The sequence below is a fragment of the Phalacrocorax aristotelis genome, chromosome 10, assembly GCF_949628215.1.
Source record: "Phalacrocorax aristotelis chromosome 10, bGulAri2.1, whole genome shotgun sequence".
Lineage (NCBI taxonomy): Eukaryota > Metazoa > Chordata > Aves > Suliformes > Phalacrocoracidae > Phalacrocorax > Phalacrocorax aristotelis.
Genome location: NC_134285.1, coordinates 21,290,505 through 21,723,092, shown reverse-complemented (window position 1 = coordinate 21,723,092; position 432,588 = coordinate 21,290,505). Strand labels below are relative to the sequence as shown.

Below are 432,588 nucleotides of genomic sequence, written 5' to 3'. Positions count from 1 at the left end.
ACATGACTTCCTCTTGCCTGTGAGTAGAAAACAGAACGTACTACTTTGCTAATCAATCTTATCTCTAATAAGCAGAGAGCACACACTATAATTACGATTCTAAGACAGGTTTAACATTTGGATTTAACATAATGAATAGCACTCTACCTGAGAAAATTAACAACTCTGAGAAAAACGTGAACTGCCACATTCATCCAAAGACGGCGTTAACTTTGAATTTTGCTGTTGATTTGAGCAGCTTCGCCTTTCCTTCACGGGAATGAAGGATGATGAGACCACCTCAAAGAAAGGAATGAATATTTCACTGTGACTATCTGCTGACTCCACTATGGAGATTTTTATTTTTTTTTAATAGAGCAGGCAGAAGTGAGCTGTCCAGACACGGCTTGAAAGTAACAACTTGTTTTCTTTCAGTATTCAAGCTTCCTTGTTTATAAAGTGTATCTTGGTCTTTGTAAGGCCAAGGGAACAAACACTCTTGTAAGGAGGCTACTTTTGTAGCCCATACAGGAGTTATATAGTTTACAACAAAACCAGCCTATTTTATGTAATTACACCGGAAATTAGATTTAGCCAGAAAATGTCTCACCTGCTAGCTTTTTTTGGTTTTTAGTATTATTTGTGAAGTATTTTTTCAGTATTTTTTTATTATTTTAATAACATCTTCAATGGTTTCACCCCTTCTTCCATATAAATACAAAAGAATGTCAGTGTTACAGCTTTTAATTTTTTTCTTTCCTCCTGTTTTGCTCCATTATTTTCAAAACAATCTGCAACTTAAAATACATTCCACTTTGTAAAAGTTCAGGGTAAGAAAAATAAAACCTGATGAGGTGGTTGAGGTGGAAAGGAAAACACCCACATAAACAGCAGTTTGGAATTAGTGAGAGAATAAGAAGGCACTAGCTCATTTTATTGCATTGATTGGCCAAACACCACAGGAAAACATAAGTAAGGGGGAAATAAGACTCCTTTTGTTTAGCTATGCTTTAAATCCTGCTAAATAGAAACAGCTTTAAAAGTGTCATGAAATTGTTTTTTCCATTACCCATCCAACTTTACTTTGGGTAGAGGAGGGAAACAACAGAAAGGTACAGGCTGACCCGCCTAAAATACCAGTTTAGGTCAAGCCTAACTTCAAAAGTTGATGACTGCAAATTTCAGCGGACACATGTGGTACTGGTATGACACCAAATTGATCCTGGGAAGCTATTAGAGTAAGTCCTTGCAGTCAATGAGACAGTGCAGCAAGTCCCGATTTACTTGCCCCCAAATCTCCTTAACAACTTGCGCCTGTGGAGCTAATCTGATACAAATTTCCCCAACCTAAACAGGCTCTCAGGCCAGAATTCTCTGCTTCAGAATAATTTCACTGATGCTTTTTAACAGAGATAGCCACATTGGTAAAATCCCTTACGTAGAAACAGCATTGCCACTGGCAGTGTGTTGTTTGTTGGGGTTTTGGTTGTTTTCTTGATTGTTTTTTTTAAACAAGGGTGAAGCAGCTTTGCTGTCAGGACATCTCTTTCTAATGCAGAGGCCATCCCTCCAGCAGGAAGGTCTGCCATACAACTCTTGTCCCAGCCATTCTTCTTGCACATATAAGCCCTTGTGTCAAGTCTTCTACAAAAGCTCTGGCTTTCGCTAGAGTTGACAGGCCTTTGCTGACACTGTTACTCTGTGCTGCCTCAACAGAAAGCAGCTAGGAAGAACTTGTCAAAGTTTATTACGAAATTCCAAGCAATGAAAAAGGCTGATGTGATATTGCTTGATGCAAGGCCCATATTTTTGCTACCACTGATGCCGCTTATTAGGCTATTTCTAGGACCATCGTGTAGAGTCCTTGCGCTGTTCCAGGAAAGACTGTCTCATGCAGGACTTACCAGGCATATACATAGGGCCAGATTCTCATGAAAGTGTATTACTAATATAGGCCTGCTGGCTTTAGCACTATTACTGCTAATATTTTACCCCAGTATCCACAAAGGTACATTTACACAGGCATCATTCCAAAACCCACAGCTAACAGCTGTTACCACTGAGCTCAGGTAGGCCACAGAGGCTCAAGCTTTCTGACCAGTATGTCCATGAACCACATGCTCTTTCCCCCACATTGCTACAAGTAGCACTCATATTTACTATGTATTTAACCCATCTTCAGATCTCAGGCCAGCAGGACGGAAAGGATTGCTGCCCAAGAGCTGAGAGTAGAATACAAGCCTAAATACAACATCGTCACATAAAGCTTACGCTCTCCATCATGCCATCTGTGCCATATGCAGAAAATCCAAGTTCCCTAGCTTGCTATTCCTTCCAGTGCCTGCTTGCAAGGTTTGTTTGTTTGTTTTAAAGGTCAGCAGCCAGCTAGGAGCATGCCAGCCTGTGTATTTGAAAAAAAAAAAAAAAAAAAAGACAGCACAGGCATCTTCAACATCAGAAAAATTCCCACCAAACATACCAGAGCAAACCTCGTAGCATTTAGAATGTTTTGGCACCTGTCACGCTCAGGAGTGTTTTTAACTTCTACAGTCAAACTCACAACAGTTTTTAAACTGAGCAGAACTTTGCAAAACAAGGTGTAAGATTGGTCACCTACTACGGACAATGTCTTACATGTGTTGAATTCTGCATTCACTTGCAAAACTCAAAAGGTTTGCCCATCTCACACACAGCAGAATGCTCCCTCACATCTGGTGTCTATGTCTAAAGCCCTTATGGAATATGATATAGGGGCATTAGAACAACTTTGATAGAATAAAAATGTCTACAAAGAACAATACCGCAGCTGCTGCTGCAGTGCTCCAGCTTGCATAAAGTAGGATAGCTTACCAAAATATTTTCTTAAGGGAGATTCTCCCTGCCTGGCTCCTGCAAGCATCAGAACCTCACTACAAAATGCAAGCAGTGGGAAGCCAGCTTTCAGGAACCCTGTGCAGCCAACAGCCACAAAATAAAGCCTTATGACTAATCCTTACCCAGTTTACAACTCTTCAGAAATGGAATGTCCTGGTTTTGGCTGGGAAAGAGTTCATTTTCTTCCTAGTAGCTGGTACAGTGCTGTGTTTTGGATTTAGGATGAGAATAATGTTGATAACACACTGATGTTTTAGTTGTTGCTAAGTAATGCTTAGACTAGTCAAGGACTTTTCAGCTTCCCATGCTCTGCCAGGTGCACAACAAGCTGGAAGGGGAGGGGACACAACCAGGACAGCTGACCCCGACCGGCTGAAGGGATATTCCATACCATATGATGTCATGCTGAGTATATAAGCTGGGGGAAACTGGGTGGGCGGCGGGCAGGGGACCCGTTGCTCAGGAACTGGCTGGGCATTGGTCAGCAGGTGGTGAGCAATTGCATCATGCATCATTTGTGTTGTATATTCTTTTATCATCATCATTATTATTTTCCCTTTGTTTTCTGTCCTATTAAACTGCCTTTATCTCAACCCACAAATTTTACCACCCCCCCACCCCCATCCACCACAGCACAGCAAACAGCTGTGCGATGTTTAGCCACCTGCCAGGTTAAACCACAACATGGTATCAGCAGCATAACTCTCCCCTTTGGCCCTGCAGCAGCTTCTTATACTCTTTCCTAGCCATTGGCTTGTTCTTCTCCAAGTTCTTCTTATTAAAACCTCTTCTCTCTCCGCACAGTAATAATTTCTCCCAGCAATCATGACCATCCACTCTCATCGTTCTTTTAGACACAGACATTGGCCTAATCCACTTAGGGGGAAAGGGAGGGATAGAGTAGAATGGTCTGAAATGTACTTCCATTTGCTGTGGGTGAGAGGTGCTTATTGCTTAAGATCACTGTCCTATCATACAAGCAATGGATTCCCTTACCCTATTTATATACTTGGAATAATTCACTAGCTAACACTTTTCCCAGCTAAATAAATGCCCACCTCCTGAAATGGATTCAAACTTCTGGAGCATGGAGGTTACACAACGAGGGTCAGTATGCAAAGCCTAGTGCCAGAGACACGCAGCTGTTTCCCTCACTCACACTCCCTCCTGATTATTGAACATGAGAATCCCACTTGTATTCCAGATACAAACGTAAGCATGTTAGATTCCAAAGCTGGGCACTATTCCAAACTGGAGTGCTGGGGACATCCAACTCTGGCCTACTTGTTAGTATAACATCAAGAATGCTGGGACAATAGGCATTCATTTTGCAGTTACTGCAAATTTTATTCCTTACACCCCCCCAAATATATACTCTAACCCACCAGCAAAGCTGTATTTCCAGGCCATATTCTCACACAAATATCCTAATACCTCTGCTTAAAGGCTTATGGAAGCCCTATGTTGTTTTCAAAAATTGTATCAAGAAAATTAGGCCCTAGTTCAGCAAGACACTAAAACATTTGTCTATACACAATCGTTGAAACTACTCATTTGCTAAAAGCGACATATACCACTAAATACCTTGTGGAAACAGGACTGGGAAGAGAAGCAACACAGATATTGGACATGATTGCTTCCTAAATTATTTTCCAATGGCTGCTGAGGCTCGAATATTGTAAAGAAAGCATCTAGAATCAGAGCAGGATTATATAGCTAATGCAGAGTCACTAAGGGCTAAGAGCCTGTAACTATAGGACACCTTGAAGAAGCAAACTGGAGTATTTTTGAGTGCTGTAATATAGCTGTGTAAGACTAGATTCACATAGCCTAAATTCCATATGCGTCCCTGTGCCTAGTGTTTCCTATTTGGTAACTCTGATAGTTATTGGATTCAAAAGCCTAGATTTAGCCTCCTTAAAGCTGAATGTTTGGGCTGTAGACATTAAAAACAAACAAACAGGAAAATCCCTGCTAGTCAGATTCTGTTCCCATTCCTAATACGCAATTCTAAGCTAAAGGCTTGGTTCTGCCAAAGTTGGCTTCAATAGCAAGAAGGGTTGTCCGACATTGTCACAATCAAATCCAGTTTATCCTGCCTGTAAGATTTATTCTGCATTTATAGGGGTGTGAACTAAAGCAGAACATCATCTATGCTTTTCTATAGTAGTTTTAAAACATATGCATGCTGCCATTGAAATCTCCTGTGCAAATTTTCATATACTCTTTCCGTAAAGTCAACCCAATAGAGGAGTTGGTACTGTCCAAAGTCAAGGTTATGAGTTAGAAGTCCTGACCTGAAAAGAATTAGCATTTATTTATATCCATAAGTGCAGAATTTGATCTATATATGGTATTTCTTTACAAAAGCATGGTCTTAAAAAGATACTTGGAAAGAAACCTGCTAACAGCAACACGCACACAATTCTTCTGCCCTACTACGCAGCAATTACCTAACTTGTTGGGTAACTCCCCAAACAGACTGCACAAGTGGGTGTGTCAGAATTAAAACTCGATGTGTGTGACGTGCAGCGACTACCTATGGGCGTGAATCCTTTAAGGTCACGGAAAATACGCTCTACGGCGCTTCCCCCCTCCCCCGGGCTCACCTGGCGGCGTGCGGGGGCGGGGCGGGGCGGGGCGGGGCGCCCGCGCGTGGCCGCTCCTCCTCAGCCTGCAGGCCAAATACACCCGCGAACAAAAAGCCCCGCCCAGCAAAGTTTCCTTTCGGCTGCAGCGGGTACAATGTTCCTCGGCGGACACGGGCAGAGCAACGACTTTGCGTTCCCCTGTTTACAAGCGGTTGCGCAGACACAGCCGTGCGCGGGAAACGTTCCCCCGCGGTTGAGCGTTGCCCCCCACACCGCACGGCCCACGTGCGCTGGCATCCTGGGCAGCACAACCAGCCCTGCCAGCGGCGGCTGCCCCAGAACGTCTTAGTCCTAAACTTCCCGGCCCAAAGGCTTCCCCCGCTTAGAGGAGGTTGGGGGGGGGCGGGGTGTGGATGTTAGGGCAGGGTTGTTGCTTTGGTTTTGAAACAGGCATGGGAGAGGGGAAACGGGATAAAGCAGTTTTTAAAGTTTTGGCATTTGAACCATTTAAGCATTTCCGACAGTGAGAGCAAACAACGTACTTTTAAATTTAACAGTACAGCTGACCGACTGTATGCCTTCATGACTTTAAAATGTAGACAACTCAGTGAATTTGGTGTCAGGTACGTGGCTTTACAAATTTTCTGTGGAAAAAACACCTGCAACTGCCTAAGGCACAAAAAATGATGCCATCAGAAACCTATCAGGATGTAGCAACTCCCAAATCCAAAGGATCTGGAAATCCTGGAAGCCTTGGAGACAAATCCAAAGGATTCCACCTGTATTTTTGCAGTATTTATTCCTCATCCAGAGTTACTGTTGCATCAGGCAGCAGGGAGGGAAGACCAGTACTCTGCTGCTCTCTGTATTTTCTCAGCTGATGTATGAGGGCAGTGAGGCTGAAGAGAGGGGAGTGGGAGCAAGGACTCAGCCCTGCAACCAAAAACCGTATGATAATGCAATCCACATAAAAGAGCTGAATTAAAAACTTTGTTCTGGCATCTCCTAAGTTATTTTGAGGGCTTGTCTTTGCAACCTTAATGCTCTTTTATTTTTTAATAAGTCATATAGATATGGTATTATATCTATATATAGCTGTGATGGACTATTGTGTACCATTCCGCTTCTCCCCAGAACACTGAATACAACTAGCACTCGGCTGCACCTCAAGAATTCTATTTTGACCATTCTTTGTACGTACACACACAGTCCCTCTCCGGCATTTGGGCATGCACATGCAAGCATGAACACAGATCTACAGAATTTCATTTAACCTTTGAAGTCAGCCTGGAAGCACTGGGACAATCTCAAAACTACATCTAAAAACAACTTTAACAAAAAAAAAAAATCACTGCTATATACACAGCATTTAGGTTTTCTTTTCACTTTGCTTTACTAGTATATTCCTTGAAAGCCTATTTTTGAAATGTTTTATCTGCTTTTGCTCTGTTCACTTGAAATCGTAGTTCTGTTTGTAACATTTTAATTATTCATGCACCAGCCAACTCTGATTTTATAGAGACGATGATGATGCTTCAGGTAAAGAACAAAACAGAAGGATCAGAGGAACACCTACACAGAAAGTAGCATTTTCATGCCAAAACTTTTAGTCAGGAAAAATCATGTAAGAGAAGGATGAAAAACCAACAAGACATGTTGTCTCTATGAAGTTTAATATTTTTTCACCATACAATGATCTTTAAAGAAAGATTAACAACCTGTAGTCAGGGTCACTCAGGATTTACTATGTATGCCTCCCAAATAACATGGGACTTGTTAGTCACAGCCTATAGAGCCAAAGAAGCATACAAGACATTTATTTAGTTGAAGTCTTATATCACAAAGAAGCCAGTTACAGTATTTAAACTAGTTTCTTCCATAAATATGGGACAGTATCACCCAGTTTAAAACTCTCCCAAAAAAAGCAAAAAATCAGCAACATCAGCCAGTAGAAACCTTTGACAAATGCAAACTTATTATTTCAAGATCAGATACTTTCTATTTTAAGAGTCCATACATTATGGCACTGTTTCCAGCTGCCAAAGTAGTTTCAAGCTTATTATGGACAGATCTTTCCTCAAAGCAGGAAACCCTTCTCCCCCACCCCAGACTACAAAAAACACTTCCTCCAAGAGCAAAGGGTAAACCATTCGGCCCAAACAATAGTCTCAGGGCAGGGGAATCTTTAGCAGACTAAACACCTCACATCTTCCCACTTAGCTCAACCTCTACCAAAGTGGACATAGCTTGATGGGTGGCCCTGTGAAAAGGCTACTGTGGTCAAACGTTTGTCACTGGCCTTGGCATTAACACACCTGGCACTGCTCTCAAGCACTTTGGAAGCTGGGCAGGACACTTCTGCTGTCACACTAATACAGAGCAAATTCTTGCTCTTCCACTCAACCCTCCCAACCCTTCACACCGCAGCCAGCCACAGATGGGTGGCAGGGTAGGATGACATCCTACCTGTCATCCTGCCTGACAAAAAGCCAGTGGCAGTAACCAACCCAGACTACTGTCCACAGAAAGGGATGTGGATGCAAAGAGTCTCCTACAAGAAAGCAGATGGTATGGCAGGTTGAAACAAAATGCAATGGAAAAGGCAAATAAATGAAGTCTTGTAATTTGTCCATTAACATCAGGAGTATTAAAGGACATAGTCAGGTTACTACGCCCAAAAATAACAAGAGTGCCTGATTCATCCCCTCAGATTAACTTACATAGTCACATCACAAGTGTGACCCAGAATACTTCTAAATTACCAAAAAACAGAACATGCATATTGTTTTGACACTTTAAATCAATATGTTTGGTTTGGCTCAGCAATATGAACTGAAGAGGTACGCTTCGCGTCTCTCAGGAGATTTGAATGCTCTTAGATAAGAAACCTTTAAATGCCATTCCAGGATTTAGCACCTAATCCACATTCCATAAAAGTAATTCTAGAGCATTAAATAGGCTTTGCATCAGATCTATCAGGGTGTGTCTTCCCACTCCATGGCCAGTCTTGCCTACTCACTAGCTACACCACGACGCACAGCAAATCTGGAGCTGTCTACCGCTTGTTTGGTTGGCCAGCTGAGCAAGCTGGGCCAAGCTACCACAACAAACTATACTAGCCAAGTGTCATGCTTACTGTGAGCTTTACAGGTGAGCGAAGCTGCACATAAGTCAGCACAAGAAAGGAGCTACTGAGCCATCAAACAGGATTTATTGTCTCAGGCACTGTTCCATGCAGGTATAGCAGTGTTAGTAATGGAGCCAGAGGTTGATGCTGACTTAGCTACCCTTCCACTGGTGCCATCATCCCAAAGCTTTCATGCAAACACAACATAAATGCTGCTCACATCTCTGAACTTAGCAAATAGAAGAGGAAACAGCTGGTTTCACAAGCCAGAATAGCTTGTTAATAATGTTGTAAGAAATACTACGGAGATGACTTTGAATTGGGACATTTATGAGTTCACTCCTCCTAATGGGTAGGATACATCTAACATGTTAAGACTAGTACAGTTTAGATAAAACAATATCTTTATGGCATTGCTTATATCCTTAGATTATCTCTACTGTAACACAACTAGTAGAATGCATTCACGGCACACACTCAGAAAGCTACGCATTTCTTCTACACCATACCTTGTGTACTGCAGCTTACCACAGGCCAGAAGCACAACAGACCCCCACATTCTGTAGCATTAGCTAAGCCTGGATAAATTATTTTTAACTACAAGTACCAAGCTCTTATCCTCTATAGGGACAGCCACATTCTTTGTGGATGTGCTGCATACAAAACTTTAATCACATCTTTTTCAGCTCCTGTAGCACTGCTTGCCACTACCAGCAACAGCCAGAAAGGAATCAGGGCCACTTAGGAACCTCTTTCCAGTCAAACTTTTTCATTCCATCAAACAATTTCACACCAATTCAGAAAGCCCATAACCATTTCATATCAGTCACATTACATTTCTAGTGTGTTCCAAGTTATTTCATCAGCACTAGAACTGGGAGTCTGGAAGCAACGGATTTTTTTCGAAGCTCTCCCCTGAAGCAAGCTCCCCCCAGCCTGCCTACTGAAAGGGCACTGTAAGGTGGTAGAGGGTCTCAGTGACAATTTCCAACTGGCTTGCAGAGAAGCTTGGGAACTTTCTTTCCACATCACTGAACTCAGTAGGAGTTATCTTTCCCATTTTTTGTTTTGGTGGTTTTCAGAAGATGAGGGAAAGGGGGATGGAGGGAGAGAGACAAACCAACTCATAAGACACTAAACAGCAGGTAAAGTGTGTGACAAAGTGACACATGTTTAAAAAAAAAATCCTAACGTTCAATGTGTAACTTCAGTCTCTGAACTACTTTTTTTATCAGTCAAGAACAAGATCTTGGGATATAACCAGGAATTATTTGAGAACAGCTCACTATTGAGCCACAAGTGAAAGACAGCACACTCTGGGCTCTGTGCCACAACGTAAGAATCTATAGTGTGCCTCATTCCTCAATATTCTGTACAGTTTGTTAGAGCTAGAAGAGGTGCAAAGAAGGATGACAAGGATGGTCAAAGGTATAGAACAATTTCTGTACAGTCAATTTGTACAAACAAAAGTTTAAAAAAAGAAAAAGCATGTTGACTCCTCAGGCTGGAAGAGGTGGGGGAGGTGGGTTATATTCAAAGTCTATAATGTCATGACAGCCAGAAGGGGCACAGCATTCGCAATCTGTGCTAAAACAAGGATTTTGTGCATCAATATTTCTAAAAGGCAGGTGCAAAATTAACAGAGGCAATACTTCTTCACATAGTTAACAACTGTTATAGAATTCCTCGTCAGAAGGCGCTGTGCCTGCAAAAAATGTGCACGCACTAAAAAAAAAGAAGATGGCTTCATGCAGTAAAAACACGTCAATGGCTTTTTAAGTCTTCCTGGATGAAAAATTTTGAAATCTTTCCGGATGAGACCCTGGGCCACTAGATGCATAAGACAGAAGATACCAGTTTACATTCAGAACATCACTGTCTTCCCTGTACTGGTAACAGGCAGAAAAAACGTACTGGCCTAGATGGAACTGTAGGCTTAACTATCATTATATTCTATACTGTAAAGGCAAGGCACATAATTTTAATAAATTTAAAATTCTCATTTCATTTCTGGAACATAAGGCTGTTTGTCAGAGACAAATTATTACTTTGCAACCCACCAACTACTGACTTGATCAATTGCTATTTCAAATTGAAAGACCCATACACACATACAGGTTTGGGGCATTATGTGGTTCTTTGGTGTTTTGTTTGGCAGGGTGTTTTGGGTTTGTTCGCTTGTTTGTTCATTTTTCTTCTTCTTCTTCTACCCCCTGGCTAGGCAACTGTGGTTTTGATTATTTAGTAAAGTTTCTAAGGCCCTCTGATTTTCTTCAATGACATTGGCATTACCCTTCAGTACAGTCACTGCTTACATTACTCAGCCTATACCTACAGGTTTCCGAGTACATACAGTATATATATTGTCCCCAAGACAAAAAAGAGTGGAATAAATAACAGCTCTACACCCGATTGTAATGTTTATTTTATCTCTAAAGTCCTGCTTTCAGTTATTTACCCAATATAAGCTTTTTTAGCCTCCTGTCATGGTATACTCCTGCATAGTAAGCATTTCCCATGTGCAACTGTCAATGAACAGTTTGTTCAACACCTTGGTGAGTCTGCCCCATAGAATTAAATCCAAAGAGATTATGCTGAGTAGGTCAAAAATAATTCTAGAACAAAGTATAGGTGACCCTCAAAATATTTTTCCCTATTTCCTTCATCCCCATCTAACTTTTTTTTTTTTTGAGAAAGAAACTTTTCAAAACAGTTGTTCTTAAAATTTCTACCAAAAACGATCCTCCCTTATTTCACAGGGCTGAGACTGATGACTGCATGAATGGATGCAACTGCCTGTGAGAAAGGTTACTCATATTCCTCCTAGAAGAGGACAATCTCCTCAAGTCAGAAGTACTTTTCTGTTGGACACAGTATGCATGCAGAGCTACACTGTGTACAGATATTAATCTGCTATTTTAACCCAGAACCTGTGGGAGCAATTTGACTTCACTGACTTAACACCATACAACACTCCCCTTCATGTTACTTCTCTCATAGAAGTTCTCCTAGACCTTGAGCTTACATGCTCTTGGTGATCATCTGTATTTTCCTTATCTTTCACACTTGGCATTCTGAACAGAGGTGATAAAATATGGTCAGTATTCAAGGTGAGGATGGTCTGCTGGCTGACATAATTGCACTGCATGTTAGCTTTAGGAAAGGAGGTATGTTTTATAAAGAAAATGCTATTAGTAAATAAAGTAAATGCTATTAGTCAACTTATACTCAATTGTTACCTGGCTAAGGAAAAGGGAAAAAAAACAAACAACACCCACCCCCCCACCCCAAAAAAAACCCCTACACACCACACAATTACATCTTGCTGGGTAATTAGCACAGCTTAAACCCCGTGGTCCAGTAGCCTCTTAAAGCCTGTGGAAGCTCTTAACTATTTCATAGAAAGTTCTGTCATCCTTCCTGATTTCCCGCAAGGTTATAGTACAGAGTTTGTGTTACCCTACAGCTAGTCACTTTAGCTGTTCTTTTTTCCTTGGGACCTGCATAGCTTTCTGGCTCCCAGTTATAAAGTGCTTTGCTCAGGAAAATGATAGCTTAGCCAAGCCCATAAACTACCTTCTATATCCTACCTCCTCTTTTGATTTCCATCCAATTAAACTGAGACCTAAAGTTTTGTTGGTTGGGTTTGGTTTTTTTTTTTGGAACTGCAAACTGATATATTACATCTTGCATGTGAAACAATTACTGCTTCAGTTCCACAAAGCACACAAGTGGTTTCAGTTGTCTTTAGTCTTTGAAAGACCTTAAAAAATACTGCCAAAAGTAAGACTACCCTATCTGCAGTTTTGTTTTAATTTAGTGATTTAACTAATATTTCTTTCCAGAAACAGTTGTTTCCATGTAAGTGTTGTATGTCTTGGTCTAAAATATGTTTATTTCATTTTTTTCCACAGGTACACAGAAATGACAGATCATAAACCATGCAGGAAGTTGTTTTTATTAGTTTGTAGACACGGGACAGATCCTGCAGTGCTGCTCCCATGGGCAGACATCTGCACCAGCCACGTGTACTGAAATCCATAGGCTGATGTCTATACTGGTAACTACAACTGACCACATTCACTGTTCCTGGTTTCTATTCAGTGCCCAAAAGAGAAGCAGTCTGAAAAACAGGTCCTAGAAGAGTTCCATAAAGCAGAACATCTACAGAGCCATATACGAGATGTGAAACAGGCATTCCAGCAGATTGAAAGAAATGCCAAGGTCAATCATAAATATCAGCATACACATACAATTAGAATGTCCAAAGGCACAGTAGCCTAAGAATAAAATTTAAGACTGAGGCCACAATGATACATCTGGAAGTATCCAGAATATGAAACAGCATGTAAATAGTAATCAGAACGTGAGTAGTCTATATACAGTATCATTATGAGACAAGGTATCCGTAGATCGGTATCTTTAACTTCCCTTCAAATCCTTCCACCTGCCACCAAACAACAAAACAAAGAACCCCCACATAACCTCTACAGAACATACTGATATATGAAGACTGCTTTCCCATGGTAACCTTCCCTCCTCCCACCCTTCTTCCTTCAGGATGTGCTCCCAAAAGATCTCAAAAGAAACTTACTCTTGATACTTTACACCTGAATAACAGGAAGCCTCCCACGCTAGCCTGCATATACTGGGCTGAGCTTCTTCCTCCTCCTCCTCCAGCTGTGTTCTCCCTGAGACAGGATTCAGAAGGAAGAATTCTTATCTCATAAAACTTTCATTCCCTTTTCTTAAAAGAAAAAAAAAAAACACACCACACACACTTGAAACAAGAAATTCCACCACATATCTTCAAAGATGCCAAGGGGGGGGGAAGGGAGACTAAGCAAGTCACTCTTGCATCATTCGAACAGTACTTTTACAAAGGGTACATCTACAGCACACAATGCATACAAGATAATTGAGGAAGCTCATGCTCCAAGACAGCACTGTGTTCATTTACTGTGCATTTCTGAGAACCACACTCACATGGTTATAATGCCTCCTGCACACAAGTCTCACCAATTACTTTCCTTTGGATGTGAGCAGGATATAGACTTTGAGAAACGAGGTGTTAGTAGCCCTGTGACACTGTGTCTTTATTTAAGTTGTTATAAACTTCAAAGATAAAGCATTGCTTTCTGAAAGCGAAAGACTGATTTCCAGATTGACATTTCTGGAGAAGGGTTTTTTCCCTGCATTATCATTGCTCTCTCCATCTGTTCAAAGCGTTGTATATTTAATATTTTTTAAAAATCTACTAAAAACATGATTCCTATGGTCTGTGTCACCAATTTTTCTTCCAGTGGGAAATCAGCTGCCACAGCCCTGACATGTGCTATTGATGTGTAAAAAGCAGAACAGTTCACCTCTTTCTGTATAGAAGTACAGCCTTACATCCAAAGCAGGCAAGGGAGAATATGAAGCAGCACACAAGATTTTGAACCCAAAAGAAAATACTTCCTTGGAGACGCTGACCAGTTCTTTTCACCAGCATTTTTTAAATACGAGGCTGGAAATCAATCTTGTAACTGCAAGCACTTTGTGTATTGGAGACCCATAAGCTGTACAAATGAGTCTGGAGGAAAAATGAAAAAGCTACCACCACTCTAAAGACAATATTATTTATATCCTGATATATAACCTTCCAATGCAGATCCTAAGTTTCCTTCTTCCTTTCCTCCTTCCCCTATGAAGGGGCAGGACAGCATCATTCAATACAGGTTGGATGCTGTGACCGGTTCAGTCATCACACCACACCTACACCAACAGGTGAAGGGAAACACAGGTCTCTTGAAACAGCACACCATCAAGATATTCTACTCAACAATGGCTCTGCAAGGAATATAAGGTCCAGTTCCATTTCTGTGTTCTGGCAGTGTAAAGCCTTGTTGCGATCCCTACAAAAGCACTAAAATTATTAACAAAGGGCCAGTTTTTGTTTTGAACTGACAGACGTCAGACCTACAGCACCACAGGAAACATGGCAGAACACAGACACCTCTGTGGTTAAAATAATTTGCAAATCTCATGCCTTCAAATTAGCATTCTCTCTCCACTCAGAGTAATATGCGGTAATAAAGTCCTGGGTTTGTAGACTGAGATATGTTCATCTGTGTGTATACACACACAATTTGCATATACTTACACCACCAGCAGGAGAGGTGAATATTGTTGCATTATTTAATAATTCTTAGATTGGGCCCACAAGTAATAATGCCAGAAGTAAAAAAAAAACACCAACAAAAGACATTTTAAAGTGTTAGGTACCAGTTAATACTACACATCAATATTATTTAAGATATTTAGCTGAAACATCAAAAATGTTCAAAAGGACTTCACAGGTATATAGCACTTTACCATCTGAAAGATGGCATGCTATTTTGAAAGACTAATGTGGTATTAAAGTACAGCCATTTCTGGAACAGAGACTTAGAAAAACTAGCTGGTGCACAGAAGCCTGCACTACATCACAGGGTAGCAAGTCTGAACCAGAACAGAAAAGTAAACCCTTCTTTTTACAGCAAAACCTAAAGGATTTTTAACATCCCGTCAGAGTGAACAGGAGCTACTTTAAGATATACACAATAACATGCATGAAATGTAGCACCAGCGTTTGGATTTCAGCTTGTCTTTTTAGGGAGAGAGATTTCAAAAATAAATCTACATATGCACAATGAAAGTGAGTTTACTGTGACAGGAGAAAGCCTTATCTTCTGAATTCCCAATCTTAGACTGTTTTTTCACTCCAGAAAATAACTCAGTAGACATATCACTTCAGTCATTTGACTTTGGCTGTACACAACAGAGCCAATCTGTTGACATTAGCAAGTCCAGGTACATCTTTCCATATACCTAAAACCATGCCTGTCCTGCAATAACAGATTTTATACAGGAGTATAGCAGCATAGTAATGATATATCTTGGATTCTTGTGTTATAATACCCATAGAAGCCACAGCAGCAAACACTCAAATGCAATAAATACTTGTGTTTCCTTACAAATTGGCAACAGCAGCAACCACCAGAGTTGTCAGTCTGCACTCGCTGCTATGTGGATCAGGAGTCTCCCTGCAACTGTTCCCTTAAAGCCTAATAAGATCTGGGGTTGGTTTTTTGTTTTGTTGTGTTTTGGGGATTTTATTTGTTTGGTCTGTTTCCTCCAGTCAGCTCCAAGCAGCAGCAGCAGCAACACAGCTCTGCACTGGGCTACTGCAGCAACAGGAAGCGACAGCAGTCACTGAGGTAGTGAACATAGTCCAGTCATCTGTGCCTCCCAGGGGAGAGAGTGGAAGATGACAAGTAGGAGGTCTCAGATATGGGTTTTTACCAGAGACTATCTCCTGGAATGTGCCAGCCTATCTGATGAGACCTGTAACACCACAGCTCCATTTCTACTAACATCCAAGCCACACAAATTGTTGGCACCCACTTATGTCTGCATATCCGGCAGTCAATAATCTTCTGATTACAATCAGAAGCCATAAAGTCCCTCTGCCAGCAAAAGTATAGCTTAAATATCTTTGTTACTGTCCTTCAGTGAAAACTTCCTAAGCACCTAAATACTTTTAAAATGGGACTTAATTTTGGCAAGTTTTACATAGAAATTATTGAGACTTTTTATTCCTTTTGATACCACAGGAAAAAATATTAATTCATTAATCAGCACAATATTCAGTAAATTATACCTGAACACTTCCATTAAGAACAACAGCACTGAAGAGAAGGCAAGGTTTGACCAGAATATTTCTCACTGCTAAGGATACTTGAAAGGAAGAGACTGCATACATAGTCTCAAAGCACGATTTGAATTTATATCAACTGATAACTTTAAAAAATTGCATACGCATATATATATGAAATACTAAGAGCTGATATATACAGAACCTACCACAAGATTTCCAGGAGTCACTTATTAGCATACAAGCACTCCTTGCCATATTAACAGCCCGAAGTACTGGATTTTTAAAAACCTCTTAGCTAATCCAGTGAAAGTTCAGTTTTATTCATCAACTTTTCTATGTTTTTTCAATACCTCCGACCAGCAGGGGAGACAAAGCTGATATATCAGGAGAAATAAGCTTTCCCTTCTTACTTGTAGAGAATTCTGGTTAAAGTACGTAACATCAGTGCCCCTGGACCTTTGAGCTATAAATACAAATAAATACACTTTGAGTAGTGTTGCAAAGGGATTCGTTGGTGTACTTCTGCTTTTTAAATTGATTTTTATAGGAATTCGATACTTGGTACAAAAGAGATCCAGAAGTCCCCTACAGAGCCAAGAGAGGGCCGGTTTGTGCAAGTGCACTACTGCCCTCTCCTGGGGCGGATCAGCTCTGCTCCCGACTTTACACCACCCAGCAGACCCTGAAGGGAGAGCTGCACCTCCAAGACCACCAGGACTGCTTTGGGAGCTCGAGATTTAAAACAAAACAAAATTTAAAAAGTAAACCACACATACAGGATAAACGCAGCGAGTTATTAATCATTATATAAACTGTGATAATTCATCACCTTAAGTGCTGCAGCAGTTTGTTCCTTCCTTTGAGACCTGATGAAAGAGAATCCAAAAGTGATTTTCAGCATTAACAGCAGAGCTAGCCTGCTGGACAGCATAATATTCTGAGAACTAAGACAAAAAAGTCAACCAGCAACTTTCACATTCAAAAATACCTAAAAGCTTTGACATCATTACTGCAGGACTACTGCAGCTCATAATGCAAAGAGTAAGCATACAAAGTTATATTGGCTCTTAATGCAACTGCTTTGATTTCAGGAGCATTAGAACAAGGGTAAACTCTACTGTCAGGCAAAATCCTGCTTTTGATTACCCTGCACAAGCCCTGTGTAGTTCATGGGCCCAGGTACACCTTCCGTTTACCAAAGCTTAATGAGTTGCCTTATGTAAGCTAAGCTTCAACTGGCAGAATGCAGTTTTAGCCCCAACAAGCATGAGATAAAATACATAGCTTAAGCCTCAGCACAAAAGGAGATTCAGCAAACTAATTGTAGTTTTCAGACATGACTGCTAAGAATGAACAGGTTCAGGTACTGCAGTCCAGCTGAAAGGCAACTCACTAAACTACAATAATCTTAAGCCTACATTCAAACCATAAATTCTAATATTATTAACAAAATTTGGTCTTTACAGAATGTTTTAATGCAATTTACAATTGTATTTTAAACCTAGTTAAGAAACTAAGTAAATATAGCCTGAACTTATGTATTTAATGGACTACGCAGGTATAAATCCAGTCCCTCAAGCCAAATAAGCAGAAAAACAGCCAGAACAAATGCAGGACACAACTTGATGGCAGAGTGCATTCTGCAGGTCAGGATGTCCCTAACCAATCTAAGAACCAGCCTGAGCTGAGCAGCATTCAAATGCAATCAGCCCAAGCACAGCCAATTTCACAAACGTTGACTGAAAACAACTGATCAGGTATCAGTTCTCAAACTGGAACTCCCACATCCTTTTTGACCATAAGGTTTACCAAAGTTAACACTGTTGTGCAGCTGTAAAACATCATACAGCTCTCAAACGTGACCACAGCCTGCAAAACGCACTCAGTGCTAGGAAGGCCTCAGCTAGGTAGTGGTACATCCAGTTTTTGGGAACACGCTTCAAGCGAATATGAATTCCCTATGGAAAGGGTCCAGAAAGGAAACAAGAATGATCAAAGGTAAGAGTTGTCATCAGTAATATCTGAGTGAATTGGCATTCTTTAGCCCCTCTTTAATCTAGAGAAAAAAAGACTCAAGTGGGACAGCATTACCAATTTTCAAGTGTCTAATATGATTGCAGAGAACAAGGTAATAAATTGTTTTCTGTATCAACAGAAGGCAGAAGAAATAGCAGTAATGGGTTTAAATTGCAGCAATAAGCATTCAGGTAACACATCAGAAAATCTTTCAGGAGGTATAATAAAATAATCAGAATAAATCAAACCAAAAGGCTTTAAGAAGAGGTTAGACAAACAATTGCTAGGGAACAATATAGGAGTGGTATGTGTATTTTATTTGTATATTTCCTTTAGATACATACATATACACACAGAAAACCAGTGATCTCTGAAACATCTTCCAGTCTATTCTTGTATTGCATATACTTGCTATGGAAATTCATAGACAAGTGAGAAAACAAATCATTTAACATACTTCTTCCCTGATGGTAATTCTATTTCAGTGGAGTCAAACCCACAGCTTACAAGCAGCATATTGGTCCCAGAATCTCAAACATTGCTCACTGGCATCAGAAATTAAAAAGATATAACACAGCCAACAAAAGAAACAGAGTATAACACTACCTGTAAAACATCAGAAATTCTGAATTCCTACCTACAGGAGAAAAACCCACTGCCTAGAATGCTGTGCATAGGTGTATCAGCATCAAATTTACATACAGACCATCTAGTACCAACACCATAAAACCCATCATTTTGAATCCAGTCTACACCAGTGACAGCATTAACAACTTAACAGTTCACAGAAAGGGCTGCTGATGCAGCTTTCTACAAGCACTCTTCTCCTGTTACTGTACTAAAGTTCAAAATTGTCTTGTGGAAGCTAAGGATCAGTAGCATTAAACCACTATGAGAAACATGCCTAATCAATGAAAAATGCCTTGGAATTAGACCATGCTGGCGGTCTGCCTTGTAAAGGCAAAGAAATGGAGCTCACAAACTATAAAAGCTGCTGGTGAATTCTCTGGCTGTCCATATCCTCAAAGGCATACTACCCTGGGCTATTTTTAACTCTTTGCATTTCTGAACTTAAAACACAGACCAAGTGAGTGAGAGACAGAACATTTCCAAAAATTACTCTCCTGCCAAGTATCCATAGCAAACCTGTGCAAGGTCTAAACATTTGAAGGAAGAAGTAAAAATCCATTGCCTATTTTCCCAGTACTGACATTTTCTTATTTAAAATTATTAAAGTGATTTAACAAGCCCTATCTTTTTGGAAGGAAAGAGGCTAAAACCCTGTTTTTTCCACATTTTTGTGTGTGAAGTATAGCTCCTGCTTTGCTGTAACCCTAATCATCCATCAGAGGAATAAACATTTGTACCATACTGGTTTTAATGTTTTACTCCTAGATGCTATATAAGCAGGAAGGGGAAGACAAAGGCCACTATACAAAATTAACTTAAGGACACCTTTAATAAAGGATTAGAAAGAGAAGGGGGTTCTTACAATGACTGCAAAGAGGTGGTGGTTACAGCTACATCATTTTGTTGCTCTTTCAGCTTTTGCTGACCAACTGAGGAGCGCTGATCTCTTCCTGCTACTGACTGCTGCAGCCCCGAGTTTATTCTCCCACCTTGCCCGTTTGCTTCATGCTTCCCAAAGCTGCCCTAATGCCTCAGTATAACCCATCTGTTTATTGCCCAGCACCAGAAGGCCCAAAAAAATATTTGAGCAACTGGATTATAGAATCATTACAGTTGGAAAAGACCTCTAAGATCATCAAGTCCAACCATCAACCCAACACCCTCATGCCTCCTAAGCCATGTCCCATAATGCCACATCTACACATTTTTTTTAACTCCTCCAGGGATGGGACTCCCCCACCTCTCTGGGCAGCCTGCTCCAGTGCCTGACCACTCTTTCAGGAAAGCAATTGTTCCTAATATCCAACCTAAACCACCCCTGACTCAGCCTAAGGCCATTTCCTCTTGTCCTCAGCTTGGAGGGTCACTTTAAAGCCACCACTCTCTTTTCTAGACTCTTGAGGAATTTAGAGAGGCTGTAACAGCTTCTAGCTCCTCAAAGCCAAAGGATGGCCTTTTTTCTGGCCAGAGGCCCAGAAAAAGCAGTTGTACCCTTTCAAGCCCCATCCCACAGAAACATACCTCTCTGCCTCCTTCCCCCACCATGCCCTACAAAGCCACTGCCTTCAGCCCCAATTCATGGAGGAACGCGCTTCCCCTCACAGAGCTCAACTATTGAGCCTCCTCACCGCACAGAGGCCTCCCCACCCGTTCGCCCCCTCAGCCCAGTGCCTCCCCTCGCCACAAGCGGGGTCCGAGGCTGCCCGCCGCCCAGCAGCACGCTTCCCGTCAGGGGCCCTCACCCCTCAGCCGCCTGAAGGCTGCCGCTTCCCACCCTCCATTACCTCCCTACCGTGCTAAATTATTCCTTTTCGCCAAAAACTCCATACCCTCACTCTCCTCGACCCGGACTTTATTTACAAGGCCCAGCCCGCCCCAGCCCGCAGCGTCCCCGCCAGCAGCAGCAGTAGCCGCAAGCGAGACCCGCCCCCACCTATCAGTCGCTGTAGACCCGCCCTTCTGCGGGGCGCACGCGCCGGCTTGGTCTCCTGCTGTATGGTGAATGAGGCGTCCGTCAAGCGCCAGGCGCGGGTGAGGGCCAATCAGGCGCGCCTTTCGGGGCGCGGGCGGAGCCTTGGCGGCAGGGTGGAAGCGGCGAGGCGCAGGGCGCAACGCGGAGGTGATGGGCGGCCTGGGTGCGGTGGTTGGGGGTGCGTGGTCGTCGTGGCGCCTCCGCCTCATGTCGGGTTTAGCTTTAGTTTTAGTTTCAGTGCGGCGGGGCGAGCCGAGCCGAGCCGAGCCGTGGGGGCTGATTCCGGCCCGGTGGGAGTGAGGGAGCGCCTGTAGCGCGGGCGGGCAGCGGGCCGGGTCGCCTACAGAGCCGTGTCCGGGTGCGGGTTGTGGGCTCGCCGGTGCGGCCTGGCTGCCGTGCGAGGGGAGCCCCCCGCAGCGGGCTGCCGCGGGCCGCCTGTTCCTACCGCCCTGTCTCGGGCGGGCAGGCAGGTAGGCCCGCGGCGGGGGTGGGCAGGCCGCCGTTGGTCGCTCCGGTTTGTCCCGGCGTTGAGGGAGCCCCTGCGCTTGGGCGGGAGCGTTTTGCCCTGGAGAGCCGGCGGTTGGTAACAGCCGGCTTCAGCTCGGCTCTAGGACCCCGACCTACGAAGGCGAGAGCTTAGCAAGAGGGTGTTTATTAGTCCTCCGTGCAGGAGGTGCTCGGCGCGTACCTTAGCTTTTTCAGCGGCCGGTGGTGCAGGTCTGCCTTTCTTTCCTTTTAAGATCTCATGCTGTTTGGACTTGAAAGTGTTTCCCTTTAAAAGCAAATTATTTTCCTCAGCGTGCTTCCTTGGTTTTTGATCTCTAGGCCACCGCAAAGCTATTTAAAACTGGTTGAAAAGAGGCTGTGTTAAGAGATTATCTTGTATGTCAGACCGTTCCAGGCAAGTAGCATTGAAGTATGTGTGTAAATTTTGCTTTATAGGTAGAAATGAAGAGAAACTACAGGAGAGGCAAAGAAAAGCATGGTTGGAACAATCGCAAGCACGGCTATTGTCCCCATCGGTACGGAAGACCCAAACACAATAACCATACTGAATGGCAAGTATATGCAGCTTGTGCTTAGCATGGGTTAAGCCCATAAGGTGTCTGTCTAGAACTGGTAGGGTTGCCACCTGAAAATCTAGTGGACAGTACTTCTTGTATATCTGTCATCCCTAGCGGGAGAAGGATTGCATTAACTTCTGGAAATTTGTCATATATTCACAGCTGTATATTGATTTTTAAACTGAGATGTGGCTCCGTTAGCTAGGCCATTCAGGTGTGCCTGATTGTCTGTAAACTCTTCATCAGTATGCAAAGATAGTTTAGGCAAGAAAAATGTTTGTAAGTGCTTCATTTCACCTGCCCATGTATTTTATGCCTCAGTGTCTACTAGTTAAAAATTCTCATTAAAGGATCTTCCTGAAAGTTTAAAAGCGTGTCAAGTTATATGGTAATAACACCACTTCTAGCGATCAGGAAACTGAAACAAGGTCTCAGGAATCCTTGAAAATGGATTCTTTAAGGAAAGTACATTTTAAACTTTAGAATTTATATTTGCCTGTGTTTGAGCTATTTTTATGACTCTTTCCCGTGTGCCTCTTGCAGGAATAAAAGAGGCTAATCCTTTGCTTTAATACTCTAAGCATCTTTTAAAATGTATTTTTAGAGAGAAAGGTACATGCACATATATATGAGTTGTCCTGTTAGTTGTATTTGTGTAAGAAAAGTTAGAAATGCAAATGGGCCCTAATTCAGTGAATATGGAATGAAAAAGATTTTATTAAAAAGCTTTAAATTGAAGTGTTTGGGTTTGGTGGCGGGTTTTTTTCCCCTTGTAGGTCAGTTATGTTCTTTAACTATTTTCAAAGATGTATAAAAAAACAGCAGGAGAACTGGTATTAGAACTAGATCTTCTGTGTCATTTTGTTTTCAGTAAGTTATGACTCTTGCAAAACATCTTGGCCTCATGCTTTTAAGATGACATGTAATAAGACCTGTCTTAAAAAGTGAGAACTGTACAGGCAAGTCAGAAAATATCCCAGTGGAATTTTGCTCATCAGTAGTGAATGTGCCCATTTAAATTACTTCAGAAAGAAGAAAACTCTGGGTGTCCTGTTTACTACAAAAGCAGAGGCTCTTCTTTCTTGGAGTTTTCATTAAGCTTTTGTTTATTTTGCAAGTCCCTGAACCTCATCAAAGAAATTCTTGTCATGAAGAGAATGGTAATATATTTTTGACCTGACATCAGTGTTTTTACCTGCGCCGTCTCTCACTTTATGCTGTGAAGACTTACATGCTTTCAAGAGTGGGCTTTTCTTCTAATCAGTGGTTATGGTAAAATGCCCAGAATTAATCTTTCACTGAAAAGAGTTCAAGGCACTTGCAGAATTAGCAGCCACCTCTAATGTTCTCGCAAGTTAATTAAGGGTTTTAAGATGTTGCTATCTCTAATGTTATTGAGAGGTTTTTAAGCTGAGTATTTTTACTGTTTTATTTTCATTGTTTAGTGTGTGGTGATACACACAGTGTACTTATCACAGCCCTGCAAAATTTTACTTCGTTAATGCCAACAAGATGTTTTCTAGATTCTTTGTGGGAAAGATGGGTAGGACAACTGTGAGCCTGTCTTGAAGGCAACGCTGATTTTTTAGGCCAGAACAGGAGGAGCCACAGACCGCAGTGAACTCAGGCCCCAGCAGCAGTGGCGATCCTTCTTCATCCACTTTAACACAGAACTCTGCAGTACCAGGTAAGAAACCATGTTTATGGGTCAAAAATCAGTGTCATTATGCTGCCTGAATGAAAAAAGTAGTAGTAGCTGCTTTAATAGGATGGCATTAAAGGGGCGGATACAAGCAGTAAAGTTTGTAGAGAGAAGTAACATGGGGTGATACAAAAAGATGTGGTAAGTGAGGCTCAAAAGGGCAGGGCCTAATACACTTTCAGGTCCCCAAGTGCTTCTCATGTTTGAAATCTTGTGTGCTTAGCGAAGTGGATATAAACTGAAAAAAGATAATTCTGTTTCTCCCTCCAGAAATGTTGCTTGGGAAGAAGATGAACTTTGTTTCTTTTCTTTTGTGTCCTGAAGATGTTTATAAAATATATTTTTCAATAAAAACATGAAATAAGAAAAGAAGAGAGCATATGAAAAATAACTTGCATCTACTTAGTCAGTATTTTTAGAAGACACAACAATCCACCACTTTGGGCCGGGGGGGAGGGAATCATCTGTCTTTACAAAAATACACTGAAGGCATAGTCTGTAAGAAGTACGCTCTGGCTAAATGTTTGTTCGTCATCAGGGAGTTCACTGGTGAAACCAGACTTGATGCAGTAGCAATGCTATCGAGGAAGATATCCTGTTTGCATTCTGTTTTCCTGACTCATTAAAGAACCCTAGCAAAAGCTAGGCCTGTGGGAACATATGTTTCTCCACCACAGGAGTTCTAAAACACCACTGACTCTATAACCTCTTAACAACAGAAGAATCCAGAGTTTAAAGGGACCTTTTTAGTATATCACCTCTTTGTGCTTAAGAGGTTCTGAACATTAGATGTATCCTGCAAGACATTTATTGCTGTAAGTTTAGATTCTGTATATTAAATGCAGTGCACTTTATATTTTTGTTGACCTGAATAAATCTTGGTCACTTGTTGCTAAGCTGAAACCTTGAAGACGGGCACAAGGAGCTGAACTGTAAGCAGCAGCAGCAAAAAGAGGTTACTTCAAATACAATTTCTGGTTGTAGGTAAAGGTTTAAATAAAACCTCTTGAAAAGAAGATGTTAACACTCACATTTCTAACTAAAATCCCTTGTCTTGAGGCAATGTACCATTATGAATCTATCAAAGTATTTTGCCTTTCTGTCTCTGAATTTACCTGGGCAGTGAAGCACTAAAATTGAATGTTTCTCTCATCCCAGTTCATCTTTGGAGGATGTGGAAGGCGGAAGAATTTGTGTTGTCCAAATGTACTCTTGATTGTATCTATATCTCTCCTACGTGTTGAAGAAAAAGTGGCTTGTTCAGAGAAGTGAATCACTATTTTCGTTTGGGTGATACCTCATTGTCAGTGATTTTTGGGTGTAGTTTTTTTGTTGTTGTTTTTTTGAGGTGCGTGTTTGTTTGTTCAGGACTGTCCTACCATGTCTTTTAACCAAGAGTGTCTCTCATGATTGATTTATAAAGAAAGGTAACTTGTTCTGGAGCAACTCTTCCTCTGTGCTTCTCTCATCTGTCTGAATTTCGTCTTGGTCAGTGGTGACACCCCTTCGGTACCTGTGTAATGGCACTGCGTTTGAAAGCTATAAATAATCTTTTTCTTTTCCTTTAAATTGCTGTCATCTAATCCTAATCTGTGTATCGTGCTTGGGACCTGCTTGGGAGCAAGAGCTTTGAGCCTCGTGAATCTGACATTCCCGTGAAGATGTGGGATGTCAAAGAGCAATAAAGAAACTTAGTTATTCGCTTGATTTTGCCTGGGTTTTGCCACTTCTTTTTTTTTTTTTTTCTTTAAGAACTGCCGGGATTTTACTATGACTCAGAAAAGAACCGCTATTTTCGCCTACTGCCTGGACATAATAACTACAACCCACTCACCAAGGAGAGCATTCAGTACAAGGCGATGGAATGCAAAAGACTGAGACTCTTAGAAGAGGAAGAAAAACAAAAGAAGGTACATTCTGGAAAAGATTGCAATTAGTCTTTTTTTCTACCCTGGCCCAGGACAGATTATAAGGTACAGCCTTTCAATCCTGACTGTGGTGCAGTTCCCTAAACTGTCTGAAGAAATGATAATTTCTTTTTGCTGAGAATTTATAGTCCTTCAAGCCTTTTGTTTGGCTGTTCCACACAGGAATGAAAGCAGGTCATTACAGACAGAAAACTTGTAAAGAGACAGGAGCTGTGCTTAGAATTGCAGATTGTCTGACAGTTACACTTGAGTCAGGACATTGGATGCCAGGTTTCAAATCCCTGCCTTCAATTGGCAAAGTGGGGTCTTGATTTTGTTTTCCACATTTTATATATTTACTGATCATATTCCTGGACTCTGAAGAAACAATGCTAATGATATTTTGTGGAAATAGCTTTTTCATGAAGAATTTTTTTGGATGGGTAGAATCAAGGCGGGTCTTATGTTTACGCCTGGAAAACCTGTATGTTTTTCTTCATAAGTGTTACAGCAGAGTTAGTACTGATGCTGCATATTGGTAACTTGGGTAGAATACCTAACAAGGATGGCTTTTAATTATCTGAAAGCCATGTCTTATAACTTTACAAATCAGAGCTCAGCTTAAATGTGCTGGCATTCGGAAGAAGCGAGCAGTATTTTTCTCCATGGGTAATGAAGTTCTGACTTCAACCAGCCATTCAGCTCTCTAGTCTTCACTGTGAAAGTGCTGCTGTTGGTTTGGTTTTGGCTTTTAGTTTTTTTGGTTGTTTTATTTGTTTCCATGAGCAGTTTAGGCTTAATAGATACTAAGCCGCTGCTGGCCACGTTGCTGTTGATGGGAACTGTGGATATACATCTCTTCTCAAAATCTGGCCATTGAGTCAGACATCTGAATTAGACTCCCAGATAAGGACACTTTGATTCTTAAATACTTGCTTTGTCGGAGTGTTATCAGAAAGATCTCTTACTCCATAACTCTGCAAAGTTCTCTGCTTTGGTGTCCCCAGAAAGCGTTGCTGTGAAGTTTTAAAAAATGATGAATGGAAAAGTAGTTCAGTGCAGCAGTAAGGCTGCGTAGTTAATAGCAGTCTTGTGATAGAGTCTTGCCGTATAGTAAGAATTTAAGGTGTTATAGTGAAACCAGAAGGTGAATTCACACCTCAAGTTGGTACTGCTGATTATGTCAAGCGAAAACAATGGCTGTTGTTTTTCAGGTTTTTTTCCTTCAGGTTTTGTATTTACAGAAGCACCCTGCATCTCACAGGAAAATATTCTTGTCTCTCTTTTGTCTCCTTACTGTAGCAGTGCTGGAATGTGTTTTATAGACATTCTGAAAATTTTAATGTATGTAGGCTAGAGGAAAAAAGTTACCTAAATATCCCAAACATCTAAGATGCCCAGCCATGTTTGAATCGTAAACAAGCAAATAACTGAGTACACTTTCATGTTACTCCCTTCCAGAAAACAACAAGGGCTGGACTGAACTCGTCTACACTGTTACAGAAAAGGCAGCTGGGTTTGCTCAGCTCTACAAGTTATTGCAGGTACAATGATTTACTTTGTCTTCTGTTTCCAATACCAAGTTCTGCTTTTAGTGCAACTGTTCCTGCCAGGGTTTTTTTGCATTTCTTACTGTTCCGCTTAGGACGAAGAAGAACATATTACTTACAGTAAAAAAAAAAAAAAGTTATATTCTTTTATAATCAGAATACTAAAGTGATGAGAATTCAAATGAAGAGGAGGTTTCCCAGTGCGGATAACTGGGGTTTAAAATTCCACATTTTTTTTTCAACTTATGTTGTTTTGCCACATTGTGCTTTATGAATACAAAGCAGCTTTCCTTTGGATGAATGCTCTTCTACTGAGGTGACCGTTCCCCCTGTCCCCCATTAGAATTGTGATGCTCGGATTCAGTAACAGCGCAGAAGGCAAATCATTTTCTATGTTGTTGTTTCTGCTACTGAAGATGTACTGGAGTTCAAAATAATGGGATGAAACTCCAGGAACGTGGAAGATACAGGTTTTATAAGTGAAATTGCAGCCTGCTAGTTGTTCAGACATTTTATCTTCTGTGATTGAGAAGCAGTTCTGGATAGCCTATCCAGAATTATTTTCATCAGCATTAAACCTGGGCTTACCTGAATTATTCTCTCTTCTCCCTGTCCCCCCCCCCTGCTTCTTTTACAGGCTGGTCCATGAACTAAAAGTGAACTGCATGCAGAGGAGGAAGATAGAAATTCACAGTCCAGATTCCTCAGTTGCTGGAACCAATAATTTTAAAATAATTGTGGTATGTTATGAAAACTGTTAAGTCTTTAGGATAAAGAGAGCTCATATCCAGTGAAAATTCAGGATCTTGTAATCAAATACCGTAGGTCAAATTTTGCTTTCAAAGATGCATTATTTCTGGTGTGTCCATTCTCAAAATCTGTGTTCGGTGATTTTAAATAGGTAGGAGGAGGCTGTTCCTTTCCTGGAAGGAAAATGGTGAAAAGGTTGCATATGAAAGTGACTTGTTTGGTTCGTTGGTTTTTTAAGCTGATCAACACATTCTCTTTGAAATTAACAGGAGTTGAGTGGATAGTTAGTGTGGAGCCGGGGTGGGGGGAAGTGGGGAGAATTAAGAGAAAGAAGAAGAAATTGGAAGAGAAGAATTTGGGGAATGGCAAAGTATGTGGTCCACAGAGTCTATGTAAACATCATCATTAATGTTATATCTCATGATCTGAAGGCAGTTTCTATGGGATTTGATGGTACCACATGTGCAGGAGAGCTCTCTGGGGCAAGTATCTTCCATAACCTATGTAGAAACCTCTGCAGGACCGGCTCCTGGCCTCGTAAACAGAGCACTGTATAGGTAGCTGAAGCCAGAAGGGAGTGAGAAACTTAATATCATAAAAGTTAAAATGTAGTACCAGCCTTTTTGCTGTGATCCAACAGCAGAATTCTACGTTCACTTTTGATAAGATTTAAATTTTTGTTTTGAGTCCTCTGCCAACACCAGTCTGTGCTTTCTAATCAGCCTGAGTAAGTGTCTAGAACTGATATAATTGGAAAGAGTATTTATCGTTACTCAAGAACTAAACCCTTTTCTTACTCATGTTTTTATGTGCATGCATATAAAAAGGAGTTGGCCACTGTTTTTAAGAGATGAATGGAAGCGGATGATGTTAAAGGGATCAGAATTAATGTCTTGTTTCATTTTAGACCTAATGCAGCTCCTTCAAGCTGTTTTTTTCTGTAAGTTTGCAGTAAGTGTGACCAACAACTTTTATTTTACAGGCAGATGTTGCTTGTGAACGGATATTCACTGTGAATGATGTAGAGCATGGAGGATGTAAATACGGTATCATCAACCTCAGTGGTTTGGGGAAGGAGTCTCTCACTGTGGAGATGTATGACAACCTCTACTTCACAAACCGCAAAGTACTGTGGTCTGTTCCTGCTTCCTTTGGTTATTGCATGCTCAGAATGCTGTTCCTTGGGAGGCACAGGTGGAACTGCATGAGGGTTGGGGAGGGGGTTAGGAGGGGAGGATGGAAGAATCTAGCAATATGAAGCTTGGATAAATGCACAATCACAGTAAACTTCTCTCTGGAAGTCCTCAGTATCAGTGTGAGTTCTCAGGAATAATACACTACAATTGGAACGGAAGGCTATGTAGAAGTACCAGCTTCCCAGGGTAGTGCTTGCTTCGGGGTTGCACTTGGCCATAGCTGACAAAACTGGTCAGTGGGCCAGAAATTACTAGGATTTGCATGCTGCTGCTTAAACACATTTTCCCTAAATTATTTTTATCCTTGTACATGAAGAATATTTAAAACAGGCTTTCATAATCTCTTCATGCTCAGATTCCTTTAAGGATGATCCCTTAAATAATAGCATGTGCTTGGAGTCTGTGCTTGGGCAGACTTCTCAATGCTGTTCCGTCTCCCTCACTTAAGAGGAGTATGAGGCTAAAATAGTCATGACCCATTACTGGGCTATTTAGTTGGCTAAGGAAGTGTGTTTTATGTCATCTTTGCGTGGAAATACCCTTTCATGAGTTGAATAAGAGATCATAAAAATAGTATGTCTTCTTGTGTCTGAAGGTGAATTCTGTGTGCTGGGCATCATTGACTCATCCAGATTCCCATGTTTTATATCCTTTTTTAAAAAAGCAAAATTTCTGTTCAGCTTTCACAAGTCTGCATCATGCTGCGCAGAACAACTGACTTCCAGGAAGACACCTCATATAGTTGCCCCAGAAATTTAAGTTTTCTGGAAAACAGAGAAAGGTGTTGGAGCTAGTGAGATATACGGTTCTGTTGCAGATATATGTAGAATTGCTCCAGTGTGATAGTAGGTGAAAGACTATGTTCCCTGCCCTGGAGAATTCCCACTTCATTAATAGTGTAGATGCCATACCCAAAATTACCTGATGTTAAGAAATTGGCTGGGGCAAAAGAATAAGAGAAGGAGTTAGGCAACTACCTTTCTCTTTGAAGTGGACTTCTGTGAAAGTGGGTTGGCTGGTTGCTGTTGTAAACCATCCTGTTATTGGCTGGGGCAAGAGGAGAATGGAGCGATTCACTGGCGTCATGCTCTGTAGCTTTTGGAGCATGTTCTGCAGATCTGTCTCAGGAGAAGAGGAAGGTTGATAGTGCAGTAGAGGAAGCAGTGGTGGACAATGCAGAGTTCAGAATAGAGGAAGAAAAGGGGATTTTAACGTGGGAGATGGCAGGCAACAAATGTGCCAGTAAAGTGCAGAAAGAGAGAGGAAATTACATAGAAAGGTATGTAATGGCTCGTGGGAAAAGCCAAGCAATTCAAGACTGATCCAGGAGGTGGCAGGAGTTCATCAGGCTTGATCACAGCTGGTTAGTAGGTGGGGATTGTTTGGTTTGGACATTTTGTGCTTTCCTCTAGTAGTGTCACAGACTTACCCACTGAATTTGAAATGCAGCTTTCAAGTCCTGCTTATACCTGGTATAATCTTTAGAAAGTATTTTAATGTAATCTAAGCTGAGTCTTCCTTGCCTCCCCAATGTGTGCTCTCCTTTTTCCAATTTATCTCCATGAAAAACAGAATTATATTAACGCAGTCTCATTAGCATGTAAAGATGAGTAGAATGATCCTTGTACGCCATGTGTTTGGCTTGGGTTTTTTTTCTGCCACTAGAAAGATGCATTAGTATTCCTCTTACCTTGTATTTTTGGCAGTGAAAACATACAGACAAGAATGTGGGAGTTCTTTCTAGCTCTTTCCTATGAAAAAAATGAAGAGTCAAGACTTAATTCTAAACTGTAAGGCACATCAGAGGTCTCTGAGGGAAAGTATTGTTTGCTGTGGCTGTATCAGCATCTTGCTTTTCCCAGTTATAAATGTTAGGCAGGTTGTTCCGTTCTAGGGAGGAATCTTTGTTTTCCTTAACTCACTTCAGCAAGCTGTGTCTCATGGGAATTGCGGAAACACCAGGCTGTGCCAGTCTGCTTCCAGCATCATTGTTCAGCAGCACTAACCCAGGTAAGGTGTTTCTGTTGTTTTGGGTTTTTTTTCCTCCAGTTTTCGATAGCAGTTATGAGACCAAAAGAGCACAAAGGAAAGATTATTTCCACACTTCAGTAGCTGGTGAGACATTTGTATTATTGTAAAACTTAGAAAGTCTGAAACAGTTTAAGAAGTGAACAGATGAAAGAACTTACCTTAAGAATTGATTAACAAGCAGTATTCAAAGAACTAGTTTATTTTTAGCTGATGATGATGTAGAAGTTGACTTTGGCAGGCGAACACCTCACTTGTAAATGTTTGGGATTTTTCATGAGTACTTTGGCCTGTAACTAATGCTCAGAAGCTGCACACAAGAATTACTCCAATTTCCTTATAGGCTATCTAGAATCATCACGGAATCCCTTCTCATAGTAGCTACTCAGGTATGCTCAGTGGATTAATCAAAGGTGGAGAGCTGGTAGATGTCTCGGCCATAGCTCCTTGCACAAGCTCATGCTCAGTTGTGTGTAAGCATGACTGATTTAGAGAATCCAATGTCTTAAGTCAGATGGCAGTAGCTATATCTTTATATATTTTTGTTCAACCTTATTGGGAGCAGGACTTTATTAATTGGACTTTCTTGATAGATGCCAGAACCATGCTTCATGTCAAACGTTGCAGTCCTCTAACCTGGTTTCCACTCAGACATGATTAGTTAAGTTTATTCAGACAGTCTCTGATAGATAAGAGTTATGGACCTATGTTAAATTTCTAATGTCATGCTATCTATGCAGCCATTAAAAAAAAAAAAAAAAAAAAAAAAAAAGATGTGTAGCGTTAGCATGAACTTGAAGAGTCACTGAAGATGGGTGGCTACTAGGCCGGCACACCCAATTGCTCTGTAGAACATTTTAAACTCTTGACCATAATGAGATGGCCCAAGTTCCACCAAAATCCTCCTGTATAGTATTTCCGATTGACTGTTTTAGGTATTTCCAAGTTTCTTGACTTAATTCACTCTCCTAAATTGTTGGTTTGTGGGAACCTTGCTAAGTAGATGCTAGGAGCAACATAGAACCTAACCTGCCTAAAACCATGTTTTAAAGATGTCACCTGTGCTGCCTGACATATGTGTGATCATGGTGGATGTGCCACAAAGGAAGTGAAAACGGAGGATTTAAATTTTACGTCAGTGAGTAGACTTTGTGCAGGTGCTACATGAGTAAGGGTCAAATCTAGGGTATCATTCCTTACTCATACCATTTGTTTTTTAAATAGGCAGGCCTTACACTTACAAGACTTACAGGTTAGTCTTTAGCTAATCTACACTTGCAAAGAGCTTACTTAGTGTTGCGAGGCAGGTGTTATTTTTCTCTTTCCTGCCATGGTCAGCCCTCTGACTAATGATTGTGAGAGGTGGTGAAATTTTCTCATCTGTCTATGAAGACTGTCAGTCTTCAGCTTATAGTCATGAGATCCCGCTCTTGTTTCCCGTCTCTTGCGTAGCACAGGGACACTAAATGGGTAGCATTTTTCTCTGCTTCAGATTGAAATGTTGAAAGAAGTATGGAAATCCAGAGAAGCTTTCTGAGTTATAATCCTGTCCTAACATCTTATGGATGCTTCATGTGTTGCTCCTCTTTCCTAGGAGACCGACCTGGAATGCTGTGCAGCTTCAAGATATCCACGGCCTGGTCCTGTGCTTGGTGCCTGAATCCCCAAGCAGACAACTGCTTCAGCACAGGTGATCTGCAAGGCTAGCAAGCCCTTCCATCTCAGTGAGAAAGGCTTCTTGTATTATTCTCCCGCTGCTATCCAAATCACAGCTAAAAGAACATAATGTCTCTTCCTTAGGCCTGACACGACGAGTTCTTGTGACCAATGTAGTGACAGGGCATCGACAGACATTTGGAACCAGTAGTGATGTATTGGCACAGCAGTTTGCCACACAGGTAAAATGAACCATACACCCCTCATTTTTTCAGAGCTCTGCCTCATTTGTGGGCTCTTTGTTCTGTTTGTGATAGGACTCATCATGCTGTATGTAAGGTTGTGATTACAGTTACTGTTGGATAGCTGTTCCACAACAGCTCGTGGGCTCTGATGCTTGTACGCAGATGAATAGTGAACAAAAAGATAACTGATTTCAAACTCTGGGGCAAGAGGTGATTTTTGTTAATTGTACAGAGGCAAAAAGGAAATGAAGGAAGTACAAAGAGCACAGTAATAATGTGGTGTAAAATTGTTTTGGTTTTGGCAAATGAGCTTGTTTTGTTAACACTCAGTGTATTGTCTCCATCAAGAAGAAAACCCTTATAACATACTAATGGGCTTGTTCCCAAAGATATAGTGAGAAGGGTGAAATCGGAACATGAGAACTCCAGTACCTGTTTTGCTGTTATGTCAGACTTGGGTTCCTACGTACTTTACCTGTAAAAGTTCAGCTAGGTAAATAATTGAGGTTTGCATGGAACTAATGAGTTGCTTGATGAAAAATGTTGCGGTGTGTCAGAAAAATTCTGTTTCTTAATGCCTGTGTTAATAAAATAATTTTACACCTGCACCGGAGAGCTCAAAAGCCTGACATAGCTTTTGTCTGTATAACTTGTAAGATCCTTTCAGATGTTACATAGTATGCTGCTTTCTCTTGGATTCTTCCAGACCCCGGTGCTGTACAATGGCTGCCGATCGGGTGAGATTTTCAGCATTGATGTGCGTCAACGCAACCGCAAGGGCCAGAACTGGAAAGCAATTCGTCTCTTCCATGACTCAGCAGTTACATCTATTCGCCTTCTTGAGGCTGAACATTATGTTATGGCAGCAGATATGGCTGGAAAGGTACGGTTTGGTGGTGTCCTGGGTATTCTGTTCCTTTTAGTATCTGGGCATTGACAGGTGCTTATCCCAGTCCCAAGGGTGGATCCCTGTTCTTTGTGGCGGGTAGGATGGAGCTGGGTGGTCGTCCCACATATGGGACCATCAGCCATCAAGTGCTCTCTGCTTTGTTAATATATCCTCTTTCAAACAATTACTTCCACTTGCAGATAAAACTGTGGGACCTGAGAACAGCGAAGTGTGTGAATCAGTACAAAGGTCATCACAATGAATACGCTGTTCTCCCTTTGCATGTAAATGAGGAGGAAGGACTTCTTACCGCAGGTGGGTTGATTTCCCCCCCCCCCCCCCCCCCGCCCCTACTTGTAGAGGGCATGGCAGTGATTTTCTTATGCCTGAGGAGTGTTTCTTAGCTACAGCTGCTGGAAGCTGTAAAGCTGTTAATTCTTTAAAAATTCAGAAGAAATTTAGCCTTAGACATACTGTAATACACTCTGAAAATTAAGAAATAATCTTACGAATGCACACCTACTGTAATCACTCCTGTTTAGTGCCTAACGGCTTCATCTGCTGTGTCCTGCAAAAGTCCCATTATCCCTTCTGCAGTGTCTCTCAAAAGTAGAGCAGAAAACACTTGATTTTTTTTTTTTTAATTCATGGAAACAAGGTGTAAATGGGAGACTTGGTGAATACTTTATATAAGAGACTAAAGACTCTGTGTATGTTCGTTTGGTGCTGAAGGGGGTAGTGTGGTGATGGCCTGAAGCACTGGCGTGTAAGCATAACTTCTTGTAAGCTGTCTGCACCACTCAGGTTCACTTTGAATATGCTTGGCTACAGTCAGAGATTTTTTTCTTCTTAATTTCATTTGGGGTTGGGGGAAGGAGGTTACAAAAAATGAAGCAAAGTATAGCCAAGTTTCACAATGTCACTGTAAACATAGTGGCCTTCTCTCCCTGGATTTGTCAGTAAGTGACAGAATAATAGGAATAATTCTTGTTAATTTGACAATGAGTTTTTCTCCCCTTTTTTTTGGCTAAGGAACTTGATAATGAGGCAAGCACTCTAAATAGTGATTTATCATACCTTTTATTGTCTAATAGGAGATGCACATTTTTCCCACTTTTGCAGTATTCAGTGTACAATTCTGTTTTGTAAAGTACTGACAAGCATTTTGCCTCTTATGTGTGTAGAAATGGCCAGGGTTTTTTTCCCCGTAGACCTTCTGCTTCTGTGGTGATGATCTTGCAGAGCTATGTAAAGTACTTTTTGTGTGATGGTGAATTCTGGTGTCCTTTCCTTTCCAGTCGGTCAAGATTGCTACACCAGAATTTGGAGTCTCCAAGATGCCCATCTGCTTAGAACCATCCCTTCTCCCCACCCATCCTCCAAAGATGCCATTCCCAGTGTGGTGTTTTCTTCCAGACTTGGGGGTAGCCAAGGTGTTCCTGGCTTACTCATGGCTGTCAAACAGGATCTCTACCACTTCTCCTATAACTGACACAATATTCTCCTCAGACCTGGTCTACAAAGCTGCCAGTCTATACATGACTTCAAAATTCTTGCACCAGTCACCATGCTGTTGAGTCACTATGTGCTGCTGTTGCATCTGCTTTACCCATGAAATTCGGAACCTCCTCCAGCAGGTTCGGCTGCGTACATCAGATGTGTACACACCCTGTAAATAAAAGCCGAATGCTGGTTAACTTCTTGGGCCATATTCAGTCTCTCTGAAATCTAGCTATAAGCTTTGAAAAGCTGGTAAACGTGCAGTAAGGGCCTGGCTCACGCCAGTCGAATTTGCTGTCAAGAGGCTGCTCTAACTTAATCCTAGTTTGGTCATACAGCCACTTAGCTATGGTTACATGAGCAAGTTAGGCTGGTGCAACAGTGGATTAGCAGAGTGAAGCAGCTAGTGTCGAGAAACTGATGCTAGAGGTGTCCTGGGGCTTTGTTTGGAGCAGCTTTGGACAGGGTTCCTCTGTCCGCTCCCTCTGCTACACCTAGGGTTGGAAGCAGTCCAAGGAACAGGTGTTTACCCACTCATGCTGCCCGTCCTTTGAGCTGGGCCGTGTTAAACTCTGTCCTTTTCAGATGACGGTAGTGCACTGCTGCCCTGCCACCATTCCCTTTAAAAGGCAGCATGCGTAGAACAAAACCCCTTTCCTGCTCCAGTAACCAGGCTCAGTGTCCCTGTTCATTTATCCTAGTGTTTCCTAACCCAGCCCACACCCGTAACCCGGAGTTTGGCCTGCGGCCTGGAATGGCAGGTTTGCGTATGCAGCTGCAGCAGGAGACAAGCCTGGCCTGGACAGACCATGTCCTCTTTGGGATATGAGATCACCTGTGCAGATCAGGGCTCTTGCATACGGAGGTACAACTCGGCTCTTGGCTGTGAAGTTGTAGCACCAGCTTGTAGTAATTGGACAACATTTCAGGAGCCTCTACCTGTATTTGAGAACAATTATCATCCTGTGGAGCCTCATTACCCCCAGCTTCTTGCTGGTCACCAGCCTGGGGTGGGCAAGACCATCCTGTAGCTAGCGTATGTAGGGAGCACCGACAAGAGCCGGAGCCAACGGGGTGAAGGCCCTCATGGACTAGACAGGGCTAGTGCTGGGCTTCGCAAGAAACTCAAGCCGCACTCAAGTTTTCTGAAATTCTTAGGAAAGGAATGCAGGAACCCCCTTTCCATCCTGGGATCCACATAGAGCATTTGGATGTACAGCTGTGTTATGAGAGGTGCTACTTCCCATGGGACCCTGCCAGGCCAGCGGGTGAGCCCACAAACAGGTTGTAATCATGTCCCTGCTCCACAGAGGCCGTGTCCAGCTGGCTCGGTGAGACGGCTGTGTCGGAGAGCTAGGCTGGGTGCCTGCCGAGTGCCTTCTGAAATCGGGTATAGGCTGCACAAAGATAAGTGTTTCTGGTGCTATAGGTGTGGCCTGCAGTTGGGAGTACTCAGCACAGCACTCATGCCTGGGATTCCACCTGTGTCTTCAGTGCAGAGGGGTGCAACAGTGCTGAGCATCCTAGGTAGGAAGGGGCTTGCAAGCCCCCATCAGAGCTTTTCCACTTCTTTAAATTGCATCCCAGGAATAAAAAGAAACAGGGCTAATACCTGTCTCTGGACTGCTTACCCCATTCGCTCCACCATATTGTTTTGAGCAGACATAATTTGTTCTCCAAGGCCCTTCCTGACTTCACTGTGTGTTGTCCTGTGCCTGTAGTACTGTCTCTGAAACCCTTCTGGGATTTAGGGCCCACAGGCCTGCTCAGAGGGGCGGAGGAAGGCATCAAGTAGCAGAAACACGTTTTCCAGCAGCAGCAGGAGCGCAGCAGTACTGCAGCAGAGTATCTGTTCTCTGTGCAGAGGCAGGGGGCAGGAGTAACAGCAAGTACATTGAAGAGCTGTTCTAGCCCAAAGGAGGCAAGGGATGCTCTGTTGGTTAACCATGTACAGCAGGGTACCAAGCAAATCTGTTCCCGCCCTCAGAGAAAACCTTCACTGCTACTGTCCTGGGCATGCCGCAAAGGTTTCTAGCTCTTTTATTTCTCAGCAGACATTATTATTCTTTTGCACCTGAAGCTTTTGGCCAGAGCAGCCTATTTATGGAGGGATTGCACCCCACCACCTTCACCATGATGTGCCATTGACTCTATTCCACCTCACACAGGTGGACGTGCAGGGAAACATCCCAGACTTTAACTGTGCAGGAGTATTTGCAGTTAAACGAGTGGGTTGGCAAAACTCTTCAATCAGTCACAAAATGTTTTTTCCCAGAGGAGAGTGCGAGCTGCAGCATAAGCACAGCACTCTTCACAGGGATGAGACGCTCAAGGTTGTGTGGCACGAGCACTTGAAGAGCTTATTGAGGACTTGGTGTTGCAACCCATTCATCCCTTTGCATCCCAGCTAGTGGCCTGAGCTCATCAAGCACGCTTCACAAGTGTATTTCTGGCTTGGCTCCCTCCAAAAGGAAGCATCACGAGTGCCCTGCATTGCAAGGCCAATACACGGAGATTCCCTTCACAAAACCAGCGTAAACCTGAGTGTATCCTGTGGGGTTTTGATCATTTCTAACACCCTCCTCTCCCCTTTCCTTCCATATTTCAAGTGACTTTGGATAAGAGGGAATTATTCAAATACAGGTGCCAGGAAGGGTTGGCGCTATGAACTCCGCTGCAGGGCTCCACGCTTGTTTCCCCTGTCCTCTCGCAACCTTCAGGCCTAGAGCACTGTGCTGTTCTAGGAAGCTGCCTCTTTCTTCTCAGCAGCTCTTACTGCTCACCACGCTGCAGTGTTACGTGTGCGGATCTCCTTCCCTTTCATTGTAATTCTTTTACCCATTAATCTATATAGAAGACAATAGAGCACGGAAATTCTCCTCTTGGGAGCGGTGTAATAACTTCAGAGCATGAATATATTCTCTATGAAAAAGCTGTTGCATGGGTAGTGATGAAAGATGAATCCCAGCAAATATTCAAGACAGTTTCTTGCCTGCCTAAGTATACATTCAAAACTCCCAGATCTTTCTTGTATCCCATTAACAGCCATCTCCCATGTCCCTGTAGGCAGATTGAGCTGTGAATTCCTTAAAACTACGGCTCCCCTGATACATCTGGCTTTAGCGTTTCTCTGCAGAGCCTTCTCTCTCACATGAAGTGGCGTGGATGCTGCTCCCAGCGTACTCTGTGCTGCCCTTTCTTTCTACAGAACTTGCTTACAAGACCAAGGGTCCTCTGTTCTCCCCAGAGGGTAACTCAGTCTTGCAGGCTCCTCACGTTCCCTCTACTACCCTTGGGTAACTGAAAGACCAGTTTGGCTACTGTGGTCACTGATTCCTGCCTTGCTTTTCTTTTCAGTTTGAGAAAATACTCTGCAATTTGTCTTGATCAGTTACGTTAATTTGGGACATCTTCTGTTGTGTGCACAGTGATTAACACATGCAGCGCAACTTTCAAAAGCGTTTGCGTTGACTTAGTTAACAATGCATACTGAAACTAAGCATCTGTTCGGGAAACAGAAATGTAGCTAACCCCATCCCTCTGCAGACTCCTAATGATATATCTGATAACCAATTCAGAGTTGAGTTGGAACATACTTTATATTGATATCCTTGCTAGTAAACCTCTGTGGTTCAAACACTTGCAGGTAGCAAACCACAAGGGTCATGAACTTACTTAAATCAGAATTAATTCCCAATTTTAAATTCGCATTTGAACTCTTTTCAGTGCTCTTAACTCCAGTTACCGCAAGAAACACAAACTAGGAATTGTGGCAGAAAGGCCTCTTACATAACTGAAGATAGTTTCTTTTCTTCATTCCCTTTTAGGCGAAGCTCATAAAACAAAAGATACTCATTTGCTTTCTGTTGTTTCCAGGAGCCAAATGCACACACATGTCCCTGCAAACTCATTCACCCAACTAGTGCTTTTACAGCCAACACTTCTAATTAAGCCTGCAAGAGCAGCATGAAAGGAGAGGGGAAGCAGGGCAAGAAGAGAGGCAATTTGGCTTCAGAGACAAGCAGCCTGCAGGCAGCGGCTGAAGTCTACCAAATCAACCATTTTGTTATGCAGCAATAGCCAGGACCCTAAGGCAGCTAAAGAAGTAAGGAACCGCAGCACCCTTCTTCTCTGCTACAGTATCAAAATACTGTATTTCTTTGCCTCAGCTTCTCAGCAAGTACTGCATCTAGTAGGAAACTTCAGAAAGGCCAAGCCTGCGCACCAAGATAGGTCGCAGCATCCCTCCTCCAACAGGCTCAATTTGTTTGGTCCCTTTTGCTCACTGGAGCAAGGCTCAGAGCAGACCACCACGCTCTCCTCACTGACCAAACTGCCAGTGCCTCCCATCAACACGAGGGTTTCAGAAGCTGCAGAGGCTCACCCTTCTTCTCTTCCATATACCCTGCTTCTATCAGTTCTCTCAACCCTGATTAAAAAGGCCCTTTCCACATAAAACCCTTTAGGTCACATGAGGATCTTAGACATAACAGGTAGAAACTTCTACAGTTTCAACTTGAAGTGTCTAAAGCACAGAAAGGATTTGCTTTTGGGTCTTCTCTGGTGGTGGTGGGGTTTTCTCTTTCTGTTGACCCTGATTTATTGCAGTACACAGCTTCATAGTCATTCCTCCTCTATTATCCTGATGAATACTGAAAATAAGAGGTTACCAAAAAATCAGTTTACTAGCCACAATTTCACTCTGACATTTATACATTTTTGAGCTTAATAGGGACCTATTCTAACAGTACTAGAAAATGAAGCATTTGTTGCGAGGAATTGAGAATTCAAACCTGAATGCGTACATAGTCTCGAGATGTCCCCTTACAGTAGATGCTTTCAGAAAAGCTATAATTTGGCAGTGGACAATTCAGCTCTGGTCCCCCGACCTTCAGTTGCTGGTGGCTGCCTGCATACACTGTGCATACTGCATACACTGTGAGCTGTATCAAGTGGTCAATACCCACCCGAAGTTCTTTCTAGACAGGGGATGAGAGAGAGAGAGGGTCTAGGGGTTGAAAGATGCTTGACCTGAGTGTTTAAAGCACCTCAAGAATTAATTTCATGTTTCAAAAACTGAAGCCAAGTCATAAAGTTGGTAAACCGTTTTAGGTAATGCCTGCAAATATAATCAAGATCACCTGCCTTTTCTTGTTCAAACAACTTCTTTCCTGTCTGCAGTTCTGTTCATATCGTGGTAGCTGTGAAGCACCCTGATGCCTTCCTGACAAGTCATCGTCTGTACGTTATCACACATACACTACCGCTTCTCTCCAGTGCTGCTGTAAAACTGCCTTTAAGCAGAACCAGAAAGATTTAGCCAGCTTTTCAAAATGTCAGAAATCAGCACGTTTCAAAATCTCCACGCATTCTTGACAGAATTTCTGTAATGCCACAGTTGAGACATTTCCTACATGAGAACATTTTATATATATGAAAAAATCTTGTATCTGTATTGCTTTATTTTTTGCTTGAGTTATAGCAAATAAAAATGAAGTTTAAAAGCTGAATGCAGCTTAATTTTGTCCTAAGGTAGCTGACTAGCTGCCATTCTAGTTTAGCTTTGTCTTTGTCACATCATACTGTTGATTTTGAAAGCCCTCATAGTAATTTTTTAGTTATTTTGGCATTGCCATGATGTCATTGTTGATGTGCCTGCACTATGAACAAAAACTTTTTACGACATACTTTATGCTGTGACTGACAGAATATAGGCACCAACATTGCTTTACCAAGAAAGAGTGCTCAGCTAAAGTGGGGGGTGGATATGCGACACGAACGACACAAACCAGACAGTTCTATCACTTGTCCAAATCACGCTCTGTTCTCAAATTACTGGCATTGTATCTGTTGGTGCCAAATTATATTACAGTCATTGGCAATAAATCAAATGCAAGGACAGTGTCACAATAAGTGGAGCTACAGTGACTGACATCAGTTGACAACGAAACATGAAAACGAGAGGCTGCAAAATAAAGTGAGATAGTAGTACTTGAACCTCACTGGGCTGGTTATGCTGGAAGCAAAAAGATGAAGAGCAAAGTCTGTTTGATCAGGTGGGAAGCCAGAGTCCTGCGATATTAAAGCCCAGGCTACCCAAAGCAACAGGGGTATTTGTGAATGTCTCAGCACAGCCACAGCAGACGCCTATCATAAATGCAAGGCAGATCTAACGTAGTGGTGGTGTTTATTTTAACAAATAAACTCTTGTTGACATCAAAAGGTAGCAAGGGTTGTCACGTTCTCCCGAACGCAACCAAAGGTACAGTTCGCAAGTGACACAGACAGGAACGCACAGGAGGGCTTGGCCAACTTCGGCCAGTGCAGCAGCTTCACCTGTTAGGAACTGGGCAGGAGGATGAATGAGCAGGAAAGCCAAGGGCAGGGGTGGGGAAATGAAAGACAAAGCAGTTTTTCTTGTGCAGGTAGCTACATGTTACAGCTACCCTGACAATAGCTGCGTGTTGCAGTTGGGGGAACAGCACATCTGCTTCCCCAGCTGCAAGTCTCAGGTGCCGCATGCACCCAATGCACATTTCAGCCAAGTTTGGCCTGAAGACTTTGGGCAGGGAGTCTAACTCAAAGTGTGCACGTCTATACGAAGCTCACATATGTCTGCTTCACAGAAGGGGAGGAAAACGCACATCACATCGTTGAAGATGAGTCTTTATGCTGAATTGGCACAGGTACCCACAATGGAAATAAATCCATCAGAACAGAGCAATCATATCAGACATTTCTTCCTCTACAAATCTAGGCTTGCGTGTTGTGCTTTGGGTGAGGAATTAGTTTTTCACTGAAGCACATCTTTGCACATCATTTAATTCACATGATTCTTATTTTACTCAATGTTTTTCACAGCATTTCCTAATCAGAAGAGGTGCAGAGGCACTTGGTCTCCCAATAATCAATCTGACATTTTTTCTGGCAAGCCATTTACATCAAACAGCCAACTTTACTCCGTAACTCAGAACATGCTTTTATTGTGCCACCCCTCAGCCCAGCTGAATTCATCATCTTACCAAGACAGTGTGCTGATTTTAACTGCTGAAATATTAACATTACAGTGAACTTCAGTCAATCGAAAGGACACACTATCATCTCAATCAACTGCAATTTCATGGTAATTAACTTGTCTTCAGGAAAACACACATCGTGATTTTCTGGAAAGTTCCTGGAAAACAGTCCCCTCCTATCCCTGCCCTTGTAAATACACAAGACTTTTTTGCACACGCGTTGGGAGTGTGAGACCTGTCTTATACTGCCATTATGAAGCACTCACAGTTTGGGCTTTTGCGGAGCTCCAGCGAGGTTGCTGCTAATTGCTGACAGGTTTCGCAAAGTCTCACTCAGGTTAGATGCTACCAATACCTCTGCACATGAAGCATCTCTCCGAAGAGGTTAGGAATAAAACCCTCACAGGTTTTTACTGCTAGGATTAACCTTTCTCTTCAGGCTGACAGTCCCACCCCGAGCACAAGATGCTCCCATGTTACTTGATTTACTAATTTTTTTCAGGATTTCTACTTCCTTCATTTAAGTTTCCTGCAGAGCTTTCTGTCCACAGACATTGTTTCGAGCCCTTTTGTTTACTGAGTCCTAACGTGTTAATGCCAAATAGTGTTGGGCTCTGCTAAAATACTCATCTATCCCCTTTAAATAGCTAAACTGTTTAACGACCATACTCTGTACTCTGCATACTCAGAGCACCCAAGACTATCAGAAAAAATAAAAGTTCTTGCATATAGAAAACAACAGGGATCTTAAACCTTACAGCTATTTTCTTCATTTTGGAAAACAAAGAACTCAATCAATCCTCTCAACATTGTCCAGAAAGGGTAACACCAAGCCTGCTCCAGTTTAAGCACCACATGAGATTTTGCTTTGTTGAGCAACAGCATAAAAGATTCAGCTCCAGGATAACCAATCAAGAATGGACTCTGCGTATTGACAGGTTGCTACGTTACTAAGATTCCATATATACTAGAAATGTTTAGACAATATTTTCTCTGACTGAGTAGTAATTCTGGCTGTGACAAGGAAAAAAAAAAAACCCAGACAAGTTGTTGAAACAGATGCCAAAGATTTTATACAAGGAATGTCATGGCTGCTTTCTCTTTGTGCATTAACATGGTAGTAAAGCTACATGCATAAACAGCACACGGGGCACAGCCTACAAACCAAAACCACATTGCTCACCCATTAAAAAAATAAAAACTTTGAAGCACAGAATTATGCTTGATGTGCAGAATGTCTTTCAAGAGAGGATTTCTACCTACTTGTGCCCTCCCTTGGGCAACTGTCAGTTTATGGCAGACTTTGCTTACAAAAACATTAGACAATCCCCAGTAAACTCGGCGCGTACCAAAGGTGTCCTGGAACATCTTCCCAAGTTTACTTCTGTGTGTAGGCTGGACGTAGCTGCAAATCACTTTCCGAGTATGTTCTTTCAGAGACAAAGTGAGAACTGCTCGTTACAAGGAAAAAGTCAGTACACTTGTTCAGAAGATAAAGTCTTTTATAGCAGTTAATTTAATATACAGTCCAGAAACAGGGTGTTGGGCACTCATCTACACAAGAGCACATTTGATAAGCTGGAGAAAAAGATACCACTGTTCCAGGACATTGCATCAAACTCCAGCCACTCCAAGAGGAGACAACGCTCATGTGGTGGAAGAATTCTTGTTTATGTAAGCCAAGAAGGGAGAAGTTTAGGCAGTTCAATCCACAATGGTCTCTTACTTCTTATAACTGGAACCACAAATCCACAGTACAAGACAGTATTAGTTAGGTTAAGTGGTGCTTTTGATAATAAAGTCAGTGAATTCATTGCAGTCCTTTAATAAAAGGATGAAGTCCAGTGAGTGCCAGTTGCTAGGAGCAAAGGAGAAAGGTTCCCATTTTCCAGGTGGATTTGTAAGTTCATATTATTAGAAAAAAGGTAAGTCAAATCTGTGCAGTTTCTATGCAACCACATCTGAGAACACAGAGGCTCCAGAGACTCTGGGTTCATGTAAAAAGTGGGGGAAAAGAAGTCATCACAAACCAAACAACACAAACTTCGTATTTTAGAATTGCCTACGTATCTTGTTCTCTTGTTCTGCTCTGGACAAAACTTTTAACTGCAACAAGCTGGCAGAGAAACTCGAAGAAAACCTGAGTACATGAGAACATTATCAGGGAGAGCAAGACCCTGCGATCTTTTGATCTGGTATTGAAGTTGAAACGGCAAAATCAGAACGCTTTGTCTTGTGCCATATGATTTGCTTTACCTTTCAGAGCTCTGCTGGTCTCTACTTCAGTAGAGGTCTCTACTTCAACTTGATGCCTCTTGCACTGTAAGACCACTGCTCATATCACAGTTCAAACAAACTTGCTAATTAATCTGGGCTTAATCTTCCACGGCCAAATGTACAACACCTCCAGATGTAGGGTTGGTTGAATTACCAGGTGTAATTCATACATCAATATCGGAGATTTCCCGGCAACACAGAGTCCAAACCTTCCTCACAGGACATCATGATCAGAAAGACGTTCCAAAAGAAGAATCAGAAGGCCATAAGTCTGATCCAATATAGTAAGGAACAACACCGTCCATCATTTGAACTAGGAATATTCAAAGCTCCATTAGCCAACCACATTCTTAATATACTGAATTATACATAGATAGATATAGATTTTTTTTTTTTAATTGGAATAAAATACACTGGATTTTCGTTTGCTCATTTACAGGGAAGCTCCCTCCCTTTCCCGTTAATTTGAAATTAAAACCTAGAGGCTGAACATAAGCTCATTCCCAGCGTTCCAAGATGGATATAACATGACAGGAGGCCAGAAACTGGAAACATGCACTCTGGCTGCAACAGGTTAAGAGGTGAAAGGGAGACCAGATATTTTCATTTGTAACCCTGAGAACATAAGGAATTGCAGAGATCTGAAGAATGGCCTGGGGTTAGAGGTCACCAGGCTTTTTATTGCAGTTAAAGCAAACTCGGACTGGGTGATCCCATCCACGAGAGGGAACTGCTCTGCGGTCGTGTGAGCATTCATCGCAGAAGCCCTGGCCACAGGCCCGACAGTGATGTTTGGAGAGTTTGATACTGAATTCCTTCCGGCAGTTGTGGCAGTGCAGGATTTCATGGTCTGGTACCCAGTATGCAGGTCGGGCAGCATCTTTTACTAGACCTACGGAGGAAGTGAGGTGGGGGGATGAGAAAGAGTGAGAAGGAAAATCTGAACATGAGCATGCCGGGAACGTGCTCCAGAGGAAGTACTCGCACACTGCAAGCCATACCACTGCCATTATGGGAAAGAAGGCCTACTGACAGAACACTTCAGTGCCACATGAAGCCAGTTAGGCTATTCTCCCACATTCTACCTCTCTTCAAAGGGATAGATTGTTTCTCCTTAAATGGTGGCATCTTCCCTTACTCAGACTCTTCCAGAGACTGAGACACTTGCTTTTCCCTACCTTCAGTTTCAGCTGCGGCCACAAAAAAACCACGGTCACCAAACCAAACGTTCAGAAACCCATGTACTGTCTGAACTGAGAAAGAGATTTATTCTTCGTTCAGACAACAAACATCCACAAGGATGATGGCAGGACATGCTGTAAGCAAAGCAGTGGAACAATGATCTGCGCAACAAGTAGGAAGTCAGGTCCACAATAGAAGATTCAAATGCAAAGTGTTTGCTGACATACCCGAACTGCTACCTAGCACATGAAAGAGCAGCAAACTTTCACTGTACTAAGCTCACCATTAAAGATCCCACTATTGATTACTTTCCCATCATTACCAACCTGGACAGCTTCAGATTCTCAGCCCTCCCTTGCAGAAGTACCAAGTGCCAGCAGTATCCATGAACACACTTAAAAGGCACTCAGCATCTCTGGAAGAAAACCAAACCTGATAAAATACTTCCTAATTGGCCAGTCTTTAGGGAACTCCAGCTGGTGGGTCACTGCAGTGATGCATCAGGGGAGCACGAATCACTCACAGCTTGGTGCACACAAGATTTGAACGACAGGGAGAAAAGAGAAGGTATGAACTGCAGAAACAATGTGTTGAAAATCAAGAGGAAACATCAAGTGAGCGGGGTGCAGGGGGCTGTAGAACTCTCAACCAACAGTGGTATCATAGTGGAGGTGCCAACCTGTCACAAACTCTTGAAGTTTAATCAGAAGTTTTGCTCTGTGAAATGAAAAAAGAAGAAAAAAAAAACCTACCAGAAAAGAACAGAGCTCACCTAAGGGAATGTCCATGGCGGTCACCACTGCTCCAAGAGTGTTCTGCACAGCTTCCCCCACCTTCCTAGCAATAAGTGTTCCCCCTTCCTCATCTGAAGGCAGCTCAGCCACATCTGCATGACACAACAGTAAAAGTTTCAACACAAGTCCAGCACAATTTCTGGCAAGTTTCACTTAATTTACATTAGCAAAAATCAGCAGCAAACCCAAAAGGCAGGTTGGAGCCCCTCCTCAGCCTTTATGTCCGACATCCCCAGCCTTGGATTGCAGTTTTCACTTTCTTTTCAGCAATAACAGACAAAATCCAGTCTGCTGAAGCAGCAGCATCCCTGCTCTGATGCTAGCTCCATACCATCAGCAGGTGACAGAAAAACAAAGTAAAGATCCAATTGGAAAATAATTTTGTCAGGGGGTCAGATATCTGGTAGCTTGTTGCAGGGGTCATCTTCCTGCCAAAAGGCATTGAGCTCTTGAGCTTCCCTACTGAAAACTCTGTGCCAAAGCCCAGTCTGAACAACACTGTCTACCTCCAATGGGAATGGTTGTGATCCAGAAGTCAGGGACAAAGACTTCAGACTAACTATTGCCCAGGGATAATTCTGTCACTATCAACTCAAAATTACCTAGTTGGATGCCCCTGTTTTCATAGCAGTTGTCACACACGCGCACTGGTGCTGGTCCCCAGCCTCGCTCAGGCACTGGACGGGTCTTAGAAGAACAGCCATCACAGAAGCCCTCTCCACAGGCCCGGCAGTGATGTTTAGTGTCATTATCTTTAAACGGTGTGTTGCACTTATTACAACTCTAATTAGAACATAGAAAGAAAAACTGTTAGTTTCATCTTCCTAATAGAAAGAGAGCGCATAATACCAGGATGGCATGACTCAGACTGAAATTGTGAAAAATAGAAAAATACAGTTACACCCGAGACTTGAGTGCTACCAGTCTCATAACTTTACCCTAGGGAGTGATCCAGACAGGTAGATGTACAGTGGTTAAGCCAATAGATTGCTACGATCCCATCATTCACAATCACAAATAATTACAGCCACATCATGCAGGGCTGAATGGTGGGTATTTGATCTTTCATTGAAGAAGTATTTGTTTCCTGCAAGACACAGCAAATCCTTTTCTGTTGATTTGTCAGGGCCAACTTTTTGCATCTGGTATGAAACCAGAGTTTAATCTCAGCACCTATAGAAATAGTACTATCAACTGCAATAGCCAGATTTAGGATGCCGATTCTTTGCTTTGAAGAGCAAGTTCATGCAAGCCAGGAATTCTGTGATACTGCTGGGACAGGAGGTCACAAGAAGTAGGGAGGAAATACCCTCTTTAGCAGGGCTGGGCAGAGTCTCTGTTCATGCTTCCTCTGGCTGAGTCGAGAATGGGAAGGGCTGAAAGCATTTCAGTTTTCTCAAAATTGTAGGAGAAGGGCTTGCTGAATTAAAGCAAGAAGCATTTGAAATCTGCAAAATACTACAGTACTTAAAGGATGAAGAAAAGGGGTTTTAGCTACCCAAAGCTTTTCTCCACAGCAGCTGCTATTTACCAGGATCTGAGAGTTGGGCCTCCAGTAAGCTGGGGCAATCTGGTCTGTCAACCAGGAGGTCACAGCTTTTGTGGGTCCCAGGCTAAGTTCAGATACTGACTGTGCCATGAAATTCATCCCATCCAACAAACGCTGGGCTGCATTGTTGTTGTCTTTCAGAAATCCATCAGTCTGGAATGAAATGGATATTCATTGGAGAATAAAAACAGGGGAAACTCATTTTTTTAGAAGCAGATGGCTCTGCGACCCACTGCTCCTGTTAAACTGGAGGGCAAGCATGCGAAAAAAAATTCACCAGCCCTGCTTTGAAACATAGGTAGGTTTCAGTGATGTATCATTCACACAAAGTGTTCATAAACTGGCAACTTAGCTATTTCAAGATAGCAAAAGACGACTGCAAGCCCGCTCTTATGAAAGCCAATCCATTTTCTCCATCAATGTCCAGAACCACCAACATAAACATGTGTGTAGCTGCACACATACACAAAGACTGTCCATCAACCAGACTCACCCCTGGCCAGACATGCTCAATTTCTGTCCTCACTACAGTGTTCACAGGATCTTGGTTGCCAAACCAGTACTGTCGGCTGCGGTACACCACCCCACAATTGGGACACTCAATCACGTATCTGCAGAAGAGGAAGACAGGTTACCTCAGTGAGATACTGGAAGTTCAGCACACCAGGCAGTACAGAGGCAACAAAAAGCAGAGATATCATAGTTGCAGTACTCACCCTGACCAGGCGTACTTGGCAAGGCCCAGCCAAGGGGAGTCAGTGGAAGCAGAGGTTTTTGGCACCACGCTGACCTCCATCCCTCGTTCATAACAGGCCTATAACACAAAGGCTCAATTAAAACTGCATTCTTGAAAATCCCAGACTCCAGGTCATGCAGCTGTTTGGCCATGTAAAGTGTATAATTGGCGTACAGTGGTCTCTGCAGCAAAGGACAGCACTCATCAGAACTGATTTAAAAACCAAACCAAACAGTGACATCATGGAAATATTTCTACAGCAATAAAAACCATGATGGTAGCTGAACATTTTCCTGCCTCCTGCACACGTCCTTCAGAAAAACTGACTAATACCAAGCAATGGGCATAAGCAAATAAGAGTAACCGCATCAAGCGTGTAGAAGGTTAATATCACTCGGCTTGAGAGCAGCTGGGTTCGCAATTTAACTAGCAAATGACACATAGCACACAGAGTTGATGACCCCTCCAAGCAAAAATACAAGTTCAATGGGAATCAATTTTCCTTGTCAAGGCCATGAGCACTTCTCCCATTTGAAAAAAAATGCAAGAAAACAGTTACATGCCTGTGATATTCCTCATTTATTGGGCCATCCCTTCCTTCTCTGTTCTTCAGACCTTGTCCTTGTGTCACTACTCACCTTGCAAGTGTAGACTCTGTTATCATACTGATGAGAATATCTGCATCGGCTTTTGGATTCATGAGGGACTCCTTCCTTTGCATGGTTCATGCTCTTCTTACAGCCACACCTGAGTGTGCAAAAGCAAACCATGAGCTGATGCTGTTAGATACAGGACCAATGTCACCAGGAGTTAATTTATGTTACTATCTTGCATTTGTATAGGTGTTGGAACTCCAAACCATTTTCAAAACCATATATACATCATTGAAAGGCAGGGTCTTTGGAAGGAGGTGTAGCAACTGTTTCACAGTACAAAGCAGCACCACAAAACAGTTCAGTGCAGGAAATTTTCATTGTAGCCAATTTAAATTTCACAGAGAGTTTTAGGGAGGACTAACCAAGTCTGGAAATTGACCAGGACAGAGTTAACACTGCAGCCTTTGCAAGGAGCTGCCAGAAGTTCTCTGATGAGCATAAAAGAGCAGGAACATAGCACTATACCACATTTGAAAGAATGTTTCCAGAAGCATAATCAGCCATAACATCACACTGCTGTTGTATCTCACAGACTCAAAACACTGCCTGCCATCTACTGCCCTTCCAGGCTCAATCTTCAGGCTCCTCCCAGAGAGCTATGAGCCAAGCTCTAATCAAACCTGGGGCTCCACTTAGATGTAGTCACTGAACACAGCCCAAGCCCACGATGATGTGTGCTTTAGGATTCTTTATATGGTTTAGTTAATAAAAGTGGCCAGAAAAATCATCATAGGGAATTGCAGGGGATTTCTTTAGACACTCCTTTCTTCCTACCCTATGTGCACTGGGGAAAAGATATGGGCAGAACAGGTTTGTAGCCATACACAAAAGTATAGTAGGCAACAACCATGCATCCAGCTGGGATGCAGCAATAACAGCCATCCAATTCACGCCAACAGTTGAATTTCAAGCAAATTCTTCCTGGAAGTACTAGCTGATGATAGGTGATGTCAGGCGTTAAGGTGTCATGGAAACTTTATATTCTATGGCTGCAGACTAGAGAAGCACTACCTTCTGGAACGACGAGGGTGTGTTTCTCATCTACTTACCCACAGCTGAGGCACACAGAGGAGCACGTGAAATATTCATCTGGAAAGAAGGAGCTGTGAGCCATCTGGTCATCGGGGATCTCCCCACTGAACCGGTCACTCAGAGCCTGTCAAACAGAAAAGAATGATCTGGTAAGGGACTGAGAGCAACGCACACATTTTCTGAAGTCTTTTGCAAGCAAAAGAATAGGTTCCTCTACTGGAGGGGAGGCAGAGAGAGATAGAGTACACAGCTAACAAATAACATCTTACTAACCTGGAAATAAAGACAGGGATTAGAAACCAAGCAAGAAGACAACCTTGCACTTCTATACAGGTGACCTGAATGCTTGTAAGACACTTACTCTTCTCCTCTCTTCCTGCCTCTGCTTTGAATTTTACAGCAGAAATGGGTGGTAGAAGATTGCATCCACCTCTGTGCATACAACCCATGCCCAAAACAGCAGGGTGCTTGCTAAAAGGGCTTTGCATTCTGCCAACTGCTAGAAGAAAACTTGGAGTTATTTCTCACAGTACATGAGGACATATTCTTTGCCCCTCAGCCCAGAAAGTGCTGCCCTAAACTTTCCTCTGGTCCCTTGAACAATTGCTCTTCTCTGGTGAAACTGCAAGACTGAGACAAAGGGATTTGTTCCCTTTCCTGGGAGCATCTGTTCTCATATCAAGCCAGTCCTTAGCCTTGGCACACTTCTTCAGTTCTTTTGGGTGTTATGTTAAAAAAAAAAAAAAAGTAGTAAACACTGGAACAAGCAGTTGGTTAGGGTTTTTCTTGATGGAGGTCTTTGAAGGCATAAGGTCTAACTGAAACTCTTCCTACAGCTGAGGTAACTATAGTGGCTGCCTTTCTTTCTCTTCCTCCCTCCCAGGGAACGTGGGGGAACATCTCTGCTGTCTAACAACAGTTGACTGCATATACACACAGACATACATATATCTCTCACCACAGCTTGCCTTAGATAAGATCTCTAAGTAGACATCTGATTTAATAGAATTTCAAATAAATTATCTTTAAGATCACTTTCAAGCTTGACTGAGAGTGGCCAATGGATTCAAAAGTTAGAGGAGATGGACATAGATCTCTAGGAAGCCTTGTGTCCTCAGGAAGTGAAGTAAAAAAATGTTAATTTGTTGTCAGCAGTGATCTGAACAAAGCGACCACTTTACTTGATACGAATTTAAGTATACTAGCAGCTATATCTGAAACTGCATTACCTGATTATTGCAATAAGTTCCTAGAAATCAAACCGGAATTAACTACTCCGAGCTGTTTTCCCCTTGCTGCCTGTCTGCTCCCTAGTGCAAGGAACTGTGTACACGCCACCCTGGCATTTCCTTCTGTGCTTCGGCTACCCCAAATACAGAGCAGCTGGAATTATCTGTTCCAACAGCTGTGACTAGCAGAAAAGATGGCTAACACTACTTTCTTCTGCAGATATGCCCCAGCTCTGCCCACCCCTCCCTGATGACAGCTGCGCTTTTTGAGCCAACAAAAAATATTATGCTAATCACATAATGGTAGCAATGTGTGGAAACTTGTAGGACAGACTGCAAATTTGAAGACCTGAAAACCCCTCTGACATGCTAGCAAGGTGGAACTTTTATGAAAATCACCAGCAGCTCTCTCCAGTTCCTCTTCGTCAGCCTTCTGATCTGATGCTGTACCTCTGAAATTATACATCATTTGGCTTGAGCCCATCTTGTTTGCTAGCTACGAGCACATCTCCTTCCTCCTTTGTGCCTCCTAGCCCTTGGGTTACACTACACTCAGTGCTAGATTTTGCCAACCATTAACTCCCTCCAAGTCTCCTGCATTCCCTCTCCTTGTACTGAGGCCATCCTTTGGCATTTCACCTATAGCTCCTTCTGGGCCTCCTCTTTGTAAATCACTGTCATTAAGTGCTTGTCACTCACAACATCAGTTATTTTTTTCTTCCCCAGTCAGTTTCCTCCTGGCTCAGCGTTTTTATTTTGCTCTGTTTTGCTCCTCAACTTTTCTTACCTTTTCAGAGTCTTTGCTAAGGGGCCTGTCTGTTTTAAAGTAAAAATAATTACCCAGTCTACCTGGCTGTTACACAAAAATCATCATCTTCATGGAAGACTTGCTTTCTCGCCAGATATCTATCTGCAAATCTGCATCACTGGTTCATGTGCTCTACCTTTATTAGCTGCAACTGACAGTTACTAGCAACAGCAATACAAATAAATATTGGGACAAATTCATCTCCACTTACTTTTAGTGCTTTGTAGATAACCCCAGGCTGTCTAGGTGACCGAGTAGTATTGTTCTCCAGCTGCTGCTCTACAGCTCGCCTAAGTCCAGAGAAATCTGTTGGAGGATTGTATGTCCTTGTTCCCTTGTAGTGGATTGAGCTGAAAGCCTCAGGAAAACAGCTTAGCTTCCGAAACCGATCCTGAATGAGCTTCTCGGGAACCTCAGAAGGATGATCTATATATAAGAGTATCAGCAAGTGTATAAACAACTGGCTGTTTAAAATAATATTTAAATTGCACAGTGCTTTCGTATGCAACACAGTGCTAGTTTTTCTAATCAAACCTTCTAATACATCCAGAATGCACTACTTATATTTTACAAGTACAAAAATAAACAAACTGTTTCCAAAAGCATTCTCTGGTTTTTGATACACAGCTTTAGAGTCAAAGACCAAGCTCAACAGGTAAAACCAGAAATATCTAGGTTTGGAAACAGAGATATCCAGAGTGAGAAGCAATTTATGACCTAATATAAGGAAACTCCATGTCAGCACACTTGTTAGCTCTTCTCACCAGACCATAACCTGGTATAGCTGGTCATAGCAGCTGATAAGTGGAGGACATGAACCTTACATGGGCTGCTTATTCTCCATGCCAAACCTGCAGCAAGGAAGACTGAGCCTCTGTCAACCCTTTGTACCCAGTGAAGCACTTCATAACTGGCCACATCAGGTCAGACTCCAACACTGACCACATTCTTCTGCCTGCTTCTGAGTATCTGCTGTACATTTCAGAATAAGGCAGGACCCTTCTTCCCTGCCCTAAACACACTTACCTCAATTATCCATCAAGACAGATAGTTACAGCTTGCTGCAAATCCACCTTTCTTTCCTATCCCTTTTGATCGTGGTAGGAATCATAAAAATATAAATTTTTTACTACCCTGACTTAGCACACAGGTGCAACTATCATTATGGGTCACTAAATCCAACCTGCTGAAATAGCAAATTTCATTAACGATATGAAACTCTAAATTGCTGATCAGCAAATCAGCGTGTAACACCAATGTAACTGCCAAGGCAGTTAAAAGTAATTAAGAAGGCACGCTAATACTAACCAGAAAGAATGCCAAGTTCTGCTACCAGTTCAGGACCTCACTGGTTGGAAAAGCCAAAATAAGAATGTGGTCCAGCAAGGAGCTGCTGTAGCATTACACAGCAGAAAACTCCCAGATGTTCACAGACAGCAGGACTGAGCCTCAGCTGCTGCAGAGCAACTCATTAGGGCTCTTGCTCATCAAAGCATCAGAAATGGACAGAAAAAAGAAACGTTTCAACATGTCTTTTGACACATAGAAAAAATGGGGCCAGGAAAAGGAATTTACACCCCTGTATATTCAAAATCAAAATATGGCTTGACTTCTGTAGGACAGTGCATTTCACTCAGACATACAAATAAAGTACACAATTTAAATACACATAATCTAGTATGGCATGAGCCAAGTTGAAAATACTGGAGAAAAACACAGAAAGCAACAGGAATAATAGTGTGCCAGGCCTGCTGCTTTGGCCATATCAGATACTTGCACAGAGAAAAGTGGTGTTAAACCATCAGCTCTGTGCCACCACCACCTCAGTCCCAACCTCACATTAGCCTCAGAATGACACTGGTCCACAGAATTTAAAATAGTAGAATGAGGGTACTGTGAGTATTGAAGTTCATCAATTTCATTATTCATGCCCATCCTAGTTTCTACGAAGTTTATTTTATTTTTTTGTAACAGGATCCTGCACATCCCTGCCAAAATCCCACGGTGTCTCAGTTTTCACCTTTGCCTACCATATCACCCATGCTCATGATCTTGCATGATGACCCCTCCCTACAGCTGGCAGGACTCCCATCATGACTAGTCAGTGCTGGTACAGCTACATGTCCATCTGGCTAAAAGGATTATTCTAGCTCATCTGGGGTAGTCAGGTTGCCATCAGGGAATGCTCTGTTACTTCCATAGCCTGGCTCCTAGACTGGAACAAGTGAGAGCAAAACCCAAACTGCATCTTCTACATGCTAGTAAAGAATGCTGAATATTCAATACAGCCTGATAGTTTATAGATAACGTGTAGTACATTGTAATTCAGTTTCTTACTGCCTACTCACCAGAGCCCAGTAGCTTGGTGTACACAGTCTCATGAAAGATGATGACACCTGGACCCAAAGTTGACAGAGGAACATCTAGGCCACAGCGGGCTGTGGTAGCTTTTAGCTCCTTGGTGAAATGTTTTAAATAAGCCTCCGAGGCATCACCAAGGAATTTGAAGAGATCATTGTGAAGCCTATCAGCACGAGTACGGTAGATGACAAGGTCAGAGATGGCCAGGACCTTCAGCAGCAGCCGTGTTCTCTGGCTCAGGTTCACAGTGGCCCCCAGGAGGCCCTCTGTATCAATTACCACCACTTTGCGGACAGGGTCATAGGCTGCCCAGACTCCAACTGTGCAAGACTCTTGGGCTGGAGATGTCTTGAAGACTTCCCGGCCATAGAAGAAAGTGTGGTTAAGGGTGTGAGACTTGCCATCCCCTGTGTTTCCAAAGATGGACACTACCTTTAGATGCTGGTCAGGACTGCAGTCCAGTTTCTTAATAAAGTCTTCTTCATTTCTTACCTTCAAAAAAAAAAAAGAAAAAAATATTATAAATATTATACCTATGCAACTGGAGTAGACAACACTGAAAACACAGCTGATTTCAGGATTCATAAGATTAACGAGAGTGATTACTTCCTGCTCAGATTTCAACATAAGTTTCTGGAGCACCAAGAAGTCCAAAGCAAAGTATAAGAAAACAGTTTTGTGATATGTACACATTAATGGGATTCAGGCTGTTCCATCACATAGCTGTTTTGGAAGTGATGCCTCACTATGATTACCTGTCTAGTGAAACCTCTCGTACCTCACCCCATTCCCTGAGGCAGTCTTTTTAGAGAAAGGAGCACTACCCTACTTCCAAGTCTGCCAGAACAGCCACTGGGAGCACAGCAGACACTCTCAGTAGCATTGGTCTCCTGAGACAAGCATGCAAATTCAGGTGCAAAACAGGAGTGCTTTTGTCACCTTAACTTGCCCCATCCACACAGGCTGGAGCACCTTTTTAGGGAGAAAAAGCTGCTCTGTGCAGCTGTGCTGCAGCTATCCACAGCTAGGGGCTCTCAGATAGAGCCTGTCCCACTCCCACTGCTCTCCGGCTGAGAGATCCTTCAGGTGGACAGACGAGCAGAGAAGAAGAAAGCAAAGCTGTGCACCAGAGTCAGGTGGTCAAAAGCAGGTCAAACCAGCTTTTACAGAAGTGCCATAACTACCTCCATGATCCATTTCATCATTTACTGTATTGTGCTTTCATTAAAAAAACCAAACAAACAACAACCAAAAAACCCAAACAAACAACAACAACACGCCCACAAAATGAAACACACACAAACACAAAACCAAAAAAGAGTAGACAGCCTTCAGCAGGTACTCCTCTTTGGCCTCACACAGATTAAATAACAAGAGTTATGCTATTTAGGTTAGAACACAGGGCATTTTCTGTGCAGATACTAAAGCAACAGGGAACAGCAAACAAGCAATGAAACAGGTTAGAGGTCTATACAAAAGCCCGTCTTGGTTTTGTTGCAGAATATGGCCTTGGATTTCAAAGGTTTCATCCTTCTGGCTATGGTTGTTTATCACTTGCTTTTTCTTCCAACAGGTTTTATCCACATATTATGTGGCAGAGAAGAATATGACAGAGGCACTTTTTGAAAAGGATTAAATTCACCTCCTCCATCATGATTCCCTCCTCAAGGAATCCAAGTCAGCCAAAAGGAGCAGGGCTGCCATCCCCTCTTACCCGCCCCTCAACTTCTGGAAGCTCCTTGGCTACTTCCCCCTCACAAGTACTGTTGGAAGGTCTCATGATACACGATCCACAGAAGCCACGAGGTAATAAATGGTTTCTTTGAACAAGTTTATTCTTAGATCAGCAAATTAATTTAAGGCTCAGCCAGCCCCATTTGCTCTGGTCAAATCTATCAGCAGCATCCAGACTTTGAAGGAAAATAAAAAACAGCCAGTGTGCCAGATTGTGGTTGGGAACAGCGTTCAGAAAGAAAAACTGTGGACTGTGGGGCTGCACTGGCTTCTCACGGACTCAAAGGATTCAAGGCAGCCTCACAGTGTGGAAGAAAACAGGAAATAAAGAAATCAAAATGCTCTCAACAGAATCTTTTCTGGTGTCTGTGGGAGACCATCAAGATAGATACACTCAAGTTACACATGCACAAGAGAGGGTCTGCTTTTTTGGTAGCTCTGATTATTAGCTTGTCATCAGGAAGGTAGTTTAGATAACAGATGCAGTTTCTCAGTGCCTCTGGAGATGTTTCTGTGGATTAAAGGAAGTTCTTTGTTCATGGGATAGCTTCTAAAAACATTCAGAGATTTGATAATATGGTAGTGTTATGTGTATGTAAGAAAAAAAGAATAGAATAATTTCTTCTCCAGATTGTTTTGGTATCAACGTCCACCTTCCAAACTTCTTACCATAAGGGTTGCAGACCCTCTTTTTGCCAGTCAGTGCCTGACCAGACCCAATCATTCTGGTTATGGACTCCCTGGACAGCCCAAGAAATATCAGACTTCAAACAGCTGCTTAAGTATTGGCAGGACAACTAATAACTAAGGCCTTTCAGACAGCACTGGTTATTATTCTGGTATCAGTTTAGGAGAGTATGTGGAAGGAATAGAGTCAGTAATGTCAGAAGACACAAAGGACAATAGGGACCACAGGGATAAGGGTAGTAGCTCTGCAATGCACACTCACCAGTAAGAAACAGAAGTCAACTAACACAATACCCCACTGCAGCTAAAATTGTCCCAAACTGAGCTAACACAAATGTCCACACCACCAGCCTTCTTTCACACTCAATGTGCTTTAACAACTGCTGATGCCGGGGCAACTTGTTGTGGGAAGACGACTTGGATTATTGAGCCAGACAGAAGAAAAGTTGGTTCCAGATCAATAAACCAGATCATTCCAGCAGAAAAGTTACTCTGGATATCAAAACAAATGCCCAAAGCACTGAGTATTACACCCTTCTAAGGCTCTAGGCTCTTTCAGACTTCCTTGCAAGACAAAATTCAGGAGTGACTCAGACAAACAAGTCACCCAGGAGCACAAGACTGTATAGAAATCCAGCTAGTCCAATGTTGTGCCTCACAGGACTTGGTAATGTGTGAGAAAAAGCTTAGACATGAATAGAGTAATGTTTCCTAGTGTGCTTTACCAGCCTTCAGTAGTCAGATGTCAAAGGACTTTGAGCAGTAGATGCATCTAGACAATCATGCTTGGTAGACAACCAGTAGACCTATCCTCTAGAAGATTGTCTAACCCCTTTATGAACCTAGCCATAGTTTTGGATCCTGCAACATCCTGTTACAATAAACCCCATGCATGTGGTACAGGGAAGAAACAAAACTAAAAAACAAACCAATACAAAAAAAACCACCCTTTGTTTTGTTGAATATGCCTGTATATCATGGGTGTTCCTTGCTCTTGTGCACCTGTCTTCTTTAACCACTGCTAAGCACAGGGATGATACTCTCAGAAAACCAGCCACAACAATCCCCATATCAGCAGTCAAATTTACTTCCCTTGAGCAACAGTCTTTGAGACATTTAAAGTCAGAGAGGGTGTAATAAGTGTGTTGAAATACTAATCCCTATTGGGCTTAAGTCCCACTTCTCCATTTTGCTTCCGTCTCTAGAGAAGTTTTCATGGTACCGCCTTCTGCTGCATGTGCAACAGACACGTTTCCATAGCTGTGTCCTCTCCCACGTTGCCCAAGAGCTCCACATCTGACATGAACAGCAGAGAGTAAACATGAAACCTTACTTAAATTACACAGCAAGGTCAATTAAGAATGAAAACTTTGTATGTCTAACCTAAGACAAGAGGCATATCTCTCCAGCCCCTTCTCTATTTTGCCATTTCTAGTATCAGAACTCATTTACACTTTTGTTACAGATCTCAGAAGAGAAGAAAATTCTCTTCTAGAAATAATAGTTTTTATCCCATCATAGGTTAAAATCATGGTTAGCCTACTTTTCAGTTTTAACTACATTTCTGTTAGCAACTGTCATCCAGCCCCCCATGCAGTCACTCCATCCAAGCTGAGCTAAGTTGAAGGTGAAGGTCTTCAACAGAAAAAAAAAACACAGAACTTCACAGCTAAAATCCTCTCTTAAGGAGGACACAAAAACTCATACCACACTGCCGTGGAACACATCTAGACCTGAAGCCTCCTTGTCACCCATACTTGGAAATCTATTATACCTAACATAAGGTTGCTAGATCCGAGCCATAATAAAATAAAACTGTTTAGAAAGAGACAAGAAACAAGAACTGCTAAAATTACATTCCTGCCTATGAATTTCTTGGAAACAACGTTATTAAAACAATAATATGTTAAAAGCTTAGGAACAAAATCCATAAAATAGAACGAAGTTTCCAATGACCTGTACTCATACAACTTTAACTCTGCCTCCAGGCAAAATAAACACATTAAGTGAATCAGATCTTTTTTCCAGTTTTCTCCTTTTAAAACTCTTTATGAACCCTTTAAGGCCTGCTAATATTCATGGAAGCAGTGCACAAAGCCAGAGCTGTGCCACGACGACACAATAGCTCAGAACAAAAATCAAGAGTACTTGGCGTAGTATTCACTAGAGCGCCTTCATTTGCTAGTCTTACACTGTCATTTTGACTTATATCGTTGTTGCATTTCAAAGTCTTACTCTTTGCTTGACCTGATTTTAACAGAGTATTTTTAATAACTAAAATACATTTTCTGTAATCAAGATGCCATCATATAAATATTTAAATTTATGAGTCACTAGACATGTCCAACAACCAGCACAAGACAATATCTTCTGGTACATGACCACTAAATCAGTCAAGAGGATATAAATTTAACACACTTTTCAATGAATGGAAAAACAAGCTACAAGAATTGCAGCAGCACATCCAAATATATACCAGCATAAAATTGCAAACATCTGGAACAAATCAGCCTTCAAGTACAAGCAGTCAAAACAATTAAGTGGGGGAAAAAAAATATTTCCCTTAAAGCATTACTTAACACTGGCAATACAAGCAATTCTGCTCACAATTCATAAAACATTTTTAAAAGATAATGCTTACAAGAGTTCAAACACCTGAAACCAGAGGGAGAAACAACAAAGCAAGCTAAAGCAAGATCTGCAATCTTTTAAGCAGCCTTGAACTTCTAAAACACAAAACTGAGACAATTTTAGGCAATTGATCTTAAGGACAGAGTATCATATGAAGCATTAAACCTGGAAACAAGTCTGTCAGATCAGCCCACCTCAACACAGACCAGTTCTTTATGACACAGCTTCTAAATTTTGGCAGCTGTGTTTTAACTCTAAAAAACTTGAGTGCCTATCCAGAGGCAGATTCACACAAAAGTCTTCTGGGTGCATGCCTGAAGTCCCAGGTCCTATCGTTAGGTCATTACATCAGAATTTCAGTGGACATTGAAAACAAACAAGAGATAAACCTATATGGCCTATAAGACAAATTCTGAGAAGAACAACCTGCACCACAGTACAGTGCTGCAACCAAAATTCACATCTCTGCAGAGCTCCTCACAATTGCTCCCAGAAAGGCAGTGCATGAATGCAAGGAAATGCAGCTGGCTTACGCCAGCAACTCCTCCTCAGCTTCACCTAGTTTTGGCCTTATTCCCCATGCTGCATACAAGTCTGGCTTGACCAAAGGAAATCATTTGTATTAGGGGTGTTTTCTGTACCTGCTTATTTGCCTTCACTGCAGTACCACCTATGGGTTCAGCTGAGATTTGTTCTATTGGGGTCTGTATACACCCATGAAAATAGTGTCCCTGAACTGAGTATCTTTTCCAGATCAAAGTTAGCCTGTTCCTTCACACAGGTCTGGCAAAGTAATTCAGGGACAGTATTTTCATGGGTTTGTACAGAGCCTAACAGAATGAGTCTCGACAGGACCTACAGATTCCTGCAGTGAAGGAGGCTGCCCATGTCCAAAGCCCATGTCTATTTATTACAGGACTCTTTCCTGAAAGAGACAAAGAAATAGAGTTAAATCCTGTTTAACAACCCTACCCAAAGAGAGAGACCCTATTTCAAAGGTTTTAAGTCAGTGGTGGAAAAAACATAAGAGGATAGGAAGCAATTCATTTTGATTGGATTCCTCCCTAACCCAAGAATCAATGTTGGCTGAAATATTGCTACCAGAAATATTGTTACCAGATAAGTTACCCTTGTAGATGACAGCTGACTTACATGAAACTGCTCAAAGCAGTCGTAAGACTAGACAGCCCATTAACCTGTTTGCTGGCTGAAAAACCACTTTTGCAAGAACTCAAAACAGATAAAGACTTCAAGGTAAATGCAACTCCTGCAGAAATAACACTAATTTCAGAGTGTCGTCTAACTCTTAAAGAGAACAGTAAACAATGAAGCAGAAATCATTATTCTGTAGCCCAAGTACCTTTCAAGTTCTCCAGGGATGTTAATTTAGCCACACAGCTACCAATTACCACTCCAATGTCACAGCTGTAGAAGCAGAGACCACATCCAGGTGAAGCAACTTGCCCAGAAGACAGCAAGTCAGTTACAGCATGAAGTTATTCACTATTAGTCTTCCTCAATACTAAGGGTAACCAGATCACCCGCATGGACACTACCTTATAGCACTGTCCTTGTCAAGAGGGGCATTTACACACTCACTTGCATTACAGACCCAATTCTTCCTAGAAAATAGTTACTCTGGTTATTTTCCCAATTGCAGGGTGTTTTGACAGGCAGGCCAAACGACCGTGAAACTTCTGCCTTTATGCGATCCTAACACAAGGCATTAGCAACCCAGGTAAAAAAGTAAAACGTGTATTGCGGCAACATCTCCTTCCTGGTGACCTCTGCAGAAGTGAGAAAGTGGAGGAGATGGAAAGGGCTGTAGGACAGCAAGCTGTCAGTTCTCTTTTCTTTCTTGAATGCACCCCAAAGCACTCACATCCTGCTCCTGCTGGCAGCACCCAGGAGCCCAAAAGGATTCATTGGATAAATGGAAATAGGGGTACAGCAGAGGAAGCACTAGAATGCCCCCTTCCCCCCACCAACCCTATTTTAGTTCAGGAACTCCTCAAATCCAACAGTGGGTAGTTCCAGAGTGGCTTGCTACCAGCTCCTCTCACCCATGACACGCTCTCCTTTGCTTCCACACCTGCACTCATTTCAGCATATGAACAAAAGAGACAAGAAGCAAACAAGAGATATTACTTCAATTACAGCCCAGGAGAACAGCTTTTCCCAAGGAAAAGCAATATTTTCCTTGGCTATGTTCAAATTAGAGAGGAGTCAGCCTGAGACTGTTAAAGGAGCTGTGCATTTGTTGAATGGATTAATCCTCTCCCATCTTCTAAAAATAGTCTTCAAAACACTGGTATATGTCCAGTGGAAAAAAAGAACACTCCTAAGCTGTAATTGCTAGGTAGTTTTTCTACTACTTTATTCCAAGGACAGAAAAATAGTGCACTTTCATGTAGGAGAGGGAACTGCAAAACTGATAACAGACTGGGATGGGAGGAATATTGAAAAACAGCAAAGTAATAAGAGAAAAATTCCTGGAGTGTAGGACAGCAAACTCCCAAAAATACTTCGGCAAGAAAACCTCTCTGAAACAGAGGAGGAAAACTCATCAGTAATACAGCAACAGCAATGAGGGACAGAAATTACATATCCTGATCTGACAGATCACACTGACCTAAAAAACCTGGATCTTTCTACACTTCTTCCTCCCTTACATCCATGGCAAACATACCATCTGTGACTCTTCAGTTTACAGGATGCCGACTAAAATTCCCAGAAACTTACAGCTGACTGTGCTACCCTAAAGCACAGAACAAAGACATTCCCCCAACAGCAAATCAAGCAAGAGCGTCATTGGAACTAGTACTATTTGCCATACAAATGCTTTTCTACTATGCATACAAATGCTTTTCTGTTATGGCGGCAAGCAATAAGACTTAAGAGACTGATCTTCTCTTAGGAGAGAAGACATTGTTAGCTTGCATTGACTGACAAAGAATATTTGACTAGAAAAAGCATTCCCAGCGACTCTCTACTCTCTCATCTCTAGACTTTGGCCAGGCTCAAATCAGTAGGTAATATGGGAAAATCACAGTACTTTCATCAGCTTTACAGTGGGAGTGAGAAAAGCAAAGCAGCTAGCACCCCTAAAGAGTTATCACTCTGTACCTGTAACTTTATAACGAGGGGGGACAGAGGAGGACACATGGACTGTTATGCTGTTAGAGGCTGGTTATTTAATGATAGTATTAAACGGTCTGCATTTAAATAAGGGCTATGGGTTATTCTGCTTCATCTAAACTGCCTGCAAAGCATTATATAGATCCCGCTCAGTATTTTCTGAGGTAAAGAGCTTAATCCTTTAGGTGTCTAACCCTGCTAGCAGGAATAAAAAGAACTCAAGGAATGAAGCTGGATTTAAGAAACTGAGATGTCTACTGGCAAAACAAAAAGACCCTGCTGACTGAAGAAAAGGAGCTCATAGTCAGTACCCTCAGGGGAGACCCAGTAATAAATGTATGCTCCTTTCTCCCACATAAAATTATAGTGCTGTGGATATTATTTTTGTGACTAGCTAGAGGAAAAACTTCCTTTTTTCCTGTCTCCTTGGTAAGGCAGGCTTTAGAGTCAGTACCTTTTATTTTTCTTTGCACCAAGAGATTGGGTAATTTCTTGAGGCAGAGCTAGTTTCTGGTCAAAGATCAGTGAACTCTTTAAGGCAGACTAATAACAATCAAGCATTTCTCCTATAGTCTGGGGTCAATGAAAGACTTTACTTTTATAAAGTATATATGCTGAGTCCTTAATTAGGACTTCAAACAAATTGTTAGCGTAGAAGCCACTAGTGACATACAAGCAAGTTCTGATCCTGTGGTAAGAACCCTCAACATCTGTTCCCCAAGATAAAAATACCAAATTGTTAAGCGTTGTTAAGCATTCCTTCTCCCCTACCTCAGAAGCAGCATTAAATAGTGTTCACTGTACAACTAATACATAACTCACTGCTTTATACTAAAGAGTTCTATTGCAAAAGGCGTTATGTAAAGACAAAGCAGAAATGGAAACTGTTCCAGAAACTGCATAAACATAAGTACAAGAGAAAGACAGATACGGACCAGTGGAAAAGTTCAAAAGACAGCAGACTGTATCAGGACTCCAAACAACTATCCTGAGTCGTGCTTCAATTTTTGTATTTTGCTGTGGTTTTCTTAATAGATCCACAAGTATAGCGGAGTTTTAATCACGAACAATGAATTGGTTCTGTAAGGTCTTGTCCTGGTTTCAGCTGGGATAGAGTTAAATTTCTTCATAGTAGCCAGTATGAGACTATGTTTTGGATTTGTGCTGGAAACAGCGGTGATAATGCAGAGATGTTTTAGTTGTTGCTAAGTAGCACTTACACTGGTCAAGGACTTTTTCAGCTCCCTGTGCTCTGCCAGATGCACAAGAAGCCGGGAGGGGGCACAGCCAGGACAGCTGACCCAAACTGACCCACGGGATATTCCATACCATATGATGTCATGCTCAGTATATAAAGCTGCGGAAGAAGGAGGAAGGGGGGACATTGGGAGTGATGGCGGTTGTCTTCCCAAGTAACTGTTATGCGTGGTGGAGCCCTGCTCTCCTGGAGATGGCTGAGTTCCTGCCTGCCCATGGGAAGGAGTGAATGAATTCCTTGTTTTACTTTGCTTCCGTGCGCAGCTTTTGCTTTACCTATTAAACTGTCTTTATCTCAACCCATGAGTTGCCTCACTTTTACTCTTCCGATTCTCTCCCCCGTCCCACCGGGGGGGAGTGAGCGAGCGGCCGCGTGGTGCTTGGTTGCTGACTGGGGCTAAACCATGACAGGTCTTAAGGGAAGTGCCTCCTGTGTGCAAGGGGCAGAACTATCAACAGCACAATGACACTTCCTTGAAAATTCAGCAAGACAGAGATAAGAAAAGAAAGCTGACATCTTGACAGGGCAGGTCAGGAGATTTATTTGGGGGATTTGCACACAAAAAAAAGGCAGCACACAGTTTGAGTCGAACACACAAAGAGGAGATCATAGAATCATTAAGGTTGGAAAAGACCCTTAAGATCATCGAGTCCCACCGCTAACCTATCACTGCCAAGTCCACCACTAAACTATACCCTCAAGCACCACGTCTACCCTTCTTTTAAATACCTCCAGGGATGGAGACTCCACCACCTTCCTGGGCAGCCTGTTCCAATGTTTGACAACCCTTTCAGTGAAGAAGTTTTTCCTAATATCCAACCTAAACTTCCCCTGGCGCAGCTTGAGGCCATTTCCTCTTGTCCTTTTGCTTGTTACTGGGGAGAAGAGTCCAACCCCCACCTCGCTACAACCTCCTTTCAGGTAGTTGTAGAGAGCAATAAGGTCTCCCCTCAGCCGCCTCTTCTCCAGGCTAAACAACCCCAATTCCCTCAGCCGCTCCTCATCAGACTTGTTCTCCAGACCCTTCACCAACTTCGTTGCCCTTCTCTGGACACGCTCCAGCACCTCAATGTCCTTCTTGTAGTGAGGGGCCCTAAATTGCACACAGTACTCGAGGTGCGGCCTCACCAGTGCCGAGTACAGGGGCACGATCACCTCCCTGCTCCCGCTGGCCACGCTATTCCTGATACAAGCCAGGATGCTGTTGGCCTTCTTGGCTGCCTGAGCACACCGCTGGCTCATGTTCAGCTGGCTGGCAACCAACACCCCCCAGGTCCACAAAAGCAGCGACAAGACTGACGCAGTTGACTGAGGAAGTAATCCCTACAATATCATTCCGAGTAGAGATAAGCAACGAAGACAGACTACGTTAGAGCTAATTTACAAACAGATGCTGCAGTTATCAAGAACAATTTGAAGTTTCAGCTTTAGATATGCAATAGAAAGGCAAAAAGTTTAGTACTGTGTAAAGAGAAACTGCGCAATACAGCCTTAGAAAAAGGACCTAGAACAGGGTCTAAAATACAGGTGATGCCAATTTGTAAAACATGGAAGATTTGTTTTCTGACAGAAGTCATCAATATAGTCTTTTGAGGGGCAATAAGTCCTGGAATAAGGAAAGGAAAATTTGTGGTTTAGGTCAAGATGGATGGCGACTAACTCACAAGAGTCACAAAGCATCACACTGCATGGTGCGCAAGGCAGCTGGGGTTGGACTCAACAAGGAACAGCCTTTCTCTGTGGTTCTTCCACAGCCTTGCAGTGCAAACTTGGATTTAACCTTTAACAGCATTTTCTTAGCATGAGATAACCAATCTCTTTGAGGGGCTCAGGTATAGTGCTGTTATGACGAACATCACAGATAAGCCTGTATTTCACAGATACAAACTTAAGTTACCATCTCTACAAACTGCTTCACAAACAGAGATTTAAAATGGGACCTTTCCTGACTAAGTGGATTTGAAACAAGCACAAGAAGCCCTCAGCTTTCTGAGCTTATGGTTATGTCTGCAAAGCGCAGAAAGCTCCAAAGTAGCTCTGAGCAGGCCAGCACATCTGTGCAACATGGCACAAAGACAATTATGCAGATCCAGAATTATCATAGCTGTATCAGGGCAGTGCTAAGCCTAAAGCTGAGAATCTCCACCTCCTAGCTAAATTAATTTTCTCAGGCACAGCTCCTTACGGGTTAATCCACATTGCTTCTGGATCTGGAACTAGCTCAGTCACTGCTTACACACTATAAATGTCCTCCAGTTTCAGAGCTACCACCTCCAAGAAGCCAACAGGAACAATGAGATGAAATATAACCACTTGAGCTTAACTCCTCCAAGTTCCAAAGGAAACTAAAAAGAAAAATCTCTGCCTTGTGTTCCCATCCCATTGAACTACTTTGAAGTTAGAGGTTTGTAAACATGTATACATTGGTGAGTATCTCGATCCATTGTGTTTGCTCAGCAGCATAACTAGTTCTGCCTCATTTTGTAGGACTGTCACTAACATTGCTGTGGCAGAACCTACCACTGATGGCAAATCAGGAGTTTCCTCTCTTACTTCCTAATGCAAAAATCTTCAAGTTCCAAAGGTCAGAGAACAGGTGGTTAAAGATAGGTGGACTCCATAAATCTGCTAAATCCTTCTCCTGCCTGCTCAAGCCTAAAAAGTCACACACCCTCAAACGCTGAGTCTCCTCATTTCAGTTTACTACTCTTTTGGCATTTTTGGACAAAAAGTTGGTTTAAATAAAGAACATTCTAAGGATTTCTCCCCAGGTAATCAGCAATAATCTTGCTAAGGACAAGTACAAAAGAAGAGACTGAGGTTCACTTTTCTATAGCTCAACTGGCTGTTAGGTATTATCAAGAGCAAAAGACACTACAGAAGATGTCTTCAGAGCCAGCTAGTCATCTGACAGCCCTCTTTAAATAAAGGTCCTCATGCTCACTAGCAGAAACATCACTACAATAGCAAGCACTCTTTAAGTTCCAGCTGCCAGAAAATACTTTAATTGCAAACTCCCAAACTGCTTTAAGACTGCCTGTGAGATGTCACGTAAGTATTCAGCTATGAGGAAGAAAAGATCACCCCAGATGGAAGAGCTCTGATTCAACATCTTGATAGTGAAGCAAGATCATGTTTGGAGAACTTTTTCAACCCTGTTGTGATCAAATTGCTATGATCTGATAAAGGACTATTGCTATCCTGATAAGGATCTTGGCTTTATTGCCCATGACATTTAAATAGCAATGCACTTGCTCGCAAGACGCAGCCAAAAGTCTGCTTCAATAAGGCTTACAGATTCGCAAGTATAAAGATAACTTAAACTGGTACAACCACACACAGCCACAGCTTCCAAACAGCTTTCCAGGACAGCCCCATTCTAAGGCATTTCAGAGCTTGCTCTAGTGGCTAGATGAAGATTATTGAAAAGTCTGCATCTTAAAGTAATAGTTGCATCAGCCACGCATTACAAGGAAATGTGTGTGTATGCTTAGGAGAGGCATACAAACTTAGGACAGGCATACAAACTTAGGACTGCCACTACACCTGAAATTCAGTCACTCAGTTTACAGTCACTGGTGTCATGCATAGTGTTTTCTATGTCAGTGCATTGTAAAGACTGTCACAGAACCACAGAATGGCAGGGGTTAGAAGGGACCTCTGGAGGTCTTGTCCAACCCCCCTGCTTGAGCAGGCACACCCAGAGCAGGGGGCACAGGGCTGCGTCCAGGCAGTTCTGAATGTCTCCAGAGAAGGAGACTCCACAGCCTCTCTGGGCAGCCTGTGCCACGGCTCTGTCACCCTCACAATAAAGAAGTTCTTTCTCATGTTTAGCTGGAACTTCCTCTGTTCCGACTTGTGCCCCTTGTCCTGTCTTTGGACATCACTGAAAAGAATCTGGTCCCATCCTCCTGACTCCCACCCTTTAGATATTTATAGGTATTGATGAAGTCCCCCCTCAGCCTTCTCTTCTCCAGGCTGAAAAAACCCAAGTCTCTCAGCCTTTCCTCATAACGGAGATGCTCCAGTCTCCTGATCATCTTCATAGCTCTCCGCTAGACTTGCTCGAGCAGTTCCACATCGTTCTTAAACTGGGGAGCCCAAAACTGGACACAGTACTCCAAATGTGGTCTCACTAGAGCAGAGTAGAATGGGAGGATAACCTCCCTCGACCTGCTGCCACACTCCTTTTAATGCAGCCCAGGATACTGTTGGCCATCCTTTCCTCCCTTTCCCCTCCAAAAGCCATAAGAATTTGTCAGTCAGTACACCTGAACTGACCAAAATGTGACTCAAGCACCTTGCATCTATTCTACACTATAATATAATTAGTTTACATATATACACACACAAAACCACTATTCTATAGTACAGAATATATACGAGATACTTAAGTCACATTTCCTCGCAGTGTATGGCAGACACTTTGACTGTTACTACAATGGATACAAGTAACTAATCTACCAACAATCAGAATATCATCACAATTCTTTTTACCACTGATAGCATGAATTAGAGCAACCAGATATTGAGTCTCCATGTGACTACACATTTTCTTTCAGCGTCCCCTGACTGAGGTTTAACATGAGGGGTGCAAAAAGGAAGCCAGAACACAAAGCTGAATTTTTAGCTGTGTAACTAACCTGCCCTGTGACTTCAACATGTTGCTGTTTTAACATTTGTATTTTTACACTGTAAAGTGCTTACACTCACCAAATGTAAGGGCCAACATAAGAGTTAATTAACTCCATATATTGAATGCTAGACTCCCTAAAATAACTCCTCCCAAGAGGCTGTTCCCAGTCAATTGTATTTCTATCATTATTAGCAGCAGGACTACTCCAAATTGAGGGCCAATTTTGCCCTCCTTCAGCAAAAAGGCTAACATGGAATGTTTGTGTCAAGCAATATACCTTAACCCTGGTGTCTGCAGTCTTGGATGGTACACTTTGGACCCTTATTTCTACTTTATCCTATTCCTAAAAATCAGATGGATTTACTGATGCTAGGAGGGTCGCAGGGGCCTGTAGCCTTGCATTAGCACTGCTTGGTACAGTGCCTACTCCTAGTCATATGGTAGGAGATTGGATGCCAGCACTCCCATTTGCAGAATATCTACTGCAATCCTCTCAGTTGAATTTTGTTCAGGAATGATCAGCATCCTGCACAGAGAGCTCTTATCTTGGTTGTATGTGTCTCCATACAGAGTAAATTCTTTCACCAGCTTCGCTTACCAAGCCTTACAGGAGGCTCTTGCCACACATAAGGTTTTAATGAACTTGACCTTCTGAGAAACTCGTGAGCAAGGCCGCTCCAAGGCACTGTGTCCTTTTGGCCCAAGACACTCACTTAGTGCCTCTTAACTGGCTATCCCCATTTCGTTACTGTTGTTGCCAGTTACACTTCAAGGATTAATCATGCATCGCAGCACCCTGTTAGACTAAGGTAGAAACTACAGGATCTCACCCATTCAAACAAGCTGCAGTAGTTCTTACCTGAATCTCCTCAGTTTCATCCACCAAGAGGAAACTCACAACTTTCTCTGTCATCTTCCTTCTCTTGGTCTCCTCATCCATCCCTTCCTCCTCTTCCTGCTCTAAGGCTTTGCCAGCATGGTACACAGTGACAGGGTGTTTCCTTCTGTTCCCCCCTGCATGTGTTCTCTTCTGACACTCCACGCAGAGGTTGATTTTGCACACCTGGCACCTCACTGCTGCTATCTGTCTCGAGCCCGTCATACTGGCATGCATTATGTTCCCATTGGCACCCTTGCAGGAATCACAGTACGGGACATGGCCGGGCCTTATACGGGTCCGTTCGTGGTTCCGTAACCTTTCCGGCTGATGCAGCTCTTCTTCGCAACGCTGGCACTGTAGGCTCCTGCACTCGTCACACTCAAAGATTGCTTCATCTGTCCCACTGCAAACGTAGCTTTCCTGGCACAAGAGTGTTGTGTTCTGTCCTTTCTCTGCAGTTTGCGTGTGGGCGCTCATCTTCAAATTTCTTTGAAGCAATGTTTTTCCCTCCTGCTTCTGTTTTGAACAATGATATGTTTAAGCGTCATTTGCAAATTTAGTATTTTCTCAGGGGAAAGAAACACAACAGGAATTCTGCCCTCACTTAATTTTAAATAATTAATAGATGTTTCTGTAAGATTCATACACTGACCTGCCTCTCAGGAAGAGTCTTGTTAAGAGCAAACGAAGGCTTCTTTCTCCAAAATAAACTTAAACAAGGTGGCTGGTATCACATATCATTATACCAAAATGCTGGTGCACATTCTTTCTCCACTTAGCCGTATAACATATTTTAAGCAATGTGATAAAAAAAGCCCCAGTCTGGTGTACTTCAGCAGATGGGGCAAGTATTTCCCTGAAGCAGAGAACAGAGGGAGACGGTGACACAGAGGCAAAAGTGGCATTAGAAACGCACATAGATGTACACACACAGAATTATGTCAATACTAGAAAATTCTCTGCTTTCGCTCCCCAGCTAAGCTCCTCCTTCAGAGTTCACAGTATTTATTTGCTGGGAATTTCCTGATGTGCTTCACCAGACAAACAGAAATCCGCTCTCTTTGTAACGCCGGGTAACGATCGCTACCGCGGCCAGGCGGACGAGACAACGGATTTTCTCCCTCTCTCCGACCCAAGTTGCCGAAGCGGGCTCTCAAACCCGGCGCCCGCCGAGGGCAGGCTGCACACCGAGCCGCCTTTGTCCGGACCCGCCGCCGCCTCCCGGCGGTGCGGGGCCCCGGCCCTACCTCCCCAGCCCGCCCCGGGCCGACCCTTGGCCCCCCCGCCCCGGGGCGGGGTGGGCAGACCCGGCCGGCACCGCTGCCCCGCGGCGGCCGGGACTTGCGGCTGGGCCGGGCGGGGGCGGCGGGCGGCCCCCCGCCAACCGGCCGCCCTTACATAACAGCGGCACCGGCCGGCGCCCCGCTCGCGCTCCCCGCACCTACCTGGGGCCGCGCCGCGCCCCGCCCGCCGCCCTCCTCTTCCAGGGGAGGAAGGCGGAAGCCCCCGGCTTCCTCCCGCCCGCCAAGCGGCGGTGGGGCCGGGAACAAAGGCGGCGCGGCACCGGGCGCCGCGCTATTGTTTACAAGTCGGCGGCCGCCTTTCTTCCCCTTCCTCCCGCCGGCACCCGGTGACTAAGGAGTCGGGTCGGGTCCCGGCCGCGGCTTCCTCCTCCTCCTCCCCGACCCCTCCGCGCCCGGGGAGGGTGTCCCGGTTCTCCTCCCCCAGGGGCCGGGGCGGCCACCCAACCATGAAGGCGAGTCCCCCGGGAGGACTGAGCGGGGCAAGGACCGGCGCCCCCGCCGCCCTCCACCCGCTCCCCTCCTTGTCAGCTGATGGTGGGGAACTTCAGGGTTATTTTCTCACCGGGAAGGCGGGAGGCGGGGCGGCGCCGGCACGCCGGGAGCTGTAGTCCGGAGCGCCTCCTCACGGAGAGCCGCCGGCGGACGGCAGGCCGTGGCGGGAGCCGCCGTGGCGCCTGCTGGGAGGTGTAGTTCCTGTGCCGCCGGGGCGGCGGGAAGGGGCGGCGGGGCCCGACGTGTTGTTCGCGGAGCGGAGCAGGGAGAGTGGTTAGTGGGGCCGGGGGGGGCGGTGAGTGGCCGCGGCGGGGCTGAGGGCGCTGCGCCTCCGGGGGCGTTACGAGGGCGAGCGGCGGCCCCCTCGAGGGGGCACGGTGCTCCTGGCCCTTTCCCACCCCCCCGGGGCTTTTTCCTTCCTTTGCTTTATTTTTGTCCCGTGTTCCCCTGAGGGCAAGCGGGCAGGCGGGCCACCCTGCGCTGGGGAAGTAGCACCCAGCAGGTGTTTGAGGGATGAAATTCACAGCAAAGCTCTTTCCTTCCATCTGGAGAGCCTCCCAGGCCTTGAGGTCTGGTAAATAAGCAGTTCACAGTGTTCGTGTGAGAGTAAGCCAGGCTCCCAGCTTGCTTCTGCCACGCACGCATTTAAACAAAGTCTCGACAAGGAGTGAATTGTAGAATGTCCTGAGTTGGAAGGGACCCACAAGGATCGTTGGGTCCAACTCCTAACCCTGCACAGGACAACCCCAAATTCACACCATGTCTCTGAGGTCATTGTCCAAGGGCTTCTTGAACATTGTCGGGCTTGGTGCCATGACTCCCTCCCTGAGGAACCTGTTCCAGGGCTCCACCACTCTCTGGGGGAAGAACCTTTTCCTAATACCGAACCTAAACCTCCCCTGGCACATCTTCTTGCCATTCCCTTGGGTCCTATTGTTGGTCACCGGAGAGAAGAGACAAGCACCTGCCCCTCCTCCCCTTGTGAGGAAGCTGTAGACGGTGAGTGCCACCAGCCACCATCGTCCTTTTTTGTGGTGGTAGCTACAGCCCGTGGGTGAACTGCCACCATTTATTTAGCTGAAAGAGACTACGTATCTGAAATAGAAGCTCAGGACTGCCAAAAAAAAGGCAGATTCACGGTCAGAAACTGGAGATACGGAACCGGGTAGGGATGGTCAAAGAAGCCCCATGTTAAGGGAGCAAGCTCAGCCAGCAACGGCTCCAGTGAACTTTCGGCTCATGGTACTGGCTGGAAAGGGCAGGGTGCTACAAGAAAAGGAGAAGTTATCTTTCATTGGCTGTACATGTATATGAAAATTTATTTAAATCTTACGCAAAAATATTTTTGTTGTAGCATAGCCAGTGCACGAGCAATTTTTCTTCTAAAGTAGCTAGAGTTTTTGGCTGGGTGCTTGGATCAAATGCTAATGGTTACCTCACTGGACAAAGGAGATGCATGGTTTCACTTTACCTGTTGATAACCACACGAAGGCAGCTATAAAGTACCCTGTTGTTTGGTCCTCTGGTTTGGTTGTGTACAAATAATTTTGAGAGGGAGCCAAATTACATAACTGGGTATTCGCATAGACACCAGTGACTGCGAGTTTACCTTCTGTAAGGTGAAGTATCATCATTTCACAAAACTGAGCTGGCAGGACCAACTACTACAAAAATGAGGCATCAGTGAGGTTCCTAACACTTGGAGTGACTGAGGCCCTGTCAGAACTCCAGTGTATCGCTGAAGTACTTTTCTAATACTAAATTCTACTATATATATTTGTGTGACTAGGCGTAGACGTGGTTTATCTATTTCTCTTCTGTGCAGTTTAGTGATGATGAGTGACTGAAGATTGGCACAGCAACTGCCTTCCCTGTTCTCTTTCATACTATTACAATAATGTATTTTCACTCAGTATTTTGCAGAAAAGTTTAATCAAGAAGATTAACTAAGTAGACTGACATCTATAGGAATAAACTTCTGCTGAACCAAATGTCTTGAGAGTGAAAAAATCCTGGGCAGCCTATATATTTAATATATTTGGGGTAGAAACTTCTAAATCTCACAGGACTATTCATGGGAAGCCAAGGAATCAAATCAATGAGAGTTTGGCATCTAAGGGATTTTCCCCTAAGTGGCTGTATTCAGACTGGTAATGGGAGGGAGCAATTAAAGGGTATGAGGAATATAAGACAAAATCTAATTATTCATTTTGTGGTGTTAAAAAAGTACACTTGAAGGCTACTTTTATTTAAAATATTACAAAATGTACAAACATTGTTTCCTACTTCTCTCTCTCAGAAAAAGTGTGGCACTGCTCCTCCTGAAATAGGAAGTGTAGATTTAATTCCTCTTTTTAAATGCCCTGCTTATAACTGTACATTTGGTTTCTTTATAGGTAAAAAATCAATTCCATCTGCTCCTTGAAAACAGGTTTTACTGATTTCCATGGGAGTAACATAGCATATACTGACAAGACAGAAACCTGCACTGGATATAGCAGATGGGCAGTAAGGATCCAGGATCCCAGTGATTAGTCAGAGTTTTATAAAGACTGTACTCCTTCACCGCTGTAGTAGATCCTTTTTACCCAGTGATTCTGGAGCTGTGGACTAGAACTCTGTTCCACCCATAAAACATTTAAAATGATGCATAGTCTAGAAACCATCTGATCCCTGTACCCTGAGATGCTGCCTAGCATGTTGTCATGGTTTTAGTTGGGATAGAGTTGATTTTCTTCACTGTAGCTGGTACAGTGCTGTGTTTTGGACTTAGTATGAAAATAATGGTGATAACACACTGATGTTTTAGTTGTTGCTGGGTAGTGCTTGTGCTAGTCAAGAACTTTTCCAGCCTCTCATGCTGTGCCAGAAGAAGCTGGGAGGGGAGGGGGCACACCTAAGAGAGCAGATTCAAACTGGCCAAAGGGATATTCCATATAATATAATGTCATGCCCAGGATATTAACCGGGAGGAGCTGGCCGGGGGCAGGGGGAGGCAGTGATCACGGCTCAGGGACCAGCAGCGTCGGTCAGCAAGTGGTGAGCAGTTTTATCGCTTGTGGGTTTTTTTCCTTTTTATTATTATTATCATAACACTAATTATAATTACTATGTCATTTTAATTATTAAACAGTTCTTAACCCACAAGTTTTCTTGCTTTTGCTCTTCTGATTCTCTCCCCTATCCCACAGGGGAGTGAATGAGCAGCTGCATGCTGTTTAGTTGCTGACTGGGGCTAAACCACAGCACATGTTTGGAGTGACTTCTCAGGCTTGAAATGCAAAACAATCTGCAGGCATAAAGAACACCTCTTTTAATTTTGGTCTTAGTTTCAAAAGCCATCTACTGCACTCTTCTTGGATGGCTTAAGCATGAAACTCTGGAGTCTGCAATGAGGAACTGAATAAAGTGAACTGTGATCAGTATCTGGAAAGTGGGATCTCAGTTTCATAACTGAAGGGTAAAAAGGTAACATAGGTTTAGGGTTACATAATTCTAAAATTCAATAGCAGAAAGAGTAGAGATGTGGAAGTAGCTATTTTTACTGGATGCTTCTGATGCTATTCTTCCTTGACTAGGAAGGATACTGGAGGCTAAAGTTCATGATTTGTACAAGGGCAGTAAATGCAAAATGGTTGATTTCCTTGGCTGAACAAAATAGATGAATGCCTAAATCAGGAAAGCCTTTGCAATGTTTCCTGTAAATAGAAAGGCTTGTTACAGCAGTAGGAGTGTGTTTGGATTTCACATTTCTTTTTCAAAGCGGGTTACAGTTTCCATCTGAGACAGCAGCATAGAAACAGGAAACTCAGAAGATTCTTTTTATGCCCTTTCTTTTCCTTGGTTTTCCTGCAAGTTGCAAAATGAGCATCATTTTTAACTGCCTAGGTATGTTTATAAATTATTTTAAATATTAACAGTAGTCAGTATTGCAGTTACTAAATTTACATTAGTTGAAGGGAAATATGCAGGCTGAGTGGAATGGGTTGTAATTAATAGAAAGCAAAAATACTGTTTCTGAAAGGCAAAGGAATTGCATTCAATCCTGAAGTATTTTGTAAATCTGCTACTGCTAAAAAATTTACCTTTGCACATCATCTTTTAAAGCAAGGTGATAAGCAGGACCTTATCCCAGCTCAGCTGTTGACTGTTCAGTAGCACCTATGACATCAGTCAAGTAGATTTAATCTGCTTTGTACTGAAGGAGTGACCAGTGTCTGCTTTGAATGTTTTTCTTGCCATTACAGGTGGAGGGGATTGTTTGCCATTAGACTCTGGTCTTTTGAGCACTTTTCCTTAAACAGTGTATATAAACAGTGAAAAATATAATATAGAGATAGTAAGACTTTATTTTCCCCTAGCTGATCCAAAGTGTTTTAAACAAGCTTTGTACACATATGCTTATGTTGTGGTCTACCTCATTATCATCTGTAGGACTCCCTTATTTCCATTCACAGTCACTTCCTCTTTTCATTTGCAATTGCTTGCCATCATTGTGGTAACTACAGCAATTACTATCTGGTATGTCATGTTGGGGGAAATTGTATGTATAAAATTGCCTTTTAATGTAGTCTAAATGCTTAAGTAGGTCAGGGAAAATACCAGTTGTAGACCACAGCTAGGCCTAACTGCTTTATAGTACAGTAATATCTTTTTTGCTGAGCATATGGCAGCCTAAGATAGTGGCATTTGCTCTTTTTGTGCTGTAAATCTTTAGGTTTTTTTCAGCAGAGATACAGCCTTCCACAAAAGCCAACCGTATGCTGGGCTGCATCAAAAGCAGCGTGGCCAGCAGGTCGAGGGAGGGGATTCTGCCCCTCTGCTCTGCTCTGGTGAGACCCCACCTGGAGCCCTGCGTCCAGCTCTGGAGCCCTCTGCACAGGAAGGACATGGACCTGTTGGAGCCGGTCCAGAGGAGGCCACGAAAATGACCCGAGGGCTGGAGCACCTCTCGTCCAAGCACCGGCTGAGAGATTTGGGGGTGTTCAGCCTGGAGAAGGCTGTGGGGGGACCTGATTTTACAGCCTTTCAGTACTTAGAGGAGGACTATAGGAAAGATGGGGACAAACTTCTTAGCAAGGCCTGTTGTGATAGGACAAGGGGTAATGGTTTTAAACTAATAGAGAGTAGGCTTAGACCGGATATAAAGGAAAAATTTTTCACAGTGAGGGTGGTGAAGTGCTGGCCTGGGTTGCCCGGAGAGGTGGTAGACACCCCTGGAAACATTCAAGGTCAGGCTGGACGGGGCACTGAGCAACCTGATCGAGTTGAAGATGTCCCTGCTCACTGCAGGGGGGTTGGGCTAGATGACCTCTAAAGGTCCCTTCCAACCCAAACCACTCTGTAAGTCTATATTTTTGCATCTCCTGACCGTAAGACTGATACTTGGTTTAGCTTTCTAGGCTCCTAGAATTTGCTAAACGCAGTGCAACACGTCTCCCCTCGCTACGAGTAGCCGTCGGGTTCATCCCGCGCCTACCACTGTCGCGACTAAGCCTGGCCAAAGAGCGCGGGAGCGGGGAACGTCACCCCGGGCTAACCGGGGGGGGAGAGGAGCCCGTGCTCACCCACAGTGGGAAGCTGTCGGGAGCTGCCGCCGCCAATCACCCCGACTGATAGTGTTTCACCTCAAGATGGCGAAGCCGCGGGCCGGCCCCACGCGCGGCGCAGCGCCACCTTAGTCCCCAGCAAAAATGGCGGCAGCGCAGACGCCTTTCTTTTTTCGCCCTTCCTGCCTTTCTAGCCACCGCCGCTCTATGGTTGTGCGCGTTATTGTACGGGCGCCGAGCGGGGGGACGCTCTGGCACCTCTGCCTCTATGGTGGCGCGGCGCGGTGCAGGTCGGGCTGTCGCCGGAAGGGGTGGATCACATGACCCCGCGCAGAGCAGCGGCGGCGGCTCAGCGAGGTGTGTTCGCGGCCTAGTGGCACCCCCGGGGCCTCCCAGCCGGGCCCAGTGGCTTCCCCCGACACCATCCCCGGCCCGCGCCGCTCGGAGGGGCCGCGGCGGCGCTGTTCCGGACGCGGCTCCTGGTCCGCGGCGAAGGGGTGAGAGGCGAAGGACGGTGGGGGTATGAGGCGGGGCGGGAAGGCGGCGGCGCTTCGGCCGCCCGCTGAGGGGAGGCGCGGCCCGGGCCGGGTCCCGGGGTGAGGCCGCTCCTCGGCGTGGAGGCGGGACGGGACGGGAGAGTGGCCTCGGGGCGGCGCTCGCGGGAGAGCGGCGGGGCTGTTCGCTTGCTCTCCCGCCCAGCAGGCGTGGGAGTCCCTTCCGCCTCCCGGAGGCGCGGCGGGCGCCGGGCAGGGCGAGCGCTCGGCCCGGGGCTCCGTCCGCTCCCGCCAAGCGGGCGAGGGCCTCCTCACGCCGCGGGGCCGCCGCGCCCGGCGCCCGCCTGGGCCGGGCCACGGGCGGGGCTTGGCTTCCCGGCGTCCGGGAAACGGGTCATGCGAGGAGGCGTTCTTCGGTGTATCGCGGCGGGGAAGCTGATGTCCCTGGTGTGGGCTGGGCCAGTCGTCTGAAAATACGTGTTAGGAGCTTGTGCGTAAAAGAATCAGAGTGATTCATCCGCGTCAGAAACAGTTGTGATGTGTATATCGGCATGTTTTCCTCATGGTAATTTTCCATTATAGATAAAGACCTTTGTCCCCCTGAAGGAAAAGAGGGGTGGTTTTGTTTAAATACAGAAAACATCCCGGACACGACTTTTTTTTTTTTTTTTTTTTTTGTAATAGCTCTTACAGGGGTTTACAGGAAGTGAAATCTTAAAGTTGTATTGTTGTCAGTCTGTTCAGATTAAAATGCATGCACACGAATTTTTAGTAATTTTTTTGCAGGGCGGGAAAACATTGCTCAGGTGTTGCATCAGCATTTATGGACAATGGTGTAGACAAACTCAAAGAAGGAAGAACAGGAGGGTTTCTTACTTCCCCTGTAAAGGGGTGGCATTGTACATAGTGCTTCATGTTTCTTTGCTTCTGTCTCTCAAGTGCCCGTTCATATAAATGTAATGCCACAGCCATGTTTCTGTTTTGGGAAGAGTTAAGAGCAAAGTAATAGTGGAAAGCCACTTATTTGACGGACCAGGGCTTTTTAAGTGTGCAGAGGGACAGATCTAGGAACTATGTGAAAGATTTTAAAGTTCTGGTGACATGCTTAATGCAGGCCTAGTTCAAGGGCTTTCAGACCGAGACTTTGGATTGGATAAGCATGTTAATTTTGGGGTTGCTTCATAATAATGGTTTGGGATGCAGCTTGTTTCATAGCAGTTACTGAACACTTTCTAGATCACCTCTGAAAATGAGGCTTGAGCAAATACTAGTTTTGTGTGTTCAGAAATAAATATATTTAGAAAAATCTATAATCTGTTTTATCTCTCCCTATGCCTGTTGTGTTTGACGTTGATGCCTTGCTTATCTGCAGGCAATTTTGGAGAAAACTGTAGGCCTCTGTGAGAAAGTGGACATTTTCACTGAGAAAATCTGTTGGCTTGAAAGAAAAGATTTTTCTATTAAGAGAGTTTTGGGGTTTTTTGTGAGAAGCAGTAATATAAGCGAGATCTCTGACGGGTGACAAACTATGAGGTTATTTTTATAATGAAACTGCTTAAAAATTTATACATCATATAGAGACTGATGTAAAAGCCTAGGTGATAGTACTGACTTTAATAGGTTGGTTTACCATATATGTTTTTTTCCAACTGTTTCTGAAAAATGCTTTTGTTGCACAGCTGCACCAATCATATGATACAAAATGTATAAAATACTTTGTCATAAATTAGAGGAAATTATTATTCACTCTCTGCTGCACAGATATTGACATTAGAATCAAATACCAAAACATGGTATGATTCTAATTCTTAAAAAGCATTAGAAACATTTTCATGTGTGAAAGCTTTTTTTATAGGGACACTTCAGTGAAACATAACAACATGGATATATAAATCAAATGTCTTGGTATAACATCCCTTTAACCAGGGTGTTACTAAATAGCATAGTGTTACAGACTTACCATAGGTGTGGATTTTGGCCAGTGCTCTTGTAATCTAAATATTAAGATTATAGTCAAATCTGAACTGTAGCTGATTTAAAAAAATAATAATCGAAAAAAAAATCGAAAGTTTTGCGCTTATTCTGCCTTATTTGATGAACTACCTTGCACAGCTATTTTGTGCAACTTATTCTAGACTAAGCCTACAGATTTTTTTATGATGCAGAAGAATTGTGTTGGCAAAATGTTGAAGGGAAGTTAGAATGAGACAAAATGAAATCAAGCTAGATCAGCCATACTGTCACTGCTGTTATGACACTACATGTATGTATTCTTAAAATGCATTAAGTTTTTTTAAGTATTAAGACTTCAGGATTTTTACAGTTATTTTAAACTTTGTTTAGTATAACAGCAGCTCAGCAGTAAGTAATGTATCTGTTTCACGGGGGACTTAGCTGTTTTGAAAATGGTTAAAATATTTTGCAAGTTTTTAAATAAAAGTTCTGATGTGTAAATACAGAGATACTAAGGAGATAAATCCTGCGACAGTGGTAGAATTATGATGCTGCCCTGAGTAGGTGATACCATTGTCAGTTTAAAATACATTAGTTACCAGTGGTTTTCAATAAACTTATGTTCTCTTTGTGCCATACCTCTTCACCCCTTTATTAAAAAAACTGGAGTAAGTTAAAAAAAGGTTTAAAGAATACAATGATTTAAGAAAAAATAACATCAACGGTGCAGCCAGACCAGTACAATCTTACAGTCAGCCCTTCTCATTGGGACTTTTGGGAGTCAGAGATAATAAAGAAGCATGGGGCAGCGATGTCCAAGTGACAGTGGCCTTTGTTTCATAGTAATTCTGAGTTCTCTGTGGTCTCAGACACTTGAGTCCAGCATGCCCCCAGGCCAGCCCTGTGCACATGTTTAGTTGTGTGTCAGAGCTAGCATGCTTCTCAGGGACAGAGCTCCTGCCCAGCAGGGGTAGCACCGAGTCAGAATTAACAAGTCTCAGGGGACTTTACCAAACCTTAGAGCCATATGGGTATTCCTGTACTCTCTCCAAGTGTCAGAAGATTGGCGCAGGTGGCTCTGGATGGTGTTTGTTTCCACCAGGGCTTATTACCTCAGAAGAGCAGTATATGAAAGCAACTGAACTTCTTCTAGGCCAAAGTTGAACCTGCAATATTATAGCTGTGTTTGTGTAGCCCTTACTTTAGCTAATAGCTCTGGCTGGATTTGAGCTGGGGCTGCTTAGAGTAAGCTTAGATATTTTGCTATCCGTGACATCATTAATCTGCAGCTTACAAAAATTGCCCAAGGCTAATAAAGCGTGCACCTCCATTACTGTGTTAACTCAGTTCAGGAGTGTGCTTTCGAAGGAAGTCTCACAGTCCTCACTTGGGAAATCTTTTTTCACATCAGTTTGCACTATTCCAGTGGATGAGCTGGATTCCTTTTGAATGAAAATATACTGAAGAATGCATTCCTTCCTGCAGATCGGCATTTGTTCCAGTGGGGTGGACCTCCCCAGAACGTGTAGTGTGGACATTAGGGACTCAGCTTCATCTATTTTGTTTAACAGACCCCCTTCTGTTGAACTGCCCTGCTTGCTTGCACGGACATAGCCTAAATTGGCTACACTTCGTGTCAGAGACCTGACAGAAATCCGTCATTTTGGGAGCTGAAGATGTCATTATTTCTCTATTTCGAATGGTTTTGGGCCAGATGTTCACTGCTTTTCTTATCCCTGTGTCTTTGGGACCACTGAAACATTCACACAAATTAATCTCACACTTAGAGCTGCTAGTTAAAATGAAGCTGTCAGGAATGCTGCTTACATCCAGTTTCACTTGAGGCAGTTTCATAAGTCCACTGAGGTTTTAAAAATACCTCAGGACTCTTTAGTTCCTTACACATTTGAATGTATTTGCATATATAGTACTGAGACTACAGTAAATGTATCAGACACTGGTCACTGAACTGTACTGGCAGGGTAGTAGGACAGTCTGCAGAAAAGGTCAAGATAGTGTTCCTGTGATTTCTACAAGTGTATTCTACCGAGGCCCACCTTAGCATCTTTTAAATTTCCATACCTACCGCTTGGTTTGTAGCTGCTTATAAACTTGATGTTAGAGGCTCCTCTGACTGCTAGAAGAGTATGTTTCTTGTGTGTTCTCTAGCTGCTGGCAGAAAAAACATGCTATGTGGTTCCTTTCCTTGTAGCATCTTAGCTGCTGCAGGGAAGTGGATGCATCTTCCTCTCTTGTCCAGACCTCTCATTTCTCCAGTGAGAAGTTTCAGTCTTGGTGTCTGTTCATCCTCACAGTTTTTATAACAGAGAATTAAACTGTTCTGCCAGCTTCATGTTGGTACATACAGTAGCAAGGAAGAGGCCAAGGCTTTCTTTAATGCTAGCGTTGGTCTTCAGTGCCACAGACAGCAGAGGTGCTAGGATTGGTCCACACAAGAATTAAGTCAGTAACAGGGCAGCTTTCTAGCAACTATGAAAGTAACTGTGCATCTATGGAAGAAATAAGAACAGAGTGCTTCAAGTAAAACAGATTGTTGAAGCCCTACAGATAATGGTGTTTCACATCCACCTGACTAGAAGATTGAAGGATGAAGTTTGATCTGTTCTAATTGCCTTGTTCCTTCTATGCAGTAACAATTATTTTGTTGACTGCTAAATCTTTGCTTTTTAAATTTAAATTAAAAAAACCTCACAGCTTTGCCTGTGTGCATTGACATACACTGACTATGATATGTTTCAGCATCTTTTAACTCAAAGAACTGCTTCACCTCTTAGTCTCTAGGCTTATTTTTAGCTTCTCCAAAATGGTGTCTCAGATAAAGTGCTTATCGGAGTGAGAGAAGGGACTGCACCTACAGGCAGCCTGGAAAATTACTTCCCCAAATGTTCTTTTTTGTTTAACAGACCATTCCTTAATGTCTTGTGGACCTCAGGTGGTGTAATGCTATTGCAGCCTGTTTAGAACCATCTCATACCTAAGAGCTTATTACTCTACCATCCTGCCCCAAAACAGCTTTGAATTTTGTCCAGTTGTCTATCAGCTTGCGATATAGATAAGGACCGAGGGCCTTAAAGATCTTAATTTTCTGCCTTCCCTGGGACCCTTGGCTGTTTGTTTTTTTTTTTTTGTGAACAAGTTTCAAATAGTGATATCAAGGTGGATAAGGGAGTTCTGTTCCCTTCCATACCACCCAAGTTTCAGGTTCAAGAGGAATGTGCACATAGTCTGAAGAGACAATAAACAATGTTCTTCCCAACGTGATATTTTGGCAATAGACCTTTGCTACTTTTCTTTGCCTGTTCAGTTTTACAAATTTAAGAACAACAGAAAGGAAGTGTGTTCTTAGGCATATGGATTCTAAGGGGGAGAAAAAAAGGTTTTATGTTTATTATATTTTATAAAATAATCTTTACTGAACAGTTGAAGGAATGCTTGCATTTGCTGTCTTGTTTCTTCTGCTATCTTAGGCCTTATGTCACAGGAGCGTTTATTTTTAATCCTGGTGACATGTTGATGAATGCCCTTTGAGGCCAATTAACGAATGCCATCATCACGATCCTCTTGTAATTGATGTAGTTGTAAATGTGTCTTTGGGTGAATTACGGTATAGGGCCATATATGTGTTCTTACAGAAGAATAAATAAGTTCTGATGTTCAAACATATATTTGGGCTTCTCTTTCATCCTCTCCAGTCCACTATATGCATTTGTTTCTCGTAGCTGTTTCCAGACTCTGTGAGAATGAGGTTTTGCTACATGATTCTCTCATTTTTTCAGCTCTTTCAAATGTATCTACTGTTATGGTAGAGTATGGCTATTAGCTCTTACTTGTAGTATTTAAGACTATCATTAAGTACTTGCTCTTGTATATGTGTGGAAGGCACATCTGTCTCCAGCAAAGCTGGTTTTCTGTTTCTTTTGTGCTCATAAGATCAGCCAGGAAGCTGATCTTATGATCTACAGGTCTGTTGTATGTACCAGAATTTTGCTTATCGGAACACTTTTTCTCAAGGCAGCTTGCTTCAGTTTTGACTTGTGGCTGCCTGTTTGGAAAACAGTTGCAGTGAAGATACTGTACTGCAGGTTGTTAAGCAGTCTGTACAGTCCATTGAGAAATGCAGATGTTTGCACAGATAGCTAACTGGACTCCTGTCACTTGTGATAAGGTGTCTTTGTGATTCATATTCACACAGTCCAGTGTGTTTGAAGTCCTTTAGTGCTTCCTCACAGCAGTGTGAATGTATATGCTCAGCAGTAATATTGGTGACCAGTTTTCGTTTTGTTAGAACTGAGGGCCACCCTTTATTGAAGATGTGACCATGTAAGGATGCTGAGATAATACTGGAAGCAAGAATACCTGCCTTGTTAGTTGTGTTAAGAGTGATCTTGTTTATTATTATTGGGTGGTGTCTGTTCCAGGGTCAGTAATATGGACATAATAACGACCACCTGAATAGCAAATGATGTTAAAACAGTCTTTATTCTCCATGGTAGCATATTGACTCTCAGCTCGTGGGCTATTTCCAAGTTGAGCTCTAGAAGATGTGTGAACTGGAAAGTTAAAAATAGATCAGTCAATGCTCTTCCAAGCTCTGTCTGCTGGAATTGGGGATCTCCCCTCTGTTGTCTTAAATGCAGTTCCCACTAATGCTGAGCAGCATCAGGATGTCCCAGTTTTTCCTCTCATGTCGTTCCGCAGTTGTATTGTGTGTGATCATTTCTTGTACAAGATAACTACTTGCCTTATTTTTTTAATAATTTTTTAAATAATCCTGTATTACAGGATTACTTCTGTTTTCAGATACTGCAGAAGACAGCTTTATTTTAAAGGAACTGTACAAACTGTTAGATGCTGTTTAATTCGCATTCCTTTGAAACCGTTGGTATGGTGGAGTCAGATATAGTTTTGTTTTTCACTTCATTCTGAAACACTTCCCTAGAAGTGCTGTTTCTCATTGTGAAAGAAGACGACTTCTGCATTTGTAACTTAATGAATAGCAGGGGGAAAACCATTAAAAATAGTTTTAGTTTGTGGTTGAATGTCCATATAAAGATTTAAAATCGTTATGGACACCGATCACTTGCACTGCTTTTGTAATTCATGTTTGGGAACTGACTAGTACATGTTTTCTTTTCTATCTTTTTGACAGATTGTGACTGGAAGAATGTCTTTTCCACCTCATTTGAATCGCCCTCCTATGGGAATCCCAACGCTTCCCCCTGGGATCCCACCTCCACAGTTTCCTGGCTTTCCTCCACCTGTACCTCCTGGTAAGTTATGTTAGTATATGGAAGTGTTGCAGAAATAAATTTCCTTTTATTATTCTGAATTGTATTATTTACAGAAGTTCATGGCTCTTAATGTATTTCACTAACTGTGACTCATGTATGTTGCAGCTGAGTTTCTAGTCTAGCCACATATGGTGTCATGTGAGCAAGCTCCTTTTGGTCTACCAAAAACTCCTTACTTCTGACCAGAAATCAAAACATTAGATACAATACTGGACTTTGTCTTGGACTGTTTTTTTCAAGACTGAAGCTAGGTGATGATTTTTGTTAATGTTAGGTATTCTAAGAGCCATTGTGTTGACAGTAGACTATGATTTTCAATTCCTTTCAAATTAGCCATTGTAATAGCCTTTGGGAACACTTGGGTACACTGAGTATGTGTGGTGTGAAAATACAGGAGTAACTTTCAGGGACGGTCCAACTTCTTGCATTGTTTTTCTCCACTTTTTCATAAGTCCCACTTCTGCTTCCTACACACTTTCCTCCGCACATCTTGCAAACCTACTGTTATATTCCTCATTCCTTCTAATCTTCCCAAAATTAATGCCAACTTTTTTTTTTTTTTCATATCTGTAAGATCAGCCCTCTGTTTTTTGCACTGAGACTTTAATTTGTTGGTCTGGAACTACCTTCTTTCTGTCTGTGACCAGCATAGACAATGGTGACTGGAGGCAGGAGACCACAGAGCAAGTGGGAGAGGAATATATCAGAGAATTATCCCTTTAAAATTCATCAAAAGGACTGCAGAAAATAACTCATGTCTTTATGGTCTTAAGCTGTGTTGTGCACAAGTGTTTTGTAGACAATAAAGGCATTCAAAAACCAGATGGCTGAATTCAGGAATGGTTTGTGTGCATCCATTCATCAGGCTAATCCTTACTTGCATTAATTTTGCTAAACTTTTTTCCCTGACATCCATGAGATGTTATCTGGTTTCTACTAAAGGCAGGGTTTTTGATTAGGTAGCGTTCTGCCATCAAAAATTTCAGGTTAAATTTTAAAACCATACCTCTCATACGTAAACTGGAGCTAGTAAAGATACTAGTGTGAAAAACACCAGAAACTTTTAAAAATAACTTTCTGAATAATATTTTTAAATGCCTGATATAAATTTCTGCTGTGAACATTTGCTTCTTAATGTGCAACAAAGATCTTTTTGTTCTTGTGCTGTTTTGACTTCTTATATAAATAGTCTTATTTCAGTATTAGTAATCCAAACAGTATGTAGAGTGGAGGAGCCTGGTATTAGGTGAGAATTAAATTTTTCTTTGCACACTAGAAACATGATTTGCTTCCCCATGCGGGTAACATATTTCAGCACGTAGAGGATATGGATCTCTCACTTCTTAGCAAAAGTGTATCAATAAAGTTGAAAATGCCATAGTGACTTTATGAAAGTCTATTCTTAGGTTATTCCATACATAAAATCACAATTTTAGTGGCTTCTAATATTATCTTTAGCTAGCTGTTTGGCCAAAATTTCATGTTCTGGTTATCTTTCTCAGCCTATAATTTTTTGAAAAGTTTCGGCTATAGCGGTTTGCTTGTTTTAAGAATGAAGTTAGGAAAAGTGTTTCGCTTTGCTTAAAGATATGGCTGTTAAGAAGTTCTAGTGTTTCCACCTCTAAGTGTGGAAGATTTGATGAGGTGATTTTGATAACCTCTTGTCATCTCTGAAGATTATCGGATACCGTTAAGATGTAAAAAATTACGGTTCATATGTCAGAAATGCTCTAGTGGGTCAGACCCGCAGTCCGTACAGCCTTATGCATTGCCTGGGCAGTGAGAATACAAGATGGTATTTAAGGTGGGCATGTACACCTATCTGCTTTCTGAGGCTGTTCCCTTATACAACTGTAGCGTTAGGGATGTTTTAGTATGATCTTTCATTTATCTTTTTCTGGACCTGTCATTTATGAACATCTTTATTTTTTTGAACCTGCTAATACTGTCATCTCCACTGTCGCCTCTTACACCAAATTTGAGAAGTTCATTAACAACTGTGTAAAGTGTTACTTTCTTGTGTCTGCCTTTAAACTCATGGCCTGCTTAGTGTCCCCCTCCTGCCCCACTTCTGATGTGGGAGTTGAGTTGTGTTTTGTGGTTTAGTACACCTCAGTTGCGTTCCATGCCTGGCAAACCTTGACACTGGAAGAGTATTGGAGTGTAAAGTCTTTCCTAGTAAAGCAGCTGCTTCAACACTTGAATCATGTGGTTGCTCTTCTCTAAGCCTATGTGTTATTATTCTTGGGTTGCAGAGACCAGGTCTGTAGGCAGTAGTCAAGGTATAGGTGCATGAGGTTTTTGTATAGGAGCTGAATGATGCCTGTGGTCTTGATCATCAGTATGTTTGCTGACAATGCCCAACATTTTAGTGGATTGTTTTTTGCTTCTGCTGAGCATTGGACTGGTAGTTTCAGAGAACTGTCAGTGATAACACAAGTATGTTTACAGAACTGTAACTTTAAAATCCAAGTGCAGCATCATGATAATTACAGTTACAATAGTTATAAGGCTGCAAAACCAGAGTCTTCTCATGGAGTAGTTCCTCCAGTCTGTGAGATGCCATGGTGCATTAAAACTGCACCATGAGAGCATGGGAGAGCAGTACACCTTTTGATTCTCTGAATGGTTTGGAGAGATAGAAGGTAGTATGACTTTAATAGGAAGGGACTGAGAAAGAGTGATGGAGAAAATAAATGATGGAATCAAAGCAAAACCAGAGCTGGAGAGGGTGTCTGAGGAGAAGTGTTGTTTCAGGACTAAGCACTGGAGAAAGTGGGGGAACAAGTCCCGGAACAGTAGGTTGCAGAAGTTTGATTAGGATTTATGAGTACAGCAGTAAGAGAGCTGGAGAAGGGAAGGATAAAAAGGGAAGGATTGAGAGTGAAAGATGAAGATTGATTTTTGTAGAAGGGAAAAAGAGATCTAGGATCCCTAGAGGGTATTTCTCTGAAGAACATGAGATTGACTTCACTATTCTTGAGTCTCAATGTCTTTACTGGCCAGCAAGTGGTTCTGAAATCCATTCACTTAATATCTTTAACCTCCTCTAGCAGCTGGCATGGAAAGATAAACAACCTTTATTATGATCAGGCATTGGCTCACATGATGGTACTTAAAGCTGCCAGTGATTTTGGTAGTGGAAAGAGGGTATTGGATGGCTTCACCCAATTAAATATTGTTTTAAATTAAGTTTTAGAGACTGCGAAGTAAAGTATTCAGCAGGTAGGGACCTTCTGGATTGAGGTTTTCTATTGTGCCTTTATTAAGCTATTCCATAAATCATAGCATGAAGCCTGGTGTCATTCTCTGTAGGACCTCATGCCAAAGTTCTATGCAGAATTGATTGTGCTATGTGAATTGAGCAAGGCAGGATGAGATTATCTTCTGTAGGACTTCAGCTGCTTTTGCTCTCTATTTATGGATTTCTCTGCCTCATTCATCGCATGGCTATCTTCTAGAACAACACTGTCGTTTGAATATGCTTTGAAAATAGATTTGTTTGTGAAATGGTAATATGGTAAAAGTTACCAGGATGCACATGGTATGTTAGCGTACTCAGGATATGCTTGAATGCTTAAGGAATTACTGGTAATGTCCTGTGAAATTCCTATTTGTCTGGTTTGGAAATCATGTCTGCAATCAGTTTATCTGTATTCATCAATAACCTCAACAGGGCAGATAATATTAATGTCTTGTCTCCTCCAGGGACCCCTATGATTCCTGTACCAATGGGCATTATGGCTCCTGCTCCGACTGTAAGTATTACAGTGGGGATGAGATGATAAAATGATGATAAAACGAGTGGGGATAAGCAAAATAAATGGAGAGTAAAACTTAGTAGATGTCATCAGTATTTTTATTTTGCTCTACTCCATCAGAATTCAGAATACGAGAGGAAATGCTTCACTTTAAATGCAAATATTATACAAATATCATGCTAATTTCTGACCTAGACAGAGTTTGAAGTAATGTCTGGAGCTGCTAGCTGCAAAGGCGAAGCAGTTACTGTTCTTGCAAGAACATGTACTTCTCTCAAATACAGTGATTTAGGCTTTGCCTTCAGGTCAGGCATGGTCTTCTATGCAATACAGTTAGATCAGTTAGATTCCAGGTCTCTTGCTTTTGAGTTTGTTGGCCTAACAGAGTGCTCTGGAGTCTTTACCTCATCCAGGTTTACAAGGCCATCATGTAGCGCTGCTGAGTTGGCCAGAAAGATGTGCATTGACAAGCTTACGAACAAGCTCTCTTCCCCCATGTTGCAGGGGACAGAATGGTTGCACATAATACGCATCTGTGGAAGAGCATATGATAGAAAGGTCTCTTTGCTTGTCTTACTAATTGCTAGTTGGAAGGTTTATGATTTATGGCACAGAAAAAAGCACTCTTTAAAATACAAAGGTTACTTCTTGGTTTCAAGGTGAATTACCATTTCTATGACTTTTACGTAAGTGAAATCTCCCAAAAATACTGAACTTTTTTGTTAGCTTATATTATCTGTTCCAGTAGGATATGCTCTTGGTAACTGATGTGTTTAAGACAAAGATACTAGAACAAATGCATTATTCAGTTTTCTGATTCAAATTATTTTTGTTAAGTGACACATATAGAAAGGTAGTTTGATAAGTAGGGGCTCAGTGCATATGTGCTGTTAAACCTTAGGTGGAAGGAGAGGTGCAGCAAAATGGAGCAGATGATCGTGCCTATCTCTGTATGGCTTATTTTACAAATGTTTGCTCCTTAACCCAAAGAGGCTTTGGGTTGCATATTGATTAAAGAAAGCAGTAGTGTTTATTCACTCTGTGAAAGCTTTAAGGCTTTGAAGCCTTTTGAGTCAGAGTTACTTTTCTGTTTCCAGCTTGCTTTTTACACTGTTAAGTAAGGTACTTCAACTTCCTGTGACTCAAATGTTGCAAATTAGTTATTCATAGAAGAAATAATACCTCATGTTACTGTATGTTCACCTTGAGACTTTCCAGTAGCCAGTCATCTGCTAAGGTTTGTATGAAAATTAATTTTGAAATAATATGCATTTCCAAGTCTTTCGTCTTTTGTCTTATACATTTAAATTAAAAAACAACCAAACAAAATCAAACCCACAAAACAACAACCCAACACTTTATTTAACACCCTCTCCTCCTCTTTCTAGGTATTAGTTCCTACCACAGTGTCTATGGTTGGAAAACATTTGGGAGCCAGAAAAGATCATCCTGGCTTAAAGAACAAAGAAAATGATGAAAACAGCGGTCCCACTACCACCGTTTTTGTAGGCAACATTTCTGAGAAGGCATCGGACATGCTCATACGGCAGCTTCTAGCAGTAAGTACAGTGGACTGCTTGTTTACTTCATTCATCAGCCAGGAATGAACTTATGACTCACAAGCAGTGGATTGAAACTGAAAGCAGAGTTAGTCCCCCTCACTGCAATAGCAGTCCATTATGCTTGAGTTTAAAGTCAGTAAGTGAAGAGTACAGCTGCTTTTAAGCTGTAGATGTCAATGACCATAGAAATATTTTAATTTTAGTAGTTTACCCTTTATACACGTCATATTTTGCAGAGTGGTGTAAGTTTTTGTAATGTCTTGAACATAAACAATAATATTTATCTTTAATGCAGAAATGTGGCTTGGTTTTGAGTTGGAAGAGAGTACAAGGGGCATCTGGAAAACTTCAAGGTAATTGTTCACTCTTTTCAAAGTCTCCAGTCAGACTCTTGTTTTTATTACCTGACGGATTTTCAAATGTCTGACACATTGCTAGTCTTAATACTTCTACATTTTAAGATATTGTATATGATAACTTAACCTGCTAAATACTCCCTAGTAAAGGGCTAGTACTTTCTGTCCTTGGAATCAAGAGAGAACATGAAAAGTAACATTGAGAAAGATGAAATGGAAAATGTCTTTGGGCTCTAATTTTGCTCACCTTTCTGTCCGGAGATTGAATCAGGAGTTTATAGACCATCCCTGAGAAAGGTTTACCAGCCTGGACTTGGCCTCAGAATGAGCTTATTTGCAACACTTTTAATAGTCTCTTCCATTACTGTGTGTTGTAGTTCTCTGTTAAGGGCTTCTTCCAGAGGTAGAATTTATCTTCCTTTTCTGTCATCAGATTAAACTGATTTTTTTTTTCCTTGTGACCTTTCTCCAGTCGATACAGGAAACAATTTTTATTACTATTTTTTGCTGTTAGTATTTTCATATCTCCTCTATGTTGTTCTTTTTTTTTTTTAAAGTTGTAAATTCAGTTTCCTTGGCTTTCTTATATATCATACTTAGTTTATTTTGCTCTCAGAACCTAGTTTGAAATACCCCTCCCTCTAGGTTAACAATGACCTGTTGATTGATGTTGTTGTTGGTCTTCAGACAATTGCAAATCCACCTGAGACATGTCTTGATATAGACTGCATTCCTTAGGACAGACATGTCAAAAGCTTTACAAATGCAATAGAATAGAATCATAGAGTGGTTTGGGTTGGAAGAGACCTTTAGAGGTCATCTAGTCCAACCCCCCCTGCAGTGAGCAGGGACATCTTCAACTAGATCAGGTTGCTCAGAGCCCTGTCCAGCCTGACCTTGAATGTTTCCAGGGATGGGACATCTACAATGTATGTATTGCTTTCACCTTATTCACTGGTCCGTTAGTTATATCAAAGACCAATGCAGTGAATGAACTTTCTGACTTGTGCTCCTGGTTTTAAAAGCAGAAGTGCCCATGTTCCAAGTTCATTGATTCAAAACACCTCTTTGTGGTTGGTGTTTTGGGGTTTTTTTTTTTAAACACAAAGTAAATTACTGAAGAGCTTTAACGCTTTTACTTTTCATTTCAATCATCCATTTCAGCTTTTGGATTTTGTGAGTACAAAGAACCAGAATCCACACTACGAGCACTGAGACTACTCCATGACCTCCAGATTGGAGAGAAGAAGCTGCTAGTCAAAGTTGATGCAAAGACAAAGGCTCAGCTAGATGAATGGAAAGCAAAGAAAAAGGCTTCTAATGGGGTACGTATATAATGCGTAACTTGTGTTATTTTGGAAGGAGAGCAATGTAACATACTTGCTAGATCAGATTATGAGTGTCTCTTAGTTTCTATTCTTGTCTCTGCCCTTAATTCATTTTAGGATTTCACTAGAATCCCGTTAATGAGCCTGAAGATATGTTGAAAGGCAGTAAAGTGTAAGGTCTTAATTCACCAGCAGTCAAACTTAACCTGTAAGCTACAACTGAATCTGTAGAATTAATTCTTTCATTCATTCTGAAGTGTAGTAATACGGGCTATACCTTATGATTCTGTTGCTTCATTTTTGTTTAGAAACTCTTGAAAGTATATAAACTCTAGAAGTAATTGTTACTCTGTCAGAGTCTGTAAATCAGCTGTTTGAGGAGAACTGGAGTTTCTTTCCCCTCCACTGATAATCTTCAAACACAAATTAATGGCAAGGAAAGAATTAGAGCATTCAGTAGATGATGCAGTTAATCAGGCAGTGGGCAGTTTACAGCCATTTAGTAGGTGGGGAAATTGGTTTTGTATCATTCCTTTCTAGAGCTAAGGATCTGTTCTGGAATAATTGTAGATATTTGATATGTTGAATTCTTGTGAGATACAAAGATACTTAACTGACAAATTGGTGTTAATTTTATGTATTTCTTTTCTAAAATAATGTATTTCATATCACAATCAAGTTGTTGGGCTTAGTCTCTAACTTAAAGTTCTGCATATGCCTTAAGACATTACTTAAAAGGATTATTTTCTGTAAAATGAAAGTGAAAAGAGGCTCTTGTTCAGAAAACTGAAGATACTTATCACACTGTAGTTGGTAAATTTTTAAATTCCAATTTGGAATTGTTCTTAAAGGTATGTAAAATACAGTGGGAAGACAAGTACTTTTTTTTAACCAGAACTAGAGGTGTAATGATGACTTGAAGTACTAGACACATTTTTGACTGTGTAGCCAGTGTATGGGATTAAATGCAGTGGCTCAGTAAAACAGAGTGCTGACTTCATGGGTTTTGAATGGAGTAATGTGCTAGCTGTTAACCTAGGTAAGGGTTTGATTTGACTGCCCCTTCCATTCCATACTTTGTTGTTTCCTGTTGGCATCACCTGTAATGCTGTGCTTCACAGCTGATATTATAAACAAGCTTGAAGTGTCAGTGGAGTTCTTGTTCATCTCTCATTAATTTTGTTTTCTGTGAGCTTCTGTGGGTTACAATCAATCCTGGTGAATTGATTGTAATAAAGCAGAGGGTACTGTTTGTGGCTTTGAAGACGACAGTATGTGCCGATTCTGTTGAACTGTAGAGTGAGATAGCTCTAAATAGTGTGGGGTGGGGTGTGTGTTTGTTTTTGGTTTTTTGGTTTTTTTTTTTGTTCATGATGGTGCAAAGAAAGGCTGTGAATTGCCAAGCAGTATTGATGAAGCATATTTAAATCACACTGCTTGCAATTCCTTTCATACCATCATTGGTGTGCTGGTGCCACTGAGATCCAAAAGTTGGAATGTTTTCCCTTAATCTTCTTCATTAAGAAATCAAACATGTACACTACAACACAGTTTCTTACAGAGACACAGCAAGCAAACCTTTATCTAATTAGCTCCTCTCCCTGATCACTTCTCCCTGGACCCCTTCAATTCTGCTCCCTGTCACTGCCTTCTAGCTCTTTTCAGCCTACTCCTCCTTGGCCTGGCAGCCTCTTCAGCTCCAACTGAATCCTCCCTTCCCCCTCATTCTTAGCTGCTGCTCCATCAGACCCTTCCCTCCCCCTCACTCCACCCACCACCTATCGCTTGACGGGATACCCAGCTGGATTCTCAGGTGAGATTCCATTTTTTTAAAAGATTCAGGGGATCAAGAGGTGGGCTACCTTACTCAGTATGCAGGTCATTGTTCTACCCTTTCACATAACGTTTAGTGAAATGCACTACTTTGTGTGTGTTCCCTTTCTTCCCTACAAGGTGGAAAGGGCAAAAAGATGAGGAACTACAGAGTATTTGATCAACGATAATAAAATGTTTGCTGTGCAAAGAATGTTTCCCCTAACAATGTTTCTTTAATATAGTTCTCCCATTGTAAGTTGCAGCTTGAAAGTTATAGTTAGTCGTTTGTATTGCATGGCACTTAAGTTGAAGGCTTCGAGGAACTGCTGTTGAAATGACTTGACGTTCTGGAAGATACAAGGCAGAAACTTTTGACCAAGCACTGGACTATAGCGATTGCCTTTCTCTGACTGTGCGTGCGCTTTCTCTACCATGTTAATCACCATTTATGTGTCCTATTTTATTATGCAATCCTACGCTTGCTCTCTGCAGCCATTCCACATGTAAAACTACGTGGACCTTATGGTATTGCCAGTGTGAAAAGATCTGACTGCTCAAAGATACTACTTGTAGGTGGTTTGGTTTTTGTGGTTTTTTTGGTGTGTTTTTTTTTTGTTGGGTTTTTTTTGTTGGTTAGAGTTTTTTTTGTTTTTGTTAGTAAATGCTATAGGGGCATGAATGTGATGATCAAAGGTGAACTACTGAAATAAAGCTAATATTATTCTCAATTTGTTGATTCCTGTTACTTTGCAATTTTTCCTTAGAACTCCAGACCAGAGACGACAAATGATGATGATGAAGCACTGGATGAGGAAACGAAGAGAAGAGATCAGATAATTAAAGGGGCCATTGAAGTCTTAATACGAGAATATTCCAGCGAGCTCAATGCCCCCTCCCAGGAATCTGACTCTCACCCCAGGAAGAAGAAAAAGGAAAAGAAGGAGGACGTATGTGTTTTGATTTTGGACAAAACAGATTTTTTTCTTCAACTCACCTTTATATAATGGCCAAACCTTGTGCAAATACTTTTAAACCTAAACTTCTGATGAGAAAACAAATCAACAAGCATTGATGTCAGCAGCAGTTTCATTTTTTTTTTTTTTTTTTTTTTTAAAATCTGAAAGCTAGTCAGTTTTAGACACCATCCCTTCAGGATGGTTTAGGCATCTAAGCACCTAGACTTCTTGGAACAACAGGTTTGAATCTGGGCAGGATTGAACTGACCTTTCATCCCTCTGAAGGTGGAAATACTGAATTTAGTGCAGTTTAATCTGTATATGCATGTAGGGTTTTTTTCAGATGAGAATTTAAAGAACAACTGTAAAGAGTTCCTGCATACCATCAATTTCCATTGAAAGATGCTAGGGCACTTTTGTAGTGGCAGGAATTTGCTCTGGTAGTTGTTGACAAAATTCTTCTTTCTGCTTACAGTATGCATTCTTGTAGTGCGCCTTGATCCAACTGGTTGCAGCTGTCTCTCCAGATGTGGAAGTGCTTCAGTAGTTGTATATATGTATACCTCACAAACCTTTGAGAGATCCTTCAGGGATGAAAGGCATATTGTAATTTTTCCTGCCTTACAAAATCACTTTTACATGCACATCTCAATTTTGGCTGGATTTGATCGGCTGGTTTTCATATACTGTGTAATGCAAAAAAACCCTGTTAAGCAGGAATGAATGTTCTGGTTTAGACCTGCTTCTGTGGATGACCTTTTTATGGATTAAAACAAACCGGAGAAGGGGGAATAAGAATGAGCAAACTCAGACTTAGCTTTTCCAGCCAAGTTTCTAACCATGGGAAAATGGGCTTTCACACCTACCATTCTGCATCTAATATGAAAGAGATTGGAAAATTGTTTGATCAAGTTTTTTACCCACTTAAGTCTTCTGCAAAGTACCTATTCCAAGGCAATAATGCAGTTTCAAATGCTTATGGAGTTTAAGTGTGGTGTGAGAAGCAACATCTCCCTCAGGGAGCAAGTATATCTTCCCCACAGCATTGTTAGCCATGGCTGACCTGAGGTATAAGAGTACTGAGCTGAGAATTTGTTTTTCTTTCCTCTCCCTCCCTTTGGGAGAAGATGCTTTCTTGGATGAGAATTTACAAATGAGTCACTGTCTATTGCGGTCAGCTGTATTTTTTTTGTTACAAGCATTGTTACAATATGTATTGTCCTGTGGGTGCATATATATATATTTATATATATGTATGGCCATGAATAATGTCAGGTAGCTAAACATTTTAAGAGACCACTGCAGTCTTGGGAGAGCTGGGTGCTCAGTATGTCCCTGGGACAGAGGGATATTCTGCTAGCTCTGTGTGATGTAGGATTTGAGCAATCTGAGCTAGTCAAGTAGGCAAATAAGCTCTTTTTAAATACATAGCATTTGTGGGTTGAAATTGCACCCCATCATTCCTCCCATACTGGGAAGGAGGAAAAGAAACTTGAAACTCGCCATCTTTGGCCTGTGTGGATAGAGGTGGGAGTGGAGAGATGGTCCTAGCTTGTTGCTCTCTTGTCCTTGAAGGAGAGGGGAGAGGAGGACTGTGGAGGGTGGGGGGAAAGGGAAGATGGATGCAGATATATGGGGGGGGGGGGGCGGGGGAGGCGGGGGGCGGGCGGGGAAACTCACCAGCTTTGTGGCTGCTGTCCCCTGAAGGGCTTGGTGTGAAGACGACTCCCGCTGGTGTTAGCAGCAGAGTCTGTTGTTAGTTCTTCTGGATGAAGGCATGACTGATGTGGGGGAGTTGAAAATGTGTGTGGGGAACTGAGAGTGAGTGGAATCTGGTTTTCAATTTCAAGCATGGGGGAACCTCGCTAATTCGCACTAACTATTAGTTAGTAGGTACAATCTACCAAATTCTGCGAATTAGCGAGTAAAGAAAATCAAGATGTACCCACCGCAAATATACCGATCACATATATTGGCAAGTGTAGCTTAGTCTTGTTTATGATGTTACCATAGTGTACTAATATCCTGTAGTATACTTGTAATTCAGTGAAGTCTTACTAGTATGAGACCTCACTATGTATTTTAAGTAGTTCAGAGAAGGGAGAATTAGCGAGGTTCTTCTGTAATTTTGTTGAATCAAAGAAATGAGATCACAGCAATACAATATTGCTTTATAGTACAAACATACAAAACATTGTTTTTCAGAGTAGTGTGCAATCTATTTTTAAAAAAAAAAATCTCCGTGGATTTTTCCGCAGATTTTCCGCAGATTTCCAGTGGCCCCACTGATACCTTATCCACTCATCACCAAGGTTCGTTTACATTGTAGGTTTTGACAATGACTATGTTTACTGCTAGTTGCCAGATTTGTGACTCTTGTCCATCTGATTTTTTTTTTTTTTTTCACTCATTAACATCAGACTGTCAGGTTCGGTACTGCAGAAGGACTTTATTTATCTCTTGCAAGACTGGTTGAAAACGTCTAACCTTCAGCTTTTCTCTTGTTCTCCTGTGTCTGTACAGATGGCTCTTAATGCTTTTCCTCCTGTCCCCCTTGTTTTTTAGGAGGATATAAATGCTATAGAAATGGAGGAAGACAAAAGAGACCTGATATCAAGAGAGATCAGTAAATTCAGAGACACACACAAGGTAGTATTCTTGTTTTTGCACTTGATACAAATTAGGCTTTTTCAAAATCCAAAAAACCACTATTATAAAATTTAGCATTACATTGCAATATCACTTAAAATGATGTTTATATTAGGTTTAATATACATATAGTTCTTTACAAGTCAAAAAAGACAACTACCACGTTAAAGTGGCCCTTGACATCTTTATGCTAAGACTTTGATTGCTTCTGAGTATTTTGCAGTCTTCTCACTTTAACATGAATAAAGGCAACTTAAGTTTCTACACATACATTAAGTCAAGATATTTATAACTAAAAGCTAAACGGGGCTACAGTGTAAGACATACACTTGAGTGTGTTTCTGTAGGTAGATTTGTAACATAATCCAAGATTTTATGAAGAGTTGAAACTTGAATTAAATTTAAGTCTTTTATTTTAATAGTTCTAAGTTAAGAGTGGGGGAAGATTAAAACTAGGTCAGTGGTTACCAGACTTACCAAACTTTAGATGCATGGAAGAACTGTAAATTCCCATAAAGCTAATCTATTCATTGACCCCCACCATTATGATAGAGATCATATGGTGACTAATGCAAGATGAAACTCACAGCTTGGAAAGTAACATGGAATAGGATGTAAGTATGAGCTTCTGTTTTTTATTATACTTATGGATGCCCCCTCAGAAAAATATGCAAAGGGGTAACTGGCTTGGAAATGTTTGTGCACAACAAGTCCCACCTCAGGGTTCCCACTTACAGAAGTTTCCACTAATGCTAATGCATCTGTGAATGTTTCTGCTTTGGAAAATGATACTTGTGGATAGTAAAGCACAATTATGCATGTGATGTTCTTATTGTAATGTTTAGCTTGAAGCTGGTATTATTTTCTTCCCCAACAATACTGGAATGGTCCTTGGCCTAGGGAAGTATCAGCAAGCTCCTCTTTTGAGCACACACTTTTATTTCAAAATACCCCCAAATCAATGTTAAAGAAAATGTTGAAGGTACAGGAAGGTATAGAATGCCCCTGTTATTCAGCTCGACCACATGCAGTCACTGGGGACGGTACCATGTTTTCACACAACTGTATCAATGTAAACACAAGTGACTACACATTGTTGTATGTACACGTATTCAGTTTTTCTCTTGACTGAAGTTGTTGGAGATAAAAACCCAGGGAAAAATTCTAGAAGAAATCATCTGGAGAAGCTCAGCAATTGAACGTGAAACTGGTCAGTGGTGAAACTTCGGAAGAATTGTGTTCAATTCCAAGCCCCAAGGCGTCACTGGTACTAAGATGCAAACAAGTAATAAGTTTTTTTTTAAAAAAAACAACCAAACAACCAAACAAAAACCATGCTTCATTGTTTCAGAAGCTGTTGGGCATTTTACTGCCTTTAATCTCTGTTACTTGGGGGGGCTATTCTGGGTTTCTTAACATTAAAAATCAACTGAAAGTAGTCATTGTGTATATTGGATATGTTTAAAAGGGGCTGTTGAATTTTTAGCAGCTGGCTAGTGAGCACAGTGAACCTTTGCATGTTTTTGGTATGAGTTTTATAAAACAATAACCACAGACTGTTAGGGTATCAGCATTGCAGGGGGCGTCCATTTACAGCACGGACGAGTCTGAAGAGAGCTCAAGGTAAGATTTAAAATTCTTCTACCTGTTCATTTCTGTTCATTACTTCAATTTATCTGATACCGTTCCCATCCCATTACCCTTTCAGACCCTCTTACTTAGGCTGATCGAAGTTGATGAGGTCAGATTTTGATTACAAAATAGACCGATTTATTTTTTTCAATTGGATTTTAAGAAAGCAGACCTACAAAATGGATTTTAATGCATCAAGACCTGTGTGTGTCTGTATATCTACACTTGTGCAAACAAATTAAAAAAAAAAAAAACAAAAAACAAACCACAAACCCAAACCAAAAACACTCTCTTGAGAAATCTCACCACGAACAAAGTTTTTGAGAGTGGCAAAAAAGCAGGAGTTCAACCAAAGAAATTTCTATTGGAACATCTAAGATAACCTGTAAGTATCAACCGCTTCAGTATGAAAACTTTTCTTTAAAAGTATATGAAATTTGAGGTAAGTTGGATTTTTAAAAGTTGACAAGCTAGTTTAACATCTGACCGTACTGAGGTTTAACACTGTAAAGCTCCTGTAAAATACAGTCCTTTAGAAATTGGTTTTGGGCCCAGTGTATATCGTAGAATCTAAGTTTTGTTTTTTCATATCAGTTTTCTACCAATTCCTACCATTTTTAGTCCCTTTTTCCTTTTGTGATTTCAATGTATCCAACATTGGTTTGCCTGTATTGCGCTATCAATGCAGCGTAGTTTCACTGGATACATTAATCACTAGTGAATTAGCTTTATTTCTGTAATCCTTTGTCGGTTCTCTGGTCCCTGTGCCTATGGCAGAAGAACACTTACCAGGTAAGATTGCTTTTTAAAGTTGTCTTAATTGCTTTGTTTAAAAGAAAAGAAAAAAAAAAAACCGGAGAAAATGCTGTTTCATTGTTCCAGTTTTTAATTTCATTTCAGTGATGGTAAATGTGGAGCCAAAGGGGATAAGCCTGTTTATTCTGCTCAATATTTGTTCAAAACAGTGGTATTCTGGCATCCATCAGGTTGAAAATTGGTATATTTGGTTGTTATTTGGTATATTTGTGAACCGTGTACTTGCTCTTCCTCCCAGAAACATAGCTTATAGGCAAGGTTAATCCAGTGTTGGCGGTCCATGTCCTAGCACAGCATCTGTAAGTTAACACATAAAAATTGCTTCCAAGGATGGATTTATCTATCATTCTGTTGATGTATTTTCTATTGTCTTATAGGAATTCTGGTCATAGGAACTGTTTCTAATTGAAAAAAAAAAAAAAAAAGGTGGCAATTTTGTACAATTTTTAGTAAACTGTAGCAGGTAACCCTTTAGTTTCTGTGTTTCAAAAGAGCTATTTCCAACCTTTTTTTAACTCTCTCCATCTTGCAGTGGTGGAAGTTAAGGATTCCATTCTGCAGAGTCCAGTTCTTACCAATGAACTGTTAGAATTTTTTAGGGAGGGAAAAGGGGAAAGGTGTCAGCTCTCTTCACTGTTTAACCACATGCACCATGTGTAAGTGGATAAATTTCTTTATCCAAGTTTTCATATAAGACGGTTTTGGTCTGCCAGGACTTTTTGGGAAACAACTCACTGTCCCAGTAAGCATTCCACTGAAATATATTTTCCTAGTTGAACAGAATTAATTTTATCAGCTAGAAGTTCACTTTGCTTGGGGCCAAGTGGCTTGCAGGGCCAATGGAATTTGTGGCCAACTTGAATCATGACTGGCAGTGCACTGTGTATGTGCAGTTTAGCTTATAATACAAGGCCAGCCCTACTCTGCTAAGGTTGGAGATTGCTGGTCTGTGTAGATCTATGCTTTTGCACGAAACTTAGTCTTGTGATTGCTGCATTTTGATTTCATACTTATGAGTTCCAAAAGATACCCACCAAACCCTATTTAATATTTTAAAAACAGTGGCGGTTTTGGTATTTCCATTACCAGCCTTGTGTGTTGCGCCGGGAGTATCCATTTCCTATAACTACAAAATTAACTATGAAAGTTCTCTTGTTGGTTTTTAGAAACTGGAGGAGGAAAAAGGCAAAAAGGAGAAAGAAAGACAGGAAATTGAAAAAGAACGCAGAGAAAGAGAAAGGGAACGGGAGCGTGAACGAGAAAGGAGGGAGCGTGAAAGAGAGAGGGAGCGTGAACGAGAGAAGGAGAAGGAACGGGAGCGTGAACGAGAGCGAGATAGGGATCGTGACCGAACTAAGGACCGAGACAGAGACCGCGAACGGGACCGAGATCGCGACAGAGATCGTGAAAGGAGTTCAGATCGCAACAAGGATCGGAGCAGATCAAGGTAAATGCATTTGACTTGCTATTTACTTCAGTTTTTGCTAGTGCTGTTTACTAAGTGCCTGTAGTTAGCAGAATAGCTGCCGTTGGAGAGAGAATGGCCCATTTTCCAATCAGACTAAAAACAGGAAATCAAAATTTTAGAAAAATGTTGTATTTACACAAATTGTAATAATACTTGATTCCCTCCACAGCACAGGAGTATAAGCACTGCAATACACAGTAAGCAACCACGCAACCATGACTTAACCGTACTGGTTTTATATCCAGTCCCTCATATTTTTTTCATGGGTAGCTTTATTCCTACTTGAGGTTATCTTTTAGCTTAACAAAGGAAAAAGTAAAACCTACTTAATGCGGAGGTTTTTTTTGGGGGTGTTTGGTTTTTTGTTGTGGTTTGTGTGTTATGTTTTTTTGGTTTGTTGGGCGCTTTTTTTTTTGTAATAAAAGCAAGGGGATTCATCTTTCCGTCTTAAACTGTGGCTAATCATATCAGGCTGTAGAGGTTGCTTTTTTCCGTCTTCACCATAGAAGAAAATAGCTGTTTTGCTTAAATTGTATCAGTAGGGTTCAAGTTGTCTGTAAACCATGTGAACATGAAGGATTTAAGCATACCCTTTATTTGGGGGCATTTTAGCTGTCACTTACCTATGGAGAACTACTAAGACAGTCTGATAAGAATTGCCACATGCTCGCACTTAGTTTCTGTAAATACCACTATTTAAGGGTTAGTGCTTAAACAACTACTCGGTAAATGGGGTTTTGCATATATTAGAAGTATTGATTTGTGCCCATTGCTATATCAGCTAATCTTCTGCAGAAGAATAATAACTTGCAAGATGCTAGAAATAGTGCATTATGCATTATAAGTTAAATCATTTGAGTGGAGAGGAAGGCTCTGTACTTAACTTTGGACTCCTTCCTTCCTTCAGAGAAAAAAGCAGAGACAGGGAAAGGGAACGAGAACGGGAGCGGGAAAGGGAACGAGAACGAGAGAGGGAAAGAGAACGCGAGCGGGAGCGGGAAAGAGAACGCGAGCGGGAACGAGAACGGGAGAAGGATAAGAAGAGAGACCGAGAAGAAGATGAAGAAGATGCCTATGAACGCCGAAAACTAGAGAGGAAACTGCGGGAAAAAGAAGCAGCGTATCAAGAGGTAGGTTGGGATTTTTAAGGTTTCTTAAGGAAAAAATTGTTTCTTGAGGGGTTATAATAAGTCTTCTCATATAAAATACATCATTCCTTCTCTCTCCTTCGCCTAAACATAATTTTAATTCTTTGACCGTATGAATTGGGGCAGAATATGTCAGTTGCTGTCAGAGTGACTTTGGACTCTCATTGTGCCATTTAAAATTATAAATAAATAATTTGCTTAATTTTAATGCAGCTGGTTTTAAAAAATAATCCAAACTAACTTCAAAGTAGTAACACGGTTCTTAACGTTCTTGAGATTGGAGTATGTGTTTTTTCTTCTATTGTAGCGTCTTAAAAACTGGGAAATCAGAGAACGGAAGAAAAGTCGAGAATATGAAAAAGAGGCTGAAAGGGAAGAAGAAAGAAGAAGGGAAATGGTAAGGCTCATAGTTTTACTTGCAATTTTCCCCCCTTATTCTTTGTGTCCCATTTAGAATGGAACGTTCTACTGCTGTCTTTACGGATAGTGATAGAACTCTCATTTTATATAAGCACCGTGCAGGTTTTTTTATTAAAAAAAAAAAAAGTTATTAGACATCTTCTGTTTAAAGTCTATTAAGTGGGAGTACTATTGAGAGTCTGGAAAATGAAGCGTAGTGGCTTGGTCTTGCACAGGCAAAAGAATGAGAAGTAGGCAGCTGCAAAATACTGTGGTTTGATCATCATGCAGTATTATATCTGTAACCTGTATTTCTGTCGGATTTGCAGCAAAATCTACCAAGTCATGCAGGTTGAACTTGGGCAGTCTTTTTACTTCCAACCTGCTCGTGTACTTGAACATATGATATAATATTCTATAATGCATCTAAGCACCTTGTAAATTTTTGTCTTTAGTTCATTAATCGTGAAATTATCACAGTTATCAACGTAACGCTTGGAAGTTCTGTCCAGAAGGACACCTTGGAAGATGGATACTTCTGTAATCTCATAGTTTTGTGCTAAAGCATAAAAAAGTTATTTAAATTATGTCATATAATAATTTTCCCAGAGAAGGAGAGGAGATATGAGAGAGTTCTAAGTAGGAGATAGATTGGGAATTGCTTCAAAGAAAAATATGCAAAGAGAAACAGAAAATTAGAAAACACATTTTTTTTTACGTGGAATCTAATTCTTCCCCCTAAATGCTTGAGAGGGGAAATAATGTTTGTGAACGATGAAAGGATATTTTCTGTTCATGATCCTCGTGGATGCTGGCAATGGCAGTTGTAAGACAGCAACGTTAAATTTTGCACTGCATTTACAACCATAATTGTAATTTGTTTCTTGAAGTCATTAGCAAAGAAATATCTTACTGTTGGTTTAAAGACAATGCTCAGATACAGATTAGAATGTCCTCGTTTATATTCTCCTTAACAAACTACTTTATTTTTTTTCTTTTTTTCTCCATCTCTGATAAAAGGAAAATACCTCATCTCTATTCCCCTTGCCCTGTTCAGTTTTATGCCTGTGCATTAACACATTGCCGCATGGATTGGATTAATAACACAGCAGGAGAGAACTTATCTTAGAAGTATCCATTAGATTTGTTTCTGTGCATAACTAAAAATTCTTTTTAAAAGCACAGCTTGAAACAAAACAGTACTGATAAAATACACTTGAGCTGCCATGTTAAAATATCCAGCACCAGACTTATGGATTTGCAGAACAGGAACTTTGATCCCCTCCTCTTGTGAGTTAAAAAAAAAAAGGGGGGGGGGGTATTTTTAAAAACCCTTTGAAATGCTAATAATAGAACAGTAGACTGCAAATCAAAGACATGATCCTGGAGGGCCTAATGGATATAATATCGGCTGTTGAACTTATGATAGCAAATTGACAGATCCCTGGAAAAGGATGCAATTCCAAAATCTTTCAATTTTCTGTCTGAAAACTATGTATTTTTAGTTTGAAGCATAGTAGCTACTAAATTAACTTACCGATAATATTACTGAATTTTAAACTTTTGGAAAAAAAGAAAAAAAAAAGAAATGATTTTATAACATTACTTATGTTTCAATTTCTTGCAGGCCAAAGAAGCCAAACGGTTAAAAGAATTCTTAGAAGATTATGATGATGACAGAGATGATCCAAAATACTACAGGTATATCTTTGTATTGATTCCTAACAAGAAAATCTTCTCTTTTTTTTCCATTTTAATGCAATTGTGGGGTTTGTTGGCAGAGGCTTATGGAGGTTGTATTTGAGTGATTATGTGGCGATGTAAGGGTCATATAATTCTCTAAATTATTTCAGTGTCAGTTGGTAAGTGCTAGAGGGAAACTCCTTACAGTTCCTTGTTAATACTTGGGAGTAGCTGCTCCTTCCTATCACTTAACTTGTGGTTGAGGCAGAGAGAGGTCAGTGTAATGCCAAAATTAGGTGGCGGGGACAGAGAGAAGGGATCAAGCATGCCTCAAAAAAAAAAAATATAGAAGGAAGCTGTAAATTGTACGAAGAACAAGAACAAAAGCTCGTTGACTCTATAAAGGATGGAGAGGATCCTTCAGCATGAACTTGCCTCAAACTAATTTAGCAAAACTGGTTCTTGTCAAGTAAAAACCTATAAAATAATTTATTCTTTTTCTAAGAAGTCTAAGATGATTGACAGTCACGTTCTCTACATCTGTTTAATGGGATGGGGTGAATTCTGTATAGTAATGTAGGGAACTGGTACCTTAAACTCCTTTGGTACAAAAATAGAGGACACCAGATACTCTTAGGAATCCCATTTTCATTTAGTGGAAGATACATCTGTATCGGGTGTTGTACTGTGGTATAAGATTCTCCTTGGAATGTTCTTTGAAATGCAAAATCCATATCTTTTGTAGGGGTAGTGCTCTTCAGAAGAGGCTACGAGACAGGGAGAAAGAGATGGAAGCAGATGAACGGGATAGGAAAAGGGAAAAGGAAGAATTAGAAGAAATTAGGCAGCGCCTTCTGGCAGAAGGACACCCAGATCCAGATGCAGAACTCCAGAGGGTAAGTTGCTGTTGGTCTGACAGGGAAAAAAGAGCCTTTGGTGTTCTGGTGGTATTGAGCAAAATTGTGTAAGAGATCTGATAGTTAATATTTTCTCTGTTCACTTTTCTTAAAAAGAAGTCCAAATAAGCAGTAAGAATACTGGAAACAAAAAAAAGAAACAACACCAACTTTGAAGATCTATGCTTGGATGGAGTTTGAAAACAAATTTGTATTGATCAGCATTTCTGATTATAATGACAGTAGTTGCAAGTATTTGTTCTTGACTAACTTATTTAGGAAACAGAGGATCTTTGAAAAGAATCTAAACAGTGCTGCTGTTGAGAAAGCTTCTTTTTTTACTAATTGTCTGTTTCATTGTAGATGGAGCAGGAGGCTGAGCGGCGTAGGCAGCCACAAATAAAGCAAGAGCCAGAGTCTGAGGAGGAAGAGGAAGAAAAGGCAGAAAAAGAGGAAAAAAGAGAAGAGCCAGAGGAAGAAGAGGAGGAGCCTGAACAAAAGCCCTGCCTTAAACCAACTTTGCGACCCATCAGTTCTGCCCCATCTGTTTCTTCTGCTAGTGGAAATGCAACCCCTAACACACCTGGCGATGAATCGCCCTGTGGCATTATTATCCCTCATGAAAATTCACCTGATCAACAGCAGCCAGAAGAGCATCGGCCCAAAATTGGACTTAGCCTCAAATTGGGCAAGTTTACATTTTATTTTAATGTTCCATGTGGCATCAGAATAAAAAAAAAGGCAAAAAAAAGGTGCCAAGCTAAGTAGCAGCACAGTTTTCCAAATACATTAGATGTTTTGACATATTTATACCAAGTGTTTGTTACCTAGATGCTGTGTTTGATTTCTCCTATCCAGAAGATACGTTTTATATATCTGTTGTCTTCCAAAATCTGGAGGGGGAAAAAGGGAGGGAAGCTTTGGCCTCCTCAAGGCTCAATTTTTTTAGGAATGCTCTGAGCTGGGATTAGTTATTTCCACATGCTTTTTCAGCTTAATAGATCTCTAAATATCTCTTAAACCCATTGCTACTTTTCACTGATGTAAGTATATGTTAGATTTAAGCCCTAGATACTTATTAAGTTTATTTACAAAGAGCCTTTTAAAAGAAGGAAACTGAAAATTAGATTATTTTTTCTTCATCTTAGAGCAGCACAATGAATTTATGACAATTGCGAGTGGAACATAAGCGAATAGTTCCTTAGTACTTTGGCAATTTCCTGGGGTTTTAAATTTTTTTTTCTGAGCAGCAGAACTAAGGATATTTGTATTCCAGAAGGTTTGTGCGTTTATTATTTATTTTTATTAAATTATACTGAGGCTGCAGTTTGAGCTCACACTGTGTTAGATCTTGAATGAAGAGAGACTATGGTATTAAGCTAACTGATTCATGTTTTTCCTACAGGTAGATTCATTGCAACCTTTCACTTATGTGCTCTGCCTCTGCTAAGGTTTGAACTCATGCTATAGTCCTCCCTCAGTGAGGGTGCTAATTGGTTTCAAGGCAGAGAAAGAGGACCCTATTTTTCAAAAATCTCAAGCACACTCAGTTTGAGATCTTTACCTCTTTTTCCATTTTTATAACAGAGTTTGAGAGATTAAAATGCTGATGTTAGGCATTCGCAGACATTTATAAAACATATAAACCGATATTCCTCAAGAAATGTGTGAAAAGCAAACTAGCTTCAGTTGCAGTTTATGAATATGTTATTCTGTCTTTTGGGTTGGTAGGTGCCTGCAATAGTCCTAACCAGCCCAATGCTGTAAAAAGGAAGAAACTTGCTGTGGATAGCGTTTTCAATAAATTTGATGATGAAGACAGTGATGATGTGCCACGGAAAAGGAAACTTGTCCCACTGGATTATGGAGAAGAAGATAAAAGCAATATCAAAGGCAGCGTCAATACCGAAGAAAAACGCAAACATATTAAGAGTCTCATTGAGAAGATTCCCACAGCAAAACCAGAGCTCTTTGCTTATCCTCTTGACTGGTCAATTGTGGATTCAGTAAGCTGATTTCTTCTAGCCATTCACAAACAAAGCATAACTTTTTCAAACAATCCTTGAAATTTAATAGAAAACCAATGCTCCTGAGACCGCAGTGGATTTGAGCATCATTATCAAATGGAATCAAACTTGAGTCCTGTGTTTCTTGTCCATATATTATAATACTTACTCTGAAGTATGCCTGCTTATTTCTGTTTGGTCTCCTGAATTGTTACTATAAATTGTGTAGTGGTTTTTGGAAGAGGGGAAAAAGGTGTCCTGTAAAAACATGTTTGGCTGGCTCTCAGAAATACTTGAAGATGCCAAATCACTAGGGCTTATCCTTTGATACCAGAATGTATCTTTTGCTAAATAGTGGTTCGGGTCTTCTAGCTACCTATCTGGCAGTATTGTTTCAAGATGGTAAAGTTTATGGAAATCATGGGGTTTTTTGTTGTTTGTGTTTTTTTTCCCAGACACTAATGGAACGTCGAATTAGACCATGGATCAACAAGAAAATAATAGAATATATTGGTGAAGAAGAAGCCACACTAGTTGACTTCGTTTGTTCTAAGGTTGATATCTTCTACTTCCTTTGTGAAGTCTGGGTTTTGCTCCCTATCTAAGCTGTAGCAATGATGCAGTTATCTGTATTTGAAGGCAGCCTGTTCTTAGCTTATCTGTAATCTATGATACTGTTCAGCAGAGGCAATTGGTGTACTTGGAATCCGTATGTACCCTCATGTTTTACAAGTTACCTCCTTTAATGCTTAGGTACAATATGTATGTGTTAGATGTTCCCTGTGATCTGTAAGAATAACGTATGGATCTGGATTGAAGAAATGAGCAGTTGGCAAGATCAGCTCTTTTAACCGATAGTTTTATCATTAGGTTTCAGAATTAATACCTCACTGGCCATTAACCCTTTTAACGTAAAAATAGGATTTGTGTGAATTCAGGGGAAAAAAGCCAGTAGCTTGATTTTACATACACTTTTGGATTAACTAGATTAGCTTTGTAAAAACCTTTTCAGATACTATTGTTGCTTTAGTAGTAAGCACATACTAAGGTTTTAGAGTTACCATTAGAAGTCACTCTGCTATACCTTTTAGCCCTTGCAGGTTCAAACTAAACTCTGCATAGCTTCTTCCATCAAATTACAAACTAAATTCTAATAACTTGCCTTTTAAAATCTGTCATGATAATAACTCTATGGCTTTTCATCAATAGGGAATTTCAAACACTTTTCAGCTTTCATGGTACTCAAATTCATAAATGGCTTGCCTCGGTTTATCTTTTAGGGCTACTGTATGAGAGGCAAAGCAAGTGATAGTTTTGTGGCATAGGTGGCTAATAGAAAGTGAAAAGCAGAAGTTGAATATTTGACAAGCTTAAATTATATCTTTTTATATATATAAAAATAAATGCCATTTTCTACTACTGAAAGACAATTGGTTCTGAGAAAAATATTTCAAATACTCAACAGGCAGATGGAAAATCCAGTTAAGAAGAGTGATACAGGGAGAATTTTGCCTCTATCTTCCATTAGGAATTAATTGTTGAAGAAAGGGGAGCTTATTCCTTAAATTAGGAGAGCTTAACTGTTGAATCTCTGGATCTTCCTGGAACTTGTTCTTCAGTAACTAGCCATAAACTAGCACTCCCTATGATGGAATCTGATGTAATTTAATGCCATTTTTTGCCCTGGCTAATCCTGGGAACTATTTAACTGGAAATACTTTTTGCATGTGGAAAGCATTCAAAATCCTTGAGAAGTAACTGGGTTTCATCCAAAGATGTTGGTATAGTTTACTCCAAGTTTTCAGTCTAAAAACATTTGTTTCTTTCAGGTTATGGCTCATAGCTCACCACAGAGCATACTGGATGATGTTGCCATGGTAAGCAGAAATTGTGTAGCTGATAAACCTTCTACATTTTACTGAAGCTAGTATTTAATTGTGTGAAATAGCATGAGTCCATAACAGAAATATTTGGCATTCATAGAACATGCATAGAAAACATGCAGTAGGTATGAAAGCTGTTTTGATTAAACAGATCATGCTGGCACAGGCATGACATTGCAGTTTTACAGTATCTAGGTAGAAATTACTGATGCATCTTCAGAATTTCTCAGTATTCAGAAATGTGGAACAGAGGTTCTGTCTGCAACAGTAGAGGTAAGAATCACCAATAACAGAACCGTATCAGAAATACAAACTTCTATTCTTTGGCATTCTTGTAACTATACTTTTATAATTAGTGGTTTAGTAGGTTTATTCCTAATTAATGAGCAAAAGGTGATTTTTCTCTAGAAGAGCAAAAGCTCTTTTTTGCCTGGTCTTGGAAGAGAGAAACTTTATGAAGTAATGCTACTGTTTCACCATATTTTCATACACTGAAGGGTGAATAAAAACTCATTGTTCACTCTCTTCCGATAAGGAAGCATGGAGGCAAAGTTGGTAGGAGCCAGATTCGTAAGCAGAAGTTAGTAGGTTGTTCTTGGTGTGACTAATAGGAGACCTGGGGAACTTCCTGAGAGGAGATGTGCGTGCTAAAAGTTTGCATGGATTCAAGAAAAGCCTGGATATTAAGTTCAGGGAAAAGAAATCCATCGAGGGGTTACTTAATAAATATCCAAGGAAGTTCCAAACTGAAAATGAGCAGATACTAGGAGAGAATTAAGGGAAAGTACCATATATGTATGTCCTGCTCTTACATTCTTCCTAAGCCTGCCATTTCTCTGCCTTGTTTCGAAAAGCACCTTGGGAAGAGGGTATGGGTACTTTAATCTCAGCGCTCAACAGCTGCATTGTACAAGTGTATCATTAGAGCCTAGTCAAGTCAGGTGGTAAGTGCAGGACAGACAAATTCAGTGAAGGTTTATCCAGTGACTTGTTCAAACGCTTAACTTGGGAATACACTACCTCCGCTTTATAGTTCTGGTGTGTCTAGCATTAGTCTTTATAACTGGATTGCTAACCTAAAAAATAATGCATAAAATGTGTATTTCCTACAGGTACTAGATGAAGAAGCTGAAGTTTTCATAGTCAAAATGTGGAGGTTGTTGATATACGAGACAGAAGCGAAGAAGATTGGTCTAGTGAAATAAAGCACTCTCCTTGCTTCTAGGGTTCCATTTCAATTTTGGGCTTTTTTTGTTTTTCCCCATCATTCAAAGACTTTGAATTTTCTCTGTTCTCAGAGACTTGAGACCTGTATTTTTTTAATGTAGAAAATGTGAATTTTTTTGTCCTCTGCTCTGAGGCCCCCTTTACCCTTCTCAGTTAGCTATCTGAATCCTGCATTGGTTCTCTTTGTAATTCACAAGGTACAATTACTGGTATGTTTTACAAGCTGCAGCTACTGTACATGCTCTCTGGTAATTTTGTTATGTTACTCTGATTCTTGTAAATATTAGGAAAAAAAAAAAGCCCCTGTTTTGCAAAACATTTGCACTTAGTGTGGAACTATATCAGTTACAGATGAAGACAAATGATATTACTGCAAATTTATCAGTGCTTTTTTTTCTTTGCATAGTCTCCCTCTTTTTATTTAAGGAGTGATCAGAATACAGTTGAAGAATAAGTGGCTTGAGCTGCTTTCACAGAACAGCTTTCTGTGTTCATTTGGTCTGCTCATCTGACTCTGGAAAAGGAGTTCCCTCAGACTTTTCATCCTGATGTGAACCAGCAGTAGTCTTGGTACTTCGTTGCCCATTTAGAATTACTGATGAAGCTGAGGACTTAATCTCCTGCAGATGCTCTGCTTCTTTCCTAGAAAGTGCAAATTGCAGGAAGTTTTTTATTCTTTGCTCAGTTAAACCAAGAGCAGAACCTCAATTCAATAAGTGCTATTTAATGATGTAATTTTTTTTAAGTCTAGGATACTTTCTGCTCAGTTTCATTTTAGCCTTTCCCTATAATCCCTTCTGTCTCTAAAATAATCAGATGGACCTTTTTTTTTTGGTAAAGAAATTATTTTTAAAAACATTTTTTTAGTATTTAGAAAAAAAATACCCTTTTGGATGTAACTGACCACAGCAGTTGACAAAAACAAAACCATAAGTTTTCAAAGCCGAAGTCTTGTTTTTATCCATACTGTTAAAGTAGAGCCAACTTTTGTTTTCTACTCTAAGCAGTCTGTTGTCCACAAAAAGAGGGCGAAATTTTCCTTCCTTGTTTGTATGGGTTTTTATAAATAGGCTGATGTGGTATAAATGATGAGATGTACTGTAAACTGCATTTTTTATCTCATACCTGGGTAAGAAGACAAATCGATAATGTGCTATGAGCTGTTTTGATTGCAGGAGGACGATGTTCCAGGGAGCAAACTGTCTCAAAAACATTTTTAGTTTTTAAACACAATTCTTAATAGCAAACAAATTAAGTAAAGGTGTTCCAGTATCTCTATATTGTATTTAACTGAAGGATACAGGTTGACCTGTTCAGAAAACATAACTATGACCTTGAGTTACTAGTTCTTTGTATCTGGAGAGGACACTTGAAAACACTGTTCTTAACAAATGGGATCGTGTAAAGGTTCCACCATGTAAATATTTCAGATATTAAAAATGTATATATTTGATTTAAGGGCTGACAGTCTTTTGGAGTCTTGTGCAGCATGCAATTATATTTGACACTGCTTTCTGAATCAACAAGTGTTCACAAATTAGGGGTGGGGTTTTTTAAAACTACCTCCTGCTTTATGTCAGGGGATTGCAAGACTGCACATGCAGATGTGATCACAGTATGTTCTTTCTCATCCCTGTAATATTACACGTCACAAATAGTTCTCTCTTTTAACTTGAAGTGTAATGCTCAGATGTTACTCTTAAGTTGTGCTCGAGTTTGCGTGAGAATGTGTTTTTACATACTTACATGCTGCAATCTTCCTCTTTTTTTTTCTGCAACTTGATGTTACCCTAAGAAATTACTTCTCCATTCTCCCGATAGTTTTGCATCAGCACTTACCAAAAGTTCTCCAAACTCTAAATAAATCCAAAATTTGCTCTCTTTTTAGTACATACAGAGAAGAGAGAGTGAACTTTGCGAGTGCTTTTTGTCCTGCTAATGTGGCATTCTCTCTCTGTTGTCAGTAGTAGTTAAACAAGACAAACGGGACAAATGTGTTGTAATGCCACTGTGTGATAGATTGCCTAATGTCCTTGTTGAGATTCTTCAGTGAAAGCTCAAGTTGTGAAACATCAGCTTATTTTCTTCTGCCCTAAACTAAAGCTGTATATTAATCTAGTACATTATTTATGCATTGGACATAAGCTTGTATTATTCTTCCTAAGGAGACTGAAGGTGTCTGGGTGAGGAAGGCATCTAAAATTTAAGCTGGAGTGTTAAATATCCAGGTACATACACTTATTTAGAAGCAGTTGTGACATACTAAAAACATTAATTTTGTAGAACTTGAGGTTTTCTTCGACAGTGGAAGGAGGAAGGAATGTTCACTATAGCATTTCTGTCTTGGTGTATTCAAGTATTTCAACAAATCTTCCTCTTTCAAAATGCGAAATGTTGCTTTGTAAAGTGACTTCTAGTGTTTACCTCTTACTCAAATCACTGTTATTACTTTTCAGTGATAGCAGTATATTTTGTCTGTCATGCTGGGGGGGGTAAAACACAAATTACATACTGCTGAGAGGTTCTTATACAAAGTAATTTTCCTTTGTTAACTGTTTTTCAAAATGCAGTAACAGAATTTATTTCAAGATAAACTTGGAGAATTTGGGGTAGAAAAAGTCTTTTTTGCCATCATTACAACACTTTATTGTCATTTAGTCCACACTATGTGTGTTACGTTAGTGAATGCACAGATAGGGAGTATGCCAAGAATGACATCAACTAGCAAAGTATGTATGCTGCCACTGGGCATTCAGTGCAGCATGCCATCGTACTTCAAAAGTTACACACAGTGCATGGGGGGGGATCAATATTTATACAACAGAGCTGGATATACTCATTCTTGGTCCGGACTTGAGTGTGGAAAGAGGCTTTATGCCTTAACCTAATACATGTGCTTAGTCTCCTGATAATCATTCTGCATAAACTGCCATTCAGTGTTACCTGGAGCATGTGAGTAAAAAAATACATTGTTTTCATTAGCATGCACTGAAAAGAAATGGGAAATCATGAACAAGTAAGATCCATTACCAAGAATGATATGTTTTTATATTACTGTTAATTTTATAAGACACTTTTTTTGTTCTTAGAATATTTAACCTGTTCACATACTGATTTGGTCTTCCTAATCTTTGGGTGTTTCCTTCTTCCTCTTTAAATAGGAGCCTGCGCCAGAGAGAACCACCTAGCTAGATGGGTGATTGGGGCTCTAGATGCAGGCAGGGGGGAAAGCCCCAAACAGTTTCGTTTCTCACTGAATTCGTGTTTCTTGCTACTAATGCTTTCCTGTTACTGAGAGGGAAGCATTAGACCTTTCAGGCTTTTGCTAAGTGAAGTTGCTACATAGCTGCTTGCAGGAGTAGTATTTAAAGAGTGTGTATGCTAAAACTGGAAGCTGTTGGCCTTTATATTACAATAGGGTCACACTTTTTCATATTCTGTACATCTTCCTGTGTAGGAACATAGGATGTTGTACATGCAGACTTACAAAGCAGTACACAGTTGTGCAGTGTGAGGTATTGTTAATTGCCATTTCATCATAGATCAAACTGGTGTCAGTAATATAAAGTCTGGTATAGCTGCATGTCCATGTCTGTGTTTTGGGGTTTCTTTTTCCCCTCTTAAAATAACAAATAGTTTTATTTGGTTAATGGTTAGGCATCACTTTTGGTCTAAAAATGCTTTCTTTAAAAGGCACTTCATATGCATATGACCTACTGAAACGTCATATTTGTGTCAAAATGCTTATGTAAAACCTAACTTTGTGTGGTGCTTTTGTGCCACTGTATTTTCCCATAGGTCTTCCTGTAGTCAAAAATCGTGAAATACATCATCTGTTTTAAACTTGCAGAATTACACAGTCCCTCAGAGATTTTACTTTTTTATATTTAGAATGATTATATGTATCACAGCATTTCCTGTGTGTCGGTAACCGAATTAGGTTCTGCGTTTTTAAAAAAGGCGTGCGGATTACTCTTCTAATGCCACGGATAGCAAGGTAAGTTTCAAGTTGGGAATTGCCTTCTTTTCCTCCACAAATGCATTGCAGCTCTACTAGAGGCTTTTTGAAAAGATGCTACATTGACTTTAGAGCGAGCTTTTAGTTTTGGTTTTATTTTGCAATGCAAAGGTCCCTTCAAGTAATTTTTCAAAACGCCTTTTTGTGAAACCATTTTAAAACAGGGTTACTATCTTACACTTCTTGGGTGTTTTGAATGAAAATAATGTACACTTCCTCATAACCCCCCCCCTCAGTTGATAACATCTCTTACCAGGCTGAACAGGACAAGCTCCATTTCCCGTGCAGGGCTACTCTTGGTCGAAGTTCCTGTTTAATACCCACCCGGTGTCTAATCTGACTTTCTTCCAGTGACCACCCCCTTGTCTCCATTCCATGCTTTTGCTGAGCGGCAAGCAAAACCCTTGCTCTCCCTGGAGCGCCCTGTGGGCAGGCGGGGGCCTGTGCTGGCCCCATGTACCGCACCGAAGCGAGGGGTCCCGGGCGCCGCCGTGGCGGAGTTTGGGGCTGGGGCCCTGATAGCTCCTCGCGCCCCCGGCCCGCTCGCCGGGGCCGGGCCCGCCGCTACGCGCCCCTCAGCGCCTCCCGCCTCCGCCGGACGTGAGGTCGCGGCGGAGGGCGGGGCCGCGGCCGGAAGCGAGCGGCGCTGGGCTGGGAGGCAGCGAGGAGCCGGTGGCGGAGCCCGCGGGAGCCCTGCAGGTCCGTCTGTCTGTCAGCGGGGGGCTGGGGCGGCACCGGGCACGCCGCCGCCTATATCGGGGCGAGCACCCGCCGGGCCGCCTAGCGTCTGGGGCGCAGGGGCGGGCGCGCTGCGCCAGCCGGAGCCGGGGCGGCAGCGGGGCCGGCCGGCCGGGCGGGTCAGCCTTGCGCCACAGGCTGGCGGGCCGGGGCGGAGTGGGCACGAGTGGGGCCGCGGTGCGTCAGGCCGCGGGGGGCCGGGCCTTCACCCCAGCACCGCGGGGGACCCTCCCCGCCCCTGGGCCTTCCCGGGAGCGGCGGGGCAGCCCGTGGCCTCGCCCTGGGAGCCTGGTGCGGGGGGCCCGGCGATGGGAGGCTGCTCCGGGCCGGGCTCCGCGGGGCGCTTGGGGCTCCCCCGGGGAAGCAGCAGCCGCTGCTGCTTGTTGCTTATTTGGGAGATTAAGCGGGGGTTACCCGGGCCGCGCCGCCTGTGCTGGGGCTGGGGGATGCCTCCTCTTCCTCCTCCTCCGAGCAGAGAAAGCGTTGCAGAGCTCGCTGGCGTGTTGCCTCGACGTGTTAGGCCAAATGTAAACGCATGAAAACTGTAGTGGTAACTCCTGTTCTCCCCGCTCAGGAAAGGCAAAGGAAGCAAGGAAGAACTTTTATAGACAGGCTGTTTTAATATTAAACAGCTTGATTAGAAAAACATTTTGGTGAGTCCCTTTTCAGGTGAAGCAAGTAAAAATTTAATTTGTGGCTGTTTACGCAGACATTTCTACGTTTCATTCATTCATAGTTAAATTTAAAACTCGGGAGTGTTCCTTTATTTAAAAAATGAAAAATAAAGCTCTTTGGGAAAATGTCCTGAATCTGTTTTCTCAGCTCTTGAGTTTTCAGAAGAGATTGCTTTAACAAACCATAAGTTTTGAGGCCTGTTAGACACTGTCCTTCAAGCTTTGGTGCAACTCCTGTCAGTTACTCCTCCCTGTCTTCACTTTCTCTCTGCTCCTCAGTAGCTGTTTTTCTGTTTGGTGAGTTTGTAGTGGGTTTCTTTACCAGGCTTTAAATAGGATTTTGTGGGTTGGTGTTTTGGGTTTGGTTTGGTTGGTTGTTTTTTTTTTTTTTTTAACTCCTGTAATTTAATTAGAATTTTGACATGCTGCTATGTGAAAAATCACATTCTGATACTCCACATTTGGCTAAAAATACTCAACTTTTTCCTCTGCGGTGCGCCTGTCACTGAGAGTTTTTAGCAACAGCAGCCTTAAAACAACATTTTTTATATTCGGTAGCCCAACCAAAGAATTGGAGCAAAACCTTTAAAAGCAATGTAATGCCTGTTTATTTTCATATAATCTTACTTTTCATTATATTTTAAATTAGATGTGCTTTATTTTAATTACAAACGTGGAAGAGAGCCCTTCAAGTGAATATGACATTGTCTTTCTTTTTCCAAACAGTTTGCATGCTCCCACTAGACTTGTTAAATTGGTATTGCTTCCTAATGGCTCTTCAGCGTAAGCTACATCCCTGCTGAAGTTAGTACGCACTGTGCACTAGTCTTCTAAGTTATATATGTATATATTTGTAAGTAGAGAAACAGCTTTTGCATCTTGGTGTGTATGAAAATAGGCTTAACTCCCTCTTTGAGTAAGATGCTGCATGGCAGCGCTTGTGCCTTGCTGCTGCCAAAAGTGGGAGGCCTTGCTTTCTGATGTCCTCACTTGTATGAGTTTTTCGAGATCCCTCCATACATTATTGAGTATACCAAAACAGCAGAAAAATATTCTTGTTTTCTTTTCCTGGATTTGTTTTATTCCATTTTAGTGAGTAAAATCTACTGTAAAGAGGACTGATGAGTGCTGGAGTTGGCACAAGGTAGGAGCAGGAGCCACTTGGGATGGAAGTGGGGACTGTCACTCCACCCTTCAGGCAGTGGTTTATTCACTTCCCTGTGTTTTGTGTAACCAAGCCAGCGATTTATCTAGGCCGACTCATTGTTTCTTGAAATTACGTATTTTGTGAAACTTAAGTAGTTACATCACCCTTCTTCCTCTTTCCCCTATATTGCTTTATCCTTCTTTGTTATGAAGCATAGGGTTTATTCATGCTTGGCATAGGAAAATGTCAGCACGTGACTTTATTATGGAAGAAGGTATAAAGGTGTTACAAGCGTATGGTGTGTTTATGTATATTTAGCTGATACGTAAAACCTACCACTAGGGGAAATGAGTGCCCATTAGTTCGTGAGGCTCAGCTGAAATACTGTTTTGTGTAGCTCTAGGTCGCTCTTAGGTATTACAGTATCACAGATTAAAGTATCCAGATTTTAAATGATCAAGTGTAACCCAGTCATCCTTGCTTGAAGATTCCCTTTGAGCTTGTTTGCAATCTAAAACCAAATGACTTGGAGCAATTGTACTCTGCTGAAATAAAAACATTCAAGTTGTGCTCTGAGCAAGCATGCAGTGCTGCTCATTTGTTGCCCAAGAAGGAATGGAGAACTGTTTTGAATTATTAGTTTGTTGATGGCTTACTTCCGTGGCTGATGAACTAATTTGATAACACCTAGATGCTCTTATTTTTATTCTGGAAAATCCCTATTATGACCTCATAGTAAAGATACGATACAGTTTGGTGTCACGGTGTAGTTAGAAAATGGTTAGCTTTGGTCTGCATGAACTCTAAAAGGTGGGGTAGGGAGGGGATGGAGAACTTGGTCATATAAGAACAGAGGCTTTTAACCCATGTTTTCCCTTTCAGCATCTCAAGAGGGAAGATCCATTTTGTGTAGGAACAAGCAATTTCCGGAGGCAGCCCCAATGACAGAACTGTCTGCACATTTACCCCAGTTTCAGCATGGACAGCTGACAGAAAACTTCCCTGATAACCACCTCAGCAATACAGTATGTAACAAACAATTTTATTACCTGATAGCAGTTAAATCAGGATGAATTATGAGTGTGGATGAAAATACAGTTCAGAACTCTAGAAATCTGTTTGTTGGGAGTATTTTTCTGTATCTGGACTGTTGTGGTGATAAGCAGTGCCAAAAGAAATATTCTGTAAAATATCTGATGTTCTGAACTAATTTGTATATACGGAGAAGACTTCTCCCAGTTTAAAGTGGAGTTGGAAAGACCAAGCCCTCAAGAAAAATAAGAAAATGGGGTGGGATGCTCCCAGGTCAAACACTGACCTGTAGAGGATGTAGTGAGCTCTCTTGGTATAGCCTGGCTGTGGTCTGCTTGTTTCACAAGTTTCTCAGCCACAGAGTTAATCTTAGTCTAGGTAGAGCTTGAAGTCTGGGTGGTGTTGCTATTGCTGGAGGACTACTCCCATACAGGAAGAGCCAGCACTGTCTGTCTTGTGAAAGTGTTCTCAGAGTTCTTGAGGTTTTCAGGGGGAGCGGGAACTCAAACCATAAAGTTTTATATGACCATTTTGAAAGACCTAAGTGCATAATTGTTGCTAAAACGGCACTCAGTTACTGCATGTGTTTTGGTAAAACCAAGTTTAGATGATTTGCTTGGGTGTGGTGCTCAGGTTCTTGGATTTGTCATACTGTCTTTGTTCTTGCTATAGCTCTTGAATATCAGGTTTCCTTGTGACACAGAAATGCTCTTATGAGGCTGGGCCACTCGTAGCCATGTTTATGGTGGTGAGTCAAGACAGAATTTTGATCTCTGCTCCAACTCTTCTGTACAGTCCAGCAGTTTAAGTAGAATTTTGAAAATCTATGCCTTTATTTCAGATCAGCATCCTGCTAGATCAGTAAAAATAAAACATTTGAAAATTTATTTTTTAATTAAGAAGTCAGTCTGACTTAAGGCCTTACTGATTATAGAAACTATTAATAAAAAGATAAAAGTGGCAACTTTTCTACTGCATCCTTTGTGCTTTTACTTCAGAGGGAATGAAAAACATTTCCTCTCATCTTGGACAGGTGAGAGATTAACTTTTACTGAATTTCTGCCAGATTAAAAAGGCAGAGCTCAACAGTAAGCTATGGGCTCCCCATCCTTACAGATAACTTGGTCATGCTCCTTCCCAGCAATGGGGGATGGATGGTTCTATTTATTTCTCATTGAGAGATTGTACTGGTGAATAACTACTACTTGTGCTTTTTCTTTCCATCTTTAAGTGTAACTCTAAGTGTAGTTTCCATACTTAGTTGTAATGATTTTTCTCCCCTACACACAGCCACTTTGTACCTACGTACAAAATACCTTTCCTACTTAAGTGTATCTAGCTTCTGTGGCTAACAGCATGTGAACTCACTAAGTACTATAACTTGCCGTCTCTTATTCCAGCCACACACCAAGAGTTCAGCCCAGTCTTTGATATCTGTCACTGTATAATGGCCTTTAAACATAAATGGTGTGTATGTAAGAGCTAATGAAGTCTGTGCCCACTGTCAGGCAGTGGGGTCTGTTCCTGATGAATAGTTGTGGATTTAATAAATAAAACTTTTTATCAAATACGCTAGTTTTTAATCTCTTGGTTCAGGGGCATTGCTCTGGGTTTGCTATTAACTATTTTCCTGATAGGGAAAAAAACCCCAAACCCTATCATTTGTGTTTGATATTGTTTATTCACCTGAAAGCGCGTAGTTCATAACTTACGTTTGCTTACGGTGTTACAACAGGTGTTACTGACTTTTTAGCTTCAGAATTTTCACTTTTAACTATGTCTGAGGAAAGTGAAGAGTCTGTTCCTTTGCTTCCACTTCAGCAAGAGTCCATGGCCTCTGCTCTGTTTAATTCTGATCAGGTAGGATATGAGTGTACTTTGTTCTTTTAAGCAGTGGGGCACGCGCGTGTCACATTTTGCTACACTTTAGTAGCCTGAAGGACAATTTTTTTCTAACTTGAACAGCAAATGAGAGAATAACTCTTATAATTCTTCTGATGCTGGTATGGTTTTCATGCACTGTTTTTTAATATGTTAAAGTATTTTGTGATCATATCTTTGTTCCTAACTAGTGGAGGGAATAAAGTGGAACATATTGGTCTAATTCCTTCAATTTTTCTCTTTATGTTTGATTTTGCAGTTTTTTGTAGTGGTTTTTTGTGTTTGCTTTGCAAGGCTATAGATTTTTTATTTTACTTTTTGTATATCAGTGCCTAAAATGCGGGTAGGTGCTCCCTCATGCAGGACTACTATTACAGCAGAGAAAGGGCAATGTATTGTGCAAGTATGCAGAAACCTGAATACTAGGTCTGCTTTACCTGTGAAGCGTTCCAAGTCTCTGATCATCTCCAGTGTAGTGTTATGTATGATCATCTTAGTTTATGTAGACAGGTAAGCTTGTTGTTGTCTTGTAGAGTGAAAGAAATTGATTATTTTCGCTATTGGAATGAAAAGTGTTACATTTGAGCTATAACCTGTACAGAAAGAGGTTCAGTTGCAGCCAGCATTTCAAAACAATTAAACATAATCTCTTTATTTGCATTCTCCCATACTCCTGTTTCTATCTGACAATAATGGTATGTGAGGACTTTACGCAAAATGCCAAGTGATTTATAATTTATCTTTCATTTAGTAAGAAATCATACTGAGCCCAAAATGTGTTTCAGGACATAGTTTAAGTTAATGATACTAAGTTGAAATTAAGGTTGAAACCTTAATTCTAAAAATCTGGTTGCCTGCTAGTTTTAGTTGTTAATTAAGACAATTTTAGATTTTTTTTTTCCCCTCCCATTATGTTCAGTTTCCTTTTTGAAAAATTAATGACATTTCAAGGACTGTCCTCTAAGAAAAACCTGCTGAACTTGATCCTGAGGATACCTCAAAAAAGGAATAAATAGGCAGAGCATTTGATATGTAGTGTTACTTTGTAATATTTCATAAAAGCAATTTTTTCATGTTTTGGGGAAGTTGTAAAGTTTCAAACAAAGTTTTAGCAGTGTCAGTGTTTGCAGTTCAAAGTCCAGGGACTTGTACTCCTTAATCACTTAAGTGCTTTTGAAAACCACCCTATGAGATCCTGAGTGTGTACTTAACATCCAGCTCCACCCTCAGAGAAGGAAAATTCTGTATAAAGAATCTCCAAAATTGCTATTGATTTATCAAAAAACTTCAGTAAGTTGATGAGATACAAGTCAGCAGTTATGTTTGGAAATGCTATTAAGAACAGGTGATGAGATTTTAACATTGCATGTTTAAGGAAAAAATTAGCTGTATAAGAGTACTTAAGCAGAAATACATTAGGTTATTTTCAATGCCCTATCTTCTGTCTAGAGCAATTTTACTGAGTGATATTTTAAAGGTGTTGCAAATGGTATCTTCCTTCAGTTTATTGTACATTTTAATCTAAAGCTGCTTTAGTGCACTTGCTTGAACTGAACTGTTTGTAAATTAAGTAATTCTGAAGAAATTAGATTCATTTTGTAAGGAATCAAAAATCTTTGTATTACATGTTTTATGTTAAACCTCTTGAGCGGAGGGAGTGGGAACAGTACAGCGTTGACTTTAGTCATGGTAATAAGGTAAAAAGAAAAGTAGACTGTGTAAACTGTTGCATTTTAGGGCTTGTTTAGAGTGACAGGTAAACATAAAATGGCTTTGGTTTTTTGTAGTCCAGAGCAGGTGAGACACAGCTCACTCTCCTGTTATGTTCTCTGCATGTGCTCACAATGTATAAAAGGCTGAATGCCCCCCACTGATGGGGCTTCTTGGGGAGGGAGCAAAAGGTTTGTGACAACAGGAGGCATGCAGGCCCGACCATTTTCTTGTAAATGGTGTTCCCAGTTCCTGTTTTTGCTTATGGTTAATCTTCATTCCACTGAAAGTTTACCTCTGTCCTTGTGTTTGAATTACACCCTTGACGTTTCATGTAGCAGTATCAGGAAGGCTAGGAGGCTCTTCCACATTTCTTGATAAGAGTGGTGAAATTTCTGCAATGTCAGTGAAAGGATGTGCAGTAGTATCCTTGGGAAAGAAAGAATCTTGCATGCTTAGCTCATGACACTAAAACTTTGCAATCAAATCTCAGACTGAGAACTGCCTGAGTTTTATCACTGTGTCATTCTTCTCGCTAAAAATGTGGGAACATGATACCTTGTGAAACTCCATTTTAATATATATTCTAGTTAGTGTACTGCAGTGGGAGTAACATAGTATAGAAAATAGAAATTTTCTTGGGACTGTCATGGAGTTAGATTCATAAATGTCTGGCATTATTTCTAGGAACAGATAATAGTTAATTCTCGTCAAGCTGTGAGTAATCTACTGTCATGCACACTTGTATCAACCATAGTTTGGACCAAGGGAAGAAGCTGTCTTTATTCAGCTTTTTAAATTCCATTTAAAGGAAAGGTGACATATGCTGTTAGGTACAGCCAGCCATGCTTCCAGCTGCTGCTGTTTTTAGTACAAATGCTTCTAACATAACCCTGCCCTCCCATTCTTTTGATAACTATGTGATGCAATTAATTCCTACTGTTGAAGTCCTTGCTGAGGCAAGTGTTCTTGACAGTAAATATTGCCATCCATGTTTCTCCTTCAGGATCATCTTTAACTTAGTGTACAAGAGTATGATTGTGGATAGTTGCTGAGGAAACTTTTTTACTGTATTGCAGAATGACAACAGCGAAAGACGTTGCCACGATAATAGTGAGCGCAGAAGAAATGACAATCCTGAGTCTGAGACCAATGGGCAGCCACAAAACAATATGCAGCAAGTGGTGGAACAAGATGAAGATGATGATGAGGAGCTGACACTGAAATATGGGGCAAAACATGTCATTATGTTGTTTGTACCTGTCACGCTTTGCATGGTGGTCGTTGTTGCAACCATCAAGTCTGTCAGCTTTTATACGCGCAAGGATGGACAGCTGTATGTATCAATTTTTTTCCCATCTTTTCAGTGGACTCACTTATGTAATTTTATTTAATCTCTGTTTCTTCAGGAGTCTAATTCAAGCAGTGAACTCCCTCTTGCCTCCCTTTTCCCTCCACCAGCCTGAAGATAGTTTGGTACCTTGGTTGTTACTGCTTGGTTCAAATCCTAGTCCTCATTTTAATACTTTATTGTGCCCTGTGGTATTTACAAAATAAATCTTAAAAAACCCTACTCATTTAAATGAAGTAATATATATGCCAAGTTCTAGTTTGCCTATGCTGCTTGATAAAGAAAATCAAATGCAAGAGGAAGATAGCTTTTATGAGTTTCACTTCTGTTGCAGTTACAGAAACTTCAAAAAAAAAAAAAATTTCAGTGAAAGCTGATTTGAGAGAAAGGAGGCAGAGGAAGAGCACTGAGGTTGTCAGAACCTGCAGCAAATCAGTCTAAATGTTGCACTGTGAAAACGTTTAGTCAAAATGATTCAAGGTGTTTGGGTTTGAAATGTTTGCATAATATAAGCATGTCATAAAATGTTTCAATAAAACACAGAGTTCTTTTTCATTGTCAAAATTGTTGACCAAAGAATTTTTCTGGAGATTTTATTTATGGTGTGTTGTGCGCCGCTCTCCCCCACCCAACGAAGTGGGTTTTTTCCCCAGGTTATATTGTTTCTTTAAGAAAAAGAGAGTTGAGCCCATACATTGTTTTGTTGAAATCACTGAGGAGCCTTTCATTGTAAGTCCACTAGATGGTGTGCTTACAAATGTCTAGCTGCAGCAATAGTCTAATCGTTCATAGCATGTGAGTAATTGCATCAAACAACGTGGATTTCTGGGGTTTTTGGTAGTTTTACAAAGTAGAAAATAGTAGTAATCTAAGAACGTAGGAAAGGCAAGCCTAAGGGAAAATGCTGCCTTTTTTTTTTTAATTTTTGTCTGATATGATACTATGCCGCCTTTAAAATTTTGCAGAAGTAGAAAATACCTGTTGCTTTTGCGGCTCTGAATAGAAAGATTACTGCAATTTCATTTGATGCTGGCCTTGTGTATCTGAAACATCTGTGTGTTCAGTTGCATTTCAGTTGATTCTTTGTTGTTGTAGCATCTACACTCCTTTCACAGAAGAGACAGAGACAGTAGGACAGAGAGCACTGAATTCAATTCTCAACGCCGCTATCATGATCAGCGTTATCATTGTCATGACCATACTCCTGGTTGTGCTTTACAAATACAGGTGCTACAAGGTGAGTATAAATACAACTGACTTGAGTAATTGTGCAGGTTTTATTTTTTAGTACAGATTATTGAGAATGGAAAAAATTAAGGGTTATCAAGCGTGAGTGAGCAAAAGTAGCAGAACTGTTAATTCAATTCACTGTTTCCACTTTGTGGCTTCTGTTCCTTTGACACAGCGTGGGGGCGAAGGCCCCAGCTAACCCTGCTGGCTGCTCTGTCGGTTAGAATTCGTGTGGCGTTGCTTCCTATTCCTGTGAAATGTACCATGTACTGAAATCTTCCTGTGGTCAAGAACTACAAAGTACAGACCTGGTCCTACATATTGAAAGCTATTCAGGACTTCAGAGACTTTTCAAGGGCTCCCCTCTCCCCACCCTGCCCCCAGTATAGAAGTGTGCCAACGCTCTGTGCGTGACTGTACGCACCAGGCAATATTCTTATAGCAAACACAGACTCTAAGGCTCTTCTGTGAAAGACTTCAATTATGTAAATGTTGTAATCTAGGCAAGTCCAGGCTTAGTATATTTATTACAATGTCACCTGCCTAGGACGAGTTGGTCATGAAATTTCCTGGTTGTCTTTTGGTCTTAAGGACCCATTTGACAAGGCTTGGCATAATAAAACTTCCCAGTGTGCAGCCAGAACCTTGAATCCATTTCATAGTTGTAAAACAGGCTGTGGGACCCATGCACTGGCACAAAGCTTTGCTCCAATTTATTTTGTTTTCGGGAGGGGAAAATGGTTTTGATCTTCATGGCTGCGGGTGCAACCCCTTTACTAAGTATCTGTGGAGCAACTGGGGAAATGATTTCTGCCTGAATCTGCGTACAGCTTGGAATAGTGTTTTTTAAAGTATGGGCCTTCTCTTCTATCGCAGTGTGGTGTTAAATCAGTACTGACAAAGTGTTTTTTTCAAACTGTCAATTCTGTTCATTCTAATGAAGTCAAATAACTGATGTACTTCAGCTAGGTTCCTTGGCAGCCAGTCATTTCTCCTTACGTGCAGAAGGCATCAACTAGTTTTTACTAAGCTTTTCACGTTTCTGGCTTCCCTCTTGACCTTACAAAGCACTGCATGTTCTCTTTACAAAAACAATTGTTGTACTAAAAAATCAGAATAATGAGACAAGAGAAATTTACTGTAGTTGTATTTTATGCTAATTAAAAGAAATAATTAACAACTTATTTTCAGAATTTCTAAAAGTGTTTCTATGCTGCTGTACCAGAATGCTGTAAAATGTAGTTACCTGTCCATTTAATTCTATTTTACCTGTAGTTCTGTATGTTGAATGTAGTCTAGATTATAGGGAATGGAACTTATAATGAAAGAACGTTAGGCCTCCAACTGGTAGTGATAATTTGCTTATCTTCAAGATTTTTATCTGAAAACTCCTTTGAAGAAAGGAAATACTGTTTCAGCTTTACTGCTCTTAGTTTCCTATGTTTCTCCTGCATGTGATAAGTAAGCGTGGTCCTGATCCTAGCTCCTAAATCTAACCAGAAACATCATCTTCAAAGGTGATTTTATTTGACTAGATTTTTTTTCTTTAACATATTTTATTATTTATTGTTCTCTACATTCTTCATTGTTCTAGCCTGCCTGACCAAAATCGGGCTGTGGTAGCTCATTTTAATTCTCTGCATTCTCCAATCCTTATTTTTTATTCAAGTTGTAGCAGGCAAAGCCAACTCTGTACCAGCAATCAATTAGTGTTGAAGCTGTTGCCAAATGAAGAATGAAAATTCTTTAATTGGAAGGCCCACATGCCTGTCATGGTATCCTCCTAGGAAAACACTGGCCAAAACTTACAAGAAATACTTTGGAAAAATCACTTGTATGAAAAGAGCTTGGTGATCTGGAAAATGCTGTAGCAAATGAGATACATACTGAGAATAAAATAAACATCTGTGTAAAATGCCAACTTAGTCAACTCTCGAAATGACCCCCTTTAGTACTGTTGACCGTAGTCATGCAAAGTGTGTGTAAGCATTTCCTGAACTATGGCTCTGTTGTTGGACATTGTTAGCATTTTACTCTTTACTAGAATGAAAGATTAGTATCCATATTATTTTCTTAAGTGATAAGAAAGTTTAAGAGCTTATACTACAGATAGAAGAACTACAGATAGAAGTCATGTTATTATGAAAAGAAATAACACAGCTTTTCCTGACATTTTCTTAAAACGGTTTCAACTAGTTCTACAGATAAGTAAGATTACTCTTGTTAGCTCACTACTTAGGCTTTACAGGTTGTTTGAAAGTTGGATTCTGTTTCAGGTACCTATCAGTCTTCAGCTTTAGTGTGGTCCCGTCCGCCCCCCATGCGATGAGTGGTGGAAGTTTGATGGACTGAGAGGGATAGTTTGGCAATTTTCCTGCAGCACCTTTACTGGCAGCATGCTTATTACATGTGGGAAATTCCCATGTCTTTTTGAGAATACACTAGCAAATATGGAAAGCAAATCTGTCAGATTAGCAAAAAAATAAAACAGGTTTTATTAGGTTGAAGGTTAAATTTGAACCTGTTTTGAAAGGCAGACAGTGTGAAGGAAGAGAATGAATGTTTTTAAACTGCTGGGAATTTAAAAAATGCTTATGAAAAATTTAGTATTAAACTAAATGTACTAAATTACTAACTGTAATAGCTAGATTCCTAGTTTGCTGGAAAGTTGCATAAACATGATTCCTTTAGACTGTGTGCATATGGGCTTTACTTTTAAATTAACTTGCAAAATATTTTAAAAACCGTAACAGAAGATACATTTTACTACACATCTTTCAGAAGAAGAGAAAGAGCACAATTTCTAACAGTTTCTGAATACTTTGATCTGGTGTACATATATAGCTAGTTTAACCAGCTAATTTTCTGTTGAGTGTGTCTGTTTGAAGCAGGATTTCTTACTCAGCTTGAATTTCTAGATTATTGCTTCTGACTGGTTATCTACTTGTAGCATTGGGTCTGGTTTTATATAAAAGATTCTGTGCTGGGAATTTGACAAATGTATGTTTCATTTGAGAAATGAGATTACTGAAGTTACAGGGCTCTTCAATCTTATTTCTTAATTTTGCACAGTAATATACAAGAGTGGTATGCATTTTCTTCAGTGCAAAGCCGTGAGCACCCATCATTTCCAAGTTTAAATCTATGCATGTCTCCACTGAGTACAACCCTGAATGGTTTTCTGTTACCTTGTTGGGCATGTATATCTGCTCTCATATCAAAATTGGGGATTATGTGTATAGATTATTGACAGAGAATATAGAAATCCTTACATGGTCATTCATCAATGACATGCTAATTCTGAATTCCAGCAGATGAGCACTGAAGGTTTTTCTGTGTTCTAGCATTTAATTCTTAACTGTATCTGAAAATGATTTGGAATCAGAGCAGGTTTTTTAATTGAGCAAAAGTGAATCATGGCTTCCATCTGTATTAATGCTGGATACTTCTGCTATGTTATAATACCACTCTTATCGAAATGGCCTAAAAATATACGAACAACAGTTTTCATGGTATAGAACCTCTAATGAAAGACGACAAAGCACTTAAAATTCATACATGTAAATTGAAATATAATGTGTATAGGCTAAATATTAATTTAGCAACAACCAAAGAGACACATATGAAATTTCTTGCTTAAATCAAAAGGGAAAATAACCTTAAAAGCATTTTTAAGTAGATATTAACTTTAAAATAATGAATCTAAAAAAAAAATTGTATTGATCTCTTTTTCCCAGGTGATCCATGGCTGGCTTATCATTTCTTCTCTTTTGCTGCTTTTCTTTTTCTCATTCATCTACCTGGGGTAAGTGAACTAAAGCATTAATATGCTATTTTTCATGTATCAATTTGTGCATGTATTTATTTTAGAAGTAGCCCTTGAACCTTAAGAATGATAGTGAGTAAGCTATTGCAATAAAATTTTTAGTTTTATATAGGTACATAAAGCATAAATAAACCCATAAATTTCCCATATAGTGCATCTGATATCATACAGAAGCTGTCCATCACATGCGTCACCACAGTAAGCTATCTTCCACAAGGTAGTTTATTCTGCTAGCATACCTTCTGATAACTTAAATTTTCAGAAACAACTGCCCTTGAGTTATATGGCTATCTCATGGCTTTGGTGGGCTGTATATGCAAAGGCTGTTTGCAAGGGAATGGCAGAAAAGAATCCGCTGAAAAGAATCTACTTTCTCATCAAAATATATTCAGTGATTTTTCTTTCCAAATTTGGAAGCATGCCTTTACCCAGGCATCAAGAAAAATTGTACATAATACTCGGTATTCTCTAAAATGAGCAACCTGATCAGGGTTTGTAAGCAGTTAGGCTGTGAAATTATTATACTGTGTGTATTTTTGTACCATTTGATGACAGATACACTTCTCTTTGAAGAAGCTTATTTAATTTGGGTCTCTAGGGGGAGAAAATGGTGTTCCTTCAGTCACTAATTTTTGCCAAGTGATCTGTGATGCCTTTTTTGGTTGGTATTTTCTCTAACCTTAATAACAACTTTTTAAATACAAGGCAATGTGTTGCACAAGGGCAGTACTGTCTGGGTGAAGACAGGTTGCCAGGCTCTCTTCCTTTGGGTTTGGGTTGGCGCTGGCACTCTTCTATGAGCATGTGTGAGTAGAGGGATTGAAGGCTTTCCTGACACTCTGCTTTCCTTCACCTGTCCCTGCTGCCTCACAGCAGTGCTGGCTTCGTTTTGCAGAGGCCCAGTGAGTGAGGAGGGAGTTTGTAGACCAATTCTGTGTGACGGCAGTAAGGGGCATCCTGTTAACGCTGTACATCTCAAAGGCTATCTAACAGTTAGGGGAGACAAATTTCCCGGAGGAAAGTATCATGCAAATTATGAGGTTCTTAGTGGCTTGATGAGTTAGTAACAGCACAATCTGCAAAAAGCCATCACAACTGTTTCTTCTTTGCGTCAGTGGAAACCACCTGTGACTTGGTGACAACATATTTGCCTGTTTTGGTTTTATTTATTGAGGGTCTTAATTAGTTTATAGTATTTGGTGTGACAGAGTTCATGCAAAAATAAAGCCTTTTACTTTAGTGTTTGTGGCAAAGAATAAAATAGAATAACTATGTATAGCTTTCTTTGAAGTTAGCAGTGTTTGCATTACACAGGCGGCAGGTAAGTAGAGAGAGATATGTTTGTATGCCTTTTAAGATCCATTATAACCTCATGTGTTTTTATTCTTCTGATTTTTAAAAATTACTGTTTTTGCAGTAGTGTCCTTTCACGTCAATGCCTGCTTTGATTGAGAAGGAAGTAGGACACTAAATGAAAATTTTTAGAAAAGTGAAAGTGTTGGTGTGAAGCAAACACTGGTAAAATGATGCTCTTTGTGAGGAATAATTAAGTACTAACTGGAGATAGAATTTTACATTTGTGCCACTACATTGAATATGAAAATTTGAAAAATATTTTGAATATTGCATCTATAACTTGTTTCCATTTTTTTTAAGCAAATGCAGTCCATATTCATTTCCATCTTTCTTTTTTTTAGCGAGGTTTTTAAGACATATAATGTTGCCATGGACTACATTACGGTGGCACTCATAATCTGGAACTTCGGTGTTGTGGGAATGATCTGTATTCATTGGAAGGGTCCACTTCGGCTCCAGCAGGCGTATCTCATTATGATAAGTGCTCTCATGGCCTTGGTGTTCATTAAGTACCTTCCTGAGTGGACTGCGTGGCTTATCCTGGCTGTCATTTCAGTGTATGGTAAGGTCTGGGGCAAGGCATAGTAACAGGTATTATGGTGGGAATTTCTTCTATTTCCTGACTTTTCCAGGACTAGACTTTTCCCAGATCTGACTAGACTGTTTAAAAAAAAAAAAAAAAGCGTCTGGGGTGGGTGTCATCCAAAGTAGTGGATAAGGTGATTACAGACTTCAGAAATAAGATCATCATCTAAACCGAGATTGCTCCCCTGCAGCTAAGGGCTTTGTGTAAGTGTGTGATGCCATCTTACTTCATGTTTTCTGGACTTTCTAGATTCTCTGGGGAGGAGAATTGAAGTAATTCAAGAGAGGAGGAGATAAGAGACCTCTTTTTGCCATTTTGATCTCTTCTATGGAGGTGGAGAGCTTTTGGCTTCTCGTTTTCCCCAGGAATCCTTGGAAACTATTGCATGTTCAGAATTAGGATCTTATTGTTGGTGTGCAGTCCCATACAGTTATAGATCTGCCCAGCCTATAATTTGCTCAAATTTGTGGACATAGAAACAACATCCTGATCCATTCCTAATAATATAATGAGAAGGAAGCAAGGAAGGATTAAAGGCAGTTTTCATTGCTCAAAGTAATTTTACATTTAAAAGAATATAGGTGAGAGATCTATTTCCTTGATTTTTTTAATAAAAAGAAAATTCATTTGAATTATTGCATATTACGCTTTTTCAGAATGATGACAGAGATACCTAGATGTAGTTTTTTCATAAGGCTTTAGAGGGCACTCGACACTTTTGGTAAAAAGATCACTCTGTATCCCAAATACCGATTTAGTTCCCAGGCAAGACTACAATCCAGTTACTTAGGCATAATTAAAACATTACAGCTAAGTGTATCCATGAAGATGTGCTCATAACTTGAATTTTTTTTGATGCATGTAAGCGTGATGAACATGTACTCTTAAAGTCACTGGTAATGATAAAGACTGAGAATCTGTCCAGCTGTAGAAGTGCAGAGGTTAATAAGATTTGATTAGCTCTGGTAGGTCAGTGTACTCCTTAGGTGTCATCCTCACCAGAGGGAGGAAAGAATGTCCATTGTGGGTATGCTCATGCATCATAAGGCACATTAAGAAAACCATGCCATCCCCTCATCCCACTTCCACCCTTTGTATGACTGGAATTTGAGTATTCCAAGTGTTCAGCCTTCATTCAGTCATTGCAGAACAAAATTACTCTTCACATCATATTCCAAGACCGTAACATGTTTTTTGGAGTAAAGGGGAGGTAAGGTTCAAAGCCTGCGACCCCACGCTAAGAGTTCTTTACTTGAGTGGGACCGGCAATGGTGCTAGGGCAGTTAGCTCAGGTGCAGAAGGTCTGCCCTGTGCAACCTACAGCTCCTGACAAGTAAGCTGTTCCTTTCAGTGTCGAATGAATTTAAAGACATACAGTGAGTAGACAACTGTAAAAGGTAGTAACAAGGTTCATACATAAATATTACAGCTTTCTGTCCAAATAAGCAAGAAAAGGGAAAAGTAGCTGAGGCTGGTTGTGGACTTGTAAATTTTGTTAACAAACCATCAACATCCAGGTGAGAAAGCAAATGGAGCATCTGATAGATCCCTTTTTCTTAACGCTGTGCTTTGATCTATGAGTAACTTGTACAGTCATTCTATTTTGTAAATATTTGCTTTTCAGTTCATTTTTACTGATTCACCCAGTTTCATATACTGTCCCATGAACGAGAATTGAGGAAAGCAACTTTCTTATGCTAAACATGCTTTGAACACCCCTCAAATCTATGCAAACACAGCATTTTTCCACAATGCTTAATAAACCTGGGGTTTTTCCTCTTTACATGCCCATTCACTTTTTTTCCCCTCCAAAGAGTGAATAAATTGGCAGTCATGCCTACTTCAGGGAAGTTATGTAAGCCTCACCTGTTGTCTTAAAATTTGTTTCAGTATTAAACTTGGGTTAAGAAAAGCTTTGATAATAGAAAGCAAGCTTGGATACTTCCAAGATGTTAGTTGAATAGTAGCTTTCATGAATTATTTGCTTTTGATTTGCAAGTCAGCATATAGACACAAATACATTTGCAGCTGCATAATATCTTCAGTGAGGAATATCACATTTTTAAAATTTGTATACAGATTACAGTAATATGTCAAGTAGGTTGTATAACTGAGAATATTAAAAAGTACTCCTGTAGGGTACTGACTCGTGGCTAATGTCTCTCTCAAAAGTCTATGTCCAGGGCAGCATTATGTCTTATTACCAGTCTCTGCAAGTGTTATAGAAAAACCTTATGTCTGCAGTGATGTAAGGCCTGTTCGCTCTTCCTTTCAGATTTGGTTGCCGTCCTGTGTCCTAAAGGTCCTCTTCGTATGCTTGTTGAAACAGCTCAAGAGAGAAATGAAACTCTCTTCCCAGCACTTATTTACTCCTGTAAGTACACTTCATTAAATACTTTAAACTTACAATCATGCACTCAGCTGAAGTGATTTTCTCATTTTTCTGTGTTTTAACATGATGCTTGTCAGCTGGAATTCTTAGTCTGTTCACCTGGGCCTCAGTTTGCCTTTCACTGTTGACTCAAAAATGTGGAACATCTTCTGGCTAAGATATTTCAAGTTAAAAACCAGCATGTCTTGTTACAAAATACGAACAGGAAAAATGGTAATATACCTTGTTTTGGCAAAGTAGTATGTCATTAGGCTGTGAATTAAGCCTATTCAAAGGGAGTACTTGTTTTCAGAAAATATTTATCAACTTTTAGTGCTTAAATAACCTGTGTGTTACAGCAGGAAAGGGAGAAGTTGCCAGGAAGAGATTCATTTACAGAACTGATTTCTCCAGGGCATGTCTTTTGTGATACAATGTTGGCAGTTGCAAAAAAAAACCTACTGAATGCAAATTTCCGTTATGACCTGTGTATCAATCAGTACATAATTCCACTGTTTCTGAAGTTCCATGTTGCTGGTCATAATCATATGGATAACCAGTGAAATAGGTTAATCATAAGTCATTATGCTACAGGTGCTCAAGAAAGGCGTGTATTTGGAAGCAGGAAGTGTGTTGTAGGTGTAAGTTGCTACTTCAGGACTAGTGTAGAGAAGGGAGATATGTCACTCTTGCTGTGTTTTACTGATAATACTTATAGCTGCATGTTGTCCTGTTTTGTGGGAGAGGTTAACACAGAGAAATCAGAAACTTGCATTAAAATACACCATTTAAGTGCCTCCATATTGGAGAATTCTTTGTGAAGGTAGGCGCAGAGAACAGCTATCTTTGATGCAGATACTGCCGCTGAATTGAGGTACCTCAGTTCCAGCCTTAGTAGACCTTTTTATTTGCAGATAATATAACTGATTAATTGAAAAAAGTAAAGAAATCATTGATTCAAATTTTCAGAGTGGACCTTATGTAGAAGTAATTTCTCTCGCAACAGCTGTTGCCACTTTTTTAACATCTTGTAAGAATAAACCTTTTGTTTCCCAAATTCTGTAAATGCATGTTGGAGCTGGTACTGGCTGTGTTTCAGATATTACTGTGCTTAAAAGAGAGTAAAATCGCTTGTTGCAAAAGACAGTTGTATCCAAAAAAGAAAAATGAATGGATTGATGCCAACACTACCTCAGAATTGCATACATCTGAAGATATGATTAACTATGCTGGGGTTTTTTTTGTTTGTTTGTTGTGGTTTTTTTTTTTAAATAGCAACAATGATATGGCTAGTGAACATGGCTGAGGAAGATCCAGAAGCCCAACGAAAAGCTTCCAAAAACTCTGCTTACGATAAACAAGGTGAGTGTTTCTTTGACAAGCTTTTATAGTTCTCATTTTATTGGAATACATGTTTATGGATACTTGTTTTTTAGATTTTTAAGTGCCCTGATTGCTGTAGAAGAGTGAAAGCATGGAGGCCTTCTTAGGAATGATGAATCTGTCAAGACTTCAAAAATTGCTTACTTATTGTACAGTTAATGTTTTTGCATTCATTTTTCTGAGATCCAGGATGTTCCTGGTTAAAGGACTCTCAATAGACAACTATTGACTGAGCTGAATTGCTTGTCAAATTGGGATGATATAGTATAATGCTAACTCATTTATATTTGTATTAAACAGAAATGTGCCTAGCCCTCTTGGCTATCTAGCTAGTGTTTAAAAACATGGGGTTTGTTTGTTTACATGTGTTATTAAAGCAGAGCAGAGTTTCTGGATTTAGCATGCTTGAAGGGGTGTATGTATATCTAACTTTCAATGAAATGTAACTTTCTATTTTACTGGAAAATTACGCTGTCGAGTAAAGAAGCTAATGAAATACTAGATGAGAGTTTATTCCTTAAACTGTGATCTTTAATTTAGGTTACCACAGAACTTCCATTCTGTTATGTCAAAGTCCTCCTGAATACTAGGACTTGAGTGCAACATGCTGTGATTGCAGGGTGCACATTAACTCCTGATTGTATAAATAAGTGCTAAAATCCTAAGTGAGAATGTCTTGTAATGGTGTGTGCCGGTGTTAGATGTTGCTAAATATTATGGAATACCTCTTTTTTTTCCTCATTTTTCTATGATCTTACATGTGGAGAGACTGTTATGTTTTAGAAGGCACATTTTTAAAGTAGATCTTAAATGCCTTTCTTCCTTTGAGCTCTCGCAAACCAGACTCAGAATGAAGATGCTGAAGCAGATGATGGTGGCTTTAGTCGGGAATGGCAGCAACAAAGGGACAATAGAATAGGACCCATTGAATCAACACCTGAATCACGTGCTGCTGTTCAGGCTCTACCCAGTAACTCTCAAACAAGTGAAGACCCCGAAGAACGTGAGTGTGGAGTACTGTGTATGAAAGGCTTAGTAAATTTGAAGCTAGTTAGTCTTAGTCATCCTGACTGCACAGATACAGTATGCTATGAGCTAATACCAGGCTGAAGAGCTGCTCTTGCTCATGATCAATGCTGCCGTGCCTCAGAAATAGATGGATTTGCTTTTTGGTAGCTTTTGGTTTTGCTGCGGGAGTGAGTAATATTGGCCAAATTGATCTTCCATTTGACAAACAGACTCAAAACTTTAATGCGCAAGCTGCTTTCAGACCATTATATAGTCAGTTGCATTAGCTTCTGCCTTTTTCATGCAGTATTCTGCTGTGTGTCACCATTTTAGGCCCTGTAAATGCAGTCCTTAACTTTTTTTTTTTGCTTCAGGATTAAACTACTGTAATCCACTCTGTAGAAAGCAATGTTTAAAACCTAACTGGAGAATGAAATGAATGCAGAATGCCATGGGCTTGCTTATTTTTCTCCAGCATCTTGCTGAGGTGCAGTATCTTTGGAGGGCATATGACATCAATACTCAACTGTTTTAACAGACTTGTGATTTCCAGCTGGAGTTTAAGCTGCTATTAGATTTGCAAAGCTCTGAATTAATTAAGGTCTGCCTGTCAAATAATGCCTCTCCCCATGTGATGCTGCCATATTTAGCAGGTGCAACTGCTTCCTCTGATTCTCAGGTGCTCCTCTGTTTAAAAATATGGACTTCTACTTTAAGAACGATACTAGAATTTACTTTGTCCCAAAAATTCCAAACTCAGGTTATGTTGCAAATCCATTCTCATTGCTAGAGCTTAGAAAAAGAACGTTAAGATGCAGAAATTTTAGGAATTGGGCTATTTTAGTTAGTTAACTCGTTAACTAAAACTCTTGTCTGGCCAGACTAATAATTTTCTTCTTCCTGTATTCCTACAGCAAACAGTAATAACAGATGTGCAGTGATCCAGTCAGGCTTGTCAGCGAGCGTTAGCTTACTATAGAAGTTTGGAGCAGTTTATTAGAAATTTGGAGGGTTCGCTTGTGTGGAAAGAGTTATGTAGCATTTGCCTTTGCTTATTGTTCTGTCATGCTGAAAGCAAGCATCCAAATTTTGTTTCAGCACTTAAAGTGTTTTAGTGCTTAAGAGTGTTTTATGAATGCACTGTTCTAGGCAATATAATGGAGGCCTGCTAGTAGGGTTGCCTTTTTTCTTTTTTTCTTTTATCTTTCTTTTTCCCCTAGTGATCAACCAGTCATACACCTCTGTTTTGATGCTCTGAATTCCTCTAAAGTGAGTTTTGGCCTGGGTGACCTGGTGTTGGCCTCTCTGACTTAGTGTCTTGGACTAAAACCTCAGAAAGTGAACTGATGTTCAGGAAATCTTTGTTATTTTGTTTGCAGAAATAATTGAGTATTGTGCTCCCAGAGTTGTTGCTAAGGTGGTAATTAGTATTTAAAAGAATAAGACATTAACTCATTAATTTTCCTAAACCTCACATCTTGGACTAAATACGTTAGGTTTTTGCCTCTGTGATATGTATGCTCTGTGCATTACACACAAGTACTTTTTAGAACTATGCTAGTAAGAATTCTGTAGGAAAATTGAGTGGGCGGTGGAGTATTTTGCTGGGTATAGGTTTTGAACTGGCAAATAAAATACCATCTGCGAGGGATTTACTTGTTTTCCCCTCTTCCTCAGCCAGCTAAGAGGAATTGTATTTCAATATTCTGTTGAATATGACATGACAAACAAAAGTGGGCACCCCCTCAACAAATATAATTACAGATATCTGAGTCTGTATATATTGCATCTGTATGTACAGGATACTAGGAATATAGAAAAACACTCAAGTCATTTATCCTGTAATTAGAAGTGTAATGTTCCTAAGCCGCCATCTTTCACAGGAGTTTATCACTTGATTCAGGAGTGGTACTAGTTTTGAAAATAAAATGTTCTTACTAGCAAGTCTTGTTGGTACTTAATGTAAATCTGTATTATTCTCTGCAATTTCTGATATGTAATATTAGTAGGCTGTCTGGTACTTAATGCTGCCATATATTCACTTTTGCAGGAGGAGTGAAGCTAGGTTTAGGAGACTTCATTTTCTACAGTGTCCTTGTTGGCAAAGCCTCTGCAACAGCAAGCGGGGACTGGAATACAACTTTAGCGTGTTTTGTAGCCATATTAATTGTGAGTATAATGTAGTATTAAAGACGGATAGTTTCTGTTGTTCATCAGGGACAGAGTCATAACTGCTACATTTTTTTCTTTTGGAATTTGTTTATTTGGTAGCCAGACTGTAAGCTGAGGGCTTTAGCTGTTATTTTCATTGGCTGTACATCTGTCACTTAAGCCTTTAGTTTAGGAAGGCATGAACTGTATCTTGTATTTCGGTGGGATTAATGTTTATATATATATAAAAAAATCTTTTGCTTGTCAGAGTTCCCTAATTTCTCCCTATGTTTTGTTTTTGTTTTGTTTTGTTCCCCTCAGGGTCTGTGCCTTACACTTCTGCTTCTTGCCATCTTTAAGAAGGCCTTACCAGCTCTTCCAATCTCCATAACCTTTGGGCTAGTTTTTTACTTTGCTACAGATAACTTGGTGCAACCCTTCATGGACCAGCTAGCGTTCCATCAGTTTTATATCTAGCACACTTGATGCTGGTATTCTATGGATATTTGTAGCAAATGTGGGAGAAGAAAAAATGTTTTTCCCTCAGTCCTCAAGTGAGACTGCAGTTTAATACTCAAGATTCCAAGCCTGAATCATTACAACTTCCTCCGATGGTGGTTTTTTTGTGTTCCCCACCCCCCACCCCCCCCCCCACCCCGAGACAACTGCTGCACTGGGCACCATATGAATTTTCCTGTGTGAAAGTGGATTCTTCCTGGTGGCTGGTCTAAACCGGGTGCTATTATATCAGAGGTAATCTGATATACATATCTCTGGTAAGGACCACTTGTCTGAAAAATTCTAATGCTTCCACCAGCAATGTGATCTCTTACCACAGGTTGATTATTTTCACAGCATTAAGGGTGCTTGGACTTCCTTGATGTTAACAGAGGAAGCTGACAAATCACGTGGAACTTGTCCCTGTAACTGCTTGAAGAGCAGGAACCCAATTCAGACTTCTTCAGCAGTGATTCTTTGACAGTGGAGTCCTGACTCTGTGTAACAAGAAAGGACTTTGTAGCAATTTGACAAAGGGAGAAAGTACTGTCACTCTAAGAGTGCTCCACCACTTCATAGCCTCTGTGCCTGAGTGTGCTTGGTTTAGTAAAATCAAAAGCTTGGGTTTTTTTTCCACACTGGAACTAGAGCCTTTTCTCAGTTTTAATACTTTGTATCCTCAAGCATGGAGTGCACCTTCTGTACACCTCCTCCAGTTTATGTAGCTACTTAGACTTGGACTGAATTATTTGGCATTAGTGGGTCATAAGGTCCTAATTTGGATCTTAGATTCTAAAACGTTAATGAACTACATTAAAAAGCAATTTCAGGACTTACTGTTTGTGCTCTTGCAAATCATTTTGCTAGAACACCATTTCAAACCCTGTGTTTGAGAAAAGTCACTAACAGCATGGACTGCATTGTTGGTATGTGTTCCTTCTATTGAAATTCTTATGAAATATGTAGACATTTATAGTAATCCCAGATGGAGTTTAGCTTGCCAGATCTAGAGGCCAAAGTCCTATTTATACCACTTGTAATGCATCACTGAAATTTTTCTTCTTCAAAAATGTGGTTTACAGTTCTGTTGACCTGAAATATTGGTCACTCAACCATCTAACCCTCAGGTGGGGCAGGGACCTTTTTTTCATGCAGTACCTTTATCGGTGAGGGTACATAAGTTAGGTGAGACAATACTTAATGTTACCAAGGAGCAAAATGTGTGGCCCTCTTCATTTTAATTACCTCTTCTGTGAGGAACTGAAGACTGGAGAAATGAAAAAAACCTCAAAATCACTGAAAAGAAGATATGAGGTTTTGAACTTCTAACAAGAAAAATAATTGATCCAAACCTTAAAACGGCTAAACTCTCTTCTTCATTTGAGAGAACTCATTTATGAATAATTGCTTGGAAATGAGACTTGTGTGAGATGAAGTTGTTTTTGCCATAGGCTCTTACCCTGTACAAGCCTTTTTTTTTTTTTTTTTGAGGGAAGCATAGGGAGTGGATACTGTTGACGGGCATTCCATTTTACTTGCAGCTTGACACTGGAGTCCTTGCCAAGTAGAACAACTGTCAAAATCCTGACGCAGGCTCCTTTTACCGTTTTTCTGGGGCTTTGTTTCGGTGCCTGGAGATTCAAAGGACTGAGGCATCACAGATGCTCACCAACCATTGCCCAAGTAAGGGAAGAAAGGCTGTGATAGATAAATCTGCTTTAAAATCAAGAAAGGCGTACTTTGATTGTCCTTGGAAACATCTGTCTCTTCCAGTATGACTTGCTAACTGTAGTGTTAGCATTTGCATTTTCATAAAATATATTGTCTTGTCTCCTCTAAAGTACTTCTGTTCATCTTATTTGTGTGCTGATTTGTCATGGATAGTTTTAATAAACTAACCATATCAAAATTGCTTACACTGACTTTTCAAGTCAAACTTGCTTGTGTTTTCTACCTTAAATCACTGTTCCATATTTTGCTGCAATGAACCCTGACTTAAAACAGATTGGTTGCTTTTTTGGTTTTTTTTTTTGTTTGTTTGTTTGTTTCTTCTGGGTGGCTTTTTTTTGGTGTTGTGTTGGGTTTTTTCTTTTTTTCTTTTGTTGTTTTGTTGGGTTTTTTTAACAAGACTTTGAGTTGTTTTTATTCTATTGTACCATGTCCCTTTCCTGAGCATTATATCTAAGAAAATTCCCTTGTGTGTTCTACTGGGCATCCTTACTATTGTTTCGTTGTATAAAACAGGTTTGCTAAGAGTTGGCATGACTAGCATCTCTTCACCTATCTAAGCTGACTCTCAGTTAAGAGTTGTTACTCAAACGGGTCATTCATCTTTATTGTTTGGGGTTTTTTGGCTTAAATATGCACCATGGGAGCACTAGCTCCATTAAGAGTTGCTTTAGAATCTATGGAAATGCACAAAAGCCTTTCCACATACTTGAATGAGTGTTAGATGCACAACCCAAGGAAGAGCTCAGAATCCTCAAACTCTGAATTGCCGGTCTTCCACTCCCCAGAGCTGCTTCTGCTATCCTGAAGTTTTAGTTTCTGAGCTAGTGTGGAGTTACAGTGGTGGAGACTATAAAATTTCTATTCACAGAACCTTGTTGAAGTTTGCGTGTTTGAATCTCAAAATACATTCAACAGGGAAATTGCTTTTCAAGCCCAGGCCAATATATGTTAAAGTACACTGCTTATTACCAAGACGTACATACACCTTCAAAAAACAGATGAAATTTTATAGATTTGCCTTTTTATGCCAAGTCATGGTAGTTTATGTTCCAAATGAGATCTTGCAACTAAAGATCATCTCAGTACTTGGGTCCTTAAGGTTCAGTTGAGAATAGTTTTTGTTTGCATTTGGGATTTTATTGCATAGGTGTGAAGGTTTTTTAACTTTTCTCTCCTTTGTCTTAAATATCTGGTATGTAGTCTGCATCTTTGAGAGAGTTTTATTATTAAATTAATATGTTAATGACAGCACATTAGACTAGCTCTGAAAGAACTATTGTGTAACCCTAGTAGCTAGATTCAGCTCTTTTGTGCCCAAGTAGACTGACTGATGACTGTTGTGTGACTGTTTCAGTATTCATACTTTGAAATTGGGTGTCAGGATAGCTTTCTCTCCCCTTTCAGCTTACATCAATGATTAGTCTCCTTCTTTGGCTAAGCTTCAAATAAATAAATAGGAAGACATAATATGGAGTTACAGACTTGCCTAAAAACCAGCCACTTTCATTTCTTTTTTTTTTTTTGTTGGGGGACTTAATCCAGGGCAAAAAAGAGAGATCCCTGGATGCTGGTCTTATAGCAGAGGTATATGATGCTGTCATACCTAGGTATGGCTATTATGGTAGCACTCAAATTCAAATGTCATCTGTGTGAGGTGAGTCTTGAAGGTACACATGTGATATTGTAACGTATTAAGAATAGTTCTGACTGGGCAGATGGTGACTTCTTTGAGACAAATAATCAAGGGCTGTGCTCCACTAAAAATGGCTAATCTCAATGTACAAAGCAGACCCTGACTATTCCAGGCATAGGAGACTGGTGCTTCTTGGATATATAGATATATATCTATACCTAAAGACATGTAGGTGTATATTATATGGACTCTGGGCTTGTAGATGACAACTGTTCTGCCATTAGCGCAGTCAAGGATTAAATATGCAGAAGTACATTTTGGGCAGACAGTACCGTATGTCAAAAATTCTCAAAATGCTTTATTAAAAAAAAAAAAATACTTTTGGCAACGATGCTGTTGAAAAAAGTTTAATAGACTGTGGAACATGTCTGCACTGTGATTGCATCTCAGTGGTAACTTGGTCATTGGGAACGCTGAAACATGAACTAGAATGGAATTCTTTTACACTCAAAGCATTTGCTGTTTTCTTTTTTACAAACACTGGTTTGTACATAAATCTGAATTGAATGTGAATGTTTTTTAAACACCTTTCCGGTTCTTGATAAGATACATTTTTGATAGATTATTGCAAATTTTCCTGTATTTGTCTAATTATTAAAATAAAAGTTGCATGGATCCTGACTTATCTTGCCTTTTCTATATTATTTTAAAGCCATTACTTAAAGCTGTTGGAGGCCTAAAGACTAGCTATTTTTATTCAACATTTAATGTGTAAGATTCCTGTCTTAAGACACTTAAGTAGCTGCTTTATTTCCCAGTGGAAGAGCTTCAAACTGATTTCTGTAGAAGTACTTTCTTCTAAAAGCTACTCTTTGTGTTCATTTAAAGAGTTGGTCAAAGCCTGTTGCAAAAGCCACCCATGAGGTATAATCGAGGCATCAAAAAATGGTATAAGATTATATTGAAACACCAGCTGGCACAATGAAGATCAGTGTTACCCAGGAAAAGTACATAGGATGCTCAGAAACAAAACATGAACGGTAGTGTTTATTGTTGTTTTGGTGTTGATTTCATATCGATATGATGGAAAAAGGTTTTCCCTAGCAGCATTTTTTGTTGTTTTGGAAAAGTGTTCACTGTGAAGTTCGAATTTGTCTGAATTGACTGACTACTATGGAAGATGTTTCTTTGGGGGATTGCCTTGTCTTTGCATGGAAGGCCTGCATGGAAGCCCCAAAGAAAGGTCCATCCTGACAAGTAGAAAGTCAAGCACAGGTGGTAGGAGGCCTGCATGGATGAGCAAGGAGCTCCTAACTGAACTCAAACAGGAAGTGTAGAAGAGGTGCGAGCAGGGGCAGATGACCCAGAAGGAGCATAGAGTTGCTTTCTGGTCTTGTAGGGATAGGGTTAGAAAAGCCAAGGGCCCTCTGGAGTTGAATCTGGCAAGGGTTGTTAAGGGCAAGAAGAAAGCATTATACAACTGTGTAACAGAAAAAGGAAGGCTAGGGAAAAAAGGCATGTACCCTGGCTGAATGGGGCAGGGGAACTTGTGACAAATGTCATGGAGAAGGCTGAGCTACTTGTTGCCTTCTCAGGTTTTATTGGTTAGACTGTCCTTGAGGAATCCCATACCCCTGAGACCAGGGGGAAAGCCTGGAACAAGGTAGACTTAACCTTGGTGGAAGAAGCCAGGTTAAGGAGCATGTGGACAAAGTGGATGTACTTAAGTCTTTAAGGCCTGACAGGTTGCACCCACAAGTTCTGAGGGAGCTGGCTGATGCCATTGCAATGCCACTCTCAATTGTTTTTGAAGGGTAATGGCAGTTGGGAATGGTTCCTGAAGCCTGGAAGAGAGTGAATTGCACTCCTACCCTCATGTAGAGCTAGAAAGCAGAACTGGGGAGCTACAGGCCAGTCAGCCTCACCTCAGTCTCTGGGAGGTTAACACAGAAAATCATCCTGGAAAAGTGCTTCCAAATACATGAAGGACAAGAGGGTGATTAGGAGTAGTTAGCATGGATTTACGAAGGGGAGATCGTGCTTGACCAACTGCTTGCCTTCTACAATGAGGTGACAGGCTTGCCAGATGAGGGGAGAGACGTTGATGTTGTTTACTTCAACTTTTGTAAAACTTCAAGCCATCTCCCATAACATCATCACAGACAAGCAGACAAAGTATGGGTTAGAAAAGTGGATAGCAAGATGGACTGAAAACTGGCACAATGCTCGGGCCCAAAGGGTTGTGATCAGCAGCACAAAGTCCGGTTGGAGGCAAGTCGCTAGTGGTATGCCACAGGGCTCAATACTGGGGTCAGTGCTGTTCAACTTCATTAATTATCTGGATACAGAATGCAATGCACCCTCAGCAAGTTTGCAGATGATACAAATATGGAAGGAGTAGGTGATAGACCAGATGACTGTGCAGCCGTTCAGAACTTCAACAGGCTGGAGAACTGGGCAGAAAGGAATCTCATGAAGTTCAACAAGGGGAAATGCAAAGCCCTGTATATATGTATATATATGGGGAGGAGCAGCCCGAGCCACCAGTACATGCTGAGGTCTGACCAGCTGGAAAGCAGCTCTGCAGGGAAGGACCTGGGGGCCCTGGTGGACAGCAAGCTGACAATGAGCCAGCAGTACACCCTTACAGCAAAGGAGGTCAGCAGCATCCTGCGCTGCATCAGGAGGAGTGTTGCCAGCAGGTCAAGGAAGGTAATTCTTCCTCTCTGCTCGGTGCTGGTTAGGCCGCCTCTGGAGTGCTGTCTCTAGTTCTAGGCTCCCCAGTGCAAGGAAGATGAGACGTAGTGGAGCAAGTCCAGTGCAGGGCCACAAAACTGTGCCAGAATATGTGGATTTCTTGATTATGATCTAGTTCTGAGGTATGATATGATGAAATGTTTTAGGAATAGAAACAGTTTTTGGAACTAGGAGCTAAAGCCACCTCTAGAAGTGAGACTTGGGACCTAATTTGACTTCCCTCTTAGTAGCGTTTTATCTTACTGAGGTTAAATAGTGAACTTAGATACGATCCTAATATGCCAATTTCATTACCCATTTGTTGTCTTACTTCATTACATATATAATGTGATCTTTTAGGGATGGGTAAATAAGTTTCTTTTATTGACAGCATCAGCTCTCATGGAGAATTCGTCTTGATCTGTACCAGTCATTGCTAGTATTGTTAAATTCCCAAGAAATCTCAAAGGTATGTTTAAGGCCAAACTCTGGACTGTAAATGTCAGGAATTCGTGAACTGTATAGAGAAAAGAACTAGCCTTCATTGACGGGAGCTAGCACATCTGGGGTTTGGATAAGAAAGCAATGAATAGCTTCCTGACTTTTACAACCTGAATTTTGTTCTTTTTAAAGCCTGATTTGCTGCAGGAAGATGATTTCAGCTTGGCACCAAGAGATGCCGATGGATAGTACCAATGTAATTGGATTAGATTTGCTTTTTCTTTGTTTTGAAATATGCTTTTAATCTAAACCAACTGGAGTAATGAATAGATTTCTGTGTTCATATTAATTTTCTGATTTCAGTAATTTTAGGTAAGGATTACGCGCTTTGATCCGGGTAGTGCTGCTGTCAGAATTGAGCATTGTACTTCTTCCTGGTTTTGTTGTACAAGTCAACGTGAACGTACTTGGAGAACGCCTCGGAGCATAGCTGGATGTTCATCAAAAGCAGTAGCTGCATATTCAACTGAATCAATGGTTTATTTAGCCGTCCTCAACAATAAAATGCTAATCACTGATATAATAGCATAATCAAATGAAGAAGGTCCTGCTACCATCTAGTTATTGGCAGACATACACCCTGCACGCAAACTTAACTGATACTGTTTGGTAATAAACTGTGTGACAAATTCTACTTCCAGTTGTTACCTATGAAAAAGGAATTAATTCAGATTTAGATGCCACAGAATACCTGCGGGTGTCAAGAGGAAGCAGTCAGAGGGCTGGTTAGCCCCCAGTGTGCTGTGTTTCAGCAAGGGGGTTGATTACTGTCTGGGAACAAGAAACAAATGCTGCCTTGGAGCAGAAGTGAGAGCGCAGTGCCTGCCTGCAGCCAGCTCCCAGCAATAATCACTTCTGAAGCTGTAATCGCAGCCACATGGCAGCACTGTGGCTTTTTTACTGCTTTCTATTCTTAGTGCTCGTAACAAGGGATTAAAGAGCATGATAAAAATACACGCTTAAAAAAAGTAGACTGTTATAAAATATGATTTCCTTTTGAAGGACTGTATTTAGTACGTGATGAATCCTGTAGGGGAGGCATGTATGCATTTTCAGTCACTGCTGAAGTTTCAAAACTATTTTAAGAACATCAGAACCTGGCTGTTGTCATAGTAGCAATAAACCCTTTAATCCCACTTCCTGTGGTGATGAAGCTGTTGTGTACTTAATCTGCTTAATGACCATCAGGGCTGTTTATGTGACAGGGAACTAGGGATACGGCACTGAGATGATGCTACTTGTTGCCCCCAGAAAATGTAGTGCTTTTTGTCTACTTTGATAGTGTTTGGCTGGGGTTTGGTGAGAGACAGATTTTATGACAAGTTAGTAGGAGGACAGTCACCTGGGAAGGTAGCCTCCATTTACACCAGTATTTTGGCATTGACAGCTTCTTGTCATGGTTAAATGAAAGTGTTTCTAGGTAGTTTTGGGCAAGAGATCGCCGCTACCATGGATCTCCAATGGTTTAAAAGCATCCTTTCTGATTAAGTCCTTTCAACCTCAGCAATTCCATTCATTGGAGTCTCTGAGGCTTCCCAGACAGTGTTGGGTCATATTTATATATTGCTGTAAAGTCTGTAGTCCCTGACAAGTTAACACCATTAAAAATTTCTTGAAGTATTTGGATAATGCAAGGTGACTTATTCTTAAATGTACAATAGGTTGTCAGGAGAAATCTGCAGAAAACTGACAGGTTCTTCAACCGTTGTCTGGAGTCAGTCTAGCTAGGAAGGGTGAATTTTAATTGTCATGTCAACATAATCGTTATAATAGAATTTGGCATCCTGAACCAGAAACGATGTGACCATTTGTTCATGTGTATCTAGAACTAAAAGAGACCTTCCTTCTCACCGGATCAGATTTCTCAGTAATTACTGACATGGGTGCCATTGCCAGTTTATTTGGTGTATTCTGGTTACAGCATTGGATTATGTAACCTCACGTCCTGCAAATAAGCAATATGCACTTTTTTGATTCATATGTACTGAAATAATAGCAACAGTTTGGGAGTTTTTATATAGTTTTTTTTCCTGAAGCCTTCATATTCTGGCTAGCTGGACACTCAGTCTTTAGGACAAATCACACAACAGAGTAAATGAAAGAATGTTTCCGAGGTTAGTTATTTATTTGCAAATTTAGAAAAAAATATATTTGCTCCTCTATGAAGTTTTGATCATGAACAATTGTTTTTTGCTCCTTCCCTTCCTTTCCACTAGCCTTTAGTTCAAAGTGACATGGAAAGGTGTGTTAGACACACAAAATGACTATTACTCCTGTCTCTCTGTGGATGAGTTCCTGGTATTGGAGGGAAGCTGGCAAGTTACTGCAAAAATTCTGCAACGCTCTCTTGACTGAAATGGTGTAGCACTTTTAGCAGTTCTGAATAACTGACTACCCCTTTGGTGACTTTTGGTTGATGCCTGGTGCTACCACTAAACCTTTTCATTAGATCTAATCACACCTCAGGGTGCCTTGCTCGTTTGATTTCTTAGCAAGAAATCAACCCAGTTTGGGGATAACTGTGTTGAAGGTATCAATTTTTCTTTACTAGGCTGTATTATGCTAAATTAATTCTTAAATGTTTTGGTCTAACTGGTGAGTAGATGGAGGCTGAATGGAAAAAAAGGTACCTCTGCATTCATTTATACCTCTGCAGACACTTACAATATTGAGGCATATTACTTTCATTTTTGTCAAGGATTTTTATCATAATTTTGCGTGGGTATCGTTTTGGTGCAGTATTTTAGATTAAAAACCTGTAAATCATGTAGTTTTATGTCCAGCTCAACTAAAGTTCTGCCAGATTGCCTAAGATATGATTAATGCTTATAATAATAGCTAAAATTACATTTCATGTTTTAATAAGAAAGCAGATTTTATCAATAGTCTTTTAAGCTCTGCAGGGTGAGATCATCATAATGTCAGTGTCTTACACAGTTCTGAGTATTTTGACATGCGTAGTAATGGTATCTCTCTTTTATTAGAAACAAATTGAACAGCTGCGTACAAATGACTCCCACTCTCTGTTACCAGAATGGTCAGTGGCTCCAGGTGCTGCTTGGTCTTTAGTGGGTTTTCTTTCAAATGGTTTTACTATAATTATAGAGATGAGAGCTCTTTGTGCTTAATCTTGTAATGAGTGAGTTTGTGTAATGCATTTACCCAAGTGGACTTTGTTGATGGTGAAGCACAGAGCTTGCGCACGCTGCACTGACTGCTCAATATGCTGCTGGGGATAAACCAGGCATAAGGGAAAAGGTTGCATGAGAGAACAGTGTGGAAAGCTCTAACTCTGTCGCTGGAGTTAGTGTCACACTGAATGTATTAAAAAAATAGTGTTAAAATAGTGACCATTGCTAGCTGCTATGAGACAGTGAAGTGCTGCGTCCCACTGCAGTTCTCTGAATGCTGCATTGGGTATTGGTGTCTGTGGCTGATAAAACTAGAAATAGGTATAGCATTCTAAGTATGTGCCTGAGAAGATGAGGTATGTGTTTTGTAGCTTTGCGTCTTATTCTGCAGGGTTTATACTGAGTGGTTTGCTTCGTCAGCCTGAACATTTATTTAAAAGCCATTCTTGTTTGGGTTTGCAGTTTTTTCTTCCCTTTTAAAAATCTAGGCGAGTGAGTTGTGGTCCCCCTTGTGTTGCTGAGAAAACCCCAGGGGGGGAGAGTGAGGTAGCTTACTGATTTATTCCAGAAATGTTCCAGGACCCCTTTGAAATAAGGTAGAAACTGGAATGCCTGTGGTCTGCTTTCAAACGGATACTTAAAGGCTATGATTTTTGTGTCTCCTCCTCAGACTCTCAGAGGTATGCACATGATAGGAAACCTGTATTTCTGGCTTGTGTGTGCCTCTACGTGAGAGGAATGGATGATTCTCTTTGGCTTCGAGACCTGTGAAGAAGACACAAGTATGTCTCACATGAACCATCCTCGGCTTGGCAGCCTCATACTGTCATTTGCTTCTAGCGCTAAAACCAGCATAATTGAGTCTGGTGTTGCAGTCAGGTGTGGTAGCTCCCAGCCGTTATGGGAAAGCACCACAAGCTTCACTTCCACCTGTGCCACTTCCTACAATTTTCCTGCCATCCACAAAAGCAGGAGTGGGTGTTCCCAGTGTTTGCCCGCCTGTTTTGCTCTCAATTAGCTCTGCCTTTCCCACTTTCATATATCTCAAATCCATGTGCATGAGGGAAAGGTGGAGCACACGGGAGAGGGCCGATAGATTCAGCAGTGGTGTCTCTCAGTGTGGCGCGTACTGTAGTGAGGCGTTGAACACCAAGTTTTCCTGATTTAATATGGCTATGAAATGACCAGACAGGCACCATTTGGCTGAGTGCATAGAAATCACTGGTGTTTTCAAAATGACGATTATGGTCAGACCTTAATAATTACAGAAGCATTCTTCTAGCTGAGCTTTCTTCCCTAGAATGTGCAGAGGCCCTGGGCATGAGTGCAAAACAGTCCTAGAAATATCTTGCCATGCAGTTTTCAATCCTTTTTCCTAAACCTGATTCCTAGAGTCTGCATTTTTTTAAATCGGCATCTTCTCTGGACACTTGTCTAAGTTTCAGAATTTTTTTTTGTCCCCTTTATAACAAGATGTTAAGAACTAAATATTACATTTCACCTCCAGTGGCGTGGAGGCAGGGAGAAGCTGAAGGTACTTCACCCCCCTAGGATGCAACGTCTCTATGTAGTACAACCTAGTAGTGCTTTATTATTTTCCCCTGCTATGTTGTGTCACAAGTTTCTAACATGCTATTTCCCCGACACTCCTAATGCTGTTGTTTGCTGTGTGTCCTTGTGCACTGAATTCTTGTGGTTTGAATTGATTTTCTCAGGTATGCTGTTCTGCATTTTTCCCAGATGAAATCACTCTTGTTCGTGTTTGCCTCTGCCTCCAGTTCTGCAACAGTAGAGTCCAGCATCGAATAAAAGTAACAAACTGCAGTTCACGTTAGAGTCTCATTGCTGTTTCTCTAGCTGTAGTGATTTTTGCATCATTCTTTCACTGCAGTTTTCATGAGCGTGTTTTTAATGCCTACTTACTTAATCAAAGAACATTTTGAATCAAATCAACCCTAGTAATGATTCCCATCTTTCTTTGTTAGTAACTACTCTCGTGCTACTCCTTGTTTTCATTTTACATTGTTATTTCAGTAGCGTCTCTTACCCAGTTTCTCTTGCCAAGATTCTGTCTGTATCCAAGGCAACTTAACTAATTTTGAGAGTAAGATAGTGAGAGGTGATGTGTCAATTATTAATATCCAAGTAAATGACCTCTGTGCCTCTCCCTTTATGCATCATTGTAATTCTGCTTGATTTAAAATGTTTGGGTGCAGTGTGTACAGTTGTGGAGACGAGGAAGATTCCTCACTAATGAAGATCTGCTGTTTTGTAATGCTGCAACGTGTTCCAGCCTATTCCAGTGCCATGTGCATCACATGGGATCTGGGCTGACAGCCAGTGCAAATGTTTCTTCAAGGACTTTAGGACATATTCTAATTATGTTTAGGTTCTCCCACTCTCTTTTCATCTGAAGGATGCCACTCTTTCTGCTCGTTTCAAAGTGCGGTGCAAAGCTCTCCATCTGCCAGCATGAGAGGGGCCCACTGGTACGCTTGTGTGAGAGGCAGTAGGATGGCTGGCTTTGTGAGTGACTCTTTAACCTCCAGCTGTGAGAAGTCCCAGGCCTTTGAACACTGTCAGAGCTTGGCCAGTGTCCAGCAGTGTTTTCATCCAGTGCTGGAGGAGATGTAAAATTTCCTGGAAGAGCTTAATTTCTTTAAGCCGAGCAGGGGGAAAGGAGGAATGAGTTGTGGGATGAAATGTCTGCAACTCTGCGTAGCTAAAAAAAGCAACGCTCTGTGGAGGAAAATGGAGGAAAAATGTATTTGTGGGAGCTCTGTGTATGTATTCTCTCTCAACTTGGTATTTAATATGTGTGATGGGACAGGATCTTACCCAGTGGTCTTTTTTAAGGGAACTGGAATTGCAAAACAGCACGCAAGAACAAGGGCCATTATGCAATACTGTGCACAGGAACATAATTCTGTGAGGTGAATACAGTGAGGACAGATCCCTGTCTGTATGTGACAAATGGCAAATGAGACTGAGTTTCTGTGGGTGTGTAGAACGGGCTGAGGGCTTTTGAGAAGGTGCAGACTCAGCCTGGAAGAAACGCTCCTGATGTGGGGAGGAAGTAGAGACACACTCTTTTCTGTCCTTACTTAGCAAGTTATCCAAGGGTAAGCCTGTATTCTTGTCTCTGCCATGGTCTATGCCCTCTGACCAGATTCCGTGCTAAATGTCATGGGTTCTTTCCTGGAGAGCCACATGCAATAACATCTGCTTTTCAGCTAAATGCATTTCTCAAGGGTGATATTGTTACATTAGATCCCTGGGTAATTAATGATTCTTGTTGTCTAGGCAAGTGCATTCATTAACTGGATACATACGAAAGTTTGGGTCAAACTTCAGAAAGTCAGACAGACTCTCTCAATCCCGTGTGGCTGCTGAGATCATCTTGCTGCCTGGTGTGACCTGAGTAACCAGTGCATCGTCAGACTGTCATGTCTCAGTCATGATTCTCACAGGTTCTCAGTAGTGTTCAGCAGCAGTTCAAGACTCTGTTGTGGGTGGCAGTTGTGTCCAGGGAGAAGTTTTTGTGTAACTTCTGGAGACATTGTTTCTGACAGAGCTGAAGTGACTGCAGGAGGGGAACGGGTCCAGGGTTTAAAATCTCTAGCCTGGATGTCCCTAACAGAACACAAGCCGCCTTCAAGTGGTACCTGGCCCAGTAACTGTGGTTGCCACTGGTTGTGACAACCATTGTGAGCTCCTTCAACAGAAGATGGGGTACAGGCTGTTGTGGAGTTAGTTGTGGGATAGAGCTTCTTCTGAAAAAAAGAGGAAGTTTGTTTTGTTCCTTCCATCTTGCCCAAAAATAAGATTAGGAGAGAGGAAGAGAAACTGAGGCTAATTCTCCTCTTTGCATATACTTGGCTTTATACTGTTGTAAGCTTGCTTACCTCAATGTACATAAGATGGAAGTCAGGCCGTGCTGTTGGGACTGGGTGTGCAAGACTGGAGCAGGTGTCTGGCTTGAAGAGGTTTCTTTGTACTTTAATGGGGACTGCAAGGCGTTCTCAAGAGAATTCTTTGGGTGAAAGCTGTTTTTCCACGGGCAGGCTGCATAGAGACTCGTTATTGCTCTGGCTTTTGCTGCACAGCACATATATTACTGTGGGCTTGTCAGCCCTTCAGTAGATTTCTACAGCGCAATAAAAATAAGTAGATTAACCAAGCAAAGAAGATTAGAGACACTTTGGGGAAGGAAAGGGAAGGGAGGAGGATGAGCAGGAGGGAGTATAAAAAGAGACCACAAGACTGTGAGTGCCAAGCTTCCCAGTGCATGTTACACAGGGTGGCTTTCTTTGTCCCTTTCGGGTTTGGGTTAGGCAGACTGAATAGAACCGATCCTGACACCATGTCCAAAGAGAAACTGGAGTCACTGGTCAAGAACATGGAGATCATGCTCTCCGAGGTAGAGCAGCTGAAGATCCACTGCACCAAGCAGACAGAAGAGGTGAACCAGGTGGTACAGGAACTGCGCCGAGAGAACAGGGAGCTGACAGAGAAGTACGAGCACATCTGTCACGACCTGAAGGAGGCCAAGGAGGCCATTGCCCAGCTGCAGGACACCAAGTTTGCCTTTGAGGCAAAGGAACGGCAAGCACAGAAGCTCAACCGGCAGCTGTGAAGCAGCAGGAAAGAGAAGCAAGAGATTTCTTAACCTGATCTAAGAGTAAACAGAAACCTTCAACCGCTGCAACTGAAAATCCTTGGATTGGTGTTTTAAAGCAACCCTTTCCCTTCCTCCTCAGACTAAACCTCTGTGATGGAAAAAAAGTCTCTTTGTGGAGGCAAGATCTCAGGCGCAGCTGGAATTCTGCCCCAGAGGCTCCTTTGTTAATAACTCAATACCTCATTATGCTGGGAGGGAAATCTCATTCCAGAATCCCTTGTCAGAGATCTGAGCCATAGGCGTACAGCAACGGCTGCCAGGATTTGGGCACCTTCTCATCCCCTGTGGGGTTTGCACAAGGATAGAGCCCAGGAAAAGAACTGTCTCTGCCTTGAGCCACTGGAGAGAGCTGTGCTGCGAGAGTCTGCCAAGATGGAGAGAAGGATCATTGTCCTGACAGCCCCTGTTGCTCTGTTTTGTTTCTGACTTTTCTCTGTTGCACAGTGAGGCTGTGATGCTGTCCTTAGTAGGGTGTCAGCTTCCTTGCTGCCTGACGCTGGAAGACATCAGCAAGAGCTTACGTCGTGCCTCATGCTTCCAAGTACTTGCTATCAAAGGCATGTTGGTCCAGGGGATCTTTTAATGCTCTTACAGTTGGTGTTGTCTTCTTCCAATTCCGAAGTGAAGTGTAAGAACTGGGAAGGTTTCTGTCTCAATTTCCATTTCAATAGCATTAATTCCTAATGACTCCGTGTTTACTATGCTAGAGTTAAACCTCTGCTGAATATAACACTTTTTTAACCGAAGAGCTATGTTTGGCACTGGATTTACTTGTGTTAAGCAGCAGTAACGTGTATAAACAGACTGGGAATTAGGAGGGATAAATGTATGTGGGGCGTGGGGGTGAGAATTGCATGTCAGAGGTTTTGCTTTCAACTTTTCTCCTGTCTCTCCTAAGCAGCATTTGGGGGAGTCAGTGCCAAGCCCAGCTAACAGCAGGTGACTTTTGACTCCACGGTGAATAGCGGGAGATCTCTGGGAGGAGTGTGGAGAGTGCTGAGAGAAAAACCCTGAACATTTAAACAGAGAAAAAGCCTGAATGTTTAAAAAGAGAAGAGCTGGAATAGTTCCAGGAGGATCTTTCTTCATGTTGGCTGTGATGTAGCCAGCTTCCTTCTTCCCTCCGAAGCTTTGCTGTATCGTTGTCTCTTCCCAGCAAGCTCCCCCTTCCCAGCAAGGGCTGATGTTTGGGAGAAGCAGGGAAGCCGGTTCCATCCCCGAGGGGCTCGGGGTCTGTGTGGCATCAGGAGCCCAGGCACGCTGTGTGAGGGCGGAGGAGACTAACCACGCGGAGAGCAGGGAGTCAGCCCAGGGGAAAAGGGAAACCTGGCTGCTTTGGTTTCTCCGTAGAGACTTGGGCAGGGGCAGAACAGTTCAGCAAGACCTTCTTTTAGGGCTCAGTCCAGCACCAGTGAAAGTAATTATAGTTTTGTTATTGATAATAACAATATTGAGATCAGGCCTAGAATTAGCTAGTTATTGTTCCTCCTCTGCCTTCCCCTCTGCCACATCAACCTAGGCCTGATCCAAAGCATTTGGAAATTAAAATCTTCCCATTGATTTGACCGAGCTCTGTGCCAGACCCTCTGAGCAGAGGGGTGCTGTTTGTGTGGCAAACAAAGCACTGGGACATTCACGGTGAAGAGCTTTTCCTGTGAATCACTGTAAGTGGGAGCTGTTACAATAACTTTTGTTAAATTTGTATGATCTAGACTTCTATTTTTTGCTATTTTGGGTGGAGCAGATTCAAATATCTGGAAAACATTTAGGAGATTGGAGACTGTCCTTTATGTTTTCAAATGTAATCTGAATACAAATGATCAGCCTTGACCTTTTGCTTCTTGCTCACCAGTGACAGCTAGGGGAGCACAAGAAATCAACATTAATCACTGTATTTGTTGGTGTAAGAACTGAAAATGTTTCCTCTTGAAATTAATTCTCTTTCTCATATTTGCTTACCACTTGTGATTTCTTCTACTTTTTATATATATATATCATTAAAATGTAAAACCAACAATAAAAGGAAAACAAACAGCTGGGGAAGAGTCTGTTCTGGATAAGGCATTGCCTCATTTAACGCATGTATATGTTATTTTTGAGTGTGTGTGTGTATGCTTGCTAAATATAATTATTCCTGTTTAAATGCTGTGCAGCAAGGAATGGACTAACGGAGACCCTTCAGACCTCTCTGTGTTCCCAGGTTAATCTCTCTAAATGAGATTCTCTGTGTGGCTGCCAAATTCCCCCTACACAATATTTAAATCCATGATACAGAAAAAGAAAATGGGATTGCAGTGTCCTTATGATCAGTTTCTTAATAATTAGCAGGATTCAAAGTGTCTAATTTTAAGGAAAGCTGTGAGAATGTTTTCATGTAAACATCCTAAGATTTGGCATGGGACATTCGAAAACTGGATGAGTTATCCAATGCTAGCGTATTGGGTTTGTGCGGCAAGGTTTTGGTAGCAGGGGTGGCTTCTGTTAGAAGCTGTTAGAAGCTGCTAGAAGCTTCCCCCATGTCCAATGGAGCCAATGCCAGCTGGCTCCAAGAGGGACCCGCCGCTGGCCAAGGCTGAGCCCATCAGCGACAGTGGTAGCACCTCTGGGATAACAGATTAAAGACGGGGGAAGAAACCTGCACAACCACAACTGCAGCTGGAGAGAGGTGTGAGAATATGTGAGAGAAACAACCCTGCAGACACCGAGGTCAGTGAAGGAGGAGGGGGAGGAGGTGCTCCAGGCACCGGAGCAGAGATTCCCCTCAGCCCGTGGTGAAGACCATGGTGAGGCAGGCTGTCCCCCTGCAGCCCATGGAGGTTAATGGTGGAGCAGATATCCACCTGCAGCCTGTGGAGGTTAATGGTGGAGCAGATATCCACCTGCAGCCCATGGAGGTTAATGGTGGAGCAGATATCCACCTGCAGCCCATGGAGGTTAATGGTGGAGCAGATATCCACCTGCAGCCCATGGAGGTTAATGGTGGAGCAGATATCCACCTGCAGCCCATGGAGGTTAATGGTGGAGCAGATATCCACCTGCAGCCCATGGAGGTTAATGGTGGAGCAGATATCCACCTGCAGCCCATGGAGGTTAATGGTGGAGCAGATACCCACCTGCAGCCCATGGAGGACCCCACGCTGGCGCAGGTGGATGCCCAAAGGAGGCTGTGACCCCTTGGGAAGCCCACACGGGAGCAGGCTTCTGGCAGGACCTGTGGAGAAAGGAGCCCACGCTGGAGCAGGTTTGCTGGCAGGACTTGTGACCCTGCGGGGGACCCTTGCTGCAGCAGTCTGTTCCTGAAGGGCTGCGCCCTGAGGAAGGGACCCACACTGGAGCAGTTCATGCAGAACTGCAGCCCATGGGAAGGACTCACGTGGGAGGAGTTTGTAGAGGGCTGTCTTCCATGGGAGGGACCCCACACTGCAGCAGGGGAAGAGTGTGAGGAGTCCTCCCCCTGAGGAGGAAGGAGCAGCAGAGACAAGGTGTGATGAACTGACCCCAACCCCCATTCCTCATCACTCTGTGCTGCTGGAGGGGAGAAGGTAGAGAATTTGGGAGTGAAGTTATACCTGGGAAGGATGGGAGGAAGGATTTTTAAAGATTTGGTTTTATTTCTTATAATCCTACTCTGATTTGATTGGTAATAAATTAAACCAATTTCCCCACATTGAGTCTGGTTTGCCCGTGACAGTAACTGGTGAGTGATCTTTCCCTGTCCTTATCTCAGCCCACAGGCCCTTCGTTATGGTTTCTCTCCCCTGTCCAGCTGAGGAGGGGAGTGATATACCAGCTTTGGTGGGCACCTGGCATCCAGCCAGGGTCAACCCACCACAGCTAGAAAAAAATGATACAATACCCTTTCCCTTCCAATAGACTCAGCTGTGTCCTGGTTTTGCTTACACAGGTTGAACTTGGGAGTAGTTGGGCTGGTTTAAAATCGATGTGCATTCCATTACCTGTAGGTTCTTTGTTTTTTATATGCAAATATTTGTGTATCCAAGTATAGTCTTAGCAATGAACTAGTGCCTTCACTTGTATCCTGAGGTGCAGTGTATTGGAGCGCCTTTCACAACAAAATTTGCGTGGAATTAGCCACAGGAGTTTGAAGCTGGTTCTGCTTTTTGAATACAGACATTATCAGTGCGTGCTGCTTTTCTTCTTTAAATGGCCTAAGGATGAAGAGCTGAAACTTGTGTGTGGCATTATCAGCTTGTTCAGAAAGTCAGTCTGAGCATATGAGCCGATAGATGGGAATCCTGAGCTAGTAGCTTGCAATGGACAAGAAACCACATTGGTGAATCAAAAGCAGAAGCTAGAGGTATCTTGGGATTTGTAGGGAGTGTAAGTGTAGATAAGCACAAGTTTGTGTGGCCAGGAAAACATCAGGAAAATGTCCCCAAAATGGACTAGAAGTCCCCAAAACTTCATGAAAGCATGGCTTTAAGGTCCCCGCATGGAAAATGTGAAAGTACCCTATGTGATACTTATTTCATTACTTATCACTGCTCATGAAAACCTGCTTTTAGAAAGATCTTCAGATTTTAGAAATCCAGTGTCTGCAGAACATTTGAAGGTCAGCAGATGGAATTTGATCCTCTAGACTGAAAATCATGTAGAAATGTGAATACAGTGTAGAAGGTGATTGCTTCAGAAGTCTGTTTGGTCTAGGTCTGTATGTGACTAGTTCTCTGTAGTGATAGTTTTGCAGTCCTCAAAGCCCTGGCTTAGGGCATCTTGAGTTATTTACCAATAACCCTATCAATACTGGAGTCTAGTCTCCATATATCTTACTCCAGTTTGCTCTTGCATTGCGGACTTTGGTGGCTGCATGTTGGCAAACCACAATAAAATTGTCTCTGCTAGTAGCAGGATCTGTACAAAAGTTGTACAGGATTAACTCCTCTGCAACAGGCCTCAGCAGTTGAAGGAGTTCTGGCCAGGTCTCTGGGGCAGATATAGACCAGTGCAAGAGTTACTGCAAGAGGATAACAGGCTTTGATGCAGTTCAGTTATACAGCAGAGCTCATCAGAGTGTAATATGCTTTCCACCTTTCCTTTAAGGATTTTGCAGTGTCTCCTGGACATGAAATTGAGCTGCTTTCCCTGAAGGATTGGCAAGGGTTCATTCTGTATACTAAGAGGCTGTGATTCAGAGGGCTAAATGACATGTCTGGGAAGAATGGAGTTATTGGTGTGTTATTCAAGTTTGAAAAAAGCTCAGTTCAGGTTGAATGAAATTTTACTTTTCTGCCTTTTCTATTAAGAAAAAAAAAAAAAAAGAAGAAAAAATCCAGTATGTCAAAAGATGCATACTTTTCAGAGTGAGCTGAAGTCCCCTATTTTCAGACCCTTGTTCAGTTGATGGAAGAAGTGATATGCTGTAGTGTTCCCAGTAGCTGTGGACTTAGTTTGACATCCCAGAGACCCTTATTTCTATACCTTGTAAGTCAGTCATCAGCACACTCACCAGGGATGTCAGATTACTGTTCAGTGTTATCCTGTGCTCAGAAGAATTTGAGCATATCCCCTGAATAAAATGCCCTAAGTAGTAGGCTAAAGTATGTGAACGGCTGTCCATTTCCCCTGATTAGGCTACTGCACTTATCTAAGAAACTGGATATTAATCTGAAAGCAAAGCAAGGCAAACAACCCATTTTTAAGCATGTGACCCAAACATAACCATAATATCACAGATCCTTGCTCTTTGGCTAAATGATTAAGGGATTGATCAAGAACATGTACTGTGTCTCTCTTTACCATGATTTCCTGATAACAATAGTCTCCTGGGAGGTTCAGATCTCCTAAACAAAATGAACACAGATCTTTCTCTTCCCTGGATGAATGCTCAAGCCACCGAGACCAGCTTCTTTTCCATCATATTTTTCTTCCCCTGTCCTGTTGAGGATGAGGAGTGATCGAGCAGCTTGGTTGGCATCTGGTGACCAGTCAAGGTCAACCCACCACAATGCTGTAAGCGTTAGACAGCCATAACTAGTTAGACTGGAGCTGTGTCCAGTAGAGCATGCAGGTCTTTAGATACTCTTTGAAAACAACCTCTGGCAGTAAGAAACGCTGGTGGTTTGTTTCCATGAAAGGTACCTGTGGAGTACAACAAAAGAGAAAGCCGAAGTCTTACTGCTGACCTCTGGCCATATAACTGTTGAAATTCCAGTATCACAGCTCCTGTAGTGGTTGCTTCTTGCCAAAAACACTTCACTGATGGGATTAGAAGGGATATCTTATTCAGCAGTATCCATTTACTATGCACTCACCTCAGCTGTTTCTTCTTGATGATCACATCTGTGACATGCAGATGCTGTTGCCTCCAGGCTAGCCACTGGATAGAGCTAGTGGCAAGAGGCAAATGCCTGTGGTCCTGACTCTATTAATCCATAGTGAACCGCGTCTTATCAAGAGACGAGAATGGTCTTGAATCAGTGGATTACCTTACTTTCACTATATGGTAGGTGCTGAAAACAATTTTAACGCAGGGATCATGCCCTTTCTCCCAGAGAAAAGGTGCACATGCAAAACTTTCTGTGGAACTACAGGGCGAAGGTTTACATCATATTTGCAATGCCTTTTTCCTGGTAAGGACTGGCCTTATTCAAATCCCTCACTAATAGCTTCTGATTTTGTCACGTCTCTACTAGAACCAGGACGTATAAGCAGATTTTTCTTGCCATGTGTTAATAAAAGGAATTTCATCAATGTTTCATGGTGCTTATTTGTGGTAAAAGTCTGGGCACTTCTTGTTTTATTTCAGTATCTCAGGAGGTTATATATTAAGTCTTTATGGGGTTAAAAATTAATCAAGATGTGTTTACACAGTATTTGCTTTAATGCAGTAGGCACAGCTGTTTTTCAGATGTATCCTGGCTAGATTCCAAAACGAGCAGTCACATTTTCCCCATCTCTGAACTCCCTTGTAGTTTTAACTATCAACAAGAACACAAGAACCACAAGAACATTGCTAAGCTTGGTGTTTACAAAAAACATTCATTGATGGTCCCACTGCTATGAGAAGACATTTTAAGAATCAGGTATTTATAAATTCATCTGGAGTTGTGGGTTTTTTGCCTACTAGCTTTTGAACCTTTGGGATTGGATTTCAAGCCTTTTCTTGCCAATGATACAGGCTAAAAGCTTTAAACTGATCTGAAAGTGAGATTTATTCATAAAACGCCAAGGGTTCAGGTTTTGGTTTGATTGAATATCATGAAGCTTAGGATATAACTGTGACAGCTGGCAGGATGGCAGTAGCCAACAGCCTGTTGAGAGTACTTCTCAATAAAGAAAAAACATGCTGATGTAACTTATTTCTGATGGAAAAGGAGGGACCACAGCTTGTCCCAAGGCCTGAATTTATTTTCTTAAAGGAAAATTTTAATCTAAAGGGGCAAGGCAATAATCTCTATGTTCTCAATTAGGCATTAACAACGTCTAACTGTTGTCTCTCCCGACAAGAGGAATATAGGTAGCCATGCGTCAGCACCACCATTAGCCATTCTTCTGGGATGTGTTGTATCTGTCAACCTTCCGGGGTTCCCCTGCTTCTCGGAGGAGGTATTGCCGTTTTAAGTTGGTTTTTCTGTTAGGGTTTATCATCATTTATTGTGGCAGAGTTAGCTTGGACAGGGAAGTACAGGATTGCTTTTGCATGTGGAAAAGATGTTACTTCTATTTGAACTCTGTCTCCTATGAGATGTGTAACAGTAGGATTTGAGTACTGTGTACCTTTTGTGGCTAGTTGCCAGACAGGGTTTGACCAGCAGGGATGAAAGGAGCTATAGCCTTAGAATAAAATTGCTTCGGTGTCACCTGGTGCATTTATGAGGCTGCTAGAAACTTTCTTTTCCATTTGGAGCTCTGTGTGTCTAAGCTTGTCAGTAATTCCCAAGGATATTGTCTCTTTTTGTCATCTGTAGCAGTAGTGTGGCCAAGAAGACAGTAGTGATACCAGTTCTGGAGATTTCATTGCACATCTTGATATCTTCCTTGGAAATCTAGTAAGTAGAGTTACCTGAAGACAGAAGATTCATCTTTCCGTTTGAAAGCAAGGTTCTGTTTCTCAGGGTTTCAAATGAACTACTCATGAAAAGGGACTCTCAAACTGGAAGGCAAACAAAAAGACCAACCCAAACTTAAGACTTCAAGGCTATTCTCATAACCTTGGAGGCCTTGGTCATAATGTTAAGTAGGGTTGAAATGCTGTTATAATTGCTGGACAAGAATCTATTTTTATAAATCAGTGGTCTCTGTATTTCAATATTTATTTGTTTTGTACAAAGCAGGGGACAAAATCAACAGGGGGTGGATGGACAGGGTGGGGAGGGAATTTTTTTAAGATAAAACAACTGCAACATGTAAGTTGTTATGCAGTGATTTCACTAGTATCCACATAATTAACAGCAAAAGTTTTTCCTGGTAATGCATCCAACTAGATTCCTTTTCACTTAACAGTTTTTATATTGCTAAATTGTTCCTTCATGGGATTTTTTTCACGGGGTTTCTGAATTGCATGGTGTTTGTTAGAGGAAAAAATAGAGAAGCCTAAGCTGCCATTGTCTTTGGTTAAATTCAGATCTGTATCCAAACTGCTGGTATTTTCGGATCTTAGGGATCTGCTTAAGTCTGCCTAGAGCCAGACCTAGCTGTGAGTTGTATTTAAGTTCAGATTTTCTTTGCTCAAGAGCATATCTGTGAACTGTGATTCAGGCTTCAGTTTTAAAGTAAATGTTAAGTTAAATAATGTTTTTTTTTTTTTCAGAGTCAGGAACCTACTGAAAACGAACACCAAAGGGATCTGTGGGTAACTGTCTCTTTTTTGATATGCTGCCTACAGCTAAAATAAAACTAGTTACAAAGGGCCCCACCCCTGCAATAACTTAAGGCACAGTTTAGAGCTAATGTGTATGCTCACACACAGACTAGAGGAGCTAGAAACAATTCCAAAGCGTGCGCGGATGCTTACAACTCTGGCTTTCACAAGCAAAAGCGAAAACTCTTGTGAAGAAACTTAGAGGCTGAAGGGGTTAAATGAAATACAACTCTCCTTTTCCTGTGCAGTAAGGATTAGTAACCAAACAGAAGCTGGAGAGGAGTGCTTAAGAGCCACTGTTTGAACCAGAAGATAGAAAAGTGGTTTCTGGAGCTTGGCTGCAGCGTGGTGTAAGTGCCTCCGGCTTTTGCACTCACCTTTCACAGGTCACGCAGAAGGTAAGAGTTGACTTTGTGTTCTGGGCTGTCTCCTGATCCCTCTACCTGGATATCTATTTTCTATTAGTCTTTTCAGTGCTGTTTGTGCTTTTTAAAACTATTTTTTACTTCATACCATTTTTTTCTTTCAGTTAAAGGAGTACAGGGAAGAGGAGAGACCAGAGTCATTATGACTGCAAATATTTTTTTCCTAGAAGGAAAGGAAGAAGATACTCTGTGTATTTGGTGAACGTTAATCCCTTTCACTTGCAGTTAATTACACAGAGACTTAATGTAATCAAAACTGCTGCTCCTGAGGTTGTGGTTGGGGTGAGCAGGGGAGTGGAGGGAGAAGGTACCAGTTTGATAGGATGCTGGACAACCTTGCTGGGGTCAGACATATGTGTTTTGCCAGAAAGAACACAGAAAGCAAGATAAATACAGCAGGAATATTGACTGAAGAAACGTACTTTTTTTTGTAGGAATAAAAGCCTGCCTAGGTGCTAAGACTCTTGTACCCCCCTAACTGTCACCCCTGGAGCGCACAGCTGCTTCTGCTATGTGCTAGCAGGTGCTGAGGGGAGGGAGTGTCTCCTAATCAGTCTTGCATTACTTTCAGCTGTGTGAGACAGGATCCGTTCTGGAGGCGCTCCCCAGCCAAATAATGCTGTCAGAGTCAACAGACCTGTTTGTGAGTAGGGAGCTTTACAGGACTGGATCTCCCACCCCTGAGAAAGCCTGGTGGGTGAGGCAGGCCAAGAAGGCAGGGTCAGGGACCAGTCCTGGCGTGGAGATGGCAATGGGTGGGTAGTAATGTCGCGGGGTGGTGGATTTGCCTGATGCTCCTTGTGGTTGGTGGAGGTAGAGAAATAGTTGATGTAAAAAATGAGTTTCAAAGCTTTGACAAAGGTAACGTCAGTCGTGAGTGGAGCTCCTAGGGCTAGATATAACAGGTGTTAGTACAGGAGCTTAGGGAGATGGTATGTTTCCTTAGGTCTGTCTTTAGAGACCCTAAAGAGGAGTTGTAAATGCTTTTGCTTATTACTTTTGGAAGTGTCTTCATGACACTTGGAGTTTCTTCTCCTTCTGCATTGCAATTATGAGGGCCCTTCAACAGCATCTCTGTAAGCTGGCTTGTCACTTAGATGTTTCTCTCCTGGCTTCTTAGAATACCACCCTCTGTAACGCCAGAGCATTTCACAGTCTCTGTAGGTACAGCAGCCATGAAAAACCATTCTTTCTGAGGTGCACAGCCACGTGTGTGTTGGACAACCTCATTCTGGACTTTCAGGACAAATGCTCTGCTGTTACAGGGAGCAAAGGGAGGTGTTTGTGATGTGAAACAAAGGTATGTATCTTTGTCATGGCACTGGCTTAAAAGAACATTAATGTTACTAAATGGCAAGAATAATAAAATGCAAAAAAAAAAAACAAACCACCAAACCCCCAGAGCAAATTTTCCATCTCTGGAAGTTTTGCTTTTAGCATATTTTCCTGTCTGAGAAAATTGAGGCTTCTTTTTCAAGCAAATTTTCAGGTTCTCACATACTGTGGAGCATCCTGACACCTCTGAGGTGTTTGTTCTTAAAATATTTTGCTTCATGAGTGTAAATGCTTGATGGCTTCACAGAAACGGTGGGGTTGGGGTAGTAACTCTATAGCATTTGCATATTCCAAATCTGTCTGCTAGTAAACAGTCCAGTCTGTAGCATGTGAGAAAAGGTGTGTGACAAATGATTTGAGGTGATTTTCAAGTAAGGGTGTAGATTTGTGTTTGCTGCTCTTCCTCTATATATATAAACATAGCATTAGGTATAAAACAAAGTTGTCCTAATTTTAAGGGGCTAATCATTACGGTAATAATAATCGTTATGGTACTTCAATGCTCTAGAGAAGTTAGAGAATTGGTGATCTCAAATGTTGCTGTTCAGTAAGTGCAGTACTTTTTGATGCAGTTCCCGCATCTCTGGTTTTGTGTTGGGCTCTCTCTCAGACCCAGCTGCTTACCAGCTTGGTAAAAGAGAAAGCCAGTAGAGCTCATCGAACCCAGACGCTTAAGGCATTACTTACCTCACATATTAGGCACCAAGGTTCAGTTGGAGTCTGTCTGAGCGGCTGTGCCCTAACTTGCTGAAAGGTTTTAGGAAATGGCAAAGGAGTTATGTTGTTGCAACTGGTTTTCCTGGTGATATCTGAGTTTGAGGTAAAAGAGCAAATTTTATTCTAAAGAAACACAGGCTTTCTGTTAAAATGGGGAGCCTGGGTGGGAAAACCCCCCGCTGATCTTGATTGAGGGCCCCTTCTTCTGAGTGCAGTCTAAATAGGGCAAAATACTGTTCTGTGCCTCAGAACGGCTAGGGCTTAGGCTGCCAGAAGGCTTTCCCTTTGTCCGGAGGAGGGCTTTAAATGTTAATAAAATGTTAACCATTTTATTAGATCGTGTATGTACCTTGTGACTCATCAACACACAGCACATAAATAGCTTTTTTATAAGAGGATGAGAGGTGCTGTTTCTTAGAACAGCACCTGGAATACATAGGGTGTAATTCCAATAGCCCTCACGATTTGCGTTATAGGCTCATCACTAGCTGAGCAAAGGGGCAAATGTTCTCCTAGTAGCATATTGATGTGAAGTGAACTAGAGAGGGAATAAGTTGCTTTGCTCTTAGGTCTGTGGGGAGGATTATACAAAACTGATGATAAACCCCTCAGTGTACCTAGCGTAGCTACTGAGCCTAGACAGTGACAGACGGTTGCTCTGATCCGGTGCAGTCATTTGCAGTTATGCCCACGGTGTGATGGACTTGTCAAAAGAACTTATTTCACTGGCAATGATACTCTGCTGGATACAGTTTCGCTGTCTCATTTTTTAACAGTCTTGGATCTGAAATGTGATTTGTGGTCCAGTCTTGTCTTAGATGATGAATAATAACGGTTACTTGATGTTTGAGAAGAGACTGTAATATAAAGGGATTTGAGTGGGTAACTACTCATATGCACGGGCTATGTACAAACAGCTTGTTTATGCTTTCTCACACAGTAACAAGCTTGCCTTCTTGACATGCAGTCATGATGTATAGAAAACAAGTGCCATCCACGATTGTTTATTTCTCTGCCTAGCCATTAAAGCAGTAATCGGAAGCTCTGGTTTGGTCATCTGTGGGAGAAACCAGCTTCAGAGCAAAGAACCAATTTATTTTTAGATCACGCTGTTGTCATTTTGCTGTGATCACGCAGTCGAGCATGTGCTTCCTTTGAGATCTCTGCAGGCACTGCAGTGTGATTGCACCCTCCTAAGATCATTTTTTATGAAGTTAATTTTTAGTGACAGATGAAAGATGTTAGGGCCGGTGTCCTTAGAGACTGCAGCCCTAATTCCACTAGCGCACATTCTGCCTCCTAATTTTGTTAGTCAAAAGTTCTGGGTTTTTTGTTCCTTTTAACTTCTTTTAGTTCTCCTCATGTTAGTCATCTTTCCCTTGCAGAATAATATGAGCAAGCCTACTGACTTCTCTTGGGGAATTCCTGCTTCATACCACTGGAGGTATGTCTGCATCACAGTCAGTAAGGGTGATTCCTTAGGGAAGAGATGTACCCATACAAGCGTGGCATGCTTGGCATGTTTATAGGTATATATACATATATATCTCTCTCTCAAACTAAGTTACTTTTTTTTAAAAAAAAAAAAAGTGTATTTGGTTCCAGAAACAATGTCGAGGCAGCAGCAATCAAAACCCACATGAGGTTCAGGGTAAATACTCTCATGTTTTCTGATCTGTGTTATTAGTTCCCAAACAAATTTATTTAAAGGTAACACAAGTGTTCCCTATGTATACTACAAGCATCCTGTTGAATGTAGTGCTAACATCCTCTCGGTGAACAGAGACGGAGATCTTGCAGAGGCAGGCAGAAAACAATTTGCATTGTTTTAAAGTTTCCTTTTGAGATAACACTAAACTTTTTTTAATCCTTTGGACAGTGCAGAAGACCGCCATATTCATATTTAGGATGGAATGAAGTTAAATAAAATTGGAAGTAATTTTCCAGCATTGAAATCCTTTATTTTCCTAAAGAACCCTCCAAAATTTGAATTGGAAGGCATTAGTCTAAGCTGGCTAACATGTTTGTAAACAGCAGCAGTGCTCAGTGTCGAGTAATATTCCTGATCAGGCTAAATAACTCATGTAAGTGAAGCTTGAGCTGTGACAGGACAGTAGTGAATGTAAGAGGTAGTTAGTCTTTCCTCTTCACTTATGTTAGTGTCTGAGATATTATATCCTTATCAATTATTTTCCATTGGCAGTGTGTGGCTTCTTGTTGCAATGTTAACTGTCTAAATTAGTCTGTGTGCACTTGTCATTATCCCTACATGCTCCCAGATTTAATTAACAGCTAAGCACAGTAAGACTACCAAAATAGAAGGCAAAATCCTATCTTTACTCCTTATGATAAATCTCTAGCTGCAAACCTAAGAGTGGAAAGCTGGTTGCAGAAAATTGAATCTCAGCTGATATTATTAGGTAGACAGAAAATTGTCCTTATGAAATACTGTATTAGCTCCTGTAAACGGTTGGCATAGTGACCACATTTACTTGGAAGATGCTGCTTCACTGACCTAAACCTTAGATGCTTCATTGTGGATTTTGGAGAGTAGGAAGGAAGCAGACCTGCCTCTTTGCCTACTCTCCATTAGAACCATAGAATATCCTGAGCTGGAAGGGACTCACAAGGATCACCGGGTCCAGCTCCTGTCCCTGCACAGGACACCCCCAAATTCACACCATGTCTCTGGGGGCGCTGTCCAAGTGCTTCTTAAATAGCATCAGGCTTGGTGCCGTGATGCCTCCCTGGGGAGCCTGGTCCAGTGCTCCAGCACCCTCTGGGGGAAGAGCCTTTTCCTAATACCCAACCTAACCCTCCCCTGGCACATCTCCCTGCCATTCCCTCGGGTCCTATCGCTGGTCACCAGAGAGAAGAGACAAGAACCTGCCCCTCCTCCTCCCCTTGTGAGGAAGCTGCAGAGCGCCATGAGGGCTGCCCTCAGTCTCTGCTGAACAAACCAAGTGACTGTAGCTGCTCCGCACGTGGTATCGTTAGGGCCCAGTGTGAGGCCTTACTAGAACTTCTGTGCATTTCACAGTCTGATCTTGCTCTTGGACCTGATGATTTTTCAGCTACAGTTTTGTATGATTTCGTTATTCATATTAAAACTGACAGAGTTAAAAATGACAGAGGCTGCTGTAGCTTTCCCAGGTGTTGATGAACTTGGCATTGCTCTAGAAGTCCTCTGTAAAAACATCGTCAGTCTGAGAAAGCCACATTAAGCAATGGCCCACTGCAGATTTATGTGCCTGTTATGAATCAGGCTGAAGGCTAAGATGACAGCCTATTGATAGAGCAGTCTAGAAGATGCTTATATGTTACCAGCCCACTAGTGCTCTGCTGCTGTGCTTATTAGTAAGTTTTTGTAACTTTTTTTTTTCATTTAACAAAGTGAATTTTAAAGTTATTGTAGCTGAAAGTTTATCTTTCATAATATGCATAATATGGCTGAAAGAGTATCTTAGCAGGATTACTTCCTTGATGAGGATTCTTCAACTCCTAGCACTTATTTAGAGTGAATTAATAAATCTGGATACCAATGGTAAAGGTATCTCCATAAAACTTGTAGTCAGCAACTTGTGTCTTCTATTTCTTCATCCTGTCTTTTTTTCCTACTAAGCCCTTTCAACCAGTCTTGTATTTAAACTCATGTTTATAAACATTTATCCATGGCTTTGTGTATAAACAGCTCTTTATGAATGTGGCTCATTGCGTGGTCAAGTCCAAGGAAATTCAGCATCCTCTCACTTCAACAGGCGCATGTGCATTAATTGGCTTGCCTGCCCTAGCCCAAAGGATGTCAGGCCCAGGATTTTGTTGGGAAAAATGTTAAACAAAAGATGGTTTACTGTAGTCAGGGAAGAAAAGAGGCATATTAAGAAGTATCTTGAATGTGATATCCTCTGGCTAAAAGGGTGGTTGATTCCTCGGTTCCTCTGGGCTGTGGATGTGGTCCTCATGCTCTCCCAACTCTGCTCCCAGCCTAAGTAAAAGGAGCTTTTTTCCTACCTTTGATCACTGCTCCATTGAGCCTCTTTCTTTACCCACCTTCATCTCATCTTTTTGCTGTATGCATATATTTTCCCTTTTTAACTCTTCCTCCAAAAACTGAAAAGGTGCTTCTCAGTAGACAAGGCAAGCAAAAGCGGGCTGGAACCAAGATACACTGGATGTTTTGAGAGCAAAGAAAAAATTATATTGTCTTTAGAAAAGTAATGAGTCTAAAAGCTAAAAGACTTAGTTCTGAGTCAATGGCTGCAAAAATATTATGCCAGTGGATAATTGGGCAATATGTCATCATCCTTTCCATCTTGCCACCTCCTTCGATCAAATTTCTGAAAATATAACAACTGAGATATGATCTGTTGAAGGGGAGTGGAGGAGGGGGAAGGAAATTCTGAAAAGACTCAAGTAGTGGGATCACAGTGGCAACTTCTGCTTTAGTGCTGGATGTGCTCAACTTTACAATAAGCAATTTCTATCTATATTGCAAGAGGTGAATACTTATTGCTGGGGTGGACAACCTGTGGCTCACAAGCCATGCAAAGGCAGCTTCTGTGTCAGGGCTACCTCAGATGGGAATAATAGGTCCACATTGCGCGATTCAAATCCCCAGCTGGGAGATGAAATGAGCTTTAAGGACCTGCTGAAGCAAGTATTACTGGGTGGCTTTTCCGCTTACCTGTATGCCCATCTAAATCTTGTCTAGCAATAGAAAAGTGGGAACCCTGAAGGTTTCTCTTCTGCCTATGACGTGACCCACATATGTACTGTGTGTCTTTGGCCAGATGATGATTAAGAAATGTGGTCACAGGCAAAAGACAACTCTTCTGTCTTATGTGTTAAACAGAGAAGAACCACATAACACTGGCTGTCCAATTATTTTCAAAAAGAATAGAGAAAAGCCCAGACTGATAAATCTGTGAGCAATGGAACTCGTGAAACCTGTTTTATTCTGGCTTCGCGATCTGATTCTGTAGTGTCTAAACAGCTTAAGCTCTTGTTTAAGCAAGGCTGAGTTATTCATAACATCTCTTTCAAGTTTGGATTCCCTCCTGTTGAAAAAGTCATCGTCTAAATGGGTTAGAAGTCCACTATGTCTCTTCATTCTGTCCCAGTATCTTTTCCTCCAAAGAAAAGTTAACTTTATGCTTTTGAAACCCTGAAATTAGCCAGCTGATTCAAAGTTATTTTTACATATATGTACAGGCAACATAGGTCTTGTTTTCCTAGGAGCATGGATGTTGAGAGGTTATTTGGAAAAGAGGCCAAGTTTAAGTAAGCAATTTTGAACCTTGTTTGTGTATTGGAAGGCAGGAGTTGCACACATAAAGTAAATGTAGGAGTCATTAAAACTACCCTTGATTCTGAAACACAGTCCTGGTCTTGATGAAGATCTGACTGATCTTGCTAAGCCTGCCTGACCCTGGATAAGAATTTGTAACTAACTAAATAAAATAGTTTTACCGCAGTTCACTGCTGGCTCCACTGTAGAAGAATCTCCAAGACTGCCCACCTGTCTTTTCTAAACCTTATATTTGTTAAGGCAAAAGCTTCTTTCCTGAATGGGTTCAGTGTTAAGCCCTGAAATAAGGGTGCTTATCCCACTTCCCAGTTGTAGTGGAGTTCTTGTATTCTGTCCAGAGTTATGAAATTCCAGCCATCTCCTTTGTGGCCCTCTGGCCCTCCTGTCCGTAGTGCCAGGAGAAGTAGGTGCTGTGGAGCCAGTTCAGAAAGGGCACCAGAACATCCTTTCAGAAGTTTCTGAAATTTCCACAAAATATTATTTGCTCCATACTGTTTTGGCATAGATGGAAAGGTCCTGAGCTCCTAAAGTCAGATTCCAGCTTGAACTTCTCCAGTGTTCAGAGGAGCTTGGGTCAGCATCTCTTAGAGAAAACAGCTTCATAGTTCAGGTCTGGAGTGACCCTTTTCAAGAAAGCTTACAGATGGCTGGAACCAGTCATGACTTCAACCCTTATATTCATCTAATCTGAACAGTTAATGCCAGATGTGGTTGGCTAGACAATTTAAATCTCTTCTGGTGTATGGAACGGAGGTTTCAGATGGGCACATTCAGTGCTCAGTTCTGGTTAGAGGTTCTGGTTGTTCCTTACTTCTTATGAACCGATTCTCATAATCCGTCTCGCTGAGATAACTTCATATTTTAGCACTATGGCAGGAATTCCTCTGTGTGAGCTTTTCAGCAGCTGTTCCATATCTTGAGCATAAGGTCACCATTTCCCCTCAGGCCTTGCTGCTGTTTCGGGGTGTGGGAGGGTGGAGATGTTGTCCTAGCACACAGTGGGAAAAGGGCGCTGGGGAGGGTTGAAGAGAATTGAGGAAGGGCAGGAGGCACAGGGAGCAGCAGCTGCTGTTGTTACAAGTGAAAGCACTGCAAAACACTATCCTTTTCATTCCTTCCCCCGCATACCCAGCCTTCGGTGAGCAGAATGGCAAACAAGCAGGATAAGCATACGCTGCTGTATCCCAGGTCCTACAAAGAGTGAAAGAGCTGTTAAATCCAGAAACAGAACTTGACCTTTCTTCCAATGTTTCAGACAGATTCCCCTGTCCCATCTGTGTTGTTCCTGGTTGAAAGTAAGGCAAAGGCATCAATGCTGAATACTACATCTGAGGAAGCTTTTAAAATAACAAGTTTGTTAAAGCTCAGAGAATCAGACACAAGATTTGTTTTGGAGTGGGGGATTTAATAGGATACAGAAGGCCCTGTTCTTCCTCCTGACCATCCTTCCTGGAATCTGTTGACTAGTTTAATAGGGCTGGATGATGTAAACTTTTAAATGCTAAATTTGGGACATATGACATCAATTCCCATGCAAGTGCAGTGGCACAAAAATACAAGCAAGTACCAGAGCTGTAATCTCTTGCTGCTTCAGTGCAGGGGATTGTCCCAAACATTGGGTGCTGTCTCTAGTTGTCTCCTCACAGAATCTTTTTATCCTATCTGGCTAAAAACCTCCAAGACACTAACTATTTGGAGAGTGGGAACATTGCTAGCCCAGTGAGCTGCTTCTCTAGCCTCTCCTCCAGGAGCCTCATGTGGTTTGGGCACAGCTTTCTGTCTGCCTCTTGGCTCAGGTGCTAGAAGGAGCTGAGTGGGCAATCCATTAGCAGCAAAGCAAGGCTGCTGGAGCAAGGGATGTGATTTCTCCAGCCATCTCTGTGAACCTGAGAGGTGCCTGGAATGGAAGATGTGAGTGGGGAATGCTGAGGAAGAGAGGTGTTTTTTTTCCCTCTGGGCAGTAGGAAGAGGAGCTGCTTGGTCTCAGAGATTTACCTCTGTTTGACACCAACGCTATTCAAGGAAGATGATGTTCTCTCAGTGCCCTTTGCTAGTGGTGTGAGTATGTTATAAGCTGCTTCGGGAAAGCTTTGCTGCCTGCAGGCATGGAACTCATAGCAAAAGGGTCTCTCCTGGCTGTCCTTTCCCTCTGAAATGATTTGGCAGTTGGATAAGGTTGTGACACAGATCTGGCCTATGTTTTGGCTTTTGGCCTCTACAGCGTAGAGAGTGTACTTGACCTGTTGTGGAGGGCATCTCCAGGTTGTTTCTTCCTTGACTTGAATGAGAAGAGGAGTAGTAGTAGCAGCATGTGTGGTTGACACAGTACATAGTCTTCCGCTCAGTTTCTTAAGAAGGGCTAATCCAAAATCAATGAAAGTCTATTAATACATAAAGGTCCTATAGCTTCATTTTCTTATTAATCATACGATTAGCATTCAGTATATAGGGAGAGAAGCTTCTTAGTGTGTGTTTTCCAATTACACTTTCCCTGTGCATTGTTATTTCACACACAGAATTTGGTGCAACTGAATTTTCAGGACTTTAGTAATCTTTATATCTGAAAGGAAAAACATTAAAGAATAAGCTTTTTATCACCAGCATTGTGAATGATGGGAGTGTCAATATCCATGGTGTATATGGACTTACAGAGTTGTAATGAGCTGTGATTCAGTGAGCACGATGAGAAAAATGGTTGCCTCTCACAAAGTGACTTGAAATATGGAAATGCAAGATCAAGCAGGTTTCATTTTGGGTATATTTTGTTTCTGATTTGATATTCTTATGCAACAATGATTTTACATCAATATTATCATTGTTAATGGTGACACGTGTTCTATATTTTATCTGGATTTAATAGGCCAGGCTAATGGAGCTTTATATGAAGTTTCAATATTAAAATAGTTGTTATTACAATGACTGGTGAGATATACGTTTCTTCCTTGATGCTTTTATGCACCATGAAAGGAGGATTTCTCCATCTTTCCTTTTCCCTTTCCTTTCCCAAGTCAGAAAGAAACTTAGACTAAGATAAAAGTGTGCTAGGAATATCTAGTCCATCTCTTCTTTCTGGGCTCAATCAACTGGTCATAAGAAAATGGTCATAAGAAAAAGGCAGTCTCTAGTGGCTGAAGTGTCCATGGTCACCGCTGTAAACATTGGTGAGCAGTGATTGGTGCGGGCTTGGTTGCTGCAGCTCAGAAGAGGAAGGATAAAATAGCAACAGACAGTGCACCAGTGAAGTCTTTTGGTCCCAAATGTTCATAATGCCCCAATTTTTAGGAACTGTTGTATCCTGTTATATGCTGCCTTACCAGTCTCCTTTCTAGATCTGCAGAAGGGATGTAACTACTGACGGTTGAATCTAGCTGTAGTTGTATGAACTGTAGGATTTTAAAAAAGCAAGGTCACACAGAGACGGACATGAAACTTCACCAAGCCACATGGGATGAATATACGGTACAGAAATTTTAAATGTGGAATTTCTTACCTTGCGATGTTTGAAGTTATTGTAATCTTCAAGTATTTTTATCGTGTGTATGTGTAACAGGGTGGGAGAGCAGACATGCAACAGCATGCATCTTCTACTGTGCCCGGGGATGGTGTTCTCACAATACCAGAGGAAAGTTCAGGGAAATACTTGAACTCAGTAATTACATTCTGGCTTTCTGTGCAGGGTAATTTCAGTCTTTGCAGTTGCCTTCATCTATCCAGGGAGTGTAGTGATAAAACTTTTTTTCTGTTCTCACCTTGATTATAGTTCCACCTCCATTTACTGTATAGTATCTTAGCTTTTCTACCATACAAGCAGCAAAGAAGCAAGCAATTCTGATCAATAATCTTTCTGTTCCCACAGGCAGAGATGAAGAACTTGTTCCTTCTGCTCATGCTAGCAATGACCCCACCTTCTGTGTTTTCAGTAAGTAAAAGCTCTTCTGAACACTGTTACAGAAAATGACAGATACTTCTGTTAAGGACTGTCGACATCTGTAACTCAAGTATTTTGTAGAAAGTATTCCTGAAAGGGCTAAAGAGTTCAAGTCATCAGACCTACTGTGGTATATGTTATGAAAAGTCTAACATGGCAATTAAATAACAAAATTCTGGTAGCGCCTTTGGCTCTAAGGGTGTATCTGCAAAGCAGTCATTGCTGTCTCCTGCTTTGAAGCTACAGAGAATTGTCACTTGGAGTAAAAGAATGAATCTTTGGTTAGCTGTTTTTTTTCTTGTCTTTGGTCTTGGTGGTCTAAGCCATATGGTTTAGCTTTACTGGGGGAAGTAATCTTTATGTTAAGCAAATCTGATATTGTCAGAAAAAGAACACAGCTGGGATTCCTCTTCCTTTCTGAGAGAGAAGTAGGGTCTTTCTGAAGTAAATGCAGCTTGAGAACAGCTTCTGTGAGTTTAACTTCAATTATATTAATGAGTTGGACACCTGAGGTAAAAGGTGACCTGCTGAGTAGAGTGGATGTGTTAGCAAAGGAAGATGTGATATGTTTGTTAGGTGTAAAGGAACGGGGTGGGGGGAGGTAATTATCACCTGGACCAAGTGTTTTGTGGGAGTAGTGAGGAATTATAAACATGCCATTAAAATTAATGAGTCCATAACTTTTAATCTCTAGTTCGATTATGAATTTCTGTTCCCAGATTCAGCATTTGCAAATGCTTTCTAGGCCTTCTTTGAAGATCAGGGCTGAGAGGCCAGAAATCAAGCTGTGTTAGTTGTCATAGATTTCCTGTCTTACAGATGGAAATATGCTTAAATGAGGTCTTGCTATTTCACATCTAACAGAAAGCAGTGCTGTATGTTAAAAGAACCAGAAACAGAATACAGTATATTCATTTTATCTGTTCACCTATCTCTAACCTGGTAATTTTTTGGAAGGGAAACGACCGAAACACCCTGCAGTTGCGAAGGCTGGCATTTCTCTGTAGCATTAGACTCTGTCCCCTGCCTGCAATCAGTAGCTCCCCTTGAAGGCATGCTGAATGAAGGGAGAAGGTTTTGCTTGGCCACCATTTAATTTCAGTTTCCCTGACATGCTGGATCTGTCCAAGCCTTGAGGAAGCAGGAGGATCCAGCAGCACTGAGGTACTCTGCTGTGGTAATTCTCCATTTTTTTTTTCTGGGAGGAAAGAGAGAAATGGTGTTGGTTTCATATGGGCCATTCCTTACCAGATGCTAATGCAAGTAGGCTGAACCATAGCAAGAGACGGTCAGCTCGTGAGAGCTGGAGCTGGCAGGACTGATCGTAGCAGTAGCAACTCAAGTCTGCTAGATCAGGCCAAAAGAGTAGTGGAGCTGCCTGAGCTCCCACAGGTGGGACAGCTCTGGAGAAGCAGTGCCTGTATGCCTGTGTTTCACTGCTGCAGGAGTGGTAGCCCTGCTGCTATGAATGCCAATTTTGTACATATTTGGTGGGAGAAAGGAAGGGAAGAAGGGGGTGAGACTGAAAATTGAGGCAGGGAATACTGCATGGTGGGAAAATAAGTTGAAGAATTGCTTGCCATAAGTTGGAGAATTGCCACACCATTCTCTACACCTTTATAGCTTCACCTGAGATGGCAGGGTTATTGAAAAATAACTTTAATCCATGTCACATAGCATTGAAAAGGTCCCTTCCCTGTGCTGTTCTTTTGTAATTCCCAGTGGCAGAGGTATAAGAGATTGTCAGGTGGCATGGTGCACTTCCCCACACTGAAGAAGAAACGCTTCCTTTAATGTATACTAGCATATCTCTAAGAAATTGAGGCTCTGTCACTTTAACCGTGGATCAGGGTTTAACCCCAGCTGGCAACTAAGCCTAAAAGTGAGAAAACTCGTGGGCTGAGATAAACACAGTTTAATAACTAAAGCAAAAGCAAGCAAAGTAAACCAAGGAATTCATTCACCCCTTCCCACGGGCAGGCAGGCGCTCAGCCATCTCCAGGAAAGCAGGGCTCCATCACGTGTGACAGTTACTTGGGAAGACAAATGCCATCACTCCAAACGTCCCCCCTTCCTCCTTCTTCCCCTAGCTTTATATGCTGACCATGGTGTCATATGGTGTGGGACATCCCTTGGGTCAGCTGGGGTCAGCTGTCCCAGCCGTGTCCCCTCCCAACTCCCTGTGCACCCCCAGCCTCCTCGCTGGTGGGGTGGGGTGAGAGGCAGAAAAGGCCTTGACTCTGTGTCAGCACTGCTCAGCAGGAACGACAACATCCCCACGTTATCGACACTGGTTCCAGTCCAAATCCAGACCATCACCCCAGACCAGCTGCCGTGAAGAAAATTAACTCTATTCCAGCCAAAGCCAGCACACTGTGCTAAATATTAGATCCAGAGCAGCCTTGCAGCTGAGACAGCAGCAATTGTTTTGATTTTGGTATCAAATGAGCTGGCAGTATAGCAGCACGTGGGTAGAAAGGTGGGTCACCTCCAGCTGTACAGTGAATAGTGCACACCCAGGAAGAGGAGGGTGGTGGTAGAACAAAAAACAGCAGAAAAGGCACAGGCTAGCCTGTGTGGGTTTTATTCCAGAATGAACCGCTTACCTCTTAGATCTGTCCTGTTCACTGCTGCAAATAATGATTGGACGCCTGTGTCCCAGGAGCAGGAACCCATGAACTTGCAAGCGCACAGGCTGATAGTGCTAATAGGAGTACAGTTATAAACGTGTGAACTGCAGGCTTACACTGCAGCATGGAGATGGGTCTAAAGGGATTCAGGTCTGCTTGTGATTAAAGGGTGTAGATTAATGCCTGCTGTTTTTCACCTCTTCTACTTTCAGAGTGGAGAGGCTGAACGTGTTTTTACTTTATTGATTGTAAGGCTAGGGAAAGCAGCAAGCAGAATAAGGGCAGAAATGTTGACGGGGCCAAGACTTTAAGAGCAGCTGAGGCTATTACCTACCTCTTCTTTCTGCTTGCAGTCTGATAGTGGCTGGCTGATCTGCCAGACATGGCTAGCAGCATTAAGGAGCATGAGAGGGACTTCTGCTAGTCAAAGCCGCTGGCTGGTGAGAATTGCCTGCCCAGTGCTCTATCCTCAGTGGGACCCGCTTTACTCTTCTTCCTGTCTTTCCTGCTAGAATATGGAGAGGGTCCTACCATACAGCACCTGTGGTGTCTGTCCCTTTTCACCAGGCTTTGAAGGATCTGGAAAAGTAGGTCACCCATTACTTGTGGCTACTTTATAGTCTGCACTGCAGTAGTACTGGAAACTACACGTGGACGGTTAGGAGGAGTTGTGTTTAGGGGCTATGCAAACAGAAAACAGAGATATCTCTCCATCTTACATACGGATGTCTCTCCGTCTTATACCCTAGCTGTTAATGTAGAACTGAGACAGAAGAGTCTAGTGCAATTTCAGGCCATCCTGTCATTGCTGCTAGGAAGTTTATGAACAGTGGTAATGGAAAATTTGTTTGTGTTTTTGTCATGACTCCTCCTGTGTTTTCAGAGAAGAATGAAATTATGGTAAAACTGCCTGAGCCCTGCCCGTTACTGCTACTGCTGATAGAACAGTGCTTCTGGTGATTCTGGTGATTTAGACAAAATAAATTCTGAAGGTTTTCCATGTGAACAACTCTTCTATTATTGTTGTGTGCACGTATTTGGCATGATTGTGTGTGTATTGTATGCTTTGGCATTGCTTTATGTTTAGTAAACATGATGTTCACCAGATATTGCTCTGATTCAATTGCTTTTCTAGAAGTGTGATTTCATGTTGGCAAACGTTTGCATCTGGAATTCCTTCGTTCCAGATTGGAAATGTCTTATCTGCCCATACCGTGGGACTATTTTAAAGAAAAGCTGCTCGTCAGGAGAAGAGTTTTATTTAATCTTTTATGATCTGTAGGCATTAGCTAATAGATCATGTTCAATGCTTGTATTTGCTCCTAGTTTGTACTGCAGGTGTGCTTGAGGCTGGTCTGAGGCTTGGCTGAAAATCATGTTCAAATACATTTCACCTGGACAGTATTGCTTTCTGTGGGTCTGCGTTTCTGGGTTAAAATGCTGGTTTTAATTTCTTCTAAAGAAATGAATATTGTTATTGTTTAAATACTGTTAATCTATTGACTAAACTTCTAAAACCCTTAACCAGATCTGACAGAAAGGGCAGAAGGACCTCAAAGTTAAGGTCATACAGAAACAGTGAAAATTACTGTGAGGAGGAAGGAAGAGGAGGAGATTTTATTAATGTTCCCATTGAGGGAAGGGTAGAAAAAGTGCACAAGAATAATTGTACTGGGTAGGGCTGGTTCATTTTGCCTTATATCCTATCTCCAGCTATGTCACAAACACAAGTCTAGAAAAAACACATAAAAAGATGTACATAAGTACATTTTCCCCAATATCCTTCCAGTCTCAGTCACCTGTAGTTGATGAACCCTTTGAGCTGGAAACATCATTCCTTCTTTTCCCTGAATTTGGTCAGCGCCGCCTTGAACCACACAGACTGCTAGCATCACAGCATTTCTATCATTACACCAAGATCCTGCTCTTGAGTGGTGAAGATCAGTTCATATATAATAATTTTATTTGTTAGGTTAGGATTTGTGCTTTTTCCTGTGCCATCACTTAAGTTACTTACGTGAAATCTCAACTGTCATTTTAGTGACAAGTCACTTTATAAGCATAATGTCTTTCCAAAGTCCTTTGCAGTCTGTCTCATCAGCTGCCTTCGTTACTTCTGCGTTTTTGGTGTAACTTATAACTGTGTTGAGCAGTTCAGATTCCTTCAGAATTCTGCTGTTAATGTCAGTTCTTGCAGTAGATGGAGATTTTACTCCTAGCTTTGTTTTTGTCTTTGGGCCACCCACTCATCATCCATGCAAGGACTTTCCTTCTGGCTGCTTAGCTTCTATCAAAGCTTTAGGTGAAGGATTTTGTTGAAAGCTTTTTGGAAGTCTGAGTGTATCAGACTTGTTGACATGTTTGTGAATCTCTCAAAGAACTGCAGTAGTCTTAGAAGGATTTGTCTTTAAAAAAGCCTTGTTGACTTTTTCCCAAATACACTGTATTTATGCAGGTGCCTGCTAATTCTGTTCTTTGTTATAATTTCTGTTAATTTATCTGTAGATGTCAGGTTTACACTATGTGGGTGTACAGTTCCTTGGTTCCCCCGCAATCCTTTTGTAAACTGGTGTCAGATTTTCCGCTTTCCAATAATCAGATGCCAAAGTGGTTTTAGCTGAGAGGGTTGTCTGCTAGCATGTAACAGTTTATCCATTTCAACCTTCAGTTCCTGTTAGGTCCCTTGGATAAACAACTTCTGGTGACTTCATACTGTGGTTTTGTCCATTTTTTCCAAATAAGGTTGGGGTCATAAAGTTTTCTCACAATCCCCCTCTTTGTGGAGTTTTCTGAATGTCCCCAGTCTCTTCCACAAGGATTCCAAGAATTGATTTGACTTCTCTACAATGCCTGCATCTTTTTAGAGAGCTCTCTTTATACTCTAGTCAGCTCCTGGCCACCCAGAGTTTCTGGAAGGCTTTCCATTTCTGAAAAGCAGCTTATCTGCTCTGCCCGCTAGCTGGCAAGCCATCACAGCCCCGTGGGGCAGCCTGTACCTGGCTCTGCAGTAGGTGAGGCACGCACCACGTCCTGCCCAGCTGACAGGAAAACGGGATGTGGAAGCAGTTGGGTGTGTGGTGGGACAGCCCATAAGGAGGTAGAAGAGTGAGGAGTTCTGGGGGGAGGTGAACACAGGGAACGTGGAAAAGAGTTGGAAACAACGAGGGAGTGGATTAAGTGATGTAGGGAAAACCTGAAGTGTTCTGGGGAGCTGAAGGTGTAAGGGAAATGATGGATTTTAGTGGGTTTGTTAGAGGGGTGTTCTAACAAGCCATGCCTAGGGTGGTAGAGGGGAATGAACGGAGATATACACAGTGAGTGTAAAAACCACAGGCCATTAAAACTAATGAAGCCTTGGGTTTTTTCCTCCTCTTTGTGAAGCAGTTTGTCTTAATAAGATACTCTCTTCTTCTGTACCATTTTGTGTTTCGCTTCCTGCTGTCACCATCTTGTTCACTTTCATTCTTGTTTTTCTCGTTTTGCTCAAATGCAAGTCTTTGCTTATTCATTATTCATAAAAATGGTACTTGGCATTCTTCACCTTCAAAGCTCTTTGCAAGCCTGCTGTGTCTGAGCCAAGATCAGTGGTTAAGACTGAATTATAAAAATGCTTTTCTGATGTGGGTCTGATTAATTTGCTTATTTTTTGTTGCATTTTCAGCTAACAGCATAGCTGGTTGCAAATGGATTTACCTTGAAAATGCATCTACTGGAATAGTAGCGTCTACCTACATTATAAATATGTGAGATAACACTGAGTGTTTTCAGCTCCCTTTCAATTAAATGTGAGTGTTGAACGCCACGTCTTGCAGGGCTTAGCTATATGGAAACATAGGTAATCATCATTGTAGTACTGGGTAGGTCTTCTGGATATAGGAAGAAGGAGGAAACGGTTCATGTCCTGAAAAGAACATGGCCTAAGAATACGCTCCACATGGATTGTTTTTGCCAGTGCCCTGGTGGCACTACTAGGCTATACCATCCCTGATTGTCCTCACCCCACCCTGCCCGCAGCCCAGGACCCCATTGCAGCCGCCCAGGGCTGTCGGCCCCTGCCCCATCAATGCTGCAGCAGGGCTGGTCTCCAGCTCCCCACAGTCTGCCCTGCCGTGAGCCCTGATGAGCCAGGCCCACTTGTGCTCCCGTGTCTTGGCCTGGCTTTGGCTGGAGGTACCCAATTCCTGGGTCTGGGTCTTCCCCCAGCCTGCCCTGCTCCCTGGCTTGCCCTGCTTCCCCAGGAGAGCCCCATGCCTCCAGCCCACAGGGAACAGCCAGCCCTTGAGGCACCTTGACAGTGTCCCCCCCCCAACTTCTCTAAGCAATTAACTTTCCCCTGAGCAATTACAATTCAAACTTAGCAAAGCTGCATTTTTCACTGGAGGCTTACATGCCAAGACTTTGGCAATGAAACCATTACAGAATAAATGACTGTGGTGATAACTTTCTTCTGTCAAGTGTTCGGTTTTTCACCCTCCTTTCATACCTGTTTCGTCAAGAGGGGGCTACAGTTTAGGGGTGTGTCAAAATAAACATTATGTCAGAAACCGTAAACCTTGGAAAGCAGATATTTATAAAATAAAAGGATCTAGCATTATTTGAGAAATACTAAGAAAGGTTAAAGAGAAAGTCTGATTTTTACTATAATTTTAAGCTGCATAAACACTGCATGAAATAACAATAACACCTGGGCACTCAACCTCACATTTCTCATCATTGACAGCGATGCCTATTTTCAGTGGGTAACAACTATATGGGCCTTTGAAGTCAACTTCCAATGTCAAGGATTTCCCACTGTGTCCTCGGTGTTGACACCGAGATTTGTATCAGATCTGAACGGATTCTTGTAACTGTGGGATGCAGCTCAAGAAATCACAGCAAAAACTTTTCAGTGTCCAAAAAGGTGCTTCAGTTGCAGGTCAATGGATCAAAGCTATGTGACCTGCTGAGCTAAAAGCAAGCACTAGCATTGTCCAAAGCCTCACAGGCATAGCGTGGATATCAGTAACAGTGTGCTTTGAGCAGCAACTGTTGGAGTGGTATAACATGACATTTCATTGCTGCTTCTCAGTCTGGAAAGGCAGCACGAAGTATCACAGAACAATTCAGGTTGACTACCTCGAGGCCCTCAAAGGTGCCCAAGGAGTAAGGGAAACACTAGGGGTAAGGACTTGGCTGGGATTTAGGTTGTTTGGACCTGTGACTGCAGGCCTTCACTGCTTACTTTGGTCTGTATGGTAAATTGATGTTTGCTTTGATAGCTTGCTTGTATTTGAGTTGCAACAAGGCACTAGGAAATTATTCATGCTGAAGTGGTAGTCCACATTTAGTTATATGAACTTGGTGGATCGCTCCATGCCTGCAGTGCATCTGTCTGAGAAGCACAGTCCTCTCCTCATGCATAGTTTCCTATCCATCTCATCAGACTGACTGAGAAGTCTTTCAAGGACCCTTTTAAAAATGTTCCTACACACTGCTAACATTTTCTGTCCTTCTGAGTCAAGTCCCGTTCATTACTCCTCTTCCAGTGCAAGTTTCATATACAGAAATAAATATTATATGGTATGTATAATGCTATCTAGGGCCCTTGTATAGAATTCTTTTGTTTGTGTCTGATGCATACTGGAATTGTCTTTAAAGGCAAAGTCTGGAGCTCTAAGTGACTCAGAGGCATAGGTTTTTTACTTGCCAGTTTTATCAGATACAGTTGGCCTGATAACAGCAGGTGCTGCAACTACATCAGCAATGCATCTATCTAGGAATTGATGAAAGCAATGCAGTGTTCATAAAAATGAAATCACTGGCCTTCTAAACTTTTGTACCACAGCAGCCTGTTTACCAATGCGTGCTGAGAGCATGTGGTGCCAGGGTCACGTGCATCATCAATATCCCCAGAAGGTATGCACTCCTGTTGCCTCAACAGGCAATAAAACAAGATAGAGCATTTGGGCATTAACTGACTGTCCGTTCTGGAGTTCTTAGAAGTCAAGTGACATGGTTGTATGCTTTCTCTGGCTTTTCCTGAAACATTAAAATATATACCTATGGCAGATAAAGGAACTGCATTCTTGTATGCGTGCTAGGCTGAAGCAAGGAGGGGAATGGAGCTGAGTGAATTGGTAACAGCGATGAAGTTTGTAGATTTTTAGTTCTGGGGCCCAGAAGGGACTGGGAATGTCGTCATCCTAGCTGACAACACATAAAAACATTCCATAGTCTGAAGAGAGCAGAAAGAGGTTTTTGGAACAGAAACTAGCTGATAGCATCTAAAAACATCCTGTTATCAGATTATGTAATAATAGATTTCTTATTTGTTATAAATATGCAGCTTTATATTTGCCTGCATACACATGCATGCAATTACTGAAGTAATGAGGGCTCTGCACAGATTTCTGAATGTTGGGAGTTTGGCCCCTGTTAAAATGTTTCTCTAACACTGTGCAGCTCTGGGAGGATTCTTCTGGCTCATGCTCCTTTTGGGGTATACATAAATGGAGTGATACTGAGAAAATGAGTGTTCCTGCACTCTCTGCAGATGCTTAAACCTTACAACAAAGAGTCCCTGCAGATTTTGCTCTCTATAGAAGGAATAAAGAATGCTACTTCTGTAGGAGGGATATTGGAATATTTATCAGGTCGGTCTGTGTGTCAGGGAAGGGCTTTCTATCCTAATTGCCTTCCAGTAATCTGACTTTCCAATGCTCTTCCTTTGGATTTTTATCTACATGTTTTCTCCCTTATGCTGACTGAAAGGTCCCTTGTTTCCAGGGTGAGCTAATACTGCTTCGAAGTCAGTCAGTTGATATAGACTGCAGAGAAACAGAGTGGTAGCATGTTTCATTCTTTTGAGAGTAAGGGAGGAGGGATTACAGGGGGAAGAATTAGGTGTTTGAAAGAAAAACTTGGGAAAATAAGACTCCTTGCTGAAAGCCAGAACTTTATTGATGGGATTACTCCCAGAAAGGAGAATGCAGAAGACAAACACTGAACTCAATATCTGGAATGGGAGAGTGGGAGAAGGGTTTGGCAAGGGGTCAGGGAGATGTTGACTTGGCAGAGAGAAGGTATGTAGAAGTGGCTGTAACTCGGGTAGTGCCATTGAGTGAGCAGGATGAAGGCAAGCAGAGTTAGTCTGAACCAGGAAACTTGTCCTGAAGGATTTTTCTTGCAGAGGTATTAGAAAGAATTGCACAAAACTTGCATGAAGGAAATTAAATAGCGTGGGCTAGGAAGAAAGTGCTTCATATTAGAGCAAGGTAGGTAATAGGCAGGAAGAATTTGGGGTGACTCTGCAGTTAGTTGTGGGTGATTTAGCAGTAAGTGCATAAATAGGATTGACTAATATCTCTGACTGTTACTCTGCCAGCAGCAGGAGATTATTCCTTAAAAGAGGGTGAAAGAGAGAAACAAGACTGGAACTCAGGGATTTATGGTCAGGCAGGGAGTATGTGTAGAAATTTACAAAAACTGTTTAAATGACAAGGGAGGATTAACCCGTGCATCTTGCCTGAGTTGGATTCACTGGATAATTTATTAGGCTGGCTCCTATTTCTAGCAGAGACCTGGATGTCTTATGTAAAAGCAGTTATCAGTTGACTGAAATGAAAATTATGCTTTTAAAGTGAGGAGCTTGTGCCTTCTCTGTAGGCCTTGGAAAGTGACCTGGGAAGGTGGAAAGTGCTTGCTGAGTAGCTTAATATCCTGGCTATGGTGAAATTCTCTATTTCTAGGATGATCTTCCACTCCAGCAGAAAACCCTTACGATGTCACTTACTAGCTGGGTAATCATCAGGGAGCAGCTTACGTGGGGATGCAGGAGGGACAATGGGAAGGAATGGAAACAGAGCATGAGCAGGGAAACACAGAGGATGGGAACGTGGGGTGCTGTGTTCAAGTGAAAAGGGGCTGTGTGAAACTAGAGGATGGATTGGGACCCAGACCCAGGGGTCACATAGATTTGGTGGGATACTGTGTGTGTGGAAGGGAATTAGACTACATCTCAATAATTTTTTACTTTTTGTTTCTCTGCCTGGCCACTCTTCGTTACCCCCAATGGCTAAGTGCCCAAATGATATGCATTACCTTTTCAGTTGTATAATATATACATAAACTGCCCTACAAGTGCAGCTGCACAGGAAACCCTGTTTTTACAGCATCACTCCCTATGTAATCCTGCATTTACCTTCTGTTCCCAAGCAGAATTAATCCTGTTGCATCTTGCAATTTTTTTTTTTTTCAGGATGTTGCTAGTCTTCCCGGTAAACCCCCATGTCCTGCTGTATGTGAATCCCATCAGCTGCAGTAGGCCCTCTTTTCCTGAAAATACATTATTTCATGTGCTTCTAAAACAATGTGGTTTTTTGGTTCCATCGCACTTGTAAATTCTTGTCTGTATTATCATGCTTATTTCTCTTAATGTCAGTATCCATTCAGGCTTTCTAAACACAAAATTAATTAAGGCTGTAGCTAATGATGTCCCAGACCTTGACCTCATCGTTGGAAACGGTTGGGTAGGGGGGAAAATATCTATGTATGGAATTTTGTTGCAGGAAAAAGTGTTTTGTGCATTTCCTTACCGCTTCCTTTATTTCCCTTAAGTATCTGGCTTGAAACCAGGGATTTAGGATGAATTGGCTCTGTTGATCTTGTGTGGAGTGGCAGTGCTCATAGTCCCTCTAGTAATGATTTGCCTTTGCTGCCTTGCTGAGAGGGAGATGTTATCCTCTTTCAGATGGTTATTGAAAAGCGCTGAGATTCTGTGAATAGACAAACAACAACAGTTTAAGGGAGATTAAAAAGCTGTATGTGCTATATGGCTTCAGGAAGCTAATACTCCTAGATATTAGAGGCTTGACGTTTCTGATGTATTATCCTCTGCCACTTTTCATACGAGGAAGACAGCCCACCAAGACAGTCTCTTTTGCAAGAGAACACATAGGAGCTCTGTTTCATGTTCATTGTTCTTTTTTTCCTGTGTTGCCATGTCTATTTGATATGTCTGTGGGGTTTGTTATTCACAGGGCCGCCAGATGAAACGGCAGGTTGATTTCTGGGGGAGCTGGGGTGACTGGGGCAGGTGCAGTCGGAGCTGTGGCGGTGGAGTCAGCTTTCGGCAACGGCGCTGCTATTCCCAAGGGTGAGGGTTAACCTCCTTTTCCTTTAAATGTGTTTTCCTGTTACTGAGCTCCTGCACTTTTGTTCCAATATATATCCAGAACAAAAATAACCTCGTGTTTGATTCCAGGGGAATAAGTTACCTGAGTCCACTTTGAGATGATCCTCAGCTTCAGTCTCATTACTACTGTTTTGAATAGCGCTCTTTTCAGCACATCCTTGCTTTGGCTCCTTTGCTAGAGCACAGTGGTTCCTCTGTGAGATCTGAGGCTGTGCAATCGGGTGATTGGTATGGCAGCAGTTGTTCAATCGGATCTAGTGTGGCAGGCCTGGGGGGAGAACGGAGGACAGCCCAGAGCAGTAAGGTTCTCTCCCAAGAGCTGGTGACTGTGCCAAGATTTTCTCAGGCTTATGATTCCCAGGAAGGTAAATTACCCTAGAAGATACTGAAGAGTGGTGTTGGCTCAAGCAGTGGTAATGCTGTGCCATCTCATTTGCAGCTGGGTTAGACGCAGCGAGGATGATGACTGGGACTGCATCTGTTGGGAATGATGTACCCGAGAGATCTTGTTGTGGATAAAAACAAAGAAAAGGAATAAAAAAAGCCAGATTCTCATTAATATCCTAAAAAACCCCAGCCTCTTTATGTTTAGAGAAATGAGAGGGGTTTTTTAATAGAATCCAGAGTTATGGAGCACTGCTTCCTCCCACCCGGAATAAAGAAGGGTCTCTTTTGAAGGCTGCCCATTATGGTATATACCTGCGTGTTATGGTAGACACCTGCCAGAATCCTTGGGGGCCTGTCTCTCCATTTTAGGAATGCTGAGATATTAGTCACCAGTTGGCTTTTTAGATCTCTTTCCTCCATAACTGTTACTCTCCATAATTCTCAGCCGGAGTAATTTGACTGGAATGGGGGTGTTGCACGCTTTTCCATAGGCACGTTTAGCTCTTTCTACAAGTGGGCCTAGTGTGCACATGAACAGCATGATAGATGATGTGCGTACCTATTTTAAATTGGCCACTACCCTCCTGCTGCTCATAACGTGTTTCTGGTTCTGGTACGGACACCTTGACTGTTTGCTGGTGGACAAAGGACTAAAAGCTCTGCTTCTGTTTTTTTTAGTTGAAACATGGCCTTGAAGAGCTATACAGCAATTGTTCGTGGTGTACATCTCATGCATGCCAGAATGCAAACCCTAGCAGAAAATGGCACTAGAAGATGCCAGCTTGCTTTCATGGAAAAGTGCATTTTAGTTTGATGTTTCAGAAAACTGAGTAGGGTAATATGCTTGATGTGAAGGTGATTTGTAGTGTCAGCCATGAGATGACTTTTTGCATGTGTATTCTTCAGACAGCTTCATGCTGGTTTTCTGTCTTTCAGGAAAGAAGGTGCTTCCAGTTGTGTTGGACCAACTCGAAGCTATCAGTCATGCAACGTTCAGGTACAGTGCTCTGTTTGTGATCTGTTTTTTGATTTTGCTTGCCTGTTGCTCCTTTTCCCCAGACAAACGTCATTCCTGTTCAGAAGTACTATGTCATTATTAGTTTCTCTTTCTCTGGCATCACTGGTGAATGCAGTTCATCAACAGCACCCCTTCCAAAGCATATTGAATTTATGCTCCTGATTTTATATGGGAGCAATAACAAATAAAAACCAATTTTCTGTTGTACACTTAATTTTCCTCCGTTTTATAGTGGCCCAATACAAAAGTTTTCTTCTCCAAACAGAGCTGCCCAGAAGGCTCCCAGGATTTCCGGGCAGAGCAATGTGCAGAGTTCGATGGGACAGAATTCCAAGGAAAGAGATACAAGTGGCTTCCATATTATGGAGGTAATGATAAACATGTAGGGTTACACTTCATCCCTAACTATCAACAGTATGTTCTGAAGTGACTGTAATGTTTTTGACTGTAGTATGCTTATAGGGTACTTCCTTAGCCACAGTGGTGTAGCAGGAGGTGGCATGGAAAAAGTCTTTTTGCCAGCAGCAAAGCATTCTCTCATGAAGACACTGCATGCATGGGCCAAGAGACAGCTCCCATTGCAGCAATACGGACTTGTCTCTTGCAACAGCCATTCTTTCAGAAACACTGCTCAAGAAAGCTGGAACTGGTCCTAAAGTATTAGAGAAGGAGAAGCTCTGCTGTATTTTTCGATATTGGCAAAGGAATATTAGCAGGGCACAGGAGGAAAAAAATGCATATAATGAGTGCTTCAGAAAATACGGCAACTCTTTCCATCAGCCCATGCTCTCTTGAAGAACCAGCTCACAAGGCAGGTGTAGGAACCAGAGGTCCTTGCTCCGAGCTTTGATATGTTATCATTCACAATGGTTTAACAAATTACAAGGGATTTCAAGATGGATTTAAAGTTTTGTTTGTTGGCTGTTAACAGCTTTCTTGCGTTCTGTACCAGCACTTGTTCTCATTCTAGAAAGCCTTGTACTCCAAGGGAGCAAAGAACAGTCCTACTAAGGAATTATTAAATATCTACCTGGCTCAACATCTCCCCTCCACCACTGGCCAGCCAAGGTGCCTGAGGAAATGGTTGCATACAGTGAGGCTTTACCAGGGTATTTTTTCAGCCCCCAGCAGTTTGTGACCCAGAAATTTCTTCAATATCTGCCACTTAACATCAGTCCACCCCACTGTTTCTGCTCCCGTGGTCTAAAACCAGGCTCCTGATGCATTATCAAGTTATCAGCTATACTATAGAATGTTTGTTTTTTCTCTCCTACCAGCGCCTAACAAGTGTGAGTTAAACTGTATTCCTAAGGGAGAAAACTTCTACTACAGGCACAAGGAAGCAGTGGTAGATGGGACTACCTGTGAACCTGGCAAGCGGGACATCTGTGTAGAAGGAGCTTGTCAGGTTAGTCGTCTTGGTGCTTCCTTCATTTACCACTGTGGCTGTCAGTCTTTTTGTTGCCTCCCTTTGTTCTGCTTAGCCTTTCATAATAGCACCAGGAAAGGAGAACAATTCTGTTTCCAAGGTGCTGAGGAGCATGTGGACAGCATTTATCTGTCTGTCTCTGAATGTGAAATAGAAGATGCCAACTCTGTCCTTTCTCTGACACCTCCTTCCCTGCCCTACCCTGACTTCCCAGACTCCCTAGATTCAGGCTTTCTCATTAGATCAGTCCAGCATTTGGCCATTTTTTCTTTCTTTCCTCTGTCATGGTGGTTTATTCATATCAATGCTCCTGTGCTCTGATAGGCCGTTGGCTGTGATAACATGCTGGAATCTGCCAAGAAGGAGGACAAGTGCCTGCAGTGTGGAGGAGATGGCAGCACCTGCTACAGTGTGAAGGGCACTTTTGACGTGTCCAACCTCCCCAAAGGTACAAATGATGCAGGTAGTTTGGGCAGGTGAGAAGGGGAGAGTTAAACCTAAACTCAAGCTCCTGAAAGGGCTGGTGGAGACACCTGCTCACATGATTGTTGTAAGCAGTCTTGGTTGCTCACTTGAAATGTCTGTATTGCATGTGGCTTTTCAGCTGCTTTAGCATCAGAAAATCTATTGTATTCATGGCCTTATCATGGGAATCACTTCCTTAGTCTCAGTACAGACGGATGTACTTACCATGCTGCTGGTGTCTTTCCCTGCTTAGTCTTTAGCAGGTGCTGTAAATGCACCATATGAATATAGTTATATACCTCCTTCGTAACACTGCTCACCTGTCCAGTGTCTTGACAGTCCCACCAGGATTGGTGCATGGCTAGAAATGGGACTGCATCTTCTGCATTTGGCCAATTTTGAGTTGTTTCAAGATAACAACTGCAACTGTGGTCAAATCTCCCTGTGTTGAGCTCCAGTATGGTACTGGCTGAAATTCCAGATATTTTAAAATCTAAAAAATGGACATTGCACTGACCCCTGTGCTTACTTTTCTGAGGTATGGTTGGAACTTCTTACATAGGGACTGATCTGTGCATAGTTCTGGGTGAAGCTATTCAGAATGCAGGTAAAATGACAGCTGAAATGCATCAAGCCACCATCAAAAAGCTCATCCAGTTATTCAGGCACCAATAAAACCAGGAACATCTTTGGCACAGAAGAGTGACTCTGTGGCATCCACTGACAGATATTGAATAATCCCCTTGCTTTTTTTTTTTTTTTAAGGGTACAATCAAATCTTCATCATCCCTGTGGGAGCCACAAGCATCCAAATTAAGGAGATTATGCCCAGCAGGAACTTTCTGGGTAAGACTGATGTCAGAACTTGTGTTTCAGTCCATTTGGATTCCAGCCATTGTGTTAAAATTTGGTTTTCAGGTATACTGGGCTTTGGATGTTTACCTTGAGGGCTTCATATGGCAGAGGGAAAAACTCTGAACATCAGAATCTGAATATTGAGTATCCTTGAAGTGTTAGTAATGCCCAACTCTGGCCTTCAGGTTTACCTCATTTTCTCTCCTGTGCCAATTTTGCTGTTGGGTGGGAAATACAAAGACCCAAACCATGTTCAAGCTTCCTCCCTGGAAAATACATGGCGTCTAGTTGATATAATAAAATTTGGCTATGAGTTCTGCTGTTTGCTTGGTGGATGTAAACCCTAACTCCTAACGTTACCCAAAAGTTTGGGATGGGCTTCTTTTCCCCATAGATACATTTTGGGTATTTGTCTGTACAACCTCAAGCCCTGGTCAAGCTGCAGAGGGCAAAAAGGAGGGGGAAATGCCCTCACCTAACTTTCTGGGCAGGACTGAGGAAATTCCAGTGGAGAAAAATACTCTTCTGCTTGCTGAGTCTTCCATTGCCCAATACTTTGGACAAATCAGTCTGGTCATTTTTCTTGGTAAAAAAGAGCCGGCAGCACCAAAGTCTCAGCCTTATGAAAAGAATGTTTGATGAACAAGATAGTGGTATAGAGGTACTGGGGTGTAAACCCCACATCTTAATGGCAAGTGGGACATTGCCGGACATAGGCTGTGCCTCAGTGACTAGCAGTGGGAAATGCAGAGGCAGGGCTGGGATATCCTGGAGGCATTTGGCTGTACAGCAAAAAAAGTGCTTGGTCTGCAGCAAAGCTGGTAAGAACCGCTCTGAGCATGGAGCGGATTCTGGCAAGAGAGCATTACAGGGGGGACAGCACTGTTGGAGGATGATGGTCTCATTTTTTTGCCACACCTGCAATGCAGCATGAGCGGAAATAGGACCATGCCTGTTGAGTTCTTACGGTCCTCTTTTGATGTGTGAATTTATGCTGTGTTGGCAGATGCTGCCGTATTAGATTGTCACCACACTTAAAGGGTTATAATACTGATGTAAAGGAGCTGGGGTCCAAATGGTGGAGCTGAGAGCTCTGTGAATTGTCAATATCCTGAAAGTCTAGAGCAGGCCCTGTCTTGTGGTATATGCAGCCAGGTGTCAGGTCATATGTGTGTTAATTTACTGCATTTTCTCTGGCCTGTGGGTTTGTCCAGCTGTCAAGAACGTGCAAGGGGAGTACTATCTGAACGGGCACTGGACAATTGATTTCAGCCGAGCCCTGCACATAGCTAGCACGGTTATGCACTATGACCGTGGCTCAGAGGGTGATTTGGCCCCAGAGCTCCTCCATGCCAGGGGGCCCACCACAGAACCCCTCATCATTGAGGTAAGTGGCTCTGCCTGCCCACCACTGATGCTTTTGTTCTCTCGCTTTGTGTAGCAGCCCTCACTTTGTGCAGTGGGAATGCATTGGTGGGGACCGCATGGGGAAGACTGGAGAAGTGATAAGGGCCCCAGGGGGGTCTAGTTTTGTTGCCTTGAAAGAAGCAGGGCAAGGCTTGGTGTTGGCTTCCTGCCTATTCCTTCAAGGGAAAGTTGAGTCAGCACCAAATGGGGTTGGGGCAAAGAGAGGCTGTAGGGCACTGCTTGTTATAGTGTATTGCAGGCCAGGCAAGGTACTTACTGTTACAGGAGCAGCTGGATCTTCTGTCTGTGAGAGGGATGAATGCACCTTCTCTGAAAAATAATGCTCTCTAGAGTAGCATAGAAGGCAAGGAGAAATGTAGAGTAGAGAATAAGTGCTTCTTGAACAGGAGAGAAGCAGGTCACCTTGAACCCTCAGACATGATGGGAAAATGCTGCTGTTATTTCCCTGACTTTATCCCATGCTTTCACAGCTCATCAGCCAGGAGCCAAACCCAGGAGTACAGTACGAGTACTACCTCCCCATACAAGGACAGGCCTCAGGTTACAGCTGGAGCTATGGTTCCTGGAGTGAGTGCAGCTCTGAGTGTGGAGGAGGTAAGGGGACAAGACCTGGTTTCTGGGCTGGTGTGGGGTTTACACCCACACCCTGAAGACAGTGTGACCTCTGCAGCTGCTTCCCAGCAGCCTCCTCCTGGAAGACACCATGGGTATCTACAGGGGGCAGCTAAGGTCTTGTCAAGGGAGGGTCACACATGGAGTCACAACAGGACTGTGTCCTATACCTTGTCTTGTCTTATTTTTCATGTCCTTGTCCTCAGACTTGTTACTAGGACCTGTTGAGGCTCTTCATAGGTAATCTTATTTTTATGTTGTTCTGCTTCCATTTTTATGTCCTTCTTGGGCCGTTTCAACCACTTAAGAGTTCCTCTCCAAGCTGACCTGGCCTATGTAATTGAGTTGCATCATTCCTCTCTACCATAGCCTGGAATATTCCCTCTCTGCAGAGGGACTGTTAGGTCTCCTGGGGTTTCCCATCATGTTCAGTTTACAAATTCTTCCATAAGCAAAGTTATGATTGTTAAGCTAAAAAAAAAAAACCAACCCTGTCAAACAAAAAAACCCTCCAGCTGAAAGTATGTAGAGTTTCTATCAGCCTCTTCTGGTCTTCTGTGCTGATGGCCATTTCAATAGCTTTTGCCATATTGTGGTTGTTGGAGCTGGTATTGTCTCTGCTGAGCACTTTTATCCTGTAGGAAGCATGGAGAGTTGCATGGTTTTTTGTCCAGTGTCCAAGACTAACGTTCTGGGTCTAACACGAGGCCCCCAGCTCTGCTGCTGTACACTGCACAAGGCACACAGGGTTCCTTGATGAGCAATGTATGGATATGGTGTTTCCCTTGTGAGTCACAGTTCACTCAAATAACAGGAAAGTGCTGCCCAGCTACGTGGAACTATTCTGTCTCTCTTTCCCTTCTAGTGGACTCATACTGTGGGGAGGCATAATTCATACATATAGTGACAGAGCAAGAACTGACTTTTCCAGCTTGGCTGGGGCAGGTGTGGATCCTGCATGACTTTAGAAACTTGTCTTGCCAACACCAGTGCATTTAAAACCTAGTCCTGGGTGGCTTGCATTGACCAAGATGCTCTCTTGCTTCTCCTTTAGGTTTCCAATCCCGCTTAGTGTTTTGTACGATAGACAATGAAATTTATCCAGACTATATGTGCAGGAATAAACCACAACCAGACAATAACCGGACATGTGGCCATCAGGCTTGTCCCCAGACAAAACGGTAAGATTTCCTTTCCTCTTCTGGACTCTGACTTCTTCCTTAGGTGCTTTTGGAGCCAGGAAAAAGAACGGTTCTCTTACTACTCCTTCCTACCAGCATGGTGCTCTCCAAGGAAATGTCTCACTTCTTAGAGAAAGCCCAAGACAAAGGATGGTGATAATACTGCGATGAGCATTTCTGTGTGCACAAGATATGTCCTATGTTCATTCTATAGACCAATTAAACTTGCTTTCCAGCATGTGATTGTGGAAGATAGTCTTCTAGCCCATGTGGGAGACAGGAAACAGATTCTTTGGATTTTGTTGTCTTCAACTGGAGCTGACGAAGACAGAGGAGTAGGTCATTTCTGCGTTCCCAGTGTCCTTGCTCTTAGAAAGGGCTGAATCCTGCAGTCGTTTTGTTCTCCAGGATTTTCAAACCCCTTTACGCAGCCATTTACACTTTGTCCCTTGCTGACATAGCCTTGCAGTTGGCTTCGCTTGGCTCTTATATGGGCATCCAAAGCTGTAACCAGAGCCTTAAGTGTGTATCTCACTGCATATCTGATGGGTGTGTGGAGGCCTGTGAGAGTGCTGTTGTGGGTGAGAGGGCACTTGGAAACCTGGGACCATTTCTGAATACATGGTAGCCTGTAGCTACTTGCTTTAAGTTCTTTAAATCCTTTGTTCTGTGTATAAAGGACTTCATACATCTATCTACCGCAAGCCTGGAGTCACAGTGGAGCACGGAGCTCTCAGATAAAGAGGTAACAAGGAGGAGGTGGTTACGGAAAGCACAGGAAGGCAGCTGCCCACTGAAGTCTGTGGGGATGTGGGGGCTTTCCTCTTTGGCACTGGTGGTAGCAATGGGTGGTGCTTGGCTTTTGATTCTGGCCGGTGAAAATGATGGTGGAGGGTGCTGGCGGGCAGCTTTGCTTAGGTGGTTGTGCATGCTCCTGGTAACTCAGCTCTTATGGGGCTGAGAAGGGGACAGTTTCTTCATAGCTTTTGGCTGCTTGTCCTGATAATTGTGGGTTTTTTTTCTGGAATCTGGGTAGAGAAGTGAAGGGATGTTCTAGAAGATTTTTGTTTGATTTATTAAGATAAATAAAAGAACAGAAAGAAAAAGAGATGATGGTCGATTGACAGACTGAAACATCGGCGAGGATCCTAGAGTGCCATAGCAAAAGCCTCAGAGTTCCTCAAAAGCTCTTCTTTCTTTGGCATGGGCCCTACAGCAGGCAGAAGACCGCCTATACACTGTGATGAGTACAAGGATGTGACAGATGCATAACTTAAAATGTACACTGCGGTGTGAGAAGTAAAAAAGTTCAAAACCAAAACACTTGTCCTTTGGCAAACTGCTAATAGCTTAGGACTTGCAATGCTTTGCTCTCTGATGAGGGTCCCAGCCTTATGGTCGACCTCGTCTTACAAAGGAAATTGAACAAGTGTCAGACAAGGTGTCTTGACTCACAGTTGAAGGAAGCTGTAGGTGAGCCCACCCAGTTGATACCACCTTTCTAAAACTCTACATTTGCTTTACGGTAGGCAGAATACAGTTTGGGGGTTTTTTATCTCCACTGGAGCTTTTGAAAAGTCTTCATCAATGAATTTGTTTTGAGCCCTGCAACCACATTGCTCTAAGTGCCTTCTACTTGCTGTAGGTGTTCCCTTTCCAAAGGACACATTTTATAGGAAAAGCCATTTACTTTGGGGCTGCTCTTTGGACCTTTAACAGTAAAGAAGGGTATCTTAAGGAGATGAACATGTCTTCTCCTTGGCTGAGTCTGCTGTGGAGTCTCTGGTAGGGTGTGAGTGTCAATTGGCTGGCTGAAACTCAGTTTAGGGGAGATGAGGGCAGACCAGGGAAGCAGCTGTAAGGCTAAGGGAGAAAACATGAACTGCTTTCACACCCTGGCTGGGGCTTACCTGATTGCAAGGGGAGGTAGCAGCTGACCAGCAGATCGCTACGATGCTCCCCCTGCACCACCAGTGCCTTTACGCTGCATGGCACAATGGAGTCGGGAATGAAACACGTTGTCCCTGAAGCCAGGGCGTGTAAGCTGTGCTCCCGGCTACCGGGGCAGCTCTGAGATACAGGAGTGGACAAGGGCAAGGATTTTGGCATCCAAACAGTCAGATTGTTTTGTGGACATTCCCCCTTCCATTAGCAAGGGTGTATCATTTCTGTGACAGCTTCAGCAACCAAACACAGGACAAAATCTATTTAAAGTTTTTGGGTCTTTTTTGTGTTTTCTGCTGTTAGAGAATTTGGCCCATAGGAGGAACAAACCAGCTTTCTACTGGCTGTCAGCGAAAAGCTCACAGGCACTTCTGAGAGTTCCTGGCATGTTTTGCAGGCAGAGTGAGGTCTTGGCTTGGTTTTACTGTTTCTGATAAAGGCTGGAGTGTAATGGGTGATTAGGCTGGTGTGGGTTGCTTTTCTTTTAGCTGATCTGGATTTTTTTGTTTGTTTTGGGGTTGTGTTTTTTTTTTTTCTTTTTTCCTTTGGTGTTCCATTCAGGCATTACATTTTTGCAGACATCAAGAGACCAAAAGCCGTGGAGAAAAATCATCCCCTTCTGGGAGAGCTCTGCACTTCCAGAGAAACTAGTGTTTTGTACTTGGGGATTTGTCTCCGGAGTGGAACTCATGCTCTGCATTGCCAACCAAGCTAGGCAGCGCTTGGTTAAATGGGAACTCACCTCTGACTCTATTCTGCGAAGGGACATTTTCCCTGTCTGATTACCTTAGGGACAGAGCACTGACCTCCCCTGTGCCTGTGGGCAGTTTAATTGGGCTTACATTTGTTTGCTTGATTCTGTGACCTGCAGGTGGAAAACGGGGGAGTGGGGATCCTGCTCCGCTACCTGTGGTGGGGGCACCCAGACTCGCTCCGTTTACTGTGTGGCGTTCGACGGTCAGAGCTCCCAAGGGGTGGTGGATAACGCTGAGTGCATGCCCTTCGCCCAGCAGCCTCGCAGCAGTCAGCCCTGCAACATGAGACAGTGTGCGACCTGGAGCACAGGGCCCTGGTCAGAGGTGAGTCTGTGAGTGGGAGGCAACTGCCTCTTGGCACATATTGAAGGAGGATCTGCCAAAGCTTGGGGGTAAAAAGCCAGGCTCCTTCTCTGGGACTGTAAAAAGTGTGTGTCCCCGGATAGGTGGTGTGCAGAGCTATAGGACTTGTCCCCACAGCCCTCCAGACAAGTTCTCCAGCTAGCTAGCAGCTATACGCTTCTTTAAATACACCCCTGTTCCTCAAAATCGTGCGTGCCGCTGCACCCCTGCGCTCTCATTGCATATTCTCTCTTCTCTGGTCTCCCATTCCTTTCCCCACTCCTGTATTTTTGAGATCCACCAGACCAGGCACTACCTGAGTTTCTGAGCCAGGCCTGGTGAAGGCAGAAGGTTGGGTATGAGAGCTGCTGCCCATAAGCTGATGATGTGCAGTAACGCTCCCTCCTCTGTAAAACAGGAGCTCACAGCTCCTGCCTGTGCTGTTTATTTCCATGGATATTGCTGCCTCAACATTACTAGCCCTGGACAGCAGTACTAAAATCACAACAGCTGGTAAGCAAGATACTCTCGGAACACTGGTGGCCTGCTGTTTGCTGTCTGTCAGTGCAGGGCTTCACCAAACATGGCTGTGTGGTACATTTTTGATGCCTGTGTGCATTTATATCTCCAGGAGAGGAAACAGTTCAAACTGTATGTGCTCAGTGCTGCCAGCCAGATATTCAGAAGGTATCTTATGTTCCAAGGGCTTAGAAGGTAAAGGTAGCGTCTACTTAGTACCTAATGCACAAGTGAATTTTCTTCTTTTAAAAGAAGTACATGTATGCTTGCAACATTTAACTTAGTCTTTTGGTGGTACTTTGAGTGGTGCGGCAGCTTAAAATGCAGCTTTGAGGCATGATAACCTAGACTGTGAAGTCTTCCCCCCCCCACCCCCGTGAGGTGTGAGTACTGAGATGACTTCAGGGTTGCAGAGTAAGAGCGCTGTCTGGGGAAGGCACAAAGTTCTTACAAACTGATTCCGAAGTGATTAATCCTGGAGTTCTCAAGAGACTGTTTCATGTACTCTCAGAGATAAAAGGTCACCATAGTAAATGAGTGGCTGAAACTCACTGGGAAGCTCATCTGAAGTAATTCAGACTGTCCCCAAGTTAATGCTTTCTGTGAGAGACCTTGGTAATTCATGGAGAAGTAGGTTGGATTCCAGGAAATACCACTGTGAATTTAAGAGGGCATTGAAAAATGTTGCAAACCAGTTAATGGTATAGAGGTTGTGTCACAGCTCCACGCTGTAAAAACGGAGCACAAGGTATTCAGGCAGAAGACATGAGCAATACAAGAACCTAATCTTTTTATCTTCCATTGAATTCTTTACTTTGAGCTGATTTTAATCAGGAGTAAATAACATGAGGTTGGTTCCAGGTATTTCCTGCCATTTATTGTCCTCAGGTATGTTCTGCAGTATTGATATTTTTCCAATATCACTCTCCATGTCGTCTTTGGTAGAGATCAAAAGAAGTTATATGACTAGGCCTAAATCATCCAGTGAGCTCCAGATCGTCCAGACCTTATCTACCATACTTCATTCTCTCTTCTACAGCATAAACAGCTACTCTGCTATCTCGCATCCCAGATGATTTTAATTATGGCTGGTTGTTTTAGGCAATCTCAAAATGGTGCTCTGCCCTAATGTTAGGGAGAACAGTCTGGAAATGCAAGTGGAAACCAGGTGCTTCCTTGTAATTGTTGGCCCCCGTTCTGCAGTGCTCAGCCAGCTGTGGGGAAGGGGTGCAGACCCGGACTGTCACTTGCAGAGCGCAGCAGGGCTCTCAGGCTCAGGACTTCGCTTGCCTAATGGAACCAAAGCCATCGGCCACCCAGCCCTGCCTTAAGGAGAACTGCATCCATGAAATTGGCTGGCACATTGGAGACTGGGGCCTGGTGAGCATCGCATTTTCATGGTTTGGAAATAACTGATTATATTGCTGTGCTTCTTGCAAACAAGCTTTGATCCGTGCAGTCGGCACATTGGCTGAAGCTGGGAGCATGTACTGCTTCATTACCAGTCCCTTGGCTCACACTTGTGTTGTAACTGGCACTAGTAATGCTCCAGTTAATCTGCTGCCTGCTTTGTATGCATCTGCTACAAAAATAAATCCTTCTGAGGCGGGGGTTATAGTTTCAGTGACAGTGGCAAAATGCAGCCAATAAGCTGAAACAATCCACTCCTGCTGCTTATTCCCAATTCTTCGTTCCATTGCTGTGCGTAGCAGAACAGCTCTCTGGCTGAGTATGGCTTAAAGCTCCAGGCTTCAGGACTGGTCATTGTGATTGGTGATATGGTTTAAAGCACATTTTTGTAATTGTTCTGATAAGATAAACTCTGCTTCAGCTGTATTAGTCTTGTCTTTATGGAGGGAGCCAGACTGTGCTCACCCTGGGAAAAGTGCCGGAGGGAAGAGATAGGGGTAGATCCAATGCATGAGGTGACTTCCAAACACAGTTATTTCCTTTTGTGCTAGCCCGACCAGCTTGTTCTGAGTTAAAACATGTTATATCTGGTTCTTCGTGAGACGTGGGCCAAGTTTTAACAACAGCTAAAGAAGTTGCATACCTTAGTCTGATCTTTCCTGGTCCCTGGCTTTCTGATATCAGAAGGGCTCCTACCTGTATCTGAATAAGAGAGAGAAATACTCTCCTGATGTTTGCAGAACTTGCCATGAGCAGGTGGGTTACGCAGATCCCTCACGCTCTCCCTTCCCCTGAGCTGTTGCTCATTGCTCCCTCTTCATCCACAGCTTCCAGTGAGGGCAACTCCAGTTAGCTGCTTACAAGAAAGCCACTGGTTTTCTTTCCTGTTGTAAACTGTTGTTCTTGAATGTGTAGTTCAAATTGTCTTTCTCACAGTTGGTGTATCCCCGTATTATTGAGGTGCCTGCGGGCCAGGCTGAAACAATTCACTCCAGCTCCCTGCCACACCACTGTGGGTAACAGCAACTCATCTGGATGTTACAGGCTGAGCATGGCTCAGAGCCTAATGCTTCAGGGCTGCATGCAACATTTGGTAAAATGGTTTAAAGTAAGCTTTTCTAATTGTTCAGATGAATCCAGCTGAAGTATTGTTTGCCTTTGTCTTGGTGGAGGAAGCTGTGCTCAGCCTGCAGCTAATCATGCAGTTGTTCCGCACTTCTGGTCTGCGGGGTTTCTGCATCCCTCTGCTGCCTGCTCACTTGCTTTGTCTCTGTGCCCAAGTGTTCGAAGAGCTGCAACTCGGGCATCCGGACACGCCAGGTCATCTGCGCTGACGGCGACTCCAAATTCTACAGTCCTGAGACATGCAAAGCCATCCAGCCACAGAAACCAGCCACCCTGGGTAGCTGCAACATGCAGCCCTGCTACCTGCCACAGCGTGAGTGGTATTGCTGCACACGTAGCTTTCCTAAGATGCTTTTGTTTAGGAGTAGAAATTCCCAGCTCTGCCCCAGCTTATGCCCTCAGCTTCTTGCCTGCCTGCCTCCATCCTGTATGTTTGTTTTGTGTACATAACCATAGCATCTTTAGAGTCCCAGTACCTGTGCTGTTGGTAATGTGTGTAACAGGCTTGAGAACATTGGTGCGTTTCCATTTTGAATTCAGTGTTCTGTGATGGCTCTGTCCCAGTGTGTGCTGCGGACTGACCCCGGGACTCCCAGTCAAGAAGGATGGCAACTTGGGCAGGCTCAACAGCTAAAAACTGTAGCCAACTCTCATCCCTCTGCAGACCAGCTATAAAGGAGGCACAACCGCTTGGAAGATTTTGCTTGCTGTCTGTGTCTAGTCTTCATGCCAGAGCTGAAATGCTGACTTTTGTCAGCCTGCCCATCACAGGTCACTGTCCTAACAATCCAATTGAATCCAATTGCTGGTCAGCAGCTGTTCCAGGAGAAGAGAAACATTTTCATCAACTTTAGTTTCCTGTTGGCTCCTGGATGCATTTGCAATTATTAGAACATAGGGCTGGACTAACTGCACTTATTTTGTGTGTGTGTCTCTTTGCAGAAGTCCCAAGTATGCAGGACACTATGGGATACGATGTCACTCGCCAGTCCTTGCTGACACGTTATATTCCAAACAGCCCTGCCACAGGTTTGGAAGGATTTTGTTAGTTTGGGTTTTCGGTGATGGTGGACTTGAAACAGGGTGTGGTAAGGGCAAGGTTGCTCCTTTTCTTCTCTTGTTCATTTCATGGGCTTCTAGAAATACGTGGAGCGAGGGACAAAGTGATACATGATAGTGAGCAGTGTCTGAATCTGTCCATGCGGAAGAGACTGTACAATATATAAATTCCAGGCTCTGGCAGCATGACTTAAGTGCTGGCCGAGAGAAATGCTGCCCAAAGCAGATCAGAGGAAGAAGAAAGGATCGTGTGAGGGGATCACAGTAATGTGGCAGGTGGTTTCTCGTGGGACAATAACAATAATGGTCAGGGAAGCAAGCAAAAGAACATCAGGACAACCGAATCCAGAAAAGTAGGCCAGAAGACACATTCAGGTGAAATCCTGATACAGAAGAGCCTGCCGTGTAGCCCTGAGTGGGTGAAAGAGAGGAGAGATGAGGAAAACTGACCAGATTTTGATGCTTACCTGCATGCTTTAAGGATTTCTCTCCCCAGATTCTGGTGATGAAAGGATGCTCCCTGGGAGCTCCACAATCCACAGTACCTCTGGGAATCACCACGTCCCATCCACCAAGGACCATGGCATCAACTTGTTGCCTGTTCGCTGGGAATCCCAGTCACGCTCATCAGGTTCCCACCAGCTCAGCTCCTCTCAGGACCCCACTGTAGGGACTGGTTCTCAAGACTGTCATCAGAGCCCACACGGCTGCTGTCCAGATGGGCACACTGCAGCTTCAGGCCCTCTGGGGAGAGGTTGCCCCTTCAGCACTTGTCACCGAAACAGGTAGCTGGAAATAGATGGGCCTGAGCAGGAAGGCGTTGCCTTTCCTGGGGGCTTACTGAAATTTGTGCCTGTGGAGCTGGGCAGGTCAGGTATTGCTGCAGCCCTTCTGCCTGTAGGTATGGATGCTGTCCTGATGGAGTATCGGCTGCCCAGGGTCCTAACCACATTGGATGCCCACAATACTACCGTGATGTTCAAGTGAGCAGAAATCAGCCCACTGCGGCTGCTCCAACAGTAAGTACAAAAACCCTTCGCATTGTAGACGTCCATCAGATATGAAGAATCAGATTTGACCCCCAGTGACTCAGACTGTGGGTTTCTGTTGTGCTTCGTCTCTGCCAGTAATGCTGGAGAACCAGGCATGGCATCAAGCACTTTGGCCTGCTTCATGCCTCTTCTGTCTGGGACATCCACCTGTGATCCTCTATAAGGAGGGGGTGGAGTGGGTGTTGGGAGATGTCTGAAAAGCAGAAGACCATCCTGTGTAGAACTGATTGAATAACCCTGAATAATCAAATTTCTGTTGGTCAGAAGCTTGGCATCCAATTCTTAGGAGAAAAAATGGGAAAAACATCACCACTATTAATTGCCTTTGTTTGTCAACTCTGCAGATTGAGAGCAAAATAGTCAGGATGTAATTCCCCTCGTAGCTTGGAGTGCTTGGTAGGGCCAGCTGAAAAAACCGCCCTGCTGCTGGGCTGGTTAGGTCTGCCTTGCAGAGAAGGGCAGCCCTGGTTCCATGGCCGACAGCCAAGTTTCCCACCCCTTCCCAACATGAAAGCCTCTTGGAGGCAAACAAACTAATAGTGTTTCCTCTAACAGCTGGCCTTCTGCGGCTGACAGCTTGGACGTGGTGCCTTGCATGTGCGACTGTCCTCATGTATGCATGATAACTTTTGGCTTTCAATTCCTGTCTCTAAGGCAAGCCAAGCCTTGTCCGAGCCGCACCGCTCAGGCGAGTGCCGCAGTTCCATCTACGGCTGCTGTTTTGACAATGTCGCTTCAGCTTCAGGTCCTCAAGGGGAAGGATGTCTCAACAGGCCCAACTACCGTAAGTGATGCTTTGGCTTCTTGGTTTAGAAGTGTAAGAAGAGTCCTACAGAATCCAGTAGCATATGGAGCCTTCCTGGATAGAGGCTCTGCTTTCTGTAAAATGTTGTAAACTGTCTCTTTGAAGAGAAATTCTGCCTGGTGCCTGGGGCAGGGGAAGTTTGGAAGGAGTGTAGAACAGCAGCCAGATGGTTCAGTTCTGTCAGGTACCACAGAAATTCTTGGTGTCCTCTGCTGATAGTTGGACAGAATTGTCTTTGTGTGATCTCTCTCTGTAGGACTTCTGGGAAGCTGTTTGCCCCTGAGAAGATACTCTGATGCAGCCTAGAGTGCTCTAAATTAGTTACCTGGGTTTAGGAGAAGTAGGGCCTGTCTGAGGGATCAGTGCCGTTGCTCAGCCTTCAGATATCCCCTGGACAGGTGTGGAACGAGAGCTGCAGCTACAGATGAAGGTGTTGCTCCGGGCTGCATGGATGCTTTCAGCCAGCAGAGTTCAATACAGTGCCTGCTGTACTATGAGGACACTAGAGCTGTTGGGCAAAAGCATCTCTGCTCCTTTAGTTCCCAGCTGTATCCTCTGCGGGCACGTTGCTGCTTCATTGCCTTGCCCTTTTGCCCCAGCACAGAGATTGCTTAGTGGCCATCCCTGTGGGGCTGCCTTGGGGAAAGGGAAAGCTCTCTGGATCCTCCCTGCTCAACCACTGCTTGGCAAAGGACCCCTCAGTCCGGACATGTTTGTCAGTATGTGGCTGTGATACCTGTGACTCAGAGCGCGGGGCTCGGTTTGTAGGCACGTTGGGCTGAGCTCTCTTACATCAGCGTGTAGAGTGGTACTCTGTATCACAGAACCACAGAATGGCAGGGGTTGGAAGGGACCTCTGGAGATCATCTTGTCCAACCCCCCTGCTTGAGCAGGGACACCCAGAGCAGGGGGCACAGTACCGCGTCCGGGTGGGTTTTGAATGTCTCCAGGGAAGGAGACTCCACGACCTCTCTGGGCAGCCCGTGCCACTGCTCTGGCACCCGCACAGTAGAGAAGTTTTTTCTCATGTTTAGCTGGAACTTCCTCTGTTCCAGCTTGTGCCCGTTGGCCCGTGTTGTGTCATTGGGCACCACTGAAAAGAGCCCAGTCCCAATGTGCTGACACCCACCCTTTAGATATTTATAAATATTGATGAAATCCCCCTCAGCCTTCTCTTCTCCAGGCTGAACAAACCCAAGTCTCAGCCTTTCCTCACAAAGGAGATGCTCCAGTCCCCTGATGAGTTTCGTAGCTCTCCGTTGAACTTGCTCAAGCAGTTCCCTGTCCTTCTTAAACTGGGGAGCCCAAAACTGGACACAGTACTCCAAATGTGGTCTCTCTAGGGCAGAGCAGAGGGGGAGGATAACCTCCCTCGACCTGCTGGCCACACTCCTTTTAATGCAGCCCAGGATACCGTTGGCCTTCTTGGCCACAAGGGCACATTGCTGGCTCATGGTCAGCTGCTTGTCCACCAGCACTCCTAGGTCCTTCTCAGTGGACCTGCTTTCCGGTAGTTCAGCCCCCAGCCTGCACTGGTGCATGGGGTTGTTCCTCCCCAAGGGCAGGACCTTGCACTTGCTCTTGTTGAATCCCATGAGGTTCCCCTGGGCCCAGCTCTCCAGCCTGTCCAGGTCTCTCTGGATGGCAGCACAGCCTTCTGGTGTATCAGCCGCTCCTCCCAGCTTGGTATCACCAGCGAACTTGCCGAGGTTACGCTCTAACCCACTGTCCAGGTCATTGATGACTATATTGAACAGGACTGGACCCAGCACAGACCCCTGGGGAACACCACTAGTGACAGGCCTCCATCCAGCCTCTGCCCCATTGATCACAACCCTCTCAGTTCTGTTGTTGAGCCTGTTCTCTGTCCACCTCACTGTCCACTCATCCAACCCACACTTCCTTAGCTTGTCTATGAGGGTTCTATGGGAGACAGTGTTGAATGCTTTACTGAAGTCAAGATAGAGAACATCCACTGCTCTCCCTTTGTTGACCCAGCCAGTCATGCCATCATAGAAGGCTCTCAGGTTGACCAAGCATGATCTCCCCTTGGTGAATCCATGTTGACTATTTCTGATAACCTTCTTGTCCTCTACATGCCTGGAGATGACCTGCAGGATGAACTGCTCCATCACCTTTCCGGGGATGGAGGTGAGGCTGAGTGGCCTATAGTTTCCCATGTCCTCCTCCTTGCCCCTATTTGAAGATTGGAGTGACATTGGCTACCCTCCAGTCCTCGGGCACCTCTCCTGTCCTCCACGACCTTTCAAAGATGACGGAGAGCGGCTCAGCAGGGACATCTGACACCTTCCTCAGCGCTCACGGGTGCATCCCATCAGGGCCCATGGATTTGCGAGGATCCAGTTTGCCTAGGTGATCTCTAACCCAATCCTTCTCAACTGATGGTAAGTCTTCCTTTCTCCAGATATTTTCTCTCTTTTCTGGGGGCTGAGATGCCTGAGGGTCAGCCTTAGCAGTAAAGACCGAAGCAAAGAAGGCATTCAGTAACTCCGCCTTCTCTGCATGCTGTGTCACCAGGACCCCTTCTTTGTTCAGCAGGGTATCCCCAGTCTTCCTTTTACCGCTGATGTATTTAAATAAGCCCTTCTTGTTATCTTTGGCATGCATTGCCAGATTTAGTTCCAAGTGGGCCTTGGCCTTCCTCGTCGCATCTCTGCACACCCTGACAGCATTCCTATATTCCTTCCAAGTGGCCAGTCCCTTTTTCCACATACTGTGAACCTCCCTCTTCCACTTGAGTTTCTCTAGGAGATCTTTGCTTATCCATGCAGGCTTCCTGGCTCTTCTGCCTGATTTCTTCCTCAAAGGGATGCACTGATCTTGAGCTCGGAGGAAGTGGTCCTTGAACCCTAAGTGCTGGGTCCTGCACTTGGGTCACAACAACCCCATGCAACGGTACAGGCTTGGGGAGGAGTGGCTGGAAAGTGCCTGGAGGAAAAGGACCTGGGGGTGTTGGTTGACAGCTGGCTGAACATGAGCCAGCAGTGCCCAGGTGGCCAAAGAGGCCAACAACATCCTGGCTTGTATCAGGAATAGCGTGGCCAGCAGGAGCAGGGCAGGGACCTCGTGCCCCTGTACTCGGCACTGGTGAGGCCGCACCTCGAGTACTGTGTGCAGTTTTGGGCCCCTCAGCACAAGAAGGACATTGAGGTGCTGGAGCGTGTCCAGAGAAGGGCAACGAAGTTGGTGAAGGGTCTGGAGAACAAGTCTGATGAGGAGCGGCTGAGGGAATTGGGGTTGTTTAGTCTGGAGAGGAGGAGGCTGAGGGGAGACCTTATCGCTCTCTACAACTACCTGAAAGGAGGTTGTAGCAAGGCGGGGGTTGGACTCTTCTCCCTAGTAACAAGTGATAGGACAAGAGGAAATGGCCTCACGCTGCGCCAGGGGAAGTTTAGGTTGGACAGTAGGAAAAACTTCTTCACCGAAAGGGCTGTCAAACATTGGAACAGGCTGCCCAGAAAAGTAGTTGAGTCTCCATCCCTGGAGGTATTTAAAAGAAGGGTAGACGTGGTGCTTGAGGATATGGTGTAGTGGTGGCCTTGGCAGTGATAGGTTAGCGGTTGGACTCGATGATCTTAAGGGTCTTTTCCAACCTTAACAATTCTATGATTCTATGACCTATCCAGCTCTCTTGGACCCACTACCTTCTAGAGCTCTAGCCCATGGGATTCCTCCAAGCAGGTCTTTGAAGAGGCCAAAGCCGGCCCTCTTGAAGTCCAAGGTCGTAATCCGTGGTGTTGCAGGGCTCCTGTGCCAGAAAAGAGATTGCATGAGGCTTCATAACTGGGTCTAATGCACTTCCTTTGTGGTTGGAAATGTGCAAATGGCAGCCACATGCCCTTTGCAGAAGAGGAAGCCCCAGAGCTAACCTTGCAGCTGCACAATTCCCCAGGAAAGGCTGTAAGGCATCCATCTAGTATCTAGATTCAGAAATGTGTCTGAGGTTGATTCTCCTTCCACCAGTGGCAAAACTGGGGCAGAAAGAAACGTGAGCACCTGCCCAATTTCAAAGCAGAGCTGGGTGCAAAACTCAGGTGTCCTGCTTTCCCACCTGCCCTCTGCCCACAAGGCCCATCAGATCATCTAGGTAGGTGGCTTGAAGCACCTGCACCTTTATGCTTCATGACCCTCACATCTCCCCCTGTTCCACTCTTTTTGGTAGCGTATCCTGTCATATGCCTGCTGCCCAGTGCCCACGGCCCCTGCGCGAACTGGACCACTCGCTGGTACTTTGTGACCGTCGTTGGCAAGTGCAATCGGTTTTGGTACGGCGGCTGTCACGGCAATAAAAACAGCTTTGCCTCGGAGGAGGAGTGCATGAGAGTGTGCCACAATTCAGGGGGGGTCAGTCCTCTGGAGCACCAGCCCCTTTCTGGCACAGGAGCCCTGCAACGCCAGCACGTTGGCTCCCACTCTCCTACAGGGGATGCTTGGGGTCAGCAGCAGCTGCCTCTGAGAGAGTCTGCAAGTCGCAGCCCACAGGGAAGAGCCTATGGGGCTTCACACCCCACGCAACACAGCCACAGACAGGGCAGCTGGAGAAGTGAGGTGCTGCCAGAGTCTTTGCCAAGGACTGGCGTGCTGGATAGCCAGCGCCGGGGCACCCAGCGAAGCAGATTGGACAGTCTGAGCCAGCTGCACCTGTGGGAAGCAGCAGTGCCTGGGCCCTCAGAGAGGCAGAGTAGCAGTGGCCAGCAGATGCTGCCCCAAGAAGGCAAGCAGTGGCATAAGGCTTTCGGAGCAGATGTTTCCATGACGGAGGGATTGGGGCACCAGGTGTCTGCAGACTCATTCCCAGCACGGGCTCTGCACAGGTGATGATTTTTTTATATGTTGTTTTCCTGTTCTGCCAGCTCATTGTGAAGCATCAGTGCAGCTTACTCTGGAGTTGCCCCAGCTGGGACCAGCTAACTGGGAATACCATGCAATGGATGGGCTATACGTGTGACCCTTTGGTAAACCAAGTTGTTCAGGCCCTGGAGTTATCTGCTGTCTCTTTCCTTGCACTCTCCCTACTCTCTGACAGCACTGGAAGTATGGTATATGAAAAGACTGAAGGATCTGGGGTCTTTGTCTGGGAGGCATTCTTACGCTGTAAATGAGAATCTGTATGTGGTTTACATGTTCTGACCAAGAAATTTAGCTGACTCTGGCTTCAGAGCCTTGATCTCAGCACTGCATGGAGCAGCAGCAGGTTGTTCTAGGGAAGACTTTTAAGATGCAGAGTTTTGGTCAGGATCCAGACCCTGAAAATCAGGAGTGCGTAGAGCTAGATCTAAATGTGGCTGCGCTGGATCTGTGTCTGTCTGCTGAGCTGAACCTAGTTCTTTCAGAAGAGAGGGGATGTAGGACTCGCTCTCTTCCCGGAGATACTGTAGCATTCAGTCTCTCCAGAGCAGCCTTTGCCACGTAGAAGAGGCTTCCCCACATGTTGCCTGGTGCCTCTGCTCAAAGCTGAATGGGCAGCCGATCTTGCTTTGCCCTGTGGTTGTGACTTATCCAGAGTCACAGGAGAGGACCCAGAGAGGAGGGCAGCAGGGGTGCCAGTGGAATCACTTTCTCTTTCAGAGCTGTCCTGGAGGAAGCCAAGCCCTCTCTTGTGACAGCGGTCATGGGACAAAACGTCCAGCTGATCTGCAAGACAGGCATGTCCCCCTTCTCCAGAGTGGAGTGGGTGAAGGATGGCCAACCGGTCTCCTCTGACAGGTTAGCTCAGCTCCCTTCATTGTAAAGCAGATGGGCTCCTTCTGGGCAGAGTGCCAAATGTGCTTGCTGGATTTCTTGGTAATCTTATTGTTAAAATTCTAAAAATAAAAATAAAAAATTACTAAATAAACAAGCCTATGTATTAACCTAGGAGCATGAGCTGTCCGCCTGTCTCTGCACTGCAGAAACAGACACAGTCAGCAACAGCATCGAGGCATTGACTAGTGTTATGGGGCAGAACAGGTGCTGGCCCATAACAAGGCACTGGTGGAAGCTGACATGCGGGTAGTGATACAGAAAACTGTTGTCTGTTGGATTCATCCTGGGGCAGCACTAAGTCAGTAGTTGAAGGTGAAGCTTGTAGCCAAATAACTCAGAGTTCCTCCGGGTGGAAGTTTCTGGTACTCCCATCTAAGTTATAATTTTTTTTTAAAACTACTTTTAAAGCCTGTTTTTCCTGGGAAGTCTGTTTCCAGCAACAGTTGGGAGCCTGTCACTTTGTGTTATGAAAATCGCAGCTAAGAAAAGACCAGTTCTGCTTTTCTGTTTGCAGATGACTGCTGGGGCTCAAGCTCCTGCCTGGGAGGGCAGTTTGCCTCTTCATGGGAGAGGCTGCTGAAAGCAGTTCCCTGTTTTCCCATCTCAGTTTCCTCTCTGTTCCTGACATCCTTTCTGCCACAATTATTTCCCCTGCCTGTGACCCCCCTGTGGTCAACAGAGTTTTGGGGTTTTTTTCTAAGCTGGGGAGGGCACTACATGGTGATGGTTTACGTAACATCAGCATGAAGGGCTTCTCTGCCTCGACTTGTTGCTGTCCATGGCCAGGCAGAGGCAGTTAATCTTTGCTCCTGTTGCAGGCACACCTACCAGTCCGACAGCTCCTTAGTGATCAGCCACGTCAAGCTGGAGGACACCGGGACTTACACGTGCCTCATTTCTGATGGGAGGACAGAGAGCCGAGAGATTCAGTTACAGATCATAGGTGACTTACCTTCGACTTAAGGCCAAAGAGGTAGCTCAGGGCTCCTCATTAACGGTTATTGAGAACAGGAGCAATAAATCCAGCTGCAGGAACAGCCTCCTCTGCTGTCACACTGTGCTAGCAGCGTCACCTTCACTCCATGGCAGCTGTGTCCCAAGAGCTAGTCAAAGCAGTCAGTCTTTCCCACTGTAGGGCTGCCAAGAGGGAGTGTGGAGGCAGCAGGGCTTCTTTTGGTGTTGCCTTATGATAAAGCCTTTGCCCTAAAGCACTCCCTCCCCTGCAGTGCTACCTCATAACCAGAGTCATGGCTTGCCTGTAACCTGCTCTATTTCCAGCACAGTGAACATGTCTTCCTCCCTGAGAGCCATCGGCTGCCTTCTGATCCCAGAAAGGAGGCTCTAGAAGAGGGGTCTTCTGCAGTTTCTTGGGTCCTCCATTTCACACTATAATGTGACCAGTCTGCCATAACTGTTTGTGCTACTGCATTTATGTTTTGTGTTTTACCCAAACAGGCCCTGCTGGCTAACAATTTCCCTGTTCTAAAAAACATGCCTTATTTAAGAACCAAAAGCAAAAAAAAATATGAAAGACTAGTCTCAAAAGATGGGCCAGCAAGGCACCCTGTAGCCTTCAATTTCTGAAGTGTACTTTGTCACAGCAATGGCACATGGGGCAGAAGGCACTGTGGCCTAAGAGATGCTGTAACATGTTTGCTGATAGAGGAGAGAAAGGAGTCTAAAATCGCTTGCCTGCAGGTCCGTGACTCTCATTAGTAGACAGTGCAGGCTTACTGTACTATTGAGCCAGAAAACAGATGGCTGAAGGGCTCTTTGGCTCCAGTTCAGCAAGCTACCCCGAGCTCATAGAAACCCTGTGTGAGAGGTCACAGTAAGAAGGGTCCTTTTATTCACATATGGCATTTTATTTTGAATAGAGTACCAGAGCCCTGTTCTGGCAGAGGGTGAGAGAGGTCGGGTCCTTCACAAGGAAAATCAGCAGCATCGAGAGCTATCTAGAGGCAGGAAGGTTGTACAGGCAGCCGATTCCTCTGTGCATCAGCAATTCGCATACAGGTAAGTTCACATACAGCAACAGTTTGTCCACCATGACCAGCTGATGAACCATATGGCAACTCTTCATGTAGAAAAGCTGAATATTGGAAAGGTCCTGGGTCAGCTGTTCTGGGGCACGGTTGGGAATCAAGCAGTACTGAGCTGCTGACAACAGGAAAAGGCGAAGATCCCAGACACAAGCTGTCTTCTGTCCTCCCCGAGGGGCTCTTGAAAGAAGCATATTCTGAGTAAAGACACGCAGGGAGGCTGACAGCGAAGGAGCTAGGTTCAAACAAAAGTAGAAGTATCAGGGGCAGCATCCTTAGCTGTTCAAGTTAGCATAGGCAGAAAGAGAAATCTGTTCCGTAAAGAAAGCAAAGCAAATAGGAACGGCTTAACTAGCGCAAAAAAGACATACGTATATATAAAAAGGCTCCAGTTACTTTAGCCCCCACCCATTTATTTTAAATATTTTGTGAACAAACCAGTTGGACTCAAAACTTTCCTCACTTACCGGGTGGCATATTTTGTACCTTCTTGCATGTTTCTTGGGTGCTTCTAGGCCCCACAGAAATAAAAGGGTACAAATTTTTTTTGCCCTAAATGCAGCATGTTGGGGCTCCAGATTAAATGGGACCATGATCTGATCTCTCTCTCCTTTTGAGTTTACAACCTACAACCCAGCCAACTTGCTGAACTCCCCAGCAACCTCCTCAGCTGCTTCTGCCTAAAAGCAGAAAGAAGTGATTCACTGAATTAAAAGCATTGAATTAAGGCTCTTTGGTTTTGTTTTTTGAGATCAGGAATTCAGGTCAGAGAATGGGGGTGGGGGAGATGATGTTCCCAGAGTCAAATAAAACATCATGTTTTAGTTCCCTTCTAAAATGGTGTTTAGCCGCACTTAGAGCAAACCACCTGAGGAGATGAGTGGTGTGAGAGCCTGACCTCAACCTTCCTGCTGCATGAAGTGGATGGCCAGCTCCTGGGCCTTGTGTGCAGTCAGGTGATGGCAATGTGCTTTTCGCACCCCAAAAACTATCTGCTCGTTTTTGTGTGCCAGACAAGTACCTTGGGGGAAACATGCTTGGAGCCCTCTTCAGGACTTTGTACCATTTGCCATGTGCTTATGCTGTTATCCAGAGGGATGCTGTAAGAAACAGGGTTGCTGTCTCTAAAGGGTTAAGCTGGCTGGCAGGAGTGCAGCACCAAGCTGTGCTGAAATGGAGCAGGATTTGATGGAGGCTGCTCTCTTCTGAATATTTGAGTGAATGTTGGTAACGGCAAGTATCAGAGCTCCAGTGGGAGTGTAGGGATCACCCTTTCCTGTTGGAGGAAAAGAACCAAGGCTTGCGATTAAAAAAGCCTTGTGCTGAAGGTCAAATTCTGAATGAGGAAGTTTCTCCATCTTTTGCTGTGCTTGTGGACTTTGCAGATTGAGAATGGATAAGAGTGAGCCCTCGGTAGTGGAGGCCAACGTCGGGGACAGAGTCAGACTGCCCTGCACAGTGGAAGCATCGCTGCCTCTCACCATTGAGTGGCAGAAAGATGGACAGCCTCTCTCCTCTCCCAGGTGAGCTCCCAGGCAGCTCCCCCATGCCCATAGGCAGGTTCATGTGGAGGAGAGCCTCCCCCTTGCCTTGCCTTCCCTGTCTCCTTCCTGAGAGAATGGAGCTGCTGGCCGTACAGCCAGGGCCCATCCTGCTTTATGCTGGTCCACTTCTTCTGTTAGGGCCAGACCATACTGCCTGACTGCCCGTGTCTCGCAGATCAAAGTCTGAACGTTGAACCCTTGAGTGAACAGCTGTGATACACGTCTACAAGTCAGCCAAAGCTGAAATTTGTTCATCTACAAGATTAGCAGGAAAAGGACACATGGCAATGAAATTTGCCAAAAACCAGCTGGTCTGTGAGCCAGGGCAGAGGTTCACAGCAAAGAGAGAGATCAGGGTGCCTGCAGTGAACTTCCACAGCTAATGGTACTGCTCTCCTGCAGCTTTCCTCCCCCTCTGCTCTGAGAAGCCTGCTGTAGCAGCGAGCTTTTCCAGAGTCCACAGCACTAGTGCTGGTGTTTGAGGATTGCAGGTTGAACTGAACTGCCACTAAACCTTTGTTCAGTGTTACTATGAAGTTGTGCACGAAGCTCAGCTTCAGCTCTGGTGGCTGGAGTCCCACCCTGACCCAAGCATAGGTTGAGAGGCTTTCTGGTTTTGTTCCCCAGACACAGGCAGCAGTCAGACGGGGCCCTGGTGATCAGCCGGGTCAGCTCTGAAGACGTCGGCTTCTTTACCTGTATTGCCTCGAATGGACATGACCAGGACCAGCGACAGGTCCTGTTCCGACCTCTAGGTACAGGATGGACAGGGGCATGTGCAGCATGTCTGTACAGACACACGTGTGCACACAAGTGGGAAGCGGGGAGGACTGGGCAGTGTGGATGTCTTGTCTGGCCATGCCCCTTGGCTTCACACCTGATGTTTAATGGGCAGCTTTAGGGCAGGGGAAGAGTGAGCTGTTTTACCCAAAGGTAATCTGTGTCTGTCTAGCACCTTGTGGCGCTCCAGGCAGCTGGGAAGAGGGACTAACGGCACAGTAAGAGTGACTCTCTTGTTTCTGGGATGCTGGTGTGGAATGGGTATAGGAGCAAGAGGAGCTAAGGAGATGGTGGTTCTGCACATGTGATGTGCTTGTGTCCAGCTGGAGGAAAAAGCTCTTTGAAGCCTCTGCGACTTGCCTTTGCTTGGGCCAAAGCCCTTAGGAAATCCACACTCCCCATAGCAACAGCATCATATACTGTTGAAAACATGCTGTTTCAAGGCCCAGGGGCTCGTAGCTCATCATAGCATATGTTGCATTTTCCCCATGAGGGAATGCTCCTACTACCAGGGGCGGTGTGGCATTGTCTTCCTGCTAGCAATGATTTCTTATTTAGGAGAGCTGAGGATCACTGGTCTCCTGCCAAGCATCACGGTACCTGAGGGAGGGACTGCTCAGCTTCATTGTACAGTGACTGGCAACAATGTGAATATAAGGTGGTCAAGGTGAGCAAAAATGAGACAGAACTTCCCTTTCCTTCTCTTCCCAAACCTCCTCACTTACTCTCCAAATAATAATGCAGGATGCCTGCCAGGTAAGAAACCCGCAGTTCTCAGCCCCAGCTAGTATCACCTACCCTTTCCTAACTGATTTGCCTGTTACCCTAAAAATCCTGGACAAGATCCCTTTGGGGTGTAGGGGTTACCAAGTTCATGTTCCAGCCAAATGAGGAGGAAAGCAGACGTCAAGATTTCACGGAGTTCAGAAGGGCTCCATGCTGGAAAGCTACTGACATTACAATAGCAAGAATGAGAAGTGTATGACCAGAGGAAGACCTTTAGTTGGTATTTATGAAACTCTCTCTGCCTAAACTAGCAAACATTTTAGCCCCTACAATAACAGCGACTCTTCTCCCAGCTTCCTGTTGCAACAGTTCTCTCCCTCTACTGTCAAATGGGAGCAAAGGAGAATTCCAAGTGTTTTAATGAAGGTAAAGGAAAAGCTGTGTCCTCTTCTCTTGTTGGTTTACAGTGAACCTCTGAATTTGTGCCAGTGTGTGTTGGGGATTTTTTTTTCCCCTATTTGAAAATAATTGGTTCTGTTTTGGAGCCTTCTTGAAAAGGATCCGGAGAGATGGATTGGTAATTGTTTAAGTCCCTCTACTCCGAGGGGTAGGACTGAAGTGGGCCATCACACAAAGAGAGCTTTTCTTCCGTGTGTAAGTTTGGTATTTGAGTTAACAAAATGATGCAAGTTTTAGAGCCTGAATTAAACCCTTTTCAGTGAAACAAATTTTATTTCCTTGGTAACTAGGGGTTCATAATTCAGGCATTTTTCCTGTTGGGCACAGAGTATTCCATGAGGAGCAGAACAGACACAATCTTGCTGGTATTTTAAACTTTTTTTTTCTTTTTAAATAAACTTTTAAAGGAGAGGAAAGAGGGTGCATTGCTCACTGCCCCATATGTTCCTCAAGCAATATGCGCTGCTATCAATGCCAGCCAAACAAGCACTGCCAGACCACAACCCGGAGAGAGGGAAAGACACCCTGGATTTTCTCTTAGTTCCTCAAACCTCAGAAGTGTGTAATAGCGGAAAGGGCGATATCTTCATACAGAGCACGCAGCTAGCTACCTCCCACGCAGACAATGGGCTAACAGATGCAGACTGACTCAGGCTCCTGTTACTACCCAACTGTAGAGCCAGGTCATGGCAAAAGAAGATTTCTTCTTCCTTCCTGCTGAATTTGTGAAAATTCACCTGTTTCCCAGAGTTCAGTTCCCAGAGAGCACAGAGAACTCCTTTAGCCCCCATGGGTGTGAAAAGTGATACAAAATGTTTTTCACCACAGGAACGGAGTCCCCATGCGGGCGGATGGCCACCACATCCACCTGTCCCAGGATGGAAGCCTGATCATAAGCAACGTTCAAGAGGCTGATGAGGGATCCTACACGTGCAGCGCCTACAGCAGCAGCAACTCCGTCAGTGCTAGCACGGAGGTGAAAATGCTGAGGAGCAGCCCTAGTAGTGAGTACAGCCTGTCCTCCCCGCTTCTCCCAGCACAGTGCCTGCCTCTTGGCAGTCTGCACATTGCATGTTCCCACCCACCGCTGACCTTGGGCTTTGGGGAGTATCAGGAGCCCCTGGGCTGTGCTATCGGAGCAGCTCTGCTTTCCTTGGGTAGAAAAGCAGGATGGTGGAAACGCCTCCCCACCCCCAGGGCTCTGGGAGCCTAATTAACTTCCTGAGGCCAAAATGCCGTAGCTGGGTGACTAAATAGTTGGCTGCAAGATTCATATTTGGACTTTGGACACAACCCAGCTGGCTTTATGTAGGGTGTAGAGTGGTGTCTCCTCAGACCAGCCCCAGAAACTACGTTCTCCTCCTGTATCTCACCAGAGATACCAATTTCTCTCTCACCCTTGATGTTGGACTATATTTAAAACAATCCCTTTAGAACTGGCAGGGTGGAGAAAGCAGGAGCATGCTGTGTCTTTTGGGAGGGAAACAAAACCTGAGGATAAGCCCTGGCAGTGTATTTACAGCGGTTTCACCTTTTGCTTGGCTGCAGCTACTGTGAATCACGTTGTGGACCTGAGCAGAGAGTGTGTGGACCAGCCACACCTCGCCAACTGCGACCTGATCCTGCAGGCCCAGCTCTGCAGTAACGAATACTACTCCAGCTTCTGCTGTGCCAGCTGCTCTCGCTACCAACCGCGGGCCAGCCCTCCTCGTCACCATGGGTGACAGACACTTCTGTGGCCGCACGAACGTACAGGTGACCGATTACAAGACTGGAAGTTTGAACTCTGTCCTTTTACTGCATGGAACTGTTCTGCGAGCTCTGCCCTGATGGAAGGCTCAAGAGGGGGAATTGAACAGAGGTAGTAGGTGTAACTGTTCGAAGGTGGGAGGCCCACCGCCCTCAAGTTTAGCGCAAGCTTCTCTCTGCCCTCCCCAGCCCCGTATGCCCTGCTGTAGTTAATCCATCTCTTCACTTAAGGATAGTTGCTGTCATTCACAGAACAAGATGACACTGGGAATGTAAGGATGCTGTGCCTTTAGAGAAGGCAGATAACCAGCATGAAAGAGGGAGAGACCAATTCTTCATACAAGCGTGAGAGAGAAGTGCTATTAAAATCGCCTCTGAAGTGTTTGAAGATGGGCCCAAACTGACTTAACCAAGGCACTACTGAGCAATGAACATGTGTAATCCTGGGGAGCACGTTCTGTCTAAATGCAAAGGACTCTGGCCATGAGAAACAGCTTGATGCATATAAAATGAGAGTTCAGGTCCTATGAGATTACTAGCTCTAGGGATGCAGCTGTGACGTCACATTACTGTAGCTGTTTTATTCCAGTAGACCTTAGACAAATTCCTGGCTGCGTCAGTTTGGTTTCTACGTGACTGTAGATAGCTTTGGAGTGAAATGCAGAAGCAATGCTTCACAGAAAAGCCTAAGACAAAAGGGAAGAATACTTTTAGCCCTTCCTGAATGTTAGGGGTAATTTAGGTGAATATACCTACACCGTTACCTGTTCTGAGTTGCGGCAGTTGAAATTTCACTCAAGGACGGCTCAGCAGAGAGGCTTTTTCCTGAGTCAGAACTGTGCTGTTGAATGTGTTGCACATGGGGCTTTGAAAGAGAAATTTTCAGGCATTAAGGGGGGATATGGGAGGAGATAAGATTATGTAATGATTTGTTAAACCAAGAAAGGCCCTTGGGTGTCTTTGGTATCTCAAAGTGGAATTCTAATGTCTGAGGAAAAGCATTTTTTTACAGCTTCTATGGTATTGCTGTACCCTACCATCAGCCCTGACAGTCCCCCCTCTTCCTCATTCTGAACTCCCTGCTGAGACTTGGATGGGTTAATCGCATTAATTAGCACCATCAGCCAGTGATTATTTGCATAGATGTAGCTATAAACTAGTAGACTGGTGTGTGTAGTGTTGATGTTTTGGTTGGCTGTTTGTTTTTTTTTTCTTCCCAACCCCTTCTCCTACTTCTGGTACTTTTAAGGCTTCTAAGGCAGGCAGCTAAGTCGTTCTCCTCTCCTTCAGTACAGACCCAGTACTCAGGGCAGCAGTAATACGTAGCCGTAAATCCCACCAGCTTGACAGCCTAAAGCTGGTTTGGAGTCTAAATGTCTAAATCCAGTAAATCAGTTCAGCTGAACCTAAAAATAAGGCTTACTATCTAAATGATGGCACTCTCTTCAGCACAGGTATGGCTTCAGGAGTGGGAACACTGCTTTAAGAGGTGAACAAACTGACAAGTCTAGACGCAATCCAATAAAGGAGTGTGAGGTGACAGTTACCAGCTGCTGGGGGGGGGTGTGTGTGTCTTTCTGTGGTCTGATAGAGTCTGTCTTTTCTAGCAAGCAAAAAGTTGTTGTTTTTTTTTAAAGTTGCTTTAATTTGATTAGGGAAAAAAGAAGTGTGTTGTCATTCATTGTAGGTGTTACAGGTTTGAGGTTGCCCTCATTTATAGTTAAGACCAATGTGACGGTCCTGTGACCGTGTTGGGGGGTGGTGTGTATAGGATATTTTAGTGTTTTAGTATATAATGTGACTTTGCCTTTTGAGAGCAGGGACTAATCACAGACTGTGTGAATGCCAGCCTTAGTGAAGGCCTCTCAGTTCACCTGTGGCATGTTGCATCGAAGGTAGTCAAGCTCTGTGGCCCTGCTCAGTCCAGTTAGACATCAATTGTGGTTGTAGCAGACCCTGTTGTCCCAGAGCAAGCAGTCAGTTCTATAATAGCCTTTCTACTGTGTCAGAGGCTATATTTAAATATTCTGTGTAGTCAGCTTTCATTTAAGCCGTAGGGCTACGCCCAATGGGGCCTGGGAGCACTGTAGCAGCCACCGCTATGGACTGTGCTTTGGTTAAGTGAGCAGTTATGCTCTGCCCGCCTTTCAGCTGCATAACCATGGCAGGAAGGCTGGGACCTGAAGGCATGCAGTGCCCTGCTTTACATATGTGTCATCACTGTAATAGTTAACTAAAGGGCTTTACATTTCTTCCATTTGGCAAGCCGAGCTTCCCCCTTGATATAGTGCCACTTAACCGCCTAACTGACTATTTACGTTTTCAGTTTGAGAACCAAGATGTTACTTTTCTTCCCCAAACAATGGCTTGTAGGAAGGTCATTTCCCCTTTAATGTTACCTCTAGGGCAGGAAAAGGGTATGGCTATACTGGGCTATTTTCAGCTGAGCTTTGGGCACTGCGGTGAAAGATATGGCGCTGATAGGAAAGAAAGCCTGTATAGCTTATGCTATTATAAGTGTCTGCAAATATACTCTTATTTTTTTGAAAGCAGAAAAAAGCATTGGTACCAGTTCAAATACCATGGGCAATGTTGGCTATTACTATTCATATACTGAAAACAGGTAAGAATCTGTAAAGACAAAAGCCCCAGTTTTCTAGACCATATCACTGTAAGACTTACTGTACTTTCCCAGAAATGGAAACGGCTGGAAACCAGGGCCAAAGAAAGGCAGCATTTCTTCCTCTTCAGGTTACAAAGTCTGACTTTTCCTTATGTCTAAAACTACGTGGTGCACGTAAGAAACAGCCATACTAATAGGGTAGGTACCTGCTTTCACAGCAGTGAAAAATACACTGTCTTTTCTTCTGGCTCTTGGGACCTTTCACTCCTTTTAGTAGTGGGGGAAAGAAAATCGAAGTGAGTTTTCCTTTTGGAATGCTAGTGTCTCCATATTTGGCTGTATGTAAATATTCAATGTTAGAAAATACAGTTATGCAAACCCCAAATCTGATGGTTTCAGTGAAGCCTTCCATTTCAGAACTTTAAATAGTTATGGGTCACAAGAACATTTGCAAGTTCAGTGTTAAAGTTCAAGGTAACCTAACATGGTACACAAAATGAGAGGCAACAAGCAGGGCTCATCCATGTTCACGTAATAACACAGAAGATACCCAGAAGGGCAAATCCTGAAAACTGAATGGTGATGGGGGTGGGAGTGGGAGGGAAGGAATAAAGCTTTCACAGCCAGCACTTCTACCACCAACATTTATTTCTGTTAAAGCAGATTATAAATCATCAGTACAAATATATATAACTTACATTTGCTTGTAAGGCCAAAGTTTAAAAGTAAAGTTAAAATGAGATGGTTTTCACAAGTCACCAGAGGCTGAACCTGGACCAGCTGCAGCTTTAACCACAAGGTTTCACAACTCGGGGGTGGAGGGCAGGGGAAACCCACAAACCAAAGTTAAAAACCTCTTAAGAGCTACTGACAGACAAACATAAAATGGTTTCCCAGGTACCCCCAGGCTGTAGATATGATTACAGTAAGTTGTCACAGTAGTGTTAGAACCAATAGATTAAGACAAAGAAACTGCAGCAATACATGAAAGGAAAAAACCCATACTATATATAATATGTAGCTTGATTTCGATAAAAACCAGTAAATTTCTCCCATGGTTTTCAAACCATTACAATACTGTAATTTTCTTTATTTAAAACTACAATATAATGACTTATTGGTAGTGATTGTTGTTGCAATATGCTACTTACAATGAACAGATACAAGACCAAGCTAGAGCCCCTTTTTCCACCCCCCCCCCCCCCCGAAATACTTACAATAAGAATCAGCGATAAATCAATCTTATGTACAATTTCTTACATCCAACCCCCTTTTTTTAACCTTTGGCAAGATTAATTACAACTCATACAGCTTTTAATATCTAACTATTTAAAATATTCTAAATGCATAAAAATAAAGATTTTGCCTTTACTTTATTCTTTACATATAATATTCACTTTGTTACTCAAAATGGAAGCTCAACTTTTTTCCACAAACCTAGCTTATGCTAAGCAGGTGACAATCTCCCACCCATATCCAAACACGCCCCCTTCCCCCCATCCCATTTTTTCCCTGAAGGGGAACATCCAGGACTTGCAGGGCACCAGAAAGAAGGACACAAGTACAAAATCTGCCTTCCTTTCTGTGAGATAACTGATGTTTCTGCAGAACAGGCTTCAGGACTGGGTGCCTGCCTTTGCTCTGTTTGAATTCCAGCTTTCCAGGTGAGGAGGGAATGCAGACTGGGGTAGCTCCAGGATTTCTTTTAAGAACTGCACATTAAATTCTCTGTATGTTTACATCCTTCCCATAATTGCTCCCTCTTTCTAACTCATTTTTATTTGAAGGGACCTTTGGGATTATCAAAGCAAACTGATCAGAAACAGTCCCCTCTGCTCCCTTTATCCCTCTAGTCTAATGTACAATTTATCTCCCCCGCCCCAGGACTGCTTAAAGTTCAATCTCAAATGTCTTCTGTAAATCACTTGAGAAGGGGTTAGTGGGAGAGGGATTAGTGCGCTGCTTTGCTTTGCTCTCTAGTGCTGCCCACTGTGCTTCAAATGGGTCTACCTGCGGAGCGGCCGCGGGAGGCTGCGAATGCTTGTCCTCTGCAGCCCATTTGCCACTGTCAACTCCGTTGAAAGCTGCAGAGCCATTGTGCTGCGCGGGTGGGTTGAAGAAAGGGCTAGTTGTAGCACTGTTGCTTTCATACTGAGGGAACGTCTGCTGTTTGACAAGACTGGGTGACTGATGCGGATGGGCTGCTGGAGTGTGGCTTGCAGTGCCAAAGACGTTGGCTACCATCTGGGAAGGTGTGATTCCAACCACAGGTACGCTTGGGGCTGCATAGGTCATCCCATTTGCTACAGCATAGGGCTGAGCTGGAATAAATGCCGGCTGCATGGGTGGTACCACACCCACTGGCACAGGCTGAGGCGCAACGAAGGTGCTGACTGGGAAGGCTGGTGCTGACTGGGAAGCTGCTGGAGGAGGCTGCAGTAGTGGCTGCGGGGCTGGGGTTGGCTGCTGTTGGGCTCTGACAGTCTTTGAGACCTCTTCCAACCAGCGGTCTGCCTCTGAGGGAGTACGTCTGTGATTTCCTTGGAAGAGACTTGGTGAGGCTGCACCTGAGGAGGTGCTGCTCCATTCAGTGCCTGGGAAGGAAAGCATGGGGAAATCGTTAATATTTCCACTCCTTCCCCTTGTATAAGTTAGAAAGGCCAGAGGATGTACACAAGAAGAGAGGGGCCTCCTCCCTCCACAGCTGAAAGACTGCTACCAACACTGGAAGCATCTTTATGCACCCACTGTACCATTCAGTTATAGAAAGGCATTGGTCAAGAAGGGGTAGAGAAGAATTCCTTCACTAAAATGCATTTATTTTTGCCTTTGTAGCAGACATCTGAGACTTTCGGGCATGGAAGAGAGCTGCCACCTGCACTCATAACTTAGTGGCAATGATCTAGTCCATAACCACTAATTCCTCTAACTGGGGAGTAACAGTTTCTGAATGTACAGCTCAGAGTGGTGGACTGTTAGAACACAAAGCTATAAGAAACTGTTTTTAAGACTCGTTTGCCCTGTTTCCTAAAGTAAGGCTTTACCCTCTGAAGGGCAGTAATGTAATGGGACTGGGAGGTCAAGACAACATTCTCTTTTCCTGCCCCATACATATTGAAGTGACACGTGAGTACTCACTATGATATACATGAGCATTTAAGGCACTACATCTAATCAAATTACTATGTGATGTAAACTGTACTATGACGCCTTTATATTCTTCCTCTGTCATCTCCACTCACTCTTGCCTTATACATGAAAAGAGTAATTCAGACAGTTAACCTCTCAAACCCTTTTGCAATGTTCAACACAGCATTTTAGACTTTTCTTATCTAAAACCAGCTGATTTTAACTCATCTTCAATGATTAAAAATAAAAGAAAAAAAAAAGTCACCATCATTTCCATTCCTCCCACAGTTTTAAAAAAAAACTACCTCCCAGCAACTGAATTCTGGTCTTCCTTCTCACTACAGTTTCAAATTCTCTTTCCCTCCCATAGGGCCTTGCCAGGTTTCCAATGTGATGAGAAAAGCAACCAGGAATACTAGAGATGGCTCTGCAATTCACATGTTATTTGGGGTTTTGGAGAAGTGGAAGACCATTACTGCTCATGAGTCTTCATTCAGCCTGGTCTAGTTAAACGCCAGCTAAAGATCAGTTTACTGTTGTTTTCAGAGTGGGAACTGTTGGAGACAGAGCTTAGGGACTCACTCTTATGGGGGAAGACTTACTGAAAACGGGCCTGGTACTCTTACAAGGCCAAGCAGAACCTACTATTTCACTATCAGAGTTTCTCTTTTTGAGATGAGCTCACACCAGGAAATTATGTTAGTTTTATTGTAGCCTTCTAGCATACATGTCCACATGGGTAACGGCCATTTAAGGTAGTACCTTACATTGTATATGCTATAGAGAAGGAATGGCGGGACAGACTAAGCTTATTTAACAGAAGAAATGAACCTCTAAAGCCTTTAAGGAACGAACTTAACCTCTCATTACGTACTTCAGTGGAAAGAACACACAAAGATTATTTTGGGTACACATATATATTTATGCCCCTTCATCCCCAAACACACACTAGCTCATTACTTCCTGTTTAAGCACTGGGTTTTCCAAAAGGCTGCCAAAATAAGAATCAGTCCAGCTTATAGACCCGGAACCAGCAAGTTCATTGCTTCCCTCCATCCACTTGTGCAAAAGGCTACTACTTCCAGCTTTTGTTAGTGTTCCTTCCACTTGCTATTAAGTGGCAATGACAATTGCCTCAAGGGCTCAATTATCCTTTTGATCCAAGTTCTCAGAGCAATGCATTGGAGCTACTTCCAATCTTACCAGCAACCATGGCTGCAGCTCCAGTATTAGCAGCAGGAGCATGAGCCCAAGGATTGGTTTCACGAACTGGCATAGTTGTGGACACTACAGCAGCTTGGGATGGTTTAGCAGCAAGCACACAGAAGGCAGAGGCAGTGCCATTAACTAAAATGGGAGCAGACAACATCAGTGCAATTAATTCATGCAAGGCATGCACACGACTGGAATGTTAGTAGGCCACGTCATACCTATCAACATACAACAATTTTAGACACTTCCACATGACAGCAGTTTATGTAAATTAGCCAAATTGGACTGACAGTTGCTAAAGCTAGTAAATCCCATTTCACCAAGCCAACTCTTGTTAACAGAATTGTGGATGGTGGATTTTTGTGTGTTTGATGAGACCTTGAGTACTGATAACCAACTGAAGTTAAAGTTGTTGTTTCTGTAGAGAAGAGGTATGGCTCACGAGAAGTTACTGTATGCTTAACTTCCGGTTCAAAAGAACAGATTTTTACATGCGAAGTAACAATAACTACATTTAACAAGGAGAGGTTTTTTCATACCACTTGTATGAAAGCAGATCAGTGAAATGAAGATTAGATGCTGCTCTGAATTCTGTAGTTGGCATCTCCCCACAACTTAGATAAGAGTTTGTGTGAAAAACAGTAATCGTGGTGGCACAAAATCTCTTCCGTTGTGGGATTCGATTCCTGTGACACACAGTTGGTAAGGTTTTTGCCGTTCAGGAGGCAGAACGTTAAAATAGCCATTACCTCAAAGCCAGTCCCTTTTACAAGTAACTATCGTGTGGTAGGTGCATGAACTTTATACTAAAAGCAAAAATACAGAAAAAGTGAACAGACACGATGAATAAAGCAGGATGCATTCTCCCAAAATACTGATAACAAGACTTGCACAAGAACTTAAGACCATGTGTTACTGGAAAGCAACATTATTATGTGCATTCAAGCCTCGTCCAGCACGACCATGGCACACAAAGAAATCACAAACCTTGAAAGGCAGGAGACTGTGGTGCGACTACTGTCACTGGTTTTGTCATGGGGGCCGAGGAGAAAGGATCTTCTGATGGTGTGCTGAAAGCACTGGTGATCTGAGAGCACAGGGCACTAATGCTGTCTGTTTCCCCTTCTATCTCAGGAACTAAAATGTAAACAAAATTAATTAAATTGGAAGTTTAAAGGATACAGAAACAATTTAAAAATGCCAATGTGAAACTGAAATATATTTAGTTCCCTTGTGTCCTAGACATTCCTGCTACTGCTTTGCATGACAGCTTTTTCTTTTAAATTAGTGTTGAAGACCTGACCTGAAATAGAACACTGAGTTAGTGCATTTTGTGACTAAGTCAAGAGGGTAAGGGGATCAGCATTCCAGATTCAAAGTCGGTTATTACTGCTTCTCTGTGTTAATGCAAGAGGATGTTCATTTCAGAAAATAAAAGGGTTTTTCTATAGCTTTAGTAGATATCTAAATCTTCCAGTATTAAAGTGCTCAACATATCAAGGATTTGGCACTAAGATTTGGCACTCTGTGAAATGAAAATACTTATGATAGATTTAAGTGTTGCAACAACATACTTCCACAGTAACTAGATGAAGTTTAAACATGCTGACAGCAACGCACAGTGGCAAGTCTGGAGTTAGAGTGTTGATTGCTCCAGTTCAGCCATAGCTAAAATCCCTAGATCCTGTGGTAGAATTATGAAAAGCAAAAGCTGATTGCTCAAATAAAATGGACACTCAGTTTTAAACCAAGTATCAGCATAATGTGGATAAAGTAACATCTGGAGTAAAACTGCTGACTTACCAGATGTTCTCATTATTACTAATTGCACTGCTTTTCAAAAGTACTGATCATCAGTCCTTCTTTGCACAGAATTGACAGAAGCAGGCATAATTAAGCACAAATAGTATAAAACCCAGAAGATGTCTGGCCACAACATGCACCACATCTCAAATTCAGGGGAAGGCACGCCCAAAAATTGATTCTTTGAAGGATATTCCAAAACAGCACATGTGGTGTGGCAGTAAGCAGCATACGTGGGAGCGTGCATCAGAAATGTTCTGAATCATGAAAAACTCAGATTGCCATGTGCCCAGTGAGCATCACTAGTGAGCAGTGCACTGTTACCATAAAACCGATAAACTCGGTGCTGGTCTTAAAAGCACGGGTCACCATAAGGATTATAAGAGAAATTAGACTCGGTATTTTTGTTGGTTTTACCTTTGCCACAGTAACTTCCACTTTAAAGCTTAGAACCCTTAAACTAGCTCTGTCGCCACGATAGCTCTGTGGCCTGCAGGATAACCTGGCTAAGGGGATCCTAGGAGCAGCCCAGGTGTTTATGTTGGGATGTCTCTAGAAAACCCCTCTACCACTGTGTGAAAACTGTACCACACATTATTGATACAGCCAGCTGTACCAGCTAAACATTAAAGTTGCTTTTAACACAAGGTGAAAAGCCATTTCATTGCTCTCAAAAAGAAAAATTCAGACAGGCAGAAGGATAGACTGCAGAAAGGCCTTGAAGAGATTTGTCTCTCAAGATGCCCTCGCACTAAGTGGAAGAACTGGTTCTGTGACTCAGAGGGAAGAGCCAGCACCTACTAATTCACCAACACCCATTCCTGGAACACTTCAAGATGTCCTCCAATATTTCAGAGAGTGATTACAACAGTTTGTCTTCTGCATGTGAATATTGCATTTGAAACTCTTGCCTATTCCCAAAGCAGAAGTTTTCTCACATGGTGAGGTTTCCTCATGAGAAATGATCCACATGAGGCAGGAAGAAGAATTTACTAGAAAATATGGAGTTATTTGAAGCCACAGAGAAGGAAAGGAGGAAGAGACAGTTTAAGGTAATGTTTCACTGGAACCATTCGGTTTTACCTGAGTTTTTCATGGGGAAATCGGTCTTCCTTTGCACTGTTGAAGGCAGTTCGTTTATTCGCAAAGACAACTGGCGTTTAAAAGGAGACATCTTTTGGCTAAGGGCAGGGAAACCCCTGAAAGACCCTTGCCTGGCAAGCTGTTCTATAGGGGCATGCCTCCGTGGAATAGCGTGGGGATTGCTCATTTCTTTATCCAGAGAGGCAGCAACTTCAGCAGTAGGAGAGGTTGGTGAGCCGGAAGAGGGGACAGTATTGTTTGGTGCAGCACCTGGTGCTGCTGTTTTCACTTCTGTTTCAACTGCTGAAGGAAATAGGGTGAGGTTAGAAGGGTAAAGCAAAGTAGTGTTCAGCTGCCTGCCCCTAATCCCATTCATTCTGAAAAAAGAAACTGCAGGAATTTGTGTAACTTGTACTTTTCCAAATGAGTTTCTAATACCACAGCAGAAAAATAATTTCTGTATACCTTCGTTGTCTTTACCATGCCACTTTACATACATCCAGTCTCCAAAGCAAAGCTAAGGCTAGCCACTTCATCGAAATAACGGCCACATATATGCATTCTTTCTAGCTATTCCTGAGACCTCAGCTGTAGAAATACTTGCAATTCATTTATGATTAAGACTGAAAAGAGTATTGCGTGTTTGAGACCTTTACTTTGCCTCACAGAACTATGGCCAAAATATTACTACAAACTGTATTAAGGGAGTTCATAGCTCAGCAGCAGGGAACAGAACCTAGCTCTAGGAACTTCTTTTAAAAGCCACCCTCCTAGCTCTGCAGAATCAGCAGCAGCAGCAGCCAAACACACTGCACAAGCTTCAGCAGGCCAAAGGTAGCAGCAGCACTTAACAGGTTGGGCTGCATTCAGTGTGCAGGCTGCAGCTCCCCACCTCCTCCAGGAAATACATTACAGATAGATGGAAGTCTGCTGCAAGGTGGATCCAGCCTCCAAGCTGACAGGCCTTGCTAACACCAGGCACATTTACAGTGAGTTCCTGTGTCACTTCTTTAACTGACTTTAGCTGTAATGTTAGCACCCAATCACCAGTTAGTTGCACTGGTAGCTCCTCCAACTTAAAGTCAGCTGCTTCACCGTGCAGGGTTTCACATAGCACCACAATGCTTCCATCAACCAGGCCTAATGGTAGAAATGTAGAATTATGCCTAGTTTAAATCATGACTCTTATTATTAGAATAGCAATGGGGATTTTTCCATCTCTATGAAAACTCTCACTCATAAGTGATTTAGCTTTGGGGGCAATAAACACAGCTCATCAGCTCAGCAGGAGAAGGGGAAATCTCACTATCCCAGTATGAACTCTTATTTTACCTATATTGCTTTCCAAAAGTTTTAGGAAAAACAATTACTTTTTTTTGTTGACACATCAACAGAATAACTAAAAGGCTGGTAAAGAGAGGAGTCACACTAGAGACTTCTGAGGAACTGGAATGGTAGGAGGAACTAATTATGTTGTCTTGCAAGCTTCAGTACCCATGAGTTGCAGCTGCTCGTTCAAGTGAAACTTTTCTAATCAGTCTTTCTTGGAAAGGATTTCACACACCTTCATTGAGTCAAGACTTTGACTCATGCCCTCAAGTAACAAAGGCCTTGTGTTTAAGCTTCATTTAGCACATTCGAAAACTAACATATGGGAACAAGCAGATGGATGATGAAAACGAAGATTAAAGTTTTGCAGTCAAGTGGCAGCACAAAACTTGCTGTGGAACCCTCCAAAACAAAAGTTCAACTCCACTGTAAAGAGGGCTATAAACAATATTTATAATATTTATTTTTTGTAAGCTGTAGAACTCCACTATTTGTACTAAAACTTGAGTAAGAAGTTCTACTTTCACTTGAATTTCAGAACAGTTTAAATGGCATGTTAAATGGTTAAGAAGTAAAAACTAACTCCTCTCAAGTCCAAATCAATTAGTGACTAGTTTTGAAGGTAATTAACAGTGCAACAGTTAGGTGTTTTAGGAGGAGGGGGTGGTTGTTTTGGTTTGTTTTTTTCAGAAAGCGCACTGTGATTGATCAGTTCTTCCCTCACGCAATATAACCCTACACGTATACTTTGTAACCTAGCTTAAAAACCAAAATAAAAATATATTATTTTCTAAGAAAAATGCATACAATTTTCTGTTCATTTAGCATAAGCTTTGGACCACAAAACGGATTCTTTCATGTCTGGCAAACTTGTTATATTTTTACAGCGTTTTCCTAATAAGGCCTAATGTATGATACCTACGGTGTTCTCTGCCATAAAGCAGGCTGACAAAACAAAGCAGGAGCAGCTTTCACATATGAAGCCACTTGTACTTTCTAGAGGAGATGTGGGAAAATGTGCTACAAGTGAATCTGGGAGCATTTTTCATCTTGAGAAGTGGCCAGCATCTGGGGATATGATTTGTACATAATAAGGTTCAAGAGAGGGAATGCTGCGAGGATGTTAAGCCTCAATTCACCTTGGTGCTGGTTTTGCTTGCTATAGATGATTGTTTAAGTTGCATCCCGTACCTTTAGCATCCGGCATCTGTCTCATAATTTCCTCTCTCTCTGCCTGTTCAGTAGCTGTAGTGACCCTGAATGACCCCTCTCTAGTGAATGTGGTTCTGCTGGCGTCAAAGGTGGCAGTCACTCCACACTCCTTCTCCCGCTTCTGCTTTCGCTCCAGGCATGCTGCAAATGCACAGCCCACGGCATGACTCAACCTTTCCCCCTGCACAAGACAACATTACACAATACAGTAACTGGAACAGAAACATACGTGTGCTTCAAGCTTTCCAAAGGGATAACCTGCTTTTACAAGAGGAATCTAATTAAGGCATTCAAGAGAACTACTGTAATTGGTCACCTTTTGTACGGCTCTAAAATTAAACCTTGCATATAAAGACCTCCCAACTACTAATGCACATTAAAACCTTGCATATAAAGACCTCCCAACTACTAATGCACAAGCAGTGTTCAAGAAGGCCACCCAGAAATGAGAGATTGATGGATAATCTGTTTAGTTCAACTGCTGCTAAGATGCTAGTGCGATAACATGCCTGCACTGATCCCTTGCCTCTGGACACATTTGTGCACAGAGAAACCCTTGTGAAGCCATCTTAAGGAGGCGTAAGTCCTGAAGGACGAATATGTGCTATTGTCAGATGGAGAAAGTGTACTGAGGGCTTAGGAAGGCATTGCCGCTGTGCGCAAGCGTTAAAATGAAAAGTACAATGGTGACTACTTACACGTCTTAATGGCCCTGACCAAATGCACAAGTTAGTATCAAGAGTGCCTTCTGAAAAGCACTTCTATTATTAACCAGTGAGGTCAAACGGATCCACTATCCAATAACTGCAATAAGGAGAGGAAATTCAAGTCGGAGTAAGCCCAGCAATCCAGCTGGGTATGGCAGCTATAGTTAGGTCAGAGGCACATTACTACCAGTAGCTCAACTCATCTATTATAATCAGTAAGTGAATTGACCTGTTATTCACAGACAAAAATAGAAATGCTCCAGATTTAACATAAGTTTAACTGGGAATTTCTAACTTCACCGTTTCTTTTTAAAGAAAAATGATGAATCCTCAAGTACAATAGCTCTGAACATGCAGCTATGTGGAGTTCACACAATGAATTTGCATGAGGTTTCAAGCACTTTGTATAATATAGGCGGGATTCAAACAAAAAGCAGGAAGAGGAAAAGGACAGATCAGGATGTTAAATAACTTAAGTCTGTGCAGCAAGAGACTGGTAGAGGTAACTTACTTTCAAACCTTCTACAGGAAAAATCTCTATCCCTTAGAAGCAAATGGGATGCTAACTGAATTCCATTTAGCTCCATCCTTAACGATCAGATGACTTTCCCTTCAAGATAACATTCACATGCAAGAAGCTGCATTCATAACCAGTCTGTATTTACTCACTATGATTTATCCTAGAAAAAACTGTCATTGCTGTTTCGGTTTTTGGCAGTATACATTTTCAGATGAGACTATCTTCTAACTATTTTTGGAAGAGTAGTTCCCTTCTGCTAGAGATATCTGAGGCTGACTGCATTCTGTTTATATGGACACCGGGCACCGTTTCTCTCCACAAGACAACACCACAGAGGGACGGCAAACAATTCAGATACAAAGAATTAGAACTAAAATAATTTAAGGGCTAAGTAATATTTTAGCTGAAGTCTAAACATATTGCACTGTTCTAGGCAGTTAATTTTTCTGAGCATAACTTCCAGCTAGAAGCTGGATGAGTTGGACACACATCATATTAAACTTACCGTGTCCTTCACAGCCATAAAGCAGTGGCATATCCAGCGTCTCGTTGTGCCATCTCGACAGATGTATGAGAATGCCCGGTCAAAGTTCCTGTCTGGTGCGCAGAAAGAAACCTTCTCTATTGTCTGATCAACTATAAGATCCTAGAGGGGGAAAAAAAAAAAAAAAAGTCCCACCACCACCACCCCCCCAATAAAAGAAATGTGAGGGAAAATGGAGAAACAATTACTGGAGAAGTAATTTTCAGTATTAACTGCAAGAAGATGAGTTATATTAAAAAGAGGATAACCTGATGTGGCTATAATGATCTGTCAATTAGTTAATCATTCAGAATCTATGACATTTTCCACCAGCCACCTTTGGCAGAAGTGCGCCAAGGCACCACTTAAGAATTCAGGGACCCAAACAATTCCCAAGATCTCTCCTCTAGACTATGAGCTCACATTTTTGTTTTGTTTTATTTTTACAGCAGCTCTGGTAGTCTTGCAATCAAAAAAAAATATCTTTACTGTACTTAAAACACAACACAAACTTGTGGGAGAGGTCTGCAAGTGTGGAAAGATCTAGCAGCTGCTACACAAAAAGGAAAAGCTGATCTGCCAATTAAGCTAAGCAGGGATGCAATGGAAAAGCACCAGCAGCACTGGTATTATCAAACACCCCCGATTTGTTCCCATAGATTGATGGGAAAATTTTTCCTAAAAAGGCGATAGTATATTTTAAAAACTATACCATCTTCATTTAAAAATTATTTTTTCAAATTTTTTTTCCAAAATTGTTTCTTTTGGTCGGTGGTTAGTGCTTGGCAACTGTGATAATGTATTCAACCACCAGGAGGCAATAGTATATTATCTTTTTAAGCCGTATACTTTTAATTACCTCCAAGGTCTGCACAACTTATTAAAATTCAGTTTTAAAAGATTAGATATATGCAGTAACATTTCTAAAAATAACACACATTTCTAAATGAGGCAATCAGCAGACTGAATTCACCTACATCTGCATGTTTGTATTGGAAACTGAATTCTTAAGAGACAGTAACCTTAGGGCTGATGAACCATACCGTAACAGCAACCCTGGAGAAGTCTAACCACTTCTCCAGAGCAGGTATTTGACAGCTAGTCATACTGCAGAGGATTATGAATTATCTCTACCTGCTTCTCGGTGCTGGCTTGCAGAAATAATCTTTTAGGTTGGCAAAGTAAGGGTTAAAGGACATGAATATAAACTGAATTAGTTTCAGACTAATGAGAGTAAAAGTTGTTCTGATAGCCACACCATCTTTTAAAATACTAGCATGCTTACAGAGGCAAGCCTAAAGCTCTTATTTCTAATTGCCTCCATCTAGATAAAGCCAAGAATCATTTGCTATTATTTGCACACAGCTGCCTTGGTGGTACATACTGTGCTATTTCACAATTTAAAAAAAATTGTAAAACATTCTAGAAGGATGCCACAAATACATTAGCCTTCCACTTCAGACCGGCAGCCTAGATATTAGAATTAGAGATTACCAAATTTGATACTCAGTTACTTGAGTCTGAATGTACAATCCCCCTGTTTCATTTACTCTCTTCATTGCATTTTTAGATGCTAACTCTTGTTCATTCAGACCCGTTCTAGGATTTGGATGCACTGAAAATTGTATTGATTAACATGAGTTTGCTCATGTATTACTATGGCAGCCTTCTGCAGTGGTGCAGAACAAAGTCAAGGGACTCTCCAATATCAGAGTTAACAGAACTTATCAGGAAAAAATTTTTCTTCCGGTAAATGCAACAAAAAATATGCTAAGCTTATGCTACCTGCCACATTTTATGAAATGTGTCTTGAGATTAGCATGGAATTAACTGGGGAAAACCAAATAAGCAGGCATACATACATGTACTAAGTGAGAAATGATCAAACGAATCATAGAATCCTAGAATCATAAAGGTTGGAAAAGACCTCTAAGATCATCAAGTCCAACCATCAACCCAACACCTCCAGGCCTCCTAAACCATGTCCCCAAATGCCACGTCTACATGCTTTTTTGAACACCTCCAGGTGTTCAAAAATCACACACTTGAGTCTTCCTTTCAAATACCAGCAATTGCAATAAAGATTGGTGTCCATAGAAAGTTACAGCACATACATTATTATAGAGAGATTTAAAACTTTTGTCCAGGGAAATCTAACCTTTGTTTTCTCATCTACAACTCTGAGTCCATCCGCTGAAACCCACAGGACTGCTTTAACGGCTTTCTTCCCAGACTTTCAAAAAAAGATAAAAAAATGGGGAAAGAAAAAAAAAACACAACAGTTTTATGCCAACAGCGTGAGACTGCCACCCGCTTCCCCTTTCCAAGAACCATAACATTAAGTGTAGATGAAGTCCACGGTCATAGGGTGCCCAAAGCCAGATACTCAATTCAAGTTGCAAAACATTCAGAGAACCAAGCCAAAGCCAGTATTTCAGAAACAGCACATCGTGGGGATGGGGAGAGGGCACAGGACAGGTGGAGGCAAAACCAGAGTGTATGTCCACCGACAGTAAAGAATTCAAGACTGACCAAGTGGGTGAAGAATTCCACTAAAGAGTCAGAAAGCACTAATTCATAAGGAGTTACACCACAGGTAGCTTCTTTAGCACAAGTTTAAATGTAGGAAAATTCTTACCTGATATTTCCACCAGCCCTACCCTCTGCCCCAATAGTCACACGGCAAAATCATGGCATCACCTTAAACCAGTGTTAAAAGCACTCAAAAATCATCAGTTACTGTGTTATGAGCTTAATGCTAATATCAATCATCCAAACATGTTTCACTAATTTATTAAGAGCTAAATGTCACATCTGGGAAGAGAGATAGAAAAATATGATTTCTTAACCATTTGGTGTGTATCTTGAAAAAGCAATTGTGTGTAGCAGGCTGACGCAGTGGAGGAGCAGTCTGGCTTTTATCCAGTATCTGACTGTGGGAAATTTCAGCTGCTACAAGCTGAGGGTAAGTAAAGGTGGGAAACACAGGAAAGCTTCAAGGAGCCATTTAAACTATGGTTTCTTTCTAGACTGTTTACTTTTTAAGGGAAAGTTACAGAAAAACAGTATAAACACTTTACACAACATTCTTCTGAAACTAATTAATTGAACAGAAAATAGCTACAAGATGTCAATGGAATTTTACTGGCTGTTACAGAAAACTACTACGAGAAATTTTTTTTTTTTTTTAATGTGTTACTTTAATTCACAAGCCCCATACTTTAAGGCAGCTAATAAACTATTCTCCCTATAATTTTTTTTGAAGTACTGGATTTACATAGTTTGTGGCTGCCAATGGCACCCGCCACAGACCACTGCAGGGAGTAAAGGGAGCAGCAACAACAACAAAAAAAAAGATGAGGGATTATCAGCTAGTGGCTTCATGCAAGAATTCCAGGGGTTTTTTTAATAGTTCATTGCAGATGTATATAATTTGTATTTATACGGCAAGTAATGGAGCAAGGACACATTCTGGCATAAGCTACCACATGTTCCAAGTCTGCAACACCGATTTTAACACTGAAAGGATGACTTATCTTGGAATGAAAAGTCTCCTGTTATATCACGTTGGTTTCATTCTCAGAGAAAGCAGCAAGTGTGAAGAAAACGGGCCTGGCAGGGCTTCCGTTTGTTTTTGGGGAAGAACTATCTGTCCCAATTTCAGAAGCAGCAACGACAACCCAAGCATTTTCAAAAAGCTTGGTGAGAACAGAGAATGGCACTGACTCGTCTGGAAGAGTGATTAAAAGAGAAAGAGAGAAAATAAGCACAGCATGAAAGCAAGCTATGGAGAAATGCTTGCACAAGCAAGTTTTTAAATGCCCATCCAGCCTGCTGGATACCCCAGGGAAGGTTTAAAGTAAAACTGTCGGATTCTGGAATGCCTAATAGAAAGAGTATAATTCACAGAGGAAGATGTACTTAAATTTACCATCATGTATGTTAAAAAATATTGCAGCATTTAAAAGTAATTTCTAATTTTTGGTCTTGAAAGGCAGTAAATATTGATACCCACAAAATATAGTCTCTATTTTCAACGCTCAGCTAGCTTCCATAGCCTAAAAGCCCCTATTAATCCCAAAAACAAATGGCTTGTAAGGGTCTGCCTCATTGAACTGTTTTAAAAAGGAGGACCAGTTTCTTACAAGCCATTGAGAGTCTTAAAATCTTTATTTCAAGCAAATACAAACAACGAAGAGAAGACAATGCTTACAGGGAAGTGTTTGGTTTAGATTACCATCATTAGAAACTGAGATGCTTGTCTTTCCCCAGCAAACAATAAAAACCATGTTTCTGCAAAAATAGTGAACAGTTCCTGAAGTTTGTGAAGTATTAAACGAGTCAAGTTTAACTGAGTTGGTTACTTCATAAAGCAGTACTGATCTTCCGCAGGGGTACTCCTCAGCTGCTATTATACCAAATGAGGATTTAGAAATAGCTAAGACACGGAACTTCGTGTTTCTCAGAATAAAAGTGAAAAGGCTAAAGGGCAGTTTAAGTCCTCCTCTCCCACTGGAAACATAAGATTCCTCATGCAAGGTAACCAAACATGGGTTTGCTACACTAAGAGAAAAAGAAAAGACACTTTTATATCCTAATTCCTTCTAGATTTACGGTAGATGCAGCACTTAGAAGGGGTAAGTCCTTACAGTCTTTATCAGAACCCACAGCTACTGCTCTCGGGCAACATACGATTTTCCCATCTGCTGATTCCTCAGCTTATCTGGGCCTACAGGTGATGTATAAGGAACATACTTCTGTGAATCAGTTTATATTGGCTATACAAATCAAAGTACTACTGTATTACGGGTACGATCTTACCAAGTATATCATGATTAGAAAGCAGATATAAGCGCTTCCATTCCTGGCGCACACTGGACAAAGATCAGACCAGATGCAAGATACTGCATGGGAAGTGAACTCCAACGCAGAATCGCAGCTTGCGCAAAAAACACTGAAAGGTATAGGTGACTCCAAACAAAAATATTTAGAGCACATGGCCAATATCCACTCACACTGGGTGGTCTTCAGTGTTGCTACCAAGGGACTCATCTAGACATCCATATCAGTAGCTTGTCTTCATATTCAAGAGCTTTTGGACAACAGCACTGCTGGAGGAAAGCCACGTGTGGCACTCCCAGGAGCCTGATTTGTCAGTGCTGAGTCACCCTCCACAGAAACCTCGCTGCTCAGCACTTCTTAGGAGGTCAATAATCTGCTCCAATACAAGATTCCTTATCTGGACTAATTTCAGAGTCCTCAGAGGTCTCCAGGAGGGCAGGCAAGGCATTCATCCTAACACACAACAAGGCCCGAAGACAAAGCAAGACCACTGCGAGTTGGGGACAAGGAAAACCTCTCCCACAGATGGGGTCATCCAACAAAAACAAAAAACCAAAACCACCACCACAAAAAAAAAAAAAAAGAAAATGAAGTGGACTAAATCAGAAATTCGTAATGAGCAGTTCAGGTCATGACAATTTAACTGTTAGAAGCGATAGGAATGTGGAGATAAGTAGCAGCTATATCGTAAGCTGGATAATACAGTTTTAAGGATACCAGAGCAGAATTAAAGTTGCCTGATAATGCATTTTTTAAAATACTTCTAAACTGCTCCTAGTCTTTCTGCCTATTTTGTTCTGTCCTAGGACTTACAAACAGCTGTAAGATGTATCTGGAGCCCAAGGTATACAAAATTTTTCATTTCAGACTCTGTATAAAACATTGCACGATGAGAAATACACTCACTTGGTGGAAGTAAAAAATGAGAATCACCAAATCTGTACTACTATTCATTACAACAGAAAAGCTTTTGTTTTAAAACATGACGAGCTGCCTAAAATGGCAGTTGATTTGGTTTACATTGCATACGCTACACAAAATAAAACTGCAGAAGCCTAACCTGGAACTATCAACAGACACTCATTTTTATTTAAAGCTGAAAAGACAGTATTTTCAATACTAAACATTTGAACATTTCCAGACACAAATCCATCAGATTTACCTTTTAAGGGGAGAAAATATTGACAGGGAAAGAAGCAAGCCTGCCTAAACTGACTTTTTTGAGAAGCTAGTAGGGCATTTTAAGCAGCTGTGCAACTTAGAATATTATATTAATCCCAGTGCAAGGCACCTGTGGAGAAATTACAGATGAGACAGTCAAAAGACAGAGTTACAGCTGTCCCCTTTTTTTTTTGCAGTTTTTCCCCTAGGCCTATTCTTGCAGGCCTAGGCTGTCATAAAGGCCCTGCCATACTGACATTGTGGGGATATCTAAACACTATGGATTTAAGTGGTTTCAGTGCTAACTAACGAATCTTCCTAGGCTGAAGTAGGAGTAGGTCCCTTTTTGGCAAAATATTATAAGAAAAGACAAAGCAAATCTACAAGGCTGTGGCAAACTACTGGACCTCATTAAAAACTACTAACGTGTAATGGGGAAGCTGTCATATTTAATAGATAATTTAAAAAGTAAAATATTTTTAAGTGCTATGCAAAGCTCTGTCCTTTTACATCTTTACTTTCTTATGTATCCTAATGTAAATTAATACCAGCAAGCAGAAAGAAATTGAATATATTTGATCAGGTTGAGTTGGGGGTTTTTCTGCTTGTTTGTTTTTAAAAAAAGTAGCAGTTAGCATTTTTTTATTGTAAAGCAAACAGCATGTTTTCACTCCAATCTTTGTAGATTCCAGCTCTTAAATTTTGTTAGCATGTGGGAATGTTCCAATTAATCTGAGATCTCCCCCACCTACAGTATTTTGGCCCTTCACTACCACTACACTTTGGGTGTGTGCTTTCCCAGATTACAGGAAGAAATCTGAATTGAGGAAACAGCTGTCCTTCTGTGACACACATCACTACCTGAATGAAAGGTGAAGGAGGAGCAGGTGGGGGGGTGGGGTGGGGGGCGACACCCAAACAAAAAACCCCACACAAAAACCCCACAACAAACCACACTTTATGTACTCCCCAAGCAAAGCCAAAACAAACTTGTGACCAGAGAAAAATCTGCTCCAAAAGATTTTTGTATTTATGGAAGTTACAAACCTGTTACTTTCTATTTGAGCCAAGATTCATTTTATAAGAAGATAGTTCAGAAGCTGTATCTTAGATTAGATTAACTCCATATGAAAACTAAATTAAAATGTTTTACAGGTATTTTAAATGCAGAGGTAGGGAAGAGATGAGAGGTAAAAGAGAAAGAGCTCTTTCAAAGGTCTACAGGCACTGCCTTGCAGAGATGTAGACAGCATGAATAAAACTACCCAGCCACCAGTACAGCACATTCTTATTAAGGACAAAGAGTTGCTTCCCTTCATGTCTCAGACACTGTCATCATGAAAACAGAAGCAATGATAAAAACAGTAAATTTTTCAGGTATACAGTTGAGTTGCAATTAGAAAACCATAGTGGGTAAGCATCTGGTCTCATCTTCTTATACCTTTGAATTAGGACTGTGCTCAGAAAAGAAAGGTTTAAGAGAGTATGTGTAGGCTAACGTTTGGGTCAACTCATGGTGCCAGGCAGCCTTAGAAGGCACAGACCCCGACCCCTTTGTAGATATTTGCCCAGGAGATGTAGGCTGGCACTAGTTAGGGTTTAAAAGGACAATTCACATTTTTTTCAGGAAGACCAAATCACTCCAGAACACTGGATTTCCGATACAGTCCATACAGATTTAAGTTTCTGTTGTTTTTTAAACCATATTCTCTGTTTGATCAACGTTATTTCCAAGTTTGTTTTAGAAGCAAATATTCTGAAATTATTAGGGACCCTCAACACCCTGATTTTATGGGAGTGCTATACCAGGGATGTAACTCCTTATAGTGCAAGCACAAACGAGGCATTAAACTTACTTTTCCAAAGAAGCCTTTGAAGAACTTCCTTTCCTGGAGGAACAGGGGGGGACAAGTCGAGCGCTATTACTGTAGGTAGCTAAAATGTCCCAGGGTTTCAAACCAACAAGCACACACAAGAATAGGGTTTGGAGGGAAAGGAAGGGGTTTTTAGAGTTATCCATGAGAAGGTGCGACAGGCAAATGTGAAAATAATCCCATGAAAGTGCAGATCAAAGGGCACGCACACAATTCTAATAAGCTACTGCCCTGAAATTGGTGGAAAGAAGAGAACCTCAGCCCCAATTTCATGCAAAGTGGTTACTTTTTCACTCTCCCTTGTTTAGTCCCTTTTAGTTAGGTTATAAACCAAACTTGGCAGTAGACATGGTGGTTAAACAATTAAAATACCGTATGGGCTCTTGTGAAATGCAAAGTTCTAACTCCAGAATTACAGTCAAGTTTGCCCTGCATTGATCACTCTTTCCCAAAGCAAATGCTTTGTAAGCTGAAGAAACATGTACGGCTGGTATAAAGCAGCGTTAAAGACTGCTTTACTTTATTACGTTTATTTGTTGCTTTGGTTTACGTGCTACTCAGATGTCACGTCTTATGCAGTCTTCTCTGAAGAGTGAAAAATTTCACCTTCCCTTGCGGTACATCTAAAACACAAATGAGATCCCTTCCTCTTTCACTCTCTCTAAAGCCTTTGAAGGCTTTATACAATATTTATATAAATAATAGATATTAATTCTACAACTCTGAAACGATAAGCTAAACAAGACCCCTTTAAAGTCAGCTCAGACAGAGACAGTTAAGCAAGTGCAAAGATACCAAGAGCTGAACTACAACTTCCTAAATTTCTTCAGCCTGGAAGCAATTATACCAATTGCCCAATTCACATTAAGAAAAAGGCAGTACACAATTCTAAGCATATTTGTATGCAGTTTAGTTTACTGGTTTTATTTTGTTACCAGACTGTGAAAATAAAACCGCAAGATCTGCACCAGTCTCCTGAGAGAACACTTCATCAGGCCTGGTGCTCTGCGAGCACAGCCACACACGGCTCCACATTTGAGGGAAGCTGACATGAAGCATATTGCTGTTCCTGCTATCTTTCCAAATTGTTTCGCTTGTAAGAAAACTGTGGTATAGCAGTAACAAGGAAGAGGTGGAGAATTGCAGATGAGACAGAGTGTGTCTTTGTGACAGCTCCCAAAGTAACACTCTGCAATTCCAACCTGTTGATTACTGATAACAATATGAAAAATATTATCACAAATCTCCTGATGCAGTGGTTTGAGAATTGATTGATAAACAAGGTTATACTTAAAACTAAGTTATGGTTCTGACACAGCCCAACAAAAGCCAGGAAACACAAAGTGAAGAAGGGAGTGTCAGTCTCAACTTCGCATTTCCTGACTTCTGTTGCTGTGTGCCTCTGCCCGATGTCCTTCCACAGAGCTTTTTAGTGAGTATCTGTAACATATTTATGTCAGCTCAGACACTGTATAAAGAACATCTCTAAGTTCAGTCAGCTGAAAAGCTTAACAATTTTTAGAGTAAGAAATGGTTATGTATTTGGACAGAATATACTGAACACTAGGAGGGGAACTAATGGATTAATCACAGCGTTCTGTAGATAATGAGAAGGGGTTGGATGCTGCTGCCAAGTTGAGCAATGACTATTGCATTACACTAAATAACAGCTTTTTAAAGATAGCAAAAGCTAAAGAGATTCACCAGAAGCTACCTCATTTTTAGGTGATGGTTAATTTTGCTCTCAGCAAAATGCTTGTTAAACAAGATTATTTTTTTTAATAAACTAGAAGAGGTTAATGGAAAAGGCATCATGCAAAATGAGTTTTAAACAACACTAAGTTAATGTAGTTTAGAGATAACTAATGCATGTTTTAAAATATTAAATTATGTCTCTTTACCTGCTAAAACAAGAACATATATTAAAACAAATGCATCATTTAAAACAAAAAGTGGCAAGTTAGAAACCAATACTACACGCTAAAGCTGATTTACAATCAAAACACGACATGAGTGAATATACTTTTGTCTTTATAGGATGTGCCCGTGCCCGAGCCAAATACACTTACAGGGCCCTTACAAAGTTATCTTCCAGTTTGCACTAAACATTTTAAGTTTAGTGAAATGGTTCTGAAGAAACCATTTAGTGCTTAGTATCCAAATACAAGCATCTTACCAGATATGAAATGTATACACAGTTAGTAATATATCCCTGTGTAGGGAAAAACACAAGCTACATTGGGAATATCCTACGAAGGGAAAAACACAAGCTACATTGGTAATATAAACCCATGTTAATAATAGACTGATAGCTGGATACATGGGTTTCTGATCCATTAATGAGACTGTGGTGCCACTTCATCTGACAGAAAATAGGGACACAACTCAAGTTTGCCTTCATTCATTCTAAACAATATTATAACCTGCACAATATTGTATTGTTGGTGTGCAATTTCAGAGCTATAAATCTGTAACAACATAATACAGTATGGATGAGGAAGGATTGTCTAACTAAAAGTGGCTCCTTTTACTCAGTTGTCAATTAAACAGTGCCTGAATAAAATGCTTGCCATCATTTCGTTTCAGGTTCTGCAAGATGCAGTGCTCAAAAACAATTATGCCACATTAAACGAGCAGGTAATAAAAAAACCTGAAAGGTTATTTTCCACAATAAAGAGACAGAAAGATTCATTTGCATCTTTTCTTTCAAAAAGCAAAGCAGATACTAACCTATTCGTAAAACTAAGATTAAGACTGTTCTATATTCTTGAAAAATCCCATAAAATATTTTAAAATCCATTAGCCAACCCTAAAAAAAGAAGAGACTTCAGTTCCCCAAATGAATTGCCAACTGTTGGAGAACAAGAATTAAGAGAAAATATATATCTATTAAAATAAAGACAAACAGAACTTAATTTTTAGAAGCTACAAAATACAAGTATTCAACAATTCTAAGAGAACAGAACTATTATTTATTGACTAGATTTATAAAACTTATGTACTACCTGCAAAGAACATGGTAAAGATTAAAACAGGCCACATACATTTTGATGTAGTTTAACCATATGAAAAGAAGTCCAATTTCCCTTAAGTTAGTCTTTCAGTTTGAGCACTGCATCTCAAACTTGTAGTTCTTTCAAGACCAAGAGAAAGCCCATCAGAATAACCAAGTACTGTGAAAGCAAGAGACTAGCAAAAGAACAAACGGTTTTCTTATATTCCTTGCATGATGCAACATCATCCAGTGGTTTGGCTTTTGCTAATTAGAAGACCATATTCTACAGAAAAGAGCTTTCAGGAATAGTAGGGTCCTAAAGAAATGCCCCCAGTTTAAAACCTACATGCTTTGTAGGGGAGGTGAGCAGAGGTTGAATTCCAGTGAGCAGCTCCAAATGAACCTCGGATCTGATAAGAGTCTAGCAACTAAAGCGCACAAAGTAGTTTCAGTGATCTGAATCTTCCTCTTGGGACCCAATAAGAATTTCACCTCTACTTATCAACTTTCAACACTGACAAAGGAGACAATGCAAATTGCAATTGTAAGAGACATGAACTTGTCTCATATATATACACACACATATATATACACACACATCAAAAACTTCAAACAGCAGAAGAAATTAAATATATCTGAAGAAGAATGTTGAATTTATGAGAATGGGTAAGTTCACGCCATTCACAATTTGGAATAATGACATAGGACAGAACTGGGAGATGCAATGATTTCTTTCCAGAGAATGCACTGTGAAAGTTAGATATCCAAGTCTGACATCTGAATCAATAATTCAGGTCATCAAGATTCACAGTCCTGGAATTATCCAGATTCCAGAAGAAACTGGGTACTATGCTTTTACTGTGTCTCATTATTTATAAGCTTAGCTACACTTAACTGGCTTGTGGGCTTAAAGTTTATTAAAAAAAAAAAGAAAACCTAGAGAACAAATACTTCACAGCATAGCTCCTCCCCAGAGAAGAGAATGAGAGAAGTTGCATAAAGTAGATACTGCAAGGTTATTTGGTGTGCTAATAGAAAGTATTCTGATAGAACAAAAACCGGAATGAAACAAAAACAGATGCAATTCATTATGTGGTCAGTACTTGCACTTCTAGCTATGTAAACTAAATCCATAGAATGAAAGAAACATTTATATTTTGTGTGGCCTTTTTAATACAAAAACAATCAATCACCAATCACTGTTGGACTGAACAGGAACAGATGGGATGTGGCTTTAACAGGTTGCTATACATTAGCTGAGAGAGAAAAGAATGAAAAGACTTGATTTTAATCAGAGCATTAAACTAATTCAGAAACTTTACAGCACAATAGAAGGAAGCAAGGGTAACCTATAATCCTCTGTTGTGTACTAGGAAGAAGGAAAGAACAGGTTTAGTTGGAAGCCATTTGAGCTCTCACATTTGGTGAGGGAAAAAAGCAATGTCCAGTAGCAGATATCTTAAGTTAGCAAAAGTGCATTAGAAGTGTTCGATGTACTTTCAGAAATTTTACTGAGCTACAAGGACACAAGAGTTTCTTCCACTGAGGCATCACTGAAGATACATATAGCTAAGACACATAAGAGAAGTGATGAAAATAATCACAGTTCTCTATCTCCCCATTCAGATTTTAAATTTTAATGTTCTTTCTCCTGTTCTCTTCAATGCCATTTTAGCCTTAGTTCCTTGATAGACCGATCACTGTCTTTCTGGAGTTTCCTATTTCTGCAGGATTTTTTGATATTAGTACTGCAGGAGAGAGATGAGAAGACCTCTTCAACTGAGCCACAGAAATACAAAGAGCTTTGAACGAGTGCCATTTACAGGAGCAAACGTTCACAGAAGCCAAACTAAGAGCAGCCCACTTCATGACATACCAGAAACAGGCAGCCTTCAGGCCACTTTAAGCAGATGCAAGCCAGATAATTTCATGCGCGACTACAATGTTGCAGTGCATTAGAAAAAAGCAGCCTAAATCAAGTAATATTTTGTATAATAACAGTGAATTAAGTCACTATTAAAGTGGCAGGCAACAGAGGGAGAAAGAGAGGGAGAAGAAAAGAGAAAGGGAGAAAGAACTGTTAAAAAACAATGGTTGAAGTCCTATGTGGGTACCAACTTAGTCTCAAAGGTCACAGAGGACTTTTACACATTTGTTTTGCAAATAATTTCTGCAAGTAGAAAGAAAAGTTATCACTCTCTCCCTCTCATCATCAGATTAGCCCGCCCCCCTAACCACAGCAGTGCTCTCAAACCAGCCAACTATTCTAGCATGGGTCAAAAGTTCAGTCTTTAGCTGGGGCACTGCTGCCGAATGGACCTTTTCCAGTAATGCTCACAGCCCCAAAGCCAACTTTTTAATGAAACAAATATACATACAGATTTCAGTCTCTTCACAGCATCTTCACAGATATGCATTCCTCTGGATTCATCCACTTCGACGTGTCCCAAGTACTGCAGGGAAGAGAGTAGGGGGAGAAAAGCTTAATAGTTACTCCTTAAACTCCCCGGGTTTAAAAATCCAATCTCTGAATTTATCTCAGTACAGCTGAGATGACAGACATTAACAGCACTTTGTCAGCCTTCTTTTGAGACCTGTATCTGGAGGTTTGACTTTGTATTTTTATGGGGCACCAGCACCAGTAGAAAAAGCAAAATACATCTAGAAATTTTGACGGAAAGACAGACTTTCCTTACTCAGGGGAGAAAAGGAAAATGAAGAGTAGAACTGTGTTTTCCTGTTTATTCAGCATGAGCTTTAGTAATTTTTTTCTACTAGCATAGCATTAAAACCTTAAGTCAATACAGAGATGACTGAATAAATTATTTTTGAATAATGGTAAATAAGTTTAGTTTCAAAAACTGAATCATACAACATAGTAAGATAACCAAACATATTTGAATATTCACGTCCAAATGACATTTCAATTTCCAACAAGAAATGTCAATGTTGCAAACAGAAAACATCCTTTTTTTTCTTCCCCCCCTTCCCCCCTTCAAAATTGTAAACTAAAATTGTTTATCTTCATTACAACACCAAGCTCTTCTGCAGACACAAACATTCATCATTCTCACAAGAAGTTTTTTAAAATATCAGTTTTCTGTATATTCATCTTATCAAGCACTACCTAAAAAAAATAGACAGAAAACAACAGTGAATAGAAACTGCAAGCTTCAACGCCTTTAAATTAATAACCCAGAACAATATTAGCCTATAGAGAAAGCCATTTCAAGAAATACATCGGAGTGTAAGTGCTCAGGGTACTGTATAGCTTCATTTTACAATCAGGGGAGCAAGAGGGAAGCCCTAAGTTTTCCAATTTCTCCCCTACATTTTCCAAATGTAGTTCTTTGATAGAGGGAGGAAATGTTCTCTCAGAAGCATTTATATCCTTATTCAAAGTACTTAACTCTTGAAAAAAAACCACAGAAAGTCTTAAATAAAAGCTTCCCTAAATTTTGTAGTAAGAAGTACAGGTCAAAGAAGCTTACCCCAATATACATGGCATTGTTAGAACTGTATGTAATTAAGCATTTATATTCTAGGCTAGCTAGAGAGTAAAGAAATGGTTTTAAAATATCAGAATCAATATTTGTGTCACTTAATGCAGCGGTAAACCTAGGTTTAATAATCTATTGAGAAGTCCCACTCCATCATAGAATATTCTGTCATGAGTTATCTGAAATCTTCCAGTTTTTGTTTCATTAATTAGGATACCAGACTTAAAGATGGACAAAGAAAAAGACTTCACTCTTTAGCACCACACTGAAGCACTCTATCAGAATAGCAGAATAGATTCAACTAAATGGACAAACTCAGACTGTTTTAAAGATTTAATGGAAATTTGAAAGTTAAGGGTTTGGTTTTTTTCCATGCAAGGCAAGATGTTCCAGAAAGGGAGACTCTACATATCATCCTACATATCTCTAAACTGGTGGCATATTTAAAAGATCTTAAGTGACAGAGGGCTTTAACATTAAATCTCACTATGTGGCATTTTTAAAACAGAGTAAATCTGGGTGGAACAATTCTGCAAGAATTTATTTAAACCAGCTCTCACAGCTGCAGAACAGCTTGAAAAATAAAAGTGCATAGAAACTATAAGGTAAATAAAAGAGATCTGACACTTTAGAGCTTTTCAAAATGAGCTCTGTGAGGCTGAAGCCTTATAATTGAACGCCAGAGCTGCCAAAACAGCAACTGCATTCCCTCAGCTGAGCTTGCTGAACATTTATGCAAGATCTTAATTTCTCCAGAACACATACTAACTAGAAAATTTTATTCCTAAATACACACAAATAGTAACAACTAAAGATGCACTTACTATGTGTCTGGAATTACATATTTATATCAACAGCTATCATAGATGGATCTTCGATTCTCCCATGACTCCTCTGGAAGTTCCAGAGATGCAGAAATTCCATGGTTGTGAATATTTGTCATGGGAAAGTCTGGGGTTTAGTAACTTAAGAAAGTTTGTCAACTTCCCTTTAAAAAGGGAGGCATATAGACAGGAACAGAGCTGAGGTTTATAGACAATGGAAAGAAAAAGATATATGCATAGAATGAGCCATCTAGTTTACATGACCATTAAGTAAAGAATCATACAAATAGAGGACAGCTTTTGGATTTCCTGAGCTATCTGCACATCTCATTTACCCCAGTGCAGGCAAAATGTTTCCAACTGAAGATCCAAACCATTCAGTCCCTGTACTTGGCAACCTGCCTCTTGCTTGGAAAAGGGAGAAACAGAACAGGGTAAATATTGCCTCATGTCACACTCCAAATCAGACAACCATTTTCCCCTGTGTTGCCAAACCTCTATTCAAGTTTCATGCTACAACTCTCAGCAATCAGTCATGCCGCTGCTGCTAGAGACAGCAAGTTTAGCTGCAGTTTTCAATACTACTTCCACTCCAGTGAATGGGGACATTATTGCACATATCAAGTACATCTACCCACACCAAAAGCGTACAATCCACAGAACTCATTGAGCATCAATCAATTCTGAATTATAAAAGAAATTACACTGCCACACAATACTTCTTTATGATATAGAGGACAAAAGGTGCTTTGTTTGCACTTACACTTTACACTAAGTCCTTCATCAAAAAACCTTGTTCTTCCCATTGCACCATTTTTGCAGAAGCCAGAAGCTCATCACTATCAGTATCAGTGGCCTTGTACATTTTACAGGCAATTTCAAAATTCTTCCTGTTTTTTTTTTTTTTTCTGGGGTGGGATGTTAGTGTGTTAATTCCTTATAGATATCAATATATTTTTAATTTTCTGTCTTGCAAAAATAACTTTCAACTGCATAATCAGAACGCTGTGGTCCTCTTCATTTTTTGCCAAGTCTCCCTTAAGCAGCGAGTCCCCTTCCAAGTCTTCAGGCTTATTTCTAAAAACATTTCCCACCCCATCAGGCTGAAATTAGATATACATGGCTCCTGTATTTAACCAGTGCTACAATAGTTATCTGACTTTTAATGGGTAGTAATCAAAGACGGAAATATTTCTTCAAGAACCTTGGCAAACAGCTCTGCCTTTTCTAGTACCCTTACATTTTAATCAGAAGTGTTAAATTGTAATTACATCACCACCTAACCTTAAATTTGAAATATTAGTTCAACTTCTTAGTGCAACAGTGTTTTATGAAATACATTTCAAAATTTAATAGTGAAACAAAATACAGCTGCTAGTTAGATTAAGACATATTCTGCTCCTCGATAGCCTGAAATGGAGGTTAAACACCAGAATTCAGGACTTCACAAAAATAAACGCTCACAAGACCCTGTTGTCCCGCCACAGGAAAGAGACTGCATGGAAAGCACTTTAAAAAGCAGATACATGAATCCCACACTTTATACACAACCTTTCAGGATCTCTGAAAGGAATTTCTCTTTCAAACTAAAGGAAAAGAAACATACTGCGAAGTGCCCGGGCAGCCACTTGCCCTACGCAAGTACAATCTCATGCAAATCCATCATGGTACATTACCACAAACACACTCAAGGACTGGGACACATTATCACTGGGTGTGCAAAATCAGCGTGAGCTGCAGAATCCATGCCATGGTGGCTGATGACTTTGCAGAACAGTACGGAAGATACACCAGATGTATTTGCAAAGAGCACACCTTGCCACAAGGATCACTGCTACTAGCATTCCTAGAGGAAGGGAGTGCTTTTCCATCATGAAAGTGCACATAGTAGGAATGCAGTATTAATATTGAATGCATTCCTACTTAATTTCCATAGCAACCAATGAATGACTGTCATGACATTAGCCGTTCTCAGCCATAAGATGTTCTGTAAGAGATTTAATCATTATAGCAGAAATTAACCACCAATGCTTTTACAGAAAGCTAAAATCCTTGTGGGCAGACTCCACATACAAAGTACCATAAAATAAAAGTTCTAATCCAAACAAAACACTTTTAGGGGCTGTTGGAGAGCCCCTTAACACAAATATTTTCAAATAGAAGTATTGCTTATATTAACATTTTCAGAAAAAAGAAGAGATGGTGGTACAGCAAGGAATTAAAAAAAAGTAATTAAATAGAACCCCTTTCCCTCTTTGCCTCTGGGCTTTATGCTCTCTTTCACAGATGGTGGTGTTTGGTATCAATCTCAAGTCAAACAAAAAGCAATCAACACAAGAACAAGTTAACCTGGCACATAGCAAAACTCCCTCAGGACCCGAAGAGGGCTTGAGAAACTTTATTCTTTTTCAACATTTTAAACGTTTTCCACCTACATCTAAGAAGGAACAACTCAAGTTACAATATCAAGTGTTTTCGGTGAAGCTGTCCCTATTGCCTTCCCCCAAATACACACTATTGAAATTGCTCCTAAGAAAACATCAAGGGCTGATGTATCAGGTCAGAAACACTGCTGGTCAGAAACGACCTATCATCCATGTATCCTAGTACAAGAAATACTGCCCTGATCTTCTTTCTTTGTTTTCATTTCTTTCACAAACACTTGGCTGACTCAGTTTTCAAAATTTCAAAGTTCAACAATAATAGCTGGCAAAAAGAAAGATCTTTCACCAAAACTCCTTCCACCTGGACAACTCACTCGAGCCAGCTTTGTTTGTTCAAGCCTGGTAATATGCTATTACAGACTCCTTTCCAAACAGACACAGCTACACAAATCACTGAAGTTCCCTCTACATCAGCAGATGTTCACATGTGTGGTTTTATTTGCAATAACAGATTAGGTTCTTCAGATTACATTTGAAAATAGACGGACACAGGAAATGAGCTTACTGTAAGTCTTGGCCAAGGTGTCCCATGCCAGGGAACAAGCTGCCATAAAGAAAAGCACACCACCATTTCCTTGGTATTTTTCCTAGAGGCAGCGACATTCCTCTTTTTCATCTGTGTAGAGAGAATGGTACTTACAACTGGGGTATCATTTGTAACTGTAAGATTGACTGCTTGGCATCTGCCTGTGTAGATATGCTTCTGCAATTGGCATTGCTCAAGAATTACAGCCTGAGCTCCACAGTTTCACAGTGAGGTGCTGTCTTGCAACTAGACATAAGCTTAAATCCAGAATGTCTGGATACAACTTTTAAAGCTGGGCTACTTTTCCACTGACTTCTGTAAGACGTACATCCCAATATTTTCTCTCCTCTCTCACACCAATGCTCCTGCCTTTTTAATCTATTGGCTCGAAACAAGATGTTTGCTTAGACAGAGCTGTAGAAGCACAGACAATAGGAACTCCATGATTAAACATTAAAAAACAAATAACTCTGCTTCATGAAAGCTACAGGTTAGTTATGCTGCTACACGTGACCCTAGGGTCCAACTTCTTCCACTTCCGTAAGTCACTAGAAGTGAAAATGTCTCATCAACCTGTTAAACACCCCAAAACAGGAGCTGTAACAGCATATGACTGCTAAATGTCTCTGAATAGCATGGGTCAAAACAATCTAACTCTAAAAACAAAGCAGTATCTATACCAGTAGTCCTCCATATCCCTTCACATCACAGCCACCTAAGAGGCATACTATGCATTTCACTTATTGTTTCTCATATCATATTTATCAGTATGAACTGAAACAACACTGAGGGAAGAAGAAACATTTCCAGTTAGGACAATTGAAGGTGAAGTAGCAAAGCTCCATACAGGTTACACAAATGCTATATTCTTCATATTCCCACAAATCCCTAAAACAAGGCAGAGAAGGAACTCATGGAGGTCATGTAGGACAGCACTTGCCTCAAGGCAGTATCTACCTTCCACATCTACATCAGAGAGATCAGCCTGGAAGTATTATGACATTTCTGTAACTGGGGATCAACGAGGTAGACCTTCTCCTCTGCAGCTTACACCCTCGCTGTTAGATAGGGAGGTTGTTTTGCTGAGGAGTTGTGTTAATGCCTATCCTAAATTTCCCTTGATTAGGCTTAAATCTACTATTTCTCCTAGCCCCTTTACAGCTTCACATATGTACTGTTAGACTTAGGCTTTGATTGTTCACTCTGGTGTGCAATTCCTACTTTTCCAGGAGTTCAGTGTTAGTAAATAAAATTAAAATTTACTTTAAAAAAAGAAGAAGAAAATAAAGTGTTGATAGCACAGAGTTTTACAATACACACTGCACAGGTGCACACTGTACCATTTCTTAAAGTCCTGCAAAAAATTCAGTTTTCATTTATGACAGTGGAAATCCCCTAGTTTTATAAAACAAAACCACCCAGAATTAAAAAGTATAACCCAATGAAAGCTTTTTGATTCCCAACACCCAAATTAATTTAAAAGAAATATTTCTGCAAGGACATCCAAACCATTTTTATGGCTCTAAACATTAATAGTCATATCTTTAAAACAATCTGAAGTTTACTAAGCAATTTAAGATTTGACCTTGGCCAAAGACAGGAGTTTTAAAATCAAGAAGCTTTGTTTAAAACTTCTTGTTTGCAATTCTACTTAAACATAACTAAGGGTTGGACACAATGAAGAGTTTAAAGATTAGGGATTGCACTACATTCCTTTTAATTGTGACAAAAATTCATAGGAGGCAAGTCTCACACTTTCTGTTATAATCACCATTCTTTTAAAATTAACTGTCTTCAAGCTTTTTTCCTGTGATCTTAAATGTTGCAGGATTTAAAAAGCGTACCTTTGCTTGCTGCTGGGTTAGCATTCCATAGGAACGGTTATTGATCATTGCTAACATCAGTTCATGCCTTTAGAGGTAGGGATTTGTAGTGTTTAATGTATAAGGCTGTGCAACATTTCAGCAATCAGCAGATTTGTCACATTAACTTCTTAAAAATACTTAACATAGCTTCCAAAGACTATTCAAGCATCTTAAGCTTTCACAGTCAAAAAATATCACATGCCTAACTTAAAGGCACTTCAGCATCAACATGCTGATAAACTCTTTCACAGCTACTATTATTTCAAACTAGAAGTGCATTTAAGACATAAAATACAAGCCACAGATACCTGTGCTGAGTACTAGTCTTTCTGATCTAGAGGAACGTAATGCCACACAAGCTGTATTTATAAACTGATTAAAAATAAGAAGTTTTTAATATGAGATTTATAAATTTGACATTAATCCATGAAGTTCAATATGTAAGTTCCAAAACTAAAGACAACAACTGGCAGATACTAGTGGTGTGAGAGCACACAAAGTGGAAGAAACAGCCTATTTCCTCCTGATAGTGGTTTCAGCAGGGCCTCACATGAGAAATGATGCTCACATGTCCCACTGAGGATGCTCTACAGGGCTCAGCACAAGCTGTTGCCTTTTCTTCTGTCTCTGCTTCAATACAGAGCCATACAGTGTCCTCCAAACATCTCCCACCAAAGTAAGGGCTAGACATTTAGAGGGTATTTACTCTGAAAAGTCAGTTCTTTTATGTGTGAATGTACAACTGTATCCATACAATTTTTATTCGTCAACACTAAGACAAATCAAGATTCAGTGGAATGGCTAACTCATAAGATACCAGGCACTCAGCAGCAGATCTTGGACTTCAAATTCAAAAATACAAATATGATTTGTTACTTTTCCATGTGGACTTTTTTTCACCAATATCTTTAGTCTCTCCAATGGAATAAATGGAATAAAATATGCAAGTAAAGTTGCAGGCTACAGGCAACAGTAGCCTAAGACGCATTAAGGTCAAAAGAGGCTGACAACCAAAAACATGAAAGTGACAGGATAAAGCTAATTAAATTCATCCAAGATAAATGTGACTGTTGCATCTTCTAGAACCACAGACAGGAATCAGCTATTAATATTCTTTTTAACACATCCGGTTGGTTAGAACCACCAAGAACTTGCACATGGTTGGTTTGTTTGTTTAGTTCTGTTAAGTAGAGGGAAATGACCTAATTTGTCTGATATAAATTTCACAGGCCAGTTACTCTAAAGTGCATTTGTATGAATAAAAACTACTTACCCAGAGGGACATTCAAAAAGGCATTTCAGACAAAAGAAGCCCTAGTGTCAAATATTTTAGTCATTAAAACATAGAACAGCTGCATGTTCTCAGTGAGGTAGTGTCTGGAGCAAGAAAGCAAGTTTGAAAATGTGTATGTCAATGAACTTCATTTTTTGCAATTATGATATATAAAGATTGTGTAAAAAGAAGTTATAGCACCGATTAGTGTGGCCATAATGTCTGTTAGAATAATCTACTTCTGAATAGTTTTAAATACAAAGTCTCCATCTAAGTCTCTTATACATTACATATATCTGGCACAGTTTCTTTCTCACAGGGAAGATTCACTACTGAAACACAGTAGTTACTTTTTTAGTTTGTTAGGGCAGTGGAAGAGAATTCACCCCTGAAAATATACTTTCTGCACAGATTTTCCAGCAGCTGTAACAGTGCCACATTTCATTAGAGGGCAACTGTGAGTACATCTATAAAAGCTCCAATGTATCATGCCTCCACACCACAAAAGTTAGGAGAGCCATACCATTATGTTTCCAATCGAATAGCAAAAGTCGGCAAGTCACACCTGTCTAAAAACAAGTTTAACATCCTTTTCATACCTCTGCTGACAAAACAGGCACCTGTCTCTCCACTCATACAGTGGAGTGCAAAAAACCCATTCAGTCGTATGCTCCAGCATCCTGGCTCTTCTTTCAATGCAACTTCAGCTATTCAGATCAGTTTATGCAGAAGAGCACTGCAGTAAAGTCAATAGCCATTCCAAGGCCGTATTTTGTATATGTCAGAAAACCACCTCAAGCATGGTTAGATTTCTAACGCAGTGAAGAGCTATCTGTAAATACATCCTACACACACTAAAATTACTTCAAAAATACGATCAGTAGCTCGTTCCATACAACACAGCCACTCAACTACTGGAAAAACAGACTGTTAAAAAACGTGTTATTGCCTAAAAGTAACAGTACACGCCCAGGATTATCACTACCTCCAAATTTAGGAGCACAGCACTGGAGAGAACCAACTGTGCATCAAATCCACTTCCCTGAATTTTAAAGCAAAAATGTAACAAGATTTTTGCCAATACTTTCCATCTTCTCTACGGAAATGAAGACGCATAGATGCATCAGATTTGCTCAAAATCCAACACCACACTTGTGGACTTTAACAACAAGGATCAGCTGTGGATGTAGCACAGGAAGAGCTACAAGAACTGTCCCAAGGTAGAAAAACTTTCAATAGCAGTAAATCTGTTTGCAGTACAGCATCCTCAAAGCACAGTGAACCAGCAGCTACTGGAGTCCCTGTCCAACACTAATGGAACGAAGCCTGGAGGCAGGATGACATTTGCAACATTACTTCCAAAGTGCTTCCACATGTTCTGTGAAAACTAGAAAAGGATAAATCTCTGCTAGCACTCTACAAACACCCCAACTCTGGGCAAAATATAAATGCCCAATGGCAATAAGTTAACACACACACAAACTTAACACGATTTTAAGAGAGTGGCATATCTTTCCCCCATCAAACTTCCATGATCTTTCTCTTTTACAAGAGATATTGAAAGTAAACATTCCCTATTCTGCATTGCACTAGTCTCCTCTCAAAAAAAATGCTTAAGTGTGACCTGAATAAAATAGCAAGCGTTAGAAGCAACAAAGCCCTCAACATGGCTGCTGCTACATTAGTTTCACATATTTTACTTTCATACAGAAAACCTTAAAGGCAGCTGTAGAGACATTTGTTAACAATTCTCATGTCTTCATCTGCTATACAGCTAAAACCATCATCCCTGCAAAAGCCAGACTCCAGTCTTTCTACTCAGCTATGCTCTGAGCTCCTAAGAACTACGGCCGATAATTTTTAAAGAGTGAGCAAGGCAGACCATAAAGAGGCAGACTGACCTCTCCAGAAACATATTAAATGTTGTTGAGCAGCTGTACTACAGGCAATGGGCCACTCTGGAATTCCCATTTAGGAACTTTAAGAAAATGAAGATATTTTCACCATATTTCAGATTTGAATGCATTCCTATTCATTAACCATTTTCCCAAAAATATCTCAGCTTATTTCTGCTCCACTGAGGAGTGTCAGGAAGAAAATTCACCCCATCAGATATTTAAGGACATAGGTGACAGCATACCTTTCCTGGAATGTATGAATTTCCAAATAATACCCAAGAACAGCATGACAGGATACTCTCCTTCAATAGCACAAAGTCCTATTCTTTTTGTGAGCAAAATATAGTACCACCCACTAAACCAACGACTCTACATCTGGTTTATCTCATTTGCTCACAATGGCATACTTCCTGTCTGTATCTATTAAACACCAGTTAACGCCCACTTTGAATCCCAAGCCTAGAAGTTTCCACTACTGCCCATCTCAAGGCACAGTATTTTGGAAGATAAGTTCTAATCAAATAAGCTAAAACACCTCTTAATATCAAATTGTTCTGATTTTAAATTTTCATTTAATTGTAACTTCTTTAAAGAATTAATAGTCTACCATTATGACCAAATTGGGAGATGTATGGAAAGATGCATTTACTTCAGAGTACTTTTTCCAATGAACAAATTAAATTTAGTGATTTCCAATATAAAGCAGGTAAATAAGGGTAAACAAGTGCCATTATGATGACAGGATGCAAAGACTCATCCATTTCTATGCCTCTTCAGCACAGAATAGCCCAAAACCTTTTTTGACTTTGGGTACATGTGCCCAGAATAGATGAATGCTTCATTTACATACAGGAAGCATTTGTCATTGTAAGTGCAAGTCCTCACTGAGAGTTAAAAAAAGTCAGGCTTCAAAAAGCAAGAAGTGGTTCGCACCCTTTGTGCTCAGTAAAGGGCTGAAAAAGTGGGAGTAAAACTAAATGTCTAGAAACTAAGCATTTTGATTTTCAAGCTGTGTAATGGCTAAACTATTAAAAAAATAGCAATCCTTAAGCTAACAGTTCTGTTCTCTCCTAGACAGTGTTAAACCTTAATCTAAGTTTGAGCTTCCACAGAGCAGTTACTCACTTTTAAAGCTCTGGCAAAACACCATCTCAGGTTAGTATTGGATTACAGTTCCTTCCTTCCAGCAGAAAGCTAACACAGGAAAAATAAGCAAGCAGCCGTAACAAAGTAGAAACGTTCTATACATTCGAGTATATGTACAAGCACATGTAAGCAACTATAGTAGGGTAAAGTAAGACATGAACCTAGTGTGAAAATTATCTGAAATTTATGGTATATCTGCACATACCCACAGCTTTGCAAAAATACGTAACAGCCAGTTTCAAGAGTTCCACGTAGCAACATCACCTATTTAACTATCAGACAGAATTACTTTAAGTATAATACAGATGAAAACTAATAAAAGGTCATTAGGCATCAGAACCATAGACAACAGTTTTCCTTGTGCATAGATACTTAATCCGTTAGCTTTCCATAAGTGCCACCTGCTTACAATCTATTGTAGAGTTAGTATTGGTGTGCATTAAGGAAGAAAGCTTTTGATTACAGGGGAGCATATGCAACAAGACACCTTAAATTTAATATTTTTCTTGTGATATTTCTTAAGTATTAATATTAAATATTATTCGAAAACCTTAAAATACTATTGTTTCTTAAATAAAGGGGAAGGAGGAATAGTGACACAAAAGAAAATATCTGTTTATAATGCTTGGATAATCTGGAACGTGTTCTCAGAACTCAAAAAGGTAGTTTCAGTTTCACATGCATTAATAGTCTGTAATATACACACACAAAAAATGGTAGCAGAGAAGACACTCTCAGAAGTTAGCAAGTGCTTATAACCTCAAGCACTGGAAAGAAACCCAGGTGTTACTTTGCAATGTTTTCATTATCAAAAGGGAGGAAGGATTCCTTTCCAAGCACAACCCACCACTTACCTTACTAGTCAAACTGTAACTGTAACTCCACTTTTAATAGAGAGAACCGAGTACCTTTCCATGCAATCCAAGAGGTCTATCATTTCTGCTCTTCCAGAAAAATGAAGACAAATATTATATTACTCCTCTGCCTAGCTACATTATTTCAACTAGATAATAACGTAAGATATCTCAGACAGTGATTTTCCAAGGCGTTTCTTACATGAGTCATCTAGCTTTAAAAAAGCCACATCCTTTGCAATGAGAGCTGACTGTAAAATAGGTCAGTGTGTAATGAAGCATGCCACTGGCTTATACTTGGGGGGGGGGCGGGGGGGGAACAACAACAAAAAACACACAAACAAAAAACCCAAAACAAACCCACCAAAACACAAAACCCAACCTAAATAATAATTCATGGCAAGAGTACCTCTTGGATACCCAAAAGAAAGGCAGAAACTCTTACCTTAACAGGAAAGCTACACTTGCCAGTACGAACACCTTCTTCATCAGTCTGCCACTGATGAGGCCTACTGGCCTCCGGGACATAGACATCTTTCTTTCTCCTAAAGCTTTGCCGTAATTTGTTCATTTCTCAGATTTTCACGTCCTAGAAGAAGAAAATAAAAATATTGCCAATAGGCACTAAAGCACACTTTTAGCCACTTTAGGTCTACCACTATCATGACAAGTGTCCCTGTGAAAAATCTGAGCTTCTGCAAATACAAATGGAGACCCCTCCAAAAGGAAAATATTTTTGGACACAGGTAAAGATAGTTATTCACTTCAAAGTGGAAAACACAAATCCATATTACTTGTTTAATATCTTTCCACAGCAACTGAAGCATTAGACCTAGGAATAACTATTACTTTGAGCATAAGGTTACCTAAAATAGCTGACAGAGAAGCTCTGAAGAGCAATGCGCATGAAATCCTGCCTTCATGAATTTAAACACCTACCTAGAGCGACCAAGCAGGACACCAGTAGCACAAGCTTCCAAGGCACCCATGCAAGGCAAGGATTCATAGCTCTAAGACTCTGCCTAGAATTAGGTGCTTGTGCCATTCTTAACGTATGAGTGACAGGTTCCTGCTTTTACTGAGGGGCACACTCCAGCCTTCGCTTAGTCTACTGGTAGAAGTTTAAACGTTTAAATGAGAAGCACAGTGAACTGACTTCCATGTCCTGAGTAAAACTAAAAAATTATGTTCTCCTACCTCTTCAGAAGGGAAAGACAGTTCTGTAATTACCCTTCCAAAGCCCATAATTAGATGCTTTTTATACACTATTCTCTTACGTGTTGGTTTCTATATACTAACTAAACTATCCTTTAGACATGCTCACTTTTACTAGATTCAAACCACAATTAGCCAAGAAGCTATCAGAGGAAGTACTACTGATAGAAAGACTCAATATTCAGGTACAGAAATAAAATCATATGGGATACAATGTGGGGAGTATAGAAAATATTCTGAAAGGATTCTTGAGGTGTTGTTCCCCTTTCCTGAAATGGAAACCTGCTTACAAACATGATGTCTCATTTTGATAGGAAAAAAAGATGCTGCAGAATGCAAGGCAACAAAATCTAACTGCGTTATATATGCTTATTTCCCTGTAGCTTATTAACTAAGCTACAGAATATAGATGTTTATGGGTGCCAATAGGCAGGCCTTTGAGTGAAAGCAGCTTTAAAAGCAGTTTGAACACTATTTTAAACCCTGAAAAGATCTAGTGTTTTCCAGTTAAAACTATTTGACATAGGTGAGAAAAATCAACACATACATGTTTGTGGTTTCTCTGGCATTTAGGAAGCTTAAATTCAAAATGTAACAATTTCAAAACAGAACAAAAGTCAGAAATCAAAAGCATTACAGAAATGCCCACTAATACTACTGATCAGCCAAATTAAAAATATTATATCTCATGACTTGGCCATTCCAACTAACAAAAAGGTGTGAGTTTTGTCACTGAGGCCCCAAACCTTCCTTCAACAGCCATTACTTTCCTCCTCAAGCTGTAAGTCATTAGGCAAGTCAGTTCCCACTGTAAATTATGAGCATGGCATTGGCTCATTTCTCTAGAATCTTCTGTCTTTCAATGATCCATTAAAAGCAATATTGTAAAATAAGTAATAATTTAAAGAAATACCCATGGATGAAGAAAACACCACTATATCACCAGAACTGGGGAATTTAAGTGTGGCAATGTTAATGCCTGTTGAAGTGGAAACAAGCACGCTACTGATGCACACAAGTTCAGTGACAAACGAATGCAATGCTACCTGGTCTTGGAGCACTGCGGGGCATTCTTTCAGCATAAGGGATAATTCCTGAAGTGTTTCGACGTTAGCCAGCAACCAGACCAAACCCCACTTCTGCAGCAAACATCTGCATTCAAAGCTGCTCGATGAGCATTTGAAACATTGGAAAGCAGTAAGGTGCGGCCCTCCAAGCAATCCAAATCTCTCTTGCAAATGAAGTGAAGGGTTTAGAACTAGCAAAGGCTAGATGCCTGTCCCTGGGAGGGAGCGTGTATCTAAAATAGCCACAAGCTCTAACAAACAGTGTAAACGCAGGGATAGAAAGTTGCTCTGTGATTCTCAATTGCAATTATCTAGTTATAAAGGAGTGTTAGTTTCATTCCTCTGTAGCTGCAAAATGCCTGACATAACTAGTAACAAAATATTTTCTTTAATTTACTTGGTAGGATTCAGAGGTTAGAACATGTGTGCAAACTAAAACACATGCACTTTTCTTGCCACTAAACAAGCTGAAGCAGCTCCTCTACAAACGCAGTTTCTTTATTTTACAAGCTAAAAGACATTTTAAAATCTTTGAATGCACAAAGGCAATCCTGGAAGTTTTAAGAGGAGGTGCAAGGCTTCTGTTCCCTCTTAAGGCTTACAGATGCATTAGAGCAGTATTAGTTATGTATTTTGCTTTACAAACTGCAGGCAGAGGAGTCTATGCACCACAGTCTAAAGGAATCAGAATTTCAAGGGGGGGCCATTCAATCACCCTGGGCAGGGGACATGTACTGCAGCAAATCGAGACATGGCGCCTCAGCTCACGAGGACAGACACCCACTCTCACCCCCACTGAAGACTGGCAGTGCCACAGCACGATGAGCCAAACCGCTGTTCCAGCTGCTCCAGTGCAAAGCTCAGGAGCCTGGGCAGCGCATAGCTTAAAGCCCAGCTGGCAAGAGACTCTCAAACTGCTAGAAATTGATGCAGCAAGGCTCATCTGCTAGCATTCTGAGTAAAACCCATTAAAAAATGCTTTGTAGACATTTCAAACCTACAAATGTGTAAAAACAATCTGTGGAGAACTTTTCAAGATAACTCCGAATCTCAAAAGCTTCAGTAAATAACAAAACAAGAACTGAGAACAGCACGCAGCCACTCTACCACTTGTGAAATCACAGTCTAATTGCCTTATCGTAACATTGGCTTATGTGAGCATTTCCTTGGACTTCTCCCAGGAAGCATTACTTTTGTCCATGAGACTGGTATCTTATCAGAGATTTATTCCAACCAGGAATCTCAGTCCACAGGGGAGGATGAGAATAAGGAGTTCCTCAACTACACTTCCTATGAGAAGCTGAAGTGGCATTTTGCCCAAAAGTATTTCCTTTTCACTGAAAACCAAACCCATTTTCCTACATGTTCTAATTTTGAGGTCATGTTGGCAACAAGCAGTTTAAAAATAGCTTATTGTATTTAGTAAATGCTGACAAATAGGAAGATTAATTTCTGGTCAGGCAACCAGAGAGCTTTCTCCAACTGCCGCACAGATTTTCTGAGATGTCATATCGTTTCACATAGGTTGCAAAATGGTTTACCCTATAAACACCTAATTTGCTGGTAACATGCACGTCAGCCCAATATAACTAGAACGGCCATCTGATGGGGAAGTGTTATGTAAAACAATTCCCACAGGCTGCATATTTGAGGATTCAGGAAAGAAGCACATGAATTGCTGCAATTAAGTGCTGAAATTTCTATTAATTTTGTCTGGAGCTCAAAATCCCTGCACAGGAGCTCTAGAGAAAAATGAGTATTTTCTACTTGAATTCTTTGCAGTACGCTTCACACATCCATACAAGCACGGCATGCCTGCCACCACAAGAGACACCAACCTAGGCTGCAACAAGCTAGCAGGATATTTTCTTCTAAACTGACAGCATCACTGATACTGTAAAAAGCTTTATACTCTGTCTTGGGATTATATAGGCTGAAAGTTTTCTGTCCCTGATTTTTCTATATTTAGCAACTGATTTTTCTCCTGCAATTAAAAATATTTTTAAAAACCCCAAGAAGAAACAAACCAAGCCACCAAAGACACTAATTCCTTTTCACTTTTACAACCCTGAATCCAGCCGGGGCCCAGGGAGAGGACAATGGAGAAACTGTATTTGAAGATAAACCTGGTGAAAAGCCAAGATGGGAAACTCAAAATCTAATTAATTCAGAAAATGTAACACTATATCAGAGACAAACCAGTAACAAAGGCTGAAAGCACCAAGATCTGGAGAAAAGAGGAAACAGAGCTGCTTTGGGTTCTGTTACATTTCAAGGTTATCTCTTACCAGAAGGCTAACTGCACATAGCTCCACATCTGAATGGTCATGCCTGCTTGAGGGGGAACAAAAAACCAAAAAAACACCCCAAAACAAACAAACAAAAAAACACCACCACCAAACCCAAACAAGAAAACCTTCACCACTTTTGCAATCCAAGATTTCAACATTAGACTAAACATTACAGCAGTTCCCAAACCACCAAACAAGCATCTATAAAAGGCATGGAAAAGACAAAAGTTATTCACATAGTGAGTTTTAAAATTTATGTTTCTATGTATTTTTATGCAAATTGATATATTTTGGATATTTTGAAAACACAGGTCCAGAGACAATTTAAGGAGAGTTTTGGTACCATTATTCTTCTGACGACCTGACAAGGTATCATCTTAACCTATATCAGTCCAGTGACAACTGAACTGATATAGGTTCTGATACTGAACTGATATAGTCCAGTGGAGAGCTACAAAGATGATCAGGGGGCTGGAGCATCTCCCTTGCGAGGAGAGGCTGAGAGACCTGGGTTTGTTCAGCCTGGAGAAGAGAAGACTGAAGGGGGATCTCATCAATACCTATAAATATCTAAAGGGTGGGTGTCAGGACTTTAGGACTGGGCTCTTTTCAGTGGTGCCGAATGACACGACACAGGGCAACGGGCACAAGTTGGAACAGAGGAAGTTCCAGCTAAACATGAGAAAAAAGTTCTTTCCTGTGCGGGTGCCAGAGCAGTGGAACAGGCTGCCCAGAGAGGTTGTGGAGTCTCCTTCCCTGGAGACATTCAAAACCCACCTGGACGCGGTCCTGTGCCCCCCATTCTAGTTGTCCCTGCTCAAGCAGGGGGGTTGGACAAGATCATCTCCAGAGGTCCCTTCCAACCCCTGCCATTCTGTGATTCTGTGACAACTCAGGGGCAAAGAAAAAACATTGTCACGGAGAAAAGTGCATGTTGAAGCACTCTTGGCTTCATTGCCTTATGCATCATCAGGTTACAGCTGCAGAGCAAATTACTGCATGATAAACTAGCATTTTAATTCATGTCTTGGTAGCTGCCCTGCTGTAAGAATGTGTTCACTTTTACCCTTCAGTGAGGACAACCCAGCAATTTATCCTGCAGCGAGATATGAGTGAGCTTTCACATTACCTGACGTTAAATCAGGTAGGACCTGATGATAATGCAAATTTGGAGCTTAGCTTGCCTTGCAGGAATTTACACATACACCCAAACCTTCAGATAAGGAGTTCATTTACATTGTGCATAAATGTTTCTTGCATGACAGTTGCTGCTACAAGGTGATCCAAACCATAGGATCAGCCGGGCAGAAGGACAGTATTGGCACCTGAATTGCGTTCACAATTTTAAGTGGTTAGAAGTCTGAAAACTGTAGTACTCCTAGCCTAAAATCTAAACAACCACTTAACAGTTTCAACACTGAGAACAAAAAGCAGCACAAACCCATTTCCATCTTTCTTCTGAACTGTATCCTTCACAAAGGTTATTTAATCTGCATTCAATTATGTGTTTGCAATGAAAAGTGATAAAAACTGATTTTAAGTCTTCAGTTCAGCCAGGTTTTTAAAAACTATTCAGTGGGTTTGGGATTACTTACTGTTTTCTCTCAGAATTGGATACCGTTTCCTAGTTACTTTATCAATTTAGGTTAAAAAAAAAGTCATGGGTCAAATAAGGGCAAAATCCTCTCTGCAGCCTACAACAAATCCTGAGCAGCCAGGGCCCAGCAGGGAATGCCCCTCCCTGGTGCCATCCTCATGCTTTGTAGCAAAAGAACTCCTGCAAGCATGAACCATCTGCAGTAGACCAGACCAACACATCAATAAAATTCCTAGAAGTATGCATTTCAAACAACAGGCAAATCTAGATGTAATAATAATGTGTTATAGGGATCACTAAAATTTACAAGCCTCTACATAAAACTAATTCAATTAAAATGTTACAATCAGACGAATTAAAAAAAGTCTCATTCATACCTCTATTGCCTACTGGCCACATATATGTGAGGTGGGAGCAAGCTGCACAACTATCAGCTCCTACTTGCTCTTTCCCAATAAAATGCACCTAAGATTGCTAATAAAAAAAAGGACTAAGCCAAACAGAGCCCCAAACCCAGAGCAACAGGTTCACCCATCTCGAATAAGTTTTTTTGCCTAAGAAATACTAAGCATTTCTTGACATCAGAGCCTTCTGAATAAGGATGTGTTTTCCCTGCAACGTTACCTGATACTTCAAGACCTATGAGGACATGCAAATTATCTTAATCTCATTGAAAAAAAGTGTTTACCTAACTTACTTACTAGGAAAACTCTCCAGAAACATTCCATGGCATGGATGTGAAGATCTGCGCCCTCAGGAAACTCCATGGCTTTGAGTTCTTGTGCAAGTACAACCTGGTCACACCTGTCCAAAGACTCGTGTCTAATAGCCATCTTTTTAGCATTATCAAAACTTGAATTTTATTATGAAATCCACAAGGGTCTGCACCAGGAAATGCAAACATCCCACAGTTCCATATTTCAGAAGAGTATTCCACATTACTTTTTCCTATAAAATTCAGTTCACTGCTGACACTAACACTATTGTAAATCTTGGCTATAACCAGGGCACTAGGACATCAGCGAGGAAACATACTTGTTTCAAGCCATTTTCTTGTGACAAGATTTGGTTTTGGCAGGCTTGCTTGCAGTACAAGCACAAATATAAAGCAGTGGTTCAAAACATTCAGATCTATTTTGCTTTCTAATGCACAGTTTGAACCTCTAAATTGAAGATGACGTGGTAAGAATGTTTCATTTACAATAAAGAGTCAAGCTAGGAAAGCAAGTTGATTGCCACCAAGGTAAATAGTCTGTCCCTGTCTATTATGAAGCTGCCAGATGGAGTTTTACTTCTCTGAAAAATCCTTATTAAGCATTGCTGCTAAACAAACAGTCTCCCCTCCTCTCCCACTTCCACAGTACAAAAACATGTAATGCCCTATCTCTCCAAGGCTACTGTAAAGGTTAGCCAAAACTTGCTGCAATTGCCCTGCAACAGCTTCTCTGCAATTATTCACCAGCACAAGAACACAGAGTACCCTTATCTTATAAGGAAGAAAAGGTCACCCAACGTGTCAGAATTTGACTACAGAACTTTGAGCCTTTTTGTAAGTTTAGATCCCATAAAATCTAATTAAATCCAGCACTGTCACACTGAAGCAAAAGAAGGCATGTAACCATATGATCATTCTCACTAAAACTTTAACAGTCCTGCTTATGCAATACAGTATGACTAACCACATTATTCACCACATGGCTTTCCAACCCATTTACCCTTTCATTACCCAATTAAGATCTAGTAATACAGTACTACAAGTAAGCTTTCTAAGGCATCAAAATACACGTAAGTGTGAAGCACAAGTTCATTTGTTGAGCCAGTAAATACATTTTGTTCTTATTATTAGAGTTCAAATTAAGGGGATTTTCCTTGCTGCAAAAAAATGAAGTGTTGGATATGTAATAAAGACTACTGAAACATGCATATCATCTGTAGAAAACTCTCCTTCCAGCAGTGAAAGTAATATTTAGATCATACTTTGAAAATACAGCAGTAACAGCAACCTGAAAACTCTTTGTATAAGACCAAAGAGGTCAGAGCTGTAATGATAATATAAATTTCTCTGACAGCGTTCTTAGAAATTGTGATGCACTGTCATCACAAGATGTGAGGTACTAGCCATCCTCTCAAATCCATCAGATTTCTTGTCTCATACCTGAGGTAAGGTAGCTGATCGTGTGAGCACTCCACAGCTGTTACCAAAGCACTTGACAATTCTATTTGCACCACAGATGAGGGTGGAAGAAGGGGCGGAAAAAAGTGTTATGACAGCAACATCCTACTAGCAAAAAACAAGAGTTAAACAAAAATTGCAGATAGCTTATGAAATATTAGGAAGTGAAGTAATGAACTGTACCTCCAATACACTGTCAACAATTGTGTCGCTAAAAGATTCCGCTACCAGAAGCCCTGTCCTAAAGCTTATGATTTTATAAAATACACCAGACTCTTCAAACATAACTATCTCCAGACTGCAGCAATTAAATACACTATTCAGTATTCACAACAGTATGTAACAGCACACTCAGACTCTTAAATTGTCAGAAAAATACAAGTTTGATCATTGTAAGGCAGAAGTCATTCCTAAAGATATGCAACGCTCTTTCTAGCAGTCATAAGAGAAATCACTTGCCTCTCCCGAACCTGTTAAGTTCAGCAAACAAAAGAAAGCAAGCCTCTTCTCTCCATCAGTAACTATTCCAAAGCAAATGTCCCAATTCATCTGACTCCACAGCGAGTGCAAATTCTGACTACAGTCCTGTACAAGATATTAAAATGTTTAAGTACAGAGATATAAGGCAGTAATTCCCTTGACATAGGCTCACCCTAAAAATACCCTGCAGTGATTGTCAGCCACTAGTGAAAAGCAGGTCTCCTAAACGCTCCATGTGATACAAAGTGAGCTGAATTATACTACCTATAACAACTGAAAATGAGCAAAAGTTTTCTTCAAAAAAACACAAGCTGTGCCTTCTGGAAAGTAGTTCAAGCAATTCTGCTTTGTAGCTCATCTGCACGCATGTGAAGAATTTTAACTAACCAAGTCATGCCATTTCTAAGTGAATCATTTACATTTAGGCCAGCTAAATCTCAGACTACTAAACAGTTTTCAAACATGAACGTCTCTGGTTTAGAAGGTATCTATACAAATACATGTTGAATTTAGAAAAGAAATTAGATATTAAAGTATGGAAAGGGCTGAAACGGTGGAAGATTTATTTCCTTTAATCACCCAAATCCAAGAACCAAAGCTTGAAGTTAAATATGTCAAATCTCACAAAAATAAATGCATTTTAAAAATTAAAAGAAAATAACTTTTACAAGTAAAATAAGCCTATTTTATTGGTAAATCACTCACAAATCTAAGGTTTTTACACTGCAGTTACTTCAGGACGTGTGAGTGTTTTATAACCAAATAATGAATGTTTGAATAGACAACGAATTGTAACCAGTACAGCAGACATATGCTGCTTAGATATAGAAAAGGTCAAGTATAAATCAATCATACCTTTGTGCTATTGGCCTGGTCATTACCTACTTTGAGTTCAGAAATATGCGAACACACACTGTATTTTTTATTCTAAATCTTAAAAGCAAGAGCAGAAACAGCAGACTAACAAGCTATGGAACTAGAACACACGCTTCAGGAACCAACATGCATTCTCAACCGTATTACTTGGAGGATACGTTTCAGCAAGATTTAAAAAAATGTATTCATACCGAAGCTTTACACAGCTTTAATATACAATGGTCACACTCAACACAAAAGTGAAAGCTACAGCATTTTGGACAACTGATCCAGCAAAAGCGCTCTGCGCCAGCACACAGCAGCCTTAGAAGTGCAGTCCAGCAGTCTGCATGGCCCATGTTCCAGAAGCATTTGGAACAAACTATAAATTTGTATCAGCTTTATGAGAAATCTTCAGTGGGAATGGAGAGTAGTGCTGCCAAGTCTGTCAGGAAGTAGGGTTCAGATATAGAGAAACTAGGTAAATCACACTAGGTAAATCCATAAGAACAATAGCATGCTCAGATGCAGAATGGGGAGTCACACAGGGTTCTCTGCTGGAAACAGTGATTTTTATTTAATTCGTATATGCTCTCAGAAGCAAATAGTTAAGTGACTGTTTACAGCCGATGCAAAATGTCCTGGAGTAGATTAAACTGATTTTAGAGATACAGAAGGATCTCACAAGAAGAAACCATTCTGTGATAAAAACAGCAGAGAAAAGCACATGGAAGAGGCAAGAGAATGACTCTAACTGTAAATAATTATGACTATGAATTCAGCTATTAGTATTGTTTAGTCCTCTAAAAATGGAACTGTCAAATAAGCAAACAGTAGTAAAAATTATTATGAAAGCAGCAGAGCAAAACCAGTAAGATGTGGCAACATAAGCCTAGACAGACCATGCTCAGCTTCATTACCACATAGTTCTTGTGGTTAGCATACTCTTTCCGAAATGAAATGAGCAAGTACAGAAGAGTAACAAGGAAAATTAGGACTACATCACAGCTTCTATTCAAGGACAGATTAGATATGTCACAGGTCTTTATATCAGAAAATCAATTTGCTGGTGGGGAGAGCTACAAGAACTGTAGTATCGCGGGTGTCAGAAAATGAACGGGAAATGATGGTTTTCTAATTCTTACATTGCAGAAACTGGGGAGAAAGGATGAAATTCTCTAGCAGTCTAGGTTTCAAAATAAAAGAGTATTTCTGATGTGATATGCAATCAATTTGCGCAATTCCTTGCCCCAGGATTTTTTGCAAACTAAAAATGTAGAAGGATGAAAAAAAAAGTCTAAGTGTTTGATCAAAATTTCCAAGGGATATTAGAAACTACAGAGAGATACAGCCTCCCACCCAGGAAATCACCCAGTCCAATCTGACCAGCTGGGAAGGCCTATTTTGTGTCTGCCTTAACATTATACTCTTCCCTGGGATCCAATACTGACTGTATCAGAGAGAGTTACTGTGCTACAGAGCCCTTGCTGTAAACCAGCATAACTCACAACCTGGTCTCCCTTCACCACCAAGTCAGCTGGCCAAACCCCCATGTCACAGCTGTCACAGTAGAGCTGTTAGCACCCAACTACACCAGGCCCAGCAAGAGCTGGCTCACTACGTTTGCAAGGATCTCCCTTTCCCAAGCCTGCAGAAGTTTCCATAGCTTAAGACATTTGAATGAAAACCAGGACATAAATTTCTATATTCCTGATAGCTCACAAAATTTGAATTACTATGGCAACAAGCCATGTGTGCTCTAGTCAATCTCAATTAGAAAATGAAACTTAGCTTAAACTGCCATGAAGTATGCGTGAGGAAAAATTAGCTCTTGCATTCACAAGATGACAGATGACTCCTTGTTATACCATTACTGCAGTAGTCCCAAGCACTTCACTCAGTCACTTGCTTGGCAGCTGTTATGTGGCAGTTCAAGGCACTTCACTCACTCCCATCCTCCAACAGTTAGATAAATATAATTAAGGTCCTTTTATCTGTGCATTTTCTTCAGCTTGTTCATGCTATATCTGCCACACTTCTGACTGTAGCCAATGCAAAGAATAGGGTGAGCATCACAAAAGGCATTTTTAATATTAATTTATAACTCAAAGTGAAACTGTGAAGGCTTTGCATCAGGCTTTTGTAAAAATGGCAGGTTCTGATAATAAAAATGAGCCTAGACAAAAGATACAGTAACTTTTTCTGGCTGTCAGAATACTGGGGGGAAAAAAAAAAAAAATCATTTGATCATCCCTCAATAATCTCAGCAACACCAAAAAGTTCACTTTCACATAAAAGATAGGCAGAAACTTCTCAAGAGAACTCGCTGTAGTGGTCAGCATAGCAACTGTGGCTGACTTAGAAGAATATAAGTTTTTCTCCACAGAAATATATCATTTATCGTATTAGGAATTAATGTTAACACCTGTACACCTGTCCAGTGCAAGTTTTGAGTTGTTCCTTAACTCTTTTCTCATAATAGCTTTTTGCAAACATTACCGGGAACTAACATGACTACTTCCCAAATGTATTTGCTTTACATAAGTGTAATCAAATCAGAAGCTAGCTTAACAAAGTCAGATACAAACTATAAATTCTCCTCTAGAAACACAGGATGCAATATTTTCTGAATTCCCACACCAATTAAATACCTTTAAAAATATTCTACATCCTCTCTAGAGTCTAACAAAAGCCACATGTTTCATTGCTCACAGAACTCACAAGATGTTTAAGGAATCTGCCACCATAGTCCCTATGAGATGTGTCTAAACAGGGTACTCTAACACAATTCCAGCTTTCTGGTACAATTTTGTACATACACAACTAGCATTCCTTATGATTACACAGCACGTAAAGCCTCCTTTCATGCCTAACACTTCCCATGTCTGCTTACTGCGAAGCCTTAAGAAAATCCAGGCACAACTTCAGTGGCACCCTTACTCAGTGATTTTGAAAATCAGATAGCAACATAACTAAGATGATATCTTTTAGAAGTATTTAACTTCATAAAATCCTGATCTGTGTAATTTGTGGCCAAAAAATTCCCCAACTCCAACTACCATACAATCAGTTACCAGAACATAATGTTCACATGACAGTAGCAGGAATATGTTACCTTGATGACTGACTTTTTTCCTCAGGTTCTGCAATAGTACTTTTCTTAAAAGCACTCTCAAAATCTCTCCCTTGAAGCTATAACCTTGACTCCATGGATATACAAAAAATATGAATCTATGGGCTGAAAAAAGTCACAGAGGTGATAAAGTCAAGTCCAATATGGGCTAAAAAAAGGTTTCATCTGAAAACTTATGTCCTTTCCTCCCTGTACCTCAAAACCCAATGGATTTTTAGATTATTTCAAATGCTTCTTTTAAAGGACACCACCACTATCTGAAATGGTTACACACACCATTATACCAACTTGCTACAACTCCAGTCAAGGCTGGATTTCCCTTTGTTCATGGCAACAGACCTGAAACTTCTCAGATCTATGCCAAAACCTTTTCTTACTACTTCCAATGTTCATATATTATCAGTTGGGTATAACAGGGAAGGGGGGAAATCTCAGTGGAGTTGGGGAGGATTTGGGGTGGTGGATTTTTCTGGTCTAAAAAAATTAAGGGATAAAAAGACAAATAAATCAGAATGCATTTAAGGTTTGGGGTTTTTTTGGGAAGAATTCCAGTCAAGTTTTTCAGATCAGCTCTTATAAACAGATGCATACTTCCCTCCTTACTCCCTCTTCCTATTGCTTTACATTTAAAGCCTTTTGCTTATAAGGATAGTAATGTTTGTAATCTCTCAGACATTTCCTTTCACAGGAGTTACCAGGTTTCATTACCACCACTAAAATTAGTAACACATTATTGCTGATCAGCAATAACATACTATGAATCCACAATTACATGCTTACTGCGAATTATCACATACAACTTGAGAGGTCTATAAATCCGGGGGTCCACATCCAAACTGGTTATTTATACTCCCATCAGACTTCGTGGAGAGAAAAAACAGTTCTGTTATCTAACAGTGAAAAATGTATGTCTCTAAACAAATAACTCAGAATCCAAACAGAGAGTTTCCACCCTTTTTGCATAATATAAAGTTAATCATTTCACAATTCCTCCATGATAATTAATATTTTTTAAAAGACATGATTAATCAATAAATGGAAGCAATACTTTCAATTCTCTAACAACCTAGTCCAAATACTTGGTCTTTCCAGCACCACAATGAGATCTTAATTCCAGCCTGTAGCCAACATTTGAACTAGTTAGTCCAATACAATATCCTCTAATATAGAGGAGAAAAACAATTTCTCATTTCATTAACTGAGACCATTCCAAACTAGTGAAAATACTTTACCTACTAACTGCACAGCAAGCACTCACATCAGCATTTCAGCTTCTAGCCAAAATTAAATCTATGGTAATTTGGCACACAAGCTTTAGCTTAGAATATGATGGATTCAGCCTTACTGTACACCACCTTCCTGGTCATAAAATATCAGGATCTTAATTCCACTTTTTCCTGTTCACTTTCTCTTCCCCATATTAATTCCAACTATTAGCCTACAGGTTTTATTATCTCTTTCAAGATCAGCATGGACTTTCTGCTACAACACAGACAAGTACTACCAAAAAACGTGCATTAAAACCCAGAATAAGCCTTTGCATGGGTGCTTTCCTTACAAGTTGTATTTACATCTCAAAATGGATTTTAAGAGAAGGACACAATGTGCACCCTAATATCAACAGTTTAAAATAACCTTCACATAATAATAAACATCCTCCACTGAAATTGTCTGTAGAATCTAGAAATTAAGATCAAAAGTGTTGCCATATTCTTAGTCCAGCAAGACACGGAACACTTATTAGTGAGACAAAGTTTAACAAACAGCAATTTAACAATTGATCAATCATACATTTAAAAGAAAGTTAAGATATACATCTCAAATTATAATGCTGCCTTTCACGGTCCCAGTTTATCTATATAAGGAGCCAAGACTATCACCTTCTTCCATGAATACTGAAATCCCATAAATATTCACATTCACAAAACTGCTTCGCCATTACTCACCAACAGTTCTCCCACCTAAGAGATTCTAAACAACTGTGTTTATTTTAGCCCTGATCTGCAAAAAAATGGTCAATAAGAAAAATGGCAGAAGAACATGAAAAAGTGCCTTTATTTCAGCAAAAGCTTCAAATGAAAGGATAATTACAAGCAATATCTGCTAAATCAAGTCAGAAATATCTCAAGCCATCAGTAAAGCAGATTTTTTCAGCTAGAGCCAGGTAAGAGCTACAGGAGTACCGCATATTGTACTGCAGTTGAACACCTATTACCTTTATTTAAAATAAGCTGCTAGTTGAGACATGGACAAAAAGACAAAGATGTTGACTATTCAAACAAACTGAGCTCTTGGCTTTCTTGTTACTGTTGTTCAAATTCAATAGTAACATCACACTGGACTACAGAGGTAAGTACATACTTCCTTGTCTGTGGACAAGGGAAGAGCTATGGATGTCCTCTATCTGGACTTCTGTAAGGCCTTTGACACAGTCCCCCACAACATCCTTCTCTCTAAAATGGTGAGAGATGGATTTGATGGGTGGACTGTTCCGCGGATGAGGAACTGGCTGGATGGTCACATCCAGAGGGTAGTGGTCAATGGCTCGATCTCCAGAGGGAGACCGGTGACAAGTGGTGTCCCTCAGGGGTCCGTACTGGGTCCGGTACTTTTTAATATCTTCATCAATGACATGGACAGTGGGATCGAGTGTACCCTCAGCAAGTTTGCAGACAACACCAAAATAAGCGGTACAGTTGACACACCAGAAGGACAGGCTGTCATCCAGAGAGACCCAGACAAGGTGGAGAGATGGGCCTGTGAGAACCCCATAAGGTTCAACAAGGCCAAGTGGAGGGTCCTGCACCTGGGTCAGGGCAACCCCCAGTATCAATACAGCCTGGGGGATGAAGAGATTGAGAGCAGCCCTGCAGAGAAGGGCTTGGGGGTATTGGTGAATGAAAAGCTGGACATGGGCCAGCAATGTGCACTCACAGCCCAGAAGGCCGACTGTATCCTGGGCTGCATCAAAAGCAGCGTGGCCAGCAGGTCAAGGGAGGGGATTCTGCCCCTCTTCTCTGCTCTGGTGAGACCCACCTGGAGCCCTGCGTCCAGCTCTGGAGCTCCCAACACAGAAAGGGCATGGACCAGTTGGAGCAGGTCCAGAGGAGGGCCACAAAAATGGTCCAAGGGCTGGAGCACCTCTCCTATGAGGAAAGGCTGAGAGAGTTGGGGTTGTTCAGCCTGAGAAGAAAAGGCTGCAGGGAGACCCAATTGCCGCCTTCCAGTACTTAAAGAAGGACTATAGGAAAGATGGGGGCAATCTCTTTAGCAAGGCCTGTTGTGACAGGACAACAGGTAATGGTTTTAAACTGAAGGAGGGTAGATTTAGAATGGATATAAGGAAAATATTTTTTACTGTGAGGGTGGTGAAGCACTGGCCGAGGTTACCCGGAGAGGTGGTAGATGCCCCACTCCTGGAAACATTCAAGGTCAGGCTGGACGGGGCTCTGAGAAACCTGACTGAGTTGAAGATATCCCTGCTCACTGCAGGGGGATTGGACTAGATGACCTCTAAAGGTCCCTTTCCAACCTAAACCATTCTATGGTTCTGTGAATATAGATCCCTGAAGCTGTCCTCACATACTACTGCTACAGAAATTACCTCCCTCCCTCTGGCCATGATCTTAAGCATAATAGGATCCCCTTTATTATACATGAGATCACACTTCCACCTCTTTCAGGTTGTTAAATGTATCCCACACCCACATAGGAGGTCATGTTCTCCCAGGAGATCAGGCTGCCCATGAGTCAGTACCAGAGTACAGGCAGGGCTGCCGAGAACAGTAGCAATTCAGCAGCTCCACTGATGCCAACAGTCCCCATGAGTACACCAGTCTGACTGAATGACCTCAGCCAGGCTAGAACTGTGAAATCCATAGATGTCAGTCATATTTCTACATCAGATGTTGCTCAGTGCAGTAAAGCAGCTACAATGATCTACTGCAACACACATTTTGGTGGCAGAAAGAGAGAGTGCCAAAAAGTGCATTGCTCAGAAGTAACACATGCTGGAAAACCACACGGCTGCGGAAGCCTTGAGTCATACACTAGCTGTCATCTTCCCAACTTTAAACTGCTTGGCAAAGGAAGAAGTGAAGGCAAACAGGAAACAACCAGGAATATTGTCCTCATTCTCACTGGGCCTCATGTCCATCAGAGCAATCGAAGCTTCAAGCTCAACACAGACAGAAATATCACCCAAATACCCTGAAATCCTGCACCCACTGGCAGTCTTTCCATATCTGCAGCACAGCACATTGCTACCAGTCACTCCTCAAAACCAGACACAGCACAGAGCAAGTGGCAGATCAAAGTAACCGAGTCATCACTCACAGGAGTTTCCTCCAAATTTGGAGGAAATATTCCGATTCTGCCACTGCCATATTATGCATTGCCTACTGATGGATGACCACAGTGGCAAGCAACAAATTTCAGTCCTGGTATGAATCAGTTTGACATAGAAGAAGTATGAGCTCTACAGCCTGGGCAAGTAGGAAATTGTTCTGCTGCTGCCCAGGCTGGTAGATGAAATTATGCGCCTTGCTCTCTGTACCAAGATGGCAACACATCACCTTACTTCCACAAAAGACAGCTGCTTCCTAGGGTGCCAACTGAGCTTGGAAGCAGATGACAGGACAAAAACAGTCTAAAAATGCCTGCAATGCAACAGCTGGCACTTAGCGGCAGGGCAGGCATGACAAGGACTTGGTGCAAAGGACACTGGACATTGTGCTGCCAGATTCACACAACCATAAAAGTCACAACTGTGTTATTGTCACCAGTGACTAGTCACAGGGTCCATTGATTCGAGCAGCACCTCAAATAAACTCAATTATTCTGGCAGGTGACTGTAGCGTAACTATTCCATCCATAAATCACCACTCTCAAGAGCACCCTCTGGCTTTCCTTTCTAAGTCCAGAAACCATTAAAAAAAGTCTATTTCTTACAGAATGTGCAGTTGTCCCTTATACAATAGGCAGTGTATAAGACACTGATAATATGGATACCACCACTTAGAATGTCTTCAGAATTATGCGGGAGACAACACCACCTTCCTTCACAGAGAATCAAATTATACATTCCTCAATTATCCTACATTTCCTCTGCATACATTAAATTTTACCTTATTTACTACATTCACAGGAATGGAACTTATGAGCAGGGGATGCAAATGGTGAGTCTGTGACACAGGTACTGCATTGAGACAGAAAGCCAGTTTATTCCCCTCTAGGAAAATCAGATCTCTTAAGAAGCTGGCATAATCCCTCCTTACTGAAAAGTTCCACAATAGCAGATCTTGGCCACAGCCCCTGGGGGATCAAGCATCATCTTACGCCCCTTTGAGATTACCAAACCTATGTGTTTCACTTGGCCAGAAAACATTAGTATACGCAGCAGGACTTAGAAAGCCCACTCAAACTGCACTGTTGTTCCAACAACTTTAGCAATCTTCACCCCTGGTTAACTGATGGCAACTAGTGTCTTGCAAACTTACAACAACAAAGCACTAACAAACCAAAGATTGCCTACATCAGAATGGGTAGGGTCTCCCTGCATGCATTTTATAGCACTTGCTGAGTGCAAATACCTTGCATTCTTGATGGACAGATTTCATTTCAAAGGCTGATTGTCCATATGGTGCCACTTACCTATATTACAGTGCCATCCTTCTACTCTGTTCCTGGTTTGTTCTGTATCTTCCCAGCTCAAACTTCACCTCCTGAGATCACCTATACAGGAGAATCTTACCTGCAGCTTTCTGGAGCTGCACACATTGCACCAAACAAACAGCTACTGCTATTAAAGGCGGTGGTCTCCTCCAGTAGTATTATTTTCTGGAAAAGGAAAAGGTCCTCAGACAATAACTACGAAACTCCTCACCTCTCCATAAGAGGTTTCTTTTGACATTTCTGGCAGCCTTACTTACCACTAGAAATGCTGTCAGCATCTCCATGTACATAAAGCCTCCCCTTCTAAATACATGCATTTTATCACACAGTTTTCCCAGTGTCAAGGCTTGAGAAGTTAGATTCCTACTCAGAAAGGGCAGCATCACAGAACTCAAATTAGGAGGACAAAAAGCCAAGGAGCTATTACATATGTTTCTCTGGCCAATTTAGCCTCATGACAGTAAAATTATGCAAGTGTCTACAGGCATTTGAATTACATGCCTCAAAAAGTACCGCTGAAAGCCACAAAGCACTGTTTCTCAAATTTCACACCAAGCATATTTAAGAGTTATGCCAAATTGTGAGTTTATCAACTTTGCCTAACCACTGGAAAAAATCAAATATTACCCAAAAAGATGAATTGTCTATGCAATAGCATATTCTTCAATTATTTACACTCAGTATTTTACATAAACAAGGCTTCTTCAATGAAATTTATCAAGCTGCAAAGGTAGTAACATAAGAACTTGCAAGGGCAGCCTAGTTTAGTCACTCAATCTTTCCTGTTAAGCAGAGCAGAAGTTTTCAGATGAGTTCTTAACGGGTTTTATATTCTTATCATTCCCTCACTGTCTATGAGAAAATACTCTACAAAGAAAGAGGCCACATTTGCAAAAATCAGGGTCTCCTTTTCTACCTCTCTCTGCTGTGAAATATGACCACTGGAAGTTGACCTCCAGCACTGTTTATACAGGGATTATATAGAAACATTTCTATAAAGTACACAGTGTCTGACTATACAAACCAACAGAACTTTCTTAGCCTTTCCAAGTCTTGAGTCTTGATTTTGAGCAATGCCAACACCATTAAGTGACAACAGTTTCCATTACACTCCTAGTCGCGTTGCCTGTTGGGAGTTCCTTGTCACAAGAAGAGGTTACAGTCCATGCATCATGTCTGACAGCTACTGTGGGTTTTCTTTTTCCATGCTCAGTTCTCATTTTCTTTCCCATACTTAGTCCTTCTGTGTTCAACCATAGCTCACACCTGAGTCCTTTCTTGGTCAGTCAACTTGCATTTTAGAAGCTTCTTAAGATTAAACATTACAGTCATGCTGGCTGGAAATAGACTTACTAGTGTTACAGGATGAAACCTTTACCCTGAATCTATATAGCAGAAAGAATATGATAAAGTTCAGCGTACCCAGGATTCTAAACCCCAAAGGTGAAAAGCAACCACAGCTATGGAAATTTTTATTCCCATGACTCACAATATTTTAAAAATATATTGAGTTTGTGAACTAAACCAGGCCCTTATTACTCATGTAACTTCTCTCTCCCTCAAATCTTACAAAAAAAGAACCAAATATGAAAGTGACAAAATAACTTCACAGTCTAGAATGAAATGCTTTTCATAGCCTCTAACGTGAGCCTCTAAACTGCGACGGGCTGCTGTAACAAAGCCAAGTAACCGAGGCTGTCTTGGATTGTCCTACAACCACACCCAGGAATGCAACACACCAAAACTCAACAGTTGGTCACTGATATATGCACAGGAGGAATCACAATGTGCACTGAATCAGTTTCTCATCACTGGAATAATACATTTAGGCGGGTTTGCTATAAATACCTAGTTCTGTAGATATAGGAGGAGATTGGAGCCATATGTAAGAGACCCAAATACTAACCACACACTGAGTAAAGTTTCAGCAATATAAAATTATGCAAGAAGAGGAGATTTGGGAAGTCACCTACTTTAAGGCGTATGGCCTGTGCATCCTGAACTCTCATGAAAACAGAGCAACCAAGAGATAAGGCTGTGGAAGAAATCAGGGCTTTGGGCTACAAATTCCCCCATATATTACATAATGATGCATACAATCCTGTTACTGAATTTATCTTTTCTAGATAAAACAAGTAAAATTTGTGTGAAAAAATACATTAACTGGTAGCAGAATGCCCTGTAACACAAGATAGAAGGATGAAGATGGAACACAAGCGTGTTTGACATGCTGCTAGGCTAAGCTAAGGAGCATCAGCAGCCTCCCTGGAGGTCCAAGTTTTCTACTGCAAACTCAGCTCTGCGGCAAGAGGCACTTCCATGTTTTCTGTCTCAGAGAGTAAGCCTTGCAGTTGCTCTGCCTCATTCCTATCCTGCCTCTGCAGTGAAAAAATCATAACATGGGTTACTAACCTGAAAACACACTCAGACTAAATACATGTTTTATTAAAATAAAATTCTATAATTCCTGATCTAGTGGTAATTTCCAGAGCAATTGAGATTAGTCTTTAGAAATGTCCGTATTTCAAACAGCATGACTTAAAACTTGGATACCAGTGCTGAGCAGATAAGGAAGGATGGAATTGGCTTATTATCTAATAGGGTGAAAGACCCAAAAAGATTTGAATGACCAGGTAAATCAACTTCACAGAACATTCCTAAAATCTGTCCATGCTTAACATCATGTTCATAGATTAACATACATATGATCTGCTCCAGTTTTTGCAGTTTAATTGTTTTTACTCCTTTTTGTTTGTTTAATTGGTTTGGGGTGGGGGGGTTATTCTACTAAGAATATTTTAACTTGTCAAAATATTCTCTGTAGTTAAATGACTTTTCTACTAAGAAGGAATTTTATAAATTTTGTTACTGTTAAGACCTTCTTCTGGAAGCCACCCTGGACTTATGAAACAATGAAAATCTTCAGAGATTATAAAAATAATCTTACATTTCACAAGTGTCAGAACATCCAAGCAATCTTGTACATTTTTTTTCCTAAATGGGTAGAGGGGTGGGATTGTGCAGGACACGATATTTGACATATTGATTTTCCCAATGCCGGAAAGATGGTTAGAAAGCACTCCTAAAATATTGGATAGTCTTGAGGTTCCCAGTAGGAGGCTTTCTCTCCTGCTGGATAGTATTATGTTACACATAAAAACAGTTACGCTGGTAAAATTAAAATAGCTACAACATGTGAAGCTCTCAGCAAAGCTCCGCTTCTTTCTGAAGGGTTACTCCGGAAGGGACTAAGGGAATTGCAATACACCAGCAAGAGAGACGACTGAACACCTCTGTCAAACCGAAGCATCCCAGGTTGATACACAATATGTAAAGTTAATCCCCGCTCATCCTACTGCAAATCAAAACCAAGTCCTCTGGCTTTAATTCTCCTTCATACAATTATGTTGGGAAAGGGCAAGAAAATAAACAACATGCTTTCTGAAGATATAGTTACTCACAGATTATGGGAGCAGGCAATGTCTGTCAGTATTACTGACTATGCATTATGCCGTAGGTCTGAAGAAAAAAAAAACTGGCAAGTGAGGACTAAAACATTAGTGAAAGGAAATTAATTCATCTTTAGCACAGCTATTGTTAAGTGGCAGCTTATCTAGCTTTTAGGGTGGCTAGTATTGACAGGCATCACAGAAGAAAGATTTTGAGTAGAATTCTGTATATTAATAGCATTATGGATCTGCTTACTGAGTATGATGTTTAAAAGCAAATCCAAGTAAGGCTCGAGTCTTCAAACTAGAGAAACGTTCAAATTTATCTACTAAATACAATGTAAAACCCCCCCGTGTTTAATATATTTCAAAGGTTCAAACTGTTTCAACATATCAGTAACTAGTTTTCTGAATCTATTGTAAGTCGTTAAATATTCCCACTATGAATACAATTATAAATATTATTTAAAGATATCACTAAATTGAAAGGTTTTGGTAGACACAAGTTCAGAGAACTTGAAAAGCACTTCTACGTGATGTTCTCAGCTACATTATGATGCACATTTCAAGGAATAAACTTCCTGAGGATGCATCGTAATTAATTTACTATCTTTCATAGAATCTCCCAAATTTTATAACTCTCAAAAATCTTAAGGTAAAACGATGTGGTATTCGGCTTTAAGAAATTAAGGAGAAGTTCACAAGCTTAGTTCAGGGAATAAACACATTACTCAGTGGGTCAAAGAAAGCAGAACTAACCAAGAGTATGTTGTCATACTTAATTCAATCAGAAGCACTAACAAATACCTCCTTTAATTATTTGAATCCAGTCCATCCACAATTTGAATAGAAAAGCATCCTACAAAAAACAGCCACTTTTACCTATAGAATTAAGTTGTTCGTTTCCATAGTACTTAACCTACCATTTGAAAAAAATGTCTGTTAAGAAGTCCACCAATTCATAACCCACACAGACGTGGCCAGTTATACTATATCCAGATGATATAATTCTCCAAAATACAGAGCATGAAAAGGTAAACCTCTGCAAGAGAGAGAGCATTAAGGCAAGAATGCGGCTGTGACACAGGCTTCATGGGACAGACTGCCCCAAGACACTCCTTGCAAATTCTCTTCACCACCCACATCCCCACGCTTGAAGTACACAGACGTGACATGTAACAGGAAGGGCCTGGACAGCCTTCATTCTGGGTCAGGTACACTGAAACACTTCTGGCAAACCCAAACAAACTAGACATGACTTTGGATTAAAATAAGGGCTACATCTGAGGCACCTAACTTGGATCCGTACAACACAGCGGTGCACACAGACTGAAGCCATCTTCTGCTGTCTGGTTTTGCACAGGCTTTGGTAGCACCTGCATCGGTTCTGAGACACCTGACTCCCAAGCAAACATGTTTTAAGAGACTATGTTAGGAAATCTCTATTAGAAGCAGTAGCTATATCCTACTATAGAAATAAGCACAGCTTACCATGACTGCCATTTATTACATTCAGTAAGAAGCAGCACTGACACTGTCTACATAAGTTAAAAGTAAAATCTGCTAAACTTCCTTTATTTTTTTTGTTCTGCAGTTAACGTGCTCAATAAACTTCATCCTTCCATGACAGAGAATGGAAACCAGTGGTTTTTAGCAGGCAATAAGTCCTGTCTTGAATACTGCAACATAAGCAAGACCTTCAATGACACCATAACTTTTCTGCAAAGCCTGAGCAATTGTATCATTGGGAGAGGCCACTGCAGGTTTCTTACTCCCTACAGAAGGTGTCTCATTTCCCTCTGCATCTTCAAGGCATGTGCAAGGCTTAGCCAGCTCCAGCCGTGTTCACTGATAACTTAAGAAAACTTGCAAAAACAACAGGCAAGGAGCAGCGTAACATCCAGAGCAAAACATTTTTAATTGGCTCTTTTGTATGTAAACTGCATAGCATGTTTAGTTCTATAAATTTAATCAAATGTTATCCATGAATCCTGCTTTCACCTGTGGTGTCCAAGCTCGTCGTATCACTGAGAGAGAGTTACATTACTCTTCAGCACGCACCTGTAAATAACTGCAGAAGAAAGGATCTCCAGGTGTACTAATAAGACAGAGCCTAGGCAGCAGGAAGTTTCAGCCTATTCCAAAGGAGCATAATACTTAGTAGAAGCATAGAGGCCTACAATTACACAGTTAAGTCCCAATATACGTTTTTACAAGATTACAGCTGGAAAAATTCACCTGTCCTGAGAAGGAAAGAAGCCAAAAGGCAGAAGAGATATTGAGAAAGTTGTAAAAACATTCTCAGAATTTCTCACATCACAGCCTTGAATTACAACAGTCACTGGTGGGTTTTTGTACCCCCCCAACCCCCTCTCAAAATATTCAGTAAACACAGTTCAACTAGACAGTAAAGACTGGAGCAACTATCTGGACTAAGTACCTCTGGAAAAGAGGTCTGCAAATACTTCTTTTTTTTTAATGTCAGAAAACAAAAAACAACAATTTTTGGTTGTAACTACCAGGGCTGTTTGATATTGGTATACACCAACCTCTGCATTTTTGTCCAGTTTTCTTAAACTTACTTATACCATCATGCCAGGTACCAACTGAGGCCTGTACACTGGATTAAAAGCACAGGAGTAGAACCCTGTATGACAGTTCAAACCCTGTACGTGCTGTTACTGGGTTTAGAGACATCAAGTAATAAGAAGCACATGTCCTAGAAGCCTAGGGACTAATTATCCATCTAAAAATTAGAGAGCATCCAGCTGCAAAGAGCCTTCTCCACCAAAGAAAGCAGAATAGTGAGGATTCCCAGACAGCCGCTCCATTACTGGAAGGAAGTAACATACTGCTGCCATCCACTAAGATGCACTGCCCTTACTGAAAAAAGTTCACTATAATATACATACCTCTTTTTCTAGATATTTTCTGTTAAAAATCCCAACCCTTTTCAATTGCATGTGCAATCATTTGATAAGGTTTCTACTTCTCACATTAATGCATTAAGCAGCCCCATATCAACAGAACAGTACAGCTATAACTGGAGAAGTGATTTTTGCCTTGTAACAGCATCAAATCTATTCTTTTATAAGAAGCTTTAAATTCAATATCTCAGTCTTCTTTTAAGATAGTGAGTCAGAATCCAATCTCAACATTGAACAAGGAATTTTTGCCAACATATGCTTTTTTTTTTTTAACTAAGAAAAGGATTTTACAGGTTCCAAATTCTGACTACCTAACCACAGAAGAGGAACATCATAATGATTTTATACCCGCACACAGAAAACTGGGGAAGTGCTTTCAAATAGCATTATTTGAGGTAATAAATGACATCTGGTATTCCAGGCCCTTGAGAGTTCTCAATATTGAAAAAAGGGCACAGAAAAGAATGCACAAGCTATACAGTAACAAGATAGCATTTACTATGTAGGAGCTCATCAGCAATTTGGGAGTTGTTTTGTTTTTACATATCCAAAGCTATTACACATTATGCACCATCTACTGTATACTCCGCACCTAGTTTGTTTGATGAGTTCAGTCTACTGGCTCGTACAACAGGCTTTATCACATCTGCACCCTTTCCTGCAAAGGGGAAGCGCATCTTTATCTAAACTGAGCTAAGCAGGATGAATGTGACTAAAAAGGAAACATTACTCAGCCTTACTGACATTTTATCTCTCAGTATCTCTTAAATAGCAACCTGAAGTTTATCATGGCATCTGCTTAACCCTATCAAAAGGCTGGTAATTCACCTTGAAAAAAATTTTTACAAGCTACTGTGAAAACCCCACACAAGTCTAAAATGCTTTTTGCTATAGCAGGAAAGAGTATAATAAAGCAAAACAAGACCCTCTCTCAATTTGTATAAAGGGGGGGGGGGAAGGGGAGAGAATAAAACATCACTTTTTCTCTGATATCAGTGCTTTAACTTTCTGCAAATTTAATGGAAAAAGTACATGCACGCACCAAGTCAATCTGCAGACTGAAGAACATCAGTGGATGCAATCATCATTGGGGAATGAAACAATCTGTAAGACTCTTGAGGGAAAAATGCTTCCTGAGGATTCACAAAATCATCACTCCCATTCAGAAAGTGGAAAGGAACCTGATCAACCTGAAAAAATGCAGTTTTAATCCCAAACTAAAGTACACTAAAATTTACATAGACTGCAATTGTGGGTGATAAGGGGGGGAAGTAGCAAGTATTATTTCATTTGAGATTCCAAAAGCAATTCTTACAGTTACAGAATTTAAGTCAATTGTTAGGCAACATAGTCCAACCACTTCCCCAAAGCTGGGGCAGCAGAGGCAGTGACTCCAAAATGACCTATTTATAGCACACAGAACCCACATACCACTACCTATTCTATAATTAAACACCAAAATAAGATGCTGTTATGAACACAATGTCTCTGACAACATACCACATTCAGATGGACACTGAAATATCTTTTAGATAACTGAACTCAATCTAATCTGGAGTTGGTATTTCCTGGCCAATGATGACTAACTCCTCTAAGCCATCATTAAGTATCAGGAAATAACCACCCCCAACATCAATTACTATTTAAACATATACCAAAATTTTGAACACATTCACCCATAGTGAAATATCCTATAAGGCAAATGGGGCGGGGGGGGTGAACCTTTCCACCAGACTTGATGTAACAAAAGTACAAAATCAAGTCCTAATAATAATAGCAAAAAGTTAGGGCCAGACTTCCAGCTCACTTAGCTTGTAAAGTTTCACTACAGAATACTGCGGGGCTCTTACGCAGTCTTATCTTATTCCCTTCATCAACACACAAAAACACTTCCTGAATTAAATCAATCCAAATCACTACTATGCTTGGGATTATGGGTTAAAGAAGAGTTTGGACTAGTACTGTATATACTTTGCACAGTGAGGACAAAGGACTTCAGAAAGCCCAGCACTGCTCCGCTGCACCCTTCCATCAGAGCTTCCCAGGTGGACTGCCCCGTTGCCCCTACCCACTTCAATCCTAAGCAACCCACACAAAGAAGAGACAGACGAAAGTGCCTCTCTGCAAACTCTGGCCTCAAGGAGAATTCATGCCTTTTCTTCTCCATTTTCCATTCCATTAAAAACGGCACAGGAAAGAAAGCACTTAGCTGACAAAAAAAAAAAAAAAAAAGAATAAACCCCAACCCACAGTATCAATCCAGTAAATGAAAGGCAACATCACATTTATATTCAGGAAGGCTCGGGAGTGGACAATTGTCCTCTTCATTTCTGTACAAACCAAAATTAAAGACTCTCAGTAGGAAAGTCACAGCTATAATCCCCTCTTCCCCATCTCCCTGAAGGTACTAATACAAAGTTCTCATCGCAGTAGCCAACACACCGCTATGTTGTGAATATTAAACTTAATCCAAAGAGCCTACCCACCCTGCCTCCCATGGTTTCCTCTCCAATCCTTTCCCCATCTTTTTTCCCCCTTTAAAGGGAAAAGGTCTGCTTTACAGCTGCCACAAGTGCACCAAAATTACATCTAGTTTACTTAGAATTACAAAATAATAATAAACCCTGATGACATTTTTAGGTGCTATTAATTACTATATCATTTTTCTATTAGAATTATACATTTTTAGGTTAAGTTGCACGTGGCTTTCTGCAAGTCAGCCACTTCTTAATTAAAGCCTAAATTCCTATCAAGTGTCAGTACTTAAAACTTCTACCTGGAAGCAAGTCTACAGCTTTGTATCAACAATGGTTGTTGCAAAGGACATTCTGGTCAGTAGAGTCTATTGCCTGACTAGAGTAGCTTTTTTTTTTTTTTGTTAAACATGGAAAAAAGCAAACATCTTATGAAAATTCATATTCATTCCAAACCCTTCTCCCAAAAGAGGTAACTGCTTATCCAACCATTGCATTAGATCTTCTGGTAGCTCTTTCAGTTGTAATCAGAGATCAGATTTACGTTCAGATCCGAGGGGAAAAAAAACCCAACAACACAGCATAACACACACACCCCCTTCATAATTTAATTTTAATTTACAAAGACAGCTCCCTTGCACTCATCCGAAAGTGTGTTATATGACAACAGTAAAATGGGATGCAGCTTTTTTGGAGAACACTTTCAGGACAGATTACCAGAGCAGCACCCCCATAAGCAGAGTGCTACACATGGGAAAACCCATTAAACTGCTGGTTCGGAATTTAGCGTGCAGGCTAGCGATCAAATAAGTCCGATCCTCACTAGCTGGCATGATACCTCCTGCATTCCTTGTGTCAAGTAGGTCTTGAAATGTTACATCCATGCCACTGAAATTACACTAGTGACACTCCTTCAAATTGGGAAGCCTACGTAATGAGCAGCAGTAATTGTAATGCAAATAATCCAGAGGCAGCACTCACCTAACACCAATTTACAGCCCCATAAGGACAGAAGGTGGGTGCTCCACAGAAGAAAGTTCAAAGATTTTGAGCAGAAAACACAACTTAAAAACAAACCAAAAAAATCCCAACCAACCCAGCCCTCTAATTCTACTATAAAGTTGTTTACTACTCAGTCTAAATAGATGTGAAGGATGTAAATTAAGAGGCAGGGGACAGAAAAAAGGAAAACAAACAAACAAAAAAAACCACCCAAAAAATCCCCCTCAACATTTGTCTTGCTCCATTTAAAACAGCTGTGTCACATGGAATAAAACAACCTGCTAAACTGTATCTACAAAGCAAGGGTAGAGTTTTAAACTGATTAGTACAAAGGTCTTCAAGAAATTGAGCTTTCATCAATTACATTCTTGCACGCACTCCAGTTTACAGCATGGACTTTGTAACGGTTTGAGACTTTCATAGTGACGTGTTTCTGAGTGTACAACAATATGAGGAAATGTTGTCGCCGATACCCCTCTTCTCTGCAGACAATGACATATCAAAGGTGCATCATTGTTTAAAATGGCTCCAGTTCTTAAGAATGAAGATCTATTCCCTGTCCTGCCTTGACCTCAAGGGAGGGACACAGTGTCCTCCAAAACATCCTGTCAGGAAAGCACTAACAAGCGTGCAAAATTGGAGATTAGGATAATAAATACAGTTTTGCTAGTTACTTATTTTGGCTTCCAAAAAAATTATTGTCTAAGAACATTGAGGCTTTTCTAACTGAGTCTTGTCAAGTTCAGAAGTCCTGGTGAATGTGTCCACTTCTGCAGCTGCAGGGAACTAGGAACAATATATTTGTTAAGCTCTGTATGTGGTGGTCTTTTTTGAAAGCCTTCATTTGTCACAGCCACTCTGTTTTGAAGTTACATGTTTCCTGAAATTGGTTTAGCAGAACAAAATATTTATTTGTGATTTTTTTCCAACACAGATTTGGAATTTATCACTATATAGTCCAGGTCTGTTCACTAAGGAACCTGTATTCATCTGTTTAGGAAAGATAGGATATCTTCTGCTTTTGTGGTGTGTGGGTTTTTTTTCTGTGTTTCCTTGTTTAGGACTACATCCCCAAACCTGCAAGGAGATGCTCATGACATATGGAACAAGGTAAACAAGTATTTTCAGCAGGCTCATTTTCCCTGTTTCTTAGTACTGGCACGAAGTCCTTACAGAACAAGTTGTTTAGGTCAATAATAAACTGCAGGGCTCCTGAATGAAGTGGTAATATTTTACCAATTTCCCTCCTAAATAAAATTACTGGTTTACCAGCCAAAAAGTCTTATCTTCTGAAGTATAGAATTAACAAAAAGATTGGCCCAGACTACTTTAATGCCTACTTCAAATGTGGATTTATTATGTTTTGGTTATTAGACCTTCATATTTAACTAACATTTCTCCTCAAGATGAAGCACTACATTTTTCTTGAGTTTATGCAAATGGAGAGCACTGAACAAATAAGCAACGTTTCAATATTTTTTTTAGTAAAATTATCTACTGAAAACTATATAAAAGCTTCATTCAGTGAGATTTGGTTTAGTGCTATAACCCCTTAAAAATGTTTACTGGAGTGAGACACTTGGACGAGCTTGCTCTCATATTTAATTCAATTACCAAGTGCCAGCAATCAGTTTGCACTTCTAGATATTTGCATTTGAAACTGAGATGGGAAGGAAAAGAGTTTGCAGATGAGATCTCAAACAGTTAATATTTTTTCCAGTTCAACTCCCAGTATATTAGTTAAAACGGATTACCTCAATTTTTAACATCAGATTAACAGCTAAGAATGTCTGAGGGACAGAATGTCATTTTATCAAATAGCAAAGAGAATCGTGCAAGTAACACACAGCAAAACATGGAGCCAAGTCAGAGTCAAATTCTGAGCTTGCATATATTAAATCCTAGTTCAAACAGGGAAGCACTCTTACATACTGTACTTTTTACACAGTGATAAGGCAAATCACATAATCCAGACTGAATAAACCAGATATCAAGATTTACAGATTCCAGTTACATTCCTTATAATATATATACACCCTGTTCTATACAGAAAAGCAAGATTGAGATCTCTATTTTTCAGGAACTACAGGTATTACCACATTCACAAATACCATTTTAAATAGTGGTAAAACATGTTAGTAGATAGAAAGACTCATAAACATAAGTTTTTAGAAAGCACAGATACATTATGAGCTGCTACTTCGGCTTTGTACAAACTTGCAGCAAAAAGTTCACTTATTCAAAAAGCACTTACAAGACTGTTTTGATTTCACTGTATTTTTAGTGTTCAGCTTAAATTGCACTGACCAAGATCTAAGTGCAAAAGTTAGCTCTTAAGGTCCAATTTCAGACTGCGCAAAGTTTATCAAAAAAACCTTGGCTGAAATTTTATAACCTCCTGGCCTGCTTACCTGCTTCTAATACTACAGTTCACATGTTATACTGTGCCATAATTACTCCTATTTTAAATGAGAAACCACCTCTGTTAAAACACTTAACTGTATCGCCACTTCAGAATCTTCAGCAAACTACACAGCAGTCACTCTACAGCACAGATCGGGGAGCTGACTGACTACCATCCTTTTAAAAAGATAATCAACACCATTTAATTCCTGCTTAGATCTAGACATCTGGAATCAAGCATATACATGAGGAAGAACCATACAGCTGCAACTGTATAAATCTTTTTCTTATCAATTCCCTGCCAAGAACATCTCAAAATTCTAAAATCAGTTTCATAGACAAGAAATAAAACTAAGTTCAAACAGGCTTCTAGATTTTGGGTACCTACACTTGGGGTAAGAGATATTCCAGGGCCAACAGTCTCAGATCAAATTTTCCAGATTTTGTTTCCTGTGAACTTCTGGGGTGGAGCTGGTGTCTCCTTAAATTGGCATAATGATTATCACTGATTTTATCATAAGAATTTCTGGTATCCACTTCAAATAACAATCCAGCAGACAACACACATTCCAGCTTGCATCATTAGGATTAAAAGAGGAACCTCTTTCCATTTACATATTCCTTCCAACAAGGATTATCTAGGCAATTACCAAACTGATTGCAATTGATTGCTGCATGATGACGCATAGGCGCTTAGGTATATTTGTCAACAGAAAACACCGCAGCAGATTTAAGTCTTCAGAAGTTGCATTTATAAAAAGTTTGAAAATGATCCTTTAGAAATAGTTATAAAACAGTGCCTTGGAATCCATAGAGCATATGGAACAATATTTCTAGATTCAGTATGCTAGGAGAGTTTTTGGGTTTTTTTTTTTGTTAAACCTCCAGCCAACCAGCCTGCCTTCTGCCTTCTCATACATACTCAGGCTACTTGTACAACTTCATTATCTAAATGAATACATGTGGACATCTATCTCTGACACAGTAATAAAATCCACTCTTAGCTGTGCCAAATCTAACATAAGTAAAAAGATAACTACAAAAGCCCATGAAGGTGTTGTGTATATAAACATCTGTGTCAAGTATTAGTGGCACCAAATTAAAACTTTTCTTTGCACAATCACATTAATCAAGCTTTTTTTTCTTTTTTTTTTTTTTTTTGCTTAACTATGTTGATGAGTATGTCCATTCCAGAGACTGCCTATAATTTAGAAGCTTGTGATGGCTTTCTCAGTCATATACCACCATTCATGAAAGAACAAAGCCATGGAAGGATGTCACAGCCTCAGCCCATGGTAACAATGCATTACAACAGACCAGCACAAAACCCTAAGTAACAGAAATCAATACATTGGGCTTTTTGGCAGAAAAGAGCATCATTTGTAGCATATAGCTATTGTAAGTTTGTCTCCTAAAGCTTGTGAACTATTACTTGCTTCTAAGATCAGATGCAGCACTGATGCTACAAAACTGTTGCTCTTCCCTCCTTCAAGCAAGTGTAGTCACATGAGAATTTTGTAAGGTTTATTAAAACCTTCCAGAATTCCCACAACCCCTACTTACTGTGCAAGTCAGGCGTGACAATCAATCCTGTTCATCATCTTCAAGTCCTTCTTCTGGACTCCAATGTCTTGTATCAAATGCTTTATATGACTACATACAATATAATATGCTTAACATACACCCCAAGAGTTCTATTAAAGCTGTTTTGGTTACCCATAAACACAGACAACGTAAGTATCTGTACCTAGCACTCCTCTTAGCCTTCATACTCAGAGGCTTTGTCTCTTCACAATCCACCTTTTTGTGCAACCATTAACTCCAGCTAAAACATTTCCAAAGATGACAGCTGCAAACCAAGACTATATGAACACATGAAATCTTGAAAAAGATGTGCTTAAGCAAACAATAATGTGAAGTGGCAACACTAGTTCTGAAGGCTTAAAGACAGCTGGACAAGATGTTGCATTTTCACGAGGAAATAACTTACAAACCACAGGCAACTTGGGCAGAAAGGCTGACTGTACCAAGTATAAAAGACCACGGGTTCCGCAACACATGGCTAGACAGCACCAACACTGTAAGTTTTCAAGGGGCAAATCATTACATAAGCTGTGATTAAAACCACTTTCACATTCCTTGCTTCATTGAACTCTGACATCAAGTTACATTTAATTAATAGTCCAGAGCTGTGAAAATCTCTTCCTCAACATTTCAAGTACCCTTAAAATAAATGTTTTAGTTTTGTTATCACATTCTTTTCTAGGACGTTGATAGCTCTCTCAGAACAGTTTTGCATATTTTCAGTCTAAGCAGCGTGCTTAAATGGTAGGGTGCTGCCCAAACCAAAGTACAAGCAGCCTGCCAACCACTGGCAACGGTACGAACAGTGAAGTACAGGGATGAGAGTGCTGGAATGCAGGCACCCTTCTAGAAGATTTGCTTGTTGAACCTTTTTGAACATAAGATTCCTGTCAGCCCATTTCTTCAGCCTGTCAAGGTCTCTCTGAATGGAAGCACAACCCTCTGTTGTGTCATCCATTCCTCCCAGTTTTGTAGCATCTGCAAACTTACGGAGGGTCCAGGTCCACTCTGTCCAATCAATGAGGACATTATGAAGATGTTAAACAGCCCAGGCCCTACTATCAGCCCCTACAGTATACCACTAGTGATAGGCTTCTGGCTGGACTTTGTGCCACCACTCACAACCCTTTGAGCCCAGCATTCCAGACAGTTGCAATCCACCTCACTGTCTACTTATCTAGCCTGTAAGTCATTGGCTAGATTGTCAACGAGGGTGTTAAGGGAGAAAGCGTCAAAAGCACTGTTAAAGTCAAACTGTATCAACTGCTCTTCCCCCATCCTCCAGCATAGTAATTTCATCACAGAAGGCTCACAGGTTGGTCCAGCACAATTCCCCCTTTGTAAATCCATAATGACTGTTGCTAATCACCTTGTCTTTCATGTTTGGAAATGGCTTCACAAGTGAATTTGTTCCGTCGTCTTCCCAGAGATCAAGGTGACGCTGATCAGTCTGTAAATGCCCAGAACCTCTCACCCTTCTTGGAGGCAAGAGTGACATTTTTTTTCTTCCAGTGCTCAGGAATTGTCTTCTATTGTCAGTCTTTCAAAAATAATTGAGAACAGCTTTGATACCACATCAGCTCCCTCAACACTCACAGGCACATTCTGTCAGGTGCCATGGACTTCCTTACAGCAAATTTGTTTAAACATTCTCTTAACTGGTCCTTCTTTTCTGAGGGTTACGTCTTCATTGCTCCATACATTCCCACTAGTCTCCCAGGCCTAGGACTCCAGAAGGCAAATCTTACCAATGAAGACCAAAGCAAAAAAGGCATCAAGTACCTCAGCTTTTCCCATGTTTTCCCTAGTCTTCCTTTGGCTGCTGATACACTTGCAGAAGCCCTTCATGTCCCTGAACACTGAGGTCCAAAGCCACTCCCAGCCATACCTTTTCTACATTCCATTACTGTCACTCCTCCCACACAAAGGTGCAGTCAAGTTCAGATTAAAAAAAAAAAAAAAACAGACCACAAAATAAGGGGAAAGGTACTTCTTGAAAAGCTTCTTATTGGGCATATTCTAACTTAACCACTTTAATACAATACAAACCAAGGAAGCCTTAACCTACTGATTAGAATTAGCTCCATATTGCCTCTCTACCCTGCTTAACTTGCAACACAAGTATCATGCTAATGATGGCTAAGTTTGCTCTGTAGTCAAAAATAGTGAGCCTGATTGACAGACATGATATGCACTGGAATGAACATGATTAGGTAGCGAGACAGCTGTCTCCTCAATAGTAGCACAACTTCCTTGCTTATAACCATGATAAAAGTGAATTTTTACTTTCAGGTAACTGAAATGATGCATCCCCATGGCTACGTATTCTGGTGTTTTGGAATATACAGCTCTTTCATCTTATGTATCAACCCATACCTTACAGCCTGCCCTGCATTTCTAGGTGCAGCACTGTCATACATATATCAAGTGATGCAGTGCTGGAACAAATAATTTAAACAACTTGCTAGGTCTGGATAGCATGCACTAAAGAGCTCTGACTATACACAGCAAATGACTGAGCTACTAATACACGTGTACTGAAGCCAACTGTTACGCCACAGGATAGTAAGTGTTGCACTCACATTTAAAGGGTGCTAGAAGCAGTTCTGAGAATTATTTACAAATGGTATGTTAGGGTGAGAAGCGGGTTTAAACAAAGTGTCTCAAACAAACAGCAGCAGTGAAAGCTCCAGAGAAGCATAGAATAGCTGGTATTAACAGCTTGACATCTGTCAAGGCAGATGAAAATGAAGCCATCTTTACACTTCTAAAAAAACGCAATGTATTCCCAAACTTTAGCCTGTCTCAAAATAATAATTTTTAGCCTCATAAGTGAGACGAACAAAACCCAATTCTGTAGAAATCCTGGTATACTTTAGCTGTCCATCAAAATTCTTGTCAATTACATTTGGCTGAGTTGTTTAAAGACGAAAAGTTGTTTAAAGTTGTTTAAAGATGAAACATGTACTTGGATTTTTTGAAAGTGTCTGACAGAGGCTGATAAGAAGTGTTATGTATCAGAAACTAATTCTCAGGGTAACAAAAGTGGCTATAGGACTCCACACCAGCATCTTCCCTCCCTCAAGCTCACAGGTAATCAATCAGCCTACACACAAGCATGTGCTTTCACTAATGAATACAGCTTGAATGTTCCTTTCCTACCACTCCTCTCCCTCCTATACACAGGTAATACATTGTGCCCTGCTGTTGCTGTTTTCAGACAATCCTCTCCAGCTGGAGGCATCCCAGCCACTCTGCCACTGTGTGACATAAAGCAACTGTTCAAGGCACAAGGAGCCTGAACAACTGCAGAAACAGCAACAAAAACACATGAAAGAAACAGTACATCCTTAACCAGTTCCCTACAGATCAGTGGCTCCCAAACTGATTTAACAGGTTTACCAAAAAAGCCTTTGAACAAAACTTAATTAAGTCTATTCCAAAACAAGCACCCATTTTGGCTCAGTGCTCTAGGTAAAACTCCAGTGCATTTACAAGTATAATCAGTTCAGCGCAGTCCTCCCTCTTTCCAACATAAGTACTGCTATTTTTGTTTGACCTCAAACCACACTACAACTGAAACAGCCAGCATGCAGCTTTTTAATCTACTCCTACTAGTTTCCACAACCAGATCAACAAAATTAGAATGAGAGATGAAGAAATGTTGGGAGTGGTACCTTCAGAAACACGTTAGTGAGGGGTTTTTTGTGTCTGTTTAAACATGGTAATGAATACAACGTTCTGCTTGAGCAAGCATTTTTACTAGTGAAAAATGCACCTTATCTGAACAAAACAGTATTTTAACCCATCAGATTCAAAACTCAATGGAACAAGTACCAAAACAAATGAGTACAGGAGAATAATAAAGTTCTACAAAAACCAGTATAGTTTGTTTAAATTGTATTCATGTACTAGTTTACTGTTAACTTCCATACATTCAAAAAGCAAAATTGTATTACTTCTCACTACAAAAGTGAAAATTTGTGTATTAACATGAGAGCCATGACATCTCAAGCCTCCCTACAGGCCAGCACACCCAAAGCTGCATCCACATGAACTCAATTCTGACCAAATATTTGAAAACCTGACTCAAAACACTGCTATGGGTCACACCAGTTGGCATTTCTTGTATATAAATTGCCATCGGAGCACGGAAAGCAGAGTACACTTTGTACCTCTCCAAGTTCTTTCTGCATACATCCAAGGAAAAAGTGTGATCAACCAGCAAGAAGCACTTTTATTTAAAAAATTTTAAGAACCACCATTTTTCTCCAGAAACCGGTAGCATTCAGTAACCAGCAGATAAACAGCTCTACTAGAGTTGAAGTATTTTGTCTCTTAGCAAAACATGCACTCCGAAAAAGCATCAGCAGAGTGAAGCAGAAAGTTCTTACTGGTGAACCACAGGTCAGACACAGCTCATCAGACAGCTCTACTAGTCTTTTACTACTTTGACTTCTAAAGAAATGGAATTCAGTTTACGAAACCAATAAACATAGATTAACTAGTATAAATGATCATTTCCATGCTGTGGACTGTTTCATAGCATTACATTTCATTCCCAAAGGAAATTCCTGTGTGTGTTTACCAGACCTTGCCTTATTAATAGCCATTGCTAACAATCACCAACCAAAACATAGAATTTGTTGTACAACATATCTGTTTATGCTAGATGAGTCTGGGAGAAGACAAAAAAAAAAAAGAAAAAAATAATCGAAGTACCTTTAGTATGGGAAATGGGTTTGGGGCATACTATAATTAAAAACAAATAGCAGGAAAACCAAAATTGAACTCAGTAGCTGAAGGCCCTATCAATAGTTTCTTATTCTATCTTGTAGATTTCACCATAAGGAGAAGAAACATATCCTTAATAATGAGTTTCTCTCTGATGCTAGAAATATCATAGATCAGTCTTCAGTATGAAAGCCAGCATCAAGCTTATCACAGCTTTCTTGAGCATGATCTGGGAACTCTAACAATGAGCTCTGGGAGGCCAAATTTCTCAAAGGATTTGCTTAAGGACATTGCATTCTGTTTCCAGAAACATCAACATCACCAGGACAATGCTACTAAATATTATAAGTCCCCACCAGGCCACTTGTCCGCATTAAATTGCACATAAGCATACTGTGGCTTCCGTGCACAGCTGACAAGAAACAAACACCAGTAGAAATTCATAAAGAGGAAAAAACACCAAAATAAAAGGTCTTCAGGTGCTGAATAATGGAATTTTCTGCTAGCTTTCATGAAGCATATTGCTGGTTTCACTACAATTTTACAGTTCGAAATGTCAAGATCAGTAGCACACAAACTTAAAACAATCCCCCCAAAATACTACATTACAAATGAAACAAAGGAACTACAACCCAAATACACATACTTCATATTTTGCTGGTTACCACTGAAGAAGAAAAACTGGTTTACCCACATTGACAAAAGTATTACTTGTCCAATGAATGTTTCCCTACTTTACTAAAAAGAACATGATGTTTAGCCTATTCTTGAGGAGAGCCCAATGACTGTACAGATGAAAGCATTTCTTGTGGTCTGTAGTTTCCCTTTCTGAATATGCGAAGGACACAAAATGGCAACAGTGGTCAGCCAGCATAGACTAAGATGACAGATGAGATAGAAAAAACATAATGCCAGCGTACCACTAAGGACTTGAAATTAACACAGCTGAAAGGTTTGTGTGATAGCTGAATATCTGAAAACCTTTCCCACACCAACAGTTTTGAGAATAACAAGAGCCATTAAGATGCAACACTTCACCAGTAAAGCTGAACCCCACCTTCTTAAGCATCTCTGAACTTTCACGACAATCTCCTAGAGAAGATATTTAGATACCCTCCCCCCACCCCCCCGCCCATTTGGTTTTGGTTGTTGTTTTCTTGGTTTGTGGGGTGTTTTTTTGTTTAGCTGTTTTTTTCTAAGTCTCTGCCATCACTTGAAAAGCTTTGTCTGGAAGTATCCAGATGTCTTCTATTATCAAATTATTAACTATCCTGCTTCTTCAGAAATTTTGTAAATCAGGATAATAGTTATAACTGTAGAGGCATTATGGATGAGAATTTCCAGTGACTAAGAGACCAGTGACAGCCAGAAACCTTGCTGCAAGGAGATAAATACAATCTATGGAAACAGAGTTTTGTTTTGTTTTTAAAAAAAACCACCACCTAGTTTACCCAGTTTGAAAAGAATTGTTTCTAAGATTCAATGCTACTGTATACACAGAGACACAAGTCATGCAGGATACTGTTACAAAACATTTTTCTATCCTCTCTTAAGACTACAGGACCTTATAAAACTTGAGAAATTGCAACATTCAGAAGAGAACAAGCCACCTCTCCATGTTTCATAACAGAACATTTTCAGTTTTCTCCTAAGAAAGATTAGACCTACTTTCTGTTGTCAGTATTGCAAAAAGTCTGAAGAGGAAATAAAAAGGAAAATTAGTATTACTATTTATGCCCCATTTTTAGACATCCTTAGCCATGAAAAGTCAACTTTTTTCCCCCTACTCTCCATTTCTGTTCTCTTCTCAAGGACTAACATCTAAGGCTGATGATTATAACACCATAAGGAAATATCTTTAAAGTAAAATATTACTAGCTTTATAAGAACACATGCTTGCTTAAATATTAGTCCTAAACTACTTTTAATATTCATTTAAAGGAGAAATTTGGGTTTAACAGACTTTTTTTAAATTTAAATAAATTAAATAAACAAAAAGCAGCCTGAAGATGAATCAAGCTTTTTAATTCATCTGTGTCTATATATAAACAGAGGGAGAGGGGATGAGTTACTATCTGTTTGTTTTAGAAACAACCACACATGTAGCTTTCAAGACTGTTCATAAAAGACCTGTGCATGCAGCCGCCTTTGAACCTTGCTAACGGGGTTTTGCATACAACAGGCTTAAAAGAATCTTCAGGTATCAGCTCATGGCACTTAACTATTTTCAGCTACATTACATGGGGCATCCAATAGGTTTGATGATGAAAATTTAAGTTCTTACCATACCAACAAACAAATTACAGGTTCTGCTATTCCTCCACACAAACTCATCCAATAGAGACTAAGACTTCTGAGTAAGACCACAGACCGAGTCCGTGTTTGCTAAAAACAGAGCATGACAGTAGTTTGCATCATACTACCATGCACTTGTGTTGATATGACAAGTGTTGGTATTTTTCTTATATTTAACTCACTGTCATCTTTCATGATAGCCTTCTCTCAATGGAGAAAAGATGATACACACACACACGGAGCAGGCGTGATTAACTTACACAGTAGACGTTTCTCAGCTCTGCCAAGTATTAGTTACAAAAGTTTGGGCAGTTAATGTCCTACTGCCTGATTCTACAGTTTAACTATATTTGGTTTTATTTAAATAAGAAAACAGCTTTTTTATTTTGCATATTTCTGTAGTCTGAATTTATGGTAACAATTTAGCTTTACGTCAAATCCAAACTCAAGTTACAGCTTCAGAGGTCTTTGTGCATACCACATTTCTCTCTTCAAAAAGCAGATGGAGAAAGACAAAAGCTCTTGAGTGGGAGGAAGCAACAGCAGAAGGGAGGAATGTACCAGCTTGCCAAAAATGTGCCACAGCCTTTATAGTACAATGTTAATAATTCTGCCTAATGCAAATGCAATAAAGGTCAGCATTTTATATCCAGAGTCAATCCCTTTTCCTATTACTGGACAAAAAACACTATAGAATTTTTTTTTTTTTTTTGAATGACTCATTTCACTATTCCTTTAAATTGAAGGGTGCCATCTGAGGCTTCTAGCAACATTTTTCATAAACTGCTTTCAGATGTATGGAATTAAATATTATTTTAAAGATTCCGGTTTGCTGTTTCTGGCTTTATTTCCAAGAGTTTGGACAACACTTTGCACTAAAAAAAGCAGTGAAGTACAATAGGTTTTTCAGATTCTTTGGAAAAATGAACATCATACAATACTAAACTCCATCTTCCTGAGAGCCACTTTAAGAGAAGTTCATCTAAACAACTTAAAATAGACTAATTTGAAGCATATCCTATGCACTATTTGGAGTACATATCAGTTCATATCTGGCAGAGGAAAGGGTGGGTTTTGACTTGCACATTCAGCCTTAACCACACTGTAGAAATATTTGATTTTACATCCTGCTTTTTCTACTGTACATCCTATTACATTCAGAAAATAAAATACTTTTAAAAGGAACACTCCACAGATTCTAATATTTGCTTGACATCTTGGGAGCTCTTACAACAGCCCTACTAGCTATTCAGCAAATAAAGGAAGTGCTTCTAAGCTCATTCGTAATGCATCGTTTCTTACATTGCTAATTTGAGAATGAATCAGATCTTATAGTAATACAGTAACAAAATCTTTCTTTTCTATCTACTCCGAAGTCTCCAGACCTCCATAATACAAATATTCAACAAATGAATCCCAGAACCCCAGGTTGGAAGGGACCTCAGGGATCATCTAGTCCAACCTTTCTAGGAGGAGCACAGCCTAGACAAGATGGCCCAGCACCCTGTCCAGACGAATCTTGAAGGTGTCCAGCGTGGCCGAGTCAACCCCTTCCCTGGGGAGATTATTCCAATGGTGACTGTCCTCACTGTGAAAAATTTCCCTCTGGTGTCCAGTCGGAATCTCCCCAAGAGCAGCTTGTGTCCTTGAATGAAGTGCAATCACTACTTGTTATAAGCTCCGAGCTTCTGTCACAAGAATCACCATAATCACAAACTAACCTCTATTATCATGATTTCACAGTTAAATAAAGGCATATAAACCCCATAAAATCTAGCTGCATTATCTTAAATTCAAGTGGATTAAATATTTACCTTTGTGATCAATTAATTGGATTAACAGGTAAATAGGAGCACACCAGGGAAAGGGGGGGGGAAAAAGGTGCTTCTCTTTGTTTCCAGTAGAGATTAGCATTAGGCTTAATACTGTTTGTATTATACTTATGCCCAGGAAGAAGAACATTTAACAGTAAAATCTGCCAATATCAGAAACTGGCAAATTCAGAGGAACAACAAAGGACTACTTATGGTGACAGATTCCTTCCCACAGTGAATTTATTTCAATACAGAATATGACAAGTGAAATGTAAGATCACGTACACACAAAAAGTAATGCAGACAATTTCCATCATAGGGCTATCTTGGATTCTAGTTATGCCAATAAGAAAGCTAGGTGAATACTTGATGCTGCAAGAGACAGAATAACATGTAGGCAGGGGAAGCACCATTGGCACTCCACTCACCAAGTCTCCTTCACGCTTATCACTGAAGTATTGCCTACAGGTCGGGTGCCTGCATTTTAAGAGAAGCTTTGTAATATCAGGTCGCCATCCCACCCTGCCACACACATGAAAATCGAGTTCCTACAATCAGGTTAATTGACTTCTGAAATATATAACAGAAATTAAGCAACTGCTAGATCATATTCTAAATGACAAAAGCTTCAAACTTCTTTTCATCTTTTGCTTTTTTCCTGCTAGATCAAGTAGCTGGCATTTGATACTAAACTAATATTTGTAGCATACTTTTAGCCACTGGAATAATTTGCCAAGGCATATGAGGAGAACCCAACATTTGAAGTTTAAAAAAAAAATACAGAGAACATGGTTTACAGCATAAGCTATAGTTCAAACAAAACATGGCTTTGCTGCCTTAGGTCTACTTCCTGTAAGCTTTTCCCACAGATGGTCACCAAAAGAAACTGTATTGCATCTAATTTCTAACTACCAAATAGGTTGACCTAATAAAAGATTTGTAATTAGACTACATTGGTTTAGTTCAAAATGGTGCCCCTAGGAAAGCAAGCAAAATGAGGAAAACGGACACTCAACATAAGCCTTATCTAAACACCAAGAAGTGAAATGTGGAGACAGGAATGGATGTCTGTATGCCAGAGGTGAGATTGCATTTTAAGGCTTCAACCTTTCTCCCTTAAAATAAAGGGGCTGCTGAGGGCAAGGGGAAACCCAGGCTGAGATACCAGGTGCCCGGTCCCTAAGACCACTAGGCTGAGCAAGCTCACCATTCACTGTGGTAAGCCTTTAATGTAAGGTAACACACATTGTCTAATTATTTTCTTTTCTCTAAGCACTTCTTAAAAAGCTGCTTCTCTTGAGACACATATTTCAGTACTTCTACTGGCCAAGTTCATTAATGAATCTGCCCAAACACACTTGGACCTCCTGGATAAGGCCACATACTCAACAGGGTATCAGAGTCCTTAACCCACACAAAGAGGGAACTCTGTACCTTATTATCTTGATAGGGAATTTCATAAAGGCATACGTGGCATATGCTCAGCACAGGCAAAGGGCAAATGTGCAGCTAGTTCAGTATCTGTACCCCAGCCTGAATCCCAGACTATAAGGGAGGGGGTCAGTTATATAAAATTTTGACACAACACTACTCCAGATCCCACAAAACTTTCATTTAAAGAGAACTTTGCCTGAGACTCAAACCCTGGGCTAAGACAAACTTCATTAGAAGTCTAAGCATTTGTCTTTGCTGCTGTTTTGGTTTCAGAGGTGGTCTTTTTTGGTGGTTTGTTTTGTTTGGGTTTGGTTTTTTTTGTTTGTTTAGTTTTAGTTACTCAGAGTATACTAGGAACAGATCAGTTTAATTGAAGATGTGCTAAAATTCATATTCCACACCACTGAGCTTCACAGAGCTATGAGAATGAATGCTATGCACTGCTATTAAAGAATATTACTCCTTTTAACTCTATCAGGATGAAGAAGAAATACTAAAAGGCAAAGTTTGGCATTTTTTTGTCTTCTCCGGAGAGGAAAAAAAATTAGAGCAGCTGCAGTATCCAAGAGTGGACAACTCTAAACTCACAACCCACTTTTGCACAGCCCACTGTTTGCAGACTGAATCAATACACAGAGACAAACTCTCATTATCTAGGATAAAGGCAGGCTGAGCTACAGTGTACATATTGCAACAAAGCCTGGGACCCACCCCAGTAGAGTCAGCCCAGGTCCACTGCTCATAAAGCCAAGGAGCTACAGAGCTACCTTACCTCACAACCTCCACCCTTCTTGGGGGAGCCAGCCCAGGTGCAGCACCAGCCCCATGCTGACTCCCTACCACTGGAACCACCCTGGGAAATGCTGGGCCAGCAGTGGCCCGGCACAGCTCTCCTTGAGCAGCCCCTCTCACTTCCCCTTACTCCTGCAAAAGCAGATTGGGAAGCCGGGTGAAAAGATGCAGCCAGAACAGCTCTACAAAAGGCAGCATCCCAGAGACAGACCCAGCACTGTACAGCAGCTACAGAGGACCAGCGCGGTACTGTGGCGCAGAGGTCTCCTCAGTACAGAACCAGCTGTTGGTGGAAATTTTAAGTCTGCATGGAGCTAGTGAGCGGCAGCTGTACTGCTTCCTCAGTCCAGTTGGGACCTGACACCACTGGTTGGGATGCACAGTAATAAGCCCTAGCCAATAAGGGGTCCAGAGAAGGGCCACCAAGATGATCAGAGGACTGGGAGGCTGCCATACGAGGGTAGGCTGGGAGAGCTGGGTTTGTTCAGCCTTGAGAAAAGGAGGCTCACAGGGGATCTCATCACCGTGTACCAGTACTTAAGGGCAGCTACAACGAAGATGGAGACTCCCTTTTTACAAGGAGTCACATGGAAAGGACAAGGGGGAATGGACACAGGTTGCTCTTGGGGAGATTCCGACTGGATGCCAGAGGGAAATTTTTCACAGTGAGGACAGTCACCATTGGAATAATCTCCCCAGGGAAGGGGTTGACTCGGCCACGCTGGACACCTTCAGGAGTCGGCTGGACAGGGTGCTGGGCCATCTTGTCTAGGCTGTGCTCTTCCTAGAAAGGTTGGACTAGATGATCCCTGAGGTCCCTTCCAACCTGTGATTTAATAAGCCTTGCAGGATCCAAGTTCACTTTGCATCTATGCATCTATTAGCAATCCAGAGAAAATCCCAAAGCAAAAGCAAGTGTCGACTATACTTAGGCATTACAAAGGGTCAGAAACAAAACAAAAAAGTCTTAAAGGCTGGATTTGGACCCTAAGCTAACAGCAGGCTATCTTTTATATAACCAGCAGGCTTCAAAGTATGGCAGCCGCTAATAGTTCAACATATTGGGATTGAGCTAATAGCAATCTATAGTTGATCTTTTCAGAAAGTACAGAGGATAACCTACAGCCTGCAAGTTCAGACTTTTACTCCATCTGCACCAACAAAATCCCTGGCAGGGTGTAAAACACACAAAACAACACAATGGAAAAAAAAAAGACAAACGTGTTTTTACAAGTTTTCAGCGTTGACAAAATCTGTCCCACTTGGAACTTCATGGTTAACTATAGTTAAGGCACTGTAACACGAAGTGTTGAGAAGAGGTAAACTGCAATTTTGCCAATCCTAGGAATTATTTCAGTAGACCTATATAAACTATTGGGAGTCAAACGTTAAATGCTAAATTAAGTCTGTCTTCAATTGTCTAGTTTCTGACTGTACCAATAGTTTTTCCTAATCCTGGTAGTTTTTCTACTAGGTAGACTTCACAGATGAAGTTTGAAACATATTACACCAATTACTATAAACTGCATTTCATAATTTCTTTTGTACTTTGGCAACATTCTCCCCCAGTTAGAGCAAATCTTTGAAAGACTTGAACCATTATACTGAGAGTTTCAAAGTAACTAATGTCTGCCTTTATTAAGATAATTAAGGAAGAAAAGCAGAAAAGATTGCTTAAATATGGATTTAGGCAAACACTTGTATGTAACTGGAATTCAGTACTTTTTATTGTGTATTAACAGTTACTAGACCTTATCTTAGTCCTGCTTCATTTGAATACACATTTTCAAGAATGCCCAGCTTAACAAAGCAACAGAAACCTGAGAAATTCAGCCTTTTCTGTTCTTGACTCCTAAATTGTCTTCAAGTTTGGGAGCACAGCAGAAGAGATCATAAATAAATACAAGTAGTTTTACACCTTACCTGTAACGTATGTCTTGCCTACTCTTACATATTATCTCTGTGAAAGACAATCTCGTCTCCACAACCAGTTACTTCAAAAGCAAGATCCTCCCACTGTAAGTCTGCATGTTTTTGACTCAAATTATACCGATAAGTTTCTTTTGCAGAATTTCTTTTGCCAACCATGCTAGATATAAGGATAGCAAATGCCAAACTGCTTCAGTATCAGCACATAACCCAATTTCCAAACATATATATTCTTTTCACTATTGCTTTTATTTTTAAGTTCTATTTTGTGACTGAAAGCTGTATAAAGAATATGACAGTAGACAAACACAAAACTTATCTAGAGAGGGACACTCCATGTTTGTTTGGTAGCAGTATTAAGACAAATAATGACCTCTCAAAATTATCTTAGCCAAAAATCAAGCCCGTTTCCTAAAAGTTGGTGTTATCAGCTTTAATAGGCTAACTCGTTCTCAATGCTGCCAATACTCTTTTTGGGGAGTATCAGCTTGCATCCAGCCTCCCACAGTCAGAATTAAAAAATTACCACATACCTCTTCAACATTGTAGATCAGCACTTGGGATTAACACTGCCATAGTCCCTGTAGAGTTGAGACTCAGGAGAGAAACTGGAAACGGCCATTTTTCCATCTCTACTGCTACCAACTGACCCAAGATTCCCTTAGCAATCAGGTTGAAATTGCCTTTAGAGGAAGGATTCCTACAGACAAGGCTTCTTATTTTAAGTCATGTTAGTTGCAGAACATTACCCATTTTCAGACATTGTTCTATTTCAGCTTATCCAGGATTTAAGAATCATGCCATCTGCTGCAGCAGATATACCTTCACTCTCGGCAAAGCTAGCCACAAGGGATCGCTGTGTGTTTATGTATTTTAATACAAATTTTAATTTTTAGATTAATTGTGAACACTGCTAAAATTATGGGCCTAAAAAGCTTCAGGTGGCATGACTGAACTAATTGCAAAATGAAGTTACAGACTTGTGACTTATAACTGTGAGATCCTTCCCTCACTTTTGTATCCAGAATTGATTTTAAAAGCATCATGGCAGACCTTGTGGCTCCAGCATCCATGAAGAAAAAAAAACAAAAACCACCCAACAAACCACACAAGCTTTGTAAGCCACTTCTATTTAAACAGATAGTCCTCACTGTGTGCTTACAAACTTTAATTACTTAATTTCTTGGGTTTTTTTTTTATTTCTCCTTGAAGACAAGAGGGTGTGTTCAAAAGACACTAAAGGAACTAATGTTTTTTTTACTCCCTGAAAATGAAAAAAGATCAAACTTAAAATAAGACCATGGGAGGAAGAAAAAAAACCACCTGCCTAATCCAGGATTATTGCTTGTGTTAACCAAGCATGGGACCCAAGAGCCACAAGGCAGAACATACCTCGAATAGCAAGAGTTTTAAAGCAACACATTCCTCCACTCATGTTGTTAGTACTTCTTTGGTCAGACACCATTATCTCTTCACTAATAAAACAAATCACTTCAGTGGAAAACAACCATGCATCGAGTCCTCCAATGCTTTTGCAAGATCTTCACTTGCACAATTTAGTCAGCGGCCTCTAGAGCCTGTAGGTTAGCAATCGCTGTGAAACCAGCACCTGATCTTTGACCTACAGCAGCAGGCAGCAAGTCCTCCTGAAAGCATCTGTGGGATTGAGAAGGGTGCTGATGTAAATGGACAAGAGCTGGAAACCATATCCAGGTAAAAGCTTTGCCTTAAGCTTTGTCTGTTCTGAGCAAGCATCCCTCACTAAGAAAGAAGTGGGATATGTTGTTTCATCTACTCAGTATGAAAATGGATCTTCCCAGGATAAGATCTGCCCTTTCAAGTCTTCTAAAAGTTTTAAGCTTTTAAGCTTTCAAGCCTTCCCACTCAAAAACTAATGGAAAACTGGGTTTGACAAAAAGAAAATTAATTTTATTCAAGATCAAGTCTTATGAAATGAGAAGAGGAAAAAAAATACCTTTCAACATCAACTTTAAAAAGGTGGACTTCATCCAGATTATCTCAGAATCAAACACTGCTCTCCAAAAGCCTCAAACAATGTTTCTGCTAAAAGGCATTCTCATTTTGAAGACTCTCAGCTTTCTTCCTAGTTCAATTTCTGTTAAACTCTTCACTCTAAAATGAACCTGTTAACATTCATAGCGAAGAGCTTTTCTGAGAGAAGTCACATCAGAAGAGTTGCAATGTCAGAATCTGAAAGAAATGCTATCAGAATTTAAAAAGTTGGATAAACCTAGCTGACTGAAGGCAACTCACCAAATTCATTCTCACTATAATTTAAGAAAATTGAGTTACATAAATAATCATTTCAGGAGGGAGGATGCCAGCAAATAACTTGGATTATCAATTGTTTTCATTACCCTAACACCTCTTTGTATTAAACAGTGCTCAAAGGCACCCATTATTTATAGTTTTCCCCAGGCTCAGAGTTCTCTGCAGCTACCTTCTTAAGGTATATCTGTAGGACTATCTTCATGCCTAAGCATAAGTCTCACACTTTGCTTTGAGGCAGCCCACTCTGACACCTACCAGCAGAACCCTTGTGCCCATGTACAAGCTACTTCAAAGATGAAGGCATCAAGGAATTTAAAAAAAAAAACGAGTCAGTTTCACAAAACAATGCAAAAGTTGCTTGCCAAATTCAGACAGAATTTTCATCTTAGTCTCCAGCAAAACAGGGATGGGTTATCTGACTCTGCTTCAGTTGAACAGTTAAAGCCTCTGACTTTAACAATCTGAATGCCTGTCTATACATAGAGATTTTTTAAATTACTAGAACAGCTGGGAGACCTTTTCTAGGGACACCAGGACACCCACTCTTGAAGACACCATAATAAGAATAAGCCTTCATTACTTTAGGCATAAAAATAAGATTTACTCAACACACACATACGGCTTATTGGATCACCTTTACCACATTAACACACAGGAGACATCATAACTCCATTCAGCAAAAAGAGCCAAATCACAGCTGTACCACAGCAAATAAGCCATCCATTTGGCATCACACACCAGAATGAAGCAGGTAGGGAGAAAAGTACGCACTCTCATTTCTCAAAATTGAACATTCCTATTAGAACTCAAACCTAAATAACATCCTGTCAGTGAATTACTAACACTAACAAATTTAGAGGCTTTTAAAGCAAAGAGTAGGAATAGATTACAGTGTTTACATGGCAAAAGCACCTGGCCTTTATAATGGCTCATACAGTTCTGCATCCACAATAAAAATGAACCTACAACAGTTATGCTGGGAAGTTTTGGGCAAAACCCGACTCCTTTTAATAAAATCAAAGCATACATAATCCCATTAAGATTTTTCTAGATCACCTATCCTCATCACAGAAGTAAACAACCTGGGACACCATGTATTTCAAACTCTGCTGTTTACTGCCTATTTAAAGTCAGACTTGCTCGCAGCAATGCTCAATCACCACTCTTTAAAGAAAAAGAGACTGCAAACTAACAGACTCAGAACATTCCATAGAGATGTTAAGGATAAACTATTAAGGTATAGCTGAATAAACACAGCAGGCATCTTTACCAGGAAAACAGATCTAAGTGTACTTAATATTCAGTTTTTCTCCTAAGTTGTATGTAACATGCAAGTTTACTTCAAAATAACTTTTAAAAACAGTTATTACTTGTAATTTAGCATCACAGAATATTACAGAAAAGTTGGCTGGAGCAGACTGAAATTAAACACTTCCTCCTACCCAAATAAATTTTACTGAGTCTATAATCATACAGCATTTCTTTCATGGTTAAAATTCTTTAGCTCTTCCATAAATACAAGGTGTTTACCTCACTAATAACTGGTCCATGTGATGAATTTTCAAATTCAATTGAGCTCAGCCATACTTTAGGTTTCCTTGCACAGGCTGTTTAAAGTTAACAATTCCGCAATTCCACCCCCTCTCCCCCCAGCCATGGCCCCAGAAATTCTGTACTCTTGGCAGACCTTGTTTGGGACTAACAGCCTGATGATCAGCTACAACATTACCAGTCCAGATGTCGGTACCTGGTAGTGCTACACCCTTTTGCTAGAAAGTTAAGCCATAGTAACATTAAGAGGTACTGACCTGATGCTTCAGTAACACGGAGCAGAGTAACAGAGTGACCAGGTCACAGCTATCGCCTGGAACAGGTTAGATACAGCGTATCAATGGTTCCACATCTTTCACAAATGAAATACAGACTTTTACGGATTGTACCAAACAGTTAGGGCAAAGTGGCTCCACCTGCACTCGCTGGTGCCTCAGGGTTTCAAGCAGAGAAATACAAATTCTGCTGTTTGATGCAACCTTTTTGAAAGCAAGAGCTGACTAAATGAAGCCATTTCCAAAACTAACATATAAATGCTTGTTTCCATTACAGCATCTGTCTCAAAAATCAATGCTTACTGAGCTATCTGTATTGTAAGAGGCAGCTCCTGAACTAAATGAGGTTTCCTAGGCAGACAAGAGGTTCCTCTTACCCTGACAGGCAGAGAGAAAGGCAGTCAGCAACAGGGTGAGACGAGAACGGACGTTAAAGACCCACATGCAATAACCTCCTTCCTCTCACAGCCTGAAGTTTGCCATCACTCAAGCTTTTGCACAAGCAAAGTTCTAACGCACCTGTTCCCATGCAAGCCCAGCACTTGCTCCCTCTAGTCATGGCTACACAGCTCAGGCACACAACAGATCTCGAAGCGGGTACTTCCCCACCACTACCTACCTAACACCAACCTGTCATATGATCAAGTAGCCTTCATTCAAAACAAAAACACCCACATACCAAGTAAGGGTGTTACATCCATGCACTAAAGAGGACAAAAAAAAAGCACCCCACAGTCCCCAAGTCAGTCACCACAACTTCTGCCATCCTCTCCTCCTTCAGAAGGGGGTCCTGACAGCTGGGCTTGAAGGCCATCCTTGCCCTTGGCCCAACCCTCTAGCCCAGTACATCTTCTATTACTTTTTTGGAATGAGGAACACCTTCAAAGTGATGACATAAAACACTTCCCCCTCATAAAAAGTTGAAACACTGTACTTTTTCAAGGGCAAGTCCTTTTTTGTTTACCACTTCGTGCAACTTCCCCCCGCCCCCAACAAACAACCTTTTTGCTCTCCTGTCTTCTTAAAAATCATCAGCCTGCCACTTCCACATGGAAATCCAAGCTAGGTTCAACTATCTGCAAATTAACTTTTCTATTCCCTGCGCTGGAGAACCTAAACTGATGTAAAGTAAAATCCCTTCACATTTAAGACCAGGTTGTAGGAGGTGGTACTACCAATCCAACTGCCCATTACTCCCCCAGTTCCCTTTCTCCCTTACACCAGCATTTGCTAGATCACTCAGAGACAATTGAGCTCATCATAGCAGCAGAAAATACTCACTTTTTGCTGGTTTGATTAAGTGGTTACAGTTTATGTAGGAGTCAAACACAAAAGACGCAGCAGAAGCACACGATAGGCAATGAGACCCCTTCTTCCAGTGACAGCAGTCAGGTTAAGACTTCATGAGATACATCCAAGGCCACCCTTAGACATCCTCAGTAGTGTCATTGCCAGTATCAAAAATACTTGTTAGTGAACAAGCTTGGGAAATACAGTTTAGAGTTTACAGCTGACACCCTGGGCTGTTTCTCTGAATGTCATACCGCTGCCTAAAGGCATTTGTACCACCTCCTTCAGTGGTATTTTAGAAGGAATGACCCATGAACCACAGAAATGTTTTAAACTTCAAAAGAAGCTTACAACTATAAATCCCAAGCAAAATAGGCAACTTGCAGCTTAGAGTGTGGCATCTTAACCCTAGAAAGCAAGAGGACTCAAGCCCCTTCTGCGTGTTTTATTTGCCACACTGAGCAGTTACCCTTTCTTTTTAATGACATTCCCACATTCCTAACTTTCCACTGTGCACCACACAGCAGAATCAAAACATGATTCACAACCTGGCATGCCAAGGACCTAAACATTAATGTTGCAAAATTTAAGTCTTCTGGATTTAACCCCGAGTTAACCTATCAGCAAATAGATCTGTAGAACAAAATGAAAATTAAGTCAGATCTCATGAAAGTTTGTCTTTCACTAAAAGAACCTGCACCTTTCCCCTTGAAGTTTCTATGACAGAAAGTTAAGGAAAATAAGGAGAGAAAAAAAAAAAAGAGAGAGAGGACCCATCAATCAGCTTCCTCTTTAACAAATCTGTGCCACACCATGGAACATTTCAGTTTGCAAAACCAGCAAAGAATTTGCAATTTACTTGAACATTCTTTACTTTGTGTACCAAAAGAATTCTACTTTGAATGAGTCCTACTCATTGGATTTCACTGATTGAACACAGAACTATACAATCTGCTACTGTCTTGCCTCTCCCACTTCCTGCTAACCTGAATTTCTGATATTCAGATGTTCCATTAGTCAGTTAAAGAAACATTCTGCTACCTGCTTAAAGGCCACTACACAATGATATAGACTTATTAAAAAATAAAGAATTTTAAGCATGTTAAACTATTCTGATCACCTCTCAGATAAACTGTAAGTGGTATTTCTATTCCCAGAAAGATGAGTCATAAAAACCTTAAATGGATGTGAAGAACTTCCCTAATTTTGCTCTGGACAAGACTGAGAATAATGATATGTTACAATCTAAACAGTAACCACCTCACACATTTTCCATGCATCTAAACTTAAATGATCCCAACTCCATTAGGAAATTATAACTATAAGAAAATAATACACATTAATGACAGTTCTCTAGTGCCAGTAACATTTGTAAAGGACTTAACCAAAAGACTTGTGAGGAGGGTATGGGGACATAAATTGCTATTTTCAGGAAAATAAAAACAACTAAATTGCATGAAAGGAAAGAATTAGCATTAAAACCCAGGCACTTCTGTAACCCAGCTCCGACCTTAAAACAGCAGATAATTAAGTCCCCAAGATAAACAGAATTATGCAATATCTAATTTAATACAGTAATGCGGCTTGCTTTAACACCTAAGCATAAATGAGATTCATGTCCATGCTCTCCATACCAGGATTACTAGGGGAACATTACTTTTTTCTTTTTTAACAGCCTACTGAAGCTAAATAAGTATGCATTAATGACACCTGACACTGCAACTACCATGTATTTGTTTTTAAAAGATTAAAACACCTAACCTGGTGCTTCTGAGAAAAAAAAACTAAAAAAAAAAAAACCCAAACACCAAGACCACCTTGCTACTTCCTTAACTAATAATTGTCTTCAATCATTCTGACATGCCTAAGAGAAGCAAGAGCTAAGAATTACCAGGATCCAACAAACTACTTTGCTTAGACCTTAACAGCTATTAAGTCCTGAGCGCAAGGGCTATTCACAGTTCCACGTAAATGGCTGTTGAGAGAAGCAATTGCCAGCGTATTTGCACTGGCACCATTCACCACTTTCTGAAAACAGAACGTCCCAAAAATTAGGCCTGCAGCTTTAAGCAAGTATTGTTTAGAGCATTGCCAGCCATACACGCCTTATAAATGCCACACCACATGGTAAACTAAGGAAAGCACAGTGCCAAAACAGAACTTTCTACCATGGACTGGTGGTAATATCCACAAATGCCACAGAGTATATCTGAAAGCAAGACCTGGAAGATGGAATTAATTCTAACCTGAATTTCAAAATGCTACAGCCACCTAACAACAACTGTAGAACAGCAGCCCTCAGGATTTGGAGGTGATATGAAGCAAGACTGGCAGATGTCAGTCCCTTTCCACTGAAAAAACTGGGACAGCAATTCACAGTAGATTGATCTAGTATCTCTGCACAGAACTAGACTGGATATAATGCCATCTCAATAGATGAGTCAACAAATCATTACCTATTTCATGAAGATAAAGGCAAACACAGTTGCAACTGATACATTTTTATACATGTGATATATCCCACAGCGGAAAGACGCACATTAGAGAGCTGAAAGAGTGTCTTTGAAAGTGGAAAGGAATTTTATGCATAATTTACCTAGACCAAATGCTGAAGCAGTAAACTGAACAATAAGCAATCGCTTATGTAAAAGCCACATTAAGACGTGAGTAAGCACGTTTGTACATTTTCACATGTAACTGGAGCCAGAGACAATGTGTGAAGGGGAACAAAAAACCCAACCCCATAGCCTAGTTCCACAAAGCAAATGAAGTTTTATATTCTTTGTAGAAAATCTGAAGGAAGGAAGATTTGGGAACTATTTTTTTTCCTAATGTAACGTTATCATTAGCAAGACAAACCGTATCTTCACGATCACTTCATTAATCATTTTAGCATTTGCCTACATTTTTCCCAGACCAGTTCATTCCATTTCCCACTTGATCTAATGCCATAAAAAGGAAGACACCTTGCAGAGACCACTTATGCAACTAGACGAAACTCCAGGGAAAGAGATCCTGAATACATAATCTTCACCTCCAGTGGGACCTTTTCAGGGCAAGGGAGGCAGGCAGGACCACTTCCAAAATGTACTAGCTCATAGTTCCATTAGCCATATGCACCAGATCCATGTCACTTCCTTTTAGCAACAGCACAGCCCCTCTGCTCTTTCTCCCCCACCCAAAGCTCCAGTGCCACTGCTTGCAGAAGTGGAAACAGAGAACTGATCCCGCTAAAATCAAACCTAGAAAAAAGAAAATCAGTTTTATCACTTAATTCAAAAAAAGCAATATACAATCAAACAACCCTAGGATGCTAAACTGCAATTCAGAAGTGCAAGAAGCTTAGCCACCGTCAGGCAAGACTGGAGATAAGTCACAATCCAGCATCCTAGACAACTCTAGGATACATCAACATTTCCAAAAAGTTTCTTACCTCTGCATAACTAATTTTTTTTTCTGAAATGCGGAGATGTATGAGAGTAATAAACTATCAAATCTACCAAACTCCTGCAGGTGAGAGACAACATCCAACAGGAAAAGGCAAGCCATTCTGTGGAAAACCAGGTTTTTTCTAACCAAGCAACCACACTCATTCACAGCAGAGCACTGCAGTACATTATTAAGAAATTAAGACAGGAAATTGAGGAATAAGGAAGATGAATAAGAATAATTTAGTTTATTAGATTATCAGAATAAAACAGACTCAGATGGATTTTCACCCTGGATTTCCTCAAAAATAATTATTTTTATCAGCTGCTTCATCACACTTAGGATTTTCAAAGTAAGAATAACACTTACACAATTCACAGGACCCCACTATATTTGGTGTATCTGTATTTCTACCTCAGCACTGCCTACCTCAGAAGAAAGAGAGAACCAAATCTACAGTACTAGAATAGCAATTTAACAGCTGTTTAATGAGGATGTGTTAGAGACTAAGTCATCATTCAAGTGGGGGAAAAAAAAAGAATATTGTTTACTCTGTAAGATCTGCAGAACTGGGTCCTTAAGTTAAAGTGAACAAATACTGTAGGCAGAAAAAACATGTTGACTTTCTCTAGTCCCAGTTACATTCCTGGTCTATACATGGGCAAGATACTAAACCCTATGTGGATATGACTACCTTGAGAATAAACTCCTGCATGCAGAGTAAATTATGTCCAAAGCGAGAGTTCATTACACAGAGAATAACTGATTTCAACTGAAGTTAAAACCGAAGTAGAGGACCACGTCTGAAATGTGAGGTAATGGATGTGAAACTGAATTACGTCTGTATCAACAGCTAACTAAGATTCTGCATTTAAGCAATAAAGGGTCATTTCTGAGGCACAAATTTTGTACTTGTAAGAATGAGGAAAACATCCAGATAGTACTATGCAGACACCACTTTAAAGGGGTGCACCCTACCTTGCTACACAGTAAATAAATATTTGTATATTTTGGCTGTTCAGGTTTGCGCCACGCCAATCTTACAAGCTTTCCTTTAATGCCTTTGAACAATTATGAACATTTGTATTGCAGTATTGAAGAAAAAAGAACAGTGACCTTATTTGGAGGATAACACTTGCAGACTTTGAGTACTCCTTATGAAAATCCAAGACACAAAGTATTCAGGTTGGTAAAAGGCTAAGTGAAAACTTAAGAACTATCTCGATGTTTTACTGTGCTGTTCCTGGGGGCAGCAAATTACTTAACTTAGTTGCCATCCCATTCGTTAGTGTGGTGGAAGAGCCTCTAGGCCATCTAAGCTAGCAGGTCAGAATTTGCCCACACAAAATAAAACCTGAAAAAAAAAATTATGCCACATAACACTATTACAGACATTTAATTAAAATATAACAATCCATATTCCGATAGTAGCATGTTGCACCTAACCATAACATATCCAGAGAGTTCGACAGGGCATTCTGCACACAGTAAATCGAAGACATAGCTTAGATGAAAAAACATATGTAATATATATCAATATAGAGTAAAAACAACTATTTTATAGAATCTTTTGGTAAACAATCTGGCAAAAAGATACAGGCCAATTGAATCACAGTCCTTCATTCCCTTCCACAAGGCCAGCTTTCTGTTACCAGGCTAAGAGAAATAGGCAGGGCTGCCCAGTTGCTCAAAGACTGAGTGGCTTTTTACAGGCTGTTTTCATTACATACGAAAATCCATGCATGGCACAGCTGAGAGGCGCTTTAAACGAATAAATTGCCTCCAAAAAACAAATTCATGTAATTTCAAAAAGCACAAGTACTCCTAACGTGTAAATAAATGTGTACAAATGTCACAACGTTCTTTCAAAGCCACCTCATGCAAACCCAGTTAAAAAGCACATTACATAAAATGTTTTTCACATACACACTGTAACCTATGCAGAAATACCAGAATTTGTAGTCATGAGCAAAATCTAACACTTTAATATTAAATTAATCTGATAATAGTCAAGGCCTGTTAAATCAATAGAGTGTACAATTGATTCTAATCATTAGCTAGACTACTGATAATTTACTGGGGGTAGGGGAAGGAAAGAAAGCTGAAAATGCCACTATATCAGTAAATATCTGCTAAAATATGAAAAGCAAAACTAATATCATAACCACTGAATCCTATAAAACCTGGTGTACATAAGACCTTGAACCAGACACTCTAATTCTCATAGATGATATTTTCAGGCAGGGTTAGGGAATTTGACACGCAGGTGAAATACATTTCAACCTAACAGGTGATGACTCAATATAAATGCAGATTCTGCATTAATCAGGACCACAAGGAAGAACATGCAGAGGAACCCCAGCCCAGCACAAAGCACTAAACCTTGACTAGTACCACCTTAATGACGGGTAAATTCTCTCTCAGGCTTTTTAGACCAGACTAAGCCTCACAGGCTTTTTAGAAACAGCATCACATCTCATTCTTGTAAATGAAAAATAGTAATCAGAAAGATCATGCTAGGCAGACTTTGACAATAAAATAGCCAGCCTTAAAAAAAAAAAAAACACACAGAAAAAAACCAAGCCTATATACTGTACAAAGGTACATTAGTAAAGCAGGGGAAAAGGCTGCAAAATTCATCTATCCCACTGCCAAGACATTAGCCAGCCACAACTCCCATAGCGCTGCCTGCACAGCTCTCTAGCCTTGTAGTTACAGTGACCTGTACAAATTGAACTAGTATCAACTGCTTTTTTATGAGGAAAAAGTACCGACAATTATTTTCCACAGAATTTAGGTTATTACTTTGACTAAGAAACAAATATTAGAGTAGAAAGCCAAGCCAGCAACTAAATTTCATGGGACTACAGTATTTGGCTATTTGCTTCACATAAACTGGTCTAGTGCTACTGAGTTCCAGAAAAAATAAACAAGAACAAAATTAGAAGATTGCTCTTAAACACATTTACAAGGAAGGAACTTACTTGCTTACCCCTCATACTGTGCAAACAAAGTAAAAACACAAATCCAACACTTCTACCATTAGTTACTAAACAAAAGTTAGACCTGGCCTATATCAATTGTGAACCAAGTTTCTATTTGTGTCGTTCCTCCAGACATGGAACAAATTCCCATGTCTCCACAGATTTTTACTTGAGCAGTTGATTAATTAATGCCTTTGGAAGCAGACTATCCTCACTCAAAATCTTAAGTCAACACACAAAGATATCGGCTAACTGAAGACCCAAGCATTTAACAGCACTAAGCACTCACTTGCAAGGCAAACTGAGTAACTAGGAGCGCTTGGCAGTTATACCCTCAGTGGTGCCCATCAGCAAACTCCACAGCCTTGGAAAGGCCAGGGCATCTCTAGTCCTGGTGGGTTACGGAAACAAGCTCCTTTAACAGTCTAAGGTCAGTTCACTGCTGAGAGTAGAGCCTCAACACGAGCTTGAACTGCATTGGTCTAGGTTAAACAACATCAAAAGTAAAAGGAAAGCAAGACCCTTAAGGTTTAAAGTTTTTTCCCCTAGAAAAATTAACTGATTAAAAGTGGTCACATCCAGATTACGAACACTTAGCGTACAGTAAAAGTGGTTCTGGCCAAGTGCACCAGTATATGTTTTTTCTTAATAGTCTTAGCAGTACTTTGTAGTTCATAGATCCCTGTGAAGAAGTGCAAGCTAATGACCAAGTACATACCTACAGAAAGCAGCTCTGATTAATAAACTCTCTGGGTATACATAAAGATCAAAGAGTATCATTTGCAATCCAATTCACCAGGAAGTTCCAGATTGCTGTTTCCTAGAAAAGGAAAGGTAATCAGAAAAAAGGCCAAACAGTTTAGTCCAAGTCTTAATACACTGTATTTGAAACCACTCTTTCACTTCAATGGCTAATAGCTTTGGTTACGGGTTCAATATCAAAACCCACCAGCAAAATCTCATACATCCTACAGATTCAGCACTCAAAAAAGCCAAGAGCTTGTTTCTGACTCCCAAACTCTGAAATGAACAGCTTCACATTTTCCTCAAGAGCACCTTTACATTTTGGCATCCATATTCCTCTTTCAGCCACTTGCTCACACATGTATCATTTGTCCTGACACACTTGGTGTCACAGCTCTGCGGAAACAGAAGACATAAATCACCATCCAGAAACACCTTTAAGCCACCACAACTGATAACTACAGAACACCAGGACTCCACAAAGAATTACTCTGTAAGAACTAATGCTGAACAAAGCAATTCAAGTTTTCACAGAGGTATCTCCTACAACACACTTAAAAGGATTCTGGATAAATGTGTAACTGTAGTTACACATGACATGATGCCATTTACACTTCTAGACTGATGGCAGCCTATTAATGCTTGCAAGTCTCGGTCAACAAAAATGAGGAAAAAAAAAAAACACAACACTGCCTCCTGCTGCAAAGTGGAATAGCCTTCCTGCTCTTGCTTGTTATGAAAGTTTTCTTCTTTGTGATGCAACATCTGTTTTAACTCTACACTGTAAAGAACATCAGTTCAAAATGGGTATTTGATGGATCCCACAATTAAAATGAGAACAAACCCTCGTCCAGACACAGCTGTGTCTGTCTGAGGTTACTGCGCTTAGCCCATCCCTAGCTCCTTATGCTCCACTAGCTGCTGTTACCACCCACAAGAATGTCAGCTAAGAAAAATGGCAGAACGCTCTCCAATTTATTTGAGGTTGTATCAGCCAAGCCAGCTTAAAACAGTTTGCTATAGGTCTTTGCGAACCCAGGTCATGTCAATGGAAAGGTATGGTTCCAGAAAAGCTCAAGGAAATTTAAATCAGGGCTACAATGGCTGCATTTTCCCACCCTGTCTCATTCATTTCAACAGGAAGTCCCATTCCCATCCCCTGACCTGGGTGGTCAGCCAGTTCAGAAACATGATCCAGTCAAAACCCAACAAAGCAAAAAAGCAATTCGTTACCAGCCTGATTAACTCCTTGACTTTGCTTAACTCACAGACACAAAGGCTTCCTTGCCAACAGGGGAAGATGCACAGTCAAGAAGGAGGCAGGACCACCACAGCCCCAGTTTAAGCTGCCAAGTTTCTTGACAAGCTTAGGCAAAACTAAAATAGAGCTGCTTCAGAAAAGAGCGGTCACAGCCACCACCTCCTATGCAAGAAATAACATGTGCACGGCCACGGTCAGCCAGTTGATCCAACTGAAGCTCAACATTTTTCTGTAATGGTATTTTCTGCTGGATCAGCAAAGAAGAACTGACAGAAAAATAGCTCCTTTTGGTGAAAGCACTGCCAGAGAAATCAAAGCTGCTCTGGTGGTAACACAGTAACATGACTGCAGAGGACATGTTAAGTCTTAGCTTGATCAAGTTTATGCTTGGTATTCTGTAGAAAAAGAAAAGCAATATGCTCTAATGTCACTTATTAAAATGGAGATCCCTGGACTGAACAAGTGATCTACAATTTTAATATATGTTCACTGATCAACATGAACTCCAAAAGCAAGACTAAGGCCACGATTTCACATTAGTTTAAATGAAGCTTGCTAAGCTGGCAAAATAAATAATATATATAACCTTTGACCCCTCCCCCCAAAAATGAACAAGGTCAGCAGAGTGTCAGATGAGTGGAATAGGTAGGATAGGACCCCAAAGTCAGCAATTACAGCAGTTTAGGCTGCATGAGAATATCTTACCTGAAAGATTCTGTTAAACATCTTTTCTAGAGTGCAATAGATTTACTTTTCTATAACATTAGGGCAATTTAATTTTTTTCCCAACATTATGCACCTCCACCAATATTACTAGTAGAATGAAAACAGCTACAGGCAGAATTCAAGAATCCTGTACAGCACTGTAACAAGCTCTTCACAAACACGCAATAAAAACTCTACGACAATATGTTTTCCTGATAGCCCCTATTCCTGGGGAGACAAGCACTTTTGCAAGGATTTTCCACTATCACTTCAGAAAGTTTTTAGCCCACCACACTCATTATGGCAGGAAAGAAAAGTACTTACAGAGCATTCCAACACCAAGCAGCTATATCAAACTACAAAATGTAATACTTAGAAGCCTTGCGAATTTTAAGAGCCCAGCATGGCTTGTTGGTTTATTATTTTTTTTTCTTCCTAAATGCATAATGTTCTCAGCCACTAACACAAAAATCAGAGGGTTTCATAACGCCAGGGTAAGAAGACAAACTTGTCTACTCCATCTAGTTTACATGCACCTTCAGTTTCCTCTCATTTAAGAGAAGTAATAAATGCAGGAAAGTAATTCCCAGGCTGAAAAATAATTTTTCTGCTAATAAGGATTTAAATGGCTGATTTAAATCACATTGCATATGTATACTTTATGAGAAAATTTCTTTGATGTGTTATGTTTAAGGTTCTGTAAATCAGAGTTTTCACTGAGGTTTAAAACCAACACCTTATTCAATTACAGATTAAAAAGTTTACCGTAGGATAACTCAGGCAATCAAAAGAATTTAAGAATCACAGGCAAGGATGAACGCATCTCAAAATCTTTTCTTTTTTTTTAAACTTTGCTCACATTATTTTTTATGTCTTCTACAAGATTTTTGCTAAGGGGGAAAAAAAGCAGCATTTCCACAGAGAATTGCCAAGAGATGAAGAAATGGAAAACACATGCTGATGAGCAGAAAAACAATACTGTTTCTCTATGGTAACTATTAACTTCTTCATAATCATAAAGATTGTTTTAGCAGTAGCCATAGGTCAATAAATTAAACAGAACCGATGAGTCAGAAATCCACTTAAATATTTACACTTTTAGCTACTAGCCATACCTAGAGTAATATCGTAGCCAGAGATAATGACTGTGCCTTCCATTTTACCCACTCTCCTCATTCGGGAGCCTTTCTGGAGAGATAGGAAGATCAAAAATCCCAAACAACAACACAGCAAAACCCCTGAAACAGTACCATCGGACATTGTTAGCAGTTACAAGCATCTCCTACTCCGGATGGCTGAATTAAGAAATGCTGACAACAACCTTGAAAACACAGTAGCACACAGAAATCAACCCAAAGAGCTCCCTTATCATTTCATAAACCATTAATGAGCAGGTTACATAAATCTGCTGGACCGAAGCGAGCTGCAGACCGCAGCTACTGCAAGACATTATCCCCCCTCTGAGGGATGTATCATTTCGTTCCTGAAGACCGTTCACCTCCATCAGCGCAATAAAAGGAGTTAAGCGCAGCCCAGCCAGAAGCTGCATTTTAACCCTTCCTTACCTACGGCAAACCGCGGGAAGCGGCGCTCGCCCGTGGCCAGCGCTCGCCCTGGCGGAGGGCAGCCCTGTTGCTCGTCAATCCCTCCTCCGCCGCCCGCTCCTTTGTGCAGCCTGGCGGGCTGCTGCACACGCAGAAACCGACCTGCGAAGCCACGACCCGGGTGGAAAAAAACATAAAGAGGGAAGTGTCGCTGCTTGGGGGCGGGGGAGAGGGGGGTGGCTGTCCCCCATAACTCCCGCGGCGAGACCGGGCCGCCAGCGGCCCCCGCCCCGGAGCCGCCTCCCGAACTCCACGGCGCCCCAGCGCCGCCTGAGAGGAGGCGGAGGGTCCCGGGGAAGCCCAAACTTCCCATAGCCCCGGCGCCCCCCGCTCGCTCCCGCGGCGGCAGGCAGGGCCGGGAGGCGATACAAAGCGCGGCGACAGCCGGCCCGGGAGCGGCGGCGCCGGAGGGACCCTCGGACGGAAACCTGGCCGGGATTCAAGGCCTAGGTGGCACCGCGGACGCAGGCGGCCCCGGGAGACGGAGACCGGGAAGCGGCAGCGCCCCGGGGCGGGGGGGGTCGCTCCCCCGGAGCCGGCGGCTCGGTGCTCCCGGGGGGCCGGCCCCCCCCACCCCCGCCGCGGGCTCCACCTGCGCCGGGCCCCCGCCCCACCCCACGGATGGCGCCGGGGCCCACACCACCGCCCCCCGGGGCGGGAACCGGAGGGCGCCCCTACCTCTCCCGCGGCCCCCGCACACGGTTTCCCAGGGCGCCACCGCCGCCCATCGTCCCCCTTAGTCCTGTGTGTCCGTCCCCCCCGGACTCCGCCACACCCCGCGGGTCTCGCACACCCCCGCCACCCCCGCCCACTCCACCCCCAGCCTCAACGTGACAAAGGCCCTAACCCGCAACGTGGCCCGGCTCGGCCGCGCTCACCTGCTGCCCGCAACCTCCTCCCTCCCGCGCCTCCTCAGCCGCCACCGAGCAGCGCTGCCGCCGCCGCTCCTCCCCCACCGCCCCACCGGCAACTGCTCCCGCCCCCGCCACCCGCCACGCCCATCCCGGCGTCCCATTGGCCACCCGCCACGCCGTCCGGCTTTTTGATTGCTGCGAGGAGCTGCTTGTCAAAGTCCCCACCCCGCCTCTCTCCGCCCACGGGTCCCGGGTGTTTTATTCCGCCGGGGGCTTTGGCGCCCCCTCTCTTTTGCTTCCGCTTTTGATTGGCTGAAGCGGTCGGAGCAGAGCACCGGGATAGGTTGCCAGAGGTGCCAGCTGCGGCGATGGGCCCGCCTCCCCACTCGGGGTTCGGCTGCGCTGGCGCAGTGGAGGGTTGCGTTGCGCGGCGGTGGATGGTCCTACCTGATGGTGTCGGGGCGGGAACCACCACCGCCCCCCCTCCCCTCGCCCGGCTCCCAGAGACCCTCCGGCCGGCGTCCCACTGAGGGGCGGAGCGGTGAACTGCCTCCCGCAGAGCGGTCCTCCACTTCGGCTCTGTCGTGGGTCTCCTTCCCTCACAGCGGCGTGACGGCCTCTGGGCGGGCAGGGCCGCAGGGCGGAGCTGCCCCGCTTCGGGGTTTCCATCCTCCTCTGGAAGCTCCGGAGCGCGGGGAGATCGGTGGTCTCCGGTGTGAAAGCCCGCCGTGAGGGAGAGCTCGGGGGTCTCGCCGGCGCTGCAGCTGTGGGGGCTCTTCCCCAAGCGGGGAGACCCCCCGGCAGCCTGCGGGAGCCCCTCGCCGGGGAGCTAGCCGCCGAAGGAAAGGAGGAGGAGGAGGAGGAGGAGGAGGAGGAGGAGGAGGAGGCCGAGGAGGATGGCTCCCACCGGGCCCCGCTTTGGGGCCCAGTGCCCCCTCGGTTTGCCCCCAATAAGCCCAGTGTGAGAACTGTCACCTTCCCCAGGGGCTGCCGTGAAAAGTGCTGCTAATGCCAGTTCTCCAGAAATGGAACACGTAATGTCCTCCATCAGCTAGAGGCTGGGTTTGCGGCGAAACGACGAGCAGGCTCCTCTCTGCTGCACGTGAACCTCCACGATGGGGACTTTAAGAGATCCAAAATCCTTGAGCGCAAGAAGCACGAGTGTGCCTCCGTGTTCAAAGTGGAGGCAGTACCAGGTGCTGAATTCAGCAGGGAGGCTGCACTTCAAAGGGAAGTTACCTAGGGGAATCCTCTGCATGCAGCACCCGTGTGATGGCGCATATGGGACTTGGCCCGAACACATTATCCAGAATGCATATTTCCAACAGCTGCCTCTTCTCTCCAGACTTTCAAGCAGCTACTTCATCAAAAATGCAAGCCAGAACAGTTCCCGGAGCACTCAGCTACCAGAAAAAAAACACCTCAGGAAATTGAAATGCAAAGATTACATGAGGTTTCTCTGCATCACTGTCTTCTCCCTGCATGCACCATCCCCCTTGCTCCTCTTTGTGTCTGTATCAAGCAAAGAAACAGAGCAACAAAGGACACAGCCTTAATGTTAACTGGCAAACATCCAGAAAACAAAGCAACTGAAATCAGTGGGAATTTCAGAACATCGTGTGCAAAAATCATTTACAAAGTTCATATATGAGGTGCTCAGGCAGAAGTATGAACGTGATGCTGACTCTGAGTTTCAGACTGGTGCTCTGATGCCCAAATCATCCGTTGCCCACAAAGTAAACTAAGATACCTTTTTTTCTTTCTCTCTCTTACACCTTTTTGCATATCCCTCTGCTTGGAAAGCAAATACAAACCAGAGAGCTGCCTTCCCTCTCACAGTTGCTTCTCAATTACTTTCAGCCTGCTGCTCTCAGCCAGCAGCAAGACACAACTATGTTTGAACCAGTTCCAAAATGACTAGACAGACATTTCTACCAGTCCTGAGTTTTCTTCTGATTTTATGAAAACATTCCTGGCCTGGCATAGCTTTTAAATATTGCATTCCCAGTAGCTTTGCTGTAACTCTTCATCTTATTCACAGTCTCTGGATTTCTGACAAAAATTTTTATAAAACATGGTGCCCTAAACCTTAATTTCTAACTAACAATTTCCATATTATAAAAATGCTTTACTTCCAAATGAGAAGTATTTGAGGGCTGGCAAGGAAAAGGCCAGGACATGCTATTGTAAATAAAGTTCTAATGTATTCTTCAGCTATATATAGCTTTTCCAAATATTTATTAGATAAATTGATTTGTTGCCATTACTGCTTCTCTGCTCGGCTGTTTGTGTCTCTCCCTAACTTGACCTGCCCCTGTAGCCACTGGCAACCGAATGGGAAGGGGGCTGTGGTGGGAAAGGAAAGGAAGATGACCCCAGAGGTCACCTTGCTGGACAAGCTGAGCATCTCACATAGCAAACTGCACATTCGCAGTGCTGTGCTGCGGGTCCAAGTCACATTCTGTGTAGTTGGTCTTCCCACAGAGAGTTTCCATGTGAGGGGGGAAATTAATTCTCCAAGGCTGGCAGCAAGGCTTCAATGTGTTTTAATCCTTATGGATAACAAAGAATTGGGAGACATATCATAGCATTCCCAAGAAATGCAATGTGATTTCCCCCTTCCCACCTTTTCTTTGAGATTGAGAAAAGGGCTCCGTGGGTAATGTGCAGGATTAATACGGACTTGGCTGTGCCTGTTGTGCCCACTTACTCCTGTCGGTGGTACTTTTCTAGCCGAGATCCTGCCCAGCCTCCATACGCAATCCCCTAAGGACCTGAGAGTATGTTACACACGCACTCAGGAAAATGCAGACTCCATATCCTCACTGCAGACACCCAGAGGCTCAGAAACATTCTCCCCTATTGGCTATCTAAAACAATGTCAGTGATTACATCTCCCTTCTCTAATCACACCGTAATATTATCCCTTCTAGGAATGAGCCATACCAGTACAAATACTGCAGCAGAAGCATTTTTATGGTGCTGTAACTGCACTCTCCCAAGAAGAATTCCGTCTTTTTGACAATACAAGTAAAACAGTGGGAGACTGTGTATGTGGATGAGCACTGAAAAGGTTCAACAATACTCCTGGAAGATGCCACATTGCCTAGTAGCAATACAAATCTACTACAGGAAGCAAATACACAAGCACTACGTGGGCTTTCTCCTCTCATGGTCTGAGCAGACATGAACAATATGGTTGCTAACCCAAGATATCCTGTTTGCACAATACTTCCATCTTGGTAGTGCTGTGTCAGAGGTGAGCAAGCAATTTCAGAGTACTTCAGAAAAACTTCGGTATAGGCAGCTCTTACAGGAAATAAAAGGTAAAGTCTTTTGCAAGGCTTCTGAAAAGGAGAAACTTACAGAAGAAGCAAACATCGAATGGTGCTGCTGTGTGTTAGCATGGCTATATGTTCACTTCAAAATTGTGGGCATAAATATATTTAATGAGCAAAGTTGTCCAGCAGACATCATTAATACAGAAAGAATGTGAATAGCGAGAAGAATCCTTTAAAATCTTTCTTCCATGGAAAAGCATCACCCAAAAAGCTTGTTGAGAGCCACGGTCTGTGCATATCAAAAGAGTAGTCTCTACCACAAGGTGCACGATGCATGCAGGAACAGCTCGACTGCACCTTCTATCTTGATTGTCTAGATGTGATTAATCCTACAAGGCAAATACATCATTCAGATTCTCTTTGCTTTCATTTTAGGATGGGGGTTTTCCCCTCATGGCCATTTCCTTTTCTTCTTCCGCTGAAAAGCAACAAGACCAGAGTCTGGGAGTCTGCCACTTTGTGTTTAGTCACTGCCTGCAGAGTCACTGCAGATGGTATCTGCTCAATGCTACCAAATGCTAGATGGCGTCTATTAAGAGCACAAAAAGCCTCATAAAATTATTTCATAATCCTTTCAATGTACGTATGCCCTGTTGAGGGGGTAAGCTCAGTCCAGGGTCCTACTCAAATACATACATAAATTCAGCCTTAACTTACAAAGTATATATTTTAGTGTCACACGGGACAGAAGAAAATGCCTCTACTTCCAAATGCCTCCAAAAAGATAATTTCATAGGGAGGACTGGATCTTGTAATTATTATTGTTATAAATTTGTTTTAATTGGATTGTTCCATGGCAGGGAAGGCTTCTTTTCTCAGTGGGGCTCTGTGTACAAGATAACAAGGATTAAAGACCACAACCAGTCACTGAATAAGACAGTCCCTAAGAAGAGAGAAACAGTTGGAGAAAGGCCAAAACCTCTGCCAAGAGATGCTTCAGTGAGTGAGCGCATTCACTCTGATGAGGGGAACCAGAGGATGGCTCTTGAGAAACAGTTCCTGAATTAGCTTTTAGTCTTGTTATCTGGCAGTGAACTTCATAGCATTCACAATGAGAAGCAGACTTCACAATCCAGCCCAGTGTCCTTCCAGTGATGACACACTGGATGTCACTAGGCTGTGTGAGACTGTCAGGGCTCTAGCTAAGGAAACACGTTAGTGAAGGCTTGAAATGTTCTTTTTCCTTTCTGGGTATTGCTTTTGGCATGAGAACAAAATTGACAGTGCAAAAGGAAGGTTGCCAGCAACGTAATAATGAGAAAAAGGATTAAACCAAGTTTAACTTTCTAAAAGTGACTGGTTCACATTAACAGTTTACCATGAACACAGAGAAAGTACTGGGCAGTTTGCATGGTGGTAAACAACAAAGTATCTAATATGCAGAGAATGGCAAAGGATTTTGCCCTTTCTACTCATTAGTGAAGACTGCTCATAGCATTGCAGGATCAGGCCTTATCCAAACTGCTCTTTAAACTTGAGATTTCCATTATTTGAACAGGGAATGGCATAAGGTTAAAATATCAAATAAAGCCAACATCTCTTTGAGGTGCCATTTACTTGTTTCTTTTGAAGTCACTTGTGGCTCTTTAATAAGTTGTACTCATATATTTTTGTGTCCTCTTAAATAAAACATGTGTGGCTCCTGGCAATGCATCTTATATGCTCATAAAATCTGAGTAACTTTGTGCTAAATTCTAATTAAGAAATTTAATTGAGCCTCCAGTTGCTACTCTGTCTATGTGAGCAGCAGCTGGGGACCACCTAATCATTCAGAGGTCTGTGCTACTTTTGTTTTATTTAAAGAGCTGTACATGACGCTGTTCTTTCTTTAGGACAAATTCCCTTGAAATATTGGACAATGAATGAACACAGCATATAGACCTTGTGGCTATTCCTAGACAACCATCTGAGTACTCTCTAAGTGATACTGAAGCTCCCTCTTCCTGCCTTAGGTCAAAACCCTTTCTTCTCCACAGAAAAGATAGCAACATTCTTTAATCTTGAAAGTGTTTACTATTAGAAAGGCTAAATTGTCAAAATAAATATTTTCTTGTTATAGAGATTTCACCACCATTATTTTCCACCGTGTCCTTCACTCTGAAACTTTGTTATCCATAAAAAAAAAAACATATGAAGATCAGAGCCCTCAAATGAAACTTTGAACTCGCCATACTGGTAAACATGCAGAATAGCTTTGCTGCAGTCATTACAGGTATTCTGGTGTAACTCAGGTCAGGCTCTGTGTACAGTGCCCAGCTTCTTCTGAGAGTAAATTAAACAGTAACACAAATAACAGTCCAGACGCTCAGATTTTTCAAAGGTCTTTTCCCCCCAAGCCTATTTAGGCATCCTTATGTAAAATTAAAGCATACAGTAGCCTAACTTATACCATATTTCAAAGCGCCTGCATCTCGGTTTTGTTAAGGGCCCAGTTCTGTTGCAATGGTTTCAGCTGATAAGATTATTCTGGTAAGCAGGGCTTAACCTTGGGAAAACAAAGAATGGATTGAAACAGAGAGTTCACCCTTCCCTTCTCTTCCAGTCTATACATGCACGCACAGGCTGCTTGCACTTCCCCCTCGTTTTAAACCCCATCCACACCAGTTATCTTGCCAGGAAAAGGATATCCCCTTCCACTGGTGTTTCCCACCGCAGGGGTGCAGAGCGCTGGTCAGCCTCTGCCACCTGCTGGCAAAGCCTAAAACGTTCAAGACATTAATCCGGGGGCAAAATACCTAAAATCCATCTCCTTTAGCTACAACCACCATGGTACAAACAGGACCATTTTCTGCTGCTGTTGCTTTCCCCACAGCTTTGGCTGCAAAGGCTGTGCCGGCAGAACCCTATCAGCAAAACACCTCCAAAAGTAAAACAGTTGTTATTGCATATGTACAAAATGCGTCTTGACCACTTGCAGCACAGTGACAGGATGTAAGGCTGATTTGTGAGGGTTTTTTAAGACAATCCAACAATTCTTAAACCTTTCAGATGCTGCATCTGTTGCAGAATTAAGACTTAACACCTGAACTCATCCTCATCAGGCCCAACTATTCATTTCTGCTCCTGAATTCTAGCAAAATTGAAATGTAGATCTGGGTTGAAAACCTGGCAACAGTAAAGTTAAAGGAGGTTGAAATTCTCTTTTCAGCTGTGCATCCTAGGCCTGGTACACTAAGTGACCCATGCAACAGATCTGCACGCGCCCTGTGAATGATAGCTGCTTGTGTAACGTACTGTGCAAAGCTGATACTCGTATCTGTGAGAGGCTAATAACACCCTTGTGAACCAGAGGGTGCCCAAGCACACTTGGGTAATTGGTCCAGTTTTATGCCTTAGACTCACAGCAGCCTCTGGAGGTGACATCCTCGTGCTAAATCCATTCTCATGAGTTATCGGAGTCCATCAAAGGTTTTTCTTATGGAAGTGCTACATAGTAAATTTCTCGTACTGAAGCTTGTTGATCAGAAAAGCATCAACACATTCTGACAATACAAACCCTTGTAGTTTTTCACATTTGCCATGAGCTGAGTCTTGCTGGCCTGTCCTCTACCCTCCAGCAAAGCTTTCTGTGCTGAGGCTGCAGCCTCTGGAAGTTAGGGCAGCCCTCAGGCTGCCCAGGTACCTGTACTGCCACTGCCACCATCCTCCTGGGAAGCTGGGACAGAGGTGGAGAGAGAACACCCCAGGTTATTAGGCAGTTAGTGGATTTGGCAAAAAAAAACCCTGTCACTACATGACATGACAGCTCTTTGGATTCTGGGCTCCTTCAGGAGGACACAGCCTTTCACCTGACATCTCTGTTAGAAGCACAAGAGAGGGGAGGGAGGGCACACCAGAACTAGGCTCCATCCAACTTGGATTTCTATTCCTTGCACAACAGAACCTTATGAAATAGGTCTTACCTCATCTCACCTCATTAGGCTGCAGAGTACTTCCACACTGTCCAAAAGTGTATCCTTACGGTACACCTTCAGAAAAACCCTTTTTGGCATAGGCTTAGAGTGTACTTACAGAGCAACGCTTTCCAGCCAGGGAACAGAGATCAACGTCAGTTCTGTTGTGGTTTAGCCCCAGCCAGCAACTAAGCCCCACACAGCCACTCACTCGCTACCCACTGGTGGGATGGGGGAGAGAATCAGAAGGGTAAAAGTGAGAAAACTCGTGGGTTGAGATAAAGACAGTTTTAAGAGGTAAAGCAAAACAGTAATAGTATTAATAATAGTAACAATAATATAATGAAAAGCAAAAGCTGCGCGTGCAAGCAAAACAAAACAAGGAATTCATTCACTCCTTCCCATCTGCAGGCAGGTGCTCAGCCATCTCCAGGAAAGCGGGGCTCCATCACGTGTAACCGGTACTTGGACAAACAGCATCGCTCCGGACGTCCTTCTTCTCCCAACTCGGTATGCTGAGCATGACATCCTATGGTGTGGGACATCCCTCGGGTCGGTTGGGGCCAGCTGTCCTGGCTGCGCCCGCTTCCCTCCCGCCTTCCCGTGCCTCTGGCAGGGGCAGGAGAGAAGTCTCCAGAGAAGTCCCTGACTAGTGTAAGCACTACTTAGGGACGCTCAGCCGCTACTTAACCACAACGAAAACATCAGCGCGCCATCGCACTGTCCGCATACCAAATCCAAAACACACTACACGAGCTACAGTGAAGAAAGTGAACTCTATCCCAGCCAAAACCAGCACAAGGTCCTAGCGGAATCGCCTCACGTTTCCTTTTTCGGGGCGCGGTAAGGAAATAAACCTGGTGTATTCGGTATATCTAGGTATATTTTAGGCAGGCACGATGACAAACCAGAAGACGTTCCGTTTTGTCACACAGCGTCACACGCACGTATTTCAACCTTCCTCCCGCGGACACCCGTGGGGGCTTTTCTGGTGCGCCCCGTCTCCCCGCGCCCTCCCGGTGCGGGGCGCTCCCGCGCCGCCCGCACGCAAAGGCCGCGGCGGAAGCGGCGGGGCGGGGCGGGGCAGCCACGGCGGCCATGGCGGCGGGCAGCGCGGAGCGGCAGGAGCCGGAGCAGGAGCAGGGCGGACGGCAGCGGATAGGGCGGCTCTCGGCTCTGTCGGTGTACCGCCGGGCGGCGGGGGCGGGGCGGCTGGAGCGGCGCCGCCGCGGGAGGCCGCTGCCCGTTGGAGGCAAGCGGGCCAAAGCGCGGCCGAGGCGCGGCGGGGCGGAGCCGGAGGCCGCGCCGCCACAGCCGCCACAGCCGCCGAGCGCCGCCGCCCCCCCCCCGCCGCAGGGAGCGGGCCAAGGCACCGGCCGGCAGCCCCGAGGCCAAGCGGCCCGGCGGCCCCGCGGCGAGCCCCGCCGGCGGCGGCGGCGGCGGCGTGGTGGGGCTGCTACGGCAGCTGGGGCGGGTGGAGGACAGCCGGCAGCGGGCGGCCGAGCTGTTCCGCTGGCTGGTGGCGCCGGTGGCGCCGGGGGAGTTCCTGGGGCGGCACTGGGAGCGGGAGCCGCTGCTGGTCCGGCGGGGCGACCCCGGCTACTACGCGGGGCTCTTCTCCACGGCCGACTTCGACGCCGTCCTGCGAGGCGGTGAGGTGCACTTCGGGACCCACCTGGACGTGACCAGCTACGCCGAAGGGGTGCGGGAGACGCACAACCCAGCCGGCCGGGCCCTGCCCGCCGTCGTCTGGGACTTCTACCAGAACGGCTGCTCGCTGCGGCTCCTCAGCCCTCAGGCCTTCTCCACCACCGTCTGGCAGTTCCTCTCCATCCTGCAGGAGCACTTCGGGAGCATGGTGGGGGCCAACACATACCTCACGCCACCGGGGACACAGGGCTTTGCCCCCCACTACGATGATATCGAGGCCTTTGTGCTGCAGCTGGAGGGGAAGAAGCACTGGCGTGTCTACAGCCCCCGGACGGATGCCGAGGTGCTGCCCCAGTTCTCCAGTGCAAACCTCACGCAGGCTGAACTTGGTGAGCCTGTGCTGGAGACGGTGCTGGAGGCTGGGGATCTGCTGTACTTCCCGCGTGGCTTTATCCACCAGGGCGACTGTCTCCCTGACGCACACTCACTCCACATCACGGTGTCTTCCTACCAGAGGAACTCCTGGGGGGACCTCCTGGAGAAGCTCCTCCCAGCTGCCCTGCAGATGGCCTTGGAGGAGAACGTGGAGTACCGGCAAGGGCTTCCCATGGACTACCTGGGGTACATGGGGGTTGCCAACTCGGATGCAGTTGATGCTCGCCGAACAGCCTTTATGGAGAAGGTGCAGAGCCTGATAAAGAAACTCGTGGACTACATACCCATTGATGCTGCTGTGGATCAGAGAGCCAAGTCATTTCTTCATGACTGTCTCCCCCCGGTGCTTACACAAGGTGAAAAAGCACAGAGCATATATGGCTTCCCGGCCCGGTGGCAAGATGGAGGCCCCCGCGATGTCGATATACTGATAACAGAAGACACAGAAGTACGTCTCCTCCGCCATGGCATCATTAGATTGTGTAACGAAGAAGCAGGAGTGATGCTGTATTACACGACAGAAAACTCAAGAGTGTATCACAAGGAAGAACCCAAGTTCCTTGAGATAGATCCCGAGTATACAGACAGTATTGAATTTCTCCTGTCTTCCTATCCAAACCATGTCAGGGTGGATACCCTTCCATGTGAAACCTTGGAGGACAAGATTTCTCTAGCCACACTCCTGTTTGAGAAGGGCATTCTGACTACAAAGAAGCCTCTGGTGCAAGTGTAATTCTTATTTTTTTTTAAACAAAATAAATATACATTTGTTTAGAAAGTGTCTTGTCTTGTTCTCACTTTACACCTGCTAGGTGTGAATCAGCAGTCCAGATCACAGTATCTCGTCTGGAGGCAGAAGGACTTTGGCATGGGTAGAGAAGTCAAATATTCTGATTAAAATTGGTGTCTACTCTAGGAGCAATTCTGCATGGGTGAGTGACTAGAGAAGGGAAGTGCTTCATTTTTTATTTTTTCCTTTCACCAGCCATATTACTACACCCTAGGTAACTTCAGGAAGCTAGTGAACTTTCTTGCAGTCTGTAAATCATCTGTGTTTACACAGGGTTTTAAAGCAGCGTGTCTTACAGCAGGAAGTACTCTCATTACTCACAGGCAACTTTGGTGATGGTCACCATTCTGTGTGCTTGTGCTGTGCCACACTGTGCATCCAGCGCGGCCTTCAGGCCTGTGCTGTGCTGCACAGATCCCCTGGCCACAGGAAAAACTCAGCCAGCTCTCCCTAAAAGTGGCACCCACAGACAGCTCCCACTTGGTGCCAGTGATTATGCCAACTGCATGGCCCTGCACTTACCGAACAGCACAAGATCTTCTCATGCAGATGCGAGGCACTGCATTTGAAATGCTTCAGGCTGTGTCTCTCCTTTTTCAGTCTGATGATTGTGAGCTATCTTAGTGATAGAATAACCTCCCTCACTGGTCTTCCTCTCAGCAGCCCCTAGCAAGGAAATTACCAATCCTTTCAAGGCAAACGGGGCACCCTTTAATATGGGGGTTTTATTGCTGGGTGCAAAAAGTTCTATACCAGGACCTAACAAGTTACATGAATATGCACCTGGCCATGTGGCCAGTTCCTGTAAATACTGACAAGCCTCAGACACCCTTTTCCACAATGCTCTTTTATTGACCCAGTCAGCAGGCAAGGGATATTCTGTCTTTAAAGCCTCCTGAAGCTGCCCCCACTAGAAGGAGGCTGCATTACCCTGTGCTCCTCTGAGCTGCTGGGTCATCAGGGTTTCGTAAGGGGGCCCCTTTGCTTTGTGAATCACTAGTGGCTGGACAGAAATGATGTTGCCACGCGTCCTCTGACCCTTCTGTCTGCTCATCCTTGCCAGAGGATTAGTGGGTCCTCATCCCACCATTCACCCCTCTGGCAAACAGCTCGTACCTCAGTGATGCCCTTCCTGAGCTGCTCTGTGTACCCCCCTTGCACCACAGGCCCTGCACCACGGCTGGCTGGGCCATGGGCGCTTGCAGCATGGGCAGCTGTATGGCAGGCTCCCGCTCCACAGCTTGCTGCTTGGGGGCTGCGGTGGGAAGTTGCACCAGTAGCTCATGCATGTCGTTCTGCACTGGCTGTAAGCACCTCCATGTCCATTTCAAGCATGTTGATAACGACCAAAGACAGCACAAATTGTCCTTAGCTTTTCCTTTCCCTGGCCCCTGTTTCTAAGACAGCATAATACTTCAGCTGGGGTAGGGCATACTGATAATTCCTCCTCAGTTTCTAAAACCACTGGGGGAATGGCCTGAGCTAAACACCTTGCAAATACCCTTTACAGATTTGTGCAGGGCCAGCCAGGCAGAGTTTCTCTTTTCTTTATTCTTTCTCCAGAAAGGCATTTCTCACTGAGACCTGCCCGCCGCTGCTCACTAGGAGGTGCTGGTCTGTTACGATCCCAGTAAGAAAGGCACTCACATTCTGTATCATTAAAAATACTATTTATTAGAGCTAACACTCTAAGAAGAGAATAGCATAGATAATCTTACATCCCTTTAGATGCGGGGAACCCCAAGCAGTGTAGCATGTAACAGGACTCCTACCCACACGCAGCACACCATGCAGACATAGCCTATAGCAGAGATTCTCCCCTTTCAGTCTTTAAAGGTAAGACTTTTATGTAAGGGAACAGCCATATTTAACACATCTACAGTCAAACAGAAACAATGTTTGCCTGAGAATGTCCTTCTGCACTGTTCAATAAAGGCAAGGCCATGCAGGTGTCATAATTGCAGGTACCAAGTGGTAGCTGCCTGTGGAAGCGCTGGCTGAGTTCTCCCCGCGGCCTGGGGATCTGTGCAGCACAGCACAGGCCTGAAGGCCACGCTGGATGTGCAACACGGCACAGCACAGGCCTGGGCATGCTCAGGTTAACTCTGTTGTGGGTCACTAACTGCCCGATGTACAATGGTCTTCTCTTCAGGATCACTACACTGACTTCCACTGAGAGAAATCATAGAATCATTAAGGTTGGAAAAGACCTCTAAGATCATTAAGTCCACCTGCCAACCCACCACCCCCATGCCTCCTAAACCATGTCCCCAAGTGCCACGTCTGCACATTTTTTGAACACCTCCAGGGATGGTGACTCCATCACCTCTCCAGGCAGCCTGTTCCAATGCCTGACCACTCTTTCAGGAAAGAAATTTTTCCTAATATCCAATCTAAGCCTCCCCTGATGTAGCTTGAGGCCATTTCCTCTCGTCCTATCGCTTGTTACTTGGGAGAGGAGACCAACACCCACCTCGCTACAACCTCCTTTCAGGTAGTTGTATAGAGCGATAAAGTCTCCCCTCAGCCTCCTCTTCTCCAGGCTAAACAACCCCAGCTCCCTCAGCTGCTCTCTCCACGAATTCTGAGGATTTCAGACCTAGTGACAACCTGATCTCTCAGTTTCAGAATAAGAAAGTAATTTATCTGCTTCATGCTTTCTTTCCTGTATAAAAATAGGAACGCATGTTTCAATGAAATATTAATAATAATAATAGAATATGGATGCATAATAATGCTACAAATACACTCGCAATAGCAACAATTAAATATTCTTCATCATTTAGAAAAGAAAGCCGTTTGCATTAAGTTAACAAACCAGACATTTTTTTCATGGTCTCTCACTTTCTACTGTGTATGCAGTCAAGTACGAAGAGATGGGTCAAACTTAAGTTCATCCAATTCCCTTGATTTCTGAGGTGTCTTAAATCACAGTGTTTATTTGGAGCATATATATTCTATGGCTTTTTATAATATTGGATCCAAAGGTACCCTTCTTGGGTACCTATGATTTTATAGTGCAAAGGTACTGATAAAAAGAAAACAGGCAATTGCTTGATTTCACAATGTTTCATAGCAGTTAGAACTTCCCAAACCCACACAGAGATTAGCAGCCTCCAAGCAGGTGCTTCTTCCAACAGACTCCTAAGGGTTGGTGTCCAGCCCATGTTGCCCCACTGCAGCAGATGCATAAGCTACGATGGCCTTGAGCCTACTGACAATGTGTATGCTTGTGAGAGCCCTCGTTAAACCTTCTGATGTCACACTTTATCACTGGGGATCTGGCATTGGAGAGGAAAACGAGTCCAGACAACTGGCATTGTGATCCTCCCTATACATCTTACATACAAAAGATCTCCCTGGGATATATTCACCAGGAAAACAGAGGAGACTTGCATCGTTCCCACAGCTGCCCTTTGTTTTCTGTTTCCTGCTCTAGGGACGGCATCTCCATGTGATCTAAAGCAGTTCAGTCAGAAATGGGCTTCCAAAATGACCTCATGGCAGTAAAGAGACTCGCAGGAGGTGAGTGGAACTGTGAAGCTGTTGTGCCCACAGCAGAAAATGCACCTTGCAAATTCGCCTGAAATTCCAGCTGAAAACTTCTCATCCAAAGGCTAGCTAAAAATATTCCTCCAGTAGGAGGAAACGGGAGAAGCGTAAGAATACACTTGTATTACAATCTGTCTATGGGCGAGACAGCTCTGCTCCTCTAAATGATCATACACTGTCTTCCACAGGGCACTTCCTCTGTGCAGTTTTCCTCTCCTCACACCTTGGACAACCCCATCCCTCACGATAAACCCACACAGCAATCTGATCAATGGTCTGAGGATGGCTGCCAGAAGGAAAGGGATGGCTGATACATTAAAATCAGTCCTTGATCAAACAGTGAGTCTGTCAGAAACCCGAGTATACCCTCAGTACTGCTAGTGCTAAGTACTAGCACTTAGATCTCCTAGTAAGTGTCTGGATTCACCATATTCACCTGACACCAGGTACAGCCTGTACCGCCATGGGACACCAGGGCCTGGGCACAGCTGCCATCTTTGGAGATGCTTCTGTGGTGCCAGGGGACTGGTTGTGCCGAGCCCACCCTGCCACAGGCTGCAGGGAGGGCTCCAGGCAGCCTTGATGTCTTCCAGCACAGCGAGTGCCCCTCGGTTGCAATCTCCCTGCCTGTGTGTGGGAGGGTATGGGGAAAGACCAGCTGCTTTAAGCACTCCCCACTATGGAGCACTAAGATTAGCCGAATAGGCAGAGCCTGCCTGCCCCATCAGGCAATGGGGTAGATATGAGATACTGTTGTCCCGGCTGCACCTGGCACAGGCTCTCTGTCAGCTCTGGTCTGATGGACCTGGGGAAGCGTCTCTTCCTCCAGAGGCCACACCATGGCTTATGGAGGGGAACATTCCGCATGCTGTAAGGCAAGGCAAGGCAAAGCTTGCTTGAGCTACGTCCCTGGCACATATTCAGGGGATGCCTGCCACACATGCCTGTTCCTCCAGAAGCACTTCTCCCAGAAGGGCTGGAGTGGAGCAATGCAGGACTGGATATGTACGGAGGTGGCTGCGAGGCTGTGGGTCCCTCTCTTTCCTTTTGAGGTCAGGAGAAGTCTAGATAACGGTCTGGCGGGATGGGTAACTTTTAGAAGCTGAGGTTAGGTCTGCTGAGACCCAGCTTGGTAATGGCCCATCTATATTTGCTATGCTGTGAGTGCACTGAGCACCATTTTCTCTGAGACGGTGTTGTCCAAACAGTAATGGAGTCTGACAACATGTTATAAAATAAAGCTTTGTAGAGATAGTAGGAAAGATGAGCAACTACACACCCATATGATTACTCACCCAATCACTGATAGCAAACACAGGATTGTAAGTGATGCCACGGGTCCAGTGGACTGCCAGGGACGTTTGGTGTCCAGATCATTTGGCAGCAAGAGCCAATCATGCCAATGCCTTTTGAATGCGGCTAAGAGTCATGCGACCCCTTGGCTGCAGCAATGGCAGTCTGATTTGAGAGAATCATTCCTTATACTAACAATGTGGGCAGCATCCTGCCTATGCTGCCAGTGTTGGTCAGGGGCAGGGTGTTGGGAGGCAGGACATCAGATGGGACATGGGAGGCAGGGCATGCCTGGAGGTAATGCAGCAGAAACCCCGCTGGCTGCCATCACCCCTATGTACTCTGTGTGATCTCTCAGCGTACCTGAATGTCCCCACCAGGTACCTTCAGCTGCAGTCCAGCTATGAAGTTGTGTTGGTGTTTGCCTCAGGTGGTGTTCAGTTCAGCATTAGTTGACTGACTGAGTCTTGAACATAGCCTTTGAAGTATCGGGGAGGCCTCTCTTCTTGACAGGCACTTCATCACTGGGCACACAGATAATTTATGCAAAGGCAAGTGTTTTGTTAATCAAACCAGAAAGATGTTTGCAATCTCAAAGAAAGTAAATGCTAGATATATTCTCCTCCCTTTTCCACCCTTCACCAGGAGCAAGGAATCCATTTTGAACCAGCTGGCCATCTAAGATGGGGGAAAATGCAGCATAAGGCTCGTTCAGACGACCAGGATGATGCTTGGCAAGAGATCTAGGCTTTATTCTACACCCACGCACACCCCCCACAAACAAAGGCAAATCTGAAGGACCTGAGTTGACAGATGCTTTTTTGCTTATTGAATTAGTATTGTTCACACCTGCACCAGTATAACCCCAATAACATGGCTTCATATACCTACGGCTGTGAGTAGAATTTGGTTCACATTTTCTGTAATTTCCCTGAACTTTTTTGATCAAGCACTGAGAAAAGGGATAGCATTTGAACTGCCCTTAATTGAACAGATCATATGCAATATGCTAATTTATCTTGCTGGTGGCCTGTGAACTTTAAATAAATTTCTGTACTCTCCATATAACTGTGGTCTCCCCATGTGTATACCATCTTCAGCCCATACTTTAAACCAACCTCCACCATATGTACCTTTTGGGCACAGATTTCACCACATTTACAGTGAATGTCTCATCACAAATGGAAACATCTCTGCTGAACTGCAGAAACTGTACAATATGGGGTGGTAGAAAAAGTAGTGGTGCTGGTGTCTTTGGTTAAGAGCTCTTGGGCTGCTGTGAGAGATACCTCCTCCCTGGAAGAGCTGTGTCTTCTCTGCCTAGGGTTCACCTCTCCTCTAGAAGTATGTGCTCTGGCTGATGACTTCCACTTCTGGCCCCAATATGGTCTGGTCATCCGAGAAGCTGTTCTGCAACCTTCTCGCAAAGGATGTACACCTGCTGCTTTGTGTTTGGATTGCAAAATCTGTGTAAAACATCAGAACTGATAAAAGAGAATTAGTAGCAAAAGAAAATCCCAGGCCCTTCCCTACCTGTGATGTTTTGTAATCCATGCTCCCAGCCAAAACCTGTGGGCTTGCCCTAGCATGGGTAAGGCACTCTGGGCGTGGGCATGAAAAGCTCATGGCAGAACAGGAGGGAGGGAGTGACAGGAGCCTTGGGGCAGGCCGTGGCCACAACAGGTGCTGTCATTTGGTGAGAAGTGCAAGCCTGCAAAGTCCCAGGAGATGCCAGGAGAGCGGCACCGGGCTCGTGGGGCTGTCTTTCCCCTGAGATGCTCCCAGGCTGTGGCCCCATGCACCCACTCCAGCTCAGGGTGGCACCAGCCTCTCTTGGGATGCCCCCACTGCGTAAGGTGGGCTCCCATCCCATATGAGCTCCTGAACATCTTCCCCCATGGGGAAGATGGGACCCAAGCCTCAAACGTGGTCCCTTACTGGACTTCTGGGGCAGGGGGGCCTGAAGGAGCTGGGGCAGCAGAGAGTGGAGAGGGGCTTTGTGCCAGACCTTGCCATACTACCCCACAACTGTCCCCATGTGGAGCAAGTTTCAGGCCCGCAGGCTAGGGACAAGTGGGAGCTTCCCTCTCCTCCAGCACAGCACTAGATCCACGATGGTGATGCCCTGCTGCATGTGGGATCATGTACCCTGGGTGAGCTGTCTGGGCTGTCCAGGGGAATCAGTCCATTCTAAAGTACTCCCAGACTGTGGTGGCAGTTCCCCCTGGTCTACACACAGCAAAGTGGCAACCCTTTCTAAAGGGTACCTGCAGCTTGGGAGAAGGAAGGGAGAGCCTGTGAGAGAAGCCTGGATATGAGGAGGAGGGCTGCCTCACACAACTGCTAGGAACTAAAATGAGCCAAGTGGTGGTCGAGGGCTGGTTTGGGAGTGGGAAGGGGAAACTGAGAAAGTCACCACGCAAATCATCTCTGCCAGTGGACCTTAATCAAAATGCTGAAATAATTGCAATTATTAGCACTAAGATAGATTTGCATCTTATATAGGTGGTATCTATCTTTCTGCTGCTCAGTGTCTTGCCAGTTAATTTGCAGTCATTTAGCAGCTGACAGCTAAATGATTTGTCATGTCCTTTCCCCAGAAGATGCTTTTCTGCAGTTCCTGTTGTGTACCTGGTTTGAAGCATTCTCAACCAGAGAAACATTGAAAGCAATCATTTCAGGCAATACTGGTCTTTGTCTTGTCTGCTCCAGGAAAAGACCCATTTCCAGGTATCACCAACACACATGAACTAGGAGGAGATCTTTTTGAGCACAGAGCAGCCTGCTGGCCAGTCATGGTCCTGGCTTATTATCAGTATGAGGAAGCCAACTGAACTCCACCTGGAATATTTTGAAGAGGCTGTGAACTATATGTGCAGCACGCACAGGTAGGAGCACCCTCCATGTCCCCTGGGCTCCAGGGAGCACTTCTCCAAAGTGCCTGTCACTTTGCCTGAGTTCTCTCTGGAGGAAGCTGCTGAAATATTGACCTGGCACAGCTGGCATCTGCCAGGAGTTTCGGTGCCTGCGCTCTAGGAAAGAGGAAGGGTCAAACAGATATACACTGGAAGGGCAGAGAATGGGTACCCTCGAGGTACCGTCATCTGGAGTGACAGATATGGTGTCTGAGATATAATAAGGTGGGGAGGTTGTGGAGGAGAGAGACATGCATTTTCTGAGGCAGACTTCATGAATTGTCACCACATGCTTCCATGTGAACTCTTAGTCTAAAAAGTACAACCTAAAAAGCATTTCCCGGTATCTAGCTATGGTGGGTTGATCTTGGCTGGCTGTCAGATACCCACCAAGCCACTCTCTCACTCCTCTTCCTCAACCAGACAGGTGGAGAAACTAAGAAGAAAAATGTCGTGGGTCAAGATAAGGACAGGAAGATAAATCAGCATTTGTCGTCACAGGCAAACCAGGCTTGACTTCAGGAGAATTAATTTCATTTATTGCCAGCCAGTAACAGAGTAGCAGAGTGAGAAATCAGAACAAAACTAAAACACCTGCCCCCCACATCTCTGGGCAGTGGCAGGTCCATTTCGGAGCTGGCTGAAACTGTTTCTGTCCAACATAGGGGAAGCCCCTGGTCTCTTCTCACAGAGGACATCCCTATAGCTCCCCACTACCAAAACCTTTCCACACTAGCTCTGAATAGTCTTACTTTTCTCCTGCAGCCTGTCCTCAAATGGTGCCATTGTGCTTGCTCTCTTGGCTGTTGCCATAGCAACTGGGAACATTTTTCATGTGCATAGGAGGTGCTTGGCACTTGTGCATCAGAAAAACTAATCATTGGCATCACCTTCTTCACAGTGTTTTGCAAACTCTCAGCGTTATACAATGTTCCCCTCCAGGAATGAGTTGTTGTGTTTTTCAGCTCAGACCTGATGAAGATTTCCTCCTACCTACCAGGTGAAGGGACCAGGGGTTGGCCTGCTCAGTTACTCCAAAGGAGCTGGTGTCTCTCGCCATGTCCACCTTCCTGAAGAACATCACAGCTGTTGCTTCCCTCAACAGCCCTGTGGCCATTACAGCAATTCCCCTCTTACAAGGATAAAACCATCTCCTCTTTGACCATTGACAAACAACAGGTCAAGGTCATTGATTCCAATATTCTTGATTGTTCTGACATCCTTATTGACCCCTTTCAAGCCCCTGGCAACCAAAGCCTGATCCCACTAGAGAAAGCTGAGGCACAGTTACTGTTCATCTTGGGACAAGATGACAATGTTGTCAAAAGTGAGTATTATGGTACTGAAGTCTGCAAGCTTTTGCAGGCTCAAGGGAAGGAAAACTTTCAGATTCTCTCCTTCCCTGGAACAGGACACTGCATTGACCCTCCCTTTTTCCCTTTGTACCCCATAGGAAACCATCCTGTCTTTCACAAGCAGGCAATCCTGGGTGGGGAGCTGGGGGCTTATTCTAAAGCTCAGGCTCATGGTTGGCCACAGATCCAGGCTTTTTTTCAACAGATATTTAAATGACAACTAATGTGCCAAAAATAACATGCAAGCAACACACAACTTCGAACAACCAGATCTGATAAATTCTTTTACATTTATCAAGTCAAACCTTGTTCACAGGGTTTGATAAAACTGCAGTATCTTCCATGACTTTGCACATCCATAACTCAGAAAAGAACTCGGTTTGCCTTTTGCATTTTTCCCCAAACATTTTTGCTCACATCTCAAGAAAAGGAATGGCAAATAGATTTGTATTAGCCCTTGATAAATTAGGTCATGTGCAATATGTGCTGGTATATTTCTCTGACACTTTCTATTCTTCTAATAGTTGATGGTACTCTGCATATCACTGTGGTGTCTACATGCACATAGCTCACACTTTGAAGCAAGACCTCTCGAATGCTAATTTTGGAGTAGGGGTTTCACCACTCTTGTGGTGAATGTCTCATCACAAATGGAAATGTCTCTGATCTCTGTGCTGCTGGAAGTGTGTAAGAATGGATGCTATAGCCAGGGTGCTGGGGTGTCTCTGGTTAACCCTCAGGAAGTGTCCTTTGCCCTCTGTGCCTTCCTTCCATCTTCCCTTCAGAAGGAACTGGTTTGGCTCATGGATACTTCTGTCCCCAAGATGCCATGCAAAAAGCTATTCTGCTGAATGTACAGCCATTGTGATCTTCAAGTTCACCTTTGTTATTAGGGTGAGGATTGTAATGGAGACTGAGATTTGAAAGCCATGGGGTCATCTGCTGTGCTTTGGTTAGAAGTAGGGATCTTTCCATCTCGACCACCCTCTACACCCCAGAGTGGAACTTGCAGGAGCTTGGGTGGAAGGGCTGCCCAGGTGGGGAGAGTAGACCAGAGAAAGCTGACACATAGCCTTCTTACCTTCACTCTTCCACTGCTCTTGGGACACCAAGTGTGGAGGAGAAGGAATGTTGCTTCAGCATCTGCTCCAGCATATAGTCAAGCTAGTGATGAAATCCAGCACTGCAAGCCAAGGAGTGTTGTTGTCAACAACAGGAGAAGCTGCCATACGTTCAGCGCTGGACACTAGACAACATACCCCCTTTGCAAGATGACAAAGCACCTCACCTGTTTAGGAGAGATGGGGCAATCTCCATGGGGAACAAAAGACTGCTGACACTCTGCCCAGTACCTCTGACCACTTACTATTCCAAAACTGGACAACGTTAAGGATTCCCTCAGATGTTTCCACTAGTTTCACACCACTGAATCATACATGGGGAGCTCTGAGCAAGAGGTACCTCCACCTGCATCTCCCAGGAGAAGTCAGGGAGCCTGAGGAAGCAGGTCTCCCTTTGCAGTTTTCTTCGGAGCAAAAGATCTGGATAATACAGACTGAGTGGCCCTCTTTATAAACCCTTGCACAATCCATTACTGGAAGAGCCAGGTGTTTCCTGACCTGCCTAAAGAGTCTGCGAAAGTGCCCCTTCCTCACCCCCACGCATCCCTACCCACCCTGCCCCATTCACCTGGCTGTGCAGGTGCCAAGGCTGGGCAGAGCCCAGTAGAGACATAACCTGCCTCAGCCAGGCCTTGGGGCAACCAACATCGGGGAAGAGGCGGAAAGAAGACCCGAAGCTGTGCCGGGCTGGCGCTGGTTTGGCTTCTCCCCGCCTCGGCTGGGGCTGAGCCTCGCTCAAGTCTCAAGGCTGAGCCTCACGGCCCAGCTCAGGGGCTGTCCCATCGCTCTGCGGTCCGTCGCACACAGGCCCTTCCCTGTCCCGACAGTGAATCCCGACTGCGATTCTGCCTGGTGGCTGGGCAACACCTCTGCCCGCCCTGCCCCGCACGTCCCCTCGCCCACAGCCACCGCCCGGCCCGGGGGAGCTCGGCGGACCACCGAGGAAGAGCTCCGCGGTGCCCGGCCGGCTCTCACAGCGCAGAGTCCTTGGTGGAGATCCCTCCCACGGCCGGGGCGGGCAGCGAAGGCAGGGGCGGAGGCAGGGAGGCAGGCGGGCGGGGCGGGGGAGCCGCCGTCCCGCTCTGCACCGCCCCGCCCGAGCCCGGCCCCGGACCGGCGGGGACCCGTCCCGGAATCCGCCCCCAGAGGCGGAAGCGACCCAGGAGCCATGTGGCAGGTCACCACCCGTTCCCTGAGCAGGGCGAGTCCCTGCGGCTGGCAGAAGCGGCTGCCCTGGCCCAGCCGCAGCCCCGCGCCTGCGGCCCCGCAGCGCTGCAGCCCCGCACCGACCCTTCGGACGGCCCCTGCCCGCGCCTTCTCCTCCATGGCCCCCTCCGTCTGCCTCTCGCCCGCCGCCCGCAGCCTCTTCGACGAGCCGCTGGCCATCGCCGTGCGTGGCCTCGGCCCGCGGCAGCAGGTCACGCTGCGGACGTCCTTGCAGGACGAGACGGGCGAGCTTTTCCAGGCCTGCGCTCGCTACCAGGCGGGGGACGACGGGGAGCTGGACCTCGCCCGCTGCCCCGCGCTGCCGGGAGGCAGCTTCTCCGGCCTGGAGCCCATGGGGCTGCTCTGGGCTTTGCAGCCCCAGAAGCCCTTCAGGCGGCTGGTGAAGCGGGACGTGCAGAGCCCTTTCCTCCTGCAGTTGGAGGTGTTTGAGGGCCACGGGGACCCCCCCGGGCAGCTCCTGGCCCAGGGGCAGCACGAGAGGGTGTTCCTAAGGGATGGGGTGCAGAGAGTCCCGGTGCGAGAGGGAAGGATTCGGGCGACGCTTTTCCTGCCCCCCGGTGAGTACTGGCTCTGCCGGGCTCCTTTCCCCACGGGTGTTGCCTCTGCTTTCGGCCCTATGCCCCCAGGCCCCCAAACCCACTCCAGACTCCCCCTGAGCCCGGTACCAGGCAGAGGACAAGGGGGAGCTGGACCTCGCCAGCTGGCACTGGGCATTCTTCAAGGAGCAGGCCCGTCAGCCTGATCAGCTTTGATCTGCTGGCCATCCTCCTCACGTAGCATCCCTGAGTTTATTGGCTGGTGTTGGATATGAAGGCATTGATCACAGTACCCTTTTCGTTTCCAAATGCCGTGGGAGGTGGTGTCGGCCAGTATTCAAAGTACCTTTCCTCTACCTGGCTGTTTTCCAGGGAATTCAGCTAGTAATTCTTAGAGTAAGTTGAAGGTTGCTCTCCGAAAATCAGGAGTCCTAAGCCTGCTGCTTCCCTTCCCAGCCTCTCCGCAGATCCTGAACTTCGTAATGTCCTAGTTGCTGCAGCCCAGGCTGCCTTTGCTGCCTCATTTGTCCCCAGTTCTTCCCTGTTCGTGAGCTGAAGATCAAGTAAAGCATTAGACAGGTTTACCCTTAGAGTATTTTTGTCAGAATATAATCATTGAGAGGGTCTGTGACATTTTCAAATTGCCTGACAAATGTCGTGTTGTCCTCCCAGCAGCTGTCCAGGCTTCTGCTAGTTGTCCGCAGGAAGCCTCATCTCTTGTCTCCTCTTGGTTGAGTGGTCTATAGCCACTCGACCACCACATCCCACCCTGTGACCCAGAGGCTTTCACCAAGCATGCCTCTGGAACCCTGCATGCTCAAGGAGCTCATCTACATAGCACGTGCCTTTGCCTCTCCCCCTTCTTCCCTGCCTGTCCCTGGTAACTCCTCCATGATAGTGCCAAAATCGTACATGCTGTCCCAGCCAGCGTCCCAGACTCTTGATTGCGTTGTAGCCCTGTGGCTGGAGGTGTCTTTCCAGTTCGTGTTTGTTGCCTAAGTTCTTCGTGTTACTCTGTAGACACCTGAGGGCAGCCTTACCCTCCTCCTTTCCATACTTTGTTCTCAGTTTGCAGCAATCCCTCTGAGCCCTGTCCCCGATGAACCTAATGTAAAGCCTCCCTCACCAGGTTAGCAAGGCTGGTTGTAAATACTTTCTACTCTTCATCACAGAATAAATGGCTATACTGAAACTGAGAAGCTAGAACCATCAGAAGATGAGATTTTTTTGGATCAGTCTTCTGGGAAATTTGCTGGGGAGAAGCCTCCTGGGTATTTTTGAAGCAGAGCTTGATACCTTTGCAGTAAATTTATGTGCTATAGAGAACTAGTTGTGACTGTCAAGAGACGCTTTCCCTTCCAGCCACATGTTCCCCTATGTTTATTATCCAAAAGATTAGCAGGCCTGCTATTCTGTGCTGTCTTGTTTAGTTTTGAAGCAATGTAGCCATTTACTGAAAACTGGCACAGTAATTTAGGACCCTTCGTACCATTCTGCTGCTCTGTTATGTGGTGTCTTGCAGGAAACGGCCCTTTTCCGGGAGTTATTGACTTGTATGGAACTGGAGGAGGACTCCCTGAATACAGGGCATGCCTACTGGCCAACCATGGCTTTGCTGTGCTGGCTCTGGCTTACTACAGCTATGAAGATCTCCCCAAAGATATGAAAGAATTCCACCTGGAATATTTTGAAGAAGCTGTAAACTTTATGTTACAACACACCCAGGTTGGTTTGTTCATGGACACACTCTGTCACTAGAGGGAACTCTCATTAGTCAGGTCCTGTCAGACTGCAGATGGGGCAGAGCTGCTGTACTTAAAATACTTCATTCAGGTTGGCTGTAATTAATTTGTTTTATGTCCTTGACTCCCATTACAATGGTTCTCTGGAAGATTATTCCAGTTCTTCCTCTTGAACTGGACAGGTGACACATAATTTCTGCCCCATTCAACCCAGTGGTATAACTAGGGTACTAGTTGCCTGGAGGCTTATTGGACTTCCAGTGGGGCTTTTAGGTTTATGCTCTGTAGAATGTCCTTCAGAACTAAATGCCCTTTTCAACCATGGAGCACCTGATAACCTTCTGTGATCCAGGCCTCAAGGAAGTCCACCAGTAGACATTTGTTGCTGTGTATTGTATAAGCTGTTAAAATCACTCCAAAATATTGGTATTTGGTGAGTGTGGGTTTTAGTAGCTAGTTGTGAACTTGGGGATCCTTCTAAGTCAACACCTCTTAGCCCTGCTCGGTTCTGCATCTGCTTCCAAGTAGCTGTGCATGACAATAACTAGAATTGCACAAGGCAACACTTGGTTTCTCCAGAGAACTCAAAATAAATATGTTGCTTAACCTCAGAAAGATGAGTAGTTGTTAAAGGTCTTGGTTGCTTTTCAGTTGCCCTAACCCTAACTGCTCGTGCCACCTCTCTGCCCAGAAAACTCTGAAAATTGCTTCCCCCCCGCCTTTTTTTTCCTCTGAGAGCAGCACCGTAGCCTTCCATTAACACCTCCAGTGATACCCTCACCATATTTTTAACACATTGCAAAGTTTCAGCTGTGTTTTCTAATTTGCCCCTTCCCATATTTCAAAGTCAATGGGTTTGGAGCCTATCACACTGGTGATAAGGTACAAAAGGTATTAAATTTTGATGGTGTCTCAGAGACTTGTTACCCCTGAGGGCCTTTGGATATTGGAGCAGTTGTGATACTAGCTTCTTCCAATATCCTTAGAGGATTTCAGCACCCGGTAAGATCATTTAGCTTTCCTATTGTAGTTAATTTGCCTGTGTAAAAGAAAACAAAGCTAACCTATTCTAGATGGACTCCAGAGGACTGTACAATTTGCTTAGAAAAATAGTTTTAATAGGTTATTTTTTAAGATACATTTTAATGAGTAAGGTATCTTAGAATACTTCCATTTCACTGTGAGTTAGACACCAAGCATGCCAGAGAAATGTGAGAGCAGCTAATGTAGAGTCTACTATCCCATGCGAGCTTCTTAATAGGGGAATTGGAGACAGTGGTTGAAAACAAGAAATGCGTTATCGTAACTGATGACAGTGTCATGGTCTTTGCTGACTTTGAGCATTTTGCACTGAAAGAATGCATTTGTAGAAGAGACCTACCTTGTCCCTTCCCTATTCTTCCCTGAACTGCCTTATAAGCAAAGTGAATGTGGGGCTGCACATCTGCATGCTTTTTGCAAGCACGGCTATACCCTCTGCATATGCTTCAGCACTGAGCCTTGTAGCTTTGTTAGGATGATGCTGCAATCTCAGCAGGGCTTATGATCATAAATCAAGCATGGAACAGTGCCCCAGGGTCCCTCAGACGTGGACCCTGCACACAGCACCTTAGATGCCTATACCTGGGGTCCAGGTTCAGGACAGACACTGCTGCGAACGTGGCAACATTTTAAAGAAGTGGCATGCTGTGGTTCATTGCTTCTGGTTTCTCTTCTCTCCCCTCCAGGTTAAAGGTCCGGGAATCGGTTTGCTTGGAATCTCGAAGGGGGGTGACCTGTGCGTCTCCATGGCCTCCTTCCTAAAGGGCATAACAGCCACCGCCCTTATTAATGGCTCGGTGGCAAATGTGGGCGCAGTGCTCCGCTACAAGGATGTCACCATTCCACCCCTTGGCATCAATGCAAAACGCATCAAGGTCAACAAGTCAGGGGTTGCTGATATTGTCGATGTACTGAACAACCCGCTAGAAGGCCCTGACTGCCAAAGTTTTATTCCTTTGGAGAAGGCCGAGTGTCGTTTCTTGTTCATTGTTGGCCAGGATGATCACAACTGGAAAAGCGAATTCTTTGCAGTTGAAGGGAGCAAACGTTTGCAAGCTCATGGGAAGGAAAAGCCTGAGATAGTCTGTTATCCTGGAGCAGGGCACTATATTGAACCCCCCTTTTTCCCGATGTGTGCAGCCTCGATGCACCTGCTAGTTGGCAAGCCTGTGATGTGGGGAGGGGAGCCCAGGGCACACTCTGAGGCACAGGTAGATGCTTGGCAGCAGATCCAAGCTTTCTTCCACAAACACCTCACAGGCACGCCATCTGGAACATCCAATAAGCTGTGATGTGAGTTAGATTACAGATGAAGATACCGGTGCTTCAAGTTTGTTTTGTTAAATGGCTCTGAATGAGAACAAAGAACATCAGAGAATAAGCTACTGGGTTTCTTGGAGGATGATAGCTGAGAACTGGGATGAAAATTTGCCTTAGCTTTCTCTGAGGAAACGTGTTATATGCCATTGCCCTTACCAGAGCCAGCTTCATGCTCTAGTTTTTCTGGAAGCAGCTGTTCTCTCTTCCCGCCTCTAGTAACCTTTCTGTTCTCCCTGTGTACTGCCCTATCCGTTGTTGCTCTTTCCTCTTCTCCCACATCACTGGAATGCACCTGCCTTAACACTTAATATCCAATATTCACTTACCAAAACCATCAATACTGTGCCTGCATTCTCAGAGAATGCATCTCCCATTTATAAATGAGCACGTGCAATAGAAATTACACTTTGTATGGTTTTGGAAAGTTTGTAAGCATGAAGAAATGACAGAATTGGACCTGTTGGTAGTCATGCCTGGAACTGCTTGTGGGCATCTCCTCAGCAGGGCTGGATATCCCTGTGTAGGTCCACAGCACTGCTGGAGGGGAGTTTCTCCCTGCCTGTCCATTCCCTTAATGCCTCCACAGCTGCCTGCTTGTAAGTGCTGCTAAAAACAGCAAGGCTGTGAAGATGGCACGGCAGCTCCTTGCAGCATCTTTGCCTCATGACCGAGCGAGCGCTACGATGGGGGGTTTGTAGGAGCTGCCATTGTGCATGGGGGGGCAGGGACTGGTCTCTCCCACCGGGCCCTGCAGGACTCCAGGCTTCCTTTCTGGCTCCCTCTGAGGAGCGGGGTGCTTGCTCACCCCCCGCCCAGTGATTGTCGGTGGCGTTTGGCACCCAAGTGTGAGTTTGGAAGAAGACTGAATATTGCTTGTGGGGTGCTGGCGAGTTTGTGCTATCCTATAAAAAGTGTTTAGCACATCAGTGCCTTACAAAGGCAGCGTGAGCGGGTGTAGGCCGAGTTGCTGTTCGTGTGTTACTGTTCGCGTGTTACGTGAATTCTATTGGTGTGTTTGCGCGTTTTGCATTCGCTGCGGGTTTTTTAATGGATTAAAATAAACCGTTAACCTCTACCGACGGCTGGCTGTTCCAGAGGGCCGGGGGAATGGGGCGGGAGGGGCGGTGTGAGGCGGTGGGGAAGCGGGGCGGGGCCCGGGGGAGGCGCCCGTTCCCGCATCGGCCCTGCGCCGTCGCCACGGCAACGCGCCGCCCGGGGCGGGGTGAGGTGGGGGAGAGGGGCTCCGCTATCGATTGAGGCTGCCTGGAGGGGGCGGCGGCCGGCCTCCCGTTATTGCCGCGGGCGCCCCTGCTGCCCCCGCCCGTCCGCCGCCGTTGCCATGTGGAGAGCGGCCGCCGCCGCCGCCTGGGCCCCGGTGCGGGCCCTGTGCCGCGCCCCGCCGCCGCCGCCGCGGCGGCGGCTTGTCAGCGTGGCCGTGTCACCCGCCGCCGGTTTGGCGGACGAGAGGGTGGAGACGCGGGTGGCGGGGCTGGGCCCGGGGCAGCCGGTGACCCTGCGGGCGGTGGCGGCAGATGAGCGCGGTTGCCTCTTCCAGTCGTGCGCGCATTACCGGGCGGACAGCCGCGGCGAGCTGCACCTGGGCACGGACGCCTCGCATGGCGGGGACTACACCGGCGTGGAGCCCATGGGGCTCTTCTGGAGCCTCGCCCCTGCCGGCATGGAGAGGCCCTACCAGCGGCTCGTTCCCCGCAGCACCGGCACCCCGATGAAGGTGGAGATGTTGGTCCACCACGGTCACAGCCTGCCCGGCGCCATCCCCGGGCCGGTGGTGGCCAAGGCCGAGGTGGAGAGGTGGTTCACGGCGCCCGGCGTGCGGAGGATCCGGCTGAAGGAGGGAGGCGTGAGGGGCTCCCTCTTCTTGCCGCCGGGTGAGTGCCCGGCGCAGACCCTCGCCCTGCGGCCGCCGGGACCCCCGGCTTCCCCGTCCAGAGCAAGGAAAGTCTCTTCTGAAAGAAAAACATACCAAGGATATCAGCAGGCAAATCCATGTTCCATAATAGATCTCTGAACACCGCCCTGCAGACAGGTGGCCAAGGTTATTTTTCCTTGAAATCTTACAGATTTACCTTGAAATCACAGTCCCAAAGGCTTGTCAGGACATGGCCCCACTTGTGCGTGGCCACACTTCCCAGTCCTTATCGCAGGGCAGGCGCAGGCAGGTAGCTCTGTGAGACAGGCAGAAGCTGGGTGAGGATAGTGGTTGTTGCTGTGCTCAGCCTGCAATATTTTGTATGGTTAATGTTTGCTCTGGACTACACGAATCTCTAACGTTCAGGAGAGCTGACAAGCTTTGTCGTGTGAGCCTGTGCTAAATCTCCCAAGGATTTTTACCCTGAGCAGGATCAAATCGAAAAGATGTTTTTCTTCCCTGTGAAACATATGCCAGGAAGCAGAGCAGCAGAATATATTCTAGAAAATACAGGTTTTTCCGCCTCTGTTACACCAGAGCCAAAGCTAAGTTAATAGTTGAGTTACTGTGGCATAAGGGCAAAATAGTTTTCTGAGCAAGTTCTTCCTGTTCTGCTTGTGGGGTGCTTGTGCGTTATGAGGTGTGATATTCTGATGAACTACTAGCGTTGTTGGAAAATGAAACATTACACCGATTATGGTGTTTGCATGCTTGAGCCGTGATTTAAACTTCTTGTATTTCCCTGAGTGTTGTGGTGCTAGAACTGCCCTCCATATCACCTCTAATTTGTGCCGACTTGGTTCAGCAAATCCTGTAAGTACCACTACATTTATTAGGGGTTTAAGTATTTTCAGTGAATGATTTCCAAGCCAATTATCTTTTTATCCATTTAGATGCGGATCCAAATTCCACTGAAGAAAAAATAAGAGAGGTTGAACTTTGGATCGCATGTTTAGTCAGCGTTCTGGGTTTTCCATCACTGAGATCTGGTTGTTTTGATACACCCTGCGTAGAGGATGAGCTAGATTTCTGCTGAGTTTAGTGGGAATCCAGAAATCTGCAAGATGGAAATGCATTTTTCCCTTTAGAAATTCTGGCATTGTAATAGTATGGAATACTCTGGAATCAGTGCTTAAATGATACTGACATCCTTTTTGATGGAGGATCCAGCTACAGCATTACTACCATACGTTTCTTTGCTCCAGGGATTGAAAAATGTTAATATTATTAAGCTAGAAATCTTAAACATGAACCGTTCTTAGTAGAAGTGAGATGACATGAGTGGGCTTATGCTGTAATTTTGATAGGAAAGATTTCTCCATTCAGGCAGAAGAGTTACAGGTGTGGGGTTCTTTTGTTTGTTTTCAAGCAGAGCAAAGTTGTCCGGCCCATTTTATCCTGCTAAACAGAAACTGTATACTTGGGTATGAGTAGGCACTCAGGAAGGCAGTCCAGGATCCTTGTGTAAGTTAAAGATTGTCCTCATGAGAGGAACACGTTCACGCTTGACTGTGTTCTGATCGCATGTTCCTGCTCGAAAGCTTTCCAGGTAGGGATAAGAAATGAATGAATGTATGAATACTTTTTTCTAGTCATCTAGGTTGACTGTTGTTAACTCAAGGTTATTGTGGATCGTGGCATTATGATAAATTTATCCAGACATATTTTGTCTCAAGTAGAATATTGGACATCTATGAAAAATTTTAGAACTGAAAGAAAAAAGAACCCAAGAGATGTTTCGGTCCTTTTCTGACTTCCTAATGCTTTAAGGTAGGAAGCTTCCACCATCTAGCATGTCTTGCCCAAAACTTCCTTTTCTCAAGCATCTTGAAATGCTGGAGGTCTTTTCTTTTTTGCATGTAGGTAATGTCAGAGAGTTAACACACTCTTGCCCGAGCAGGTACTTTTTCTGCCGACATCGTTGTAGTGAGCTGGGTCCGAGTACGTCAGTGGTGACCTCTGGTGGCCAGGATTAAAAAAAGTAAAGAAATTGCCTGCCTGGGGTCTTTATAGTTCCAAGGGGTAGTATGCTTAGCCCTTTAAACCAAGGTCTGCTGGCATGGCGTACAGTAATATCACAACATGACCTTGGCTGTAAAAGTATGCTCGTTTAAAATTGTGGTTCTGTTTATTTCTGTAGTTTTGTGGGACTGATTGTATACATGTCTATGTATGCTTATCTATATATCAGCCACGCACACGTAACTGCACCCATATCGCTCTCAGTTTGACCTTCTGTCTTTTCACATCTGCAGTAGCAGTTCTGCTGCCAGGTGTTACGGTGCTGATGTTGAGGTATAGACTTAGTAAGTCCAGTTGATTTCATCTAGCAATGGGTGTGTCTGCTTTACTCAGTGCACCTTATTCCAGAGTTTATGTAAGTTTTGTAGAATTTGCTTCCAGGGCTCAGTGCTCTTGCCTCATTAGTAATGAGCTTGCACTTTGCTAATTAAGGTATGACCTCTTTGTGTGAAAGGGAAAATAGCTGATTTAGAGTATGATTGTTCTGAGGGTGGAAGGTTAAGACTGTTGAAAAATACAATTAGAACAGTTTTTTTAAAAAAAAAACAAAACAAAAAAACAAACCACAACAACAAAAAAACCAAACAAGTTTAACTGTTCACATATTTTTACAGGAAGGTAAGGACCTATTCTTAGTTTGAAATAGCTAAAGTGGGATACAGCCCTGCTTCTCTAATCTCTGCTGTGCAAATGGTAGAGTATTAATTGAAAATGTCTTAAGCCTTCTATATTTTGTTGTTCACTCTTCACCAGATAGTTTTTAGTGTCCCGTTTGATAACTTGTCTTCTGTACCTCTTTTTTAATATAGGGGATGGCCCCTTTCCAGGAGTGATTGACATGTACGGTGATGAAGGAGGCTTGATTGAATTTAGATCCAGTCTCCTGGCTGCCCGTGGTTTTGCTGCTCTTTCTTTGCCATATTTTGACTTTGAAGACCTGCCTAAGGTCATGAAAGAATTCAAACTCGAGTACTTTGAGGAAGCAGCTAGATTCCTACGGCGTCACCCGAAGGTGAGTGTAATGAGAGTCCTCCTAGGACAAGGGAGGTTTTGGCAGTCATGCCCAAGTGGTGGCGGTGAATATTTTGGAGTATCGGTTTCTCCTGGGCAGGTTTCGGCCCGATAACAGAAAAAGCGTAGGTTCTGCATAGGCGGCTATGTATATGACTGCAGAGAGTGAATTTCTTCCAGGACAACCTGTCTGGTAAATAGACTCTTGCTGGAAACTAGAAGATTCCTGATCATTGGAACAGTGAAATGCTGGAATATCCTCCAAACAGGAGCAGTGGTAATAAAGATGGGATTTTTTAAAAAAACAGAAGCAATTAGTTTAAGAGAGGATGATACAAAACTGTTCAATCGTCAGCAAAGGAATGGATTTGATGACTTGGGATGTAGCCTTAAGTTTTACTTTCCAGGCTAGAAAAGGGCAAGACTAAATACTACTTATCTAATCCTTCAAATGTCATTTGTGAGGCTACCTTGTTTGCCTGAGACATACATAACAACAGACTGTGCTTGAATTTCCTGCTACCTGTTTTGGGGAAAAGACAAAATATTTGCATTAAAATACACAGTAGGGACTAGGTGAGGTCCAAGTGATGGTACTTCTTGTGCCTGTCTGTGTTATTTTGTGGGGCTTGTTGTCTCTGAAAAATAAGACACTAAACAGAGGGAGGAGCCTCAGTCGAGGCTGTAGCTTTCCAACAGGTCACATCAATAATTAACCTAACCTTTTTTTCTTTTAATAACACAACTCCAAAGGCATTTAATGGCTAATCCTATTATAATGCATACTTTTTTATTCCTTTCTTCCTCCCTTCCCCACCCCCTATTTTATGTGAAGGTGAAGGGACCAGGAGTTGGAGTGATTGGGACTGGGAAAGGGGCAGAATTAGCACTCTCCATGATCACCTTCCTGCCAGAAATAGTGGCTGCTGTCTGTATCTCCGGCTGTAGTTCAAACACAGTTGCAGACCTCCATTATGGTGAGATGACTCTGCCTGGGCTGCGTTTTGATATGAATAAGGTCAGTGTTTCTGACGCTGGTATATTTGACACTTTTGAAGCTCTGGATGACCCAACAAATCCTGCTAATTCTCCTTGCATGATCCCCATTGAAAAAGCAGAAGGTCACTTTCTCATAGTGGTAGGGGAAGATGATCGTATGTGGAAGAGCTCCTTATATGCTGAGCTGGCAATCGGGCGTCTACGCCAGCATGGGAAAGAAAACTTTGAACTCTTAAGTTATCCAGGAGCAGGTCACCGAATTGATCCTCCTTCTACTCCGTTTTGTCAGGTTGCTATGGATCGTGTTCTGGGGGTGCCTGTTATGGGGGGTGGAGAGAGCAAAGCACACGCCCATGCACAGGAACACTCCTGGGGAAAGATTCAGGAGTTTTTGCACCTGCATTTGGGATGAACACTTAGGCACCTGCAAGCTGTTGCAGAACTGCAGAGGACTGAGCTTGAGCCACCAAAATGACTGGTGAATTGGAGGGACTGACTGAGAAAAGCTTTGAAATATGAAATAACCAAATGATTACTTAGCTACAAGTATAAATCTGAAAAGAAAGGGATTTAATTTGGACTAGCCTAAGTTATTTTAACTAGGTACACAGAGGAGAAGTGAAACAATGATAAGTAGGCTGCATTGTAGTACAAATTTGACAGCCTAAATTGGTCATGATATCAAGAAACAAGTATCTGAAGAGAGTCGTAGGTACTTGCTTGCGATATTTACAACTCAAAGAATTTAACAGCCAGCCAGCACCCTCAGCAATGACAGACTGGATCGCACCTGGGGAATGATGTCAATGCACAGATGATAAACTTTGACATCAAAATGATGAATGATTCTGGCTTTGGGTCTTCAGTTACCATAGCCCAGAACTCTGTTTTACTGCCATATACACTTTGGAAGTGTTCTCTACTCACATGAAGCTGGGAATATCTATTTGTAATGAGGCTCCTATACCTTGACCTTAGGTAGTGGTCTTCTGGTGACACAGTCTCTTTCTTTCCAACAAAAACTACCTGTAGAGTAGGAAAACGAAGAGTACTTCTCCTGTCATGCAGGGAGAATGGCAGCACTAGCACTGTCTTATATTAGGGATGTAACCATCTGTTCCTATAATGTCTTGGATTGGCATTTGACACTCAGGGTATTCAAATCCTGTCGGATGGGTTAAAGCATGGTTAAATGCAGTTATGCTATGTGCAAGTCTTACTTCTCTTTGTTGCTTGTTTTAAACTAATAACGTGCTATTAAGCTAGGGATCAGTTACTTGTGGAACTCTTTAGTAATGATGTCAACAGATGCTGACAGCTGTTCTTGGGGAGGAAGTGGAGTTGAGAGACAGAAAACCTAGCCAGTAGAAGATTAAGACTGACTGCAAAAAGCTGTCACCTTATGGCAAGGATTAACTTAGAATCATAATACTTAAACAAAAAAAACCACCACAAACCCAAACCCAACAACCCCCCAATCTCCCCGCCCAGCCCTGCCCTCCCACCCCCCCAAAAAAAACCCAACCCGAAACCCAAAACAACCACCAAACAACCAATCCCAAATCTAGGATATCTTTTTCCATGACTGCCTGAGATTTGGGGGGACGGGGGAGGAGGGGGTGTCATCCTAATGAATTTTTGGCTAGTGCCTTATTTTTCCCCATCATTCAGGTAGAAGGAAACAACTTCTTCCCAAACAAGTTGATCTCTTGAGAGGGTCTGTGCTGGAATGGTGCCAGTGCTGCAGGCCTGTTTAACAAGGGCCTCTCTCAATACAATTTCTCCTTCCAAGGTCATTCTGTCAGACCAGTTTTGAGAGTTGCTCAGGAAGATACAAAGCCTCCATTTATGGTACTCCGTTTTGCTTTGCTCTCAGGGATCTTTTCTCTCCGGTTAACTGTCATTGTGCTGCTGCTCAGGTCTCATCAGCTTTCTGTAACACTTATTACTCCTTATCATTTGATAGAAGTCACACGTTCTCCACACGCCACCACTGCCAATTTAACAATTTATCCATCCGCTCCTTACAAGAGAAGCTCCATCCTGCTCACTCCACAGAAAATATCTTCACACCTAGTCTCTCTAGACTCCCTCACTGGCTGAAGAGGCCTTTGCAGAGTTGTATCTGGTGCTTGAACCTTCACTAAAACTGGCAGCCCCAGGAGTCCAAGACCACAATGATGTGCACACTGGTGTCACCCATGCTTAGGTCTCTGCCTTTCTTCCAAACTCACTCCAAGTTGCAACCATAAAGGAAAGGGTTGCCTGAAGGTTTCAGTTTGTTCTGTCTGCCTTGTCGCGTGCCTCTTTGGTGGTCGGAGCCGTGTAATTTTGGTCTAGCAGCGCCTTCCCTAACCCTGCTTTGTTACCCTCCCAGTACTGATGGCTGTTTCCCCACGCTGCGGTCCTACCTCAGCATATCCATTGCCATGCAAGATCGCAAGCTGGAGGTTCAGGAAGTAAATTATAAGTTGTAAATAAAACAAAAACCGGGTAGCTTGAAAGTCCTCAGATTTCATTTCTAAAGGACAAGCCTTTAAAATAATTGAGTAGTAGATGTGGTCAGATATATGCAATTTGAAAGAGAAGTAAAACAATTCCTCTATTAAAAAGCAAGCCTGTGTAAGAACCTAACACTACATTTTTGTTTCTGAATAGTTCAGTTGTGTGGAAAGCTGAATGATATTTTATAAACAAAGAAAGGAGGAAAAATAAAAATAATGTAGTTTTATTGTGAAGATTCTTTTGTGAACAGGTCAGGGTATTCCTGGACAAAATAATTCACAGGAGGATCTGTAGAAAACCAGCTAACTTTTGCACTAGTATTTTGTATATTTACAATGCCACTCGGAGACCAAATATGCACGGCAGACACTCTGCAGATAATGCAGCTGTTTCCCGAAGTACACATTAAACTGAGTGCCTGACTACAGCCTTAGTTAAAGCCACATTATTTATCCTGGTAGCAGAGCTCCTGTAGCATTTCATTGCGACTGTCACTGGGGTGGCTGGATTATCCTCACTAGCTAAACATGGGGGTGTTCAGGCCTGAAGCGCAGGTAACCCCAGGGTTCCAGAATTGCCCTGGGAGAGCTGTATGGCTGTGCTGGGGTCTGGCAGAGCTCCAGCTGGAGCAGCCACCCAAGCCTGGGCAGCTCCGGCAGCACCAGTGCAGCTTCCTTTGAGCAGGGTGAGCAGGTTTGAGGAGCAGGAGTACTGGAGGTACCTCCACGAGTCCAGCTGCCGGTGAAGCACCTCAGCACACAGTGCTGGCTCTTTGTTTGCCAATTGTTTTATCAGCGGTTTCAATAAAAGGTGCCTGATGATTCTCGTGGGGCACGGGGCTGGTGTCTGTTACTGTTACGGTTAGAGCCAAGAGGAGGGTGCGAGGGTGTGGAGTGGGTGCAGCAGTTTTCCCGCTGTCAGGCAGGGCCTGGCGGGAGAACCACCGTTACGTCCCACAATGCGTCACGGACCGCCCCTGACGTGGCTTCCGGGACGGGACTTTCTCCGCGGCGGCGCATCTCTATGATCGCCGGGCGCTGTCGCCTCCGTGCTCGCCCCCACCCCGACGTGTCGGCGGCGGCGCGGCGCATGCGCGGGAGGCGGCTGTGCCATAGCAACCGGAGCGTTAACGGTAGCAACGGCCATGGTGGGTCCCCTCAGGGCCGGGGCAGGCCTGCGGGCGCCGGGCGGGGAGAGCGGGGGACGCAATGGCCGCGGTCTGCTCCGGGACGGGGAATGGGCGGGGGGTGTGTGAGCGGCGTCCCTTCAGGGCTGCCCCCGAGCAGCCCCCGGGACCCGGCGGCGGCGACTGTGGGGAGGACGCGATGGCCGGGGCCTGCGCCGGGACGGGGATGGGGCAGGGGTTTGGGGTGGGCAGAAGGCAGCTCGGTGCTGGGAGCCTTGGCCCAGACAGGGGGGCCGCGGCCTGTTGCTCAGCCTTGGAAACGGGGCGTTCAGGGACAGGTCGAAGTAGCGGGGGGTCGGGGATGCCGTCCTGCACAAACCCGAGTTAATGCTGGGGCTTAGGGCAGCGGTGTCTGAGGTTACTGCAGCCGTTAGCCTGGCGTCTGCTGTTGTGCGATTCTGATCTGCTCTATTTAACATATAAAGGTTTGCAAATGAAGGCAAAGTGTCGCTGTTTTACTTTTTTCTTGGGGGGTCTGAATTTTGTGAACACACTGTGTCCAACAGCCGTGTTTGGGGCAGGGGTGAAATTTTCTTTCGTTACAGCTTCTATATGTACAGGGATAGGTTGGGTTTTGTCCCCCTTAAGGTATAATGTTTCTTGTTCCTGCCTGGTGACTCTTCAGGGGGACAATTTCAGCTATTGATCATTTGACATTTTGAATATTTTAAGTAATATGGCTTTCTTTAGTCTAAACATCTGTAGGAAATTGTTCAATATGCCAGTAGAGGAACTCTGAAAATAGCCTTCTCAGAGGAATGTTTCCCTGAAGTACCCTCCCTTGGCAGAAGATACTATGGTTTATCCACAGAAACTTCAAGTGCACTTCAAAGAAGAAAATGAAATCCCCGATACACATTCTTTTGATAATCTGCCATGCTGATTTTCATATTTCCACCAGATTGGGTATTACAACAGGAGAAACAAGTCAGCAGAGGTCAGGGAAAAAGCTGTTCCTTGTGGAACAGCTTCACATGGATTACTAGCTTTAAAGTCCTATCCAGCTGTAGGTGTGAACTTGAAACAGAAGTAGGCACTGGTCATATAAATCTGTTTCTATCTTCAACATGAGTGACTGAGTCACTTACCCAAATACTGTAACAATTGACTACCATAATTATGAAAAATGCAATGAAGTTGCGGTCCAAAAAACTTGATTAACTGGAAGCTGGTTGTTTTTGCTGGCACACTGGTAGCTGTTAATTGGGTTTCATGAGGCTGTTGGTGTGGGAGCTAGGGATGTGATCTTCTAAACAGAAGGTCGCTTAGGTGTTTATCTGCAGCAGATGCTGAGGAGATACTGCTGTGGCACAAGTTTGCCATGTCATCTACAGTGGGACCTAGAGTAGCTGTCACACGGTGTAGACAGGATTAAAATGAATGTCTGTCAGTGGGCAGAAGCAGCTGGAACAACTGAGGATGCTCAGTGATATATGTCTAAGTGAAGGTGTATATTGATATTTGGGATGCATGCTTAGGCTTCTTGGTATTGCTGTATCTTAGACTGTTGCTGCGTGTTCTGTGACTGTAACCATGCTTTTACATGCAGCTGCCTCAACTGTTGTATGTCGCCATTGGGTCCAGAGTTTCCAGGGGTCTAAAGTAAAGTATCCAACACTAAAGTTCTGTGACCGAGGTGATTGCCTGTCAGATTTGGGGTGGAAGTTAGCTTGTTGGTTTTAACTTTTACAGTTGGGGTTTTTTGATATCTGATTACCTGAAATGTTGCTTCTATCCACATGTGGAAGTGCTACTCTGAAGAGCAATAGAGATGTCCAAACTAGAGTCCTTTTGTTTTTGTAGGAAGGAGGCTGTTGATCCGTTTCTGTGGAAGATTGGTCTCTGGAACCTTTTTAATCTGAAACACGTCTTGGAATATGTTTAATGTTTAGCCTCTATCAGAGTTTCTGTATATACTGCTGTTTTGGATATCATCACGCGGTTTTGATAAGACTCTGATGTGAGGCAGAAAAGTTGGAGTTAGTGACAACGGAAAGTTGGTCAGTGGGTCAGTCCTTAAAAAACCTTGTACAGCAGCTCTCAGATTTCTCCTAACTGAATAATATATGTTTTCACATCTCATGATGTGACTCAACATAAAATGATTGGAGAAAAACAAATACAAACAATCTGGATTGTGCTTGATTTTTGGCAAGATGTACCTTATTTTCCTCAGTGAATCTTAAGAGGCTGTATCATTCTGTCTACTCACAGACATGCTTTCAGACAGGAAGTTGCTAATGCACAATAACAGAAAGTGTGGGGGGGTTAAGAGCATTAGGCAACATTTTTCAGTGCAGTAACTTCTTATGTCGTTGAAATTAATTGAATTTCACCATCAAAGCTAACAGGCAGAGTCCCAGACCTGTGTTCCACATGGGGCAGAGAGTAAGATCAGGAAGACTACATCCTCGCGTGAAGTCATAGAATCATAGAATTGTTAAGGTTGGAAAAGACCCTTAAGATCATTGAGTCCAACCGATAACCTATCACTGCTAAGCCCACCACTAAACCATACCCTCAAGCACCACATCTACCCTTCTTTTAAATACCTCCAGGGATGGAGACTCAACCACTTCCCTGGGCAGCCTGTTCCAATGTTTGACAGCCCTTTCGCTGAAGAAGTTTTTCCTAATATCCAACCTAAACTTCCCCTGGCGCAGCTTGAGGCCATTTCCTCTCGTCCCATCACTTGTTACTAGGGAGAAGAGACCAACCCCCACCTCACTACAACCTCCTTTCAGGTAGTTGTAGAGAGCGATAAGGTCTCCCCTCAGGCTCCTCTTCTCCAGACTAAACAACCCCAGCAACCTCAGCCGCTCCTCATCAGACTTGTTCTCCAGACCCTTCACCAACTTCGTTGCCCTTCTCTGGACACGCTCCAGCACCTCAATGTCCTTCTTGTGCTGAGGGGCCCAAAACTGCACACAGTACTCAAGGTGCAGCCTCACCAGTGCCGAGTACAGGGGCACGATCACCTCCCTGCTCCCGCTGGCCACGCTATTCCTGATACAAGCCAGGATGCCATTGGCCTTCTTGGCTGCCTGAGCACACTGCTGGCTCATGTTCAGATTGATTGCTTCTGAAAATGCTACCAAATACCCCGGGAAATAAAATTACAGGACACTGAGGGGTTCCAGCTTCTTTGACTCAGCTGGAAGAAGATAATACAGCAAAGTGGTAGAAGTGGGTAGACAATCGGGACAGGGAGAGGAGATAGGGTTGCAGTGAACAATCCAACTAAAAATTTGCAATGAATATTCATTTAAATTTGTTTCATTTTTAGGCAAAAGCAACAACTATCAAAGAAGCTCTAGCGAAATGGGTAAGTACCAGAACAGTATCTAGCTGCCTTGTAGTACTCTGTGACATGGGTTTTGACTGTATTCAGCTACATTTATTTTTCAAACTTATTGTAAGAAATGCGTTTGCTTGAAATACCTGCTATAAGGAGTTTCACAAAGTAAAAAGTTTATTAGTGAAGTATAATACATTCTGTTGGCCTTTCTGTGCGTTGTTGTTAAATTGATATGGCTGGTAAAATGAGTCTGTTTTGATTTCCTGTCTCGTTCTGAATATGCATTGATAGAAGGCCTGAGGCTACAAAGAGGTGTAAAGATGGAGATGTCTTATGTTTTAATTACGCTCTGTTCATTTTACCTGAGTGTAGTCCTTCCCACAGAATAAACAAGGATGAAATTCTGAGTGTACTGAAGTCAGCAGAACTTTGACTATTGTCTTTTAACGCATGGTCCCTCATATTGTGCAAAGCCTAACTCAGAATGAGTTTCTTGCTAAAGTACTGTGGTAGAGACTGTCATTTGGGGCAGTGACTGACCTGGTCTTGGAGTCTTCTAGAAAGTTGTTTGTTGGCAAGGATGCAGATGTAATTTCAAATGATGGTGTAGGATGCTCTGTGGTCAGGTTCATAGTCCTGTAAAATGAGTGAGAATCTTTCCCCAGTCTCAGTGGATTTTAGATTAGGGCATGCACTCTCCCGCTAATTCTGGCCAGCTGCTAGAGCCAGGGTTTATAAATGTTTTGGTCCCTAGAAGATCTGGATGTGAGGCAATGTGGGCAGGTACGGTTGAAAGCCAGAAGGTCTGTACCTCAGAGTACAAATGACAGTACAGACTACAGTGCACAAGGGGCTAGTCTGTAATTGCAGACTACTTCCTTTTTTAATTTTATCACTGTTCAGTACCTTCAGTATTTCAGGTTTTTTTTCAGTTATGTTGGTATACCCCACAAACTTCACTCCTGCTCTCCTAATAAGAATGAGAATGCAACAACTTGCAGACATTAGCATTACCAGAGGTAATACAGTATATATTACCTCTCTATATAGTATCTTATGTATATACACTATATAATAGAGGTAGTACAGATAAAACATCAGCACACTAGAGGTGTGAACTGAGTATTAAAAAATTTTGCATTTTCTCCTTCACTTTTTCTGCCCTCCAAAACCTCAACTACATGTTTCCTATTAAAGATTTATTTTCCATTTGCTTCTCAGTCACATGTCTCTAAGGGATAACAGACCTGTGTCAGTGACTTTCCATAAACGTTAGGCATGAAGTGCTGAATTTGCTTTTCTTTTCTTTTCACGTTATTGGGGGTGGGTCTAAATCTTCCTTTTGCTACTTCTGATCTGGGTTCATGTGACTTGTAAAATTGGATCTGGTGTCGTGTTGCATTCCGGATGTTTTTCTTCCCTTTGACATAAGGGTTTACCTATGCCCTACAGTCAGTGTGGCATTAGTTAAATCAAAGCAGCTTCAGCTTAGCCAACACATAACCTGTTTTTAAAAAAGTGTCTATTCTTCCTGTGGTTTCTCCGTGCCTTATTGTGGTTGTTCAGCTGACCTTTCTTCCAGAAGTGCGTGGCAATTGGGATTAATTTTTTTCCTGCAAGTGCTCACTGCTGGCCACAGTCCGTGCTGGAAGCTCTCTCCCTTTCATGTTTTTAAGGAAAAAATGTGGTTTTATTTGTTGGTATAAACCAATACATTATAAACTGAGTAAAAATGCAAATAGATACAGTGTTGCTCTTGGAAAAGAAAACGGAAGTTTCACATTTATATAGTGACTTAGTTTGAACTCACCGTATTCTAGGAAAACATCTGACATGCTTATTTGCTAAATCAGTAATTATGAGTAAAAATATTATCATGCTGAATTTGGATAGAATCTGGAATATAAATAAATGCACAAGGCAACGTGCTAATTTTTAATTAAATTAAGATGCCTCAAGTATTTTGGGTATATAAGAGAGAAAATAATGTTATCAAAACCTGATTTTGTGCTGTGGGATTCTTAAAGACTTCTGGGATGCGATTAATTTCATTACAAAGTAGCCATACAAACCAGGCCAGACTTCAACTATCACACTTCTCAGTAGCTGCCTAAACATGGGAGACAAAACAAGAGCCCTTGTTTTGAAAGCACTGAGTGGATTTTTCCTATGTTAATGGACTTCTGGTCCTCCCACTGAACACTGAGTGAATTGACGAAATGCCTGCTTTGTGCTGTTGGGGAGGCAGCTGTCAAAACTGCTCGTCCTACGTAAATAGATAATTGTTCCAAGTGTTTAGTCAATAATTGCCATTACTTCAGGATTTTAAAAGACTTAATAGACTGTCTTTTTTGATAAACCCAAATGCTGAAGTTATGACCATCTTTCTAAAGCTCTGAACTTTATAAAGTCTTAATCTAGAAAATTATCAACCTAGATTGTGAATAGGAATTTTGTCTTTTGCTGTGTTTTCTGAAGTGTGAAATCTTCCCCCATTCTTTTTTAATGGCTAATTAGAATTTTTTTTTTTTAAGATTCTTAACTCTGTGAATCTGTCAGGTTCTCCCCCAAAACGCACTCCCCTGTGCTTAGTTTGTGTTGTGAGTTAGGTGTGCTTTCTGCATTCTGAGTTTTCTGGGTGAAGTGGGAAGCAGATCTTTCTGTGAGAGGTCTTAAGAATTGGCTCTGCTAGAGACTGGCCCTAGTTAAGGCTCCTATATGTCAGTCTCCATGGAAGTAGCTTCATACCAAATTTTAAACCTCCATCTAGTCTCTGTTTCTTTACACGTAAGACCCCTTAATTAAATTGCTCAAGTGTAACACAACTTTTTTTAAAAGTATATGTAGTGTATAAGTTTTAGTATCTTGAAAATAGGCTAGCCTTCCCCTCTTTGTGCTACGCCAGCAGGAATCTTGATAAACAGTATTTAAAATGCAGTAATATCCTTTGGTAGTATATTGGAATTACTTCTATAGCAATTACTTTTATAGTAGTTTTTTAGTATAGTAATTGCTAGTAATTGCATGTAAGCAGCAAGCCTCTTCTTCACCTTCTCATTTCTTTAGGAAGAGAAAAATGGCCAGAAGGCTTCAGAGGCAAAGGAGGTGAAACTGTACGGTCAGATTCCTCCTGTAGAGAAGATGGATGAATCTCTTTCCACACTTGTTAGCTGCGAGTAAGTTCAGTTAAAACTAAACTGGAAACCAAACATTCTCTTTGTTTTTTGTTAATTTTCCTATTTTCTGGTGTCCACTGTGCAAATATTTATTTACTACGTTTAAGTCTGGCCTTCAAAGCAGCAACTTTCTCTTTTTCTCAGCTAAGCTTCTCCTTCCATGCACAGTTCCACTCTTTAATTCTGAGATCCCCGTTGCTTAACTGAGATGATGTTAGGGGAGATTCTGTATTGGTATTTATCCCCAGAAAGTTGGTATATAGTTTATTGGTATATAATTACAGGTGCGTGTTTGGTCTGTCAGCTAACTGGCACATTTATGATCCATTCAAAAATTTATGGGGAAAAAAAGAGGAGACTTAACCAGGACTTTCAGAAAGAAATTAAAGTCATTTCACAAATAAATGTCCATGCATTTGTTAATGCTAGGCATAAAAAAAGATAATCCAATATGTCATGTAAGTAATTCATGATACTTTCCGAGAAGCTAAATAAAGTTGCAGAAGTGTTGGTGGTTTGAGGATATTTTGAGTCTACTCTACACTACACAGCTAGTCAGTTTACCATCTAATGAGAGAAGAACAGACAATTATTTCTAATGCAATGGTGTTTGGATGTTGAACTCTTCTGATACAGTGATCCCTTGTATACTGTGAATTGATTATTCTTGCTTTTAAAGGAAACTATCACTGTCTACAAACTGCATTGAAAGAATCGCCAACTTGAACAGCCTAAGTAAGTGACAAGCCAGCAATCGATTATTTTTGTTCTCTAGTTGCTTGGATAGCACGTACACCATAATTTGTTATACGTGTCAGCTTTATACCTGTTCTTATCCTTTCTAATTCCTTCCTTTTGGAAAACTACAAGTGACCTCTAAAATCAGTCTTGCTAGAGAATGCATGTTTAGCAATAATGGTGTATTAAAGCACATATCTCTGTGCACTAGCCTTGGAAGTCGTCTCACTGCGCAAGTTTTAAAAAAATCCATTCAGAAAGCACCTTTGTAACTTCCAGTTGGCCTGAGTTGCGGTAGTCAAAACCTAATCAATTCTAGAGTGACTTAATGACCGATTTCCATGCTCATGATGGAGATTGTCTGCAGTTCAACACCTCTGCAATTGTGGTATTGGTTGGAGTGTTGTAGATCTGGGTGGAAAAATGCCATTCTGCTTTGCAGAGGATTCCAATATACTTGGTTTGATGTTGTTCTTACTTGAAAGGGGTGTGCCATCCATCTAGAAGTGGAACTGAACTTTTATTTCATGGGCAGCTTTCTGACATCTTGGAACTCATTGGTTTACTGACTTTAGGACAGAAGTCTTAATGGTCTGTCCTCAAGACTTTGACTCGGTGGCATGAGGCTGGCAAAGAGCTGCAGGGTTTGGGCTGGAGCTTCCAGGCTTTTCTGTCCCCATCAAATTGCCAGGTGGACACACAAGGAACCTGGAATCCCATTCTCTCCAACTACACACCAATGGGGCTGTCAAGGAGCTTGATGAACTTATTTGTTTTCATAATATGCTCAGACTTCAACAAATTTGCAAATACTAATCAGGGAAAAATATTCCAGTAGTCATTCTAAATAACTGTCCTGCAGTGTTTCAATCTGGGTAACTGTCATGAGCAAAAAATAATTAGTTATATATAAAAGTGAAACCAATGACATTTTTTTAGTGGGATAAACCAGTAAAAGCATCTAAAGCATCTTGAATATTTATATTAAGAAAATGAAATCAAAACATCCAGTCTATACCAACTATTTGATCCTAAAGCCAGACAAACTAGAACTATGTGGCCTGTCTCTTAAAGGTACAGAATATGAGGAACTCACCATCCCTAATGGCCTCTGTGAGAGAAAGCAGTGCTTATAGCTATGAAAACCAAACCAGTAATTATTACATGTTTGTTTTTGCTTATTGCAGAGAGGAAGCTGAGAAATCTTTTAAAGCATCTATGCTCTTTTCAGGTGGAAAAGAGTAGTATTAATGTATACACCTGCTATTGTAGTTAGGTCAAATAGATCATTCTGTGTAAAAGGATCACACCCCTGCATCCGTACATGTGAGGAAGATGTTTTAGATGACAGCAACGAGCATTAGTTTTGTGTTTTAGAGAGTGTAAGTGTTCCATGAGGGAGATCTTTCTTCCTTTAAAATTCAGAGTATCTCAGAACAACAGTAATAAAAAACAGTAACAGCAGTTAGAAACAGTTTGAAGGCATGGCTTTTTAAGCAATCTGTCATTTTTGTATTTGTAAGTATCCTTTCGTTTCTCACAAATTTCAAAAGCTAGTGCAAACTTATAAATGTGAGTTCCAGAGAGAATAGCTGGCTAGACCAAAAGGCTATCTCCCAGTGCTGTCCCCTGTGGATGGAGATCCTTAGGGATAATCTGGAGAATATTAGCTGTAGTAGACTTCAGACTTACTGATTATAACTCTCTGTTTTTTGACCATGGTCATGTATTAAACTGTTGTGTTTTCAAGAATCCTTACTGTACCTCAACTTTTTAATGAAAACTAACCTTCCTGTTTTAGAATATTTGCCAGGTGTGTTTTTTTTTCAGGTGTTGTTTCCTCCCTGCATTTCTTGAGACAGAACATACAACTGTCTATTCTTGAATCTTCATCTGTAGCAATCTTTAGCCACTACATGTGCTGTCTGTGGAGTATCTGTTGCTACTTGGCTGGAACCTTCATTGGTCTTGCCATTTATTATTGTACCATGTATTTTCAATCATTATGCATAGAAGAGCAAAACAAGATTGTTAAGTATTTCATCCTTAATGCAGTTAAGAAGTGTTGAAACATTAATGAAGTTAAAAGTTGAACCAGCTACATGCAGTTTGCTTATTTACACATGCGAGAAAGCTTCTGTGAAAAATGAAAACGAGTTATGCAAAAAGACTGCTATTTTGTGGTAGCTTTGAGTTACGCTAGTATCGCACTAAAGCCCAGCAAGAACGTCTCACTTGGAAGGGAGTTTTGTTTGGGTGCTAGACTAAGTTGAAATGTCTCTCATCAGACTTCTGTAAGGCAGCTTTATATGCTGTCTCTATTCTAGAAATCAAATCTGCTGCCTTAAAGTGAGATTGGAACAACTGTTGTCTGGAGAAGAAGGGGTATGAACTATGTAAGATCAAAACTAGCAAGTTAGGAGTTCAGGTGCAAGGTGAAATAATAAATTTTTTTCAGTATTTGTCTGTACTGAGTTTCAACTCAGTAACGTACACACGAGCAGCATTGTAATCACAGGCATGTTTCCGAGCTGCCCACTGCATCCATTACTGGTGATCTGTGTAGGTCAGGAGGTTCTGTTTCTCTTGTGCCGTTCTTTCTTAATACAGCCTGGTCAGAGTGCAGTTTGTTTCTAAGTAGAGTATGGCATTTTACCTGACTTACAACATCTTCTTTATTTAACCCCCCCCCATTTATTAACAAGAAACTTTCTTTTATCTGTTACAGAAAATTTGAGGATTCTATCTTTGGGAAGAAATAACATAAAGAACTTGAATGGATTGGTATGTGCTTCTTAGTATCAATTCTTCACTAACAAAATGGAGTTCTGTCTGGAATTTAGGGTAATTCCCCTATGTTCATAAAAGTCTTTGCCAAGTTTACGTTATTGCCTAACTATTTATTTTCTCCTTTCACTATGATCTGTTCACATTGCTTCTGAATTTTCAGACAGTCTTTCCCTTTTGGTTTTGGGTTTTTTTGTTTGGTGGGTTTTTTTTTTTTTTGTTTACACACTCTTCATGTTTGGAGATTCTTCAGGGCTAATCTACTACATAAAAGGATTTTTAGAAAGAGGGATTTTGTTGTCTTTGACAAAGACGAGTAGAACTTTTATTTGAAAACTGCTGTCTGTCTGTAAAGCCCTTTAAATTCCACTGGCTTTACATGAAAATAATTCCTACAGACTTTTTTGCATGAGGAATTGTCTACCTGAAGATACTTAGGCTATGCTTCCTTACTAAAAATATTGGCAGTCCTATGAACATACGCTTCATGAGAGTCTGTCGTTTCTATGTTAACTGGCACCCACAGCAATATGGCTTTAGGGGAGGAGATGGCGGCCTACCAGGTACGGGGAAATTTCGTGAGGGGAAAATTGGATCAATTTTGCTACATTTGAATTAAGGGCAGAAAAACTTTTTTTCAATCAACTTTTTAAAATGAAAATGCTTTTCTTCCTCAAGAGATACTATATGTGTCTCCTGCAGAATGTTTCTCTTCAAAGCTATTCCCACCTTCAGAGATTATATATCTCTTAAGTGTGAAATGCAGAGTCAATGTGTAATGGCTGGTTTAAAAAAAACCTCTCTTTTGAGAGAGTTATGAAAGCAACTTCTGGCCAACAGGTACAAATATACCTGCACCTGAAATGAGTCATTCCCTCATATTGTATAAAACGCCCTCTAGAGTAGTTATTGAATGGCATTCACTTCACACATGCTTGCAGTGTACAAGCAGCCAAATTTGTCTTCTCTGCCTCTATGCTTTAAAAACAGCTATTCCTTGTCTTATTCTAATATTGTAATTTCTGTCCTCCTAGATATATTTCAGACCCTTTGCTCCTAATTCCCATGAGTATTTGTCATGCATAATTAGGGACCAGCTTAAAAGGAAATGAGGACGAATATACCTTAGTATTTTCTCACATGAGCTGACTTGTAGGGAGTGAAGAGAGACTCTGACGAATAAGGAAGATACACTTCTGCTGACCTGAGTAGTCCTGTCATTTTCCAGGAGGCAGTTGCAGATACTTTAGAGGAGCTGTGGATCTCATACAACTTCATTGAGAAACTGAGGGGTATCCGTGTAATGAAGAAGCTGAAGGTTCTTTATATGTCGAATAATTTGGTGAAGGACTGGGGTAAGCCACGCCTCTCCGTTCTGTAACTTCTCCTGTAGTATGGAGAATGCATGAGTTAAGTCACCAGGTGGAAAATAGTTCTGTGTGTTGCAGGGCTTTAAGTCTTACTGATAAGCCTGCAGACATGTGCTGAATCCCTAAATATCCACTCATGTGAGAGAGTAAAACTAGTTAGTATATTGAATTTAACTTCCAAGCCCAACGGAGTTTGTGCTTTGAATCATCTTTCTCGGACTTCTTTTAAAATGCATACCTGTTCTTTAACCTGACACCAGTTCAAGCCCAAGCAGTCCCTGTCCTGTTGTACCCCACCCTATTGATGTTTGCACTGAGTTGGAAGGGAAGGTTTGGTGCAGATGTACTTTCCATGTGCCACAATCTGTTTGGTGTTTTCACCTTTGTGGTTGCAGCAGAGTTTGTGAGACTGGCAGAGCTGCCATTACTAGAGGATCTGGTGTTTGTAGGCAATCCACTACAAGAGAAATATGCCTCTGACCAGAAGAACAATTGGATTGAAGAAGCAACCAAACGGGTACCCAAGCTGAAAAAGCTGGACGGTGAGTTTGGGGCGTGAGGCAATTGGTGTGAGTTAACAGCTTAATATAAAGACAACCACAGGGAAATTAATCATAACCTCAGAAACTCATTTGTGTGCCCATGTTATATTCCTCCCTCCTCTCTGTGGAATTAGTCAGAAGTAGGCTAACTTTCAGCAGCTGAATTTTGCAGCCCTGGCTGCAGGATGTTCTGAAAGCATTTGATGGTTTTTGGAGTATTAAGCCCAAGTGGTCTTGTGGCCCACAGCAGGGCTTTACTCTTGAAGTTATCCAGTCAGATAGTTCTAGCACATAACTACTAATGAACTGAAACACACTGGTTTGAAGTTCTCTTGTGGAGTTCATTTGTTGACTTGCATAATCATATAGTTAAGTGTTTAGCATTAAATAAGAAGGCTTTCATCTGCCATGCTGAATTACAGTTTTCCGCAACAAAAGAGGACAGGGATATGTTCTGTTTTGCTCTGGTGCAGGGGCAAGTTATCAAAACTTGAAGCAAGTTTCCTAAATGCCTGAATATCCCCCTCTTGTCACCGCACTAAGCCTCAATTTATAAGCTCTCCTCTCTTTTTTTGGTCACTGATACGAAAATATATTAAAGCATGTTCTGATGACTGAAAGTGAGATAATTTTTAAATTGATTTTTAAAGATGTTAATTTCTGTTAATGGAGATGTTAGCTGTTCACTGTTATCTGCTGTTTAATAAAGCAGTGAAGAGGAGACACCAGTAACACTAATAAAGAGTTGGAGTAACAGCAGGGAAGGTACGAGCGTAGGGATGGCGACAAGAGGACATCATCCGTACAGGGAGCAATGGGTGGGAGATCAAAGCCAGATCAACTGCAGTAGTAGGAATTCTTGGGAAGTGGAAGCCTGGTGAGATGTGTGCTGCTGTGAAGGATGGCCTGCAGTAGTCCATTTGCTGTTGTAGTGGAAAGCATTTTGAGTGAAACAAAAAATGGAATAGGCTGAGTAGCTGTACAGGCAAAGAGTAACCTTGTAAGTGTAAGGTCAGACCCTTGGTTTCTTAAGCATTCCTGCAGCTGGGAGCAATGGACAGCTCTGAATTAGGCAGGTACATTTCCTGTGCAATGTAGAGAGGATGATATTTAAGAATGGAAACCACAAAAACTAGAATGTTGGGCACAAAAGAAGTTAGAAATGCTGTAACTGGCCGTAAGGTTCTTGCTGTTACACTGTCCCAGGATCCCGTTATGTTTATGTACTATATGTGAGAGGACTAATACAGGGACCTCAAAATTACTGAAATGGTTGAAGATCTTCTGGACAAAAATAAGCACTGAAAGCCTCTTTCAGCAGGTAGGTGTCTCCTTTCTGTTAGTTCCTGTGCCAGGAACCCTGCTCAGCAGTTAAGTCCCCAAAGCACAACAGAAACCAGGCTCTGGCAGTTTTATTTTCTGTTTCCTACTTGTGAAAAAAGAAACACAGCACCCCAATCGTACAGTAAGCAAAGGGCTCTCTCCACAAAGCCTCACCATAGCGCAAGTCTCTGCCTCAAGCGGAGCAAAGCATCAGTGTGACCCAGTTCCATTACCCACTGACAGCACAGCTGAATGAATGTGTACCTTCACTCCCTGCTGGTCTTGTATGAGTTCTATAGGCAGGTGTGTGTGCTGGTTCAGTGTGCTGTGAGCGTACCTGTACTATTGGGTTTTGCTACTGTGGGGAAAATGGATAACGTGATAAATCTTTTGTGGGTCTATTAGCATTTCAGTTTATTTTAAATTAATGAACCCATCATTGTGAGGTGGTGTGAACCCTGCAGACTGCCGCAACCTGAGGTGCCCTTGTTCAACATGGCAGTTAAAAATTGTTTGTGGGTTTGTTTTTTTTAAAGTACCCAGGCAGTGGGTTCAGAGTATGACTCTACCATGCAACGCAGCTTCATTCTATGACATCCAAGTTATCCCTAAGAGATGTGACCATATTGCTTCTTGGCTCCACATTAATGTAATTCTATTTTGTAGCATGGACATCTGAGTTAGTATAGGATACCTCCTTAGTGATACCTGGCTTGGTCGTGTGTCGGGGAAATGGCAGCTGACAGTGGAGGCCCAAGGAGAGAAGGGTGATGATGTGCTAGTCCTTTGTTAGTTGAACCGACATGGCGCATCTCCCAGTAACCAGGTTAGGCTGATCTTTGCAGGTCCTGCTTTAGTACCTTTTTTATTCCTTGCACCCAAGAAGTTGGAAGAACATCCAACAGAAGCTTTCATCAGTTGAAGGCTTGTCTAGTTAGGAGCAGTTCAGGTGTGTAGATGTTCACTTCAGTTAGAAGCAGTGGCAGGAAATAAAACTCTTCCCTCTTTCTGCCAGCCCAACTTTTTCCGATAGTCCAGATGAGCTTTCAGGTATATCAGCATTAATAATATCTTTCTCTCCGTAACCTATTATTTGTAAATCTTTGCAGCTGTTTTTTTTTTTTCCTCTTTTTTTTCTCATAGGTATCCTAGTTATTAAGCAAGAAGAAGAAGAAGAAGAAGCAGCAAACTGATGGCACTTTCTTATTGGGTATTTATTTAAGTAACTCCAGCTAGCTCAGTGCATAGAACTTTTATATAAATGTTTTTGAAGAAAATCTTTGGGCAGTTTTTAAAAACCAGCTTCTCTCCACAGCCTGTCACCCAAAGAGTTGGTTACCAAAATTCGGGCACACCAATTTTGTCAAGCTTGTGACACCTTCTGCACAGAGCAGTGGAGCTGAGTTTATCTGCTCTTTGGCTAGCAAGAGAGCTTTACCTAAATTAATACATAGCTTTTTTTTAATCCCTGATTAGTGGTGCTCGTCATTCACTCCTGGGTGATAATAGAACCGTTTTAGGTCATTACGTACAGCTGGCCAACATTGTCATTGGAAACTGAAGCCAAAAGAACAATGGTGTGGTTTAGAGACAGGCTTTGTTGTGTTTAATTTTGTCATGGGAGTCCCTCAGTATTTTAAATATGTGCGTTTGCCTTTTCATTCCCTTACTGTTATGCCAGACAGGCCAGGTAGTTGTGGACCTATGCACAGAAAAAGGTATTGGCCTGATGAGCGCTTGTTACTGGCCTTAACTTTTGAACTGGGCTTCTCGCATTGGAACTCAACTGCATTGCCGAGGCGGCCATGTGTAACTTATGTGTTTATTTATTTTAAAGAGGCAATGGGAATTCGTTGCATGTGTTCAGTGAGACTAAAATATTTGCTAGCTTTTTTTGTCTCTTACTAAGGAATTCTTTGATTGGAATATAGGGCCTATGAGCCTACAGCTGGTTCCTGGTTTTGGTTGTGTCACTGGTGGACATAATCCTTCTCAGCTCTGGAATTTTCCTGTATAACGAAGTAGGCCGCTACTAACAGAGAAACAAAGAGTGAACAAAAAACCTGGGTTTGAGGACAGAAAACTGGTTTTGCGGATACTAATTTTTTATGAAAGCACAGATGTAAGCAGTGAGAGAAAGTGGATGTGGTTAGTGGGGAAGGTGAGATGAGCTAGAAAGTGAGCATTGGGAAAGAAGTATTGAAGACATACTGAATGTGCTGTGTTGCAGGGTAACCAGTTTTAGTAAAACCCCCTTATATGGCAGGTAGCTATTTTTAATGAAAAGCATTAAGCAGTGATGAAGACGTACCTGATTGCACTGTTGGATGCCAATAGTGGGTTTGGGTTTTGGGTTTTTTTTTCCTCTTCAGACAACAGATCAAGTGACCTGAGTAGCTTTTTCTGCAGCTTAAGCATTCCAGCCAACATTGGCAATTGCTGATAAGGCTTGAGTTTGATTTCGATTCATTACTTAAAATAAGGTCAAGAGAGCAATGCCAAAAACCGTGGACATTTGTCACCTCACACAAACTATTTCCAGGCAGCTGCTCTCTTGACCAGAAAGCAGTCTCTTAGTTAACTAGCTCACTGCATTTATCTTACAGACAACTTCATATTTATTTGTATGTAATTTCTGTTGGACTTACCCTCCTAGCTTTATCGATTAGTAGAGGCACAGCTGACCAAGTAGCACAATGGGAGAGATGGCATATAGTCAAGAGCCATTTCACCTTGGCACATTTACAACTAAGCCCTCCAGTTCATGTGCAGCCAACCGCTCGCTGCAAAGGGGATGCGCTTTGGCAGTGGCAGCACTCAGCTGCTGGCACGCTCCACCCCTGCTGACCCCGACTGCTGCGGGGGGCAACAGCCGATGGGCTTGTGCCCTTGACGACTGCAATTAAAGCATGTATAACATGAGCCAGAGCTTCAGCAGGGCAAAACTTGACTTCTGAATACTACCAACAAAAAGCACTGCTGGCGTCATCCCTGTGTTCGGAGACACTTTCAGACTAGGCTCCGCAGTCGTCTTGTTGCAGCGCTTGGCCCCACAGCAAAGCGTTTGAACCTCTGTAGGGGGCTCTCTTAGCACAATGTCTACAGGTACAGTACATATGGGCAAGGTAGCACCTCGGGTGAAACGTGACAGGAGAGCGAGCAAGCGATGAGCATGCAGTCCCATGCCACGTAATCCCTCTGGCTGGTTATTTTTTTAATATCTAAATATGGTCTAAGTATGGGCATTTCTGAAGGTTGTGTTAGACACAGCAAATACTCCACTTTGGCTATTTTGGGACACTCAGAGCAGAATAGAAACTGAAGTGTCCTGACCAAGTGGTGAGGATTGGAATGAAACACAGCTCCATGGACAAGACACGAGGGATCAGAGCAGTTCCTGGCTCTTGTAAGTGACCAATACAGGCCAGAGGTGTGGGAATGGGTCCAAGAACTACTGCAGCTGGTGGTAGTGCTGTGCGTAGTATGTGGCCCACTGCCATCAGCTCCTTCCACAGATTAACAGCACAGGCTCCTCCTCTTTTTTTGGGGCTGTATTATAAATACCACCAAAAAAAGAATTTTTTGAAGGAACAGGGCATCCAGTCTCAGCACAATTGTAACAGCAGTAAGGAACAGACACCTGCCTTGCCTTTCACCCTTCATGCTGTGATAAATTATATAATTTAAAACCCTTCTCCTAAAAACACTACATCAATCTCAATGAAACAGTATATTTAGAAAAGAATAAACGGCTCTCACTTGTCAGGAGATGCTTCAGCTCAAACCTAGGCAAAAGGTTCAGCTTAATGTTGCTTTGCCTGATAATCATGACTCTCAAGAACAAACCAACATGCCCCCCCCCCCCCCCCCAACTTACTCTCTTCCAAAATAAGTAAAGTTTTCCTAAATTTTAAAATTTGCACTTTAAAATGAGGCGCTGGATGTGGTGGAAGACACATGGGTGGTAGAATTGAAGCAGCAATTTGCCTGTCGATGGTGCTACACCACATCACGTGTAAGCTAAGAGGGAGGCTGGGCCTGTGCACCGCTGGGGCACAGCGGGGCGAAAGGCTTGGCTTCCTGTGTGACTCTTCACTCCTCCCTGTCACGCCACATCCAATAAAGCAGTAAGCACATTAGTATAGTCATGGATGAAAAGAGCACCCATGTAAAACTTGGAAGCCATGTGGAATTCTGCTTTCCCCAGAGAAATTATGGAGGATTAGCATCCACTTTATTCCTGAAATACCCTAGAATTAAATTAGTGATAGGAAATAGCTGGGGTTTTTTGACTTGCTTGGTTAGCACATTGACCTCTCTTCAAAGAGCTGATGTATGCAGTGATTATAGTGAGAACTGCTGGGAAAATGTGAGAAGAGACCTGAGAACCAGCAGCTTACTCAGGTTACATTAGAAGTAGACTCATCTAGAACAATCTTCAAGCAAGAAAGCACTTTTAACATCCCCTTTGGCTACCTTTTGTATACAGTAATTTTGTAGCATGACCAAACTGTTAAATTTGCTGTGTTTAAATTATTTAGGCCTATGTTTATGAATGTTCTGCTGTGAAACTTGTTTAAAAATAATATAATGTTATTTTATACAAACGTCTTTGGCTGTTGTGTAATGAAATATGCAGCTTGCGGAGAGCGTGCAGCTGCTCAGGGAGCGATATATTTATAGGATGTAAATGCTGTTCCTTATTGCCTCTGGATTTTAGAATAGAAAATAATGTAGATTTTAAAAATGCTTAGATGTTATGATTTTTGTCATCTGATAGATAAATATTTTTCAATCTTTTAAGACATTGGTTGTCAGACTTCATTCTTAGGTCCTAAGAGAAAAGTCCACTACTGCTACATGGGCAAAAAAATCCAACTAAGTTACAGAATCCCAGGTTGGAAGGGACCTCAGGGATCATCTAGTCCAACCTTTCTAGGAAGAGCACAGTCTAGACAAGACGGCCCAGCACCCCGTCCAGACAACTCTTGAAGGTGTCCAACGTGGCTGAGTCAACCCCTTCCCTGGGGAGATTATTCCAATGGTGACTGTCCTCACTGTGAAAAATTCCCCTCTGGCGTCCAGTCGGAATCTCCCCAAGAGCAGCTTGTGTCCATTCCCCCTTGTCCTCTCCATGGGACTCCTTGTAAAGAGGGAGTCTCCATCTTCTCTGTAGCTGCCCCTTAAGTACTGGTACATAGTGATGAGATCCCCTGTGAGCCTCCTTTTCTCAAGGCTGAACAAACCCAGCTCTCCCAGCCTACCCTCGTATGGCAGCTTCCCAGTCCTCTGATCATCTTGGTGGCCCTTCTCTGGACCCCTTCCAGCCTGGCCACATCCTTTTTGTATAGCGGGGACCAGAACTGCACACAGGACTCCAGGTGTGGCCTGACAAGCACTGAGTAGAGCGGGATAATGACTTCTTTATCTGTGCTGGTGATGCCCTTTTGGATGCAACCCAGCATCCCGTTGGCCTTCTTGGCCGCAGCAGCCACTGTTGGCTCATGTTGAGCTTCCTGTCCACCAGCACCCCCAGGTCCCTTTCCACAGAGCTGCTCTCCAGCCAGGTGGATCCCAGTCTGTGCTGCACTCCTGGATTATGTTTTCCCAATTAAATAAAGGGCTAGTCTTTCTTCAATACAAAATTACAAATTCAAACCAAATTAAAGTTCTGTTAACTATCAATTCCATTAAACCAGGACAAGAGGTTAATTGATTAACAAAACTGAAGTAATAAAAAATTCAGCCTTCAAGAGCCAGCATCACTGAAATGTCATTTCAAAACTCAGATAGAAAGAACAAGCTTCCCCCCGCACTGGGGCTGGTCAGCCTCACTAATGACAACAGCACCCTGGCAAGGACACTGTAATGCTATTTAAAAAACATGTAAGGAATTACTGCGGAATTCCCCACACTACCACTATCTCAACACTTATAAAGCATTTTAGTGATCAGTAAGGCCTCTTTCAGTAGCTGAAATAACTTCCAGAAGCTTGGGCTTGGATCCTCCAATTAAAAAAAAGATGAAAATTAAAACACCCAAAACTTGTGACTTTTTTGGTCATGCAAGGCTTGCGTGTGTGGCACCACAGCTTTAGTGCCAGGCAGTCAACCTCCAGCACTTGGGCCAGCTGGCTTTGGCAGGGGGTATTTAAAGCCTTAAACAGTGTCGCAGGCTGCTAGCTGAAGCGAAGGCTTCCCTGTTCCCTGGCTCTTTTTCCCACTGAGCAAAACACCACCTACTTCTCCAAACGCTTTTGCTGGTCAACAGCCACATCCACAGGAGTTGATTAAAGCAAGGGCTGAAAAAAGCAGTTTAATGTCTTGGGCTGAGTCCTTCTCCTTCCAGCTTTGCCCAAGATGTTGAAATGGAAATTTGGCAGTATAAATGAGCAACTAAAAAGAAAACCGGTGTGCGTTAGCTTCTAGCTGGAATTGAGCAGGAGGCCAGTCAGGCACTGATACGTGTTTCTACCATCTGCTTTATGTAGTGAAACATCTGCAGTTTTTAAAGACTTCACACCCATATGTGTGAGAAACAGTAGCCTGGTACACTGAAAAGATTTAACTACCAAAACAGGATGAACCTTTGTTTTGAAGATGGATGGAAGCATATTCATATTGAAAATCCACAGCAAGAGATCTAGCTACTGCAAGAGGAAACAGGTTAATGCTGTATAATAAAATATGCTTTAAAGCCCCTCTGTAGATTCAGGGAACAGACAAGTGCCTTTAAGAGAGTACTTACTAAAACTTTTTTTTAAACTCTACCATTGAAAAATATGATGCAGTATGATTTACAACTGCAGTCATTGTTTCTACAACCAGCAGATTCAGCTACTAAACAGCAGGAAAAGGTTAATTCTTTATCCAGCTCTAGATTTCCAGTCTCTACTTTCTGTCCCAGCCACAGGCATCCAGGAATTCAGATTTGATCCAGGCCCCTCAGGTACCAAGTTACTCCGCCCTGCCTTTGTAGTTGCTTCAGGCAGCACCAGAACCCAGCTGGCCTCTTTCACAGCGCAGAAGCCAACTTAGAACCATTCCCACAAATCTAACACGCCCTCACGGTTGTTGCTGGCCGCCTGGGACCGCACGCGGCTTGGGCTGGGACACACATGCTCTCACCACTGCCGTAAAGCAACTGAAGCCGCATCCGCCCGTTATCTTCTTGGCTACAAGACACAAAACACAGCACAGGAGAAGTTTACATTGAGAAACGGCCTTGAGAATTGCTAGTGAGAACACAGAGGGGGGGTATGATGAGAGCAGGCTGGCTAAAAGAACTTACAACCACTTCCAGTGCAGGAAGGCATCACAGTCACCCTCACCCCAAAGCCCCCAGCCGCTCCCTCATGCTGTCAAAAAACTCCGCTATGGAACTTTTTTAAAGCCTCATTTAATAAAAGGTTTTTTAGATATATAGATGATATTAAGTAAATAAGTTACATAGTACATTACAATCACATCAGCAAGATTTCCTTTAGTGTATTAATATTTTATAAAAAAGCACACAAAAAATAAATTCAGTCCAGTCTATCACAACTGTACAGAAACAGGTAAATATATTTATATATGTACATTTTAAACATGTAACAGTCTTAAAAGGTGCCCTAGGCAGCAAACACACAAAAGGAAGTGTCTGCTCACTTGTTAAAATAAAAGTAATATACTTTACTATAAAGCATTTATACAGTAATTACAAAGGCCGACTGCTCCTGTACAGTACACCAAGGCTTCGACTACAAATTTGGAAACAGAACGTAAAAAGAACGAACACAAAAAAGTTTATATCAAATCTGAACTACGAGGGGGGGAAAAAAATGGATGAGGAGAAGCTGCAGGAAACTGCTTTTTAAAATATACATTTCTATAAAAATATACGTTGTCTTCTATTCTGGAGAAGTTAAGGGTTTTTTTTTCAAGGCTCAGCTGTCACTGGAATCCTAGTCTTGGAAAGAAAAGTCCTACGACAGCTGGGGATTCAAAGTGTGTGTCTTCCTAACATTTGACACAGGAGCGAATGAGCAAGTAAAGCAGCTGAACCCAAGTGACGAGTTTACATAGAAACTCACCCCCGCAAAAAATCAAACATGGTTTGTAGACGCTGCTTCTCTGTCTCCTTAAAGCTTTATGAACTTTCAGACATACACCAGAAGATAAAACAGGGAGAAAGTTTGTGTGGGAAAATGTGGTTTAGAGTAAGGTTTCTGGCAGAGGTAATCATTGGACTAAAAGTGCCATTGTAGGAAAGCAGACAAGACTTTATGGCCACAGCCCTCCCTACTCCCATCTATCTCAAACTCGGATATGTACAGATAGGGACTTTCTAGTCCCTAGGGACTGCCTGAAAAAGAATTAAGAAATGTGTAATTGCCCAGAGTGAGAAAGCTCACCCCTTGAGGTTTAGGAAACACTTTTTTTGATTGTTGGTTTTAATCTAAGCTTGTTGCAATGACAAAAGTGACCGAAAACCTCAGTTTGATACACCTGAGGGGTTTTTAGCTCATTTGGACTTCACGTTACATCTCTAGTATGGGATTAACAGATGAGTTACCTTTAAGCTTTAGAGTTTCTATCTTTGCCCTGCCTTTAACCACTGTATTCCTACCTGGTCCTAGCTAGCAAAATCCCAAGGTCCTGCTCAGCCAATTGAAATTCTGTAGGCCTTCACCTTACAGAGTTGAGTTCTCTCAGATAGCATTACCTCTATCAGTAAATGGAAAAAAACCAGCAAATAAATTAAAATGCAGAGTAGTTGTTCTCGCAGCTAGACTGCAAAACACCCGTAGCTGTATCAGATATGCTTCACAAGTGCATGCATGTATCTAGTAACTATATACACACAGAACCTTACAAAGCTGAGATGCTACCCCACGCAGACTGCAAACCCGAAAGACTGAATCCAGCCGTAAAGGACAGACAACGCAGGCAGAAGGGCAGAAGTACGCAGTGAGGGCAAAACGTGATCGACCGCTGCACCTCCACAACGCCCAACGCTGGCATCAAGACTCAAATCAGTAACGGTTTTGAAACACAGCCACCTGCCTACTGGGTACGTGACCGCCTGGAGCCCGATCTCACGCTGTGAAAGGCAAGTTTATTAGTGCACATTCACAGAACTGCAGTCTTTAAATGTTGTATTTGTTCCCATAGAAGACAGCTGAAGCAAAGAGATGCCTTGTTCAAACTCAGTGACTGAGCACCTACTGGCGTTTTTCTAAATTAACAGAAAACCCTTATGCTAATTGGGGATCTGTAAATAGGCCTTTAAATGATGGTAAACAATGAACATAAGGTTTTAAAACAGACAAAGCAACAGAAAGTAGAGAAGAATCTTTTTTTTTTTAAATAATAATTGGAACAACACAGCCTTAAATTAACACTGTGCCGCAGTAAAGAGTCACTGAAGTGATTTTTTTCACCCACTAAGAAAAGTAACAGAATTCATCCCAGAACAGACAAATTCAGCTTAAATGCTTTGTCCACAGCAACCGGGGGCTGGTTGGTTTGTTTTATTAAAACAATCCTCTGCCAACTCTTGTTAGCAGGCAGGATCTAAATCAGGTGTAGGATCAATTCCAAACTGCTACCGTAAGCGAGTGGGCAGCAGGTTTGGTTTTACTCATTTGTTTTTAAAACAAGACACTCGGAGGAGCATTTTTACTTATTACCATGTCAGAAAAGGGGTCCTCTGGTGGCTACCAGCAATACATAAACATGCTCAGAAACACTTCCCATTGGATGCCACATACTTGGAACATTCACCTGATTTTGGTCAGCCATGCTAACCCACAGCTGTTAGAAATTATCCTCAGAAAAAGCCCTTTTCTGATTTTCTTCCAGTGACAGCCCTCTCTGTATCACGCCTTCCTGTTCCTGTTCTACTTCCACCGCAGCAGGGTGTTGGCGGCAAACAGCTGGTACTGGATGCAGTGTGTAAGACACACACCATTTTTGTGCAATTAAAGAAAATCTTGGATTTGTTCTTAGCAGCACACCTCAATGCCTTACCCTTGATAAAAGAAAAAACTCTCATATAATTTTCCTGAAATAGGGAGATTCCATTAAAGATCTGGTCTTTGGAAGACTAACAGTGCTTCCATTCAACCATCACTGTATCTGAAAGAAGATTAAATTGGTAATTAAAGCAATCGCATGATTTCCTCCCTGAATCTTTATACTTTATTTCACCTGACCAGTTGTTTGTCACCATTTGCTATGCCACATCTAAAACTACTTCAAGCTTGAGAACTCCTGGGGGCCACGTTTGCTCATTATCACCCAGGCATACTTCCAGACACTAAAAATACTAGAGTACACGCAGGTGACACACACAGCAGAGGAGTAAAAGGCAGTGAAATGTCCTGATCTCCTTATGGGCAGAATAACAGCACCTTTCAGTACAAACTTCTCTGCAGATTTGCCTTACCAGAGAACACACCACGTTCTAGTTTAACATCCTATTTTCTAGCTGGAACGATACCTGCTGGTCCATCCTACCCCTTGCTTTTTCCTAGGCATCTGACAAAAACAAGACCCAGAGCTAGACAGAGCTTTGGTTTGTCCCAATATGAGCAGTCTGTTTCTTCCTAAAGGATTACATACTGATCAATTTTGCACTGTTTTACCAAAGACAGTGAAAGCATTTTACTAAGACAGTCTGATTAACCTTATTTTAGTTCTCAAATTTAGTGAGGTCTCCTTGCCAATTAAAAAAAAAAACCCCAAACCAAACCCCCCAAACCAAACCACACACCTTCATTTTTGCCATATTTCCCAACATGTGCCAGTCCCACCTCTATCTCCATTTCTTTGTTATGTGTTTCTAGGCCTTCCCAGTCTCTGTTAAGTAACCGTACACCGTTACGCTGCTGCAACACTAGTACTCCTGGCAAACGCATTCATTACAACAGTATAACAATTTCTACATTACTTTAAATCCTTTTTAGATAATACTCACAATCCCTGCTTGTTTCTGAACTGTTGCCCTGCCCTGCAGTTCTGAAGATCTGGAAACTATTGGTAACTTCCCAGAAACACACTTCAGAACTTTAAGTTTAATTGCATCATTGCTTTTTACTGGAATTGATCCCAGTACTACACAAGCGGGCCATGTGGTCCAGCTGCTTCACCTACTGCCTGTCCTGGCACAGTCTCCTAAAGCTTTCGTTCTCTCCAAGGGCCCTAGGATAATGGTAGACAAGCATTTTCTCCAATTTACAAAAGAAAAAAAGATAACAGATCAACACTGAAACTCTCAGTAGGAAGACTAATTTGCTTCAACTTCTTAAAGATTAGTAGCTTTTAGTTCTTTGCAGTTTTTGAATGATTTTAACAGTTCGTGACATGCCATCTGCTTCCACAGCCTTGTTAGTCAACAAGACCTGTGCATGTAGTGACATGGAACAGTTATCCAAATGCTGAAAGGAAGCCTAATTTTGTTAGGAATTAAAAAAATAGAACTTTGGCAGAAAATTGAATTCTTAAAGGCAAAAGTGTCAACACTGAAAAAAGTGCAGTCCTTAACAATACTCCTGCTTATTTTCTAAGAGTAGTAACTTTTTCTGCTAGTAAGATAAAGGATTCTATCCAAAGGCATATATATGTCAAAGCAAATGTGGTACAACACCCAGCCTCCCAGACTTAGAGTGAAGCAATCATGGTCGCATAGAACCATGGGGCAGGAAGAGACTGCCATATGCACGCTGGAGCTAGAGCCACTTTCCATAGTTAACCTGGAATTTAGCAGCTTGAAGGGTCAAGATTTTTTTTTAAAAAAAAAAAAAAGATCAGCCGGTCAGGAACACACTGTAGTTCAGGTGCAACGACCCCCCCCCCCCGGATCCCTGCTTGGGAACACAGGAGCCATCGTCTCCTTTGGCATTGCAGCACTGAAGCAGTGCACGCAGTGCCAGCACCCAGAAAGCTGAGGGTCAGCACTGCTGCTTCCGAGCATGGGCTGGAAGGAGGGAGCTGGGCAGCCAGGGTACAGGGCTGGGACCAGCCAGCCATAAAGCACAAGGAAGTGATCCAATTCTTTGCATCTTTATGAAATAATGATAAACATGAGCTACAAAGATGTACAGAACAATCCTGTGCAAATCGACCATCTATGTCACCTGGACCACTTTACCACGCAGCTCTCTCTCACCAGCAGGCTTTTGGTGGCTAGACTTTTTGGGCTATTAGCATGTGTCAGTTCTGAAGGAAGAGTCAGCCTTTCAGCAAAGGGCAAGGCTCGCAGCAGGACAACGCAGCAGGCAGGGCTGTCCAGCCGCTGGTATGGAAATAAGTGACAAGCTCCTCCTCCACATACACACTGTCTGACATGAAGTATTTGGGAAACTAAGGCCCCACCATACAAGCTCTCGATGGCAATTTCAAAGAATAAATGAGGGCTACCGCAAGAAAGAAACGGATGTGTTTAGAGGTAAGCGCCATTCACAGAGGGATTTAAGGAGGCTGCTGGAGATGAGAGTCCATTCCTCCCATCTCTGAGGTGCGCACAATCCAGCGCACGAGGTGGTCTTGGTTCATTTTCACTAAACAAACGTGATCCCATTTATGCAAAGCCAAAACCAGCAGTTTTCATTTCAAATTGCACTTGTGAAGCCCAGACTACTTTCCATTAAGTTAATCAAAGGCAGACTATTTTGTTTTCCAAGATGAGACAATCCACAAGGCCTGTGGCTACTCTAATCCCACAGGATATTTTTATATCCATTGCTGCATTCTTAATGGCATAAAACAAACCAGCTAAGGCTTCCTTTTGAAAAATAAAGCTTCCTCTCAAAAGGAAGAAGAGAGTCTTGCTCATCCCACTTTTCATTTTTGTGAAGCAGAGGAAAAATGTTCACACCATCTTTCCACAAAACCTCTTGACTGCCTGAATAGACGCTCAGAAATAAAGGGAGGAAAGCGTAACAGGAAGGAGAACTTGCTGAGAAAAGAGACATTTAGAAATCACCAGTGTCACAGTAACTGGATACACTTAGCTCAGAGCAGAGCACCGTTTTCTTGCTCCAGTCTGGAAACCTTTATATCCAAGAGTCCTGTTATCATGATTCCTGACAAGCACAAAAAGAAAGGTCTGACTGACCCAAGAGAGAACTTACTTCCACTGCAGGTGACACTGTTCTATTGTGTACCTCAGGTATAAATAGAATAGAAGTCTTATTTGTTTAAAAAAAAAAAAAATCCAATTTGAAACAAAACTTTTAATCCACCATTCCGGCTTGGTCAGTACTGGCAAGGTGATGTGGAACATGTGGCGTGAGGAAATGGCAGCACTGAAACTGAGACCTGATGGTTCAGGCAAGAAAAGTGCAAGCAAAAAAAGTGAGACCACCATGAGGGAGGTTGGGTCCAGCCTTGCTACTCCCTCCACTTCTGGTCTGCTGCTATATTTCTCCATCTTCATCTGAGCTCACACTGCTGCTTCCACTGGTGCTGCTCCCGCTCTCGCTGCTCTCTTCCTGCCGGGCCTGGCTGTGGGCTGCTGCTGCTGCTGCCACTGCTGCTGCCTCCTCTCTCTCTTGCTGCTTCAGTGCGGCCGCCTTCTTTTCCTGCTCCGCGTGGCTTTTCATGTGAGCACTGCGGCTCTTCACCTTGTAAAACACCCTGAAGAAGAACACATGTACATTAGCACCGGTCTCTCTTACAGCCTCCTTCATTAATTCTCCTAAAGAGCTTCTGCTGCTCCCGCCTCAGGTCTGTGAGCTTTGGCACAGGAACTCACATTTCTATAGATGCTCTATTGCAATGCCAAACACCACTTCTGACTCAGCGTGTGCCACCACTAGGTGAAGAAGAGGTAGCAGGAAATCCTGAGCACCCTCACACCATTCACTTCATTTATTAATACAGCCATTTCATCTTATCTCTCATTCAGCTCTTAGATTTTCTAAATTTAGAGGGGCAGTGTTACTATCTGAGATACACACATGCTGCTTAACACAGCAGGGCCCTGGTTTTCAGGCATTCCCCTCCATGCTGCAAAAATTCAATAAACACAGAGGCGAAAAACAGCCAAATGCCACTCCTGAGCCCTGTCCACAGAGCTAGAAACGCTTAAGCTATTTCCTCCTGAGAAACACTTGAGCTATTTCCTCCTAACTTTGCACTTCTATGATCTATTCCTCCATCTCTTGCCATTAACTGTTTGGATTTGGCACCAAATGTCAGAAGTTTAGACCCCATTAAGAATCCTTGCCTGCTTCTCCCTTGTCAGAGGCCAGGACCAAATCCCTGGGCCTAACTTAACACAGCACAGCCCTTTCCAGTGCCACATGCTCCCGAGGCCACAGGGACAGGGCACCTTGGCAGCACCTGCTAAGTCCCAGCCATGGCAGGAATCTGTCAACACCCCTGGTGATGTAACGAGACATAGATTGCATTTTCTTGCCATCTCCTAGCTTGGTGCCTTGTATTTCTCTACCACTGTTCCTAAGTAAGCCTATACCATGTTCTTAAGATGTGAACTAGCAAATACATAGAAATTACTTGTTACAAAAACATAGGCATTACAGAGGGGCAATACAGCAGCTGTTTGGAAGAGCAGCTTATCACCAAATACTGCACAGTTGAAATGCAGGTGGTGTCCCACTCCATTCAAGGAAAAAAAGTCAGCAGCAGGTAATTATCCAAATAGTAGTATCTTAATACCAGTGTATGTAAAAGCCCCTAATCTGCAATTACCTTGCAACCCCCCTAAAATAGTGGGGTAATAAGTCATTAAAATTATTGCCAGTGTCTCTGGCCTAAACAGAAGGAAAGCTCATTTGAGGATAAGCTTCCACAGGAGATGCCCTGCTGCAATGCTGTGACTATTGCTGGAAGCAGAGTTGCTCTTACCTGCCACATTTTTTACATGGAAATGTGTTTTCTGTGTTCTGAGTTTTACTGGTAGCATCTGATTTTATCTTTTGTTTCCGCTTCCTCCTCTGCACTGGAGCAGGAATTGGCTTTCGAGGCTTCACTGTTGTCTCCCTTGGCTTCCTTCCAATTCTGCCTGTGACAGTTGCCTCCTGACTCCTCATATTGGCATCATTAGCCTTTGGAGAGAGGGAAACAGTTAAGGCAGACTGAAACTTAAACCCACCATCTGAAGTAAAACAATAGTTGAGCTCCTGGGCTTCGTTTATTCAAACCAAGATTTCATTTAACAAAAAACTCTTCAGGATATTTTCAGGACATTTCTCATCATGGTCCTATGTGTGCACCAACCACAATGAATTATACTAGTTTTTTTTCCCTTACTCATCCCAGTTCTCCCACAACAGCACACAGTCTTGTTATTAGTAATACTCTAAGCTACCTCAGCCCCATCTCTTGCTCTAAAATAAAATTAGAGGTGGAAACCTTTTACATCTCGAACTGTCCACCTGGTAATTTCTAAACTAGTTGCAGAGTGAAGGTGGCATAAAAAGCACAACATGCACAACGCAGCACTTACTGTTACACCATCTTGTAGTGTCTGTTCATTTTTGAGAGGAACTGTGCTCTTTCTGTTATCCAACCCTTCCTCTGCCTCCTCTTCTTCCTCCTCTTCCTCCTCCTCCACATGCCCCTGTTCTTCACTGTAAGTGTCCCTTCTGAGAGGAAGAACACGTGCAAACCTATGGGAACTCTTCACCAGAAGATAAAGGAACTGTTAATTTTGGGGTCTGTAAGTAAATGTCATTATGTGCCACAGGACACAAGTTTGTGAGTCTGGACTCCTCCACAATGACCAGCTCGTTACTACTTTTGATTTTACGAGCAAATGAGACAACAGACATCACATCACAGCCTGAAAGAGGTGAGGGAAATTTAGGAAGTTACCTTGATGTCAACTTCAGCTTCATCTTTCATAGACTTCTCATTAGCACCATCAATGTCCCCAAAGATTAAGGTCCCATTCCGACCAATTTTCACCTGTTTTTTGTACGTGTAGTAGAATTCTACACACTGAGCCACTGTTTTGGTTTTTATCTGGTGTTTAAAAAACAGAAAAGTCCAATGGATTACATGATTTTACGAAGGCTTATGATTAATTACTAAAGGTGCAATAAATACACTTTGTATTTTGCTTTCTCCAGTAGTCTCCATTCCACCACAACTGCTGTTAAAGCCTTCTTTTCTGCGTCATATTCTCCCATACGCCCCAATCCACAGCCCATCCCCTATTGCCACTGTTATTCATTGAGAACTACGGGATCAACTTTCCAGAGAAAAGCCGGTCAGTGTAAAGGCGACAGAACCTGGCTCTTCGTAAGCTTAATGCACCTCTCAGCCTCCGAAACATTCCAGCTAAGCTGTCAGGCTTGAGAGCAGCCTTTCAGTTTTAGGGGGGGAGCTTTATTTTCCAGCAGCACTTCAGAGAAGACCAGACCAGAATACCGATCCAAAAATGGAAAAGAAGGTTTGCAGCCCTTTCCCATTTTGGCCACATGCATTTCATACACATATGGTGGGAGACAATTATCAGTACAGACCTGTGACATTCTACATACTTTCTATCAGGGATTTTTTTCCTGGAAGTTTTGGCATATATTCTTAGCCTCTGGGATTTTGCAACTGAAATGCCTTTTGGGAATTTATTCTGGAAATATGCATGCAGCTCCTGGTTCTGCAGTCTCCTTCAATGATTTTGCCCCTGCTAAAGTGTCACACCTCACTAAAATAGATGGGAACGATCATTTTTACTACAATTGTCGCAGAAAACTGGAGAGATCCCAAAGGATGCATCATTCATGTATCCTTCTTTGGTCTTTTTCATCATCAGCAAGGATGTGTTTCTATTTAGCTTTATAAGCAAGCCATTTAAGCCGTACTGGAACATTTCCAGCGGTCTATAAATATGCCCTGTAGAAGTGATATCTGCAGTGTGGACTAATGGAAGTAAGGTTGTGAGTACAAGAGTTAAATAAGCAACAACAGCAAAACAAACACTATTGTTCTAGCTCTCTAGCAAGGTTTTATGCTGTACTGGATGCTAAAAATGAAATCTTTTGAGTGCAGGACTTCATGTTTAATACTGAGGTTTCAGAAAAATCAAGATTGAACTCCCTCAATTACATACTCAAACATGTAAGAATATATCATCGCTGTCATTAGAAAAAAGTAACTTACAAGCTTTTGGACCAAGAAAAAGTCTTTCTTGTAGATTGCAATGCCTTTGTTGAAAAGTTTTTTTTCAGCAACTTTCCACTTGTCTGATCCTGTAGAAAAGAAAAAGTTGTAACCAAAGCCCTTGTAATTGCAAATGTTTACGCTTCTACATACTTTTTCTTCATGTTCACCTTAAATAAGACCAATACACACACGCAAAGGTGGAGTCTCTCATTACACCTAATCCACTGTAACTACAGAGTGCTGTTATATCCTCCTCTCCCACTCCACTTCAGCCCTCCTCTCATCACTTCCTTTGTGTTACACCTAGTACTAATCACCACAGGTTAACTCAGTTCAGCTTGCAAAAACCAGCCAATTGGATGAACTAAGATGTTTTCCAACAAAACAGCAAGGTGAATAGACACACTTTGTGGTTGTCCACTCATTAGATTTAATACAGGGGAAATGATGGGGCAGGAGAACAGGATCTCTTTCAGCAGCATTCCACTGTACTTGAAGATTTATTACATCTCAAATATTCCTACTATCCTGGCACCCTTGCATCTAATAATAAACACGTTTTGGAATCGCCTCCTGACTTATAGATATTACTCAAGTAATATTTCCCAACCGTTACAGTAGGAGCATGTAATAATGAAGAAATGTCATTTCTATGCTCTGTGGCACCAGCTATCAGATTGTCTCTACCACCTTACATCAGGTCTTTCAGGTGGCTAGGGTCACTCTGGGTCACTGAAGTTAGTGTCATAGGGCTGACTATTTTCTAATTATGTCAAGTCTACAAAGGCAGTTTATGCCAGTTAAATTTTGCAGAAACATTGACAGGCATCAATAGTCAGCCGAGCTTTCTTTAGCAAGCTTGAAAACTCTTCCCATAAAACCCCCTCTTAACTCCACCCTGGAAATCCCTGTGAAAGAGGCTGTGGTTCTGAGGTTACCACAGCCTTTCTTGTATGTACGAGCTATCCTTCTGCATTCTCTGTGACTTAGTGTAAGGGATCACATTCCCTTTTCCCCATGAGGGAAATCAGAACACACACGTACACATGTTCTGAGAGATGCAGTGCTGTTTTCATTATAAGTGTCATAATTCACATAGGCAAAATTCCTGGCAAGGCATCATTTGATTTACCAGAGAAAAGAGTGGTCTTTTAATCTTACATAATGCTACAAAGTTCCCCAAGAGAGTAGAAAAGAATAGAAAAATTCCTTTACGATAGACCAGCAGCACAGAGTTATTCCAATTAACAAACCTGTGTAGTGATAATCTGCCAAAGGGTGGGTAGGCAATCGTACTGGCCTCTGCAACAGCAGTTTGGTCAAAGCTCCCTAGGATAAACACAAATAAAGCAATTTAAATTAACGTTTGGGGTATTTAGAACAAACATCGGGCAATTGTTAATGCTCTCCTTTCTGGTAAGCTAACGGAAAAGAACCATAGCACAGTTTAACATTTGGGACAATTTTAAAATCACATTCTTGACTATCCACTGAGTCTTGGGTACCACAGGCAAGCAGTAAGCTCACAGCGCCTCTTCATGTCTCTCTGAACTGACGCTTTCCAATACTACCACCATGGTATTGGGAGAGAGTTAATTCCATATACAAGAGACCATGCAGCAGTTTCCTCTCATCTACTGAAGGCCTAAGTTACATGCTCATATCCAAAAACATTGCCCTAAATGGTATCTGTCTTAAGCATCGAAGTCATTGTGATCTTATCTCACTTAACTAAGTGATATTGCAAAATAAAACAGTGCAGTCATGTGACTGAGATTCCACACAAAAAAAACCCTCTCAAGCTGGTTTTTACTTTGCATTTAAACTGGAAGTGCTTTCAGAGTTAGCAGAAGGAGAGAATGGAGTCATGCTTCCATTAGCAGTTTAAACCACTTTAACAGTGAGCTCCTGCTGCCGGGGCAGCCCTGCTCCTCCCTAATGCCAGCAACAGCATTCACAATAGCGGGCTGGTTCTGGGAGCTTACTTAGAAACCAAACACACACATGCAATAATTACTTTTTTTTCTTCCCCCTTCTCCAATGCAGGTCAATACAGCCTCATAAGTGTCAGTGCTGGCACACTACAGGGGATGAGAAACAAGCAGCCAGGCAAAATCGTGGGGTACTCCTGACCAGAGGGCTGATTTATGCCAGGTTAAGTCAATCACAGAACTGTAAAAGGATAACAATCCTGTGCTGTATGCTACGCTCTGCTCTTTGATATTACTTCCCAGAGGTGTTAAAGGGCACTTATGAAAGAATATCATGTCTTAGAATACTGATATAAAATTAGCAGTACAGCCATTCTACAGATATGCACAGAGAAGTTAAATGGATCTGCCAAAAGTAAGAGGAGCAAGACACCGCACTTCATGTCTCAGCTTCAGTCCCAGCCTCTTGTTTTTCCTTCCAACACAGTCACCTTCCCAGGAAGACAACATTTAAGGTTCGTTTAGCAGTTTCAGCTCACTCACCCTGGTAGAGTGTCAGCCTGTTTGTTATAAAGCCAAACATATCAAAGTTGGAATTATGCAAGACAGTAAGTGAGCATGGCACTGTACATCAGGCAGAACCCACTTTAGGGATATCAAAGGGACACTAAAGAGCGGAGCCAGATGCAATGGGAGGAGTCTGCAAGGCTCTCCTCTCATCAAGTGACAGGCTACCTGGCCTTCATTAACATCTTTGACCACATCAAGGTGAAAAACTGGGAAGACTCACCAGAATGCTTCCCTTTTCTTCATGTAAGAAATGCAGCGCCAGCTCCTGGTTGGTTCCAGCCCCAGGAAAAATGCTTGAACAGGCAGCAGCTAGCAGGTTTTCCACTGTTTCCACAGAGATACCAAAAAAATTCAGATAAGATTAAAATGGAGTTTCCTAGAGGACTCGCATCATTAATTAGCTCTTCTGAAGCAGGGCTAGACATAAAGTAAAACTCTTCTAAACTTGAATGTCCTTGCAAATTTATCTGGGTCAAATTTGGACACAAGAACTCATTAGACCACAAGGACACACAACATTAATTTGCATGCAGCATTATTTACACATGGAGTTACTTGCAAATCTCCTCCCTCCTATAACGTCTTCCCATCTCCCCTCGCCCCAGACATTTCCTGAACCCCCCCTTATAATGCGAACTTCCATTTCACAATAACTTTTTTTCTCTCTCACCAGAAAGATTTCTTCCAAGCCTGCCCAATTCCTCTTCCCTTCAGGATTTATACATGCCACAACCCATGTGCACCAACAGCAGAAGCAGACACCTCCCCCAAGTCTGCCACTAGCTGCCACAACTCCTGCTTCCTCATCCTGACTTCTGTCTACTACTTTATTTTTCCAAAATACTAATATCTCTAGAACATCCCTTGAAAAATACAGAAGTTGAGTGCATGTGGTGTTCAAATATTAACAAAGACAAGGAAGCTTCACTGAGCTTTGCCTGAACAGTAACAAATGGTTCCATTTCATCTCAATTAAAAAACCTCCCCTCACCACACACAATCTGATAAACAAGTTTTACTCCTAAGACTGTTTAAGACCACCCAAACATGTCACTTGATGAGCAGCTCTGAGAGGTTCTCAGTCATGCCTACAGTAGATACGTGGTTACCCCTACTACCGCTGTGAGAATTCAGTCCCATTTACCAGCATTCAATTTCTTACCATTCTCTTGGGTGACTTTGTTGGTTTCCAGGTCACCCCACGGCTGCCACACCAGCTCTGCTTTATGTTCATCAACTGCTGCCAGCGATCTGTCTTGGAGTGATGGGATTTCTGCTTGAAAGCGAGTTCCTACATTTATTCGCCTGCAGAAAAGGTAAGAAGTAACAGTCAGGTTCCCTTTACAATATCCAGAAAGTCTCCATCTCTGCTAAAAGCACTAATTATGAAGAAACTGAAATGCAGCAGGCTCTTGCATTTAACATGAAGAGCTTTCAGGTGTTTTAGGTTACCTTAATAAGTATGACTCAAAAGATGAGAGGCTTTACATCCATTACCAGTTTCCATTGTCTTATCAACAATGGTTGAAGTTGTATTTCAATTAGGATCTCCTAATAACTGCTCAAAGAACAGTTAGCAGCTTTCAGTTATCTCTTTTTGACAGGCTGTCACATGGACTTCTCTTAGGGCAAACTTGCTCTTCATGCATAAGATAGGTGAGCTTTTTTTAGTATTAACGTTTTGCCAGCCGTAACTACAGCATCATGGCATTATTTAGTCTCCAGTAGTCCTTTTCAACCTATCTGGTCCAACTCCCCACTCAAAGCAGGATCCATCTCAGAGTTTGGTCCTTTATGATCTTGACACAACCTAGTACCTTCTAGAAACTACTTCTAACTGAAACTAAAAATATAAACCAGTGAAAGCCATATTATTAGTTCTGTATCAAAACAAAATGCCGTTATTTTAGCAACAACCCCATTCTTTTAGATTCTGAATTAGAGGATAGATTTTTCACAACACACAATCCATAGAGTACTATACTTGCTTTAAGTCAAGTGACCATCCAACAGAGATTCTACTCTTACTAGCAAACAGGATCTTGTGCATAAAAATAGGTAAGAACCACCATTGAAAGACTGCTCTACCGACTTGGAGGCCTGCACGTCTACACCAATAGCGCAGCAAGCAGTGAGAGCATGAGACACAGAGGTAGCTACACAACTCAGTGTAAAATAGAAGTCCATGGACAACTTTCTAAGTAATATAGCAACTATGTACACAATTCAGAGGTCCAGAAGAGAGAGCAAAAGAAATGCCCAAAATAAGCTAGCAAAAAAGACCCATCAGAAAACCAAGATATCAGAAAACCAAGGTACTTAAGAACAGCTGCTGCTCAAGACCACTTCAAATATAATAAAAATCTATTCTGAAATGATAGCTATCTTTAATGCAAAAATATTCCTCTTCCATATGCAGTCAGCTAGCACTATACTGATATCTTCTGAAATAGTAAAGGATGAAGAAATAGAAGAAATAAGAAGACGAAATGAAGAAATAAGCTGGTGCAAGTTTTTGGGGGTTTTTGGTTGTTTTTTTTTTTTTTTGAGATAGCAGACCAGGCAGTGCCCACAACATAATTAAACTTGAGTTGCTTCATTAGAAAAAAAGGTAAAACTCCCTGCCCAGATAAAGGCTTGCTATAATTCTCAAGTCTCGGCTTGGTTGCCCCTGCCTAGCATGACAGGATACAATTACCAGAGAAAAAACCATGGTCTAGTACAATAAGGAATAGTAACAAAAACATCTGGGAAATGCCAGCCTCCAGACTCTTCTGGTCCTTTGCTGTTCTGAAGTGACACACACATGCCTATTAGGAAAGCAAGCATCTGGAAAAGGTGTGGGGAGGTCTTGACACAGCACATATAACCATACAAAAACCCAGAGATACTAGCAAACATTCCAACAGGATGCTTTGAAGCCCTAAAAGACTGTGGTATCAAAGGGAAGGAAGAGGGTATAATTTTCTGTTATGGAAGGGGAAGAAGGAAACACCTTCATTCCCTTTTTTTCTGCCTAATACATCACTTCAATATTGTCAGTAAGCATCTACATCATGAGCTGGGAAAGCCTGCATTCAAAACAAATGGCTGACTTTGAACACACAAAGAGATTTTACAAACTATTTCTTTTGCACCTATAGAGCTACTTCCTCACACTTGAGGGGAACTGTTTACAATTCATGTGCGTATAAATGAAGAGATGCAGAAGATAACTACCCTACACACTTGTTTTGACTTCATCCACCCATTCAGCAGCAGCTCAACAGTGACAGGGTGGGATTCATACTTGGACAAGCAGAATCTGCTAGAGGCACAGGCTGATGCTAACTTCCCTCCAGTGGCGGATGACAAGATGACATCCAGCATGACAGATGTAGCAGGAAAGTTTTAGACAGGCTGCCATATACTATCCGTCATCTTCCCCAAAAACTATTTCTGATATCTGTCAAAGGTAAAGCAATAGGGACATTACACACCTCACATCATAGCCATAGGCAGGGGAGAACTAAGGCAGCTGAAAAGGTCCCATCTCTTATGCCCATGGTTGTCACTGTTGCAGGATCTGCTTCTCAAAAGTAATTCAATTTCAAATGCACACTAAAAGTAGAATCTGCTTGGAAAACGAAGAACTCCAAAAAAACCCATCAAAGTTTGGTTTTGAGTGTTTTACAGGTACAAAAGTCTATTAAAACTATAAAACTATATAGTTTTCAATTTTTCCTTCACTTATCTTGATCATCTTGGACAGAAACAGCACAATCCAGACCAAAAATAAAAAGCAAGATATTTGATGCAAGATTGAGAAGACCTTGCCAAAAAACACAGCAAAACGAACGCTCTGATAAAGTCTTCCTTTCAGCACACTGTGATGGGCTGAAGAGTGATGTTAACGTGGTAGTCTTGTGCTCACTGTGATCGGTCTTGCTTATCCTTACAGCGTGCGGTTTCACAGTGGAAGAAAGAGTAATGGATTCTGATCCACCCTAGAAGGGATGACTGACAGAAACAGACCCTTTGCTGTCAACTGGCAACAGATAAAGAGGCTGTTCCTGCATTGGGAAATTTGGGAGATTTTGTGCCCCAAAACACAGACTCCTCCAGCCTTCGCTGTGAGAGGGAGAAAGGAAATTGGAAAAGCTAGAGGGAAAGAATGTGGGCTTGAAAGGCGATCAGAAGTTACTTTTTATCTTGAAATTAAACTTAGGATATGGCATCCCTAGGCTAGAGAAGCTTAAGAACTAGACCTTGTACCTGCAATGGCTAAATTAACCAAGATTTCCACTGCAGGATTTGACCTGAGTAACGTGATCTAATTTGGCCTGCTCTAAGCAAGGGCTTTGGACCAGATAACCTCCAGAGGTCCATTCAAGCTACATTATTCCATGATTCCTTCACTGATGAAGCCTAGATTTCAGTACAGCAAAAGCTCTTGCCTGTAAGCACTAACAGTGCTCCTGGGACACCCTGGTATACAGCTGGGTGTGGTAACATCCAGAATTGAGGCTATGAATTGGGAAGGCAATTCACAGCTGATACACCACAGGTACACCTGAGGCTGGCTGGCTGAGGGGTGACTTTAAGACTTTGAAACAACCAAACTGCAAAACCAGTAGGACAAAGATCTGCGCCACCAGCTGCCTATTGTACTACTTCACAAGTAGAAGAATTAAGCTTCATTATCACATTTCCTATTCTCAATCTCTGCCATGAAATGATCCTTTGAGAAGGATTAGCAGAAGGTCTGGCAAAACACAAGCAATTAAGAACACAATATCAAATACTGACAAATTATAGTCAACTTCTCACAGTCAAGATTACAAATAAAATATAAACATATTTTTCTTAAAAAAACACACCTTCCTACCATATTTCCTTATAGAAGATGTCTATATAACTGACCACAACAGTGCTGCACGAACTAGCTTCGGAGCAGCAAACTGATTACTTTGACAACACAGAATGACACCAGTTTGTTAATTTATCTTGATTAAAAGTTAAACTTATCAACCTGCATAAGCATCTGTTCAGCAAGACTTAAGATGATAGCAAGATAACTCTTTGCACATAACTGCCTTTTGGCAACAGGAAATAAACCTGCATTACTAAGTGACTGTGGTTTGAAATGTCCAGCAACAAACTTGAGAATTTTCACACACAACCAAAATTGCAGCTAACTTTCTGTTTAAATTGCTGAAGTTAATGACAAACAGACATAACAGCCAAAGACAATTGCACCATAGAGAGCTCAAAGACCAAGACCTGGAGGGGAAACAAAAAAATATCTCTTCAAGAAGAGGTTCCCCCGGATTGGTGTGCCACAAACCAACAACAGAAAGATTAATTAAACCACCTTCAAAACAGATATAAAAAACACCAAGATGTGTTTATTTCCATGAATGGGCTCAGCCTGGAAGGGATTTGCAAAGGTGACAAGAACAATCCAGGTTCATTCACAACTGCAACATTTGCACAGGACAGCCTGCTGCCAGAAGTGCAGAAAACCCAGCTTCAAATAGGAAGGCAGAGTGGAAAAAGGGTGAGGTAAAAAAATGTCAACACACACTTCGGTTAATTTTTAGCTTATAAGCCATTTTAGAAGAAAAATTAGAAGCAGCCTGATATCAATTTGGAAAGAGTGAGTTCAACATCTCAAATGTTACAGGATATGCTGCAGAGTTAGAGCAGAGATCCCTGACTGCAGAGTCAGCAATGCAGAGTCATGTGGGTGTTTTTATGCTATACGAGTGTTTCCACACCATGCATCTCCATGTTTAGATTTCGCAAGAGTTCATTAACCCAGGTATAATAATGAATTGGAACTCAAGCTGATAACAAGCCCGGAGTGTCTGCAAGGGCTGTGTGACATTTGCTACTCTGCTTAGGTTTGGGAGGACTGGCACCAAGCCTAAGCTCGTAACTCCAGCTTTGGTATCTCCAAACTGTGTTCCCTAGAGCTGCTAGGTCTACATATGGCTGAGCTTTCTCAGCACACAGCCAGCTAAAAAGAGTAATAAGGGTTATTAACTCAGGCCATACACACTGTATGCAACTGTCTGTAGTGCTTTCAGATTGAGTTAGCCCAGGAGGGAGCAAAGTTGTGTTCACAGTTGCGCTGCAGCTAATACACGCCGCGCAGATAACCTGCAGTCTGACCCATCCACCCGAGAGCTAACTACATTTTTTTTTTCCTCTAAAGGAGCGTTATTTCCACATTCTAAAACAAACATACAGCATACAGAGAAGTGTTTCTATACAACAAAACATGACAGATTCACCTTTAGTTAACCAGTAGTATTTCAACCCGGAGACAGATGAGTAGTAACAGAAAGCAGTTAACCACCAGAATTACAAGGTCCATTGGCCCAAACAAACATTATTTATCATATGGAGTAATTTTAAATAAAGTGTATATTTTGAGTCACTAACAGGAACAGATTTAATGTTTCTGAGTGATACATCAACTGTACAGGGAGCAGCTTGAAGGTTTATAAGGAAGACTTGAAGCACATTGACTACCAGGCTAAGAATCTACTGGGTACTTACGGTTCAATGCTGACTGGGGTGGCTTCCCCCACTACCGTAAGAACAGGAGGGGTAACTTCTGAACTATCTGCAAGGAAAAGAAAAAACTGCTCAGACAGCTCATCTCCGCATTTGAGATACATTCTTCACACAGTTTGCAAAGCTACCGGAGCTGTCCATGTCTCAAAAAAGGTACCCATACGCTAAAGACGTTTAAGATGACCAAGAACTTTCCTTCCAGTCACCACCTACATCTTAGTAATAACTATTTACTGTCCCCTCAGTTCAAGATAATGACAATCTATTATAGAGGAAGAGCTGACTTTTCCATTCCTAAGAATGTCAGCAGGGGGTGTTGCAGATTAATGGCACATGCATCTTATCCTGCATGCCCAGACAGAAGGAATATTGCATTTCCTCCAGCCTAGCTCCCCAGCCTGTCACCAAGAACTCCTGGTTCTACATAACCACACCTCAAAGTCATCATCTTCCTCCTATTTCCCCACAGCCCCTAATCATAAGTTAGCCAAGAAAGTAAGGATAAAGTGAAACTTACTTGATCTAAGCAGAGTTCTGTGAGCACTTTTAGGAGTCACTGGAGGTGGAACCGAATGACCACTTGAAGAGAGAATAGCGTTAAAATACAGCCCAGATCCTTCTCTCACTGGACTAAGAATTGGCGGAGGAGTGTAAGGAGGTAGCTCAAAGTTCCTATCGGAAGGATGATCTGCCAGACGGACAGGTGACCTTAAGTGGCTCTGATACGGAGTAATGTTAGAATAAACAGGTGGCGCAATAAAGGTGCCAGCTTTTGGTGGTATGAAGAGTGGTTCAGGTCTTGGCCGCTGCTTTGGTTTCCGGGCAAAGCCCTCTGCTTCATCCTTTGGAACTGCATCTTCATGCTATTAGAAAAAAATTGCATACTTAATGTCATTTTAAAACCTCAGGTCATTTGAAAAAACTTCAGTGAGAAGGCAACATTCTTTCATGGCAGCTCAAAATCTGGATAGGGCAGTTGGAGGGCATTTCAACAATTATCACAAAAGGAAAGAGGGAGGAAGAAGATGGGGAATGGAATGAGCTCAGGAACTATTAAATAGCAACACTAGCTCTGAGTACTTATGAAGTTTTATTTTACACAAACTACACATATCTCAGAACCCCAGGTTGGAAGGGACCTCAGGGATCATCTAGTCCAACCTTTCTAGGAGGAGCACAGTCTAGACAAGACGGCCCAGCACCCTGTCCAGACGACTCCTGAAGGTGTCCAACGTGGCTGAGTCAACCCCTTCCCTGGGGAGATTATTCCAATGGGTGACTGTCCTCACTGTGAAAAATTTCCCTCTGGCGTCCAGTCGGAATCTCCCCAAGAGCAACCTGTGTCCATTCCCCCTTGCCCTCTCCATGTGACTCCTTGTAAAAAGGGAGTCTCCATCTTCTCTGTAGCTACCCCTTAAGTACTGGTACATGGTGATGAGATCCCCTCTGAGCCTCCTTTTCTCAAGGCTGAACAAACCCAGCTCTCCCAGCCTACCCTCGTATGGCAGCCTCCCAGTCCTCTGATCATCTTGGTGGCCCTTCTCTGGACCCCTTCCAGCCTGGCCACATCCTTTTTGTATAGCGGGGACCAGAACTGCACACAGCACTCCAGGTGTGGCCTGACCAGCGCTGAGTAGAGCGGGATGACGACTTCTTTATCTGTGCTGGCGATGCCCTTTTTGATGCAACCCAGCATCCTGTTGGCCTTCTTGGCCGCAGCAGCCACTGTTGGCTCATGTTGAGCTTCCTGTCCGCCAGGACCCCCAGGTCCCTTTCCACAGAGCTGCTCTCCAGCCAGGTGGATCCCAGTCTGTGCTGCACTCCTGGATTATGTTTTCCCAGGTGTGTGACCTTACACTTCTCCTTGTTGAGCTTCATAAGGTTCTTGCTGGCCCACTCTTCCAGCCTATCCAGATCTCCCTGCAGAGCAGCTCTCCCTTCTGGAGTGTCTACTTCCCCACTCAACTTGGTGTCATCTGCAAACTTCATCAAGCTACACTTGATCCCATTATCCAGATCACTTATAAAGATATTCAATAACATTGGGCCCAATATTGATCCCTGGGGGACTCCACTTGTGACAGGTTGCCACGTGGAAAAGGAGCTATTTACCACCACCCTTTGGGTGCAGCCTGTCAACCAGTTCCCCACCCACCGCTCAGACCACTTGTCTAGGCCATAACGCATTAATTTCTCCAGGAGGAGACTGTGGGGGACCGTATCAAAGGCCTTGGAGAAGTCTAGGTAGACAATGTCCACCGCCCACCCCACGTCAACCAGGCAAGTCACTTTGTCATAGAAGGCCACTGGGTTTGTCAAGCACGATCTGCCTTTAGTGAAGCCATGTTGGCTTTTCCCAGTCACGTGCTTCATTTGACTTATGATGGCCCCCAGGAGGATTCGTCCTGTATCTTTATCAGGGATTGAAGTAAGGCTGATGGGCCTATAGTTACCCAGATCCTCCCTCGAGCCTTTCTTGTAGATAGGGGTAACATTTGCCTTCCTCTAGTCCTCTGGCACATCCCCCATTCTCCATGACTTCTCAAAGATTATGGAGAGTGGCCCTGCGATGATGTCAGCCAGCTCTCTCAACACCCTTAGGTGGATGGTGTCAGGGCCCATTGGTTTGTAGGGGTCAAGCTCCTGTTGTAATTCGTGTACTAACTCTGGACATATGCCTGGTCCAACCTTAGTCTGGAAAGATGATGACCTCACAGTAGGTTTAAAAGAGGACATAAAATATAGCTGAATCCTGGTACAGAATCACATTGTCACCAAATAGTGATAAGAGAACAGAAGACAATACAATAATATTGTCTTAGTCTGTCAAGCATTGAAATGCAGAGAAATCTCCGATGCCTGCCATTTCTCTGGCATCCGAATGAATAGAACAAACAAAAAAAGGCAAAACCAAAACCCACTCAACAGCACCACACTGAAGGGGAACACTCAAGTTCCAACCCTCAGAACCTCAGTAAGAGATTTCAGTTCTATGAGAATAAATCTTCACTTTGGATTTTATTCATATGCAGAGATATGTGCACTACTCACAGTTTATTACTGTCTATGTATGTATGGAGAAAGTACTCTTTACTCAGACTATTTATTCTAGTGTTATTGGTCATCTGGCTTCATCCACTGTTTAGTAGCAGGGCATTGCTTGGCTGTACTAGCATTAGTTGTAGGTCATGAAAAGCCAGTGATGCCCAAATATATGGCAATATTATGATTAAAAAAATCCACAGTTTCCAGAATACATCAATTCCAAGGTCAAGCCTCAAGATCAACCTACTTTAATAGAAGAGCTTATGGATAAAAACTACATAATTAAATCTAACAGATTTGGCTCATCTTTGGTTTCTTAGTCTATCCATACCTGATTTGAGGTTTCCGTGTTAGTATTACGATTAGATCGCCTCCGAGTGACTATCACAGAAGGCTTGCGTTCACAAGGAGCTCGATCATTTGTTTGGCCTCTCTGGAGCTTTCCATCCTCAGACTTCTCCTTTCCAAGGCTTTGCAAGTCAATTTTTCTCACTGGCACAGACACAGGAATGATAAGAGGCACGAGGCTGTTATCCTCCCGAGCTCTTTTCGGAGCTGGTGAAGAACTGGCGAACTCCACAACACTTTTTGCTGCTGTGGGTCCTGGAGCTGCTATCAGAACACTCTTCTCTTCTGAAGTATCCAGTTCCTGAGAAGAAAAATAGATTCCTTAAAATTTCTATAGAACTTACATAATAAATCAGATAAGTCACTTTCAGTGTATATCACGTTTCTGAACGCAGTTTGCAAGATGAAATGGATTTGGAAAACTGTTATGGGAGAAAAAGAATACTTCACAAAAATTACCAAAATCTCTTAGAATTACCTGAGGATTGCCTGAAGTCTCAACTGCTAGAATATTTGTATACATCATTCTTAAGTACCATTTCACTACCTATGGTGTGACACTATTTTCCAGATGAATTTGCCGTCATGTAACTTCCAACAAAGGTTATTCAGTTTTAATCATGATCAAAAGCTGCAGGTTATTAATTTCAAATATTGGACTTCTGTTCCAGGAACAACTGAACTGTGATAATCTTAATTAAATCTCTCACACAAAAAGCAGAGCTAGCTTTTTGCTACTTTTTTTTTCCTGATTCACATGACAGAGGCAATTTTCCTTATTATAACTGGAGCCTTCAAGGTTTGCTGTCTAACCAGGCTTGAGCATAAAGGACTTCTACTCAGCAGAATCAACAACAGGTTCTGTCATAAGGATTCAGACACCCTGCCAAAGTCATTTCACTGTGGTAATAGATCAAGAAAGCCAGTTTCACTGATGAGTGAGAACATGCTCCATGACAGCTCAAACCATGATAGCTAGAAGGACACTAGACTGAAGTCCCACTTTGATACTATATTTATATTGAGGGAAGCGCAACTGTATTGTCACAAGATGCATAACTCAGAGCCTGGAGTTAGTGCTCTGGCCTCTCTCCAAATGGTAATTTTTGTTGCTTTTAACAGCAAAAAGATCCACTCTGAAACAGTAAGCCTTAAAAAGAAGACAAGTGTCAAGCTTAAGCAAATAAAATCAACCATATCAATAGGATTTAAGACTGCCTCCTTCCCAGACCTTTTATTAGAGTAAGGCTAAGCATGCACAGAAAGGTCTATCCTGTGAGTGACACTGCAGTTTACAAGTCTGCTTCGTCACAGAGGCTGGAGATATCTGCCCCCACCACACAATGATGAAACACAAAACTGAAGTCACAACTGGCATCAGCTGCCCCAGACGGAGCTGCAGGAGGAATTAATGAGCTGTGAGGACCTACATCCCTTCACTCCAGGCTGGTGATATGCACCTGTACTTTCCCATGAGACTAATTCTGTATTTGAAGGGCATTCATCACGCTGACAGATATGTCACTAAGGACCACTACCTCTAGATAGTGCAGGACTCTTGTACATTTTTGCAGCCTCCTTCCACTACTTCAGGAAAGAGACTACCAAGGATGCCTTTTTAAACATAAGCAGGTAATCTCCTGGAAACTGATGCCTACTTTCCCTAGTCCTGCCTATACCTGAAGAAGCAGCTTACATGTGGCTTCATGCTGCTATATGTGCTCCTCCATCCATTAGGGAAATTTATGCTGTTATCACCTTTTTCCTGATGCCTCGTTAAACATCTGCTGGGATAGCTCTGGGGTCTTCTTCTGGCAGCAAGATTCAGAGTAGATAGTGTTGCACCACTGTTTAGAGCAGTGCATTCATACTACATTCTTTAGGTCACTGCCAAAAAAAAGTCTTGGTTTTACTCAGATTACTTTTTTTCCTCCTGATGTAGCTGTTACTAGTACAAGCACTCTACTTTCAGGTACCCAGAAAGTATGCTAACAGCAATCAAACAAGTACTGGCAATATGAATACGTGAATGAGCACAAATTTTGACCAACCTACAAACCTCAGATACTTCCTGTGTGCTACACAGATCTCTGTAGGTCAAGAGACATGAACTAATTTCCTGACTACAAAGAGGAAATTATGGCAGCTAGTCACACAAAAGATGCCACATTTCTTTGGCTGTATGATCAGTTAACAATGCTCCTCTTATTTTCAAGACTGGGAAGTAACCAGCAAAGGACACTCCTCCCTGATGATGGGAGGAGAGATGAGCCCTTTGTGAGAAAAGAGTAAGGAGGAAACCTGAACAGTAGTAGATAGAGAGAAGGCACCACCGGGAGCTTAATATGAATAGTGGAGACATCCGTAAAGGTGCTGTGGTCCACATCAGAGCTTTTCTGGTCATGAAAGATCACACATACCTAAGGTTTATTAAGAGAGGACATGACTGACTTTGGAATTAAGCTGTTTGTTTCAGATCCCTAAATAGTTTCTCAACTGTTTGATTATGCTCAGAGGTAAGCAGAAAGCAGTCATTGAACAAGGGACAGTGTTACCTCAAATGTGTATATTCTTCTTCGATGAAATGGAATAGCGCAGGAGTTATTACTAGTTAAGAAAGGATCACACTTAGGAGTAGAAACTAACACCTGAGAATTTTAACAATGTAGTAAATAATGCTTAGGCCAGAAAGGAGGGTGAATCCCCCATTTACAAGAATAAGGCAATGAATGTCTCATTAACAAGAACCCTCCTAAAACAGTACAAGTCAGTAGAACTTCAAGGACTGACAGTGGAAACATCCTGCCACAAAGAAGGGTGTGAAGATAAGGGAAGGCCAGATGCGAAGTCACCAGTGATAAAAGGGAACAATCTTGGTCCAGAAGGCAGCACCAAAGCACAGTAACTGGGGGGAAGGTAATTCTGGCAGGGGGAGATTGCAACCACCACCTCAACTGAGGGATGAAAGGACTACCCCCCCAATTCCTCTTGAGCATGTGCAGTAAATTAAAAATCACACTATAGCTTTAAATTTAAGTGAAGAAGATACAGACCAATGGAATAAGATGATGCTCAGTCAAGTCAATGATTATGTATTAGATAGGTGTGGTGTGTTAACCGTCACGTGTAAATGTCAAAAATGAACTCCAGTAGGTGTGCATGTTAGACGGAAGGATCCCCCCTGCATTCAGCACTGCAGTAAAGAGAATGCCTGATTCTTAATGCTTCATTGGTGTTTAGATGTTTATTCCCTGATTTTGGTGCCAACAGGACCTTCACTTGTAGAACTGCTAGGGGATTTACAGCTAGCTCAGTGTCTCTGTTGCAGTATTTGGGGCAGGAGGGCAGCTGGATAAGCAAGTACAACTTGTTGCACTTCCATTTAGAGTCTTGCATAAATACTGAGGGATGAACTAGCGATCTAGAGTCCTTCAGGACACCCACAGAAACCCACCAGTCATTTTGGCATTGATCCTGCCCACCCCGCAAGTGCTTTCTAAAAAATTCAGAATTCACAGACAAAACCCAGTTGCGACAGCTGACAGATGTGTTCCAAGGCCACTGCTGTGATCAGACAAGAAACCTCAGCAGCCTTTAAGAAACATCTGCCCATCCAGTGCTTTCTGCCATCATTCTGCATCATCTTGCTAACAGTAAAGGCAGTTTTTCTCTGCAGCTAACTGAAGCTTGTCCATGAAGGAGGCGAGTCCAGAACTGCAATTCCACAAGTAATTTTTTTTTCAGCCCCTCTTTCTTTTGTCTGTGGCAGCTGGTGACCTGCCCTGTGCCAGGGGAAAGAGACCAGGGAACTAAAACCTCTGTCTCCCTTCCGTAAAGGAACACTTAAATCCAGACACCCTTATGATGACTGTTTCAGATCTAAGAAAAGTTTTTTGCACTATTAAGGAAAACAAACCACGTTGCCTTTTTGCATAACAGCTGTATGCGAAATGAAAACAAAATTAAAAGTTGAGAATTTGCTGAAGCCTGTAAGCAGCAATAAGCTTGCACCACATGAAAAAGGCAAACACAGTATGATGGGCAGCTCTAGTACAAAGCATCAGTTGTGACACTGCATGTAGACAGGTACTGCTGTCCAAAATGATGCTTTCATATAAGGTACACACCACCCACTTTGGAATGTTCAAACAACTGGTTCAAATAAAGAATGTATCTTCTTCCATCAGTAATTTAATCCTATGGTCTTCTTACATGCTCTTCACATAACCTAGAAGCCTTCTCTAGTATAGGTTGTTTATGACAAAGACACCAATAAGCACACCACTCTAGTCCCGCAAACATTTTTTCCTTTTCTTCCTCACATAACATCCAACCCCCTTAAAGCCGTAAAATCCATCAGACTTCAGGTAAGATTTTTAACATCTTTCAAAACCTTATCCTGAAAGCCTGAAGAGATCTAAATGAAGAGTTCGTCTGCTAGTGCCATCATGGAAGCAAACAAGCTGCTTGCATAACTACAAAGAACAAAAGAGCATCTGTCAAAACACTTCTCTGTTTGGCCTTTACATTAAGAATCAAGATTCAAGTAGATGTGCCTTCAAACAGCCAATTTCTAGCTTTGCCTCTCAGGGCCTTTCCTAGGTGCTCTGTTAGCTTTTTCTTGCCACTGTGTTGGTGATCAGACTGCAGTGTGAATTCTAGGCCTTGCTGTAATATAAACATAGAGTGGCTAAGAGTATGAGCAAATAGCTCATGCTGCTAACTGCTACTAGTTTTCTATAAAATCTGCTTGTTCAACTGGAGTTAGGGCAAAAAGGATTGAAGACAGCATCAACAATCAGTGGTTGCTGTCTGCTGTGCAAGAGATGGAATAGGCTAAGGATATTTGCCTCACTGTTTATTAATTCAGTTCTTCCACTCTGACAGCACAACCCTCTAAAGAATCCATTGGAAAAAATGGCCACAGACAGACTAGGAGGAAAATGATGACAAGACCAAGAGAAGGAATAAAATTCCCTTCCCTTTGCTGTCTGGGCAGCAGCTCAAGTGGCAAAACTGTAGGTAAAGTAGCTCAAGCTCTAATTCCCATGTTTCATCAGCCTTTGGCAACAAAGTTCCCAAAGAAAAGTGTATCTTTACTTCTCATGAGAGGCACTCAGTGAAGGAATAATTAAACCACAACTGAAAGAAAACCTCCAAAAACAATCCTCACCCAACTCCAAAATCCCTCCCCTAGGCTAGTTAATTTTGAACCCTGTCATCCTGCCGTATGGCATACATATTGTACAGTTTACACTGATGGGATACCAAGAGGATAAAGAGTGAAGAACTACTTATTTAGCGTTGGCCAATTTTCTTCCCCATCAAGCCCTACAGAAAGTCTACAGACAGACTTTATCCTCAGGTTACCAATCTCAAAACATCTGCTGCAGGCTATTCTCAGAAACAGGATACTGCATCAGACAGACCTTTGCTAGGCCTGGTGTAAATTCTTCACACAAGTGAGGCTTCCTCAGGCTTTTAAGATTTAGGAAATATTGTACATGTAAATTGCATTATGTAAGTTTTAGCATGATTTAGAAACACTTCAACTGCTAAAACAGACAAACAGGCAGGCAAGCAGCAGCCTTTTAACATAAACGGAAGAGAATGTTAAATTGGTAAAGACACCCAGTGAACTGCTTGTCTCTAAATTCCTGGTCATCTTGAGGCCTAATCTGAAAATGTCCACATTTTGAAGCCCTGGGCTAAAATCAAATTTAGTATTAGTGAAATACAACTGCCTTTAGAAATCTCCTAGTGCAGCGAAACCACCCATTCTCCTGCATCTGTGAATTACAGTAACTGAATTTACATGCCACCACTCCAGAGCTGCCCTTGCTGTAGTACAACACTTCTTGCATCAAGATACCATTCTGTCCCGCATATGTACATAATTTGCTTTCATTTCAGCCCTATTTTGTAGTCTAAAACATGCTATCTTGGTCAGGACGTACACCTTACCTTTACATTCTGAAGAGATGCCAGCTCAACAGCTTTTTGGGCCAAAGTTAGCAAATTGGCTTCTTGAGAAACACGCCGTCTCCGTCGAGTACTTTGGATTACACCACCTCTGACACCCTGAAAATCATTAGTTCTCTGAGTGTTTTCTTCAGCTGCTACTGCCTGTTTCTCCCCTTCTCTACCATTCTGGGCTGCGGCTTGCCTGTCTGTTTCCACCTGGCACAGCTGACTATTGACCAGGACATCCTTCTGCCCCAGATCCATTCTCTTGGGGTGCGAATAGCTACTTTTGTTGTGGGCCAGTGATTCAGGCAGCTGCTGTAACGGGACCTCTTGCTGATGTGTTTGCCAGTGATGCAGAAATAAATTGCTAGGTTGTTCTTCTGCCTGCTTGGAAGCCAACACTTCTCCTGCAGATGTCAGCAGGACACCTTCTTTGGAGAGTCTCCGTGACCTTCTTGGAAAGGGAATCTGGGTCTGAGGTAGCACAGTCTGTTGGTTCTGCTCTGTTAGAGCCTTGAATAGCTCCTGGTTCCTCTCCGTTTGCTGAAACTGGTGTGCCATCATGTGATGCTGAGGTGCTGCAGCTGCCACATGAGGCTGTGCTATGGAAGTAGTTTGCTGCAGACCGAAGGCTTGTGTAGCAGCCTGTTGCTGCTGCTGAGGATAGAAATTTTCAAACAGTTGTAGCTGGGGAAGAGCTTGCTGTTTTTGTTGAGCAGTAAATGCTGGACTGGAAGAAGCTGGGGCTTCTTGAAAGACATGTAACAGTTCAGGAAGACCCTGCTTTTGGCCTTGGTGACCAAATGCAAGTTGGAAAGGCTGTAATGGCAGGCTTTGATTCTGCTGCTGCTGTTTCTGCATCTGATGAAAAGAATTCATTTGAGCTTGCTGTCTAACCAGGGCTTGCTGTTCCAGCTGAGCCTTCTGGGACATCATCTGCTGGACAGCATCTCCATACAAGTCCAGCTGTGACACAAACACTCCTTTCTCTTGATTTCTTTTAAGGGCTTCTGGGTGGCCATAGAAGCCTGGGGCACCAGCATTGGAGTGGGGTCCTTTTGGGTTGCCCCCGAAAACCATACTGTGGTTCCACATCGAAGGTGGAGACTGCCAGTGGCTGTCACCCCTCTCTGGCAACCGATTTCCCATTAGTGAATTCTGCCATTTGACAGCTGTTACCGTCTGGGGCATCATCATTGATTCTCCCCTATCTTGACTGTAAAGAGAGTTCATCAAAGCAACGTTGTTGGGGGCACTTAATCCTCCTGCGTGAGTAATCTCCACAGTTTGGGAGACTGGTATATTCCCTCCATGACCATAGTACTGTCCTTCCTTAAGCTGCTGCTGTGGTTCTTTTGATGACACAGCTATTTCCTGCTCATTAAAATACGCAATTCGTTTCCCAGTCCTTTTGCTTGAAGACTTTTGCTGAGCCTGGAGATTCATGGTTCAGTCTATTCTCCCAACTGCACACACTGTATTTACAATCCACCCATCCCTGAGGCTGGGGGAGGAAAGGCACGGAAGTCTCTTTTTTCCATTCAGTTTTAGTAACGAAGGGCAGGAAAGAAGTCCAGATGAAAGTGCATCCACTTCCTTTTTCTTCGTGTGCTTCTCCCACTTCTTTTCACTCTTATCCTTTGTGGTTCAGAGGTCAGTAGGGTCCACTTAGTTACAGGTCCTGAAATAGAGAAGCAATTGCAATGAATCACCAACAGACGTGACTGGCATATAAACCCTCATGCGGTAAGCAACAACACTTATCTGTCCCATTTCCCACCAAAAGGAAGATCCGAATAATATGTGTAAGCAATAATAGATCTGACCTGCTAGAAGAACGTAAACCAAAACAACTTAAATTTTACAAAACAGATAATCACACTGTATTTGCACGATGCAACTCCCAATTGCACACGGACTTCTCACTAATCACTCAAGTTCATCCTGAAGGTTTTTCTCTTAAACTCCCTCTCATCTGGCCAGTTACTTCTATGTCTTCCTGTAGGCAGAATAATCCATACTCAGAAACATAAACCAAAAAAACCTCATGACTCAAAGGAAAAATAACATGTCAAGCCACATTTCCCAAAGATGTTTAAAATGCACACATGTACATGAAGGCTGCAGCCAAACACGCAGCAAGATGCTCAATTCAGTGTTTTCAAGGAAAGGATCAGGCTACAGCCCATCATTCACCCCTCCTCCCCCAATCACTGCAGCTGCTTTCCAGTTAAGAACTGCCCCCACCAAGCATCTAAGCACTAAAGACAGGGCCCACTCAACCTGTTGCCCTCTCAGATGCTTTCTTCAACAGCTGAAAGCAACTGCTCCAGCTCAGGTCACACTCATGGAAAAAGTAGTGCAGGCAGATTGTTACAGCTGCTCCCGGACACCAGCAAATACCTGTTAGTGTAAAGCTACAAACATAATAGAAGAAAGCCTTTCCAGAACGTGCAGTCTAGGACAATTCTACCCTCTTTCACAGAAAAAAGCTATCCACAAACTTAGGCTTTAAAAGCCTAGTTTGCAGGATTAAGGTCTAATGTGTTAACACATACACTTATAAAACCTTTTAAGAAGTTTAGTTTCACATTGAGTGAGGCAGGTAAGACTAACACACACACCCCCTCCAATGAAATCTGCAATCCATTTATCTCCCTCTATAAAATGAGCAATAATAAAATGAAAGCATACAGTCCACTGAAGTCCAGTAACTGGAGTTTACTCTAAACAGATATGGCTCCAGTGCAGATTTTAATACTGGGGTAGGATTGGGAGCATGATGAGGAGGAAAAGACAAAGAGTTTAAACTAACTTACGCAACTTCCACCTCAGAGACCAAACTTGGCTTCAGCGCTACTGGAACCATGGGCCTGTGTTTCAGAGTGAAGTGACTCACTTCCTCAGGCTGTTACATAGCTGTTCCCCCCACGCTCCCTCCCCCTTTGCCCTGGCTACAAACCTCTGGACTGGACCTCTGCCACCCCATATCACGCAGCCAGGGCGTTCCTCCCTCCTCTAAGCACAGCATCTCAGCTCATTTTCCAGTCCTCTTTCAACACGACAAAAATAACTCTAGGAGAAATTATGGACACGTGAGATGGAAAATTCTCTCTAAACTGCAACTACTGCACAAACAAGGGTTTCATAAAGTAAGTTTTTTCCTATTTCAACACTTCATTAGGAGAGGAAATGACATCCTACACCAGGAAACCAGACCCCGATAGCAAAAATGTAGAGATGGAAAGGTTGGTATATGCCTCTGAGTAGCATTACTGTTGTTCTTGCTCCTTGCTTTTTGCAGGACTGCTACAAATGTAGCAAAGCTAACAGCTAAACCACAGTACCTGAGTTACTACTACTAACGGTGGTTTCTGACACTCTCTTTCTGAAATCATCACAAGCTATTCTCTCCAAACTAGACAACTTCAACAGAGGGGGGGGGGGGGGGGGGAAGAAGGGGGGGGGGGGGGAGCTAACAGCTGATGCTGTTCTTAATAGTGGTGGCTGAGATCTGCAACTACCATACACACAAGTACCCAGAATACCTTCAGAAAGAGGGCTCTCAGGTTAGTGACAGAGCATTGCGTTCGCACAGCTCTCCAAACCTCCACTGGTGTGGACTTTGGCTCTGTTTCTTACATTACTACGTAAGAAGCCACCAGCACTGCAAAGCCTAACTCAGACTAGTTTACAACTGCACGTATCTAGGAAAGATATGTAACAGAAGTATTAAGATACAAAGTTTTCCCCCCAAAAAAAGTAAATTCAAATATAACCTAAAGGAAAGGAAAGAATATATGCTTGAGTGTTCCACAAAGGGAGTCCTAAAAAATATTTTATGCCTTGTAGGGAAGTTACCTTGTCACTTGAAGACTGTAGTGATTGAAGAACAAGTGAAGTTACAACAGCTCAGAAACCAGCATGGTGAAATTGACATTACCAGGGAGGAAAGAGATTTAAGGTACTTTGAATAAAGCATGCTTATCGAACATCCCAGATCTCCCAACTGCATGCAAAAATAAATAAAACCTAAGAGATCACCAAGAAGAAAAGAGGATTTGGTGCATCCAATATTAGATGGTAAAAGAACACATCTCAAGATTAGCTTTTCAGGATATCTTTCTATATAGAAAAACTGCAGAAAAGTATCTTGTAGGTCACCCTAGTAATAGCAGTCCATAGTTTAAGCTGAAGTGATAGATGTTCAAGCTGCAGCATGACTATGCTCCAGGAAAGCTCACACTTGGCAGTTCCATCGGTTGAGCACTGCTGGCTCTATGACTAAGCAGGCTTCCCTCCCTGAGGCTGAAGGATGAGCTCACATCATCATCATCCTAGCCAATTACCATCTTGTGGGTTTTTTTGTTTTGTTTTACTTTAATTTCAGCACAAGAGCCAGCCTGCAGTAGCGCAGTAAAATGGCAACACATTTCCAGGCTTAAGCGTGCTTTGCAGCAGTACACCCCTGACCATTTCTTACCTTTGAATAAAGCACAAAACCAGTTCTGATACCGTAATTCCCAGAAGATACTGTGTCTTGCCTCCAAATACACTGAAGCTTTACGATACTTTGCATTGCTTTTACACTGCACAGAGAAAAAGCAGAACCTAGCATCAGTATATTTTGTTTTAATAACTCTAAGATTTGGCATGCAACATCATTAGTTATTTTCACTTCCAGGAACATCTGGCATGCAAGAACATCTCTCAACCTTTCTTCAAATAAAGGTGGTGGCATACAATTCATAGTCAATACTGTAAACAATTTCAGATTTCTAAGAAATTTTTTCTTGTTGCAAAGCTTTTCTCTTCTAGACCTAGAAAGAACATCAAGTTAGATACATACATACCCAATGGACACTTATGCAGTATTTTCTCAAATGTAATAAACGTAAGCAAAGTAACCTACGGCACCTTACTGAGAGAAGCTGGGTTAGCATTTTTAGATAAAACTTTTCCAGTATATGTGCACTAGAGCATTAAAGAAAATCATAAACACATACAAAACACCCCGCGGGCAAGATCTAAGTATAAGTCCTTCAGGACATTTTGCCTAAGTATATGACAGGACTAAGGAGGAGTCTCTGCCTGCATCTAGGATGCTGTTCTCAAATTAATAAAGTCTTCTCAAAGCAGAGGTATCTGAGAAGTGCAGGGCACAGGCACTCAGAGCCACTCACTAGGCTGGTAGCAGCCCTGAGCATCCATCTGCAGCTTTTACTCAACCCAACATAGTTCTGCAGAATTTAGACATCCTATCCGTTGCAACCATCTTGTCCCAGTTTACCATTAGCCTAGAGAGTTTGCTATGAAACCTTTTAAACACTTTTTTTTATTAAAGTTAAAAGTTTATTTAATTTAGAGGACGAATAAAAAACACTCCATTGCAACCATAAAATACCTTTATCTCCCTTTAAAACTTTTTGCCTGTATATTTAATAACCACCCACGTATTATTCCATTTCTTTAAATACTCTCTTCACTAAGTATGTGCATATTTGTACAATTTCACACATCACGTTCATGACCTCACAGACCGTAGTAACCTTATACTCTGCTCTTCAGCCCAGCTGTTGAGGGCTGTGCTGTCCTATGCTTTGCTTAGTTCATTTACTATACCACCTATATTTGGCATGATAAGCAAGTTTTCATTTTGCACATCCCTAATCTCCTTTGAGATCATTTGCACATAATTCTCTCTGACAGAATGCTGCAGAAATGACTCAGGAAAGACTGACTTCTCCTCAAAGCCTGGCAAAATTAAGGATGCAGAATATAATAACAAGTGGTCACATACCATCTTCTATTTCAGCACTTTAATCTTAGCTTTTAAATACGTCTATTTCAGTTTTTTTCATGTGAAAAATAAGGGTTCCTGGGTTCTAGCTAATGTACATTCCCAGCCTTAACTGCAACAATGCTGCCACAGTCCGTCACAGGAAATCTGTCAGAGTGATGAGAATAATTTCTCACTAAACCCTCCTGCTGCCAACAACTCTAATTACTTATCTCCCCTGTAAGAAGCTCATTCGTTTTCGATGAAGAACAGATTCCAAGAACAATTTTTACATTTAAGTCAAACACAGCAAACTAGCCAGTGTCCTTCTGAGACAGAGCAACTGAGCCTTCCTTCTCTATTTTGCTCATTATTATGGTCAAATCGCACATTTATGAAACAGGTAAAGAATCATGACACACATGTTACCAATGAGGAACAAAAACAGAGGAACTAACTTAGTTCTAAGATCACACCACAAACTAGGTCAAAAATCAAGAACAGAATATAGGAAACTAGCTACCAGTTCCCCTCCAATCATGCAAGAAAACATGGGTTTAGATCTACATGCAAAAGACAAAAATCAGCTGAAGTATTTGCATATGTGCAGAAAGGGCAAAAAAAATTTAATTCCTCCAGTGCAATAGCAGGACTGGGGTAGTTCAAGACAGTAGGTTTTGCTTCTGGTTTTGGTGGTTTGTTTTTTTTTTTTTTTTTAAATTACCGTACACTTACAGGGCATCACAAAGAACCTTGTTCCAGCTAACAGAAACTTGCCGCTATGAAACTATTACCACCTATCGCAACAGCCTTGAGTAAGAACCAAGAAAGCAACGAAACCAGGACAGTTTTTGTGTTCAGCAGAAGATTTGCAAAGCTTATTGCACAGTTTATCCATATTCTATGCTTTCCCTGCTGTATGTAAAAACAGGTTCAATCTCTCCCTCAAAAGCCTCTCCCGCACACTCACTTTGTCACATACTCTTCCAGACAGTTAGCTACATTAAAATTCCTGCAGATTGTTTGCAACTTCCCACTCACCACCTTCAGACACCTTGAACAGGAAGGATAACAGCACAGCTTTCCTACATATGGCCCCAGGAGAGAACAAGAAAAAAACAGAAAATAAATCATGTTTGTAAATTCTGTACAGCAAAGCACAGCAATCTGTCTTCTGAAGAAAGGCAGGGGAAAGCTCAAAGCAACTGAGAAACACAACATTGTCCTAGAAAGCCAAAAACTTAAATGGCAGATAATGGTTTTGTGTCCCTGTTGCCTTATCCCAAACTGTAGGGCATTTTCCACAGATACTTCGAAAGCCCGTCTCTACAGTGAAAGGCGTATTTTCCAGAGGTCTAGCACCACAGAAGAGCAGCAACTGAAGTCCAAAGTGAACAAGCAAAACCAACGAACTGAACAGTCTCCAGTTTAAAGGAAGCCCACTAAAAAGGTAACGATCATTCCTCCCAACACCTCCAAGTAAGAAACTAAGTTAGAGAACTGTATCAGATGAAAGTCCTAGAATCAATAAAGCCTACAAAATGGGGAAGGCTTACTTGTTTGTGTAACACAGCGCAGCAAAAAAGGAACTCTTTATAGTATGCCCATAACAAGGGCAGAGATCAAAGGAAAGCTGCTTCACAGACAAACAAAAAGGAAAACACAGCACCCAGGAAGCTTGACAACTTCCACTGTTGCCTGAAGGTGCCTGCCTAGGGCTAGCAAACACATACCTAAATAAGTAGTACACATTGAAGATGTTTATGGCCTACCCAAATTTTCATGTCATTGGCCCATTTCTACTGCAGAGAAAGACTGAAGCTATGACCCACTTCAAGGGCACCTCTGCCTTGAGGACAGCACAGTCAAAATTACCTTGCTACCACTTTCACTTCCCCGTTTTCAGAGGCTGGAAATGGACAAAGCCATATTAAACCACTGTACTAACCAGAGATCCAAAAGTGAAATCCATTAGCTCTGTGATGTGAAGCAGGGGAGACAGTGGTCATGCCGAAGGACAATCAGGTAACCTGTATTGCACCACCAGATGTGACAAGCTACTGCTCCAATCTAGACCATTCCTGACATTCAGCATCATAGGTTAATTACCTACAGCAAGCAAAATAACACATAAAAAAAATTACCATGCTGTTTGGGAAAATTATACATACCCAAGAAGAAAATATTAACTACACCTCATGAACTAATCAAACCAAGGAGAAACACAAATCTTACTTCAGTAAAATATTTCGGCCTGCTACAGTAAAGGATGTAATAAAGGAGAGGCAGAGAAAATGTGTTCTTACAGACATTATTTAATTGGGCAGCTTTCTTTTCTGTTCGATTGGTCTTAAAATTCACCTAAGCATGCATTCTGATTATATTTTGACCTATGTACATCTATGGATGTAGTTTTATTTATCATTGCAATTTTCTACATTCCGTCTAAACACACCGATATGTTCTAGTATGCAGAATATTACAAAGAAGGATTTTTGGTTTTTAAATTACATTGTCTGAAGCACCACAAATGTGCCTCAAAATGAAGATTTCACATAACAGTCCCATGAGAGGGGAGGTGTGTAATTTCAAGGAACACAAAAAGTAACTATGTTTTGGGTTGCCTTCCTCAATTCAAGCTGTAAACTCAATACAATACTTTTCAAAATGTGCCTGGGATTTTCCACATAATTTGTTTTAAAAGGATGAGAAAGACACAAAAAGTTAAAGAAAATACCCTTTCAGTGCCAATTAGTCTTGTCCTTACATTAAACAAACCAGGCAAAACCTGGATTACACAAACAGCTCCACCAGAACAAAATCAGCATGGATGAGAAAGAAAAACTATTACAAAGACCAACTGGAATTTTAGAATTTAGCAGATTATTATTTTTAAAGGGACCAACAATGTTCTTTCTACCAGACATTGAAAAGATACTACAGCAAATACAAGTTAGATCCTCAATTTCATTTATCCTCAAGAAAAACTTTTGAGTAGTATTTCTGAAATAATTGAAATTTTGCCCAAACCTCACCTCATGAAAACAAGAGATTCATGACTTGCACCAGACTCATCTTTCAGCCTGCACAGCGACAGCACACAGGTCTTAGAACTATGAGAAAGAGAGCCACATAAACTGGACTTCCGTAAACAAATATGCAGGAAAGCCCATCTTCACAAACAGCTTTCCAACCCAGCACAGGCTTACCCTTTGAACAAAATAGGTATACAGTACATTACTTAAATTAGTTAATGTTTATAAACTGCACTGAAGTTTGGAATATTAGTTATTATGACCTGTCATCATGACAAATACTATGATCTGAAGAGGCTTGGGCAGCTTTAGAGCACAGAAAGAGCACAGGAATTAAGGAGTATGAAATGCTGCTTTCAGGCTTTGTAAAGTTACACGAACATACTATTCTTTCCCATTGGAAATGGGTTAACAGTCCTTCTAATTGTAAACACTTAGATAGCTATTTTAAGCTTTTTTGTTTGGAGCTGTCAGGGAAGGCAGTTGCTAGCAACAGAGAGACCAATACTCCAACATGCAGGAATCACAGCAGGCTCTAAAGTCAGAATGGCAAAGAGCAGGCCAAAAGCTTCTCCCTGCCCTCACATTCACATAGCTGACATAACCACAATGTGTCCTTCGCTCCGAATGCCTCTCCTGCCACAAATACACCAGCTGCAGAATTGCATGGATACATCCTAGAGACAGACAAAATCTCTCTGCAGTTTAGCTCTGACAAGAAAACACATCTGAATGCACTGAGCTGCAACAGGAAAGATTGCTGCAGATTCAGTTGGTTCCATCTTGACCTCTCCAGCACTCCATCACAAAACCAGATGTAGATAGGTGTCCAGCCTACGGAATACCACAGCCTGAGCACTTCACAGATTCCTTCAAGGCTTTGCAAGAGGTTACAGCATACAAATAAGGGAAGAGAAAGGGGAAGTTCATAGAGATGAAATCTCAATTTCCAGAAGTTTCTTCATAAAAGACAAACACCCTCAATACCTAGACCATAGCTCTCAGCAGAGACACTCCTGATGCCACCAGGAAGGCATCATCACTTACCAAAGCCTGGCTGGAGAACAGCTGGGACTAAAAGCACAGGCAGAACCTCAGAGTATCTAGGATCAATTTCCATCTCTGCTACAGACACACATCTTAAGCCAGCCACTTCAGATCAGTTCATAAAATGGGAATAATACTTGAAACCCAATACACTGATATTCATTAAGTATTTTGAGGTCATAAAAGTTGTATTATCTTTAATGGTACCCACTAATAGGCTAGATGGGATTCTTCTACAAAGAGCTGAAAAGTCTAATTTCAGACTTGATGCAACAGGGTAGCAATAACCAAAGAAGAAGGAGGGGACCAAAAAATGAAGAAAAAAGGTCACACAAGTAACACAGTTCTTTCGTCATATGCCTCTCTCTGCCTCACTAGACCCAGAAATATCTTTGTTTTTCAGCAGTTACATAAGCTGAAGCAGTGCTGATCTTGGTTTGCCCACATCCACACACTTGCAGCCAGCCAGAGGCCTGTGTTGACTGAACTAATCTATTATAAAACCACTCAAGTAGTCAGTCCTTAACAACACTGACAGGACTTTAGTTCAAATTTCTAAAATTATGTCTTTTAAGTAGTCTTGTGATCACTGTTGAATATGAAAGGATCGTCTTACTGTGCTGGTCCGTTACAAGGTAGAGTAAGCTCTTGGCCATGACTGGGGCTGTCAGGCATTACGACGACACAGCTAAGCAAATGCACGCTAGTTAATACTGGGGGTAGGAACGCTGAGAGATATGGGCAAGCACGACCATCACATGGTGGAAGCCAGCAAGATTTAAAGAATCCAGGGGCCCAGAGAGCACTCAGATTTCTTAATCTTTATTTAAAGAATCAGAGCACTCTCCAGGTCCCCAGATTCAGAGCTCCCTGCCAGTTACCTGCCAGACACCTGGCCAATCTCCTTTTATCCACACAGATTTCAGTGTAGGAAAGAAAGAGCAGATGGTTGGCACCGATACTGGATTGAATACAAAGCAAGCCTCTTCCATTTCTGGTTTATTTGTATCCTTACTAATATTATAAAGCACTTCCACAATTGGGCATAGTGACACCAGCCTTGTACTTACTCAGAGCAAAGTCAGAAGCTTCCTGAAGATTCAGCTTGACAAGCCTACCTGAAACCAAGCAAACCACCCACACTGCACTTTATAACTAGAAAGGAAAAATGTCATTCGATAACAGCATGAGGAAGAGTGCCCGCTATTAAGAAACCTTACAAAGCCATTTTAAATTGAGCAAAAGACTCAGAAAAACACAAAATTAAGATCGAAATGATCAAGTTCAATACCATAGGAAAATCTAAAGTTCAGGCATTAACCCACCTGCATGTGGAATTTTGTGAGAGTACAGCAGATCAAAGTACACATGCTTTTACGTTTCCTCCTGCACTGACATACTTTGCTCTGAGAGTCCCAAAACAACATAAATGCATTCTAATTGAAGTCATAACATTTTGGGCCAATAATACCACATTACACTTTGAACAGCTGTATTTGCTAAAGATACAAACTACATAATTGCTATTAACAGGAACAGTAAGTCCTTCCCATTTGTGACTTCCCAATTATACATGACCTGTTTTTTCACAAAGCACCTTACTAGAAAAGCTGATAAGACGATCAGTGCTAACCACTTGACCATCTCCAAAAGAAATTGCTACGCATTAAAAAAAATAAAATCCCTTACATAATGTAGTTTTCACTCTCAGAATGGAAGTCTAATGAACTAATCATCCCTTTGGTGTATTGATTACAATCCATAATGCATCTGGTGGATTCTAAAGGATTTTTCCACACCAGTTAGACAGTGCACCCTTATCTCAAGTAGTTTACTAGCTCAACATATGTTCCACAGCTTCTGATGACTATACTGTTTTCAAAAAATCTCCAAACAAGAAGAACAAACATCCAGTCTCCCATCAGCAGGCTGCCAATCATTACACAGTTGTCCCCTATTTGGGAGAGATCTACGAATCAACTGAGGCAGAAAAACATTCTACTAGTTGCTACACTGAAGATAAATGTCACCTGGGGGAAGCAGTTGAAGGAACCTGTCCACAACAAACTTGGTGCTATCATAATAAACTTTTATGTAACACTTTAATGCAACATAACAACACCAATTCATCCAACCTCACAACAGCTGTCATGTGCAACATTCTATTTTTAACAGGTAAACGAAGAGAGACAAAGCAGCCTGTTTTGCACTAAAGAGCGAACGGGTAGCCAACAAAAGATTATACTTCTGGAATTCCTTGAACTCAGTTTTGTCCACTGTCCACTCCTTCATACTGTGTAGATACAGTCTGTATCTGCAAGAAGTCAGGTAAAGGATCTTAATTTTCAACGGATGCACTAAAATTCAGAAACTAGTAGAGAACGCTACTTCTTAAAATACCCAATACAACTCGTCTGGCCCTGATGCAAATGTTAAGGCTATTTTGATATAAAAATCACAATGTCTTCTAAAGCACACAGAAGTTCACCTACCCATATCTGTAAAAGAGTTCTAACATTAATATGTATATGGCAGTGTCATACTAGAAATCTCTAACCAATACACTGCAGACACAGCGTTCTACGATGCCTTTGAATGGTTTACTAGCTCTGCCTGGAACTGCAGGCTAAAGGGAAGGACTCTTTCACTTGCATGAACTATACCGGGGGGGATGGTGGTGGTTTTTTGTTGGTTTTGGTTTGTTTTCTTTTTAAAAAGAAAATTATGACGCTAGCCAAGTGTACTCCTGTTATTGTCTATGGCTTAATTTCTTGCACTGTAGTACAGAAACTGCATTACAGCAATTTCTGTTTCACACAGTTGCGTGGCCTCATAATCATAGTATAACAGCACTATATACTCATTAATGCAGTTATTCTGGCAACGCCTCTTTAAGGGAGGGAACTACTATTATTCCCTTTTTATTGAAGGGGACTAAGTCAGAGAGAGCACCTATGAAGTGAGTTCCTTGAAGAGCAGTGAATCCAACTCAGTGTCATGCTAGTGCCCTATCCTTTCAATCATCTTTTGTCTCTTACTCAGTTTGAAATCCCATCCTAAGGATGCCTAAAGTGCAAATGAAACCTCCCTGAAACATTTCTTCCTGTTTCAGCTTGCCACGCATGATAATAAACTCAAGATAAGCATATAGCAGTCAATGCAGGCATATTACGGATCTAAAAATATTTTTCTAGCTTTTATTAGAGTTGCCACCTATAAGGCATATATGCCTAGTGATACACTAACCAGCCTCGGCTGTAGTAGTGTCCAGGGGACACACAGAGCAATTCAGGAATGCTAGGCAGACCTATCCGGGTGTAAACACGATGTTATTAATTTTGTCTAGGGATGAGGTAACAATGCTGAATAACCTCATCAAATCCCTTCCCTGCATGCAATTACAAATTCAAATGAAGAAATAAGGGAAGGAACATAGTAATTTGTAGCTATAAGTAGATTAGCTCTGATACAGATTTTCATCTGTTCACATCACTTATGATCACCACGAACATAATAGCACACTTTGGAATCAGAGAATAAGAAAAAGGAAGGGGAGTCCTTAAATCCTGTACGACAGTGCTTTTCACAATTACCATGACATGTATTCCTCCCATCTTTGCAACCTCCTTCCCAACAACCACTCCAAGGGAAAAGAATTTTTGTTCTTTTCCCACAACTGCAACATCTGAGGCACCACAAATAAGAAACAGCTTTCAGACCCACAAGAAACGGATGCATGGGAGTTACACGTGTTCAGAGCCCACCCGTGCAGGGACAAGCTTCCACCTCTTGAACGCTCTGAATCTCCTGTTTAACCCTGTCTCCAGCCAAGTTAAGAGCAAAATTCATACTGATTTTTAGCAAGAATGTGGCAGAGATCACAGCAGTTGGTCTGTAGGAACAAGGACTCTTTCAGCAGACTGCGGAAGAGGCTCTGCTGCTGCCCCCACTGGCCCATCCAAGGCCCCAGCGGACTGGGTGGGGAGGCAGAAGCACCATGGTCCTGAGCCCCGGTTTTGCTCTCCAGCCACTAACCTTGGATTTCTGTCATTTAAGGGGGAAGAGGGAGGGCAGAACCAGCACACATTTGGTTGTGAAATATAACAAAATGTCATTGAAAAAATAAAATAGGGGGAAGAGTTTTTTAAATGCAAACATTAGAGATGAAATTGCAAGTCTTGGATCCCCCCTTTCCATAAAAAGCTATGTATTTCTAGCCAGCTGCTTACAAAAAAAAAAGCTTTGAGAGTTATGCATGAAGAATGCTAAGTCATGGTATTGCTTAAAAAGAACGAACAAGTACTAATTTGCACATAACTGATTAAATCCACCTATTACAGTAGATTAAGTTAAGACAATTCTGTTCCTAAATCTCCCATCACTTACATTTGTGGCTTTGCTCTCTCTCTTCCTTACTAAAAAAATCTTGACAACTCAGCACAAAATGCCCCCTTGCAGACAAAATCTGCCAACTCAAGAGACACAAAAGTACTGTCAGAAACATGAAACTGAACAAAAAAGCAGAAGAAAATTCACACTATCACTATCTGCACATAAGACCATCAGTATAAAAAGTTCAGGTAATAGAATAGCTTCTACCTGTACATAGTTCCTGCATGTAGCAGGCTAAGTTTGTATTATTGTAGCTATTTCTGAACTTAAGGCTTTGCTTAAGCCAGGCTTCCATGTTCTTCAGGTATCTTCAGCCCACCTTCTGCAACCTGTATGACCCTGGTGTTGGCATAAAGCTTCACAGTAGCATCCGCACAGAGCCAAGGATTGCCCCAAGTAGCAGTTTCAGAGGCCCAGAGCTGAAGAATTTACCACTTTCTATTTTAGACTGAGGTCAAGTATGATGGTTGGTTTCCATTCATGTTGCAACATGTAGGAAGCTAACATGTGAGAAAGGTGAGATGACGAAAAAAACTAGCAGGAAGAAGAAAATACCTTCCTTCTGAAACCAGAAGTGTATCGGTCCCTGCAGATGCACTTCCTCTTGCACCTACATTCCCAGTACATTTTGTCCATTTTCTAGAACACGATTCCTTCCAGTTAAATATACTTAGTTCCACAATTAAATCATGGCAGGACTAACTGTTTCAAAAGACATGAACCACCCATCCAATTAAGCAACTGTAATAACTTCTTAGTGTGTCTCTTGTTTTTCAGGTAACTTCTCACAATTAGTAATTCCTTTAATATAATTTTTTTACTTCTACCTTATCGGAAAGTAATAGGACAGATTTGGACATTAAAAAGCTAAAACCAACAAAAAGGAGCCGTTTACCATTTCAGTTTACTTCTCAGCTTCCTTCCTTGAAGAAATAAAAGGTTTCCCCAAATATTTCACTTGTTAATATATTTCTTTTAATTTTATGCACAGATATTTGCATGGTGAAGAAGAATCACCACTTTTGTTTTTAATATGAAAAGAATATTGTGTGCCAAGTTTCTCAATATCATTGGAGAAACTGCTGTTAGTTTGAAAGATCGTGAATTATAAAAAAATCAGTTGAGAAAATTAATGCACATACCACCCTAACATTCAGTACACATTGGATTTAAAGGTTCAGGCTTTTAATGGCAGCAGCTGGAAAAAACCCACCTGCCAGTTGCTCAACTCCTAGTATCACTTCACTAGCTCTCTAGACAAATTCTAAAATAAGCAGATCTGCAACTCTAATATTAAAAAAGGGAGTGTGGTAAGCAAGTTCAACTTTTCAAGCTTTTTATACCTTAAGTAAGTAAAGTGATACTTACAGTGGTCTTTGAATAAACAGTTTAAAATTAAGTCCACAGCAATAAAGGTACTTTGCTTGCCTAGCTGCAACAGTAAAAGTTTCCTCAGCCGAATATAGATGGATTCTGTTCCTCTTCATTGTGGAGAACTAACTCTTCAGTAACAATACCCACCATGTGTTCCTTGCTTATCTGTGTACTTCAATACTCTCTACTATTGAGAGTGACTTAGCCGTTTCGCTAAACCAGCCTAGAAATAATTTCTACAATCATTCTGGGGAGGAATGAAGGGAGATCTATACTTGTAAATGGTTAACACTCTCCCCCAAGCAAATTGCACACACGTGCAAAAAGGCAAAGGAAATAATTAACCTTCCATCTCCTGGATTTTGGCTTCAATTCCCTAAAGTAGTTTCATGCACAAAATGGACATGTGGAAAGAATAATGAGTGCTGACCAATTTGCTGAGGGTTGTGGAAAACTAGGCTGCGGTGCACAGCAAGCTCTCACCAGAGATCTGCTGCAGTCTCTGCCACACAGACCTCAGCAAACGTGCACCGCAAAAGCAGCACAATGTCCTTCCCAAGCATTCTTGAAAACCTCAGCATTTAAAAGCAATCACTGACCACCTCTTCCGTCCCACACTAAAGCTTTACAACCTCCGGGTTTTGTTTTTTTAAATACAGACAATCAATAAGAGTATGCACTAACTTAAAGTCACTTGTTAGTCTTTAAGGCATGCAATCACATGACCCTAAGGCCTCCTCTGGACACTGGTACCCTTTCTGCCTGGAGATACAATCCATTTATTTTAAAACACAGAAGGGTGTTTTAATCTACAAGTTTGCTTCCAGTTTGAAGCAAAAAATCCCTCTTCATTAAAGTATTTTAGTATTTCAAGTGATGAACAATACTTCATTACAGTATTCATTCAAGAACTCTCTCATTCATTAAAGAAAAAAGAAAGCCTGGAATGATCTTATACCAGATCCACTACTTCAGCATTATTCCTTCCTGAAGAAGCAGCAGATCTCATAAGTGCTGTCTGCATATAATTTTAGCTCTGCACTTTGCTCTACTTATTATCAAATATTTTAGGAATTGTATCTGTAATTACTAAATATCTTCCCAATTTGCATTCTTAAAAAAAAAGGAATCTTATTTTTCTATCCAAAATGGAATCTGTATTTTGGAGCTGGCAAGACACTGGGTTTCCCCCTGGCAGGTGAAGGCTACCCTTCCCTGCTCTCTTTGAGCATACTGACATCCAGGACATTAGTACCTCTGGCACATACCCCACTGTTATCCACGTCCACTCACACTGCTGTAAAAGAACTGCTCCCAGACACTTTTGTAGGCATTTGGGAACTAATAAGTTTTAATGTATATTGCTGTTGTAGATCACAGCCTGTAACTCCCTAGGTTCTTTAGTTTTTCAAACTCCCTAAGAGGCCTACTGCATTCCTACTAAGCACAAGTAGTGTTCTCCAATGGCTGCTGCAAGAAGCTAGTGTAAGCATAAGTTTCCATTTATAGGTCTCTACTAAAGGTGGTTTTTTCTCTTGTTGAGGCAAACACTGGCCTCAGTATGATGACAATCCATCTGTGCATATATCTGGTAGAAAAGTTATTTCCTCTTACAGAGGGTTATATTTATTTAGCCATAGTACAGCTGCTCCAAATCCACTCAGAGTCTAAAAGCATGCTTTTCTGATGTTGCATTTCCCAATGAAATGCATCAGCTGCTGAGCAAGAACCCAAGCCATAGCCTGAAGAAACAGTATCTCTCAAAGGGTTTGTGGCCACCCTGCAGCTGAGCTCATCCGTCTCAAAAGTCAGGAACCATGGGCTGCCCTCAAAACCAGGCACCTGGCAGCTCCCCCTGCCTTTGCAGGCAGTCTGGTATGCCATGACCTGTGGCTTTGGCTGCTGTAACACCCAGGCCTCTCCTCCATTAATTTAGGGCCCCACCAGGCACTAAACACCCCTGCAAAGACACGGGAGGCAAGCAACATTTGCTGCACAAGCATGGAGTCCTGCACCCTGTCCAGCAGCATACATAAAGGCGTCCGGGAACACATTCATTTCATTTAGGTCTTGGATAAGGATTCTTCAGTTTGTGGGTTTTTTTGTGTTTGTTTTTGGTGGCGGTGGGTTTTTTTGGTGGGTTTGTTGTTTTTGTGTTTTGGGTTTTTTTTAATATACAGCCCCTTCTGCTGTTTATACTGCTTGTTCTGCATTTCCACAAGCAATGAATATTCACAGCTTCTTTTTCAACTTCTGCATTAGAAGGAAAGCAAGCTCCCCAAAATGATAAATTAGATTAAAAAGAGCCTAGCTACATCAGTGTTCAGACTTTGCTAACAGGGAAGATTTTTGTTTGAATATTAAAAAAACCATACACTGCTACCCACAACCCTCAAGAAAAGCCCTAAAACAAAGTATCTCTCAATTGCTTTCATCCTCAACTTCCAAGAGATGCAATGCTTTCAATGAAATTAAGGCCACAATATATTTGCAGCCTGGTCGAAGGTGGTGTTCTCCCTTCTAGTAGCATCCAATTTATATTTGGATGTTTTGTTTGGCAAGGAGAGGAAATGAATGCTCTTTGCAAAGCACATTTTGTTTGAAGTCACAACAATAAGCAACACCCATGATCATTAACCAGCTGTATTCTATATTGGCTATATGTTCTAGCTCTACTGTATGTATACATGCATACATTTACATGACTACATAGGTAAAAACCAATTTAAATTAAGAAAATCTTTATGAGCAGTTTACTTAAATAATTTTTTTCTTAAAATTATGCTTTATCCCCTCAAGCAAACAAGTGCTACACAAACAATCTGATTAAATTATGAGAGCTCCAGCATATTGTCTTTGCAGCCATCAAGGAATTGTAAAAACACTCCCTTTTTTAAGTTTTAAAATAAAAACCGTTATTTTGCTTTCAAGAAGTTCTTATAAAAGATGCATCAAGGACTTCGGAGTTTTCTCACCTCCAAAATCTCAATTGGTTTGAGAACCTTCTCAGTTATCAACAAACTATTAAGCAACATGAAAGCACAACTACATAATTTTTCATGTTTAACCAGCAAGGTGTTTGCAATCATTAAACCTGTATTTAAAGTGATCTACAAAAGGGAAAAAAAAAAAAGATCTTTCAGCTGGAAATGTTTTTAAGTTACTGTGATGGAGGAAGCTTTTATTCTTAAAACTAGGAACAGCTAATCTAAAATGCTAGACAAATGAGTAAGTTATAGATTTATTAAAATGACGTTGAAAATTAACACTGAGGGTACTGAAAATAAAAAAGAAATCATGCTGTTTGAAACTAGTATCTAATATACACTTCAGGAAAAAAGCTTCAAAAATAAATTAATATCCCTGCCTTCAATTAAGATGTGAGACCCAAGACAAATTTTTCCAGCAATTGTATTTAATAATAGTAAGGGACTGTTGCTGAACAGATAAGCTGACAGTTGACATTGTTCCAGACACAGATGAGTTTTCCAGATCTTCCTTATTAAAAAAAATAAAATTACTTCCGTTTAAAAAAAAAGGGGGGGATGAGAGATAAGCCACTTATAAAGCAAAATGGTCTCCATGGTCCAGTCAGCATGCCAAGTATTAACCTTTGCTGTATTTCTTCATCTGTTGGCATTTTTAAAATTATGTATAACAAAAAAATCAAAATTCTTTCCCTTCAAAGTGATTGGTAAAGTCGGTCATCTGTTCTCAAAATTTAGCATTTGTAAGAAAACCTGCAATGCTAGTGTGAGACTACAAGTGAATTGTGTGAATGAATAAAGGCATATGGAATGAAGATTAATGAATACAACTGCAAGTAACACCAAGTAAAATGATTAAATATAATGTATTTCCAGCAATGAAGTAGTTTTCAACTAAACAGACAACATAGTTGAGAATTTCTGATGGTATAAGCATACAGAATATTGAAAGCCAAAAGAAAGACAACTTTCTTCCAGAATAAACTCCCCAGTTACTCCGTGCAACCTTGTATCAGCTCTCCAAACCAGGCCTGTAGTAGTAGCTAGGAGGAACACATTACAAAAAACAACTTTCTTGTCCTTACTTTCTTAAGCACTATGCTAAACAGGAATAGTTTTGTGCAAATCAGTCACATGCAGAAAACTTATAATAGGGAGGGCAAAGTTTGCATCAGACTTCACAATTGTTACTGTCAGGTTTTGATCCTGTTTGGTGGGTCTGTCTAGCCACATAGTGCAAAAGCAGTATCAGTTTCATGCAAAATACAGCTGTGGTTCTGTACATGAATACAACTTCTCTCAGCTCCTTACTTGTTCACCATCCAGTGTTACCTGTGCGCAAGACAGCTCTGTCTTTTCCACGTTGTAGCATTTTGTGCCCAAGACCAATTCTGAATCCAAGCTATAGCTCTTCCCAATGAAGGGTGTAACATTACAGAGGGTTACAAACAAGCGATCTACCACCAAACCATTTTTATCCCCTTTTTCAAACTAGAAAACCTCACGCTCTTCAAATCTGTTCAATGATGCATTAAGCAATTATGTTGACAGAGTAGTACTGGATTTTCATTAAAATATATCAACACTAAGCAAAAATTATCAATGAGAAAGCAAAGGGTTAAAATCTCCATTATAGTTGCCACAGAGAAATAGTAGCAAGTAACTTGACAAAATATTCACTAGGTTTCCTGCCAATTCAAAGTCATTACACTTTTCCCCTTCAGACAGGGTCACTATGTCCTGCCAATTCATGAGCTCCCAAAAATAAACTAGTTGAGTAACTGAAGATGTCAATAGACTTTCACATTCCCCCCATGCATCCAAACTGTACGGCTCGGATGGTTAGCTGTAAACAGACAGGCATCCTACACTTAATCTAGAGCACTTTCCCAAGCAAGTTCTGTCACTTAGAATAACTCAGTTATAAGTGTCACTAAACACAAAATACTCTTCCACCTCCAAACTGTACTTTTCTCTCACAAATCAAGTAATTCAGAACTGTCACCTTAAAATAATTTTTAGCTAACAGCAAAATTGAGTAGTTCTGTTTATCTTCACAATAAGAAAACCACAGTATGGCAGCTGACAGATGTATAACCACCTGGGAAAAATGCCCTGGAACCATGTTCCAAGGAAGAAAGTTGATCTACCACTTTGGTTTCTTCCATCTTTGACCTTTTCAACAGCACTGCCTAAATTACCAAAGTGAGAAACAGAAAATTATTTAATAACTGCATAAGAGCCAGGCTGAAATCACTTAAGTGCACAGAACCACAAACATGGTAATTCTGTTCACTGACAACCTGATTTCAAGCTGAGCAAGTAACCTGGCTTGGGAAACGCTACTGTGTGGAGCGCATTGAGAAATCGGTGCCTTGTTTTAAGAGTGCAACCCAGAAGCCTCAGTTCCACATCTCACATTGCTAGAACTTGGAAGGGAATAAGCATTTTGCACAGAACCAAAAGTCAGCCTTTTAATCAGGTTGTCCAGGAAAAAGCCAGTCAAAAGTGCCCATAGAGGATGCATCATATAGGCAAGCACACATGTGCATCTGAATGAAAAAAGTCACTATTCCACCTAAGGCTTAAGAGCCTGTACCTGCTGGACGTTCACAGCACAGGTGCTTGTTTTTAAAGAGGATGCCAGCAACTATTTTCTGAACAACAAAACCATCTCCTTCTCAAACACAGTAGGTGTGAGAGGGTGTGACCTGCTATACAAAGCCTGCTGACAAAACACCCATCCATAGAGATGTGATTTCAGATTCACAATCACACCTTCCTTCCCCTAAGGGAGACCCCATCAGTCAGCTCCCCTGGGTGAGGCAGAGCCTCCATTTCCCCTCTGGACATTGTACACTACCTCTTTAGTTCAGAGCAGGGTTCTGTAGCATCTTCCTTGAAGGTAATCACGTCACCTTAAAATGATGATGATAAGGCCCAAACAATGCAAGTTACTGGTCAGAAGTGAGATTGCAAGAAAGGGAAAAAGCTGGAAAGGGTTTTGTTGCATGTCCCATTGCACCAGAAAATACTTCCTCCCTGTATAGCTTTTCGCTGCCTTCTCTTTCAAGTCTGTCTTTGGTCTCAGTTGTCCCATAGTTGCCTAACAGTTCGTAAATAGAAGTGTAGACTCATATATTAGATGCAGGAAATTCCATGGCTGGAAGAACTAATGGTCTCCAGGTCAGGGCAAAGATTAAGACTTCCTCTAAGCTCTAGGTACATGCTCCTTGCCACTGACCATTTTAGTTTCAGTATAAGCAGCTTGTGGTGTCTACATATAAATAAAAGGCTGAACAAAATAATAAATACTTTCTGCCCCAAAATATTAACATCAGTTAACTCAGAGAACACTAAATGCACTGCAGTCTAATAAAAGACATGAAAAGCAAGATTTTACTTAAGATTTTTAAAGGCTAAGCAAACCCATTGACTTCTTGTTAAGAGTATGGATGCGACTTCTTAAACATTTTAACCCAACTAATAAGTTATAAAGCTCCCCCTAATTTCTAGGCTCTATTCTTGAAACACGACCTCTCTAAGAACTGCTGGTACAGTCCTGGTCACAGCACTGCAACCTCCACTACCAAATCAGACCCTCAAATTTGCTTTTGACAAAACGGACACCTAAAGATCACTTTGACCTCTAAAGGGCTAAATGTAGCCTGTACGTTTGTTACATATTATTCCAATTAAAATGGTGAAAACCTGCAGTAAAACCATACTGGCTCAGAATATGAAAGAAAGAGTACAACTGTAGACTTATCTATACCATGTAGCCCAAGAACTAGAGAGTAGGTGCAGTCCTTTTTAATTAATGCTCATGATGTGAAAGAGAAGCAAACCATCCTACACAGATTTGAATTATTCTCACAAACCCTCCTCAGTAAATTTCTGCTCAAATTTTTGACTAGAGACTATAGATAACCGGACTTTTTTATTTCTTAAGAAGCTATCTTTCTGTATTAGACATCAAAGAGCTGCTGGAAACATCAGTGCCATCTCTCCTCTTTAGCCAAGTAATGCGTGAACCAGTCCAAATACTGAGTTTTCCTGTTTGCTTTTTGTCATGCATGAAGTATGCTATTATGGTAGTAGACGGACTGAAGTGAGGGTTTACAATTTGAGATCCAACTCCAAGTATAGTTTAAATACCAATACCTTTCATGAAGGAAGCATTAAAAGCCTCTAAATCTAAGTACCTTCCCACCTTGGCACTTTTTTATTTTGCATGTGCATGAGAACGTTTGTTTGCTTTGGGACTGTCTTCCAAAAAACAGGAAGTTTTGCCCTTTCATCTAAAACTCATTCTTCCACAAACATCAACAGTAACTTCACATTACTATAACAGAAACTTCTGGTCAGGGTTGGAACAGATTATTGATTTAGATTTATCACCACTGGGGAAGAAAAAAACCAAAATACTTCTGCTTAAGAAATAGTGAAAGCAACTCAGTGTCACCCAAATATATAGCCAGCACAAAAAAAGCAGCATCTTGCCAACACAGCTATTTTAACATTACCTCCAAATATAAAATACACTGTCTCTTTAACTAAAAATCCAAATACACATGGTCAACATGAACAATTGCTTGACAAGTATTTGGGCCACTGCCTTCGGTCTCACACTTGCCTAGTGATACCTCTGACAGAGGTGCCTTGTGGAGAAATCCATAAACTCATTAAAAAGCAGCAGTGCAACCTGAAGTCCAGTGAAGGGTCTCTAACCTTGCTCTGTCACCTCTGTGTTGGAGAGATGCCTCGATCCTTATGACCAGGCTGTCAATAAGCAAATATATGCCTAAGTCATTCTTAGACAAACAAAAACCTGCATCTTGGCATATATGCATGCACAGGCAGGCTAGCTCATTTGAAAATGCCAGGAGATTACCTGAATGAGGAAACCAAATCTTCCAGTGTGCAATTTATATCAATAGAATTATTATTTAAGAGCTCTTCCAGCTGTAGATAAAAACTTTACAAGTCAAGGATTCAAATCTGCATTTTATTTCTTTTGCTAACAAAGATCTCTATTTTAATTTCCTCTGTAAAGGTAAGGTAACTAGATTTATATTGCAAATGAAAAACCTCAGATAGGCTTGTTAATTTTTTTAAAGAAAAAAAAAATATCAGCACTGACTTCAACAAAGCTTCTTGCAAGGCAGCCCATTATTAATGGGCATCAAACCTAAGCACAGCATCACATACACCAAACTTCCTAGGTTTTTAATACCTCAATACTTCAAATGTTTATTCTTTGCATCTCAAATTCAAAATTAAAATTAGTATTTTTAAGGAGTTCCACATTCTTCTTTTCATATTCTTAGGTAACAAAAGAGCACTTATTACAGATTAAATTTTTCTACAGCAGAAGTTATAGTGTATTTTCTGTAGAAAGAAATAGTGGTGATAGCAAAATAAGTCAGCCAGTACCATAACTGAAATATTTTACTTTTGCCAAAGAGCAGCATTGAAACAAACAAACAACAAAAAAGAAGAGTCAAGGTAGTTCTTCAGTAGAAAAGAAAAAAATGTCCTAAATATATTGTTACCATGATTTTCTAAATACATGCAAGAATGCAAAGGTCATTTTGATAATGATTTTAAATTAAAAAAAGGAAACCCATAATCAACATTTCACACAATTATTTACTTGCAATGACACCCTTTGTGTGCAAAAGGCTTTCCAAATATTCAAGGAGCACCTTCAACCCTTAAGAATGCCCAATGGTACGGGAATACTTTTTAATTCCTAGCTTTCACTTACAGTATATTCATTTACTTCTCCCCAAGCATCTCAACATCCCTTAAAACATCTTACAAACACTGTTGTAGCAAGACTACATTATTTACTCATTATATATACTTGATAAATATTTTTATTTTCTAAAAATTTGAAAAGATAATAACTTCCCAATAAAATAGTCCAAATAAATTTATAATTTTATTTCAATATAATAATGATTGTATTATAAATATTCCCAATATTTACCATGTCTCATACAGGACAACATCTAGAGCTTGTCAAAAAAGATTCTAAGAGGGTAATTCAGCTCAGAATTTTTTAAGTCGGGAAATCAAACTAAACTATAGAGGCAGTCAGATCTCCCTGCCGTTTCACACACAAGAGTATTTCGCATCCTGAATTGTCATCACTGGAATCTCCTAAAGCAATCAGAATGACTTACAGCTGTGGCTCTCTCTCCTCTCACCAGGAATTTGGCAGTGCTGGGATTTGTTCTCAAATGATATAAAACCAAATTCAATATAGGAAAATACTTTGCTAAATTATTCTCCACCCAGGTGTAGTAATTTCCCACAAACACAGCAAACTCTCTTTTCAGGAAGTGCTTGAAAGAATGAACAATACATTATGTAGGAAGAAATAAATCCTGAAAATAAGACAGTTTGATGGCAAAAATCCAGTAAAATCCCAAGAGTATTTTTAATGAATGGCACTTCATTGTAATTTACTTTTCAACGTGTCTAAAGGATCAATAATCTGAACTTTTAAGGATATTATGGAACTGCAAGAATAGTTGACTTGCATTACTATAAAACTCTGAACAATAATGTAATTTATGACAGATTACCACGAGACAGATGCAGAAGTTTTAAAGGAGGTTCTCAAGGAATCATAAGAGTACAGATAAGGCTACACCTAAGCATACATGATTGAGTCGAGATTGAGATCACACAACATCCTCAAGCTACCTGGTATTCAAACAGAAATGCGCTTTTACCCTAGGAACTATATCATAACAAGGCAATTTGGAGATCATTCATAATTCTGGAACTAGCTTCAACTTTAGACTTCGTTACAATGCACACTGCAAACAAGGTGACAAGCATTTCTGGAGGCCTACTGCCCCACAACATGTAGCATCAGAGAACAGATTCTAGTATAGCCATGCTGAAGGGACACAGCTGATCTGATAGCTGGAAATCAACCATACACCGTACCACAACCAGACTGCAAAGCCAAACCTGTATTTCAAAAAGTCTTCCCAGTTAAAAGCCCTTGATAAAAAAAAGAGACAAGAACAATCCTTGCAGTCACAATTAATACATGTTTTGGTCACTATAGCTCTAAAAATACTGAAAGCAACATTATTAAAAACAATAAATTAAGACAGACCCCAAAATTTAGCATGGTATTCAAGCTTGAAATAACAGCACAAACAGCAGAAAAAAAAAATTAAGAGTTTTTTTTTTTAATAAATAAATAGATACTTCATAAACTGTATTCTAGCATCACAAGAAACATTTGTTCTCAAGAAAACTGAGTTAGAATATGAGAAACAAAGGTGTATAACAGAATAGTGTATGTCCACATAAATATACATACACATATAATTTGTCTTCCCAAAATAAGCGACAAGACCATAAAATCACAGAGTCACAGAATGGCAGGGGTTGGAAGGGACCTCTGGAGATCACCTTGTCCAACCCCCCTGCTTGAGCAGGGACACCTAGAGCAGGGGGCACAGGAATCCATCAAAGCAGGTTTTGAATCTCAAGATGGCATACCAATATATATTACTATACTACAACCTCTCCTATTAGTAAGCTATGGTGGGGAAAGCCAAGCAACTGAGAACCAGTTTTCATCTGAGAAGATAATATACAGCAAAGAATAAGTAAAACATGAATAATGACTTGTTCCCACTTCCTATCTCTTTACATGCCAACACCGAATATGTAATGAATCAGTAACAAATTTAATAAGACAGACATTGGAACTGTTTCTCAGCCTACTACTTCAGTCATTCATAGCATTTAACTTATTTCAATCCTTACCAATACTTAAACTAACTAGAACTTTTAAATTATTTTCAAAGACTAAAAAAGAAAAGTGCTATTCCATGTTTTGCTGTAGGCCTTTCAAGATACCTTAAAAAAAACCCAACACCCCAACCCCACTGAACACTTTGCCACTCCCTCCAGGTTTGGCTTTTCCCAGTTTTTAACTTCTTGATCAACACCAGCTGTCAACACAACAGGAGGCGCTCAGGTAATTTACTTGTAAATAAAAAGAACATTCATTTTTGAGATATGTCAATTTCAGAGAACATCTGTACATCTTCAACACCATATATAGATTAACAAATGATATTAATTGGGTCCTGGTGATCAGGTGGCTGTCAGTTACAGCAAACATGATAAAAAGCATCAACACAGCAAGAAAAGCAAAGAATTAATTACCAAGATTTATCTCTGCATCCCCATTTGATCATTTGCTCCTGAATACCTGAACATTGGCTGCATTCAAAATGTATACATTCACATTTTGCCCCGGCGTGAAGAGTATAGCTTTTTTCCTTGTTAACATTCTGTTTATTTTTTCAGTCACTAGAGTTGATCAGCAGAAGACTCCTGAAGGGCTACAGTTGGAGACTATTCAGAAACAGAAGTTATGCAAAACGTTGTGAAGTGCTTATTGAGCAGCGTCATGATGGAAACACATGCCGTTTGTGCACTGGGAGCTGCTGTAGCTGCCAAGGAGCTTCTACACGGAATGCAAGTTGCTGGCATGCAGCTACAAAAATTTAAATTATTCCTTGAGCAACCGCCTCCTTCAGGGACCTACATATCGCGCAAGGATTTCTTGGTTTAAATGCTTAAATCACACTAAAGGGAACATGTGGTTCAAAGCACAAACAACTCCCATCTGACAGATAGCTCTGTGCCACAGTATTCCAATTATTAGGGGAGGTCCTAATGATGATATTTCCTTACACTAGCAGAACATCCCTCCTATTTACAAATTGCCCAGTGACAACTCTTCCATTTGAAGCTGACTCATAAGCCTTGGTTTGCCTGTGCCAGAATTTGCTAGCTTTTTGGGCACGCATTGCAAAACCTCACCACCAGAGCCCCTGCCTCCCTCATCCCCGTTTCATATGACAAACACCCAGAAGTGGTTATTTCTTCCTTGATGTCACTTAGAATATAACTGACTGCACTGGAGACAATAATAATATTTATGACATAACATTTTATCATAAACTGTAATTTACTGCAATCAATACAAAGATTTTATGCAATGCCTCAGAAAAAAATTTTTAAAAATCAGTTGGGTTTTTTTTTAAGAAAAAGTGAAACAATAAAAACCAAATCAGCCCTTTTCCCTAATACAAGTCTCTTCAACATCCTCATTCCTATCAGTAGGTTAAAAACTGGCTGCTAAATGTTTACCTGAGCCCAAGGGAAAACAAGGTAAGTTTTCTTGAGTAGAAACTCGAGAATTGCTAAGCCTATAGAAAACGTCCAACATTGTGGAAACAGAACCACAACTAGACAGACTCCCATTCTGATTCATGATTGCCTTCTCACATGCCTGAACACGCACACACTGCTGCTACCACCTTCACCACTGTGGCCGTTTCCAAAGAACAGCTGCAGATCCTACATCAGGGGCAACTTCAGGGATTGCCTGGCAGTTTTGACAGAACAGCATCATGGGAGTGATGCCAAACTTGAAAATATCTCCTGCAGTTCTACAGCTACCACTTACCGGTGACAATAAGAATACTAACGCAAAAGCGTAAATTAGTATCTGGAACAAGGATGTAAGCTCTCGGAAGGCCTGTACCGTGCTACAGCCCTCATCAGTTCATATCACTGCTACTCTCATGTGCCTGGACGGGTTAAAGGCTAGCAGGGATATGCCTGCCTTTTGCTAATACCCCCACAAATATACATCTATGACTAAGTCCACAGGACAACGACTCACGGACATGAAAGTTACCTACTCCTTTGCATACAAGCCCAAAGAATCCTAGCCTCAAACATTTTCTCCCACCACACAGGCTGTGAAAAGCAGAAGACTTAGCACAGGGAATTACTATTTGTATCATTACCAGAAATTATTCCAGGAATCTTTAAACACTGTTTTTGTTTTACCCTGGAAGAAAGTTTGACATTAGAACAGCTGGTATAACATAAATTTACAAGTCAGTCAAGACATGAACAATTCAAAGAAAAATCTACAAATAGAACATCATAGTAATGCATAGATTAGCATTTCTCTGCTGATTTGACATTGAAATGTTTTAATAAACTTCCAGAAGGAGTATTATGAAAGTAAGTTTACCAAGTGATAGGCCTAGTGTTGTGGTTAATTAGCCACTTGCTAAAAAAAAGAAGAAACCAACCCCCCCAAAAAAACAAAACAAAAAAACCCCAAAGCCAAACAAACGTAAACTTCTTCAGCACATCACCAAGTCCTTAATTAACAAAGCTACATACATTTTACATGAGGCATTTAATTGACAACCTGAGGAAACTACCAGCAAGATCATTGGTATGTTCAACTAAAATACATTCTAGTTGAACTCCAAGAAATTTTAAAGCAGCTTTCCATTTTTATAGTACTTTCCATCACAGTTCTCAAAACACTTTAAAAGCCTTCATAGCATTTACGACATCAGCAATGATGGTTAAAGATGACATTTCTAGAAAATTGTTTTTAATCTTAGAAAGGCCAATTTCTGAGTACCAGATCTGAAATCTTTTGGATCTGATATTTCATGAATTCCAAGTAATTCCAGAACTAAACTGATAAAAATTACAGGTAACCAGCATCTCTGAAAAACAAAGCTTAGGTTTTTCCTACAACCGTAGCTGTGGAAAGTTTCACAACCTTAGTGGTGATACCTTAGTTGTATCCACAAGAACCTTGGCATAATTTTGATGGTCTTTCAAAGTCTTAGTTAAAAGACTGGCTACTATAGCGTCGGTGGCACACTCTCAATGCCTTGTCCTATCCCTCAGCCAAGGCTGCCTGCAAGATCATCCAGCAAGATGCAACTCTTCAACTAAAGTTGAAATAGCATGTTTCAAAACTTATGCCTAGTCTAGCATTCCTTTCAGCCTCTTATTTTTTGTGGCCTGACACAGAAACTCTCCCCAATGCTCTTTTCTCCATTTCCAAGCAAGCTAGCTGAACTGCAGTTGCTTCATTTTACATAAGCAGTTTTCTCACACAAGCAATTAGACCAGAGCAAGAATTACATTAAACCTGCAGGACTGTTCACAAACCTGACCGATTTTCACCTGCTGCATAATCACTTTGGAAACCTGAACCCACAGATTCAATGAACTTTCAATTTCTCCCGTGATTTCAGGAACTATTGGTGGTGTTTCTGCTATTTCAAGTCTGTGACTTCTACGATCAGCCTTGCCCCACTTCCCCTTTCCCTGCCCCACCTAATTCTTCAGTGAAGTCAGAGGGGAACGTGGCAGTTCAGTGCAGAATACGTTCTCTTTTTAGCATTTGCAATGCAAAACTAGGTTTTGTTCAGTACAGAAATCTTGCACAATAGCCTGTGTATACGTATTCGTTCCAACAATGCTGTCCTATGCAATCACTCTGTAATTACACACAGTCATAAAGCTGCTGCTGTTGCTGCTTGGAACTGCAGTCTCGCCCTCTAGAACAACCTAATACCAGTCTCCGCATTTGGACATTGCTTTTCCCTCTTCCCCTCCCTTAACTGCTTACTGCTTGCTCCAGTATATATGGCCTTTGCTCTGCACTCAAAACACGTAGTCAGGACAAAATCAAATTATTCAGCGTATTATGAAAAAGAATCTGTTTTAAAGGAGATGCCCGGTCAATCTCTGTTGAGTAAAGAGACTATTTCTTTAATTTTGCAGGCTGCAACCACACAAGACTTCACAAACCAAAAATAAATCCTGCTTACGCCTGTTTAAAAAAAAAAAAAAACAAACACACAAACAAAAAACCCCCAAAACAACCACTTGAGTATTATATAAGATACTCACATACGTGCGTGGGTGTATTGCCAGCTTTTCCTGGTAAACTGCAAAGAATCAGTCCTTTGCAGTTGCTGCCAGAGAAAAAGCTGTACATTTGAGAGTACGGGGTTTTCAGAAATTATCTAATAAACTCCTCCCCACCCCCCTCCACCGCGTAAATCCCAGCAGAGAAATCCAGCCCTTGCAAAGCCGGGCTCACGGGCCGCAGCACACCGCGCTCGCTCGCAGCACACGCGGAGCTGCCCCTGCCCCAGCACGCCGCCAGCGAGAAGCCAAAAAACACTCCACCCTAAAAAACCCAAAGAACAACCCCAAAACCACGCAACTTCAAACCAACACCACCCCCACCCCACCCCCCACACCATCCGCAGGCAGCTGACCCGGACGCAGACAGATCCTTAAGGCGCTGCTGCAGCCGGGCAGCGGGAAGGTAGCCCTCCACAGCCCTCCTACGGATTTTCAGTAAATCAGGGGGGAAGAGCTCAGCAGCCGAGCCCGGCCCCCCGTAGCCGCTGCCCCGGCTGCGCGGTGCGGAGCCCGCCGCGCCCCTCACCTCCACGGGTGGTAGTGGTACTCCTCCTCCTGCACCCAGCACCCACGAACAAAGCACACGCACCCTCAAAAACGCCTCAGGAAAGACACCCCCCTCCTCCAAAATGGCAGGAAAACGGAAGCAAATCGTGCGAAAAAAAAAATAAAATAAATAAACCCGCCGAAAAAAAAGGAAGAAAAGGTCCTTGCTTACCTGGGCTGCGAGGCACGGCGGGGGGCCGCAGAGCGGCGATTAGCAAAGCCGTGGGGGGAGGAGGAGGAGGAGGGGTAAAATAACCAACCCAAACTTTGTTTCTTTCTCTCCGGGACTCAGGGAAAGCGTCACTTCCTAGTGTGGTAAGCGGGGAGGCTCCCGGGCCCGGGCTCCTCAACTCCTCCTCCTCCCGCCTTCCTCCTCCTCCCGCCGACCCGAAGCATCTCTTCCTGGCACCGGCCTGGCCGGCCCGCCTCCCCGCCCCTTTTTCAGAGTCGTTGGCTTGACCTTCAATGCCGGGCTTTGGCTGCTGTTTGCAGGGCGGGAGGGGAATTCCCCACCGAGGCCGGGGCGGGGTGAGAGTTTGCAGCACTGATTTGGAAGCGGAGTCCTGCGAAATACCGCCGCGTTCGACACCTGGTGGAACCCGCTGGTTTGATGCCCCGAGTTCCACACTGGCCTCCCCGGCCTGATCAGGCTGCAAGGCCCTTCTCTCTGCAGACAAAAAAAACCAACCCCAAACTAAACAATTTTTGTTTTTAAGGAACCACTTGCATCAGAAGGAAACATGTTTTCCTCTTTGCTCCTTTTGGTACCCTTTTTTCCTCACAGCTTTTTCTGGAAAAAAAAAGTGGAAGAACAGGGAAAGAAAAAAGGATTTATACCCAATACAAATCCTCAGGTCACCTCTATACTGCTGGCTGTTTCACCAAACACCTGAAATTTGCTTTCACAAGAACACTGAAATTTACTTCTCCAAGAATACATGCTGCTGAGGTTCCTAAAAACGTTCAACTTGTCTACTGGAATATGGCCTCCTCTGTTGCCTTGGCCTGAGAATAAAAAAAAACCCACAGTGTGCTGGTAAATGCAGGCACGCTGCTCCTCTTAAGGCAGGAAATAAGCTGCTTTGTCATTGCTCCCCCTGTAGACTGCTCTAGTACTCAAGTTCGTTCATAACCAACAAAACTTTCAGAATATAAAATAACATTTAGACAGCGTTCACAGCTTAGGCACTCATTCAGTGAAACATGGCAAGCAGCATGAAAACGTCAAATATTTTTCCCCCAACATGCACACTGCCACGGGTTTACCTTCATCCAGGCTCAGATCACCCAGCGCACACAGTAGCATAGCTTTTTTTCAGACCAGCAGGGCAGTTTCCCTTCCAGCACATATTGCTTTACAGAGTGAAACACAGAAGTAGTTTTTGCACTGCTCGCTCTAGTTTGCATTTCTTTCACAATTGTTCTTGGCTTCTGTGCAGAACTTTTTACCAGCTCAAGACGCATGGAAACAGAAGCCCAGAGAAGTGACTTACCCATGACTACAGAACA

The 432,588-nt window shown here is 42.1% G+C and overlaps 10 protein-coding genes across 37 annotated transcripts; 7 read left to right on the top strand and 3 right to left on the bottom strand.

Moving 5' to 3' along the window:
- Window positions 1–20,944: 20,944 nt before the first annotated feature.
- Window positions 20,945–35,564, top strand: DCAF4 (DDB1 and CUL4 associated factor 4). 2 transcript variants are annotated; one of them, XM_075105732.1, is made up of 14 exons: window positions 20,945–21,017; window positions 21,813–21,928; window positions 23,524–23,621; window positions 25,389–25,546; window positions 27,005–27,087; window positions 27,731–27,833; window positions 28,826–28,969; window positions 29,635–29,684; window positions 30,970–31,049; window positions 32,662–32,757; window positions 32,868–32,965; window positions 33,675–33,851; window positions 34,058–34,172; window positions 35,156–35,552. In XM_075105732.1, the coding sequence occupies exons 2-14, from the start codon at window positions 21,819–21,821 to the stop codon at window positions 35,347–35,349; spliced, it is 1,506 nt and encodes a 501-aa protein (XP_074961833.1). In that variant the 5' UTR covers window positions 20,945–21,017; window positions 21,813–21,818; the 3' UTR covers window positions 35,350–35,552. The 2 variants fall into 2 exon arrangements, with proteins under 2 accessions (XP_074961833.1, XP_074961832.1); XM_075105731.1 differs by lacking the exons at window positions 20,945–21,017; window positions 21,813–21,928 and having other exon boundaries at window positions 23,516–23,621; window positions 35,156–35,564.
- Window positions 35,565–43,420: 7,856 nt separating this feature from the next.
- Window positions 43,421–71,795, bottom strand: ZFYVE1 (zinc finger FYVE-type containing 1). Of its 2 annotated transcripts, XM_075105708.1 has the most exons (13): window positions 71,407–71,795; window positions 70,614–70,817; window positions 69,941–70,477; window positions 54,985–55,489; window positions 52,848–53,062; window positions 50,617–50,723; window positions 49,550–49,658; window positions 48,892–48,989; window positions 48,669–48,786; window positions 48,158–48,328; window positions 47,229–47,409; window positions 46,605–46,718; window positions 43,421–45,542 (listed from the first exon to the last, which is right to left on the bottom strand). In XM_075105708.1, the coding sequence occupies exons 3-13, from the start codon at window positions 70,436–70,438 to the stop codon at window positions 45,310–45,312; spliced, it is 2,349 nt and encodes a 782-aa protein (XP_074961809.1). In that variant the 5' UTR covers window positions 70,439–70,477; window positions 70,614–70,817; window positions 71,407–71,795; the 3' UTR covers window positions 43,421–45,309. The 2 variants fall into 2 exon arrangements, with proteins under 2 accessions (XP_074961809.1, XP_074961810.1); XM_075105709.1 differs by lacking the exons at window positions 54,985–55,489; window positions 71,407–71,795 and having other exon boundaries at window positions 70,614–70,708.
- A 5,773-nt stretch (window positions 71,796–77,568) lies between these two features.
- RBM25 (RNA binding motif protein 25) lies at window positions 77,569–112,112 on the top strand. 3 transcript variants are annotated; one of them, XM_075105705.1, is made up of 19 exons: window positions 77,569–77,663; window positions 84,924–85,044; window positions 88,774–88,823; window positions 90,215–90,385; window positions 90,684–90,741; window positions 91,909–92,069; window positions 94,652–94,834; window positions 97,102–97,155; window positions 97,409–97,492; window positions 101,107–101,387; window positions 102,316–102,538; window positions 102,864–102,953; window positions 104,583–104,656; window positions 105,384–105,534; window positions 105,898–106,222; window positions 107,266–107,540; window positions 107,996–108,094; window positions 109,370–109,417; window positions 110,536–112,112. In XM_075105705.1, exons 2-19 carry the CDS (start codon window positions 84,939–84,941, stop codon window positions 110,626–110,628), a joined length of 2,526 nt encoding a protein of 841 aa, XP_074961806.1. In that variant the 5' UTR covers window positions 77,569–77,663; window positions 84,924–84,938; the 3' UTR covers window positions 110,629–112,112. The 3 variants fall into 3 exon arrangements, with proteins under 3 accessions (XP_074961806.1, XP_074961805.1, XP_074961807.1); XM_075105704.1 differs by having other exon boundaries at window positions 77,605–77,803; XM_075105706.1 differs by lacking the exon at window positions 97,102–97,155 and having other exon boundaries at window positions 77,605–77,803.
- A 3,141-nt stretch (window positions 112,113–115,253) lies between these two features.
- On the top strand, window positions 115,254–141,655 carry PSEN1 (presenilin 1). Of its 7 annotated transcripts, none has more exons than XM_075105727.1 (12): window positions 115,254–115,367; window positions 118,110–118,252; window positions 120,081–120,119; window positions 122,930–123,186; window positions 124,297–124,438; window positions 128,169–128,236; window positions 129,955–130,175; window positions 132,475–132,573; window positions 133,846–133,932; window positions 134,783–134,956; window positions 137,012–137,130; window positions 137,434–141,655. In XM_075105727.1, the coding sequence occupies exons 2-12, from the start codon at window positions 118,169–118,171 to the stop codon at window positions 137,587–137,589; spliced, it is 1,446 nt and encodes a 481-aa protein (XP_074961828.1). In that variant the 5' UTR covers window positions 115,254–115,367; window positions 118,110–118,168; the 3' UTR covers window positions 137,590–141,655. The 7 variants fall into 7 exon arrangements, with proteins under 7 accessions (XP_074961828.1, XP_074961824.1, XP_074961830.1 ...); XM_075105724.1 differs by lacking the exon at window positions 115,254–115,367 and adding an exon at window positions 118,932–119,007 and having other exon boundaries at window positions 118,218–118,252; window positions 119,995–120,119; XM_075105723.1 differs by lacking the exon at window positions 120,081–120,119 and having other exon boundaries at window positions 115,279–115,367.
- Window positions 141,656–160,950: 19,295 nt separating this feature from the next.
- Window positions 160,951–215,357, top strand: PAPLN (papilin, proteoglycan like sulfated glycoprotein). The gene is made up of 27 exons (XM_075105703.1): window positions 160,951–161,242; window positions 172,486–172,548; window positions 184,205–184,320; window positions 185,683–185,743; window positions 186,030–186,132; window positions 187,042–187,172; window positions 187,518–187,641; window positions 188,424–188,504; window positions 189,728–189,900; window positions 190,412–190,535; window positions 191,608–191,734; window positions 194,550–194,757; window positions 196,498–196,674; window positions 197,986–198,142; window positions 198,772–198,858; window positions 199,385–199,673; window positions 199,790–199,907; window positions 200,595–200,724; window positions 204,929–205,580; window positions 206,335–206,472; window positions 207,330–207,454; window positions 208,389–208,527; window positions 209,939–210,076; window positions 210,725–210,852; window positions 211,436–211,544; window positions 212,891–213,066; window positions 213,611–215,357. Exons 2-27 carry the CDS (start codon window positions 172,492–172,494, stop codon window positions 213,784–213,786), a joined length of 4,044 nt encoding a protein of 1,347 aa, XP_074961804.1. The 5' UTR covers window positions 160,951–161,242; window positions 172,486–172,491; the 3' UTR covers window positions 213,787–215,357.
- Window positions 215,358–217,064: 1,707 nt separating this feature from the next.
- NUMB (NUMB endocytic adaptor protein) lies at window positions 217,065–316,039 on the bottom strand. 12 transcript variants are annotated; one of them, XM_075105711.1, is made up of 11 exons: window positions 315,489–315,597; window positions 253,600–253,743; window positions 241,203–241,277; window positions 235,812–235,844; window positions 230,111–230,185; window positions 227,935–228,075; window positions 226,182–226,383; window positions 223,662–223,964; window positions 221,763–221,912; window positions 220,767–220,910; window positions 217,065–219,028 (listed from the first exon to the last, which is right to left on the bottom strand). In XM_075105711.1, the coding sequence occupies exons 2-11, from the start codon at window positions 253,723–253,725 to the stop codon at window positions 218,325–218,327; spliced, it is 1,953 nt and encodes a 650-aa protein (XP_074961812.1). In that variant the 5' UTR covers window positions 253,726–253,743; window positions 315,489–315,597; the 3' UTR covers window positions 217,065–218,324. The 12 variants fall into 12 exon arrangements, with proteins under 12 accessions (XP_074961812.1, XP_074961811.1, XP_074961816.1 ...); XM_075105710.1 differs by lacking the exon at window positions 315,489–315,597 and adding an exon at window positions 314,572–314,690; XM_075105715.1 differs by lacking the exons at window positions 235,812–235,844; window positions 315,489–315,597 and adding an exon at window positions 315,912–316,039 and having other exon boundaries at window positions 223,662–223,961.
- A 6,935-nt stretch (window positions 316,040–322,974) lies between these two features.
- Window positions 322,975–325,564, top strand: RIOX1 (ribosomal oxygenase 1). Its single transcript, XM_075105702.1, is given in 2 exon segments — window positions 322,975–324,039; window positions 324,041–325,564. Coding segments are annotated over 2 exon segments (1,719 nt in total). The 5' UTR covers window positions 322,975–323,796; the 3' UTR covers window positions 325,517–325,564.
- Window positions 325,565–336,914: 11,350 nt separating this feature from the next.
- LOC142062767 (acyl-coenzyme A thioesterase 1-like) lies at window positions 336,915–342,750 on the top strand. Its single transcript, XM_075105701.1, has 3 exons — window positions 336,915–337,593; window positions 339,095–339,297; window positions 341,042–342,750. Exons 1-3 carry the CDS (start codon window positions 336,978–336,980, stop codon window positions 341,645–341,647), a joined length of 1,425 nt encoding a protein of 474 aa, XP_074961802.1. The 5' UTR covers window positions 336,915–336,977; the 3' UTR covers window positions 341,648–342,750.
- Window positions 342,751–342,920: 170 nt separating this feature from the next.
- On the top strand, window positions 342,921–369,385 carry DNAL1 (dynein axonemal light chain 1). 6 transcript variants are annotated; one of them, XM_075105697.1, is made up of 11 exons: window positions 342,921–343,564; window positions 346,437–346,639; window positions 347,474–347,656; window positions 354,615–354,653; window positions 357,693–357,802; window positions 358,482–358,537; window positions 361,269–361,324; window positions 362,556–362,682; window positions 363,093–363,239; window positions 365,706–365,772; window positions 369,367–369,385. In XM_075105697.1, the coding sequence occupies exons 1-10, from the start codon at window positions 343,015–343,017 to the stop codon at window positions 365,753–365,755; spliced, it is 1,521 nt and encodes a 506-aa protein (XP_074961798.1). In that variant the 5' UTR covers window positions 342,921–343,014; the 3' UTR covers window positions 365,756–365,772; window positions 369,367–369,385. The 6 variants fall into 6 exon arrangements, 5 of the variants coding, with proteins under 5 accessions (XP_074961798.1, XP_074961797.1, XP_074961800.1 ...); XM_075105696.1 differs by lacking the exon at window positions 369,367–369,385 and adding an exon at window positions 365,878–368,140; XM_075105699.1 differs by lacking the exon at window positions 369,367–369,385 and having other exon boundaries at window positions 363,147–363,239; window positions 365,706–368,140.
- Window positions 369,386–372,472: 3,087 nt separating this feature from the next.
- On the bottom strand, window positions 372,473–431,510 carry MIDEAS (mitotic deacetylase associated SANT domain protein). Of its 2 annotated transcripts, XM_075105693.1 has the most exons (15): window positions 431,252–431,510; window positions 404,589–404,694; window positions 403,068–403,180; window positions 400,103–401,786; window positions 394,122–394,439; window positions 391,263–391,608; window positions 390,728–390,794; window positions 385,344–385,486; window positions 384,402–384,505; window positions 382,934–383,009; window positions 381,678–381,766; window positions 380,388–380,537; window positions 380,020–380,193; window positions 379,419–379,618; window positions 372,473–378,185 (listed from the first exon to the last, which is right to left on the bottom strand). In XM_075105693.1, exons 4-15 carry the CDS (start codon window positions 401,549–401,551, stop codon window positions 377,966–377,968), a joined length of 3,336 nt encoding a protein of 1,111 aa, XP_074961794.1. In that variant the 5' UTR covers window positions 401,552–401,786; window positions 403,068–403,180; window positions 404,589–404,694; window positions 431,252–431,510; the 3' UTR covers window positions 372,473–377,965. The 2 variants fall into 2 exon arrangements, with proteins under 2 accessions (XP_074961794.1, XP_074961795.1); XM_075105694.1 differs by lacking the exon at window positions 403,068–403,180 and having other exon boundaries at window positions 380,026–380,193; window positions 431,252–431,509.
- Window positions 431,511–432,588: the final 1,078 nt, after the last annotated feature.

What these genes read in the sequence shown, in the direction of transcription:
- PAPLN (XM_075105703.1), top strand. Translation starts at nt 172,492, where the DNA reads ATGAAGAACTTGTTCCTTCTGCTCATGCTAGCAATGACCCCACCTTCT. An exon ending in ATCAGTCATGCAACGTTCAG is followed by an intron (nt 185,744 to 186,029) that starts GTACAGTGCTCT and finishes TTCTCCAAACAG; the next exon opens with AGCTGCCCAGAAGGCTCCCA. An exon ending in GCCCAGCAGGAACTTTCTGG is followed by an intron (nt 188,505 to 189,727) that starts GTAAGACTGATG and finishes GGGTTTGTCCAG; the next exon opens with CTGTCAAGAACGTGCAAGGG.
- ZFYVE1 (XM_075105708.1), bottom strand. Translation starts at nt 70,438, where the DNA reads ATGAGCGCCCACACGCAAACTGCAGAGAAAGGACAGAACACAACACTC. An exon ending in CACCAAGCTACTGGGCTCTG is followed by an intron (nt 53,063 to 54,984) that starts GTGAGTAGGCAG and finishes TCTTATATATAG; the next exon opens with ATCATCCTTCTGAGGTTCCC. An exon ending in TTGAGCATGTCTGGCCAGGG is followed by an intron (nt 48,329 to 48,668) that starts GTGAGTCTGGTT and finishes ATTTCATTCCAG; the next exon opens with ACTGATGGATTTCTGAAAGA.
- PSEN1 (XM_075105727.1), top strand. Translation starts at nt 118,169, where the DNA reads ATGACAGAACTGTCTGCACATTTACCCCAGTTTCAGCATGGACAGCTG. An exon ending in ACGCGCAAGGATGGACAGCT is followed by an intron (nt 123,187 to 124,296) that starts GTATGTATCAAT and finishes TTGTTGTTGTAG; the next exon opens with CATCTACACTCCTTTCACAG. An exon ending in CTCTGCTTACGATAAACAAG is followed by an intron (nt 133,933 to 134,782) that starts GTGAGTGTTTCT and finishes TCTTCCTTTGAG; the next exon opens with CTCTCGCAAACCAGACTCAG.
- DNAL1 (XM_075105697.1), top strand. Translation starts at nt 343,015, where the DNA reads ATGTGGAGAGCGGCCGCCGCCGCCGCCTGGGCCCCGGTGCGGGCCCTG. An exon ending in TCCACACTTGTTAGCTGCGA is followed by an intron (nt 357,803 to 358,481) that starts GTAAGTTCAGTT and finishes TTGCTTTTAAAG; the next exon opens with GAAACTATCACTGTCTACAA. An exon ending in CAAGCTGAAAAAGCTGGACG is followed by an intron (nt 363,240 to 365,705) that starts GTGAGTTTGGGG and finishes TTTTTCTCATAG; the next exon opens with GTATCCTAGTTATTAAGCAA.
- DCAF4 (XM_075105732.1), top strand. Translation starts at nt 21,819, where the DNA reads ATGAAGAGAAACTACAGGAGAGGCAAAGAAAAGCATGGTTGGAACAAT. An exon ending in CACAATAACCATACTGAATG is followed by an intron (nt 21,929 to 23,523) that starts GCAAGTATATGC and finishes CTGATTTTTTAG; the next exon opens with GCCAGAACAGGAGGAGCCAC. An exon ending in AGCTCTACAAGTTATTGCAG is followed by an intron (nt 27,088 to 27,730) that starts GTACAATGATTT and finishes CTTCTTTTACAG; the next exon opens with GCTGGTCCATGAACTAAAAG.
- MIDEAS (XM_075105693.1), bottom strand. Translation starts at nt 401,551, where the DNA reads ATGAATCTCCAGGCTCAGCAAAAGTCTTCAAGCAAAAGGACTGGGAAA. An exon ending in AAGAAAAGGGAAGCATTCTG is followed by an intron (nt 383,010 to 384,401) that starts GTGAGTCTTCCC and finishes TGTTTATCCTAG; the next exon opens with GGAGCTTTGACCAAACTGCT. An exon ending in GGCAGATTATCACTACACAG is followed by an intron (nt 381,767 to 382,933) that starts GTTTGTTAATTG and finishes TCTTTTCTACAG; the next exon opens with GATCAGACAAGTGGAAAGTT.
- NUMB (XM_075105711.1), bottom strand. Translation starts at nt 253,725, where the DNA reads ATGAACAAATTACGGCAAAGCTTTAGGAGAAAGAAAGATGTCTATGTC. An exon ending in TCAAAGGCTTCTTTGGAAAA is followed by an intron (nt 230,186 to 235,811) that starts GTAAGTTTAATG and finishes TTTTTTTGAAAG; the next exon opens with TCTGGGAAGAAAGCCGTTAA. An exon ending in TTATGGCTGTGAAGGACACG is followed by an intron (nt 226,384 to 227,934) that starts GTAAGTTTAATA and finishes TGTCTTGTGCAG; the next exon opens with GGGGAAAGGTTGAGTCATGC.
- LOC142062767 (XM_075105701.1), top strand. Translation starts at nt 336,978, where the DNA reads ATGTGGCAGGTCACCACCCGTTCCCTGAGCAGGGCGAGTCCCTGCGGC. An exon ending in GACGCTTTTCCTGCCCCCCG is followed by an intron (nt 337,594 to 339,094) that starts GTGAGTACTGGC and finishes GGTGTCTTGCAG; the next exon opens with GAAACGGCCCTTTTCCGGGA. An exon ending in TTATGTTACAACACACCCAG is followed by an intron (nt 339,298 to 341,041) that starts GTTGGTTTGTTC and finishes TCTCCCCTCCAG; the next exon opens with GTTAAAGGTCCGGGAATCGG.
- RBM25 (XM_075105705.1), top strand. Translation starts at nt 84,939, where the DNA reads ATGTCTTTTCCACCTCATTTGAATCGCCCTCCTATGGGAATCCCAACG. An exon ending in AGAAAAAGGCTTCTAATGGG is followed by an intron (nt 92,070 to 94,651) that starts GTACGTATATAA and finishes ATTTTTCCTTAG; the next exon opens with AACTCCAGACCAGAGACGAC. An exon ending in TGGACTTAGCCTCAAATTGG is followed by an intron (nt 106,223 to 107,265) that starts GCAAGTTTACAT and finishes TTGGGTTGGTAG; the next exon opens with GTGCCTGCAATAGTCCTAAC.